We start from the raw sequence: 487,587 nt of genomic DNA, 5'->3' as shown, positions 1-487,587 counted from the left end.
AAATTTGATTTTTATAAATTCACCAAAAATCGAAAAAGGCACTTTAGCACTTGAAATTTTGACAGGTGATGAATTTTTGCCTGCTCTTTCGATCTATGTTTGTACGGTTTAAAAATTTTCATGCTAGTCCAATGTTGGAACGCAAAATCTGCGATTTCGGCTGACCTGTCAATTAAAATGGCCGCCATTTTGTAAGTAGGGCCACCTTTTTTTTGAGAACAATGGGCTAGAAATGTCCCTTAGGACTCCCCCTTTAAGAAAAAAGTTATCCCGGAGGATCGGCTGGGGGTGCAATTGATCCTTATGCGGGCCCCCCGACTAATAAGTCGACTTGTGGTTACACATGAAAGAAGATGCATTTTCAACTTTCATTATTTAAAATACGTACGAAAACTGCATCTTTCGTTCCAACTTTATACCACAAAACATGCCACATGAAGCATCCCTCATCGGCTCATCCCTCGAGTAAAATAACCGGTTCATTGTACAGATGGTTTATTCGCAGCACGCAACATCTCTCGACTCGAGACAATTTAATTCCTGTCATATTGACGTTGATTGTTGGAAAATTACATTTTCGCAGACGACATCGTCGTCGTCGTGTAACCGACGTACTCGTATTTTCACTGTTGTCGTCGCGCTGTAACTTCATCGTCATCGTATTCTTCTTCTTCTTCTTCTTCGTTGCTTTCTGATTTTCTTTTTTCTTTTCTTTTTTTTTTTGCATGCGAGAAAATTCTACACAGTACGTAGAATAAAATTACTAATATTGTTGTTAAAATATATCAACGAATGAATGGTTTGGATATGCAACCCTTTATACCTATGTACCTACAGTACAGACACACCACGTCTCGTACTCGTATATGGTATAGTTTCACATTGTACGGTGTATTGTGTACAGTATGCCTTCTGTGTTATAAGTGAAAACGCTTCGAAGACCCTTTGAAGTACATAATTTACCCCGCGCTCTGGTTTCTCTATATTTTAGGGTGAGTTGGAAAGTTTTTGGGGTGGGAGAGAACGGCGAAAAACTAATTTCTACTTGATTCGCGTTTCGCGTAACCCGTCACACATCGTTATTCGCTTTCGACATTTGTGGTGTGATTGAACGCGCGTTCTTTTCTCAGCGGATGTGAAATTTTTCCAACACGTAAGTTTTTACGTATTTTTTATTCAATGTAGAAATCGTTGTAGATTTTTTTTAGATGCTTTTTTGATCGAGTTGGAAATATTTTTCTCTAAAAATTCACGTTGTTTTATGGCTGAAAATTTTGTTTAATTCGTTATAATTTCAACAATGTGAAAATTTTTTCTCAAAATAACGAATCAAATTTTTCAAAAATTAAAATTACGTAAACATTAAACATGTAGATATTTAAAATCCTTTCGAGAATTTTCTCTCAAACAATTCCACCCACCTTTGTATATAAATTTTATACTAAAAATAATCAAAATACCTTCTCCCTCGTACGAAAATTTCCCAACACAAATTTTTCCCAACTGATTCACCTCAAAATATTTCCAACTTTTACAAAGGCTTTCAAATTCATCAAAAATTCGACTGAAATCCCTCTTTAATAATTTTCACATTCTACTCGTTTTTCCATCTCTAAATCGTTTCTATTTGCACGATTTTTTTTTAGCCGTTTGATTTTCATTCCGGTGGTATTTTTCCTATTTGTATTCGTTATTGATAAGATTTAGCGACGAGATTGTTATTTGACGTTGTTGGTAGAATAAATACGCCAAATGTGTATATGCCAGAGAAAAATGAAACCGCATTTGTTTTCATCGTCGCTGTGTTCGTTTCAAAAACCAATGTGAATCCCATTTTTTAAAAAAAAATTTCCAATAATTTTCTACTTTAACGTACAACTTTGTATTCTGAGTTTGTTTAGTTTTAAAGGATTAATGACGACGACGGTTTTATCGTTTTCGAGAAACACGTATACGCGGAAATGGTTCAAATTCGCGATTTAATATTGACAAATTTCTCACACAAGAGTCTACGAGAGTAGGTATATACTTATTGGTGAAATTCACGAGCAAGTTGTATTGGTTCTCCTCTGCCTCGTGTTGCTCGAAGGATTTGTTTTGATTATATTTTTCCTTTGTAGTGAGGTCGACTTCGTCTTCGCCTTGTTCGATCATTTCAACCGGAAACGAGGAGTATTGTTTTGGAAAATTGAAAAAAAATAAGCGAAATGTGTTCTCGAGTTATTCTCTATTGGGAATTTGACGCGATTAAATTGAGAAAAACAAGTCTTCGTGATGAAAGTAAAAATTTTTCGGATGAAAATGCTTGTTTACTGCTGGTTTTTTTAATCATTGATAAGAGTGGTGGATGGATTTAGTTTGAGGTAAATTAATTTGCAAAATTTGCGGATTGTTAGTGGTTCATGTATGAGCTTAAGTCGACTATTATCCCCCTTCTCCCCTCTCTTGTTGGCTCATTTTATCTAGCAGGTGAAAAAGTTTTCCACGAATAAAAATAATTTTTTGATGAAATTTTGCTCAAGTTAAACTGATGAATTTTTTGTTGAAAAAAATGAAAATTGAAAAATTTTGACCGCAAAGCGATTTTTTTCAACGCTGAGTAGAATATTTTCACAAAATTATAGATACTTAGGGACATCAAATAGCTCGAATAAAAAAGAATTCTCATCTACCAAAGGTTGTAAAAAAATATTCAGAGGAGTTCAGTTTTCTAGCTTTGCTCAAATTTATTTCAACAACAAAATCACCTATAAAATAAATCAGTAGCACTTATTTTTTTATCAACATCTTGTGTTTTTAGAAGGCTTTATTTTTGAAATAATAATTCAAGTAAAATTTAAAAAGCTTGGCTTAAATCGATTTCTTGTGATGAAAAATTTGCAATTTTTAAAATTTTTCCTCCACAAAAAGATGTTGATGTTTTTTTTCTGAACTTACATTGACAAAAATGAGGAGAAATGAAATATTGTAACACACGATACTACTTTTCTGGACCCTCTACGAAAGTTTGAAAATTAACAGTATTCCTTCCTGAATTGATGGAAAACGTAAACAAGGTCTCAGAGTAGGCTTATACTTAATCAGTCAAATTTCAGCTTCTTTTCTCAATTCGATGAAAAATTTTGATATTAATCAAATTTTAATATTGAAAAATTCGCAAAAATCGAAAAATGAAAATCTGCGCCTGAGATTTTGCTTGATGGGGTATTTTTGGATACTCATTTTCATTGTTTTTTCTGAATTTATGAACTTCTTACTTATTCGATTAGAGTACGTCTCTCTACTTAATTAAGTAATTTTTTATTTCTTTTTTCAAGTAATTTTTCTTTTTAAAATCACATTTGGACTAATGATCTAAGAAAATCATCATTACAACTTTCAAAAAAATAAAGTCGAAAACTTGAATAAACTGCATTGAAAACTTTAAAAAAATACGAGTTCAGTTTACTCAAACTCAACACTCAATTATACCAAAATTCGTCGACCTTCTTCATTACTTCGAAGAGGGGGGGGGGGGGTGATTTTTATTAATTTTCAAGCCATTATTTTTCGGAAGATGGACGAGAATCTGAGTAGGTATTTTAGAAGTGAAAATTTAACCTGATGATCCTCGCAAAAAATCTCATAACTAACGATTTTTTTCAAATTCAAAAAAAAAATTCGATAAAAATTGATTTGATAAAGAAATCAAAATTTCTCAATTTTACGGTTGGCATCACATTTGAGCTAATCATCTATGAAAAGCATCCTACAACCCTACAACCTTTAGAAAGATACAGTAGAAAACTTGAATGAACTGCATTATAGGGTAAGTGCTTCTAAAAAAACGATGTCCGTTTACTCTTTTTCGAGGGGGGGGGGTATTTTTATTCATTTTTTGTCCACTTTCTGGAAGAGGGATGAGAATCAGGAATCTGTATTTTAGAAATTGAAATTCAACCTCATTCTCACAAAAGATCTCAAGCTGGCAATTTTTTTTTCGAAACGCAAAAAAAAGAAATCTCATAAAAATTTATTTAGGTAATAAAAAAATTGAGATTCTTAATTTTAACGTTGTGCTACTCAGAAATATTTACTTATTCAAGTTTTCATTTTCAAAAGTTGAAAGTTGAACTATTCAAATGATATTAAAAGCTTGAGTTTTCAAATTGAAAGATCTATGATTCAAAATCACTTGAAAATTACTATTAAGTTGACGTAATTTTTGGGGCTGATTTGAAATAATGCCATTTTCAAAATGAAACCATCTCCATTCCTAAAATTTAGTGGCTTCGAAAAAAAAATTATCAAAGTCATATGCGATACATTGAATAATTTATATTTTCAAATGTGCTAAACACAAAATTATGATTTAGTTTTTTGATCTGACTCCTTCCAACCTCCGAGTTCTCATTCAATGACTCCAAGTCCGAAATAAGGCATAAAGGGCTCATAACAAGAAATGAGTCGAAAAATTGAAAGTGTATTCTTATTCTGACCCTAAATTAGGAGATGAGGATGCCTCCTTTATGGGTTTGGAGTCTCCTTTTTGAAAATGGAATTTGAAATCAACACTAAAAGTTACTTCGATGATAATTTTCAAGTGTACTTTTTAAATTACAGCTCACATTTGCATTGTCATTTTGAAACTTGAGCCTTTATTAGCTGGAATAAGTTCAACTTACAACTTTTGAATTTCAGAATTGAAAATGCGCCATTTCGATCAATAAAATCAATATTTTAAGCTGGCAAGAAAACTTCTGGAAGTATCCTCCTCCCATTAAAACAAAAAAAAAAACATGATTTCTGGAAAGAGTGTGGTCTGAAAACGCCATCACTAAAATTTCAGCTGCTCCAGTTGACTTTCTTCCGGACATTTTTATGTTTTTTTTTCCTAGTAAAAATGATGAAAATTTGTTTTAAAACTAATATCAACCCCTTGGAACCAAATTTCTCCATTTTCGCTCATTTCAAAACCTCCAGCGCAATTTTTAATTTCTCCAGAATTTTAAAATTACTCCATCAATCGTAGAAATTAATTTAGGACTGCTAAAAATGGAATTGTGGCTTATTCTCGACTTATTTATTAGGGTTTATCCACATTTTGGCTCAGTTTTCAGGCAAATGCTTCAAAAAATCTACGTTTTTCTAACCAGAATATATTCATAAAACAAAACAATCAAACATTTTCTGTTCCTTGGAAAATTTTAAAATTTGCATCGAATGATTGTACCTTGTCTGAAACCAACCTTCCGAGTACGAATTTTACCATTTCGATCCATTTCTGGAGCTGCCAGAGCGATTTTAGATTTCTCCAGGATTTTCAAATTTATCCAGGAGGCATGAAAATTAATTTGAGCGGTTAAAAATCGAGTTGTGGCTTATTCCCAACCTGTTCAACAAATTCATCCATATTTAGCTCAATTTCCAGATGGACACCTTGAGTGTTTTTTTTAACCGGTATATTTTCAATGATAGGTAGGCAACTGGTTTCCATCTGAAAATTAAGTCAAATGTGTACTTTGTTGAATAGCTCGAGCATAAGCCACAAAACTCGATTTTCAACTGCTCGAATCAATTTTCATGCCTCCTGGAGAAGTACCCAATAATTCTGGAGAAACCAAAAATTACGTCAGTGGCTCCAGAATGTCTGTAAATAGTACGATTCAGTGTACATGAGTTGATTTTATAGCTTCAGGACTAATTTTCTTCGTTTTTACTGAATAAATTCATTGGAGTGGTTCTCGAAAAAAATGAGAATTTTGATCAAATTCAGCGGAGAACTTTATTTTCAGTTGAAACTCATCCAGAAAAAAGTTTATTTTTAGAGATGCCTCTAAAGAGAAGATATAATTCTTTCAAAGAAGCCACATTTTTGAAAAAAAAAACGTGGTTTTTTCCCTCAAGCCCCTACTCTACTTGTTTTGGGAAAAACGACCAATTCCCAAAGATGGTATTTGAGATTCTGCGTCAACGTTGGCCATTGCCATCAAAATCCAAGACCACTTTTTTAGAGTTCTAATGAGCTGTTGAAAATTTGCAAATCGCTTATTTTTGGCCAAATTCGTGTTTTGAAAGTGCTTAGGTATTTCGAATTACTTAAGTAAGCCAAAGCATCGTAAGATTTCCGAAACTTGGGAAATATTTTGGAACGCAGTGATGCCACATTTTTGGCCATTATTGCCAATTCCAAAAAATCGAAAAATTAGCCAAAAACTTTTCACATTTTTCTGGTTTTTAATTACTGAAAAATTGGCTCCTCTACGTTCCAAAAAATTTCCCCAGTTTTAGAAATGGTATCTTTCGATGTTTTGGCTTAATTAATGCTCAATATTTGAGAAAAAAATTTCAAAACACGAATTTGCCCAAAAATTTTAAAATGATCGCTCTTTAGAACCATAAAAGTGGTCTCAGATTTTGATGAAATGGTCTAGAGCAACGCAGAATCTCCTATACTACCTTCTGAAACCAGCCATTTCCCCAAAAACAGGTTGAGTAGAAGCTAGAGCGAAAAAACCACAATTTTTTCGAAAACGTTCCCTCTTCGAGGACCCATATCTCTCTTCCAGAGGAACCTCAAGAGTTGAAATTTTTTCTGACTGGCTTTCAACTCAAAATAAAGGTCTCCACCGAATTTAGTCAAAATCCTCAAGACAATTTTTTGCAATCCCCCCCCCCCCTCCCTCCCTTATCATAAGTATAATTTTTGTGAACATTTTGTCCAAATTGAAAAGTAATGTAACCAATATAACTGTAACCAAAAAAAAAAAAGCGAAAAAAAAGTAAAAAAAAAAACAAACCCCAGAATAACTAAAAAAAAAATACACCCGCGTCAAAATGGTTTTCCGGTCATCAATTTATGCAGTCGTGAGGAAAAAGGAAACACGAGAAAGGTGGAATGCGGTTACTAGCTCATCAGTTTTCAGATAACTTACACGAAAGGTTACGGTTCAACGTGCAAAAGATCTTTATTATACATACAATGTAAGTATACCTTATATACTCGTATTATAAAGTCGAACGTCGTCGCGGACGCGAGCGAAATAAAAGTGCATCTAATACGTACAGTACACCAAAATTACAAGATTCTTTCTCGGGAAACTGGATCTCTCGTCTCTCGATATACCATATACCATACCGTACTACTCGGAAGCCACTTTATAAATCTCCTAATACAGCGCAACGTAATTCATCGCTTTTGGGCAAGAAAAACAACGCTTATTCGACGACCCACGATGCTTTAAGTAAGAAAAATAGACCAGAGTACTCTATTAAATTACCATCCTTTAATTACGCGACTAGTCGAGTAGTTTAAAACCACGTGGTAAACGTGAACGAAGATGGTATTTACAGAATTAGACGAGGAGGTCGGAGTACCTACCTATAACAAAGGGTGTAATAAAAAAACAAAAACATCGTGTAACCTTAGTAACCCGACGTATTCGTGTGGCTCGGGTCAATACCAGTTGAATATGAATTTGAGTGGAATTTCTGCGTTTTAAATGCAATTATTCGAGTCGTTTGGTATAAAAAAAAAAAACACCCCCGAAGCGTTTCAGAGTCATTGGCAAGTGAAACGACGACGAAACCACGAACAGGTGAGTGAAGATGAGGAATGAAGAGGAGAACGCCATTTGTAAACATAACTATCGTATAGTACGTATACATAACTACGAACTACGAATGGTTTTAATTTGAAGAAAAGTTTTTTTCCCTATTATTTTCCTGCTTGCTGCCGAAAGATACTATAAAAGATATCGACTTATTTCCATACCTATTTGGTAATTCAAAAGATGATTTTTTTTTTCACTAGGGTTCCTCTTGCTCGAGCAAGTCGTCGTAGTCGTTGGCGGAATAAAAACTGTTTTCAAAACAAATTATCGAAGGCGTGATTTTAGTATGCTTACAAACGGTGAAAGTTGTAATTGTACCGAGGGTTGCGATTCTTTTCTCGTTGCCAGAGCGGATGACTCGGCTCTCAAGTATTTTACGACGATACGCCAAGAGTTATCTCGACGAGTAATAATTTTCAATGTATTTCACCCTTATACAGCCTATAGCAGCCTAAGAAAAAGGGACGTTTTGCCTTTGCTTTTGCTATTGCCATTGTGTAATAAGAAAAATTACGAATTAACTTTTACCACCGCTACCGCCGATGTCTACGTCGATGTCTACGTCGCGTTTCCGCGACCATCGGTGCTTTGTGCTTCCCCACAGTCTTTGACTCCTTGCAGTCCTTGCGGAATGGCGATGGCAGGTTTCGTAGAAGCCCAAAAATGGCGACTGACTCGATGGAATTGTACACAAAAGCGAGGTCTTTCAACGTGAATTATAAATTAACATCGAGATTACTTCGCGTGTTCGAGCTCGAGTTAAGCATCGGGAATCGCAAGCATTCATATCTTGACAGGATGGTGGAGGAGAGTGGAACAGATGCGGGGGCAGTGTCGCCGCGAAACTTCATTAATTTCTAAGTAAACGAGCAGTTCATAGAGAATATTTACTCAAGTCGATGAGAGGGTTGAGAAACGTATAAGGGTGGGAATCGAATTCCAGGATTAAATGGGTTGAAAAAAATAGGTACTAATGAAAAGGAGTCGTAGAAGAAGAATTGGAATGGGAATGAAAGGGTACCCCTGGATAAGATAGGCAAAATGCCCTTAACCTCGGATTTCGATGAAACGCACAGGGTATGTTTAGTACCCCCAAAAAATAATTTTAGGTCCATAGCCCGCTCCCCCCCCCCTCAGCCATGGGGCCAAAAAACGCGTTTTTCAGGGGAAAAATTCTGCATCAGCGCGTGTTTGACGTAAATTAATTCTGTAAACGAATATAGTTAGAGGTTACATGGGGGCACCTCCCAGAATTTTTTCAGAATTTTCATCGCAGGGGGGGAGAAGGGGAGACAAAAGAAAACTTTAAATCGACATTACTCCGGAACGAAAAAACATACCAAAACGATTTTTTTGTCAGATATGTATCTTTAGGCCTACTTTCTGTAGAAGTCATCACCCGGTCATTTGGAGTGGTGGGTCAAGCTCAAAAGCTCAAAAAACCACGTTTTTAACGTTTTTCTCCAAAAATATGGACAAATGGCGGAAATCGAAGAGAACCATGTTGTTCAGCGTGAAATTTTACCTCAGAATTGTATAATTGAAAATTCATTTATACCGCGCGATCGTAAAACTACATGCGCAGAAGTATTTTTGCTTTTATCAAGATAGCTAAAAGGGTATTCCTGGGGAAAATAGGTGAAATGCCCGTGTCCTCGGATTTCTGAAATTTTGATGAAACATTGTTGGGTACCTTTAAAAAAAAATGTTGGAGCCAAAAAATCCCCCCCCCACCCTACCTCTCTTGCTCACAATAGCGAAAAAACGCTGCCAATCTTTCTTGATTTTTTGAAACCTAAAATATTGCCATCATTGCATTCCAAAATATTTCCTCAGTTTCAGAAATATATCATCTTTCAATATTTTTTTGTCATTAATAAGTATAGCGAAACTTTTGCAAAGAAAATATTTTCAAAACACCAACTACTAATACACCTCCCCCCCCCCAAAAAAAAAATGTACAAATTTTCAATCGCTCAGTAGAACCCTAAAAGTGGCCTCGGATTTTTTATGGAATCCAAATAGCTCACACTAACGCTTACAATCCTCAATCGTCTTCAGTCGAAAGAAGGATGCGATGCATTGGAGATAAGTTGCGTGTAGAAATAAATCAAACTTATGACCCTATGAGATCGCATAGTGATTGGCAGAATCTCATTGAGGAAATCGAAAATGAGCTTAATAACACACCCACATCTTTTGGTTTTAAACCCAATGAGGCCTGGGGCATCGCTGATACTATTAGCTTGCACCTACCCTATCCTAATATCAAATTCAATTTTCCTAGAGAACTTAAGAAAATTTGTGAAATTATGTCTTGACGTGATATTCCATCTATCACTTCCCAACAATGCCTCAAAGAAAGATTGAATCCAGACATCGACTTGATCTTTGATACAGATGGCTATGTACGAGTGACAGCCGATGGTGCTTGTTCAAAGAATTGCGACAAAAATGCCATTGCTGGAATAGGGATCTGCTTTGCTCCTGATTCAGTATTTAACATTTCAGAACGCATTACTAACGCTCAATATCCCATTTCTAACAATCTTGCTGAATTAATCACTATTCGAACTGCTCTAGAAATATTACGAGAAAATGAAATTTAAAAACTTAAGCCCCTGATGTAACTTTTGGAGACAAATAAAAAAAAATTCTATTAAAAAATGACAGTCTTCAAGATTAGAAAAGAGATATTCAGCTTTTGACATCTTGGAAATTTGTGGCTCACTTGAAAATTTTAGACAGTATAGCTCCTTCAATTTTGAACATGGATTACCTTTCTTGTTCGTCTTCAAAAGCTGCTACAAGATCTATGTACCTACTTTGGAAATTCCACAATTTTTGAGATTATGTTCCGGTTCCTGTCCCTTCAACCGTGTCATTCGAATCCACAATCATCTCTACTGACCATTCCCTGGTCAGTTGGATTTTTGAAAAAGATGCCATCTTAACGATGAAAATCTTTTGAAATCTCAACAGAAACTCAGAATTTTCCATAGATGTTTTTTTTGAAGCCCAAAAATTCACCATGATTTTTGGGATTTTTGAAAAAGCTGCCATATGTGACTCATTATTAAAACAGAATAAAATGGCAAGTTGACGAAAAAATCGTTTTGGTATGTTTTTTCGTTCCGGAGTAATGTCGATTTAAAGTTTTGTTTTGTCTTCCCTTCTCCCCCCCCCATGCGATGAAAAATTCTGAAAAAATTCAGGGAGGTACCCCCATGTAACCTCTAACTATATTCGTTTACAGAATTAATCTGTCAAACACGCGCTGATGCAGAATTTTTCCCCTGAAAAACTCGTTTTTTGGCCCCCCTGGCTGAGGAGGGTGGGGTGGGGAGCGGGCTATGGACCCAAAATTATTTTTTGGGGGTACTAAACATACTCTGTGAGTTTCATCGAAATCTGAGGTTAAGGGCATTTTGCCTATCTTATCGGGGGGTACCCTTTATGATTTTTTTCAAATACAAAATTTTCATTAGTTATTCGTTGCTCGATTTTATTTGCAATCGAACTTGGTTATTTTAAATTTTGGCCGAAAAATTATAAAAACTCGACCTTATCCCTTCTACTTGTAACGAGTGAACTTTTTGAATTAGCACTGTAAAATTTCAAATAAACCAAGCTAAATCGAAAGAGCATGTCTTTTACACTCCCAAATATAAAATTTCGGGTACTTATGTTCAATATACCTACGTTACGTTCAATATTGGAAACTTTTTCCAGCTACCTATACCTACCCATCTAAAATCAAAGAATATCTACATTTCTCCTCCGAGCAAGTACAGCATTACCCAACTAAAATTCTCCGCATGAATTTACAAGCAGCAATGACAGACCTTTGGCGACATCTTCGTCTCAGTGCTTTTGCATCCTATTGCGAGAATATTCATCCCGGTACGCGTCAATTAACAAAAGGCTCATCATCCTAACACTAATGTCACACTGGTCACGTTTCCCAGGCATTGTGAATATTGCGTCGAGTATAATGGTATTTCAATTATTGAATTATTCGCTATATAGCGTATAATAATATCGAACGACGACGATGCAATACTACTCGCATAAACGAGATTGGTAGGTATATGAAATGTGTATGTATAGGCTATAAGATGAGGAAGATACGAACGAAGCGATGAGTGAAAAAAAAAATACTCGGATAGGTAATTTTTATCGAATGAAACCGCAAGACCTTTGCAGAGCTCGGTATAGCGGTTCGTATTTATATAATAATATGAGAGAATACTCGTATCATTGAAATTTAATTAACGTATAATATTAGATATGTGTAATAGAAATACCACACCACAGTAATAGGATCGAAAGGGGAAGGCCCATAGGAAGGAGAGAGAGGCCAAAGGAAGAGTAAACATTGAGTATCTAATACGAACAGAGAAACCATCAGGGGCAGATTTTAAACTGAGAAAAAATTATTTTTTCCAAAAAAAACTCCACATACGAATGGAGAATTATGTATTAAAGGTCATTACGAGCTTGATTTGTATTCTAGGGTACTTAAAAGTGGACATTTAATAGGGAAATTTAGTTTCGAATAAAATGGAATATGGTTTCAGTTGACGATACCATCTTGGAATAATTTTCCAGCGAGGTATTCGTATAAATACAAGATGCTTTTACCCCTCAGAAGAAAAAAAATAATTCGTAGAAGGAACATGAAAGTAGGCTGGTAAAATAGGTTTGAATAAAAACCATGAATGGGAAGATCAAAAGGCAAGAAAAGTCTACAGCATCTTAGAGAGAGAATCAACGACGTTCTACACATATAAGATCCATCCATGCCTTATACATAGTAATTTATTCGTTAAGAAAATGCTCATCTCTAAAGACCATCTATGAGGGTTGAATGAATGAAAGTTGCAACAGAGTTCTGAGCACCGTTATGATGGTTTTTCACAAACGAGACATTTCAATTAACAATTTAATCAGAAACTCGAGCTCTCGACGATGATTGGTGTGGACATCGAGGTTTACATTTGGATAAGCATAAAAGATAGGTAAAGAAAAGATGATGGGAAATCTGCTGTAGCTGTTGCCAGACCTGTGCCATTATATAAAACAATCATAGTTATCAAAATGTTTCCAATTAATAGCACTCTCGTTCGATTAGAAAATCGGTGGAATTCGCACCAATTCAATCGCCTCAGCAAGTTGTCAAAGATTTTTTAAATTTTGTCATTTAATCGCCATAGCAACAAGCTATATTATTAGACGGTAGACAGAGACACCGACGACGATGACAATGACGATGACGATGACGACGTCTAAGTTTATATAGTACCGAATAAAGAGAGAAAATAGCGTAACTTCCGAGTCATAATAACGATAAAGTGGGAAATTAAACGCCATCCTGCGAACCGATTTCCAAAACCTTTTCATCGGCGAGATACTCGTAAGTTTTCCGGCAAACTTGCCTTTTAAACTGTTAATGAACTTCTACTATACTTTACTATGTACTTGTATACTATCGAACTTGTATTTGTACGTGAAAGCTCGAATGAGGAAGTACACTACGGGTATACGAGAGTATAAGAGCTCTTAGCAAATATTTCATGTTGAATATATCCGTTCAATTTTTCAATTTTCTTCAAACAATCGAGCAAGCTAAAGGAGAAAACCCAAGTTTGTATACACTGAGACAGATAATTCGTAAGTACCTATCGTGACTCACGACGACGACGAGCAAGTAGAAGTAAGTAGGTACACATCAAGTCCAAGATGAAGGCGAAATATCTATCTTTCTTTCGTGTTCGTGTTTACCCTGTTTACTGTTCAGTGTATATGTATAAGTTAAATTGCGTTAAATTAGATATCTTCTTCTCGACGAGCTTTTACTCGCTTTCAATGAATTATTTAACGTCAATTTGAAAAAGCTAACGAGTTTCAAATTAACGCCGATGAAGTCGCGACGATTATTAGTTTTCAAGTTTATGGAGAGATAAGTACTGGTAGAATAGCTTAAGATATTGGGTATGATAATGAAGCTTTATTACCATTTTCTCAGACCACAGACGTGAGACGTATTGTGTTGGAGAATCAGTCAGCTAGATTATAATTATAAAAATAACTTCAAATAAAAACAGATTCGAACCCCAGTCTGATTTTTAAATACATTTTTGACATTATGTCAGGTTTTAAAAATTCACATAGGTACTTTTAATAACCTTTAAAAAATATCTGACTTCTAAGAACTTGGAAAAAATCATTAAATGGCTAAAATTATATCAAACTTTCAAAAATGAGCTTTTTAATATTTTGTCAGACTTTTATTTCTACTTGAAATTAAATCAATTTTGAAAATTTTCCAGAAGATGAGACTTTAACCCCCCCCCCTCTTCTTCCATCCACAATTTTTTGTCAGTTTATTGAAAAATGCGAGACCATTAAAATTTATAGAATAAAAAGCGAGAGTTTTTGTCAACTTTTGCAAAGTAATGTTTGTTTTTCGCACAAAATGTCGAAAACTTGACTTTTTTTTGGAACTTTTTGGGAAAAAAACAACACTTTTGGGAGATAACTTTTAGATAGAAAAAAGACTTTTTGGAATTTTTAGCGAAATACTTATCTGGAATTTTTTCAACTTTTTAAAAGTCAGACAATACTAGAAAGTCCAACATAATTTTTTCAAGTCTGGTAGGTAAGTATAATTTTACGAATTTCTCATAAAATTGTTATCTCTTATGAGTTATGAGTTCTTAAAAGCTGGAAAAAATTTGAAAAGTCTCAAATCATATATTTTCCTCAAGGTCATTGACCCGTATGTCTGGCTTATCAAAGATTCTGACTGTCTGTCGGCGCTCTTAAGGTCATTGACCTGCCTGTCTGGCTTCTGAAGGACATTGACCCATCTGTCTGGCCCATCAAAGATGTATGTCTGCCTGTCGCTCTCTTAAGGTCATTGACCCATCTGTCTGGCTTCTCAAAGTCGTCTGTCTGCCGGTGTGCCTGGCTTCTGAAGGACATTGACCCATCTGTCTGGCCCATCAGAGATGTATGTCTGCCTGTCGGCTCTCTTAAGGTCATTGACCCATCTGTATGGCTTCTCAAAGTCGTCTGTCTGCCGGTGTGCCTGGCATCAGAAGGTCATTGACCCGTCTGTCTGGCCTATCAAAGATGTATGTCTGCCTGTCTGCTCTCTTGAGGTCATTGACCTGCTTGTCTGGCTTCTTAAGGTCATTGGCCCATCTGTCTGGCTTCTCAAAGTCGTCTGTCTGCCGGTGTGCCTGGCATCAGTAGGTCATTAACCAGTATGTCTGGCTTCCTAAGGTCATTGAACTGTCTGTCTGCTCTCTCAAGGTCATTGACTGTCTGTCTGGCTTCTTGAAGTCACCTGTATTCCAGTCGGTCTGGCATTTAAAAGTCATTGACGTGTCTGCCTGCTCTCTTAAGGTCATTGACCCATCTGTCTGGCTTCTCAAAGACGTCTGTCTGCCGGTGTGCCTGGCATCAGAAGGTCATCGATCCGTCTGTCTGGCTTATCAAAGATTCTGACTGTCTGTCGGCTCTCTTAAGGTCATTGACCCATCTGTCTGGCTTCTCAAAGTCGTCTGACTGCAGGTGTACCTGTCATTAGAAGGTCATTGACCCGTCTGTCTGGCCTATCAAAGATGTATGTCTGCCTGTCTGCTCTCTTGAGGTCATTGACCTGCTTGTCTGGCTTCTTAAGGTCATTGGCCCATCTGTCTGGCTTCTCAAAGTCGTCTGTCTGCCGGTGTGACTGGCATCAGTAGGTCATTAACTGGTGTGTCTGGCTTCCTAAGGTCATTGAACTGTCTGTCTGTTCTCTCAAGGTCATTGACCTGTATGTATGGCTTCTCGAAGTCACTTGTCTTTCAGTCGGTCTGACATTTGAAAGTCATTGATGCAGCTGCCTGCTCTCTCAAGGTCATTGACCTGTATGTCTGGCTTCTCAAAGTCACCTGTCTTCCAATCAGTCTGGCATTTGAAACTCATTGACGCGTCTACCGGCTCTCACAAGGTCATTGACCTGTCTGTCTGGCTTCTTAAAGTGGTCTGTCACACATATGGAGGTCATTGAGCATCCCATATGGCTTCTTAAGGTTACCTGCCTGACATTTTGAGGTCATTGACACGGCTGTCTGACTTCTCAAGGTCATTGATCTTTCTGTTTTGTTTCTTAAAGTCGTTTGTCATACATATGGAGGTCATTGGCCCATATATCTGGCTTCTTACAGTCACATGTCTGACCGTTTAAGGTCATTGACCCGTCTGTCTGATTTTTCAAGGTCGTTTGTCTATCTGGTTGGCTTTTCAAGGTCACTGACCCGTATGTCTGGACTCTCAATGTCATCTGGCTGACTTCTTAAGGTCATTGACCTGTCTGTCTGGTTTTCAATAATGTATGTCTGCCTGTCTGGCTTTCCAAGTTCATTGACCTATCTGTCTGATCTCTCAAGGCCATCTGTCTGTCTGACTGGCAGGCTTCTTTGGGTCGCTGACCTCCGTCTATTTGATTTATGCGTGTTTTTTCAACGGTTTCAATAGTCTGGCATAATGATTTTCCAAAGCTAAAAATTGATGGACAGGAACACACAAAAATGAATTTTTTAAAAATGAGTTTCTTTCAATGTAGGTCCCCAATCATTACCTATTCGGTCTCAAGATATGGGAAGAAAGGAGAGAAGCAGGGATGAGATAAATTATTTTCATTACCAATTTGCAAGTTTTTGCGAAACAGCCAAATTAGCTTTTGCTAATTTTAAAACTGGTCAGATAAAAATTTGAAAAGCTCAAATTCGAACTTTTTAAGTTGAAAGCTAAATTTTTTTCTGATACCAGAGTTGGATTTCTGAACTCAGTTTCCTTGAAAACCTTGATATTTTGAGTGAGTATATTCAAGAACAGTTTCGTAGGGAAAAGGTTTAGAGGAGTATAATAATATTGAAAAAATGAGCATTGACCATACAGAAATTAGAATCGTGAATTTTTCAAGATGCGATAAATAAAGAAGTAAGTACCTACCAACTTCAGTTGTTTCTCAATGAATGAAAATATCTAATCGTAACACAGATTTTAGACCTATATTTCATGCTCTATCGGATCATACTTGAAAAATCAAACCACCTGCCTTCAAAAATAAACCACGATTAATTATTTAATCACTTCCTCTCTTTCGCGTCACAGCACGTAATAATTTCAAATTGTGTGAGGTTTCCTCCTTGAAAATGGAACATTTCTCTTATAAAATATGCGCTCACTATAAATGTATATTTTGATTCTTTGAAATATGTGCCTCTTTTTGAGTGAGGTTTCAAATGCTTTTTCCAAGATTTTCTGGTAGGCAAAAAAAAATACGATTTACTTCCAGCAATTAATGAAAAACTTTTACGATAATCACAGCGTTTGGTTGAATAAGTCATTACCTATTTTTAGTTTTAAAGAATTTCAATATTATAAAACTCTTACTCATTTTTGATTACTTTTGCATAAAAGATTGAATAAGTATTTAAATTTTTCAACTTGTTCCTTTTGAAATACACAAGACAAAAAGAAGGAATTTTTTGACGGTATTCAAAAGATGAAATACTACGTACCCTTCTACAACGAAGATATTTTCAGAGTGGAATTCCATAGGTAGCTGTACCAAAATATTCTTTTCAAGTTTGAAGAAAAATTAAATCAATTCGTTTGATATTGATATTTTTGACAATAGCAAAAAATCTTTACTAAAAGAAGAAAAATACATACAGTAGGTAAAGGTAAAGAAGAAAAAAGTCCCCAAAAACTCTATAATTTTAGTTCAGTATTATAAAAAGCTTTCCGTACGTTTAAAACAGTCACTCGGTAGTACTTTTCAATTTATTTTTTTTTAGTCAAATTAAAAAGAAAAACTATAGAAAATGTTAATTTACACGGTGACCCATCGTTTTTCGTTTATGGAAATTGTATACAAACCTTACTATACCTTTATTTTTACCCTCGTTCGTCGCTCGTCGAAATCTCTCAAGTATTATTTTTTAATTTAAATTTATATTTTTTTGATACGTTTTAATTAATTCTCGAGTCAGATTTTATTTTTCGCAAAGTTTTATTAAATTCTCCAAATTCGCGCTCGTATTTATAAAAAGTTGATAAATTTATATCCGAAAGGATGTGTTATTTTTTCGCGAAGTTCAAATTCGAGCTGTAGGTAGGTACTGTTTTCATTTTTTTTGTAGCGAGAGGAAAAAAGTCGAAGTTTTTTTCCTTCAAATTGTCTTGTTTTGTTTCGCAAAGCGTTATTGTTGCGGATAACTTGACGAAAAAACATTTGTTTTTTGGAGGTTTACGTACAAAGAAGCGCTCGAAATGAAAACATTGGTGGAATTTTTTTCAATTTTTTAATACAAACTCAACGACTAGGTAATACGATGTTTATATTCGAGTCTACATCTTTTCAGAGGCATCTTCTAGTCGTATGTATTTTCAATTGTGGGCGAAGATAAACTTGGCTATTGAGCTTGGTATAATTTTTCATTGGCGAGAGGGGAAAGGAGGAGTATAAAAAGGAATTTATTTGACAAATGAGATAGGTATTTCATTTTCCAAGTTGGACGAAGCTAAATCAATAGAGACTCAAAATTTTAGGATTTGAAGTGGATTTTCCCGCCGTGATGGCCAAACTTTTGCATTTCAGTTTTAGTTTTAGTTTCAATTTCTTGATTTCAATTCGATGTACAAGTTTTTTTTTCCAGTTTCAGGTTTAATTGCACTTTTTTCACCATCATAAGTATTTTGGAAATTTATTTGGAAAAAATCAGTGACGGAAAACTGAAACTGTTTAAAAACTGAAATTGAAATGAAGGAATTGAAAAATTAAAACTGAAACTGAATTCGACTAAAAAAATAAAAACTGAAACTGGAAAAAGCAAAACTAATTTTTAGTAATTATGATTTTTTTCAAAAAATTTCCAAAATGTTACGAATTGGATGAAAAAAAAGTGGAAATAAAACTGAAACTGAAAAAAAACTGTAACTGAAATGAACAAAACTGAAACTAAAATACAAAAGTTTTGCCATCACTCGAAACATAAATTACCATAAAATCAGTTTTGCTTTTTTCAGTTTCAGTTTCAGTTTTCAATTTTTAGGTTTTAGTTTTTTTTCCAGTTTCAGTTTTAGTTCCATGTTTTTCAGTAACATATTTTGGAAATTTATTGGAAAAAATAAACCACCAGAAATCAGTTTTGCTTTTTTCAGTTACAGTTTCAGTTTCAGTTTCAGTTTCACTTTTTTCAGCATCATATTTTAGAAATTTATTGGAAAAATATAAACTACCAGAAAACAGTTTTGCTTTTTTCAGTTTCTGTTCTCAATTTTTAGTTTCACTTTCGCTCGTTTCAGTTTTTTTTTTTCAGTTTCAGTTTCAGTTCCACGTTTTTCAGTAATATATTTGTATTTTAGTTTATTGGAAAAAATAAACTAGGTACCAGAAATCAGTTTTGCTTTCTTCATTTTCAGTTTTCATTATTCAGTTTATAGTTTCAGTTTTGCTTTTTTCAGTTTCACTTTTTAGTTTTCAGTTTTGCTCATTTCAGTTTCCGAATTCCGATTAACTTTTTTTAGTTTCAGTTTTCAGTTTTTAGTTTCAGTTTTGTTTTTTTTTCAATTACAGTTCCAGTTTCAGTTTCAGTTCCTCTTTTTTCAGCATCATATTTTAGAAATTTATTGGAAACTACCAGAAATCAGTTTTGCTGTTTTTCTTTTTTTAGTTTCAGTTTTCAATCTTTAGTTTCACTTTCGCTCATTTCAGTTTTAGTTTTCGGTTTTTAGTTTCAGCTTCAGCTTCTTCATTTCAATTCTGTTTTTTTTTTTTTTTTTTTTTTCAGTTTCAATTTTAGTTCGACTTTTTACCACGTCATACCTATTTTGGAAGTTAATTCGAAAAAATAAACTACCAGAAATCAGTTTTGCTGTCTCAGTTTTCAATTTTTAGTTTCGGTGATGCTTTTATCAATAAAAACAACTTTCAGATGAGAGGTAAAATTTAAATTTCAACAACTAAAAAATTTTGCTATCAAATTTCCATTTTTAGTCAAATTTTTATCAACTTTGGGGCTCGGAAATCAGCAATGTGACCGTTTTGAACAAATTGAGATAGGTAATCATTGCATCGGTAATCCTTTCAAAAATCAAATTTTGGCCAAAATGTGAGAAAAAAATCAACATTTTACCAAATTGACCTAGAACGCTTAAATTTGGGATATACCCTATTTTCGACCTGTCAAATCGATTGGAAACTGTTTCAAACCGTTTTGAGCAGTTCTGGAGCCTCCAGCAGATTTTTGAAACTCGAAATTCCCACAAGATTTCATCAAATGAAGTTGGAAAGCCGAAATTAATTTTGCAAACTAATTTCAATACGCTATGAAGACAACTGCAGGCGAATTTCAAGTCGTTTTGGAGCCTCCAGCGATTTATTGAACATTACTGGAGCCTCCAGTACATTTTTGAAACTTGAAAGTTCCCCAAAATTTCATCAAAATGGAGATGGAAAGCTGAAATTGACTATGCACTCCAATTTTAACACCCGCTGAAGACGACTGAAGGTGAGTTCAAGTAATTTTGGAAAGGTTTCATGGCGTTTTTAGGAGAATTGAAATTTCCAAATAGTAGCTGGAAGCTTCAAAACCATTGTCGACTTCATATTATTGTATTAAAATTAGTTTGCAGAGTAAATTTTGGTTTGCTAACCCCATTTGATGAAGTTTTGGGGAAATTTCAAGTTTCAAAAATCTACTGGAGGCTTCAGTATTTTCCAAAAAATCGCTGGAGGCTCCAAAACGACTTGAAATTCACCTGCAGTCCTTTCCAACTTCATTTGATGAAATCTTGTGGGAATTTCGAGTTTCAAAAATCTACTGGAGGCTCCAGTAATTTTCAAAAAAATCGCTGGAGGCTCCAAAACGACTTGAAATTCACCTGCAGTTGTCTTCATAGCGTATTGAAATTAGTTTGCAAAATTAATTTCTGCTTTCCAACTTCGTTTAATGAAATCTTGTGGGAATTTCGAGTTTCAAAAATCTGCTGGAGGCTTCAGAACTACTCAAAACGGTCTGAAACAGTTTCCAATCGATTTGTCAGGTTGAAAATAGGGTATATCCCAAATTTCAGCTTTCTAGGTCAATTTGGTAAAATGTTGATTTTTTCTCACATTTTGGGCAAAATTTGATTTTTGAAAATTCACCAAAAATCGAAAAAGGCACTTAAGCACTTGAAATTTTGACAGGTGATGAATTTTTGCCTGCTCTTTCGATCTACGTTTGTACGGTTCAAAAGTGTTTATGCTAGTCCTATGACGGAACGCAAAATCTGCGATTTCGGCTGACCTGTCAATCAAAATGGCTGCCATTTTGTAAGTAGGGCCACTTTTTTTTAGGACAAGGGCTAGAAATGTTACTTACGACTTCCCCTTTATGAAAAAAGTTGTCCCGGAGGATCGACAGGGGGTGCAAGTGATCCTTATGCGGGTCCCCCAACTATTAGTAAATTGAGTGCAGTTGAAATCAAAATAATTATTAAAAATTTATTATACCTAAAATTTTTTCCAAATTTTTAATAGTCTGATTTTATAAGCCTAAGACCTGAACTCAATTTAAAATGTCAGAAATTGGTCATTTTTTTCAAATTACTAATAATTCATCAAAAACTACTAAATCACGAATAATTTACCAAGAATTACTAAAGATCTTGGTAATTTACCAAAAATTACTCCTATTGGTTCTAAAATTCGTCTGGATTTTTTCAAGTTTTAAAAACCCAACGAAATTGTCATGAAGTAATTTTTGAAAATTTGATATAGATTGTTGAAATCTTAGGGGCCGAACAATTTTCAAAATGGTATCTTAATAGGTACATATCTTAAAGGCATAGGAGGGTCATTCCACGTCAAGTGGACCAAGAAGTGGTAGGTGGGTTCGTCGATTTTTTTGAAATTTTTCCTGTGGAAAGACCTTCCGAAGGGATGACCAATGGCGCAAATCGCAGCCCTCTAGCCCATCTTTAACAGCAGCCAGGGGGTGTCAAAGTTTTCAGTGAACCTAAAATATCATTCATTTCAGCAGTGGATTACTTGATAACCGTGATACCTACCAAAATGGAACTGTTCCCCATAGTTAGCGGTTTTGAAAGGCTTTTTGGTGATATCATAAAAATCAGTGTTGCCACTTTTTTTCGTACAAAAAATTAGCTCAAAAAGTTTCAAAACGTAGTTTTCATATCGTTCCGACTCTCAAAAATTCTGAAAAAAATATATTATGGACAACTGTTCATGCTGAACAACATATTAAAAAATTGGGATGGTAACTTGTCGCAAAGTCGATTTAAAAAAATTGAAAGTTTGCGAAAAAATGAGATTTTTTGATTTAAAACATGAAAAAAAGTTTTGATTGGTAAAGTTGACCCATTTGACCCCCATATTTACGTATCTGTTGAAAAAGTTGAAAAAACTCCTTCACTCGGTGAAATTAACTCATCGCAAAAAAATTCAAAATTCGAAAAAATTCAAGAAATAAGCAAATTTTAATTTTTTTGCTGTAAGTGTGATTTTTGTCAACTTTTTCATGAAATACGTCAGAAAGAGGTCAACATAAGACAACAGAATAAATTTAAACTTTTTTTGATGTTTGGAATTGAAAATTGAATTTTTTAGAATTTTGATTTTTTTGTGATGAGTTTATTTTATTGAGTGAAGGGGTTTTTTCAACTTTTTCAACAGATACGTAAATATGGGGGTCAAATGGGTCAACTTTACCAATCAAAACTTTTTTTCATGTTTTAAATCAAAAAATCTCATTTTTTCGCAAACTTTCAATTTTTTTAAATCGACTTTACGACAAGTTACCATCCCAATTTTTTAATATGTTGTTCAGCATGAACAGTTGTCCATAATAAATTTTTTTCAGAATTTTTGAGAGTCGGAACGATATGAAAACTACGTTTCGAAACTTTTTGAGCTAATTTTTTGTACGAAAAAAGGTGGCAACACTGATTTTTATGATATCACCAAAAAGCCTTTCAAAACCCCTAACTATGGGGAAAAGTTCCATTTTGGTAGGTATCACGGTTATCGAGTAATCCACTGCTGAAATGAATGATATTTTAGGTTCACTGAAAACTTTGACACCCCCTGGCTGCTGTTAAAAATGGGCTAGAGGGCTGCGATTTGCGCCATTGGTCATCCCTTTGGAAGGTCTTTCCACAGGAAAAATTTCAAAAAATCGCCGAACCCACCTACCACTTCTTGGTCCAATTGACGTGGAATGACCCAGGAGTGTCCTCCCATTTTCAAATTTAAGGCACTTGAATCAACATCTTGAAAAATGCACCCTATGCTATGCCTATTTGAAGTAAATAATTTGAAACAAAACAAAAAAATACGTTCTTTGATTCATCATAATCCAGCTCTCCCTCCCCTTTCCTCTTTTCCGTCATTATAACTTCTAACATAACACTACACACTTTTTCGCGAACGCGATAAAAATTCATACTAAGTAAACTGAACCCACCCTTTGAATTACCACCACCACCATCTCCATCATCATCATCATCAACATCACTGATGAACGACACGTTCTAATATTTAAAAAAAGATAATTATCACTTGCTCGTTGACCATTGAATTGTGACATCCCCTCGTGACGCGTTGGCGCTTGACGCTGGGGTTAAAGGGATCGTACTTCGTACACGAGTACATAGAAATGGAAAAAACCAGAAGTTACAATACAATTCTGTTACGAGTCGTTTCGCACTGTGCGTGTTCGTCGTATGTGGTATGGAAACTATTTCCCTAAAGGTTTGAACTCCGGGTTGTTCCTTGTGTCATCATAAAGCTCGCAATTATTTCCAACTATTTCAACTTTTATTGGTAATTAGAGAGTGTGAATGTATAATCATTCGCGAAGCAAGTGCTCTTTTCAGAGTGTGTTTGTGAGTCTCTCAGTACCTAATATCTGGGAGTATATCATACCTAGGTACTTGAAAATACTCGTACAGTACGTGTTGCTGTTGATTGAATTGAATTGACAATGATGCTTGTTACAGTATATAAGAGTTAGTTAGTTACTTGCTGAAAATTATTCTTGACGATTTGAGAGTCGAGATAAATGTCGAACTCGAAATCCACCCTCTCGCAACATTACACGACGATAAAAGTGGCCAATTAAGTTAAGCAAATGCGACGATATTATTGATAATTATCCGAGTGCTTACTTACCTATACATATAACTGTAAATTAGAGATATTGGATCCGTGGATGAGCAGTCAGTAGTCCCTTTTCAGAGCAATGGAAGAGGGAGGGGGACAGGGGGGGTGTTAGATTGGGCAGCATGGAAATTAATACGGGATATATCGAGGTGCTCTGTGCGTCTCTATTGTTTGCATTTGAGCTATTGTTTGAATTTCAACTGTTGAGTAAGTGTTGCGTGATTATGAGATAGGTACCTATACAGAGGTAGGACTATGTGTGTGGTGATGGCTTTGCTGCTGGTACAGATGGCGTTGATTTATGCATCGATGCTTTTCCTCGCTCTCTTCCCTCTCTAGTAACTCCGTACTCATCGCAAATTCCAGTTAAACCGCTTTGATTTATATACGAGCCTCTTTTGTGTTCTTTTATTGGAAAAATGGTCTGGCCATATTCGATATGTAAACTAACGAAAAACCAGCGTCAGCCCCAGTTCGGCGAATTTTAATTTCTCTCCTCGTCAGACGCGTAGTTAATTAAGCCCAAAAGCAAAACCACCACATGCCAGAAGTTTCGGCGGTTTTTCGCATATAAAAATCATCGATTGTACGAATCTGTGTGAATTGTTAGCGCAAGTGGATGTTTCATCCGCCGCCGATACTTGGTAATTAGTCGGCTAAAAACATGAAACTTTGTGTCGCGCATTCTTGCTCGCTTATAACCGAATATTTGCGTGAAAGTTTTGTTTGCCAGCGTTTAATGGCGTATAAATGCGCGTTTCGCTTGTTTTATTTTCCTTTAATAATCAGATATCTGTTGTGTACATTTCGCTGTGCTATGTAGAATTGTATAGGCTGATGAGGACTGAGGAGGGAGGAGGCGCAGCAACGGGCAACTTGCGAACGAATTTTGCATTTCGGATGGACCGAGCAGCGCCAAATTAAACGTCGCAGATATTCTACAACTTCTTATCTTTTATAGATTGTCGTTCGTTTTGTTCGAGCAACTTCGCAGTTGGTGTTTTTGATTCGCAATATTGTGTTTGGGCGCTGTCTCGTGATGGTGTTGATAGCAGAGGAGTAGGTGAGGGAGAGGGAGAAGGAAAAGGATGTTTTTGGTGTTTTATTCAACCTATGGGAATTTCAATGATTAGAGTCACTCAAGGTGGTTTGGAAAATTTTACAAGTGTTGAAAAATATGAAAAAGTCAAATTTTGCCAAGTTATTAATTTACTAGATTTGATTCAGAAGTGATTCAGTCGTTCTCAAGTGGTTTCGAGCAAATCGTTCGCGAACGAATTGAATCCAATTTCAGATGACAGCACTAAAACTGTCAAATTTTGTCGTGTCATTTTTACCTAACTTGATTTTTCAGTAGTGATTCATTCGTTAGTGAACGATTTTTCTCATCTGAGCAAATCGTTCGTGAACGAATTGTTCACAGGTTTTGTTGACGGATTGAAGAACGTGTGGTTTTATCTGGTAGTGCTTTGTTTCATTTGATTCTGATATGAACTGAAACTAATTCAGTCGTTCTCGAGTGATTTTGAGCAAATCGTTCGCGAACGAATTGAGTTGAATTTCAGATGACAGGATTAAAACTGTCAAATTTTGCCGTGTCATCTTTACCTAATTTGATTTTTCAGCGATTCATTCGTTCGTGAACGATTTTTCTTATCTGAGCAAATCGTTCGTGAACGAATTGTTCACAGGTTTTGTTGATGGATTGAAGAACGCGTGGTTTTATCTGGTAGTGCTTTGTTTCATTTGATCTTGATTTGAACTGAAACTAATTCAGTCGTTTTCGAGTGATTTTGAGCAAATCGTTCGCGAACGAATTGACTTGAATTTTAGATGACAGGATTAAAACTGTCAAATTTTGTCGTGTCATCTTTACCTAATTTAATTTTTCAGTGATTCATTCGTTCGTGAACGATTTTTCTTATCTGAGCAAATCGTTCGTGAACGAATTGTTCACAGGTTTTGTTGATGGATTGAAGAACGTGTGGTTTTATCTGGTACCGTAATGCTTTGTTTCATTTGATCTTGATTTGAACTGAAACTAATTTAGTGGTTCTCGAATGATTATTTTGAGCGAATCGTTCGCGAACGAATTGAGTTGAATTTTCGACAATAGGATTAAAACTGTCGAGTTTCGTTCATGTTATCTTTATCTATGTAGTTTGATTGTTCAGTGATTCATTCGTTCGTGAACGATTTTTCTCATCTGATCAAATCGTTCGCGAACGAATTGTTCACAATTTTGGTTGATGGATCGTAGAAAGTATGATTTTATCCAGTAGTGCAATGTCTGATTTGATCATGATCTAAACTGGAACTAATTCAGTGGTTCTCGAATGATTTTTTTTTTCATTTTGGGCAAATCGTTCGCGAACGAATTGAGTCAAATTTTCGACAATACGATTTTTCGACAATAGGATTAAAACTGTCGAGTTTCGTTCACGTCATCTTTATCTACGTAGTTTGATTTTTTAGTGATTCATTCGTTCGTGAACGATTTTTCTCATGTGAGCAAATCGTTCGCGAACGAATCGTTCACAATTTTTATTGATTGTTCATGGAACGTGTGGTTTTATTTGCTGGTTCATTATCTCATTTGATTTGATGTGATCAGCTGGAAGGGATTCAGTCGTTCTCGAATAATTTGTCAACTTTGAGTTTGAGCAAATCGTTCGTGAACGAATCGAGTCCAATTTTAGTTGGCAGGTTTGAAACTGTCAACGTTTCGTCATATCATCTTTATCTATGTAGTTCGATTTTTCATGATTCATTCGTTCGCGAACGATTTTTCCGCTTTGAACAAATCGTTCGTGAACGAAGCGTTGACAATTCTCGAATGATTTCTTGATTTTTATCAAATCGTTCACGAACGAATTGAGTCCACTTTCGAAGCTTTCAAATTTTGTTGTGTCATCTTTACCTAGTTTGATTCTTCAGTGGTTCATTCGTTCGTGCGAACGATTTCTCCTCTCTGAGCAAATCGTTCGTGAATGAATCGTTCCCAATTTTTATTGACGGATTAATGATGAAGAACGTTTAGCTCGTAGTGTATTTTCTGATTTGATCTACATAGAAGTGATTCAGTCGTTCTCGAACGATCTGTTAATTTTGAGCAAATCGTTCGCGAACGAATCGAGTCCAATTTTTGATGACAAGATTAAATTAAGATTCTCAAGTTTCGACATTTCGTTTTTATCTATTTCAATGTATCATGATTCATTCGTTCGCGAACAATTTTTCCGCTCTGAGCCGATCGTTCGTGAACGAATCTTCAACTATTCTGAGTTCTTGAATGATTTGTTGATTTTGAGCAAATCGTTCGCGAACGAATTGAGTCCAATTTCGGATGAAAGGATTAAAACAGCCGTCAAATTTCGTCGTCATCTTTACCTATAGTTTGATGTTTGATTCTTCAGTGATTCATTCGTTCGTGAACGACTTCTCCTCTCTGAGCCAATCGTTCGTGAACGAATCGTTCTCAGTTCTTATTGATGGATTAAGGATGAAAATCATGTTGTTGGTCGTATTTTACCTGGTTCAATCTAGAAGTGATTCAGTCGTTCTCGAACGATTTGTTGATTTTGAGCAAATCGTTCGCGAACGAATCGAGGCCAATTTCAGATGACAGGATTAAAATTCTCAAGTTTTGTCATGTTGTCTTTTACTAGTTTGATTTTTCATGATTCATTCGTTCACGAACTGTCCTTTCCTTTCTGAGCAAGTCGTTCGCGAACGAATCGTTCTCAATTATGACTTCTTGGTTGATTTGTTGACTTTGAGCATATTGTTGGAGAACGAATTGAGTCCAATTTCTGATGACAGGATTAAAACTGTCAAATTTTTTCGTCATCTTTATCTACAGTGTGATTTTTCAGCGATTCATTCGTTCGTGAACGATTTTTCCTCTCTGAGCAAATCGTTCGTGAACGAATCGTTCTTTACTGATGGATTATAGATGAAAGAACATGTATGTAGCTGTTCATGTATTGCCTGATTTGATCTAAAAGTGATTCAGTCGTTCTCGAACGATTTGTTGATTTTGAGCAAATCGTTCGCGAACGAGTCGAGCTCACTTTTAAATAACAGGATTAAAATTCGCAAGTTTCGTCATGTTGCCTTTTACTAGTTTGATTTTTCATGATTCATTCGTTCGCGAACTGTCCTTTCCTCTCTGAGCAAGTCGTTCGTGAACGAATCGTTCTCAATTCTGACTTCTTGGATGATTTGTTGATTTCGAGCAAATCGTTCGCAAACGAAATGAGTATAATTTCAGATGACCGGATTTAAACTGTCAAATTTTGTCGTGTCATCTTTACTCTATTTGATTTGATTCTTCAGTGGTTCATTCGTTCATGAACGACTTCTCCTCTCTGAGCAAATCGTTCGTGAACGAATCGTTCTCAATTTTTATTGATGGATTAAAAATGAAAAACATGTTGTTGGTCGTGTATTGCCTGATTTAATCTCGAAGTGATTCAGTCGTTCTCGAACGATTTGTTGATTTTGAGCAAATCAGTCGCGAACGAATCGAATCCAATTTCAGATGACAAAATCAAAATTTAAAACTGCTGTCAAATTTCGTTGTCATCTTTACTTATAGCATGATTTTTTAGTGATTCATTCGTTCGTGAACGATCTCTCCTCTTCGAGCAAATCGTTCGTGAACGAATCGTTCACAATTTTAATTGATGGATTGAAAATGAAAAACATGTAGCTGGTAGTGTATTGCCTGTTTTGATCTGGAAGTGATTCAGTCGTTCGCGAACGGCCCTTTCACCTCTGAGCAAGTCGTTCGTGAACGAATCGTTCACAATTTTTATTAACGGATTAAAGATTGTCCAGTTTTCACCAACTGATTTGATTTCCTGATGATTAATCGTTCGCGAATGATTCGCAGTTTTTCAGTGAATCGTTCGCGAACGGTCATATTGAGCTGTCGTTACTGAAAATGTTACCATTTGTCGTGAAAACAGGACACGAAAAGCTCTTTTTACGAAATTGGCACAGAATATCAATAAAATTGTTCGGCAAATAAAATTATAAAATTTAGCTGAAAATTAGTATAGAGTGATGACAAAATTTTTCTCAAATAATGCTGCAGCTACAAGAACAAATCTGCGTGAAAAAATACCGGGTATTCTGCAAATCTCTGCTCTTGCGGTTTGAAACGAATCAAACAACTTCACCTGGCACCCTCATCAGCATCGTAACGATCCAAGAACTTGAGTACACTTCATTAATACACGAATTAACACAATAGCTTCTTTACTTGTTAGCCATAAACTTACACAAGTAAAACCACACCTACGACAGATAATTAATCAAGACACTTGGTCAAGAATGACTACTCAATCAGCATCTTTCGCCTTTGTAAAACAATACCACAATAATTCTACAGCCCGAGACGATGAAGATGGACTGATGAAAAAAAATCACCTTGCAAACTGCAACGAATCTAATTTAAACTTACGCCTAGAACCTAGATCTTAATTAAAATACCAGCTCGTATTTCACTTTATAACGTCTTACCACTAAAATGGTGAATTTTGCCTACTCGTAGTCTCATCTCAACAACATCACCGCATCAAAGAGAGACATTATTCGACAAAGGTGGCAGAATTTCACCATCTGCGAGTAAAACTTATCGTGAAAAAAAAGCGCGCGTCAAAATGGAATACTTTGTAAAAAATATACCTCGAGAGTTGTAAAGTGGAAAAAATTTCAAATTACGACGTTTTCTTTATTTTTTCCACTGCATAAACGTTTACACGCTAATTATCGCCACGATGATGACATTTTTACCTCATAATAAGAGCAGCTTTTATAAAAATTTGTAATTAGGAAGCTTTGAAGTCGACGAATTTTTTTCCTCTATTTTCATTCGGTCGTTTAAATGAAATTAGTAATTACAAGTATAGTACCACGTTAATTACCCGTTGAGCAGACGTTCGTTTCAGCATTAACTTTTTCAATTATCGGTCTGAAAAGGGATCGGGATTGGGGAAAAAATGCTTTGGTTTAATTACCCCATCGGGTTCGCGCTTTCTACATACATACGAATGAATGCATCGTTACGATATTTATCGTTATCGACAACCACGTGTGTGTGTGAAAAAAAAAGCGTCAAAAGGAGACATTGATCGTGGTTATTTTTTTTTTTCATTTCACTATACAACATACCCTTGTATCGACTCCGATAAAGAGGTTTTTTTTTCCCGTCAGCAGCAATAGAAATACCCGAAGAAAAATTTAATACGATTGCAACGCTTAAAATCCGCCGACATTGTCGACGAAAAGCTCCTCGGCAAGATAAAACGGAAAATTGGAAATTTCAAAGCCTGTGTGTCTGTACGAACGAGTACGAGTATTTTAGAGCACGAGTATAGAGGAATAGGAAACGTAACGTCATCTGCGAGAGAATAAGTCCAAGGTAGGGGTTAGTTTAGTCACTATTATAAGGGATAAAAACCGAGTTATCAAGGGTTGCAAGATGCAGCGCCCTTCAGTCTGCGCTCGACGGTAACCCTCTTTTTTCGGCACGAGTTCCCAAAATGTATCATCCACTGGCAAGTGTACCGTGTGTGTCTGCTGTCTATCTCTCTACCTACTTGTTTACGTGTCTGCGTTTCTGCTTTTATACGCGTGGGGTGGTATTATTTGTATTTTGAATGTACTTTTATACGTACGTGCCATTCATACAGGGTGTCCAAAATTATACTGTCGTCAAAAATTGATATACTGAAGACTGAATGATTACATAATTTTTATTTTTTTGTTTCATTTATCATTTTAATAATAGATATGCGTATTTTAAACACATTTTTATGCAATAATTTTTGCCAGATTACCGTGAAAAACCTGCTGTTTTTTGTGAAGAGAGTTTTTAATACTTTTACTGATGTTTATGAAGAGGTGTCAACAATGTTTTACAGTCGGGGGGCCCACTTAAGGACCAATTGCACATCCTTCCGATCCTCCAGCACAACTTTTAGCACAAAGAGAGAGCTAGTCCTAAGGAACATTTTTAGCCCTTGTCCTAAAAAAAATCTCCCTACTCACAAAATGGTGGCTATTTTACCTGACTGGTCAGCTGAAATCGCAGATTTTTCGTTTCAACGTAGGACTTGTACGACATTTTTTGAACCTTACAAATGTTAGATCGAAAGAACCGGCAAATTTCAAGTGCTTGAATGCCTTTTTCGATTTTTGGTGAATTTTTGAAAATCAAATTTAGGCCAAAAATGAGGGGAAAAATCAAAATCTTACGAAATTGACCTAGAAAGCTGAACTTTAGAATATACCCTATTTTCGACCTGCCAAATCGATTGGAAACTGTTTCAGACCGTTTAGAGTGGTTCTGGAGCCTCCAGCAGATTTTTGAAACTCGAAATTTCCACAAGATTTCATCAAAATGGATTTGGAAAGCCAAAATTATTTCTGCAAACTAATTTCAATACACTGTGAAGTCGACTGCAGTTAAATTTCAAGTCGCTTTGGAGCCTCCAGCGATTTTTTGAAAATTACTGGAGCCTCCGGTAGATTTTTGAAACTTGAAATTCCGAAAAAATTTCCCCAAATGAAGTTGGAATGACGAAATTCATTCTGCAAACTAGTTTCAACACACTACGAAGTCGACTGACGGTGGATTTCAAGTCGTTTTGGATTCTCCAGCAATTTTTTGAAAATTACTGGAGCCTCCAGTTGATTTCTGAAACTCGAAATTTTCACAAAATTTCATCAAATGAAGATGAAAAGCAGAAATTTATTCTGCACTCCAATTTTAGCACTCTCTGAAGACGACTTTGGGTGGGTTTAAATCATTTTGGAGCCTCCAGCGACTTTTTAAAAATTCCTGGAGTCTCCAGCAGATTTTTGAAACTTGAAATTTCAACAAAATTATCGAAATTTATCATTTTTTTGATTTGCAATGGTTTTAGGTAATTCTTAATTTATGTTTTTTTCCCGCCATTTTATGCAATTTTCGATACATTTTTTTAAATTTTGTAACAATTTTTTCAGCTTTAGGAACTTTTCATCGATTTTATAATTATGATTTTTTTCGTGTTCTTACAACATTTTTTGCAGAATTCAATTCCGAAAATTTCAATAATTTCCAATTTTCATTAATTTTGATTTTTTTCACGATATTTTTAATACCATTTCAGATATTTTGAACAATTGTTTAGGCAATTTTTTTGAAGTTTCGCTGCCATTTCAATACTTTTTCGTTAATTTTCATTATTTTTGATGTTTTTTGTTTTGTTTTTATGTTATATTTAAGCATGTTTACAGCACTTTTTTTGGTAATTTTTTTAAAATTTTACTAAAATTTCATCAGTTTTTAATGCTTCACTCAATATCTGCGATTTTAAATGTTTTATCCATATCTACTTATTTGAAAATCATGTAAACGATATTTTATGTAATTTTTTATATGTACTCGAATGGCCTCGTTTTGATGACATTTTGGCAGTTTTTTGTACTCATTTTTCTCTAATTCCACTGTGCTTGTTGATTGATTATTATTGTTGTTTTTTAAAATGCAAATTGTGAAATTAAATTAACAATGAATCGAAAACTCCAAAAATAAAATCACAGAGCTGAAAATTAAACTGAAAACTGCTAAGAATAAAGGAATTTGAAAACTGATGGTTAAAAATTGAAAACAAAAAATGAAATTGAGAATTCAGAACCTTAAACCAAAGATATATGAAATAAAATTAAAAATTAAAAATAAGATAATTAGAAATTCTGCTCATGAAGCCAAAAACTGAGAATAAAATTGAAAATTCTAAATCAAAAATGTTGCATAAACATTAAAAATCCAAAAATATCTATGTATTATTTAAAAAATTTTAAAATTTTAAACACCATGCCAAAAATTAGGAATAGGAAGAAAAATGAATGTAAAACAGAACTGAAAAATGAAAATTCTTCAATAAAATCAAAATGCGGAAAATAAAAAATTATAAAAACTGAAAACGTAATCAAAATTTCTGAACACAATAAAATTTCAAACTGTAAAGAAGGAAAATCATAAACTGATGATAAATAGAAAAACTCGAGGGGAAAATAGAAAACTCTGCGTGAAATTGAAAAGTTTGAAAGTGAAATCAGAAGCTCTGCAGATTAAATCAAAATTTCATTCAAATTTGGTTGATAAAATAAAATCACAAAAACTGAAAATGAAATTAACAGCCGAAATTGAAATCAGGGATCCAAAAAATGAATTTAAAACCTGAAAAGGAAATAGAAAACCCTAGAAATATAATCAAAGCTAATAATTAAAAAAAAAATCAACTTGAAACTGAAAACTGAAATTCAAACTGGGAACTGAAAATGAATTCAGAATCTAAAATTAAATTAAAAATTCCAAAGATCAGATCAAAAACTGAAAATAAAATCAAAAATTAAACTAAAACTGAAAATAAAACCGTAAGCTCTGATGCTTTATAAAATTGTGAGATCCTAAACTGAAAATGTATGAAATTGAAAATTCTGAAAATTAGATCAAAAACCGAAAACAAAAACCGAGTTACTCATTCTAAAAATGAAATTAGTAGGTCGCTAAAAGTGAGATTTAAAAATCTGAAAAAATGGCCTAAATTCAACAGATTTTGAAGGGCACAAAAGCTTAAAAAAATGAAAAAAATGAAAAAAATGAGAGACATTTATACTGTAAATCTTCATTTTTGTAGGTACCTATGCCAAATGTACCTACCTAGTGGGTGGGGGGGGGGCAAGGAAGGTCAGCTTGTCCCCCATTGCTGAATATTTGACTTATGAGTTGGAATTATTGTGATTTTTTGATAAATCACAGATTTTCTTTTTCAAAATTGAACTTTCTAAATATCCATAAAAAATATTCAATCAAACCAATAAACTCTCTTATTAAAATTTTTTTTCTCGAAACTCTAATTTTTGGAAGCTTTTGCCCTGAAAATTTCTGGGAAAAAGTTATTCAAATTCTAAAATTTCAATGCCCTTCCATTGCCTTAAACATTGTTTTTACACTCCTCAAAATACAAATTTTCAAAAATTTTAGTCCTCGCAAGAATCAAGCTGTTTATTATTTTTTTTTTGAAAATTGAAATTAAAAAAAAAACATCATTATAAAAGCTTTTGAAAAGTGAATTGAGAATTTTGAAAGTGGAAAAAGTGAGAATTTTTAATCCTAAAAAATGACATTTTTATCGTTTATTTCACTTTAAAAATTCACCATTTTATTCCTCAAAATCAGTAATACTCTCCTCCTCCCCCCCCAAAATCAACTTGAGAACTTTTTTTAGTCAACTGGGGGCCAGTTGTGAAGTTCGTGATACTAAGTTGAGAATTTTCGGGCCTCTGCCCTTTTCCTCATCCTCCAATAAAGAAGCATTTGCTGCGACTCTGAATGATGAGTAAAATCCAAAATCCGTTCACAGAAGCCACTGAATTTTAAATAAACCAGATTTAATAGCCTATGCTCGTTATTTTTCTTGTACAAATTTTTCAAAAATTCAACTTGTGCTAATAATCATTTAAAACAACTTTATTAAAAGGACCATTAAATCATTAAGGGTGAGAGGGGACTCGTGCATTCTTATAATAGATACTTAATGGAAGAATAGAACTTGAAGTTTTAAAATTTTACAGTGAATCGTATTTTTTTTAATTTTTGAAAATTAAGAGGCCCACTGCAGCTTGAGTTTTTCGAAAATGGAAAAAATAAAAAATAGGGAATTATTTTCTCATCAGAATTTACCACTTTGAGGATTTGAAGGGGGGGGGGGGAATCTCAACTTTGAAAATAAGGACCGTCCTTGCCCTGTACATTGCAATAATAATGTGTTCGCTTTGAAAAGAAAAGGCTTCAATGTGGTTTAATTAAAGCTTCAAGTTATTATACATAGTTGGATTTTTTCCCCAAACATTTCCATAAATCGTTCATTTACGCCAGTTGAATCTTTCCTCTTCATCGAGTTTTGTTTAATTTAAACATCAAACTATACTACCGTATATTGGCAGCAATTATATCGGTTCGTTTGATGAAATAATCATTTATTGATATTAGCTTCCGACAACACATATTGCTGCACTATATGAGTAAAAGTACACAGATAGGTAGGTAATACTCGACTCGGTTATTACGATTTGAAATTTTCCATCGAATTGAAAGTATCAATATAGTCGAGCTTTTTGCCAACTTTACAATGCTTTACGTGTGGTAACATGATATAATAGTAAAGTGGAAAATCCAATTTTCTCCATGTGAAATGTTCATCCAATGGAAAAGGAAAGAAATCTATTTAACATCAACATTTTTACAACGTCCTGGTATTTCTTTTTTGCCTTTTTTTTCTTCTTTTTTTTTCTGTCGCCTTATACTTACCTACCTACCTCGGGCCCATACCTCTCGTATACTTGTGAATAATTCATTTAAAGAGTTATTTGCTATCGAGTGTTGGAATTTTCACGCGAGTCGTGATGTTTGTGAACGCGCTGCTGCGTGTTTCTTTTTAGTTTAATATGTTTTTGCGCGCTTTTATCGCGTATTAGAGAGAGCTTTTTGACTGTGTGTGCGAATGTTAATGTCGTACACAGTTCTTGGAGTTTCATCGTCATCGTCGTCCCCTTGATGTTTTATATGAAGAAGCGACTTCATTAACTAGGATCATCTTTTATCATACGTGTACGTAGGTAGTGTATTTATACGCAGGTATTCTTTACAGAAACGAGACCTCATTAAAGATGTGTACGATGAAATTTGACGTATTTTGTCTAGTATTTGCGTTATATACGTGATGATGGATATTAAAACACCAAACAACCTTTGCTAGAATTAAAATGAAGTACGATGACTGCTGCTGTGTATAAGATGCGACTGGTATCAGTAGGTAGGTACCTATGTAATAAGATAGAGTACCTACTACCTACCTATTGAAAATTCGTCTTAGATTCGTTGCAAATACGAATAGGTACTTAGAGCGGAGGAAGAGAGGGATGGGTTCACCTGGGTTTAAGATTACGAATAAATCACGTTTGTACAATGTGTACGTGATTGCATAAAAGAATAATTACAGCATTTATACGAAGAGTAAGGTATACTTAGAAATATGTGAGAAGCTAGCAAGAAACATGATCTGGGATTTCTCTGTAATGAACTGTTTCTTGAAATTTTCAGAAAATAGTGTCGTACAGAGCAGGAAAATAACATAAAACAGCGAGGGCAAAAAGGAAAAAATTGGCTTATAAATTTTTTCTTCAGGAATGTGTTCAGATGAACCCCCTGAACTACCAAAAAAAAACCGAACCTCCTAACCCTGGAGCTAATTTTTTTAGGGGGCTAAAACCGGTTCCGATTTACGTTTTTTGCGATTTACTCCGAAAACATTAGGTTTACGAGAAAAACTACCATGACTAAAAATGTTCCCCCTCAAATTCTCGACAATTTGATTCTACGCTCGATACCCATCCCTCTAGAGGGGTGTCTAAAAAAAGGGGTGGAAAGAGTAGGTGTTTGAAAAAAAGTCAGTCCAATAAATTGATCAAAGTTACCACTTAATATCATTCGTTTTCGCTCTATTTTTTATAAAGTCTACTCACCCAACTATCAATCACACCACCATTGATTGGTCTTCAACCCTCCCAAGGGGTTGGTGGGGGATGCTTGGTTTTTCAAGTAACACACAAACTGAATCATATATTTGAAAAACGAATCTGTACATGCGATATATCGAATAGCATGTTTTCGAGGTCGTTGAATACGAATACCAACTTATTTTCTGGGTCCAACTCCTCAGAGCCCCTCTTCTGTGCCCCAAAAAGGGGGTTACAATTTTGAAAATTCGTGAAAAGTCGAGTGATATAACGAATGGTATGTTTTCGAGGTCACTGAGTACGAATATGAACTTATTTTTTGTGTCCCACCCCCCAATGTCTCTCTGGGCCCCAACAAGAGGGCCAAAATTTCAAAAAATCATCAAAAAGTCGAGTGATATATCAAATGGAATGTTTTTGAGGTCGCCAAGCACAAATATGAACTTACTATTGGGTCCAACCTCACAATGTCCCTCTTCGCTCCAAAAAAGGGGCTAAATTTCTTACAATCGTGGAAAGTCGAGTGATATATCGAATGGTATGTTTTCTAGGTCGCTGAGTACGAATATGAACTTATCGAAAAAACATGGTGTGATCTTTTTCTTTAAAGATTCACAGCATTATTTTAGAAAAAATTCTGAAAATTCATCTCGAAAATACTGATTGGACTAACTTTCGGCGGGAGGAGAGGAGATGTAAGTAGAGCTACTCGCATTACCAAGGTATTATTGGGATCGCTGTTCAAAAAGTTTGAACGCTCATTTTGCAAAGAAAACATTTTACATCTCAAGATTTTTCTTTAAAACGCGCACTCACCTACCAGATTTTGATTATTTTTCAATAGAAAATAAAATGGAACTAGGACTTTCACTGTGTTGTAGAATTTCATTGAAATAAAATGTATAATCATCCAACTAATTTCAATGTCTAAATTATGTCTAGGTACTTACATATGCCACTCGAATTATATTTTTATGGGGAATTTAAATGAAATTAATCATTTATAATGTTTCTTTTTTTGCTGAAAAAACTCATAAATTGATAAAATATTTCAAAATAGAATCCCGAAAACACACCATTCGAAATATTTATCACTCGACTTTTCATGATTTTTCAAAATTTGACCCCTTTTTTGGAGCGAAGAGGGACATTGTGAGGTTGGACCCAATAGTAAGTTCATATTTGTGCTTGGTGACCTCAAAAACATTCCATTTGATATATCACTCGACTTTTTGATGATTTTTTGAAATTTTGGCCTCCTTGTTGGGGCCCAGAGGGACATTTGGGGGTGGGACACAAAAAATAAGTTCATATTCGTACTCAGTGACCTCGAAAACATACCATTCGATATATCACTCGACTTTTCACGATTTTTCAAAATTGTAACCCCCTTTTAGGGGCACAGAAGAGGGGCTCTGAGGAGTTGGACCCGGAAAATAAGTTGGTATTCGTATTCAACGACCTCGAAAACATACTATTCGATATATCGCATGTCCAGATTCGTTTTCCAAATATATGATTCAGTTGTGTGTTACTTGAAAAACCAAGCATCCCCCACCAACCCCTTGGGAGGGTTGAAGACCAATCAATTGTGGTGTGATTAATAGTTGGGTGAGTAGACTTTGTAAAAAAAATTTGAACGAAAACGAATGATATTAAGTGGTAACTTTGATCAATTTATTGGACCGACTTTTTTTCAAACACCTACTCTTTCCACCCCTTTTTTTAGACACCCCTCTAGAGGGATGGGTATCGAGCGTAGTATCAAATTGTCGAGAATTTGAAGGGGAACATTTTTTGTCATCGTATTTTTTATCGTAAACATAATATTTTCGGAGTAAATCGCAAAAAACGTGAATCGGAACTGGTTTTAGCCCCCTAAAAAAATTAGCTCCAGGGTTAGGAGGTTCGGTTTTTTTTTTGGTAGTTCAGGGGGTTCATCTGAACACATTCCCGAATAAAAAATTTATGAGCCAATTTTTTCCTTTTTAAACCCGCTATTTGCCTGCTCTATAGTATGCTTAATCGATGAATCTAGGTTAATAAACTGATATGCATGTAGCTCTTGGTTTCATTGAATTACTCGTAGATTGTCAAGCTAGTAGGGTACGTCAAAAAAACCGCCAGTAGCCCCTTTAAAAAATTTCCCAGGCATAAAAGAGAAGAATCTCTATGTTTGTGTAGCTGTGATGTACTTACATAAAATAAATTGGTTAATCCAATCTAAAATTTTAAAAGACTATATGACTACACAGTAAACGCTTTTCTCTTACAATTTTTTTTTTCAATTTAATTATAATTAAATTTCGCCCCGAAAAAAAATAATTCAAAAAATAATATTCTCGAGTACCAAGGTAGTAATTTATGAAAATATTTTTATATTACGACCTTATACCTATACCTTTGATATTGTAAAATTTGCCTGTTCTTGTCAGATTTTTTAACGTAACTTGACTTTTGCGAGAAGGCAAATCATCATGTAAAAACATTCGACTCAGCAGCAAGGTGAACTATCAGCAGTCAGCACCTACGTATCTTTATACCTATTTAAATAAAAAGACTCCCACCTACACTTTTCCAATAACTTCGGCATGCCGGAAGTAGTTTTATAAAATTAGCACCTCGCGTGCACCTTTTTAAATACTACACGGTATGAAAAGTTTGAAAAATAGCATCAACGTGCAAAAACACAATTGAAATTCGTTTTTCATCTACACGAGAAAAATCTACGCGGAAAAACGGGTTTCAAAGTAGGTGAGTTTATTAAAGTACTTGAAAATTTAACGCCTTGACTTTTTTCCATCGTGAAAGCACAGCGTGAAAATGCGGTCGTAATACTCGTTTGTATTCGTAAAGGAGATCAGATTGACTTTATGTACGAGTAGGTACGAGGTGCTGCTAGGTATACTCATACGTTGACAACCCCTGATTTATGATTCCCCTTTCGCGGTGTAGACGCGATGCACTATCATTATTGCGCACACATAGACTATGCATAGTATAGACCCTATGTACGTCGGCTATTACACGCCTAATTTTTAATCGATAAATTTTTTAGGTGTATTTTTTTCTATATGGTCATGCAGACGTGTGGAGTGATTGAGAAATAGTTAAATGCGAGTATGGAGAAATAAGATTTTCCCCCTTTAAAAGTACTAAACACTTTCCTATTAGTTTTCACGAAGAGAGGGTAGAGGGTTGTTGGATATTTTTTGGTGACATTTTCTACTAAAAGAACCTTTATACTCGTATGTAGGTATTGAGAGATAAATTGGAAGATAATTTCTGAATTCTAATTTTTCCTCAATTTCCATTCCATTTTTTTGTTGAAATTATTTCAGGCAGAGAGAGAGAAAGAGGGATCTGTGTTCATGTGAGCTTTAAACTTGATAAATAACTAGACAAAGGCAGATCAAAAAAATGCATATCCGGATTTTGACAAAAATTGATGAGAAAGTTCACTTCAAGTGGGAGACTATACCAAGAAAAATTTTGAACCCCGAACCGCTCAAGGAACTGAGTCAGGGGTCCTCAAAGTAGGGTAATTTTTTAAAAAGTTGTTTTTTGCCACTTTTGGATTGTATGACTGTGTAATCCCTCGATCACCCCTTCACCTCAAAAATTGAGATTTGAGTTTCTGAACTGTCTTGATTGATTGAATCAAAATTCAATACCACTTTTAGCCTTCTACCAAGCGCTTGAAGACTAACTATTCGCAAAAATCACAATTTCCAGTCATTTTTACATCACTTTTCCACCATTAAAAATTCGTTGTATAAAAAAACCAACATTTAGTTCGTGTTCAGCGATTGAAATACCCTAATTTTCCCATTTTTCTGATCGTATCGATCAAATGTTCAAAATTCTCATTTTCCCACTAATTTTATTTTTAGTCGATGCAAAAAAAAATCAATCAAAAAAAGTGAATTTAGACAGTTTGATTTATTGTGAAAAGTGTGGTAGTACTCAGAGTATTTTGACCTTCAGAGCACGAATCCAGCGTTGGTTTTTCAAAAAAGGAATTTTTAATAGTGAAAAGGGCTTTTTAGTTGATGAAAAATTGAAGGTAATTTTTGCAATCCGTCAATCTTTAAGCACTGCGTAGGAGGCTAAAAGTGGTGTTGAATTTTGAATTCAATGGGTCAGGGAGGTTCAGAAACTCGAATCATAATTTTTTTTTTGGGGGGGGGGGTAACCTAGGGATTGCACAGGTTATGCTGCACAAAAGTGGCAAAAAACCACAATTTGTTGGAAATGACACTACTTTGAGGACCCCTGGCTCATGAACGTTTGGCAGGCTCAACATTTTTCTGGGTAGTCTCCAACTCAGAGTAAACTTCTCTACAAATTTTTGTCAAAATACAGGATATGTTTTTTTAAATTCACCCTCATCATCATCATCATTACGTATCACCCGGCAAAGAAGGTATTGTGACTATTATGATTATGTAATCCTGAGGGTAAGAATGAGCCATTGCGCCCTGTCCTGGGCACTTCTCACGCATTTGGCAAAGCTGTGGCCTGTTGCTTTGGGAATAGAGTCAGTCCACAGGGTTGACAATCATCCTCTTGCTCTGGCTCCAGACAAGACAATATGCAACCTGGGCAAACTCCTTTTCTGGGCAGAATTTTCCTGATGTTGCGGTCGTCCTGTTGACCCAGACATTAGCTGATGCCACCTGATACAGCAGTACTTTGATTAGTCACACTAGATGCTTTGGGGCACCCATCTCCAACAGTGATGTCAAGGATTTGTTCTTTTGTGCCTCTTCCTTTAGTAGATCCTGCTTGTTCTTGAAGGATTTGAGACTGCATGAGTGGAAACAAAATGATTTGAGATGAATGATATGGTGTGTTAATTCTCACAGTTCTCTGGCAAGCCTTTTTTGTACAAAGTAATGTGAGCTGACTAGATCCAATCATCTGGCCATTTTTGAAGACTTCAGCAGGTATGTTGTCAGGTCCAAGAGCTTTAATGTTCTTCCCATACCTACAACAATGACAATGCTAATTTATTTGTAAATACTGAATCATCCACATCTGTCACTTTTGGACCCCACGTGTTGATGTGAATTTCAACTGTATTTGGAACCAATTGTCAATGTACTACATACAAATATATGTCAATCAATGCCAATTGGCATTCATGTTGACAATAGGCTCGATGTAGGGTCAACATTTACATCGAAATGTGGGATTCAAATGTGATGGATGTTGATGTGGATTGATTTACATTGGCATTAAAATTTACATTGACCTACTAGGTACATGAGTTATAAAATTTCAGCTTTAAAATTGGAAATTTTTTCCAAAAATAATTTTCTCAAAGTTGTCCATTGCTCGTACTGTAAGTAGCATCCAGGCAAAGGGCGCTTCTGAGAGTATGAGGGTTGTCCAAAAACAGAAGCACACAATTTCTTCAGTGGGAAGGGTTGTACCTAGGAACCTGATTTTTGGATATGTATTAGAGGGATGGTTTTGGAAGCATTTGCCTCAAACCACATTTAGATTCATGCAGTAGTATGGTTTCACAGCCTTTTTAAACATGATGCTCTCTGTTTATGTGTACACGCTAGAGCTGAAAACGGTTATGCTACCTGCTAACTAGTATCTGGTTAAAATACCGGCTAAACCCGCTAGTGGTTGTATCGGGTTGATTCGGATATAGATAGTAGCATATAGCGAGTACAACCCAAATGTTTTCACACTTGGTCTGCGCACGCACCCCAAAATTTGATAATGCCTAAGTGGAAGGAGTTACGCTTCGACACCTGTAGTTTGTATGTGTGATTGACATTTGACATGATTGATGACAATGATGATGTCATGCCGGTACACAGGCTACTCATTCAATGCGCACTAGTTATATTGTGAACTGGTGTGACATTTTTTCAACTCGCTACCTGCTACTAGCAAAAAGAGAGAATTTATGATACAGGTACAGTAGTTACCCGCTGTCAGCAAGTACCATTTTCAGCTTTAGTACACACCTTCAGAGATGCCTTCTATGATATTTTTTTTTTAATGCAAAACAGAAGACACTTTTGCAGATAAACCACAAGATTAGAGGGATATATGGTTTGAGTGTGTGGTTTCCAGAAGACAAAGGTTGGTTTAGCGCCACAAAATTTGATATTGGTAAGATGTGTGTGGATGATATGCTGCAAGGTGGATGGCCAGAGTGTTTTGAGACATTCAGGGTGTTGTTTTGGATAAATTTCTCCCATGTGGAGAAACAATTAATACCTTTGAGACGTTGATCAATTTGTCTTTTTTGTGATAACACGACTTTTCAGATGGTGAGAAAAACAAAAGTTTGGTTAGACAAAGTGGAATGGATAGTTATCAGGCGATCTAAAATTTGTAGGTCCATGAAACTTGCACCACTATTGGCCCCCATGAGTGCCAACATAACCCGATATTTTTTTTCAGAATCATCAGATTCAAGGTTGCCAAGTCTAATAATCAAAATTTCCCAAAATCAATTTTTTCGGTTTTTTTGAATTTTTTGCCAAGAATGTTGCAAAAACTATCCGAGTATGAATTATTAATGAAGAATAAGTTATAATTATTAAATTTATCACATTTCTTAACAAATTTGTTCAAGGTGAGAAGAGTTGATTTTTCCAACTCGAGCCTTACTCAAATTTCAAAATATGGCACAAACCTCCAAATGTGGCCTATTATTGCAAAAATTTGCATTTCGACTCCCCAGAACATACCTTTCAAGAAAATCAAAAAAATTTTTTTTTCAATTTTTACTGTAGTTGCTCTATTTTTTTGACCTCAGATTTAGGGTCAAGAGAATCGTTCGCGAACGTTTCAACCCCCACAGTCGGAATCGGCACCCTAAGTACTACTAATATTCACCATAAAAAAGGTAGGTATCGATTTTTTGGACACTAAGTTGGTTTTCTCGTGACAGATCACAAATATGGTTGTAAAAATGGGTCAAAGTGGGGAAGTGATTTTGTTAAGAAATAGTAAAAAGTCTATATTTCAAGGTGTATGTATCACTTTTTCATAAAATACCTCTCGTACAATTAACATCTAAGAGTAAGTAGTACCTACTGAACTCTGGTAACAGAGCGGTCATCTGGAATTGGGGCCAAATTCTATTTTTTTTTCAGCATAAGACTCAATTTTCTTCATATATGAATGATAGCATATTTTTATAGGTGTTCTTATCATGAAGGCGTGAGCTGGTTGATCTACTGAGTCATTTGTTTCTTATTTTGCTAGTATTTTGCATCATATGGCTATAATAATTTGTAGACAAATCAAGTATCTATACCTTTTATTATGTAAAAATAAAAAATTAGAAAAAAGAAACAAAATAAGCAAGCACTTTTTGGTAAGTAGGTACATAAAATTTAAATACACATATTTACAGATCGATTTGCTATTCTCAAATAATTCATCCACCTATAACACCACATTCAGGAAAAAAACAAAACCTTGCAAATTACCCAGACCACATTAAAACTAAAAAATAAATCCCTCTTCGCCAACCATTTAAAAATACACTGCACTCGTAGATAGTCTGAAAAAAAACCAAGAAGAGCTTTTCGAAGAGATACTTTTTAAAATCCACACACCCGACACGATGGTTTCCATTAGAAGTCATCGATGGATTTAGCCAGCAGAATATTATTTCCAGAAACCACACACGGTAAATATATCGAGAGAGAGACACTCACACGGAACATACTACAGACGATCGAGTTGAAACAACCCACCATTGTAATATTTTTCCATAAAGTATAGTTTTAAAACTATTGTTTGGGAAAAGCTCTTTCAGAGCTCGTTCAAGATTCAAAGAATTAGGGTCCAGTCACCTTGGAGTGCTTTTTTGCGATACACATAGTAGCGTTTTGTTGGGTAAAAATTTTGTTCTTTTTGTAAAATTCTCTCTATACACACAGTTTCGAGTATCGGTATCATATTTTAAAATACCTACTCTAAGCTAAGCGAACCTTGCAAGTTCGACTCTCGGTCTCGGGTTCACCATATCGACGAGTGGTTACATTTTGTTGTATCGTTTTTAAAGGTATTTTATCAAAGTTTCACGTCGAACCGCACATTTTAAAAGCCTCTCGCGTTCAACAATACACGGCGAATTGTTAAGAAGTTAATCTCGAAATGAATACGTCTCGTACCGCATAAACCCAACAAACGCGCCGGTATTACCGACTTTATAACGAATGAGTATATACCGAGACAACGGCGCGGCGTGCAAAAATGATATTTCGCTAATGAAAAAGCTCTGAATAATTTCGATATAAATTTCACGACCAACAATGAAACGTTATTTAACAAATCGACGTTATTATTTTATACAAACGTTATGGTATCATGTCGAGAGATATATATTTTGAGTCGCGTTCGTGGGAGGAATTTCTTTAAATCGGGCAACAGGGGAGGGGGTATCATTTTGTAGACGAGAAAATTTTAATTTCCTGTTTCATACAGACGTTATGAGGCTGAATTTTTATCATACATATGAGAATGACTCTTACATTTACCTACTCATGGTATTATAAAGTATTTGAAGTGCTGTTTAGATTCCCCTCCATCTATTTCAATTTTAATATAAATTTGAAACCGGACACGCTGCGATCCTGCAACAGAGTACGTACCAGGCTCATTAATTAGAGCAATCAAAATTTGCAATTTGAAAACTCTGTTCAGAATCTAACATTTCAAAAATGCTGAAAAAATGAATAAAATAAATTGTGAATAAAACTGATATGGTTGGGTAGGTAATTAGCTAGATGGTGGGAATCGTTGTATTTAATTCCTACTGGAGCGGGATAGAAATTATTCCTTACGTGGGGAATAATCACTACGTACCTGGATAGCTCGAGAGATGATATGGGGTAGATAATCCTGCCTAAACCAATCACGTATGTACTCTAATCGCAATAAAAGACATTCGTGATGACTACTAAAATGTTTTTATTACACATTAGTTACATATAAGAAAGTACGTAGAAAGCAATTACAAACTACACATTTATGAACATAATGAAATGGTCAAGTGTGTTACCTGCCATTACGACTTAGATCGGGAAAGAATCCTGATTAATTACGTATTAAGTGAATGCCTAATACATAATTAATCAGAATGTCACCAATGACTGCGATGAAGTTACAATCACTATGAGTTAATTTGGGTAGGTATCACAAATAATATATTCCTACTTCGACTAACTCAATTAACTAAAACTAATTATAATTAATTGAGGGAACCCTGAGGTCCAATTAAGTATTTTTCAATACTTACCAAAGACACTGTACATGTTACCTATCCATCCTGTGTTCCACTAATACTAAGAACTTTGATAGGTACGTACTACACGAGGTTTGATGTAAATGCGAGAAATGCCATTGATGCCCGGGGTGATCAAATGTGCATCCAAAAAGGTCCATATTGATTACGACTAATCAATATGTTCAAAGAAACACTAATTACCACGCTAGAAGTGGGTCAAATACGATAAATGGTACTTGGTATTAAGTACCAAGCACTTTCACATTTTCCGGTGCTGAAGCGAGAATACATATTTACAACGTTGACTTAGCTCCAGAGAGCTCGAGATTCCGGTGCTAAGTGGAGAGCCTTGCTCGCGATCTTGCAACAGTTGCTGCCGGATCCACGAGCCGAGAATCCCCCACGTTCCCCTTACTTCCAGTATAGGTGTAATTTTAGAGAGAGCAAGTAACGAAGTATCTCCCTATAAATAGATCGAGTAATATTGTGTAAAAAGGGAGTTATACTAATAATCGCTAAGGCGGTTACTGGCATCCTGCCTCTCACAAAACATTGAGAATTCAGAATTGACGAAAGAGTAGACTTGAGAAAATGAGTATGCAATATTGCAAAAGTTGAAATTTCAAATTTCAAAAAAAAAAAGAAAAATTAAAAAAAACAGATTTTTTTTTGAAAAAATTAAATCTGCAACAAAATAATTGAATTTTGGAAAATCATTTGAAATAAAATCGTGAAAAAAAACATGACGAATCGATATTTGAAAAATTGATAGAGCATTTATGCAAGAAAATGTGAAAAGTTTAAGTTTCAAATGCTCCAACAGTTCAGAAAACAAAAAAATTGAAATGTTGGAAAATCAATGACGAAATTCATGGGAACTACTTAGTACAGTTTGGAAATGTAGAAATGATCCAAATTGGCTGATACTTTGATATGTTGTAGCCAAGACCCTTGGACACAATATATAAAAAAATCAGCAATTTTGGGCTGCGACTTCATGCTAGATGGCGTTGCAACCTTCGAAACCTTGAAAATGGACTTAGTGCAGTTTGGAAACATATGCTTCAATTATAGTCGTGGAGCCGCATAAAAATCTATTGCACCCCCACCCGTCGATCCTCTGAGACAACTTTTTTCTTAAAGGGGGAGTTCCTAAGGAACATTTATAGCCCTTGTCCTAAAAAAAAGTGGCCTTACTTACAAAATGGCGGCCATTTTGATTGACAGCTAGGTGAGCGGAAATCGCAAATTTTGCGTTCCAACATAGGACTAGCACAAAATTTTTCAAACTGTACAAGGATAGATCAAAAGATCAGGCAAACATCTATCACCTGTCAAAATTTCAAGTGCTAAAGTGCGTTTTTCGATTTTTGGTGAATTTTTGAGAATCAAATTTAGGCCAAAAATGAAGGAAAAAATAAAGTTTTACCAAATTGACCAAGGAAGCTGAAATTTGGGATATACCCTATTTTCGACATTCCAAATCGATTGGAAACTGTTTCAAACCGTTTTGAGCAGTTCTGGAGCCTCCCGCAGATTTTTGAAACTCGAAATTCCCACAAAATTCCATTAAATGGAGTTGGAAAACCGAAATTAATTCTGCAAACTAATTTCAATACGCTATGAAGTCGACTGCAGGTGAATTTCATGTCGTTTTGGAGCCTTCGGCGATTTTTTGAAAATTACTGGAGCCTCCAGTGGATTTTTGAAACTCGAAATTCCCACAAAATTTCATCAAAATGGAGATGGAAAGCTGAAATTAACTATGCACTCCAATTTTAACACCCTCCGAAGACGACTTCAGGTGGGTTCAAGTAATTTTGGAGCCTCCAGTGACTTTTTGAAAGGTTTCATGGCGTTTTTAGCAGAATTGAAATTTCCAAAAAGTAGCTGGAACCTTCAAAACCACTTAAAACCACCATGCAGTCGACTTCATATTATTGTATTGAAATTAGTTTGCAGAGTAAATTTCGGCTTGCTAACCCCATTTGATGAAATTTTGAGGGAATGCCAAGTTTCAAAAATTTACTGAAGACTCCAGTAATTTTCAACAAATCGCTGAAGGCTCCAAAACGACTTGAAATTCACCTGCAGTCGACTTCATAGCGTATTGAAATTTCGGCTTTCCGAGTCCATTTGATGAAATTTTGTAGGAACTTCAAGTTTCAAAAATCTACTGGAGGCTCCAGTAATTTTCAAAAAATCGCTGTAGGCTTCAAAACGACTTGAAATTTACCTGCAGTTGACTTCATAGCCTATTGAAATTAGTTTGCAGAATTAATTTCGACTTTCCAACTCCATTTGATGAAATTTTGTGGGAATTTCGAGTTTCAAAAATCTACTGGAGGCTCCAGTAATTTTCAACAAATCGCTGGAGGCTCCAAAACGACTCGAGATTCACCTGCAGTCGACTTCATAGCGTATTGAAATTTCGGCGTTCCGAGTCCATTTGATGAAATTTTGTTGGAACTTCAAGTTTCAAAAATCTACTGGAGGCTCCAGTAATTTTCAAAACATCGCTGGAGGCTTCAAAACGACTTGAAATTGACCGGCAGTTGACTTCATAGCCTATTGAAATTAGTTTGCAGAATTAATTTCGACTTTCCAACTCCATTTGATGAAATTTTGTGGGAATTTCGAGTTTCAAAAATCTACTGGAGGCTCCAGTAATTTTCAACAAATCGCTGGAGGCTCCAAAACGACTTGAAATTCACCTGCAGTCGACTTCATAGCGTATTGAAATTTCGGCTTTCTATGTGCATTTGATGAAATGTTGTGGGAATTTCGAATTTCAATAATTTACTAGAGGCTCCAGTAATTTTCAAAAATCGCTGGAGGCTTCAAAACGACTATAGGACTAGCACAAAATTTTTCAAACCGTACAAAGGTAGATCGAAAGATCAGGAAAACATCTATCACCTGTCAAAATTTCAAGTGTTAAAGTGCGTTTTTCGATTTTTTGGTGAATTTTTGAAAATCAAATTTAGGCCAAAAATGAAGGAAAAAATCAAAGTTTTACTAAATTGACCAAGGAAGCTGAAATTTGGGATATAAACTATTTTCGACACGCCAAATCGATTGGAAACTGTTTCAAACCGTTTTGAGCAGTTCTGGAGCCTCCAGCAGGTTTTTGAAACTCGAAATTCCCACAAAATTTCCCCATATGAAATTGGAAAGGCGAAATTTATTCTGCAAACTAGTTTCAATACACTACGAAGGCGACTGCCGATGAATTTCAAGTCGTTTTGGAGTCTCCAGCAATTTTTTGAAAATTACTGGAGCCTCCAGTAGATTTTTGAAACTTGAAATTCCCATTAATTTTATCAAATGGAGTTAGCAAGCTGAAATTTGCTTCGCAAACTAATTTCAATACGATAATGAAGAAAACTGCATGGTGGTTTCAAAAGGTTTTGAAGCCCCCATCTAATTTTGGAAATTTCTATTTTCTAACGCCATACAACCTTTCAAAAAGTCTCTGGAGGCTCCAAAATGACTTGAAATCCACCAGCAGTCGACTTCGTAGGGATTGAAAGTAGTTTTCGGAATGAATTTTGGCATTCCATCTCCATTTCATGAGATTTTGGGAAATTTCAAGTTTCAAAAATTTATTGGAGGCTCCAGTAATTTTCAAAAAGTTGCATGCGGCTCCAAAACGATTTGAAATCCACTAGCAGTCAACTTTGTAGCGTATTGACATTTAAGATTTTTTTGAAAATTTTGGCACAAACTTGACATCTTGGCCATTCTTACAAGAATTCATCATCATCAAAAACTTTTTCAAAAATGTTGACAAAACTGCACTTTTTTCCAATTTTGTCAAAAATATAAATTTTCTATAGGTAGGGACAAATTTTTTTTGAAAATTTTGGCAAAAGCTGGACGTTTTGGAAGTTTTGACTGAAAAATCCTCAAACTGGATTGTTTTTCAATTTTGACAAAAATTAAGAATTGTTTCAGAAAAAAAAACTTATTTTTTGGCAATTTACTGAACACAGAATTTTTTGACAAAAAATAGGAACTTTTTGAAAATGTAAAAAAATTAACTTTAAAGGAGCGTACACATGATCCAATATATTTGACAAACTCGATTTGTCAAATCAAATTGAATTTAATCAAACATATTCGGTTGTGTGGACGCTCTGATGATATCTTTCTCAAATTTTTAACGTTTTGTTGATCGGAGACATCATAGACACAACTCTGAAAATAATTCTGAAAATATAAATAATTTCTATTTTCAGAATTGGTGTCATCGATCAACAAAACGTTGAAAATTTGAAAAAAAAACTTGGATTATCAGAGCGTTTACATGATCTAATATATTTGACTTTCCATGTAACCAAATATATGTGATAAATTTCATCCAATTTGACAAGCCTGTTTTGTCAAATATATTGGATCGTGTGTACCAGGCTTTAGGCATTTTTACAAAAGTTAAAACTTTTTGGCAAATAAAAAATGGATTTTTTGGTATAGCTACAGTTCTGACAAAAATTAAACTTTTTACAAAATGAAAAATTTTGACAAAAACAAAACTTTTTGGCAAGTTTGACAAATATTGGGAATTTTTTATGAAGACAAACATTTTTTTTTAAAGTTTTGGCACAAGCAGAACTTTTTTTAAATTTTTACAAAAAAATTGTCTTTTTTTGAAAAGTTATACTATTGTATGTAGGTACTTTTCATTAGTTTTGTCAAACATCAGAACTTTTCGACAAAAAACATCATTTTTTTGAAAATTTTTGCCAAAAAATATACTTACAAAAGAATTGAACTTTTTTGTCAAAAATCAGGATTTTTAAAATTTTGGAAAAAAAATGGACTTTTTGGCAATTTTTACGAAAATTACAACAATTACTTTTCTTTATGGAACACCCTGTAAAGGTAGATGCTTACGACTACATTAAATGAAATAATTCTAAAACATTTTCAATATTCCAATGCCTACCAAATCCATACAAAGTTTTTACTCGCTAGCTCGCCTCATTAACAAAAAAATTACCATAACAATTCATTAAAAGTTATAATTAGTAAATTTTAAACATCGTTACTCTATTTTTAGGGAGAAAATCACAAAAGCACTAAAAATCCCAACCATCTAAATCTTTTCACGAATAATTCTCTCATGCTAATAAAAGCGTATAAGGGTTGCTTCGATTGAGTTAATTTCTCGAGAAATTGACTTTTAAAAAGAAATTTATCATCGTAACATTATTATAGAAAATGATTTACGATATTTTTCACTTTGTACGATAAATTTTATTTTCCCCCAAAAAAACTTAAAATATCGAAATGAAATTCGATTAGCATAAATTACGTTAGAAGTTTTGGAGAAATATTAATGCAGCTGTTGGAGGTTTTTTTCTCTCTCTTTTAGCCAAGTTTGGTTGATTTTTGTGTGTTTTTTTCCTCGTCGAGTCGTCGGCTATATACGTACTACGTTCGTTGGTTTGGTTCGTTCGCGTCGTGAACGAAATATAATTTAGCGAATTTCTCTCGTCTTCGTCGTTGTGATTAGTGTTTTAGAATTCGATTAGACGATTCTGCGTCCGATTTTGGAGAGCGAGGGTTGTATTTCCACAAATGCAGAGGTGGATGATTCTACGTATTTAATGACTTTACCTTCCCCTGCCCCCCTGGTCTCGCAAATGAAGTATACTCCGCAACGATGAATATAAGGGGATGTTGATGGTTTGACGTTTGACGTTTCGAATTCGAAAGCGAATACGAATACGGACCCTGGTGTTATAATCGTATGAAATCCAATATGGCAGAATGATCGTTTATAAAGACAGTAATTGCTGCTTTTAGACGATGATGAGACTTGAATTTAATGTCAAATTGAACGATAGATTTATTCGCTAGTTAGTTACATACGCATTATATTTACTTTTGTTAGGTACCTATTTTGTTTCAGAACAATTTCCTCGAGCCATTCTCTCTTCCTCTCTCTCATTGGTAGGTATAAAGTTCATCTTATACGACGATGACGACGAGCAACTAAATCATAATAAAAGGTGTAGGTATATTCTCCAAGTACCTACTTGCCCAGATACACTGTTTTATATTATAAGATTCGTTATTTTATTAGATTGTTTTTTTGTGCTGGCTCTCTCGCTCGGTATCATCCGAGTTTGAATTATACTCGTTGTTTTAATTCGATTGTAATTAAAAGAGCGAATGAGTTGTTAAATTTTCTCGCGTAAATTTCCATTATTATACACAATATCGTCGGTAAGTTAGGCAGTTAATTATAATATAAACTGATTTGCGCCTGTTTTGCAAGAAGACTGCAGCGAAATTATTATATTTTTGCGTTTCCTGATAAACTTAGTTTTCTATAAAAAGTTTTTCTCCAAAACAGGAATATTTTCTTCAACGTAAACGATGAAATTTCACAGCCGTTGAAATGATTAAATTTCCTATACTTAGTCATGATGTTTCATTTTTAGAATAGTACAGGCCTATTTTACGATAAAGAATTTTTAATTAGATTCGCGAAAACAAAAAGTTTAAAAGCGTAAAACGTTTTCGCACTAGATTGTTGTACTCGTATATTCAACGAGCCAGAGTCATTTTGAAAAAGCTTACAAACTCACGATGAGAGTATAAATGGTCATATTTTCATCTTTCGTCGTGATATCTGTCTGGTTTTTGCGAGAGTAAAGTATAATATACCTAACGACACGCTTAAATATGTTTTGGACTCTGCGGTTGACAACAAAAAATGCTTATAAAATCATCTTTTAAAACAACCTATCCATTTTAGCACGAGAGAAATTCGTAAAGATGACCGAAACGTGTTTAGAAAGTAGAAACAGGCGTAATTATCCTACTAAGGAGAAATGCCTAACTGCCTATGTCTGTCTCTGCCTGGCTTTTGACGCTGCTGTATGTTTCTTGCTCGTCTGCGCTTCTTCGTCTCATCTTCCTGCAGTGTGGAGGAAATTTTCATCGTTTTTTAATCTTATAATGACGAGCTTTTAAAAGCTTCAGCGTAATATTTCGTAGCGTCGAATTTGATTATATTTCGCGCCATGCTGCTCGGCTACAGTCTACGTAAAAAGGTATACGGTAGGTAATATAAAATGGCGAATTTCACATATACCAACAATAATTTATAAATTACATCCGGTATATTCCATTAATGTTTCAAAATTAACTCAAATACGTTAGGAAAATCGATGTTTAATTAATACATCTACATGCTGTTCTGGTGTGTGTAGCAGATACCAGTCGAATGTGCAATATGCCATTTTACGCCTCGTATATGATGCGGTAAATCATTTTACCCTGGTTATAAAATAATATAAATTTTAATTTATGGAGTTTATTTTAATATTAATATTCGTCGTAGGGGGTTGACTATCGAACATGGATGTGTATTTCGATGTGAATGGGAATGACACATTCGTGCGGAAATTTCAATCGCTTTTTGCGATCTATTCATTGATTAGCTGGGGGTTGTGGTAGAGAAGAGGGTACGTATGAAGATTTTTATTGGATAGGTTAGGTACTGATATTACGATGAAATGTGGCTACTTCGCCAATCACACTAATAAAGTAAAATAATATTGAAAAATTAATTTTGTAATATTCCATGATTCAGTTGGCTTATTGATTTTGTCGTCAGATTTCAATTTTTTTAAAATTGTTTACTGGCCTATTTTAAATTGAAAATTTCAGTTTCCTTAATAGTCGGGGAGCCCACATAAGGATCCATTTCACCCCCCTTCCCGGTTGATCCTCCGGGACAACTTTTTTCTTAAAGGAGGAGTCCTAAGGAACATTTCTAGCCCTTGTCCTAAAAAAAAGTAGCCCTACTTACAAAATGACGCAAATTTTGCGTTCCAACATAGGGCTTTCACAAAAATTTTTAAACCGTACAAAAGTAGATCAAAAGATCAGGCAAACATCTATCACCTGTCAAAATTTCAAGTACTAAAGTGCATTTTTGGATTTTTGGTGAATTTTTGAAAATCAAATTTAGGCCAAAAATGAGGGAAAAAAATCAAAATTTTACCAAATTGACCAAGGAAGCTAAAATTTGGGATATACGAGTACCCTCTTTTCGACATGACAAATCGATTTCAAGCCGTTTCAAACCGTTTTGAGCAGTTCTGGAGCCTCCAGCTGGAAATTACCCAAAATTTCATCAAATGGAGTTGGAAAACCGAAATTCATTCCGGAAACTAATGCCAATACGCTACAAAGTCAACTGCTAGTGAATTTTGTAAGAGGGTAAATATACCTTAAGCTGAAGGTAATGGTATTGTGTTGTTTCCTGGAAATATCCCTAAGAGTATATCTAATAAATACTCTATAGAATATAACTACCCCGGCTATGGGCATGAGTAGGAAAGTATTGCTTTTACACTCTTTAACAAATGTTCACACACACCATAAATAACAACACAGATAATTATGCAGACATATATAATGTGTGTAATATTTACAACACAGTTGACATGAACAGTATGAATACATCAATGAATGTGTGGTGACCATAGCATGGTCATCGCATATCTCTCATCGTCATCGTCGTCATCCTTCTCGCATCCTCACACTGTTGCCGCTGCTCATGCTAGCATTCCTTCATCCTCAATCTGTTTCTCATCGCATGCTCGCGTCGCCACTGTTGACGCTCTTGCACTTCTTCTCGTCGATCCTGCAACTGCAACAATGCTCGCGTCGCCGCCTACACCACTGCTCGCTTCTCTCTCGAACCAGTTCCGTTATCCTGCCTTTTACACGCTCTCGCCTCGCCCCGCTTCATGCCGTCGCTGTTCTCACGCTCGTTTCCTTCGTTGCTCGTTCTCCTGGCTCGTATACATCGACGACGCATTGATAGATTAGTATTCTAGTATTCGGCTACATGTACACATGCCAATAAATATACTGTAAAACTCAGCCTCGCCTCGGCTCTCTTTATTTCGCGCTCGCGTCGGTCCTCTTTTCAAATGCCCACGTTATGCTCGGGCATATCTTCGATTGCGGAACCGTACGACCCCGTACTTGCGGTGACCATAGCATGGTCATCCCATATCACTCGTCGTCATCGTCGTCCTTCTCGCATCCTCGCACTGTTGCGGCTGCTCCTGCTCGCATTCCTTCATCCTCAATCTGTTTCTCATCGCATGCTCGCGTTGTCACTGTTGACGCTCTTGCACTTCTTCTCGTCGATCCTGCAACTGCAACGATGCTCGCGTCGCCGCCTACGCCGCTGCTCGCTTCTCTCTCGAACCAGTTCCGTTATCCTGCCTTTTACACGCTCTCACCTCACCCCGCTTCATGCCATCGCTGTCCTCACGCTCGTTTCCTTCGTTGCTCGTTCTCCTGGCTCGTATACATCGACGACGCATCAATAGATTAGTATTCTAGTATTCAGCTACGTGTACACATGCCAATAAATATACTGTAAAACTCAGCCTCGCCTCTGCTCTTTTTATTTCGCACTCGCGTCGATCTATTTCGAATGCCCACGTTACGCTTGGGCATACCTATGATTGCGGAACTGTACAACCCCCTGCAAATGTAATTATACTAGTTAACATGTGGATAATTGCTAAGCCTAGTACACTCGAATGGTGTATTTATGAAGGTACTCTTCAGTGAGAGCTCCTGAAAATATTCTAATTGATATGATCTTACCTATGGGCGTGAGTAGATCACTAATCCTTCTCACTACATAACTCGAACCTAATCTCATCACAGACTGGCTTTAATAATAACTAAAACACTAACTAGAAATAACTGAAGTAATTAACATAAACACTTAACAACTTGAGAGTAAAACTTATACTCAAAATGAACAGTTAACCGATTAGCAATGAATAACATACCCAAGTGCACTCGGATACATTACTAATGTTCTATATTCTTGTAGCTCAGCTCATGTAAAGCTCTTTAATACAAGTATGGAAATAGATTATGCTCTTAAGAAAGTCATAGCATTTTACGTATGTGTTATGTACTGTGCATGACAGGTTGGTGAGGTTGGTGTCGTCACGCGATGGAGCAACCAATGGGGTGCACCGTTGTACGTGAACAGCTGATTTGATGCGTGCACAGTATGTAAAACTTATATAAAATGCTATGACTTTCTTAAGAGCATAATCTATTTCCATACTTGTATTAAAGAGCTTTAAGCTCATGCGGCTAGCTGGGGAGTAAAGCTCTTTAATACAAGTATGGAAATAGATTATACTCTTAAGAAAGTCATAGGATTTTACGTAAGTTTTACGTACTGCGCAGTGCGTGAGCAAGCATCAAATCAGCTGTTCACGTACAACGTTGCACCGCAATGGTTGCTCCGCCCACCTCCACCGCGTGACGACACCAACCTGCCATGCGCAGTACGTAACACATACGTAAAATGCTATGACTTTTTTAAGAGCATACTCTATTTCCATACTTGTATTAAAGAGCTTTACTGGGGAGTATACAACGCAGTGTTGCCTTAGTGCAACGCAGTGCTACCAGGTGGGTTCCCCCTAAACATACCACATATGGCATAGTAGTATATCACAATTTCAAATCATTTTGGAGCTGCAAGCAACTTTTTGAAAACTACTGAAGCCTCCAATAGATTTTTTAAACTTGAAATTTGATGAAATGGAGATGCAATGCCAAAATTCATTCTGCAAACTAATTTCAATCCCTATGAAGTCGACTGCTGGTGGATGTCAAGTTATTTTGGAGCCTCCAGAGACTTTTTGAAAAGTTGTATGGCGTTAGAAAATTGAAATTTCCAAAAAGTAGCTGGAAGCTTCAAAACCTTTTGAAACCATCACGCAGTTCACTTCATTGTCATAGTCAAAACGATAAATTTTGGTAAAAATTGTCAAAAAGTACAGTTTTTGCCAACATTTTTGAAACAAATACATATTTTTGTAAACATTGAGTTCTAAATTGTGTCAAAGCTGCAAATAAGCCTGGTTTTGGGCTACATTTTTTTTTTAAATTCGTAGTTTTGTCGAAAAAGTCTAATTTTTGTTAAATCTGCCTATCTACAAAAAGTCCCATTGAAGGGCTCAGATCCAAGTCGGCCTAAGTCCATTTTTTCCGTTTCGAGAAAAACGCAAATAACTGTTTTTCTCGCCCTTCCGCTTCAATAATAAATGATGTGATTATATGGTTGTGAAGCTTGATCTTTCTGCTTTAAAGAACCGTATTGGTATTTTTTCAATTTTGCGTATTTTCAGCTCCAGAGCACGTCAAAGAGTCAGAAAAAGTGGTCTTAGGCCACTTTGGAATTATCTGATGTTAAAAATTTCAAAAAAGAGCTGAAAAAATGCGTTTTTTCAAAAAAAAATTCACGAATCATTAATTTAATACATTTCTGAAACAATTTCATTCAAAGCACCTATTTGTACATACCATGATGAATAATACATATGAAAACGCCTTCACTCGAAAATCGTTGAAAAACTTCTGAAAAACCGCACTTGTATACAAATATTCGTAAAAAATGTATGATTTAGGCCACTTTGGAATAATCAGTTTTTTTTTTCGAGCCGGCAAAACAGCGCTACTGAGCGAAAAAAGTAACGCCAGGGGCTGGGACAAGGTGGTAAAGGTGTTAACCGACCTGTACCACCAGATGGCGCTGCTAACTCAAAAATGATAAAAATGGACTTAGGCTGACTTGGAACTGGGCCCTTCATTCAATTATATAATTTTTCAAAAAATTTTTTTTGGTCATAATTTTCAAACAGTCCAGCTTTTGCCAAAACTCTTTATAAAAATCCCAATTTTTGTAAAGATTGCCAAAGTTGCAAAATTTCTGAAAAAATCTTGTTTTTGTAAAAAAAGTTTCAATTCATGGCCAATAAGTCATGTTTTTGCCAAATCTTAAAAAAAAATCCTGGTTTTGACAAAAAGTTATAATTTTTGACATGTTCATTGTTTGCTAAAATTTTCTGAAAATACTTTTTTCTTAGTCAAAATGATGTATTTTTTGAAAATTTGCCAAAAAATACAGTTTCTTATCCAAATTTTCAAGAAATTCTTTTCTTTATAATAAAGTACAAATTTTTGTCAAAACTGCCAAGAAGTCTAGTTCCTGCTAAAATTTTGATTTTTTTTTTTTTGTCAAAATAGTCCTCTTTTTATTCAATTCTTTGCCAAAATTATCTAGAAAGTCTTACTTTTCAGCCAATACTAAAATCGTTGCAAATTACATTGTATATGCATAAACTAAGTTGAAAATAGAGCTTCATAAAAAAACTAAATCGAATCCAAACATTTTTAACAAACACGAATCGAATTCCCCAGCTTGGTTTATAAATACTCGCGATAATTTCCAAAATGTTAAAGGGTACATTTTATGTAGATTTTATGGCCAACTTGTCCATAAATTGCGATACCTACGTTTACCCGAAACACAACCCCAAACGAGTAAGTAATAAAGTAAAACGAAAATAATTATTGGTCTCGACGGTATATATGGGAAATAATGCCCCGAGCAAGACTATTTGACCAAAATGAAAACGTTAAATTTCAAATTATAAATTCAACCGGACCTCTAAAACCTTTACATTTTGATTTCGTGATATTGAAAGTACATATTTATCGTGGTGGTGTGAGATAGATCCTAAGTATACTGTATAAATAAATATGAAATTCAATTCATTCAAAATCAAAACTATAATCAAGGAAATGCCATTGATAGAAATGGAAAATGAAGTAGGTCTAAATGACTCGAGTGAATTTTCTTTCATCGATTACTTAGTACCCACCTCGTCTACCTACGTAATATTTTATAAACTTAAAAGTGGAGAAGATTTTATTGTATTGTTATACTCTCGATTGTGATAAAAAAAGAGAAATATTCGTAAAAAAAAAAGGTATCCAGCGAGTTGTGTTTTTGCTTCTTTGGCAGCAATAATAATGAAAAACGCAAAGTTTCGGCAGCACAGACGTTTTCATATCATCGTTGCTAGCTTTTATCAAAATTTAATTTTGTTTTGTTAATTCGAAAATGTAATTTTACCGAGTTCTTTTTTATTTTTATAAAAAGGCTGCGTATTCTCATTAAATTCGAGTCTGCTTGTTTTTTTTCTTTTACTTTTTTCCCTCATCGTGTTGAACTTTCAATAAGGTTCCCTCCTACCCCCCTACCCCCCGATACGAGTACATAGGTACCAGTACCTATACTGTGTTGTGTGTATGGAGCATTGTGTTGTATGTAGATGTTACGCTTAAACAAATTTTAAACATGGTAAAAGTTTCCAATAGTGGTTTTCCACTATCTGAATATGTATTTCCTGTTAACGTTTTCAAAATACGTATATTACAAACTTGTATAATATGTTCGGTATATATAGTTACCTTATGTTAGTTCTAGTCAACTTTTTGAAATAAATGTTTACACGAATATCATTTTTATGCTTGATTTATTTTTGATATCATATCGAAGACTTGTTTGGTAATTTTTTTCATCTTTTTCTGGTTTCAGATATTCAATGAGATGGTTAATCGGATTCAATGGTGTGGTGTATTTGAACTGATACAGATTGACTTTTGGTAGTTTCGAAGAGGTGAGTTGGTAAATTAGTAAATTGAATTAACGTTGAATGTTTTATAGTTTATACTTTTGCTACTCAATACCAGTTATTTACCTATTACAACTCATTGTAAGTTAGGTAGGTACTTCTTAAATTAAAAAAAAGAAAAAGGAATTTGATACGTAGGTAATATTTCAATTTTTTTGAATTAAAAAAAAATTAAAAACTTTTTTAAAAAAAGTAGTTTTAGGGATCCCTAAACTTGGAAAAAGTGAAAAAATTTGACTTCCAAAATGATCCCTTTTAAAATAAAACCGCTTTTCAGTCCCTTAAGAAATGTTGGCCCCCTGGGTAGAGAAATCCAAAGCTGAAAAATATAAATAAAAATTATAATAATTTCTAACAAAAGTCAGTAAAATTTTTTCAAAAAATCTGATTATATGCTTCATTTTCTATAAATGACATTGGGGGGGGGGTCTCCCTAATTAATCCTGATTCCTCTATAAAAAGCTTCATCTTTAAACAATTTGAAATGAAAAAGTTGAAAAAAATTGGAATAATAAATTTGTACAGAACTTTTTATTTATATTATGTGATGTCAAAATTACTCTAAATAAAATAGCTTCTCACCCCCCCCCCCCCCCCGGGTCCAAAAAAACAAAACCAAAGTAGAAACAACTGCTGATAAATTAGATTTAATCAGGTACCATCTGATTAGTAGATCATTAAATGTAGGGAGATAAAAATTGGATTCGATAAATGTCCGGATTTGACCTGATGTAATTTGGTCTTAATACCATTGCATCTAAATAATCAAGTCTGAACTGATTTAATGTGATCAAACCCAAACTGATTAGTTCTGAACAGACTAATCCAATTAAAATTTGTTCTGATTAGATCAGGTTAGATCAAATTGGATTTGGTGCATGTGAGTGTCTGATCTGATACAATCAGATTTTCCTATCATTGGATCTAATCCACTCTGGAGAGATATAATCTGATCAGTTCTAATTAGATAGGGTCAGATCAAAGTCTGAACACATCCTAATCCAATCAAAATTGAACTGATCTGGTCTGAAGCTCTTATTGGTCCAGGCCAGATGAAATGTGATATGGGGAATATTTGAACTGATTGGATTCTACCAGGTTTCCTATTGAATCTAATCAAGTCTGAACAGATCTAATTCGATCAAATCAAGACTGAACTGATCTGGTCCGAATAGATCGATCCAATCAAAACTTCATCAGTTCCGATTGAGTCTGGTCAGATCAAATTGTATCTGGAGAATATCAAAATCTGATCAGATACATCAGGCATCCTCCCTATTGGATTTGATCAGATCTATTCAGATCGACTGGATCTAGGGAATATCCGAATCTGACTGAATTCGCTCAGTTTCTATTATTTTATACATGGAGGTGGAAAAGAAAGCAGGTGGACTTTTTTTCTGTCATGAAAAAATCCACTCAATTCTATTTTTTTTCAAGGTCTGCCTGCGTAAATGAATTTTTAACAGACTTTCAACGTTGCTTGGTGCACAGAAAAGAGGGGTTTCTTGGAATGAAGATACTTAGATAAATTTCGACACAAAAATTGAAAACTTTTGAAACATTCGTTGTGTTTTTATTGTTTTTATTATTTTTTATAACTTTGATGAAGAGGGAATATAAATTCTGAGAAGTCAAAACTGCCTGAATGAGTGGTCAAAAAATTCAGTGTTTCCAGATGTAGGAATTCTTAATAATATACTCAATTACTCACGTGGATTTAAAGATTTCTGACTTCGCTAAAATAGACTGAGGATTTGTCATTTGAAAAATTCGTCAATTCAATATATCTATGCGTGATCATTTTTAGAAATTTTTCGAAAAAAATTACATTGCAGTCAACAACGTGTTGTTTAGCTTTTTAAATTGATTTTCAAAAACTTTTTCCTCGCTTGGAAAAGTAATTCAGCTTTTAAATTATTATTGTTTCCATAATATTTTTTTCTATTGGTTAAAATTGAATTTTTTGAAATTTTTCAAAAAATTTGTCCATGAAATTTGGCATTATCCGTTACAGTTTGAAAACTACGAATAAAACGTTGAAAGTGATTTTTGCTCAAATAAAAGATACTAAAAAAAGTTCAACATGTTTCCAGAATTGAGACTGGTTCATTTTTCGAGAAAATTCACCAACGAAAAGATAATTCGATAAGTATACTTACAATGAGAACTATCAACACGAGAAGCCAATAGAGTGAAAAAGTGAGCACCTTGCAAACCCTCATATCGCCTGGCTCCTATATATTAAATTATCACATCCCCTTTTAACCCTTTTTACCAAAACCAAGATACGTAGGTATACTACAGGAGTATTTTCATATCTAAGAATCTCAACAAGTACCCTTTTATTCAATTTCCTGGCATGTGGAACACACTAATCATACTCCGAATAGCGTGAAATTTTGGTAAACCCTTGGCAAAAATTATGATTTACGATCGTACATACAACGTGTTATAGTTCATCGCAGAAAAAGCTGCGCTGCTATCTTCATTTCGCGTGGTAAGAAAAAATATTCGAAAATCTTTTCCTATTCCTGTGGAAATACATACTCGTATATCTACTAGCCAGATGCTGGCTACATAAGTAGGTAGGTACGAGTATAAGGTGCAGGGAAAACAGAACCTCCATTTTTCATCGACACATACACATAGCATTTCCTCGGTTTAACATCGTTATTAACGGAAAACATTACCAAAAATGATAAAGCTCAAAGTGTAATAATTTTTATCGATGATTGAACGCACTCCTTTGCTACATGTAAGTATTTTTACTTTATAGATATACTCGAATGTTGGAGTAAAATTTATATTATTATGGGTATACTGTACCAGAATATTATGGCGCAGTCTTACCCACATTCTGAAGGGTAAATTTTTATAAAAATCTTCTCACACGTTGCCTGCACAACGCAGACGAATAAAAACCCTGCGAGTTATCGGTCATCATTGAAAAGATAGTTTTTCTGTTTCACTAGCTCCGGCTCATGGATTGGTGGAAAGAAAACAACGATTACTTAGACACGTGTTATCTTTCTCACAATATCAAGCCGAACAAGGTTTTATCGAGACGCTCTGCCCAAGTACATTTCCGTGGTGACTTTCAATAACTCGTATATCTCTACAGCACGGCGATCGTGCCATACGTAATTGGTCGCAGGGACAGTTGTATTTTTCTTTTAACATTTGATCATTTTAAATTGAATTTATCCCGGCACATTCGTCCGACAAAAAGGAGAGAAAAAATATAAGAAAAGAAGCAGCTTTGTTATAAAACAATATTACAAGCCGAGAGAAATGAAAAGCTCGCCGGAGATGGTAGTTTATCGAAGCATACATATTTTATAGGTCACTCGTTATACATATTTTATGTCTACGAGCTTTAAACCTATATACGACGACGTGTAGGTTTTAAGTACATATTCCTCGCCAAAAGAAGCAACAATTTTTTTGCTCGACAATTTTGTATAGTGAAATACCATCCCTTAAGAGTTATCCTCTCTGTCTCTTCAGCTATTGTACGAGTACCTACCTACCTACCTACCTACCTATACCAACAGCGTATAAGAACATCACGTGTTTATAATAAATACCAAATTCTGCGGCTAGTTGTACCAACAATGATGGCTTTTGAAAATACAAACCAAGATTAGACATTAACAAGTACACGAGGTAAATAAGTCACTTCCATAAATTATAAAGCGAATAGCAGACGAGGAAGTAGAGATCTCCCGAGGCCACTTTGTTTTCTTTAATACCTCTCTATTGTCTTTGCACCATGTCATTACGTTTTATGTTCAAAGTATGGTTTTTCCTTCTTATTACACCGGCGAGCTCTCTTTTGGTTGGTTCATCGTTTTACAAATGAAAAATATAAGAAACCTTCACAACAACAACGACGACGACGACGGCGACGACAAACACAATCTATACCTATAGGTACACACGTTCGAAGAAACTTTTATATAACGTATATTCGACTAATTTGAAAATGGATAAAATCCAAAAGAACTTCAAACAAATACCATAAACTCAACTTTCCCTTTTATACGAAACAATTTCGACGTCTTCTTATCGTCCTCGTATACATTTTTAATTTACCAAAGGTTGCATAGCGTCGAATTCTCCCCTGTTGGGTATTTATACCTTCGCAACGAACGTATTCAATTTCCTGTACTTTGAATGACTTACATATGAGTTTAATTTTACGTCCTCATATCACTGTTAGAGTGAGAGGTAGGTACTGGGTATAAAGGAAACAAACTCCGTGCTAACGTTGTATGTTGTAGGTACACCCCTGATAACTGCCAGTTCGGCAACTTATTTGACATGTTGATGGAAATGTTCGCAAGACGAACCTGACACCGAGGTACGAATACCATTTTTTTTCACGCCCAAGTGCGTATTTCATTTTCATTTCGTTTGTTTTATTTTTGCCAAATCGTCGACTGATGTAATCAATTTTGGGGTAAATGTCCTGCCTGCTGGGTTATTTGTTCTGGGCGAAATATCGTTGAGAATATCAAGGTTGAAATTTTTCTTTCGTAAGCGTGTCCAAAATTTTTACATTTTTAAACCACCCATTTTTAGTTTTATTTCTTAAACTGAAGCTTCGGATATTGGAAGATGTGAAGTTGAGAAGTGTGGACTCTCAACTGTAGGCCGAAAATCATGTATCGATTTCCTTCCCTAATTGGACTCGGAAAAATCACAGATTCTCAATGAAATTACGAAAAATTCCATTTTTTTTCACCTATTTGACGGTGAAAATTGCTCTACACACCTGCTGTAAAATATGAATATTCTTCATTGATTTCCCTAATTTGGCAAATGAATTCTGGAGTCCAAAAAACGTACAAATCGATACCCCACTCGACTTTTTCAAAAATTTGCCCCTTTGCACCCCCTCCTGAGACCCCATTCGGGTTTCGAACCAAAATAACATCAAAAATGAATTTTGGAGCTCAAAAAACGTACAAATCGATAAGTACCCTACTTGACTTTTTCAAAAATTTGCCCCTTTGCACCCCCTCCTGAGGCCCCATTCGGGTTTCGAGCCAAAATAACGTCAAAAATGAATTTTGGAGCTCAAAAAACGTACTTACATACAAATCGATACCCTACCGGACTTTTTCAAAAATTGGCCCCTTTGAACCCCCCTCCCTCTCCTGGGGCTCCATTCGGGGTTCGAACCAAAAAAAACGTCGAAAATGAATTTTGGAGCCCAAAAAGCGTACTTATCGATACCTCACTCGACTTTTTCAAAAATTTGCCTCTTTGCACCCCCCCTCCTGGGGCCCTATTTGGGTTTCGAACCAAAATAACGTCAAAAATGAATTCTGGAGTCCAATTCCAAAAGTACATATATCGATACCCCACTTGACTTTTTCAAAAATTTGCTCTTTTGCACCCTCCCCCCTCTCTTGGGCTCCATTTTTTGGCGTTCGAACCAAAATAACATCAAGAATGAACTGACCGCCTCAAAATGACCCTGTAGCAAAAAGATTGACGTCAAAATTTGCATTCATTTCTGAAATATGATTTTTGATGCCCTAAAAAATGAATCCGTCCCAATGTGAGGTGGGCCGAATGGTGGGAGGGTGTGGAGGTTGTCTCCCCCTCCCCCCACCCCAACGGAAAAATGTTGGCAAAAAGTTGGGAATTTTTAGGATAAATTAGATGAAGTGGGAAGAGTTGGGAAACTTGAAAGTGTATAAGTTGAAAAAAATCAAAGAATTACCAAAAATCATAGGTTTTCACTTCTTCTTGAATTATATTTCTTTTAAATTCTCTGATCATAAGTTGGAAAGTAGAAAAATTGACTTCTCACATCAAAAATAATGTTTTTTCATAGAAATTTCCCAAACGAAGGTCTCTTTATTTTAGTCTAAAGTGCCAGAAAGTCTCAAATTTTCCAAGAATACCAAAAAAAGTTCTACTTTTTGTCAAAAATTCGTTAACAATTTCTAATTCTTGTCAAAATTAGTTTTTTTTGAAAACATTAAATTCTGTCCTGAAAAAATGAAGAAGTGTGAATTTTTGAGAGCTTTTGGAAACGTAATTTCCAGAAAACTAAAAATACTGAAGACATGAAAATAAATTTTTTACATCCATAAGTATAATGAATGAGGTTACTTTGCGCTTCAAATAATTGATTCTGATACGCAATTCTTCAAAAATTCAAGAGTAGAAAAAAAGTTTATAAAAACATATCCGAATCTATAAAAAAAATGCAAATTTTTTGTAAGTATAAAATAATGATTTTTGAAAATTTTAAATTTTTGTCTCGAACTGCCCTTCCAAAATTCGGTCGCTCCGCAGCTGGCCAATTGGCTGGAAAATCTGTTGGGGGGGAGGGGGTATCCGAGGTATACAAGTTGGGAAAAATTCAATCTCACCCCCCCCCCCAAACACACACACGAACGTTATCAATTCAATTATTTTAAAGTATGGAATTTCGTGACCATTTTCCAAACTTTTTGCCAAATGAACAAGTAGAATAATTGTGTGGCAAACCATAAATTTTAAAAAGGGGGCATTTGAGCTGCCCTAGTTCTTTACCCTAGCCTATTCTCTCCTTTTAATCCCTTCATCATTTGATTTTTATGAGAATAAAAACTCTCCGAAAATTTGTTCCTTCTAAATGGAAATAAAATCGTGCCAGAAGCTCCTTTAAGTGCAAAAAAAGTAAATGTATCTAATAGAAAACTTTTGTTGAAAATTCCGAATTTCTGTTCCAGAATTTTTCTGAGCAATCCCTTTTTTTTAAGAAACCTCTCTTTTCAGGTACTGTCAAACCCCCTAATTTCGGACACCTTTTTCACGTTTTTCGTAAAAGGCTTTAAAACGAGCGATTCAACTTGGTGTTTGTCTTCACATTCTCATAGAATGTCACTCTGTGAACAGTTTTTGAGCATCAATTTATGAATTTTACGTGATTTTGTTTGTTTAATTTGAATTCGAAAAGTGTCCGAAATTAGATCCAAGGTACCCTAATTTCGGACACTTTTTCTTTAACGTGGGAACTCGAAAATTTTAGTTGAAAAAGAAATTATTTACCCCTGAAAAACGACTCCAATCAAAAACAGCTCGAATCATGATGTGAAATGTAGAAAAAAAAAGATTTTTCAAGGAAATGTTCAGCACTCTCATTATACACTTTCTTGTTAGAAAAATAAGTTGGTAACATTGAACAATTTCTTATCAAACTCCTTGTTGATGATTTTATGGCTCAGATCTTTTACTTTTCAGTATGGTTTTTAGGAAAATTAGTGAAATAATAGTGCAATTCTTCATCAAAACTAAAAACACTTGAAAAAAATACCGTTGAACTCGAAAAATACACATTTGCAAGTGCATCAGTGTTACCCTTCCAAACTCAGTAATGCGTGATCCAAAGTGTCCGAAATAATGATCCGTTTCGCGACTTTTTCAGTTTTTAGGATTTAAATACTAAAAACAAAACGTGAAATTTGAGGAATGAATTTTATTTTTAATTACCAGTGACTTCTTAATATTTTAGAGCGATTTTCATGGTTATGAAAGCATTTGGATAGACGCCGTGAATAACTTTTTCCTCACTCTTTATATGAAGCACTTTGTGAAGTCCATTTTAATGACCAAAGAAATAGCGTAAAATGAAAATTCTTACATCAGGGAGATTGTCCGTGATCTAAACTAATAGAAGAAGTGTTCACTTTTACTTGTACCCTTAGTTCTTATCAATAAAATAGCGAAAACATCAAGTGTCCGAAATTACGTACCCTGTCCGAAATTAGGGGTTTTGACAGTACCCGAAACAATGTTGAACTTTCTGCAGTTCTGCACAGAGCTCTCTATAATGTTAAAAACAAAACAAAAAAATGAAAATAAAAAAATATATATCTCACCGGTTCCACAAGTTACGAGTATGCTGCTCCCATATAAATATTAGAGCTCCACAAAATTGAAATAAATTAATTTAAAAATAAATAACAGAAATTTTCAAGAAAAAGTTTTAATTTTTGCATCATGAATCCTGCCTTTTCATCAAAAACCCTTTCCTCTCCATCAAAGTTGAAAAACAATGAATACAATCAATTTTTCAAAAATTTTCAATTTTATTTCTTTGTCGAAATTCTTACACTTGGAAAGTAATGTTACAGGTCTATTAAAAATCAATTTACGCAGCAAAATATTTTTTAAAAGAATAGAACTGGACGAGTAATCATTTTTTCATGATACAGTAAAAATGTCTATCTAAAATTTTCATACTTCATAATTATCTATTTCGAAGATTCAAAAATCGGATCTATTCGCCAACTTCATTCATTTGACATATTTTTTAAACCCATTTTATTTTCTTTAGTAAATATACCTACTTAATAAATAAGCACCAGGTTCTCACCCACCTATTTTTTTTTCAACATTCAACGATCTCGTTCATTTCGAAAAACTTCAACAACCAGATTTCAACGACTGAATCTCGAAATTCACCAAACTTTATCAAAAGGTTGATTATACAGCCATTTCCTGCGATGTTGAAATCTATTTGAAATAGGAAAAAACAGTTTCGCTGTTTTCTCGAGCAAACGGCTGTATAAACTTTTACCAGAATAAATAGGACTAGTTTCGGTCAAAAGCTCATAAAAAAGTTTTTGTTTCACATTATAAAAGAAACAATTCTATTACGTAGTGATTTTATTTTTAAAATTCAACGCTATAGGTAGGTATCTACTTACTTAGCTACTTTTTAAATTAAAAAAAAAAAAAAAAAAAACCTAGGTAAACTAAAAATAAAATAAACCCGAATCGCCAGACACCGCAAATATAAATAAATAGTGTATTTTCGAGAAAAAAATAAAAAATAAAAAAAACACAGTCATAATAATCATAAAAAAGTTTGTATCCAATTTCATATTTACCTTTTTCCGTCGTCGGTACCTAGATACCTATACAAGATTCCGAAATATTGTCGAATCGTTAAGGGTCCATTCTTGCAAAACTCTCACAAGCTATAAAATGAAAGCAAAAAGCTAAACATGTACATAAAAACGTGCTCGAGCCAATACACTACATAATATAATTTTATGCACTTGGTATATGAAAAATCACAAAAGCGTTATAACAAACTCATTTCAAAATATTGATCGTTTTGATGACATTATCTTCTCCATCGATTCCAATAATATTAAATTCGGCTCTTCTTTTTTTCTCTACATTTCGATTTCTTTCTCTCTGTATGTGTATTTTTTCCCCTACGTATGCCTTACGATTTTCGCGAAAGCGTGTTTCCAAAATATAAGTACATGGTATATTGTCATTCGCAACAAAACTCTCTACAACAGAAGTCGTACAACTAAATATTCTTCTTTTGAAAAGCAATTTCGCCCTATGAAAGGATCTCGGAGGTCGTCGGTGTATTCAAATTCATAAAGGTTTAAATCCATTTATTTCATCTTTGATGTAAGCGAAAAATTTTCCAAGCTTTTGATGTTTATTAAAACTTGTTCGTGTCATTTTTCCTTCATCATCATCGTCGTCGTCGTCGCGTTATCTTCAAGAATAACCTGTGGATATGAAGTTATATAGTACGAAAGATTCAGGATGAAGAGTCAGAAGGGTTGGAAAGAATTGTTACGTAATTAGTTTTTAAATTATCCTAGTTCGAGGGTTAATTTTTCTGTTCAATTTTTATAAACTTACTTTTGATATTTTACGACTTCCTGGTCGCTGAGTTTTTACAAGTGCATTGTTCGCGCTGTACAAGTATTTTCCATTTCACAGAACGAGTTCTCGCTGAAAATTAGGAGGCGATGTCTTTTCCTCATCTCATCGTTCTGCTTATCTCACTCTGTATATAGAACGGTTTGAGAAGTTAACGCGAAGTGGTTATTTCCAGCATTTCGTTTGTTTTCTTAGATTAACATCGCAGCGAGTTTGTATTATTAATTTTTATCCCCTTCTTCAATTTTAATGTTTTTTTATTATACGATGCTGGGTTATTTTATCAAAATTAAACATGCAACTTATTCGTCGAAGAGTTACCGCGTCTTGAAGAGCTCTCCGCTATAATCTTCCTTTATGGGGGTTCTTTTTGATAAATAAGCCGTATTCGTAATTGATGATGGCGTTAATTTCTACTACAATTAATCTCTCGTCCTGTTCTTCTCATCTTCGTGCAAAAAAAATCTCCTCATTTTGTGACGTGTTGTTGGACACGTGCAATAAAATGGGAAAAGTTTTCGCAGTTGTAGGAATATGAAAAATTGACTTTAAAAAAATATATTTCGAGTCCATTAAAAAAAATACGAGGTAAAAAGTCAAAATTAAAAAAAAAGTGAGAAAAATAAGCGCTTTATATCGGTTCAAGGTGTAATAAATCCAACGCATAACAACGTTGTACTCCCTAACACGAAATAATTTTTCAAAACTTTCTGTATGATGGGGACGTATAATGAAGGAGACCGAAGCTACGACGACTAAATTTTCACACCCCAAATAAATCACGAATATATAAGGAAAAACATGAAAAAAATTCCTCCCTAAGGAATAGGTACCTACACCACCTACAACGATGACGAGGAAAAACAACGTACCATAGGTAGTTTGGTTGGTGTCGTAGTCCGTCATTCGAATGACGATGAGCATTCATTAAATGCATATAAACTTGCCGAGCTAATGGCTCATTTACATGAACGACAACACATCTCCAAAAACTTTAATCTATTCGACGAACCGTGGTTTTACTATACAAAGTCCTCGGGGTGTATTTACAGCTATCACAATAACATTCTCAACGTTTTAAAAATATCGCTTCAATGAATATCAATTGAACGCGAGCGAAAAAAAAAAAAGGTAAAGTAAACAAATTTATGTATGAGAAGCTGTAATTTTCAGCTCACTACGTTGGATACGTAGGTACCTATTTTTTTTTTCGAATCGTGCTCTCTTGGAAATTTAATAAACTCAGACAAGTACGAGATGTAGTCGTAGGTTTACAAATGAACTCGATTAATATATTTTTTGCTGCGTGGACGTTGATGAAAAAAAGGTACCTAAATTAAAAATTTTCCATAAATGAAGAATGTCATAATTAACATTGATCCTGCGTTAGACTCGGACTGCCGGAGTCGATTTTAATTTACGTTTGATTCGACTTATGAAAATTTTCATTATATTGAAGCTTTGTTAATATGAAAGTTTATTAATGAAGTTTTCATGTTTTTTTTTTTGGGTGGGGAGGGATGGATGTAGGTAGATTTAGTTCGTGATTTTTTAATGATGAAAATTAACTGCTAGGACAAAAATAACATTTCAATCTGGGAACATAAATTCAACACATTGATTAGGTAACTTATTCAAATTTTTAAATTTATTAGCGTAAAAATACGCGTAAATAAGTACTTACCTAGTTGTGTACAGGGTGTCCCATGATGGCTATAAACTCCTTCCAACATTGGCATAGGCAATAGGGTGGTTCTTATTCATATACTTGGTTGAACTTTTTCCCTCGATTTTTTTCTGATCCCATCACCTCCCAAAGTGGTTACATTTTGATGAAGAAATACATTCTATAAAGTTTCAACCCCCTTAGTGAAAAAATTGGTGCCAGATTGCCCCCCTCCAATTTAAAAAAAATCAAAAACGGGAAATGAAGTAAAAATGATGAATTTTTATTCTGCTCCCTCTTAATAAGTATTCTTCATTTGAACCAAATCAGCACCAATTTTTTTTCACCCCTCTAGTGGAAAAAAGCACTGTCTTCTTACTGAAGAAGGGATAACAATTTTTTGGGGTTATTTTGGTTCAAAGGTGGAGTATTGGGATAGAGCAGAATAAAAACAATCAAAAATTGAAAAAAATTTGCACCATTTAAAACTTCTAAACTAATTCCAAGAATATAAATATATGTATTTAAATGTTTTGGAAAATGGGGGGGGGGCGTCTGGCTCACTTTTTTTCTCCGAGGACAAAAACAAATTTCAGGAATTATTTTCTCACCAAATGGAACAATTTTGGAGGTGAGAGTAAAAAAATCTCAAACTGAAAATAAGAACCACACTTATAGGAAACCCCTCCTGAGTTCATGTATGGGTCATTCCATGTCAACTCAACCAAAAAAAGGCGATTTTGAAAGTCATGTCTTTCGATTTCGCTCAATTTTTTTTTACAATATCTACCCACCCAGTAAGTAAGAAAGCCGCAATCAGTTTTGTCGGGTGGGGGGGCTTCCGTTATTTTCACATTGTCTCGAGGTACTCAACTTCAGCAGCCCATTCCTCCAAAACTATGATACTTTGATCAAAACTGATTTCACAGTTCGAAAGGGCACTGAATTTTAAATTTTTTAAGCATTTTGAAATTTTCAAAAGTTGAAAGTTGAACTTTCAATTCAAAAGTTTAAATTTCAAAATGGCGCAGTAAGTGGCAGCTACCATTAAAATTTTGAAAAAATTTCCATAGATGTACATTTTGATACTTTTTCGAAATATTTAGGTTCCGAGATGGAACTCTTGATGGAGGTGGAGCACCCCCACCCCCAATTTTGGGTGAAACTTCCAAAAGAAAATCTGGGGCATGTGATATATCGAATTGTATGTTTTCGGCGACGCTGAATACGAATATGTCGTCAGATTTTTGATTGAATCCCATCCACGGCCCCCGGCACCTCCCCAAAGAGGGTAAAAATTCAAAAAAGTGTTTTGTTTGTGCGACACATGAAATAGTATGTTTTTGGTGACGCTGAACACGAATATGACGTCAGATTTGTGATTGGACCCCATCCACGGCCCCAAACAATTTTTTTTTGGACTTTTACCTATTGGGGGAGGTTCTGGGGGCCATAGGTGAAGTCGATTTGAAAAACTAAGGCAATATTCGTGTTCAGCGCCACCAAAAATATACTATTTCATGTGTCGCACAAACAAAACACTTTTTTGAATTTTTACCCCTTTTGGGGAGGTGCCGGGGGCCGTGAATGGGGTCTAATCGAAAATCTGACGCCATATTCGTGTTCAGCGTTGCCGAAAACATACAATTCGATATATCACATGCCCCAGATTTTCTTTTGGAAGTTTCACCCAAAATTGGGGGTGAGGGTGCTCCCTCTCCGTCAAGAGTTCCATCTCGAAACCTAAATATTTCAAAAAGTATCAAAATGTACATCTATGGAAATTTTTTCAAAATTTTAAATGGTACAGGTTGGACAGAAATATCGGGTACCCCTAAAAAAGTTTTCTGCTAAATACTTCGGTTGGTCACAGTGAATGATAATAATGGTAGCACATGATTGGTTGTTAGACTGGAGAGATAACATTTCACCGATCATATGCATCTATTTCACGTTGCCAACCTATATTTTTAATGAAAAACTTTCTTAGGGGTACCCGATATTTCTGTCCACCCTGTAGCTTCCACTTACAGCGTCATTTTGAAATTTGAACTTTCAAATTGAAAGTTCAACTTTCAACTTTTGAAAATTTAAAAATGCTTAAAAAGTTTAAAATTCAATGCCCTTTTGAACTGTGAAATCAGTTTTGATCAAAGTATCATAGTTTTGGAGGAATGGGCTGCTGAAGTTGAATACCTCGAGACAATGTGAAAATAATGGAAGCCCTCTTCCCACCCGCCACTGAGGGGGCTGGGACAAAACTGATTGCGGCTTTGATAAAATAATATTGTGTCGTAGGTACCTACTAAATATACGTTCGTATATTCGATACCTACTGACTAATTACCTACTCGAATAAGCAGGTAATCGGATACGGAGAATGCACTGGTGTAATCGTAATAAAGCTAATTACTTACCTCGGCTAGGGCTTTTAGTACACTACCGAACACAATACAATATCATACGCAAAGTTCGTGTAAACGAATGTATTATGGTCAAAAATGACACAATATACTTAAACCGACTCGGAGAAATAGGGAAAACAATACAATATTTATCAGAGGGGGAAAATTACGTTAACACTACTGAATTATTACTAAATTATAAAATATACAAGAACACTTTAAACCTAGGGCCGGAGCTCTAAAGAATTAAGGACATATTATCTTGGCAACTCGCTTGCTTCACGAAAACGAACTACGAGTTGGTCCAGTTGCCAAGGAAGCTGGAAGGCTCATTTGACACCTTGACCACTCATTGTTACCAACCACATCACCGAACGGTGCTGGAAGGGTTAAATTACCTGTTTATACACATACGTGTTACCATTAAGGCATATCCGTCTAACATATGCCCTCCGAGGTTTACTCAGCTATGACTCAGCGAGCTAAGTTCCCAGCAGAGGAAATCACGGTGTGAGACATAGACATGACTTAATGATAACACTGTCCGTACGGACCCTGCTGCCCCCCATGAGTTTCTCGGATGAGAAATTGGTGAGCAGAGAAGAAAGAAGAAAATTCTCAAATTTGGAACCACAGCGCACCCTAGGTGTTGAAGCAGGCGCGTTCGTGACCCACTGAGCCACCAGAGATCGATCTCGAAATACAATGTACTCAACAAATACACGTAACTACCTAGCTCTAGCCTAGGATACACGACATCGAAAAAGTTGCCAGTTAGCAATAATAAGATCCTTTTTTGTTTCAGATATCCGTCCAAAAAGGTGAGAATATGGATCGATTGAAGATAAGCCGCCTGAGCTCTGAACGATGAAGCGAATAAGAGCTACGTACGTAGCTGCGAGTTCGATGTCCAAGTCAACATGTCCAAAACAGGTGAGAACCGGTTACCAACTATTGCTATTATTTCGATGTAACTACTGTGAATAATAATCAAAAATAAAAAAAAACAAAAAAATACTAAATTTGGATTTAAACTAGGCTTGTAATTATACACCTTGTATACTAACACAATTGTTTCTATTTTTATGTTTCAGGTTTATGGGTCATTAGCGCCTCCGAGCCGGTTTATATTTACGTTCGTATTCATTCTTACGATTAAGTGCAACGTTTAGGAAGAAAAAATGTGCAAATTATAGAATAAGTTTGTACTTTTATTCGATGTATAGGTTACAACATGCATTGTAAATACTGATTATTGTTTATTGATAAAATAAAAAATAAATACCCAAAATTGTGTTGTACATTATTACGATACTCAGTCTTACTTCTTCAGACTTATACAGTAAAGTAACGTTCGTTAAATACAAAAAAAAATTATTAAGGAAAAAACAATAAAAATTAAAACAACATCCTCGAGATAAACGAATTACAGTTATGTAACGGAAAAACTGCAAAAAAAATTCAACAATTGGTAAGAAAGGATAAAGTAAAATAATACTATTTAGTACAAACTGGTATGAAATAAAATAGAAAAGCACTTCGAGGTTATTGATCATAAAGATCGCAGATGGCACTATTCGTGCAGAAATGTAAAATTTAAATTCCAAAATTTAACCTCGATAAATAAAAAAAAAAAAAAAATATATATCAAAAATTTGGCTTAAATTTAACTCAAACAACTACATAACATTGTAAAAAACTTAAACAAATACGCTTTTTTAAATTTATGTCACGATTCGGTGGTAAATATTTACAGAAAAGTCACAATTGGTAATTTTAATGGATACTCCATTATGTCAAAGATTGGGTAGTATTCGAACGAAGGTAACGAAATTTATCACTTTCAAACTACATGAGAAAAATTTTGAGTAATTAAGAAAACATGTTGCATCGATAAAAAATCCTTAGTTGCCAAAGTTCCAACATTTATTACCAAAAGATCGATGCAAAGTTACTCGTACGAGTATTGATTTTGAATAGAATGGGAAAATTCCTCTTTTTCAATTTTTTCTGGTCTACATTTTTCCAGCAGGAGCTTCATAGTACCATGCAAAAGTAAGCAATAACAATGACGTACGTCAATATCATGCTGTTAGATTGAAAGTGATAATTTGTACAAACGAACCTTATTCGAGCATTTCTTCGTCCGTGGTTAGATTTGGAGCGGTTGTCGCATCGCCGTCGGTTTTTCCAGTATTTTCAGCTTGCTGATTTTCATCGTCGCTCAGATCTGAGACCGTGGTAGATAGCGATTTCATGTCTTCGTCAATATGGAGTTTGGAATCGACGGAATCGTTATCGGCATCGTCGTTGTTATCCGGCTGAGGCGTTGTTGGCCGTGCTTCCTGTTCGTTCACTCGAACGCCCGAAAAACCTTCGCTTTCGTCAATTTTTTCTTCGGCCGTTGAAACGTCGTCGTTGGTACGGTTTTCGGAGTCTTGGCCGGCGGTAAGGTTTACCCAACTCTCGGTGTGTGCGGCTTTCGTCGATGGGCCAGGTTGGGCATCGTCTTCAGTCAAATCGTGGACGGCCTGGTGCGGCTGAGCGTCGCGCGACGTCGAAGCTGGGCCATGCGTCAGCTGGCGGTTGTCAGTCGTCGACGAAGATTCATTTTCGGATTGCGATTCTGCCGTCGGGTTGCGAATAAGATTTTCGGGTTCTCGATACCGTTGACGTATTGCCTCGCTGGCATCGTTGGTCGGCGGAATGAACGTGTGCCGTATCCATACCGCGAACTCCTCATGTTCCTGTATCGTGTACATGGGAGGTCGTTCACCTACTGTCGGGGTGTAGTTCACGAACCACGGATAAGGGTCGATCAATGCGTAGCGTCCGCCGAGCATGGTGCTGTAGTTCACCTCAAACACTGACATGACCGAAGCGTATACAGTTTCATCTTGCTCCGCGTGTTGAATAATTGGCACAGCGTAAATTTCACGCACTCCGCGTTCGCGGCAAATCTTGATTAATCTGCGAAATAGTTCTTTGAATTCTTCGCTGTCGAAATTATCGAACGCATCAAGATTACCAATGGAGATGATGAGGCGAGGCGGTAACCGTTTGAAACTTGCGAGCGTGCTGATGAATTCTCGAATACGAATCTCGCGTCCATACAGACCGGGATGCATGTATTCGCGTATATCGCGTTGGTACATAATCCATTCAGCTACACCTAGCACAAATCCATCACCAGCCAATAACACGTCTTGTGCGGCGACCGCCGATCTCGCGTCATTTTCGCCGACGAATACGCCAAGTGTCGTAAACTCGTGAGGTAGAGCGTTGAGTGGATAGAACGGCTTGAGCATTTTGGAGTCGATCTTGAATTTCTTGTAGAACCGATTATGGCTTTTCGAAAGATTGGCCATACAGTGTGGTCGGTTTTTCTCGACAGGCTTCGTAGGTTCGGTTATGAATTTACTTGTCGGATTTCGTAAGTTTTCCGGAATTGAATCGTACCTGTTATCGGCGCTGGTCGTTGGTCCGGATCGTAGTGGACGGAAACCCATTGTGGCGATCAAACCGTCTTCGTTATATTGGGGTAGACCTCGCATCGGCGTATCATACTCGTAGTTGGATAGTGCGGCAGCAGCGTGCGAATTCGTAGGTCGGCGGTGAGATGTAGCATTATCGAAAGGCCGTACGGTCGCTACGTTTCCAGAAGACGTACCAGGTGTCGGCGATGTCACGTTCGTGGCGGTTGTCGTTGAAGTCGTATCGCCCGTAGCGGTGTTCACCGAAGTCGTAGCGTTATTCGTCGAAGTCGTATCGGTATTCGTCGAAGTCGTCGAAGTCGTAGATGTACGTCGCGGACCGGTGGTGCTAGTAACTGTGGCGGTACGATTAGGCATATTGCGACTGGCTACGTTGACTCGCGGCGGCCTGGTAGCTTGGTTACGATTTGCGAGTGTAGCGTTTTCGTTACGTAGTTGGCGATTGACTTCTCGCTGGTGCTGCAATTGATTTTGTAAGCGGCGAATTGTTGTATCTCTATCTTGCACCGATTCGCGATAATTTTCCATAATGTATTCATACCTCGAAATTCGCTGGCGGGCCGCTTCGAGTTCAATTTGTGGGTCCGGACGGGCAATTGGAGCTGCGGCGATTTGATCGGTTGCCGGACTAATGAAATTCGCGTCGAGTGGCCTTATCGCTCGGTTACAATTCAGCTCTGGGCATAATACAAAATTGCCATTTTCGTCGGAAGCCATAGACTCACCTCGCATTTGGCTAAGGCAAAACGGGTGAAAAGCGTGGCAGTGCGTGGTGGCCAGCGTCGGTAAATTATCGTGACTTACTCGTTGGTTTGGGTCGAAAATCGGTTTGTGACATTTGGAGCACAAGATTACCGTAATTTGGTCGTCGGCCATGGTGGAATTCACTCGCGATCGGTAAAGTTTTTCCACGAATCGTACACACGTACCCGAGATGTCGAACACTCTGCGTTCGTAGATATATAATTCGCGACACACCGACACTAAAGGATTATCGTACTCGCAGTATTTACACATATAACACGTAATGTACGCACAAAAAATTCATCTTATTCGCGCAATTTACAAGAATGGTAATAAAATACTTGATTAATCGAACACTGATACTTCACAAAACGTTCATACACGATAATAACATACATCAAAAATACACTGATAATTTCAAAAACGTAAAGATCGAACTGTAGCCGGGCGGTAGACAGGAATATAATGGAACCGATTACAATATGTGCAATAGATAGTAATTCGAATCCGTCTGCGCGCGTCGCTCGATGCCTTTTTTGTATAAATATAATTTAGAGGAGGGTGGAAAGCATCTCTCGAACGAGAGCAAGTATTTCTTTGATTATCAGTAAAATGCGCGATAACGTTTCGCATTCTTCCAGCGTAAGCATGATGATAACACGAGCGACTAGAAGAGAATAATCATATCAGTAGACAGAAATGAGCTGCTAACGCAAAAACTGCCCTTCTCCCTCCCTTAGGTGACTGGTTGGTAGCGACCAAGCGGCGTAGTCAAATTTCTACGAAAAGCAGAAGAAGCACGTTCGTGCAATGTGCGTATTGTTTCATTTTATTACGCACTAGAAAGCGGTCTTTTGGACATCTTATTCGGTTTCGAGTTGATTTTTTATAGGTAATAAATCTGTAGTTGTCACGCTAGTGAATATTTGGTCCTTTGAAAGGAATTTGATTGTAATTTTAGCCTTGAAATTCTAGCCCTGAGATGTGCTGTATTGTTCGTACGAACCTATTTGCTACTATCACGTGTGTAGAAAAACATGTTTGGTTCAACGCACGTGGTTGTTTTTCACTTAGCAGGGCATCGAACGATGCATTAATTACCATTTTAATGGTCGATGAATTGTTACCGAAAAAGGTTCGTATTCATCGTACGATGAGTGTTTGAGTAATTTGCAGCAAAAAATGAACCTTTTTATGGTAATTATTCACTCCGGTGGGCGTGGAGTTAGAAAAAATAAACGTACGTTTCTAACTGGCATTTCTTATGTATTATTTCAAGGCAAGTAGGTACCTACCTATTTCTTCGCCTTCTCTACTCAACTCACCTATTTCTGTCTCAAATATACGATGTTTTATGTGTTTTCAGGAGTGAAACTGTACGAGTAATTTGAGTGAGGTGTGAGTAGGTTAGTGTGGGGCGGAACGAGCGTTTCAGGTTTTTAAAATAGTAAATCAAAAAATGTGTACGTTTTCGTACATGTATAGATTTTTCAATCATTCGTTTCTACGTATTTTCCCGAGCTAGGTATAATTGTAAAGTACTTACCTTTCGGTTATTTGCACATAGGTGCATCTTGCGTTCGTATCATAACTGTGATACCACCTGTAGAGAAAAATGTTTCAATACAATTGATACTTACCCATATCTGTTGAGATAATAGTTACCAAGTTTATTTTTAAACTCTTATCACGTTGGTGATATTCTATTCGAAGCATTTCGTTAAATTTTTACTCATTTTTGAGTCTGTTAATTTTATCCCCTGTTGCCACGTTTGCCCTTCCTATAATTTTGTTGATTCTTATGTAAGCTTTTACCTATTTGTTCGAACATAGTTCCTATTTATTTTGCCCTGGTAGGCATGGACAAGTGATACGTATACGTATATCGCTGGACTATCCGTACAGTTTTATTCGTTGAGAAATTTTACATCTTAAAATTAAATACCGAGGTACAAGTTACCTATATAACAGTTACCGGACGAGTTCTTACTTTTTCACGTCAATACAACTTCGTGTCTTACGCAAAATCGGCGTAATTCAATCGTAGAAGCTGCAGGAATTCGTCTATTATCGCCATTGGTCGATAGACCCTTGTTGTTCGATCCCTTCGTCTCGCTATAATCAGCTGCGCACCATCTTCATTGAAATGTTGATGGAATTCGATAACAATGGCCGCATTTCCGTACGCGAAATCTGTTAGATTTTGAAAAATTAGCTCATTTAATGTTTGGTCAAAGTCGTTGATATGGAGAAATCGGATTATATTCCGCTCATTGGCAGCGACTGTTACTACGATACGCGGGCGTCGTCGTACTGCGTGTCGAGGTCGCTGGAATTGTAGGAAGATGGATCGAAATGGTGGTCGCATTTCTGGTGGTCGAATGGCCGCAAGCGCCGGGTCTAATCCGGGGAAAATCGGTTCTTGAGCCATCATACGAACGTAGAAAGATTGCGTAGCAAAACACTCGTAAATTAACCGCACGGTAATATTATAAACGCGATCACTTTACATCAATTTACAGTACTCGATATACGCACGCTGCCTCCCTTATACGCTCGAAATATTATACTTTGCGAGAACGCACTTAATCGAACTACTGGAACATTGGTTGATTTATCAAAAATTTTGGTTTGATAATCGTACGAACGCACATTCGAATTTTGCTTAGCAAAATATTCTCCGGTCTAGAGTGATGTGATATTTCACGATTGCGATATTCAAGAGAATCAATTTCGCTTACCTCTTACCGTAGTTACTCTCTGGCTTTGTACGTGTGTAAATTTGTTCATTTATTGTACTTTAAATAAAATAAAGAAATCTATACGTGTGTACATTGATTATTTTATTCGAAACGAAAAATCGAAAAAAATCAGAAATCAGGTACATCTTGACTTAATACTAAATGGTACGTACGTATCCTAATTAATCTAAACATCTTAAAACTTACATAAATTCCGCCGGGATAAAGCCGAAAGTATCGAGGAAGTCATCGACGACTGCTATGGGTATGCGTACCCGTGCCGTACGGCTTTCTCTGCGAATTACCAATAATCGATCACCATTCGCGAAGTAGAAATTGTGAATCTCCATGATGATTAGTTCTATTAGGTTATAGTCAAAATCGAACAATAGATCTTGATGGAACAGCTCGCGGATCATGTTTCGGAGATCAATTCGGGAAAATCTTCTTGTGCAGGCTCGTCCTCTAGCTCGTACGTTAACGCTAATCGCATCCGGTATAATATGATCATGGACCATTCCGTTTAGTCGTATCCGAACGGTAACATACCCAAATCGTAGGTTCCAGGGTCGACGTCTGCGTAATGCGGGAGCCAGGTATGGGAATGGTCGATTGTTATCCATTGCGATCGTTGAAATTGCCAATAGCACTGTTTTTTTATCACCGTAAGGTACTTGTAGAATTATACGTACGCACTTGTCTTACATTAAACTGTATTACCGCACATGTACTGGTTTTTTACGAACTTATATTTCACCGCATCAGGCGCTAAATAATACAAATAGCCACGTTAGCTCTGGTTACGCACAGTTACGTCCTTTCGATACTGATCTACACAACATAATAGCCTTTCAATCGATAGATGACGCGTGATGTTTCCAAAACTGAACGGCTGATTCTCGCAAAATTTCCTGGAATTTTACGAGATCGGTACGAGGCAAGTAGCGAGAGGGTGCGGGTGAATACGAATGATAGAACGACGAGCGTCGCTGAATTGGCTAATTCTAATCTTTTTTGTTCGAACCCATCAACCAAAGCGCCAGTTTTTTAATCTTCGATTTTGCTTTTTTATCTTTCTTATCATTTTTCTCCGTATCAGAGTTGTTTGGCGAATTATTTAATATGAATTCCAGTGAGTTTTCTTCGTCCGAAGACAATTCAGACGAGTCACTTTCGCTTTCGCTAACTGATACCGAACGGTCATCTTCGTATTCAGTTTTTGGATCTGGATCAGTACCGTAATACTTGCCGTAGAATTTTTGTTCATTATCAAGTATTTTAATTTGGTTTACCGTTTTGGCATTCTTTTTCAAAATTAACCGTTGTCCCATTCGAAGGGCGGTAGCTGCGAGACGTTCAGATCTTCGAGTTTTCTTTTCCTTTGGTTCTTCATTCGCAGCATCTTTCTCCTTGTCATCCGTGGTTAGATCTATGACAGGTACTTCGTTCGAAGTATTTTCCTTTTTCTTTTTCTTCTTTTTCTTCTTCTTCTTCACAGGTGTGTCTAATTCTTCGTATATTGGCTCTTCACTACTAGTGCCAGCTTTACTAGCTAGGTACTCCGAACGTTTCTTAGCTCGAGCGGCTTGTCTTTGATCTCGCGCGATTTTTTCTAATTTTGACAAAATTACCTTCGTGGCGTTTTTGGTATTTTTATCATTTTTGTCCGATCTTGGAACCTTGATTTTTTGAATTTTTTCGACCATTTCTAATTCATCCTCCTCCGATGATTCGTCGTTGTTGGTTTCAATTTTATGGTCATTCAAAAAATCAGAAATTTTCTTCTCTAACGTACGTTTATCTAGCCACGAACGTAGGCAGGGATCTTTTTCCATTTCTGAAATTTCAGCCTTTTTTAAAAACAACGTCAGTTGTCTAACGTTCGCAATGCGATTCACGTTTGAACCGTCGGTTGGTTCAAGTAGGTACGAGTTGGTACCTGCTCGTTTGAGAATCTTAAATGGACCAATACGCTTTTGGTACAATTTTTTCGCGGTTTGCTTGTCCGAACTAGACAATTTATGATTTGTGAGCAAAACCATATCTCCTTCCTTAAGCGTGTCTGGATCCTTGTGCTCCTTGTTGAACTTGTACTCCTCTTCGATCTTTTTTAATCGTCTTCTTTCCCGAATATAAGTTTCAATTATTTGACGGTCAGTCATTTTATCGATTTGGAATTTCGCCAGTTCAATCGTGTAGACAGCTTTTTTGGCCAAGTGATCCGCTATCACGTTCGTGTATTCGTATTTACGTGCGTAGACGTGGTGAAATTCAATGAAATCGAACGATTTTTTCAATTCCAAAATTTGCTCAAAAAGCTTCTTGTGGTGGACAGGTTTTTTCCTGGCGTTAAGCCACTTGTTTTTCAACCACACGTTAACCGTATGGTTCAGAGCCTTAATGACGTAATTCGAATCTGAAAAAAGCTTAACTTTTTTCACGTCGTTAAATTTTAAAATTTCTAATGCTTGAATAATGGCTGACAATTCAGCAAAATTATTCGACAGTTGGAAATCTTTAGTAGGTGATATCCGATCGGATACATTTCTCAATGAATCTGGTGCAAAGCAGATTCCAATCCCCGCTACCGCGTCCGCGTCTCCATTCTTCGAACACGCGCCGTCGGCGGTTACGCGGGCGTATCCGTCTGGATCTAAAATTAAGTCGACCGTAGGGTCTAATTTCTTCGTAAAGCATTCCGATAAAGGAATTGAAGGAGCTTTAATTTTGCTCAAATTCTCTTTCAATTCGATTAATTTATGGGTAAAATCGAATTTCTTTCGTTTATGAGGCATTTTCGCATTTATAGCATCTACCATGCCCCATGCCTCGTTCGGGGTGAATCCGAATGACGTAGGTGTATTATTTATTTCAATTTGGATTTCTCCAATAAAGCCTTGCCATCCCGTATGGGGTTTATGAGGGTTATGAATTTTATTCAATTTCACCCTCAGCTTATCACCGATTACTCGCATCGTACGTTCGACCGAAGACGATTGCGGGTTGTAGGCATTGGTATGGGCTACCTTGATATCATTATGTTCAAGTAGCTTATACCACGATTCACTAATAAATTGAGTACCGTTGTCGGTAATTACTTTTTTGACGGTTACGTCACGATGTTCGATGTCCGCAAGGACGGTTTGCATTGCATTGCATACGTCCTTTTGTCTCGTATGGCACATAGTTTGGATCCATGTTTTACCGGTAAAAATATCTTTTACCACCAGTAAAAATTTAGGGTATCCTTCGATTGCAGGAATTGGTCCAAAAATGTCAACTGACAAAACATCGCCTATAGCGTACGCCTCTATTTGTCCGTATTCTAAGACCTTGTGGTTGGTGTAATTTTTATTTACTTTGCACACAATGCACATATTACATATTTCGCGTATGTAGTGCATAGAGTTGGGATGATAATACATACGACGAAATATCATTTCCAACTTAGCTGGGCCCAAATGGCCATATGCATAATGCAGGTAGTCTACCGTATCGTAGAATAGGGTGTCTGGTAGGTAGGGTACCAGCGAGCCGTTATCTAGCCTTTTCATTAGCATAGGTTTCTTGATAGGTGTGAGGTCGTTGACCTCCTCATCATCCAAGTCCATTTCTTCCCCTGAATTCTCATATACGAGCGTATCTTTAATTGTGAATTTCTTAGCTTTACGCTTTTTTATTTCGATTTCTTTTTTGTCCGTTTCCGGATAATGCGTAGTTAAAATCTTCATGATCGCTTCACATTTTTCATCTCCGTTTTGGAACTTAGGAATATCGTTCAGACGATTATGAAGTATCGTGATATTTTCTTCAACAAATAACACTTCCAAAGGTGGTATTTCGGTCGAAAAATTCTTTAATTCCAATTCTGGCGCTTTTACACTGTACAAGTGCTTATTGGATTTATCCATAGTCCATTGTAGATCGAAACAATTGAACCAAGTAATCCAATGAGCAGCTTTACGATGTGTTTGCGCCATCTCTCTATACCTATTAGCGATCGCCAATAAATTTTTCCGAACGTGAATTTTTCGTCCAATGACCCACATTTGAACTTTCTTCAAAACTTGCACCAGTGTCATCATTTCACGATCGAAAAGCATGAAATTCTTCTGATGTGTTTCGAAAAGTTTCGATACAAATAAGCAGATATGCTTCTCTTTCGATACCTTATCTATGTAGAATAACACAGCGTTCATTGCATCTTCGGATACGTACGTATCAAGATACAAATCACCATCTTGAGGCGGTGGTTTCAGTTTGAAATCTTTGCAATACTCAGCTTTCAATTGCTCAAAAGCTTTTTCTTGCTCCTTGCCCCATACGACCTTGTCTTCATTACCCTTGGTAAGGTCATAGATAGGTCGCAAAATTTGCATATAATTAGGAATAAAATTCCTATAAAGACCGGTCAGTCCTACCAGAGTGAGAATTTCTTTCACCGTTTTTAGTGCAAATTTCCCTTTCTTCGTATGTTTTTCAACAAATTCCATAAATTTCTTTATTTTCTCACTCTGTTTGGCAACTTCATCTTTTGAAATAATGAAGCCCAAATGTTCCGCGTATTCGCGGAAAAATTGCGTCTTGTTAGGGTTTAATTTTAAACCATTCTTTCGAATTGCTTCGAATACTTCTTTCAGACGATCTAAAGTCTCTCTAAATGTTGCACCAGACACCTTGACGTCGTCAACAAACTTAGTCACTCCTTTCATGTCGGGAATCACCTGATTTATCATGTGAACGAACTCGCCACTTGATATTTTCAAACCGTACGGTAATCGACAAAACTCATAAACTTGTCCGCATACTTGGAATGCGGTGTATTGACGCGATGCCTCGTCGAGAACCAGCTGCCAGAAACCGGCAGTAAAATCGAGAGTGCAAAATAATTCATCACCTTTGTTTTCAAAGATGATCCATTCAACCGGGTTCGGTTCTGTAAGCACTTGTTGTAGTTTTTTATTGAGTTCGTCGGCATCTAAACACAATCTAATGTCACCGTTCTTTTTTATTACCGGCGCCATCGTATTAATGTATTTTGACCGTGAGGGCCTTATTATACCTTCTCGCAACATTTTTGCGATCGTCTTTCTCAAGGCTTCCATGATCTTCTGCGAAGGACGGAATTTTTCACCTCTCCAAGGACCCAGTTTTGGGTCAATGTCAAACTTGAAGTTGACTCTTTCGCCAACATAGCGACCTGGCGAGTTGCTGAAAATGTCACAGTAGCCTTCAACTTCTTTATAGGCATCGTCTGCCTCTTTCGCGGTAATTTTACCCTTGAGAACGAGGTTGTTTAAGTCATTCTTCATATTCTTTTTATAGAGCTGTTGAGCCTTGAATTGCTCATCGAATAGCTCTTGGTCGAGGTATCCCGATTTTCTGTGTAAGTTGTGCACCATTTCGTGCATGTATTGTGGTTCAACTTCACAATGGTAGACGGACAAGGCGTCCCTATATTCGTCCTCACGTAGGTAAGGTATTTTGAACGGTTGTCCATTTCGTGGTTTACATAAAGCATAATCGTGCCCCTCTTCTAGCTGAGGTAAAATACCTAAGTATCTCATGGCCACACGGCCCATTATGCACGATTTGGCGGGAGTATCCAAGATGTAAAATGGTGAGTAAATCATCTGAGTACCTACTCTCATACAAATTTCCACGATATGAGTCATTGTTTTGACTAATTTATCATCAGCCATTCTTAATAGTACCGGACGGCGTAATTGGATATACTTAATCCATTGAGGGTGTTGTCGAGTAATATACTCGACGACAGGCTTCGAAATTACATTGGGCAGAGCCCCTGAGTCCAATTGCAACGCCATCGGTTTTAATCCAATCATAACCGGGATTACACACGCTGGATCGACCGTTTGGTGATCAATAAATTGATCACGAGTCATAGATTGTATCTCATCTTCGTTCGAAGCAGGGTGTGCATACTCGATTGCATCAATCGCATTGACTTTCAATTTAGGTGTTTTATCCACTTCCTGGTTCTCGTCATCAGAATTAGCATCTTCCATAATCACCTGGTTATCACCTTTGCCAAAAATCTGTTTTGGCGGTTTTGGTGAAAGAATGGTCAATTCTTCAAAGTTCACCGGTTTGGATAAGTGGCCAGCCTTAGCTGGCGGATCATATACAATTTTTGCAAAAATTGCATCGCCGTTCGGCGTTATTTTTCGACGTAAATAAACACCCGTATTTGGACAGCAATCAATTTTCATAGACAACGCTTGGATTAATTTCTTCATCATCGAGTTGTTTATGTAAATTTTCTCGTCCATAGGGTTTTTATTTCGGTCGATATTCGATTCGAATAATGTTTTCAGACGTCCTAATGCAGCTTCCCGCGGCGGGGCCTCTCTATCACGTTTGTAATCAAGTACAGATGTTTCCCATTTATCGAGAGCGTGCACAACCATCTGAAACACGTGCGTGTACATCGACATGTCTGGGTAATATCGGTTGTACGCTTTCGAATAAAAGAATTTATTCTGTAATGGTATTACATTATTTCTTTGATCGATCGCAGGTCGATCAAATTCATCGCCATTTTCCGTATGGATTTTTTCTAATTTTAGATATGCGTACGCCATCTGGCGCCAAAATGTGATACGTTTGTCGTCTGTTAGTTTTACTAAAATATTTCTATACGCAATATACCTACTTAAGCTTACTGGTTTGTCACCTTTTTTACGAGGTTTTACCAGCGGCATCATTAAAAATATATGCTGGACTTTTTTAACGTCCAATAGCAAATTAATAATGCTGTTAATTTGCTTCTCTACGACCTCGTAAGGTTTCCTTGAAAAATTCAATTCTCGTTGTCCTAGCGACAATACTACCTTGGCATTAGGTGTAAAAGTCACCTTTTGAAGGCTCGCATAGAGCTCTTCTAGGCCTATTTGATCACGTACGTAATCTGGTAATTTTTCAATTTGGTCAACATCACCTCGTTTGAGATGATGGACCAAACCATCTCCGATCCACACATACTCGTAAAACATATCATTAGGGATCTCTATGTGGCTAGGTTTATCCCTCTCTTCCCCTAGCTCTGTCGGTTTCCCGAAGTCGCCGTGGTGGCTGCTGGTTGAGTCGTCGTAGACGCTGTATTCGTGGTGCTCGTTAGAATACTAGTAGCTGTAGGAGTAGGCGGGACGTGCGGGTTGTTTACGTTCGTGGCCACGTGCGTGGCGGTAGGTGCTGGATGCATAAGCGTGGCGTATTGAACTTGCATCGAATTGTCAACAGTTTGTTGCTGTTGCGGTAATTCGGTAATTGTCGCTTGGTGCATCTGTTGATTTAAACATGCATCATACCAATCATTGTATTGTTTTTGTATTTCATCATACAATGGTTGGTGTTCATCGCTATAATAAAAATCATCATCGTCATTATATTGGGGTTGAAGGGGTACTTGTGTACCAGTTACCATTCTTGGTATTCCGTTCGGGTCTATCATCATAAACTTAGCTGGCATTATTGGCAATGGAGCATTCTGTGCTGTGGGTGGGGGCATTGGAATTGCTGCATTGGCGTTCGCATTATTTTGCGCGGGTGGTGTGTAATACACATTTTGGTTGTGATTTGCATTCCGATTGTTTCCTCGTTTAAATATGTGCCGGGGTATCCACCCCTGTGGATTAGCTTGGCCTCTAATTAATGGGGGATACCGGAATGCATTCGGGCGTACCGGCGGTACCGTTGGAGCTGAAAATAGTGGATGTTGCATTAATGGGGGTGGGTTGGGTGGAAGCGGTCCCATCGGTCCCATTTGGATCGTTGGGGGTGCGTGGGGGGGCCATACACCACTCATAATCATTTGTTGTTGCAACGTCCATTGGGGGGTTGGTTTGGATTGCACGTTCGGCATAATCCTCACCTTCTTATGTTTCGCAAAATCGATATTGATTTCACTCAACGCAAGTAGCTTTTCGATAAATTGCTCTATCGTTTGGCCTTTCTTTTCAACTCGCATCTGGTACGCACCAGGAAGTTTATGCGCGATTGTATCAATTATATACGATGTGCTACGATGATCGGAATGGCTTAGCGCGATTGTAAATCGAATTAATTGTCCAATTACGTCTTGTAGACTGTTAGCACAATCAAAATTATCGCAAGCTCGTTCGAGCATATCTTGGGCTCGTTCATTCCAATAGAATCTCAAGAAACTTTCCTTTGTACGATCGTACGTATCATCTGGCGATAACGTCGTCATCCAGGTCTCGCGATCATTCGTAGCTACTACTGTAGTAAACACGTGCGCTTTATGCGCATCAGGAGCATTCGTAGCGTTTGTAAAATGCTCAAACTTTTGAATAAAATCGTGTGGAAATAAACGATTTTGTTCCGTGAAAACTATATTAGATGCTTTTAATAACATCACGTCGATCTTATTAGGTTGGCGGTTCCCGCCACCTCCTCCTCCGCTCGGAGCGTTATTAACACGTTGCTCGAGGGTATTGACCTTTTTGGCAAGGTGTTCGGTAGTAGCATTTGCATCCTGCAATACTTCTGCATGTTCCTCAATCTTGTGATCCAGCTCTTGTATGTCATCAAATAATTGATGCATCTCATCATTTGTATCACTTATAAGCTTATTGGTGGTTTCCTGGAACCTGTCATTTTTCTTGACGTACGCCGCAGATGCTTTGTTGATTTTATCAACCTCTTTCTGGTTCGCTTTGGCTATATCATTGGCCTTACCGGCCAATGACAATGCACGATTCGCGGCATTACTCGCCTGTTGTGACGACACGTCAATTTCATTGATTCTATTTTGCATATCTTTTTGCTTTTTATATACCTTTTTAAAACGACCATCGACATAATTCCAGGTGTACGTAAGTCTTTCAGCAACTACATCGAACGATAGATCGCCGGGTGGCATTGTGGGAGGGTTAACTACCTCACCGTCACTCGCGGTAAGGTCATGACTTTCGTCGCCAAAATCGTTCATTTCGTGTATAGGACCTAAGTTGTTTAATGAGGGATTTCGCGACGATTTTTTACTACCTGCGTTGCTTGGTTTGCGACCTTGCAAATCTCTCTCGTTTAGGCTTCGTCTGTTAGGCCTATTTCTTAGTCTGTCTTTAAGTTCCGACATACGAGCGATATATTGGAACGGGTATTAAAACAAATAAAATTACTAGCTCGTAAAACAGTAGGCGTTGACAGACAGCAGAAATGTGTGAATGAGTCACACACGCACCGCAGATATAGTTGTTCTGTCTGGGACAAGTTTCGCGCCTCGGACGTTGTACAGAGGTTCCCCTCTGAGATCAAGCGTGACGAGGTCAACTAAGTATGTAGACGCGTTCGCGCCTTTTTTCACACCTAATTGCACACGTTTACAAATATACAAATACCTACACAGGTATTTGTTATCCGAAAGCGGAAGCGAAGCACAAATTAATTAACTTTAAACAGATTACAGTAGCTAACTGTATATTAGGCGCGTTTTTCCGTAAGGAAAATCAAGCTCACTTTGCATGCAATAAAGATTTGCGTTGAGGCGCCAATGATAAAATAATATTGTGTCGTAGGTACCTACTAAATATACGTTCGTATATTCGATACCTACTGACTAATTACCTACTCGAATAAGCAGGTAATCGGATACGGAGAATGCACTGGTGTAATCGTAATAAAGCTAATTACTTACCTCGGCTAGGGCTTTTAGTACACTACCGAACACAATACAATATCATACGCAAAGTTCGTGTAAACGAATGTATTATGGTCAAAAATGACACAATATACTTAAACCGACTCGGAGAAATAGGGAAAACAATACAATATTTATCAGAGGGGGAAAATTACGTTAACACTACTGAATTATTACTAAATTATAAAATATACAAGAACACTTTAAACCTAGGGCCGGAGCTCTAAAGAATTAAGGACATATTATCTTGGCAACTCGCTTGCTTCACGAAAACGAACTACGAGTTGGTCCAGTTGCCAAGGAAGCTGGAAGGCTCATTTGACACCTTGACCACTCATTGTTACCAACCACATCACCGAACGGTGCTGGAAGGGTTAAATTACCTGTTTATACACATACGTGTTACCATTAAGGCATATCCGTCTAACAGCTTTCTTACTTACTGGGTGGGTAGATATTGTAAAAAAAATTTGAGTGAAATCGAAAGACATGACTTTCAAAATTGCCTTTTTTTGGTTGAGTTGACATGGAATGACCCACAATTAGATCTGATAGGGAAGGTATGTTCGGATCTAAGCAGACCCGATTTCTGATATGATCAGATCAGATCAGAAATCCGGACACTCTCTTAATCCAAATTAGACCAGGCCAGATGTGATTAGACCACAGTTCTGATCAGACAGAATCTGTTCATACTTGATCAGATCAAATGTAAGTTGATCTAATCAAACCCATTTGATCAGATCAGATCAGATCTGGTTATTCCTAGAGTTCAATTTGATCATCCAAATAGATCAAATCAAAGTTTTGACCAGATTATATTTGTTCAGATCTCTGAGCTGATCTAACGTACCTAAGCTGATTCAATCAAACTAGTTTGATCAGTTCAGATCAGTTCAAACTTGATCAGATTTAATAGGGAGAACCTGATCGGAGCTGATGTAATCTGAAACTGTAGATAAATAGATCTAATCAAACCTGTTGGATATTGAATATGATCTGAATAGATCCAATCACTTCAGGTTCTGATCAGATTAGATCCGTTTAAACCTCATCAGATCGAATCATTTTCCTCTAGAAGTTCAGTGATCTCCATGACATGTAGTTTGAGCTATATTGACACATCCTGAGGGAAAAAGATCGGATCTAATCAGGTTTAATCCGATCAAAACTCTGTTGCGATCGGATCCTATAGTCAGATCTGATTGGATTCAGGGAATGTCCGATCTGATCTCAAAATTTAACAGCTCCCTTCAAGTTTCCTTTATCATATCTGATAAAGTCTGAATAAATTTTAATTCGCTCGAAACTTTGATCTGATCTGATCTGATCAAATGTGGTCAGAGAAAATTGTACTCTGAGAATTTCCGGATCTGAAAATATGCTTGATAGGGATTAGGTACATAACTTGGATGTAATCAGATCTGAGTAAATCCAATCTGATTAGGTAAAACTTCAATCTGATGTGATCTGATTAAATTACTCGTGAATTACATTCAGAGAATGTCCAGATCTGATCTGATCTTATAAGTTGGATTCAGTCATTTTCCAGCAATGAGAATTTTATTCAAATTTTCAACATCTGTTTAGCTAAGTCATTTTAACAATTGTCATGATATTTTGAGCAACCTTGGGTATGGGTACACACGAGAAGAAAAAAATCGTATGCGATCAAAATCTGAATAGATCTTATCCGATCAAAACTCTGATCTGATCAGATCAATTCAGAATGCCAGATCTGTTCGGATTCAACAAAGTTTTTTCAAATGAATCTGATCACATACAATTCCATCTGGTCAGATGTGTAATTGGATCACTGGTGTGCTCAGATCTAGATCTGATCTGGTCTAATTAGATCAAACTACCTATTCTCCTCCAAGAATCTGACTGATAACGTTCAGATAGGTATTTCAATAATTTTTACTAAATATTAATAGGTACCTAGCTACTTACTTACTTAATCTGGACAATTTTTGAATTTTGTGTTCAATTGTTGAGGCATTTCATTATTATTTTTTTTTTTTTAAAACTCATCCATTCCGAACAAATTGTGACAAAATTCAACATCTCCTTACTTGGTGATTTTGATGCAAATTTTCACATTTTTCAAGAGTTATACTTACACATTTTATGTAATTTTAGCAACATTTCACATTAGTTCGGTAATGTTTGATCAATCTTGGATAAATTTCGATAATCTGAAAATTTTTCGAGATTTCTTCCATCATTTTTAGGGATTTTCAGTAGTTTTTTTGTCATTTTAACTGGATTTAGCAACATGTATTTCATTCAATTTTTGCTCGATATCGCTCAAATTTCACGATAAATACGTATTACATCAATTACATGTTATGGATAAAATTTATAATTTTTCATGGATTTGTGATAGCAACTTTTTAATGACTGATGTGTCTTTTGAACGATTTTCATGATACCTACTCACCTAATGCAATATGGACAGAATTTCATTCAATTTTGATAATATTTATTTGGTAAACCTAGAATTTTTGAATGATTTTCATTTAATGCCCATGGCTTATTGCTTATTAGGTCCTGCTTGAGCTTGTTGGATCAATTTTTTTAAATTTTATATTAGAACTTGTAACCTTTGCTGGGAGCTCAAAAACCCCTGGAAATGATGGAATTTGGTATTGGGATGTTGACTTCAGGACTAGAAAATTTGTTTGAGAAGTACTTGATACCATTTTTTATTATAAAATTACATCAGAAAAATAATTAGGTACATAGGTACTAAATGAAGAAGGTAAAAAAATAATTGGAAAAATATATCTCATCAAGTAACCCTATTCAGGTACAAATGAACTTCCTATCAATCATATCCTGAAGTATATCGTTCAATGCTTGCGTACCCCGCTCTCCACCAACTTGCATATATAAATCAAACCACATTTCCATCGGTATTTTGTCCAAATCCAAGTTGAGAAACTTTTTAACAATATCTGAATCTACATCATCGGAAAATGCTTTATTACCATCTTTTGCAATCATCAATGGTAAAAAATAAGAAGCCACTACGTATGCGTAGAAAGATTTTCCAACAAAATCCGACAGTATTTGATCTTTGGATGGCACTTTATTATCCGGAAACGTGTTTTTTAACGATGTGTAATATTCATCGATTAATTTATCCCAATATTTGTCCCTCGTCGCTTGATCAACATTCAAATAGAGAGGTATGGCTAAATCAACCACAGGTGATGCATAACGATACGAATCCATGTCGATTATAATTAAATCATCAGGGATGCCATTCTTATATCTGAACATCAAATTACCTCTCAAATAATCACCATGAGTAATCACTGATATAGGATTATCTCCATCTTTAGTTAAAACCTGCCTGAAAATATCATCACTTTTACCCACTAGTTCCCTTAAACGATCTGCATACTGCTCTAATTTAGAATGTTGTTGTGAAAACTTCAAACCTCTATAGGGAACCCTCTGTGTTATGAAACTGAATTGTTTACAGATCAAAAGGGAGTTTATTTCTTGAAACATATTAGCCATCGGGTAGAACGAATCCGGTATTGTATTTTTAGCTTTATACGAATAAGCGTGAAATTCACCCAATTTGCGCATCATCAATGCCAAATGTTCGTAATCAAGGAATGACCTTTTTTCACTCATTTTGTAACCGCGAGCTTCCAAATCTTCGAAAATAATCGCCGCTTTGTTTTGCCTCCGGTTCAGCATTATTTCACCGTGATAAAATTTTGGAAATAGTGAAAGAAACGATTCCCGAAGAGTGCTCATATGTAGTAGGAGCTATTTTCGTGAAAAAATTTATCTCATTGGAGAAAGAAAATGTGATAAAATCGTAAGGTGCTGGATCAGGTATTGATTTGATGAAAAATGGATGTGACCTGTGAATGTTGCCTTGCTCATCCTTGTACAAAATCCTTCCGTGCAATTGAGATGATCTGAAGCCATCGCGTGAAATTTGAATTAATTTTTGAGTTTCTTCGTTCGCCTCGAATCCTTGGTAAGTGCTTCCTTTGCCAAAAATATCGACGCTGTTGGTGAAAAAATCCACAATTACTTTCTCGATCCACGAATCATTCGTCGCGACCATATTAAAAATAATAATTACAATATTTTATCACTTCGTATATGGATTTGAATTTAAAACTCGTATTGAATTTCTAAGACACTGAATCGATATCATACCTCGCAAATAATTGATGCTATAATTATAATTATGTATCTAAGTACCTACATTTACCTACTCACCAACTTATCTATAAGTGTGCCAACGAGAGTGAAGTGAAAATTATTGATTACGTTGCTGCTTAATTTATACTTCTGATGTAAGTTTATGGGCTTATCTATTACCATCGCAAATTGTTTTCGTGTGCGTGATAAGTCATTATTGTCCTCGTGTTGCACAATTCAAGTACCCACCATACCTATGTAGGCATTCTCTTTGTTGACTTTCTCATGAAGATCGACAACTCCTCTCAAAACAATTTTTAGAACAAAAATATTAACTTTTGACTGCTTTATAAATTTCATTTCCGGTCCAAAAATCAACCATTTTTCTCTTATGAGATGGAGAGCTGTGATATTCCCCTCGATTTCCATTTTTGACCTCCGATCAAGTGGTGACATTTTCAAGTTGTTTTGAGACCTTCAGTATTGCGAAATTTGTCCGATTCGGTGACAATTTATCTTGCGCCATTTATCGTGCGTAATTGCACACCTGAGACAATTTATTTCGTAAGAAAATTTATCTTGTGAGAAAATTTAACTCTTGAGAAAATTTACCTCGTAACTAAATAGACAAATTTTGTCATTATAGAAATTGGGTCCTAATTAAGAAAAAAATTAGGGTACCTGACAAAACAATAAAAATTCATATAATTTATCATAATTTTAAAAAAATCTTCAGATAAATACAATTGAGACAAAAGCAAATTTCCAATCTTGAAAAAAGTACCTAGGTACTTATTCACTTTATTGCTAAGCAAATGTTTGAAAAACAAGAAAGAATTAAAAAATTAGATACAAATAAATCCCCTATCGATCATATCAAGCAGTACGTTATACAATTCCTGAGTGCTTCGCTCTCCACCAATGACCTTTGTTAATCTGTACCACATTTCCATTGATATTTCATGAAATTTACGTTCACGATAACTCCGGGCTACATCTGGGTCTACATCTGGAGGCAATGGAATCTTATAATCAATTTCCATCAATCTAGGTAAAAAATAACTCGCTACCAAGTACGCATAAAACGATGTACCCACAAAATTAGACATAATTTCACTTTTAGACGGAACTTTATTTTCTGGGAACGTTCCTTGTAGTGCTGTGTAATATTCGTCGATTAATTTATCCCAATATTTGTTTCTGGTTGCCTGATCCGCATTTAAATACAGAACGATGGTCAAATCAATTACAGGAGATGCATAACGACACGTAGCCATGTCAATCATAATTAAATCTTGAGGAATATTATCGCGATATCGAAACATTAAATTATTTCTTAAATAATCACCGTGAATAATTACCGATATAGGATCGTCTCGACCACTGGTTAAAATCTGCGCAAAAACATCGTCAGCATTCTCAATCATAGCTTCAATCTTGGGCACATATTGTTTGTATTCGACATTTTCTCGAAGTAGCTCAAATCCACGTTGGGCAGATACTCTCAAAAAATCACCTCCTTCTTTGTTAACAAACAAATTTATCTCTTGAAAAATATCAGCCATTGGATGAAACAAGTCAGGTGAAGTGTTTTTAGCTTTATAAGAATAGGCGTGAAATGCACCTAGTTTACGCATCATTAATGCCAAATGTTGAAAATCGAGAAACGACTTTTTTTCTGTCATTTTGTAATCACGAGTTCGTACATCTTCGAAAATGATCGCTGATTTGTTTGCCTTGCGGTTGAACATCATTTCACCGTGAAAAAATTTCGGAAATAGGGAAGAAAATGAATCATCGAAGGTCTCCATAATGGGCACTATTTTCGAATAAAAATTAATCTCGTTGGCAAATGCGAGTGAACCAAAGTTACTGTATGTAATTGGGTTATCGGGTGTTAATTTGATAAAGATCGGGTTTGATCTACGAATGGTGCCTTGTTCATCTGTGTAAAGAATATTACCGTGAAGCTGATCGGATTGAAAACCATCTGGAGAGTTTTGAATCAAGTTCTTGCCTTCGAATCCATGATAAGCGCTTCTTTCGCCAAAATGATCGATATTTGTTGTAAAAAAGTTGAAAATTACTTTCTCGATCCACGAATTATTCATTATAAAAACAGTTGAAAAATAATTTGTGTTGTTTTATTTTATCACTTCGCGAATTTGAATTCAACTATCGCTGTAAATTTCGTACCTACATGGGTAACAATTTGAAACATTATGCGAGTGTTTTGTACCTATCTTTGAAGTGGAAATTGTTGAATGAATCGGTAGTACTTACATTTTATGGTTTTATTTCGCGCCTAAAGCAAATCTTATCAATTTTCTTTTTCAAAAATTGAATCGATGATTTAAAAAGTGTTTCAAGTACCAACCTACCTACGTCATTCAAATTTGTATTGTGTGGGCTCTAGAGCCTTGGAAACTCATATTATCAACACCAAGGAGCAGAGCAGTAAAATAGTTACAAAGAATTATTTTTTAGAGTTTGAAAAATATCAATTTGTAATACCCCAGAGTTTTTCTTCAAAAAAAATCCAAAAATTCTCCTTAAAAAACTGTCATGTGATGTGGTACAATATTACGTTTATTTTCATTGACTATTTAATAAAAGAGGAATACATATTGGCACAACAGAAATAGTGACTTGAAATACAGAACATTCGAATGACAAAATAGGATATTTCAACGACAATTATTGTTAACGGTAAGAAAGTATGAACGAAATTTGATTTCACATATCAACGAAAGAAATGTAATCCACATCCGAATAAAATGTTGACCGCCAAAAAAAGTATTACCTGGAAAGATGAACTATTATTCTCCACCAAAAAATTTTCCAAAAAAATGACTAATTTTGCAATAAAAAAAAATTGTAAAAATAAACATGGAAAACAGTTGTGAAACTTACCAAGACGTGATAACTGAATAATGTACTTTTTGAATCAGATCAGATCACTGATCAGGCCTGATTAATCAGATCATTCATCACATTACTGATTAGACCGGAATGGTCACATTACTGATCAGAGCCAATTAATCAGATCACTGATCAGACTTGATTGATCAGAGCAGGGCAAACCTGATCAGATTCGAGCATTTCCCAATCAAACTCAATTAATCAGATCACTGATCAGACCAGTTTGATCAGATCAATCACTCAGACCACAATCTGATTACTGATCAGACTGCTTTGATCAGACCACTGATCGGACTTCATTGATCAGATCACTGATCATACTTGATTGATCAATCAAATCACTCATCACATTACTGATCAGATAGCATTGGTCAGATTACTGATCAGACCCAATTAATCAGATCACTGTCAGACCCGATTAATCAGATCACTGTCAGACCCGATTAATCAGATCACTGATGAGACTTGATTGATCGAAGGAAGGCACACCTGATCAGATTTAAACATTTCCCGATCAAACTCAATTAATCAGATCCCAATCAGATCACTGATCAGACTGGTTTGATCAAATCACTGATCGGACCCCATTGATTAGATCACTGATCATGCTTGATTGATCAGATCAATTACTCAGACCACAATCAGATCACTAATCAGACCACTGAGCACGCTTGATTGATTAGATCACTGATCATGATTGATTGATTAGATCACTGATCATGATTGATTGATTAGATCACTGATCATGCTTGATTGATAAGATGTGACCTAATTAATCAGATTACGACCAGACTTAATTAATCAGATCAGTGATCAAAATCGATTTATCAGATCACGATCAGAGCTGATTGATAAGATCACTGATCAGACTTGATTCATCATAGCATGTCAGTCCGGATCAGATTTGAACATTTCTTGATCTGATCCGATTAATCAGATTACGATCAGCCTCGATTAATCAGATCACTGATTAGACAGGTTTGATCAGATCACTGATCATGCTTGATTGATCAGACTACTGATCCTGCTTGATTGATCAGACTACTGACCATGCTTGATTGATCAGATCACATCAGAGCAGGTCAGACCTGATCAGATTCGAACATTTCAAGCACCAAAATGTCATCCGCCAAAATTTATTCATCCATAAAAGTGGTCACAAGATATGAAATAGGTAAAAATGAATTCATAGGAGCAGACAAATTTAATTTTCGTTCTACTCACAAAGTTTTTTTTGATGAGTACTTACCTTGTACCTATGTTACTGGAAATTCGTAAAATCCGATGGAGGCTCCAGGAACACTTGAAACCATCTTCAATCGGCTCGGGAGATCCAAAATAGAATACATCCCTTTCACCTTTCCTGGTCAATTTGGTAAAATTTTGATTTTTTCTCATCCCTTGGCCCAAATTTGAATTTTCAAAACCTCATCAAGAATCAAAAAATGAAGTTCAGCACTTGAAATTTTTGTTGGTGATGTAACTACAATTTGGCATCCTCTATTGATTCCTATTAGTCTGGTTCAAACATTTACCTACATACTTAGGTACTGGTTGGGATATTTCCCTTGTGGGCGAATAGAATTGAAACAAAAATTAATCACAATTAGAAAAGAATTTATTCAACTACCTAATGATTCAAATGTATTAAAAAGAAGACAAGGGGGTTGAAAATCTATGCGCAAATGAATTTCCTATCGATCATATCTTGAAGTATATCTCGCAATGCTTGTGTACTTTTTTCACCTCCGATCAACAACAATAACTTGGCCCACATTTCAATAGGTATTTCAGTGAATTTACGTTCACGATATTTACGAGCAATATCTGGATCCAGATCCGTATCTTGAGGCAATGGAATATCATAATCATACTCCATCAATCTAGGTAAAAAATAACTCGCCACCAAATACACATAAAACGACCTACCAATAAAATCTGACATTATTGTACTTTTAGATGGAACTTCATTATCTGGGAACGTTTCTTTTAACGCTGTGTAATATTCATCGATTAATTTATCCCAATATTTGTCCCTGGTTGCCTGATCCGCATTCATGTACAGAACATGAAGCAGATCGATGACTGGTGATGCATAACGATACGTAGCCATATCGATCATAATTAGATCATCTGGAATATTATTTTTGTATCGAAACATCAAATTATTTCTTAGATAATCGCCATGAGTAATTACCGATGTAGGATTTTCTCGATCGCCATTTAAACTTTGTTTATAAATATCATTAGAATTTTCTATCAAAGTCTCCATACGGGCTGCATACTGCAAATATTTATGCTCTTGTTGCAATAGATCGAAGCCACGTCGTGCTATTATCGCCAGTAAATGATTACATTCTCTGTTGGCAATCGGATTACATTCTTGAAAAATATTAGACATAGTAGGATAGAACAAATCGGGCGTTGCATTTTTAGCCTTATAAGAATAAGCGTGAAATGTACCCAATTTACGCATCATCAATGCTAAATGTTGATAATCGAGGAATGACTTTTTTTCAGTCATTTTGTAATCACGTATTCTTAAATCTTCAAAAAAAATCGCTGATTCATTTCTGTTCTTATTGAACATCGTTTCACCATGGAAAAATTTTGGAAAAAGTGAAAAAAACGATTCGTCAAGAGTGCCCATCATAGGAGCTATTTTCGTGTAAAAATTAATTTCGTTGGAAAATGAATAGAGAATACTGTTACTAGATGCGAATGCGTTATCTGATGCTAATTTAACAAAAATTGAAACTGGTTTGTGCGAGTTACCGTCTTCATCTGTGTACAAAATTTTCCCCTGGAGCTGATCGGATTGAAGACCATCTGTAGAATTTTGAATCGCTTCTTTCATCTCGAATCCATGGTACGTGCTCTTTTCACCGAAAATATCTTTACTGTAGGTGTAAAAGTTCAACATTACTTTCTCGAACCACGAATTATTCATCGCGACGATGGTAAAGAAAATATATTATTTCTGATTTCTTATTGGTGTTTCAAAAAATTTAAGTTCATCACTCGTTGTGGATTTTGAAGGAACTGATTTCAACGTATATTGTGCGAGCGATTGATACCTACCTACCTACCTACCTACCTACTCGTATCTACCTGATACCCACTACGTGATCATCTTCAGCATATGTACGAGTATGTCTGTATACCATTGAAGTGGAAATTATCGAATGCATGAAATTTGATACTTGAGTTTTACACTTTTATGGGTATCATTAATAATTGGAGATACCTAATCACCAACTTCAGAATTATAAGTGCGAGTAAATTTCCGAAAATTTATCTTCGTACGCACATTTTCACTGCTCGATTAATTTTCTTGCTTTTTGGGGAAATTTTAAAATTCTGAACAAATCATAAATCATGCTGGAAGCTCCAGAATGCCTCGAAATTGACGAATCCAGATGGGTGGGGGGGGGTAATTTTCAATGATACAGGTTAACGTACAAATTTCAAAAATTCTCCCAAGAGACAAATTTTTTTATGCTTACTAAAATATTCTGGTCAAAAAAATCACGCAAACAGGTCGAGTATAGGCCACAGCTCGATTCTTAGCTGCCCTAAAATGATTTCGACGCCTTCTAGTGATATTTTAAAATTCGAAAATCGCGCTAGAGGCTCTAGAATTGCCAGAAATGATGAAATTCGGATCGAAGGAGTTGATATCGAGCTGTTTAGCACTGAAAATTATGAATTTTAAGTTTCAAAAATTGGCCAAAAATCGAAAAATTAATTTGGGCATTTAAAATTTTGGTTACGAGGGTTTCAGACTATGCTCTGTCCAAAAATTTTTAGATCCAAATTTTTTTCTCTGAGTACCTAACTAATATCTGCTCTAGAGAAAGCCATTTGATCTTACCACAAATCTTGATCTGGCTGGATCTAATTTGATTCGATCAAACCAAATTGGATCCAGAGGATGTGTGAATTTAATCAGATTTGATTAAACATATCCAAGTGAAGAGGGCTAAATAAGTGTGATCAGATCTAATCAAACTGGTCTGATTGCTGAAGAGCCTTGATCACATCTGATTACTTTCTTCTGTGCAGATATAAATTCTATCTGATCAGATGAGCGCAGGTTCAGTCAAATCTAATCAGATCTGCTTCGAGCATGTCTAGAGATTGAAATCAAAATGAAAACGTAATGAGAACGATGTATTTACGTATTAAGACACATGACGAACATAAAGCAATTATTTATTTGCAAATGAACCCTCTATCGATAATATCTTGGAGTACATTCTTCACTGCTTGCGTTCCTTGGTCTCCAGCTAGCACCATGCTTAATTTGAGCAAATTTTCTGCAGATATTTCATGCCATTCACGTTCATAATACTTACGAGCAGTATCCGGATCAATATCCTGAGGTAATGGAATATTATAATCATTTTCAATTAACCTCGGTAAAAAGAAACTTGCTGTCAAATACACATAAAAAGACCTGCCCACAAAATCAGACATTATCGCATTTTTAGATGGCACCTCGTTATCTGGAAATGTTCCTTTTAGTGCTGCGTAATATTCGTCGATCAGCTTATCCCAGTATTTGTCTCTGGTTGCTTGGTCAGCATTTATGTACAGAACAGTGAGCAGATCGATGACAGGCGATGCATAACGATAGGTAGCCATATCGATCATGATTAAATCATCAGGAGTACCATTTTTATACCTAAACATCAAATTATTTCTCAAGTAATCGCCATGAGTGATCACTGAAGTAGGATGTTCTCGATCACCAGTCAAAATTTGTCTAAATATATCGTCAGCGTTTTCTATCATGGCTTCGATACGAGCTGAATACTTCACATATTTGGGATCCTGTTGCAGTACCTGAAATCCTCTTTATGCAAGTTTCTTCAATACATCGCTTCTTTCTCGATTAACATAGTAATTATTTTCTTGATATATATTTTTCATTCGATAGAACAAATCGGGTGATGTGTTTTTGGCCTTATAAGAGTAAGCGTGGAACGTTCCCAGTTTACGCATCATCAATGCTAAATGCTGATAATCTTGGAATGCCCTTTTTTCAGCCAGTTCGTAACCACGAGTTCTCAAATCTTCAAAAATTATCGCAGATTTGTTTTCCTTCTGATTGAATATCATTTCACCGAGAAAAAATTTTGGAAATAGGGAAGAAAATGAATCGTCGAAATTTTTCATAGAAGGAAATATTTTCGTATAAAAATTTATCTCATTGGCGAACGAAAATGAAATAAAGCTGTGAGCAAATGCTGGATTATCGGGTGTTAATTTGATGAAAACTGGAAGCGATTTATGTATGTTGTTTTTCTTATCTATATATTTAATATTACCATGAAGCTGATCGGATTGAACGCCATCTAATGAATTTTGAACCAGTTTCTTCATCTCGAATCCATCATATTCGCATTTTTCGCCAAAAATATCGATGCTGGTTGTAAAAAAATCCGAAATCACTTTTTCAATCCACGAATTATTCATTTTAATAGCGGTGAATAAAATTACTCCCAATGTTTTATCACTTCGTGAACTCTACGCGTTTGCGGAAAGAACTACAAATAAACTGATTTGATATCAGTACTCACCTAGCATAGTGTAAATCAGTGAACTTCCTACATGTGGCTTGTCGACCTGCACATGTGAAGTAAACATGTAACTATTATATTGTACTTTAACACTATAGGTACCTAGACAATCTTTCATTTCTGTCTTAAAAATTATTATCTACATGCTGATATGATACCATCATTTTCTTCATTGTAGACCACTGAATTTATTATTGAATCAGTTTTATCATTGCTTACATACTCGTATGTATATGTATAATGTATAACCTACCTATACCTACAAACTTATTTGTTTGCTTAAAACCTATAACCTTGAATTTTTTGGTAAGTACTTGATTGAGTTGAAACATAATTCAGTAAAGAGTTCTGTTTAAAAATGTCAAAAATTTTGCATTATTGTCAACTCGATTTTTGGACGCAAAAAAAGAGAGAAATTTTAGGTAGTTTCCCGAAAACTCTTCAAAAGGAATGATTATGTAATTATTGAAAAGAAAGCAAAATTACTGGTTGAGCGAAGTGAGAACGAACATTTCTTGAAAAATTTGGTTCAAGAAACGAAAAAAAGGACCATTTTTGTACGTTTTTGAAAAGTTGGTGGCTCTGTTCAAAAAAAAAAATGAAAAATTCACGCTTTTTAAATAATTTTGGTACTACGAGTATTTCTGGAATTTTGCCTACTTTTAATTTTTGAATTCTTAAAATTGCTGAGATCAGCTTCTTGAATAGCCCGAGTGAAGCGAAGGCAAAAGTTTTGGAAAATTTGTGATTTGAAAAGTACAGTTATAACAACGTCAATTTTAATGAATAAATTCAATTTTTCTGATCTCAACTTTTGAAAAAATTTTATCAATGGTTTTGTGGAGGGAGAAATATACGGAAAATTTCAAAAACTACCAGAGATGGAAAAATTAAGAAAATTTTTTGAAGTTTTTGAATTTTCACCAAGAGTTTAAAAAAGGAAATTTTTGAATCTTGATTTCTTTGAAGATAAGAAAATATAGACTAATTTAAATCCTCTTCGGCCATCTGGATATCGGATTCATGCACTCTCGTTCTATGTATTGGAAAAATAGTGATGGAAATATTGGTGATGTCAAAATTGATATCTCTCGCGATTCTATAACTAGCTCATCAAGATCTCAGGATTGGACGAATCGCGGATGTAAAATGGGTTCCCTCCCCAATATTTACATATTTATAATACGTGGGGTTAAAGTTGGATTAATTGAAGAGGGAGCTATAAAATGATTGAACTTTCGACAGAATGATATATTTGTGGTAAAGTTGGAAATATTCATTGAATTCTCAAAGTCACAAAAGTTGAATAAAAGTCCAAGACAAATTCACATTTAGGACATTTATTCTTATACCTACTTAAGGGATAAAACAAAGACAAATAAAAAGGATCGCAACCCTGGGGGATTTGGGAATTACTTAAACTAGGAGCAACAAGAAGGAAAATAAATATTAAAAAAAGAGAAAAAAGAAAGAAGACAAAGTTAACCATCCATCTGGACTTAAAACTAAAGTGCGCGAAGTTAGCCATCCGCTAAGCAACTTGTTATTAAAACCTATCTCTGTGCATTTCAAAGAGTGATCGGAGACAGCTGAAGATTCACTAATTGACCCATAGAGACTTAACTTGAGAAACGATGTCATTGCAGATGATGGCAAAGTCCGAGGCTGCAGATTCCAAAATTCATCAAAGTCCAATAAATCACGAACTGAAGGAAGCTAAAGCTGGAAACAGTAGGAACTACAGTTGGAAATATTGGGGCTAAAGATGGATTTATTGGTCTCTTCTGGCAAATGGGCTGGAGCCCATTCGCGGAGATGGAAGTAGAGTTGATTCTATACTTAGCGGCGTCGATGTCTGCAATCCTGCCTATTTTGTCTCGGATCAGAGCTTTTATAACTGCGCTTTTTACCAAAATCAGGCGGGAAACGTGTGTAGTCAGTGGCACACATGCTCAATCACTTCTAGTGGCGCTATCTTTCACTGCTGGCGCTAGAATTACGTCATGTTCGATTATACTTGGCGATATTCGTGTTAAACTTGCTTTCTATTGGTTATTATCACGAGAGTGGTGGTCAGCTTGGTGCCACCACCTAAAAAACGATGATGTAATCGAGTATAATCGGCTATGTTCGATAATTTCTTGATTATAATTGGACGTAAGCACCACCCCCACTAAGTCATCGACCTTTTAGTTAACCTAGATGGCTACTCATACGCAAAATTATCCCACTGGTTATGTCGCCAACTCTGTGGATTTCAAATTAGAAACAAACGCATCTGCGCATGTCTCAGGAAACGTGTGTGTGTATTTTGTTGTCAGTGGATTAGTGGTGGAACTGGGGGTGCTGGTGGTGTTTCCGTTTACTGTTCACAAGCATCAATTCCTAAGACATGCGCAGATGCGTTTGTTTCTAATTTGAAATCCACAGAGTTGGCGACATACCTAACCAGTGGCCTTAGTTTGCATTAGAGTAGCCGTCTAGGTTAACTAAAAGGTCGATGCACTGAGTAGGATGTTTAAATTGTCGCGGCTTGGTCACTGAAGTCATAATTGGTAACTAAAATGATCGAAAAAGGGAGTAGAAAAATATTCTGCTGCTATGGCGAATGAGAATTTTTCTCCCAATTAGGAGACAGGAAAATGTTCTCCCATTAAGGTGACTGAACTTTTCGTGTGTAAATTTCTCCCAGTATGAGTGACGGATAAAAATATTTTTCTCCCACATAAGTGGAAGAAAGCTCTGTATTTTTCTCCCACTAACAATTTTGCGAAATTTTAAGCGGTATGAAGAGAACCAAATTGGTCTGAGCAAAGTGAGGGCAAAAGCTCTTAAAAATTCAAAAAAATTAAAAAAAAACGAATTTTATTTTTTTGTTATGAGTGTGATTTTTATTAACTTTCTCATGAAATACGTCAGAAAGAGGTCAAAATAAAACAACTGAATAAATTTCAACTTTTTCTGATGTTTGGAATTAAAAATAGAATTTTTTCGAATTTTGATTTTTTTGAGATGAGTTCATTTCATTGAGTGAAGGGGTTTTTTCAATTTTTTAAACGGATATGTATAAATAGGGGTCAATGGGTCAACTTCACCAGTCAAAACTTCTTTTCATGTTTTAAATCAAAAAATCACATTTTTTCGAAAACTTTCAATTTTTTAAAATTGACTTTATGAAGGAATGCCATCCTAATTTTTTGATAATGTTGTTCAGAATAAAAAGTTGTCCATAAAATATTTTTTTCAGAATTTTTGAGAGTAGGAACAATATGAAAACCACGTTTTGAAACTTTTTTAGCTAATTTTTCGTACGAAAAAAAGTGGCAACACTGATTTTTATGACCCCCCCCCTTAATTATTGGAAAAAGTTCCATTTTGGTAGGTATCGCGGTTATCGAGTAATCCACTGCTGAAATGGATGGTATTTTAAATTCATTTAAAACTTTGACACCCCCTAGTAGCCTTTAAAAAAGGGCTAGAAGGCTGCGATTTGCGCTATTGGTCATCCCTTCAAAAGGTCTTTCCGCAGAAAAAATGTCAAAAAAATCGTAGACCCTCCCTTACCACTTCTTGGTCAAATTGACGTGGAATGAACCTACAGGGTATCCTAAAAATGATAAAATATAATTTTTTCTTAAATTTTAAAGAAAATTGTGCATTTTTTGAACCTGTTTCGTTTTTTTCTTAAGCTGCATCCTCCCGTGAAAATTTCCAAATTTCATTAGTAAAAGTAGGTACCTATTCATTATGCAAAAATGAATCATAAACAGACAAATGTATTTAATACTCAGATAATCCATAAAACATCGTTAATTTATGAACAAATGAATCCCCTATCGATCATATCTCCAAGTATATCTTTCAATGCTTGCGTACATTTCTTTCCACCAATACTTAAGCATAACTTGAATTGCATTTCTTCTGGTATCTCATTATATTTACCCTCATTGTATTTACGAGCGGTATCTGGATCAAAATCTTGAGGCAATGGAATGTTATTATCATGTGCAAACATGCTTTTTAAAAAAAAACTCGCCACCAAATATGCATAAAATGATCTACCCACAAAATCCGACATTATTGTACATTTAGATGGAATTTCATTTTCTGGAAACTTTCCCTTCAACGCCGTATAATATTCGTCGATTAATTTATCCCAATATTTGCTTCTCGTTTCTTGATCCGTATTAATGTATAACACAATGGCCAAATCAATCACAGGAGATGCATAACGGTAGGTGGCCATGTCGATCATGATTAGATCATCTGGAATATTATTTTTATATCGAAACATCAAATTATTTCTCAAATAATCCCCATGAGTGATTACTGATATAGGATTATCCCCATCACTGGTTAAAATTTTTCTGAAAGTATCATCAGCATTTTCTATCATTGTTTCGATACGAGATGCCAGCTGTGCATAGTCAGGATCTTGTAAAAGTAGTTCAAAGCCACGAGCTGCTAATATTTGTAATTCATTATGTAATGTTTCCTTGTTGACGAAGAGATTATTTTCTTGAAAAATACTGACCATTGGGTAGAATAAATCAGGCGCAGTATTTTTAGCTTTATAAGAATATGCGTGAAATTCGCCTAATTTACGCATCATCAATGTTAAATGCTCGCAATCGAGGAATGATTTTTTTTCACTCATTTTATATCCACGAGTTTTCACATTTTCAAAGATGATCGCTGATTTGTTTTGTTTCTGGTTAAACATCATTTCACCGTGATAAAATTTCGGAAAGAGCGATAAAAACGAATCATCGAAAGTTTCCAAAGTGGGAGCTATTTTTGTGTAAAAATTGATTTCATTAGCGAATGAAAATGAATTGAACTTGGAGGGTAAAACAGGCGAATCAGCGGTTAGTTTAATGAATAATGGAATCGATTTGTGAATGTTACCCTGTTGATCTGCGTACATAATATTCCCAAATAGTTGCTCGGATTGAAGCCCATCCAATTGGTGATTCTGAGGTTCTCTTTCGAATCCATGATAGGTGCTTTCTTCTCCGAAAATGTCCGCATTGTTTTTAAAAAAATTTAATAATATTTTCTCGATCCACGAATTATTCATTATAACAGCGATGAAAAAATATTTTCGAAGTGTGATCACTATATTACGTGAATTTGACTATTATTAAAAACTTCCCATAGCACTAAACTGATTTTCGTGTGGAATGGTAACAAGACCTTCCTTATACTTACATAATGCTATTGAAGCTGAAATTGAGTATAGGTACTTATTTTGAATCAATAGGTATTCAGAATTTCTGTCGTCAATGGCATCAGCCAAGTGTTGTATTAGTATTATCTTTCATTATAGGATGAGCAGGTATAGTCATTAAATATGTACGTTTTATTATCTTCTATTATCTTTGCATGTGTAGGTACTTTACTTACGTAGGAATTTCAAGTGCAATGCCAGCTCAATTGGAATTTTTTCTTGTAGTTTGTTAATAAATTATTTCAAGGTAAATTTTAATTAAAATGCGAGTAAAATCAGTTAATTTTAGTCGTAACGCTCGTAACGTGATAATGATGAAAATAGATACTTACATTAAAACATTTAAGATTCAGAAACTAAATGGCATCGATTGAATGCTCTAAAAAGTTCAACTACAACTCGAAATTCATCAGTTGTAATTTTGAGAGAGGAAGTATTTCAAAAATTTTTCTTATTTCATTCAAAGGAAAATGATAAGCAAAGAAAAGCAAAATGAAAAAATAAATTTTTGAGCAATTTTTTCTTTAAAAACTGAAAATGAGGATTTGTTGAAAAAAATCTCAAAATTTTCCGTTTTAATCGCAACGCAAAATGATTTTTATCTAATCAGATTCGACCTTCCTCAGATTGTAAGGTACAGGTATGGCCCAACCGCGTAAGGGGAAATTGCTAGAAGCTTCTCCATACCGGTTCTAATGTACTCTTCTCGAAAGAGGAGAAATAAGATCCACCTCTTTATGGTCAAGGTCTACGTGTTAACTCCCACGATGATCCGGGCGAGCGCCTCGACGGATCATCAGATGAGAAAGAAAGATGAGTTCGTTCAAGTCTTCCGAAGTGGTAACATCTTCTTAAGAGCCTTCTCGCGTCGTCGTTATGCACCGGACCAGAGGTCCAGTGTGGTGTCGCGGTTGTCGAATCTCCATCTTAATAGACCAAGTTCTTATTATTCGCGATGATAGGATCTAGTCAAGTGACATTCAACCCATTTAATTTAGGTTGTGCCGTACATTCTTCCCCCGTTGTAACCCCCTCGAGGGTTGATATAATTGATATTAACTTGTCCCCCGTTATGTCGTTGAGGGAATAAGGTATTTTCGACTTGTGGGTAACGAATCCGGACGTTACTCCGCGTGATCCAGTAAAAGTGCAGAGTAGGATATGTACACACCAATAAGGCCTAGTATTCGTGAGCCGTTCAGTAGGGGTGTGAAAGTGTATAGTGTTTTGCCGTAATTATCGTAAGATAATTGCCGCCCATTCTTTTCTGGGTTTTATGACGTGATCGTCATAAAATCATGTGCAGTAAGCCTAATCAGCTTACACAGACGCAAGGAATGATTTATCGCTCCTTCAATAGGGTAAGTATATAAATATTCTTACGCACCAGGCCTTACGCCTCTTGAGTGACATAATTCAGCTATTTCTCTAACACTAGTGTATAATAAATTGCCTAGTTGTACTTTGTACGTTAAATAGTTATTAATCCATATAACTCGTTGAGTATAAATTTGTATAATATGTAAAAATCAGAATAAAACAGAATGTACATATTATTCTAGAGGTGTTTCTTTATTTAAACCTCTTCTTTTTAATGATGAATAGTCGCCTAGGAACCATAGACACTCATTCTCTCGAGCTAGCAACGACCAGGGAAAATCTCCTTTCCCTGGGAGTAATTTTAAATTCATTCCCACGAACAAATTAGTCTATCCAATGCTATAAACGATGTATCTCACTATTACATTATCTAGCAATCCGTCCTAGGACCACTATTACAAGATCCAATTTGATCTGACCTGATCCATTCAAAACTGATCAGATCAAAGTTTTGATACGGATTTGATCAGTGTAGTCCTGATCAGCTCCAATAAAGAAAATCTGATTCTGAATAAAATTTGCTCTTTAAATCGCAGGGAAAAGAAATTTTATCTGATCAGATCCGACCTTCCTCACATCCAATTTGATCTGACCTCATCCATTCAGAACTGATCGGATCAGTTCAGACCTGATCAACTCCAATAAAGAAACCCTGATTGATTCTGATCAGATCCGAACATTTCTCAAATCCAATTTGATCTGACCTGATCCATTAAGAACTAATCAGATCAAAGTTTTGGTAGGATTAGATCAGTTTAGACCTGATCAGCTCCAATAAAGAAAACCTGATTCTTGATAAAATTTGCTCTGTTGATCACAGCGAAAAGAAATTTTATCTGATCAAATCCGACCTGCCTTAGATCCAATTTAACCTGACCTGATCCATTCAGAACTGATCAGATCAGTTCAGACCTGATCAGCTCCAATAAGGAAACCCGGTTTGATTCTGATCAGATCCGAACATTCCTCAAATCCATAATGATCTGACTGATCCAATCAGAACTGATCAGATCAATGTTTTAATAGAATTAGATCAGTTCAGATCTGATCAGCGTCAATAAGAAAACTCTGACCGAATCTGACCAGATACAAACATTCTCCAAATTCAATTTGATGTGACCTCAACTAATCAGAACCGATCAGATTAAAGTTTTGATCGGATCAGTCGATTTAAACTTGGTCAGTTTTAATCGGATTAGACCGGTTCAGACGTGATGATATCCAATAAGGGAATTCTGATTGCTTCTGATCAAATCCGTATGTGTTCCTGATGAAAGTTCATTTGGTCTGATTTAATCAGAAACTTAATAGATTAAAAAGGTTTTGATCAGATTACTCTTTTCAGACAGGATCAGTTCAGTTTGTATTGCACTAGAATAGCTCAGATCTGATCAGGCTTCATAGGAAACACCTGGTCGCATTTCTCATCAGATCCTAACATTCCCCAGGTCCACAGTTTGATCTGATATAATGTAATCAGTGTGATCACACAATATCGGATCAAATTGAACTGACCAGATAAAAGTATTGATTGGTTTCGCTTTTCATCATGTAAAAGAAAATTTCATCCAATTTGAGACTTTATTGATACATTTTAAATTATTGGTCAACTCAAATTGATTTTCTCGTGATAAAAAATTTGAATTTTTTCGATTTTCTGCCCCAAAAAAATGAAACAGGGACCTGTTCGTTCAATTCGCCATCGTGTGGTAACCTCAACTCACCAACATGAAAAATTCATTTCTATGCTCATTTTCAAACCGAATAGCCCACCTCACCTTTATGCAATATTGAACCTAAAATAATTCATTTCTGAATTTATTTCGTTTTAAATTACGACCCTCCCCCCTCGGTCATAAAAATACATCAACATTGAAACCCCACTAAGTACAGAAAACTAATCATCTCAGACGTATTAAATTGTACGGTATGTATAAGCAAAAACCTAATCCCAAAAAATATTGTCAATTTTGCAAATGAATTATTCCAAAGTCATCGCACCCGGTGTAGGTAACTTACAAGAATGAAAAATTCAAAAGCAAAAAAAAAAGAAATTCGCACCATTTTTTTGAAAAACTTGTCTCATTTCTTTTCACGAGTCGACTAAAAACAAAATGCGAAACATTACACCGCAATTCTCTCAATTCATCTTTTAAACCTCGTGAAATTTTTTCTCATTACTAAACGCTCGACTGTAAATTGCAAACCCCTTATCACCTTCGTCCGCATTCAACTCGTGTTAAATATATCGTAATAAACATACAAACACATGCACACTTCAACTCGTATCTCTACCTATACTAGCATTACCTACTCCATTTAGATAAATATTTTAAACATACTACGACGAGCTAGGCGATCTCTTTTCCTCTCACTCTGTCTCATTCTACATTCCTACTAAAGAATAATATCGTCATCTCGCAACGTGAAAATCAACCTATATACCTACAACTTGTGTATATGGGCTCACGTTTTGAATATTAATCAAGGTACGACGATGCAGAGTAAGGAGTAAAGTGTGGTAGCTTCAGAGCAAACTGAGCAAAAGCAATTACAGCTACTACATTCGGGTTAGAATTCAATACGAAAACGAGACGGAATTAAATGATAAAAATTACCCAACATTAAGCCTTCATTAACGTTATGATTGTCTTTGGAAAGGCAAGCAGCAAATGCATTCGTAGGTAGTATATAACTCAAAGGTAAACGTTACCGTTACCGTTGGTTGTACAAGCAAACACAACAACGGAAATCAAACTCGAAATAGTAAACGAAATTGCTCTGCTTGGAGCTCTTTGATATGCTAAACAGAAAACACCTTACCATTATGTTTTGCTAATTAAAAACAGGTATGTTTGCGCTTTGGCTTCATCTTATACATGCACAGTTTACACTACACACAGTAGGTACCTACACAGGACATTAGGACATTTAATTAAACTTTTTGCCAAAATTACGACTTACGAGAGCTAGGCAATGGCTCGTAAAAGCCTCTGGAGGTCATTGTGTGAAAATAAAAGAGACGAAATTCGATATTGGAATTATTTTTGTATTTTTTTTTATCGCAGTTGCGTTGCAAATGACATGCAAATATATCATTTTTTTCTCTCTTTGTAAAATATATTGAAAAAATATCGTATAAGATTCAACCATGTTATTATTTGCTCGGTTGCATTTAACTAAAAACAATACGATACTATAAAATTTCAATCCACGTTTACGACTTGAAAAAAAAACCGGAGCTTTGGCTGGAGTTGATTTGAAAAGTATATTTCGAGTTATCAAAGTGGAATTAACCAGGATTTTTTTTTGCTCGCTGTGTTTACGAATCGAAATATGTAGTAAATTCTGTACACAGATTGCGATAGCTAAATATTTCACGAGACTTTGAACCGAAATGACAATTTTTGCGGTCTTTGGTGGATCATTTTGTGGGTATTTTCATAGAATTGAATTTCAATCACGTATCATATAGCAAATTCGATATACGAAATCAATTTCCTGAAATCTAAAAACGTAAACGTTGCTAAGCTCGAAAGAATTCCTCAAACGTGTCTGGTCGTAAAACTCGAAGCAATTTTGTAAAACGTTCGAGGACACATCAGAGAATAAAATTTATAATCATAGCGAACGTATTATACCCAAACCACAAAACACTCATTAGGCTTCAGCTTCCACTAAGTGACCAACCATGGATCTCTGGAATTAATAATACAACACATAAGAATTTGCCAAACTGCAACCGAAGTTAATGCAAAATAACATTATACATCAAAGGGTGCCTCAACATATGAGGCCTTCTCCTCTAACGTACGAAAGGAATATAAAGGGAAAAAAACAACAACCATCGTAACACACCTTTGGGAATACTTCGTTCGTACACCTGAAAGGACCGAGTTGAAATTTAAATGAATTATGCATTGTTTCACAAGTTGAATCACCTTTGGGACACAAGTCGGGAGCTCTTGGCAACACTGCAGTAGTTGTAAGATTGCTATTTATTTCGCGAAATAACCAGGGCAACGGTACAGCAATAAACATTTTTTTTCCTCGACCAGTTTTTCTAACAAATATTCTTACTAAATTGCTTTATATCGAGGTAAGAAGTTAACAAGATTATAGAAAGTTTATTGTACTAGCTTGTGTTTCTGTTGTACTGTAAATAAGCTTTTATATGTGAACGCCTAAACCTAAATGCTCTCGTTTCCTTTTTTTTCTCTTTCTTCTTCATCGTTGTGCTTTTGTACGTCGCCGATATAAAATTAACGACTCATATGGTAACCCACTCGAGCGGAATTTTCTTTCGTTCGAATATCACTGGCGTGTTATGAACGATGAAAACGAGCAAAAGAGGAAATAATATTATTTACTCGCGTTTTACACGCTTTATTTGATAGTCAAGTTCATGGCGAATTTGCCTTGACAATAAACGTGAACACAGGGTGAAGTGAATCAGGTCAATGAAACGATATTAACCATAAAAAAGGATGTAAAATTTTAAATTATATTTATACAAGGTGATTTCGCAGTACTTTGCTTCCTACGGTAAAGCAAATAGGCAACCTATAAGGCATCGTGTTGTAGCAATTGCAGAATCAAATTATATTAAGGGGTGAGCGTAGGTATTACGAGTGTTCTGAATTTTCTCACGTTTTACATAACCGGAGTTATTACGGTTCTATGGATGGATTTTATTTCAGACGAGTCGAACTTTTTATATTTATTTTTCACTATCTTCGACTTGAAAAAAAAATACTTGCATACGCGTATTGATTGAATTGAAACAAGATTCTTTCTATAGTCAAATTCAGTTCAAATCTTTCAAGAACATCAATTATGTAAATACTTATCACCACTACCAGGGTAAAATTCTCAAAAAAAGTTTAAAAATCATGTAACCGGAGGTTTACTTGAATACTATTGACAATTGAAATTTTTTTCAGTGGTATTGTGTAGATACCAACTCGGGCATCACGTGCATATAGTTTAACAGCCCCCAACCCCCCTCCACTATGGGTCAAGTCCCCCCCAACCCTGAAAACTCCATCGTCGTGGCCTGTAATCAACTTCATCTTCAAAAATGAATTACACTATCACTTTTTCTGAAAAAAAAAAAAAAAAAAAAAAAAAAGGTTCATATTATTATATGATATGAGAGTAAATGACAGACCTGATATAAATTTTTGGAATGATACTTATACCCTGAAACCGAGGTCATAAAGTGATGTAACCAGTTTTTGGTCCATTGACGTGACCAATTTTTGTTAATTTTTTTCTGGCTCTCCTATTCGATTTTTTTAAAGGTGAAATGGGTACACTGTATCATTTTAGTGATAGTAGTGCTGCTCCCATTTCAAATCCATCAAGCAAATGCAGTTAACCAGTCTGCAAATTGTAATCTGTGAAAATTGTACTGATTTCCTTTTTTCGGATCCATCGCCGTGGCTTATCATTCTCACGTTTAAAAGAGACATTTTTTTTTCTTGAAAAAAAAAAGAAAATATTCAAATACTTAGTAAGTACTTGATGACCACAACTTTGAAAATTGAAAAATTATTGATTCTATTACCGGTAAAACAAATTTTAGTTCTTTTTTTCTTACGTCGTGGATAGTACAGTTTGGTATTTCGTCGTGGCTATCATGATTTTTTTTGTCCACGGCGAAGGAAAGTACCTACCTTATCATGTTTGAATACTCCCATTAAAATGAACCTGGTACCTACTTTGATGAACTTTTTGTGATCTAAAGCTACTAATAACTGCTCCAGTTATACCTATACCTACCCAAAAGTATGTAGTGAACAGCCTTTTTTTTTCAACATGTGACACCAATTTTTTTAAAGCCCCTCCCCCCGCCCCTATTGAAGATGACTTGGGCCTGAAGTCATTTTTGGGGTCCTGGGTATGCCTGGAATCAAGTCCCTTTTGAAAAAAATTCAAAAAAAGGTTTTCATTTTCGAAAAATTTTAGTACGTACTGAAATTTAAACTTTTTTTGAGAATTACCCACCACTAGTTGAATTCAATTTTGCCTTTAAACAAAGAGACGGGGGGGGGGAATCCCAGGGCAAAAATTGAATGAAGACGATCACTGGAGAAAATACAGGATCTGAACAGATCAAATCCGATCAAAACTACGATCTGATAAGATCTGATGTAATCATTTGATCCAAAAAATGTCTCAAACAAAACCGAACTGATCACCTATGAAGTCCTAAGCCGATCAAAACTTCAATCTGATCACTGATCAGTTCTGGTTAAATCAAGACTGGATATATGTGCGGATTTGATCAAGCTTCCCTTATTAGATCTGATCATAACTGAACCAATCCATAATCTTATCAAGTCTGAAAAAACTAATCAGACAAAATTTTCAACTGATCGGTTCAAATTAAATCAGATCAGCCATGAGATTACGAGTAGATACACATGATGGATCTGGTCAGATCTCATCAGATGCAATCACAAAAATTCCTCATTTTCGAATGTGCCCACGTGAAAAGCTGGAAATTATTGGCTTAAGTATCGTATATCTAATTTTTGACCACTTCAATCAATAATTGGTACTTATTTGGTGGTGAGTTTCCGGTCATTCTAGTCATAGCCTTCTGCGGATTTTAGTATTCTGTTTCAGAAAAATTGCCATCAAAAATAGGTTTTCAAAAATTGTCTCCACCGATTTAAATCCACAGTTTTTTGTCATCCTCCATCCTTCCATCACCAAGAACCAAATGCTTTCAGAACGTTTCGAGAATCTCAAGTTTTTATGAGTTCGGCTGTCACTTTGCTTAAATTAATTTTCCAAATGTTATGAAACTTAATGATACATGAGTCAATTATCGATAGGAAATTAAAAAAAAAACAAAAAAACTAATCTTTCAATTTATTTTTATTTGTTTTAGGTGAGTACAAATTTTCTTCGTAGAAGTAATGCGATAATATTTGTCATTGTTTAACGCCGACTTACGTGAGATAATCAGAGCTGGTAAGCCACGTTATGATTTTTTGTGAGGATCTCAGTGGTCTTTTCATAAATTATGTAGTATTAAATAACTAATTTATATTTCCAACCAAAATTGAATATTTTCCCTCCTTATTACACTTGGAATTCAAAATATTTTCTATTTTTATCAAATAAAGAAAAAAGTTCAATTATCTACAAACACAAACATAACAAAAAATCACACCGCAGTTAGGTTGCATTTACTCTCTTTCCCCCTCTTCAGTTAAACTTTTCAATTTTCCTACTCGTTTATTGTTTCACATCACTAATACAACTTTTCATAAATTAAAAAAAATTAAAAAAATTTCACCTTCTCATATTTTTTCTTATGGTTTTATTGACGTACAAAAATTGGCACCTCCCCTTCCCCTCCACAACTCACCTATCTAAATTTTGATAATCATTGGAAAAAATCAAAAAAAAATCGTGTGATTGAGTCGTTAGGTATGTTTTTTATGCTGCTGAGATCGGATTTAATTTTAATTTTTTGATGTGACCCGCCTGTCTCATCTTGATGCTTGTGATTGGAGAGGAAGACTGGAAAATTTCCTCGCTGCTGTGTTAAAAATACCAAAAAAACTAGGTAAACAACTAGGTAAACATTTTCTATTGGCAATTTTCGCAAACTTTTTTTTAATTTTAACCGTTTTGAGTTTACAGATGCTAGGATAAATTTTCATATTAGTTTTTTAAATGCTAGAAAAAGAATTATTTTGCTTTGAACCAACGAGAACAGATTCTAAATCACCTAAAGAGCTACGAAAAGAATTAAAACCAAGTTTATAAGGTCTAAATTATTCACTCGAGGCATTTTTTAACCACATTTTTTCAATTAATTTAGAAAATCAGCTGTAATCACTTCGATGCTCAAAAATAACTCGAGATAATCATCAATTGATTCTAAGAGTCAGAAATACTTGAATTGTAAATCTTTGAGTTTTATTCATTATAACTTAGATGAAATCTTTATGGTTTTTGAGGAATCAAAATTCAAATTTTCAAAAATCCACCAGAATAAAACAAAAATAAAAAAATGAAAATTGGAACCCAAAAATTACCTTGATTGTGTTTATATTCTTGGAATTTTTTTCCATTTTATTGGACTTGTCGATCTAAAAATTTTGAGCCAATAGGATGTTCACCTCACTTCACTAGGTAATCTAATTTTATTCACCCCAGACGGTGTTCTTAATTAAAAACATAATACTTATTACCTTTCATAAATTAAAAAAAAATCCATCATTCTATTTGTAGATGTATTTTATTCTATAATTCTTTCGAGATTAAACGATCAATTTGCTGATTAATTGATTGAATTGAAATACGTAAGTTCCTATACAAAGTGGCATGAGTTACGAGAAGAAACGAAGGCAAAAATTTTTTTCTTTGGCAAGGATGATGAGAAGAGGTGTTAAAATTTTGGGCATTGAAGGCCAAAAAAAAATTTCAACTTTCTATCGTGCAACAAGAACGAATAAAATCACCCATTGAAGAAGCATAGCATAAAAAGTGTGAATTACCTGCTATAAACATTGTATTTCTCACCTCGAAATAAAATTTTATTTTTTCAAATCAGATAATTTTTTTTTTTGAAAAAACATCAACCATACCTAATAAAATTTTTTCAATCTTTTCCTTCGAAGAATCTGTTTTACTTTCTCCTAAATATATTTTTTCACGTTTGAGGGAAAGCAAGTTGCCCTCAGCATCATCACAACATGAAACACGTTGAAAAGCATTCAAAAATCTGAGCTTGTAAAAACATTATTGGTAAAAGATGAATTTATCAAGTTAAACCTGCCAACTACATACTTATTTCATGTTTCAGATAAGTAAACACTGCAATTTCAAAAAAAAATCACAACTTTTGACATTTTTTCTCTCCAAAAAGTATGGCAGGTACGTGTATAGCTCACCCATTATGTATTTGCCCAATTAGTGGGCATGTTGTTCAAATACTTAACGCAATCCACTCCGATAATTTGTGATGGTCCGGTGTAATATGCGTTGTATTCAGTTCTCTATTAGGCGAGGTTAACAGGCACAATTCTTTGTGCCTTTGTGTGTGCGGGTAGTTTCTTCTCTGTTCTCGAATTGTTATCAATTCACAGACAAGTTATTTCGTGAGGTTTGTTCGGGATTCGATCTCCGGTTCCTGGCATGACGAGCGACTACTCGTGCCACGAGCCACCCTGCCATACATAATGTTTACACATTTTGATCAGTTATATGTATGTACTGTTTTCGAACAAGTAAAAAATAATTCTGTCTCTCCTCCTCTCTCTCCTTAAAAAAAATTAAAAATTGAACTGGATGCTCAATAAAGCTAGTACAGGAATAGTGAAGTAGAAATTTTAAATATTGTACTAGGTATTTTTTTCAGCCATTTGTAGGTATAAAAAATCGAATATAAAATATTAACCTCGTAATACATTTTAATAAATCTCTGGATGTGGTACATTTTTCAAAAAAAAAAATATCACATCGTCTCTACCCAATTTAAAAATTATTTCCAGTACGTAGCATAACTTTCCATCAAACCACACAATTTCTCAACTTGTTCTTATACCTATTCTCGATTCTCTTTGCGAATTTTCTAATACCTACTTATATTTCCAATGAAAAACACGTTCTACGTTTTTTTTTATTCCTATCAAAAGATGAATTTTTCATTGCTTCGCTTAAAAATGAAAAACTTACTTACTTTTTATCAACTATATATAAAAGCAGATGCTCTCCGTTGAACTTTTTCGACTCATCCATATCACACTCAGCTTCCTCAGCACTTGATTCTGTTTACTTGGCAAGTTTTTATTAAAATATGAAACGTTAATCAAATATTTGAACTATTCGCATTCGTATCCGAGTTGATACTTATTTTAAACCTTGGCACGAGAAACGTGAAATAAGTTTTTAATTAAGTATTTTCAAATCACATCGCGATGATGACGAGGGCGAAAAAGCTTGCCAGAGAAAAGAAGACGTTTCACGGAGACAGAACAGAGAAAATAATTAAAGACGAATTTATTTAAAAGGTGGGACTTTTACATGAGTATATAAAATTGAATATTATGACAAAAGACATACTTCAATCTTCTTATACCTACATATATAAGTAACTATAAATAAGACGTAGGTACAAAGGAACATCATTTTTGCTATGCTGAACTTTTTTTGTCAATTCGAATTGTTGTTTGAATGAAATTTAACTTATGTTTTGATGACACCAGGTCGTTGGAGATTTTAATTTTCTAGTTATAAAATATTGTATCATTAATTTCACTCGTGTCTCGAGTACGTACTACAATAATACTCGTCTCGTGAGAAAAGGATTAAAGAAAGAAACGAAAAATATTAAATTTTGTACTTTGTCGAGTCTCATTATATTATAACTAAAGGAGAACGTAAGGTTTGGGTAAAGTATAAGGGGAATTTCAGTCGCAGAATATGAATGAATGAATGAATGAATGAAGGCTTCAAATATACGTAAGTATATACGAGAGTAATTAAGGTGAAAAACGCTATTATAGGAATTACATAAACATGTGCGGTGTCACTTAAACGTTTAAAAAGCAACAAATAGGTACGAAAGCGAAGAAGCATTATTTAATTTCAAAAAGAAAAATAAATACGAAAGCAAAACGTTAATTAAGAATGAACACGATGATGGTATTTGCCACTGCTAGCTTGAAAATTCACCTACTCGTGGAATTTCATTGTCAAATGTCACGTGACATTGGAGTCTGAAATTTCTACCCCTTTTTTTTTCCATCTCCCCCTTCAAAATACTCGACACAAACAATCTCGCTATATACCTAGGTACTTATTCTCGTTAGTAAAACATTCTCAATTACAGGGTGTTTGAAAATGCTCGTTTCGCTGCAGCTTATTTTGGGTAGGATTTAAGCACTTTTGAGAGTTTTATCTGTACGTATTTTAGAATCAATCATTTTATTGCGAGGGTTCTTTTTCGAAGGGGTTCGACTGTCGCGAGGAAACGGACGAGGCTCCATGTGGGATGTTCATAAGCTTCTCGAGGGTTCTCAAAATATACGTATATCTGTAGCTGATATTTAAACCAAAACATTCCACTTTGGATTTAGTTGGGATTTAATCTGTAGGTAGTTGTACTCTTTATAAGCCTGTTAAAAATAGATATTATTTATTCAGTTCTTTTTTTCTCTTCTCTGTTTCGATACAAAGTTAAGAATTTCTTATTAATAAAAATTTCATTTACTTGTTTACCCTAACGCCTTATTTAACTTTCCCCTTTTATATTTCATTTATAGATAATTATTTCTCGAGTAGCTGCCTTATCTTTTCTACAACCAGAACAGAAGAAAAAAACGCAGAAACTTTAAACGGTAGCTTATAAACTTTGTGAAAAAAAAAGTTTCTCGAAACAAAGAGCACTTTTAAACATAGTTAATCGGTTAGGTACCCTCCAAAAACCTCATCGTCTGAGCCTCGATATCTTACTGTATAACGGTGTGAAATATGCTATCTTGTTATCTGATCGTTACGTTGGCTAAGTATTTACAACATGGTTGGCTTTGATAAGGTCACAGCTGGCGAGTTCGTGGACATTTGGTGCTACGAAAGCATCAATCAAGCTCTCGTTGCTTATAGCATTGTCGAGTTATAGATTTTACCGCGCCTGCAACGCGTTTGTCGAAACACGAGCGAGGGAAAAAGAATGCTTGTTTAGAAATCAACCAACTCTCGAATGCAAATCAAAACTCAACTTATGTCGAGAAAGTTTAAAGTGAATTTTAAAACATCGTCGGTTCTGCCAAACGCCAAAGAACCACGATGAAGGCTTAATTTTACTAAAACTTTCTTCAAGTTGGAAAAATTTTTCTAGGCTCTTTTTTTCGAGGTTATACGCTTTGAAAAAAAGAAGAAAAACCGCAACTTGGTAAGGTTTTTTTTTTTTTAATTTATATGGCAAAATGTCGTTTATGTATAAAATAGGCTCTCGAATGCACGAGCTTTATTTTAATGAGAGTATAATCTTATATACAGGCGCAGGCCTCTATACGCAGGGTATACGTACATTCGTTTGTGCGTTAATATATTCGTAAAAGGGGTTTTTAAATTTTACATGAATTGCATCGTCATGGACGTGATTTTCGTCGCAATTCAATTTTACCCAAGTAAACGAACTGTATCAACAAACCTACAACTGGTAACTTATCCCTATATGAAACAGCGAATATCGTTTCACTTTTGTCCAGCTAATTTGTCTTGATTATGATGATGACGTAGGTAGAATGGCAAAGATCAACTGGCGTTTTACATTAGGTTTTGAAATGAAAATTTTTTTATTGTTGGTTTGCAGGTATCTACCTTTGTTTTATTTTTTAAAAATAGGTAGGTGGTTTATGGTTTTTTTTGTCTGAAGGGTTGGCCTTTATAAGGGGTCCATATTCTATTATTTTATTAAATGAAAAAGTTGTTTTGGAAAATGGAAATTGATTTTCAGAGAGAAGTGAAGAAATACAAGTTTCATACATGTGATTTTTTTGTAAATCATGTCCAGAATTTCAACCATGTATGCCTCTACCAAGTACATATTTATAATTTTTTTTTAGATTTCTAGATTTCTTAGTTAGGTAGTGAATTTGGAAGAAAATTGATTCTATAACAGATTTTTATGAAAAAAATAATTATAACTGGATTACAAGGACCCAGTGGATTTTCTTTGCAAAAAAGTGCTGTTGCTCGATAAAAAATTGAGGGTCTTAGAATGATTCCAAATTACTCCAAAAATTGCATAAATGATGAAAAAAAATCAGATGGCGAGTTATTTCTTTCAAAAAGTGTCTGCCTGTTTGAGGAGAAAGGGTCGAACGAGAAATTAGCGAGAAAAAGTTCATACGTCTTGCCCAAATTTTGTCAAAAAATCCATAAAATCTCAAAAAGTATCATCTTAGTGTCATCTTATTAACACAGCTGGAAAAATTGGCTCTTCAAAAAAACAAAAAAGAAACCCTTTTTTGTCCATTTAGACCTCAAAACATGGTAATGTTGTCTCTAGAACATCTCAGTGAAAAATTTAATGAGGCAGAACTCATTGAATCTAATCAGATCTAAATCTATTAGATCAGATATAATTTGTTTAGACCAGATAAAAATTGATCGAACGCAATTGGATTCGGAGAATGCCCAAATCTGACCAATAATAAAGTCTGATCAAATTTGATTAGGTTTGATGAGTTCTCCTTTATTAGATCTATTCGGATGTAATAAAATCAAATTGGACACAGACAATTTCAGAATCTGATCTGATCTGATCGAATCAGACCGTTTTCAGCTGACAGGCCTGATCAGATCCAATGAAGAAAACCGGATAAAACCTCTTTGATCAGAATAGATCAAACCAAGGCGTTCGCCAAATTTTTCTCTGACGTTTTTTCCTGACGACTGGATTCTTGAATCACTGATTACTCAAATTAGTATTTTCCAAACAATTTTGACATAAGAAATACCTACCCAAGATTTTTTGGTAGTGGTAAAAATAAATTAAATTTGACAAAAAGCCTGATTTTTGTGAACAAATACAAAAAATGTTTTGTGCTAAAAACAGAACACACTTCTTTGTGACCAAAACAAGAACATTTTTTGTAAAGGAAAAAAATTTCTTGCCACAAAAAATATTTTTCTCATCAAAAAGAAACAATTTTTCTGAACAAAATAATAATTTCTGTGACCGAAAAAAAACAATTTTCGTGACCAAAAAAACAATTTTAGTGAATAAAAAACAATTTCTGTGGAAAAAAAAACATATTTTGTGAGAAAAACAACATTTGTGACTAAAAAATTACAAAATTTGTGAGCAAAAACAATTTTTGTGACAAATAAAAAACAATTTGGTGTGACCGAAAATATGACAATTTTTGTTACCAGTTTACCACAAAACAATTTTTGAGAAAAAAAAACAATTTCTGTGAAAAAAAAAAAGCGTTTGTGACCAAATACCAAAAAAAACAATTTTTGTGACCAAAAAATAACAATTTTTTTGATCAAATACGATTTTTGTGACAAAGAAAGAAACAATTTTTGTGATGAAAAACAACAACCTTTGTGATTGAAAAAACAACATTTGTGATTTAAAAAAAACAACTTTTGTTGCCAAAAAAAAGATTTTTGTGACAGAAAAAACGATTTCTGTGACCAAAAACATTTTTTGTGAAAAAAAAACAGTTTTTGTGATCAAAAAAGGAACAATTTTTGTGATTAAAAAAGGAACAATTTTCGTGACCAAAAAAAAACAATTTTTGGGACCAAAAAATAACAATTTTTTTGACTAAAAAATAACAATTTTTTTGACTAAAAAAACGTTTTTTTGATTAAATAACTTACGATTTTTGTGACCAAGAAATAAACAATTTTTGTGATGAAAAACAACAACCTTTGTGATTAAAAAAACAACATTTGCGACTAAAAAAACAACTTTTGTTGCCAAAAAAAAGATTTTTGTGAGAGATAAAACGATTTCTGTGACCAAAAAAATATCAATTCTTTGTGACTAAAGAACAATTTTTGTGAAAAAAAAACATTTTTTGCGAAAAAAAACAATTTTTGTGATCAAAAAAGCAACAATGTTTGTGATTAAAAATAGAACAATTTTTGTGACCAAAAAAGGAACAATTTTTGTGACCAAAAAAGGAACAATTTTTGTGACCAAAAAAAGAACAATTTTTGTGACCAAAAAATAACAATTTTTTTGACTAAAAAAACATTTTTTTTGATTAAATACGATTTTTGTGACCAAGAAAGAAACAATTTTTGTGATGAAAACCAACAACCTTTGTGATTAAAAAAACAACATTTGGGACTAAAAAAAACAACTTTTGTTGCCAAAAAAAAGATTTTTGTGACAGATAAAACGATTTCTGTGACCAAAAAAACAATTTTCGTGGAAAAATATCAATTCTTTGTGACTAAAAAACAATTTTTGTGAAAAAATACCAAATTTTTGTGATTAAAAAACAATTTTTGTGACCAAAAAAGGAACAATTTTTGTGACCAAAAAATAACAATTTTTGCAAAAAAGAACAATTTCTGTAAAAAAAAACAATGTTTGTGACAAAAAAATCAATGTTTGTGACAAAAAAAAACAACTTTTTGTGACCAAAAAATAACAATTATTTTATTTATTTATTATTTATTTTTTTTATTTTTATTGGGTGCCATAAACAGCTACTATGGCTAGGGGCACCTCATCATTACATTTGGCACAGTTATCTACATAGCAAATTATAAATTATAGATATTACAAAGTAAGAACATTTATAATGTAAGCATATAATTATTAAACTATAGTTTTTGTCTTAGTCCTGTGATATTTACAAAGTTCAGTACATTATTTATTGCGACTGGATCATCTGATAGGATAGTATTTATTTGATTGGAATTTAGAAAGAGGGAGCGAGCATGTTGGAAAATGGGACAGTGTATGAGTATGTGGGGAACATTTAGAGGAACATTGCAAGTGGAACACATAGGAGGAGGTTGTTTTAGGAATAAGTATTGATGGGTGAGTAAAGAGTGTCCAGTTCGAAGGCGAGTTAGTATTACTTCTGAACGACGGTTGGGTTGTTCAGATTTTGACTAAAAAACCATTTTTTTTTGATTAAATACGATTTTTGTGACCAAGAAAGAAACAATTTTTGTGATGAAAACCAACAACCTTTGTGATTAAAAAAACAACATTTGGGACTAAAAAAAACAACTTTTGTTGCCAAAAAAAAGATTTTTGTGACAGATAAAACCATTTCTGTGACTAAAAAACAATTTTTGTGAAAAAATACCAAATTTTTGTGACTAAAAAACAATTTTTGTGAAAAAAAAACAATTTTTGTGACCAAAAAAGGAACAATTTTTGTGACCAAAAAATAACAATTTTTGCAAAAAAGAACAATTTCTGTAAAAAAAAAACAATGTTTGTGACAAAAAAATCAATGTTTGTGACAAAAAAAAACAACTTTTTGTGACCAAAAAATAACAATTTTTTTGACTAAAAAACCATTTTTTTTTGATTAAATACGATTTTTGTGACCAAGAAAGAAACAATTTTTGTGATGAAAACCAACAACCTTTGTGATTAAAAAAACAACATTTGGGACTAAAAAAAACAACTTTTGTTGCCAAAAAAAAGATTTTTGTGACAGATAAAACCATTTCTGTGACTAAAAAACAATTTTTGTGAAAAAATACCAAATTTTTGTGACTAAAAAACAATTTTTGTGAAAAAAAAACAATTTTTGTGACCAAAAAAGGAACAATTTTTGTGACCAAAAAATAACAATTTTTGCAAAAAAGAACAATTTCTGTAAAAAAAAACAATGTTTGTGACAAAAAAATCAATGTTTGTGACAAAAAAATCAATGTTTGTGACAAAAAAAACAACTTTTTGTGACCAAAAACAACAATCTTTGTTACCAAAAAATGTGACCAAAAAAATAGCAATTTTTGTAACTAAAAGCAGGTTTTGTAATTTTTGTGACCTAAAAGCCAATTTTTGTGAAAAAATAACAATTTTTGTGACAAAAAAGAACAATTTGTGTAACTGAAAAAATAACAGTTTTAGTGACCAAAATGCATTTTTTGTGACAAAAAAAAAAACATTTCTTGTAATGAAAAAAAAAACATTTTTTGAAACTGAAAAACATATTTTTTGTGATGGAAATGTACAGTTTTCAGTTACTTATTTTGGCAAGAAAAGCAACAATACTTTCTGAGAAGTTTGATGACTGTGTGACCAATGAAAAGCATACCTTCTCTACTATTTTGGTGAAGAAAAATTACATTTTCGCCCAGTTTTACATATCTACACGCAGGTAATAAAGTTGTAGAAAAGTGTATTAGGAAGACTATATAATATAGTAATTCGGAAAAATGAGAATTCGGGGTTTCTCCATTCGGGAAAATGTATTTGGAGGGGATTTTTGGGAATCCTTACCCATTGAAATGTGATTAGATGTGATCAGTTAGATCGAATCACATTCGGAAATTTTTTAGTTCCAATTTTTACTAAGTAGAGCTGATTTATTAAATGAAACCAGATTGTATCAAAGCAACCCTGAACCGATTTAATCAGTTCCTCCTCCCCTCCCCGGTTACAGATGAGTAGGTACACATTTTCGCTCAAAAATACGCATCCAAGGTACCTATTGCTTATCTTTGCTCATTTGCTTGGGATTTCCCTCATAAAAAACTCACTTTTGCGTTTCTTTAATTTTTTACACAAAAGTTTTAAAAAAATTTTTGTTTTGGAGAACATTGTCTTACGATATTTTTGGTGATTTCACATCATCAATTTTTGCACCGAAATGATCTACGAGTAAAATGTAAAGCTCGAGTTTTTCATTTAGTAAGCAGTAAATGCTGTAAAAAACATCTTTCTCGACTTACCTATTTATTATTTTGTAAAACCAAAATTAATTCATTTTTCTTCCCTCTCTTAAGCCCCCAAAATTTCAAAAATTTAATTCAATTTAAAAACAAAACTTTTTTAAAACCTTATAAAATTTCACGCACCCTTATTATCAAACATACTTACTTATTTAACGAATAAAAATCTTGTTTAAAAACACATTAGGCATAATCAAAAAGTTTACTCCAAAATTAAAGTAGGAAAAACCACAATTTACATTATTATTCTAAACTGTTTAAATTGTTTCGATCTTACTGTCGAGATAGACGCAGGTAATTTATACTTCGAATGAAATTCCACCGGTTTTAAAATTAGAAAAGTGTACACCCCGGAGGATTATTTGAGAGAGATGGCGGTGTAAGTTTATTATCAAGGTGGAAGTTTTCTCGTTTAATTTCTCAACTAATACGACTAGTATAGTATCTACTTTCGCTGTTCCACGATGGTAAAATGGACCGTATTGACGAAATTGAAAAGCTTTGTAAAGCTTAACAATCATTACATGCAAACATAAAGTCGTATTAAAATAACCACTTGGTTCGGAAATTGCCGATAGGCGAAAATCTAATTTTAAGTCTTAAGTTGGAAATGAATTCGGCCAAATACTTTCGTCATCGCATCGTTTATACCTCATCGTCGTCGCTAAACTAAATTCTACCGACGAGTAGTATTTTTTTCCCTCTTGTAACAAAAGAGAACTTTCATTACGGATACTAAAAAGAAAAAAAAATACAAGAAAAGGTACCCACCAATACCACCACAGAGAGTCCTACACGAGCACACGAATAACGAATATAAAAAAAAGAGTCGCAGCGATATTAAAAGACCACCGTTAAAAAAAGGGTAGTAAATTGAAAAGCCTAGCGAAATGAACAAATGTTTAGGCAAATTTCACCAAGTATAGACTTTGATAACGTAACTGAGGACCACCGACAAGAACCATTAAAAGGAATGCGATCCTTTAACCGCATATAAAACCCATTTCGGCTAATTTGGTATCGGTGACATTATCCGAAGCAATCTTCTCTTTGATAAAATATCTTTCTAAATACAACCTTTCGTAAAATTTATTTACGCTTGTTTGCTCCTCTCTTTCGTAAAAAGCGTTAAAGTTTGATATGCTTCTACAAGCTGCCTGTCTTTTTTCACCCTGTTTTCTTTTATCAACCTCTGTAGTCTTTATTGATACCAAACCTCGTGTACATTTGTCCGACGACGAAGGCTTTTATGAATTTAAAAACACTCGATGACAACATTTTGTCGAATTCATACCGTAAAATTTCTTCTTCTTCTTCGTGGTGAAAATGGAAGAATTGGTTGTCAATTTGTATCGTTATTATGACAGAATTTAATTTACGAGATTCGTTTCGTCAAATAAATACGTCGCTGGAGAGAGAATTTAATATAAGAATTTCTCATCGTGTAATTCCACCTTCATCATTCCCTATTTTTTACTTCTTCGTTTGTTAAATATCAAATATGTGCTTTTATATACCTATTTTTTTTCAATTCGATAACTTTATTTGAATAGCGAGTATATGGAAATGAAAAGCAAATATCTTATGAGCGATGGAAAACTTTGTGTTTAAATTTTTCCTCATCGTCTTGTGCTATGAGACCTTCTTTTATATTCTGCCTATTTTTTTGTAGATTTTTCTCCTTGAAAAAAATCACTCAAATATTACGTTTTATCGAGTTGTGGAAGAAATGGCAGGGAGTTTGGTTTAAATTTGTTTCGAGGTTCAAGAAATTTAATTTAATATGGATGTTGATCAATTATACACAAATTTGTAAATTTAATTTGCGAATGAAAAGTTCAAATAGTTGTGAGGAACCTCAAGTGATTGGAAGGAGACGAAGGGGATACAAATAGATATTTAAATTGAAAAGCTTCGAGGAATCATTGAAATTTAAAACTGTCTCCTTCGTAGGAAATATACGAAGTTTCAAAATAAAAAATATTAATAGTAAAAATGGACTTTCAATGAGTAGGTATTTCTTCCCAAAAATATTTCTTGAAATTTTTTAGTAAAAATTTCCATGTTTGGTTAATTTTGGATAATTTTATTTTCCAAAATTACCCACCTTGGAGTTTCAGTGGAAAGATGTAGAGTTGGATATTGACACAATAAAATTTAAATTCGTTACCAGGCACATCTTCACGCAAGCAATATAGGTTTATTCGATTCAGTTTTCCAACAATAAAATCTACAAAATTGGCTCGATTACAATACAGGAGTAAAAAAAAAAAAAAAAAGGAAGAAAGGAAACACGATTTAATAGCAACTTACTCGATAGAATCTGCTGGTTGGTTAATTTTACCTAACCGTACATTTGATATTTTTTTGGTGGCGCAGCTTCGGTGTTGCGTGACTTTATACGCTTCTATCCATACTATTCGAAAAGATTTATAGAATTTTATACTCGAATTAATTCCATAAAAATGTAATTTAAATTATTATTATGCAGCAATGTGCTCCGTGTAATTTTTATATTTAAGATAGAGGTGTTATTTATTTTTTTCAAAAGAGGGTGAGCTGTTATTTTGTTCTGCTGTTGCATAATAAAATATGCTCAACAATGTTTGAATAGCATTTTATAAACTTTTATCGTGCTCGAGATCAAGCTGGAGGGTGCTCCAGCCATTTTAATAATAATAAAACTCAACCAGGTTGTGCATTAACTGAATTATTCAAATTGGGGTGCAGTGTATAGAAAGTGTACAAGGTGGACTTTTGACGCTTTGATGGCTCGAATTCCTTTGCCCATATTTTGTTTTCTTCGCGATGTGAAATTGGAGGTATTTTGTGGTGGTTTTTGGTTTCAGGGAAGGGGGAAAAAGTTTTATAAATGGATACTCGACGACGAGAAAAAAATCTTTCAACTTTGAGAACCAATGCTTAATTACCTGCCTACTTTACTTTTTACATCTTTCGAGCTGTCAAGCAGGATTCATCGAATTTGCCACTCCTACGCTTTCTTGTGTATAAAAATGCGTTTATGCGATTAAATTTTACTCCTTCGCTCTTTTTCTTTGCAGTTGCACAGTATATTGATCCGTGTTCGAGGCGTGAGTGGAGAAAATGTTATAAAATCGTTTTAAAATGTTACTTTTGGAAAGATTTATGGGCTATAAAAATTGTGTTCCATCTATTAAAATAGTTTTAAAACGTTAGAAAACGAATATGAAGTTTAAAATGGTTGAAATTGGTAGTGAAAACAATGTTTTAAAAATTGCTGAAATACAAATAGGTACACTGTTGGTAATATCGTGAAAGAAATTGCTGACATTATAAAGAATGAGGTAAAATTTTTATTTTTTTACCTTGAAAGCAGGTGTGTAATTACTTTTCAAAAAAATTGTATGAAAAAATTGGATTTCGAAAAAATTTAAAATGTAGGTAGATACCTAATATTGTAAAAAGACAGATATTTCCGAGCAGTTCATTCTCTTTGGAGAAAGTAATCTGATCTCAACTGGTCAGATACAACTATAGTTCCGGGGAATGTCAAAATCTGATCTCACCTAATAAGTGAGATCTGATCAAACAGATCCAAGCCGATCTGATCAGATATAATCTGAACAGGTCTCAGCAAATTGAATCAGATCTTAGGTAGTATATCTCTGTGTTAGATATACATCGATTAGTTCAAATCATCGCATACCAAATTAGATCTTCTGAATAATGATCAAAGCTCAGCCTCTCAGGTTTGTATTCAGTGAATTGGACTGTCCTACTTCTTGAGATCAGAAAGTAAGAAGTGTGTGAAATTTGTACTTTTCGACCTCAAAAAGTTTAAATTTCAATGCTCAAGAGGAAAATAATATAAATGTTGATCAGATCAAGAAAATGACCTTATCTCAGCAAATATGATTAGATTTGATCAAATAGGTAAGCATTTATTTTAGCTGATAAAATAGTATGCACTCAGAGGAAAGTGATAATTATCTCATTAGCTCTGATAAAATCTGTTTGGACTTTTTTCATTAGATTTGATCAAACCTGTTTGTTCAGATCTGGTTAGATCGAGTCCATTCTGGCTATTTCAATGATCCCATTTGACCTGAAGGTTTTCCTGCGACCTCAATCCATTTTTCAAGAAAAAATTAAATCTCCAATTTTCCCCTCCCCTTTCTCATTGAGGCAAGAGATGCAAAATATGAATTTTCTTGGTTCAGAAACCTATGTTGTGGCACCTTCTATTAGAAAATATTGGATGTGGTCAGATCTGACGAGGTTGAATTTAATCAAAACTCTTATCTGATTAAATTTGTTCATGGTCAAATTAAATCCTGGAAATGTGCTGATCTGATTAGATAATATGATCTGAACTGATGAAGTAGGACTGATCAGATTTGAAGAGATATAATCCGACCAAAACTTTTGATATGATCAGATCTAGCCAGATCAGGTTTGATCAAATGAGAAGATGTAAGGAAGGTCTGGAGTGGATTCACGGCCATTTTCCTGAATCCGAATTCCAGAAATCATAAAAAAATACTTATCAAGAATTAAATTTCTTTATTCAGGAATTTGAACAAATGAGCATACGAAATTTGAAGTAGGTACAAAACTTTAGTAGGTACTAAAAATACCTAATGAAAACGTTGAAATTTTGAAAAATCAGTCAAAGTAAATTCTGGAAAATAGAAGACCATTATCGTGAATGAATGATACAAATCAGAAAAGATGAAATTTGTAATTTAAAATGGTTTTGAAAAAAATCTGATTTTCAATGAGAAAATTGAACCAATTAATAAGCGTAAAACCAAAAGTTGAACTTTGTAACTTGAAAATGGTCCAGAAATCAATAAAAAATGATTTTGGGAAGAGAATTGAGAAAATTTGAGCCATTAAAAAGGTTTGATCTCGATCAAAAGTGAGGAAATGAAAAAGTCGAAATTTCAGATTCAATAAGGCTGCAAAATACCAAAAGTCCCCGCCCCTAACCCACGAGCTACCCCCTAACGAAAAAGGAATTCAACAATAAGGGCGATTGATTTAATCGCTTCAATACGAACCCTTTTCGTACTCTATTTATTTTCGAATAAAAACAATAACAAAAACTTTTGAATCTTCAAGATAACAAACCTAGCAGCCGATTATTATCGAGATCGCGAACTTTAAATATAACAAAAACATAGCCAAATATAATTAATAACCGCGAATCCGCGACACTCCCGACGAAAAAAAAAAAAAAAAAAAAAACGAATTTTTAAATTTAAAATAATAAGTATAAACGAGAAAAATTACGATGTTTCCAAGGGATACAATTTGTTAATGGGACGGGTAAGTTTAGAATTTTTAGTTTCAACGATTGCTGATCTAACATTACTGTCTGAGCTAACATTAACATTAATTACTTTACCAACTTTCCACTCTCCTCTAGGACAAAATTTTTTATCACCTTCAATTAATACGATATCTCCTACTTTAGGAACTAAGTCTACTACATTTTTCTTTTGTTTTATACTAATATTACGTTCACGAAGACTAGTTAAATATTGAAATTTCCAAACGTTCCAAAATTGATTAATAATATCGTTAGATCTTTTCCATAAATTTACGATTACATCACGTTTAATATTTTTAACATTATCAATATCCGGAATAAAATCGAATTTGGTATTCATCAAATCATTAGGTGTTAATACATTACTATCATTTTCACCTACATAAACAATAGGACGCGAATTAATAACAGAAGTTACTTCATACAACACGGTTCTCAATTGATTTTCTGTTATTATACAATTAAAAATTGTTTTCTTTAGCGACATTTTCACTATACCGATTAATCTTTTGTAAAAACCGCCATGCCACGGGGCATATTCAGGCAACAGTTTCCATTCTATCAAATTATTTTTACAAAAATCTGTTACATCATTATCAGAAATTATTTGTTGCCAAAGATTTTCAAAAGCTGATTTGGTTATTTTAAATTGTGGCGCGTTGTCACTTATTACGAATTTTGGAATTGTGCGTAATGCTATAAAATTACGAAAAGCGAGTAGGAATTCTTGAGTGGTCATATTCTCTAAAAGTTCTAAGTGAATCGCACGCGTAATCATACAAACAAAAATACTAACAAATACTTTTTTCTGGACTGAGTTATCACTGACGTATAAAGGACCAAATGTGTCGATACCACAACAGGAAAACGGACTGCTTTGATTTACACGAAATTCAGGTAACGGAGGAATTGCAGGATATTTATATGGACCACCATCGTAGTATTTGCAGTTAGCACATTTTTTTAGAACGTAGTACACCGTCGATCTGCCTTTTGGAATCCAGAAATTTTTTCTCAATTCAGAGAGAGTATGCGAAACGCCAACATGATAGTTATCGATATGAATTTTTTCAATTAATAAGTGAGTGAAGTATTCTTTCTCAGGTAGAAGTATTGGAAACTTTGCATTATCGTCGAGACATGATTCAACCAGGCGTCCATGACAACGTATAATATTTTGAGAATCACGTTTTAAACCAAGCGGATTAGGTTGCGAAATATCAGGATAATTTTTGTTTTGGATATACATAATCCACTGGTTGAAAGCTTCTTCGGTTTTCTGAACAATATTATTCGGATTGACATTTTTCATGTAGCTTAACGTTGCATCAAGTAGATAGTTGAGGGTTTTAAATTGAGTACAATCGATTTTAAAAGGAGGCTGAATTACAGCTGTATTATTGGAGATAAGTACTGGTTCTGGTTCAGGTTCAGGTTCGGATTCAAATTGTAAATTCATTGCCTTTGGCCAAGCAACTTCCATCTCTTTCAACCATGTGGGGCCTTTAACGAAAAAGGAATTCAACAATAAGGGCGATTGATTTAATCGCTTCAATACGAACCCTTTTCGTACTCTATTTATTTTCGAATAAAAACAATAACAAAAACTTTTGAATCTTCAAGATAACAAACCTAGCAGCCGAATATTATCGAGATCGCGAACTTTAAATATAACAAAAACATAGCCAAATATAATTAATAACCGCGAATCCGCGACACTCCCGACGAAAAAAAAAAAAAAAACGAATTTTTAAATTTAAAATAATAAGTATAAACGAGAAAAATTACGATGTTAGCGAAAATGCCGAAAAGCTAAAAGCGTTATCCACCCGAAAGTCCAGACTTCGTTCTTCACTGACTAGAAGTATGTCATACGTAAGTGAGAAGCTGGCGACGGCAGATTTTAACGAAGTTAAAGTGAAATTGACAATGGTCGAAGATATATATAAAAATTATCTTGCTTTACTTGACGAATTCGACAACTTCGAAGTTCCGGATCTGGACCCTTTCATAGAAAAATTCGAAGATGACTACATCGCCATTAAAGGTAAATTAGAAAGCAGTATCGAAAAATTCTCTAATAGCAGTGCTGTTCCAGGTTTTAAAAGACAGTGTACAACTGAATCTGGTGGTAGCGGTAGTTGTTGTTCTTCTTCAAAAGCTACGATTAAGTTACCAAAGTTGGAGTTGAAGAAATATGGTGGTAATCTACTTGAATTCGAATCGTTTTGGTCTTCATTCAACTCAGCTGTACATAATACTGATTTAGAAGCAACTGATAAATTTACGTACTTGAGAAATAACCTGGTAGGCGAAGCTGAATTATTGTTGAAAGGTATGGGTACCACTGCTGCAAACTATCCAATCGCATACGAAATGGTAAAAAAGAAGTTTGGTAATAAAAAGAAATTAATTGATTTATTATACGATAATTTAACGAAAATTCCAAAAAGTAACAAATGGACTAAAAATTTGCGAAATACTTACGATAATATTGAATCGAATTTACATGCTTTAGAAGGTGTAGGTGAAAATATTCAAAACAACACCATACTGTACTCGATGATTATGAAGAAGTTTCCATTTGATATAATTATGAAAGCCGATTTGGATGTTGCAAGTAACGATTTATCCGAATTGAGGCAGAAAGTTGGCGAATTGATATGGAAACAAGAGCAATATTGTGGTACAAATTGGAGTGAGTCATCCGATAATAATCCTAATAAAAAAGATTTTTTCAAAGGTACTACAGAGAGCTTGATAACTGGTGATAGAAAACCGAGTAAAAAATGTATCTATTGCGGTGAAACGTCACATTATTCCGATGAATGCAGCAAAATAACGACATTGGAAGACCGAAGAAAGAAATTGAATGGTCGTTGCATCATTTGTTTGAATCCTGGTCATCTCGCTAAAGACTGTACGGTAAACAAACCATGTGTACATTGTAAGAAACGTCGTAGTCATCATCGTAGTTTATGTATTAAATTATTTTCAAAAGAAGTTAGTAATCCTGAACCAACTGAATCTTTACTAATGAAAGATCAAGAAGGTAACCTGTTAGCAGCCACAATCAACGTTGGTAATGAAAGTCGTGTTCAGAAAGTTACCTCAATTCTGGATAGCGGTTCAAGAAGATCGTACATTACTACGAGGTTGGCCGATAAATTAAAATTGAAGCCTCTTCATTATGAAACGATTAGAATTTCTACGATTTGTTCCGAAGCTCCTCGAGAAATTTCAACCAAGGTCGTTAGTTTAGATATTTTTACAAATGATGGTGAAAAAATAAAAATCACTGCAAATACGATACCTAAAATTATTAATGGAATAAATCACCACGATATTAAGTTAGATTCCAGATTCAAGAAATTCAAGCTCGCTGAAGTTGATAAAAATCTTGTACCTGAACTCCTGATTGGAAATGACTACATGTTCGATTTTATGGTCATGGAAAAAGTAATTATTGATGATTCAACTTCGTTAATCAATTCGAAATTTGGATGGCTGGTTGTTGGTCGAATCGATAAAAACCACACTCTGCTACCATAACGAAAAAGGAATTCAACAATAAGGGCGATTGATTTAATCGCTTCAATACGAACCCTTTTCGTACTCTATTTATTTTCGAATAAAAACAATAACAAAAACTTTTGAATCTTCAAGATAACAAACCTAGCAGCCGAATATTATCGAGATCGCGAACTTTAAATATAACAAAAACATAGCCAAATATAATTAATAACCGCGAATCCGCGACACCCCCCACCCCACAGTAGATCAAAGCCCCCCAAAATCAGTTTTCGTCAAGAACTCCTGAAATATTGAATTTTGAGTAAAATGAGCTCAATTAAGGTAAAAATCACCTTATTTTGCGACATTTGCCCCTATTTTTGGGTTTTTCCATCTTGAAAGGAGTGGGAATGGTCTAGGAAGCTGAAATTTGGATATGTTGATCACAGATAAGGTGCTGTTTGATGGTATGATTTTGGACCCTTTTCATCCATTTGGGGTCATGTTATGCCCCTCCCAAAAAAATGATCTTTCTGTAATTTTTCAACTTTGACCCTTCCCACTCCAGAGGTCAACCCTAGCTCCCAAAAGAATCCCATTCCCCAAATTTGACTTCATTTTATCAATTAGAACAGGTTACAAGTCATAAAATGTAAAATTAATAAATCACGTCACTTTGAGGGGTCGTAGCGCCACCCCCTTGAGGCTAGGGAGTTGGTCGATAGCTCATTTGATAGGTATTAGAGAGGAGATGAAATGATCACTGAGCTCATTTTACTCAAAATTCAATATTTCAGGAGTTCTTGACAAAAAACTGATTTTGGGAGGCTTTGATCCACTGTGAGGGGGGGGGGGGTTAGCTCGTGGGTTAGGTGCGGGGGCTTTTGGTATGTTGTCCAGCATACCACCCTAGACAATATTCACCAAAAAAACTTTTGATCCAATTATGTTTGGGTCAAATTGGATTATGACTGCGCTATAGTTTGAAATGATTGGCACAGTAGATAAGACTGACCCCTGACCAAAACATTGATAAGGTAAAATCTGGTCAGACATAATCTGACCATATTTAAACAGATCTAATTTGATCAAAATTTTAGTAAACCCGGGAAACGTCTGAATGTGATCAGATGCAGTCTGATCTGATCAAATCAGATTTGAACAGACCTAAGCCGCGATCAGAACTTTAATCTGAATAAATCCAGTCAGATCTAATCTGTTCCAGCAAGTCTGATCAAATTTGATTTTGAACAGATCCAATTCAACCCAAACTCTGATCAGATCTGATGAGGTTGGAACCAATAAAATGATCATATCCTGCCATTGGCCGAATTAGATCAAAAATTTGATCCAGAAAATGTCTGGATCTGATCAGATTTGAAGAAATATAGACCGAACAAAACTTTGATCCGAACAAATCTAGTCAGATGTAATCTTATCAAGCAGGTCTGGTCAAATTCGAACTGATCTAATTTCACCCAAACTTTGATCAGATCTCATAAGATTAGAATAGATAAATTCGACTGAAATTCTGATCTGAACAAATCTATTTAGATCTGATCAGATAAGATTCGAACAGATCAAATCCAACCAAAACTTCGATCTGATCAGATCTTGTCGAGTTCGATTACCTAGATCAAACTAGATGCAGGGAATATCTGGATCTCACATCAGATCAAATCTTATCTGATTAAGCCGGTCTGATCAGAGTTGAACAGATCTAATCTGATCTAGTCAGATCTGATCAGATAAGATTAGACCAGATCAAATTCAACCAAAACTTCGATCTGATCAGATCTTGTCGAGTTTGATTATCTAGATCAAACTAGATGCAGGGAATGTCTGGATCTCACCAGATCAAATCTTATCTGATTAAGCCGGTCTGATCAGAGTTGAACAGATCTTACCTGATCAAAACCTTGATCTGATCAAGTAGGTATCTAATAGATCTGATCAGATTTCAACCAGATTTGATTTGACAAAAATTTCGATCCAATAAAATCCAGTTAGGTCTGATCTAATTGAGCAAGACTTATCAGATTTTGAACAGATCTAATTTTATGAAAACTTTGATCTGATAAAATACAGTGAGATCTGATCTAATCAAGCAAGATTGATCAGATTTTGAACAGATATAATAAATTTGATAAGATTTGAACAGGGAATGTCCGAATGTGATAAGATCTGATCTGATCCAATCAAACCAGTCTGATCAGATTTGAATAGGTCTAATCCGGTCAATACTTTGATCTGATCAAATCCAGTAACATCTTATCTGGTCAGATTAAATTCAGGAAATGTTTGAATATGATTCTTATCAGATTCAATCATTTTCTACTGATTTTGCATCCAGAATTCAAAATTCAAATTCGATGTTGCCTTCTCTTGGGGGAAGGGGCAAAAAAGGTATAAACTGAATTCTTCATTGAAAAGTAATTCTGAACCAAGCGGAAAATGATTGACGATCCGGACAGTTTAGATTTTTTCATACCTCATCAGATCCCATCGAAGGGACCGGATTGGATTTGAAAAGATTTGAATTACGTAGATCTCTGTTAGAACTGGTTGATTAGACCAGATCAGATCTGAAAATTCTCCAGATCTCATCAGTTGTGAATTTTGATCGGATCAGCGATCAGATCTGTTCAGACCTGATTAGTTCCAATTATTTTCAAATGGGAAAGCAACTTTTTATTCTAAAATACTGTCAACATGTCAACACTGAAAGAGAAAGTGATTGCATTTACTTTAAACTACATAGATCTAATGAGTGGTGAAATCTTATTTTCTCTGATCACGATCAGATATGATCAAACATGTCTGAAAAGGTTTGATTAGATTCAGATTTAATCGAGCAGGTGTAAAGAGGTTTAATAGGATCTAATGTAGATCAGATCTGCATGATCTAATGATTTTTATCAGTTTAGATAATCACTTATTTGATAAAATCCAATCAGATGTACACTTTTCTGATCTGATCAGATCTAATCATTTTCCTCTGAGTATAAAAAAATTCATGTCTCAAAAATTAACAATTTCAGAAATTAACTTTTCAAAAACATCGATATAACCTTCTTATCAATCTCCACAAATAAAAATCCCATCCTTTCCACTGTACTACATTCACTTTGGGAAACTTGTAAACTACCAACATTCAATTCGATGACGTTTCTAAAACCAACCACAATCTCGGCAAATGCGCAAATATTTAATTACATATTTGGCTTGAAAATGGTAAACCTGAAGTGTAGTGTGCGGTTGTATACGATATAAAAAGGCGAAACCTTTAACGTGTTTATCCAGTACCTCTAACGCTAGCAACGTGCTTACATGTTAAATTTTGTTCTAAAGGCGAAGTCAAAAGCTCATATGTGTATTGGTACGGTTGTCGTTAAATGTTTACGTAGTGATTTGCATAAACAAATACCTCGAGTACTAAAACGTGTATTAAGCATTTAAAGCTGAATTAATCTCTGTGTTGCCAAAATGGCTCCACGTATAAAAAAAATTCACAATCTGCATCTACGACGAATGAAACGTTTCCATATCTCGAAAGCGAGGCGCGGCGTCTTCAAGGAAAACAAATATTTTTTCCATCTTGTTAAATACTTTAAGTAACACTGATTTAAAATGGTGTTAGTGGTGATTGCTTTAGCCATAAAATTCTCTTAAGGATTTACCTATCGAGTATTTTTTCCCTGTTCTTCGAGTTGTTATCGTAATTACCACTGTAATCCTTCCACCGAACGAAAATTACTACCTTTTTATCTCCTAGGTGTTTTTTCCATCGCCAATTTCTCCAAATGGAAATGTCTCGTGTAATTTCTATTTACTCTTCGGCTGCTGCAGGAGTTGTTATCGAAGAAAATTAGTTGGATTTTTTTCCCTCACACTGCTAGAGAATTTCAAATACCCCTCTTTATATACACCGAGAGAATTTACACCGTGTTTATTTTTTTTCTTCGCAGGAATATCCTCTTGGTCCATGGAACATCACGTAGTATTCGAGTCGAAGTTCAGCACCGGGACTAAATTGCTGCTTATGAGCAATTTGAATTTCGTACGAGGTAAGAATTTGCGTTTTTTTTTTGTTGCCTCTTTTCATCAATTAAACTGCATTGAAAAAAATGAATAAATTAAAAATTGTCGCTGGTCGAGATTAAAACGATGTTTGCTCGTTTAAAATTTAAAACAGATGCAAAAGTTCAAAGCTCGTGTTTTCCTTTAAAAGTTTACCTTGCGAATTTTGCCTACTCCTACTTTGAAATATTCCTCTTTGTAGGATGAATGTTGAATAGCTTTTTCGCTTTTTAATTATTTCAATATCGTCGGTTTATTTATGTTAATCGATTATTTACTATAAACTGAATCATCCTTTTGGAAATATTTACCAAATTTTAGCAACATGGCCCACTTAAATTGCCGAGTGAAATTGCCAATACATTCTACGGATTGTTTATCGAAAAATACAACTTCCATAATTACACGAAAAATGTGTCAAAATATCTATTTTTTTCAACATCGATTTGAAAACAGGACGAGAATGCGTATTGATTGCACTATATGACTATATACGCTTTCACTCTATTCGCAGTAATTTCCGCCATATACTTTTTCTTCTCCATAAATTCTTTTATTGAACGACTCCCATCTCTATTTCTCTTCAAACCAATCACCGTTTATTCCTCGTTGTGTTTCGTTAACAATAAATTCTCGAAACGATTTTGACAACGTATCATTTGTTAGTACGCGTTCTCAATTTTCAAAGTTGAATTATTTTAGGGTTAACTTTTCGCCTCGTTTATGCTGAGCAAAAATTTTTCTCTTTTGTGATGAAATCTCTCACTAACAAGAGTTTTCCTAAAGGATAATGCAAAATGAACCTTGCTCGAGTATTTTTTTTCCTCCTTTCCTTCTTAACCGTATCGTGTAAATTCTCGTTGAGATTTAATTAAATTTCATGTATATATAATTGATTCGCCAACGATGATTGTAAATTGAAATCATGGCAAATTCGTCCAAAGTTTTCTACGGATGAGAAAAATACGATCTCTTTGTTCGACTCGACTTTTTTTTACTTGTTATTTTTCTAAACGAGATTAGGTTATTTTAAATATTTACTTTGGAAGTTTTTTTTTTATGCTTTAGAAGTTCATCGCGAAAAGAATTTATTTTGAGAACGATTTGATTTTTTTTTCTTTTGTTTTCGAATTAGAAAATGATTCGAGAAAAATTTGAATAGACCGGAAAACCTAATTATTTGAAATAAAGGATGACAGTTTTACTGAAATAACTTTCAGGTTGTTTTATTCATCAACAGCCCAATTGTTCTTAGAGTATTGACATTAGCGAAGAAATGACGTAGGTATTTAAGCTTCTATATTTATCGAGACCTGATTACTTACCTACTTATTTTCATACTTTACTAAAATTATTTTTTCAAGAAATTCTTCGATTTTTGAGACTCTAAATTTGAGATTATTATTATGAAATGTGAGTAGGTATCTAACTTATTTATTTTCATTCAATTTTTTTTGTTGGGAAGGGAAGGGAAGGGGAGGGGAGTCGGTGTAAAGGGAAGGAATTGAGAATAAATCAATTTGATGCTGGTAGTTTTTTTTGAATTCTTTAATTTTCAACACCCCAAAAAGACCATCAATTAAAATATAATTTCGGAATTTGAATAAAAACCGAGTATTTTTGAAAGTCATTTTTATTATTGAGGGAGGGAGGAGACTCATTCCTTGAAAATTTTCAAAATATATTTCCAGATCAACTGGATCTAAAAATGAAACTTTTTTTTTTTTTAAATATGAGCAGATACCTCTCGTTAGGTTAGTTCGTAAAAATCACCATTATTGCCTCTTAAACTGTTATATGTAGAGGAAAGTAGAGGGGGCTGAACTCGTGATTTTCACGCATTCACGATCTCTCGTAAAGCAGCCAAATATTGATATCTTGAGACTGGTGATGAACTTTAACGTGAGCAAAATGTGCCTGCAAAATTCACTGCATATTGTATTACACAGGTGTTAATAAAATTGCATACCCAGTTTGCCGTAAATATGCAGCGAGCAACAAGGCTGGTATTTTTATTTTTTCAATGAAGGCTCGTTTTATAGAATTTTCTTTCCAACAGTTAAAATTCATAACCATAATTTTTTCATTTCAAATTTTCAGGTGATTGCGGGAAAGGCTGCAAGGGGTTTAAATTTTCACATTTTCTATTTCTTGTGAAATTGGCAAACTTTTAAAGCTCATATCTCAAGATTAGAGGAGCTTACGTACAAGGGAATCTCACGAGTGTACTGCAGTTTCCAATCTGAATTGATTGGTTCTTATAAGTATTAAGAGGACCCTTAGGGTAGTCCACCATAAAATTTATAGGTGCCCGATTACGAAACCAAGGGCCCCACAGAAGTCCAAAACTTGAAAATATTGAGTTTTGGGCAATTCCGCCAATAAGGTATGAGAAAAATGTGCCTAAAACACAAAAATAGTAATTCTCAGGCTGCATCAAGAGTCAAATTCTCATCATAGGGCTCAGAAGGTACTTTTTGGGCCTCAATGTTCGGAAAAATGTCCAAAAATATTAAAAAAATTCGATTGAGGAGCTTTAACTTTGGGAATCGTATATTTTCTACTTGAAAGTCGAGCTTCAAATGATTCAAAAAGTTGTAGTTGCTCAATCGCATTTTTCGTCCAATTTTTTTGGCAATTTTTGAAAATTCTGGTGTGCAAAAAAATACTCTTTTGGATGCGCAGACTTGAAATTGCGCCATAAACTTCAGGAAAAGAGACATTGTGACTAGAAAATACAATTGTAAAAATTGTAGTTGCTCAATCGAATTTTTCGGCCATTTTTGGGCAATTTTTTGAAAATTTTGGTGCTTAAAAAATACTCTTTTGGATGCGCAGACTCGAAATTCCTCCCAAACTTCAGAAAACAAGGCTTGTGACTAGAAAGTCCGATTCTAAAAATTGTAGCTAATCAATTGCATTTTTTGGCAATTTTGAACAATTTTTTGAAAATTTTGGTGCTCAAAAAATACCCTTTCGGATGCGCAGACTCGAAATTCCTCCCAAACTTCAGGAAACAAGGCTTGTGACTAGAAAAGACGATTCTCAAAGTTGTAGCTGCACAATCGCGTTTTTTGATCATTTTCAGGCAATTTTTTGAAAATTTTGGTGTTCAAAAAACCTCTTTCGGATGCGCAGACTCAAAATTCCTCCTAAACTTCAAGAAACAAGACTTTTGACTGAAAAAGATGATTCTCACAGTTGTAGCTGCCCAATCACACTTCCATACCATTTTTGGGCGATTTTTCGAAAAATTTGGGCCCAAATAAAAAACACCCTTATTCGAATGTGTGGACTCAAAATTTCTCTCAAACTTCAGAAAATAAGACTGTGACTAAAAAAGACGATTCTTAGTGTTGTAACTGCCCAGTCGCATTTTTGACCATTTTTGGGGAATTTTTTTGAAATTTTTTGTGCCCAAAAATACTGTTTTGGATGCCCAAGACTCGAAATTGCTTCCATACTTCAGGAAACAAGACTTGCGACTAGAAAAAAAGATTCCCAATGTTGTAGCTGCCCAATCACACTTTTAGACCATTTTTGGGCTACTCGTATTTTTTATGAAATCTTGGGTCTAAAAAATATTCTTTTGGATGCCCAGACTCCAAATTGCCCCCAAACTTCAGGAAACAAGACTTGTGACTAGAAAAGACGATTCTCAAAGTTGCAGCTGCTCAATCACCTTTTTCGACCATTTTTTGACAATTTTTCGACAATTTTGGACCCAAAAAATAGGTAGTGTTTTGGATGTTCAGACTCCAAATTGCCCCCAAACTTCAGGAAACAAAACTTGTTACTAAAACAGACGATTCTCAAAATTGCATCTGCTCAATCGCATTTTTCAATCAATTTTTTTTGGCAATTTTTGACAATTTTGGGCCCAAAAAATACTGTTTTGGATGCCCAGACTCAAAATTGCTCCCAAACTTCAGGAAACAAAGACTTGTGACTAGAAAAGATGATTCTCAAAGTTGCAGCTGCTCAGTTGCATTTTTCGACCATTTTTTGGTAATTTTTTGACAATTTCGGACCTAAAAAATAGGTAGGTAGTGTTTTAGATTTCCAGGCTCCAAATTGCTCCCAAACTTCAGGAAAGAAGACGTCTTGTGACTAGAAAAAACGATTCCCAAAGTTGTAGCTGCCCAATCACACTTTTAGACCATTTTTTGGGCAATTTTTTGACAATTTGGGCCCAAAAAATACTGTTTTGGATGCCCAAACTCCAAAATTGTTCTCAAACTTCAGGAAACAAGGCTTCTGACTAAAAAAGACAATTCTTAGTCTTCTAACTGCCCAATCGCATTTTTCGACCATTTTTGTACAATTTTTTGGAAAGTTTTGGTGCCCAAAAAATACCTTTTCGGATGCCCAGCAGCTCGAAATTTTTTTCAAACTTCAGGAAACAAGACTTATTTGTGATTAGAAAAAACGATCCCCGAAGTTATAGCTGCCCAATCATACTTTTAGATCATTTTTGGGCGATTTTTATAGGAAATTTTAGGTCTAAAAAATACTATTTCGGATGCCCAGACTACTAATTGCGCCCAAACTTCAGGAAACAAGATTTGTGACTAGAAAACGCCATTCCCAACGTTGTAGCTGTCCAATCGCATTTTCAGACCATTTTTGGACAATTTTTTGGAAAATTTTAGTGCCTATAAAAAATATCTTTTCGGATTCCTGTACTCGAAATCGCGCCAAAACCTCTGGAAACTCGACTTATGTCCAGAGAAACCGATTCTCGAAGTTATTACTTTCCAATCTTATTTTTCAACCTTTTTATTTTTTTTGGAAATTTTTCAAAAATTGGGAGTCTAAAAAAATGCCTGGCAGCTCTATGATTTTTTGACAATTAATACGTTATGCGGATCATTTTTTTACCGTTTTATACTCATGTTTTAATTTTTCTGCATATTTGGCGGATTTGTCTACAAAAATCGAAATTTTGACCCTTTGGACCCCCGGTGGACCCGTAGTTTTTAAATTTTGTGGTGGATGAGTCCTCTAGAACTTGTTGTAGGAAATCTGTTTTAAGATTTTCATGGCAAAACAAAAATATGTTGGAGATCCCAAATTAGTTATTAAAATCTGGAAATCACAATTCCGAACTTTCTATATAGTTGAAAGCTCTGCTTTTAAATTATGTGTGAAAAATTCGAAAATAATCTCTTTAAAAAATTTACCTACTTACCAACAAGAAGTAAATTTTTCAATAAAAAAATTAATTTTGCTATTTCCTCCCCTTTCGACCCTTCTAGCATCTGATCTTCCATTTACAAACGTCATTCTGCAATCTCTTCAATAAAATTCAAAATCTATTTACTGCAACGCTAACTTTACCTCCCCTTCCCCCTTCCTCACCACAGAACGCAAATTTCAAGCTCAACCATAAGAATGCTTTCTTCTCCACATTTTCATCGATTCGAGAAAACCCCAACGACGCAAAACAGAAAAAAAGAGGAAAAAAAGGACCGAAACATATTACCCAAGGGTGTGTGGGTGTCCTAGTTCTGCCGTGTTCCGCTAAAATTAGGCAACATTCTCGCGTAATTACCTCGACGATAATTGTTTACACGACGTTAAACGAGTTACGTGTGTTTGGCAAAAAGTAAACGTATCAAGTTTTCATAAGCCTTAAACGTACGAGTACGTATACTTCAAATTCGTTCTTTGTATCCCACCTTTATTCGGCTAGCTGTTTCATGTTTGCTCATATATGTATAAGAATCGTTTCTCTCTCGTCATCGTGTCGTGTACAAGTAATTTTTTCCTACACGTGTGTGTATACGAGTATATGAGAGGTTGGTATTGAGTGGGCAGCAAAATCATCCATCCAGGTCATACAAAGACCCGAAAAAGTTTCTCGACAAAAATTCAAGCATCGCGAGCTTTACACTACATACGAGTAGGTATTATGGTTTCAAAACTGCTTGCTTTTAGATCCTTTCAAAAGTTACTGACCTTACCTGGTACCTACCGAATTTTTGTCAAAAAAAAAGTTACCTACGTAGGACCTTTGAAAATTTTTTATTCGATAACTTCTCAGTAGGAAAAAAATACATATTTGTTGAATGTTTTCCAAAAGTTCTGCTGGTTTAGCAATTTCAACTCTCGCCTACGATAAGCAGGTATTTTATTTTATTTTTTCCTAAGGTATAAGCTGAAATTTTACATTGTGACTTTGTGAACCATTTTATCAAAAAATTGGGTAGAATGAAACCAGGAAGGGGAAGGGGGTATTTTTAAAAATCCGAGCTCTAAAAATATACCCAATCTGAAATCTCTTCTCTTCGAAAAAAACATACAGAATTCCTATTCGGAGGGTTCGAACTGAAGATGAGCATTTACACCACATGTAAAGGAAACATCGTACCTAGTATGTACGACCGTTTAAAATTCTCAAAAAAAGGTTCACTCTGTTTCGCAGGCCAAGCATAAGCCTTATATAACTTCATGAATATTTAAATCGATGTTACGGTCAACAAATGTTAATTACGCAATACAAACACGTGACAAGTCCAAAAAATCCACTTCCCTGCCCCCTGCCCTACATCCTGACTCATTTACAAGGGAAAAAAACACCACTCTGCGAAATGTTTATACGACGTGACGTAACTAGAATTCGCACCGAAAAAAAAACACACAACCTTTAGCAAAATACTTTCAATTTTTAAAAGCAAGATAAACGTGCCAGCTTTTATTGAAGTAACTAAATAGCAACGAGAAACGAGTCGAGGAAGGAAAAAAAACGCATACTAGAAGAAACCTGAATACCAAAATAAACGCTTCTAGTTTTTTTTTTACTCTTTCTACCGTGTCGTAAAATACAAATTTTTATTTCCTACCTTGTGAAAGTTTAATGAAAATGCCAGACTTGCGTGACCTTGTGTTAAAGCTAAATTTCATCCAGTTATATATTTTTTTAGCGGATTTACCTCCCAATATTGGGTATTTTTTTTCCACTGTGGACTTATTGTCATGTTGGTGGGAAACGCAAGGATGATGACGTGTAATTTCATAGATGAAAATTGTTGGAAGAAAATTGCTTCGGTTGACGTTTGGTAGTGGAAAAAATGGCCAAAAATAATTCGCGTTCGGACATTGTATATTGATTTCCCCGGAGCTTTAGTTTTTCAACTGTTTTAAATATACCTAGTTTTACATAAATCTCTTTTTTTTTTTTTTTTTTTGGCTCATACATCGCTGGTCGTATTTTTATATTTTTTCACGTCGAATCGGCGCGTTGAAATTGAGTGAAAAACAACACAAATGTCATACAGCCGAGATGATAATTTACTCGATGACATTTACATGGCAATTTTTTCCATTCAACTTTCCTCCAGACGGACATCACTCTGGCGAGTAACAAATTTTCAATCTATATTTGCCAAACTTTCCGCGAGGACTAGACTATGTTATTTTATTTCTCTTCTTTTTGTACAACACACGGAATCCTTTTTTGTCTCATTTTAGTACCCGATGTGTCGTAATAAAAGATCTTTTTTCTCGTTCAGAAACGTGTGGAGATGTTATAAAGTTTGAGTTTATTTTTTCTTGAGGTTTTTTTTTTTTTTTGGTCTCGTGGTGGAGTTAGGTTTTTTACCCCCATTTTGTGATATCTACCTACCTACCTGTGTCTGTGTGATACGCCGAGTTAAAAGTTAATTAAGCCACGAGAACAGCTAACGCTATGGTTTGTTAGATGCTTGACGAGCTGTATCTAATTTGTAGTTCAACTTGTTCTTGCCGACTTGGCGTTAAACTTTCGAATCGCAAGTGTAACTTTTTACTCGGTACAGTGCCGGTGCAAGCTGAAAAACTATGCTTTTGATGTGGATAAATCTCTGTGTACCATGATTCGTTTACATTGCACATAAGCAAAACCTATTCATTGTGTAATGGTGGTGTTGAAATTAACTAAGTACGAGTGCCTATGAGTAAATAGGTATTTACTATGTAATTATGGGCTTCGAAATGATCGAATTCTTGTGGCCAGTATCATCGAGTATCTTTGAGCTGTGTGAAATTTTGTGATTTTCTGTCTGGTATGATTTTGGAACGAGATTTTAGTGAAATTCGAGGTTTCGAAGTTTTGATTTTTTTTAAAAATTGGGTAAATGCAGTAAAAAGAAACAAGAAGAGGAAGAGAAGATTAATTTTTAAAAAAATTGTACAAACTTTTTGGGTGAGAAAAAGTCGTGATGATGGATTCATTTCAAATATTTCATCTACCTATGTAAAAAAATCTGTACCCTACCTATTAAGATTTATTTTTACTTTTAATCATTTCGAAAAGGGAGGGGTGCATAATAATAAAATTCAAACTATGCACGGTGAGAATAATCGAATGTATTTATAAAACAACATACAGTAAAAATCGCTTATTATTATAACGGTTAATGTTATAAATCGCTTTATGTTATTAAAGTGATTTTTGAGCGTTTTTCGCATTTTTATGTAATTTTAAAATGTTTTTAACACTTTTTCACCCAGTTTTTGCCCAGTTTTTTTGAAATTTCAGATTTTTTTCTGATTGACATCATTTTTTGATACTTTTTTCATAACTTTTTGTCTTGCAATTTTTGCAAAATTTCAGTTCAATGACTACATATTTAGTAAAAAATTGGCCATATAAAAATTTTTGAAAAAAATCACTTTTTTGTTCAATCGGTTTGTGAAAATGGGCTGGGACAAACGTTATAACATTAAGCAATTTTTACTGTATTTACAATATGTACACAAAATTACACCGATAGAAAATCGCCATAATGCGAATGTTAGCGTGAAAACGGTAATATTAATCGAATAGAATCTCGGATATTCGAATAGAAAAATCTAAAAGTCACGATTGATGTTTGTTGACTTTACACATACATTGTATCTCGATAATACGACGAATTATGAGTAATTACAAAGTAAATAAACAATTACAATGTTAACGCAAATTTTTACTTTATTTTCAACACTTTCCCTAATTTGAGAATTATCGAGCAATAAATTGACAGCAAAAACTGCTCTGTACAAACATGAAGAATGTCAATCATGTTTCCTCAAATTCGGCCAATGTTAAAGATGCTTCGATAGTGGCGATGAACTCAGATAAGCAACTCAATCAGCTACCTGGATCCACAAATTGCCGTGTCAGCATTTTTGATAGGTACGCCAGTTGTTGAGTGAAACGTACTCAGACATCCGGTGAAATCAGGCAATACCAACAAATTTTGAAAAAATTTACAAATACCGTTTTACCAATACCAATTAGCAGACAGATAGAAGTACCAATTTACAAAATACCAATAAAGTTCTTGAAACGGTATTAATACCAAAATACCAATACCGAAATAATTTTCAATGGTATATTTTGGTATTGGTATTTTGTGGTATTTTGAATTTTTTGATTGATTACAAAATTATAAATAAAATAACTAATAAATTACTCACATTGAAAATCTTGTAAGTGATAATGATGAACCTTGAACTTGCAAATTGGGGTGTTCAAATAGAAAAAAAGTGTAATTTCTAAAAAAAATTGGAAACATTTTGTCAATTCTGGCCTAAAAACACACTTTTTATTCGGTATTATATTGGTACAATACCAATACCAATACCAATACCAGATCCCGAAAAAAAAATCCACAACATAATAAAATACCAATACCAAAATACCAAAATTTGATATCTGTATTGGAGAATACCGAAATACCAATACAATTTTGGGAACTGTATGCTAAATACCAATACCATTTATGTTTATCGGTATGCAGCCCTGGCTGGAACGTTGCAGCTGTCTTCAAATTGCGTTTTAAACAGCTGATGTCTTCGGTGGTAAGTAAAATTTTCCAGAGAGATTTTGACGTGTCTCTGGCAACATAACAGCAGCTCGTCTACTGCTGATCGATGATCGTCTACTGCCGATTGATGATCGATTGATAATATTAGATGTATTGATGTCTGATGACTTTCCCAGAGATCTAGAACGCAGATCTGGTGCGTTGTTAGCAGCTATGGAACGGATCGCGGTGTCCATAGGGTCTTTCGAATTGAAACAATTTTGGCTTCGAACAGCTTTGGCGTACATTTTCGGTGAAGCTTCTTCAGCCATGAAAATCTCGATCTCAACACAATTAACGTGATTGTTGAGAGTCGGAGATTTCGAACGATTTTGGTCATGTAATAATCACCATTTTGTCAAGTCAGAACAAAGTGCAGAACCATCTTGACTGTTGTCGTTGATATTGTCATTGATATCATCATTAGTGTCATCAAATTCGTTATTCCCGAGCAAGGAACTATTTGATGGTTTTGGTGAACTTTTTGGAGTCGATTTGGTCGAAGATTTCGTCGTAACAAGCAAATTCAATTGTAATTACAATCTGACCCAAATTTTATTCATTCAATCGAATAAAAAACCTAGATTAATATGAATCCGGAATAAATCCAATCCCCCATTTCAGCAGATTCAATTTAATCAGAAAAATTATGTGATTGGAACAGATCTGACTAGGAAATCTCAAGTGTACACTGTACAGCTATCCATTTGAACTTTTTTTCCTCCCATAGTACTAGAGTGGTTCAAAGGTCTCAAACTTTCGGTTTCTGGTCGATTCCATCACCAACAAAAATAAAAACATGTGCTTGAAATAGTAAAATGATGATTTCTAGAGCTTTTTTAAGCTTCGAAAATTCATGGAGCCCATAAGATATTTTATGGGCTTCAAAATTTTCAAAAAATTGTACAAAATGAAAGATGTGATTGGGCTGCTACAATTTCGGGAACCGTCGATCATTTCTAATCACAAGTCATGTTTCTTGGAGCTTTGGTAGTGCATCCTTAAAAAGTATTTTTTGGGCTCAAAATTTTCAAAAATGGTCGAAAATTGCGATTAGACAGCTGCAATGTTGGAATTTGTCTTTTCTATAGTCACAAGTCGACTTTTCTGGAGTTCAAGTGGGATTGAGTACGTATTTTTGGAGCACAAAATTTTCAAAAAATATCTCAAAATGTTCGAAAAATGTGATTAGGCTGCTAGAACTTTGAGGATCGTCTTTTTCTAGCCACAAGTATTGTTTCTTGGAGTTTAGGAGCGATTTTGAGTCTGCACATCTAGAGGGATATTTTTGGCCACAAATTTTTTCCAAGAAATTCCCCTAAGGAAAGTCTAAAAATGTCATTAGCAGCTACAACACTAAGAATCTTTTTTTCTAGTCATAAGTCGAGTTTCTTGAAGTTTTGGCGTGATTTTGAATCAGAGCATCCAAAAGGGTATTTTTGAGCCCAAAATGTTCAAAAAATTACTCAAAAATGTGGGTAAATGTGATTGGACAGATACAACTTCAGGATTTGTCTTTTCTAGTTGCAAGAAGTAATAAGTATTTTCTGGAGTTTCTATACGATTGAGTAGGTATTTTTGAACCCAACATTTTCAAAAAACAGCTCAAAAATGGTGGGAAAATGTGATTAGGTTGCCACTACCTGGAGAATCGTCTTTTTCCAGCCACAAGTATTGTTTCCTGGGTATTTTTGGCCATAAATTTTTTCAAAAAATTTCCCCAAAAAAAGTCGAAAAACATGATTGAGGAGCTAAAGCTCTATTAATCTTTTTTTCTAGTCACAATTCGATATTCTTGAGGTCTGGGCGTGATTTCGAATCATAGCATCCAAAAGGGTATTTTCGAGCCCAAAATTTTCAAAAAATTGTCCAAAAATGTTGATAAAATAAAATGCAATTGGGCAGATACAAATTTGGGATTGTCTTTTTTAGCAACAATTCGAGTTTTTGAAAGGGTTGAGTGTGATTTCGAGTTTACGTATCCGATCAAGTATTTTTTAAACCCAAAATTTTCATAAAATGGTCCAAAACTCGATGAAAAATGTGGTTGGGTAGGTAGCTAAAATGTGGGGATTTGTCTTTTCTAGTCACAAAGTTGAGTTTCTGGCGGGTTTGGGCACGATTTAGAGTCTTCGCGTCAAAAAGGACTTTGTGGGACCAAAATTTTCAAAAACTTACCAAAATATAGGTTTAAAAATTCTATTGGGCTGAAACAAACGTTGGAATCATTTGAAACTCGACAATTGTGACCAGAATAAAATATGATTTCCAAAAAATTATAGCTGCTTAATCACATTTTTCGACCATTTCTGGACAATTTTTCAAAAAGTCCTCGCCAATCAATTCAGGAGGTCCGAAATAGGATGCAAACAACTTTCAGATTTTTGTTTCCATTTTACCAAATTTTGATTCATGGAAAATGGACCTACCTTGAATTTTAAAAATTCTGCAAAAAATGTTGCTCAAAAGTGTCCGAAAAGTCCATTTTGGGCAGTAAAGGCTTTGGAAATCGTCTTTTTTGGTCATACCTAAGTCGAGCTTCTAGAAGTTTGAGCATGATTTCGATTTTGCGCGTCCGAAAGGGTATTTTTTAGATCCAAAATTTTTGACGAAGGACCAACTTTATGAAAGAAGTGATGCTTAAGGGGTATATTTTACAAACTGCAATAAAATTCCAAGCATTTGTAAACGTAAGCAATTTTCTAAAATTTTACAAAATTTCTTTCCCTAAGCAAAATCTTTATTATATTTTCACCTCACAGTTCCACTTTTCTTCGGTAAACTTAAATTGCCAGCGTGTTATATTAATTTACAACATGGGATAATTCGACCCAAGGAATGAAAAAAAATCCCCGTACACTCGCAAAGTAACGAGTTCTGTTTTAGTACCAAGAGTATAAAAGCAATCACGATAAACACGAGGCTAAGACGAACGCGAACATCGTCGAATCCACCATTTTCTCGTTCAATTATATGCAATTAATTTGGAGAATTGGGATTTATACTCGCGCGCAAAAGAGGAAAGAGAAAACGAAAAAAAAAAAGAAAAAAAAACTCGTAAAAAGGAAAAAATTACTTCGCTTTAGTTTCGTCGATCAATTTGCCAAACAGGAATAATTTTTCATTCAGAGTGCCACGTTAAATTCTCGCCAGATTTCGGAATTTTAATCAAATTTTTTTTACTTGGCAAAGAAAAATTAAAAAGAAACTCGCTAGTGTGAAAAACACGACTGTAAAAAAAAATTAATATCTCGGTAACGATGTTTTTTCTCACCACAGGTAAAAAAAAAAAACAGTTCCGCTCAAAAGGGTGGCAACGTTTTAAACGTGATTGATTGATGGCCGCAATTTATACCGCACTGAATGATAAAACGCTTTAAAATTTTCATTTTTCAGCTGTAAATAAAGGTTATTTTTCAACGTTTCACATTCGTTTCGAAACGATTAATAGAAATAATTTAGCGGTTTTTTTTATGTACGTATTTCACAGCAGCCGTGACTAACTCATTTTTCGCCAGCCCCCGCATAGTAATAAACGTAGACGTACAATGTTACGAGCTGTACGATGATCGGAAAGAGTAACTAATTTATCTCAACTATGGCTTATCATTAGGTTCCAAATAGAATAAACAACGAGATTGCCATAGGGGTGCAAGTATTTACATATGCAAGCACTTCTACGATTATAATTTTTCAGTTGAACAAACTTTACATCGAAATAGACGCCTAGAGCGGACGTTTCGTCGTATAATTTATTCGATACCACCTACCTACACCTATATCTACGTAGAATTTGCAACATTTGATTAACTAAAACCAAAAACGAAACTATTACGATGACCAGGTTTGGTAAATTGTATCGGTAGACGAGCCGATAGTTGAATTAATTTTACCGATTTAAGCACCTTTGGGCGAATATTCCATCGTATTGGAAATAATTACAATTACTTGCGATACGATCAGAAATACGTATGATGGGAGTGGGGAAATAATTCGAAGAAATTGATCCCCTTGTTCAATCAAAATTAGTTTCATACTTTTCGAGAAAAGTTCTAGTTTAGGTACCTGAAATTTGATTTTTTGCAGGGATAAAATAGTATGAAAATTGCAAAAATTACATGAAAATTTCAAAACATAATACTTACTGAGCTAAAGAAACATTTACCATGTGAATTATTGAAAGGACGTCCAAAAATACACTCCGAGGTCAAATTTCAGGGGTTGAATTTCATTTATCGATTTTTGGAGAATTATTGAAATTTAAGTTTGGTTCAATCTTCATAATACACGAGTGAATAAAAATAAAAATTTGATAAAATTGAAATGAAAAGCTGAAAATTTGGTTTTGTATCTCATTTCTGACCTCTTGAATTAATTGGGGAGGAATTTTCGAAAAATTGTCCAAGAATGGTCGAAAAATTATCCAAAAATGGTCAAAAAATGTGATTGGTCATACGTGAGAAATCAGATTTTATTCTAGTCACAGGTTGAGTTTCAGACGATTACAACACTTGTTTCAGCCCAATCGAATTTCCCGACCATATTTCGGCAAATTTTTGAAAATGTTGGAGTCACGAAGTCCTTTTAAATGCAAAGACTCAAAATCGTGTCCAAACCCACAAGAAACTCGACTTTGTGACTAGAAAAGACAAATCCCACATTTTAGCTACCTACTCAATCACATTTTTCATCGAGTTTTGGACCATTTTATGAAAATTTTGGGTTTAAAAATACTTGATCGGATACGTAAACTCAAAATCACACTCATCCCTTAAAAAAACTCGAAATTTTGCTAAAAAAGACAATCCCAAATTTGTATCTGCCCAATTGCATTTTATTTTATCAACATTTTTGGACAATTTTTTGAAAATTATTCGAGTTCGAAAATACCCTTTTGAATGCTATGAATTGAAATCACGCCCAGACCTCAAGAAACTCGAATTGTGACTAGAAAAGAAAATTCATAGAGTTGTATAGCTCCTCAATCACATTTTTCAACTTTTTTTGAGGAAATTTTTTGAAAAAATTTATGGCCAAAAAATACCCTTTTAGATGTGCGGACTTGAAAATCGTGTCCAAGCTCCAGGAAACAATACTTGTGGCTGGAAAAAAGACGATTCTCCAAGTTGTGGCAACCTAATCACATTTTCCCACCATTTTTGAGATCTTTTTTGAAAGTTTTGGGTCCAAAAATATCCACTAGAGAAGACCGAACCGAGAGTTGTATTTGCCCAATCACATTTATCCACATTTTTGCGCAATTTTTTGAGAATTTGGAGCTCAAAAATTCCCTTTTGGATGCTCTGATTCAAAATCACGCCACAACTTCAAGAAACTCGACTTATGACTCGAAAAAAAGATTCTTAGTGTTGTAGCTGCTCATGTGCTCAATCATATTTTTAGACTTTCCTTAGGGGAATTTTTTGGAAAAAATTTGTGGCCAAAAATATCCTTCTAGATGTGCAGACTCAAAATCGCTCCTAAACTACAAGAAACAATACTTTTGTGGCTAGAAAAAGACGATTCCCAAAGTTGTAGCTGGCTAATCACATTTTTCGAACATTTTGAGCAATTTTTTAAAATCTTTTGGCTACAAAAATTCGTACTCAGTCCCACTTCAACTTCAGAAAAGTCGACTTGCGACTATAGAAAAGACATATTCCAAAATTTCAGCTGGGTAATCGCATTATTTTTCGACAATTTTTGAAAATTCTATGAAAATTTTGAGCCTAAAAAATACCTTTTTAGGATGCATTGATTCAAATTGCGCCAAAGCTCCAAGTTTGTACCTATCTGCCCAATCACACTTTTGGACATTTTTTTTTAAAATTTAGACCTAAAAATACCCTTTTGGATGATCTGATTCAAAATCATGCCCAAACCTCAAGAAACTCCACTTATGACTATAGAGAAGAAGATTTATAGAGTTGTAGCTGCTCAATCACCTTTTTAGACTTTTTTTTGGGGGAAATTTTTTGAAAAAAATTGTGGCCAAAAAATACCTTCCTAGATGTGTGGACTTGAAATCACGTCCAAGCTTCAGGAAATAATACTTACATGATGCTGAAAAAAAACGATTCCCAAAGTTGTAGCAACCTAATCACATTTTTCACCATTTTGGAGCTATTTTTTTGAAAATTCTGAGTGCAAGAAATACTTACCCAATCACACTCAAACTCCAGAAAAATAGACTTGTGACTAGAAAAGACGAATTCCAAAGTTGTATCTACCCATAAACCCCAAGAAGCTCGGCTTATGACAAAAAAATACCATTTCCAAAGTTTTAACTGTCCTATTCGGATTTTTCGACCATTTTTGGGCAACTTTTTTTGAAAAATTGGGGCCCAAAAAGTTTAAAATCGCACCTAAACCCCAAAAACCCTCGCCTGATTGTGACTAGAAAAAGTGAATCGTCCAATTTTAACTGTCCAATCACATTTATTATTTCGACCATTTTTGTTTAGGCCCCCAAAAATACCCTTTGGAATCTATGATTTTTTGGACCTTGATTTAAATGACGAAAATTATCATTATACAATTTTTCGAATAATCATGGATTTGATCAAATCTGATCAGATCATTTAGACATTTCCTGGATACAACCTGACCTGAATCGAAGTCGAGAGACCTGATTAAAATTTATACGATTTACATTTCGTAGATCGACAAAACGCCACGTAATTTCAGCTTTTTTTCTTCTCGATTAATCGTTGGAGAAAATTTTGCATTTGAAACGGTTCAATATTTTGAAAATATGTACTTTAATTGATCGAAAGGGCTATTAAGATGATGAATTCGATTTTATAGGTGCTGAATTTCACTTTCATTACTTTACTTAGAGCGTTTTTTTGTGTTTTTTTTTCGAAGACTAATGAATTTGAAAATTCACTGGAGGCTCCAGAACGGTTCAAAGCCATCATAAATCGACTCAAGTGGTCGAAAATGAAGTACAAATCGAATTCCAACTTTTTAAGATAACTTGATAAAATTTTCATGTTTCATCTGAGAAATGGGTCTTTGGATTTTTAAAGTCACCAAAAATCTAAATAGATTTCAGACCCCAAAATTTTTCCTGTTAGTGTATTTTGAGGAACCGCCCCCCCCTAATTCTCAAAATATAATTATTTATGAAATCCAAAAAATTGAATTTTTTTTGGATTCGATTCATTTTTATTGGAAATATGTACTGTTCATATTTTTGACCTCTCTGCATAATGAAAAGTGAAACTTGTCCCCTTACTCCAAAAATGAAAAAAATGAATATTTTTACGTTTTTTTTCTCGTCTAAATGTCAATCTTTTGATTTGGTCAAACTTCATCAGAAAAGCACAATTACATGTTTTCGATTTGGTAAAGTTTCCTTCCCCATGAAAAATAATTTCAGTGATCAAGAAAGTAGAAAAATTGTCTTTCTTCAAGAAATATCTAAATTATTTATTGAAAATTATAAACCAGAAGTAGAAGGTAAAATAACCATATTCTCTGCCATATATTCGTGTAAATTCAGCCTCCAAAAATTAATAGTTGTACCAAATATTACTTGGAATTTGAGCCCAAAAAAATTGTTTTGGAATTTTCAAATTCAAATTCGCATCCAAATCTTAAAACACTTGACTTCTGACTGGAATAGGTCATTCCCCAAGTCGTAGTCGCACCCAATCTCATGTTTCCACCTTTTTTGATCATTTTTTTTGAAAAATTTGAGCCCAAGAAATACTATTTTGGTTGCATTGCTTCAAAATCTCGCCAGATTACCTCCCTCCAAATCAAAAGTCAAAACCTCGCCCCAGTATAACTCTCACAGCCATTTTTTTCCATCGAATATACGCGTATATTTGCTTAGCTGCCAAATATAAATAAAGCTATCATTATGCCTGGGAAAGGAAAGTCGAGCAGAGAGGGAGCAAAACTCAAACACAGACGATGCTCTTAAATAATTCAAAAGATACATACGGACTGATTCAGAAACGTTGTAATTCCTTCGAAGAGGTAAATATAGGCAATTTATTGTATGTACATCATGACACACCGTAAGTTTTACCATCGAATATACCTACCTACCTACCTACCTAATTGAAGAGGTAAAACAAACAGTATTTAAAGCACTCATCTGTCAATACGTTAGTTCGGTTCAGTAATTAAACTGCACCAAATGTCATCTAACCTAAAATTACACGAGTTGCATTTTGTATGTACCTAGACCTACTACATACGATTCATTTCCTCTCACGAGTAATTTTACAATGCTCTCAAGATAGTAATTCAATAAACCCACCTCTGTAGTTCTTATTCTACGTTTATCACTTTCAGATCATCATTAACACCTTCCAAAAGCAATTAAAATCTGCATTTATAACCCATAAACGTCGCATGGGTTGCCTATCAGATTCATCCAAGGCACCATATATTTTTCCAAATCATCCTGTACCATGAAAAACATCCAGATATAGCGTTTCATTTTAAAATAATTTTCAAAAAAAATAACACCGTGGGCGACATTTTTAAACATGTCATCACCTTGTACAATCTCGTAATCAAATTCCTGGTTATGAAAAAAATACCCCTATTACAGGATTTTTTCCACTTAAAAAGTTTTTAAATCTATTTAAACGTTTCATTTTGGCTGAAAAATATGCTGCTGTTGGCTAAAACGAGTTACTAAAAATTTCAGAGGATTTTTTTTTTTTAGTTTCAGTCAACGCCGCATATAAAAGGTCGTAATTGGCATGATTAACGCGGGTGTAGACTCGGTTCATTTTTTGCTTGTCATCCTTTTTTTTTCTATTCGTAATTTCATTTGGTTACCGAGATTATACTTTAATTAGTATTGGCATTGGTTCAGTTTATATTAAAGTACAGTCTTACTGGATAGATGCCAATTTCACAATTTACATCTAGATCAGGATTAAAGTAAAAAGTAATCGATAGAGGGTGCCTTGAAAAAAAATACCCTTTACCTGTTTAACACGTAAACGAATTCAACCATTCTTGGATTCGATTAAGAAAAAAAAAGGTGTTTTGAACAGTTTCAAAAATTCATTACATCTCGATAAAGAGTGGTTTTTTCAATAACGAGGCAATAAAGACAACGAATTATCCGAATATCGACTCTCGTAGTAGGCGTTTTATTTTTTTTTTATCAACCAAAGCTTAGTGAAAATTACATCCAAAAAGTGTGGCAAAATTAAAGTACCAATATAAAAGATATTTATACACGATTCATTTATTCGAAAAGTTTACATAGTCTGCTGTACCTACATTCGATGTTTTGTTATCGACCATTACATGCTACAAAAACACATCGAAAATACAGTTTAATGAACTAAAGGCTCGAACGTAGTATAGTAGGCATATTAGATACCTAGCTACGTAATAGGGGGTGTTCATAAAAGGTTTTTTATTTTCTATATTATTGTTCGATTCGCGAATGAAAAAAAAATGATCTATTGTACCTATACAGTATACACACGAGAAACCGCAATGCGAAAAATTTATACGTAGACATTATTAAATAGTTGGTAGTATACGAGAACAATGGATTCGGCGAGATATACAGAAAGAGAGAGTGAAATAAAAACTATACCAGTGCGAGCGTGAATTTTAGCTATGAGGCTTTTATGATAGATTCTCACTTTCATATTTTCATTTAAAAACGTCAGAGGGAAAAATGGAAAGGTAGGTGGGTTACAGAGTTGGGAAATATTTCAATTTTCAGCATTCATTTCGACCAGGCCCAGGCTACGCAGCAGCGATACAATTACACAAGAAATTCTTCTCTTTCACGCACAGCGAGATTGTACACATATTAAACAAATATAATAAACTCGAATAATTCGAATAAAAAATAATTTCTAATATGACTGAGAAAATTTTTCATCCGGAGATGAAAAAATATATCGTAAAAGAATAATTTTTTTCTCGAATTCATCGTCGGTATAGGTATATTTTTTCAAACGGGAAATACTCGAATTCGATGTTCGTTTCGATAAAAAGTCCATCTGATTTAGGTTATGTATATGAAAGTAAGTCTGCCAAGGTCGAATTTCATCGTGGTTATTGATAGACATCGATTCGGATTTTTTTTTGAAAATAATAAGTCTCCTGTGGAGTTATTGAAATAGGTATGAATGAGCGAATTTTTTTTCTCGATATTTTCCAAAAAGCAGGATAGAAGAGATGATTTATTTTTGATGATCAATTTTTTTATGTTCTTTCAATTTTAGTGTTTCTTTTTCGCGAATACTTGAAAAGCTTGCCTACATTTCCTCACAAAGATCTCATAAGTTTATCAAATTTTCATATTTTACGTTTTGGATTTTAATCATGTTTCTATGTAGTTAAGTTTAAATAATGACATGAATGTATTTTGTGTTATAATTATGAATTGTTGAGTTTGTACCTTGAAAGTTCAGTTCGAGCGTTTCAAATTTTAATCATTTCTTTAGGACACTGGTGGAAATTCAGAGAGATCAAATAAAAAAAAAAAATAGTAAATCCATATTCGAACAGAGCACCTTCAAATTATAAGCAATCGATGCATCACTTTAATTTTAATTTTATTAAATTTTGACAAAATTAGGAGCTTTTGTACTCCATTTAGGTGTTGAGATCCCATTTTGAAAATTGCTATGTTGAAAAAAAAAAGAAAACAAAAGCCTTCATCATGTTTTAAAAAAAATTCTAAACGTAGCTCTTAATTAAAGTTGAACTTTCACATTGAAAGTTTGTTCTAGTTTGGGCTTTCCAAATTTTTATTGCACGTTTTTGAATCTGCTGTCTACATATGTATTTCCTTCAAAACAGTTTACTCTCGGTTCAGTTGTCTTCAAGATATACATTTTTAAAGCTTTAAGCCCCCTCTCTCCCCCAAAAACACGAATAATAAGGGAAAATTGCGACATCCACCCTTCCATTCCGCCTATTCTAACCTGTTAAGTGCAGTAGAGGGTTCGGGCACTATCTTTTTTTTTAAAAAAAAAAAAAAAACAAAGTCACATTTAATGAATTATTTTACATTTAATAAAAATGATCCAAATACCTACAATATTATCATTGCATATTTACGGCAAACTGAGTATGCAATTTTATTAACACCTATGTGTATTGTGTATGCAGTATTCAATCTACCTAGGCGAACAATCGTGATGATCTTAAGAGAATAATATTTTCAACGAGCAAAGCTTTTATTCACTTTATCAAGCGACCAAATTTTTTTTCAAAATTTTTCAAAACTCATTAGGTATCTACCTAAAAAACGGCTGAACCGATTTCGATGAAACTTGAAATCTCACAAAGCCTCCACCACTCCTAACGAATCGTTTAGGCCTATTAACGCGTGGATCTGTTTTCAAACAAATTGTTTACGTATAAATTGATTCAGGTCTCAGTGAATTGCATGTGAGAGCATAAATTCATTAAAAGAAAATACAGTATTATTCATGAACAAATTGATCATTTTTTTGTAAGAATCATTCGCGAACGAATTGATCAATTCTTCAATTTATGAATCAATTCGTTCGCGAATGATTCACCAAAAATTATTCAATTCGTTTGTGAACGATTCACTAAAATCAAGTAAATGAATCGATTCGTTCGCGAATGATTCACTAAAAATTATTTAATTCGTTCGCGAATGATTCACCAAAAATGATTCAATTCGTTCGCGAACGATTCACCAAAGATTATTCAATTCGTTTGTGAACGATTAAATAAAATCAAGTACATAAATGAATCGATTCGTTCGCGAGTGATTCTGATTCACTAAAAATTATTCAATTCGTTCGCGAACGATTCACAAAAAATTATTCAATTTGTTCGCGAACGATTCACTAAATATTATTCAATTCGTTCGTGAACGATTAAATAAAAATCAAGTACATAAATGAATCGATTCGTTCGCGAGTGATTCTGATTAACCAAAAATTATTCAATTCGTTCGCGAACGATTCACTAAAATTTATTCAATTCGTACGCGAACGATTCACAAAAAATTATTCAATTCGTTCGTGAATGATACACTAAAATCAAGCAAATGAATCGATTCACCAAAAGTTATTCAATTCGTTCGCGAACGATTCACCAAAAATTGTTCAATTCGTTCGCGAACGATTCACCAAAAATTGTTCAATTCATTCGTGAATGATTCACTAAAAATCAAGTAAATAAATCGATTCGTTCTTGAATGATTTACCAAAAATTGTTCAATTTGTTCGCGAACGATTCACTTAAAATTATTCAATTCGTTAGCGAGCGATTCACAAAAAATTATTCAACTCGTTTGCGAACGATTCACTAAAATCAAGTAAATGAATCGATTCATTCACGAATGATTCACCAAAAGTTATTCAATTCGTTCGCGAACGATTCACCTAGAATTATTCAATTTGTTTGCGAACGATTCATCTAAAATTATTCAATTCATTCGTGAACGATTCACTAAAAATCAAATTAATAAATCGATTCGTTCTCGAATGATTCACCAAAAATTTTTCAATTTGTTCACCAGCGATTCACTTAGAAATCAATTAATTTGTTCAATCGCCGGTCAGTTGTGAATGATTCGATTTGATTCGATTCACTTCGCTTGAAAACAGATCGATTCCTGTACAATAGTTTCACAAAAAAAAAAAAAAAAAAAAAAAAAACGAATCAATCGTAGATAAATTAATTTACCCATGAAATCAATCAATTTATTTCGTATTCGATTATAAACAAATCAATAATTGCTATACAAATGTTTCAAAAAAAGTGACTTAATTTGTTCGTAAAATATTTGCATTATTGAAGAAAATTCGGTCTTCTCATGCATAATGCGTGAGTGTTTTTTTTTTTTGAAATGCTCCCTCTTTCATGACTCATATCATATTCAGATCTTCCCTCCAGAAACACACGAGTGGCTAAAACATCTTCTGGGTGGCTTCTAACTCAAAATCACTTGGAAATACGAGTACCTATTATAAAACCATGATAATAACTGCATTCTTCAATCTTCGAGTATAAATTGTGAAAGATTTGTTCGCGAACTATTCGCTCAAAAAAGAAAAATCTTTCGATTTTATAAGATCCCCTCTCCGTCTCCCCTTTCGGTAGCTTCTGAGTGTTGGTTTCAAATCCTTCTGCAGCCTACAGCTGATTTTAAACTTTTTTTCTAAAAATAAATTACTGAAGAAAATTTTGAATTTGGACGAACGAGTTAATTGATGTTAAATTTCATTTTCACTCTTGGTACTTTTTTTTTTCAAAAACTCAACAATTTGAAAATCTGCTGAAGGTTTTAGATCAGTTTGAAATTATTGCCAATCAACTTGTAAGGTCTAAAATTAGATATAGGTAAATCAAATTGTAGCTTTCTAGATCAACTCGGTAAAATTTTGATTTTCCCCCACTTTTTTCCTCAAATTTCTTTTTCCAAAATCAAAAAATTCGCTAAAAATCGAAAAGTGGATTTTAAGTACGTATCCAAAATTTTGGCTGGTGGTGTAATTTGGTGTTCTCTATAGATTTCCAATGGTCCGAAGGGGGTGTGGTTTTTCTCTAAAAAAAATGCATTTTGCAGAAAGATTTTGACAAGAGGACTGACATTGCTTCGATGACAGTTTCTTCTTGAATTGCAATATTTAGATAAATTGTGCACAAAAATGAGAATTTTTGGCATGGAATTGGCAGACAATATTTTTGAACCAGGCAAAGCTAAATCGACAGAGCATGGAAAAATACACGACCAATCAAAATTCCAGGTGCTAAAATGCATTTTTGGATTTTCGGTAAGTTTTTGAAAATCTAACGGCCAAAAATGCGAAAAGAAACAAAATTTTACGAAATATACTTAGAACGCTTAAACTTGGCATGTATACACTATTTTAGCCCACCCCTTGAATCGATTGGAAACGAGTTCGAACTGTTTTGAGCAGTTCTGGAGTCTCCAGCAGATTTTTGAAGCCCAATCAAATTGGAAAGCCAACAAACTCTACTTTATGCTTTGATTTCAACATGCTGAGTCGATCGGAGATAGTTTCGAGACGTTCTGGAGCCTTTTTCCAGCGATTTTATAGCATTAAAATTTAGTTTTCAACTGGCAGAAACCAATTTTGAAACATTGACGGGTAAATGGTCATATGATTCACTAAAAAGCGCCTGAAGTTTATTTCGGCAGATTTTACGACATTTTTTGGTGAATTGGAATTCCTATAGAAAAATTGTTGGAGGCTTAAACGGCGCCTCAAACCATCTTCAGCTGCCAACTGCGTATGTCAAAAATTGAGCATAACTGAATTTAAGCTGTTTTGTCAAACGGTTGGGGGACAGTAGATTTTTCAAATTTTCAATTCCTCAATTTGCATTCAATCGCTTAAGAAAATAATATACCTACGGTTTTGAACCAGGAAAAAGCAGTTTTAGAAATATCAAGTAATCAGCCAAGTAGGCGTGTCTCAAAAACAAGCACCAATCGCATTTTTATATTGTGTTAAAGTCAACCTGAATGGTTTTAATGGCACAATTTCAAAGGTTGAAAATTTCCAAAATATAACTGCTGGAGGATCCATAAGAGCTTGACACCACCTCTGATCTCAAAATAAGTAATTGTAAATATCTGATTTTCAACCAGAACGAACGCCCTCCTCCCTCCCCCGATTGGTGCAATACGTTGGTATCCACATAAATTCGTGCAATCAAAGCACGTTGATTTTTCACCAGGTAAATACCTAAAAAAGTATACCATACTTTATGTCCTTCACCTTACGATGAGCTAATTTTTAAAAAAGGTAGACGCAAAAATGGAGAAAAAGGCCAGACTCAGGACGCTTTTCACAAACAAGGGGAATAACAAAGCACACACGTAAAACCCTTTCTTGTGAAAATGTAGTATTTTTAAATAGAAAGTAAAATGGTAGCTTAAATATCTAATTGCGAAGTCCGTTAGGATTGTGTGTTTGAAAAAAAAAAGAAAGAAGAGACCTGGGCCTGGCATGGATAAGAGTAGATGTTTCACCTTTCATATAAACTCTTCTTCTTTTATATACGTATATTTTTGTACATTATATCTCTTTATTATGAGGTGGGTAATTAAACGACGACGGTATTATACGAGGAAGTTTTTCTATTATTTTTTGCCTTTCATTCGGACTACTGGGTAAAAAAAAGTTTTCGTCGAAAGTTTATTCGTTTGTTGATTGATGTGTACGGAAATTATACACGATCCGGAACACCTGTAGAGGCTATTTAAGGTTTTAGACGTTTGTTGTTGCTTATATATAGGTACATCTACATAAAACATATAAATGAGAACATTAATTAAGCGAGTAACTCGTTAGTTGTTGGCTTGCTGGTTGATAGTTGTAGTATCTGTTGTTCTTCACGAGCTGCCGGCTTTTTTTTCCTCCTACGTTATTCGGTTGAGGTAAGAAGCTGATTAATGTTGTTTAATGTGATTAATGGGCCGAAGAAAAGGCGCGTTGGTGCGGAGCAGAGCAGCGCGGCGCAAATTAAGCCATATACCAAAAGCGTCAAAGAGTTTAGCTACAAATTAACATCTCACTCGTATTAATCGTCTTTTAAGCTACGTGTTGTTTGATTGAAATGGCAACGAGAGAATTATCAACTTGAACATCTCACTCTGCTATTCGCCTTAGGCGGCCAAAGTCGAGCTGCAAATGTCACAACGTCTTCGTTCTCGCTTCTATACTTACTAAATGCTGTGACTTCTATACTATACACGACCAGCAAACACTCGGAGCTGTTTTTCGCTCGCAAAAAAAACACTACGAAAGGTTTTAAAAATTAATTATAAAATATCCGCGCGCGCCAAGTACAAATGTAAATGAGTTTTTTGCTTCGGTAATTTAATTCTGGCCCAGACGAGGCAAAGATTTCGGTACGAATTTGACTTAATTGAAATGCTAAAAAAGAAATTTGATTTTATTCGTAATCCTAATTAAAAGACATTTCGTTTTAAATAGCGCGTAAATTCGGACAAAAATTACACGCGCCGACATGGGAAAATTCGAATTTTTTTCCCGCCCTTACTCGATCGCGATAACCTTTCTTTCCTCGTTAACCTCTTCTCATTTTTTGACCCTTATAAAACGTTTTATTTAACGAAATCAAAAGGCAAACCGAATTCATTTTATCAATTCGTCGATTCCGAATGGAAAATTATAATTATGAAATTTTTCCAAGATATTTATGTCAAGAAATAACTCAATTTGCCCAATAAAATGTTTCACGTTGATTTCCATCTAATCATATTTATTGAAATATATTCCTTTAGTAGGTACCTACGTAGATATTCTACACAGTCTAAGATGTGCTTTGTAAGCCAATCATGCCAGCAGGAGCGCAATTTTCAGGCCGAGTCTACATTAATTTTCATTTACACGAGATAAAAAAAATTTTTTTCAACGCTGAAATAAACACGACCAGGATTTGTACTTGGGAATTACCACGACGAGTTTTAGTAGAGGCGATAAAATCATTTCGTCGACCATTTGTTCGATGTACTATGTCTACAAATAAAACTAAATGAGGTGGTGAATTTGTTCGCTCGGTTTTCGAGTATATTGTCGTATCGCATCGTCGATGAGATGGTTATATTTTTGCATAATCGTGCGCCGCTATAGCGTGATTTTTTCCTGCTTTTTTTTAGCATATAAATGTGAAAGAACGAATGTCACAATTTTTTTGAACTGTCAATGTACCGTACACGATGTCTTTCTTTTGTCAGGTTTTGAATATTTTTTATGAATAATCCGAAGCGTAATATAGAAGTGAAGGTTTACATGAATGAGGTTGTTCTGTTGGAATGGTGGAGGGGAGGGGGTGTGGATACATTATTATTCATCAGCGATATTTTTGAATTTTAAAAAATCACCAGAAGATTTACAATTTAATCAACTTAATTCTCAGGCACAAAATCGTAAAGAAGAAAGGAAAGAAATCTTTGTTTTTTACCCAAAATTATTGTATGTTGAAAATTCTTATCACTGAAAGAAATGATTTTCAAAACGCTTTATTCAGTCCTGAAATTGATGCAATGGTTACTGCACAGTACTGTAATTTTCAAATTACTTCATTTTGATGTAATGATTACATAGGTTAAATCAGAGAATGCATCAAGTGATGGAATGAGTACATCACCAGGATGGATTTATTGCATCACTTTTCAAAATTCATTTCTATGTTCTCATTACATTTCTTTGAGGACTCAGTCCTGCAGATATGGTATTCAAAACATCATTTGGTGAGTAATAATTGCATCGTATAGTAAGCAATGATTACATTCTGTAAGGGGGGATTTGGACCTTTGAAACCAGAAATAAATTGATCTTGAACCCTCAATGAGATTTCGAATCTACTCTGCTCACGTCTCCGTTGAAAAAAATGGCCAATTCAACTTCTTCAATGACAATTAACCAGCACCATGGAACATATGACTTTTTCGACGAAAAATAATTGACACGACGAGATGCTCGGCCAGAATTTTTTTTCTAGTTTTATTTTCCAAACACAGGTATTAACAGTCAACACAATTGGAGAAAATCGAACTATAACTTCTCGAATACGTAAATTATTGTTAAAACAACGAAATATTAACAAGATTTCTTTCATACAAAATAATATCAATAATAAAATGCTTCGTCAAAAATTCAACAGAATATAAAAGACAAAAACTACCGAACTTCTTTTTTTTTTTCAAAATTAATTCTCTACACGGACGAGAAGTGGAAGACTCAACGTTGAGCTTATTTTTCGGCTCGATTATCAACGATCAGAAGAGCGAATATGTGACTTTGTAATTTTTTCCACGACTGACCAACTCGATAATAATATGTGGATAAATTGCCAAAAAATTCCCTTCCATATTTGCGATGTACCGTTATATCGCGCGATTCATTTTCAGCAAGCTCAGCTTTTTTCTGTTACCTCAGCAATTTTACATATTTTTTTCTCATAGTAAGCTTGTTGGTTTTATTTGTGTCGAAGTCAATAGCGGTACTTTTTTTTTTGTAAATTCTCTTCGTAACAAATTCCCCCCCTTTTCAGATAAGCTCGACCTCGAGCTTACATAGAAATATTTTTGAGTTACAATTTTTATTACTAATCTTCATCATCTTCCATTTCTCGTTTTTCTAAAAAGTCTTAAATATAGTTTTTTTAATTCAATAAATATGAGAATAAGTATATTTAAACATCTTACAATACAAAATTTCAATTCATAATTTACTAATCTCAAAGGCTGGTTTCTCTCATTGGTTTAGGATTTCGGATTTCTAATGTATATTTAAATTTAATTAGGAAGTGCAGGTATATCGTATATGCAATGAAACCTATCAATATTATTGAAATAGCAATTCTCCATATCAATAAAAGTAAATTTTCTAGAAAATGGGATTCAAGGTCAATGTCTAGTAATTTTTTTGATGTATTTAATTTTTCTTCCAAATCTTCAGTTGATGTTTTTAGTTTAAAGTGACGTGTTGTCATTTTCCAATTTTTATTTAGGATTTTTGATATATCTCCAGAGTGGATTGCATCATCAGCATGGTTATTTATGGATATTGAATCAAAATTTGTCCACTGTAAAGGTAAAATTTTGTGGATTTCATAATCATCATCTGAACTTTTGCATGGGAAAAAGAATGGAATCAAGGTTTGTTGTTTTTCATTTTTCAACTCCTGAAAACATGGCAGTCTAATTTTGATTGCACCAAATGTTTGGTTTTCTATTTTTAGGGGAAAAGTTAGATTTTTTTCGATGTCGTGAATTTGAAGAGGTGTTTTTATATTAGTCAAAATGTATTTATCTCTGCTGATTTTCTTTATTATCAAATTGTCATGTCTTGGCTCACATGAAAATGAGCAGGTTTTCTTCAAGTGCTCGAGAGATTTTCTTGAAAAAATTTCTTTAATGCATAAAGGGGATTTTTGATCGTTTCCATCAAAGCCTTCAATCAGACATAACCTGTCTTTTTTATCACAGTTTTTCAACGATGTTCCAGAAATTAATTTTATATCATTTTTGATTACGTTATGAGCAATGAATGCCTGTTCGACATGGATATTACAGATTTCATCATGAAATAAGAATTGAATTGGGGTATATTCGAAAATTTGCCACTGTGCAGCTTTTGATGTTAAGGGGATTTTCACATTTAATGAAATTTTCGTTTCAGAAAAATGACAGGTTGCCAGGTTTTTCATATAGTATGTTACTATCTCATTTGTTGGTATGCTTAACTTCAGATGTTTTATTTTCAATTTTTCTTCTAATTTTTCAAGATCATTTTTGAGAATTTTTGGTTCGATGAGAATTGATGGTATTTGGTGATTTTTACAGTGGTCTATTATAGTGTGTAAATGTTCGGATAAGATAAATTTTGTTAAAATGTTCAAAATTATTAATATTGTTTCTTGGGTATAATCCAGTCTATCAAAGGCACTAGTTTCACGAATTTCAGTCTTGTGTTCAAATTGATTTATTAGCATTTTTAGTTTTCCAAAATTATCATTAATTTCATCAGAGAAGCTATTCAGTTCAGTGCTGAGATTGAATAATTCTCTATGACTTTGTATAACTGCATCCTTCAAATTTCTGAAATTTTGATCTAATGTTTTTTGATTATCGTAAAAGGGTATGATTTGCTCTTTTGTTACAATATTACAGCACCAATCAAAAAATTCACCAAAAATTTGAACACCTCGTTTTTTTCGAGTGTGTGTGTTTTCGATATCAACGTTGTAACTGGTTATTTTTTTGTCTACGTATGAATTTAGTCTAGAAAGGGTTTCAAACATATCCGATTTTTGGTTACAGAATTTTATTGAATTTTTTTCATTGCATTTTTCACTATCTACTATGTTGTTTTGTAGTGGTGATGGGTGAGGTAATATTAGTTTCTGCTCATAGATTAACGGGTAAGTATATTGATATGGAATAAGTGCACGGAGGGGAACAAAATAGCCTCCGGCAATAATTTGAGTCATTATTTCGTCATCAGCCAAAATCGTGCATACAAATTAAAGTAAAATCGTTATCTGTAAAAGTAGAATAAAATAACATTATAATACTATAAAAATACATACAAGAACTTAAAAATATATAAAGTAATAATAATGTCCATACTCTCAAATTTTGGTCATTGAAATACGTAAATTTTGTTTCTGCAGACCCAATTCAAGTACATTTATTTATTTATTTATTTAATTTTTTGTGTGGCTGATAATCTGATAATCATTATAATAATAGTACGTATGTAATTTTATTGTTCATTCAACGATTTTTGTGATTTAGGCCGTGTTGGCGCACGACCCTCATCTTATCCCCTTCTCCAATCGCCAAATCAGATTGGGAAATTTTCCTCGTTAATTTGAACAATTTCATCGTAAATTTTAAAAGAATGATTTTTTTGTTATGTTATGTTACCTTCAGTATTGTTTACTTGACAAACAGTTTATTTATTTTCATGAAAAATTTTCAGTCTCCTAACATGGACTTTTTCGTCTTTTGGCTTTCCGCGTATAATTTGTTCCACAATGTATGTTTGGTCAGAAATTTTATTTTTTACTGTGTATGGTCCTAGAAATGAGTCTACAAAAATTCCATCTTTGTTTTTTCGCGGATTATTGATCAATACTTTTTCACCAGGTTTTATATCCAGGTTTTGTCGATTTTCATCATAAAATTCTTTTGATCGAGTATTTTTTTCATCAATCCATTTTGGTACTTTGTCTCGTAATTCTTGTAATCTGAGAAGTTGGCCTGTTCTATCAATTTGTTCACCCTGAGGGTGTATTTTATTTTGAATTGGTAGGGTGGCGTGCTTCCCAAACATAAGAAAATACGGGCTTAGACCTTTCAAGGTTTCCATTGGGCTTATATTGTACGTGAAAATCAGGTATGGTAAATATTTTGACCAAAGATTTGGGTTTTCATGGACATATTTCGTTAGTGCGTGTTTCAAAGTCTGATTGAATCGTTCTACTCCACCTTGGGTTTGAGGTGAGTAGGTGGTAGAATGATACAGTTTTATTCCTAAAAGCTGGCATTCATCTTGTAATTTTTTGTTTACAAAATGCGTGTGGCTTTTGCAAATGAGTAACGTGTGCTTCGGCATGAACCGACTAATATATAATTTTTCCCTGCACTTTCTGGAAGTTTTCCCACAAAATCAAGCTCTAGGTGGGCAAGGGGTGAGGGATCATCAACAGGTATAGGCTTTAAGAGCCCAAATTTTTGTCCTTTGACAATTTGTGTTTTTTGACATCGCTCACAGTTTTTGATATAAGTTCCCACTTCTTTTCGTATCCCAGGCCAAAAATAGTATTGCTTTATTTTTTCTAACGTTTTGTATCTCCCAAAATGTCCTCCCCCTAAAGCTTTGTCATGAAATTGTGTCATTATTTCTTGTCGTAAATTTTTTGGAATAACTGGTAATTTCCTTAAACCTTCTTTTGCCCTTAAATTAAATTTTAGAATTTTCCCTTCAACCACGTAACTTTTTGCCCATTTTTTTATTTTGTCAACATATTTTTTTCCTCCTTTCAGCCGACCTGACTTTGCAAGAATTATCTCATTACAAAATTTGTCTTGTTTTTGTGCATTTTCAAGATTCAAACTATCAACATTTTTTCCTAATTCCTCATTTTCATTTTCCTCATTTGGTTTTTTGAAGTCATTATTCTCAGACAAATTTTCCAATGTCGTAGTCCCTTCTTCTGTTTCACTTGTTGTCTCACTTGTACCTTCCTCACATTTTTCCCTTCCTTCATTTTCCCCATTTTTTCCCTCATTATTTGGGTTTTCATCACATTTCTCATTTTCACCATTCTCAATCTTCTTTACCTTACGTGATTGTTTAATTTTTCCTAGTTTTTCATCATTTTGGGCCTTCGTTTCATCAATTGGTTCAAGATTTTCACTTCTGTTATCATTTTTGACATTTTTCTCATTATTTTCAGTTTTCAACTTTTTTGTTTGTTGGCGAGTTGTAACATTTATAATCGTACGTGACAGAGTGTCAGGAACGATATTTTGAGCCCCTTTTATATACTTAATCTCAAAGTCATAATCGCTCAATTTTTCAACCATTCTTGCGAGTCGGGCATTTGGCTGTTTTGCATTGCGAAAATGCGTTAGTGCTACATGGTCGGTTAGCACAGTAAAACGCTGACCATATAAGTATTCCCGAAAATGTGTTACAGCCTCGACTAATGCAGTTAGCTCGAGGTCATGCGCACAATATGTGCTTTGGCGTGGTAACAATTTTTTTGAAAAGAATGCTATCGGATGTTTCTCATTGTCTTCGTTGATTTGGCTCAATACAGCCCCTACGGCAATGCTTGAACCATCAATCTCAAGAAATGTTTTTCGACCTTCTTTATAGATTGCAAGTACTGGTTCAACAGTCAATAACTTTTTTAATTTTTCAAAGCAATCGTTTAGAGTGTCATTCCATGTAACTGGGTTATTTTCCTTGGGGTTACCTTTTGTCTCATTTGTTAGGGGTGCTGCGATGTTTGCGTAATTTTTTATAAATTTCCTGTAATAGCCAGTGAGGCCAAGAAAACTGCGCACTTTTTTAACGTTTTTTGGGATTGGAAATTTTTTAATTTTTTCAATATTTTTCTCAAGGGTATATATATTTTTTCCGTCAATTTTATGACCTAATAGTTTCGTTTCATTGAACATGAATTTGCATTTCTTTGTTTTTAGTTTCAAGTTTAGGATTGATAATCGTTCCAAAATTAGTTTTAAATTTTCTAGTGCTTCTTCAAATGTTTTGCCAAAAGTACAGATGTCGTCCATGTACGCGACGACTTTTTCGTACATAATATCCGAGAACGTTTTATAAATCGCCTTGCTGAAGGCTGCCGGAGAAACTTTTAAGCCTTGCGGTAAGACATTGAACTCAAAAAGTTCATTTTCGAATATTATTGCAGTGATATATTTGTCCTCTTCGCAAATCGGGATCTGGAAAAATCCCTGATTCGCGTCGAGGGTGGTAAACCATTTATTACCCTGGAGTGCCATAAAAATGTTGTCGGTTCTGGAGACCGCATTTCTATCATTCGAGATTTTTTCATTTAATTTGATAAAGTTGCACAAAAATCGAAAATTGCAGTCATCTTTTTGTTTTAAGAAACAAGGTGTTGCATATGGTGAAGAACTTCGGCATAAAATTTTTGCTTCGAGTAATTTCTCGATCAACTTTTTCATTTCTCTTCTTTCGTAGGGTGACAGTTTATATCCGCGCGATGCGACAGGGGTATTATCAAGTAACGTAATTTTGTATGGTTCAATGTTTGTAACACCAACACTGAGCGGATCTGAAGTGAAGAGGTGAAGGTGTTTTTTCAATACACCTTTAACCTTTTTCAATTTATCGATTGGAAGGTTTGGATTAACGATTAATTCAACTCCCTCTTTATCGGTTAATTTTTCGTTTGTCTCTTCATACTGGATTTTGCTTGAATTGTTGATTATTGCTTTTTTGTCAACATTTTTTATTTTGCAAATTCGTTGATTTTTGTAAATTTTTTGAATTCTGTTTGTGTGATTTTTTAGTTTTAGTGTGATCAAATTGTTACAATTATTTATTTGTTGAACTGTTACTCCAGTTTTCCATCCAAAGTATTCCAAATTTTCAATTTCAGTTTTCCCTGTGAATTTATTTGAAACATCTATCGTAATATCTTTTGATTTTTTTGCTTTTATGTAACAATCTTCATCTAAAGTGACAAAGTCGTAGCATGCATTGATATTCTGTAAATGCCCATAAACATTTATTTTTGTTTTTACTAAATTATCCCCTTTTCCAAATTCCAAAATATCGTTACGCAAATCTATTATCGACTCCTCCTTTTTCAAAAAATCTAGCCCCAGTAATAAATCCGATGCTAAACCCCTAACAACTTCAGCTTCAAAGTTGAAGTTTTTCCCTAAATATGAGAAATTTCCTATTGTTTTCCCTGTTATCATACATGGTTCTCCACACATACCACCTGCTCGCATTGTCGTATCATTTATTTGTAAATAATTCAGCACGAATTTCTCATTTATACATGTGATAAATGATCCGGTGTCAATTATCGCGTTAAGTTTTTTGTTTGCTATTTTTAACATGATCGGGATTTTGAGTGAAGGGGTACCAGTTGTATTGACAATCTGATAGGCGGAGGTTTCAGAGGAAGGGTTATTTTTTATTATTTTATTTACAATATTAACAATTTCAGAAAAATTTTCCTGCCCTACCTCTTCCCCATCTCCGTTTGTTGCCGTGAAAACGGTACCCCTATCTAATTGTTTTTTTGTGTTTCTGATGATTTTTCATCATTCGTGTTTTTTGAGTTATTGATTGGCAGATTATTTTCAGTGTTTTGTGGTCCTTGACCATTATAGTTACCCTGATTATTTCGGAAACCTCTTCTATTTCCTGGATTACCATTACCTTGAACATTTTGACCCAAATTACCATCGTTTCCATTTTTATACCAACAATTGTTCACAAAGTGACCAAATTTTCCACAAAAATTGCATTTTGGGGCGGAATTATTTCCTTGAGCATTTTGACCTGGATTTCCACCATTTCCATTTTTATACCAACAATTATTCGCGTAGTGGCCAAATTTTCCACAAAAATAGCATTTTGGGGTGGAATTATTATTTTGAAAATTTTGACCCGAATTTCCATTATTGTTGTACCCAAAATTTCCCAAATTTTGATTTCCTGGAGCTTGAAAATTTTGATTATTGTTTTGATTGTTATACCAGCAGTTACGTCTAATGTGACCCGTTTTTCCACATCCAAAACATTGGGGTTGATTTTCTGAATTTTGATTTCTATTGTTATTTTGGTTATTATTAAAATTGTTGAAGTTCCGATTATTTTGTCGTGGTCTGAAATTATTTTGCGGATGATTTTGTACAGCAAAAATGTTCTTTGGTTCTTCCTGATTTTCCTTTGCAATTTTGTCAAGAGTAGCTTTTGTATCTTTATCATTTATTTGGTCACGAATGTACAGGGTTTCCTCATAGTTCGCAATGTTCTGCCTCAATTTTTGTTCTGTTGTATTGTCAAATAAACCAATTTTTTCAACGAGAGTCGCGGATAACGTTTTTTTTATTTTTTTACATAGTCGTTCCTCAGTAATATTAGGTTCGATTTTTTTCAGCAATTTTTTCACTGTTTCGATGTGGCTATCAATGTCATCACCACTCTGATAACGCAATTTTTTTATTTTATTTTTTATCTGTTGCACGTTTGGAGTATAACGAGTAGTTAAAAATATTTTCATCAAATCGTACGTGTTTTGAGTGGTTTTTGCGTGATGAAATAAATCAAGTGCGTCATCTTTAAGGTAGAATTCAAGCCATGTCATTTTGACCTTGTCCTCCTCCCATTTATAATAAGTCGCAATCGCTTCAAATTGTTTGAAAAACCGAGTAATATCTTCATGTTTGTTACCTGAAAAAGATGGGGTCGGTGGTGCAGTTAGTTTTGGGGATGTCATATCTCTTCTATGGTTCCCAAGAAAGTTCAAAAATTTAATTAATATTTGGATACGAGCCAAACGTATTTCTTTTTCTCGTTCTTTGATTTTGTTAATGTCAAGGTCAAGTAAGTTGTCGTTTTGTTCGTCTTCTTCTTGTTCCAAAAGGAGAGCTGCTCTTTCTGTATCTGAATTTTTTTCAAAAATATCCCAATAATTCCCTTGTTTATATTTTCGTTTTTTCTCACTCAAATAATCCGAAATTTGTTTGTAAAATTCTGCGTTTTTCCCTGACTTTAAGTATTTTTTATAAATTTTCTCTAATTTCAACCCTTCTTTCGAAAAAAGAACAACAAAATCACGAACACGTTTTCGTAAATTTTCAACGTTATTTTCAGTCTTAAATTGATATGCCTTCAATAACTCAACTAACTCAGTTTTTTGTAACCCATAAATCCACGAAGTGGAGGGGGTTTTTTCGGTCATAAATAACTCAATTTACGTATTTCAATTAAAGGACACTGATTCAAAGTTGGGAAACAATAAATAACGAAAATGTGAATAAATTTGAAATTTTGGGACAAAATAAATCGCGAAGTAAATACCAGTAAAATTTGGTATAAAATAAGTCTCAAAAACGTAAATAAAATTTGAAATTTGGGACCAAAGTGAATTTCAAAATTGTAAATAAAGTAAAAATTTGGGACAAAAATCAGTAAATAGTAAAGTTACACATGAACACAGAATTTTCCAATCTACTTTCTCTCAAATTTCACGAATTCGATGATGTACGTAAAATCATTCTACCTGGATTGAATGTTGACCAGACATCTTGAGTTTTCACAGGAAAAATGGACCCTTTGATCTGGAACGGATTGAACAACTAGATGACGACTTCTGTATAAATTGGACCCTTTGATTCGATCTGGACTGGATTGAACAACTTCTGTATAAATTGGACCCTTTGATTCAGGACAGGATTCAACGTAGTTGGGCGCCAAGTTGTAAGGGGGGATTTGGACCTTTGAAACCAGAAATAAATTGATCTTGAACCCTCAATGAGATTTCGAATCTACTCTGCTCACGTCTCCGTTGAAAAAAATGGCCAATTCAACTTCTTCAATGACAATTAACCAGCACCATGGAACATATGACTTTTTCGACGAAAAATAATTGACACGACGAGATGCTCGGCCAGAATTTTTTTTCTAGTTTTATTTTCCAAACACAGGTATTAACAGTCAACACAATTGGAGAAAATCGAACTATAACTTCTCGAATACGTAAATTATTGTTAAAACAACGAAATATTAACAAGATTTCTTTCATACAAAATAATATCAATAATAAAATGCTTCGTCAAAAATTCAACAGAATATAAAAGACAAAAACTACCGAACTTCTTTTTTTTTTTCAAAATTAATTCTCTACACGGACGAGAAGTGGAAGACTCAACGTTGAGCTTATTTTTCGGCTCGATTATCAACGATCAGAAGAGCGAATATGTGACTTTGTAATTTTTTCCACGACTGACTAACTCGATAATAATATGTGGATAAATTGCCAAAAAATTCCCTTCCATATTTGCGATGTACCGTTATATCGCGCGATTCATTTTCAGCAAGCTCAGCTTTTTTCTGTTACCTCAGCAATTTTACATATTTTTTTCTCATAGTAAGCTTGTTGGTTTTATTTGTGTCGAAGTCAATAACGGTACTTTTTTTTTTGTAAATTCTCTTCGTAACAATTCCTTAAACATGACTGAGAACCATGTAGTGATTTACTGAATACAGTAAACGATGTACTGAGTACATCGCCGTACTGCAATGAAATCATTTTTTTCAAACAGTGAAAAATCTATAAATACTTCGAGGGCTTGAATCAAATATTCTACTCACAGTCATGTCGTTAAGTGTAGGTAGTTAGGAACGAGAGGTCGCAGGTTCGAATCCCAGTCAGGTAGGAACATTTTCTTAGGGAAATTAGGTCTAGAAAGATTCGTTGCAGTGAGAATTACACTAGGCAACAATTTTTGACCTTTTTTTTGTTTTCGGGTTGAAAATGGGCTTAATCGATAGTTTAGACCCTAAAACAAAAAACAGAGTGGGGTTTTTCAATTTGAGTTGTTTTTGTGGTCAGGAGAGATGATCAAAGTTGCAAAAATGGCCGTTTTTGCCCTATTTCACGAGTCTGTGGCGACATCAATATCATGTTTCAAAAAAAAACAAGGTCATATTCGGATTCTACGCACTTTTTCAAGTAAACATCTTTACCGGATTTTTGATTTTCGAACATTCAAGCGCATATGGAAGATTTTTGTTTGTAACATATTTTAAAACTCGGAGCGCGCGACGCTGGCGTTACTCCATGATGTAATCGTGGCACGGAACCGTGTTCACGCCAGCGAGGTTCTAGTGCAGTAAAAATTTCGTATTACAAACAAAAATCTTCCGTATGCGCTTGAATGTTCGAAAATCAAAAATCCGGTAAAGATGTTTACTTAAAAAAGTGCGTAGAATCCGAATATGACCTTGGTTTTTTTTGAAACATGATACTGATGTCGCCACAGACTCGTGAAATAGGGCAAAAACGGCCATTTTTGCAACTTTGATCATCTCTCCTGACTACAAAAACAACTCAAATTGAAAAACCTCACTCTGTTTTTTGTTTTAGGGTCTAAACTATCGATTAAGCCCATTTTCGACCAGAAAACAAATATGCCGTTGCCTAGTGTTATTTAGATGTGCGGAGAAACGTGAAATTGATATCACCTATCCCCACTTTTTAAATTATTGTTGAATAAAAGCGATGGAATGGTTACTGCACTTCTGTGTAATAGTTACTTCTCTAAATATGTACTGATTAATGCGTTTCATTCCTATACCAAAATTACCGCGTTTTAGTGCACTGAGTGCATCATTTCAATGTAACTATTACTGTTTATTTCTTTCAGTGTAGGTGGATTCAAATTTTTATCGAAGAAATCAGCATTTCCCCCTCCCCCCATTTGATTCCTCTTTTTTTTCATTTTTTTTTTCAAATAAAAATTTGAAGCAGGAGTTGGAGAAATTATTTTTTGACTTGATTTTTCCAAATTTTACTCAAATTTTGAGGTAGTTCACCAACAACTTTTAATGAAGTTTTCAAGCAATTTGTTGTCAAGTTCACCTCAACTTTACAAAAATTTCATAAATTCTTGGTCAGATTACCTACATAACTTCATGCCCATTTTACAATTTTTATGGCCCTTCAAGTGGGTAGGTAATTTTTGCCGAATATTATTCCATTTTGAAGATATTTGACCAATTTTATCCGTAAAACTTTATGTTCTATAATCTATATAACATTTCAACAAATTTTGCTCAACTTTGAGCATATTCTATCGATTTTCTGGCGAATTTTGAATATTTTTATGTAATTTTACCAGATTTTCAAAATTTTTTCGATTTTTTTTTGGATTTAGCAATTTATATTCCAATTTTAGATTTTTCTGTGACCCTTTATGTTATTTTTGCCTTGTTTTTTTTTTTTCATTTTGAAAAATAAGTAGGTGCCTATTTGATCACTATAAAATAATCTTCTACAATTTTTTTTCGATATTTGGGCATATTTTATCTTCAGTATTGTCCAACTAAGCTAACAGTGCTGCACAGAATCTGCAACAAGGTCTGGGAAGAAGGAAAATGGCCCATACACTGGACTACATCTGTGTGTGTACCTCTGCACAAAAAAGGCTCAAAGATGGAATGCTCGAACTACAGAACTATTTCAATGATATCACACACAAGCAAGGTACTACTGGCAATCGTACACAAGCGTACATCCTGCCATAGATACCACCAGAACAGGCAGGTTTTGTGCCATGAAGAGGCACAAGAGAATAAATCCTAAATGTACGCCAAGTGATTGAAAAGGCAAGAGAATTCAACAAGCCAGTGTACATGTGCTTCATTGACTACAAGAAGACATTCAACAATGTGAAGTGGAAGATCCTCTGACAAAACCTTAAAAAGCTTGGAGTACCAGAGCACCTTGTCAGTCTTATGGAGAGTCTGTATGAGGACAACGTGGCACAGGTGAGAGTTGAAGGAGAGTTTACCAATCATTTCCATACAGCAAAGGGAGTAAGACACCCAGTTGGTTGAAAATCTGCTCTTACACGACATAAAAACATGGGCAGGAGATTTAACACTTTACGCCAATGCTTTTTCTGCTCATTAATTGGCGCGTATTTTATTTACGTGTAAAAATCTGCCATTGATCAATATTCTTGAAAAATTTTTTGGCACCAGCGGGGATCAAACTCGAGTCCCCGGATCTGAGAGCAGAATCCTTGCTACCTATGCCACCACAGCACTTGGTAGATGTGACTAAAGATTTATATACTAAGCTGAAACACACGCGCAAAATACCACATTTACACGCATTTTTCAGCAACTATGCGAATAAATACGCTACAAAATATTTGCAAAGCGTATTTTTGTGGCTGGTTTTTTCAGCGTGCAAAAATACACCACATAATTAGAAGCGTCGCGGCTTTACGCGATAAAAATACGCTACAAAATATTCTTGTGGCGTGTTTATTAGCAGAAAATGTGACAACCTGAAAATTTGCTTCAAATTACGTCTGTGAATTGAAGCGCGATTTTGAAAACTGTAAAATCTGCTGCATGGCAGCAGTTTAAAGTCGCGTTGTAGTATAAAACGCCAATTAAACTGCTCTTTACCTCGTATTTATTGGCAGAAGGGCAGATTTTCACCCAACTGGGCAGGGATGCATACTAAGCCCAATTCTCTTCAATGCATAAGGAGAATGAGTAATGAGAATTGCCCTAGAGGATTGGGAAAAGGGATTGGAGGAAAGACATTGTCAAACTTATGATATGCTGATGACACAACCCTACTTACAGAGACACCAGATGAGATGAAGGAAATGCTCAGCAAAATCAAAGAAGCCAGCAATGAGGCAGGCCTGAGGGTCAACAAAGGAAAAACAAAAATAATGATAATCGATAGGGAGCAAAAGAACAGACCTGAAATATTGGAGATTGATGGTATAGAGGTTGTATAGGACTTCTTGTACCTTAGTTCATTAATAACAAATTAGGGAAGCTCAGCTGGAGAAATCAGGAGAAGGTCAGCTATAGCAAAGACAGCAATGTGAAAGCTCAACCGGATATGGAAAAGCCACAACATTACAAAGACCACAAAGCTGAGAATAGTAAAAACGCTAGACTTCTCTATCTTCCTGTATGCGTCAGAGTGCTGGACAATACGCAAGGCAGATCAAGATAAAATTGACGCATTCGAAATGTACTGCTTGAGACGCATGGTAAGGATATCATGGGTCCAGAAAAGAACAAAAAATGCATCAATACTACAACAACTGGGTGTAAAGGAAAGACTAAGCACAGTCATCAGGAGACGAATACTGCGCTACTTCGGACATATCGTGGGACAGGACAACTTGGAATAATTGACAGTCCAAGGCCACATAGAAGGCAAGAGAGGAAGGAGAAGATCACCCACCTGATACACAAGACTTGATCAAGAAAACTGCCAAAATGTCACTGGGAGAATGCACGACAAAGGCAGAGGACAGAGATAGCTGGAGGGAACTGGTTGCGGGGATTTTGTAGTCGCAATGCCGGGATATGGGCAAGCGAGGAAGAAGAAGAAGACTGTCCAACTGCTTTCATAACATGTTCAGAAATTTTCAAGCAATTTTTGCAAACGTGGCTCAACTTTGCTGATTTGTAACGACTAAAACTCCAGTTTGACAAATTTTATAATATTTTTTACAACTTTGACAAATTTTTATGAAATTAAAAAAAATAATCAATTTTTTCATTTTGAGGGATTTTATCAAAATTTAATCGTTTTTATGTAATTCTAATAAATTTTTTGAACAATATTTTAAAAAAAGATTGTTGCAAAGTTTGGCACAATTTCATTGAAATTCCATCAATTCTTGGCAGGTTTCATGTGATCTTGATGGCACATTTTTTATGGTACTTCAAGTGTGTGATTTTTCCAATAGTTTACTCCATTTTGATAATACTTATTTGATCAATTTTTCATAGATAATTTTCAACAACTTTTTTTTATATTAATTTGAGCACTTTTGTAATATTTTTATCATTTTTTTCACAATTTTACTCAATTATGCTGTCGTCTAAACAAAGATGAATGTAAAGTCCCCTCACTGCAGAGGAATGTTTTCATGGATATGTTTTTTATTTCAGTAAATTCAATACTTACCTATTATTTAATTATTTTTCAAGTCAGCAACCTCACATTGATTGATAGTCGGTTTTCTTCTCCAAACTTCTTAAAGTCTGGCATAATAATTTTCAGAAAGTCAACTAGGTATATATTTTTTTTTCAAATTTCAAAAGTCAGCACATCTAAAAGTTCAAAGTTTATAGATTTTCTTTCAAGTTTTTAAAAATTTGGAATTTCTGTATCTTCTCAGTCTGAAATTTGAAAAAATGAGCGATTGTGGTGGCTTTATGAAAATAAATCTGAAAAAAATCATGTCCACCGTATTGCAGCATAGTCAACTTCAATGGAATGTTTTCAACAAAATTTAATTATTATATTATTTTCCCAAAATTTTAAATATTTGCCTTTGTAAGAGCGAGGTTGGGGGGGGAGGGGGGGGGGGGTTAAAAAAATCAAAACTCTCAATTTGAACAAATTCTATTATAAAAATTTTTTAAATCCTAATGTTTTTTCTGGTACATTAATGATTTGAATTGTTGTTGTTTTTTTTTTTTTGCAAATTATTATACTCACTTTGAGACAACAACGTTGGTCTGGGTTAGTAAGATGAAATATATTTACCCTTCACCTTCTCCCCACACCCATTTCTTCACTTCTCTCATCATCGTCGAATTTATTTCCTATGTTTCATTTCAAATTGACAAAATAAATCAGCTTTTGGGTAGAAAATTTCCATAAGTGACGTTTTACAAACATTACCTGTCATATGATGAGGAGAAATCACGTTGAAAAGTTGTTGCCAATGATTCAAATGTGGGAATTTATCCTGACAATGGAAGTTTCCGCGGAAATTTTCCCAGAAAATTCTCCACGCTTAATAAATGTGTTATTTTTTCTCGATAGAATTGAAACTTTTTAAAAAGTTAAAATGTTTATAAAGCAGCGAATAATATAATATTAAAATTGCAAAGTTCAATAGTTTATTTAATGTCATGACGTTTCAGACTCAAGATACTAGATGCTTGGATGTGAGATGTGACCTCAACCAACTAAACAATCAGTTTTCCCTTCACAAAAATGAACACCTATCTATGTACTTATCTTATCATTCGCAGTTTGTTTTGTGGTTGTTTTTATTTCCATTTTTTCATCTTTGAATCGGAATCTGGAATGCTTTCATTCAATACTTATTCGAAATTATATAGGGATGATAGAAAAGAGAAGAGAAAAGTTAAACAAACCACAAACCATTTCATCAAAATTTACTTCATTCCTGATATGCTTAGTTCGTATAAATAAGTTGACGAATTCTCATACAGCACAAGTTTTCCAAAAAGAGTGACGAGTGGATAAAATTAATACCAAATAACACGACAAAAGAACTTGTCACAATAAAAGATCGGTACCAAGACGATGACAGAGCAAGGAGGGAGGGGAAAACATGTCTCGATATTTAATAAAGCTAGCGAACCGATGCATATATGAGTATTTTATAGTATATACTAGCTCGCAGACATATATTCGATGGTACTTGAAGGATTGATGTATAAACTGCAATAAATATACCTAACGCAATTTTTCACAATATGAAAAACCTTCCCCGACGCGTGCCCGTTTCTTTTTCTCGCATTGTATTTGTCATCTTTCTTTCTTCTTTCATCGATGAAGCGAAATTACTCGAGTATATAGATAGATACCTACCTACGTGAACATACGAAGAATAGTTTCTCATTGAACACAATTTTTCCATTACTATCGAACTCGTATAAATATACGTATCGTAGTGTAGTATTGGAATAGTTTGAACAAATAAGGCGGACTTGGGTTATAAAAAGAAAAAGAATACATATAAGGCAGGCCGTTTGGAAAAACTTTTACAACTTATTTGTAGTATAAAGTGATATGAAACGTGTAAATAGGCGGTCGAATAGGTATAGAGTGTAGATAGTATACGTTTTACTCCCTCTTTTGTATGTTTTAATATTATATCGAATCTTGTGCCGAAAAAGAAATGAAAATTTTAAACCGTAAAAACTCTCGCATCTTATCAGACCAACTACCATAATTCGACTTTGTAAAAGGAATAATTTTTAGAAAACTTTCACACGTTTTATTTATTTGCGTTGCGTTTAAAATTGTAACAAAGCTCGTCTATCTCATCGCGGTGCAATGAGCTGGCGAAAATTTTTCCACCTATATTATAAGGAAATAAAAGCCGAAGGGGTTTTCTCTCTTTGTATAAACTTGTTTAAACAGTTGGTAAAATATTTTCCTTCAACTTATATTCTACGGTTGGCTTTTTATCGTTTTATAAACTTTATAGGTACTACATCGAAACGAGACCGATGCTGGAGCAAAGTGAGCGGTTGTTTTGAGGCGAGCCTTTATACTGTATAACTCCAGTCTCCTACTACTTATAATATCGAGGTCATTAAAAATACAGACGATGCGACGTCTTACAACGTGTTGTACGTGATAGTGGAAATCACCTGAATTCCTTTTTGTACGTACTACCAGACTAAACGAAAAATTCGAGATAATTTCATCGATAATATTGCTAACAGGGTGATTCGAAAGTATTGCGGGGGTTTTTCATTTCGGTGTTGGTGATTTTTTTTACGTTGAGTCGTCGAATTTGGGGGCTCTTTTCATCGATGGAAAAAATAAAAAATAGTTTTATGCATCGTATTTCAAATCTGAAAACAATTTTTTGAGAAAACTTTGATGATCCCCCCCCCTCTTTGCATTCGAAAGACTTCATATTTGAGCTACATTTTTCAAAAAATGAGAAAAGCTAAAACAAAACCAAAAATGGTCAAATTGAGGCAAAAACATCTCATCGATCTTCTGAATAGACCTCGTCGATTTAAAAGAAGCCGAGTTCGATCAAAGGATATATGTACCTCTGAGGATTTTATTGGACAAGAAATGAATAAATTTCACAAATGTTGATCATGTAGCCCAAAACTCATTCCCAAAACATCGGACTCAAAAACAACAAAAATAGGTTTTCATTTTTCAAAACTCCTCCTGGCGCAGAACTCTCCTATTGAAAACCAGCAAGGAAAAGATATTTTTCCTCATTTCAGCGACTAAATTTTGAAACATGCTCGAATAACGTGAGAGTAAAACTAATCACAAGAAATAAGATGGATTTCGCAAAACTGCTCCTGGCGCAGAACTCTCTCTTTGAAAGTCATGAAAGAAATAAATAAATTTGACCAATAATGATCATATAGGCTAAAATCCATTCCAAGAAGATAGAATCCAAAAGAATAGAAATGGATATGCATTTTTAAAACTCCTCCTGGCGCAGAACTATCATTTTGAAAATCATGAAGGAAATGAATAATTTTGACCAATGGTGATCTTGTAGGCTCAAATCCATTCCAAGAAGATCGAATCCAAAATAAACAAAAAAATAAATGCACTTTTCAAAACTCCTCCTGGCGCAGAACTCTTCTATGGAAAGCTGGCGAGGAAAATTAATGTTTCCAATTTCAGCGATTAAGTTCTGAAACATGTTCGAGCCTAACGTGATAGTCAAACCAACCACAACAAAAAACCTCAATTTCAAAAATGCTCCTGGCGCAGAACTCCATCTATGAAAATCACGTAGGAAATTGATAGGTTTTGTGCCGGTAATACGCGGCTATTCAAATATAAAAATACGCGGCCGTCGCGCATCGCTTTGTTTTCGTTTATAAAATAGTTACCAAAATTTTACTTTGTTATTGTTGTCGAATACATCGTTATATCAACATTGATTATTTATCCGACTTGAGATTTCTTTGATTCTTAGTACAGCATCTGTACAATTGGTGACCTCCGACGAAAAAATGATGAACGAAAGCGGCGAAACTGGCACTTCGGCGAATAATGGTTCAGCTACGAATGGCGCTGATAGGGCAGTTATCAACGCGGTCAAAGTCGAATTTCCACCTTTCGCGCCGAATAATGTCTGAGTATGGATATGCCAAGTCGAATTACGCTTAAGTATGGGTAACGTTGTATCCGAAAAAAATAAATTTAATCACTTAGCGACCGGTCTTACACCGGAAGTAGCCGCGCGAGTACAAGATATTTTATTTCACCCACCTACTGAAAATCCTTTTCAAGTTTTAAAGGACCGAATTATATCCGAATACGAACCTTCGAATTCCGAGCAAATAGCTCAGCTGCTCGAGGGATGTCAACTGGGTGATCGCAAACCATCCAGCTTACTTCGAGATATGCGAAAATTGGCAGAAAATCGCGCAACGAACGATCTACTCCGCGATCTATTTCTGAAAAGATTGCCAAATCAGGTACAATTAATTATCGTTGCTTCCGGTACCACAGATGTAGATAAGATCGCCGCTGCCGCAGATTCCGCTATGGAATATTATTCCGGTACATCTGCGAATGTTTCTGTCAGTGCTGTTCAATCGTCACGCAGCCAAAGCCCTAAACGAGAGCCAGACGATTTGCTCAAAAAGATCGAAGAGTTGACAAAGTCAGTTGATAAATTATTCGAAATGCAACGCCGTAGTCGTTCGCGCACTCGCAATCAATCAGGTAATCGTAATCATTCCAAGCATAGATCTCAGACACCGAAAAACAGAGACTATTGTTGGTTTCATAATGCTTTTGGAGATAACGCTAAAAAATGCCGTGATGGTTGTACCTACTCTAAATCCGGTAGATCAACGTCAAAATCGCCGGAAAACCAAGATCGGCGCTCCAAATAGCGGCGTATGGCGCGCCTCCCGTTAAATCTCGCCGTTTATTTGTATATGATCGTAATTCTAACCAAAAATATCTGATTGACAGCGGTGCCGAAGTTTCTGTAATTCCTGCGAAATCAATAGATCGAGGCCGACGCTCCAGAGCCACATTATACGCAGCAAACAATACCAAAATCTCTACGTATGGTACACGTCTACTAGAGTTAACGTTGGGTTTGCGACGCAGTTTTGTTTGGCCTTTTATTATCGCTGACGTTGCAATACCGATAATTGGCGCTGATTTCCTAGCAAATTACCATTTATTACCCGATCTCAAGCATGCAAAACTTATCGACGCGGCAACTCAGTTGTTTACTGGTGGTATAATTCAATCGATAGATATTTCACATACCTCGGTAAGCACTGTAGATCGTTCACAAGAATTCGCGAAAATTTTAGAACAATTTCCAGATTTGACTAGACCAAATATCAAACGTGAATGCGGCGTTACTCATTCAACTCAACACGTAATTGAAACCACCGGCCCTCCCATTCCAGCTAAAGCACGACGGTTATCGCCCGAAAAGCTGAAAGCTGCGAAGCTCGCATTTGAGGAAATGCTGCGCAAGGGTGAAATTCGGCCATCTAAAAGCCCATGGGCCTCGCCACTTCACGTTGCAAGTAAAAAAGGCGAAGAACAATGGCGAATGTGTGGTGATTATCGTAAATTAAACTCCGTAACGAAACCGGACAAATATCCAGTACCAAACATTCTCGATTTTAATGCGACTCTTCATGGTGCTGTAAAATTTACTAAACTCGATATTAAACGTGCATATTATCATATTCCTGTAGCACCAGGTGATGTTGAAAAAACCGCAGTCATCACCCCGTTCGGTTTATTCGAGTTCCCATTTATGCCATTTGGTCTGAAAAATGCAGCGCAATCTTTTCAAAGGTTCATGGATGGCATTCTCCGTGACTTACCTTTTGTGTACGTATATATCGACGACATTTTAATTGTCTCAAACTCGACAGAAGAGCATGAAAAACACGTACGTATCGTTTTAGAACGCCTCGCGCAGGCAGGTTTAATTTTGAGCGCTAATAAATGCGTGTATGCGCAAGATAGCATCGAATTCCTCGGATATCAGGTCAACACAAACGGTATCCAACCATCATCCGAACGTATACGTCCAATCATCGATTATCCGAAACCTGTCGATGTTGCTGGTTTAAAAAGATTTATTGGTATGATTGGTTTTTATCGCAGGTGCATGCCAGGTGTTGCAGATATTCAGAGACGACTTCAATCGATTATCAAGTCGAATAAGAAAAATGACAAAACCCCGCTTACCTGGTCTGCTGATGCCGAAACTGCTTTCAACGAATTGAAATCTCGTTTAGCCGATGCAATTCTTCTTCATCATCCTGATCCAAAATGTCCGATTGTTTTAATGACTGATGCGTCCAATACTGCGATTGGTGCAGTGTTGCAGCAGATTCGAGGTGAAACGTTAGAGCCTCTCTCATTTTTTTCAAGACGTTTGTCAGAAACTGAATCTCGATACAGTACTTATGATCGTGAGTTATTAGCTATTTTTGCATCTATAAAACATTTCCGTTCTCAACTCGAAGGTCGAGAATTTAGTATCTACACTGATCATAAACCGTTAACGTTCGCATTTTTCCAAAAAAATGAAAAAGCTTCACCTAGACAAGCTCGCCAACTTGACTTCATTAGTCAATTCTCAACCGATATTCGTTACATCACCGGCGCTGATAATATTCCAGCAGATGTAATGTCTCGTATGGTTACTGCTATTCAATCAATACCTGCAATTGACTATACAGAACTCGCTCGCGAACAGCTTATTGACGAGGAAATTCAAAACCTGTTAAATGGTGACTCCTCTCTAAAAATTGCAGCAAAAAAATTACCTGAAAGTGATTCAACGTTACTTTGCGACATGTCCGGTGTCAAACCACGACCAGTCGTTCCAAAAAAATTTCGATTCACCGTTTTCTCTAGTATTCACAACTTATCTCATCCCGGTATCCGAAAAACAGCTCAAATGGTATCCGATCGCTTCGTTTGGCCTGGTATTCAACACGATTGTCGTCTATGGGCTCGCGCATGTCAACAATGTCAAAAGGTAAAAATTTATCGTCATACTAAATCACCTTTTGGAGTTTTTGAAAAAGTAGATCGATTCCAACACATACATATGGACATTGTTGGGCCTCTGCCACCCTCAAGGGGAATGACCTACGTTATCACTATCATCGATCGAACTTCGAGGTGGCCTGAAGCATTTCCAACCAATACCATTACAGCGGAGAAAGTTGGAGAAATACTAGCTACTCAATGGGTACCGCGCTTCGGTGTACCTGCTACAGTAACCACTGATCAAGGTCGGCAGTTTGAATCTGATTTATTCAGAAAGTTAACCGCATTATACGGTATTCAACGTAATTCTACTACTGCATATCATCCTATGTCAAATGGTCGTGTTGAACGATGGCATCGTGTCATGAAAGCTGCCATTATGGCACATCAGACACCCAACTGGGTAGACGTTTTGCCGATTATTTTACTTGGTTTGCGATCCGCCATTCACGATGATCAAAACGTCTCATCCTCACAACTTACTTATGGTACTGCACTTCGTTTGCCTGGTGATTTTTTCACTCCTACCGAAAAAATTCAAAATGCTCCCGAATTCGTTCAGCGTATGAATCAGGCAATTACTGACGCAGCCAATATTACACGTAAAGAGCGTAAACAAAATTCGATTTATTTTCCTCGCGAATTAAAAAATTGTAGTCATGTTTTCTTACGAATAGATGTACAACGTCGAGCTCTACAGCCTCCGTACGCAGGTCCGTATCGTGTGATCGAGCGTAATGATAAAATTTTCAAAATCGATATCGACGGTAAATGTAAGGTTGTATCCGTAGATCGCGTGAAACCAGCATTTTTGTTAAATAACGATTTGACCGATTTCGTCGCTGAAATTCTTAAAAAATCGTCGCGTAATGTATCGTTTTCAAATCGCTAGTTTCCCACTAGAGGGGGAGCTATGTGCCGGTAATACGCGGCTATTCAAATATAAAAATACGCGGCCGTCGCGCATCGCTTTGTTTTCGTTTATAAAATAGTTACCAAAATTTTACTTTGTTATTGTTGTCGAATACATCGTTATATCAACATTGATTATTTATCCGACTTGAGATTTCTTTGATTCTTAGTACAGCATCTGTACAGGTTTGACCAATGTTGACCATTTAGGCTGAAAACCATTCCAAAAACATCAGATCCAAAAAGAACAAAAATCAATAATCACTTTTCAGAAGTCTTCCTGGCGCAGAACTCTCTCATTGAGAATCTGGTGGGAGATTGATAAAGACCAAGGTTGGTCGTTTAGGCTAAAAAACCATTCCAAAAACATCGAACCCAAAAAGAACAAAAATAGACATCCATTTTACAAAGCTCCTCCTGGCGCAGAACTCTTCTACTGAAAACCAGAAAGGAAAAGACATTTTATCCATTTCGACGACTAAATTTCGAAACTTTATCGGAGAACGTGAGAGTAAAACCAATAACAAGAAAGAAGCTCAATTTTACATGAATGCTCCTGGCGCAGAACTCCCTCTTTGAAAATCATGGAGGAAATGATTACATTTGACAAAGGATGATCATTTAGGCAAAAGTGCAAATAAGAACAAAAATTGATATTCATTTTTTGAAACTCCTTGTGGCACAGAACCTCTTCAATGAAAACAAGCAAGGAAATAAAATTTTTAAATTTCAAAGATCAAGTTTTGAAACATTGTTTGAATAAAGCGAAAATATAGCCAATCACGAGAAGGAACCTCAATTTCACATAAATGCTCCTGACGCAGAACTCTTGCTTTGAAAATCATGGAAGAAATGAACAAATTTGATCAATGTTGATCATGTAAGCTGAAATTCATTCCAAAAACACCAGATTCAAAAATAACAATAATTGATATTCATTTTTTGAAACTCCTCCTGGCGCAGAACTCTTCTACTGAAAACCAGGAAGGAAACGACATTTTTTTCTCATTTCAATGACTAAATTTTCAAACATGTCGAAGAACGTGAGAGCGAAACCAATCACAAGAAGGAAGCTCAATTCTACAAAAGTGCCCCTGGCGCAGAACTCTCACTTTGAGAATCATGGCGGAAATGAATTTTGACCAATGTTGATTATTTGGGCTAAAATGCATTCTGAAAACATTGTATCCAAAAAGAACAGAAATCCAAATTCAATTTTCAAAACTCCTCCTGGCGCAGAACTCTTTTATTTGAAACCAGAAAAGAAAAGCCATATTTTTTTCCAATTTCAACTACCAAGTTTTGGAACATGCTCGAATAACGTGAGAGTAAAAACAATAATGGGATGAAACCTCAATTTTACAAACGTGCTCCTGGCGCAGAACCCTCTCTTTGAAAAATATATAGGAAACGAATAAACTTGACCAATGATGATCATGTGGGATAAAATCTATTTTCGAAAGCATAGGATCCAAAAAGAATAAAAATTGATTACCTATTCCTCTTTTCAAAAGTCCTCCTCGCGCAGAACTCTTCCATTGATAACCGGAGAGGAACAGAATTTTTCAATTTCAATGACCAAATTTCAAAACATGGTCGAATTACTTAAGACTTGAGAGTAAAAATAATCCTAAGATGGAACCTCAATTCCACAAGAATGCTCCTGGCGCAGAACTCTATTTTCGAAAAATCGAAAAAAATTTGCTTCATGTCAAAAATTAGTAGATTGTAATTTTTCTGAAGTTTTTTAAAGTCTTAACATAATCTTGAGAGAGCGAGAGAGAGAGTTCAGCTGGATTTTTTCCAAGTTCTTAAAAGTCATTCAAAAGATGAGAGATTCCAACAAAGTATTGAAATATGAGAAATTGGTCAATTTTTTTTCAAGTTTTTAAAAGTCTGGAGTAATTTAATTTTTTTTCGTAAAATCTCGATTGTTTCATGTTTTTTGTAGTTGGACAAATATATGAAAATCTCAAACAGAATACTTATATCGAAATTCATGAGAATTTTTTTTGTTTTTTAAAGTCTGACATGACATCCTAATGTCAGAAAATCGTTGAATTCTCTTTCAAATTTTCGAAAATTTGGCATAATTATGTATTAGAAAGTTAACTAAATTTTGGAATGACCCTCGGCGCAAAAAACATACCATCATGTCAAAAAAGTAAAACAAATATCAAGGATGGTAAAATTGGCTGAAAACAACACATCAATGATCTGAGAAATGTTTCAAAAACCCAGAAACTTTTTAAATTACCTCTCGAAATGCTCGAAAAATTGAACTTCAATTTCGTACCTATGACCTATGTAATGTTACAAACTTCCACAAGGGAAAAAGAGAAAATTTCGCAATTTTTTTCCATCCATAAAAAAGGAAACTACTACGTCGATATTGAAAAACTATAGAAATTTCAATCAGCCTCGGCACAAAGGCGAATTCGAATAAACCTCACATTAAATAAAAGGGTGCGATTAGGTCGTGCGATTGAATAAAAAACACGTCGAGCTTTTGTCGATTTTTGAACAAGAGCAAGTTCACAAGCTAGATGTAAATCTGCATGTGACAAGTATCGTTTAAAAGCCTATACCGAATGGGCTATTAAGTATGTAAAACTGATAAAAACTTTAACCACCGAATAAATGTAGAACGTGAACAGGAAATAAGGGTAGAAAACGTTTTAAAATTTATGGAACTTGGAATTGCAATTAGCACAAACGCCACAACACAAGCTTTCCTCTCTTGAGAGGTAACTAGGATATTTTTCCATTGTTTTTTTTTTACACGTACCTACTTTTTCGAGAAGAAAAAAAGTTATTACGAAGTGAGAAAGAAATGTGAAATCAGTAAAATGAGAGAAAATCTCGATTCGATGTGCAGCAGAACATCGGGATGTGACGAACGCCTTTTGTAAACATTTCACATCTCGCGAAAAACGTTGATTCAACACTCGAATTTTTAATTAACCGCTAAATAGTGTACTTTTAAATACTTCTCTTTCGAGATTAAAATTTTTTCAGAAAAAGAGAACTTTTTAAAGGTATTAGTATGCTAAATAGTCGTATAAGGGTGTCCTCTCTTATCGCGGAGGTATTATTTTTCTTTTCACTTCGAACTGATAAAACAACCGTATCTGGCTCTTGGTCAGGAATAATAATGAGAGTTGAGGGTATTTTGGAAACTGCGAATAAATTTTTCTGCTGTCCCTTTTATTAATTTTTTTCTGCCTGGTATTTTTTCAGACCACGGTTAACCGCGTAAATCGGTGTTCGCATCTTTTTCGCGTACACGTTCTATGGAAATTGAATTACTCTACGGACCGACTGAGCCGAAACCAATTTTAATTGCGAGTTATTTAAATTTTTTCGAGTTTGCCAACAATTTTTTGCATACAGGGTGATTCGCTGGAGATTACATTATTTTGAAGTGAATTGTTTTAGTGACTGGGTTTGAAAAACATTGTATGTATGTGGAATGAGATGAGAATTTATCGTGTTGAAGTGTTGAAGGAATCTACCTTGAATGATGGTAGTTGAAATTTTTTTAATATTCTACAAAAAATGAGCAAAATTTCCCCAAAATCTGAACTGAATAATAATTTAAGAAAATGTACATTCAAAATAACCACTTCGTTGTTTCCAAAGATTGAATCATTCGAGGAAAACTCGTCAGTTTTCAACAGATAGGAGCGAGCGGTTCTTCAAATGGACAGAGGATTGGGACTCATAGTCCCCTCCAAATTGGTCGGAAAACACATTTACCCCAATCTTTTTGAAAATTGAAAAAAAAAAGTGTAAAGGGTAACAAAAGAGCCATCTTTCACTTTTTTTTTTTTTTTTTTTTTTAAAGAAAAAACGTTTTTTGCCAATTAAATAAAAATTTTGGTGGGGGGGGGGTAGTGAATTCATTTTTGGTGATGGACTTCCATAACGCTTCCTTCTAATGGAAATCACCCATCTTGAGGCTCAAAAAAAAGTAAAAAATTGTTTTCCAAAATTTGCGATTTAATGTCGCTTTCTTGCTGATTTGAAGTTTCTAAGCATGAAAATGACATGCAAATAAACCTCAAAATTCGTTGTTTACGAGAAAATGGAATTTGTCGATGACAAATTGCCAATTATGGATGAATAAGCTGATTCGAACTCAAAGTCTTGAAATTAGTCGGTCAAAAAAAAATTTATAACTCATTTTTTTTTAATTCAAAAAATTCAAAAAATTCAAAAAAAGAAGGGTACCTAACAAAAAAATCTCTCATTTTTCCGAGAAATTTTTTTTGGCAAATCGAGTAGAAGTTTTGATCGAGGGCCGTTTGCAGATCTTTTGATTCTGCAGTAAGTTTCCCTCATATTGAGGCTCGAAATTGAGCCGAAACATAATTGTTAAATTTTAGCTACATCGACTAATTTTTTTATGTATTTTTTTGTGAATTTTTGGCATTTTTTATTGATCATCATTTTTTGCAAACAATGTTTTCAAGAAAGGTACACTATCAATTGACCAAAATAAATGTTTGGTTAATTTTTAGTGAATTTTCAAAAAAAAAAATTGAATCATTTTTTATTACTTAAGAAAAAATTAGAATTTGTTGAAACTGAAATACCTATGTGGAAAGCTGAAATTTGATGATATTCTATTTTCAGCCCCCCTCCATTCAGTTTTGAAAACTATTGTCGTGAAATTAGCACAAATAATATGAAATGTATTCCAAGTATGTCCATTTGAATTATCAGAGAAAATAGTTTGAAATCCAATCAATCCCAAATTGACCAAATTTACAAAAAAAGAAGTTCAAATATACCCAATAAATCACCTAAAGAAAGAGTTTTAGAATCTGCTAGATTTAAATTGATCCGGTTTTAGAGGGAGTTTTTGTCCAATCGATGCTAGAGGGTCAGATTTGGATCTGCGATTAAATTCAGCGAAATATGACGAGATCTGATCAGATCCGAACATTTCTTGGATACAATTCGATATGACTAGATCTGATTTGATGAAACTTTTCATCAAATATATTATTTGTTCAGACCTAATCAATTGAAATGAAGAAGGCATAATTGGAGCTGATCAGATCTGATCGAACATTTCCTGATGAAATCTGATTCAAACAGATCTAAATCAGATAATGATTTTGATCAGATTAAATCTGTTCACACCTAATCAAATCTAATCTTTTTCATCTCGGAATTCAATTTGTAATGATCAGATTCGATTTAACCCAATCCAAATTGATCAGAATGGATTTATTCAATGGTGAAACCATTTTTTTGTTGAAAAAATCTGCTTTATTGAAAAAAAAGTATCCATCCAACTAAGTAGACGCAAATAAATTCAGGTTAAAATAATCATTAGAACATAATAAAATGCATGCTGGATTCAAATGGATCCAAATCCGATCTACTTGGATACAATTTTTCAAACGATAGGTAGGTACCCTAGAATACTTAATTGGATCCAAAAGTTTTTTCCATGTAAGCCAAAATTAAATTGCATGATGTACCTACTGCTGATGTGGAGATTTCAATGTCTATTTTTATGTACCATAACTTACCTGAATGTCGATTTATTTGGGGCGGAAAGTGGGGAGAGGGTGTTACTGAAAATATAAAGGAACTAAAAAATAAAATTTAAAATACTCGTAAATTAAATTGAATTGAATTGAATATTGTATTTGCCATTAGAATTATTAAAAAAATTTGTAACATTCATAAACATTTTGGAGTGTTTTAAATTATCTCAAACATATCGATGAAAATGTTTCGAAGGCCATTTAAGTAGCTCTAAATTTTAAAATACCCAACTAAAAATAAAGCGAAATATTGAAGAATACATTCGAAAAAATCGAAAACAATTCTTATGTTATTTTCACGTATTTCTCATTTGGCAGCTTAAATATTTTAAACTAAGTATACATACTTATTTCTATTGCATCATTTTTATGGCACTTTGTCAATATTTTCTTTGATTCAAATAATTTTTTTGTGTAATTTAATACCAAATATTTTTTTTAAATTTTTAGACATTTTTTCTAATAATTTAAAGTTCTTTTCACTAGGTACCTATTTAATTATCTCTTATCTCAATAATATTTTTCTACTTTTTTTTCAATTTTCATTCATTCATCGTTTACTTGAAAAATGTTTTTCATTCGCACGAGTCCATTTTTCCAATATTTCAATAACTTTTTTCAGTACTTCCTGTTTTGAAATGATTTTCAAGTACTTAATCAATTTTTTTTTTACCATGTTACAGATCACCTGAAATGAAGAACATCAATTTCCCGCTGGATTACCGGCTATAAACTGAAAAAGATCTTGAATATGATGCTGATACGTTGGAAAATCAAATTAATTATTTTTTCCATCGGTAAGTCATCAACATATTTTGTACATTTACTTACTTGGATTTAATTATAAAAATCCTTCTCTCTGAAATTTACACCCTTATTAAATGTACCTACCTACCTACACTTGTAAAGTTGAAAATTTTTGACAAAAATGCCAAATTCTAAAAGCTAATTACTCGATATTTCACCACACAGCTTAAAATACTTACAGAATTTCTATTGGAAGGTAGGAAAGCAGATTGAGACCTGTACCTACAAGTACTAGCATATGTTAATTTTATCTTTCATGAGTTGGAATATTTTATGATATTTATTTGCCTCAAGATTTAAAAGTTCTACTTTCTACAGATATAAAAATTTTGGAAAGAAGAAGTTGGTGTATTTTTTTTTCAAGCAGACCTACCTACCTAAATTTTCTTTATTTCGTATCAATTGACAATTGGAATCAAGAGTTTGTAGAGCTCCGAAGCTATTTTAATGATCAATTTACAACATCTCATGGTACCTACCTAATATCTGTTTTTTTCTTCTTCTTAGAATGATAAAATTGGTATCTTAGAACTTCAATAGTTTCGATAATGAGATAATTGATTTATTGAAAGAAATCGTAGCTTTTATCAACATTTTCAACCAATTATTTTTTATGAGTTTTTTTTTCAAGTTCGAAAAAAATTCAAATAGGTGAAATTCCCTTTGTTGTATGGTACTTTATGGCCGATATATTATTTCATAGCGTTAAAAAGTCGTCAATTCACCTCGAGATAGTTTATTATATTCGTATTATAAACTTATTATTATCTAATTTGAAAACTTCGTCGAGGTTCCACCTACAGTTATCACGATTCTTTTATCCTCATCGCCATCCGAAAGATTAAATACCTTCACGGTTTGGCAAATTCCAGTCAAATGTGCAACTTGAATGAAAATATTACACGGTTGGCAAGTTTATAAAAATTAAAATCTTCTCGACGACGCGATATTTTGTAAGCGTAGATTGAAATTTTATAACGCATCTAAATTTACATAATTTAAACGCCACGTAATATATTTGCGAGCTTAGGCGAAAAACAAAAACTCTCAGAGAGGGAGGCATACCTAGGTGTATAAATATGCAAAACAACATAACGTGAAAGATCTCTGGTTCTTAATTTACCATTTGTTCGAGGGCATGTGCTCGTTACAGGTAAACTTGGTGAAAATTGTCTCGCAAACGAGTAATTAAATTTCAAAATAGGCACGATTCCGGGTACGAGTAAAAATTCCCTCTCGGCGGCCTTCTTTATCGTCTCAATATGTGGCAGTTTTTGCGAATTAAGGTACCTACTAATTTTGTCGCGAAATATTTCGTCAAAACGTAAGAATCGCCTCGGGCTTCTTTTTAACTCGAAAGTCGAAAGTTCGCAATATTGTTTAACCATATTTTCTTGTTATTAAACTAAATTTGATAAGTTTTAACAAAGGTCAATGTCTTTTTTATTTTTATCGTTCTTTTGTATACATATTTAAGTATGCAACTTTGCAACTTCGCCTTCAACTACATCTACTACCTTGATTGCTGCAGAAAAAAATGAAAAAAAAAGGCGAACAGAGAATTACATTTTTGATTTTAAACGACGTTTCGAAATAATTCCATCTTGTAATTTTTTTTTTGTTCGCTCTTTGAAAATTATTTTTTATGGTTTTTCTTTACTTTATGGGTATTTTTTTTCATCTTAGATGGTGCAGCTTTCTTTGGTGAAATTCCCTTAACGAGAATAAATTGCATTAATACGTGAATGGAAAACGAAACGTTACTGTTTTTTCTTCCTCTTTTACTTTTTACTTGTATTTTTTCTCTTATTCTTTGGTTTATATTCAATTATATTATTGTCAATGTGCGAGTATCAAAATAATGTTTTGTGTTGCGGTGTGATATTTTGCTCTTCCGAGTTGCCAGATTGAGCATTAGAATCTGCGTCGGGATCTGTATAGTAATTTTTAATTGAAGGAATTACGTACTTGGTACTTACCTAAGTATTAAAACCCTGGATTCCCATCGATCTTCTCCTGTATACACAGAACTATCTCGCTTCGTATTCATTTGTTCGGCGTCTTAAATGGATTGAATTTGGTCTTTGTTCCTTCTTCATTTTGCTTTTTCTGTCGGATGTTTCTTTGTTTTTTCCATCATTCATTTAGTTCTATTATTTTTCTTCCACCTTGTTTGGAGGAGGGGGGGTTTGAATTCTGACCGTTTCATGTTCAATTACCATCGTATATCTTTGTGTAGGTCCATTCGGTCGTTCTTTTCTGGGTTTTATTCTTTTTTCTCTCTTTTTTTCTATTATTTTTTTCATTATTTTGTCTTTTTGTCCTCTCGACTCACTTAAAATCCTGATTGGCAAATGTTGGTAATTTCATTTGAACTCATTGAAGTGTATAGTTAACAAATTATTTTAATTGAAAAAAACACAAATTTTTTAGTATTTTTACCCAAACCAGCTTAAACCATTTTGAAAAATTTGCTTTTATTTTGAGGGTGTTACTTTTTACCATTTTTTGAATAATTTTGTGAGTTGGTTTCACAAAAGTTACCTACCAATGTCAAATTTGAGGTACCTGAGTCTATAAGAAATTGAGGAATCTAGTGCATTTGGAATTCTTTGATGTGACACTTTTACCCTCCTGAACAACTTCCGCAAATTTATGTACATTTTCAACTCTTTTTGCAGAGTTTGAAAATTTTTTCCGACTTTTAAACATTTGCTTCTTTATTTTTGAACTTTTTTTTTGAAATATTTGAACAATTTTTTTGAATTTGGAATATTATTTCCTAGATTTTTCCTTCTGTTTCGAACTTTTCCTCAACTTTGAACAATTTTTCTAAATTTTGTACTTACATTTTTCTCCAAAATTTGTTAAAGTATTTCTTCAAATTACACTTTTCGCATGATTTTTCCCAGCTTTGTTTATTTTTCCTTTACTTTTGAAAATTCTTTTCCAATATTTGAACACTTTTCTCTGAAATTTGAACAATTTTTCTTAATTTAGAACACATTTTTTCTACATCAATTTTTTTGAATTTGGAGCACTTTTTTTAGATTCTGAACAATTTTTCCTATATTTGAACGTTTTCTTGAGTTTGAATAATTTTTCTAAATTTTTGTACTTACATTTTTTCCCCTAAAATTTGAACAATTTCATTTAGATCACACTTCTTGGACAATTTCTCCATGTTTTGAATATTTTGTTTTTCTAATTTTGAAGATTGTTATCTTCCTCTAACAAATTTGATCTATTTTTTTGAATTTGGAAAAGTTTTTTTCCCAATTTTAAACTTTTTTTTTCATGTTTTGCACTTTTTCTCAACGTTGAATAATTTTTCAAAATTTTGAACATTTTCCCCTGAATTTGAATGATTTTCTGTACGATTCATTATTAGGTAAGCACACTTCTTTGACAATTTTTATAGGTTTTGAAAATTTGTTTCTCTGATTCTGATTTGGACATTGACTTATTTTTTAATAAATATAGGTAAGTATTTGAAAGTTTTACCCTGAAATTTGAACAATTTTTCTGGATTTGGTACACTTTTTTCTATATTTTGACCTCATTTTTCCATGTTTTGAGCCTTTTCTCAACTTTGAACTTTTTTTTAGCCATATTTTGAACTTTTTTATAATTTAGAACTATTTTTACAAATTTTTTACATTTTTTTTTCTGAAATTTGACAAGATTACACTCATTGGACAATTTTTCAAGTATTAAATATTCGTTTCTCTAATTTTGAGCATCAAGTATTATCTTCCCCCTCAAAATTTGGCCAGTTTTTCTGAATTTGGAAAACTTTTTGTTAGATTTTAACCTTTTTTTTGAGATTTTTCTCAACATTGAATAATTTTTCTAAATTTTGAACATTTTATCTCTAAATTTGAACAATTTTCTTTAGATTACACTTCTTGAACAATTTTTATAAGTTTTGAACATTATTTGTTTCTCTAGTTTTGATTTGAAAATTACTCATTTTCTAATATGCAAGCATTTGAACTTCCTGAATTTGGAATATTTTTTTTTAACATTATTTCGAGCATTTTTCCCCCATATTTTGAACTTTTTCTCGGCTTTGAACATTTTTTTGCCATATCTTGAACGTTTTTATAACTTTGTGATAAAATTCAAACTATGCATGGTGAGAATAAACGAATGTATTTATAAAACAACATATTTACAGGATACAAATATGTACAAGAAAAATAAAATGGTAGAAAATCGCCATAATGCGAATGGAAAACGTAAAACGGTAATAATAAACGAATAAATTTACGGATATTCGAATAGAAAAATCTAAAAATCATTGGAGGATTTTTGTTGACTTTTACACATTCCTTGTAGTATCTCAATAATACAACGAATTACAAGTAATTACAAAGTAAATAAATGATTAAGGTGCACCGGGGGAAGTTGGAATTTGGGGTAAGTTAGAAAACTTGCTCTAGCGCCTAGAGGTTTATATCTGGCGAAGTGCCACTAAAGGTGACTCGAGGGTACTACCCCTACTTCATCACAGCATAAAAACTTTCGCGATTCAGTTTCATTTTAGATGTCTTTGGTTCAATTGTATTTTGTTGTTGTTTTGAACTTATTTTGAATTTGGTTTAAAATACAGACTTTCTATTTCTTAGTTTTTCGCATATAGCGGACGAACCGTGCGTCCTAGTGAAAATCTGATGAGAGTGATCTCAAAGAGAATTAAATTCTCTACAATTTTGCTACTATGCAATTTTTCTAGGACGCTCGGTTTGTGATCTATGCCTCTGCAAAGTTTAGCCTGTTCTGACTTCCCCCAATTGGGGTAAGTCAGGACAGTTTATATTTTATTCCACTGAGCGAAAACTACTGTGTCAATCGCGCTCAAATTTTTACCATAGGTTAAGAACCCTTATGGGAACCTACATAATAAATTTGATCCATATTGGTTCATTAGAAGGGGAGTAACAGCTGGTCAAAGTTGAAATTACGAAAAATCATTCTGACTTGCCCCGGTGCACCTTACAATGTTGACGCAAATTTTTTACTTCATTTTCAACACTTTCCCTAATTTGAGAATTATCAAGCAATAAATTGACAGCGAAACTGCTCCGTACAAACATGAAGAACGTCGATTATGTTTCCTCAAATTTGGTCGATGTTAAAGATGATGCTTTGTAAGCGCCGATGAACTCGGATAAGCAATTTGATCAGCTAGCTGGATCCACAAATCCCTGCATTAGCATTTTTGAAAGGTATGCCAGTTGTTGAGTAAAACATACTCATACCTCCGGTGAAATTAGCATAGCTGGAACGTTGGAGCTGTCTTCAAATCACGTTTTAGACAGCTGATGTCTTTGGGGGTAAAATTTGCCAGAGTTTTCGATAACACACTGGCTGCGTTGATGCGTGTGTCTCTGGCGACATAAAGCAGCTCGTTTGCTGCTGATCGATGATTGATAGGGAATATCAGACGTAACAATGTCTGATGACTTTCCCAGAGATCTAGAATGCAAATCCGGCGCGTCATTAGAGGCTATGGAACGGATCACAATGTGCATAGGGTCTATCAAATTGAAACGATTTTGGCTTCGGCATACGATTTTGGTGAAGCTTCTTCAGCCAGGAAAATCTCAATTTCAACTCAATTAGCAAGATCATTGGAAATCAGAGATTTCAAACAATTTTGGCCGCATAATAATCCCCATTTTGTCAAGTCTGAACCGAGTGCAGAATTGTCTTGCCTGTCGTCATTTATATCGTTGTTGATATTATTGTTAGCGTCATCGAATTTGTCATTCCCGAGCAAGGAACTGTTCGGTGATTTCGGTGAACTTTTTGGTGTTGATTTGGTTGAAGATTTTGGCGTAACAGGTGATGACTTCAACATAGAAGGTGCACTTTTCTTCGGCATTGGCGTAGTGCTTTTAGTTTCCTTCATATTGCAGATTTTGGTATCAGTTTTGGTATCAATCGGATCTAACAAATCTCAATTGATCGGTATGGTAACTCGTTGGCCGCAATCTCGAAGTTTCTTGTAGAAAGTGACATCTTTCGAAATAACAATGCCACATTTTGCTAGAATGTAAACTCAATACTGCTCTTCTCCATGGTATCCGATAAGGTAACCTTCAAGTACCTTTTTATCCCGGTTTTGACGTGACTGGATAGGAACATTGATGTAACACTTCGAACTAACAATTTGAAGATGCTTTTTTTGCGGTGGTATACCAAATCACAACTTGTAAGGAGTCAAACCATTGATCGATGATTTGCCAACTCGATTTAGCAAATACATAGCTGTGGTAACAAGTTCAGCCCAGATTTCAACCGGATATGTAACATCTGGATTGGAATATTTGAGACTTTGAACTATTTTTCAAACATTTATTCAACATTTTTCATAATTTCTTCAAACTTTGAACTCCTATAGTCTGGATTTCGAATATTTTTTTTGACATTAGGAACAATTTTCTGCATTGTGAAAATTTTTTTGCCCTGACTTTTGACTACTTCATCAAATTCATAGCTTAACTACGAATTTTTCTCAATTTCGAACTTTTTTTCTGAAATTTGAATAATGATCCAAATACAGTAAACTTGAGTGAAATATTCCCTAAAAATGGAGAAAATTCCATTAAAATGCCCTTGAAAAAATCTCGCATACACGAGCCCTTCATCTAACAATTGGGTAATTTCCACTTCATGAAGCCTCGTAAAAAAATCACACCAAAAACCAACTTCCTCAACTTCCGGCTGAAACATCCACCAGCCGAAATCAAAACACCTTCACTCAGTTAAGTAGCCCAAAGTCGAGGCTAATTGAATAAAAGAATAATCCCACTTTTTCGCGTTTTCACCCCTCCCCTTTAAAACTGAAATAAAAAACCGGCGAGAATAAACGAGAAACAACGCCGAACAATTATTTTTCGCACTCCCAATAGAGAAAAGAGTCGACATTTCTTTCATTACGTAACTTAAATTCGTCTCTTTGTCAGTTATCTGACAAGCTGTACCGCTTCTTTCGCCAAACCAGCCAAGGAAGGGAACCAGAGGGTAGAGGAGGACTACACTCAATGTTGCAAGGGAGCATAGTAAGAGAGTGAGAGAGAGAGAGGGGGACGCACGTCAACTCAAATTATATTACCGCTATTTACGACGTAATGTTGAATTTTCCAAGTAAAATTCCGGCAATCTGCGCCGCATCGTGTTATATTTTTCAAACAGAATTGAATTTCCGGATAGCACCGGAATTAACCGTTTAATCTTTTTTTTTTTATATTATTAAATTTTTCTTAAAATGAAAACCCACCGCACGCCACTGACGAGAGGAGCGAATTTGGCGAGTTATTTATGTACGAGGGGAGAAAAAAGTTGAAATTTGTCGAGCTTTGCGTTTTACGAAATTACTCGCGTAAATTCATTTGTAAAATACCTTCGAGATGTTTATTCTAGTCGTAGTGAAGAGCTGGTTAATTTGGAGCAGGATGAGCAAGGCGAAGGGAGGGAGTAAAAATTTCATCGCATTATTTCCTTCTCGAGATATTGTGCTTGTTCATAGGTCATATGTGAGGGCGCATACGGAAAGGGTCCATTCGACCAAAAAAAAAAAAAAAAAAAAGTTCTCTGAAATTGCTGTAGGAACTCTGTAAAGGGTTCCTACGACAATTTCAGAGAACTTTTTTTTTTTTTTTTTTGGTCATAAGGACCCTTTCCGTATGCGCTCTCACATATACAGACCAGGAACTTGTATATGGAATTTTACAATCAAAAGATATATACTCGTATACCTGCGATATGTAATGATTGCAATAATTTAGCTCTTATTATACTGAATGATGACATCGGATATTCTGCTGACGATATTATAGCTTCGTTCAATTTGGCGCAGGGAGGGGGGGGATTTCAAAAAAAAATGTGTTCCAAGAGGAAACCCCAAGTCATCACGTACTTATTTTTACTCGATTTTTTACCCGTTGAAAATCTTTTTGAAAAAACTAAGTAACTAAATTTTAATAAAACGAACTCGACGTTTGAATGGAAGCTCTAATTAGCGAAAATTAATCTTCTATTGTTTCAGTCGAGTAAAATGATGGTATTTAATTTTATTTTCAACTTAGGTAATACTTTTATAACTCTAGCATAATTTTTTGGCAAAATAGTATTATTGCCGAGTTGTGTAAAGTATCTTGTTTATGGAACAATTTTACGTAGCGAGAAAAATATGCACGTATTTTTACTCAACATCTGCTAATTTCCATGGCATTTTTTTTCTATACCAACGCGAGCTCGCGTTTTTAAACATAAAACAAACATTTTTCAAGCACCAGGAAAGCTTATCTTTTAAGGTACTGGTAAGTTGAAAAAAAGAACATTTTACCAGCAAATAATACGGTATTAAAATTTTTGGGAAGGTTTTTTTTTCACGAAAATGTAAACTTTTTTTCATCTGTTTCAAATCCGCTTTTCTTAAACGTATTTTCATCGCGTTTTACTCCTTTAATTTGGCTCGTGTGTTTTTATTTTTCTGGTCGAGGTTTTAATGGCAGCTCGAAAATATGAAGATACATATTTTTCAATCAATGGCCATTATAAAATAAAGTTTTCGAAAAGTTTACTTTCCTTTTCCATAAAACGTTCGAAATTTCATGAATGAAAGTTGAATACGTAGGTTAGGTATGTACCTACCTATGTATAATAAACTGAGTATAAGTATACCTAATTTTTATGATCTTCGTGAGTTTTGAGTCGTAAAAAATATGGGTAGGTAATATTTTTTTTTATTGTTAATTAATAAATTGTATAGATTTACGAGCTCGCCAACGCGTTTCATTCTTTGAAATATTGAACGAGATTTTTTTCTGAAACACCACTATAAAATTGTAATTAATAACGTCTCTTCTAATTTTATTGTCTGATGACCCGTAAAGTCTACAAAGAATAAATTTAATGGCGGCGATGGTGGATATCTCTGTTTACTTTGTATTATAAAAGGAAATCAATAGCGAGAATTTTTTCAAATATTTTTAATGAGTGGATTTTTTTTCAATCATTTACGAAATACGAAAGTACTTAAGTATTATAGTAATTGAAGAGTAAACATCTCTAATGATTTGTGGATTTATTTGTATTTTACTGCTTCGGCGTTTTCTGTTGTTTACTTTTTCTTTTTTTAAAAATATTTTTAGAAAAAATTAACGTAATCTGAATGAGCTGATTCAGCATATCTGTTGTAAGGTAGGCTCTAGTTGGCGTAAGTAATCTTAAAAATCAAGTGGCTCATCTTTGCAAAGTGAGGGAAAATTTACGAATTGAAATTTATAAGCTTGAGATAACACTTTCACTAATTCTTCCCGAAAAGATGTATAATTTTTCAAAAATTTTTGATGTCCAATTTTTAAATACTTACTAAAGTTAAAAAAAGGAACAAAATAAAAACTTTATTTAAATATTTCAAGTTCGAGAAAAAAATTTCAAAAAAATTTCAAAATCGTAGACCTAGGTATATTTTTATCAATATTCAATAAAATCATTAGAGTAGGACTGGTGCTTGCTTAATGAGGCATATCGATCATTAACAATTTCGAGGTATAATGAGTGGATTTTTTGACAAATTAAAAAAAAAAACAACTTTGGTATATCAAAACGATTCACAGTGGGACAGTTCAGCTACAGCTGGCCATAAATTATGATTTATGTCAATAAAGGGGGTTTTGAAGGCGCTGAATCCAATTTTGATGATATTTTTGCCCCCAGATGAAATGGGATCCCAGGGGGGAGGGGCTAAACTCAAAATTTTGAATATATTCGAGTGGAGTATCGAAATGTATGTATTTTGACCCCCTGAATTCAATTTTGATGATATTTTTGCCCCCAGATGAAATGGGGTCCCAGGGGAGGAGGGGATAAACTCAAAATTTTGAAAATATTCGAGTGGGGTATCAAAATGTATGTATTTTGACCCCCTCCACATTTTGACCTCTTTTTAGGTCTCCAGCGAGCTTTGAAATTTCTCCAGAAATCTCATAGCGCTCCGAAAGGACTAAAAATTAAGTTCCAACCTGAGCCAGTGCTTATTACTCACTCTCTTGATTGTTTTCGGTGGTTATTATAAAATTCTTGGAGTGTGAGTTCAGAAGTTAGTTTTTTTTTATCAATTTGTAAATTCCAAAAAATGTGGGGAAAAAATCAAATTTTCAAAAAAAGTGTGTAACGAGCGAGGTTTTTAACAAGATATCGTCTGGTGAGTCTACAGGATCATTCGACTCTAAGAAAATCGCAATTTGACCTTTTTGGAGCCTCCAGCGAGTTTTCAACTTTTCACCAAAAATTTCAAAATTGCTGTTGAAGGGTCAAAATTGAAGTTTAGGACCTGTACTTTGGTTGAGTCTTATTGGGTATCGTCTCGACTGTCTTGGGTGGTTATTGTAAAATTCCAGCACTCTGTGAGTTCAAAAGTGAACTTTTGACTTTTTGTAAATTCCACAGAAAATGGATAAAATCAAATTTGAAATTTAGAAACTTATTAGGGGTTCCAAAAATGGCCAAATTATGATTATTTACGAATCTGGTGGAATCTGGTGGTCGAGTATAAGTTCATCAGACGATGTACTTATTCTTCAAAAAACCACTCCTTATGGCACTGAACAAAGTTATAGGTGTTAAAGTTGATTTTTGGCTCTTCCAGAACTTTTTGAAATTTCTGATGCAAATTAAAAAATAGTTGTAGGCTCCAAAATGGACAAAAACTAGTAATTGTTGATGTTTGGGAGTTAAATTTAGAATAGGTAATCATTCAAATCGGTACACTTTGTGGAAAAAAATTAATTTCTCATAAAAAAGTTCAAAAATTACCCTTGAAATACATCAAATTTTTTTTCAAATTTTTCAAAAATTTGCCAAAAGTCCAAAAATGAACTTGAGAATTCAAAATTATTGTTTACGAATGTTTTAGAGCATGTGAGTTCAAAAATTTTCTCGTGAGCAATTTGAACCAAAATTAGGTAAATCGTGCCTTTCGAAATTACGAATTTATTAAATTTTTATCTCAATTTCACTTCGATCTTCTGACAAAATAATTCCGAGTTGCTTTGGCTTCGTTATTCTGAAGCAATATAGGATCTAATTCCATCGCCTGTCAGCGTGATGATGAACTCTCACATTGCATGGCTGTTAATGAAATTGCATACTCAGTTTGCCGTAAATACGCAGTTGATGTTGAACAACTGGAATTCCTATCTACTTTCATTCATTTTGATAAACTTGGCTCGATATTTTCAGAATTTTTTCAATTTACTCGTTGGAAATTTCGTGTTCCCTGTATGGTTTTTTGTTCCATTTTTTTTTTTTTTTTGAAAATGAACCCTCGGGTATTTTTCCTAAATTGAATCGATTTTTGAAAATTTTAAAGTTTAAGTGTCTTGGGAAAAATATTTGAACTGGAACAAAAATGCAGAGCATGAAATTCCTCTTCAGTTAAGTGGATAAAATTCTTTCCGAAGAGTCTAATTTTTGTGATATTTTGAGCAATAATTAAAATATTCAACTTGTATCGCTCAACCTTTCAAATGAGGTATGGCAGGTTACGTATAAAAAGCTTATTGAAATATGCATGAAATTGAAAAATAAATAAATTAATTAAATCTGAACATTTCCTGGGTCTACTTTGATCAGATCAAGTCGAAGTTTTAATCGAAATAGGTCCTATCAGACCCAATAGAGAAGACCTTATTGGATCTGATGAGATCTATCAAATCTGGATAAATATGATCTAATCTAATATGGTCTGATCCTGACATTCTCTGGATCATTTCATCTGATCAGATCTGGTAACCCTATGTCACTTACACGAATCAATTTGTTCGCGAATGATTCACCAAAAATGATTCAATTCGTTCGCGAACGATTCACTAAAAAATTTTAATTTGTTTGCGAATGACTCACCAAAAATTATTCAATTTGTTCACGAATGAGCCACTTACATGAATCAATTCGTTCGTGAATGATTCACCAAAAATTAGGTAAATGAATCGATTCGTTCGCAAACGAGTCACTTATACGAATCAATTCGTTCGCGAATGATTCACCAATAATTATTGAATTCGTTCGCAAATGATTCATCAAAAATTGAGTAAATGAATCGATTTGTTCGCGAACGAGTCACTTATACGAATCAATTCGTTCGCGAATGATTCACCAAAAATAATTCGATTCCTTCGTGAATGATTCGCCAAATATTATTCAATTCGTTCGCGAACGATTCACTAAAAAATTGAATTTGTTTGCGAATGACTCACCAAAAATTATTCAATTTGTTCACGAATGAGCCACTTACATGAATCAATTCGTTCGCGAATGATTGACCAAAAATTAGGTAAATGAATCGATTCGTTTGCGAACGAGTCACTTATACGAATCAATTCGTTCGCGAATGATTCACCAAAAATTATTCAATTCCTTCGTGAATGATTCACCAAAAATTGAGTAAATGAATAGATTCGTTCACAAACGAGTCACTTATATGAATCAATTCGTTCGCGAATGATTCACTTGAAAATCAACCAATTTGTTCGATCACCAATCGGTTGTGAATAATTCGTTTCGAGTCGATTCACTTCGCTTAAAAAGAGATCAATTTCTATACAATAGTTTCACATACACCAATTGATCTGTTTGCGAATGATTTACCAAGAAATCAATCAATTTATTTAATCGCCAATCGTTCGTAAATGATTCGATTCGATTAATAAACACATCAATTACAGTGCAAAACATGTTTCGAAAAAAGTGAATCAATTCGTTCGTAAAGGATTTTTATTTAAAGAAAAGTCGGTCTTCCCACGCTAAATGCGTGAGTGTTTTTTTAACCCCGAAATTTTCAAAAAATGGTCCAATTAAAACTCATTGAAAAATGTGGCTTGGCAGCTAAAATGTAGAGATTTTTCTTTTCCAATCACAAAGTCGAATTTCTGCGGACCTGATAGCGATTTAGAGTCCACGCATCCAAAAGCACTAATATGTTGGCCCAAAATTTAAAAAAAATTTCGAAATAGGTATGTTTAAAATATTTTTCAAAAAATTTCCCGAAAAAAAGTTGAAAAATGTAATTGAGCAGCTACAACTCTAAGAAACTTATTTTCTAGTCACAAGTCGAGTTTCTTGAGGTTTGGGAGTAACTTTAAATGACAAAACATCCAAAATGGAATTTTTGATTCCAAATTTTTCAAAAAATTGCCCAAAAATGTAGAGTAATGTGATTGGGCAGATGCAAATTTTAGAGTGGACTTTTCCAGTAAAAAGTCGAGTTTTTTAAGGTTTGAATGTGATTTCCAGTTCACGTATCCGAAAAAGTATTTTTTAAACCCAAAATGTTCAAAAAATGGTCCATTTAAAACTCGTTGAAAAATGTGGTTATGACAGCTAAAATGTAGAGATTTTTCTTTTTCAGTCAAAAATTCCAATTTCTTGCGGATGTGGCCGCGATTTAGAATACACGCATTCAAAAGGACTTCGGTGGGCCCTAAAATTTCAAAAAATTGCCAAAATATAGTCGAAAAATTCGTTTGGACTGCTACAAGTGTTGGAATCGTCTGAAACTCGACTTGTGGCTAAAATAAAATATAATTTCCATAGTTTTCGACCATTTTTGTAAAATTTTTCGAAAAATAGGATACAAACCAAATTTCAGTTTTTCGTTCCCATTTTATCAAATTTTGATTTATGGAAAATGGACCAAACTAAAATACGTTCTCCATCCTCCTAATGACAAATACATACCTACAGACGAGTAAAAAAATATTTTTCAATCAGATGCAATTGAGAAGTGTGTTTGAGTGAAGATTTTTTTCAAACATCATATTTTCCCCCTCGATGAAGTGATCATACCCATTTTTACTGCTTTTTTTTCGTCTCTCATGCAACATTTTTGTCAGTTTTCTCATAATTATTTCGTAAATACGTAGGTATTAGATTATTTCGTATTTCTTTTTTTTTTTTCATATTTTCCTGAACTCAATAACTTATTCGAGTACATTATTTTGAATTTGAAAAATGGAACGTTCATGCGATAAAATGATTATTCATAAATTTTCGATGATAAATCACGCCGAAAAATAGGATCTTAGTTAGAAATTTCAAACCGTATTAAATTACCAAGTCAACCTATTAATCCTTCAAAACAAACATTTTCTCGAGTTTAAATTCGGAGAACTTTTCACCTCATTAATATACATATAGTACAAAAAACAACACCAATTTTATTTCCAAACTCGTTACCCGTATACTTAATATTTCCATACACACAACGTGAAAATTTCTTCGAAACTAAAATTCAGCTATAAATTTCACGTCGGACTAACGAAAAAGTTACCAGACGGACAATTATAAAAAACACGAGGTAATTCGTCCTCTAGAGAGTATAGCATTTTGCGGAGCACGCAGCGGTTAATAACCCTGTAAAAATTTCGCCATTACTCACGCAATTTTTTCATTAAATTTTACACCGATCGAAGCGCGATACGACTTTCTGGCTATGTGACGGACGTAGCAATTCATTTAAAAGGGTGTAATTTTCAAAATCCTAAGCTATATTGTATACTGTATACTTGTTGGCTAACCATCGACTTAATATTTTCAGTCTGTACAATGTGCCACGCTATCGAAATTCGTGTACCAGTCAATTACACCGCTTTAACGGGAGATTTGGAGATTCACGTACAAGATTTGACACCGCAAGAGGACCCTTATTATGTGCAACTACTCGAGTACTACCCGTTGGATAATTCGTTCACTATAATCAGTTCGACACCGTTGGTTTTGGATAATGCTACGACTCTCGTGTACAAGGCGAAGTTCCCTTGTGGGGTGATCTCGCAAGGGGGCAGATACGGCGTTAGAATACAGTCGGATTTTAATTCCGATATTAACGAGGTGCTAGTGACGGTTTCCGATGATATCACCATACGTAATATGTCTTCGTACGATTTGGGCAAAGCTAAGACCGAGAAGATGAGGGTAAGTTGATTCGGTTTTTGTGATGGTTTCTCTCAGTGGAGAGTAATTTGACGAATGAATTTTTGAAAGAATTTAGTTGGAATTTTAGGATTCGCATTCACGCTTCTGTTTCAATAAAAAATGAACTATTGTAGAATTACCTACATACATAATATCCAAAGGAGACAATAATTTCGACCGATCAAAATGGGTTGAAATTTTGCCAAAATTTCAAATATAGCAATGTAAATTTTTTTTGAGAATTTCAGAAGAACTTTGAGCCTTGAATCAGGCCATTAGTGTTGCGATTTTTGGGTAACCTGTAAAATGGGTTAAAAATTTCGGGAAAATGGAAAGTTTCGACGAAAATGTATTTTAGAGCATTTCTAAAGAATTTTGAGCTAAAAATTAACGTATAATTTTTGAGATTTTTGAAAAGGTGTGATGCAAATTTTTGAAATGGATTGGCTTTTATTGAGAATTCCAAATATTGTGATGACATTTTTTTTTGATCTACTTCTACAGAATTTTGAGCTCAAAATTGTGTCATGATTTTTGAAAAAAGGGTCATGCAACTTATCCCAATGAGTTTAAGTTTTGAGAAAAATTCAAATATTGCAACGAAAATGATATTTGAGCATCTCTGAATAATTTTGAGCCGAAATTAGCGCCATTCGAGAGATTTTTGGAGAAAGTGTTATCCGACGCATCCAAATGAGATAAGTAACATTTTGAGAAAAATTCAAATATTTTAACGAAAATGTTTTTGATCATCTCTGCAGAATTTTGAGCCAAACTTTGGGACATTATTTTTGAGATTTGAAAAAAAGTGTTTACAATGCATTGAATTGGGTTAAAATTTTGAGAGAAAAATTGAAAATTTCCATTCAAACCCTTAAGAAGATTCACTTATGAATCAGAAAATGAGTCTTTCTTAATTCAGAGTGATTCCCTCAGCTCACTAACTGCTATCCAAAATCTATTTTCTGACCACCCCCTAATTCAAAATATTCATAAAACTCTATTTAATTTACAAAATTCAAATTATTCCATCCAGTTTATGTATGAACCCAGCCATATTGGAATCACAGGAAATGAAATTGTAGACAGAAATGCAAATTCTGCCACTACTCTTTCTCCTCTCACATTTATCACAGCTGACGACCTTAAATCTATCTTCACCCAAAGAAAACTTGAAAAATGGCAAACATTTTGGTCCTTCCAAACATCAAACAAGCTCTTCCACCAGAAAAAAACTACTCAGCCTTGGAAAAACCTATCTCAACTAAATAGACTTGAAGAAATCATTATAACCAGATTGAAAATTGGCCACACAAAAATCACCCACAATCACCTCTATGAAAAGGCCTCAAAACCCATATGCCAGTTTTGCCTGTCAGAACTTCTATCTGTCCAACACTTACTATGTCACTGTCCCTCTTACATCATGCAGCACAGACTATCCCTACAAATAGATGATAGATCCCTATTCATACCAGACGACCCTTTTGAAATTAAAAAATTCTTAGACCTAATTAAAAAACGTGACCTTACCAACTCGATATAAAATCTCACACAACGGGTGTAATAATCAAGTAATTACAAACACCAAAAAAAAAAAAAAAAAATGTCTCATAGCCTATTACTGAGAGCTCAATATTTTTCAGAAATGCACGAAAAAAGTTTTATTGATAGAAGTTTTTTCTTTTTCGATTTAAAACTGTTTTAATAAGTCGCATGACACCAAAAATCCCGAAATTCATGGCCCAATTTTGCTGTTTGTAAATAATGCTTCAAAAATGTTGAAAAGAGTTTTAACAACCACTTTTGAGTTTGTTCCCAAAATTCCAACACATTTTATAGGTTGCATGATACTCTTTCAAAAATATTCTTCAAAAATGTTTTCGTTGAAACATTTGGATTCATTTTGAAATTTTAACTCATTTTGATAGGTCACATGACAATTTTTTCGAAATACTTACTGAAAATTATGACACAATTTTGAGCTCAAAGTTCCTCAGAAGCTAAAAAAAATCATCTTAACAGTGACATGAAATTTAAAGATGAAGGATTAAGGGCTTATAATTCTTCAAATATGCTCAAAAATACATTTTTGGTTGAAATGTTTGAATTTATCTTAAAATTTTAACCCATTAAGCCACATGACTTTTTTTCTAAAATTTCATAAAATGAGAAATCAATTTTGAGCAGGAAAAGAAAAATGTTCAAAAAAAAAACAAATTTTGGCCGGAATATTCGAATTCATCTAAAAAATTTATTTAACCCATCAAGTCATATGCCCCTGTTTCAAAAATCATGACACAATTTTGAGCTCAAAGTTCCTCAAAAGCTAAAAAAAATTGTCTTAACAGTGGCATGAAATTTTAAAGATGATGGATCAAGCTTATAATTCTTCAAATATGCTCGAAAACACATTTCTGGTCGAAATGTTTGAATTTATCTGAAAATTTCAACCCATTAAGTCAAATGACATTTTTAAAAAAAATTTCATGAAATGAAAAATCAATTTTAAGCATGAAATTCTTCAGAAAAATGCTAAAAAAAACAAATTTTGGTCGGAATATTCGAATTCATCTAAAAATTTCATTTTAACCCATCAAGTCATATGCCCCTGTTTCAAAAATCACAAGAATCATGACACAATTTTGAGCTCAAAGATCCTCAGAAGCTGAAAAAAAATCGTCTCAACAGTGGCATGAAATTTTAAAGATGATGGATTAAGCTTATAATTCTTCAAAAATGCTCAAAAACATATTTTTGGTCAAAATGTTTGAATTTATTTCAATATGTTAACCCATTAAGTCACATGACATTTTTTTTCAAAAATTTCATAAAATGATGAGTCAATTTTGAGCATGAAATTCTTTAGAAATGATCAAAAAATACATTTTGGCCGGAATGTTCAAATTCATCTAAAAATATTGACCCATCAAGTCATATGCCCCTGTTTCAAAATCACAAAAATCATGACACGATTTTGGGCTCAAAATTCTTCAGAAGTACCTTCACAAAAAACATTTCATTTTAATTGAAGTTCTCCTACAAATAATTTTGAGAAGTTGTATGACATTTCTCCGAAAAATTCAGCAATAATAATCTAATTTTGAGCTCAATATTCTTCAGAAATGCTCAGAAAACATTTTTGTCGAAGAGCTTCAATTTATATTGAAATTTCAAACCATTTCAATTTGCCAATTCATCATACTTTTTTAAAAATCTCAAAAACCATGACCATAATTTTGAGCTTGAATTACACTAGGCAACGGCATATTTGTGTTCGGGTTGAAAATGGGCTTAATCGATAGTTTAGACCCTAAAACAAAAAACAGAATGGGGATTTTCAATTTGAGTTGTTTTTGTAGTCAGGAGAGATGATCAAAGTTGCAAAAATGGCCGTTTTTGCCCTATTTCAAGAGTTTGTGGAGACATCAGTATTATGTTTCAAAAAAAAACAAGGTCATATTCGGATTCTACGCACTTTTTTAAGTAAACAATTTCACCGGATTTTTGATTTTCGAAGTTTCAAGCGCATACGGAAGATTTTTGTCTGTAATATATTTTAAAACTTGGAGCGAGAGCCTCGCCCGCGCGAACACGGTTCCGAGCCACGATTACGTGGTGGAGTAACGCCAGCGTCGCGCGCTCCGAGTTTTAAAATATGTTACAAACAAAAATCTTCCGTATGTGCTTGAAACTTCGAAAATCAAAAATCCGGTGAAATTGTTTACTTAAAAAAGTGCGTAGAATCCGAATATGACCTTGGTTTTTTTTTGAAACATAATACTGATGTCTCCACAAACTCGTGAAATAGGGCAAAAACGGCCATTTTTGCAACTTTGATCATCTCTCCTGACTACAAAAACAACTCAAATTGAAAATCCCCACTCTGTTTTTTGTTTTAGGGTCTAAACTATCGATTAAGCTCATTTTCAACCCGAACACAAAAAAAAGGTCAAAAATTGTTGCCTAGTGTTATGTTTCAGAAATAATTCTCAAAAAAACATTTTTATGCATCTAAATGCTTTATTTACTTTTAAATTTTTGATCCATTTGATAAGTTTCGTGGAATTTTTTCAAAAATCCCAACAATTATGAACCAATTTTGTGCTAAAAATTTTTCAAATGTGATGAGAATATGACTGAAGTATTTGAAATTATCCTAGAATTTCCACTCAGTTGGAAGTCGGACGACACTTTCTCAAAAATCTCAAAAATCATGACACAATTTTGAATTTTGGTTTCAAAATTCTTCAGAAGTGCTCAAAAAATATTTTCAGTTTCATATTTGAAATTCTAGAGAAATTTTAGCTAACTTTTACTGTTTCATGACACCTTTTCAGAAATTTCAAAAATTTTGGCTCAATTTTGTAGGTACTAAAATGTTTTTCAAAAACGATAGTCTATGAAATTCGTTTCTATTAGTTTCTTTACACATCTTCAAAAAATTGAAAATCCATGACACAATTTTGGGCTCAAAATTCTTTAGAAGGGGTTTAATAATATTTTCATTGTGATATTTTGGAAATTCTCACAAGACTTTAGACCATTTTGAAAGTTTGTAAGAAACTTATTCAAAAAAAAAATCCCTAAAATTTGCTTCAAAAAGTACTTCTGAAACACTTAAAAAACACGGTTGTCGAAAAATTTGAATCTGTGTCCCAATTTTGATCCGTTTTATAATCAACTTTCATGACCCTTTTTTAAAATTCTTGAAAATCATGACCCAATTAAGAGCTCAAAATTTTTCAGAAACGTTCAAAAAACATTTTCATTTTTTCCAAATTTTTAACCTATTTTATAAGCCGTGTGGTCTTTTTTTTCGAAAATTCCAAAATTCATGATCCAATTTTCTCTTGATACGTTTTCAAAAATCCAGAAAATCAGAACTGCACAAAAAGGACTTTTTTACACTGGCCACTTTTTCCTCCTTTCTATTCTAATCACTTCTCAAATTACTCTCAAATGCCACAAAAAATTACCTGATAGTTAATTGATTACCTTGATTCTAATTTTTCTGAATGTTTTTTTTTTTCAGGATTTCATAATGCAACTAGACGTAAGATGGCCCATGGTTAGCTTGAGTATCGAACCGCAAGAAATCGAGACTTACCCGGATATTAATGTAACCGCCTCGGTCATGTTTCAAGCATCGTATTGCGAACCTGCCATCGGATCTTTGGTACCGGAGACCTGGATTAGTTTAATTTATTGCGGTCATTCTCCTTCCGAATGTAAATTGGATAACGTCTCGCATCTGTCGCAGGTAAAAATAATCACCCTTTATGGTATCGAATCAGATTTTCATAACTTTGCGTTTTCTTTTCCTTCTTTTCACATATTTTTTTTTTCTTCACACCAGAAACGTCACGCTAATAAAATATCAAACCTAAGGAAAACTCGTTGATACCCATGTCGTATTTGGCAAACGTGTCGGACAAGCGAAATAGTATAAATCCGTCGCCGAGATTTATACCCGAGAATTATTTAGGGTATTTTGGAACGATGGCATAAATTTCAAGCGGTGTAAATAATGTGTCGTGTGAAAGACGCGAAGATGTATTTTTTTTTCTCTCCTCGCTCGAATTTTATTATATTATTTTTCTCGCGCCCTGTGTAGAAAAATTTTTCAACATGAAATCGAAGCCCGAGTTGGGTAATTCGAGCAAGGTTTTTTGACTTTATATTTCGGATAAAGCAGCTTCTAGCGCCTTAAAAACTTTACTAACGCTAACGACTACCGTGTTTTTCGAGTGTTAACAAATGAAACGTGATGTCAAAACTCATTACGTACTCTCGAATATAAAAATGTAAGGTTGTTATTTTGCTTGGAACGTGACATAGTGACACGAACAGCAACTATATACGTTTCGCTTTTATACAATAATAACACTTGAAGTTGTTACGTAGTGCTATGTTTCCGATAAGACGTTTCATCTTGCAACTTTTTAAGCAGCTCGTTGACGATTTTCTTTTTTTCCCTTGATGTGTCTTCTTCGCAGATTTTATACTCGGAGCAAATCAGAGGATATCCGAGGCTGAGAGATATAAGTTTAAGATGTCAATTATTTGGCCAAGCGGGATATTACACCTTGTATCTGACTAGTGGCATGCATGCTACCGGATCTGTCGTTGCTACTATTCCAGTCGAAGGCTTGCTGAAAGTAAGTTTGGGAGAATTGAGGGGAAGATGTTGCTTGCTTTTTCCCTTTTCTTGATTGTGTGCTCGCTTTACTTACTTATTGTATGAATTTTTACGTCGAGTTGCGTGTCCCTTGCAGAAACTTATGGAACTGGTAGCAAAAGAAAGAGAAATTTTTAAAAAGTTTTCACAATTTTCGAAAATTTGGAGAGGGAGAGGAAAACTAGTTTCATAAAATGGGCATTTTGCACAATTTAAAAATTTTATTGATTTGATGGGTTGTTAAAAGGCTAAAAAAAATCAAATTCCTGAATCTACTTTTTTGTTTTACAATTTTTTCATGTGATTTTGATAGTTGGATTTTTTGATGTTTTTGAATTTGCTTTCTTAAAATTTTGAAAAATTTTCCTCCATTTCTAATACAGCCTTTTCATATTCAAGTTTGGAAAGACTCGAGTACGATTTTAGAAGAATTTCCTTAATTTCAGGTGAACTAAAGTGTTATTCGAGAAAATAATTTTGAGTAAGATTTTCTTGTGATTTTAAAACGATAGTCTCATTTTTGAGACATTTTTGTGAAATTTTAGAAGCAGGTATTCCGATTTTGATATATGTAATTTAATTTTGTGATTAAGAACAAATTTATTGAAAATTTCGAAATTGACGAAGTTTTTCTTCATCTTAGACAGTTTTTTTTTTTTTTTTGCCAAACTTGAATGGTTTTCTAGCAACTTCACGTGTTTTTTTTTCATTTTCGATGGGTTCAAGTTCAACATCGAGTTGGGATTTAAAAGAAGTCGAAGGAAACGTGGTTCAATTTTGAGTTTATTTCCATTCTAATTCAAGTTTAAGTTTCATCTTTCTTACAATTTTTAGAACACGTTTCTCGATTTTGTGAAAATTTTATCAGACTATGTGGATTTTGATGCTTTTTTGCACAAATTTTTCAACATTTCAGGTACTTAAGTATTCAAATCTGGTTTTCAAATTGGAAGAATTTTCAGAAAATTTAATTTTGTGTGAAGGTGAAAAAATGGAAATTTAAATTTTGGAATTTAGATTGTCCCTTGCCTGTCATTTAGAGCAGTTTTTAAACTCCCTGTGAATTTTTGGAGAGAGGCTCACAAATTGTAATCGAGTTGAGCTTTTGAACTAAAATTTGATATGTGCCCCATTTTTAGACTCATCACCATCAATTGAAAGTGGTTTCAAGCAATTTTGGAAAGTTCTGAAGCTTTCAGAAATGTTTTGAAAAATGAAACTTCTGTAAAATTTCAACTCAGGTGTCCTGTTTTTGTCTCCTTCTCCCCCTATCCAATCATTTGAAAGTGGTTTTGGTTCGTTTTGAGCTGTTCTAAAGTGTTCAACAAGTCCTTGAAAACAGTTTTCACAAAATTTTTCCTACCTAATCGAATTAAAAAACTAAATTTGGCGTGTCCATCATTTTGGAGCCTTGCCTATCCCTTGAAAGTGGTTTCGACTCATTTTTGAAAATTGAAACCCCCGGAAAAGTTTTGAAAAATAAAACTTCACAAAATTTTATCTGATTAAGAGTTTTCAAAAATTCCAATTTTTACAAAATTTTTCAAAATCGAGCTAAAAAATTAAAGGTGTAGGTATCTTACATTTTGGACCCCTCTCTCAGCAATTGAAAGTGATATAAGTCATTTTGGAAAATTTTGAAGATTCAAGCAAAGTTTCAAAAAATAAAAATTTTACAAAAATTTCACCCAATTGACCAAAAAATAAAAATTTGACGTGTGTTCTGTTTTTGAGCTCTTCTTCTCTATTCCAATCTTTTAAAAGTATGATTGGAAGTAGTTTCAAGTAATTTTGGAAAGTTCTAAAGCCTTCAGAAAAATTTTGAAAAATGAAACTTCTACAAAATTTCAACTGATTGATCTGAAAAACTGAACTCTTGCATGTGCCATTGTGCCTTGTTTTTATCCCCTTCTTCCCCTTTCCACCAATTTGAAAGTGGTTTTGATTCGTTTTGAGCTGTTCTGAAGTGTTCAGCAAGATTTCGAAAAAAAAATAGTTTGTAATCAAATTAAATAGTACCTAAATTTGGTGAATCCCTTATGTTGGACCCTTCTCTATGAATTGAAAACGTTTTGAACTTATTTTTAAAAATTTTGAAAACTACAACTTTCACAAAATTTTATCTGATTGATCTGAAAAACTGAAATTTTGCGTGTGTCCTGTTTTTGACCTCTTATATTTTTTTCCAATCATTTGAAAGCGGTTTAGATCCGTTTTCAAGCTCTTTTGAAATGTTTAGCAAGTTTTTGAAAATTTCAATTTTCACAAAATTTATCTTAATCGAACCAAAAAACTAAATTCGATGTATTCTTGCTTTTTGAAGCCCTTTCTCATCAATTGAAAGTTGTGTCAAGTCATTTCGAGAAATTTTGAAGCTTGCTGCAAAATTTTAGAAAATGAAACTTTCACAAAAATTTTACCAGATTAATCAAAAAATAAAAATTTGGCGAATGTTCTGCCTAATTGAGTCCTTTTCTCCTATTCCAGTCATTTAAAAGTTTTGATTTGTTTTGAGCTGTTCTGGAGTTTTCAACCAACTTTTTGGAAATTTAAATTTCTCCAAAATTTTTTTAATTTGGACCAATTAAATTGAATTTGTTCTGTACCCTATTTTAGACTCCTTCTCATCAATTGAAAGTGATTTCAAGTCATTCTCAAAACTTCTGGAGTCGCCAAGAAATTTTTGAAAATTATATTCTTATAAAATTCCACCCACAATTGATCTGGAGAACTGAGATTTGGTAGATGTTTTGGTTTTTCCCCTTCCCCTCTTTTTCTAACATTTGAAAACGGTTTCAATATTATTGTTTTAATTTCAAACAATTCTGGAGCCTCCAGCAAAAATATTTGCCAACTACAAATCTTACAAATATTTACATAATTGAGCTAGAAGGCTGAAATTTGGTGTGTGTTCTGGTTTTGATTCCTTCTTCCTTCTTCAATCATTTGAAAATGATTTCCATTCGTTTTGAATGGTTCTGAACACTTCAAGGATTTTTTGGAACTTACAATTTGTATAAAAAATTTATATTATTTAATCAGGAATTCCAAAATTTGACATGTGCGCTGGTTTTAATCGCTCTTTTCTCTTTTCTAGACATTTGGAAGTGGTTTCAATTCGTTTTCAGCTATTCTGGAGTCTTCAAAAAAGTTCATTTTATTAGATAGGTAGAGGTACCTACAAAATTTTATGTTTGCTCGAGATAAAAAAAATTGATAAAATTTGACTTGTAATCTGTTTTTTACCACTTCCCTCCTTCTACACTAATTTAGAAGTGTTTTCAATTCGTTTTGAAGAATTTTGGAGTCTGTGGCAACTTTTTAGAAATTTCAATTTTTACCAAATTTAACTTATTTGAGCTTAGAAAACTAAAATTTGATGTGTGCATCACTTTTGACCTCTCTTATCGTTTTCCAGTCATTTGGATGAAGTTTTAAATTGTTTTGGGCTGTTCTGGAGTCTCCAGATAATTTTTATGATTCAAAATTATGACAAAATTTACCCTAATTGAGTTAGAAAACTGAAATTCGGCGTGTTGCTGTTTTTGGCCCATTTTCTACCTATTCAATCATTTTGTAAGCTGCAAATCTTACATTCGATGTGTTCCCAATTTTTGACCCTCTCACTCCCTCACATCTGCTCTGCCAAGTCAAGTATTGAACACTGCTCGAGTGAGTGCTCTTGGATAATCCTGGAGCCTACAAAAAATTTCTATAAATAGAAATCCTCGCCAAATTTTAAAAAATTTGGCGTGCAAAATAAATTGAAGACGATTTCACGTCATTTTTGAGCCTTTAACATGATTTTGAAAATAAGCACTCTCAAGAGCAAGTAAATGTGCGAAACGATGCTTCGCAATAATACCTAACGCTTTAAAATCATCATTCATCACAAATATAAGTGCTTGTTTTTAGCTCGCTGCATGATTTTGAAAATCAAATAACGCTGAATTCGCTTCTACAGCCAGCCATCTTCCATACTTACCTCTCTAATCTAATATCATACAACCTATAAGCAACACTCCCATCCACATACGTGAATTTAGATATACCTCTATCTAAACCCAATAATATAATTTACAGACAAAATGGAGTGAAAAATTCGTGTTCAATGTGCATACTCGCAGTATTTTCCAATGCGACGCTCACAACGGAGGAGTAGCGGTTCTATTCCAATATCCGAATTGTATTTTACCAAATGATAAAATAAGATTATTCGGTAGTTTAAGAGCAGATGTTGCCTCTCTGCTGCCTCCCACCACTCTGCACTATATCACCGAGCATCGAGTAGTAAAAGGAAAATATAGTTTGCATTTCGATTGCGAATTGTTCAGCGAAAAATACGTCGAATATTGTTTCGTATATGTAAATCAAGCGATTACCGGAGCTGTTACCGATGTGCGAATGGACTGCGTACCCACCTACCCCATCTCCGGTTGGTATTCTGGTTTGTTTTTCTTTATACTTTATTGCCATATAGTTAAGATACTCGCTGCAAAGTTGCGGTTTTTTGCGCTCGTTGTGGTGGTGGTGGCGATGACCGAGTTACTAATACCTACGTACTCGTTGGTCGACCTTTTATTCTCAAAATTGGCGGGATGGAATTCCACCTCGCCGTGCTATAGTGGTTTATGGCGTAGCGTATAAATTATTAAATTTAAATTACTTACTAAAGTTATATGGACGTATTTTGATAAAATAAAGTTTGGAATAGTATTTTTTTTTGAGTCTGTTTTAAGTTTCGAATTCCAAGTTATTAGCCTCGAATATGCCTATACTCGATGCTCAGTTTTTGAAAATATTTTTATGAAATTTACAGAAGCTGGCCAGTGGGGTAGCTGGAGTGAATGGAGTGAATGCTCGAGTACGTGTAAAGGAGGCACTCGTAACAGATACAGATTTTGCGATTCACCGTCTCCAAAATATGGTGCTAAATATTGCGAAGTAAGTCGGTCCTCTATTATTTTTTTTTTTAGAATTTTGGCAATAATAGGTCAAGGTCACTTATGATTAGAGGAAGAAACAGTAAATTAATTCATGATTTGTTTTTGTTTTTTTTTTCAAGGGTCATACAGTGGAAACTGAAGTGTGTGGTAATGCTACATCTTGGGAATGTCAACTTTACGATGTCCAAGTGACTCCTGAGCTGTTGGCTGAGAAACCTGAAATTCAAGAGGTGGTGGGAGAGAAGTGCAGATGCGGTTGTATTATTCATTTGGATGTGACAATGCCTCAGAGGTTTTTGGCAGCGTCGATGAGAAACTGTTCGAAAAAAGCTTGGTGGAAAATTCAAGTATGTTGATAACATTTTTTTTCATTTTTTAAAAATTTTGCTGGACACAGTTTTATTTTTTTGATTTATACATTTGTGTATAACATACCCAAAACGGAAAATAATTGGATCTGATTTATTGATCAGATCCGAACATTACCCAGATCCAATCTGTTCTGACTTGATCAGATCTAGTCATTTTTCTACGGGTGTCCATCATGATCTTTAACAAAATTCCCCGTCCCAAAAAAATAGCAAAATCTCTCTCAAAAATTGAAAAAAAAAAAACAGTAAGCAAATTGAATAATTAAAACCAAAATAGAACCTGATCAGGTCTGCTTTGGTCTGATCATATGAACCAGGTTTTCAGTCGCTATTGACTTGTCTGTTTGGCTTTCCAAAGTCGTCTGTCTGTCTAGTCTCTTGAAATCATTGACTGGTGTGTTTGCACTCTCAAGGTCACTGACCTACCTATCTAGCCTCCCAAGGTTATCTGTCTGATCTCTTAAGGCCATTGACCTGCTCATCTGGCTTCTTATGGTTGTTACTTGTTTGGATGTCTGTCTGGATTCTCAAGGTCATCGTATGTCTGCATGTTTGACCTTTGAAGGTCATTGATCCATCATCTATCATCTTAAGACCATTAACCTACCGGTCTAGCTTCTCATGGACGTCTGTCTGGCTTCCGAAAGTCGTCTGTCCAATTGTTAGTCTGGTCTCTTAAGTTGATTGACCCGTGTGTCTGGACTCTCAAGGTCACTGGCCTACCTTTCTATCCTCCCAAGGTTATCTTCCTGGTCTCTTGCAGTCACTGAACTACTTGTCTGGTCTCTTATGAATGTTTGGATGCCAATATGGATTCCCAAGGTCGTCGTTTGTCATCCTGTTCAACCTTTGAAGGTCATTGACCCGTCAGTTCATCATATTAAGGTCACTAACCTACATGTCTAGCTTCTCATGGTTGTCTCCGTGGCTTCCCAACAACGTCTGTCCGGGTGTCTGTTCATTTGAGGTCATTGACCCCGCTGTCTAGCTCCTTAAGCTCGTATGTTCTTCAGTCTAAGACAGTAAGGTCATTGACCTGTGTTTCTGGATTCCCAAGGCCACTGACCTTCATGTGTATTCTACCAAGGTTGTTTGTCTACCTGTTAGTCAGATCTCTTAAGGTCATTGACCCATCAATAAGGCTTCCCAAAGTATCACGTCCGAGCTGTTTGACATCTCAAGGTCATTGACCTTTATGTTTGGAAGGGTTGTAGAATGATAAAAGAAAACGGTATTCAATATTTTTTGGTATCCGTGTATTATTCTTCTCAATTATAAAAATGTGTCATTTAACATAATTGAAGGGTTTCTACTCAATTTTTTTTTGCAAAAAAAGCAACTTTGGTAAGCACCGAAGTTCAAAAAAGTTACTAAAAAGTAATCAAGAAAGTCAGGAAACATTAACAAAACATTTTAATACAGGCAATAACTCAGCAAGTCACAAAAAAACCAGACCATTTTCTTTAAAAAGCTGAAAAAAAGCTGGAAAAAATTATAATTTTTAAAATGTTAGCCAAAAAAAATGTAATTTTGGTAATAAGGCAAGATGACGTCTTTTCAGCAATTTTTGAAATGTATAAGAATGATTTTTTTTCATTTTCTGACAAGAAAGCAACATTCTGACAATTTTGGTGAAAAATCGATACTTTTAACCAATTTGTGGAAGAAAAATGGTACATTTTGAAATTGTCTGCAAAAATCCACAATTTGTAATAATGTTTGGCAAAAATGGATTTTTTAGCAATTTTTATCAAAGAAGTGAAAGTTTTTGGCAATTTGTGACATTTTTTTTTAGCAGAAAAGCAAGATTTTTCAGCAAAATTTAGTATGAAAAAACCCTAAATTCCAGCTGAATTTCTTCAAAAATAAAAAATCCAAACTACAAGAGCTAAAGCCAAAAAAAAAGAAAAAATTCCAAGAAAAAGATTGAAAATACCAAAATATTAATCGGTATCGGTATCGTTCCATAACCTATGTGGCCTCTCAAGGTCATTGACCTTTGTTCTTGGCATCACAAGGTTGTTTGTCTGTCTGTCTGTCTGTCTGTTTTCTGAAGTTGATTGGCCCATTTTTATAGTTTCTCGAAGTCGTATGGCTGCTTGTTCGGTCTCTTAGGGTCACTGACACCCATTTCCAGTCTCTCGTGGTTGCCTGTCTAGTCTGTATTTATTCTCTTAAGTTCATTGACCAATTTGTCTGGCTTCTCAAAGTCGTTTGTTTCCCTGTCTGGTGTCTTAAGGTCACTAACCCGTCTGTCTGGATTCTCAAGGTTGTCCGTCTACCTGTTGGGATTCTCAGCAATAGTAACATTGTTTCAAGTTCTTGTAGTAAGTCTGACTTGGTATCTAGAAGTCTATTTCAATACATATATACAAGTAAAGGTAAACATTAATTCAAAAATTAAAAATTTTTTCAAATTTTTAACATCTAGCAAAATGTTTAGAATTGAATGCAATTTTTTCCTCACGTATTTGCATTCCAAGTTTTAAAAAGTCAGCGCGACGCAGATCAGAATTTCTCCTCAAAGCCCCTCTGTGCCCCCAAAAAAGGGTCAAAATTTTGAAATATCGTCAAAAGTCGAGTGATATATTGAATGGTATGTTTTCGAGGTCGCTGAGTACGAATGAATATGAACTTATTTTCAGGGTCCAACCCTTCAATGTCCCTCTGTGCCCCAAAAAGAGGGTCAAAATTTTGAAAAATCGTGAAAATTCGAGTGATATATTGAATGGTATGTTTTTGAGGTCTACTTAGGCTCACGAGAGAATTGCAAAAAAACGAAATTATTGAGTACTAAATTTCTCGTCTGTAGAATTATTTGTTTTCTTCCAAGAGATTTCGTTTTCGTTATTCGGATTTTGCTTGACCAATTTAAATAATTTCTATCAGAACTTTAGGCAGAATTTTCAAGCCACTTGAATAAATTTTTAGCTAAACAATGCTTTGTTATTGTTTTACAGGCGGATCCAGATCACACAGTTCAGTTATACATGAATCGAGTACATTTCCCATGTGCAACTCAAAAACTCAAAATCCACGATGGAGAATTCCTCTCGTCGAATTTACTGGCACAATTCACTTCGACAGATACAGTAACCATGACCAATTTCTCAGTTATGTCTTCCGGTTCGGTGCTATTGCTCGAGTACACAATCTCAGATAATTTAAATAATGCAGAATGCACAGGAGGTTTCGTTTGTCATTTTAGACAAAAAGGTAAACACATTTCCTATCATGTTTTGAATTTTTTCTTTCTTGAAATATTTCTACTCAACTAATCACTTGGGCTTTTTTTCAGCTGCAATGACTTCCAATATCAGTCACGTGTATGCTGAAAGTATGAGCGGAGAGATGCCTGTTGAAGCAGTCCATGTGGCTATTCTCGTTATGTTAATTATTGTAGTAACCATGTCTCTTTGTATGACGATTCAATACGTCGATCGATATCATAAATATCAAAGAACTGCCGTCACTGATGACGTAACCGATACCGAATGCTCTGGTAATTATTTTGAAATAAACAGCCTAAATTATTTTATAAATTTTATGCTCTATTCAAATCCGATTCAAAAAAAACTCTAACGCAAAATTGCGTTCAAAAATATTATTTTCGATTACAGAAATCATTTAAATAGAAAAAGGTACCTCAAAATTAATTTTTTCTCTCTCTCTCTCACGTGTGTCCTAGATAATAGCACAAAATAATCTTTCGAATAGAATTGCACTAGTCCGGGTTATCGTTTTAATATGATTAGAGTCGTTTTTCAGCGCCTTTGTTAATATATGTAAAGGAGCTTAAACAACGAAATAGATTAATTCGCTTTATGTGGAAGATGATACGACAGTGGTTTACGTTATATGTATGTCGCCGGAGGATTACAAATCAAGTGTTTTCTTTAGATAACAGAGTAATTCGCAGTTATGTTTATATGCGAATTGATGTTCAGTTTTACTACGAAATACTCGATCTACATTCAGCGTAAACAATTTTCAAAATAAAATACAAAGTTTGATTTTTTTGCCAATTCTTTCAAAGAAGAAAAAAACATTTCAATTACGTTTGTTGAACTTTTATTTTTTTACCTTGAAAATATAAGTATATTATGTTTTTTACTGGCCAAAAAATTGTTTATTTCGTACATAAAAGTAAATTCCAAAAGAGAAAAATTTCGAGTGAATATATTTCGTTGCTTTTTTTCTTACACAAAAGTCGTAGGTACTTATATTTTCTTTACATGTATAAAAATAGTTTTCTAAATTGAATCACACAGTTGGAAGACCGAAAAGAAGTAAAAAAGCGAATACATGAAAAAAAAAAAACGTTTACCTTTTCTTAATCATAAATTCTTTTCGCAACATTGAAAATACTCGTAGTTTCGACTATTATAGAGTTTTTACTTGTTTACAGAAACTTTTTCTCGACGAAATTTCGCCGCCGTAATCAGCCATGAAACTTCGACGTCGACATTGATATCGGAAATTATTCCGTTGAGGAAATTATGCCGTGAAAATAAAGCTCTTCAGACCAACGACTACGGACAAGATTTTGATAGCACTTCTCAATCGTAAGATGTTTCTTTATTTTATATGTTTATATTCATACGAGTACATTGTATGGAGATAATGTCGAATGTGAATGTGATTGAAAATGATGTATTGTTTTATTTTTTCAGTGAAAATGATGATGAAGTTGTGAAAGTTCGAATTGTACCTGAAGACGTGGTAACGTCGAAAGAAAGTATTGAGCAGAATTCAAAGATATGTGTATTTAAAGCTGAGATTCATGCTGAAAATAAACCCGATGAGGTTAATGGAAGTGTTAAATCTGTGAGGTAAAATTTCTTTTCTGGATGTAAATTATTATTTATTCAATTGGATGTAATTTTCAATTTTGAAAAGACCTTGAAAAATTGACGTTCGTAGGTCTCTGTGTATCATTTTTTTATTTTTATTTTTCGGATTTTGAGATCAAAGGTTTTGAAAAATAGGTATCTGGTATGTCTGATATATGTAATTAAAAGAAGATTAAAATTTATCTGAAAAAGGAAAATTGAAATCAAAACCAAACTAGATCAAAAGAGCAATACCTACTTATCATAAGACCCCTGTAACCAAAATTTCATGACCTGCAGTTCATTTTTAAATTTTTGACGAATTTTTGAAAACTTTAAAAAGCTGTTTTAAGGGGAATTTTAAAACTTTTTTATGAAATGAGGTGTTATTGTGAATTCCCGAATACCAACAAATACAAGTTTTGGGCCATTCTGATTTTTCTATTTTCTCCAGAAATTTCAAATCGCTCTGAAGAGGTCAAAAATGAACATTAGTGCCAATGACTTGAATTGGTCCTCATTGGGCACACCCTCAAACCTTCATCAGATGATATCCATATCTTACCAAAAAACCGTTCGTTCAAATACTCTCTTTGAAAATTTAATTTTTTCAAATTTTCCAAAATTCACAAATTTGATTGAAAATTTACTTTTGATCTTATACTTCTGAAATTTTACTGTAACCACATGAAACAGTCGAGAGAATGCCCAAAAAGCTCCAGCCAAAGTTATAGAACCTAAAGTTCATTTTTGACCTTTCCAGAGTGAGTTGAAGTTTCTGGAGAGAATTCAAAAAATCGATGGAGGGTCCAGAATAGCCCAAAACTAGTAGTAGTTCATTTATGGGAATTGAATTGAAGGAATCATTCACCTCAAAAAAATTCATATTTCATGAACAAGTTTAAAAATCACCGTTAATAAAAAAGTTTTTTCATTTTTTCAATTTTCAAAAATGTTTTAAAAATCCAATAATGAACTTTATGACCAGAAATTTTGATTGCGGAAGTTCTATGAAATGCTCTTTCGATTGAGTTTGTCTTCGTTCAAATTGGAAAGTGCCAGTTCAAAGAGTATTCAAAAAATTTGAAAAAATGCTTCAAAATTAACAATTAGCCCTAAAAATGAATTCATTATATCAAAATGGTATTTCCATTCCAAATCCAGAATGAAACCCATCGGAAAATGATTGAATCTGATCAGATCCGGATATTTTATGAATCTAATTTTACCAAACCAGATCTAATCTGATCTGGTCGCATCAAAGTTTTGATCAGATTAGATCTGGTCAGACCTAGTGAAATCCAATGGTGGAGATCTCATTCGATCTGGCCATATTTGAATGCATCTGATCTGATCAGATTTGGTTCGTCTGACCTGATACAATCAGATCAGATCCGAATATTTCTGGGATTAAATCAGGTCTGACCAAATCTATGAAGATCAGAGTTTTGATGGGATTAGATTTGTGTAAACCTCATCGCATTCAATCATTTTTCCCTGGAAAATTATGAATATATTGCATCCAGAGTCTGTCAAAATTTGAAATTTAACAATTACCAAAACTGTTACCTACTCAAAATGTAAAATTTAAAAAATGTCTCAATTCAAAAAAAAACAAAAGTTCAAGATATTTGCATAAATTACAACTGTTTGAAAATAGCAAAAAACCACACAAAAAAAATCCAAGAACAAGGTACATGAAATTGAAATTGAGAATCATATTGAAATTGTATAGAATCATTCAAAAATCATTGAGATTCGGGTCAGAATATTCTCAAAAGTCGTAGAAACTGCTCAATTCATGCAAACTCTTGGATTTTTTAAAAAAAATTGATAAATAAAATCTCATTTGTAGCAAAAAAAAGTTCGAAGTCATCAGAAAAAGTCGTAAACAGAATTTTATTAGAAATTTTTGAAAATAGTTGGAAATCGAGATTTTTTTAGAATGAATTGTAAAGAAATGTATCTAAATAGGTACAGATGTGGCTTGAAATTCTTTTTAAATTCGAACATAAGATTTTGTAAAAATTTAATCCAGAAAATATATTTTTCATGCAGAACCAAAATTTTCCCCTTCTTTTAAACAGTTTTTTTTGTTTTTGTTTTTTTTTTTTCAACAGAAATCGTTTTATGTTTTCAAAAATTGGATTTTTACATGCAACTTTCAAGATGAATTTAAAAGAATGGCCTTATGGGAAAGAGACAAGTGTACCCAAAGTGTACCATTTTCATTATTTTTCTGGGGAATTAATGAACTGATTTTTTTATGCTCAATAATGAAAAAAATTACTGTAGAATCACTTTGTGTTGTAATTTTAGGATTCAAAAAAAAAAAAAAAAAAAAAATGGTCGATTTTAATAATTATTCTTTAACCGCTTATTAATAATTGAAAAATTGACCACATGATTGGAGAATCAACTTTTTCGAAAGAAAAAATATTTCGAAAGTTAAAAGTCAAATTCTCTTGAAGAAATGTAGGGGTAACGGCCCAGTTTTTTTTACCCTCTCTAGTTTTTTTTACCCCCTAAGAATTTTTTGAAAAATAAGCCACCAAAGTCATTAATTGATTCGAAAACCATATTAACATGTTTTGTGCGTCTTTTGGAACACAGTGCCCTTGAAAAGCTGCATTTTCCATTCAATGTTCATGGTTCAGGAGACTTTGAAAAATGTGATGTGAGTTTTGGTCGATTTTCTTAACAAAATTTTAAGAAAGTGTGTTTTGATTTTAAGGATTGGACGAGCTAATTTTCACCAAAATGAGTTCGCGAGTACATCGTTGAATTCTACACACTCTGGTTTATTAGATGAGCTAGTTATTTTTCATCAAATTTGTTTTCTAAAAATTTTTAGAGGGGGTAAAAGAATAGGGAACGATTCGAGCCCAGTTTTCTATTTTTTTTACCGGGTAAAAAAATAGAAAATCCATATTAAATTTTTGTTCTCTAATTTTTTTACCCCCCTCAATTTTCAGAATTTTTGCTCGTTGGCGACCGTTTAAAGGCGTGATATAAATCTTATTCATTTTTAGGGAAGTATTTGAATGTATGGCTCTGAACTTTTGTAAATAATATTGTCTAAAAAACACTTTCTACAGTTGATTACATCAATGTAAATAATCAACCAGAAAAATTGAATGAAATATGATTGATACCCCTCTAATATAGGTTGTCTGTGAAAGCAAACAAAACAAAAACGGGTACAAAATTGAAAACCTTAAGTATAGCAATAACATGGAAACAGAAAATTGTAGCAGGAACTTTCACCATCTATATCCGCAAAAAATGTCTAAAAAATAGTTTCTTGTGAAAAAATGCGTTCATCTCGTGGTCCAGGAATTTTATAGAGTCCAAAAATACGTGTATTAAATTTTTTTGTTGAAAATTTGCACAAATATAATCTTTATAAATTCTCAATTTTATTCTCAATTAGGTTTTCAAGCAATGAATACAGTAATGATAACGGAAAGGGCACTTTTTGGCATGATTAATTAATAATTTGTCAGGAAACGTGAATCTATATTGTTACTATTGAAAACACAGAAAAAATTGGGGGGTAAAAAAATAGCGAACGGGGGTAAACGAAATAGCGAATGGGGGTAAAAAAAATTGCGAACTCATTTTTTTGCAAAAAAAATTTTTTTCTGGCGAACCTAATGAAATTAAACTTTTGGCAAACACTGAATCTTGTCAACGAATGTTTGCTGATTTCAATGCGCTTTTCAGTTTTTCTCTAGCTTCATTAGGTCAGAAGAACTTTCAAGATATGTCCTTAGGGGGGTAAAAGAATAGGGCCGTTACCCCTAATCAGGTTTTACCGATAGAAAATTTTGCATCCTGCAAATTTGAATTAAGTTCTTTTTTTTGTATGATGATTAATTCACTCAAAAAATTGATTTTTACAGCTAAAAACGAAACAAAAATTCGATAATATTTTCAACTAAAACCTTTAATTTGAAGAAAAAATCTCATTTATCATGAAAAATAATTGAAATCAATTTCGAAGTTATTACTAAAAAGCAGATTTAATTACGTACGTATGAGAATTAGAACCAAGATATGGAACTTTGAAATTATGAAAGTATGAAAATTTACAAAAATTGATAGGTAAGTCTTGAATTTTGAGGTAGCCCCAACCTAGGCTTAAGCTTATCTAAAATTGTCAGAAATTTCGAATCAAATGATTTCGTAAAATTGAGGTGTCAGTCCAGAATAGACACTTCTCTCTCCCTTCTTCAACAAAAATTGTAAACATATTCTCCTTCTTGTTGCGAATATGCAACTCTTTTAGCATCTGTAAATCCTCGCGCTTTTCGTCCGTTTAGAAATTTCAAGGAGTAATGTTAGGCAACTTATTCCACATTTCTGTCGAAATAGTCAGAAAATAAATTTGAAGGCGAATCTTTAATCGAATTTGAAAACTGTTTCATAAACGTACCTAAAAATTTTTTTTTTTTTATTTCATTAGGTATTCATTTTTTAAAAAGAATTGAAGTTATGGAATTGTTAGTCTAATGAATTCAATTCGTTTACATTATCAAGTTACCTATTTGATTGATTTTCGATTTGCATTTTCTGTTCCAAATTTTTAACTGAACAAATCGGTTAATCAATTTTTTTTTATTTACAGTATCGACGAACTATCTTCATCAGGTCCAGTCAGTGCTCTGAATACCAGTCGAACAAATATCTCAGAACGAAGACCTAGCGCTTGCACTCATATCAGCGCATCCTCCAGCATCTCTCCAACTTTATCATCGCATACAAACGTAAGTTGAACACCTGATCCTCTCGTCCTTCTCACCAATTTCCATAATTCATTTTTCTCTTTAATAATTCTCGAATTTTCACTCCACAGGTGATCTCTTCAGCCACCTCTAGTCTCCGAGGCTCAACCCTGAAACGCGTCAAAGACATTAAAAACCAAGAAAAAGCCATGATAGGTTCAGATTTCAGCCTAACAGGACAAGACACCGATCTCGAAATGGACTACTACGACTACAACGTACAAAATACCAGCGCCGTACCGGGCTCGTACCTCGGCATGGATCCCGCTTACTGCGTATGGATCCCTCCATTCGCCCCAGGCCAATGGATAGATAACGGTAGCGACGACGAAGACTCATCTTCCACTAACGATATCGAAATGAAAGTCATGAGTCGCAGATGCTCGAGAAAAATCTCAGAAACTAGCGATAGCGAGTCGAGGAGCGAAACACCTACTGAAAAGTTTCAACGCGAATGTAAAATCCACTCTAAAGAAAAAATCAAGAGATTTTCGGGTCTGAGTACGACTTCGAGCAGTAATAGGACAGTTGTACCCGAAGATATGACTCCTGACGATGATCTAACCATACAAGATGCTTTACAGCCCGATACACCTAAACGAATTCAACAAGCTGTGGTAATCAAAGAAGGCGAATTGGAGAAAAAAGCTCTACTCGAAAAGGATGATATTAAATTCGCCGATGATGACGAGGATTCCGATACTGCTTATAATTCCGAAGACGATGAAATGAAAAAATTAAAGAAATCTACCAACAGGCATATAAAATCTGTAGCTTTGAATGGTTCTTAATGTTGAAAGGAGCAGGCATCTGGATTCCTTTTTTTTTTAAAAAAAAAGCAGTATAGACATTTTTTTCGATAAAATCAGTTCGACACTGCCACACAAAGCAATTTAACATGAAATAATAATAGATTTTTCAATGTAAAAGTTTATAGCTATCTGGCCTTTACCTGTCATTTTCTTTTCGAGCTTCTTTAATCATCTCGGAATCATCGTTCATCAATTTTTAATTTTTAATTGCCTTCAAATTTAAAATTACCCGAGTCAAATGAACCGTGAAAATGTTAAAAAAAAAAAAGAATTACAGACTGTAGGCAATAGATTTTTTATAAAAATTTACATATCAAAAGGGTCCTAATTTCGCTGAAATTTCATTCAAAGTAATTTCACCATCATCCTCGTCATTACATTTTAATCGTGGTCGTGGTTGTAAAAATATACCTATATAAAACCATCCTGTAAAATAAATTGAGTCCATATCGTAATAAAATCCAACATATCGAGCCGTTTCCAAATAATACGTAAATGTAGTTACCTCTCTTAATACTGTTGTAAATTATCGGAGACATATTGAATTTGCATATCACCGAGAAAAAATTTTCTAGTCTTGAGACGTGATACTATGGCAAATTAAATGTAAAATTTATATTTGTGCAATTTGAAATTCATCAAGACTGATGTTCACGTTGTATATTTAGCAAAATGTTTATTATTTTTTGTTCGTTTTTATTAAGTTTGTCATGTGGTTTTCTTTTTCTATATGTAGATGTCGTAGCTTGTGTATTGACGATGGTCCTTATTTTGATGTTAGTTTCTATACTCTTTTTACTCGTGTTTTTTTTTTTTCGTTTCTCTCCTCAAAGTTGTTGGTTTTTATAAGTAGGTACACGGAAATTTTTTTGAATTTGATTGGATAGAAAATTTATTTAAGAAGGGAATATCTTTAAGAGACATTCTCAGATTTGAACAAAACGAAGCTAGATCAAAAAAGCATGCCCTATAAAAACATGATTGACCAATATTTCAGGTGCTGAAGTTCATTTTTGGATTTTTGGAAAATTTTTAAAAAATGTGAAAATTGAAAAACTGTTTTAAAAGTAGTAGTAGTAGTAGTAATATTTATTCGATCTGTTACTTAAGTAACATTCAGAAAACACAGGTAAAGAGGGGTTTAAACCTCTAAAAATTAAATAAATTATATAAATCTAAATTTTAGATCACTTATATGATATCTACTAAGTCTATATGTATCTACGATTTTCAAACTTTTTAAATGAAAAATGAGGAGCTCAAAAGCAAAGTTAGAGTAATTCCATTTTTAATTTTTTTGGGAAAACGCAAAAAACTGTGCCCAGTCTTCAAAATTCGGCCCATTAAGTAAATTCGTTCAAATTGGTTTCATTTTGAATATGAGCATCATCCATTACCAAAAACCAAATTTTTCCCCATTTTGAAAGTAATGGGGACGTACAGAGGAAATATAAGTTCATTTACCTACTGTGTTTTACTGCTTTCAAAAAAAAAACGAATTATACATTTTTTTTTTTCGAAAAAAAATCAGAAAAAGTAAAACACATTTTTTCAGAATAAAAATTTACCTATTAAAAAAATCAAATTTTCAAAGAAGATGGTGTAACTAAAACAGTCCAAAAAGTGCCCAAAAAGCTTCGGTTTAAGTTATTAAGTAGGTGCTATAGGTTCAAGTTCGGTCTTCCCAGAGCGATTTTAAATTTTTGGAGAAATTTGAGAACTCACTAGAGGCTTCAAAAAGGTCAGATTGAGATGGTTTTGGAATTGTGAGATCATTCAGACGTACTGAATGCTATCTTGTTGAAAAAACTGCTCAATTTATAACTCCTTCGAAAATTTTATTTTTTTCACTTTTTCTGGAATTTACAGATTGGTCAAAAATTATTCATTTTTGAGCCCACATTCCTAGAATTTCACAATGAACACTTAAAACAGTCGATAGGGTGCCCAAGAAAGACCGATCATAGTTATCCCAGCTATACTTAGTTCATTTTTTTTCACTTTTCAGAGCGATTTGAAATTTCTGTAAAAAAATAGAAAATTGCTGGATGGTCCAGAATGATTCAAAACTATAGTAATTTTTTATGTGCCTATAGGAATTTAATCGAAGGAATTATTCACATCAAGTACCTACCTAGTTCACGTTGCTCAAAAAATTTAAGATATTCCTCAAAACAGCTTTTTAAAAATTTTCAAGTTTTCAAAAATTCTCCAAAAATCAATATTAGGATCTAAAGGTGTCTAATTTGATCCAAATAGCCTTTTTTAAAAACCTGAATGATTTTGTATCCTAAAATTTTTTTCCAGGATTGAATTTTTATTAGATTTGTAAATCCGGGTGTGATGAAGTTTGGTCCAAATTTTACTCCAATTGAATCTGAACAAAAAATTGTTGCATATATTTAATTGGATTTGATTGTGGGTGATCCAAACTGATCCAGTTCGATCTAAAAATTTTCTCTTGTGAGAGTAGGTATGATTACCTCATTTCAAAGCACTTTTACATTTAAAAGTGACAACAAATTTTGTACTGGACATATAGGAATTGCTAGAGAATCCTCAAGTAGACCATTAGCTAAAGTTTGAGGTGCTGAAATTCATTTTTCGATTTTTGGTGAATTTTCAAAGGTTCTTTGGGCCAAAATTGGGGTACCTAAAAATCAAAATTTCACCAAATTAACCTGAAAAGCTGAAATTTGGTCTGTACACTTTTTTCGACCACCTATATCAATAGATGATAAATTTGAATCATTCTAGAGCGTCCAGCAAATTTTGATTTCTCCATTTTTTCAAAAAAAATCACTGGAGGAATTGGGTCAAAATTGGGGTAAAAATCAAAATTTCACCAAATTGACCTGAAAATCTGAACTTTGGTCTGTACACTTTTTTCGACCACCTATATCAATAGGTGATAAATTTGAATCTTTCTGGAGCGTCCAGCGAATTTTGATTTCTCCATTTTTTCAACAAAAAAAATCACTGGAGAAATTGGGTCAAAATTGTGGTAAAACTCAAAATTTCACCAAATTAACCTGAAAAGCTGAAATATGGTCTGTACACTTTTTCGACCACCTGTATTAATCTGTGACAGTTTCGAATCATTCTAAAGTCTCCAGCGAATTTTGATTTCATCATTTTTCAAAAAAAAAAAAATCACTGGAGAAAATCTTGGATTTGAGTCAGCACAAAGTGATTTTGAAAATAGCTGCTTTAATTGATCGAAAAGGTCACAACGAAGATAAATCAGATCTTATAAGTGTTCGATTCCATTTTTTTCACCTTTTTTAGAGCATTTTTTTTTCAAAAACCAGAGAATCCAAAAATCCGCTGGGAGCTCCAGAACGTTTTAAAGCCATCATAAATCGACTCGGGAGGTCAAAAATAGGGTACAAATTAAATCTAAAATTTCTAGGTCGATTTAGTAAAATTTTAATTTTTTCTTATTTTTAAGCCAAAAGTTTGACTTTTTAAAAATCTAACAAAAATCGAAAAATAAATTTCAGCACTTGAAATTTTGGATTGTGGTGTATTTTAGGGGTCTTCTCTCGATTTCCCTCTGTCCATTCAAAGTTTTTTATACTCAGAAGTAGGGTACGTACTCTTAGATGAAATTCAAAGACTTGACCCCCAAAAAATCGATACCAACCTAATTTCCACTGTTTATGTTTCAAAGGTTCAAAAATCATTTTTTACTCATTTCAAAAAAATTTTTAAAAAAATGCAACCTTGCTCAAGATTTCTGAATCTAAAATTTTTCCTCTAAAAATATTAAACATTTAATATTAAGTAAGTCTTTGAAAAAAAAAAAAAAAAAAAAAAAAAAAAACTTCAGCAACAGCAACAACTTTAGGAGATGAATTTGAAAAAAATCAACAAAAATCTTCAATAATAAAAATAAGGACCATCCTAACGTGTATTATATTGTATCTACTTGATAAATGTTCCAAACTTTCTATACTTTTGTTTGTACTAAGAGTAATATTTTGGTGTTTTATAAATTTAAAAATGCATTTGTAACATATTTATGTATGTTTTTCTTTTCTTTCCTTTTATTTTTTTGGTTACCCTCCCTTCCTGCATTTGCATTATCTAGTTTATGTAACGAAACAAAAAAAAACTCTAGTCGTTAAGAAATAAATTATTCTACGTGGTGTACCTCTATTTACTTTTCATATTTCTCCTATTTACCTCGCCAAATCATCGTTTTTTCACCCTTCCCCTTACCTGTCTTCGGTCAGAAGCAGATATTTCCGTTAAGCTGATTCTGTATAACTACATATTACAATATTGTTACACGATGAAGCTGAAATCGGTATTGTAAGTATGTTATCGCCGTTATTACAGCTCGTTTATAGGCCTTAAAGGTCGCCCAAAAACCAGACACGATCAATTTTGTTATCTGTTTGCTTAAATACTTAGTACCCTTCGTACGTAGCAGTTTTTATGACGAATTTGACGGTATCGTACGCCATTTTAACAAGGATTAAACATATATTCATAGTTTACTTAGTACATTGCAGTTAGATAGGTACCAAGTATCAACTTCACATACTACATAAGCTGGCCCGATGTTTACAATGTAACTCGTAGTATAATAATTTAATTATAATAATTTTGAAATTGAAAAACAACTTATATAGGTACGTATATTGGTGGAAAGTTTTTCGCGATAGTCTGGTCTGGCTGATGAAAAGATGATGGCAATATTTTAGAACGGATTAAATAGGGCAAATGCTTTGTTAAAAATGGAGAAAGACAAGGCCTCCGGTTTCGTAACAATATAATATGATATACGGCTGTCAGATTATCTTAGGTTAAGATTTTCTAATAACGTTATAACAGGGGAATTTAACTCAAGTATTGGACCCTTTACTCGATACATATTTACCAAGATACAGGCTATAAATAATATTTTTGTGTATTTTTCATATTATCGGTTACCAATACCTACCTAGTTATGCGTAGGAATAGAGAAGAGAATGTTTGCCACATTAGTTTATACAAGTCATTCATATTATGCATGGAAAAAAAAGGCTGTCGGTATTTTTGACTATACCTAAGTAGGTATTGAATTCTTGCCATTTTTATACGCATTTGTGATTTTGTATGCGAAAAATTCTACTGTAGGGCTGATAGATCGAAGGATAGGTATCTAATTTCACAGTAATTTAGCTCGATAAATCGATAGGTATTCGTTTACTAGATTTTTTTCTTTTGAAAGAAACATCGTCGAGTGGGTGTGTTTTGTAAGAAAAGAGAGAATATCGCGCGAGTCAAGCAGTCTGGGGTGTTAAACACGTTGTCGGTACAATTGCCACTTCACAGTTGACTATTAGCACCGTATCGATGTATCGCGATAAAGACCGACTAATGTGTTAGAAATTCGACAGTTACAAGGACTATCATTCATGTTTATGAATGGCGATAACAAGCTATACGCAGCTAGAAGCGATACACATGTGATTCATCAGGTATAAGGCAGGTAAAAATAGGCAAATCGAACTCTACCAGTGATGAGAATTTGTCAATGAAGCCGAGAAGTTTTTTCGTCGACTTTTAGCTTCACAATAAGCCAAAACTACCGCCGCAAGTATAATATATTGACTTGTGTATTTTCTGCTAATTTTCCAAACGACTAACCCTTAATATATAAGACGTTCGAAGACCGGTTGCCATTTCTACCTCGAGAAACAGATGTTCTTAAAGACCGAAGACTGCAGTACCACTCGAGAGATGCGAAAGATGACCAAAAAATCATCTTTGTAGTCAGTTAGATAGAATATAATACACGAATTTCACGCATTAAAAAACATACCTACCCTACCCACCTTGAGAGTATAGGTACAGTGAAAAGTCATCCATGTGCCATGCTTCTCCATAGAGATAATATGAGTGCTGTATGTATAAAGAGATAGATGAATACGAATTAGGCTTTAGCGAAAAGGTATACCGTAGATGGAGAGAAATACCTACTTAGCTATGTATTTAGCTAAACCGCCCGTCATTTAATCCACTTGACCGGTTTCTACTGTGTTGCATCTTTTCATTTCAATATTTATTGTATAAAGAAAGGTGCACGGGTACGATGCCTTTGAAAAAGGTACCGAGTACCAGTTTCGCTTTAACATATTTCACACATCATTAATATCGTGTAACGACCTTCTCATAACTCCCTAATAGCGTGTAATTTTCCATCATTTTGAGGGGAAATTCGTAGTTTACGTGTAATTTACGAAAATGAAAAAAATATACGATTTTTAGCGATGATCGGGGGTATACTGTGAGGAGAGAATGGTACTACGTGTTGGTGTACTTTTTTGGGGTTCTATTTTTTTTGTTTGGAAATAAGAGGGTTTATGGTTCGCTGTCGCATTTGAACGAAATCATGCTAGATGGAAAAATCATGTTCCGAGACTTTCGTAGATACCTAGGTACCCAAAGTTTCAAGTCGTGAAGTTCATTTTTAGATTTTACACGAATTTATAAACATTTTAAAAATTAAAAAAGATGTTTTCAGAGTGATTTCTAAACTTTTTCATGAAATATCTACTTATAAATTTTTTGGAGCAAATTGAATCAATACTTCACGAATGATTCATGTTCAATTTTACGTTCATAAATAACTGCTAGTTTCAAGTCATTCTGGAGTCTCCAGCGATTTCTTATTTTATTTATTTTTTTAAAATTTCAAATCACTCTTGAGTGGCGAAAAATAAACTTTAGGACCTATAATACGTAATTTTGGCCTTTGATCGGTGCTTGTAGCGAAACTGCAGGAGTGCCACACTTCAAAAGTACCTACATTTTTGATCAATCTGTAAATTCCAAAAAATGTGACGTGAATTTTCGTAAGCTGTTGCCCTCACTTCGTTCGGGCCTGTTAGCTTTTCTTTTCTTTCAAAATTAATTAGGTACCTAATTTTCAAATTCCAAAATTGCGGAGTTAAAAAATAGACTCATTACAAAAGAATTATTGTCTCTTACCATCCAAAAATACGAGTTTTTGTATAATTTTTTCCTTTCGCTTCGCTTGGGCCATTGTGTGTTTTTTTAAAAATTGAACTTTTAAAACTCTACCATTCAAATTTCAAGAAACGTTCATCACACGACTCAAAAACAAACGAAATTTCAATTTTTGCAGCCCTCAGCTAGTTTTCAAATTTCTAAGAGAATCTCACGGTTACTCTCAGTCATAAAAATTTTCGTTTTTTTTCAGAGCATGGAGATTCATAGAAAATTTCCGAAAAAATTTCAGCTGCGAAACAGCTAATTTAAAATCTCTTTGCAATGCAGGGGCTATCATATGTTCTAACGTTCAGCTGTGCACATTCCGAAATTTTGTCGAGCAGCTTATTTAAATAGATAAGTAAATTTGTGCATTTCTAAAAAGAATATGAGTAAATTCCAAAAATTTATTATTCTAGAAGAAAATTAACACAAACATATTTGAAAATGACAAAGTTCTGGATTAAAAAACCATCTTGATTTGAAATACGTATCAAACGAATAATTTCTTAGTATTTCTCCTTAACTTTCTTGCAACTAAGTTTAGGTACCTACATGCAAAGTACAGCATTCTCAAAATTTTTATGAATTTCCAGAGATGAATTTTTCAAGGAATCTTCAAAGTTTCGCAATTCATCACCACTATAGCTCCATTCAACTTCAAAAATTGGAAATAAGTATATCAAAATAACATTTTTGGCTTGTCTTAAAAGTTAATGCATGAATTCACCTTCAAAGCAAACAAATTTTAACTTTCAAAAATTTAGATGAACGGGAAGAATTCATTTTTTTCTTTTCGTTTTAAAGATGGACTATTTTGCAAAAAGAATTTTTTTGTTGTTAAATAGATACGTAGAGGCGTTGCGTACGTTGGGAGGATAAGAATATTTCCCTAGTAGGTCAGGATGAATCTAACTCCCTAAGAGATGTAATATATCACCTTTTAAAATAGTACTTACCCGCTGCTAGCTCAGCTTTTACAACACCAATATGTATAAATTTAAACAGATTTAGTCGAGTTTATCTTGTATTAATTCGAACCGCACGCGAAATAAGAACACACGATAAACACGAAAAGTGTATTATAATTTTGGAATAAAATTATAACACGAAACTTAAGTCTAAAACATATAAAACTCTACGCGTATAACCAATATATATTCCACCAAATAGTGGCGTAAGTAGGATCGCTTTTACCCACCTACGTGTAACTATCAAATTGCCCGCGTTGGGTAGCGAATTTAGGACTTAAGTTTAAACGCGAATACTCTCCCTTAAACACGAACGTTAAGGCAGAGGACCTGGGACTCAAGCACAACTCTTACGTAGGAGTGAGTGGCCTTATTACTTTTCCGCGGTCAGACCTACCAGACGAAGCGCGAATCGACAAGTGAAGATCAATTCCATCTCAACTTGGCTTCTAGCCTCGAGTCGAGAAGGAATTGAGCTTTACGAACTTGTGAGCTTTTCACATCTGCCCTTAATGGAACGATGTGAAAACACCTCTTGGGTGGTTCCCACGTACTTAACACCTTACCTAAGTGCATCGAGTATATGCTTTCATCTACGTAAAGTACTGTAGAATCGAACTATTGATTGGATTCTCCAGTACTTCCTTTAGATGAAAGATTTATAATCCCACTGAGAGAGATACGATGAATATCCCTGTCTAGCCAGTGAAGGCATATTGTCCCCTTACATTTGCCCCTAACGTGGGTTTACTTCTAAAGTATCCCCTGAGGAAATGTAGAGGAAAGCACGGAAATTTTGAAAAAAGGTGACATTGTGCTTCACTGGATGTGACCCTATTGCCCCCCGTACTTTGCTTGAGTGATGCGGGGAATAGTAATCCCAAAATAAATTTTGAAACTCTTTGGTTTTTATTATAATTCCAAAAGTGAGGTGAATTTTGAGTGTGCTGGTGAGTTGACTCTTACTGACCAAGAGTAACTACAATTGATCATCAATATTTGACCGAAGTCGAAGATATCAATAAACCAATCAGATGCTACCTTTGATCTGGTCACTCCACAGCAGGGTCATGGCCGAAATGGTAAGTATTTAAGTACGATTTAATCTTTGAGGGGGAGGGTTAATCTAAAAGGTACCCTTCCTCAATTTTATGATTTCAGGAGAAGATGAAAAAAGCTCAAGAAGTTCGTGGTTGTTTGGCTTTGTTGTCTTTGGATAGTCTGACCAAGAATTTTTGAAGAAAAATTGCTGGTAAGGTTGGCTTGAGTATAGCTATTGTTTTTACTAAAAATTTTGAAAAATGGATGATTTTCTATTAGAAAATCATTCATTGAATGATTTGGGTAGAGTTTTTTAAAGTTAAAAAAAAATTTGAAAAAAGAAAAAGTTCAAAAAATTTAAAAAAAAAAAAAATTCTAAAGGAAAAATTTTATCAAAGTTTGATGTAATATTTGAGCATTTGAAATGTTCAAAACTGATCATTGATAAGAAAAAAAGAAAAAAAAGAAAATTAAAAAATTTGAAAAAACTTTGAAAAAAGTGAGTTATTTTTCTATTAGAAAAGTTGTCATTTCTTCAAAATCCAAAAAAGAATTGTTTTTTAGGGAAGTTTGAAAAATGAAAAAAAAAAAAAGGTTGAGGAAAAATGAATTGTTTTTCTATTGGAAAAAATGTTCATTTTTTCAAAAAAAATTGAAATTTTGGAATTTTATTTTTATGATAGAGGGCTAAGTTTTTTGAAAAAATTGTAATCCCTTTCTATTGTACACGGAGTTCGGTTGAAAGCGAAACTACTTACCACCACTATTCGATGAAAAACAAAAAAAAATAAAAAAAAGATAATTTGAAAAAATTAAAAAAATTGAGAAAAGTTAAATTAAAAAAAAAATTATAAAAAATAAATAGGAAAGTAATTAAACAAACTTAATTTTAAGCAACGTTGTTCTTCTTTCTTTATTTTGTTTCACGTTGTTTTATAGTTAATTAAAGATAAATTATTTTCTAATCAGTCTTATTTCTCATAATTAATTTCAAGTTTTTTTTTTTTTTTTTTTTACAGGTGTATTTTGGTCAACAACGATGACAAGAGAATTATTTTGTTTATCAAAAACTAAAGATAAGTACAAAAACATATTTACATTTTTATTAAATAATGTATAATTTAAGAGCATTTTTGTTTCTTAGGATTAAATCAGTCTAATTTAAACACATGATCGATTTAAAATATCTGTACAATTTTTATTTCTAAAAAAAATTTTAAAATTATGAAATAATTAAAAATAAAAAATGTTGTTTTTGTTTAGGACCAGTTCAGAGAAAGATGGGTGAAACTTAAAATAAGATAAAGCCAAAGTTGAACCAGTCTGTTGGGGTATTTTTCATATTTACAATGAGGTGATTAAATCTAAAAATTTGGCTTAATTTTATAGAATATTTACGATTACGTAGTTTAAAATTAGTTATTATAAAAAAAAAATATGAAAAAATGATAGTTAATGTGAATACGTAACTATATTTTAACAATAACCTATTTTTCGAATTTTTAATTTTAATGAAATTCAGAAAAAATGTCCACGATACAGCACACTCAAAATTGTAAATCCCTTTTAGAAATTTTGAAATTTTGCAAATTTCTTTTAGAAATTTTGAATTGAGATTAAGTAATCAAATAGATTACGAATCAAATAACAAATTAAAACAAAAATAACAGTGTATAAAATTACGTTTTGACAAAAAGGGTGGAGGTTACCTATTTTGACGTAGGTAAAAAGCGCAGGAAAGAAATAATTTTGATAGGAAGCTATCTGGTAGATTTTTCCGAAAAAATTTCCACTAGATAGAGAGGAGAGGATAAATTTATTGAATAATTGTACCCAGTTAGTTCAATTACACAATAGATTTTTATGACTAGATTAATTTAGTCACAATTTTTCTTCACAATGAGCTATTTTGAGAAGAAAAACTGGATGCTCGTGAGTATTTTCTATGTGAATATTATCGATTCTGCTAGGTCGTCCGCACTTTTCGATTCTCGAGGAACTTTTCTACCTTTCAGCTCAACTAAATGTTGATCTGAAGTTACTCACTTTAAGTAGAGCCTTGAGTAGGTAGAAAAAACGAGTAGCAAAAAACGTTAATAAAGCACTTTATAAAAAATACACTGAGTATTGGAATAATTATTTTCGTGAATATTTGTACTTTTCAGTTCAAATACACAGAAATTAATTGGGTTTTCGAAATTTCTTCGAGTCCAACAAATCTTCAAACTCTTAAATTATCAGACTTTTGGATTTTCGAATTTTATTGAAAATTTCGAAGTACCTTTATTTTAAATAATAAAGTTACGATTCTTTGCTAAATGTGTGGCCTACGAGCCTTTAGCATAGAATTACGTCTCGCAAAGTACGTGCTACCCTTCAGGAAAGGTTTACTATGACGTTTTGAGTAAACTGTCACTTTAAACAAGCAGTCAATGTCGTAAATCTTTTCACAGAAAGGAACGTTTGGGCGCCAATGTTAAATAGATATATAGAGGCGTTGCGTACGTTGGGAGGATAAGAATATTTCCCTAGTAGGTCAGGATGAATCTAACTCCCTAAGAGATGTAATATATCACCTTTTAAAATAGTACTTACCCGCTGCTAGCTCAGCTTTTACAACACCAATATGTATAAATTTAAACAGATTTAGTCGAGTTTATCTTGTATTAATTCGAACCGCACGCGAAATAAGAACACACGATAAACACGAAAAGTGTATTATAATTTTGGAATAAAATTATAACACGAAACTTAAGTCTAAAACATATAAAACTCTACGCGTATAACCAATATATATTCCACCAAATAGTGGCGTAAGTAGGATCGCTTTTACCCACCTACGTGTAACTATCAAATTGCCCGCGTTGGGTAGCGAATTTAGGACTTAAGTTTAAACGCGAATACTCTCCCTTAAACACGAACGTTAAGGCAGAGGACCTGGGACTCAAGCACAACTCTTACGTAGGAGTGAGTGGCCTTATTACTTTTCCGCGGTCAGACCTACCAGACGAAGCGCGAATCGACAAGTGAAGATCAATTCCATCTCAACTTGGCTTCTAGCCTCGAGTCGAGAAGGAATTGAGCTTTACGAACTTGTGAGCTTTTCACATCTGCCCTTAATGGAACGATGTGAAAACACCTCTTGGGTGGTTCCCACGTACTTAACACCTTACCTAAGTGCATCGAGTATATGCTTTCATCTACGTAAAGTACTGTAGAATCGAACTATTGATTGGATTCTCCAGTACTTCCTTTAGATGAAAGATTTATAATCCCACTGAGAGAGATACGATGAATATCCCTGTCTAGCCAGTGAAGGCATATTGTCCCCTTACATTTGCCCCTAACGTGGGTTTACTTCTAAAGTATCCCCTGAGGAAATGTAGAGGAAAGCACGGAAATTTTGAAAAAAGGTGACATTGTGCTTCACTGGATGTGACCCTATTGCCCCCCGTACTTTGCTTGAGTGATGCGGGGAATAGTAATCCCAAAATAAATTTTGAAACTCTTTGGTTTTTATTATAATTCCAAAAGTGAGGTGAATTTTGAGTGTGCTGGTGAGTTGACTCTTACTGACCAAGAGTAACTACAATTGATCATCAATATTTGACCGAAGTCGAAGATATCAATAAACCAATCAGATGCTACCTTTGATCTGGTCACTCCACAGCAGGGTCATGGCCGAAATGGTAAGTATTTAAGTACGATTTAATCTTTGAGGGGGAGGGTTAATCTAAAAGGTACCCTTCCTCAATTTTATGATTTCAGGAGAAGATGAAAAAAGCTCAAGAAGTTCGTGGTTGTTTGGCTTTGTTGTCTTTGGATAGTCTGACCAAGAATTTTTGAAGAAAAATTGCTGGTAAGGTTGGCTTGAGTATAGCTATTGTTTTTACTAAAAATTTTGAAAAATGGATGATTTTCTATTAGAAAATCATTCATTGAATGATTTGGGTAGAGTTTTTTAAAGTTAAAAAAAAATTTGAAAAAAGAAAAAGTTCAAAAAATTTAAAAAAAAAAAAAATTCTAAAGGAAAAATTTTATCAAAGTTTGATGTAATATTTGAGCATTTGAAATGTTCAAAACTGATCATTGATAAGAAAAAAAGAAAAAAAAGAAAATTAAAAAATTTGAAAAAACTTTGAAAAAAGTGAGTTATTTTTCTATTAGAAAAGTTGTCATTTCTTCAAAATCCAAAAAAGAATTGTTTTTTAGGGAAGTTTGAAAAATGAAAAAAAAAAAAAGGTTGAGGAAAAATGAATTGTTTTTCTATTGGAAAAAATGTTCATTTTTTCAAAAAAAATTGAAATTTTGGAATTTTATTTTTATGATAGAGGGCTAAGTTTTTTGAAAAAATTGTAATCCCTTTCTATTGTACACGGAGTTCGGTTGAAAGCGAAACTACTTACCACCACTATTCGATGAAAAACAAAAAAAAATAAAAAAAAGATAATTTGAAAAAATTAAAAAAATTGAGAAAAGTTAAATTAAAAAAAAAATTATAAAAAATAAATAGGAAAGTAATTAAACAAACTTAATTTTAAGCAACGTTGTTCTTCTTTCTTTATTTTGTTTCACGTTGTTTTATAGTTAATTAAAGATAAATTATTTTCTAATCAGTCTTATTTCTCATAATTAATTTCAAGTTTTTTTTTTTTTTTTTTTACAGGTGTATTTTGGTCAACAACGATGACAAGAGAATTATTTTGTTTATCAAAAACTAAAGATAAGTACAAAAACATATTTACATTTTTATTAAATAATGTATAATTTAAGAGCATTTTTGTTTCTTAGGATTAAATCAGTCTAATTTAAACACATGATCGATTTAAAATATCTGTACAATTTTTATTTCTAAAAAAAATTTTAAAATTATGAAATAATTAAAAATAAAAAATGTTGTTTTTGTTTAGGACCAGTTCAGAGAAAGATGGGTGAAACTTAAAATAAGATAAAGCCAAAGTTGAACCAGTCTGTTGGGGTATTTTTCATATTTACAATGAGGTGATTAAATCTAAAAATTTGGCTTAATTTTATAGAATATTTACGATTACGTAGTTTAAAATTAGTTATTATAAAAAAAAAATATGAAAAAATGATAGTTAATGTGAATACGTAACTATATTTTAACAATAACCTATTTTTCGAATTTTTAATTTTAATGAAATTCAGAAAAAATGTCCACGATACAGCACACTCAAAATTGTAAATCCCTTTTAGAAATTTTGAAATTTTGCAAATTTCTTTTAGAAATTTTGAATTGAGATTAAGTAATCAAATAGATTACGAATCAAATAACAAATTAAAACAAAAATAACAGTGTATAAAATTACGTTTTGACAAAAAGGGTGGAGGTTACCTATTTTGACGTAGGTAAAAAGCGCAGGAAAGAAATAATTTTGATAGGAAGCTATCTGGTAGATTTTTCCGAAAAAATTTCCACTAGATAGAGAGGAGAGGATAAATTTATTGAATAATTGTACCCAGTTAGTTCAATTACACAATAGATTTTTATGACTAGATTAATTTAGTCACAATTTTTCTTCACAATGAGCTATTTTGAGAAGAAAAACTGGATGCTCGTGAGTATTTTCTATGTGAATATTATCGATTCTGCTAGGTCGTCCGCACTTTTCGATTCTCGAGGAACTTTTCTACCTTTCAGCTCAACTAAATGTTGATCTGAAGTTACTCACTTTAAGTAGAGCCTTGAGTAGGTAGAAAAAACGAGTAGCAAAAAACGTTAATAAAGCACTTTATAAAAAATACACTGAGTATTGGAATAATTATTTTCGTGAATATTTGTACTTTTCAGTTCAAATACACAGAAATTAATTGGGTTTTCGAAATTTCTTCGAGTCCAACAAATCTTCAAACTCTTAAATTATCAGACTTTTGGATTTTCGAATTTTATTGAAAATTTCGAAGTACCTTTATTTTAAATAATAAAGTTACGATTCTTTGCTAAATGTGTGGCCTACGAGCCTTTAGCATAGAATTACGTCTCGCAAAGTACGTGCTACCCTTCAGGAAAGGTTTACTATGACGTTTTGAGTAAACTGTCACTTTAAACAAGCAGTCAATGTCGTAAATCTTTTCACAGAAAGGAACGTTTGGGCGCCAATGTTAAATAGATATATAGAGGCGTTGCGTACGTTGGGAGGATAAGAATATTTCCCTAGTAGGTCAGGATGAATCTAACTCCCTAAGAGATGTAATATATCACCTTTTAAAATAGTACTTACCCGCTGCTAGCTCAGCTTTTACAACACCAATATGTATAAATTTAAACAGATTTAGTCGAGTTTATCTTGTATTAATTCGAACCGCACGCGAAATAAGAACACACGATAAACACGAAAAGTGTATTATAATTTTGGAATAAAATTATAACACGAAACTTAAGTCTAAAACATATAAAACTCTACGCGTATAACCAATATATATTCCACCAAATAGTGGCGTAAGTAGGATCGCTTTTACCCACCTACGTGTAACTATCAAATTGCCCGCGTTGGGTAGCGAATTTAGGACTTAAGTTTAAACGCGAATACTCTCCCTTAAACACGAACGTTAAGGCAGAGGACCTGGGACTCAAGCACAACTCTTACGTAGGAGTGAGTGGCCTTATTACTTTTCCGCGGTCAGACCTACCAGACGAAGCGCGAATCGACAAGTGAAGATCAATTCCATCTCAACTTGGCTTCTAGCCTCGAGTCGAGAAGGAATTGAGCTTTACGAACTTGTGAGCTTTTCACATCTGCCCTTAATGGAACGATGTGAAAACACCTCTTGGGTGGTTCCCACGTACTTAACACCTTACCTAAGTGCATCGAGTATATGCTTTCATCTACGTAAAGTACTGTAGAATCGAACTATTGATTGGATTCTCCAGTACTTCCTTTAGATGAAAGATTTATAATCCCACTGAGAGAGATACGATGAATATCCCTGTCTAGCTAGTGAAGGCATATTGTCCCCTTACATTGTTCATCTCAAAAAGTTGAATTAATAGTTTTGGTCGTAAATGTCAAATTTTGCAAATTGGGCCTTCCCTTTCAATTTCCAGAATATGCACGTTTCCGAAAAATCAAGTATTGGGGGCAGGTTATCTCTACGTGAGCAAAAAATTGTTCGAAGACTAGTTGGGAGTTTATTGAATTGAAAAAGTTTAGTAAAAGCGATTATAAAAGTTTGTATTTTCATTTTTCAATGAAGGACACGAAATTTTCAATTTTTCTACATAGCAAATTATGGGTTTTAGGTGAAGGGGGGGGGGAGTTATTATAATTTTAAAATTTCTGTACATGAAAAAAAATTAAACATCTAGCAACTATCCCGACAAACATATATGTACTTACTTATTTCTGGCCACATTTGTAAACTAAAAATCACGTTTACTTAAAGGGTAAAATTTTGATATGCAACTGAGAATAGGGTATTTTTAAGAAGCTGATTAGGAAAATATGTTTCAAGATCTCGAAGGTATTTTTTCGGCCCAAAATTATCAAGAAATTGCCTGATAATGGCCGAAAAAATGTGATTGGCAGCTACAACTCTGGGCATCGTCTTCTCTATAGTCACAAGTCGTGAAGTCGAGTTTAATTCTTAGTGCTTGGACGCAATTTTGAATCTGCGTATTCCAAAAGTGTACCTATTTTATGGGCCCAAAATTTTTAAAAATTGACCAAAAATGGCCGAAAAATACGATTGAACAGCTAAGTATCTCTGGAAATCGCTTTTTCACAAAATTGCCAACATAGGTAATATAACCGATCATTCCATTATTTTCATCAGCATTAATTTATAATTATGATAAGTATTACAATTTTAATTTTTGGGGCCATATTTTGAGAAAATCAGAACCCCCTTGCAGGGCCTTATTCACTGGTTTTGTTCTGGGACCTGCTTTTAGGGTTTTCCTGCTCCTGTATAAAATGGTGAAACTAGTAACTGGCGTAAGACATGTAGATAGTAAGATTTCTCTAGTAAAGCTTATTAAATAAATTCGATTTTTTGACGATTGACAGACATTAAAACAGCAATTAGCAGTTGTTTGAAAAATAGACAAAAACATTCAATTTCGTTCCTTCAACTTATGGTTAGTTCAACATTTTCGTAATTATGTCACACGTGTGGGAGGTACTATTAAAAATATACGCATTCGTGAAATTAAAGTGAATTCAACCGATGACGTCACAATACCAGTTGCATGTTTTGTTTATCTTATCTATCTGATAAGGAAAAGGAATAGTAGCTGGAGTTCGGTTTCAAAACGTTGGTTAATCGATCGATGCTTATTCGTGGTCGTTGGATTGAGATTTTCGTGATGAATTGTATTAATTTTCGATCTATTCCTTGATTCGGTACATAGTCATTAATTCTGTTTACGATTTCGTGTTCAGTTTCTGTCGTACCTACATTTCGGTGCAGTTTAAAGTGTAACAGACTACAGCAGAGTAACGTGTTCTGGAATTCAGTTTTCAACATTCTAAGTACCTACATAAAGTGGTGACTAACGAATAACTCATCTGCTGATCTGCTCATCTACAAATGTCTACTCTTCATCGAATAAGTGCAGGTAGGTAAGTGTATTTTCTGTGAATTATTCACTCGACTTCATTACCTATGTAGATATGCATGCCTTACTTACACCTAATAACTTACACCCACTGAGAGTGATTGTTCTTCAAGTTACGTTAGCTGCTTTTCTATCCCGCCGGAAATGATTTTCAGCGGAATGAAAACGGTGTATTACATTATCAGTATTGAAAAGTGAATCATTAGTTGTAAATCTAATCTGTTGCATTTATTAATCTGAAAATGTCAAAAGTTTGCACTCTGTGCTGTGATGAAACAAGCACCTCCGGGCTCGCAGAATGAGAATGATGCGGATTGCATAGTCAGTTTCAGCTACATGATTTGTCTGCCTGCTATGTGTATACGAATACGAACAAATCTGAAATTGAAGAGAATTAGGCAGTTTTTGAACGTTTTTTGCGATGAATTTTAACAATACTTGAAAAATTTAGCTTCGTCCTGAGATTTTGGTCCAGGAATCTCTGTGATTCAATTTTGGATTGCTAAATCACCTCCAACCCTTTCAAATGAGGTAAAATTGCCATTTCATTTGAAAATTTACAACTTCAGCCCTCATTGCCCGATTTTTTTCAAACTTGCAGGAATGTTAGACACTCTCAAGGGCTATTTAGGGAAATTTTTAAAAATTTTTTTAAGCATGTCTACTGGACAAAACGCGCATTTTCAGCTTTTAAACGGCTCTTTTGGTCTTCATGTTTATAGATACCTAATGAAAGACGCCCAACTACTACATTAACCTGAATTTGGACCGAATCGGTCAATTTTTTTCTATGTTTAGGTAATAATTTTTACTAAAGAAATTGAATTGCGTGATTTTGGGAACCCCTAAACCCCCGAAATACGTCATATACTTAATGCAATTTCAGAAAAATTGAAAATCTTTGATTTTTTTTTACAAAGGATTTTTTTTTCAATTTTGAAAAATTCTCTCATCACTGATGAAAAAAAGTTTTGCGATTTGAAATGTTGTTTTTTCCTCATACTCGTATTATACGCTAAAAATGATTTTCATGGTGCATTTTCATTATAAACAAGAAAGCTCTCTAATTAGTAGGTATCCACTCGAATTGTTTGACCTCACAGGATCAGTTTTATGCTACAAAAAATATTCTTCATAATAGATCGTGAAAAAAAATTCGGCGGATTTGGACTGAATTTAGTGCAGGAGAACTTCATTTTGATTACAACAGTCACTCAGAAAAAATTTAAGCGTAGAAAGTTCTCTGGAGGGGAGATAAAAATTCGGCGGATTTGGACTGAATTTAGTGGAGGAGAACTTCATTTTGAGTACAACAGTCACTCAGAAAAAATTTAAGCGTAGAAAGTTCTCTGGAGAGGAGATATTATTTTTATCTTCAACGTGGGCACATTTTCGAATCTTGAACTGAGATATTATTTTGGAATACAGAAGTGCCAAGTTTATTACCTATTAACTAATCAAAAACATTGAAAAAAGTAGTCGAAAACATCAAATTTTTTCGATTTTTCGAAATCGAGAATGATGACCAAAAAATTAGCGACACTGCAGTTTCAGAAATAATATATTTCGGTATTTTAACGCCACAAGTGAAAAGTTACGATGAAATACTTTTGACCTACATAGAATTAATGCCGAAATAAAATACCTATTGTTAAAGTAATCGCTCGAACTGAAGATACCTGATAGTGACAAGAATCAGTAAGCAGATCTAGGTAAACACATCTTCCTTCGACGAAACCACCCCAAAAAAATGCATTTTTGTCACATTTATATCCACGTATATGGTAACGCGTGCTCGAACCGTCGCAGCTGCCCCTTCTCAAGCATTGTATCGGAATAATAATAGCGAAAAAAATATTTATCACGTCGTGCTGCCAGTTTTTTCTGTATTTTTGGATAAAAACTGCATATAGGGTGTTGGGTGTATTTTATTTGTTCAAAAATAATGTATAAATTGGACAGCGTGTGTGCGGTATACGCGTTATAAAACATGGTTAAGTGCACAAAACCTATAAAATGAAACTTATTTTCCCGATTAGTACAATATTCTTTTCGTAATACAGTACAAGTCGACGATGATGATGATGATGAAGGGTGTACACAATCTAATGATTATGAATTTATTGTATGTATTACTGTCGCACAGGCTATAAATTTCAATCCAATCTTAAATGACAAATAATATAATACCTAACAAATTTTACCATAATTTCAATCTTTGTTAATGCGATCGAATAAAACAGCATATTTCAATAGAACTGGCACGTTCCAATCTATACTTATGTAAACCTAGGTGTAAAAACTCAATTGAAAAGAAATCAAACGATCATCTAAATGAGATTTCATACTCGTAGTACATAATTCTTTTTTTTCATCTTGCTTAAATTTTTTGAAATTATTTTGTTCATAGAAATTTTTATTGAAAATTATCTTGTTCAAAATTTGTTTTTGAATCTTTCAACTTTTGGAGTTTTTTTTGCGATTTTTATTGCATTTTTATAAACTTTCTAAGAAGCATGGAACATTTTTTTAAAATTTTTTTCGCACAATTTTTTGTAGATTATGTTTTTATTTTGATGAATTTTTTCACCATCATTTTTTAAGGATTTCTGAATAATTTTCTATAGATTTTTTGAATTTTTGGGTTGAGTTTTGTAATATTTTCCGACGAATTTTTCGTTTTAGAGAGATTTGAAGTCTATTTTTTGTAGCAGAAAAAAAGATTTATTTTTTAAAAATTTGTAGGTATACTTTGTTGAAAGTTTTGGGTCTTTATTCCAATATTTCGATGCTTTTTCACTAGGTACTTCAACTTCTTCAGCCCCCCCCCCCTCAACAAAAAGTAACAATGAAGATAAAACTTAAAGGATAAGTATTTTTTTTTAGTAAAATTTGCCACGACTATAAAAGTATCTTGGAAATATTGTCATGTGCAGCAAAATATTCACAACCAACGACGATGAATTTATCTTCATTGCAAATCGTAGATTTGAGATATATGAATGAAAAAGAAACCCACGTTGAATCATTTTTGACATTTATTTATCATTTTTATCCAATCTCTCTACCTATTATTTTGAAAACGATACCTCTATATCTACTTGAACATTCGCAGTGTAAGAGTAGGTACATACAAATGACACCACGATATGTTTCAGCACTTAAACATTTTATTAATTCGTAACCCTTTCCGACGACTGCGAGGTTTTCGTACTCGTATGTATACAAAACGAGGGTGCACAGTTCGCAACAAAATAGGATTTGGTTTATAAACACTATAGGTAACTCATGTAGGGAAAGAAAAAAAGAGGCTCACAGTGTGATGCTTATCACCGTCGTGTTTATCAACGTGACGCTGTTTTGGGTACATTTTACCTTACCTGTCATGCTGTCAACTCGGATTCATCTTCGTAACAATATAACCGTACCTGTGTCGGCTTCGTTTTGCATTTATGTCAATACTACCTCACTAGCTACGATTGTGTTTGTTTATTAACCGTTATAAACGAATTACCCGAGCTTCTGATAACAAATAAGCCAATAATTATACGACGACGACGTTGAGTGTAGGGTAACGTAAGGTACATAGAAAGTAGGTGTACGTAGATCTATGATCATCGCAGTGTGTATTTATATTTAACTTGTCCCTAACGCCGGCCACCAACTCGAGGTTTGTTTTTTACGCGGTTTTGGATTAATAAATTTACGCTGCGGAGATCTTTGCGAACGGTCGCCGATGCTTTGAAGTTGAACGAGAGAAAGATGCTGTTTAAATATTGCCCTAGGTCCTTCTACCGCTCCCTTTTATTTTACATTACGTAAGTCTTACGTGTAAGTGTGTTTCACGTTGTGAGTTTTTATGTAGGTGATGAGTCCTGTGTACCTTCACTTCAGCTTGTGCTAATTTAATATGGATACGTGTGCTTGTTTGATTCCCATAATGAGTGTTGTTTGCAAATGTATTCGTGTGAAGGAGATGCTGGTTTGGTGAGGTGATACCCTAATGTATGCCTATTCATTTCGATCGATGCGTATTCGTGATTTTATTTAAATTGGACTGGAATTAGATACACCTACCTGCGGTTTAAAATTCTGCATGAATTCAAAGATTCTCAAAATTTAATGATAATATCTATGTATCTCTAAAATGTAGAAAGTTTAACGGCAGATAATTACAATAATTACTACATAAATTGACCCCTCCCCCCGTCAGTTATTCAGAATTATATCTACCTATATTGATGAAAATAAAAAAAAATAGTGCAGGTAAAATCGACCGAAATTCTGAAAAAATTGCTTAAAAATCTGTTGAATTGTCGTAAAAATACTCAAAATTAACTCAAACTTGATGAAATATCCTCATCGCGAAAATTAAGCGAAACGTCGCCAAAATGTCAGAAATGAGTTCGTTATTTTTCACCCTTATCTTTTAATTTGTTTTACCCTCCCTCCATATTTTACTGTGCTATTTGAAAATGCTTGAAACATCAAATTGAGAGTTTATATAGATTATTTTCTCGAATTTTCATCGAACAAATTCAATAATACGTAGGCATTTCTGGGCTTCGAAATCTTGGATCACCAGATAAGAACTTAGTTTTTCACAAAAATCTACGTACTTTTTGAAAATTTTTTGCGAACAAAATTCTTCAAAATTTGCTGTGAAAGTTCTTGCTGTGACTGTATGTTTTTAAAAGTACTGTTAACTATTCATAAATTTTTGAGTAAGTACTAAATTTTTCCTTTTTTTTATATGCAGTACCTAAGTGATTTTTGAACACCATTTTGCAGCAGTTCAAAAAGCCATACATTCAAATTTACTTCCTCAAAAATGAATAATATTCATATCAGACCTTTATGAGTTAAAATTCTGAAAATTGGGGGGAAGGGGGAAAAATTTAAAAACGATGAGAATTTAACTACCTATGGATTTTATATTTTTTTACGCAGAGTAAAAAAAAAATAGAAAACTGGCTCGGTTAGCTTATCGTATAGACCATGAGTGTGTAGAATTTAGTGATATGCTCACAAATTCATTTTCATGGGAATTAGTGCATCCAATCCTCAAAATTAGAACAAACCTTTTAAAATTTTTTAAAAGGAAATCGACCAAAATTTGCATCACATTTTTCAAGGTCTCCTGAACCATGAACATTGAATGGAAAATGAAGCTGTTCAAATCGATCGTTTTCCAAAAGAAGAACAAACATATTAATATGGTTTTTTAAATCAATTTATGGCATTGGGGGCTTATTTTTCACAAAATTCTTGGGAGGTAAAAAAACTAGGCCGTTATATAGGTATCTACTCCTACAATCGAAATTGAATAAAATTGTGAGAAAGTCACTTAAAATATGGCATCATAGAATTGATATTGAAATCACTTGAGAGTTCTCCAAAATTAATGGAATTTCAGTTAATTCTGAGATTTTACTCTTCGAAGAAACGTTACAATCACGTTTTCTCACTATTTCAACGGAAAGTAAAATCTCATAATTTGACCCGAAAAAGCTCAAAGATCAATTATGAAAGTTACGCAGGAAAAGTGTGTTTCAAATGTAAGATTCTTCAATTTATTTGGAAATATATGCATAAACGCCTTTTTAGAGGTGCCTAAAGTGGGGGGGGGAGGACTAAAAAGAGGGTTCAAAATTAAGAAATTGAACTCTTTCATCTAAGATAGTTGACACATATTATAGGTACTTCAAAACGTTACGTTTGGCGCAAATCGCAGGTTTCTAGTTTTCCAAGGATTCCCAAAATATCGAAATTACAAAAAATTGGAAATTTGGATTCTTGAGTACCAACGCAAAGTTTTATTGAGATCAAAATTTGGTAAGATGGTATAGTCTTTCAGATACTAATAAACTGTAAAAAAAATTTTAGCGGGGTTCAAAGGGGTAAGTTCAAAATAGTGGTTCCAAAATTTTCTAAAAATTGAAACCCCCATCCCATTTCTGTCCTCGAGAGTCGAAAATACAAGTAGAAAAAGCACCTCGAATAACGTTTATCCAGTTCAAACGGATATTTTACGCTCAAAGTTTTTGAATACTCAGTGGTGCCTAAAATTATTTTTTTATGCACAACTTTGGGAGCCCCTGAAGCCCAAAAAATGGTAATTTCGGGTGTGAGTAAGTACACACATTACTTTTATAGCTGATGCACTGCATAATATTTTTTTCAGATGTATTCCCCCTCCCCCCCCCCATTATTATTGATTCAACAGCTGATGACATGTCTTCCTCCTCCGCCTCCACTAATAATTGATCCGCTCATGATGCAGATGAATCGGATTCCAAAGCATAATTTTAGGATTGGCCATCTAATTTCAACAGCCAACTGGCTTCGATTTTGTCGGCTTCGCTCTTGATGTGGCCCTTTTCCTCTTTTTTATTGTTTTTTTAGTAGGTACAAATTTTCGTAATTAATTGCAATTACTCAAGAAGCTACTTGAGTAATTACATTTATAATTACGACATTCTCTGCCTCAAGTTATGCCTCACCTACATATGAAAGATTCAAAAAAAATCGGCCCATTCCTCTAAGAGAACATTCGAGCCAAAGAATTTTTCAACTTTCAGAACGAAAGTAATACTTAGTGTGATGCTACGCACACTAAAAATACAATCGGAATTCCTAGAAATGGAGAAAGAATGCGTCGTAATTTTAAAGCTTGAATATTGTAGGTAGTACATATGTATTAAATGAGCTTTTTTTCGCGATAATTGTTTCAAAATAAGAAGAAAATAATGAAACGAAATCTAAATAAATAAATTATTTGTATTTATTTTACCCTAAATTATTCATTACAAAATTAAAAAATGGTTTGCATAAAAATACTACGTAGTTACCGTCAATTATCATAGAATCATATTTTTGGCAGGATGAATTAGGTATTGGATTCGCACAATAATTATTTGAGAACCATTACTCTAGACTTGTTCACTTACGGAATAGCTTTGTGAATTTTGGAAATTCCGAGTTTGATTTTTCTCAGCGTGCTTATGCCATGTTGTTCGAAAAATCTCGACAAATATTTAATGTAATAATGGCACATTGAAGTGATTACATTAGACTTGCGAGTATTTACTAGATCCTTCAATCGTATCGTCACATTTCGCATTTCGTTGTTCGGTATTTCGAGTAGTTTTTTCAAAACAACCGACGGAGGATTTTTGTCTGCAAAAATATCGGGTGTGAAAAGCATCGACAGTTCTGGATCCGGCGAAGAGATATCAGCTACTGAAATACTCCGAAGGCCTGGCTCGATACTCTGCATCGATTTTATGGCTGATTGGACATTATTAAGAAGATCCATACATCTTAGAAATTCTGATAGTACTTCAGCGTAGGCAGCGTATGGTTGAGGAGGTGATCGACGACTGGTCAAAAAATAGTCCACCTCTAACATCAGTTTACGATAACCACCCCAAGGTAAATGCGATGTTTTCGAGATGAAATAATCGATCGGATCAGCGTGTGAGAAGACTTCAGGTGATAGGATATTTCGTATTGAACGAGGGAAGAGCTTGGGTGATAAAGGATCTGGAATACTGGGAATTATTTCTTGTTGTGGTTCTGAACTGGTACTGATGTCGGATTTGGTTTCAGTCGTCGGATTTGTCAAGTTTTCGGCTACAACTGGGATGCAAATGATTGCATTTATCTGGAATTAAATCGTTATCATTAGTCCTATTTTGATTTTCTTTCTCAAAATGGAGTTTTCACCCCTTGAATAAGTTATTTTTCGAGAGACTTCTTACCTCAATAAAAACTGCCGTTAAAGCCAAGTACAATATCACAGTGATCTCCATAATCGTAGAATTTCTTTACACTTGTTCGAAAAATGAACATTAACTGGGCAGATGACAATTTCGCGTTCTAATATAAGTACCCAGCATTCCTTTTGACGAGTCTGCCGCTTTCAATGAAATGAATGATGACAACGTGCTTAATTTTTTTCTTAATTTGAATTGCTTCGTTTATACCTAGTAATTTATCTGTTGATAGATCATTCGTCGATTTCAAAATTACACGAAATTTATGGTTGCGAATGTTATACTACCTACATTATAGCGTACCTACGTGAATACCTATTCAATTTCATTTTGTCAAGTGTTCAAAGTTATTCTCGTTTTATTATATGCTTTAATTACTCGAGTAAATGTATTTATATTTTTCAATTGATAAATTTCAAAGAGAAAAGTACGTCATTTGAAAAAATAAAAAAAGAAAGGTATTTGTTCGGTTCTGGTGATTGCTCCTTTGACGTCAAGTCTGAAATTAGTGTTGCAAATTTAGAACATTTTTGAAACTTTTTGGTTCGCAGTATTTTTTAGTTCACTTTCTGATGGTTGAAAAGTTGTACTTATATCTAAGCCTTTTTTTCTCACAATACTTGGAGAAAATAGTTGAAATTGAGTTTTCGTGTATCCAACGGTTTCAATAATTTCATTACGAGTAGAAATAATTTTTCTCAATTTTTGAATGTCGCCTCTTTTCTATACGATTAAATTTCTGAGGGGTAAATTCAGGGCAAGTTTGGTTAGTTCTTATTTGTGTTACTTCAAAGTATCAAAATGCTCTAATTTTGTAGTGAATTTGAATTTCATAAGAGTAATGACTGGAAATATATCACACAACATCCCACAAACACAACTCGAGGCATAATAGAAAAAAAGTGAAGAGATACGCAAATTACGAGTTGAAAAGGCAATATTTTTGTGAAAAAATCAAGCAAAAAACCGAAAAATTAGCGTTTTGCAACAATTTGAATTTGATGAAAATAGATTATCATGATGACATAATGGAAAATTTTTCCATTCTAAATACTTAATATTGTTGAAATTTTCTTCATTTTGCCTCAGATTTGGTCTCGGCTCAATTCTCTACCTTCCTCTATTTTTTAAAGGCCATTTTTACTACAAAAATCAAATGTTTTCAAAATCCAAATGGACTATACATTTTTTTACTCCGCAGTGTGAATTTAATTCGACTCTAAACTCATTTTTGAAAATTGTTGACTTTTGGGCTCTCAAAAAAGTATCCTGGAAAGATGGCCACCCCATAAAAGTGATTAAAAATGCAAATAAATTAACAAAATCAAGTTTTGGGGGTTTTTATTACCTATATTTAAATTTAATAAAAACTTCGGAAACTTGCATTTTGTTAATTTATTTGCAATTTTAATCATTTTTACAGCGAGGTGGCCATTTTACCCTAAATGGGGTACTGATTTCAACCATTTATGATTTCGTTTTTTATAGCTGTAAAATAACACAGAGACATGTATTACAATCACAGAGACATGTACTAGATCAATTAATTCATTTTCAGCGTGCATTTAACAGGTAAAGCATATGCCCTAGTGACAAAATATGAGGGCGTTTTCGCTAGCAACTTTTTAGGACCACTTCACTATAGCGTTTTTGCTGGCGAATAGCGAATCCGCTCTACAAGGTATTCTATTCACTGTAGGGGGTAATGTGTAGCTGGAACAAGTAACCAAACAAAAGAAAAAGATTCCTTTTGTGACAAAACTACAACCACAATTAACAGAAATATGAATGTGTAGGGTAGGCGCCTAGGTAGTATGTTGTAGTTGCACAGAAAAGTCATCATCTCCCCCTTACACTCCAACTGAAGAGTGAATGAGTGATGGAACTGGTTTTCTTCTCTACTTTCTCTGGGATGTTTAGTTTAGTTCTTGCTGATCTCCTCCTACCCCGCGTATCTGGTATTGATGTAAGGGATGTTTGTCAACTTCATTTACAGGAGTACACTACTGGTGCAGGTTTAGAAATTGGTATAAAATTAAGCATATATGTCAATCGATCCTCGTTCAGGGAGGTAATTTTTTTTTATCAATTTCGAGAAATTTATCCACCCAAACATATGTATCTGTAGCCAATAATTTTTCAAATTTTTTGAAATGTGTTTGAACAGTATGTGATATGTTTATGACAGTGAAATATTTTTTTAAAAAAGAAATTGGTCATTTGTGAAACATTTCCAGCAAAAAGAAAAACATGCTGCTTTTCATGGGTTTCTGAAACTGAAAGTGCTTCGCACTAAAAAAAAGATATGTACTTAATTGCATACCCAAACACATATACTTATCCACACTAAGAGGAAAAGACAAGCGATTTGGGGTACATAGCAGTCAAATTTTCAGGGGTTTTTGAGTCAAAAACAATCTTCAAATTTTAGTCCCAAAAAAGTGCAATAAATGGGCAACAGTTTCACTTGCAAATTAAAGGCACACACAATCCTCACAAAAAAAAAGGATAGAGCTTTGAAATTCGCATTATCAGTTAATTCCTTGGATTTCTTGAGTCAGAAAACTGTAATATTATTTTTATCCCAAACTAAATACTCAATCTTCAGGGAGGGAGATGGCGAAAAAATAAAATTTTTCAGGGAGAGAGATGGGAAAAAAATGAAATTTTTCAACTTTGTTGAAGAAGCATCAAAATAAATGTTTTTCAACCTTCTAACTTGAAATCCGTTTTAGAATTAATTATTTAATTCAAGTTCCTTTTCGCGAAAAATTCAACAGCAAAACGTTAAAAGATGTTTTCGTAGCTAAACTATTCCAAATGGTAACATGCATCACAAAAATGCCAGCGAAAAAGCGAAATGCTGAAGTAAATTAATACCTGAAATAGCGTTTTCACTTTTCGCTCTCAAAAACGCCAGCGGTTTTGCTTTTCACCCACAAAAATGCTCTGTGATAAAAACTGTCGGTAGCGGTTTCGCTATCCGCTGTCATTTCTGCCATGTGAAAAGAACTCCAGATAGCGTTTTAATGGCGAAAAGCGAAAACGCTAGCGACTTTTTAGGACTTTCTAGCTATCCGCCAGCGTTTTTGCTAGCGGATCGCGTTTTTCGTTGTCAATTGGGTGGCCATCTTTGCCAAATGACACTGTAATGTATTTTTGATTCTGGTGACTCTTGTAAAGTCTTGAAATGGCTTAAGCTTTATATAAAAATTAAGCTGAGAGTTCTAGGCTTAGAATGATATATGGAATATTTACTTATCACTTTGTAGTTCATTTAATACGTTTTTTTTTTTTTTGCAAAATGAAAATCTGAAATTCTTTTTTTGCTAAAAAATCAGGCTTGAAATGTTATTAACACATCTCACACAGAGACAAATGAAGTACTGAAAATTTTTTTATGTTTGGTAAGTTCTTTTGTTATGAGGAATAAAATATATTTTTTGCAGCTTGATAGTAATCCTGTTGGTCATCTTACCCAGGTTTACCTTATCATTATTATTAAGATTTTTCTAGTTATTAATGCGAGTCATAAGATGCAAGCCAGAGCTTGTGTCTATCATGAAATAATCTTGCAATTATTTTATGTTGACTAAGTAACCATAAACGTGTATTTTTCTAATTGTTCTTTAACATCAATAAATCACGCGTTCAACAATGACCATGCCAATTTTGATGTAAATGTCGATCCATCCACATCCGTCACTTTTGAATCCCACATGTCAATGTGAATCTCAACCCTATTTCGACCCAATTGTTGATGTAATTGTCATCCAATGTTCATCAACATGTGAATTGGCATTTTTTCTGTTATCCTGCTCCGAAAAAATTGGAAAATTGATTTTAGAAATGGTGTTAGAGGGTGAAGTGACCTTAGGCCTACAGAGATTGTAGGTAGTGTTGTTTCCTATAGAAATATCCCTAAGAGTATTTCTAATAAATACTCTATAGAATACATACCCCGGGTGTGGGTGTGAGTAAAACAGATGTTCACACACACCATAAATAACAACACAAGTAATAGTTGAAGATTATAATGTGTGTAATATTGTACACCACTATTATTTACATGTGACACGATACTACATATTGATGAATATGTGCTTTCTAGTTTACATGAAATACATTACTTAACCTAATACACTCAAGTGGTGTGTGTAAAAAGGTGTTCTCTGTTTAGAACTCCAGATTGTACTTTAATTAGAACAGTCTTACCTTGATGAATAGGAGAGTTACTAGTGTTCTATACGTTTGTGGCTCAGCTCCTATGGCTGGCTGACGAGTATATAACGCAGTGTTACCAGTGTGACACAGTGTTATCATGTGGGTCCCCCTATACATCCCGCGTACGGCATAGGAGTATATCACAATGGAAATTTTTTCCAGAAATGATCTTCTCAAAGGTGGCCATTGCTTGTGCTGAAAGCAGCATTGACTCCATGGAGACCACCTCCAAGAGGTACAGATGGAAAGTCTGTACAAAATAAGAAGTTGAACATGAACTCTTTATATTGAGAAGGTGCAATACTTTATCTGAGGGTACTGAACTAATACATTTTCATGTTGACAACATGTTGATGTTAATGTCGATGTGAAATTTGACATCTACAAATACATCCACAATATCAACAACATTTTGAAAATTTGGTCGAGGTTGGTGTTGATATATTTGTGGCCCATCAACTTTCACATCAACATATCATCAACAACTCCAAACTATGAAAAAATGAATAAATTTGTAAATGCCATCAAAAATTTGTTCTCTTCAAACAAGATGATTATTTTAAAATGTGTAGGTACTGAACTTTCAAACGCTACATATAGGTAACTAAAATTTCAATTCTGGAAAATTGGTCAACATAGTTGTGGATGTAAATTTTGAGCATCAAATTTTACATCAACATGTCGACATCGCATGTCGAGGAATCAGAAATAATGAGAAAATTTCAAAAATCTTTGCTAAAACCTGGCTTATTTACAGACAGAAAATTCCTACTAAATAACTAACTAATTGACCACTTTTCTATCATTACTTATATTGGAAAAAAACATGGTCTATGCAAATGTCAACATCAACAATTGTTATGCGGGCACATACTTAATAGGTACCTTTTGTCGAATGTGTGTATTTAATTGGTATTTTCGAATGCTTATATGAGTAGATTCGAGTTGATGGTAGGTACTCATTTATTGCACCTCTCCACTATTGAGCTATCCAGGACGAGGTAATTATACCGTCCTTCCCTAAGGAATATAATAAAGAATTAAAATAATTTCCCGCTATTCCAGTAATTATCTCTAACTCTATCAAAGTTTCTATATTGTATTTTTAGTGTGTGTAGCACACTATTGGTTTCGCTTTGAGAAATTGAAATTTCAATTACAATGAATGTTCGCTTAAGCTATCCAACCATTTTTCGTACCTATTGGACACCATTTGAGAATCATTAAGGCGGAGGGTATAGATTTATTTTCATTCAATTCGGATGGGTAATTGCTGAGTAATTGCAATTTTAGTTCATTATTTTAATGCATTAAATCCTAAAAAAGGGAAAAGGGGACTTGTAGAACACCTGCCGCTCATTGTACCCTGCTATACCCCCAGTCTATTCCATCACCAGCTGTGTTTCATTGTACCCTGTTACACCCCCAGTCTGTTAGCTGTAAATTCCAGGTGGGAGTGGTTTGGTGGGGCGTTTACCAAACAAATATATTATTTTAATGCCCTAACCCTCGTAGTGAATTCGTGGCTGAGTGGTTAGGGCATGTAGGTAGGAATAGGAAATTTAGGGACCCAGGTTTGAATCCCCGTGAGGTAAGTAGGTAGGTGACAGATTTTTTGTAGGAAAATTGGATAGGTAAATGCTTTGGAGTTACCTATGTAGTACATGATAATGGGGCAAAAATAATGCTTAAATTGAGTTATGAATTATGATATCATTTGCCAACTAAAAATTCATTTCATTAATTTTTTGTCTACCTGTAGCCATAAGTATAGTAAGAATTACCTTGACATGAATAATTTTTAACTTTTTACTTATAATTTTAAAATTACTTCAAAATGAGTAATTAAACTAATTTTTGTACAATTGAAACATGTGATCTGTCACGAGAAAACCAACCTAGTGTCCAAAACGTAAATTTTACAGGAAGGGCATTTGAAGTTTTGAGTCTATGTATCAGGCGATCTAAAATTTGTAGGTCCATGAAACTTGCACCACTTTTGGCCCCCATGAGCGCCAACATAACCCGATATTTTTTTTTCAAAATCATCGCATTCAAAGTTGACAAGTCCAATAATCGAAATTTCCCAAAATCGATTTTTTCGAATTTTTTGAATTTTTCACCAAAAATGTTGCAAAAACTACCCGAGTATGAATTATTAATGAAAAATAAGTTATTATTATTTAATTTATCACGTTTTGTAACAAATTTGTTCAATGTGAAAACCCAGTTGGGTGAAAATCTGCTCTTACGCGACATAAAAACGTGGGCAGGAGATTTAACACTTTACGCCAATGCCTTTTCTGCCCATAAATCGGCGCGTATTTTATTTACGCGTAAAAATCTACCATTGATCAATATTCTTGAAAAATTTTTTGGCACTAGCGGGGATCGAACTCGGGTCCCCGGATCTGAAAGCGACTCCTTACTACCTACTCCACCACAGAACTTGGTAGAAGAGAACAAATATTTATATAATAACCTATGACACACACGCAAAATACCACATTTACGCGCGTTTTTCAGCAAATACGCGATTAAATACGCTACAAAATATTTGTGTAGCGTATTTTGTGGCTGGTTTTTTCAACGTGCAAAAATACGCCACATAATTTAGAAGCGTAGCGGCTTTACGCGATAAAAATACGCTACAAAATATTCTTGTGGTGTGTTTATCAGCAGAAATTTTATTCTGCTGTGCAGAAAATGTAACAACCTAAAAAGTCGCTTCAAATTACGCGCGTGAATTGAAGCGCGATTTTGAAAACTGTAAAATCTGCTGCATGGCAGCAGTTTAAAGTCGCGTTGAAGTTTCACACGCCAATTAAACTGCTCTTTACCGCGTATTTATTGGTAGAAGAGCAGATTTTCACCCAACTGGGAAGAGTTGATTTTTCCAGCTCAAGCCTTACTCAAATTCCAAAATATGGCACAAATCCTCCAAATGTGGGCCGATTGTTGTAAAAATCTGTATTTCGACTCCCCAGAACAATACCTTTCAAGAAAATCAAAAAAAAAATTTTTTTCAACTTTTACTGTAGTTGCTCTATTTTTTGACCTCAGATTTAGGGTCAAGAGAATCGTTCGCGAACGTTTCAACCCCCACAGTCGGATTCAGCACCCTTAGTACTAATAATATCCACCATAAAAAAGATATCGATTTTTTGGACACTAATGTTGGTTTTCTCGTGACAGATCACACATGTAATTTTTATTATCATGATTTATTAAAAATTATTAAAACAAAATGATTTTTACTATTGGTACCTATAGCAAAATTTATTAAAATGATAATTTTTACTATACGATTACAGTAGAAATTATTGAATGGGATCTGGTACTTAATTGTGCTAAATACCAGTATTTAGTTAAATTTTTTTGTAAAAATTACCCATATTTTTTTTCGTGTAATTTAGAGGCAATTTAAATTCTTAACATATTTTATAAGATTTAATTCTCAATTTAGAATAAAAAGCAAGTTCTGAAAATTGGTTTGAAAATTTATAAATTTGAAGACAATGGAAATTCTAAAAAAAATAATATGAAAATTTGTATTTAGAGACGCTGAGAATTCCAAAAATTGATTAAAAGTTCTGTAAGTTGCAGATAATGTGAACTTGAAAATTATATGAAATAAGTATTGTAATATTTATGAAGAAGATGAGAATTCTGAAAAATTGGAGGCAATGTAAATTCCAAAAATTGAGTAAACGTTTTACAATTTGTGGACAATATGAACTTGAAAATTGAATTTGAAATTTTTTAATTTAAAGACAATAAGAATTCTGAAAAATTATTAAAAATTTGACTATTTAGAGGCAATGTGAATTCTAAAAATTGATCGCAAATTTCCTAACTCAGCAGCAATGCAAAATTCTGAAAATTTATTGAAAACGGGAAATTGATTTGAAATTTTGTAAATTTTAAAACAATGCAAACTATGAAAAACAACTAGAAATTTCTTAATTTAGAAGCAATACAAGCTTATAAATTGTTCTGAAATACCTATTGTAATTTGGAAAATATGAAAACACTGAGAAACAATTACCTATTATTTTGAAGCAGTGAGAGTTTCAAAAATTCTCATTACTGTGACATGGTTGATTCACTTGCACTACCAAGATGTAATAACGGTTATAGCTGTAGAAAAGGCAGCTAGCTACGCAACACTTTGCAGCTAAGCTTTGCTTAGCTGTCTAGTTTAAATAAAAACTGCGAAAAAATATATTTTGTACTAATTACAATTACCAAAAAGTCCGCTTCGCTAGCTAAAATTGTATCAAAATCTTGATTTTTGACAAAATTCTCACTGTTTTTCTCAAGAAGTAGGTAGGTACTCAAAAGTCTCACTTTTTCGTCATAAATTGACAAAAAGTACAACTTTTTAGTCAATTAGTTCCAAAATGGCCTGCTTCTTGCAAAAATTGTCAAAATTCTCGTTTTTGTTTGTTGGTATTTATTTTCCTCTAAATTATTCATTACAAAATTTAAAATTAGTCTGCATAAAAATATGTTAGGTACTAGATACCTAGTGTCAAATCATAGAATCATATTTTGGCAGGATAAATTGAATTCACCTACGTTATAATTATTTGAAAACCATCATTCTAGACTCAAGTCCACTTACGGAATAGTTTTCTGAATATTAGAAATTCCTAGTTTGATTTTTCTCAGCGTGCTTATGCCATATTGTTCGAAAAATTTCAACAAATATTTAATGTAATAGTAGCACATTGAAGTGATTTCATTAGGCGTGCGAGTATTTAGTAGACCCTTCAATCGTATCGTCACATTTCGCATTTCGTTGTTCGGTATTTCGAGTAGTCTTTTTAAAACAACCGACGGAGGATTTTTGTCTGCAAAAATATCCGGTGTGAAAAGCATCGACAGTTGTGGATCCGGTGAAGAGATTTCAGCCAATGAAATAATCCAAAGACCTGGCTCGAAACGCTGCATCGATTTTATGGTTTCTTGGACATTACTAAGGAGATCCATACATTTTAGAAATTCTGATAGTACTTCAGCGTAAGCAGCGTATGGTTGAGGAGGTGATCGACGACTGGTCAAAAAATAGTCCACCTGTAACATCAGTTTACGATAACCACCCCAAGGTAAATGCGATGTTTTCGAGATGAAATAATCGATCAGATCAGCGTGTGAGAAGACTTCAGGTGATAGGATATTGCGTATTGAACGAGGGAAGAGTTCAATAAGCGATAAAGGATCCGGAGGACTGGAAAATATTTCTTGTTGTGGTTCTGAACTGGTATTATTGATGTCGGATTCGGTCTCAGTCGTGGGAATTGTCAAGTTGTCGGCTACAGCTGGGAAGCAAACGATCGGATTTATCTGGAATTAAACCGTCATCGTTAGACTTAGTTTGATTTTCTTTTCACTTCTTAAGATTGTTGTTGCTTGCATTTTCAAATAAAAATTGAAATGCCTTCTGCTACAAATTTTGAATTAAAGAAAAAATTGGAAGCAATCAAAATCAAATTCGAATATTTTGGGATTGAACCTTCACATTTAAAAAATCTCCAAGTGGAATTTTCACCCCTCGAATAGATATTTTTTTTTCTTACTTCAATAAAAGCTGTCGTTAAAGCCACACACAATATCACAGTAATCTCCATAATCATAGAATTTCTTTACACTTCTTCAAATAATGAACATTAACTGGGCACATGACAATGTAGTGTTTTAATATACACAGCATTCCTTTTGACGAGTCTGCCGCTTTCGATGAGATGAGTGATGACGACGTGCTTAATTTTTTTTTCTAATTTGAATCGCTTCGTTTGTAGTAATTTATCTGTCGATAGATCAGTTGTGGTACGAAATTTTTATGGTTGTGAATGTTAATAGGTACATATTGTAGGTAGGTAAGTGCATTGGTAGACAGGTAGTGTACCTACGTAGATATTTAATTTCATTTTTTCAGGTGTTCAAAGTTATTCTCGTTTTATTATATGCTTTAATTACTCGAGTAAATGTATTTATAATTTTAAAGTGATAAATTTCAATAAGAAAAATACACCGTTTGAAAAAATAAAAAAAGAAAGGTAATTGTTCAGCGCTGGTAATTGTCCCTTTGACAAGTCTGAAATTAGTGTTGCAAATTTAGAACATGTTTGAAACTTTTTGATTCTCAGTAAGTATTTTTTAGTTCACTTTCTGGTTGTTGAAAAATTGTATCTACCTATGGAACATGGTTGGAATTGAGTTTTCGTGTATCCAACGGTTTCAATAATTTCATTACGAGTAGGAATAATTTTTCTCAATTTTTGAATGTCTTCCTCTTTTCTGTACAATCAAATTTCTGACGGGTAAATTTAGGGCAAGTTCGGTTAGTTCTGATTTTTTGAAAAATTTTTGAGATGTGAAAAATTTATTTTTTAAGGATATCCAAATCTAAAAAACCAGGAAAAGTTTGGAAAATGACAATGTAAGTAATTTTGCATTTTCCCCTCTAAAATCAGAGAATTTTGCAAATAAAATGGATTATTTATTTTGAGTAGGTACATGGTTGATCATTCTGTAGTGATTATTCCCTCTTTGTTTGTAAAGGCCAACGGTCTGGTGATTTGAAAAACCGAAAAGTCAGGGAAAATGATTCCGGAAATATTTTCGGCTACTGGCTTTACAACGCTTCTTTTTCACTTCGGAAATTTTTTTTCCGAGGTAGGTATAATTATGCAGACATTTTTGATAAACAATTAGAGGAGGTTTATCCCATAACGTTAGCGGAAATTTCGGAAAGAAAATACTACCACCAAAACCACCATTAACACCATCACCATTATCTGGAGCAGCAGCAGCAGACCAGCAATATCTTTGAACGTGTCATCGTCGTCGCAATATTGGCGCGAGTAAATTGTAAGTGATTTTAGTTAGTTTCAGGAATTCAAAAGTCATTCCTATCTATGTTTTTTTTTTTCGCGAAAAATTAGGAAAATTTATCAATTGTCTACACACTTCATAATTATATTCTATGAAAATTTTCATGTTAAAAATGGAAATTCTTCTTTCAAAAGTTTTGCACCATAAAACAAAGTGAAGCCTCTTGCATTTGAAAAAATATTTCTTCATATTTTCAACAACAAAAATATGACAGGAGGAATAGTTTCATCAAAAAGTAAAAAAAAAGTCACGCTTTTTTCGATAAAAATATTATTAAAAAATATCTAAGAAGGTACGTATCAACTTTTTTTATGCCAATAATTTGCCAAAGCCAAAACAATTCTGTTTTCAACTCATTATCAAAGCCTTGTTTTCGTCCAAAAATTTACAAAAACTATCGCTTTTTAGCAAAATGGCTATAAATATTTCAAATTTTTCAAAAATCACCCCAAAGTGTAGGTTTTTTTTTGCAAAAGCAAAAAGTTGCAAAAAGTTTCCCATTTTTGACAAAAAGTAATCCTGCTTTTTGACAAAAATCTCTAGCAGTGGCTTACTCATAATTTTCTGAAAAAAGGGGGCAAAACCAGATTTTTAGACATGAAAAATCGAAATTAGAGGTATTTTTTTTTTAAAAAAAACTTCATGATATGTGATGATTTTATGAAAATGAAGGAATAAAAATTACTGCTTGAGCGAAGTGAGAGCAAAATTTTTTTGAAAAAATGAGTCCAAAAAATGAAAAATGTTCAGTGCTTCATTTTAAATTTTTGCTCGCAAGGAGAAGGGGGTTGGAAATTGACCCCCTTCATCCCTTGGCTATGCCACCGTGTCTCTAGTTTTTTCTCCAAAATTACTCAAAAGTCTCATTTTTTCACCATTGTACTTGAATTGCCAAAAAGTATCACTTTTTAGCCAATATAGTTCCAAAATTATCTGCTCCTTGTAGAAATTATAAAAGTTTAATAGCTACCTATTCCTTTTTGCTAAAAATTGTCAAAATGCTTGCTTTTTCAAATAATTGAGCAAAATTTTTGATTTTCAGAAAAATGGCTAAAAATTTGTTATTTTTTTCCGCAAAAAATGCCAAAAAGTTTCACGTAATTTTTTCCAAAATGGTTCAAAAGCCTCGCCTTTTGGCAGAAATTACCAAAAAGCACTTCCTTTTGCTAAAATTGTCGAAGTCTCGTTTTCCACCGAGATTGTCTTTCTTGCCAGAAATTGTAAAAATTTTTCTATTGGTGTCAAAAGTTGCCAAAAACTTGCGAAGTGGTCAAACTTTTCAAAATTATAATCCATTCGGGGTACTCGAGTATACTTACGTTGCAATGTTTGCTCACGTTTTGTTTCCTTTTGGATCACTTTTTCAAGCTTTAAAAAAATGAATACGAGCACTGAAAACATAAAAAACTCTGAAAAAGATTGCGCTATTGCGGAGATTCTTATAAATTCTATTTTTATCCCTTCTACAGCAAGAAAAATTCCTCCGAGACTTTAAAAAATAATCGAAGAAAGGTTGTCTTCAAGTCGAATGATGTCATAAACATATTAGGCCTTTTCTTTTGAGAGCAATTTTAAAATTCTGGAGAAAATTGAAAACTTACTCGTACCTGAGGATTCTGAATGGTTCAAAAACTTTGTAACTTTTGAATTGGGAAATCGAAATAAAGTAATTATTCACCTTGATTGTTTTTTTTAGCGGTGGGTGATGAAGAAGTTGAAAAATCTTCCCAATAATAGTTTTTTAAGCTTTTCAAGTTTTCAAACATTTGCCAAAAAATTCCTAATAAACTTTTAACGCTTAAATGTTTGCTTGTGTGGATTTTAGGACATGCTTTCTCGATCGAATTTCACTCAAATTGGAGTATGATCTTTGCAATTTCTTTTTAATTCTTATTTTTTTTTTAAATTTCTGTGCTTTTATTTTTTTTATCCATACCTAATTACCTATCCATTATTATTATTATATATTTTTTTTTGCATGAAATACGATAGGTATAACGATGGTACCGTGCTCAATAATTCGTTAATGAAGCCGCTTCATCTATAGTTTCCATTTTTATGTTTTTTTTTTTTTTTTTTAATTATTTGTTCGTTTTTTTTTGGTTTGAAGCATTTTTTGTTGGCAACGCATTTATCAAAGAGGTATTTTCCCAATTTCTTCTTTATTGCGTATTTACTTTTCAATGTTGCTGTAGAGTGCCGAAATTTATGACAATAACAGTTGTTAATGTTTTTTTTCATCATTTTAATGGGTGAATTGTGAAAGAGAATGATGACAACATGCAATATTTTTCTTTGCCTAGACAGTTGAAGTATTATCTATGGTTTATTGACATAGGTAATGCTAATTTTTTGTTTTTTGGTCACTTTCTGACGTTTTGGTTTATTTGTCCTGCGAAGAAATTTTTTCATTTAGGATTAGATATTGTGGACTGCTTTTGTATTTCGTCTGCCTTTTGGCAATTGAACAGCTTTTAATTACGTAATCATAATATTATGATCACTAAGTAGGTATCTGGAATGTATTGTTGATGAATTTCAATCATGGGTTAAAGTACTCGTATTTGGCTTATTGTCCCAGTAGAACACAGTCTTTCCAGTTAGATCTAATCCATTTTGAACGAATCCGTTTTGATCAAAATTCTGATATGAATACCTACCTAAAGCTTGTCAGATTAAATTGGATGTGAAAAACGAACAGATCTAATAACATCCTATTTGATTTTTCCTTTTGGGTCTGGTCAGTTCGGAACAGATTTAATTTGATAAAAATTCTGATCTAATTGGATCTGATCAAATCAAATGGGAGAAAGTCTACATTTGATCAGATTAGATCAGATCAGATCTAACTGAACTTCTCTGTTTCATCTTATAGATCTCTCCTTCTCCAGATAATTATTTGCCAGAAATTTAAATTTTAATAAAGTTCTTATGCATCTTGATATTTTTCCAAGTTTTCGTTTCCATTGTACTAACAGTTTTCATCAAGCTCTGTTTAAAAATCGCAACTATTTTAAAAAGTAAACACTTTCCTAAGCTTCTAAGAAATAATTTTTTCATTTTTCATTTGAATAACGTTGGCAAGATTTTTATTCGTGGTTATACAAAGAATTAAGCTCAAAGAAAACAAACCAAATCAAACCAAAGTAAAATTATAATTAATTGTTCGTTTTCATTAGGTACTTAGCATTTAGCATATTTTATACATTTTTTCTTACAATTTACACGTCAATTTGGTTGATGATGAAATTCATCATCTATCGTTCATCGAGAGCTATTATGTACTTCGGCTATTTAAAAATTCTCAGCTTACAAAAACTGTCGAATTAAACGTGGAAATGAAATTCTGCATTCTGGCAATTCTGATTCTCAAACTTCTCAGAGCATATTTGTTACATAGGTCCAAAAATTCCAACAAATATCTAATATAATGGTAGCACAGTCTAACAGTCTCATCTGATGACCTGTCATTCATCAGTTCCTTCAATCGTAACATCACCTTGGGCATCTCATTCTCGGGTATTTCAAACAATTTTTTCAAAACAACTGATGGAGGATTGACATCCGCAAAAATATCGGGTGTGAAAAGCATCGATAATTCTGGATGGGGAGACGAAATATCCGCCATTGTGAAAGTCATAGATCTGGTTGGCTGTTGAATGGTTTCTATGGACCATCGTACGTTACGAAGCATAGATAGACATTTCAGAACTGACGTCAAGACTGCAGCGTATGTGTGGTAATATGGCCGAGGAAATCTATTGCTGGTAAAATAGTTGTCTACTTCGAGGCTCAGTAAACGGATCTTAGCATCGGAGAAGTTGGATGTTTTGTCCAAGAAATAAGCGACTGGATCAGCCTGTGAGAATACTTCGGGTGTTAGGATTTTACGTGTGGAAGCTGGGAAGTCGTTTGGTGGTAAAGGATCAATGTTTAGATCGCCTATGAGTGATGTGGAAATGATTTTATGCGATGGTTGTGAAGATTCGGGGTTGGTTTCAGGGGCTGCCAAGTTGTCCATTTCAGCATATCGACAGCTGATTGAATTCGTCTGAAATTAAAAGAAATCGTGTTATTGGTATTTTTGGTCATAGATTACTATTTTAATTTTATGATCTTATTTAGTAAGCCTTGGATTTTTTTTTGGTGCGAATAAGAATTGGAGAATAAATAATTTTGATTCCATTTCCTCTTATTCTTCAGGTTTACAATTTATCAGAATTTCTGTAGTGATACCTACCCCTCGCCCTCCTCAAAAAAAAGATACCTACTCTCTGAATTTCACTGGTTCAATAAATTTAGAGAGTACCTACTTATGCTTAAATAAAATTGATTGTATGATTCTCAAATTTTGAGTTATTAAAACTTGAAAAAGGATCAAATTTGAAAATCCATAAGTATCAAAAACGAGTAAAAAATGTTTCGAAATCATGGAAAAGAAATTTGATGGTAGAAATGCGAAAGTTCACGAGTAGGTATTTTATTGCTATTCGACTCACCTGGATGAAAATTACAGCCAAAACCGTGTACATGAATATTGAAGTAATCTCCATTATACAAAATAGTGAAATTTTTCTAACGTTTCTTCGGAGAAATTTCAACATTTACTGGTTAGCCAAATAAAAAAAGTCGCTTTTTATAATAATTTGTATTCTTTTGACGAGTTTGCCGAAGCGTTGAGACGTCAAAGTGCTTAGTTTTTTTTTACATTTTTAATTGTTTCGTTTATAACCCATTGTACGATCTGTCGAAAGATCAATCGCGAGGTTGAAAATTTTTCGAATTTATTCGATTTTCAAATGTGCATTAAACGTTTTAATGTGATTTTTATGGTAGCGAGTAATACATTACGTAGTGGTTTAGTTACGTTGGTACTTTGTTTCAGCCTGTGGAATGTTTAAAATTATTCTCGTTTCATCACACCTTTCAATTACTCGTATAAATATAGGTATTTATATATCTCGATCAATTAATTTCGACGAGAAAAAAAAACATTAAAAAAAATGAAAGTACATACTCGTAATGAAATGTTGTGCGGCATTTACGACTCTTATTTTGAAAAACGTTACCTATTTTTGCAACTTTTCAATTTTCAACAACTTCGTATTTCTCATTCATGTTGCTGAAAATTTTCATCATTATTGGCAAAGTGTGTAAATGGTCGAGTTTTCAATGTCTGGATTCAATGTTCGAGAGAAAAATTCAAGCCAACGACTTTGTATCTTGAAACGTCTTTGTGTCTTATTTTATCAAACAATGAGAAACTTTTTCTTGTCCATCTAACCATCAGTTACCTTATCAAAAATTGGGTATAGGTACCAGGTGACCAAGAACAAGGGCTTTTGATATGGTTTGATAAGCCAAAATGGAGGGAAAATTTCCCTAAACCAGAACTAAAAAATTCAATAAACATTTGAATTATTGTTTCAATGCAAAATGAAAGCTTCCTTCGCGTTTCATTGAAACAATCACTGAAATGATCAGTTTTTTTTTTTTTTTTTTTCTAATGATTATTCAATTTTCCAATTTTCCAGCAGGGAATTTTCTCTACTCGATAAAATCGCAATCTCTTATTCTTGGGTAGCCAATACTTTTAGTTATATTTTCTAATCAGAAAGTGACTATTTGTTGAAAATGAATCTCGGTGGTATTATTTTCGAAAAAAAGAAGAAAAAAACGAAGAGAGGCTCATTTGCGATAAGTACGTCTATTTTTATTTTTTTTAATTGCAACTTTGAACTTTTTAGGTTAATTGAGAGTGCTAAAAAATGTTCTAAAAGTCGAAAAAAAAATAACGATCGAATATCGACTTTTTCGACCATAGAAAAATCAAAATGGGTGAGAAGTTTGACGTCTGCGAAAGTCATGTGAATGACACTTTCTTATTGTGTACTCATTGCAAATTTGGACCCTCTATGTGAATTTAGAAAAGCTTCAGGTTGCTCTAAAAAAAACGAAAATTGCAAAAAATATCTAAAAGTAGCCTATCTGGATACGTTGGTATCATTTTTTTTTTGCCAATAACACTATAAGCAACTGAATATTTGTGTTCGGGTTCAAAATGGGCCTAATCGATACTTTATACCCTAAAACAAAAAAGAGAATGGGGTTTTTCAATTTGAGTTGTTTTTGTGGTCAGGAGAGATGATCAAAATTACAAAAGTGGCAGTTTTTGTCCTACTTCAAGAGTTTGTAGCGACATCAGTATTGTTTTGTGAAAAAAACCAAGGACATTCTCGGATTCTACGCACTTTTTTAAGTATAAACAACTTTCTCCGATTTTTGATTTTTGAAGTTTTAAGCGCATACGGAATTTTAGACAAAAATTGCAAAAAAATATACTGTTTTACATTAATTATGATTCCCAAAAAGTTTTGTTTTGCTAAAATTATATCGAAACCTTGTTTTTTGATAGAAATCTTTAACAGTGCTGTAGGTAGCCAGGATTTTCTCAAGGGGGGGACAAACCAGAATTTCTTGGGCATGAAAAATTGAAATAATTTTCTAAAAACCTTTCGTAATGTGTGATGATTTTATAAAAATTTCGAGAGAAAATGAGCCCGACAAATGAAAAAACTTTTATTTTTGCATGTTTTATTTATAATTTTCGCTCACAAGCAGGGTTGCAATTGCTCCTTTTTCCCTCCCCCTTGACTACGTCACTGTCTCTAGTTCTTTCTGAAGAATTTCACTTTATTGCCAACACTTCCAAAATGGTTTGCTTCTTGCAAAAATTGTGAAAGTATTTCTTTTTGCCAAAAATTGTCAAAATTCTTGCTTTCCAATCCAAAAAGTTTCACGTAATTTTTTCCAACATTGTCTAAAAGCCTCGTTTTTTGACTGAAATTACTAAAAAGCAATTCTTTTTTTGATAAAATTATCGAAGTCTTACTTTTTAATAACTAACAAGGGATGTGCCCCAGGTGACATTCACCGATTTCAACGATTCTTGCATCATTGGAGAGAGGACATCGAACATAGCCTAACCCTAACTTTTCAGCTGCAGAAGTTGATATTTCAGTTTTCCAGGGTGATTTTTCGATTTTCGCATTGCAATTTTGAAAAAAATCGAAAAATCACCCTGGAATGCTGAAGTATCAACTTCAACAGCTGAAAATTTCACCATAGGCTAGTGTCATCATATGTACTGAAATGCCCAAATAATATGGAAGGTTTTGGTATGCGACCTCTGCCGACTATTTTTGCCCAATTTTTTTTAAATTTTCTATGTGAAAATCGAAATATCACCCTGGAAGCCGGAAATATCGACTTCAGCAGCTAAAAATTTTACCATGGGCTAGTCTCATCATAAATGTATTGAAATGTCCAAATAATATGGAAAATTTTGGTATGTGACCTGCGCCGACTATTTTTGGACAATTTTTCAAAATTGCTACGTGAAAGTCAAAAAATCGCTCTGAAAAATCGAAATATCAACTTCAGCCCATGAAAATTTCGTGGTAGACTATGTTCGATGTCATCTATCCAATGGTGCAAGAATCATTGAAATCAATGCATGTCACCTGGGGCACCTCCCTTGTAAGATTGTCATTTTTTCCAGAAATTGCAAAATTCTTCATTTGGTGCCAAAAATTGCCAAAATCTTGCTAATTGGTCAAACTTTTCAAAATTAAAATCCATTCAGGGTACATAAGTATATCTTTTTGTTTTATTTTGAATTACTTTTTCAAGCTTTTTTGGGTTTTTAAGTTGGATAGATACTTTTTCAAATCATTATTTATTTTTTAAATTGAGTACAAGCAGATGAGCACTGCTGAAAACTTATGAAAACTTTTGAAAAAACCGCACTGTTGTACCTAGCGATTTTCCAATTCAGATACTAAATTTTTTTAACCCTTGATATAGTTAAGATTATTAGCCCTGGGTTAAGGTAATGAAGGTACATATTACTGAATCCGTATTGTAGTGAGGATAATTATCACTCCCTAGGAGGTGAGTAATTGCGGATACCAAGATAGCTCAGAGGGTTGCAGTTCCAATAATTAACTACACACATTTAAAGATGGTAACATTGATAAATAAGAACACATTTCTATTTACATGTATATTTACACTATTTACAAATCTTCATTAACATATATCGTTTGCACTTATGTTTACACATAGCATGAGAATGAATGAAACTTTGACAAGTAAATGATCTACCTATACTTGAGCTAGGTGAGATCAGCAAAATGATGACAATATCGAAGTATTGAGACTTTAACCTACTCATTACATTTGAGTCTGTTAGGCAAAGGTATGTACATGACAGCCAAAATATGTACATAATGTTATTTTCTAATTCGATTAATACTAATTAAGGATTACAACACAGTGCTCGCAACCCAAATACATACAATAACTTATAATTAATTAAGTAGGAGTATTTCGCCACTTACTTGAACACTGTACACGTTTACCATTGCTTTCCGGAGCCCTCCTAATACTATGGGCTTTTAATGGCACTTAACTAAATGAGACACCTATCAAACTTTGCGTAATTTGGAATATCTAGATTATTCCTCCTTACCAAAAAGATTCACTAATAATTATGAGTCTGAGGACCATTAATTTGAAAATAAAAAGAATTTGTCATGCCAGAGATGACATTAACTTAAAAGAATAAATTAATTATAAAATATTAATTGAAAAAGAAGACACTGTGGTCACCTCTATCAGAGAGGATCCTCACAGCATCAGATTTTGACGTTGACGAAGAACCAACTATCGCGAATTGTGGTCACCTAGCCAAGTGAGGAAATGACACGAGAGTTCTGTATTATAAAGATGCATATGGTACTGAGACTCCTCCCTTCATGGTACTTTTGGCGCAATTTCTCAGTATATGTAGTACATAGAGGTCGTAAAATATGAAGGTGCGAGTCACGAGCTCTTTAGCGTAAATTACCTCGCTTAACCCTTTCCTAAGAGAAAAGAAGTGTACCCAAATCCGTCTATCTAGAGTGTACCTATAGAAGATTTGGTCTTATGCATCGTATACGAAAATATACATACTGTACATATATTTTCATTGCGAGCATTGTTCTGTTAAAATATAAACACTTTACTGATATTCACAATATAAGGGGTAATTATAATAAGCACTACCTAACAGCAGTGGGGCCAATCTGCCCTATGTCACCCTTCCACAGCAAAAACAAATTCTTCAGAGACTTAAATAATAGAAAAAACGATTTTCTTCAAGTCGAATTGTAGTGGGAGAAAATTATAGCTTTCTCTCCCACTCTAGTGGGAGAAAATGATTTTTTTCTATCACTTAAGCTGGGAGAAGCCTAATTTTATATTTTTCTATCACCTATATACTGGGAGAAATTTCTTTCATCGCAATTCTGTCCGCCTACGTGGGAGAAAATAATTCTATCTTTGTATAGAATGAATTTTCTTTGGTCTTTTAGACGAATGAGTAGTTTTCTGTCCCCTTAAACGACGAATATTCGACCATTTTTATGACCATTTATTGCGTCATTGACCAAATGCGACATTTTTCCCAATCCATTTAGTGGTGGTGGCGCCTACAACCAATCATAATCGCGAGATTATCGAATATCTACAATTATACATGATCATAGCTTTGTATTTCCGGTGGTAGCGCCAGATTTATCTCCACTTCCGATATATTAACCAATAACAACCAAGTTTTTTATGATTTTCGCCGAATATACGCGAACATGACGTAATTTGAGCGCCAGTTGCCTACGTTAGCACTGCTAGACGCGATATACGCGTGCGCCACTTACCCCACCCAGCTACTGCACGATTTTCGACTACTGAAGGTTATAAATACTCCAATCCGAGAAGAAAGACTTCAGTATTCGAATAAATTCTCTTGTCTTTATTCGTTACTCCTAACCAACATACAAGCGCCATAGCTTGGGTTAGTCTTCAATGAGTCATTCTTCAAGAACTTGTAATGTCAAATTACAAGTTGTTAGTTGGTAAGTACTATGTACAACTTCCGATGTCGTCATCATTATCTACTTGGATTGATCTGCAGCTCAATCCAATAGATAAATTTAGATCCAGTACAGTTTGTGTTCCAGTTAAGTAGGCAATTCGGCCATACAAAACCTATGATACTAAATGGATCAGACATCCACGACTCGGGCATTTTCGTCGCCATAGACGATTCTTGTCCTTTGCACTGTTTCCATTGAGGATAAGTTATTGATTCTCGTCTTTCTCGGATCGGTTTCTGACAATTTAGTACAGAGGTAGGCACTTTAGGGCTTTTATTTTTCCTTTTTTCCCCCAAATTTCCTTTATTCTGATAAGTTATTCTGATAAGTTTTATTCTGATAAGTCTCCCTTTCCCAATAAAAATCCCTTTATTCTGATAAGTTATTCTGATAAGTTCTCCCTTTCCCAATAAAAATCCCTTTATTCTGATAAGTTATTCTGATAAGTACACCAATCAAAAAGGATAATTTTGTATCAAAATGTCCGCAATTTTCTCTTGGAATTATAATATATAAGTTATTTTCACGAGTTCTTTTCTTATTTATTGACGATTGTCAAATCGTCGAATTATTGTTCTTGGTAAATCATTCCATCTACGACAAAAGTAAGTATTTCCACGAATAAAGTAAGTATTTCTACGGTATGAGTAAATATGGCATTTTGGCGTTTAAGACTGTGCAGATTCGTATAATATACGAAGTATTGTATCGTGTCCCCACGACAAATATAAATAAATTTAAATATTCCGGTGGGAATTACGAATAATTCCTCGTCCGTGATTCATACGACCCTAAGATTATTGCACTGAGCTATCATACGAATCGCGAGAGATATTAATTATATGCACACGACCACATCCATTAGAACCAGGAGAGTGCATAATAGGATATCCAGTACACCAAAGTGGAAATGAGGTTATTAGTTACAATTAAGTTGTGTATCATCGGCTCTCATATCTTCAAAGAAATCAGAAATTTTCCAGAAGGAAAATTTCTGGGAAATTCCAAAAATCAAAAACCTCAAAAACCTCAAAACGAAAAAATTTTCTGAATTTTTTGTTTTATGGTAGTTTTTGATTGGGTTCCAGTTTTTTCTCCCACCACAGAATAATTCCATTAATATATTACTTACCTAGGTCTTTTCTTTTCAGAGCAATTTAAAATTTTTGGAGAAAATTAAAAACTCGCCAGAAGCTTTACAGTGGTCCAAAAACCTAGTAATTTTCAAATCCGGAGATCAAAATGAGGTAATAACCTATTCAATCTGATTGTATATTTTTTTGAGGGGGAAGGAGGGAGATGAAGAAGTTGAAAAAACTTTCTAATAATAGGTAGTTTTTTGATCTTTTCAAGTTTTCAAAAATTTGCAAAAAATTCCTAATAGACTTTTAACGCTTAAATAATAATTGCTTGTGTGGATTTTAGGACATGCTTTCTCAATCGAATTTCACTCAAAGAGTATGTTCTGTACGATTTTTTTTACTCTTATTTTTTTAAAATTTTGGTAAGTAGGTACTTTGATTTTTTGTTGCCTACTTTAAACATGAAATTCGATCACAAACGTATCGTGTTCAATAGTTCGTTAATGAAGCCGCTTTATCCATGTAGTTTCCATTTGTGTTTTTTTTGGTTTGTTGTTTTTTTTTTTAGTTTGAAGCGTTTTCTGTTGGCGACGCATTCATCAAAGAGGTATTTTTCCAATTTCTCATTTATTGCGTATTTACTTTTCAATGTTGCTCGAGTGTCGAAATTTATGACAATAACGGTGTTTAATTTTTTTCTTACCATTTTAATGGGCGAATTGTGAAAGAGAATGATGACAACATGCAATTTTTCTCTGCCTGGGCAGTTAAAATGGGAGCCCTGCAATTGCGCCAAATGGTTAAAATCATGTACCCGGAATTGCGCCGGGTTTTAAAAACGGTATACTGGCAATTGCGCCGAGTTGAGAAAAATGTGATATGAACAAAATATGAACGAATCGTTCATCGTTCAGTCGCAGTTATCTGAATTGATAATGAATCACCAACCTACAAAGGTGCATTTTACTATATTCATACATAAAGTACCTACGTATGCACATATTATTTTGTAATTATCTGGTAGAGTAAGTACTATGTATGTACATATCCGAAGACTCAGCTTTTCCTCCTCACCTATGAGCGTCAATAGACATACGGGGAGGACAAGGAATGTGTGTGAGGCTTTTCATTCGACCTTAAAAACTTACTTCTCACATGCTCATCCAGATATATGTGAGGGCGCATACAAAAAGGTACCTTATGGCCAAAAAAATTTTTGCCTATGGAGGGTTCTACTCGATTTTTGAAGAATCCCTAGGAAAATTGGGCGAAAAAGAAAAAAATTAATTTTTTGGCCATAAGGTACCTTTTCGTATGCGCCCTCGGTGTATTAGAAATGTGGATTATTTTTTTTTGACAATCTGTATCTATTGCTGGAGCTGGACTGAATACTTATAGGTACCTAATCATAAGAACGAATTTTTTAACCACACCAGAAAAATTATGAATCTGACAATCCGAAGTCTGAGTATAAGTGTGATGGGAGGATTCGTTCTTTTGACTGGCGCAATTCCCCATACACATATTTTTTTATGTGGCGCAATTCCGGGTATGCCTAATTTTTTTACTCGGCGCAATTCCGGGTACTTTTGGCGCAATTGCATGGCAGCCGTTAAAATATGTGTTGATGTGTTATCTATGGTTTATCGACATACCTAATGCTAATTTTGTGTTTTTTGGTCATTTTCTGGCGTTTTTGTTTATTCGTTCTGCGAAGAAATTTTTTCATTTAGCTTGCTTGATTGTAGGTACCTAATTGTACTCACCTGCGTTGTAGATTGCTTTTGTATTTCGTCCGATAGATCTGATTACCTAAATCAAATTGAAGAGTATCAACATCTGATCAGATCTAACTAATAGGTGTTCTCACTTGGATCTGATCAGATTTGAGCAGATCTAATCCGACCAAAATTCTAATCTGATTAGATCTCTCCCTCTCGGGATACGGTTGCAATATGAATTTAAATTTCAATAAAGTTCTGATGCATTCGTGCTATTTTCTCAAGTTTATTCGTTTCCTTGTTGTTCCTACAGTCTTAATCGAGCTCCGATGAAAACTCTCAACGAAATAGAAGACACTTTCCCAACACGCTAATGAGTAATTTTTTCAGTTTTAATTTGAATAACGTTGACAAGACTTATATTCATGCTTACAAAGAATTAAGTTTGAAGAAAACAAAACTAAATCAAACCAAAGTAAAATTATAATTAATTGTTCGTTTTCATTAACCTATTTTATACATTTTTTTTCTTACAATTTACACGTCACTTTCATCGAGAGTTATCATTTAAAAATTCTCACTTTACAATAACTATCGATTTTAACGTGGAAATAAATTCCTGCATTCTGGTAATTCTGATTCTCAAACTTCTCAGCGCATATTTGTTACATAGGTCTAAAAATTCCGACAAATATTTTATATAGTTGTGGCACAGTCTAACAGTTTTACCTGATGACCTGCCATTCATTAGTTCCTTCAATCGTAACATCACCTTGGGCATTTCATTTTCGGGTATTTCAAGCAGTTTTTTCAAAACAACCGATGGAGGATTGGCATCCGCAAAAATATCGGGTGTAAAAAGCATCGATAATTCTGGATGGGGAGACGAAATATCCGCCATTGTGAAAGTCATAGATCTGGTTGGCTGTTGAATGGTTTCTATGGACCACCGTACGTTATGAAGCATAGTTAGGCATTTTAGAATTGATGTCAAGACTGCGGCGTATGTGTAGTAATATGGTCGAGGAAATTGATTTCTGGTAAAATAGTAGTCTACTTCGAGACCTAGTAACTGGATTTCGTCTTGGGAGAAGTTGGATGTTTTGGCCAAGAAATAAGCGACTGGATCAGCTTGTGAGAATACTTCGGGTGTTAGGATATTACGCGTGGAAGATGGGAAGACGTTTGGTGGTAAAGGATCAATATTTAGATCGCCTATGAGTGATGTGGAAATGATTTTATGCGATGGTTGTGAAGATTCGGGTTTGGTTTCAGGGGCTGCCAAGTTGTCCATTTCAGCATATCGACAGCTGATTGAATTCATCTGAAATTAAAAGAAATCGTGTTATTGGTGTTTTTTTAAATCAAAGATCACTCTTTATGATCTTATTTTGTAAGCCTTGGATTTTTTTTGTGCGAATAAGAATTGGAGGATGGATCATTTTGATCCCATATGCTCTTATTCTTCAGGTGCTTAAATAAAATTGATTGTGTGATTCTCAAGTTTTGAGTTATGAAAACTTGAAAAATAATTAAATTTGAAAAGCCACAAGTATCGAAAACGAGTTGTTTCGAAATCGCGGAGAAGCAATTTGATGGTAGAAATGCGATAGTTCACGAGTAGGTATTTTATTGCTATTCGCCTCACCTGGATGAAAATTACAGCCAAAGCCGTGTACATGAATATTGAAGTAATCTCCATTATACAAAATAGTGAAATTTTTTAAACGTTTCTTCAGAGAAATTCCAACATTTACTGGTTAGCCAAATGAAAGAAGTCGCTTTTTATAATAATTTGTATTCTTTTGACGAGTTTGCCGAAGCGTTGAGACGACAAGGTGCTTAGTTTTTTTTTACATTTTTAATTGTTTCGTTTATAACCCATTGTACGATCTGTCGATAGATCAATCGCGAGGTTCGACACTTTTCGAATTTATGTGATTTCAAAGTGTGCATTAAACCATTAATGTAATTTTTATGGTAGCGAGTAGGTACCTAATACATTGGTGGTTTAGTTGTGTTGGTAAGTACTTTATTTCATCCTGTAGAATGTTTAAAGTTATTCTCGTTTTATTACACCTTTCAATTACTCGGATAAATATACTTATTTATGTGTATCAATCGATAAATTTCCTCGAGAAAAAAAAGTTTAAATAAATGAAAGTGTTTCGCGGCATTTACGACTCTTCTTTTGACAAGGGTTATTTTTGCAACTTTTCAATTCTCAATAACTTTTTTATTTTTCTCGTCATGTTGCTGAAAATTTTCATCATTATTGCCAAGTGTGTGATAACCATTTTCCAATTGTCAAGTTTTTAATGTCTGGACGACTGGACTTGATCATTGAGAGAAAAATTCACTTTAAGACGTCTTCGTGTCTTATTGTCACTTTCTTTGAAACATTTGTATAGAAGTTTACAATTGAATCGAATCATTTACGAACGATTGGTGCTTAAATAAATTGATTGATTTCTTGGTGAATCATTCGCAAACCGATCAATTAATTTATATACGACTGATTCGTTTTTTTTGGCGGAACTGTTGTATAGGAATTGATCTGTTTTCAAGCGAAGTGAATCGAATCGAATCATTTACAACTGATTGGTGATTGAACAAATTGATAGATTTATAAGTGAATCGCTCGCGATCAAATTGATTACCTAATAGTTGGTGAATCATTTGCGAACAAATTTAATTTTTTTATTGAATCATTCGCGAACGAATCGATTCGTACAAGTGACTCGTTCGCGAACGAATCGATTCATTTGCTTAATTTTTGGTGAATCGTTCGCGAACGAATTGAATAATTTTTGGTGAGTCGTTCACGAACGAATTGAATAACTTTTAGTGAATCATTCACGAACGAATTTAATAATGGGTGGTGAATCATCCGCGAACGAATCGTTACCTATACGTGAATCGTTCGCGAACGAATCGATTCATTTGCATAATTTTTGGTGAATCGTTCGCGAACAAATTGAAATGGAATAATTTTTGGTGAATCATTTGCGAACGAACTGATTCATTTACTGAATTTTTAATGAATCATTCGTGAACGAATTGAATAATTTTTTGTGAATCATTCGCGAACGAATTGATTCGTATAAGTGACTCGTTCGCGAACGAATCGATTCGTACAAGTGACTCATTCGCGAACGAATTGAATTGTATAAGTGGTTCGTTCACGAACGAATTGATTCATTTTCTGAATTTTTGATGAATCATTCGCGAACGAATTGAATTGTATTAGTGACTCGTTCACGAACGAATCGATTCATTTTATGAATTTTTGATGAATCATTCGCGAACGAATTGAATTGTATAAATGTAAGGTACAGGTATGGCCCAACCGCGTAAGGGGAAATTGCTAGAAGCTTCTCCATACCGGTTCTAATGTATTCTTCTCGAAAGAGGAGAAATAAGATCCACCTCTTTATGGTCAAGGTCTACGTGTTAACTCCCACGATGATCCGGGCGAGCGCCTCGACGGATCATCGGATGAGAAAAGAAGGAGAGTTCGTTCAAGTCTTCCGAAGTGGTAACATCTTCTTAAGAGCCTTCTCGCGTCGTCGTTATGCACCAGACCAGAGGTCCAGTGTGATGTTGCGGTTGTCGAATCTCCATTGAAAAGGACAAGTTCTTATTATTCGCGATGATAGGATCTAGTCAAGTGACATTCAACCCATCTAATTTAGGTTGTGCCGTACATTCATCCCCCGTTGTAACCCCCCCGAGGGTTGATATAATTGTTATTAACTTGGTCCCCCGTTATGTCGTTGAGGGAACGAGGTATTTTCGACTCACGGCTGATGATTCCGGACATCAAGCCGCGTGATCCGGTAAAAGTGCAGAGTAGGATATGTACACACCAATAAGGCCTAGTATTCGTGAGCCGTTCAGTAGGGGTGTGAAAGTGTACAGTGTTTTTGCCGTAATTATCGTAAGATAATTGCCGCCCATTCTTTTCTGGGTTTTATGACGTGATCGTCATAAAATCATGTGCAGTAAGCCTAATCAGCTTACACAGACGCAAGGAACGATTTATTGCTCCTTCTATAGGGTAAGTATAGAAATATTCTTACGCACCAGGCCTTACGCCTCTTGAGTGACATAATGTAGCTATTTCTCTAACACTAGTGTATTATGAATTGCCTAGTTGTACGAAGTACGTTAAATAGCTTGTAAAAATATAACTCTTTGAGTATAAACTTGTATAATATGTAAAAATTAGAATAAACCGAATGTACATATTATGTCAGAGGTGTTTCTTTATTTAAACCTCTTCTTTTTAATGATGAATAGCGCAATTAGGATTCATAGACACTCATTCTCTCGAGCTAGCTACCTCCAGGGAAAATCTCCTTTCCCTGGGAGTAATTTTAAACACATTCCCACGTACAAATTAGTCTATCCAACTCCATTAATGTTTTATCCCACTATTACATTTTATGGCGATGCTTCCTAAGGTCACTATTACATAATTGACTCGTTCACGAACGAATCGATTCATTTTATGAATTTTTGATGAATAATTCGCGAACGAATTGAATTGTATAAGTGACTCGTTCACGAACGAATCGATTCATTTACCTACTTAATTTTTGGTGACTCATTCACGATCGAATTGATTCGTATAAGTGACTCGTTCGCGAACGAATCGATCCGTACAAGTGACTCGTTCACGAACAAATCGATCCGTATAAGTGACTTGTTTGCGAACGAATCGATTCATTTTATGAATTTTTGATGAATAATTCGCGAACTAATTGATTCGTATAGGTGACTCGTTCACGAACGAATCGATTCATTTACCTACTTAATTTTTGGTGACTCATTCACGATCGAATTGAATAATGTTTGGTAAATCATTCGCGAACGAATTGATTCGTATAAGTGACTCGTTCGCGAACGAATCGATCCGTACAAGTGACTCGTTCACGAACGAATCGATTCGTATAAGTGACTTGTTTGGGAACGAATCGATTCATTTACTGAATTTTTGATGAATCATTCGCGAACTAATTGATTCGTATAGGTGACTCGTTCACGAACGAATCGATTCATTTACCTACTTAACTATTGGTGAATCATTCACGAACGAATTGATTCATATAAGAGACTCGTTCACGAACGAATCAATTCACTTACTTCTTAATTTTTGGTGAATCATTCACGATCGAATTGAATAATTTTTTGTGAATCATTCGCGAACAAATTGATTCATAAATCTAAGGTTAAAACCTGCAAAAGGCACATCGAGTGACTGCAGAACCTTTTTTTATGGACACGCGAGGACACGCGAGGACACGCAGTACCTTCAGAGGAAACTTCTAATTAAAATGTCGAAAAATTGACATTTTGTTAACAAAAAAAAAAAACTTGAAGAATTTGAGGAAAATGTAAAAGTGTGTCCCCCAAAAATAAATTACCAATTAAAGGCCTTATGGGCACTATCTTATTACCTGTGGGTGCAAATTTGGATCACCAGGTGAACTAGAAACGGCTGATCGCTGCGTCAAAGACGAAAAAAAACATAATTTTTTGGAGAGTTTTATTGTATGCAGATGACTATTTTTACACTTTGGGAACGACTTGAAGAAAAATCATAGTTGAATGCAATGGTGAACCTTTCGGGTGGATGTTGAAAAAAATTTCAGAAAATTTTAACCAAACAGTAAGGATCTTCAATCATACAGAGTTGATCATTCACAAATTTTTTTCAACTCCATCAGTGTTCCTGGAGAGGAGTAGGGGGTCCTCAACGAGCAAAAATTTCAAAAAAAATCAATAAAAAGAGGCAAAAGCTTATCAATTTATTTTTTGGTTTTTTGAAATTGACAACAATGACCAAAAAAACTGGCTCTTTCAAAATTTTGGCACGATTATGTAAAGCGAAAAATTTTCAAAACACGAATTTAACTGATAAGTAAGTACTTAATAATCGATTTGTAAGTTTTCAATTGCTGTGTAAAACCTTAAAGTGATGGTCTAGGTCGACGCAGAATATCAAAACCATCTTTTGGAACTAGGTCGTTTTTCACAAATTGATTGAATAAGTGCTTGAAAATGCAATGTCTTTGAGGATCCATAATACATATCTCACTTCCAAGGGTGCCTTCGAAGCTCAAAATTTTTCTGAGTGACTTTCGACTTATACATAAATGATTTTCACTGAATCTGATCAGAATCCACCCGATTGACCATACTAAGAAAGATATTTATGTATGGGATTTGCTGTGATGGGTTGCTTTATACATATAGCTTTTCATGTTACAAATTACCTATTTGTAAAATTAATTTTGTAATGTTTTCGATCGTAGAATTATTTATTAATGTTCAAAATTATGCATGTACATTTTGTGCGAGCGTGTGTAGAAAAGTTGTATAAAAACCTATGTAGATATCTAGTAACCCATTTAAAACTGGGATTCTCCTCTCATCCTGACGATGATATTAGTCATCGATGTCTCCCAACTATTATACATTGATTAGGCAAATCTGAAACAACGGTGCAATTGGTTACCATAATTTATGATGGGCTGTGCTGCAATTGAATCATTATTCTGCCTCAGCTGATTCAAACTGATACAGTTTATAACTTTATTGAATAAAATTCGATGAATTGAAAATTACAACACTGCGCTGCAAAGCGACAATATCTCGTCTCAAATTTCTAAGAGCATGTCTACCATATTCATCAAGAAACGTCGTCAAATTACTAAGATACCAGAAATGCTTTCGAGCGAAACTATCGTGGCTAATTAAAACTATCTTCAACTTGTCTAATACGTCGATTACTTCATTTTCTGGTATTTCCAGCAATTCATTCAATAACTTCGACGGAGGATTTCTATCTGAGAAGACATCGCTTGTAAATAACATCGATATTTCCGGATAAGGTACTGGAAAATTTGGAAGTACTTCGGGATACATGTACAATTCATAATCATGAAATGCAATTATGGCCAGTGTGACTTTCTCCATCTCTATCAAATATTGCAGAAGTGACGATAGTATCTTAGCATATGGTATATAAAGTCGAGGCAATTTATGAGTCTTTAAAAGACGCTCTACCGTGATAATCAATCCGCGGTTACTATCATGCGATAATTTTGTCGCTCTGGTGAGAAAATCGGAGAAAGGATCATCCTGTTTGAATATTTTTAGTGATAGGAAATCACCTAATGGAGCTTTGAACACGATCGATGGGTTGAGAACAGCATCTGAGTAATCTTGGAATGAGACGGGTTTTTGCTCCGGTTGTGAAATTGATCTGGTTTCAATTTTAGAGGAAAATTCTGGCTTGATAGGAATTTTGGCTGGGTGGGTTGTAGCTGTTGTTTCTACACAGACGATGAAGTTTTTCTGGAATTTTGTCAACAATTTAGCATTTTAATAGGTACTAGTTATTATTTCTATGATTTTATTATAATCATAATTCCATTGAAATCTTTTTGGAAAGTAAAATACTAATTTTTAATCAATTCAGTTGCTTACTCTGATGAAAATCGCCACCGCAATCACGTATAATACGGAAGTAATCTTCATTGTTTCTGAGCAAAAATTTTCTATTGTGAACTTGAACGTACATAGATTAGTACATGGTCGCAATGTCAAAATTTTTGTGCTTGTAAGGTAGGCGTATATTTTTCGATATATTTGCCAGTTAGATTGGAGTGTACTATAGGCGCTTTCTTTCATCTGTATTTTCATTGCTTTGTCTGTAGGCTTTTTTCAACAGTTGATTCGACCGTGAAAATGTGCGAAACATGTACTTTGAAATTTATGAGATCGTTGTCGGTTCGTCGTTTTTATAAATGAGGTGGTTTCAATACGAGTAATGTGTGCGTAGTTTCTACTTTTTTTTACCTAACACTTCGTTGATTTTTTTTCAATTTGTGTGTAAGTCTGTGTTTAATGGCATAGGTACGACGTAATTCGTTCACCCCATATGTGTTTCTTACTTCAGTCATGGAAATTCAAAAAAATATTGACGTCATTCAGTAACTACGCAGGGGCGTTTTTTTTTAGGGAAGTTCTCCAAACGTTCAAATTAATTAGGTTCTCAGGAAAAAGTCTTGGGATCCAATTGGATCTTAGGTTTCTAATAAATGTTTATGCAATCATTTATTGAAGGAAATCATTAATGAACGAATTGATCAATTCATTAATAAATTTATGAATCAATTCGTTCGCGAATGATTCATCAAAAATTATTCTATTCGTTCGCGAATGATTCATCAAGAATTATTCTATTCTTTCGCGAATGATTCACCAAAAATTGATCAAGCCGTTCGTGAACGATTTCCCAAAAATTATGCAAATGAATCGATTCGTTCGCGAATGATTCAGTATACGAATCAATTCGTTCGCAGATGATTAACCAAACATTATTCAATTCGTTCGCGAATGATTCACTAAAGAAATTCAATTCGTTCGCGAACGATTCACCAAAACTTATGCAAATGAATCAATTCGTTCGCGATTGATTCACCAAAAATTATTCAATTCATTCGCGAATGATTCACCAAAAATTATTCAATTCGTTCGTGAACGATTCACCAAAAGTTATGCAAATGAATCGATTCGTTCGCGAACGATTCACGTATACGAATCAATTCGTTCGCGGATGATTCACCAAACATTATTCAATTCGTTCGCGGATGATTAACCAAACATTATTCAATTCGTTCGCGAATGATTCACTAGAAAATATAATTCGTTCGCGAACGGTTCACCAATAGTTATTCAATTCTTTCGTGAACGATTCACCAAAAATTAAGCAAATGAATCGGTTGGTTCGCGAATCATTCACTATAAATTATGCAATTCGTTCGCGAACGATTCGCCAAAAACTAAGCAAATGAATTCATTCGTTCGCGAATGATTCATAAAAAATTATTCAATTCGTTCGCGAATGATTCACCAAAAATTATTCAATTCGTTCGTGAACGATTCACCAAAAGTTATGCAAATGAATCGATTCGTTCGCGAACGATTCACGTATACGAATCAATTCGTTCGCGGATGATTCACCGAACATTATTCAATTTGTTCGCGAATGATTCACTAAGAAAATTTGATTCATTCGTAAACGATTCATCGAAAGTTATTCAATTCGTTCGTGAACGATTCACCAAAAACTGAGCAAATGAGTCGATTCGTTCGCGAACGAGTCACTTGTACGAATCGATTCCTTCTCGAATGATTCACCAACTATTAATCAATTCGACCGTGAGCGATTCACTTATTAATCAATCAATTTGTTCAATCGACAATCAGTTTGGGAATTATTCGATTCGATTCACTTCGCTTGAAAAGTGAAAACAGATCAAATTCTTATACAATAGTTCCGCCCAGGGCCCAGGGCTGTTAAATTACCGTAATTTATTCGCTGGTAAAATACGTCGGTAAAATGCGTCGGTAAAATACGTCGGTAAAATACGGTATTTTACGGTATTTATGGTATTTTACTAATTTGGATATGAAGAGTTTTTTTTGGTAGTTTGACTTCAAAGTTCTGAACTTCTGACCTGCCTTTGAAGTAAATTTTCATCTGTTTTAGGTGTTATTTACATATTAAAGATTATAGAAAATTTTCCATGGACATTTTTTGGAAATTTATGGGAAAAATTTTTGGTAACTTTGAAATCATAAATTTCCATGGAAATTTGGAAATTTATGAAGGAAAGATGGAAAAAAGTGTTGATTTGGCTTTTTGGTAAATTATGGTAAAATACGGTAGGTAATAAACTTTTGGTAAAATACCGTAAAATACGGTAAAATATCGCCGTAATTTACCAACATAAATTACCTTACAGCTCTGGTTCCGCCAAAAAAACGAATCAATCGTAGATAAATTAATTGATCGGTTTGCGAATGATTCACCAAGAAACCAATCAATTTATTTAACCAACAATCGTTCGTAAATGATTCGATTCGATTGTAAACAGATCAATTGCTGTACAAATGTTTCAAAAAATGTGATTCAATTTGTTCGTAAAAGATTTGTATTTGAAGAAAATTCGGTCTTCTCACGCATAATGCGTGATTGTTTTTTTGTACTTATTTATTTTCCTCTTAAACCTATACTCGTAAATATTCTGGTCAAAAAGGCACACCTGGAATGTCCAAGTGTCCACCCAAAAATAATTGGGCTAAATCTAAATGTGGATAAACTAGGGATAGAGAATAAGTTACAACTAGATTTTTAATTGCTTAAATTAATTTCTATGCCTTCTGGAGAAATTTTAAAATTCTAGAGAAATCAGAAATCCTGATGGAACCTCTAGAATACCTAATCTTGAAATTGAAAAATTATAAAATAGATGAATTCTAATTTCTCAACTCATTCATTGGATAACATTTTTCGGGAATTTCAAAGTACAAACTTTCAGAAATTATGCTGTAGGCTGAAGGCGAATGCTCCAGAACGACTCAAAATGGTTCGAAAACTTTTCCAGTCGATTCTAGTGGTCAAAAATAGGGTATAATCAGTAAACATACGAAATTTTTGTTTTCTAGGATTGTTTTTTTTTTTTTTTTAACCTGAATTATTTTACTTATATTTTTACAAACTCTTTCGATTGAACTTTATTGTCTACCTAATTCAAAAATTTTATACCAGAGATACAGTTCCCTCGTCAATATTTTCCAAGTATTTTCCAAGTATAGTTCCAGTTGTTCAGATTCTTCATTTTTTGATACTTACTCGATCTTGAAAAAAATACCCTCATTATATACTAACCCTTTCCTCCTCTACGTGATCTGGTTTTAGATATTCCTAGATATACCTAGGTACTTCTTCATTTCATGGTTTAAAATATCAACGCGAGTTTCAAGTCATGTTTATATTTTAGATACTTATGCTATTGCGGATATTATATGACTACTTATAGATTTAAAATCATACTCAGGCTCGCAGTATCTGACAGTCGATCTCATTTGTTAGCTTGGCTCAACTCAGCTGATGAGGTATTCAGACCAGAACTTTGTACAGTATTTTGAATTTGAATAACTTCGCGTTTCAAATCATCGAGAACAGATTCATCCAGCAAAAAATTCCATAAACTGTTTGTATACCAAAGGTAGTCCAAGGGAAACTGAATTTTTTTGTAGTTCAGTCCTCGCTTTTGCTCCCAGTAATTTTTCAATTGAATCTTCAAATTTTGGATTTCATTTTTCGGCGTATCTAATAATAGGTATAAAAGACGCGAGGGAGGATCAGGATCGGTCAAAATATCATAAGAACATATATCGGGTTGGAATGGCTCGAGCAGTAGAGGAATATTGACCTGTGGAGGTGAATCATCGCTGTTACTCGAGGAAAGAAGAATTTTGATTTTCTTGAGTTTATGTTGAACTTCTCCTAAATTCGGCCAGCATCTTAGAAGCGCTGTGAAAAGCTTCACGTATGGGGTGTAACACTCTGGGAATCGATAAAGTTTATTTTGAAAGTCGATCCCCACAATATCGAAATGGTTTAATTTTATCATCTTGAAGAGTAAGTATCGAAAAGGATCAGATTGTGAGAATATATCGGGTGGTAACATAGCAGCCAATTCGCGAGGCATTCTTCTCATTAACGAACGATCGGCTTCGGATAAATCATTTTCAGAGGAAGCGTGTGCGAAAATAAGGAACAGATATATCTGAAAAAGAAAATTATCAATTTACTCGATGGAATTAAATTAGGATGCTTGTGACATTTTAAGGGCATTGAAAAATGGGTTGTAAAATATTTTTAAAAAAAATTTTTGTTTAAAATTTCAATACTTACCTAAATATAAAAAATGAAATTGGTGTTTAATTTTTGTCATAATATTTCATCTGAGATTAATCTGAGAATAAAAATTGTCTCTAAGAGTGTTTCGAAAAGTTTGATTTTTTTGATTTGTTTTTAAATATTATTCAGATTTTTGAGATCTGAGATCTTACTTAAACCTAATTATTGGCATGAGGATGTTGAATTGTTGAATTTTAATTTAATTTTATTTTGTTACTTACTCCTATGTGAAACGCTGCAGCAGCATATGACATGTAAAATCTCTTGGTCATGATTAGGTTTTTCAGTTTCTGTTGGTTTATTTTCCTTTCTTGTGCAGACTACGCTCAATAATTCGATTAAGGTGTCACTTTGTCAAATTCTCGTTCACTTGGTAAAATTTTATTGCATTATAAAGTTTTCTCAGTAATGTTTGAATTCGTTAATGTGTTTCTATTTTTTCAAATTCATCGTTTGTTGGCTGTTTTTCAATAGATGAGGTGCCGAAATTTATGAGGATGGTGGTTCTATTTTTTTACATTCATTTTAATAGCCATACTGTCAAAAAGAATTATTGCAGTATGCATTTGAACTTTTTTTTTCTTTTGACAATTTGTACGTACGTAGAATCATTATCAATGGTTTTTTCGCCCATACAATTATAATTTTATGTCGTGTTCATTTTAATTTTATTAACTGGTTACATATGTAGAATTTGAACCTTATACAAAAGTGAAATACGAAACACAGTGACCCCCCCCTCCTCCACCACCAAAAAATGAAAACTTGAATTCTACGTTGTGTGAGATGGAAAATTTAAAAAAAAATCATTAGATTTGATCTCGTATTAAGTGGTCTTGGATTTTGATGGAAATAGCCTGGGTTGATGACATCCATTTCGAATGCTGTTTTTTAAAAATGGACCATTTCCCCCAAAAATAGGTTTGGTTGAAGGCTAAAACGAAAACAGTACTTTCAACTCAAAATGAAGGGCTTCACTGAATTTAGTCAAAATCCTTCGACATTTTTTCGTCAAAATCCATTCTAATGTATCTAACTCCACTTTTCAGTGATTCATGCGTTTCCAAAGATTTTTCTCCGATGAGCAAATCGTTCTCGAACAAATTAGATAACTTACATTCAAATTGTCAACATTGAATTTGAAAATGTGACAATTTGTCAAGAAAACAGGAAAAAAATACACGAGAATAAGATTACACATATTTATTGAAATATTTGCTCATGTAGTCGGAATATCAACAACGTTTTTTCAAAAAATCTTTCAGAAAACTGGTGAATTTGATTGAGAAAATTTTATGCCCGATTTTTTTTTCGAAACGCATTGATTCAATTCTGGAAACAATTACATATTTACAGAAAAATTCTATACCTATTCTATCAATTTATAATTCGTGATTTCGTGTTAGTTTTCACAAGGGTACTTAAGTACTCAGATGATTAATCTAAATGTAAAATTTTAAAAAGAAACGTCAAATTTTATCTTATCATGGATCTTAATGGACATTTATGGACATTTTTTGAATGTGCTTACAACACAATGATCTGATTTGATCTGATCAAGAAGGTGTGATCAAGACCATTCAGCCTTCCTCAAGTAGATCTGAACAGGTCCAATTATTATTCGTCAAAACTCTGATCTGAATAGATTCGATGAATCCCCAACTTGATCTGATCTGATTCAATCGAACTGGTCTGATCATAGGTATCTAATCAAGTTTTCTCAATTGGATCTGATGATGAGTTGATCTGACCAAGAAGGTGTGATCAAGAACATTCAGCCTTCCTCAAGTAGATCTGAACAGGTCCAATTACTATTCGTCAAAACTCTGATCTGAAAAGATTCAATGAATCCCCAACTTGATCTGATCTGATTGAATCGAACTGGTCTGATCATATCTGGTCAGGTTTTCCCAGATGGATCTGAGTGATCAAGAACATTCAGCCTTCCCCAAGTAGATCTGAACAGGTCCAATTGTTCATCAAAACTCTGAACTGAATAGATTCCATGAATCCTCAACTTGACCTGATCTGAATCAATCGAACTGGTCTGATCATATCTAATCAGGTTTTCCCAATTGGATCTGATGATAGGTATTTGAACAGATCCAATTCAATAAAAGCTTTGATTTTATGAGACCCAGGTTTTTCAAATTTCTTCCAGGTATGTCCTGATCTAGCCTGATCTGATCAAACAGGTTCCTAGCTGATCAGGTTTAATTCGTAAAAACTCTGATCTGATTTGATCAAACAGTTCTGATCTGTAAAATCAGCCCTCTGCCCTCCCATTGGATCTGATCAGATCTGAACAGATCTAATCCAATCAGACCTCTGATCTGGATCAGATGAGATCAATTTGAATACAGGAATGTCCCAATGTGATCTGATTTTATCAAACAGATCCAATTAAGATCTAATCTGATTGATACTCTGATCTGATTAGATTCATTCAGATCAAAATTGATATGTTCATCTTGGCGAAAAATGATTCAGATCAGATAATTCCGTAGCTTCAATTTGATTCCATTTGTCCTAAGCAGATAATAAAGGTTGAGGTCAAAGTTTTGATTGAGCAAAATATTGTATCTGATCAGACCTCTTTGATCAGCTCAGATATGGGCATTCCTTGGATCAGTTTGATCTGAATTGATGTAACTTGATTCGTAGTTTTGATTTGATTGGCTGTTAATTCTTGATCGAATCTAATCTGTTTTCTTTGGGTATGTAAGCTTACTTACTATGAACTTAGCATCATTATAATGATTGGTTTGAAAAATACACAGCATTCCACTAATCTTCCGGCCTTTTTTTGTTTTGTTTCAGGTGAGTGGACAAATTTTTCTCACAATCAGAAAACTGATGATGAGTATAAGTTCGATAGTTATATACCACGATCAAGGAAAGATCCTTCAGGTTTTGAAGTTGACTCTAGCCGAGAGTTTTTGACGAATTGTAGCAAGAGTTTTAAAACTGATTAGGCTACTCATGTTTTCATAGAAAAAACTTCATTATTGAAGGTGATGAAATGCAACTAAATATCAGATAATATAGGTGAGTGCATATAAGTACAACATTTTTACAGTTATTGAGAAGGGTTCTGAATTCTATAATGAAACCATTCCACAAAATTGAAGATGAAAAATCACGTGATCAAGGATCGCAGTGAGGTCCAAATGAAATAGGTAAAGCTTGAGTTTGAATCATATCACTTTATTGGTCGATGAATCCATTGTTTAGACATGAACTACTCCAGAGTCCAATTCGCTATAATTTACATGATCCATATACTTTGAATTTCGAGTAGGTCTATGCAGATAGTGAAAATGTGCCACCAAGGCGAAACTTTCGGTTTTCAAAAGACTAACATTGTTATTCTTAGCTTCCAAATAGTCATATAAACTTCGCGTATACTCGAAGTAGATCTTCTGAAGATGGTCACTTTTCCTTAAGATTGCCTGCAATTGATTTCTTACTTGGAACATTTGCAACGGATTCATTTTCAGCAATTCGTTTATTAGAACTAATGGTGGTTCGGGGTCTGAAAAAATACCCGGCGAAAGCAATGAAATCAATTCAGGCGTGAACTTATGTGATAATTTTGCTGGAGGTAGATTAGCAAATTCTGTGGAATCTTGAATCTGACGGATTGATTTAGTTACAGGTTCTATCTCCATCTGATGTTCTAACAGTAACAGTAGAAATTCCGCGTACTGTTTGTACTGTCCAGAAAAACGTCGTTTAGATAAGAAATATTTCAAGTCTTGTATAATTTTTTGAATATCAGGTAATTTGGCGATTTTTGGCAGGAAATAGGCGAGCGGATCTTGTTGTGAAAATATTTCTGGTGGTAGAAGGTCTACCACCGGTTTGGTGAATTGTTGTGCTGGCAATGTAGTGATGAGAGGTCTTGCATTGGATGAGAAGACGGTAGTGATTAGTAGATTTGTCTGGAATTTTTGAAAAAATTTGTATTAATGATGAGATTATTCGATTTACTTAACCTTCTGCTTACTTATTAGCCCAGATATACATAATATACACAAACAATTGGATACATAATGATAAATTTGTACTTACTCCCATGATGGCAGTCATTACCACCATGTACAAGGTAGGAATAAATCCCATGTCTTATCGATTAATACGTTCTCGGTAGATAATATATGAATAACTGAACACAAAAATCGTATCTACGCATTATTTATTTCGACTTGTTTGCCGATCCTTCAAAGAATTAATGACAGTTGATTTATATGAGTATATTGTTTTGTTTGTTTTCTCTTTTTCGTAGTATCATTTTCTAGTAATTTAAACATTGGCGACTGAATTTCATCTTTGATGTTTGAACTTTGAAAAATAATGATGCATCAGTGTAAAACGCGTTATGGTTGATTTCAATTACATACTTATGCCTACCCATATGAACCAATTTTCAAACGATTGATGGGTTTTCAATGAACCAAAATGTAACGATGAAATTATCAACTACCTAGCTGAATGTACCGGGGAAAAAGTACCGAAGCAAACAATGATCTGCAGAAATTCACGTCCAATTCGAGCTTCATTTTCAAATGATCCCTTTGTTAAGGGTGTAATATAGAGTTGCGAAGATGAAGTAATATAGGAAAATATTCCCTGGCTTCAGTTTCGTAACCGGTCGGAAAAATGAAGGAACTTCGGTGAGTGATGAATTATTAATCAATCCAGTCTGCAGCTTGTAAAATCCATCAAAGGATTTGCCTAGAATGAGTTCACATCAAATTTTCATCTTATAATACGAAGAGGGAAAAAAATCACTTCCTATTATCAGTTCTGAAAAATCGAATTCATTCGAGAAATTACTGCAAAATCTGAACACTTGTAATTTTTTTCACATTTTTAATACTTGAAACCTGGTTTGAGCACATTAAAATTGTGTTTTTAAACTTGTTCAAAAGACCTGGAAGTTTTCACGTTCGAAACAGAGCCTTGAAAAAAATGAATAAAAAACAGTTTTTTTTTTCTGCAACACTGATTGAAAATTGAATAAATCCAGGAAATGTGCGGATCTGTTCTGGTCTATCCGGCTTGAGGTTTCCCATGTTGGGGACCCTCAGATCAGATCAAATCTAGTATTCTCTGATCTGATTATATATCTGCTCAGATCAGAATGAGTCAAGTCAATTCTTGAGGCTGATCTGATCCAACAGTCCTGATTCAGATGCAAACAAATGTCTCCTATGTGATCTGAACAGGTTACATCCAATCTATTAAGACAAAGTCAAATCAAATGAGATACACGAAATGTTTAAAAATATAATTCAATCTGATCTTCTGATCTGATTAAACATGTCTGATCAGATCCATCGAGGTTTCCCCCAGTGTTGAGAACCGTTTGAATTTGAATTGGTTGTGATGGTTGTGGTTTTCAGAACCTTTGAAAGTAAGTGGTTCTGGTTTCGGTTCTCAAAAGGTTCCCAGTTGTGGCTTTGAAACGGTTTTGTTTTGGTTCCAAAAGATACCTTTCACATTGTTCTTCCAAAATGGTTCTCAGTTCTTCTCAAACTCAAACGGTTCTGCCCTCATAGAAAATCACTACTAGCGTCATTACTAAAAAAAAAACACTAGTAACTTTTTCGGCAAGTAGCGTCACTACTACTGACAGACGTTACTAATGACTAGTAACGTTTGTCAATAGTAGTGACACGCGCAAATTTGCGCATTTTGCACTGAAAATCATGGCAAAAACATGTTAATGGCAGCTATTTACTCGTAGACCCTCCTAGAACAACGAATTCTCCCCAAAAAAATTTTGAAAATTAAAAAAAAATTCATGCCTGGAGTGGGGTTCGAACCTGCAACCTCTCACTCTGTAGTCACCTGCCTAACCAACTAGGCCACTGGGGAAGTTGGAAGATGAGGTGTTTGAAACATTTATATGCACTTTTTAGCACTCTGGACTTTAAAAAAATTTCAAGTTGAATGATTTTTTACAAAATTAAAACTGAGTTTTTGGTGTGTTGATTTTTCTAGATAAAAATTAAATGGATATCATACACTCGTATTCGATATTTCTTTGCGAAAATGGACCCTTCCTCGTCCCCTTACTCTCGTTCCCCCCTCCGAGGGGGCTGGTACCTCGAAATTTTTTTTTTCATTTTTCGACTGCAATTTCGGCTTTATTTGCAAAAATGGACTTTTTTCCGTTCCTCTCCCCTCCTCTCACCCCCCGAGGGGGCTGGTACCTCGATTTTTTTTTAATTTTCGACTGGAATTTAGGCTTTATTCGCAAAATTCATGAATTTTTTTCCGTTCCTCTCCCCTCCCCTCCCCCTCCGAATATTGAAAATATAAATGGGGCCAGAGCAACTGAGCAAGCCACAACAAAAGTTCTTTATAATTGACAATTCTTCATTTTTTTCAGGATATAATTTCTATATTTTCACAAATAACCAATTTGGCAAAAAATTGAAATGTTAAATGATTATTTCCAGATATTCGGCGAAAAAAAGGGAGTTTTAGATTGAGGATTTCTGGTAGTTTGACTGAAATGCAGCGGAGGATCTTTTTTTGAAAAAATCCTAAAAATATCGCATTATTTTGTGATGTGAGAAGTCAATTTTGCTACTATCTAATTTTGGTCGGAGAAAGAAAAAGGAAAATGATCTGGCCCAAGCGGAAAATTTTCAAAATTATGGTTTTTGGTAATTCTTCAATTTTCACTCGTTACTAGTGTCGGCTCAGTCATTAGTAGCGTTAAATCATTCACTAGTAACGTTGAGACAGTCGCTAGTATCGCCAAACTGATCGCTAGTAGCGTTGAGCTGATCACTAGTAGCGTCAAGTCAGTCGCTAGTAGCGTCGAGCTGGTCGCTAGTAGTGTTGAGCTGGTCGCTAGTAGTGACAAGTTGGTCGCTAGTATTGACGAGTTGGTCACTAGTAGTGACGAGTTGGTCGCTAGTAGTGTCAAGTTGGTCGCTAGTAGCGTCAGTACAAGCGCTAGTAACGTTTTCGGTATCACTAGTAACTTTTTCAGAAACGCTAGTAATTTTTTGAAGTCACTAGTAGTGATTTTCTATGAGGGTGGTGGTTCCTTTTACTCCTCCTTTGATATTCTGCTGGTGGTGCTGGTTGTTCCACCAATTAAAAAACGGTTCCAAATGGTTCCAGGTGCAAAAAATTGCCAAAAAATTGAAAATTTGTAAAAATTCCCCTTTACATCGCTTATTTTGCATGAAAAACATGAATTCTTATTTTTCACTTTGGTAAAAAAAAAACGAAGTTTCAATGATGAGGGAACCAAAAAGAACCGATTCCTGAAATGGGTTCTGATGGTTCTTCTTATTTGAAACTTGTTCTGGTTCTTCTTCTGGTTGTTCTTTCATTAAAAAACTCAATCGGTTCTAAATGGTTCTAAATTGTTTCAAAATCATTTTATATGGTTGTTCTTTCGGTACTTCTCTTTTCCAAATTTTGAAACGGTTCTGATGGTTCTGGGTCCCATTTCAATTGACCTAAAAAAGCGGTTGTGGTGGTTCCAAACGGTTGTGGTTCCAAACGGTTCTCAACACTGGTTTCCTCTGTTTGGATCTGATCAGATGTGAACAGATTTAATCAAATGACATCTTTAATCAAATGACATCTGATTGGATGTAGTCAAATCAAATTTTTGCTACCTATAAGAAATGTCTGGATGATTTGGTCAAATAGGATTGATCTAATCCATTCAATTTAGGTAAACCCAATTGAATTTGATCAGATTGTTAGATGAACTGAATTTCGATCAATGTAATGATCAGTGATCATGATTAGATCTTATCAGATGAACTCAATGAGGAATCTCTGAACCTGATCTCAACTTATCGAACTGGTCTGATGTAGTCTGATTAATCTGATCTGATGCGATTTGATCAAACTGGTCTTATGATCAAACTGATCAGATGTGAGCTGATTAAACTAGTCCAATCTGATCTTATCTGATTTTATAAAACCGATCTAATCTAACTGCGTCAGCTTGAATCCCGTGACATTTTTGATCTGATGACATCTGATCGGATTTATTCAAAAATCAAATTGTATCCGGAAATGTTCCCCCCAATTGATCTGATCTGATCAACAAGTTAGATCAAATTGTAGTCAAATCAAATTTGATATAGGAAATGTGTGGATCTGATCTGATCAAATTGGTTTGATCTAATCATTTCGATTTAGGTTCAACCAGTTGAATTTGAACAGATCCAAGATAAACCATGTTTTGATCAATAGGTATATGTAAGTATCTATTATACTGATTATGACAAGATCTTATCAGATGAATTCAATTAGGTACACAGAATCTCTGAACATGATTTGATCTTTATCAAACTGATGGTCTGATGTAATCTGATCAAACTAGTCCAATATGATCTTATCTCAACTTATCTGATCTCATCTTATGATCTTATCTCAACTTATCTGATCTCATCTTATCTGATATAATCTTATCCAATCTTATCTGATCCGATTGTATCAAATCTTATCCGATCTTATTCAATCTTATTTGAGCGTATCCGATCTGATCTGATCTAATCTGATCTTATCCAATCTGATCTCATCTTATCTGATCTGATCTGATCTTATTCGATCTTATTCGATCTTATCTGATCTGATCATATCCGATCTGATCTGATCTGATATAACCGGTCTGATCTATAACTCCATGAGATTGAATCGCATGCAATTTTCAATCTAATGACATCTGATTGGATTTATTAAAAAATTAAATTGTATGCGAAAAATGTTTCCCTCATTTGATCTGATCTGATCACACAGTTCTATCTAATTCATTCAGACTTCTATTTAATTTAAGTAATCAGACTGAACTGTGATCTGATTATATGTGGATAGATTATTTCGAATCTCGGAAATATCTCTGATCTGATGCACAGGTCCGATCAGAACCAATCATGTTTCCACTATTGGATCTGATCAGATCTGAACAGATCCAATCCTATCTGAATGTAGAATTGAATCTGGGAAATTCTAAGATATGGTCTGATTGAACACATCTGATCGGAACCAAATTAGGGTTCTTCTATTCGGTCTGATCAGATCTGTGCAGATTGATTTATTCCAATGAAGTCTTTGATCTGATGTCATCCGATTAGATATGGATATATCCCATTGCATCCACACAATAATTTCTCGCAGAATGTTTAATATATATATTTTTTCAAATACACATGCTTTGTATTAAAATCATAGCTTTCTTATATAAAAATAAATTAACTGAGTTTGGAAAACCAAATCTGATATGGCTGCCGTACAAAGTGTATGTAGTTTTTGGAGCAAAACTCTCTATATCTGTTCACTTTGACTAGCCGCATCCGTAGACACTTTCAACTGCGGAATTTCAGCCAGATATCCCCGTAGATTCATTAAATAAATTGAGCCCATTTTAATTCCTATAAATTCTTTTAGATCTCGAGCATACCGGCCATAGACTTGAATATATGTCAGAGCGAAATCATCTTGAGGGTATCCGAGTTTTCTCTCAACGGTCATAATACTAGTTATTGATATGTTTAGTAATTTATTAAGAAGCACCCAAGGTGGATTGGTGTCTAAAAAAATATCCGACGAAAATACGGGCGATAATTCCTGATCCAGCTTGGAAATATCCGGCTGCGGTAGTAGAGGATTGGACTCGATAAATTTCTTGATTGCGTTTATGGAACTTTCCACTTTTCTCAAGGAAATTGTACAAGTTAATATTGACGTTAGAAGCTTGGCGTATGGCACGTAAGCTGGAGGGAATCGGAATTGAGCAGCAGTGCGCTTAGTCAAACCGTGGTTTACTTTATCATGTAAAATCTCCATATTTCTGTAGGATAATTTCATCACTTTTTGGAATAGGTAAGCGAACAGATCAACCTGTTCGAATATATCGGGCGATAGAAATTCGCGTACTTGGGGCGAGAATATGATTGGCGATAAAGGTTCGATTTTGGTTTCAGTGGATTCAGTCGAGTTTGAGTTAATCTCTATGCAAGCAATCAGGTGGGTCTGAAAAATATGAGTAGATAAGTTCTGATACTCATTTTTCAAGTGAATTGGTGTTTAAAGAAGTGCGGTCAACTTACCCCAAAGAAGATTGCCATAGTTGTATGTATTGCTAAAGAAGTTACCATGACTGATTTTTTTTTCAGTTTTTGCAAATTCGAACGATTGTTTACAGGGTGATTGGCAACGTTTTGTATAGTTTGAATGCTGCAAATACATCGCTCGGTGTCGTCAAAGTGCGGGTAACGTGATCGCACTTCATGAATTTTCCAACATACATATTATATTTGTCGTTTTTATGGATTTGAGTTTTCCGATAAGAGCATTGAATAATGCGGTTACCTACTTTGAAATCATCAAAAGGTTCGGTCTCATTTCGAATTCTTTGTGTGGCCGCATATTCAAATGTACCGATTAGTAGAATACAATAGAACCACAGGGGGTAAAAACTGTATCCGAATGTCCGAAGCGAAATGACCGCCAATGTCCCAAAAGGTGTATCCGAATGTCCGAAGCAAAAAAAACCTTGTATGACTAGGGATTCCCAAACATACCTGGGTTTTGACGAATATGGAACCCAATTGAAAGTACAACTACGTACCTTGCATGTAGCATAAAAATACCTAGATAAGCGTAAGGTCGATGAAGATGTGCTCATGAAACCCCAAAATAGATTTATGAGAGGCCCCACTCCCAATCCTGGAGTTATGATCGACTGTATAGCCTAAGCCTTATTGCATTTTTACTTCAAGAAAATCAGGCTAAAAACCATTGAGAAGGCACAAAAATTTACTTTTTTACAGCTGAAAAGTCTAAACCCTTAAAAGGCATATCAAGGACCCCCTCAAAACGCACATGCAAATTTCCCAGCCTTCCAAGTCGATTTGTAAGGTTCCTCTTCTCCGAATTGCTCTAAAAAGTTGATTTTAATTTTTTTGACCTTTATCGCCTACTTTTGTTTCTCCCTCTCAAGAATTTGGACATACCTCAATTTTTTAGCGAAAGTAATCTCCACTCATATTTTTCAAATCCAACGTAAAATCACACAAAATATGAAATTCCTCTGGCTAAAGCTGAAATGTTTTTATAGTCCAAGAAGAGGGGGAGGGATGAAAAAAAAATTGTTTAAAACATATGTGCCTATAATCTTGATTGAGAACTGAAGAAAATTCTAAAATATCTTCTTGATCTTACAATTACGAGTAGATCATTTCATGACTAATATAGGTATACCTTTTCTCTGATATCTAACATTTGCCTATAGGCTAGTACGATTCATTTTAATATTCTCCAAATTTTCAAAACGTAAACCTAAATGTTCTTTTCCAATTTCAAAAATCAAAACAATTTCACAGGTAAGTTAATCATTATTTTTTCAAATTTTTTGAAATTGACAAAAATTATTTAAAAATTGGCACTACTGCCTAACAAAATATTTCCCTGGTTTCAGAAATGATACCTATCTTTCTACAATTTAGCATAATTATTAAATAATGCGAAATATTTGCCAAGAAAAATTTTTTGAACTAGGTACATTAAATTCAACAGATGTACCTAGACCTACTTTAGAAACCCCTGTAATTGCAAAAATCCAAACGGACATTCAGATACACTTTTTGGGACATTCGCGGTCATATTGCAACGGACATTCAGATACAGTTTTTACCCCCAATGATTCTACTGATAACCACTAATCGGTACATTCGAATATGCACCGCTTTGGGCCTTATTTGCAACGTGAGTTACATTTTTCATCACATAAGTATATGCAGGCTTTTTTGTGCCACTAATTTTTTGGATATACACGCTGATTCTCGAATGTTGTAAATCCACGATTTTTCTACCCCCTCCCCATTTCAAACATCCAAGAAGAGTTGATTTTCGCTTTATCTTTGCTAAACTTGCATACATAGGTAAGATTCTGTTTTTTTCCCTTTCAGATTTGACACAGTCAAAAAGCGTCAATTTTTTGTAAAGTTGTCAAAAAATGTTCATTTTTGGAGAAAATGCCAGAAAGCTTCAATTTTTGGAAAAATAGTCAAGATGTGTCCATTTTTGTCAAAATTTTCGAAAAATGCCCATTTTTGCCCAAATTGTCAAACAGCCCTGTTCTTGCAAAGATGGTTCAAAAAAATTATGTTCCGCGAAAATTGAAAAAATATTTCCGTTTTTTGTCAAAATTGTCAGAGAGTGTCAATTTTTGGCAAAATGACAAAAAGTTGTAATGTTTTATTTTTATTTTACATATTTTATTTTTTGTCAAAATTCGCAGGAAATATTTTTTTGATAAAATAGGCAAGTAATGGAGATTATTTTTCCAAAATTGCTAAGAAATTATTTTTTTTTCACTTTCCCATGTTGAAATCCCTCAGATCTGATCAAATCTAGTGACCAATACTCTGATCTGATTAAATATGGTCAGATCAGAATGCATCAAGGCAATTTTTGAGTCTGATCTGATCAAACAGTCCTGATCAGATGCAAACAATTCCTCATATGAGATCTGAACAGTTCAAATCCAATCTAATAAGACAAAGTCAAATCAAATGAGATCCGTAAAATGTTTAAATATGATTCAACCTGATCTTTCTGATCTGATCAAACATGTCTAATGAGATCCATCGAGGTTTCTCTGTTTGGATTACTGATTAGATGTGAACAGATTTGATCAAATGAAATCTTTAATGTAATGACATATCTGATTGGATGTAGTCAAATCAAATTTAATTTAGAAAACCGAATTTTGATCAATGAGTATCTTATCAGATGAATTCATTTAGGCACACAGAATCTCTGAACCTTAACTGATCTTATCAAACTGGTCTGCTGTAGTCTGATTAAACTGATTTGATGCTATTTGATCGAACTGGCCTGATGATTAAACTGATCTGATGTGATCTGATCAATCTGATCTGATGTGATCTGATGTGATCCGGTCAATCTGATCTGATGTTATCTGATCAATCTGTTCTGATTTTATCTGATCAATCTGATATGATCGGCTGTGATCTGATAAAACCGGTCTAATCTAATCGTATTCGATTGAATCCCCTTGACGTGTTTGACCTGATGACATCTTAGTCAATAATCAAATTGTATCTGAAGAATGTTTCCCTTATTTGATCAGATCTGATCGAACAGTTCGATCAAATTCATTCAGACTTCTACTGTTTGATTTGATCAGACTGAACTCTGATCTGATTCTGATTATATCTAGTATCATTTCAAATCCAAGTAATACCTTTGATCTGATCAACAAGTCCAATCAGAACCAATCAGGTTTCCACCATTGGATCTGATCAGATCTGAATAGACCCTCCTCCAATCGATGTCAGTGACACTGCTCATATCCACTATTGTCGAAAAGTAGTCCAATCGCTGTGGACCCTCGAACGTAATCGATTTCATGTCACACCCTCTCCTAGATTATGAGAAATTAATATCACCCTCTTGTTTTTTTCCCTTGTATTTTTTTTGCCCCCCCTTTCCCAACCTAGATATAATTCGCTACTTCATTACATTATCTATTTATTGTAGTTGATATAAATTCTTACTATTTCTTGTTTGTTGTGTACTTTGGTATGGTTATGATGAGAACCAATAGGTATTCGTAAGTTGTACCTTATATTACACAATAAATTCCCCCACCCCCTCGTGGGGAATGGGGACACTTGAAAAAAAAAAAAAAAAAAAAAAAAAAGATCTGAATAGACCCAATCCGATCTCAAGATTGAATAAATTCAATCGTGGAAATTCTAAGATCTGGTCTGATTGAACAAGTCTGATCAGAACCAAATTAGGTTTCTTCTATTTGGTCTAATCAGATCTGAGCAGATTCAATCCAATGAAGTCCTTATTTTATCTGATGCTATCTGATTAGATATGGATAAATTCAATTGGATTCAGGCAATTCTCGTAACGTGGTTTGATCTAATCAGATCCAATGATTCTCGTATATATTTTCAAATACACATGGAGGGTATTTAAATCATAGCTTTCTTATACAAAAAAAATATAATAACTGAGTTTGGAAAAACAAATCTGATACTTATGTCTGCAGTACAAATTGCAGTGTTGAGATCGAAACTCTCTACTGCTGTTCACTTTGACTGACAGCAACCTTAGACAGTTTCAACTGCGCAATTTCAGCCATATATCCCCTCAGATTCTTTAAATGAATCGAGCCCATTTTAATTCCTATAAATTCTTTTAGATCTCGAGCATACCGGCCATAGACTTGAATATATGTCAGAGCGAAATCATCTTGAGGGTATCCGAGCTTTCTCACTATGCTCATAACACTAGTTTTTGATAGGTTTAGTAATTTATTAAGTAGCACCCAAGGTGGATTGGTGTCTACGAAAATATCGGACGAAAATACGAGCGATAATTCTTGATCCAGCTTGAGAATATTCGGCTGCGGTAGTAGAGGATTGGACTCGATGAATTTCTTGATTGCGTTTATGGAAGTTTCCACCTTTTTAAGCGAAATTGAACAAGTTAATATCGACCATAGAAGGTTGGCGTATGGCACGTAAGCTGGAGGAAATCGGAACTGAGCAGCAGTGCGCTTAGTCGAACCATGATATACTTCATAGTATAGAATTTCCATTTGTGCGTAGGATAATTTCATCACTTTTTGGAATAGGTAAGCGAACGGATCATCCTGTGCGAATATATCAGGCGACAGAAGTTCGCGTATTTGGTCTGAGAATATGATTGACGATAAAGGTTCGATATTGGTTTCAGTGGACTTGGAGTTTGAGTTAATCTCTATGCAAGCAATTAGGTGGGTCTGAAAAATATGAGTAGATAAGTTCTGATACTCATTTTTCATGTGAATTGGTGTTTGAAGAAGTGCGGTCAACTTACCCCAATGAAGATTGCCATTGTTGTATATATTGTTAAACAAGTTACCATGACTAATTTTTTTTTTCAATTTTTTACAAATTCGAACGATTGTTTACAGGGTGATTGGCAACGTTTGGTATAGTTTGAATGCTCCAAATACATCGCTCGGTGTCGTCAAAGTGCGGGTAATGTGATTGCATTTCGTTAATTTTCCAACATACATACCTATTACACTTGTCGTTTTTATGGATTCGAGTTTTCCGATAAGAGCATTGAATAATGCGGTTACTTTGAAATCATCAAAAGGTTCGGTCTCATTCTGAATGCTTTGTGTTTTATTTGCGACGTGCCTTACATTTGTCATCATATATGCAGGCCTTTTTGCGTCACTGCTTTTTTGGGTACACGCTAATTCCCGAAAGTTGTAATTCCATAATTTTTCTACCACGTCACCCTTCTCGATCATCCAAAAAGAATTCATTTTCACTTTATCTGTTGAAAAAGACCCATTTCCATTTTTGTTCCAAGATTGCCTAACAAAAATCCTGTTTTTTTTTTCAAATTGCTTATTAAGATTTTGTTTTTTTTTTTTCAAATTTGCCTTAGTCAAAAAGTGTCAATTTGAAAAGCTATCAAAAATGTCCATTTTTGGAGAAAATCCCAGAAAGCTTCAATTTTTGGCAAAATGGTGAAGAAGTGGCCATTTTTGACACATTTCTCAAAAAACTTTCAATTTTTGCCAAAATTGTTAAGAAGCTCGACTGTTCTTGTCAAGATTGTCCGAAAAATTCTGCTTTGTCGAAATTGTCAAAAAATTGCCGGTATCCATTTTGGGCCAGTTAACAAAAAGAACAAAATGTTGTAATGTTTTTTTTTTTTTTTTTTTTTTTTTTTTTGGTGAAAACGTTTAGGAAATAGTTTTTTGATAAATAGTCGAATGGTCGTAGTTTTTTCCAAAATTGCTAAGAAATTTGTGTGTGTGTGTTTTTTTTTTTGTCAAAATCCTCCAAAAACCATTGATTTTTCCATAGTGATTTGAAATTTTTGGAAAAAGTTGAAGAATTGCTGAAGGTTCCAGAATATCACAAAACTATTAGGTATATTATATTAGTTGGAGTTGACTTGAAAGGAATTATTCACATTAGTTTTCACTGCTCAAAAAATTTTACAGTTCATGAAAATGATTAAAAATCATTTTAAATTTTCAAACATTTTCTCGTAAAAACAATTTACGAACATGCTCTTTCGATGTAGCTTGGTTTCGCTCAATTCGGAGAGTGACAGTTGTGAAGTTTGCTTGTTAGATAAGCACAAAATCCGCACAAGAAAAAATACAAACATTTTGTCAACTTATTTTAATTCTGTTATCTGAATCTCAACACAGGTGCTATGATTAATTTAAAAACTAAATTTTGAAATATTGATACATCACAATTCTATCTTGAATTCCGAGGATGAAAGGAGTCATATCTGTGGTTGTGCTGCAGTCATATCCACGAGACAAAAATCCTCTACTGACCTATAATATGGCCAACCGCAGAAGTGGGCGATCTCAACTTTTGAATTTCAGCTATATCACCTTTCAAATTTTTCAACTGCTGCAAGGCAATTTCATTTTGCAGAAATATGCTCAGGTGAGCAGAATACCAAGGATACAATTGAACAAATCGACGAGTAGCATCGTCTTGAGGGCTTTGCAAGCTTTTCGCAATGCTTGAGAAGCTAATTTCAGGTGTGACTAATAATTTATCGATAAGCACTGATGGCGGGTCGTTGTCTAAGAAAATATCCGACGAGAATAAAGGTGATAATTCAGATTTCAGCGAAGCAGTATCTGGCCATGGTTGAGAAGGGTTTATGTCTCTTTTAATTATTCCGATGAAAACTTTCACTTGATCGAGGTTACGAACACAACTCCATAGCGATACTATGAATTTAGCATAGGGAACGTACGCTGAAGGAACACGATCCATCTCAAGATTATGAGTTAAACCTCGGTCCATATCCACAATCATGCTCATCATCTTTCTGTATGGTAATTTCAATAATTTTTGGCGCAGATAAGTGATCGGGTCAGTTTGTGTGAATATATCGGGTGAAAGAAATTCACATAATGGTGGCATGAAGAACTTCGGTGATAAAGGTTCGATATTTGCTTCCACGAGGTCTGGATTCACCGAGGAGCTTGCTTCTGTTTTGATGCAAATGATGACCTAAAATTTTAATAAGAATCCTAATGTCAGAAAGTGTACTTCTATCTGATTTTGTGTATAAGACTATTGTTCACTTACCCCAATGAAGATTGCAACAACTGCATGCAGTGTTGAAGAGATCCTCATGTCTGCTTATAATTTTATTCGGTTTCTTGCAAATAATGAACAAAAATCTATAATATTTTGTGAGCTATGGCACAATTGTTATCTAGCTTTTATATTCCAAGTACCCAAGTGTTGTTTACTTGGAAAGATGAACGGTACGTTTTCATTTCATAAATTTTCGGCAAATTGTTGTCATTTTTATGCCTTGTAAATTCCCGACAAAGAGAGATGAATGAGCACCTGCCAGTGCCAACTTTTGAAGCTATTAAAAATGAACAAAGTAGTGGTATTTATTATACTCGTATACAGGTAATAGGTATCTGCTGACATGTATAGTAAGGTGGATCGCGAGAGAAAGAGGGAAAATTTGGACCAAATTCTGCGGAGGGCTTCTTTTCCAATTGAAAGTTACTCAGAAAAAATTTTAGTTCTATAGGTGCCCTTGAAGGGGAGATATAGATCCTCAAAGAGGGAGTATTTTTGATAAATCGTGGGTTTTTTCGCTCTAGTTCCAACCCAACATGATTCGGAAGAACGGTCCACTTCCAAAAGATGATATTTGAGATTCTGCGTTAACCCAGGTCGATTGATATCAAAATTCTTGACCAATTTTGGGTTCTACTGAGCGGTTGTAAATTTTCAAATCACTTATGTGTACTTACCTGTAGGTGGATTCGTTTTTTGAAAAAAAAAAAAAAATTCTCAAAATTTAATATTTTGCGTTAGTTGAGTGAAAACATCGTGAGATATCATTTCTGGAGCTAAGGGAATATTTTGGAATACAGTGATGTCAGTTTTTGATCGTTCAAGGCTAGGATTTTTATGATAATGTCTCTTTTTTCTAGCTATACCCTTTCCAAAAAAGACTGAGCTTATTTTGCCTTTTTTTTTTGTCGTTAGGGCTTTTTTTGGTGAAAAAAGTGGTAAAATTGCAGCAATGAGGTGAGTAATTCTAAAAATCGAAAAATCGATCAACTTTTTGCTCATTAAAAAAATAGGTAGTACTTATTTCAAAAAAACAGGACTGGCAAAACTGAAAAAATAGAAGTTCATTTTTCAATTTCCAGTTTTCAATAATTTTAGTCTCATTCAAGATGGGTATCTAACTCGATTTCAAAAGACGTAGATAACGAATGCGAATAATTCAAATTTCGTAGAAAGTTATTTAAAACGTCCTAATTCTTACTTCACAATTTCAATTCTCAATTTGAGAATCTTGAATAAATTCATCCTCATCGTCTCGAATCATCTAAAAACATTATGAAAATCAACATGACCTTAAACCGAGATGAAAATAATTTATTAAAAATCATGTTTTTTTCACATAGTTCAATGTCTTCAAAAAGTAAAAAATGTTGGTTCAGGACTCCCAAAAGTCAAGGTATATGGATTTTAAAGTCACGAAAGAAGGACATTAAAAAAATGAATTGAATTAACAAACAAAAAAAAAATCATCAAGAAATCAATTTTCATTCAAAAATTATGAGAAGATAAATTTGAAATATACATAATTTTAAATCGAGAAGTCAATTTGACCTTTGATTTTCTAATCGAAAGTTTGAATTTTTTGGAAAAATTTAATAATGCAATTGCTTCAAATGAAAGTTAATTTGACTTTCATCTTCAGTTTTCCCCCATCTCAAAGTTCCATTGTCTCACTAAAAATTGGTTTCTACCACCAAGAGTTCGACTTTTCAACTAAAAGTTCCAAAAATACAACTTTTCTATTGAAAGTTTGGCTTTCTCACTGTAAATTCAGCTTTTCGACACGAGCCTCCCATGATGAAAGTTTTGACTACTAAGCTGAAAGCTCAATTTCACAACTGAAAGTTTGATATTCCTGCCAAAAGTTCATCTTTCCAAACTGAAGTCAAATTCAGCTCTTTAATGAAAAGTTTGTCTTATCAACTGAAACTTCAATTTTCCCTCCAAAAAGCTCCACTTTCGACTGAAAACTCCAACCATGTGATTCATGTTTTAAGTTTTAAATTTCACATTTCCCTTTGAGCTTTCAGGTGGACAATTTTGCGCTCTATGGTTGAACTGTCCAAGTGAAAGTTCAAATTATTCACTCTACAAAAATGCCAACTTTCCTGCTGAATGTTGGTATTCCATCGTAAGTCCATTTTTTCGAATCGATCTTTCCTCAATGAAAAGTTTGACTATCCAGCTGAAAGTTCAACTTTTAAATTTAAAGTTTGACTTATTATCGACTGAAGATTTGATTATTAAACTTGGAATGCGACTTTCTCGCAGAAAATTCTATACATTTCACAACTTAAGCTTGACTTTCAAGTTGAATTGTCTAATGCTAAGTTTGGGTTTCCAACTGAAATTTCAACTTTTCAATATTAAAAGTTTGACTTTCCGACTGACAATTTGATTTTTTAACTGCAAATCTGACCTTTTGTGCCAAAAGTTCAACTTTTCAACCAAAAGTCCAACTTTTCAACCGAAAGTTCAACTTTTCAACCAAAAGTTCGCCTTTGCAACTGAAAGTTCAACTTTCAAAACTGGAAATTCAACATTCATATTCGAAAGCTCAACTTTCACAACCAATCGTTTAACTTTCACAATCAAAAGCTCATTTTTTTACAGACAAGAGGCGAACTTTCACAAGTGAAAGTTCAGATTTTCAATTAAAAAGCAAAAATTCAACTTTCACAACTTTTCAGGTTGAACTTTTCAACCGAAAGTTCAACTTTTCAACCAAAAGTTCAACTTTTCAACCAAAAGTTCAACTTTTCAACCAAAAGTTCAACTTTTCAACCAAAAGTTCAACTTTTCAACCAAAAGTCCAACTTTTCAACCAAAAGTCCAACTTTTCAACCAAAAGTCCAACTTTTCAACCAAAAGTCCAACTTTTCAAACAAAAGTTCAACTTTTCAAACAAAAGTTCAACTTTTCAAACAAAAGTTCAACTTTTCAACCAAAAGTTCAACTTTTCAAACAAAAGTTGAACTTTTCAACCAAAAGTTCAACTTGTTAACCAAAAGTTTGATTTATCAATCAAAAGCTCAAGTTTTTGAAAGAAACTTTATCTTTCCAATCGCAAATTCCACTTTTCTGCACAAGATTTTTATCTTAATACAAGTTGATCTTTCAGTTAAAAGTTTGACTTTCTGACTGGAACTTCACCAGTTTGGCCAAAAGTTCATCTTTTTTGCTGAAAGTACAACTTTCTTGCTTGAAGTTCGATTTATCAACTGAAAATTTGACCGTTTGTTCAAATGAAAGTTGAACTTTCCACATCAAAAATCCCGATTCATGAATTAATTTTAATACATTATGAAACATGGTGGGATTTGATAACGCATTTTTTTGTTTTTTCTTACATTTTTCTTGCTTTTTTACAGCTCTTGATACGTGTTTGATAGCGCTTAATAAATTCTAGCCCTAAACCACTAATTTAAAAAAAAAATAGTGAAATAGGTAGCCAAAAAATTACCAGATTTATTCCATTTTTTAAAGTTCACCATAAAGACCAAGAGATGTGTTTTGTTTGTTTGTTTTTTTAAAGAATTTTTGAAGAATTTTAATGCTAAACTTGGTTTATGATTTTCCAAATTTTTGAAAAGTGTCACGTGACATATCAAACTGAACTGAAATTTCAGAAACAAATTGAAAATTTCTATAAATTTTTTAAAGGGGAGATTTCAAAAGAATTTCTAGTAAAAAATTGAGTTAATTTTCCTGATTTAGTCGGTGCTCAATAGTAGGGAGACATATTTCCATAAAGTTCCATCCAAGCAGTGATACTTTTTCAGTAACTCTTGGTTTCAGATTAGTATCTATACCTACACCAACAGTTTCTGTATAGGTACCTAACAGGAAAAATAGACTATTCAATCAATTTATTATATTTCATATTCGGGAACGTTACATTATAAAGTAGGTTAATCAACATGATTATTTTATTCTCATATTCGTGAGCTTCAAAAACGTCTGTCGGTGGGCTGAAATTTGCTACTTTTCTTTAATTTGACCATCTTCAGAACCGTTCAACTTTAACTGCTTAATTTTGGCGACAGAACGTTGCAAATCTTTTAACTGCATCAAGGCGAGTTCATTTTGCAGAAATCGGCTGAGATCAACAGAATACCAGGGATAAAATTTGACCAGTTGACGAGAAGCATCGTCTGTAGGATTTCGCAAAATTCTTGCAATGCTTGAAAAGCTAGTTTCAGGAATAGTCAATAATTTATCGATGAGCACTGATGGCGGATCGTTATCTAAGAAAACATCCAATGAGAATAAAGGCGATAGTACAGAATCAAGCGCGCTAGGATCTGGCGGAGGTCGAAGAGGATTGGAAAACTTGTCCCTCTTAGCTGACATGATGAATATTTTCACATGATCGAGGTTTATAAAACAGGCCAACATCGATCGTAAAAGTTCAGCGTAAGGCGTATAAGCTGAAGGAACTTTACCAGAATATACATACAAAGCGTTACGCATATCTTCCTTCTCCCCGAATTTTAATTTCATCGCTTTTTGACGTAGATAATTGAACGGATCGACTTGTGTGAATATATCAGGCGAAAGTAGTTCACGTAAAGGTTGCGGGAACCACCTTTGTGGCAGAGTTTTGACATTTGTTTCAGGGTACGTTGAGGAGTTCGCGTCCGATTTGACACTAATGAAAAGATTGATCTGAAATTTTTGGAGAATTTTGAGTATACGGTACTTGAAAAATATGCATTTGAGAAGTAAAGAACGAAGAATATGATGCAAAAATATTGTGTACGCCACTGTACTTACTCCAAGAAGGATTATTACAGCTGTATACATGGTTGAAGCTCCCATTACCGTCATTTTTTAAAAAATTTCTGCAGAGACGATTCCCTCGGTGATTGTTTATGAAATTTTGTAAACATCCCATAACTTTTGCCTTTTTATATGTATTTTGCAAATTTAAGGTAATGTTTGTCATATTGAAGTAAAACCGCAGCGCGGTGCTTTCAATTCAAAATTTTCGAAAACACATTACCTACCTATACTTATGGTAGTTTTGATGTTTTAAAATTTTTCCGACCCGAAAAGATAAATGATGTTTTCCTACTTTTTAGGCTTCGTGAATAAAAATTTATTCTGTTTTTTGAATGTTTTATGTTTTACTTCGGAAGCTTTTGAAAATGCACTAGAAGCTACCTGAACACAAGGGTGCATCGCAAAGTAAAAATGTCGAAAGATATTTACCAGAAAAATTTTCAACTTTTGAGGTGTTTTAGAAGGGAAGATGGATCCTCAAGGAGGGGGTATTTTTGAAAAAAACTGTATTTTTTTTCATTTGAGCCCCTCCGCAATCTGTTTTGAGAAAAATACTCCATTCTAAAAGATTTATTATTTGGGATTCTGCGTCGATCTAGTTTAGGTATACTTCTTTCAAAAATCAGTAAAGGAATTTTTTAGGGTTCTGCTGAACAGTTGAAAACTTGCACTTCTATCTTTTTTTGTGTAAATTTGTGTTACCTATAACTAACTCAAATTTTTCATATTAGGTACATTTATGCCGAAACATCGAAAGACATTCATTTCTGAAACTGAAGAAATATTTGTGGGTACAGTAATGCCAATTGTTTGGTAACTATCGCCAATTCTAAAAAAGAAACCCAAAAAATTTGTAAGTTATGTAATTGGTTAATTTTATTTTTTTAAATGGGAAATAATTATCCACTAAAAAATTAGCAAACTGTAAAAAAATGAGTAGTATATGGAATACATAGCTTACTCATGTCTAAATAATTTCTGGTGACTTGAAAAGATCCAAGAAGGAATATCCAATTGAATCTAACCAGCTGCATATAAACAAATAGGGTATAATTAGATCAAAACTTTAATGAAATTGGATCCAAGGGATGTCCAGATCTGATATAAAATATAATCAGGTCTGATCAAGATTCGATTAAAAGTGATAATGGTAGCGCATGGTTTGTGAATAAAAATGTTGGTGTTGTTTATATCCAATTTTTAGGCAACACTCGACTGGCTAGCTGAGCTTATTTTAATGTTTGAGACGTAGTTAACACGGAGTTTCTCTCTTTACCCCGCTGAGTTGAGCTGAGTCCCGCTTTTAGCGTTTGTCTCGTTGTTATTCCTTCTCGTAGGTATACGTAACCATGTAACATATATTTTTACAAGACCTTTTTATATTTCTTTTTTATAATTAAATTCGTTGAAAATGGATATTTAGTTTTTATTAAAACAACAGTTGGACGATTTGGACCAAATTCCTTGGAGAAATAATTTTGAATTGAATACTATTTAGAAATTTTCCAATTTCCGAATTTGCTTTTGGAGAAAAGATTTATGAATTCTTAAAGAGGAATTCCAAAAAATTGTGGTTTTTTGCTTTCTAACATGTTTTAGAAAAATTTTCCCACCCTAAAAGGTAGTAGGCTACTTGTATTTGAGACTTTGCACTGACTTGGGCCATTTCCATCAAAATCCAAGACCACTTTAGGATTCTACTGAGCTGTTGAAAATATTTTATTTTAGGGTCGTTGTTGTCAAGGTCACACTCCTTTACAGGAGATATAGTGGAGGCAAATAAGCATCATATTTCGAAAATAAAAACATTTTTGGCTACCAAAGATTTTATGATGAAAAATTGTCAAGGGTGGTCCCCTAAATAATCCCTGAGAATTACCACCCCACAGACCCCTTGCTAATTTTTTTATGGGGGGGGGTTGAACCCCCAAAATGGGTTTTTTGCAGTTTTATCCTCAGGGGTTGATTTTTCGTCAAAAATAGCTTTATTTTTGAGTTCTACGTCAAATTCCCGATCTAGTGACATATCAACTGTCCTTCTACCTCCAAGGGGGGTGGGGCTAGAACCATTCAAATTTGAGGGGTTTTCTAAAAAACGCAAAAAAGCTATCGGCGCGTACGATGGATGAAATGGGTCCCGAGAGTGTTCGGGTTAATACTAGCATGGAAGGTCAAATCAAATCAAATCAAATATATTTATTGCAGGTCACAGCTTTCGCTGCATTTACAATGTCATACAAAAAGGTACTAATAGATACAGGTAGGTATGAATAACAGTTGGCATACAGGCCATTTTTTAAATGTTACATACATTTATAGAAGGGTTTAAAACGATAAAAATTATTGAAAATTGAAATTTAAAAAATGAAAAATAAAAATATGAATATAAATGAAGTAGAATACTTAATGAAAAAAAAAACAAGTAAATAAAAAAAGAAAGAAAAAAAAAACAAGGAAAACAAAGTAAGCTTATGAGTTTAGCTGTAGCATTTCTTCAACATCATAGAACGCATATCTCTGTAGCCAATTTTTCAACTTCTTCTTGAAAAGGTTTTTGGATTGTATATTTTTTAGTTCTTGTGGTATTTTATTATAAATTTTTGAGGCCATAAAATCAACGTTACGTTGCATAATTTTTGTTCTTAAATTTTCACCTATTGCCAAATGTTTGAATCTTGTTTCATATGTGTGAGAAGGGACCTTGAGATTTATTATTCCATTCTTTATCATAATACACAGTTGAAGTATGTACTCACAGGGAGCTGGCAGTATCTTGTTTTCAATAAAGACAGGTTTACAGGATTCTCTTGGATGTTTTCGAAACATTATTCTTACAGCTCTTTTTTGTATTAATAGTACACGTTGGAGTAGACTGGGATTACCACCCCAAAGGGCTATTCCATAGCTCAGATTAGAATGAAATAGGCCAAAATATGCAAGTTTTAAAGTGTGAGAGTGTGTTATTTCACGAAGCTGTCGTAGTAAGTAGGTATAAGTGGAAAGTTTTTTGATTAAAGGTAGACACCATCGAGAAACTACCGCGTGAAAAATTCCAGATCCACACCACCTCCCCTTTTTGGGGAACCCCCCTTTTCTGAAATTTCAATAACACTTTTCTCAGCCCCATTTTAACCGATTTTGAAAATTTTTCAGGATGTTATGTATACCCTTAGTAGGTATCCCCACACAAATTTAGGAAAACTGTGTTCTTTTTGATGTAGGTACTTACGAAAGTTTTCAAAAAAATATCAACTTGAGCTGTAGATTGTTTTTTATCAAAAAGTATCAAAAATCTGTTCAACTACTGGCGACTTTACCCTATCAAAATTTCATTTAGTTGAAATTTACGTAGAAAAAATTTAGCTTTGAAGATGTTCTTAGAAACGGAGTTTGGGTCTTCAGTGAGAGAACATTTTTGAAAAAATGATGGCAACTATGAAACAAGTTTTTTTTTTAATTGTCTATACTTTTTTGAAATGTTAAAAATCTTTGATTTTTTAAATTTAAATAGCCTTTTTTCTACAATTTTGAACATTTCATTTCATTTTGAAAGTCTGTTTTTAAAATAATTTGGAAGAATAAATGATTCATCAAAATAATTTTGAAAAAATAGGCGATGAAAAAATTGGAAATTTTCTTCATGGCTCAATTTACCATGATTTTGAAAATCCAATGTCCAAAATTTTAAAATTTTCAGAATCAGTTTCCAGAGTATCTTCCTAGCTTTCTTCTATTGAACGATTTTATTTAAATTTTAAAATATTTTGAAACTAATTTTGAAATTTTGGAAATCCGCTTTCCGCAGCAAATTTAAACAAAGTTGTAAAACAAACTAATGATTTGAAGTGTTCAACATTTTTCAGAATTTAATTTTCAAAATTTTGGCAAAATGAAGATACGAAAAAAAGTGTTAAAAAACATTCATATATTGGCCACATTTTTAAAATTTTGAAAACTTGGTTTCAAAATTCACGTTTTGAAACTGGGAATTTGAAAAATAATGCTAGAGGTGCGAGAACGGTTCGAAACTATCACCAATTGACTAGATATAAGTCGAAAACAACACACGAACCAAATTTCAGCATTGTTTTGTTTTCTAATTTGCAAACGATGAATTCACCAAAGAGAAACAAAAATGAATTTTAAAATTCTGAAAAAATTCTCAGTTTTAGTCCTTTTTATGTAGAATAACATATCAAAAAATTGGAGGTGCCTTTTTTTCATTTTCGAGAAAAAAAATACAAGTTTTACAGTTGTTGCAAAAGTGCCATCAGAAGCCTAAAAAATTGTGGGCGAATATGTGAAAAAAATCCCCCTCCTCCCCCAATTTGTCAACGAGTTGACGGAAAATGTCATTTTTCGTGCTATAATTTTAACTTATTTTAAGAGTGAAATATATGCATTTTTCGTCGATTTGTTGACAAGTTGGTGATTTTATCAAATTAAATTTTTTCCTAAATCAGAAATTTGATAAATTTGAATTTTCAAAAATTCACAAAAAATACGAAAAATAAATTTCAGCCATTGAGATTTTTTTTGGTGGTAATGTGTGGGATTCTATTTTCATTTGCCTGAGTCCAGTTCAAACATTTTTGTACCAGTTGGCATTATCCACTTGTAAGGTCAGCTACACTGGCCGAGTACACTTCACTCTGCTTGCGAAAAAATAGTACATTTAATCAAATTATGTAGGTATTATGTATTTTTCAATCAAAATCTTGACATAAAAGGTATCTACATTTTGAAATTACGTACCTGCAGTCTACACACATCGCAATTATGAGGATAAAACTCGCTACTTCATGAACAACGAACAATCAATAAAATCATCATCATGGTTCACTCTGATCTACATTGCTGGAATGGATAACTTCAAGTGTTGTATTTCGGCGACATCTTGTTGTAAATTTTCCAAAACTTGCACATTTTGTTCCTTTCCGAAAAAAATACTTAGATGGCGAGAATACCAGAAATAATATCGAATAATAGGATGTTCGCAAAATCGCAACTCTTGGGCCATACTTAAGAATCTCATTTCTGGTAGGGCTATCAATTTACCTATAAGCACTGAAGGCGGATTAGTGTCCGTGAAAATATCCGGAGAAAATAAGCTCGAGAATTCAGGATCGAGTGTGGAAAAATCTGGTGGTGGTCGATAAGAAGCAGACTTTCTGGATCTTTTAACTTCTTCGATTAAAATGTTCACACCATCGAGTTTAATTATACAGAGCAATAGCGACCTCAAAAGCTTAGCGTAAGGTACGTAAGCTGCAGGAAATCGATCATTTAAACATTCCATGACCCCGTCACACAAACTTATACTCATTTCGAGCTTAGTTCTGTATTTCAATTTCAACGCTTTTTCAAGAAAATAATTTAACGGATCAGCCTGCTTGAATATTTCGGGGGATAGAATTTCGCGTAATTCTGGCGAGAAGTCATGTGGCGGTAGAGGATCAACATTCGCCTTGGTTTTCTGTGAGTTCGCTGAGGAGTTTACTTCTGCATTGATGCAAGCGATTAGATTGACCTGGAATTTGAAAAAGGTTGATCGCTTATAAATAATAATTATTTTGTATGGTTAATTTGGATTTTTGAGAATTTCTGCGTATTGTAGTGCCTCATTCTGTTCATGATTTTTGGCTAGGTACCTTCGAAGTGAATCGCCAAAATAGAACAGCGAGGCTTTTTAAATCAATACGCCAAGACGTTTGGGTCGTGATGTAACAGATGGTAACGGAGGAGTGCAGAAATTTAATCCGATTGTTGTACTTATATGCTAAAGGCAAATTGGACAATTACATTTTAACCTTGCAGAATTGTTGTCTACTTACTCCGATGAATATTGCCGCAGTTGAATAAATTGTTGAAAATGTTTCCATACCGTTTTTTATTCAACTTCTTGCGAGGATGAACATTGAACAAATGGCAACAATATCATACAAATATATGTCAAAGAGAAACACACAAACAATTTCATAAATTTCTGTAAGCAACTCATTATCGACGATTTAAATTGTTTTTCTATGTTTCAACACGAGTATTGAATACTATTGAGTCTCTCCACTTGTTCGGTTTTGTCGATGTCAAATTGCAATTTTTTCCCCAAAAGTGGCCATTTTAAAATGGTTAGAATCCAGAAGCTGCCACTCACAAGTACACAAAAGGGAACCACTTGAAAAATTCACCAAATGACTGAGAAATCAGAAATTATTTCGAATCGTTTTGAGTAATTCTGGAGGCTTCAGCAAATTTTTGAATGTTCAAATTTCCTCAAAATTTCACCTAACAAGGGAACCCTCTCATGATAATCTCCGATTTGAATGAAACTTGGACTGGTGGAAAGAGGACCTCAAAAAACCCGCAGCCTCCAATTTTCAGCTGCTGAAGTTGATTTTTCGATTTTTGGAGAGCGTTTGAAGTTTTGTGTATTCTTTATTACTTTTTCTCATGTTACTCGTATGTGAAAAAATTCGATTTCTGATGATAATTCCAGATTTGGCCGACGGTAGTACTTATCGATTAGGTATCAAGCATAGACCCTTTGACCAACATTTTAGCTGTTGGAGTTCATGTGGTAGGAAGAACGGTCATTCTTCGAATTCACCTATTTATAGGTACTTAACATGAGAAAAAACATTAAAAAATCCTGTTTTCTGAACGGTAGGACGGATCCGGCCAATGATAGAGGGCATGCCTTTGGCCAAAATCTGAGCTCTGGAAGTTGATACCTGGTATGGATGGTGATTTTTCCCCCGTTTTCTGAGTTGAACAGCTTGACCTGTGTAGGTTGTAGGTACAGAAAACTTCAAACGCTCGTCAAAAATCGAAAAATCAATTTCAGCTGCTGAAAATTGGGGGATGGGGATTTTTTGAGGTCCTCTTTCCACCAGTCCAAATTTCATTCAAATTGGAGATTGTCATGTGGGAGGGTTCAGGTTCACTTGTTAGGTACATCGTTTTTTCAAAAACTGGGGAATCCGGAAATTCGATGGATGCCTCAGACGAACAGTTCTAAACTATCACAAATCGACACGAGAGGTTAAAAATTAGGTACAAACTAAATATCTGCCCTTCAACGCCAACTTTACCAAATTTTAATTATTTTAAGATGAGAAATGAAACAAATTTGAATTTTTAAAAATTCACCTGAAAAAACAGCGAATAATGAATTTTAGCCCTTGATATTTTTTATGATGTGTACTTTGGAGCCCTATTCATCGATTTTTGTTTGTCCGGTTCAAACATTTTTGCGCTGGTTGGCATAATCCCCTTGTAAGGTCAACTGTCCTGAACGAGTGAACTTTACTCAGCTTGAGGAAAATTAGAACATTCAATAAAATCATGTATTGTGCTCACACACTCTTGACATAAAATGTGGGCTACATTTTGAACTCCCTCCATGCTGTCTACCTACATCGCAATTTTAGGACGAAACTTGCTGCTTCTGTTCACTCGAATCAATTGCAGGAACAGGTAACTTTATGTGTTGAATTTCGACGACGACTTGTTGTAAATTTTTCAAGGCGTTCACATTATAGTCCTTTCTAAGAAAAAGGACAAGGCTACGAGAATACCAGAAATAGTATTTAACAACTGGATGCTCAGAATGTTGCAACTCTGCGGCAATGCTTGAGAATCTCGTTTCTGGTAGGGCTATTAATTTACCTATAAGCACTGAAGGCGAATTAGGGTCCGAGAAAATATCTGGAGAAAATAAGCTCGAGAATTCAGGATCGAGTGTGGAAAAATCTGGTGGTGGTCGATAAGAAGCAGAGTCCCTGGATCTTTTATCACTTCTGATGAAAATGTTCACGCTATCGAGTTCAGTTATAAAGTACAACAGCCATCTCAAAAGTTTAGCGTAAGGTACGTAAAGTGCAGGAAATCGAGCATTTATGCATGGAACGAACCCGCTACACAAATCCTTATTGACATTGCGCTTAGCTTTGTAGTCCAATTTCAACGTTTTTTGAAGAATGTAATTTAACGGATCAGCCTTTGTGAATATTTCGGGTGATAAAATTTCGCGTAATTCTGGCGAGAAGTCTTGTGGTAAAGAATCGACGGGTTTTGCTTCGGTAGTCTGTAAGTTCGCTGAGGAGTTTGCGGCTGTATTGATGCAAACGATCAGGTTCGCCTGGAATTTAAAAAAGGTTTGATCGCTTTATGAATACCTATCTAGGTATATAAGTAGTGGTAGGTAGGTACATTTGTACTGTTAATTTGAATTTTTGAGCATTTATTCCTGTTGTCTCTTTCTATTTAAGAATTTAGTCTACATTTCAAGTGAATTACCAAAAGAGAACAGTGAAATACTTGAAATCAATACGCCAGGAGCTCAAAAATTTTATCTGATTGTAAGTATGTCAATTATATTTTAACGTTGCAGAATTGTTGTCTACTTACTCCAATGAATACTGCCACAGTTAGATAAATTTTTGGAAACGTTTCCATAGCGTTTTTTTTTCAACCTTTTGCGAAGATGAACATTGAACAAATGGCAAAAATATTGTACAAGTAGGTAGAAGTCAAAGAGAAACACAAACAATATCATAAATTTTTGTAAATTTTTATTGATGTTTACTTAAACGTTTTTCTATGTTCCAACAAGAGTATTGAATACGAGCCTGTTCACTTTGAAGCCTTCAAAAATTCACATTTAAACTCGATTTCGGCTCGATGAATGCGCTCCATAATTCATTAATTAGTTATGGGTTCACTTTCAAGAAGCTATCGAAAAATGCATATTGTTTTGTAGGTATTGAGTCTCTCTTACTCATTCGGTTTTCTCGATTTCAAATCGAAATTTTCGTACCTAGCAAAAATCTGGTGACTTCAGATAATTTTTGAATAATGTTCAAATTTCCGCAAAGTTTTACCTAACTTGAGTTAATTCCAAAACCTAAAATTTACTTTATAACTTGACCCTGATTTCAACATTTTAACAAAATTGTTACAGCTCCAAAGCGGCTCAAAACTATTTCCAGTTGACTCAACATGTTGAAAATAGGGTGTGAAGTAAAATTTCAGCGTTGCAACTTCTTTAGGTAAAATTTTGTAGAATTTCAACATTTATAAATTTGCTGAAGTCTTCAGAACTGCTCTAAAGGGTTCGAAACTGCTTCAATTCAATTCGGAGAGTGAGAAATTAGGTTGTAGAGACAGATTGTGATGCATTTTCGGTCGCGTATGCGAGAGAAATTCGTTCTGCCTCTAGCCAACATTAAAAATAGTTTCGTAATACAACACCTAGCGGATTAGTTCTCACATCACCTCGTAACGAGAGAACATACGCTAGAAAGAGCAGTCATTTGGCGACTCCCAATGCCTAACATCAGTTATCAGTGTTCCGGAGATGATGTAGGCTTGTACCTACATCATGCAGTTTGCGTAAATCTAATCGGATAAATTAGTAGCACAAGTCCAGTCATATACGAAATATGAACTGGTGAAGCTTGCGATCAAGTGATCTATTTCGTAAATGATCTGTGTTCCAGTTAGACTGATAGAGTTGTCCAGATGCACTCGGGTCCAGGAGTTATTACGTAAAACAACTGAAGATCCTTATTGCAAATCTCATCTTAATGAGTAACATATATGGACCTTCCCACATCCGTGTACTGTTCCCTATTCCCTGTGGTGATGTGCTTTGCACTTTCTAAGGCATGAAATGCCATCTATCCTTTTCGTAATACTGTACAGGCCAGTATAAATAATATAGCTTGAGTAAGTTGTTATTATGTACTTGAAAACAATACATTGAATAACAACTGAAGATGTGTTTTTATTTCGTAAGATAATTAATCTTAAGGTAAATGTGTCGTATACGTAAATACACTCAGTGTCTGAAAAGTAGGTAACGAGGCGGTAAGTCGCCAGATACCTACGAAGCTCTCAGAAGCTAGGTACTGCTAGGCCTCTAGGAGGTAGCTAGCATATGTGTGATCTATACATGGAGATGTGCTTGTAATAGCATATCGTATTGTGCAGAAAATTATATCTCCACAAGGTACATATACTATTATATTTCTAGATCAACTTGGTAAAACTTTGAGTTTTTTCATTTTTTAGCCCAGATTGATTTTTAAAAATTCACCAAAAATCAAAAAATGCACGTTAGTCTCTGAAATTGTGGTTGTTGATGTATTTTTGTATGCTCCTTCAATTCGTAGCTTGTCCATTTCAAAACTTTTTCCTGAGTGAAATACTTCGTTTAAAAGATGACTTCAGACCAGAGAAGGCCACTTTTGGATGAAGTAGAAAAAGTTATGCTGAATGTGGCCACCAAAACCATTTGGTCTGATTATCATATTCATTAGGTATTTATGTAATGTCGTCGTCGTCGTTTCATTATAAGCGGTAGGCCTATTGGCCTGTCTGCTGTGGTGTGGAACCTGTTGAGGATGAGCCTGAGGTATCAGTGAGTTTCCTCCTTGGTCTCCCTCTGCTTCTTTTCCCCGTTGGTGTATATTGGAGGACCTGTTTTGGTGATCTTGTTTCCTCCATCCTTTTGACATGATTTGTCCAATCTTTCCTATACTTTTTTATCTTTTTCATGACTGGCATCACTCCGAGATCTGCAGTTATTTTCTCAGATGGGACTCTGTCTCTGAGAGTCTCCCCTGCCGTTCTCCTCATGAACTTCATCTCAGCTGTCGTTATTCTTCTTTTATCAGATTTCTTCAGTGCCCAAACCTCGCTTCCATAAGTCATCATTGGTATTGCTAGGGTATTGTACACTTTCAATCTTGTTTCTTTTCGCACCTTACTGCTTCTCAGGGTCCTATTTATCAGTCCTGTGACTCTCAGGAACTTTGCAATCTTTCCACCAACATCTACTTCTCCCTGGTATGATATCGTGTTTCCCAGGTATTTGAAATTATTGACCTATTCAATGATTTTTCTGTTTATTACAATCTTGCTTCTTACTGGTTCCTTTCCTTTGAAGGCCATTGTTTTTGTTTTCTCTGATGATATTCTCATATCATACTTTTCTGATGTCTTTGTTGGATTATACATTGATCTCTGTAGGTCATCTTCTGTTTCGGCTAGTACTGCTTGACCATCTGCAAAAAGTACTGTTGATATTTCCTGCCTTCTGTCTGTCTTGATTCCTTTTGGTTTCATTTTCTGCCATTCTTTCATCATGTGATCCATGTACATGTTGAATAAAACACAAGACAGTGGGCATCCCTTGCGAACTCCCCTGTTTATTTCTGCTTGTTCTGAGAGTTTATTTCCAATTTGTACTTTTATTCTGGTGTTCTTATAAATGCTGTTTATTACCTTTCGCATTTTATATGTTATCTCTTCATCTTTTAGCACTTCAAACAGTTTTTTTCTATTGACCCTACCATATGCTTTTTCCAGGTCTATAAAGCACATGTGTGTTTCTAGGTTGTATTCGATCCTTTTTTCCATCAGTAGTTTTACTGTAAAACTTGCATCAGTGCATGATCTTCCTTTTCTGAATCCGTTTTGACTTTCTGACATCTTTTCTTCTGCATGGTCTACCAGTCATTTTGCCAGTATTTTTGCATATATCTTGTAGCAGGTATTGAGTAGACTTATTCCTCGGTAGTTTTTCAGGTTTGACATATCATCTTTCTTGAACAGTAGTATTACAATTGCTGTTTTGAATTCTTCAGGTACCTTTTCTTCTTGGTACATCCTATTTAGGAATTCCAGCAGTCTTCTTTCAAATTCACCACTTGCGTATTTGTACAGTTCTGTTGGTATGCCATCTTCTCCTGGAGCTTTTGCATTTTTTGCTGTTTTCAAAGCCTCTTGTAGCTCTCTAAATGAAATTCTGTCTTGTGGTTCTCCAATTTCTTCTTCTATCTTTATGTCTTGTGCGTTTTCATCACTCCAGAGTTCTTCAAAATATTCCTTTGCATCATTGATTTTTATTTTTGGCAAACCCACTCTTTCATTAAAATTTGTGTCAATTCTCCTTATGATCTTATACACCTTTGGCCGTAACTTGTATGTGTCATGCTCCAGGAATGTGATGGAATTTTCCCAGCTCTCTCTCTGTAATTTCCTGGACTTTCTCTTGACTTTTGCCAACTGTTTTCAATATTCTTCACCATCAACCTCACTTTTTGAGCTCATGAATTTTCTAAATGCCTGTCTTTTCTTTTGAATGAGTTCTTGGATTTCGTTGTCCCAATTCTTTATTCGCTTTGCCCCAATTCTGCATGGAACCATTCCTAAGCTTTCTTTTGCCGCTTTTGTCACAATGGATTTGATATTTTTCCATTCTTCTTCTATGTCCTGGCTTTTTGATATTTCTTCACTTATGATGTTCATCCGTCTTTGGTACAGCCATTGGTTGGTTGGGTCATCCAGGGCTCTTGTGTTGATTTTCTTTTCATTTTTCCTGGCTGGTATTCTTGTTGTTTCCATTCTCATTACTCCTTGAACAAAATGATGGTCAGTGTCTATTTCTAGACCCCTGTATGTTCTTACATCCAAGAATTTCTTAGCGGCATTTTGGTTGGCTATAAAATGGTCGATCATTGAGCTTTGTCCTCTTGTATCGCTCCATGTCATCTTGTGATCTTTCTTGTGTTGGTAGAATGTATTCATGATTCTCAGTCCGTTGAAAGTGCAAAAATCTATCAGTCTCTTCCCATTTGTATTCATTCCTTCTGTTCCATACAAACCAGTTACTGTCTTTACACGCCTATCTCCTACCTGAGCATTCAAGTCTCCTGCTATTATCAATTTATCTTCTGGATTTACTGCTTGTACTGCCTTCTGTAGTTGCTCGTAGAACTCTTCGCTTTGTTCCTCTCTTCCCTCTTCTGGTGCATATACTTACTCCGATTATTGTAAGAAAGTCTTTTTTCAATCTCATCCTTGCTGATACAATTCTTTCATGCCATAGTTGTATGAGTCGATATCATCTTAAAATATAATGAAACACCAACTTCCTGCAATTTACCACTCATTGATTACCTACTGTATTTAAAGACAAGTAATTCCAATTTGAACATTTTATACTTAGTTTATCTTTCTCAACAACATTCTTAAGAAAATTACAAAATTTTTTTCAATTTTTTAGCTTGGAGTTTAACTTTGTAGGTAACTACCTATAACATTATCTTGTGTGACAATTTTTTGGATTGCAACTATTTTCAATTAGTGCAGTGTTTTCTACTGATTAAATTGAAATATCCCATTCAACACAGTTTTTGTACTAATTTTATCAAGTATTCAAAACTTATATATTGTCCACTTATTTTTAATTAATTTATAAATGTTTAATTTCTCGAATCTGGGCTTGAAACTTGCTACTTCTGTTCACTCTGCTCAACTTGAGGAGCGGATAACTTCAACTGTTGAACTTCGGCAACATTTCGTCGCAAATTATTCAAATTTCGCAGATTAGTTTCATTTTCTAGATACAAAAATAGATCACGAGAATACCAGAAATAATATTTAATAACTGGATGCTCGCAAAATCGTATCTCTTTGCCTATGCTCGACAATCTAGTTTCTGGTATGGCTATTAGTTTATCGATAAGCACGGATGGCGGTTCAGGGTCTGTGAAAATATCCGATGAAAACAAGGACGCCAATTCCGGATCGAGGGTGAAAGTATCTGGTGGTGGTGGCAAAGATTTAGACTCCCACGAACGCTTGATTCCATTGATGAAAATTTTCGAACTATCGAGTCGAACCCTACACTGCAATAGTGATCGCAGAAGCTTAACGTAGGGTACTAAGCTGGAGGAAATCTACGATTCATGCATGTGATGAACCCGTAACATAAATCCTCATTCATTTCATACATAACGCGGCATTGCAACTTCCACGCTTTTTCACGTAGGTATTTGAGCGGATCAGTCTGTGTGAATATATCGGGTGATAGAATTTCGCGTAGTCGCGCCGAGAATCCCTTTATTGCAGGAAAGAAGGTTCTTTCGATGACCTGTGGGGTTCCTTTAAAGTTTTCATCTGCTTTGATGCAAATTATTAGGTTAGCCTGGAATTCAGAAAAACATTTGATCAGTTTTTATAAAAACGCATTATGGTGTAGTTTAATTCGTTTTTTGAGCGAGTTATGAAGTCAGGCTCAATTTTTGTACATAATGTTTGTGTTTGTGTAATTTGAATTAATTATATCTACAATTTTATTGATCTCATTCATTACTCGCAGTTCAGCATTTTATGTGGAGATTCAAAATAGTCACTAAAATCTTGAAATCAATACCCAATATATATATAGGCATCGCGGTAGGCTTATGAGCCAATTTTTCAAAATTTCAAAATTTTTAAAATCATTTTCAATTTCTGTTCTAATTAACTAATTGAAATTCTAATTGCACAGTCATTGAAATATATAATTTATCTGTATCAAGAAACAGAATAAAAAATTTTTGGAGAAAATTTTTTCAAAAAAATTTAAAAATTTTTTGAACTATATTGAATTTTGTGAAAATTGCTTGGTTGTCAAAAAGTCTGAACCACATCAAAATTTTTGGTATCAACAGTATTCCCATAGAGCAATAAAATGCAGAAAAATCATTAGTCAAATTTATCATCGTGCATACCCAATTTCAACAGGGCTTTGGGTATGCCGACCAGTACTTCCTATTCTATAGGCCTCATGTTAGTACTACATCTAGCGAACATTTCTGAGAAACATTTGGTGCGCGCAGCTAACTTTGACAAAACTAGTTTGAAACAGGTGGCTCACTTGTTATGTAACTTTAGCCTTTACGAAGTGAGCCAGGCTGGTAAACCTACTGGTTCACTTCTTATGCAAGATTAACCCATACATGGGTTCATAAGTGTGCTGTCGTGAACATATATATATATATAGACATATTTGTATCAAAACGAGGTCACACATATACAACGTGCAATCCGAGATCACCTCCAAAAAATTTCGAAAATATAAAAAAAAATCAACTCATTATATGAGGACCGCGTTCAACTGCACGTTCATACGTAAGCATAGGGCCAGCGCATGGCCAGATATATTTTGTTTTAGCGTACGTATGAACCGAGATCCTACACGGCACTTCCTTTAAATTTTACCATGATCTCGCTTTATGCGCCCTTTATATAATATCATAAAATGTATATCCGTACGTATAATGCGTGTAAAACGAGATCACCCCTCAAACTTTGTACAGAGACAGTACATGACCTCGTTATTAACGTGCGCTATGTGAAAAAATCCGAGATCACCAAAAATGAGTCGGTGATCTCGTATTGCACTATGTATATAATTTTTTGACCTCGTTTTGCACTAAATTTACATATATATATATATTTTTTTTGATTAGGAAAACGTTGTGTTACAAAAATTGAATCTGATTATGCATGTCAAGCTTTATATCTACTTATCTACTGACGTTTAACGTAAGTATTAAGATGTTGTCTACTTACTCCAAGGAATAGTGCCACAGCTGTACGTATTTTTGAAGAGGTTCCCATAGCTGTATATTTTTTTCCCAACGTTTTGTGAATATGAACGGAAAATGTTCACAACAATTTGTGAAACATGCGACGATACAATATACAAGTTATATATTAAAAAAAAAAAAAATGAAAACTAGACAGCTGCGCTTAGCGCAGCTGTAACAGTGTGCGTAGCCTCTTTAGTTAGAAAAGCACAACCCGATTTTGGTAAAGAAGCACAACGCGATTTTGAAAAAAAGCACAACAAAATTTCAAAAAAAGGCGCAACTTCGAAAAAAGCACAACGCGACTTCAAAATGAGAACAATGCGATTTTGAAAAAAAGTACCGCTTGTTTAGAACCAGATTTCAAGAACGCAACCATGATTTTAAAAAAAGCACATCGTGATTTTAGAAAGAAAAGCACAACGCGATTTTGAAAAAAAAGCACAACGCGATTTTGAGAAAAAAAAAGTAAAAAAAAGCACATCGTGATTTTAGAAAGAAAAGCACAACGCGATTCTGAAAAAAAGCACAACGCGATTTTTTGAGAAAAAAAGCACAACATGATTTTGGAAGAAAAGCATGCGATTTCGATAAAAAAGCACAACGCGAGCACGATTTTGAAAAAAAAACAAACTTTGAAAAAAAGGCACAACTCAAATTTTGGAAAAAAAGACGTGATTTCAAAAAAAGCACAAATCGAACTTCTAACAAAAAGCACAACGCAATTTTGGAAAAAAAAGTACAACGTGATTTTGAAAAAAAGCACAATGCGATTTTCAAAGAAAAAGCACAACGCGATTTTGGAAAAAAGGACGTGATTTTGAAAAAAAAAGCACAATGCAATTTCAAGAATAAAGGACAACGCAATTTTGAAAAAAAAAACGCGGTTTTTTAAAAAAAAGCACAACGCGACTTCGTAAAAAAAAGCACAACACGATTATGGAAAAAAGCACAACCCAATTTCGAAAAAATGCACAACGGGAGCTTCGAAAAAACGCACAACGCGAATTTTAGAAAAAAAGCACAACGCAATTTTGAAAAAAAACACAACACGATTTTGGAAAAAAGCACAACCCAATTTTGAAAAAAAAAGCACAACATGATTTTGAAAAAAAGCACCACACGATTTTGAAAAAAAAGCACTACACGATTTTGAAAAAAAGCACAACGTGATTTTGAAAAAAAGCACAACGCGATTTCAGAAAAAAGCACAACGCGATTTCTAAAAAAAGTACAACGGACGCTTCGAAAAAAAGCACAACGCGAATTTTAGAAAAAAAAGCACAGCGCATTTTTAAAAAAAAAACACAACGCGATTTCCAAAAAAAGCACAACGTGATTTCAGAAAAAAAAGCCCAACGCGATTTTAAAACAAAAAGCACAACGCGATTTTGGGAAAAAAGGACAACACAATTTTGGAGAAAACGCAGTTTTTAAAAAAAAAAGCACAACGCGACTTCGTAAGAAAAAGCACAACATAATTTCGGAAAAAAGCACAACGCGAATTTTTGAAAAAAAGCACAGCACGAATTTGAAAAAAAGCACCACAAGATTTTGAAAAAAGCACAACGCGATTTTAAAAAAAGCACAACGCAAATTTGCAAAAAAAAGCACAACGCAAATTTGCTTTAAAAAGCACAGTGCAAATTTGTGAAAAAGCACTACACAATTTTGAAAAAAAGCACTACACAATTTTGAAAAAAAGCACTACACAATTTTGAAAAAAAGCACAACGGAATTTTGAAAATGAAAACCCGATTTCGAAAAAAAAAGCACAACGCGATTGCGAAAAAAAGCACAACAAGCACAACGCGAATTTGAAAAAAGCACGACTTGAATTTGAAAAAAAAAGCACAACGCAATTTTGAAAAAAAGCACTACACGATTTTGAAAAAAAGCACAATGCAATTTCAAAAATGAAAACGAGATTTAGAAAAAAAAAGCACAACATGATTTTGAAAAAAGGGACAACGCGATTTCAAAAAAAAGCACAACACAATTTTGAAAAAAAATAACGTGATTTCGAAAAAAAGCACAACACAATTTTGAAAAAAAGCACAATGCAATTTCAAAAATGAAAACGCGATTTCGAAAAAAAATCACAACATGATTTTGAAAAAAAGCACCACATGATTTTGGAAAAAAAGCACTACACGATTTTGAAAAAAAGCACAACGCAAATTTGAAAAAAAGCACAAGGTGATTTCAAAAAAAAAAACAATTCGGAAAAAAAAGCACAACGCAATTTCAAAAAAAAAGCACAACGCGATTTCAAAAAAAAAACACGACGCGATTTTAAAAAAAGCACAACATGATTTTGAAAAAAAAGCACAACGCGATTCCGAATACACTATGCTATTCTAAAAGCTCCAGAGCACAACGCGATATATCACGAAAGCATAATGCAACTCCAAAAGTACTGAGTGAGTGAGAGAACCTCTTAGGAGCACAGCAAAATTACAAATGACTGGTGGGGTTTGATTTAGAAAGGGTAACCAGTAACCACCTGCTTTCGGCATCTAGGTACTGAACGCGTGTAAATGAAACGCCTGCAGGTGTTCTAAAATGGTGGGTTTTGATTCAGAAAGGGTAACCACCTGCTTTCGGTGAAATATAACACCACAGGGGGTCGGCTTCCCTTTGATAAAAATTTGAAAACTGAACAATAGAAAAGATTTTAGAACCCCTGTGGTGTTACATAAATTTCGAAATTAAAACCGATGTCGGCTTCACTTTTGATAAATATAACACCACAGGGGGTCGGCTTCCCTTTGATAAAAATAATTTCGAAATTTGTGTGTAAATGAAACACCTGCAGGTGTTCTAAAACGGTGGGTTTTGATTCAGAAGGGGTAACCACCTGCTTTCGGTGAAATATAACACCACAGGGGGTCGGCTTCCCTTTGATGAAAATTTGAAAACTGAACAATAGAAAAGATTTTAGAACCCCTGTGGTGTTACATAAATTTCGAAATTAAAACCGATGTCGGCTTCACTTTTGATAAATATAACACCACAGGGGGTCGGCTTCCCTTTGATAAAAATAATTTCAAAATTTATCTGACGTCGGCTTTGCTTTTGTCGGCTTCGCGCTTTTGATATGGCCCTTTTCCCCTTTTTATTCTTTTTTTGGCACAAATTTTCGTAATTAATTGCAATCACTCAAGAAGCTAATTGAGTAATTGCAATTATAATTACGGCGTTGAATACCTCATGTCAAGCCGCATCTAAGTAAAGAAATTTCAAAAAAATCGGCCCATCCATCTAAGAGAACATTCGTTCCAAAGAATTTTTCCAGTTTCAGAACGAAACCAATAGTGTGCTACGCACACTAAAAAGGAAAACAGTAGGTATCTACCTAATACATTTTATAAAATTTTACGACACATTTTTCTCATAATTAATGTACTTTTTTCTGACAAGATTAATGAGTAGGCGTATGTAATACTTCAAAGCCTTCAAAAATGTAAATTCACACATTTTTTGAGTGTTTCATGTTTTACTTGCGATGAATATGGAAATTACAAACACATCGTAATATTCAATTAATTGATAGTATGTTAGAAAAAAATGGACCATCTACTGGGGAACCTCGTGAATTACCCGTGAGAGATTTTAAAAATGACCATGGGCGAGGATGCGTAATATCGACCACTGCTTTAAATCCGACCACCGGTCTACTTCAGCCAATAATGCCCGAACCTTCCTGGAGAAAAATTTTTCGTGTTCCTTTTTCACAGACCAAGTGAATAAAAATCACAACTAAATTCAGCGAGGCAACCGATCGTTGTCCTCTGATATGTTTTTGAAATCATCTTTTTTTAAATTTTCAAATCGTCTGATAATTTTGGTTTTGTAGAACTTTTTTTCACGAACATAACGTGTTCATTGGTTCAAAAACATTGAATAAGAAAAACTAGGTGGTTTTCAAAACTTATGAAATGTATTTTGTGGGTCCTTTGGTATTTTTGCAGCCAAGAATGAAGCCAAAAGCTTAAAAATTTTACAAGAATGTCGAAAATCACCTGATCTAATAATTTTTTAATGGCATAAATCGAACTGGTTAATGGTATTTCAAGTGCAAAAAAAATTGGTCTCACAAATTCCATTCCATAAAATAATACACTATGTATAGTTCTACTTGCTTAATCAATTTATTTTGTAAAAGAAAACATCTCAAAGCAAATCTACGAGTACATGTACCTACAATTTTTATTCTGTAATGGCAAGGTTTAAGTCGATAGCTTGTTGATGAATGTTTATTCAGTTGTTGTTATTGTTAGGTATTTTATTCTTAAATAAAATAATGTACATGATAAGATTAAATTTATAACCTCGATATTTGAAGATGAATTTATCAAGTTTAGAAAAATTACGTCTGTTTCAGGGGGAGGGGGGGTTGAAAACTGCTACTTCTGTTCGCTCTGAGTAATCGCAGGAATATCGGGCAATCTAAGTTGTCTAACTTTAGCTACATAACGTTGTAAATTTTTCAAATTTGTGCAATTTTTCTGCAAAAAGCGACACAGACGAGAGGTATACGTAGGATAGTATTGAAAAAACTTGAGAGTTATATTATCCGTGGTGTAATTCAACTTTTCGCTATGGTCGAAAAGTTTTTTTCTGGAATGTCTAGTAATTTATCGATCAGCACTGATGGAGGATTACGGTCAGAGAAAATATCCGATGAAAACAAGGGCAATAATTCATCATCGAGCTTTGAAATATCTGGTTGTGGTGTGGAAAATTGATTGTATCCGTGGGATTCCTTGATTGCGTTTATGGCAACGCTCACACCATCGAGGTTAATAATGCAGGACAGGATTGACCACAAGAGTTTAGCATAAGGGTAGTAAATTGGAGGAAATCTACCACTCTGATACGTAGTCAAACCGCAAAATAACTGATCCCTCATTACTTCCATATTTCTGTGTGGTAATTGCATCGCTTTCTGTCGTAAATAATGGACTGGATCGGCCTGTGTAAATATACCGGGTGATAAAATTTCGCATATTCGTGCCGAAAAGGTCTTCTCCGATAAAGGTTCGATATTCTCGTATGTTTTGATACTGTTGGAGTTCAGTGAATTTGCATCCGATTTGATGGAAGCGATTAGGTTGGCCTGAAATTTTCATTGATTATACAATGTAGTTGTAGGTGCTCAAGTATACATACTTGATAAGTCAGTTTGTTAGGTGTATAAACTTCAAAGTCAGGCTGACTTTTTGTAAGTAAGTATATCTAGATAGGTACGTATCAGGTTTCCTCTATTGGGTTTGATTAGATCTGAACAGATCTAATTAGATCTAAAGAATGTCCAGATCTGATCAGTCAGTTCTGATCGTCTCTCCTGTGGGATCTGATCAAGTCTGAACAGCTTGAACCCGATCAGTACTTATCTGACCATGATCTGATCAGATCTAATCATTTTTCTCTGGGTCGTCGCTTTGCTTCAAATTTTGGAGTGATTCACCAATGCAGAGAAGACAAAAGCTCCAAATCAGTGACACTAGTTTAGTTTATAGTTCTAGCAAGATTGTTCATTCACCATCGAGTGCGAAAAGTCAATCCAATTTTTTACAGAAATTGTACTTGATTGTCTACTTACTGCAATGAAGATGGACAAAGTTGCATATGATGTCAAAGAGGTTGCCATGCCCTCTTACTTTTTTAAAAATAAATTTCTTGCAAACATAAATGATAGTTCACGATGATTGACGAAACAAGCAGCAATAGTTAGCTTTTATGTTGTTAGCATAAAAATGTTTGTCAAATTGAAGTGAAAATGATGTGTTTGTCAATTATTCATCATGTTATTGTCGTTTTGATGGTTTTCAATATTCTGACGTGAACGATGAATTAATGCATATTTACTTTGAAGTCTTGCAAAATGGAAATTCACTCACTTTTTAAGCGTTTTCACGTTTTAATTGCTATGAGTCCCCAAAATCGTAATAGTATTTGTGTGAATTTTTGCAGTTGACGTTGCTTAATTTATAGAAAAATCAATACCTATCAAAGTAGGTCTAAAGTTGAGCTTTAAAAAAAATCATTTTAGAAAATGAAAGTTTTAAAAAAGCTCAAATCCTCAATTTCCAACAAAACAAATTAATATAATGTGATGAGCAGGACTGCCCTGACCGCCTGTAGGTGTTCATACCGTAATCCCTCCGCTATGTAATTTTATGATCTTGCCGACCTTAGGCAAGATTATGCGAATCTTACTGTAGGGGTGTGCTCAAGGCTATCATGCAATAATTCTGCCAAAGCTGGGGTCCAGCTCCAGCTTCGTCCTATTGAAAAATTCAGTCTTCTAACAGAACAGTTTGCAATAGTTTCCTCTTAAGCTCAACCAGCTAAATAGGTGACCAGGGAGCCCTGCCTAGGCTCTCTGGAAACCACACATTTGATGACCCATCTGTAGATCTGGCGATTCTGAACTTATAAGGTGTCACGTCGGTAATCCCCAGTACGGACATGGTACTATTTTACATAACGCGATACTTCTTTAATTTCCTCGTAAGATCGTGGTACTTTTTTGGCTCATCCCTTGATTTATCCGGAAATCAGGGATGATAACCCTACAAAAATGGAGCTACTAATCATACCTGCCGAAGCGACTAATATTTGGGGTCAGCACAGGTGAGGCAGGCAACGTGAACAGTTAATTTAGAAATGTACTCCATCTCCTCAGGTAATTGTTGAACCTTTTATTCAGGGTTGTGTGCACCCGCAATTCACCTAATTACATAAATTACATTATCATTAAGCATAATTGTATCAATCTATGAGTGATGAGGTGTTAGTCATATATCGATTGATCTACTTAATTTAAAGACGCTGTTGTAATTTATCTCTCATTGTTTTACACTGTTATATAAGCTATTCTTGCGTGTGTTTTAAGACACCTGCATACTCTTGGCCAATTATGCTGCCGCCATTGTATTGTCATGGCTAATACAGAATAATTTATGTCTAAACTCTTGTAAATTATTTGGTACATACATCTCAATTAATGTATATATTCCGATTAAACTTATTGTACATAATTGCTCCTTGAGTTATCATTTCACTCTTAATTATAAATGTAACTGAGGATACATATATGTATTGATGAATAGTATAGTAGATCAACTAAGTCTCTCCAATTTGAGCTAAGCAGGCATCTGAGAAATATTTCCTCTTTAACAAATATTTCTCAGAATCCGCCTATGTCAAAATTATAAGAATATCTCCTTTATCATGGTATTATCCATATCTTTCCTATTCGTAGTCTTTCTCACTCTCACTATTACAATAAATTGGAAATTTGTTCAAAAATAACTCAACAGTGTGATTAAAAACATAAGCCAAAAGCACTATAGGAAGATATATCCTATTTGAAAAATTAATGAGAAAAAAAATTGTATTAGTAATAACGATAGAAAAATAAGCCATCTGACAGTTCTCAAGCTGAGCAGAAATGAAAACTTGGTGGAAAAAAATTTTTTACCAAAAAATTAAACAAACAATTCTAGGTTGCAAAGAAAGGATTTTGTGTTATCAAGTCATAAAAAATACCTAATTTCTATGCAACCTAGATTTTTTTTTCATTTTTTGGTCAAAGGCAGTTTTTTAATCAAGTTTCTCCAATTTATATTCATAATTATTTTGTTTTGTTGGAAATTAAAGATTTGAGCTTTTTCAAAACTTCCATTTTCCAAAATGATTTTTCTATGAAAGCTCAACTTCTTTGTGATTTGGTCAATTGGACAGGTAAAATCTATTAAGTAGGTACCCTCTTCAAGGCAATATATTTTCCCAACATGGAAACCTAGAGAAACTCCAAATGGTTAAAAGTCTGTCAAAAAGTCAATAATATGTATTTAATCAAATAATCACATCAAAACTCAGAAATGATTTGATCTGGTCAGACTGAAGTGAACCGATGGAATACCAGATCTGATCTAAGCCAATCATACGGATCCATCAGAACTGATCAGATTTTTTGGATGTAATTTGATCACAACTGTGATCTGATTGCATCTGTCAAGTTCAAATATCTGGATTCAATCTAATGGGATAAAACAGGCTTGTCAAATCTCATCTAGATCAATCCAGTTCCCTCTATTGGATTAGATCAAATCTGATCTGAACAGACCTCCTTGTTGAAGCTCTGATCTGATGAATTGGATCCAGGGAATATCCAGATCTGATCATACCAGATCTAATCATTCTTCACTGCCATAAATCGAACTGGTCATTGATATTTCAGGCAAGACATTTTTTTCACAAACTCCTGATCCATAAAAAATAATTCAATCAACATCGTTATATGTATGTACTTAATTTCATGATAAAATATATATATACTTAGGTATAAGTTAATCAATTTCAATGAAATGTCCCAAAGAAAATCTACATTATACAATTTTTATTCTCCAATGGAGAGGTGTAAGTCGATAGCTATGTAGGCTAGTTGTTTGTTGGTGAATGTTTATTATTGATCAAGTTTATAAAAATAGCACCCGACGTTACTCTGCCGCAATTAGGTACATACGTAGTTTTGAGGGTGAAAACCGCTACTTCTGCCCACTCTGAGTTATCACAGGAACTGGTAATCTCAGTTGTCTAATTTCTGCAATATAACGTTGTAAATTTCTCAAATGTGTGCCACGGTTTTCCAAAAAACGGCACACTCGAAGGCTATACGTAGGATAGTATTGATAAAACTGCAGAGTAATGTCATCCGTCGCGGGGCGATTCAGCTTTTTCGTTATGCTCGAAAAGTTTCTTTCTGGAATATCTAGTAATTTATCGATCAGCACTGATGGAGGATTAGGGTCAGAGAAAATATCCAATGAAAATAAGGGTGATAATTCATCATCGAGCTTTGAAATATCCGGCCGTGGTAAGGAATATACATTGTATCCTTTCAATTCCTTGATACTGTTTATGGTAACGGTCACATCATCAAGATAAATATTGCAGGATAGGATTGACCACAAGAGTTTAGCGTAGGGGTAGTAAATTGGAGGAAATCTACCACTAATATGTGTTATAGTCAAGCCGCGAAATAACTCTTCGTTCATTATTTCCATACGTCTGTATGGTAATTGCATCGCTTTCTGTCGTAAATAATGCACCGGATCGGTCTGTGTAAATATATCTGGTGATAGAAGTTCGCGTAATCCTGCCGAAAAGATATCGACTGGTAAAGGTTCGATGTATTTGTATGTTTCAATGCTGTTGGAGTTCGCTGAGTTTGCGTCCGTTTTTATGGAAACGATTAGGTTGGCCTGAAATTTTTATTGATTACAATTATGCCCTTATACAATCATATAGGTAAGTCAGTTTGTTAGTTGTGTGAAGTTCAAAGTCAGGGCAACTTTTAGTACATATATCTACATATCAAATTTCCACTATTGGCTCTGATGAAATCTGAAGAGATCTAATTAGATCCAGAGAATGTCCTGATTTGGCCAGGTCAGTGAGATCTGATTAGATCAGGTTGGATCCAATCAGGTCTCTCCTACGGGATCTGATCAAGGCTGAACACCTTTAATCCAATCAACACTTGTCTGACCATGGTCTGATCAGATCCCATCAGTTGCTCAAATTTTAGAGTGAATCACCAGTACAGAGAAGATGAAAGCTCTAAATTTTGTACAGAAATTGTACTCATTTGTTTACTTACTCCAATAAAGATGGACACTGTTACATAAAATGTCAAAGAGGTGGTTGCCATGGTCTCTTTTACTTTTTTTTTTTCAATTCTTTGCAGACATAACCGATAGTTCACAATTATTGACGAATACAGGCTGCAACGGTTAGTTTTTATGTTGTTAGCATAAAAATGTTTGTCAATTTTTCATCTTGTTATTGTCGTTTTTATGGATTTCAATATTCTGACGTGAAAGATGAATGAGTACTTATTATTTACTTTGATGTCTTCTCATCCTCTTTATGTTTCAATCCTCATATTTTATTTCATGTCATCGCATTGTGTTGGAATATTATCAATTGTTTGAACCACTGAGGGTTTCAAAGACATTGATGATAATTAATTTTGATAATGTTATGGCTGACCAAACATCGAAATTCGAATAATTACAAATACACGAGGAATTAATTACCTATCTACCTGACGAATCAAAAGAAATTTTTGTTATAAAAACAAACTCAGTATTGATGCCAATTGGCATACCAGAAAAGTGTTCTGCTATAAAATGTTTGCCCATGTAACAATGAGAACAGTGTTCGAATTACATGAAATTGCGACGGTAATCTTCATCGGAGTAAGTAAGCTATTACTGTAGACATATTCACGATGCTCCTACATAATCATATTTTATGACATTCCTAAAAAATTTCTCAGGCAAATCTGCTGGCTTTAGTGAAAACAGAAGCCACTATCGAACCTAAAGTCTCAACTTCAAATCCATCACCTGTGCAAAAACCCAACATCAAAGAAGCAGATCTTGAACCATTACCAATCCACATAGCCCGAAGTCGATTAGGTGAAATTCTATCACCAGATATATTTTCACAGCCAGATCCGCTCGATTTTCTTATCCCTAAAGTAGCAAAAATACGATACCAGTCAGTCTTTGAGGTTTTGGATTATCAGATAAAGTATTACTTGCGAAGCGAGGAATTCCCTCAACATTACATTCCATATGTGGAACTTCTATCTTTACTTTTGCCATGTGTGAAACGACTCGTTCAAACAGGATGGTCCATTCGTGAAATTCAAAATGCCCAGAACCTTGGCAAGTCAATATTGATACCATCGGAAATTTCCACCACTGAATTTTATCAAGTGTTTTCACCAGATATCTTCTCTGATCGATTTGCACCAACAGTTCTTTTTGATAAATTGATTAATCTGCCGGTAAATCAACTCACTAGTGTTAAAAATGAATAATGATGTCTTTCAGTACAATAAATATTATTATCGGAATAATGATGTTAGGTGTTCATTTCATTATTATTCTAACATTTAGTTGTTTTTGTTAATATCGGATCGGATACCCATGTCTAGTGACATTAGGAGACATAGGCTAAATTCAACTCCCTTAGGTAGTTTCTCATGTAACCCCCCTTGTAAGTAATCACGCTTATCTGAATCATCCAATCCTAGTAATTCTCGCCTTAACGATTACAGTATGTTTGAAGCATCTTTGCCCGTGTGCCAAATTTCGTTCAAATTGACAACAAAAAAAAATCAAGGCCGGGTTTAAAGTATCCAAATGATCTTAAATCGTATTTTAATATCCTATTTATGAGAAACAATAATCAAAATATCAGATCGAGTGGGATTTGGGGATAGTTTTCATATTTGATCGGATCTAACATGGGTAATGAAACAGGTCTGATCAGATCTAATCCGATCAAAATAAAATTCTAATGCTTAGATTTAGCAAGATGAGACCAGATACCAATTGTTTTCAAAGAATGGACGGATTTGATCAGTGATTAGATCTAGTCAAATCTAGTCAGAAAGATCTAATTACTGGTTCTGATTTTGTCAAATAGGTCTGATCAGATCTAATCCAAGCTTTGCTTCGATCTGATCAAATCTGCATCTGATTAAATCGAGATCTGGTAAATCAAATTGGATTCAGAGAATGCCCGAATTTGTTCAAAATCAGTTGATCGAAGTGAATCATTTTCCCCTGGGAAATCAAATACAACGTCAGTGAGTTGTGTCATCTCAATTTCCAATGGTTGTTTCGTCAATCGAAATCAATAAGATATTGATTATTTCGTTCATTACTTCACTTGAGAAACAACAACACAGTAAACATAAAATTCGATCAATGATTCATATTTTTTATTCAAAATCTCAACATAATTACCTAATTTTAATATGACATTTAAAAGTATGTACCTACAACATACAGACGTACCTAGGTACCTACTTACTTAATCGCACAAATTTTTTTAACCTTGCAATAATAATGTTACCTTATAGGTACGTTAGTTTATTGGTTTTTGTTTTGCTTTCTGAACGTTTTGTATTCAGATAATTGGTTTATTTTGTAAATATGGATCGATCTGATTGTGTTGCAGTGATTCGTCAAGTATTAAACTTGCTAAGTTACTTCTGTTCACTCTGATCATCCGCAGGGGTAGACGTTTTCAATTTTTGAATTTCACCGACATATCGTCGTAAATCTTTCAATTCCTTCGAGGCAATTTTATTTTGCAGAAATTGACTCAAAGAACCAGAATACAAACTGTAGACTGCATCTTTAGGTTCATAATGAGTTTTGGGACTAATCAGTTTTTTCGCAGTGCTCAAATAGCTACTTTCTGGTACTTGTAGTAATTTTTCGATGAGCACTGATGGACGATTGGGGTCTGTGAAAATATCCGATGAAAATAAGGGCGATACTTCCGGATCAAGTGTGAAAACTTTTGGTGGTGGTGGAAGAGGATATTTTCTTCTGGGATTGTTTATGAGACGGATAGAATATTTTACGCTGTACAAATGACCGAAGCAATTCAATACAGATGATAGAATTTTACCGTAGGGCACGTAAGCAGGGGGAAATTGATTAGCGTTGGTCTTGGTCAATAAGTAATTCAAAGATAACCTTATTTCTATCTCTTTTTCGCGTGGTAGTTTACTCGCTTTCAGGAGTAGATAATGGAATGGATCAGCTTGCTTGAATATGTCTGTTGATAGGAGTTCACATACGTCTTTCGAGTAAATCTTCTGCGATAAAGGTTCGACGACGTGTTGGTTTGTTTCGCTGATATTGACGTCCTCTAAAGAGTTTGGGTCCTTTTTTACGCAAACGATCAAGTTCACCTGAAATATGGATCATCACAATTTGATTATTGAAGAGCAAACTCTACAGTCGGGCTGAATTTTCACACATTAGGTAGGTAGGTATCGTATTTCAAGCTAGATTTGTCTCATATGTATTTAGAGTCATTCGTCAACAGAAAAAACTCATGCTTGGAATCATTCGGTTCATTTTTCATGGAAACTTTTCAACTCACCGTACTTATCATCACGAAGATTGCCGAAGCTGCATACATCTTAGATGATGTTGTCATTGCCATTTATATGTATGTACCTACTGCTCTTTTTGATTTTTTGTGAACGTGAGCAAAAAATGTATTCAGATGATTTGTGAAGTAGTCGGCAATTGTTCGTTTTTATACCTATGATAAATACCGAAATGTTCAAAGAAAAACAGTAACAATTCGAATAATTTTTCAACTCGCTGTTGTCATTTTATCGACTCAATATTTCAGTCAGCCATAATGCCTTCTTTGAAGTCTTCAAAATGTGAAAATGAGGAGGTGGATAGCAAAACGCAATAACTCCAAAATTACGAAAATTGAGTTTGATATCTATCCTTATGTAAAATTCAACGGGGAATCCATTCCCGGTGTCAGATTTTGTCCATCAGTTGAATATCATAGCGCAATCGAGGAAAACAAGTCTGATTTTAGAGCTAAAAGGATTGAAAAATGAGATTTTGTTTGCAAAACGCAATAACTCCACTACTTTTTATACATTTCAGTTGCGCAGATGTGGTAACACTGTTTTTTTTCATCGGGTGGGTACTGAAAACCGTTGGGTAGGAGTTACTCAAAAAAATGGTGCTTTCGTTGCCACTCTCTGAATGCCATATCACACACAGGAATTGTTTGAATTTCACATTCCAGTTTTTCAATTGTTTTTTATCGAAAATTCTCGATTAAACATCAATTTTTTCAAATAAAAAATACGTTTTTTTTGCAGAAAAACACCAAAAAAAAAATTTTGCGTTCAAAACGCAATAACTTTTTTTTCTTTTCCTCACTGTGCTTACCCAGGTGACCGAAATTTTGAAATTGAGTGGAAATTTTATTTGTGGCACCTTCCCCTTTCATTTGACACCAATTTCGGAACTCGACCCCCCACCCTTCCCCTCCTGACAATTTTTCCTAATTTCCCAAAAAAACCAAAAATGGAGTTATTGCGTTTTGCTATCCACCTCCTCAAATGTATTCCCATTTCGAATGTTTTATGCTCCAAATGGCTTACCTCTTGAAGTTATAATGCGTAGGTAAATCAATATCTGGGTTGGTCAATTTGGATCTCGATAATGTCCGGATCTTATCAGATCTGATGTGTAATCAACTGGTCTGATGTTTGATCAAATCACATTGGATTCGAGGAATGTCAGCACCTAATTAGATCTAATCAGATGTCAGATCAAATTGGATTTATAAATCCGGATCTGATTTAATATGATAATTAGTTAAATATGGGTCTTATCAGGTTTAATGCAATCATCATTGATCTGATCAGGTTATATCTAATTCGATTGATACTTGTAGAATTACCAGGTTTGATCTGATTAGTGATTAGATCTCGTCACAATTGGTTAGACCAAGTTGAATTCTCGAAAGCAGAATCTGGTGAATTCTGATCCGGTCACGTAAGTTTGCTCAGATTTAACCCCACCCCAATTAAAGTCTTGATTTGATAATCACATCAAATCAGATCAGTGAAACGTTTGGATCTGATCGGGTGTGATTTTAATCTAATCTATCTGATAGACCCAAACCAATCAAAATCTTGATAGATCTAGAAAGAGCTGGCCACATCAAATTGACGCAGGAAATGTTCAGTTTATGGATCTGAATTTTTGAAAATCCGGATCCGATCTATCAGATCTGATCCAGCCAACAACCTGTTCTTATTAGATCTGGTCACATTACTTATTTGGTGCAAGAGTATCCGGATCTGATGAAATCTGATTCATTCAAATAGGTCGGATCAGAATCTATTTGAAGTTCCTACATATTCACAGTCTTGATCTGATTCTGAGATTATACAGTGTGACACAACAGTAGTGCTTCGTAGCTTTTATTTCTAAGGGGAAAGAGCTAAAGAGATGAATGAACGCGGCGTTGAGTAGGAAAAAAATAAGGGCTTTCAAAAGCGACCTTGAAAATTCCCGGCCCATGCACAGGGTGTCCTTAAATTGAAAAATCAGTTTGGTCAAAAAATTCAAACTTGTTTTTATGGGCGCAATGTATTCTACACACTAAGGCGACAAAAATGTGATATGAATTTTTTTGATACCGGTTCATTAATTTGAAAACAGTTAACAAAAATTGTAGATTGAGAAAAAAGCTTCAAACAAAAGTTGTAGAGCGTGAAAAATTACATAATTTTGTCTAATCACATTTTAAAACCGGTTCATTAGTTCGTATGTATTTGGCAACCAGTTTTTGGCAATCGCCTAAAAGTTGGAGATAGAGAAAAAAGCTCGAAACAAAAGTTGTAGAACGTGAAAAATTGAACCATTTTCGCTGTTCGGATATTGAAACCAGTTCTTTAATTTGCAACCAGTGGTCAAAAATTATCTAAAAATTTGAGATCGAAAAAAAAGCTTGAAACAAAAGTTGTGGTGTATGAAAAATTACACAATTCTGTTCAATCGCATTTTGAAATCGGTTCATTGGTTTGCATTTAGCAACCAATTTTTGGCAATCACCTGAAAATTGAAGATAGAGAAAAAAGCTTGAAACAAAAGTTGAGAGCATGAAAAATTGAACCATTTCTGCTGATCGGATTTTGAAAATGGCTAATCAACTTGCAACCAGGTAACTTTTGATGGCTTGCTTCTCTATCCTCAATTTTTAGGTGATTGCCAAAAACCGGTTGCTGAATGCAAACCAATGAACCGGTTTCAAAATGTGAGTGAACAGAATTGTGTAATTTTTCATTCACCGCTACTTTTGTTTCAAACTTTTTTCATTACCTAAAATTTTTGGGTAGTTTTTGATAATTAATTGGCTGCGAATTAATGAACCGGTTTCAAAATCCAATCAGCGAAAATGGTTCAATTTTTCACGCTCTACAACTTTTGTTACACGCTTTTTCCTCTATCTTCAATTTGTAGGTGGTTGTCAGAAACTGGATGCTAAATGCAAATCAATGGACCAATTTCAAAATTTGATTGAACAGAACTGTGTAATTTTTCATGTCCCTCAACTATTGTGTCCAGCTTTTTTCTCGATCTCGAATTTTTAGGTAATTTTCGATAACTGGTTGCAAATTAATGAACTGGTTTCAAAATCCGAACAGCGAAAATGATTGAATTTTTCACGCTCTACAACCTTTGTTCCGATCTTTTCTCTCTATCTACTTACAATTTTTGGGTATTTTTAGTTAACTGGTTGCAAATTAATGAACCGTTTTCAAAAAATTCATATCACGTGTTTGTCGCCTTGGTGTATAAAATACTTACATTGCGCCAATTAAAACCAGTTTGAATTTTTTGACTAAACCAGGTTTTCAATTTCTGGACACCCTGTGCATGGGCTGGAAATTTTCAAAGCAGCTTTTGAAAGCCCTTATTTTTTCCTACTCAACGTCACTTCATTTCATCTCTCTCTCTCTCTAGCTCATTTCCGCCTAGACCGAATCTGGTGAAATTCTGGATAGATCTGGTAAAATCTGTCTAGATCAAGCGTGATCACAGCGTTAGCAGTTTTCTCTAAACGAAGAGGGGTCCATATTTGTACCGGGGTCTATAATTGTACCCTCTCCTCCACTTGTGCTACCAATAATTCATTTCCACCATTTTCAAAAATTCGTCAAAAAGCATAAGGGTACGCGTTGATTTGTACGCGATACCACCACGAGCGGTTATACGACTCGATGATGATGATATTTTAATTAATTACAAACACATTAAATTTTTTTAAACTTGCAATAATAATGTTATAACTTTGTTGATTTTTATTTTGTTTTCTGCACGTTTTCTTATTCGGATAATCAGTTTATTTTGTGAATATGGATCGATCTGACTGTGTTGCAGTGATTCGACAAGTGTAAAACTTACTACTTGTGTTCATTCTGACCAACCGCAGGAGCAGACGTTTTCAACTTTTGAATTTCACCAATATATCGTCGTAAATCTTGCACTTCCTTCGAGGCGGTTTCTTGTTTTAGAAATTTACTCAAAAAACTAGTATACAAACTGTAGTCAACACTCGCCAAACGAAAACTTTCCTCATTAATCAGTTTTTTCGCTATGCTCAAATAACTATTTTCTGGTACTTGTAGTAATTTTTCGATGAGCACTGATGGAGGATTGGGGTCAGTGAAAATATCCCATGAAAATAAGGGTAATACTTCCGCATCACCTGTGAAAATATACGGTGGTGGTGGAGGAGGATATTTTCTTCTGGGATTGTTAATGAGACCGATTGAATATGTTATGCTGTACAAAAGATCGACGCAACTCAATAAAGGTAATAGAACTTTAGCGTACGGCACGTAAGCAGGGGGCAATTGATCGGCCTGGTTTTTGGCCAATAAATAGTGCTTCAAGTTTGAACGTATGATCACTGTGATGCCTGTAAGCTTACTCGCTTTCTGGAGTAGATAATGGAACGGATCAGCTTGCTTGAACATATCTGGTGATAGGAGTTCGCATACGTCTTTCGAGTAAATCTTCGGCGATAAAGGTTCGACGTATTGGTTCGTTTCGGTGATAGTAACGTCCTCTAAAGAGCTTGGGTCCGTTTTTACGCAAACGATCAAGTTAGCCTGACATTTGGATCATCATAATTTAATTAGGTATTGAAGAGCAAAGTCTACACTAGGGTAGTAGGGCTGAATTATTGCATACACCTGTACTCGAATGTTTCAAGTAATACATAATTAATCTCTTTTAATTGTGTACTCGTATTTCAAGTTGGAATCGTCTCATATTCGAAGTGGTTCATCAACAGAGAAAACTCAAGCTTGAAATCAATTTGATTCATTATTCTTGAGAAGATTTTCAACGTACAGGGTGTACAAGAATCCAATCCCTGGATGCGAACGTGATAAAAATTTTGTACCTATGGTGGCATACTCACCATCACGAAGATAGCCGAAGCTGCGTAAATCGTAGATGATGTTGTCATTGTCATTTAGGTAGGTACTACTCTTTGCCAAAAATTCGTGATAATTTGCGAAGCAGGCGGCAGTCCTTCGTTTTTATATGATAAATACCGAAATGTTCAAGGGGAAACGATATTCATTTGAGTCATTTTTCTACTCTTCACTGTCGTTTTTAATGATTCAAAATTGCTTTGAAGTCTTCAAAAGTGACAATTCATTCCTTTTTGAATGTTTATTGTTTTCCAATACCAAACTCTTGAAATCATAATGAGTACATATGTCATTTTTTTTATGAGATAGTTTCAGCAGACGTTCGATTCACTTTATATTGTAAACATTTTATCCTATATGCGAGAAGCCATGAAAAAATTTTATGCCTTTGCCTGTTTAACGCAGCCGTTTACCTACACCCTTAACACATCCTTTGACATATTTCTAGATTCCCTCATATTTTCAAAAAAGTGAGCTGCTGAGGGTTGTCCTTATCCGAAGTAATTGCAAACATTAAACATTTTTTGCCCCTACCCCCGGCATCCTCAAAATGTGTTTGTTTTTATGAAAAAATTCTCTAAAAATTTAACGTGTTGAAAGCTCTTTAAATTTGAAAAAAATATCTAGGTATAGTATGTTAATTTGTTTCATTAGATATTCACAATTTATGTTGATGCAGAGTCCCCTTAAATATTACCCTTTTCAAAAAAGAACCACTCCCATCAGACCCGTAAGCAATTTCCCCCTCCTTCCTCCCCACCACCACATGGTCCTCAAAATTTGGAGAAACATTTATACATACAATTACCTAATCAAAAAAGAAGTCAGTTTATATTTGCTTTTTCAGCTTTAAACGAATGAAATAAATTTTTTCATTTTTGTACATGAAGGAGGAGGTGGGGTTATTTCCTGAGATGACGACTATTCAGAGAAATCTTTGAAGCAGATAGATTGAAGTTTTTGAGAAACTTGGGTTACTTTTTCATTATGTAGGCACATTATTTTTTCAAACGAGCGAGGTGCTCAAAATAGGAGGATCAACTTTGCAGGAGATTGGCAAACTGAAATGTAGGCAATTTATTTTTTCGAAGTAGTGAGGTGATCAAAACAGGAGGATCAACTTTGGTGGGGATTAGCGAAATGAAGGTTTTTTTCTTGAAATAACGGATTTGGAACAGAAATTGATGATTTAAAAAAAAATGTTCGCAGATTTTTTTCATTTATGTATTTTATTTTTTTAAACTACTTTTCCAATTTGGGAGGACTCATGTACAGAGACAACAACATAACTTGGAAGAGGGGGAACTTTTTTCTTGAAAATGAGGAAGGAGGTTACTAATTACAAAAGTTTTGTTCACAAATTTAGAAAAAGACAGAAATTGTTTTTCTCATAAAATTACCTACATAATTTTATAGGGAGGAGGGGTATAAAAGAGCGAGAATGTCAAATAAGAGCTACCCCAAACGTTTATGAAGAGATTGCCTCTAACAGTAAAGTGGTTATTACAAAGCTCGTACTCAGTAACTCTTGGTTACTTTTTCAACTTTTTGTCATCGTTGTGGTCACACTCCCTTACAGGAGATAGCGTAATGGTAATGAAGTCCTTCCCTTAGATCCGTAGTAGCCTTCCATAGCACCACATCTCAAAAGCAGATACTTTCTTCTCGCATTCTGCACTCATGGTCCATGTTTCACAGGAATACTTCAGAATGGTCCATGCATAGCATCTCATAATTGTCTTTCTCAGACCTAGACTCATTGTTTGATTTCCCAGCACATTGGCTCCACTTTTTGCCATTCCAATCCGTGATTTAATTTCTTTATGATCTCTACCATAAACTTGAATTATCACGGTTGGTTTTGGGTTGACCTCCAATCTCACGAATATTATCCTCTCTGATTTTGGAATTATGGCATTGATTTTATCGCTGATTCTGGTATGTATTAATATACTGCAGTATGCAAGTACAAATGTATAGATAGAAGGAAGGCCAATGTACCTAAATAAGGTGTAGGTAAACCTATGCACTTGGTAGGTATGTGACTAGAGGAGAGTGAATGCATTCAAAACAATAAAATAACAACTGTTAGTTTTAAGCCTAAATTACCCATATTGTATAAGCTAATTGATAGCTTAATTTATCATTTGTACATATGTAACTCGCTCTGACAAAATCGACTGTTTTGACGAAAAAAAGTGTGCAAAATAATGACGTTTGAATTGAATTTTAGGGGTTGAAAGATCAGATTTGTGAGAAACTTTTTTTTTTTTTGAAATTTCGTCGAAATGGTCGATTTTGTCAGAGCAGGTCACATATACAGTTTTATTCGTGAATAACCTATTCGAGAGTACACTTGTGTTTTCAATTTAGTAGAAGAACTCACTATACCTACACCCAAATCTCATACAACAAATTGGCGCTCGAAAGGACCTACTAAGAACAAAGTGTACCTACATATAATATGATCAGGGTAAAGGAATGAAAATTCAATTAATAACCAGAGTGAAATTAATTTTAAAAGTGACTCAAGTGAAATAACCTCTACTATAGAATCAGATTCAAATAGTTAGTAGTTTTTTTACTAGAAATATCAAGTGATAATTTATTTGCTTCATCTCCTCAAAAGTTCGAAAAAATTGTAAACCTAGAACTAAGTTGGATTATTGGTGTTTCAAAAGAAAAATTTGACAAATATTTTGATGAACTAAAAATTCAAAGAGAAACCACAGTTGAAAAATACAGATCAAAATTGAGAAAATTTTGTGAAGAAGGAACTGAATTTAGTTAAAACAAAATATCTCAAGGAAGTTTACAAAAAATTGATTTCATCTCCACAAGACCCAGAAGTACTAGATTTTCTCAAAATGACAATTCGGTGTTGACATCTCGTGGTGGCACCACCATCGACTTGCTGAAAGGGGGACATTTTGACGCCATTTTGTGGAGAATTGGTTAAGTGTGTACGTGTGTAAGCGTGTGTGAGTATGGAAATATCCCCCTTTCAGCATGATAACATGTAGTTCATACATTTCACCGCCAGAGTGCAACGCTTGTTCGTTCACTCCAAATAGGAAATTCAGGCACAAATACAACAATAACATAACCACTTACATTCCATCCTAAAAATTCTTTGAAATCAACAGTGATGTGACTACATTTATGAAAAATTACGAATTATATGCCAAAATCAATGGATGGGATGATGATAAAAAATTCCAATATTTTCCTGCCTACCTAACACACCTAGCTTCACAAGTTTATTATCAAATAGAAAAAAATGTCAAGGGCTGGAAAACATTATAAGAGCAATTTAAAGAGGAATTCAATGAAAGTGCAAACATCGACCTAACTGAAAATAAATTAATGAGAAGGAAGCAAGAAAAAGATGAGACAGCAATGCAACTCGCTTTTTCCAAAATTTACAAAAATTTTCGCTTTTTGGAACAACCACTAATTTATGGTATTTATTTATTTTATTTATTTATTTATTGGGTGCTATGTTTGACGCTTTTTCCAGGAAATTTCAAAATGTTTTGCATAGGTATCTTATTCAAAATTGTCCAAAATTCTCGCTTTTTTGACCAATTCTTTTTTGCCAATAACTGCCATAAAGTCGTGTTTATAGCTAAAAGAAATTTAAAATCCTTGAAAATTACAATATCCCTCTGCACCTCTCCTCTCGTTATCCTCTAAAATTAGTTTATATCGTTGAATTATCAGAGAGCGGAACAGCTTCAAAAAAGAAAGCAAAATTGGAACCTGTTTAGGTAGGTACATAAATATCGAAGAGGTTCTGTGAAAAAATCAATTAAGTCATTCTCAAAAGTCACATTATTGAGGAGACAATTTTCAGTAATTTTACATCTTGGGTATATTTAGGTATATATTTAGAGGCCTAATTGAATGAATGATGAACAACGAGTAAATTACAATTGCTAAAATTCGAATTTTTAGAAACCCTTACTCGGTGATATTTTTGCAAAATTTTGAAATGCGCAGATGGCTGAATTTTTTGAAAAAATGTAGGTATAACCATTCACATTAACAAATACAAGAAAAAAATAAAATAGTACCAAATAAAATTTATTGAATATTCTCATGTTGTCAAAATCGACTTCAAAGAAATTATTGCTATAAAAATCCAAAATTGTCGCCAAGTGACATTATGTAGGTATTACAGGTGCTCGTCGCATGATAGTTTTTGCTCGTATTACATCACAATGGAAATATTTTCCCCATCATTCGTATTTGTCATTGTGATTTTAATCGGAGTAAGTACTTGATTTATGGAGGTTTTCATCCGTTCTCGAATAATTATTGGTGACCTTTTTTTTTTTTTTTAATTTTCCAGGCGAATTTAATCATTTGTGTCAAAACAGAGGCCAGTATTGAACCTGAGGCATTTTCAAGTGCACAAAGTTCGCAAAATATCGAACCTCTACCAGTAAAAATATTCCAAAGACGATTGCCTGAAATTCTATCACCAGATGTATTTTCACAATCTGATCCATTTGCTTTTATCCTCTCCAAAGTAATGAAAATAAGCAACACTCACTTCCTTGAAATAGTAGACCACAACGTACTGTATTTTCAGCACAGTAATCGATTCCCTCAACCTTACGTTCCGTACGCTAAACTTCTATCTCTAATTCTACCTTGTGTAATTCGGCTCGACCAAACAAGGCAGTCCATTCGTGAAATTCAAGATTTTTCCGAGTCTAAAACTGCGCTATCACTATCATCGGAAATTTCCTCAACTGAATTGAATCAGCTGTTTTCATCAGATATCTTCTCTGATCCCGAACCACCTTCGGTTCTTTTGAGAAACTTGATACATTTATCAACCGATCAAATCTCAAATATTAAAACCCAGTTGCAGGATGTGGTGAAAGAACGTGACAATTTTCAGCAATGGTATTTTTTTTATGCTAAATATTTACTCGATTTCTTAATAAGGTATAGTTATAAGTTGGAAGAACTGAGGAAATTCTGTTTTAACCACGAATTTGTAGGCCTACGGTTTGACGAATGATTCATAAATTCCATCTTTGTTGATAAAAGTTTAGATTATAATGCTAACATAGGCTCGTAATTTGATGTGTATCAAGAAATATATTATATTTTTGATAAGTATTTTCCAACTTCAATCGTCTCTTTGATCATTAAAACAGTGACTGGTACAACTTGACATGACATCCTTTTTAGCTGCCAATAAATCAACTCCCATAAAATGTAAGGTACTATGCACTTGTACATTTAAATGCATTGAAACGCTTTTAAAAACGCATCGACACGAGCTCTCCTCACACAACAATAACAAATTAACTCGAATCAAAACATCACACATCACGCACACGCTTTACCTTTGACAAAATGTATAAATAGCCATTTAAATGAATTTAATATTTATGGGAACTGCTCCTGTTCGACGATGACTAGTCCGACTATATGGTACACTAATGTCACTAAAGTGAAAAGCGCTATGGTAATTATTATTTCACGGGTTACAACCCATCCATTTAATTCGGATGTGGCAGTGACGACATCCGTGTTTCCCATCTCCACCTATAATCGAAAATACGAGTATTAAGCCTGGAAACGCGCGTCGGTTAATTTAAAATAAACGTCGTTGAGTCGCGTGGCCGGATATGGCTTGCTTGACGAGAAGGTGGTTCCGTACTCCGCCTTTTTTGCGCTAATTTTTCTCTGTACTTTGGCTAGTTATAGGCTACTTTAGTTTTCGTATTTTGAAATTAGCTATAGAGAAAGAAAACGGAAATTTTACCCTTGGAAAAATCATGAAAAATTTCCCCAAAAAAATATCTTTGAAGTCGTCGACTTTTTTGTTTCTTCAAATAAACTGAAATTGGCAGGATGTTTGTATTATTATTTTTTTTGTTTCTTGCCTATTTTGAAGTTCTTTTATGAGTTTTCATGAAATTTTTGCCGATTCTAGTATTTTTACTTTTTATTGATTTTTTACCACATCTTAAACATTTTTTGTAATTTTTTCAAACGTTTTCACAATTTAAATAAAATCATCCCTATAACTAATAGCAGGGGTACCAAAAGTCGTTCTATGGTTTCAAAATCGCAAAAGAGTGGAACGGGAAAGATATTCAATTTTTGCGATATTCCCTTAAAAAGGAGACCATTACTCGACCCCAAAATCATAATTTTCATTACATTTTTGAGATCAAATTGCAAAACCAAATCAGGGGTTCTCAAAGTTGTGAAAATTGATCACCTCTGTTGTCATTTGCTTCGTCGGGGAAGGAGGATTATGGTCTCTAACTCGTATTGGATCACTCTTGAAATATCTAGGAACCTGCCACCATTCTCATTTAGTGATACTCAATATTTCAGTGATTCTCAAATAAGTTGAGCTTTTGTATTCCAAGTTCTTCAAGTAGGTATCGCATTTAAACGAATATTTTCGGTGAATGAATTTTTCAATTGAAAAATATTCCTAATTAAAAAGTTGCAGAATTTCACAACGATTTCAAAAATGCGTCATTTTTTCTCTTAGCACTGATAAGGGCTGTGATAAAGGAGGGGGAGGGGTGGAACGTCAAAAAACGTGATGTAGCAAAATTGCATTTTTCTCAAAGTTTAGCAGTTGAATTGTTGACTTCAATTGAACTTGAGATTGTTCTCGATCCGTGTGACCAGCATCCAGTTATCCACGCCCCACCCCCCTCACTATGGAGCTCCAATAACCATTAAAGTGCATTCTTGAACTTGAAGTTGCTCTTGTAATGAGATTATATGCTGTGAAATTGTCAACTCCCCGTGAACTTTGGATATTTCTCGATGCATGTAGCCATGATCCCTCTCCTCCTTCCTTCAGCTACCCTTCCATTTTCATTGAAAGTACATTTTTAAGCTTGAAAGTTGCTTTTATTACAAAGCTAATTCAATTTGAAAAAATCGCAAATTTTTTATTTGGAAAAATTGATATTTTTTTCCTCATTATGTTTATTGGGAAATTTTCTCTCGACGCCTCTCCCTTCCCCTGAGGAAAACCTGAAGTAGAGCTCGTGCACAATTTTTTCCCCAAAAAAGTAACTTCAGTAGTTGTAGCCAAAAAAGTTCAAATAAAGTAATTAAAAAGTTATCAAAAAAGTTGAATCACGAAAAAAGTAAAATTTTTTGTTAATAAAATTATTAGGTAGGTAAGAAAGAACTTTTTAGGAATTAGGAACTGGCAATAAATTTCACTTTTTCCCTATTTTTGTGAGAAAAGTGAGCCTTTTGCAATTTTCTGATGTCAAGGCAGGACTTTTACAATATACGTTAAATGCAGAGTTTTTTTTTTTAAACAAAAAAGCGAAACTTACAAGCGATTTTATAAAAATTGAGATTTTTTGGTAACTTTTGTGAAATGGTCCTTTCCTTGGATTTTTGAATTTTGATGAAACATTGTTGGGTACCTTTGAAAAAATTATTGGAATCAAATAATTTTCCCCACCTCACCCCCCCCCCCCTCCTTGCTTACAATAGCAAAATAACTTTTTTTCGGGAAAAAAAATCATACTTCAACGAGTTTTGAATACATTTTTTTTAATTCAGCCAAAATATATAGAGGAGACATAAGTCTAGCAACGTGAATTTTTTCAAAATATTTTGGCCCCCATGGGAGAGATATTGACAAAAGAAAATTTGAAATTTTCGAATCTCGAACCAAATTTTGTTACCAGAAAAAAATATATTTGCACGAGTAAGTACATAAGTTATAATTGGCATTTTTTAAAGAATGTTTTCCTCTATATGAGTCATCTTTAAAAACTCAAAAAACACTCACAGATCAATGTGCTTTTTGTGTCCCCGTACCACCAAAAAAAAAGCTATACTGCCAGTGATACAATTCTTCAACTTTGCAATTTTGCATGCGTGCCTTTAAAAACACTAGAGAACCAAACAACTCCTTGAAAACCCTATTTTGGGGCCATAAGCACCCCTTCCCCCAATTTTGGGACAAAAGAAAATTGACAATAATATGGGTATCGTTATCAGATGAATCGAACTTGCTGAATATGAATATGAAGTTAGATTTGCAGTTGGGCCCTCCTAAACGTCACAATAATGGAAAATGGTTTCCCAAAAATTGGGTTATTTTTGATACTTGAAAAAAGTAAAACTTTTTACAATTTTTAGCAAAAAAAAAGTTCAACTTTTTAGTAATATTTTGAATTTTGAGAGAATTTCTTCCAGTTGAGTAAAAAACGAAAATTTTTGTCAATCTGTTAACCTGGAAAAAAGTGATAGGTATGTACTTAATTACTCGTACTTTCTTGCAATTCTTGTCGAAAAAGTGAGGCTACTTTGCAAGTTAACAGTTGAAAATAATTGACATTTTTTCGGAAAATGTTGACAAAAATTTCGAGGTAATTTTCAGCTAAAAAACAAGATTTTCGTCGAACGATTTTCGGTGGATCAGTTTTGCAATTTGATCTGAAAAATGTAATAAGTAATTGTGGTTTCGGGGTCGGGAAATGACCCTCTTTCGAGAAAAATTTTCAGTTTGGTACCCGTACCGTTACAGTAGGTGGTTCGATAAAACTAACCACAATAAGAGAAATATGTGGCCAAGCATGCAATTCTTTTAAAAACCACATCTCAACGACGATATCGAATAAATTCCTATTTACTTACCCTCTCAAACAGTTCCTTTCATTCGAAAAGAAACAAAATCACTTCTATATTATACACTTCCAGCTAGAAAACGAGTGAGCCAAGTACCCTGATACTATATGCTTCTATACTCATAATGTGTTAAAAATCATGAAAAAAGAACACACTTAGTAAATTGATGAATACAAGTATGCGAAGTATTCTCGATGGTAATGCAAGTAAATAGCACCCGTGGCCTTATTATACACGCGTTCGCAACGAACCCTCTACCCTCACCCTTAGCACAATACCCAGTTGTCTTGTATAATCGTTTCAATTCGATTGTATGGCAATATGTTCGAATTACGAGCGGCTTCCCGCGTACTTACACTCACATAAGTTATACACAGAACCGCATTCAATAACAACAATTGGCAATTGATAAATGTACCGTTATTAATTCTATCGTATCTTGCTTGCTGCATGTGCTAAGTGATAAGAGCATGAGTATTGAGTAGGACCATCAAGATTACTGTATATGTTACAACCATCGAAGTCATTACTCTAATCCAATATAATTGAATTGAGTACCTAATACCTACTTACATATGTTCCATTATAACGATAGGTACCATATCAAAGTTTTTTTTCTCAACATTTTCATCTTATTTTTTTTTCACAACTCGCGACAACTTGCATCTTGTCATCGTAATTTTCTTTCAAACACCAAAAAAAAAAAAAAAGTAGATAGAAACGGATAAAAACACCTCTTGAAATGAATCACTCGACGAGTACTTTTAAAGGTTTAATAAAATATACTCTGTTTGTCTTCTTCGTATAGATATTTCGTTTCTTTTTCACTAAACTAAGCTCGGTGTATTAGATAGTTGAAAAGTATATGCTTAAGGAGAAACCATTTCGGGAATACAGAGGTCGGAGTACTTTTATATCCTTCACTTGAACCTGTGCTGTCTTTCTTTCGCCATCGTTAAATACAATTCGTCGCTATCTTCGAGATGTATTTCGGAAATGAGCTCGCGCCACAAATTCAATTATCTCGTCTACTCAGAGTCAACCACATTGTGCATGTAAACCCTTCATACTTGCTCTTCGTTTTTACTCTATATCATCACTTACGTCATCTTATTTGTAGGTATACAGGGTGGACCATAAATGTATCGAATAACTCTGTTGAAAAAAAAAACCAGAACAAAAAAAAAACAAAAACAGAAAATTCGATCGACTTAGACGTATAATTATTGTTTCCAGAATTTAGGCATAGAACGTACATTTAGAAGCTCTCGTACATGTCTCAACATCTATCAAATGTGTTGCATTTTTATTCTACAATAATGGCAAGTGAGCTGAAAATGACGACATTGGAGGCATATTCTTGTGATGTGCAGATAAACTGATGGAGTTTGGAACAATAACCCGTGGATGGCTTGTCTGTACTGTAGGTAATTTGTGGTTTTGAGGGAATGAAACTCGCTACTTCTGGTCACTCTGTCCAATTTCAGGAGGAGATGAATTCAACTGTTGAATTTCAGCGATAGCTCGTTGTAAATCTTTCAGAACATTTATATAGTCTTTGTTTTCCAGATACATGCTTAGATTACGAGAGTACCAAAAATAGTATTTAACAACTGGATCCTCAGATACTCGCAACTCTTTGCCTATGCCTGACAGTCTGGTTTCTGGTAGGGCAATTAGTTTATCGAGAAGCACTGACGGTGGATCAGAGTCCAAAAAAATATCCGATGAAAATAAGGTCGATAATTCATGATCGAGGGTGGAAGTATTTGGTCTTGGTTGGCGAGGCGCAGATGTACTGGACACCTTATATGAATTGATGAAAATTTTCATATTATTGAGTCGCGCAAGACAATACAACAGCGATCGCAAAAGTTTCACGTAGGGTAAGTAAATTGTGGGAAATCGACCTTGACATAAATCCCAATTCATATTATCCATAGCTCTGTATTTCAATTTCATCGTAATCACTTTTTGACGTAGGTAATTGAAGGGATCTGTCTGCGTGAAGACATCGGGTGATAGAAGTTCACGTAATTCTGGCGAGAATTTTTGTGGTAAAGGAGCCACATTTGCCTTGGTTTTCTGTGAGTTTTCTATGGAGTTTCCGTCTGCTTTAATGCAAACGATCAGATTGGCCTGAAATTCAGAGAAAATGATATTTGTTTAGTTCAATTTGTTGTTTGAGAAAAGTGTGTAGACGTGCTCAAATTGGAATTCCAATGTAGATTTGAAATCAAATCCAGAGGATTAGCAGTAATAAAAAATAAGAAAAAATTGCAAAAATGTTGTCTACTTACTGCAATAAAGATTGCCACAGCTGTATAAATGGTGGAGGTTGGCATGGCTGTTTACTTTTATCCAACTTTTTGCGAAGGTAAACGAAAAATGTTTGCGAAAATTCGTGAAAAAAGTAACAGTAGGTAGGTACCTATTTAATAAACAACTGAGTAAGGTTAACTGAAACGAAAACAATTTCATAAATTTTGCAACTCATCACGTTGTCATTTTAATGTTTTTGTTTTCCAACAAAACCATTGAATGCATGCTTACCTGCTTTGAAGTGTTCAAAAATAAATATTTCCTCTCATTTGTAGCGTTTTATGCCTTACTTGTAATAAATTGATAGTTTCAAACCCACCCCTATTCATCAAATTGGGGATCCATCACAGAAGAAGGTTGGAAAGTAAGGACCCAAATTTCATACACTTTCATTTTCAGTTGAAATTCACGTAGAGAAAATTTAGATTCGAGGATATGGCCTTAATAGCAGAATTTGGGTCATTAGTGAGAGAACATTTTGGAAAAAATAATGGTTTTTTGACTCAAAACCTGTTCAATCTGTATACTTCAAGAAGAAATTGACATGTCTATAAATGGCACTAAATATTTTCGCCATTAGGCCATTACTAATCGCCAATTCTGAAGAATGGATTTATTAATTTTGTTTCATAATTTCTAATCCAAAATACGTTGGCTAATTCATTAAAAATTTATGGATTTAGGTACCTATTATTTTCCAGCCGAACTGTTAAATTTTTAAAATATTGGATTTTTCATGTAAATACTTACCTAATGGTATTAAAAAAACTTTTTTTTTCAAAATTTTCAAAATTTGATTCCGTTTTGAAAATGTTTTTTAAAAAAATAATTTAGAAAAATAGATATTCATCAAAATAAAAATTCAAAATTTTCAAAATTATACTTATTTATTTATTCGATGTGCTCCCTCCTACGTCCTCATTGCACCTTCTCATTCATTGTCTGAAAATAAATTTGAAAGATTTGGGAATTGATTCCCATTTTTCTGTGTAGGTATAAAGTACCTACCTCTATTGTTTTAACCAAAATATACCTAGTGATATTCTTTAACATGAAATTTTGAAAAAATCGGAGATAAATAAAAATTTAAAATCTTTTTCGTGGCTTCTAATACCAAAGTTTTGAAAATTAAATATCCAAATTTTAGAATTTCTGAAACCATCTTCCAAGGTTTTCTTCATAGCATTCTTCTATTGAATAGTTTTATTTAAATTTTGAAATATTTTGAATCTAATTTTGAAAATTTGGAAATCCAATTTTAAAACTTCAGCAAATCTAAATATCCCTAGCTGAAAAACAAACTAATGTTTGTCGTTTTCAAAATTTTTCAAAATTTGGTTTTCAAAATTTGGTTATTGAAATTTTTCAAAATTTGATTTTTAAAATTTTGGTGAATGAAACTATGAAAAAAAATTGTTAAACACTTTCATCACGTACATTTTTGAAATTTTGATAATCTGGTTTCAAAATTTACGTTTTTAACTGAAGACTTCAAAAATCTGCTGGAGGGGTCAGAGCAATTCGGATTTATCACCAATCGACTAGAAAAGTCGAAAATAGCGTATGAACCAAATTCCAGTTTTGTTTTGTTTTCTACTCGTAATTCGAGAAGGATAAATTTTTCATTTTTTTCAACAATTATCACTGAAGAAAATTTTGGATCTGAACTAGCACAAAAAGATTTCAAAAATATGTGTCTAAAAAGATCCAACAGGTGGCAAAGATGGTAAATTCAAGTTTATGGACGCCGAGTTTCATGTTTACCTTACTTACGCCGTTTTTTCAAAAACTGGAGAATGCGAAAATTCGCTAGAGGCCTCCTCAGAACAGTTCTAAATCTAAACTATCACGCAGATTGACTGGAGAAGTCGAAAATTACGTACAAACCAAATTTCAGCCTTCAATGTCAATTTTATTAAAATGTGAAATGGGACAAAGCCATTATTCATTTTTTCAGCTGAAAAAAATGGATCTCTCAACCCCTGTCCTCGGATTTTTGAAATGTTGATGAAACATTGTTGGGGTATGGTACCTTTACAAAAATGTTGAAGCCAAAAATATTTTTCCTGCTCCCTTCACCCTTGCTTACAGAAAAACAACCTATTTCGGAAAAAAAGTAAGTATGCTTCAACGAGTTTTGAGTAGAAAATTTTCAATCTACCTGTAAAGGGTTAAATCTACGAGAATGGTAATGATGAGGTTAAGGTCAGAATATATTCACAAAGAATAGATGTATGTATCGCCCTTTTTGGTTTTCCTGGATAGCCTACGGGATTCTCATTGATTTAACTCCCCAATTGACAAAAATTTGGATAAAAATGCTAGATAATAGCTAGCTAATCACGCTACAATTGCGCTAGCGCACTAGCGCGATTTTGGGACTCTCTGCTAGCTTTTTTTCACCAGTGTTTCACGCTAGAAAATCACTAGCAAAAAGCTAGCGTGTTCGTTAAAAGAAAGCGAGCCTCAGCTAGGAAAAAGCTAGCAGAAAGCTAGCGTTTTGTGCAGTTTTCGGATTTTTTTGAGCGATAAAAATGCTAGCAGAACATGTTGCTTCTTTCTCAGCTCGCTATACGCTAGCATTCCACTAAATAAAATAATAATCACCCATTAAAGTCAAAATTTTATTTTCAAAAATTAAAAGAGTGGGGTTAGGTACCCTCAATTTTGAGAATTTCTTCATGTCTGAATTCCCCTTATCACAAGGAATTTTTTAAGACCTAATTTACCTACGAAAATTTTCCTACCTAATTAACGGGGATTCGAACCAGCAACTCTATGTTCCTAACTACCTACGCTTAACGACATGGCCACGACGGAGATGTTTGATTCAGGTCCTCCAAGTATTGATTGGTGTATCACTGTACAAGTTTGTAATGTGGCATTTATTGGATTGCAGTGTGTGAATCAGTGTTTCTCATTGCAAATTTTTTAAAGAAGAATGTTCATTATCAATCATTTATCTATAAATTGAATTTTCAGTTAGGTAGGTAGACCTACCTACTTAAAACCTCAATAAAAAATTGAAAAATATCCATCATAGTCCAGGAAAATTGGACAAAAAAAAGGGTCATTGGGAAACGTGAGGTAGAAAGCTTAAAATTGGTATACCGATCCATTTTTATGTGCTGAACACGAATCCGATGAGTCCCCGCTCGTCCCTGGTGAGCGTTCTACCCCTATTGTGGATCTAAGCCCCCCAAACCAGTTTTTTGCAATTTTCTCCCCCGCATTGCATTTTAGCGAAAAATATGTGGTTAGATAAAAGAATCTACGTCAAATTTCCGATCTAGTTATATATCAACTTTCCTTCCACCCCCAAGGGGGCCGGAGCTGGGCCCATTCAAATGAGAGGGGTTGTCTAAAAAACACAAAAAAAACTATCGGCGCATAGGAGGGGTGAAACGGCCCCCCGAGAGCGTTCGGGTTGATACTAGCATGGAAAGTGGGTACCATCGAGAAGCTACCGCGTGAAAAATTTTAGATCCACACCACCTCCCCTTTTTGGGAACCCCCCTTTTTTAAAATTTCAATAACACTTTTCTCAGCTCCATTTCAGCCGATTTTGAAAATTTTTCTGGAAGTTATGTATATCCTTGGTAGGTATCTCCACAAAAATTTTCAACCCTCTACCCCCATATTTACCACTCAAAATGGCGTTTTTTTCATTTTTTTATGCCTATTAACAATCAAGATTGCGAGGTACAATTTTGGAAACACGTTTTTTGGATGTATTCTTGACCCTCAGACATCATATACTATATTCGAAATTTTTTCTTTGGTACGCCGTGGTGAAAAACTTGGAATAATGTATTGTAGGGGGATGGGGGGTGAAATGGGAATTTTGAGAAAAATGATTATCAATGAGTAGGGTATCGTTTTCATATGATTCAATACCGCTGAGCACGAATATGACCTCAGATTTTCTGCTACACTCACCTACCCCTCTCCAGAGTCCCTCAGCCCCCCTCAATTTTCACGATTTTTGAAATAAAGTTGTATTGATGACATTGGTTTTGTTGCTATGGGAAAATTACATAAGTGCATTGTTATTGTACATAAAATTTCTCGTAGAATGAGCTAGAGCACATGACTCCCCCCGAGGGGGTGGACCCTTGATTTTTTTGCTACACAGAAAACGTTACAAATCTGTATGTGTACTGCACTGTACAGGTATACAGAGCATATGTGGCATAATAATATTCATGATAACTGTAACTTGAGTACGTATGAGTATGTATTTTATAATTCAACGACTACCTACATGAAAAATCACGAGAAAAAAATATGGTAACGAAATACTAATTAAAAAAAAATGTAAACAATGTTATGAGGGGGAGCCATGTGCTGTAGCTCATTCTACGAGAAATTTCATGTACAATAACAATGAACTTATGTAATTTTCCCATAGCAATGAAACCAACATCTCAAAATAACTTGATTTCGAAAATCATGAAAATTGAGGGGGGCTGAGGGGCTCTGGAGAGGGGAAGGTGAGTGCAGCAGAAAATCCTAAGTCATATTCGTGCTCAGCGGTATTGAATCATATGAAAACGACACCAATGTCATCAAAATAATTTTATTTCAAAAATTGTGAAAATTTAGGGGGGCTGAGGGGCTCTGGAGAGGGGAAGGTGAGTGTAGCAGAAAATCTCAAGTCATATTCGTGCTCAGCGGTATCAAATCATATGAAAACGACACCAATGTCATCAAAATAACTTTATTTCAAAAATCATGAAAATTGAGGGGGGCTGAGGGGCTCTGGAGAGGCGAAGGTGAGTGCAGCAGAAAATCTTAAGTCATATTCGTGCTCAGCGGTATCGAATCATATGAAAACGACACCAATGTCATCAAAATAACTTTATTTCAAAAATTGTGAAAATTGAGGGGGGCTGAGGGACTCTGGGGAGGGGTAGGTGAGTGTAGCAGAAAATCTGAGGTCATATTCGTGCTCAGCGGTATTGAATCATATGAAAACGATACCCCACTCATTGATAATAATTTTTCTCAAAATTCCCATTTCACCCCCCATCCCCCTACAATACATTATTCCAAGTTTTCACCACGGCGCACCAAAGAAAAAATTTTGAATATAGTATATGATGTCTGAGGGTCAAGAATACATCCAAAAAACGTGTTTCCAAAATTGTACCTCGCAATCTTGATTGTTAATAGGCATAAAAAAAAATGAAAAAAAACGGCATTTTGAGTGGTAAATATGGGGGGAGGGGGTTGAACCCAACAATGTTTCATTAAAATTTCAAAAATCCAAGGGCAGGGGCATTTTATCTATTTTACTCTGGAATACCCTTTGAAAACAAAGACTATAACCGTAATCATGTGATTGTGACGTCATGCGTCATGAGTATAGGAAAGCTAGCAAAAATTCACTCGCAGATCGCTAGAATTACACGAGCAAATCTAAGCATTTTCAAACTAGCTCAAGTGCGCGAGATGATCGCTTGCTTTTCGCGAGCATAAAACGAGCAAATCTAACAATTTTTAAAGTAGCTGAAATGCGCTAGATGATCGCTAGCTTTTTGCGAGCATCTAAAACGCTAGCTTACAATCGCTAGCAAACTGCTTGATTTGCCTGAGGAAGGAATGTTGCTAGCTGGAAATCGCGAGAAATTCGCTAGATAAACGCGAGTCAGCGAGGTAAACGCGAGGTTCCGCTAGCAAAACGCTTACGATTTTGTCAATTGGGTCTACATTAAAATAGTCTTACCTATTTGAACTACCAAGTATAGGTTTGACAATATTCACAACTGATATACTAGTTAGAGTACCTACCTATTTACCTGAAATAATAGTTCAGAACTACTATATCTACACTCGTATATTTGCGGTAAATTTACAAATATACACCATTATAGCAACACACAGATTAGCTAGATGTAATAATTATAACTAACTGTATCCTAAAGAGACTATATAGGTACAGGGTGCCCAGAAATATCGGGTGCCCCTACGAAAGTTTTCTGCTAAAATACTTTGGTTGGTCACAGTGAATGATAATAATGATAGCACATGATTGGTTGTTTGACTGGAGAGATAACATTCCACCAATCATATGCATTTATTTCACATTGCCAACCTATATTTTTAATGAAGAACTTTCTTAGGGGTGCTCGATATTTCTGGGCACCCTGTACATACCACAACAATGATGAGAAGGAATCCATGTTCGCAAGAAACCAATTCAAATAGTTACATATTGTCATCCTAGTTGTAAAAGCTCGTATTTCCCACTCTGAGATCACACCTTGTGTAAACCGTTCTTTTTGCACTGTAGCACTCTCTATTGGACTTTAATGCTCAACTAAAAGGTAAGTAAGAGAGGGTGGACCCCCTCTCTTACCTATCTTTTAGTTGAGCATTAAAGTCCAATAGAGAGTGCTACAGTGCAAAAAGAACGGTTTACACAAGGTGTGATCTCAGAGTTGGAGATACGAGCTTTTACAACTAATAGGACAACGATATATCACAACAATTTAAAGGCTTGATGTAAAGAACATATATCGCAACAATTAATAGAATCACATATCATGACATGACACGCACAAAGGGCTGAAGTATTGATCAGGTACCCCAGATTACCATCTTTGGTCACTTATAGTGTGAGGACAATAGGACATACATAAGCATGACAGACCAAATTCTCCTTTGTAATTCTTCACCACAGCTACTTATGCAGTGCCGAGAGAAAGTTCCAGTTCGGTGCATTAAGCCTCAAACTAAAGTGCGATATGATGGCTCAGCCTCAAAAGAAAGTATCAGAGGTTCAAATTTCACACTGAACAAAAACATAAAAAACAACGTGGTTTTTTGAGTTTTTCGAGCTTTTGAGCTTGACCCACCACTCAAAATGGCCGGGCAATGAGTTCTACAGAAAGTAGACCTAAAGATACACATTTGACGAAAAAATTGTTTTGGTATGTTTTTTGTTCCAAAGTAAAAAATGTCGATTTAAAGTTTTCTTTTGTTTCTCCTTCTCACCCCATAAGATGAAAAATTCTGAAAAAATTCAGGGAGGTACACCCCCATATATTACATTATATTCTCTCACTATATTAGTTCGCAAAAAAAATGTATCTCAAGCACGCGTTCCTCATAGAAAATCACTACTAGCGACTTCAAAAAATTACTAGCGTTTCTGGAAAAGTTACTAGTGATACCGAAAACGTTACTAACGCTTGTACTGACGCTACTAGCGTTTGTACTGACGCTACTAGCGACCAACTTGACACTACTAGCAACCAACTCGACACTACTAGCGACCAGCTCAACACTACTAGCGACCAGCTTGACGCTACTAGCGACTGATTAGGCGCTACTAGCAACTGTCTCAACATTACTAGTGAATGATTTAACACTACTAATGACCAAGCCGACACTAGTAACGATTATGGCAGGTACCTACAATTAGTGAAAAATAAAAATTGAAGAATTCCCAAAAACCATGTTTTTTTTTTGAAATTATGAATTATTGAAAAGTTTCCGCTTGGGCCAGATCATTTTCCTTTTTTTTTTCTCCGACCAAAATTAGATAGTGGCAAAATTGACTTCTCACATCACAAATAATGCGATTTTTTCACTTGAATTTTTTTAAAAAAAAAAAATGGTGGCCTCTGCTGCATTTCAGTCAAACTACCAGAAATCCTCAATCTAAAACTCCCCAAAATTCGGAGAGGGAGGGGAGGGGAGAGGAACGGAAAAAAGTCCATGATTTTTGCGAATAAAGCCTAAATTCCAGTCGAAAAATGAAAAAAAAATTCGAGGTACCAGCCCCCTCGGAGGGGGAGAGGAACGGGAAAAAGTCCATTTTTGTGAATAAAGCCTAAATTCCAGTTGAAAAATGAAAAAAAAATTTGAGGTACCAGCCCCCTCGGAGGGGGGAACGAGGGTAAGGGGATGAGGAAGGGTCCATTTTCGCAAAGAAATATCGAATACAAGTGTGTGATATCCATTTATTTAATTTTTATCTAGAAATATTAACACACCAAAAACTCAGTTTTAATTTTGTAAAAAATCATCAAACTTGAAATTTTTCAAAGTCCAGAGTGCTAAAAAGTGCATATAAATGTTTCAAACACTTCATCTTCCAACTTCATCAGTGGCTTAGTTGGTTGAGCAGGTGACTAGAGAGTGAGCGGTTGCAAGTTCAAACCCCACCCCAGGCATGAAATTTTTTTTGATTTTCAAAATTTTTTTGGGGAGAATTCGTTGTTGTAGGAGGGTCAACGAGTAAATAGTTGCCATTAACATGTTTTTGCCATGATTTTCAGTGCAAAATGCGCAAATTTGCGCGTGTCACTACTATTGACAAACGTTACTAGTCATTAGTAACATCTGTCAGTATGTAGTAGTGACGCTACTTGCCGAAAAAGTTACTAGTGGTTTTTTTTTAGTAATGACGCTAGTAGTGATTTTCTATGAGGGGTTGTTGCAGAATTTTCCCCCTAAAAAGCGTTTTTTGGCCCCCTGGCAGAGGTGGTGGGGTGGGAGGAGTGCTATGGGCTGAAAATTATTTTTTTGGGTACTAAACATAGCCTGTGAGTTTTATCAAAATCAGAGGTTGAGAGCATTTTGCCCATCTTAAGGGGGGGGGGGGGGTAGGTACCCTTTTTAAAAATTGAAATTTTTATCAAAAATAATGATCTCAAAGAATGATTTCTGTTTGAGCTGAGAGAAGCATCCGCACAGAAACTACTTAGGAACGAGAGGTACAGATGGAAGTATGTACTGGATAATTCAAAATTGTGCAGTGAAAATAAGTTATGAACCTTCATTGAGGAAATATTTTCAACAAAATTAGGCTTTTTTCCCTCCAAAAATGTTTAAGATGTCCACTCAACAACAGATGACCATGTTTATTAAATAGAAACGATTTTTTCTCTCATCACAGATTTTGAAAAACAACCTACAAAATAATATCAAATTTCGAGTTTTTGAGGTTGGCTAAATTGAAAATCGTATCGCATAACTCTGTTGAAAAAAAAAACAACAAAAAACAAAATTAAACAGAAAATTCAACTGACTCAAACGTATAATTTGTTTCCACAGTTTGGGACTAGAACAAGCATTGGAGGCTCTCGTAGGTACTTGGTACATGTATCAAATAGGTATGTTGCATTTATTCTACAATAATGGCAGGTAAGCTTGAAACGACAACACTATACTCGTAGTGAGATTCTTGTGATGTAAAGATGATCTGATGGAGTTTGGAATAATAACCTGTGGTTGGTCTGTATATTGTAGTTTTGAGGGGATGAAACTTGCTACTTCTGGTCATTCTGTCCAACTGCAGAAGGAGATAACTTCGACTGTTGAATTTCAGTGATATATCGTCGTAAATCTTTCAAAACTTTCATGCTAGTCTTGTCTAACAGAAATTTGCTTAGATAACGAGAGTACCAGAAGTAGTACTCAACAACTGGATCCTTAGATAATCGCATCTCTTCGACTATACTTGACAGTCTAGTTTCTGGAAGGGCAATTAGTTTATCGATAAGCACTGACGGCGGATTTGAGTCCGCAAAAATATCCGGTGAGAATAAGGTCGATAATTCATGATCCAGAGTGGAAGTATTTAGTCGTAGTCGGTGAGACGCAGACATTTTGGGCTCATTTTCCGTGTTAATGAAAATTTTCACATCATTGAGTCGAACAATACAATAACGATTTCAAAAGTTTCGCATAGGGTAAGTAAGCTATAGGAAATTGGTTATCCTTGCAACTGATATATAGTTCCCAATTCATACCTTCCATAGTTCTGTATTTCAATTTCTTCACTTTTTCACGCAGGTAGTTGAGCGGGTCTGTCTGTGTGAAAATATCCGGTGATAGAATTTCACGTAATTCTGGCGAATATTTTTGTAGTAAGGGATCTACATTTGACTTGGTATTCTGTGAGTTTTCGGTTGTGTTTCCGTCTGCTTTAATGCAAACGAGCAGATTGACCTGAAATTCAGAGAAAATGTTGATTGGTTACAAATAGGTACGTTTGTTGAGTTTGATTTTCTTTTGAAAGAAACTATGCAGTCATGGTCAATTTTTCCACATGCTTAATTTATGTTTTTTCAATTATTCGCATGAAATGAACCTCTCATCCAATTTGGAATCCCAATGTGGATTTGGAATGAATTGAAATAAAAGCTAAGAATTTTGTCTACTTACTGCAATAAAGGTTGCCACAGCTGTATACATGATCAAAGTTGGCATAGCTATTTACTTTCATCCAACTTTTTGTGAAGATGAACGAAAAATGTTTGCGAAAATTTGTGAAAAAATTAATAATATTTATTAGGTATGCAAGTGTGTGAGGTTTACAACTGAAACGAAAACAAGTTCATAAATTTTTCGGTTCATCATTGTCATTTTAATGTTTTCCTATTTTTGTTTCCCAAAAAACCGTTGAATGCATGATTGCCTTCTTTAAAGCCTTCAAAAATTAAAATGTACTCTCATTGTGAGCGTCTTATGCCTTACTTGAAATAAATCTCTCGATTCAAACGCAACGCTATTCATCAATTGTAGATCCGGGGAAGGAGGTTGGAATGTTAAGGACCAAAATTTCATCGGATACTTTCATTTTCAGTTGAAAGTCTTCTGTAAAATTTGATGTTTTAACGACATTAATTTCTTAATCAGTCTTCCAATTAATTCGTTCAGCTCGCCTTATGCAAAAATAAGTAGGTAGGTACCCTTTCTATATTTTCCACAAAAAAGGAAAGTATCGAGGGGAACGATGGGAGGAGCCGAGTACCTAAATCTATTTCATAACAAATTATTCGAACAGGGTTAGCAAGATATAAGTAGGTACAAGATACACATAGGGACAGCTGTGCTCATTCATTATAACCGAATTAACAATACACGAGGCACGAGGTACCACACTTCGCATCACATCGCCATCATTCGTAAATATATTGCAATAGGTATCGCATACGCGCCAAATTCTACGATTTTAATAAAAATATCTCATTTTGTATGTTCGCACGATCGCATTATACAAAGGCAAAAAAAGAGAACATTATCGACTTAATCCTAATATGCCCGAAAAGCTCTCCTCTTTAGCTGGTATAATGGTCTTGCCACGACGATAAATGACAGCTCTATTCTCTTCGTATACCTAGCTTATAAAACGTACTAATTTCCTCGCTGTATAGGTCTAGTTTTTTTCCTTCTTTTTATTATTTTTTCGTAAACACCAAAAATCGGATATTTTACGCTTTTATGTATCGACGATAATACGCAATAAACAACTCATTCGCGTCCGGTCGCATCAAGAAGGAGGGCTGAAAGGAGAGTGGTAAAAAATCTCATCCACTATGGAATTCGTCGGTCGCGATAATAGTACAACAGACGATGTGGGCTATAGCCTTTTCGCATTAAAATAATAAATGCCCGAACTGGATAACGTTGTTCTACATACATTATGATCGTAAATGCAGTCGTTGGCCTTATATGTATCAGTGTGCTTTGCTAAAGCCTTCTTGTATAGATGATATTACACCTCCTCTCCTGGTCCGTGCTACGTATTCTTTCGTTGCGTCCGCTGTTTGGGGTAAGGCGTGTTATGATTATTATCGTATAAAATGTACATATGAACAATATACAGTAGGTAATAAATTAATACATTTATGATGCATTGTTTATGTAGATACAATTACGTTCAATCGTTCATGGTTGTTGAAAATTGTTATGTACCTAGTTTTTTATAATATTCTAATGTGCTACCTACTTTTTTTCCTGGGCAGTAGATTATATGAGAAGCAGATGAATTTGATTTGTTTGAAGAATTATGTCAGGATTTGATCAGATTTGATCAAACAGGTCTGATAGATCCGCTCACACTCAACCCAATCAAAATGTGTCTACATTAAAAAAAATAACGAATTATTGAAAATTCGATTTAAAAAAAATATATAAGTATATTTAAAATTGAAGCTCATTTTTGGATGTTTGGTAAATTTTCGAAAATTTTGAATAATTTTAGAATTACCTATTTTCAAACTTTTCAATGGAACGTATTTTTTTTTACCGAACCCAGCGAATGTGTGATCTGTCACAAGAAAACCGGCTTAGTGTCCAAAAAATCGATATCTTTTTCATGGTGGATATTAGTAGTACTTAGGGTGCTGAATCCGACTGTGGGGGTTGAAACGTTCGCGAACGATTCTCTTGACCCTAAATCTGAAGTCAAAAAATAGAGCAACTACAGTAAAAGTTGAATAATTTTTTTTTTTGATTTTCTTGAAAGGTATGTTCTGGGGAGTCGAAATGCAAATTTTTGCAACAATCAGCTCACATTTGGAGGATCTGTGCCATATTTAGAAATTTGAGTAAGGCTTGAGCTGGAAAAATCAACTCTTTTCACCTTGAACAAATTTGTTGAGAAACGTGATAAATTTAATAATAATAACTTATTCTTCATTAATAATTCATACTCGGGTCATTTTTGCAACATTTTTGGCAGAAAATCCAAAAAAAATCGAAAAAATTGATTTTGGGAAATTTTGATTTTTGGACTTGGCAACCTTGAATGTGAAGATTCTGAAAAAAAATATCGGATTATGTTGACACTCGTGGGGGCTAAAAGTGGTGCAAGTTTCACGGATCTACAAATTCTAGATCGCCTGATACATAGACTCAAAAGTTCATCCTGTAAAATTTACATTTTGGACACTAGGTTGGTTTTCTCGTGACAGATCACATGTTATAAAAAGGTCCTAAAGTTCAATTTATGCCCACTTCAAGGCAATTTCACTTAAAACGCTTGAGAGGGTGCCTAATAAGCTCCAGCCAAAGTTGTACGTCCTAAAAATCATTTTCGGCCTTTCCAGAGTGATTTTGAGTTTCTGGAGAAAGTTGAAAATTGGGTGGAGGCTTCAGAATGGTTCAAAACTATTTCTGATACGTGAGAATTGAATGAAAAAATTATTCACATTGATTCACTTTGCTTATCAAATTATTAAGTACTTCATGAAAATTTTTTAGAATGGCTCTTGAAACTACTTTTTGGAATTTTTAAATAGGTACGTATACAAAAATTCGTCAAAAATCCAAAAGTGAACTTTGGGGTTTGTATCCAGACATGCTCATTTGATCTAATTTGGTTATTCATAACTAAAATTGGACAAAATTTTATTATAACTCGTTTTCTTGCTTGAAAATTGGTTGAAGTGTTATGAACGCATTTGAACATGATAAAGTTTAGAAACCTAGCAGCATTTTTTTAGATTTGATGAGATCAGATCAGATTAGATCAAATTCCAAACGCTCCTTGAATTTAACTCGATATGACCATTGACCAGATCTGACTAGATCTAATGAGGTCGGATACGGTGATCAGTGACTTTCCGACAAGGACATCGGGTTAGATCAGATCAATCAGCCCGGTTTGTTCAGATCAGAACCAATCATGTTTGATCATTTTCTCAGATCCTATGTGGTCTGATCAGACTTTTGATTGGATTAGAGCTTATTCAGCCCACACAGTGGGAAATGTTTGGATCTGATCAGATTCTGACCGGGTCAGATGAAAGTTTTGATCGGAGTAGTTTCTATAAAAGAGGTCTGATGGTATCTGACCAGATCTGAATGGATCTGAGCTGAGTTGATCAAATCCATGAATTTTCCAAACATACGAGTAACTGTATCTGACCATTTATTTTAACATTAGGTATGCATAGAATTACTTTGAAAAAAAATCAGCAGGACATGATCAGATCATATTTTGATCGAATTAGATCTGCTCAAACTTCATCAGAACAAATAATTTTTTGATGAAAGCGTTGCAAAATTTGAACGTAAGATAGAAAAAATGTTTGAAATAGACAATTTTGGATGCAGATGAAGTACCAAAGCTGTAAAATTTGAGTCCAGAAATTTACCAAAAAATTGGTTTAAAAATGGTGAAACTGAAAAAATGCAAAAATTGCTTCAAAAATATGCCTATTGGAATTCCATAAAAATGTCAATGAAAAATGAAAAATCAAAAAAAAAAAATCTAATATGTCGGAAGTGCCTCAAATGGCAGAGAAATTGTTGGAAATTATGAAACATTGGTAAAATTTTCAATAGGTATCAAATGAAACATTTACAAAAACTATAAAACTAGCACAAAAATCATCAAAAATCGAAAATTGCTTCACAATTTTTGATTGAACCATAAGGGCTCTCAGGGCAATGTTTAAATAAAAAAAAATGTACTATTTTCACTTTCTCTGAACATGCATTTTCGCATTTCGCAAGCTTTCGCTCTCGCACACTGTTTAAAAATCTACTATTAAACATGTCACCTGAAAAAACGCGGTTTCTCTACTTCTCGAAACTAGCTTTTGCTCTCACTTTCCTTGGGTCTGTTTGCTTTTGATTTTCAAGATTGAAATTTTTAAAAATCCATCATTCAAATTCCAAAATTTTGAGCTAAAAAAGTGAACAAATTTTTAAAAAACATTGTGTTTTTATCTCTCGAAACACGAATTTTTAAAAGATTTTGCACTCTCTTTGCTTGGCTTAATTTCCATATCTTTTCTAAATAAAAAAAAATATCCATTTTTGTAACTTCCATAAATTTGAAAGAGAAAATAAGAATTTATCAATTGGCATGATTGTCATTTCATCATTTATTTCACTTTAAAAACTCGTAATTTTATTTGGCAAAATTGGTAAGTATTTTTGTCACATGGCAAATTTTTAGTCCCCTCCCCTTTCCCTCTTCACCACAGAAAACACATCTAGTTTTGTTCCCGTCTGGTGGAATGATTTTTACGAAATTGAATAAAAAGACAAAAACAAAAATCAATTTCACAACTTGCATTCATGTATCCGAACCTGAGAAAAAAACTATAGACGAGAATTATTCTTCAAAGAAAGGGGATAGAACTTTAAGGCCCCCATTTGGTGCATATCCACGCAAAGTTTCTAAAAAAATGGAATATCAATAGGTTTCGGCATATGCAGGTATTCTTTATTCCATCAAACTTGCGATCGTTATTCATTTATTCGCATAAATAATACGACAAATGCGCGTCATTTTACGTAATGAAGCGTTTTGGATAAAATTCAAGGGCATGAAAAAAAAAGAGTCTCGTAAATTTTCCTCGTCGCAACTGCTTCAAAGTGAACATTAAGCTATAAAATCGAATCTACATTGCAAACAATTGTAATTTCTCGTGGATATTGTTTTCTCTGGTACAAAAAGAATCTTCAAGTGCGCAATGACATTGATGGCGAAAATCCCAACCTTGTTCACAGCTCTGGTGTTTATTGGAGTAAGTAAAACGAATACCTATTTAAATTAATTTACCAAAAATCCACCCCAATAACCAAATTCGAATTTCAGGCGATGAATTTATCCTTCGGACGGGATCAAACCGACGTGAAAAAACTGATAGATCTGGATTCTAGTACTCGAGCTCAAGTCTACGCTCCCACTCAAGCAGATTTGGATACCAAAACTCGAGCTCAAATCTTCGCTCCAGGGCAATCCTCGTTATCTTCATTCACCAACTTACTACCACCCGTTCTTCAGAATTTATTGCCCACTTCGAAAAATGGATACCCCAGCGCTCCTTTGCCGTTATTCTACACTCCTCAAGCTGTCAACGTACTTTCCAACGATATATTCAACATGGCGAATCATTTGCTGACTCTATTCAACAATGTTTTGGGGCTACCTTCAAATATCAATATCCCGGATCAAATCGCCAGATTAGAGAAGCTCATACGCGAGGGGCAAATTCCCCAAGAGTATATGCCTTATGCTACATCTTTTCTGTCTTTGCTGCGAGATCAACCAGTTCTTCGAGCTTTGGAACAGAGTGTCTCCGAGCTTCAACGGTCGACTACGTTTAATTTATCCACTTCAGGGCAAGGTATAAATAACTTCAAGTTGAACACCGATTTTAATTTACCAGCTACTTTGATAACTCCTTCCATACAATCTTCCTTTGGTTTCGATTCTAATCCGGATAATACAGCCAAGGTGACCAAACCGAGCGGTAAAGTTCCTCCTTCATCGAGTGCTGATGTGGATGACGAAGATCCGTTTATTTATGAATGAGAGATAAATTCTCATATTATTCATTTATTATATTGTATTATGTACTTGTAACACTTATTTGAAAAATAAAAATCATTCTCGCACACGCGTTCGGATTTCAATGACGTCAAACTTGTATGTTAGGTTAGGTAGGACACGTTTGTGCAACCCTTTCTCAAACCCTCCCTTGTGTTTATTAACCCTATTTATTGAATGAAAAAAAAAAATCGTCGTTGTTGAAGAACATTGAAAAAAGTAAGGGGACCAGTACACACACCACAATGTAGGTAGAGGTACACCTTATGTTCCTAGCAGCAAGTAAACCTTCGAAAATGAAAAGGCTTATTGTAACGCCCATAATTTAATTGTACCTACGTAACTATATCAACCAATTGAATGTATTACAGTTGTAACGTAATGAAATTATTTTGGATGAAATAAAAAACACTCCAGACGCCTTGATGAAACCTCCTTATATTATTTAACCATCCTCAGGGTAAATTGCAATCAACCGTAATGTAAACTACGTGTATCTAGTAGGTACTTGGAAAAATGAAAGATGGATAGACTTGCAGTGTTGGTATTCAGTTAGTAATTTTGTTATCGTTTTCGTTTTTTATTCACTTCTTTCGTCACAATGAGAAATAGGTAGGTACCTACTTCGGGTTTTTCCTCTCTACAATTTTGATCTATGAGAACAGGTTCAGAGGTTCCGACAATATAAAACGAATGATATTCGTTCCTGTTGTTCAAATGCTCATCACATACATGTGTCAATTGGGTAGATTGCAAAAAATTTTTTTGGATGATTTTAATCCAATTCCGTAGAGACCTTCATTTTTAAGTGGAAAGTAATCCAAGAAAACTTTGGGCTCCACTCGTATTAGATGCCCTTGGAGGGGAGATGTACATAGATCCTCAAAGAAAGGGAATTTTTGGAAATTTTTTTTTTCGTTCCAGGCTCTACTCGTACCTAAGTGATCTTGGATTTTCATGGTAATGGCTTAAGTCGACGCAGAATCTCAAATAGGTACTCACCTTTATTTTCCCCTAAACAGTTTAGGTAGCAAAATGGGCGAAAAACGAGATTTTTTCAAAAATTCTCCTTTTTTGAGGACCCATGTCTCCCCTATAGGGACACCTCCGGAGCCAACATTTTTTCTTAGTTACTTTCAAATTCAAAATGAAGCTCTTCACTGAATTAGGTCAAAATCCTCTGGAATTTTGTTTTCTTTGTGATCCATTGCGTCGATGCTGTACTGGGAGGGGTTGTGCCCGCAGTTTCCACCTATAGAGAAGTTGTGTACCTACTACCTACGAGTGTCAGGACTGCTGTAGTAGTGCACTCTATCGGATTAGTTCGATGTGTCATTCGCGAGGCCAACAGAGAAACATTAATACGTCAGTATATTTTCACCATTGCCTAGCATTAAGTTGCCTAGTTTAGTAGAGCCCCATCAGGATTTATCCTGATGCCTTATTCGTTTATAATATCTTATATGTATCAGAGATCGTAAAACTTATAACATCGCGCTCTTTGAGTTATTTCGAGGTGTAACGTTTACACTGCTGTAAAACAATACCTTTCGTAAGGGTATTCGGGCAACAACAGGTACCCTGGGCTTAACCTATTAGCAGAGCTTTGGATTCCTCCCTCTCAGGACTATCAAGGAGGATCCTCTTCTCAACAATGAATTAATTCTGATAGATCTGGTTGAAGTGTAAGACGATTGAGTAAAATAATTCTATTTATATTTATAATTGTACATATTTTTATTTGTTTCAGGTCAGCGGGGATTTTCGCTATTGGAACATTACAATGTACATTATTCATATGTAGGTACCTAGAAAGAATGAGTAAGTTGGCATTTTGGTTTTTGGAAAAATCCTTTGATAATCAATATCACTAGAGCTGACCGATTGGGTAATATTCACGCATCGTTTTTCGAGAATTCATCAAGTATTTATTCATGTTCAATAAGCATTAGCTGACGAGGTTAATTTTTGAACTCACAGTCTTTTAAATGAAAGAAATCAAGCTAAATGGAGTGAAGTTGGACAAATGGGCGAAGTAGGTCAAATTTAATTTTTTGGGCTTCAGATAAACGCAGATTATGTTGAGCCACGATTTGTGAGTATCTAACACTGTTTAGCTGTGACTTCTGATGAAATCTGGTTTCGCTGTAAAGTTTTGAAAAAGATGATAATTATGTAAAAATTTAAAAAAAATGTCCCGATAAGGCCATTTTTTGGCCCCACGACAGTTATCAACTGGACCACTCTTAAAATATTGTAATAAATATCCAAAATACGAATCGGTGGTTGAGTAACCCAAAATGACCCGTTTTTTTTTGGGCTCCAGGGGTTCCCAAAGTTGTGATTACTAAAAGAATTTTAGGAACCACTGAGTATTATTTTCAAAAACTTTTTCATCGTAAAATATCTGTTTGAACTTGATGAACGCTATGCGAGGTGATTTTCCTATTTTCGACCCTCGTGATCTGAAATGTGGGGGGAGAGGTTTGATTTTTGGAAAATTTTGGAACCACCATTTTGAACCTACGCCTTTGACCCCCTTAAAAAGATTTTTACAGTTCATTAGTATCTGAAAGACCTTCATCCTACCAAATTTTGAGCTCAATAAAATTTTGCGCTGGTACTCAAAAATCCAGTTTTCCATTTTTTCGTAATTTCGAAATTTTGGGAACCCCTGGAAAACTAGAAACTTGCGATTTGCGCCAAACGTAACGTTTTGAGGTTTATATTCAATTATCTTGATGAAAAGGTTTAATTAAGCTTCCTGTATATTCGTAATTTTGAACCCTTTTTTTTAGACCCCCCCCCCCACTTTAGGCACACCTAAAAAAGGTGTTTAAGGAAATTTGATAAAGTGATACTGGTAATGATTGGGTGAGGAGAGGTAGATGAGAAAGACTATAAGGTGGGTTTATTATAATACTTACTACCTGCTAATTTTCTGAGAAATATCCCTAAGGAGATATTTTCCTGCACCATGCTAGCTCAATAGGTGCTTGTACGATCATTACGAATACCCTTTATACACATACAATTTCTTATTAACGTGTGGAAATAAAACACGAGACAAATGCTTGTGCATAATAATTTAATGCATAATGTGGGGTTGTAATATTCATGGGGTTCGAAGTCATGAACATTGTATAAATAGATATAAAATATCTAACGCTAGACTATACTAGTAGAAAAGCAGTTCTGGCAGATATAACTCGAAAAGTAGGTTAATACTTGGTCTAGATTAAGCATATCGATTAAAGGGGGTTTCTCAAATTACCTTTAACTGATAGGGCGAACGCAACCCGGACAGGATTTAGGGTACATCTCCTGCCTCAACACTGTACACGTTCCCTGCTCGTCGGGGTGCTACTAATACTAAGCACGTCGCAGGGTATTGGTTGGTAGATACACATTCAATTGGGTCGCCATCCCTTAGATCCGGAACGAAAAGGGATGCTTCCAGAGCACCATTGATTAATCGACATAACGTAATCAATGTTCACGTAAAAAGAAACATATTAACCTCGCGATGGGTTATATCAAAAAGCGTGCGGATTAGATCCTTAAGGGATTAATCGGCCTTAATTACTGAGGGTAGGAACCGAACATCGAATTAGCACTTGCAATTACCGAAACGAAGCACAGAACCATCCTTAAGGGGGCTCATACTTAGTGGAGAGATTTTACGTTATTTTACATTTTGTGCAAAAGCACTTACAACCGAAAAGAACGAACACTAAGTACATATCGTCAAAGTTAAGAACTATCACATATTCAAGTACATTTTACCAAAAATTAAGAACTCTCGAACTCTTGAGATGGTCTGTGCATGAGATTATATAGTCGAAAGTTCAAGGAGAGTGATCCGAGCTTGGAGCGACCTACGCTCGGAGATATTCGTACACGTTACCTTGGGTTCCAGAAATGTAGGAGAAGTACGTTAAACTTCTTCGAAAGAGGGGTAACGATATAACCTCCGACGAGAGGTTATTGTACTTCCTCTCTACGGAGTTAAGGCATATCTGCTCCTTACAAATTTTTTCAAATGAATTGAAGAATTTACATTTGAACCACTTTGGCAAGTGTTCGATACTTTTTAATTGGATTTGTCCTATAATTTTCAAAATAAGCTTTTTTAGACCAAATTCTGAGATTTTACTTCGTTTAAATCGTGAAAACTTGACTTTTACGTTTTTATAAAGAGTAAAATCTCAGAATTTGGCTCAAAAAAGCTTAATTTTGAAAAACGTTACGTTTGGCGCAAATCGCAGGTTTCTAGTTTTCCAGGGGTTCCCAAAATTTCGAAATTGCCAAAAAATGGAAAACTGAATTTTTGAGTACCAGTGCAAAATTTTATTGAGCTCAAAATTTGGTAGGATGAAGGTCTTTCAGATACTAATAAACAGTAAAAAACTTTTTAAAGGGGTCAAAGGGGTAGGTTCCAAATGGTGGTTTCAAAATTTTCCAAAAATCAAACCCTCCCCCCCCCATTTCTGCTCACGAGGGTCGAAAACAGGAAAATCACCTCGCATAACGTTCATCAAGTTTAAACAGATATTTTACGCTGAAAAAGATTTTGAAAGTAATACTCAGTGGTTCCTAAAATTCTTTTTGTAATCACAACTTTGGGAACCCCTGGACAAGGCTGTATACCGATATTCAAATACCAATACCAATACCGGCAATACCGGCAAATTTTGAAAAAATTTACGAATACCGTTTTACCAATACCAATTAGCAGACAGATGAAGTACCAATTTATAAAATACCAATAAAGTTTTTGAAACGGTATCAATACCAAAATACCAATACCGAAATAATTTTCAATGGTATATTTTGGTATTGGTATTTTGTGGTATTTTGAATTTTTTGATTGATTACAAAATTATAAATAAAATAACTAATAAATTACTCATATTGAAAAGCTCGTAAGTGATAATGATGAACCTTGAACTCGCAAATTGAGGTGTTTAAATAGACAAAAAGTGTAATTTCTAAAAAAAATTTGAAAAACTTTGATAATTCTGGCCTAAAAACACACTTTTTATTCGGTATTATATTGGTACAATACCAATACCAATACCAGATACCGAAAAAAAATCCACAACATAATAAAATACCAATACCAAAATACCAAAATTCGATATCTGTATTGGAGAATACCGAAATACCAATACCATTTTGGGAACTGTATGCTAAATACCAATACCTGGTACCAATACCGTTTATGTTTATCGGTATACAGCCCTGCCCCTGGAGCCCAAAAAACGGTCATTTTGGGTTAACCAACCACCGATTCGTATTTTGGATATTTATTACAATATTTTAAGAGTGGTCCAGTTTATAACTGTCGTGCGGCCAAAAAATGGCTCCCTCTCCGTCAAGAGTCCCAACTCGAAACTTAAATATTTCGAAAAAGTATCAAAATGTTCATTTATGGAAATTTTTTCAAAATTTTAAATGGTAGCTCCCACTTACAGCGCCATTTTGAAATTTTAACATTCAACTTTTGAAAATTTCAAAATAGTTAAAAAGTTTAAAATGCAATGCCCTTTCGAACTGTGAAATCAGTTTTGATCAAAGTATCATAGTTTTGGAGGAATGGGCTGCTGAAGTTGAGTACCTCGAGACAATGTGAAAATAATGGAAGCCCCCCCATCCGCCCCCTGAGGGGGCTGGGACCAAACTGATTGCGGCTTTCTTACTTACTGGGTGGGTAAATATTGTAAAAAACGAAATCGAAAGACATGACTTTCAAAATCGCCTTTTTTTGGTTGAGTTGACATGGAATGACCCTGGATGGTATTGGCTGAAAATCAAAATTTTGAACCCTTTGGACCGTTGTACTATGTACTCACGAATATTGTGATAAATAAGCTAACAAAAACGTTGATTCAAATGTTTATATTGAAACGAGTACTTAATTGAAAAAAACATGCTTACATTTCAACTTACAACTTATTAGGGAACTTCATGAAGTGTCCAGTGAGGATTTGGATGGAAAGTGGTCTTAGTGGTAGCCCTTGGCACAAAGTACCACATCATTAAAATTTTAGCTGCCAGTTTTCAGTTTTTGAATTTTAAAAATTTTCAAAAGCCACTACCCCGAGACGTTTCTTTTCATTCCACGGCGTTGTCGTGGGAAAATTTTGACTCACGGGCTCGAGCAAGGAGCATGTTTTATTTTTCCTTTCAACTAAATTTTTCATGCTATATTTTTCAAAAATTATTTAACTTCTTTACTTTCGATGAAAATTTGAATAATCCTTGATAGATGTTTTATGAGAAATAGATGAATGGGAAAATAAAAGAAATATCTCTTGTGCGAGCGCGTGGCTCAGAATTTTCCCACGACAACACCGTGAGAAAAACTTGAGTGTCGGGGGTAGTGATTTTCGTAAGTTATGAAATTCATAATTTTACTGCGGGAGTAAAACTCAAAACTGCCAGCTAGAATTTTAGTGGTGTTGTACTTGGGTGTAGAGCTACCACTGAGACCACTATTCCTTCCATTGATAGCATACTTACTATAGAAAATGATCTGTCAAACGTGGGTTATGCCCTCATTATAGAAGTTGGTATACGTTGAATTTCTGTCAAATCGTGCTTAAGACTGTCCAAAGCAAACTCGTCGCGTAAAAACTGAAACACAATGCGAACATACCACATGTAGGTGGATGAAAAAGGAAAATCTTTTGTAGGTATCCGCAGCCACTTTTTTATAAAATTTTGCAAATGGATTTTCAAATTCGCTGCTTTATCGTCTGACATGTGCACTAATTTATTAAACAGACGCGAAGGGAATTCGGAATCGAATATTAGATCGGAAGAAAACAATTCAGATAATTCCGGTGTCGATGAAATCTCCAATGGTAATGAATCCAAACCTTCCACATTTGTTGAGAGTTGCATTCGTATTCCTTGTATGTATCTATTTATGCTCCAAAGCTGACTCCAGCACTGCGAAAGTGATTTCAATAGGTTGGCGAATGGGATGTAGCACGAAGCGAGTCGTTTCGTTGCCAATGCATAACACACTTCTCCTCGGATATCTTGAATACAAAAAGGATTTGTATTTCTTGATGCACACATTTTTATTATTTTATCGAGGAGATATTGGAAAGGATCAGTTTGTGAGAATATATCGAATGATAGAATATCCGGCAATGTTGTTATGGCGACAGACTTTGTCAAAGGTCCGCATTCTGGGTGTACTTCATTTGGAAGGGATTTAATAGTGGATTGGGGATGTTCAAGGGATGAATCATCATTATTGGAAGTTGAGGTGTGCGTGTGCGTATTTGTGCTTGAGAAAAGCATGAATGTTATCTGAAATGTTTCAAGGCAATTCATCAGTTAAGTATGCGATTTTAGCACAATTTCTTGGTTCATTTTCTTGTGTTAATTTTCATATAAATGTAGTATAGTGAGAAAGTCACTCATGGAATTTAATGTGAAAGATGGGCTACTGGCACTTACTGCTGCAAACAAAACCACGGCGTAGTGTGGTACATTAGGTTCCATAATCGTAGATGTTGATGTTACTGTTCTTTATTTTTCAAATAATTTTCACTAAAGGAAATTGAAAACTTTCAATTTAGCTGTCAGTTCCCAAGTGACTCGATGTTCGCTTTTTCATGTATTTTTCTATGCCTGAAAATTGCCGATCTGTGAACGCAAACAGGTACATAATTCATTTTTATGATTGTGTTGTTATATGTGTGTCTATGTATGTACCTGTCATTTTTTGTACTTTCCACAGGTGGAATACTTAATGGTGAATTTTATTTCACGTTTTCAAGCAAAAAAGTATCAAGAACTTCAAAAATGTTTCACCGTACCTACACAAGAACCTAAATATACCTAATGATTCCAATTTTTCATGAAATTTCAACCTATGATGGGCCAGTGGGGTCTAAGGTGTGTTCGGATCAGAAAAATTACCATTCTAATAGAAAAATCAAATTTCCAACAACTACAGGCCCATCTCTGTAACACCAGTATTTTCAACGTTTTTTGAGCATCTTATAATCTACTGATACGATTCCTATCATCTAACAGCTTCTAAGTGAAACACAGTTTGGCTTCCATTGTGGAAAAAACACCACCAAAGTGATGTTTAATTTACTGAACAAAATTCTCCAAGCTGGCGAAGACGGTGAAAATTCATTGGCAATATTCTGTGATTTATCGAAAGCTTTTGATACCATGAACCATGGAATTCTATTAGGAAAGTTGGAAAAATATGGGATACAGGGTCCAATCCACGGTTGGCTGAAATCCTTCCTTGAAAATATAGTACAAATAGTCAAAATCCAAAATGGTGAGACTTGCGCCTTTTCTGAAGAGAAAATAATAGGCAAAGGAGTCCCCCAAGGTTCCATACTTGTACCTTTATTGTTTATTCTCTATGTTAACGATTTGTCATCCTACATTAATGCACTTCCAACACAGTTTGCAGATGATATAACTAGGTATGTTTTTAAAGAGTGGTAGCTGGGATACACTGCTTAAAAAAACAGAACATGTTCTCAAAAACTTAATTTGTCAGTTTAATGCTTGAACTTGGAATAAACAGTAACAGTGCCTTTCAATGTAACCCCTAAGGAGGCAGACCTGGTAGCAGAAGCTCTCTCAACTCTACCTAATGTCTCCAGTGCTGCAAAATTCTCAGGGGTTGATGTTCAATGCAATTTAAAATAGGATGTACAATGTACATACATCAATAAAATTAACCTGTCGTTTGCAGTGTTGTCAGTTTGAAACAGTACCGTATGTTTAAAATGTTTAAAACAGTGTTTTAAATGCCGAGAAAAAAACACACTGTGTTTAAAACAAAATTCTGTTTAAATTTTTTTTTTGTTTTAAATAAGTTTTTTTTCAACTCCAATTTCCTAAAAAAAACACGTTTTTTTTCAATTTCTCGTTGAAAACATACCTAGTAAAATTGAAGGAATTGAATTTTCAGATGTTCATTCTTCTTCCTATACTTTTTTCTAAAGACAAGTTTTGTGTTTTGATTTCAATGTTTTAATATTTCTTGAGCCTTAAGCTTCCTTTACATGTAGTGGCAATAAGCTGGCAATAGAAAATTTTCTACAGAAAATCGTGGAATTTTTTCAAGCTCAATTTTAAGCACTTTTGAACCTCTAAACTTGTAAAATAATAACATTTCTTATAAATTCTGATGATTAAGGTAAGGTGCACTGGGGGAAGTTGGAATTCGGGGTAAGTTAGAAAACTTGCTCTAGCGCCTAGAGGTTTATATCTGGGGAAGTGCCACTAAAGGTGACTTGAGGGTACTACCCCTACTTCATCACGGCATAAAAATTTTCACGATTCAGTTTCATTTTAGATGTCTTTGGTTCAATTGTATTTTGTTGTTGTTTTGAACTTATTTTGAATTTGGTCTAAAATACAGACTTTCTATTTCTTAGTTTTTCGCATATAGCGGACGAACCGTGCGTCCTAGTGAAAATCTGATGAGAGTGATCTCAAAGAGAATTAAATTCTCTACAATTTCGCAGCTATGCAATTTTTCTAGGACGCTCGGTTTGTGATCTACGCCTCTGCAAAGTTTAGCCTGTTCTGACTTCCCCCAATTGGGGTAAGTCAGGACAGTTTATATTTTATTCCACTGAGCGAAAGCTACTGTGTCAATCGCGCTCAAATTTTTACCATAGGTTAAGAACCCTTATGGGAACCTACATAATAAATTTGATCCATATTGGTTCATTAGAAGGGGAGTAACAGCTGGTCAAAGTTGAAATTGCAAAAAATCATTCTGACTTGCCCCGGTGCACCTTATTCACTTTAATAAAAAGTTTTCAATCTTCATCTCATTCATCACTTTTCTATGGAAAAGTTATAAAATTTTGACTTTTCCATAGAAAATTGATAAAATTCCACAGCCAGTATAAATGCTTCCATTTGAATTTACACATTTGTCTTTTCTGTAGAAAAATTCCATGGCCACTATAAAGGAAGCTTTATAGCTATCTTATGATGTCACATCTTAAAAGTTGATGACTGCATAACATATGTATTTGAAAATCTGAATCCAAAACAAATGAATGTGTGTTTAAAACACGTTTCAAACACATGAGAATCCAGCAATTTAAAACAATGTTTTAAACAAAAAAAAAAACAGTTTGTTTTGTCTTTTTTTTAAAAACCCATTTTTCCCCAACATGGTCGTTTGTCATCTATAAGCTTATTACTCTTTGAGCTATGCCAAAGTGCAAATCAAAAAACTCTCAGTCTCAGACTTGCATATTTTTGACTATTCCGCTCTACAATGGCCTATGGGGTGGTATTTTGGGGAGGTAATGCATCTTATGTCAAGCAAATTCTTAACCTACAAAAATGTGTGATAAGAACAATTTATAAAATACCTCTAGGACAAACATGCAGGCACACCTTTGTTGATAATAAAATTCTCACTGCAATATCACAATATATGTATTTTGGACATATCTCTCATGGTTTATGCTCGGGTTATAATCTTTCAAAAAATTACTCATCCATACAGTACCTGATCACGAGGTAACCTTGGAACTCCCCACCACTGCACAATACATACTTCTCCAGAGTAGTACTGTATCATTTGCAGCAAAAGTAAGGTGCACCCGGGTAAGTCCGAATTACTGCTCCAATGCCTAGAGGTTTGCACATTCCGAACCGCTACCCAGCAGTGACTTCAGGGTACTACCCCTTCTTCACCTTGACATGAAAATTTTTGGAATTCAGTTCCATTTCACATGTTTTTGGTTTAGGTACTTAGTATTTTGTTGTTGTTTTGAATTTGTTTTCAAATAACTACAGATTTTCTATCTTTTAGTTTTTCGCGTTGAGAATAATCTCAAAGAGAATTAAATTCTCTACAATTTTGTTAACATGAAATTTTCGCAGGGCGCTCTGTTTTTGAACCACATGCCCGCAAAATTGAGCCTGTTCTGACGTGAACACTTTATATTATTTCAGTGAGCGAAAGCTACTGTGTCAATTGCGCTCAAATTTTCACCATCTACATAATAAATTTGAGCCATATTGGTTCATTTGTAGGAGAGTAACAGCCAGTCAAAGTTGAAATTGCGAAAAACCAATTCGGACTTACCCTGATGCACCTTATACAATCGGATTCCAGAGAGTGTAAAAAACCAGCCAACACAAAAACGTTAATTCAAATGTTTATTTTGAAACGAGTACTTAATTGAAAAAAACATGCTTGCATTTCAACTTACAACTTATTAGGGAACTTTATGAAGTGTCCAGTGAGGATTTGGATGGAATGTGGTCTCAGTGGTGGCCCTTGGCACAAAGTACCACATCATTAAAATTTTAGCTGCCAGTTTTCAGTTTTTGAATTTTTAAATTTTCAAAAGCCACCACCCCGGGACGTTCGGTTTTTTTCCACGGCGTTTTCGTGGGAAAATTTTGACCCACGGGCTCGAGCAAGGAGCATATTTTATTTTTCCTTTCAACCAAATTTTTCATGTTATATTTTCAAAACTTATTTAAATTCTTTACTTTCGATGAAAATTTGAATACTTGATAGATGTTGTATGAGAAATAGATGAATGGGAAAATAAAAGAAATATGTCTTGTGCAAGCGCGTGGCTCAGAATTTTCCCACGACAACACCGTGAGAAAAACTTGAGCGTCGGGGGTAGTGATTTTTGAAAGTTTTGAAAATTTTTTAATAGTGTTGTATGTACTTGGGCGAAGAGCTACCACCGACCCCACTATGCCTTCCATTGATAGCATACCTACTATAGAAAATGATCTGTCAAACGTCGTCGGTTATGCCCTCATTAGAACTGGGTACACGTTGGATTTCTGTCAAACTGCGTTTAAGATCGTCCAAAGCAAACTCGTCGCGTAAAAATTGTAACACAATACGAACATACCACTTGTACGAGGGAGAAAAGGGAAGATCTTTTTCACATATCGGCTTCCACTTTTGTGAAAAATTTTGCAACTGGATTTTCAAAATCACTGTTTTATCGTTCGGCATGTGCACTAATTTATTAAGGAGACGCGAAGGGAATTCGGAATCGAATATTATATCGGAAGAAAACAATTCAGATAATTCCGGTGACGAAGAAATCTCTGATGGTAAAGAATCCAAACCTACCACATTTGTTGAGAGTTGGATTCGTATTTCTGGTATAAATCTATTTACGCTCCAAAGCTGACTCCAGCACTGCGAAAGTGATTTCAATAGGTTGGCGAATGGGATGTAGCACAAAGCGAGTCGTTTCGTTCCCAATGCGTAACACACGTCTGCTCGGATTTCTTGAATAAGTACAATTAGGATTTGTATTTCTTGATGCACATATTTTTATTATTTTCTCGAGGAGATATTGGAAAGGATCTGCTTGTGAGAATATATCGAATGATAGAATATCCGGTAATGCTGTCATGGTATCAGACTTTGTCAAAGGTCCGCATTCTGGGCGTACTTCATTTGGAAGGGATTTTATCTTGGGTTTGGAATCTTGAAGTAATGAATTATCATTATGGGAAGTTGAGGAGTGCGTATTTGTATTTGAGAAAAGCATGAATGTTATCTGAAATGGTTGGAGGCAATTCATTAGTTATGTGATCAACGTTAGTTTTCAGCGGATTCCTTTTGCGATTCGAATCTGATTCTTTTCGGGGAGGAATCGCGTTTTTGAGAATCGAATTAATTGTCTTTGAAGAATTGCGAGTGGGAACGTCACCCATGGAATTTACAGTAAAAAATGGGCTACTGCCACTTACTTACTCCTGCAAAGAAAACCACAGCTTTACATGAAACATTAGGTTCCATAATCGTAAATGATCATGTTACTGCTCTTTTTTTCAAATAATTTCACTAAGGAAAATTGAAAATGTTAAATTTCGCCGTGAATCCTCAAATGTCAAATTTTAAATACATATGCTACTCGATGTTCGCTTTTACATATATTTTTCTATCTGAAAACTGACGATCTGTGTACGCAAACAAGTGCATAATTCATTTTTATGATTGCGTTGTTATAAGTAGGTACGTGTGTAGTGTACCTACCTAACCCATCAATTTTCAAAAGACAGAATAGGTATTTGATGGTGAATTTCATATCATGTTTTTACGCAAACAAGCATTAAGAACTTGACAAATGTTTTAGCCTGTACAAACACCTAACACAATTATTCCAATTTTTCACGAAATTTCATTCTTTGAAGGGGGGAGGTGTGGGAGGATTAGGTATATGACCGGATCAGGAATATTACCAATATGATAGAATCTTTTCATAACCTGTGTGGGCTTATCTCATCCGATAAAAACATTAGGTGCATCACTTAGGTACGAAAAATTGTTAGCGAATTTTGACTAAATTCGGCAGAGACCTTCATTTTGAGCGATTGAAAGTTACTTGGGAAAGAGCCCTCAAGGAGAAGGTATTTTCCAAAAAGTCGAAGTTTTTTGCTCCTGTGGGGAAAATGGCTCAGTCCCAAATGAAAGTAAGTCTTGTTTTTGATGTTTGGGCGTCATTTTGAGTCTACACATTCAAAAGGATATTTTTTAGCCTCAAATTTTCAAAAAAAAAAAAAATTGTTTAAAAAAGTAGGTAAGGTAATTGCAGGCCCCTACAACAAACTCTTGAAATCGTATCTTCTATGAGTAGTCACAAATCGCATTTCCAAAAGTTTTGGGTGTGATTTTGAGTTAACGCATCAGAAAAAAATTTTCTGACCCAGAAATGTTTCAAAAAATTCCCAATTTTTAGACAATTTTTCGAGAATTTGGGGGCCAAAAATACCGTATGAGCATGATGACCCTTTGATGCTTAATATGTATATCCGAGGATTCACTATTTTTCTGTTTCAAATATGTTTTCATTTTTCAGTCGTGGAACTGACCAAAAATCAAAATTGGCAGTTATAAATTAATTTAGTATAGATAGACTATATTAGAGGTTTTCTCACTTTTGAAAAAAAAATCGGGTCAAGCCGGTTACTGCATACTTGTGAAATTCTTTTGTAAAACGCCTACCTATGTAAATATCCAGATGTGATTAGATTCAAACAGATCAGTTTGGATTTTCATAGATCAGATGTAATGCACATTCTCCGGATTAAAATTTGTGGGAGGAAGAGAAACTAGGGAGCAGATCCTCAACCTCAGATTGCTGATTGAGAAAGCACCTGAATACAATGTGTGTACTGTGCTGTGTGTTGTAGATTACAAGAAAGCGTTTGACTGCATACAATGGCAAAAACTGTGACGAATTCTACTCAAGATGGGCGCCCCGATACATCTGGTGTGGCTGATAAAACAACTGTACAAGGGGAGCATGGCAAATGTTTGAATTAACAGCGACACTGTCAGAGAAATTCTACCCAGAGAGAGGAGTAGGACAGGGCTGCATTCTGTCCCCACTCCTATTTAATCTATATGGAGAAGATAATTCGCGAGACTCTTCAGCTACTCGTATCAGAGTCACAAGTCATATTTTCTGGAGTTTGGGCGTCATTTTTGGTCCACGAATCCGAAAAAAGTATTTTTACGGCCAAAGTTTTTGAAAAATTGCACAAAAATTGAAAAAATGCAATTGGCAGCTACAATTTTTGGAAAAATTTTCGATTAAGGGTAAGGTAGCTCAATATGGACCACCAGCCGATGTCGTTGGCTATGAGCACTACCTAGTGGGAACAAGCTTTATCTAGTGTATTTTTCACAGAAAAACACAAGGAGACCAAAATCAAACCCCTAAAGTCAAAATTCGCGAACTGAGAGGGAAAAAACGAAATTGATAGGGTCAAAATTTTTTTCACGTTTCACGAAAATCTGGATTCTTGAAAAATTTTCCGGGGAAACGTTATTATGTGATTTATTTTTAATACAGAAAAGTGCTACAGTTTTTTGAATCGATCGAGACATTCAAGTAATTATTCAAGGTACTTATAGTAATGATTTTTCAAAGTTCAAAGTTATAGGGTAGCCTAATATGGACTACCCGTAGATTTGCTATGGATTTGACAATTTCAAGTTAAAGTAGTCCATATTAGGGACCCAAAATTTACTTTTCAAATTTTGACTCTTTTCAGGAAAAAAATTATTTTGAGCCACTTGGAATTTACTCTTATTGACTTAATTAAACATATTCTAATGGCATTTCAGCAATTGAACGTATTTTTACAACATTGCAGCCTTTTTTAAAATAAATTTTCAAAGTGGTCCATATTAAGAACCCAAAATTTAATTTTCAATTTTTAACACTTTTCAGAAAACAATTTTTTTGACCCACCTAAAATTTCTGAAAACTTTTACGTATTTGGTATATGGTAGTAGACAGATGTAGGTACATTTTAAGCTATCAACGAAATTTTCAGCTCAATTACAGCGGTCACAGTATTCAAAAACAAAAATATGGTCCATATTGGGCGCCCTTACCCTGATATTGGGGGCCAAAAATGTCGTCGTTACTATTTTTCTGTTTTGAACACATTTTTTCGTTTTTCATTGACGGGATTGTCCTAAAATCAAAATTTTGAATTCATTGAACCCTTGTGAGACCTATAGTTTGGCGATTGGTAGCTACAGATTTGATGAATTGACTAACTTTGGGGTCCTATTACTTTTGAGAAAAAAATCTGGTCACCAGATTCTCTTGTGTGTATCCCAATATGATTGGATCCAAACAGACGAGTTTACATAGGTAGATTTCATAGATCAGATCTAATACGAACATTCGCTGGATTGCCTTGTAACTCATGAGTAATCGTGATAGAGATGAACAAACAAGAACGTTGATTCGATGTATATTTTAAAATAGGTAGGTACATACTTAATTGATGAAAAAAATCTAAATTCCAACTTACAACTTGGTCTACGTCCACCGTTCACATGTTCCTTTTATTGGTAGCGTAATTAGCAGCAGTTAATCTGTTAAACGTTGGCCATGCTCTCATTAGAAGTCGGTACGTGTTGAATTTCTGCCATATTACGTTTAAGGCTGCCGAAAGCAGTTTTGTCACGTAATAATTCGAACACTGTATGAGCATACATCCTGTACATGGAAGAAAATGGCAGATCTTTCACACGTATTGGCATCCACTTTCGTGAAAAATTTTGCAACTGGATTTTCAAATTCACTATTTCATCGTCCGACATGCGCAATAATTTATTGAACAGACGCATAGGTGATTCAGAATTGAATATTATATCGGAAGAAAACAATTCGGATAGTTCCGCTGACGAAGAAATCTCCAGTTGTAAAGAATTTAAACCATCCACGTTTGTTGAGTGTTGAATTCGTACCGCTGATACGTATTTATTTACGCTCAAAAGGTAACTCCGGCACTTCAAAAGTGATATCAATAGGTAAGCGAATGGAACATAGCACAAAGCGAGTCGTCTGGTTCCCAATGCGTAAGACACTTCTCCTATGATATCAAGAATAGTTTCATTTCCTGATACATTCATTTTCATTATTTTCTCGATGAGGTATTGGGAAGGATCAGCTTGTGAAAATATATCGAATGTTAGAATATCTGTCAATTTATTCATGCTGACAGACTTTGTCAAAGGGCCGCATTCTGGGTTTACTTTATTTGGGAGGGATTTTATCTCGGGTATGGAATCTTCAGGAGATGAATCATCATTATGGGAAGTTGAGGAGTGCGTATTTGTATTTGAGAAAAGCATGAATGTTATCTGAAATGGTTCAAGGCAATTCATCAGTTATGTGATCAACGTTAAATGAATAGGATTCGTTTTTATACACCATCTTGAGAAAAATTTGAATTTATTCCCACTCTGGCACTTCTCAAGGCCATCCTGTCAACTATTTTGTAAAAGAAGCTTCATAAATGCATTCAGGAGGCTCAAAGATGCATATGTGGACCTCATGCTGTATTTTTAGAGATTTTGAGATGCCCCACCCTTATGGGCTCAATTTTAAGCTGGGATCCGAATCAACTGGAAACATGTACCTACGTTTATACAATTTACTTGAATAACTTTCTTAAACCAATTTTTAGAATATTGGTCAGCAAGATTTCTGTCATCTCCCACCAATGGAGCATTTTTCCATAAATTGAAAGTTCGAATTTTTTTATAATTTTAATTGAATTTTTATATTATTATACTCGTATTTTAGCCACCTTTCAATGTTCGAGAGATGTAAAAATACACTATAAGAAAAAGAGCATTAAAAAGGAACCAGATTCATGAAAAGAATCGCAGGGGAATCCGAGTCCTTAAATCAAGATCTCTGAATGCTCTAAGCACATTTTATCAATTTTCACTAGGGTGTGAAAAAATTACCCATAGAATTTAAAGTGAAAGGTAAGCCACTGCCACTTACTCCTGCAAACAAAATCACAGCTTTGTATGATACATTGGGTCCCATGGTCGTAGACGACGATGTTACTGGTATTTTTTCAAATAATTTCACTAAGCAAAGGAAATTGAAAACGTTGAATTTTGCTGTCAGTCCTCTGCTGTGAAATTATAAATACTCGATGTTCACTTTTTTATGTATTCTTCTGCCTGAGAATTGCCGATCTGTTCACACAAACAGGTACGTAATTCATTTTTATGGTTGTGTTTTTGTACTCGTTTGTACCGCGACGTCAGAGAAATGGAATACGCAATGATGAATTAGATAGGTAGGTACTATGTACAATGTACATACATGCATACATACATAATATGTTTTCGCACAAAAAAGCATCAAGAACTTGAGATATGTTTAACCATGCACAAGTACCTATCGATCATAATTATTCCAATTTTGCACGAAATTTCATTCTGTTGGGGGTGGTGGGCGGTTAGACGTACTATTCTGATTGAATCTTATCAGACCTTGCGCGCTCTTATCTGATCTTATAAAAACATTAGGGTGCATCACACCCAAAAAATTGTCGTTGGATTTTGAGATTGAAACCTATTCAGAAAAAAAATAGCTCTGGATTTGCCCCTGGGGGGGGGGGGAGACGTGAGCCTTCAAAGGGAGAGTATTTTCGGAAAAAATTGTAGTTTTCCGTTCCTATTGCTACCCAATCAGTTTGGGAAAAATGTTTTAGTCCCAAACGAAAGTATTTGAGGTTCTGCGTCAATCTGTGTAGGTACTATAGGTGTGAAAATCCAAGACCACGGTCATTGCTGCCAACTTCAAAAATTGAAAAAGGTCTATGAGTTTTTGGCTATTTTCCTCGATTTTTTGAAGTTGGAAATAACGAGTGACCAAACGCTAAATTTTTGCAAAAATAAGCAATAGCTACTGCCCTACAACTATTGAAGGAAATCCTATTCCTCTCGGCTCTAGTGAGCCTTGAACTACATCTTGACTGCAATTTAAACTGGCAGGAACATGTCTGAAAAAAGAGAACTCAACTGAGCCTACGTTTAAAGAACTTCCAGTGGCTTATTGGCAGGTGCTCCCCAGTGAGCCTGGCTAATAAGAAATTCATGTACACATCTACATTCCTACTTATGTGGTCTTACAGGTGCGAAATCTGGGGTACTACAAAGAAGTCCAACAGACTGGTCATCGAACAGTTCCAAAATAGAATTATGAGAGAAATTACAAGTGCCCCATGGTACATTGCCAACAAGGATCTCTGTAGGGACCTACACCTTGACCCTGTGTTCAGAATCATTGAGAGGAAAACCGAGGCATACTCCAGACGTCCGCACAACCACGCTAATACAGAGGCCATTGCCCTGCTTGATGTGACAGAGAACACCTGTTGCCTTAAAAGGCAAAATATTTTCGACATGTGAAGTTATTTATAAAATTTACTGTGATTTATTCTTTGCAAACTTATAGTTATTGGATATTGGCGCAAGCCAGATATTATAATAAATAAATTGAAAAAAACATTGTTCACCTGCCAAGTGGAACCCAAAAAGTGGTCTTGCATTTTGATGGCATTACCATCCCATACAACAATTGTCGACATCGACATTTACATCGACTACGTTTTTTCTCAACATAATGATGGAAAAGTGACCAATAATTAGTTATTTGATAGGAATCTTCTGTTTGTAAAGAAGCCAGGTTAATGGAATTTTCTTATATCTGACACCTCGACATGCCATCTACAACTATGTTGACCAATTTTTCAGACTTGAAATGTCTGTTTTAGCGTTTAAAAGTTCAGTAAACATTTAAAAATATGATCTTTGTTTAATGAGAGAAAAAATTGTTTAATGGCCGGCATTGATAAAATTATTAACTTTTACATAGTTTGGAGTTGTCGATGTTATGTCAATGTGAAAGTTGATCGTCCACAAATACATCAACACCAACTGACCAACTTCGACCAAATTTTCAAAGATTTCTCAAATTTGAAAAATTAAGTTGATATTGTGGATGTATTTGTTGATGTCAAATTTCACTTCAACATTAACATCGACATGTTGTCAGCATGAAAATGTATTACTTAGTTTAGTACTCTTAGATAACGTATTGCACCTTTCGATATAAAGAGTTTAATGTTCAACTACTGAATACGGACTTTCTGTCTGTACTTGTGTGAGGTGGCCTGCGCATCGTTGCTGCTTTTGCTTTCAGCATGAGCAATGGCCACTTAAGTGTGTAGAGAGAAAATTATTCTTGGGAGAAAATTTCAATTTTGAAACCAAAATTTTACAATTTTGTGTAGTTGGAGGTCGACATTAATTTTGATGCCAATGTTGATCCATCCACACCCGTCACATTTGGATCCCACAATATGTCGATGTAATTTTTGACCCTGAGTCGAGCCAATAGTCGACATAAATGTTGATCAACATTGGTCGACAATTACATCAACAATTGGCTCGACACAGAGTCGAAATTCATATGGACATGTGGCATCCAAAAGTGACGGATGTGGATGGGTCGACTGCATTCACATTGAAATTAGCATGGTCATTGTTGTGCGGGATGGACCAATGTAAAATCTCAAGTAGGTATCATACTTTCATTTGGAATTTTTCCCTAAACAGGCTGGCAGCAACAGGAGTGAAAAAAAGTTTGAGAGTCCAATTCTCCCTTTCAGGCATATTCATAGTATTGAGAAAATATGAGAAAACAGCATATAATTAGTGTGCTTAGGGTGGCAATCATCCATTAATGAATGCTAAGGCCAAGTGCATGCACATTGAAGTTAGTATGGGGAGGAGTACAGCTGGAGAACTGTGAAAACCCTAGGTACCTTCGTATCAGGATCGACTGAACCCTCACATATGTGTACTGTACTTCTACATCAAAAGGACAAAAGGGCTCATTTGGTCGCTGCTGAGAAGGGTTCAAAAATCACAATAAACTTCCAACGTTCTCCGATGGATCCGCCACGTGGGGCATCCAGGATGATGTGAAGTGTCCAGACTGTAGACAGACACAAAATGATGACCACCGCCTAGAATGTGGCACTAGCACTGAGTACATTAGAGAGGAGCTGTGGGGAGACATGAACAGCCGCACCAAAGACCTGGTGCAGAGAAGGAAGAGTAGAGTATGACGAAGTCCGAATGTCCCGGACACGATAAGAAGAAGAATTATCCACATTTGAAATGTTTATTTGAAGAAATAACGTACATTATGTGAGCACCCACTAGTATCTCATATCAGTTATGCCCTCATTAGAAGTTGATACATGTTGAATTTCATCCATATTGCGTTTGAGATCGCCCAAAAAAGATTTGTCTAAAAATACTAACACTACGTTAAGATACCACAAGTAATTATACGAAAATGGGAGATCAGCTCTTCGCTTGATCCACCACTTTTGTATGAAATTTTGCAACTGTATCTTTAAATTTGTGATTTTATCGTTCGGCATGAGTAATAATTTATTGAAGATACTAGAAGGTGATTCGGCGTCGAAAATTATATCAGAAGAAAACAATTCAGATAATTCTGGTGACGAAGAAATATCCTGTGGTAGAGATGTAGAACTTTCTTCATTTGTGGAAAATTGAGTTTTAATTTCTGGTATGAAGGTGTTTACATTTAAAAGTTGACTCCAGCATCGCAAAAGTGACCGCAATAAGTTGGCGTACGGTATATAGCATGAAGGAAGTCGTTTCAATTTCAAAGCATAATCCACATCTCCTTTGATTTCTCGAATAGATTTTATTGATGCACAATTTTTCACTATCTTTTCTTGGAGGTATTGGAAAGGATCAGCTTGAGAGAATATGTCAAATGATAGAATATCTGGTAAACATTTCATGGTAAGAGACTTTTGCAAAGGACCACATTCTGGGTTCACATTATTTGGAATGGATTTAATGAGAAGGGAATTCCCCATTATATTATCGTTCGGAAAGCTTGATTGAAAGTACATCGCAGAGTCCGATTTCGTTACAAGTATCGCCATCACCTGAAATGGTTCGAGGAAATTCATTAGATGATTATGTTCGTTCTAGCAAAGCTTTGCCTTGTCCAAGACCTGAAATGAAGCCGACCTTCCTCTTCCCAGTGTGATTCTTAAACCCTCATCAAATTGCCTATAATTTTGTGATGTTGGTATGTACCATTGTACCTATGCCTAAATGTGAATAATTTTAGGTCGTATTGAGGATGAGTCATCATTCATTTTCGATGTATGAAACATTTGAATGGTTCTTGTAATTTTTCTTGTATTAAAAAAATCGTTTAAGATAAATACCTATACGTCGAATTAGAAAATCTAACCAAATCCTCCTGACCTGTTCAAAGTTTAGGCATGAGTATGACCCATTTCCTAAAATAAATTTTCAAGTAAATGGAAGTGAAAAAGGTTACCCATGGTATGAACAATCTAGGAACCAATGATAGGATTACTGCTTACCTACCCCTGCGAAAAACACCACAGCTTCGTATGATATTGTGATAGTGTATATGGCCAACCTGGTGTCAACGTACAATTAGGGTTTACTACTGTGGTAACACTGCGTCCATCCTCGTAAGCGGAGCTCCATCCGAGCTACATAGAGGAGAACGAGTTAGTCTGTAGATGACAGTGGCAGAATTAGTATGTCTGTTACCAGTCGTCTCAGCGTGAGTCTGTTCTTATAGCTAGGAGAGACACCAACGTGTATCTCCGTGCTCGTTCTCCCTGATCAAGAGGACAAAGGACAGCTCGCCATCCGTGTTCGGTTTAATTACCAACCCATTATAATCTTAAATGAGTTAATTTACCCGTTTGCGGGAGTTGTGTTAATATACCCCATCGAGGGAGTTCGGTTAATGTTTAAAGTACCCCATCGTGGGAGTTAATTGTGTAAAAGTACCCTTTAAGGGAGTAATTTCTGTTAATTTAACGTAAATAAATACCTCTTGAGTATCCAAAACCGTATTTATTATCGTAATATGCAATATTCTAATTCATCTGTACTGTGTATCCTGTGCTATCCGAGCAAATAAAGGTAAGTCCACATAGTGGTATAAATATTCCGTCTAAGTGGTATTTCCAGTCTTCACCCCGTTAGTAGTGATATTTAATTATATTACACTGGCGCAGACCAGGTGAGTTAGTGTATTACATTGGCGCCCGGATTTTCCTGAAAAGTTCAAGGTTGAATCACTGTCAGTATTCAACTCACGAACTAAAGTTTGTACACACGTGACAATCTCAAGGTCATACGAAGTACAGACTTCCCTCCCCTTAGATAACATCTAATCTCTCTGAAGGTCATACAGAGAACCTATGACAGCTACCACAGAGAAGCTGGTTGATAGCATCGTTAGCAGTAATCCACCCGGAGCCCGTGCAGAGAAGGACTTGGCTATTAGTAATGAAGAGAAAGTTGAAGAGGTAGTGAAGGGATCGGCCCCTGAGGAATTGCCTGGTGAGGTAGCAGGCATAAAAACCCTTGCTTTTAGTAAGAAAAAACTTTTGTATCCAGTAGGTACTACTTGTTATAAGGTAACTGATGATGGTAATCTGTTCGAATATGGCAATAGAGTAGGAGGAGGAACTTTTGTACCAATGTACAAAGATAGACATATTTACGCTACTTCTATGACCTTAGGTGTGCCAAATAACTTGATACACAGTTTTCTGCCGCCATGTGCAGACCAGGTAAGGCGTTTTGGTAAGGTGCTCTTATATGGTAGGGATCAAGGTGGACGTTTTTCCCCTCTGGTTGTATCATATAACAAAGAAGATCATGATATAACGTACAAAATGTATAATGAGGGTCATGGTCCTATTCTCATTGATGCACCTGATATTGTAAGGGAAAACAATTCTAATTTTAATCCAGCCGACAATGGAGTGACTGTGAGCAGGGCAAATCCTCCCTCCTTGCCCCCAGGTTGTAGTACCTTTAGGACTGTAAATAATGTTGTTAAATATGGTAATGTAGTAAACGGTGTATTTGTGCCAGAGGAAGTCTCACCAGTACACTCAGAGTCGCAGGTCCAAGCTTCTCAGCAGGGTGACAATGTTCCGCCAGAAGCCCAGAAGGGACTTCACGTTTCTACACCAAGGGATGAAAATAGTAATTCCCTCTCAGAATTGGATATTTCAGATGTGCCCTCTTATCACTCCTGTTCAGGTGATGCTTCTGATTCTTCGACATCTGATCTTGATCTTAATAGACAACATCTGGTAAGGACTAAGAACAAAAAAAGGGTTAGGGTCTCACCTTCTCCTGAATCTTCAATAAATTTAACAACAGTACTGAATATAGACGATGATGTAGTTAAGCGTGACCATGAGCATGGTGTTACTAATATCAAGGAATGTTGTTCTAAGGTAGTGAATGGAGAGATGGGGTCTGATGACTTTTTGTCCTCACTGAATGTAGCTATAGAAATGGTGTCTAGATCATTTACTTCCTTGTATGATGGCTACAGAGCGCTGCAGGAGAAAGCGGCCAATCTTGAGGACAATAGGCCTAGCTGGGAGAATGGTCGTGGCTTCAGGAAAAAGAGGAAAAAAGCTGCTAATTCCTGTTGCAAGGGAGTTGATACTGTTAGCATAGAGAAAATTGTAACTTCTACATTGGTCAAGGCTGGTATTATTGATCCAAAAGGCAAGCCTAGGACTCAAATTACACAAAATGCTACACAGCAAGCCCCCCCACAGAGTACTGTCCAAAGATCTCAGCCTTCTGGTTACTACAATGCCCAAGGTCCACGGTCTAATCCTTATGCTGATACTTCCTACGGGTCCATCCAACCCACGTCCTAGGCAGGAGCTGCAGCGTTTGGTGCTTTCCCTCCACTCCCCCCTCCAAGTACTAAGGTAACTGTAAAACCGAAGAGCGATGGGTCAGCGGTAAATGTAATTGCAGATATTCGGTCACAGTTTCCAGACTGTGCGTCTACTGGTGCGAAAAATGTCCGAGTGTTGAGAGGGGGCGCTGTTGAGATTCAAGTGTCATCTCAGAGTGAGGCCCAGAAACTGGTGGAGAATTTGAATGGTGAGAGCTTGGTTGCAAGCATCAGAGATAAGATCAAACCGCAAATCGTTATCCATGGAGTCACACTGGACGTTACAGCGGAAATGGTAGCAGAGGCTATTCATCAGGAGACTGGTACTAGGGCGATTCGTATTTCTGAAGCTAACTATAAAAAGGTCAATGCAAATGAGAAGATGGTGTTTGTTGAGCTGGAACCTTCGGCGTGGCAGCAGCTTACTTCTGCGGGGTATCTGTTGTTGAGCTGGAAGAATTGCAGAGTAGCAGACAACATTCCACTTCAGAAGTGTACCAACTGTCTAAGGATCGGTCATCGTGCCAAGTTCTGTAAGTTTCCAAAGCTCGCTCCAAGGCCAGGTATTTGTTGGAACTGTTCAGAATACAATAGAACAACCAAGAACTATGCTTTAGGTCTTTTGCCGATCGATCACGATACTCATGCTGCTTGCTGTCCGTTATTTAGGAAACATATTATAAATGTGCAGTCTTACATCAATTATGGGTAGTCAGTCTCAGGTTATTGGTACTGATGCTCTGCGTGTCTTGCAAATCAACACGAATCACTCTGTCAAAGGTAATGACACTATGTTTAAGATGGCTGAGCTCGTACATGCCAACGTCATCTGTGTTCAAGAGCCGTATATCGTAGATGGTAGAATCCCACTCAGTGGTGTTAGAGGTTGGGTGCAGGTTGTCAGTGGTAGGGCCGCAGTCTTGGTTGATATTCAGATAGGATTTGAACAGCGTTTTGCTAACAATGATGTGATCTGCTTGGATATATCAGGTATTGCTCTTATCAATGTATATATTGCCCCTCCAGCGGATTTCGATTTTATGCCATACATCGTAGTTTTGAATACCTTGTGTAATAAGTGCAACAAAGTTATACTGGTAGGAGACTTCAACTCGAGGATAATTAGCAAATATCCAGCAGACGAAAGGACAACTGAATTAGATGCAATGTTTTCTGCCAACAAATTGATAATCCTTAACGATGGATCGCCAACCTTCTCCAGGGTAAGAATGGTGGATGGGGGTGTGACAGTGCAGGAGTCTTCGCCTGACTTGTCTTTGGTGTCACCAACACTGCTGCAGTGTGTTGGCTCTTGGGAGGTGTTGGAGCAGGAGTCTGCTTCTGATCACCTCAACATCTTCTTTACTGTCTCTTGGAAAATTAATTCTTCTGCAGCCAGCAAAAATTTTCGAAAAATCAACTATGAAAAATTAGATCAGGCCATTGGGGATGAAAATTTCCCGCTTCTCAAAACTACTTGTTCTGACAATGAGATTGACTTGTATGTTGATCGATTGACAACCCGTCTCATCCAGTTACAGGAAGCATGTACAACTCAACGTCCCAAACCTTTACATCCTTGGTGGAACGATAAGTTGGAAAAAATGAGGACAGCTCTGGGCAATCTGCGCAGCATACTCCGTCGAAAACGTAACAGGGCTTACAAGCAAGTCATTTTGGTTCTATATAAATGTTTGAATAAGCACTACCGCTATACTCTTGACAAGACTAGGGAAAATTCTTGGAGGATCTTTTGTAGTCCAACCCGCCCGTGGGGACCAGTGTATAACTGGGCCCGAGCAAGGCGTTCTTCTTCTGAGATCCCCGAATTAGTTGATAGCTTAGGAAATACTTACTCTGGTAGTTTAAAATACAAGCATCTCCTCGAATCGAAGTTTCCTAGGGAACCAGGTCGAATCACGGAAGATCAGAACAGGCTCTATGAAGAATTTGTGAACTACATAAGGACACCAGTGGAGTATAACGAGTATGTAACCTATGAATCGTTAAATGGTATAATTCGTAAGTTGAAAAGAAAAAAAGCGGCGGGTGTAGATGGAATTACTACAACTACTGTCAGGTTGCTCTTCTATAATCACTCGTTACTTCTTATGAGATTGTTTGATTGTTGTATTTCTCGTAGGTACTTTCCAAAGGCGTGGAAAGTGGGGAAAGTGGTGTTCATTCCAAAGCCTGGTAAGCCAAGGAATATGGCCGATGGGTACAGACCCATAACCTTGCTTCCTATTCTGGGGAAAGTGTTCGAGAAGGTGATCAACTACCAATACTGGGAGACAATCGAACAAAAAGGATTGATAAGTGAGTTCCAATTTGGCTTTCGCAAGGGCAAATCATGCGAGGATGCAATCCATGCTCTTTTACACAACTTGGCCGTGATGAGAAACAAGTTTGCCCTTGTTGCTATTGTTTCATTAGATGTCCAGGCAGCTTTTGACACTGTCTGGTGGCCAATGATAATGAAGGTTCTTGGAGAGCTTGGTTTTCCCCTGGTAATTATCGATCTGTTCCATAGTTATTGTCAAGATAGGGTAGTCAAAGCCGGCCTAGAGGGAGTTTTGGAGGAGCTAATGGTAATGTTAGGATGTCCTCAGGGTTCTATCTCGGGGCCAACTATTTGGTTACTTTTTTACAACCGGATACTTACTATAGCGAGGGAGTATCTCTATATACAAGCATTTGCTGATGATACAGTCTATATTGTGGGTGCGAACTCCCAGGTACAGTTGGATAGCAGAGTGAATGAGGTAATGGAAGAGATAGCAACGATGCTTGAAGAGGGCTTTGTTAAGCTGAATGCTGCCAAGACACAGATTATGGTTTTCTACAAAACAGCAGACCCAAGTGCTGACCACTTCTTTATACACTGAGGGACGTACTTGGTAGTCTCCAAGCAGATTAAATATTTAGGTGTAATTATAGATGAAAATTTGAGTTGGGAGCCCCATATCGACAACATGGTGTCAAAAGCAAAAGCAGTGTCTAATTCTCTTGAGGTTATTATGAGAAACGTCTACGGGTATTCAAATACACTGAGGCGCATAATGTATAGGGGACTGGTTGTGGCCTTCTTCAGTTATTGTGCTTCTGTTTGTCTGAAAAAAATTGCTCAGAAAGGTACCCAAAAGAAATTACTTTCGGCTCAAAGGGGTTTTGCACTCAGGATAGCTAGGGCCTATCACACTGCTGCTACTGAAAAAGTCTTGGTTGTCGCAGGTATTCCTCCTCTCTACTTGGAAGTTATTGAAAATGGTGTAACGTATTTCGCTAAGAAAGGTATCCAGACTAGGAAGTATCCATTCAACTATCCAGAGTTATATAAGGTAGAGCCAAAGAAGTTTACATATGTCATGTCACCAAGGGTGAGGCTTACATACAGGGAGGTTAAGGATAGGCTGAGAAAGCATACGATTAGGCTGTGGCAGAAGGACTGGGACAAATACGACGCATTTATGAAGACAATGTTTCCTAATATCTCGGATAGGCTACAAGCACCAGACGTTGCATGCAACTATTGGTCCTCCCAAATCCTGACAGGGCATGGCGAGTTTAGGTATTATCTGTACACCATTAATCGCACATTTAGTCGAGTATGTCCATGTGGGGAACTAGAACAGAAAAATGAACACATTGTGTACGACTGTCCAACATCCTTGTTCATCACTTCTAAGTACGATTTCATCGACCGTACAAATAGGAAGATAGCCATCAGCAAAGAATTCGACACTTTTGCCAAGGAGCTGATTGAATGGCTAAAAAGATTCAACATGGAGTACGAAGCTCGCCGCCGCCGCATTGCTGGTAATGATGGGTAAACCCCCTTAGGGTTTGCCAGATTCCTTTCTTCACTTCAGGCCACGTGCGTCGCCTGTGGTTTCTCCTGAGTTCCTTCCCCCTTTTTTCCACAGTGTGGTCTATCATCCAGTTGTCTTGCGGGCTGGTGCCTTGGATCGTTGCGCAAAAGAACAAGCGTTCTTTTTATCCTGAGGGGGAGACTGGGCAAGAGATCTCTGTAGTGGAGTCACTCTTGGTTGGTGGTCCTTGGCTAGGCACGTGACGGTCCATTTGCTCCGGTTAGCAGGGCTTCCCCTTCATTTATCTCGTTATTGGTCCGGTCAGTGACCCACAGTGATGGAGCCCTTGGCTGTTCGGGGTCACGTTGGTCAAGTCTTCGCGGCAGTTAGTGGGCCTTTGGGTCCACTTTTGGGTTTCGTGATGCTTTTCCTGCGTTCCCGTTCTGGCATGCTGATCTGCGACAGGGGTCATCTGTGCGGTGGGAGTAGTCACTGTCCAAGGCACAGTCCGGTGCCCTAGGGAAGCTTTACCATGTACGAAGTCTCTTCTTGTTTTTATATATGCTTATGCCTTATGTTTTATGTGATATGTACTTCATGATATGTGATCTGCTGTTAAACTGTTCCAGGTAGAACCACACTCCGCTGCAAACCTTGCTGTCCGGAGGCAAGACACCGTTCGTCGGTAGCCACCGAGTTTGGCCCACTGCTGGGTGCCTCTACAAATGGGCAGAATTGAATAAACAAATAATAATAAATGCAAATTCTCGGCACCTTCTCCCGGGGCCGTGGATCCCTTGTGTGAGTTGTCCCGCGTGAGTTGTGGGTTTCAGGTTTTTGGGCTTGGGACTTTTAGGCCATGTTGGGTGCAGTGAGCGCGAGGTGGTCTGAGCGGTAGGTGAGGTTGGTGTTTAGGAGAAATGAGCAGTTTTCGAAGTACAGTATGATAGGAATACAAAAAAAAAAAAAAAAAAAGTCCATTTCTGAGGACCACGAGTTGTTGCACAATATTTCATCATCCAACACTCAGTGTGTGCTAGGCGAATTCTCCCGCCAAAACACACAAGGTCACCTCTAGTGTGGTCACGTAGCAAAACATCATACCACCGCTACCCCACCTACCTACCCTAGAAAACGTTAAAAACGCACCAACTCAGAGTGCAAGGCGATTTTGCCCGCCAAGACCACTGTCAAGGTCATAGCAAACGAGTAAGACCGCCATATTGTTGCATCAGCCGAAACCAATAACACGCCCTTTGAGCATTTTATACTCAAGGTCGTTGCGGACAGAACAAAAAATCCTTGACAAACACGTACTAATACAGGTTACACTCTATCCAACTGAGCTGCACGCGCAGTTCAAGGTTGTTTGTTTAGGTGTACCTCGCCTGTATTCCATACAGCTCCGCAGTCTTTGTTTCGCGCGTGTTTTAGTACCACGTTTTCGATATTCATCATCCCTGTTAGCTAGTTTTATTGCCACGTAGTCAGTAGGTGTTCTTTAGATTTAGTTTTTATTCTATTTCTTCTAGTTTATTAGTTTATTTTCTTTTTCTATCAATTTAGTGCTATCAATTTTGTCGTAAATAATTCAAGTGCATGACCATTTATTATTTTCTACGGATTTTTATCATTTATTCAGATATAAATGAATTCAAGTGCATGACCATTTATTGATTTATATCATTTTCTTTTTTCTTTTTGTTTTCATTATTCTTTCGCTTATTTTTTACGTAGTAATTTCTAGTTGCTTTCCTATATTTTTCATTTTTTATTTTATTTTCCATTTTTTTTTCTTTCTATTTTTTGCTTAATTTTATTTTTCTTTTCTTTTTATTTTTCGTGGTTAGATAGTTCATACTGTATTTTGTGTGCATTATTTTCATATCTATTTTTGTTTTTGTGTTTATATATTGTCTCGTGTTTCGGCATATCTACTCAATAAAGATGCGGATGCAAACACGTACTAGTACAGGTTCTAAGCCACGGTTCATTCTGTTTATGTCCGTTAGGCAGGCATAGGAATACCTGTCCTAATTTTGTCAAAAACCCGACTACGACCTTGAATCAATCTCAAGATTCAAACCCGATCATGTCAACGAATCAAATTAAAGATTCATCTCAAAGCGTGACTATGAATCAAATTCGCGATTCAGATCCGAAGTTCCATCAGGATCAGTCCGCTTCTCAGTCAACTCAACCTCAAGTGAGGTTAATACCGATTCAAGTACAAACTGCTTCCCAGTTAAGTCCTTTGTCACTAACTTCATTTTTCGGTAGCAAAGATTCGTCAGAAGACCGAAATGATTCCGAGTCAAAGGAATCAGAGGAAGAAATAGAGGACGAAGCATCTCAAGCTATGCCCTCGTGCTCATTTCCCTCACCCAAGGTCACTCAATCAAATTTGAAAGAAACGCCTAAAAATCAAAAGGCAGTTCAGCCAAATCTCGAGGCAGTACCATCTCAATCATCGGTACATCAAACGAATTTGATTTCTGACGAACAGCCCTTCAGGTTGGAATCTCACTATAGTATCGATACTCCCGATACCAATTTTCCGAAGATACCTGAAAATATCGATAAAAACAACCCTATGCTTGATTTGTTTCAACAAACATGGTTGCGACAAGCTCAAAATGTCAAAGAGCTCCGCACGGGGTACATTCTTCACGAAAGGTATATCAATGACCTTGAAAATGACCGTGCTACAGTTGCGAAGATTCTGAAACAAAATTCCAAGGCCATCAAGCAAATCGATAAAGCATTTCATGACTTCAGTCAAACATGAGAGAAATGGGCTCAAAATCTCACTCAAGCTACCGAAGAACACACGTTTAAAGCTAATTCCGTAGCCACGGATGCCCGCAACATTGCTGTGAGCACCTCGGAAGCTTTCCATAAAGATAGGGAATTACGTGGCAAACAAATGGATACTCATCTCAAAGAGTGCCGAATAATTGCCACAGAGTTAGCAAACTTGAAACAGGCTTATTCTCAAAATAGCCGCATACAACCTGCTATGTCCAAAACTAAAACTCTCCCTGTCGACGCTGCGTCCTTGAAAAGCGCAGGTATATTCTATGACGATTCGAAGAAGTTTTTCCCACACAAATTCGTTAAATCATTTGAGTCTTTCTTTAAGAACACCCAAATCGTGGAAGAACATAAAGTCTTCGCTTTTAAAGGGGTAATTAAAGGTAAAGACGCCGAGAGATGGAAGAGTAAGGTCGAGTCTGTAGACTCATATGACGTACTCTTACAACGATTTTTCGATTTCTACTGGGATAGAACTCATCAACGTGACGCTATCGATTATTGTGAATATCACTTCGTAACCACCGAAGGTCCAAAAGAAATGGCGGACGAAATGATCAGATGGGCGAACACGTTGATGAAATGTACGAATCCATGCGAAGAAGATATCATAGACTTATTAGTCAATAAGGCTCCGGTGGGATACCGAATGTATCTTACTGAGAAAGGTCAAACTATCGAACAGCTAATCTCTAAGCTCGAATTCTACGCAAACGACGATGTCGATCCTAAACGCCAAGTACCGATTACTTTCACTGGTCCAGCGTACAGTAACCATCCTTATGGTCTTACCAACCTTAAAGATTCCGTTTCTCAAGGTCCTGTGAAAAATTCAACCTGGACAAAAGATTTAAAATCCAGAGGACAAACAGAAACGATGGAATCGATACAGCAATATTTCACGAAATTGCTAGGTGGTAACTCCAACCAACACGATATTGTCATATCGCTTGCCGCGAAAAAGAAACCAACATCAAATTTCTTAAACTCCGGCATAGCGAAACCCAAACAATTGTCAATTGGTAACGGCGGTGAACAGACCGAAGCTTCCAAGGTCATTTCAAAACCCAAGGTCACTTCGGCTGAAGTACCTCACGCCAATACTGAAACTCAGAAAACGAGTAGGTTTACCCCGAAAGTTTCCTCCCAACAACCGATTTCTCTTACCGCTCCCGTCAAAGAACTACGTCTCGGTGAAGATTCACCGGAGTCCGTTCAATCGTCCGACGAGGAGGTAGAAGAACTAGAACCGACATTCTCAAGTCTGACTTTACGATCTCACTCAGACGATACTTCAGAATTGTCGGAAAACCTCAACAACTAGACATCCAAGGGGCAATGCCTAGTTATGTCAATTCGGCCCCTACTTCTTTACCTATCTTTGAGGAATTCATATGGATAGGTGATGGTATAGCTCACTATTTATTCCGAGGCGATTATCCATTGGATACTCATCCACCGCCATATTTACGTGATCAAATTAGCTTACCTAACCTACTTGAAAAACTAAAACAAGCAGATTTTCCTTCTCAAGGAAAATTTATCGTATCAATGTGTCAAGCGGAGATAAATTATGGCAACATGCCTTATAGCATAGTGGAATCTCAATTTCAAGCCATAATTGATTATCTCCTGGAGACTGGGGCGGAATTGATAGTACTACTATTTCCGATTGTCAAACCCCGCATTCCTCCATTGAATCCCGAAGATAGGAAAGACAAACAAATTCCGGTTTACCTTTCCAGATACATCTTTTACCGCAATCTTTTCACCGAAGCAGCTAAACATCCGAAAGTCGTATTCTGGAAAGATCCCGCTTTAAATTTCACACTAAACGAAATTATCGAAAGCGAAAATGGTAAATTGTACAAACAAGCCCTTGTCGGTACGAAGAACGAGATTCTGGTTGATCCAACCAAGTTCAAATTCTCAAAACTGTACCAAAAATATTACCCGGATATGTCAATTTATCGTTACTTATACGATCAAATCTGTCATGGAATTTATGAAATTGTCGAAATCCATAAGAATTGTCAAAAGGCAAATCGCGCCGATGGATTCGGCAGAGCTCATCCGTATATAAATACGGAGAAAGTCTTTACTCACAAGGTCAATTTCAATCCGACCTCCATGTCATACAATTCCAAGGTCATTCAACACGCACTTCCGCAATCCGAACTCAAGGACCGGAAAGAATGCAAACCTCACGAAACCCAGGAATCTCAACCTGGAAGACAGGCCTTAAAACCTGTATGTCACACCAATGACCTTGAGAATCCCAAACATGTCAAAATAAGCACAAATCTGCTAACTGCTCAAGCAGGTGCTATAAACTCAAACTTGTCAAAACGCACTACGAAGACGTATTCACCCTCAAGTGATTCGTATCATGGACTGTTTAAAAAATCAACAACAACAGATCCGCCAGCACGTGCGTCTCAACTCTCAAAAATGACACACCCAGTCAGGATTCAAACCAAACGTGGTTTAAAGCTCAAATATCCAAAAGGTGTCCGTGTTAGAGATTACTCAGACGGCTCTTCCGACGACGAAAGTAGTTGGGAAGAAGCTCAGGCCACTGAAAAACTCGAACTCTCTTCTAACGCCAAGGTCACAAACTTCGTAGACTCCGTAGACAATACCTACATCGAAGATGGTGAACGTGTGGACTCCTATTACGATCGATTCCTTATTTCCGAGCGAACGGATGATCCAGGTTGCGTTGTTCCCATTGTCATTGGCAACAAAACCTTTTCCATCCAACTTGACTGCGGTGCCCTCCCCAATGTCGTTTCCCCAAAGGTCCTCGAGGCTATTTTTGGAGCCGTCGACCAACCACTGCGTAAAATTTGTTTAAGACGACCCATCCAACTTCGCATGGCTAATGACGCTATAGTCAAAGCAGCCACACACGTTGTCATCATCGACTTTAACCTTGGACCTGAGAATATGAGCATGCCATTCTACGTAATGGATACTCCTGGACTCACATTTATCATGGGACGTGTTGCTATGGATGTAGTCAAAATAACCCCTTGTATTAACGAGCGTGTCGCACTCTGTTCCCCAAGAGACAAAGACCCATTCTCGGTTCCTTATCTTGATCCCGATCGCTATCACGATGCGTTATCGTTGTGTAAAATCCAACTTATAACTGGTGACACATTGAGCATTCGTAACACCACGGTCTATAACACAAGATTAACTATCCCTGGTTATGATTTCAAGAAAGATCGTGACAAAGCTTATCAGATTTTCATTAAGAATCTCCAAGATGACCTTCAGGAACTCATTGAGGATGAAAATTTATCCGAAGAAAAAATCCTTGAAGGCATGCGCAAGATCGAAGCTTATAAGGAAGTATTTAGCCTAAACCCAGGCAAATACAACGGAGAAAAAGTCCACTTCTCATTTATTGAAGGACAAGGTCATTTAGTCCCTTTTAGAGGCGAACATTATCGTCCTCCGAATAAGCTCAAGGAAGCATTGGATCTCACTGTCGAAAAAATGCTCGCCCTTGAAATTATCCGTCCCTTTCGATCGATTCAGATCAATACCCTAGCTCCTGTTATCAAGAAGAATGGTGAAATTCGTTTCTGTCTTGCGGCAGACGAATTGAACAAATTTCTTCAAAATATTCTGACAGAACCGGCTACCATGGAACAAGTGATTTTCAGTGGATCTGCGGATAAATACTTCTGCACCCCTGATTTCACCTCTGGCTTCTGGCAGCTGGAACTCGACGAAGATTCCAAACCCTTTACAGCTTTCATTGTCAATGGTAAGGTTTACGAATTCAACCACCTACCCTATGGACTCAAAATCTCTAGTGGCGAATTCGTTCACATGATCAACCAAGTCATTCCCAATCGCCCAGGTATCTCCAAATATGTCGACGACATTAAAATTTCCGGCAAAACTTTTTCCGAAACCCTGGACAGGCTTCTTGATGTGTTACAATGTATCAAACAAGCCGGATTGACCCTAAACCCCACTAAAACCCGCTTCTTCAAAAAGCGTACTGAACACCTTGGTTTTGTTCTCTCCGAAAATTCAATCGAGAAACAAGATTCTAAAGGTGAGAAATTCGATAAATTTGAATTAGACCATACCAAAAAAGGCAAATTTTCCCTCAATGCCAAAAAACAAGTGCTCGCTCTCCTTGGTAATACCATCCTGTATAGTAAATTCATCAATAATTACATGCAAATTGTAAAACCTATATACGAACTCACGAAGCAGGATGATCCGGTAAAATGGACCGATCTGCAACAAGAGGCCTTCGAAACCCTCAAACGCAAGTATCGTAAAGAATTCAAATTATGTCAACCTCCCCAAGAAGGCGATCTCTATCTTGATACCAAAATATCTGAAGACGCCATGCACGGTGTCCTCTTCTCAATGAATAACGGAGAAAAACATATTATCATGTTTGCCTCTGTAGGTTTCAAAGATTGTCAAAAGCTATTCACGCTGTACGACAGAGAAATGATGGCACTTGTCACTATTCTCAAAAAACTACAAATTTGGATCTGTGGTAGACGTATTCACGTCCGCTCTAACCTATTTGCTCTTTATCAAGAGTACAAAAAGTTGGCACGCATTCATCGCAAAGCCGCGAAATGGGTTACCACGACCAACTGTTTCGACCTTGTCTACGACATGAAGTATTCCAATAACGCCCTTTACGACGTAAAGGCACTGGAATTAGAGCTCATGTTCGACCCCAAAAAAGCAGAACCCTATACCATGGATACACTCAATATTGGTATAGCCGAAATCTCGAAGGATCTTAATTCCGAACCTTTGACCTTGAATATGGCGAATTTCGAAACGCATCTTCCTCCTGTAGAAGTCAAATTTCTTCAGCACAATATTCCGAAGTTGATGGACCTGCTTTCAAACCTCGATTCCGAGCAACAAATCGACGAACGGTGAGTAGAAATTATTCATTCCCTCGAAAAACGGATTCCTGCAAATAACAAGAAAGAACGTATCAGGCAAAGGCGACGACGCGAAGTCTATCAAATCGCGAAATCCTCCGAAGGTCGAAAACTACTCCTACAAATCCTACCAGATGGCACCAAAGTACCACATCTTCCTGACAGACTCCTCTTCGACACGGTGAATTTTCTTCACTGCGAATACAGTCACACTGGAGCCGCACGTCTAGATGTCATTTTCAGACAACTCTACTACCATCCCAACTCTTTGAATTACATCAAAGAAATCACCAACAGTTGCATTGTCTGCAAAGTCAACAAAAACTATGCCGTTCATAAGACCTTGGAATACGCCCAAATCGAAGCGTTCGTGATGGGCGATGTAATCTCAGTCGATATCTACGGCTCGATAGTCTCTCTCAAGGACCATCCAAAATACCTTCTTGTCACCAAAGACGTCTTTACTGGCAGAATTTGGCTACGTACTATGCTCAAAATCACCAAAAAAGTGGTGTGCAACACCATGTTATCCATTTTGGCTAATATCAAAGCCTCCAACATCCAAGTGAAGAAGATAATTACCGATAATGGTTCCCAATTCATCTCGGATTCATGGTGTAATCTTCTCGAAGACAATAACATCAAGGTTGCACACACCACCGCGTACAACCCGCAATCATCCTCTGTCGAGCGGACGATGCGGTGCATCGGTGATAAACAAAGTGTTAAAATCAACAGATTCTATGATCCATACCAATCTCACGTTAATTGGAAGATATTTGTCGATAAAATTCAATCCGAATTAAACAATACGCCTACACCATTCGGGTTTACTCCGAATCAAGCATGGTACATTCCTGACACAACGTGTCCACTTCTTCCTCAAAAGAAGCCATGGTTCAACTTCCGGTATCATCTCATCAAACTCCGAGAAGAACTACTCATTTCTGAAGTTCCATCGGTTGACATCGATACCTGTTTATCCACCCCTTTCGATCATAATAAAGATTTAGTATACGATACTGATGGTTACGTCCGTGTCACTGCGGACGGAGCATGTTCGAAAAACGGCGATCCTGCTGCAATTGCTGGTATAGGCATTTGCTTCGCTCCTGATTCTAAGCTGAATATCTCCGAGCGTATCAAGGACTCAACCTATCCCATTTCGAACAACCTGGCGGAGCTACAAGCCATTATCACGGCACTTGAAGTTCTCAAGGTCAAAGAAGTCTCCAAAGTAAGAATGCTTTCCGATTCCAATTACGTCATCAAAGCGCTTACCAACACCGTATCCATCTGGCAGACCAATAAATGGAAGAATTCGAGGAACAAACCAGTCCACCATAAAGAACTTTTCCAGCGTATTCTAAATCTGTGTAGCGAGTTCGAGGACGTGCAATTTCAGCATGTCTACGCCCGCAAACATGAATTCACCAACATCATCGCTGACCATCTTGCGAAGAAAGCCGTCTATACGATCGAACATACCCTCCTCAAAATCGAAGAAATGTCAGATCGTCAAATCGTGGAAACTTTCATACGTGAACGTCGTCGACTCAAACATATGGAAGAAGAGTACCTTCTTAACAAAGCTCATCCCGAACCGACAATCCTCAACCCTGGTGATATGGTTCTAATGACGAACCATAAACAGTCCAGCTTCGACAAGAAAACATCAGCGAAACTTTACCAAAAGAAAACAGCACCTTTCATAGTCATCAAGCGAACTGGTCAGAATAGCTACCTATTATCGCCGACCGACGGATCAACTATAAACCGAATCTCCAATGTTCGCCAATTGACCCTGTTCCTAACGAAGGATAATCTCGAGAAAATGCGTTCAGACACTTGCCTGAAGTCCTACCTCGATCCTCGTGACATTGAAGATAAAATCAGAGAATTCCTGTTCGAATCCCAAGAATACCAACCTGATCCTTCTGATGATGAACTCGACGATCCGGAAGCTGTAACAAACTCACCTCCATCTCCGAGTAATCCTCATCAATCCACCATTCGCCCTCAAGGTATCGGTATGTCTTACGATCAAGTCACTAAAGCCGCCCGCAAAGTACATCACGACTTAGCGAACGCTGCTCGTGACAAACGTGCCCAAATTCGAGCTGCATTTCAAGGCGACAATAATGCGAGAGCACTTTCTAGCGCTCAGTCAAATTCTACTTCACAGGTATCTCACTCCAAAATTGATTTGTATGCAAATCCCATTCCATCAACCTCGACAGGGGCATCTGCTATCTTCGATACTCCTCCTGACTCAGAACCTATCGTCTTAGATTCTCTTCCACTCTCGAAATCGTCCATTACAATTAGAGGATGTGGAAGACCGAGAAAGGAGAAATCCTCAATTCAGTCAAATAATTTACCATGTGAGAATACCATCTCTCAGTCTCAAATTACAACTGGGGCACCTCATGCGTTCGAACTCAGTCTTGAGAATTCGAAATCATTGACCGAAGAATCTCAAGGTCGCTGTCTCACACATGAAAACCCCACTCCATTCGCATTCGATGACGAAATAATTACAGGTAATCTTAATCCGAAGCCATCTAAACGAACTCGTCGTTCAGTACGAATTCAAGAACGTCAAATGCGAATTGGACCTCAATTAGACAAACAGCGTATTTCCCGCGCTGAAGTGAATCAAATTCTCACGAACCATGATTCCGAATATGAACAATTCTACGGAATCTATTTCGAACATGAAATTCCTACTGTCAAAAAGTGCGGGAAAAATAATACCGAAATTTTTCTAGATGGACCATTAGATCATTTAGACAATTCCTCCAAGGTCACATCCAAACCCGACCTTGAAAGGATTCAAAATCTCAAATGTGCTGATGACCTTGAGCACGATACCACTGTCATCGCAAAAGATTGCAAGTCACAGGACTCTCAAGTCCGAAGATAACAATATTTCCGACGTCGAAGGCGACTCTTTACGAGTCTCTGCCATGAAAAATTCTACGACGACGAAGGAAATGGAATATCAAACTATTGTACGAAACCTTGCAGAATCTACAAAATTCCCGCAGCAAGTAAAAAACTCAGAGTTATTACTCAAAGCCCTACAAAAATGGCTATCGACGTATAAAGACGATCCACGTCGTCAATCTACGTTGCAATTTCTCGAAAAAAGATATCGACTTGCAGTCAAGGTCATTCAGTTCTTCAAATGATCTAAATTGTGTCATCTATTGTCGTCGAAATACCTACCCGATTATGTCTAGACCAAACTTCAAGAAGTTCAAGGTCATTTAATATTTCGAGTCACTCAAGTTTCCGAACATGTTTGAACAAAATTTTCCTCGTTCATGTCCATTTTTCCCGGAAACAAATCCGATCGAAATTCCAAACTCACAGAATTTTCGATCCCCATTCACGATTTGACCTTGAAATACTTCGATGGATCGCTATGTCAACATCTCATAGATCCTCAAGGTCAAAATCGACCATATTGAACAAATTCTCCTCTAAATCTCAGTTGGAATGCTGTTCAGCCATCTCTGCACATATATCAGTGCAAGATTCACTGAACGCATCATTTCCTTTCCATTGTTGACGAATAATCAATTCAATGACTCATTCATCTGAGTCGGTCACCGTCAACTTACATCCAAAATTGAATATACGTGTCATACTTACTGCGTCTGGTAGTTGCCACTTGATAAAAGATCAATGCCCATTCTACGGCATATGGCGAACCAACACAGGCATAAGAATTCCGTCTTCATCACTCTCAGTATGATCCGGTAAAACAATTATCGGGCTTTACTCGTGATTCTTTTCTAAATACGTCATTCTGTTGGACACTCTAATATTCAAAATTTATCAAATGATTTTCGCGCATCCTCTAGCCAATACTCTGGTCAAGGTCACGAGAAGAATTACATCTCTGTTTCATAAATCCATATTGCAAACTTATAATTTGCACCCTTTCTGCGCGTCCTCATGGTTGAAAAGCTTTGACTTGGTCCAAGTATCGTTCCGCCAATGACGACTTCGCAATCCCTCTTCATTTCCTCAAAATTAATCCAGATCTTCGAAATTTGCCCTCAAATCAGAAATTCTATGAATTCATTTTTGCTCTCTGTCTCGGTTCCATATCCAAATAGGATATAAGACGACAGGTCTGACACCAGCGTCAGATCATCGTCCAACACATTAACCAATTGAACACGTGTCGTCTTCTTCATCGAAGAATTCAATTTTTCAATACGAGACAGTCCGAGAGTTCCTTGTCAAAATTCCGATAAAAAATCCATTGATTGTTCCTCCGATGCAACACTTGGGTTATGTACAACCTGGATTTTCTCTTTTTGGTTTTATCATCCCCAATTTAAACACCTTTCTTTCGTTATTTCTTTCAGAAGTAAGAACTTTAATCCCGAACTCAATCTAAAGCTCAAAGGACGAACCTACTTGCAATGAACGGCTCTATGTCCGACCCAGATTCTCTGAATCTTGTATAAGTTCTCCAGCAGTTCTCATACTGGGATCTCTTTCTAATAGCCGACTTGCTGGACTCCATAATTCGACTCGAATTAGTTGCGAGGTCGTCCAGAGCTTACTGAATTCATTCCGATTCTATGTCCACATTCTTTAGATTTCCTTATCCTTTAGTAAGAACCTCGTTTAGTTCGTCAATTCTAAATTCCGCATATCAAATTGAACGAATGACCTGTGCAAAGCATTTTCGCTAACGACACACACATAGTAGGTTCCGGTGCTGCTATCAGCATATAATACCTAAGGTGTACGTCATCAAATGCCAATGTCGGTAACTACCAGACTGCTACTATATTCGACCTTAAATTGTCAGCAACATAAAAATAGTTGTCAAGGTCACAATTCAAATTTGACATCAACTTTAATATCGTTGATTGACTGTTGAATTACATGTGAATATGGAAAGGAAATACTAACTATGTCGATCTTAGTGATATTTTTCCGTCCGTGGACATGGATGCACATATTACTAAACTTGAAAACTCTATCGGACAACTGTTCGATTTCATGATTTCGACAATAAAAATCATCCAAAATCTTTTGAAGGAACATGGCGAAAATCTTTCTCAAATGAAAGAAACCTCAGCTGGATCCTCAAAATTTCAATCCTAAATATTTGAAGTCGAACGGTTCACGTTCCTAATCACGATTAATTGTTACTCACAAACTTCAATTTGTCAAGGCCATCAGTCCGAATATAAAATCAACGGACTCGTTGGCTGGAAAATACGATTCCAACGACCTTAATCTGAGATAACGGAAACTTCAAGGTCAAATATGTCAAAGTCATGCGCCCATTGGCCATAGTATGACAATATTACCATCAAGTCGCTGATTGGAATTCTGATATCGACGACCTTGATCCGACTTATCTTCAAAAAACTCAAGGTCAAACAAAACCAATTCTTGTCTATATGCGATTATTGCCACTATTGGCATTGTTGACTTTGGTTGTCTGTACAGATAGTACTCGTTACCAGTATATCAACCACCGCATACTATAAAAAACAAGAAGAAGCTTACCTTTATAATGTCTAGGTCGCACACAGCGACTATGTTATGATACCGAATCAAAACAATTTACACCCCTTGTGCTCGTCAGAGGTGGCTAAATTGGCATTCTTTATCGTAGTTTCTTTGACAGAATACAAGCTCACGTATTCACACGAGACTCGCTTTGTCATCGGCCTCATTAGAGCACAGTCAAATGCTCGAAATGTCATAAACAAAGAAATACTCCTTCACGATAAAAGTGGAAATGTCATCTCCACAGTCAACACGATTATCATGTATTTCTCAGAATGCGTCAATTTATACCCTTTTTCGCAGATCAAGGTTGTAATTTCGAAAAATTCGATTCGAGTCGATTTCCTCAGAAGTTCTAAAACATCTCAAAGAACTGTTTTCGAGGATTCTGTACTTGTAACGATGCAGGCGAACAAACCCAATGTTGGACGATCCCAAGTGAGGAATGCAGTTCACTGTCATTTTCATTTGAAAAATCTTCTGAATTCTCCATGGTCGGAGATGCTTTGTTGGCATCATCGACGTACAAGACACCTAGCAACATTGTCAACGGTTTTTTCCTCAATATCCACGAACTGATCAGTGGAAACCATTTGACAACTAATTGACCCTACCATCCGTCTGAGGCACATTCGGATTCTGTACCGAATTACCAATTATAACCGTTTCGAAGAAAACAGATTCTCCGAAACTAAAATCACTGATTTGTCAACCTTAACAATATCAAGGCCATTACATGAACGTTCTGTCACCAATCGGATGGAACAAACCAAATTCCTTTCATGTCTACACCGACAAGATGTGCCGTTCTAATGCACGAATGTATTTAGCATCGCCTTTCTCATCGTCATACTCCAGGCATGAAAGACCAAAATTGACTCATTATTGCGAATATCGACTCGCATACTATGACGACAGGTCCGACACTAGCGTTAGATCATCGTCAAAACGTCGATACAAACTTAGTTTCCACGGTCAAGATAAAATTATTGATGTCCTTGAACACACACGTTTGCGAGGGGCACAGAGATTCTTACTACCTCCGGATAACAGATCCACTGATCCACACTATTCCGTGGAACAATCCTAGATCCATTCGTCAATCAAAAGCCAACGTCATTGAAGTGTTGATTCTCAGAATCCCTTCAACGACATCATACCTTATCTTTGATGAGAGTTTCAAATGTCCAACTATCGAAATGATGAATTGTCCAAACGTAACTTGTCTTTTTGCACTACTCGAGTGACTTAAGGAAAAGTACGTGATGAAATTTCGATATGGCTAACATTCTTATTGACAAGTTACCGGATCTAATGGTTATAAAGTTTGCTGTACTCAGACCATGATTCAAGGTCGAATTCTCGGCGAACTAATCCACCATTCCCAACTATATTGGTGAAGTTAAGAAAGACCATTTCTCGAGGTCATTCTAAGATACTTTATTTCGATCGTAATCAACAAAAACGATAATGTTTGGGGTGGAGCTACACCACTAAGAAGTGGCACATCGACCTAGACAACGATGGTCGTTCTGCTTCGACATCAAGTCATCCACCCAATTTCGTCTTTCTCGTTCGAGATGGAAATTTGCCGGGTGAATTCTCAAATCATCCATCGCAACCTTTTTCCATATTCAACAACATTTTAATACGTCAGAGTATTGTCTAACATCAACACTCCGAGTTGAGCTATCTTGTCCTCAGTTGCTTACAGAAACTTAGCAAGTGTAACTGTCACTGAGGGGATCAGAAAATCTTTACTTCCTCTAGACATATCGTCATGTCTAAGTTACTAGGCGTTTGAATTTGATAATATCATCATCCACTAGTCTCTCGAGAACAAATCACTCGAGAAAACTTAGGTCAAGAAAATCATTTGTGTTTTTAGCAACGCCACATACGTGGGTGTAGATGTATCCGTTCAAGGTCATATCTCAGATGTTGGTATAATTTTCATCAGGCCACTCATCTGATAGTCCAACATGCCCAGCTTTTGGTCTTCAAGAACAAATCACTTGAGACTGAAAATGCCAAAGCAGGATAAACCCAAAGGTGTCAGTTCAACACCAACCTCGGCTTGAGCGTCAAAGCCTGTGTAATCCTTTGTCATTGAACCAAGAATTCTCAAAATCACTTTAAATCATGACAACCTTGAAAAACGAATCGTCGGCTTAGATGATCCCAGTAATAGTCGAAGGTCGCTAAACCTTCAGCACATCTGAACATCACATAAGGATGATCGTTCACCGCGATAAAACTTCAAAAAGTCAACAATTACTCACAGCGGTAACCCGACTATGATTCGTCGATTCAAGGTCACACTCAAATATTGATTCTTTAATCATATTGAGATCATTTTCGCTCAAGGACACACATTCCCCTATTATGTCACACATAGTACGGATAATACCATCTTCCGATAAACATCTTTCTCGGATCTATCGAGCGATCTATATTTTGCCACTAATCTCACGACCTTGGCAATTCAACACTCGATAAAACTAGTGAATTTCGGCCACGGTCATCATGGCGATATTGGTCTAGTTCATACACTATTGCATAGTGCCTCATGACCAGTCAATGGACTAGACATTGATCTTCCTCTCAGCCGAATATTACGATCCCTTTTTATCTTTTGTAACGCTCAACTTCATTATCATTGAAGCAGAAACAATGGTCGGACAATATTTTGTCATATCGCCATTGTCTTTTTCTGTCAAAACCGCTAAATTTCATTTCTGTTACTTATTTACAGATGATTGAATCAAAGTGTTCATATCGGGAAAATATTTAACTGAAAAATGCCCCAAAATGTGTAATGACAGGTCTGACACCAGCGTCAGATCATCATATCACGTCGATCAATCAATAATACCCTAAAAAATTGTAAATTTTTGCTAAGAATATATTTTCACCTGAAAAAACAAATGGTAGTTTCGCACTTTCATGCGTTCAAGGCCACGAACATACCACGTCAGGTTGAAAATGGCGAAAATATTCTTCTCAGTTCCCAACATTTCCCTTATTTCAAGACGTATTCACAGGAATCGTCACAATGAATTCCAATTTGCACATGATGCAATTACCCCAAGTTGAGAAGCCCTGCAATGCAGTATCTTCTTCCTTTTCTTTCTCACAATTCCGAGAACTCTATCCCTATTGTATTCACATACCCGCTTATCGCAGAGCCGCCATTTTGTCATTTTTTCCCGACAGTCTGGCACCTTGGCAGCTGCACTCTTACGCAGTACAGTGATGATGAGAGGTGGTGGGGGAATCAAACTCGTCCTGCTAGTGCTTGACGAGCCGGTTCTATCCAACCATTTATCATGTTACCGTCTTCGCGTCAACATTATTTCCCAGTGCACTCTACTCAAAGTTACATTTTTGCTCAGTGTATGATACTTTTATTATTTTTGTCGACTTATTTTACCTATCATGAACTTATTATCTGAGGTTTTTATTTGTCGCATTAATCTTACCCCTTTATAACGCACTTTTGTCGTTTTATTTCGTTCGTGTCGGTACTTTCGTTATTGAAAATTAGTTCCTGTAATTTGGTAAGTACTGACGTCCTTTTTGCTTTCAAAGATCTGTAATTCAGTGTTAACGTAAACGAAACTAGGCCTCCAACGCCAAACTTTCGTAATTCGATAAATTTTTTAACTTTTTTACGCTTTTTTCCGGTCTTTATTTCCATTTTTATCCCAGTCACTTTGACTGATCAATTCGTTGTAATTGTGTTCATAGTGTTGAGATGGAAGATCAAGTTCAGTTCCTATGCGCCGCGTGTCGATGTTCATTAGCTGCCATAAGTCCGATCAAGATAAATGAAGCATTATGCCGTGATCCTCCTGACCAGAATCCCGAATACGACGACTATATGACATGCACAAACTGCACACATCTATATCATAGATCTTGTATCGACGAGTTAGCCCGCAGACTGTCCCTTAGGACTGACAACGATGTAACATTCATCAATTGTGTCTTTCCGGGCTGTAACGTCGCAAATCCTCATTTGCATATTAACGACCTTGAAGTGCAAATTCGGCCGATTGCTCATGGTGAACAAAACACCAACTTAGGCTACGAAGCACTTCAGAACTCAGTTCGAATCTTACGCAACCGTCTTAATCAGGCCGAACAAATAATTTCGACCTTGAGAGATCAACTTAGATCTCAGCTTACTCAATCTGATATGTCAATCTCCGGACGCAATTGTCCGACTCTGAATGTCAATTATGCGCAAAACAGTCAATCGCAGCGAACGACGTCCACGGACAAATCTTCATTTTCGTTCATGGATACGTCACCGCCGCAAACAGCGCAAATCTCTCAAACTCCACCATCAGGCGAATTTCGTAAGCCTAACAGTACCAAAGTACCGAAATCTCGTTCGATACCCGGCACCTCTCCATTATGGCGAGACCGGAGCCCACATAAAGGCAATTCACGAGACACATCGAGAGATCGTAATCGATTATCAACTCGCGATCACCCGGTACAAACCCTGAATATGTCACAACAGCATCGACCATTTTTCAATGTATCTCTTGTACAACAAAGGACTGCGGCAATTCCGGCTTTCCGCCAACCACTTGCCGAAGCAGCGCCCATTCAACAACAAATAGAGAACAAACGGTCATCTCAGTCTCAAACACCGATCAGTCTCAATCGAAATCGAGATAACCTCGAAATATTCGAAGAACGATACAAGGACGCAAATCCAAATGTAAACGATCTGCTGCCATTTTATCCATTGCGAGCATACCCGCAGTTTTTCATGATTGCAGGAGTTCGAAATAACAATGGTACGCAGAATGTGGCGGTCTTTGCGTACAATTTTCTTATTGTCGGTGATGGTCATGGGACTGGCTTAGCTACTTACATCTGTAAGAAAAGGCCTCATGCAAAATTTCTACACCCGAGACTCTATGGAAGAAAAATGTCGATCACACAACTAGTTACATACTTAGCACGATTAGAATCCTTACCTCAACGAATAATTATCGCCATAGGCACTTACGACATCTTGAAAAGACTCGATCCGTTATCCTTTAAAAATACATGGTCTGGATTCATTTCCATGTGTATCAAGAGAAAAGTTCTACGCATCGTCGTATTGCCTCCGATAATCCATAATTCCCAATCGAGATCTCAAGCCCAAGGAATCATAGATGTCCGCAACTCGGAATACAATTCACCCAATTTCGAGTATGAATACGCGTCCCGTTTCATAGTCAACTTGTCCGAACGTGATGTGGAACCTCGAATGGATCCTGATGGTCCATACTATAAGACCTGCGAATATCGATATGTCGCACATCGAATTCGAGAATCATTCATTCCCGTCACTGATGGAGACTTTTGAAACGCGGTCGGACTTCTTGAAGATTCCATAAATGAACCCGAACCAGTCCCTGAATATGATGAAGATCATTGGGACTATTTGGCATCAACCGAAACGGAATCTGATTCCGATGTCATCACTCCTGCTTCGCGTACTCGTGAAAACTCGTTTTCATCGGCCTCTAGCTCTCATACGCTAAATATGGCTGCGCCAGAATTTCAACCTGGCAGAGTATCGTGAAGTACATCTCAAATTGACCCTACCGAGTCACGATCAATTTCAAGGTCAAATTCAAATGTATCCCTTGATATCGTTCACCTCTACCGACTCAGACTAAGAAACAGCTTCGGCTGATTTCTCCTCTCGCTCCGAGACCTATATTCGATGAGACCTCTCAAACGTACAAAATGATGTCGAAACCTCCGACACCAGTCTCGTTCGAACACCCGTCCAATGATTCAATCATTTCGAATCAAAGTCCGAAGAAATCTCCTACGAAAGATCCTATTCCGATGGAACAAGACCAACCCGTTACTCCTCCTGAGAACACGGATTCTTCTGGTCAATCCCAACTCTCCGGTTTTTCCAACGCATACTATCAAGCTCAACGTGGTGCTGAAGAAATTGCTAGATACCACGATATGCACGCGGAAATGACCAGAGACATTCCCGATCGCTTCGTCCACTTTCCCGATAAGAAAAAAGGAGATCCCCGTCTAAAACCGTCAAAGCCTGCTTATACGATCGCTGGAATTCTTAAAACGCAATCCGAATCGGAGAATTCCTCTTCGAAGTTAAAATGCGATCCAGATAAGAAGCAGAGGCTGGAAATTCGACTTTCCAATCAGTCCATTACTGAAACCACCCTCAAGCGACAAGAAGCTGCTGAGATTGATTCGCATTCGAAAGAAACAGAAGCTCATGCTCCTGTAGCTCACGAACCCTTCAGCGGTCGACTTGTCAAAGTCCCTATTTCACCGAATGAATCACCGTTAATGACTCGTTTCCGAGAAGAGATGGACACCGACCATAGTTCTAACGAAGGTTCCATTGTGTCAAATAGGTCCACTCGCTCTTCTAATGTCAAAAAGAAGACGCCGGTGAAACAAAACCCAACTGCTCGCATGAGTACGGCGAAATTATCGAAGTCAAAATCTCAATCGATTAAACCGCCGAAGGCCATTCGAAAATCCAAGGCCACGACCGAAACTTCCATCCTAAGGTCGTGCCTTGAAGGTCAAATTCCCGCATCTTGTTCCTCAGACGCGCAATCCGCTCAACAATCCGTAGCTCCATTGCCGATTGACCAAAGCGCCGTCATAGACATTCTGTCCGATGGTGAGAACTCTAATTTGATCGACGAAATCATCAATTCGGATGATTGGCGACAACAGCTCGGAGGTGACGTAGATCCGGATGCTATATTATCCGACGACCTTAAAGACCTCGATACTGACTCTTTACCTAAATAGAGTAGAAAGTCTGGCAATACCTATACGTATGCTCTCTGCCGACTTTTAATAAACCAGCCATTCTCAGTGCTGATGCCCTCAATTGTCATTCGAGGAAGAATCTCTTACGTAATATGTATTTTTATTTTATGTTCTTTTTCTTTTTCACTTAATCTTAATCTGCTGTAATTTTTGTTACACTAATTGTCAAAATTTTCTGTTTAAATTTATGTCAGTTCTGATGTCGATTACGTTTTGTTACAGTTTTTATTTTTTATTTTTTATTTTTATTTCACCATGTCTGTAAATTGTTTCTATTGTTTTGTTTTCTGACATCATTTTGCATTTTTATAATTTTCAAGTCATTTTCATTTTTATTCTGTATATGAAGAGTGATATTCCAAAACTCGCTTTGTCCATTTTCACAACTTTTCAGGAGAGAGGAAAACCAGTTTCTCTTTAAACGGGTAAATTGGCTTTTTAGGCGAGTTTAGCACTTTATTTGGGTGGATTTATGATGTAGGAGTGTAGGTATACATTTCATCCACTAAATACTGCTGAAAAAAATTTCAATAAAAATGGACAAAGCGCGTTTTGAAACATTTTTTTTTTTTAAATTTTTAGTGAATTGGCTATTTAGGTGAGTTTAATACCTCATTTTGGTAGGTTGATGATGTAGGAATGTGAGTTAATACTTCATCTACCAGGTACCACTGAAAACCCAACTTTGATAAAAATGGACAAAGCGAGTTTTGGAATATCACTCTTCATATGTTTGTTAATTTTAGAAGCTTGAAATTTTATTATTTTTTTTTTTTTTTATGCGTCTGTATGTTTGAAAAAGTATGTAATTTTTATTTTTGAACTGGAGAATTGTTCCAAATGTTTATTTACTGCTAGATTACCACAACCGAAGTGCTTTGTAATTCGCTAATAGACAATGTCTTCCGATCCAATTTTACGATACGATGATTACAATTAATTCATTCGCTACGATTGTTTGACGCATAATCCATTTCCATCGATGACGATGACGATATACGATAATTTCAACGACGAGATGAGAACTAGTCTATATACGTTCATCCGATTCACGAGACCTGCTATTCCGACAGATGCAGATGATGATTTTTGTTTCCAAGGTCATCACCGTATTTTTAAGAATGTTTAAAGGTATTTATTCATGTTTTCTCCCTTGGCTTTCTCGACGCCAACTCAAACCGAAGTACACGAAGTAAATATCTCATTCGAGCTGTCCGAAAGGTCAGGTCCTCTCAGCCAAATGTCATTCAAGGCTGAAATCCCATCGGACGACCACCCGTCCGAAGTAGCCATTATCATCGGCTAATAAATAATTCCATAACCGCATACGGATTTTAAACCTTTCCGTGGTTGTTACCACTCGATACCCTCACGTTCGATCTTTTTGTTTGCGTGACCTTGGACAGTCTCCGTTCAAGGTCGTTGTACTTTGGTTGGTGCTTCGATTGTTCGATGTCCTTGGATATCAGCAGTTGATGGCTAAGCAATTGCATCGACCGACACGGATGTCTTTCTTGGGCTCACAACTAGAAATTTGACCTTCTGTCTCTCTGTACACATACTCACATTCAATGAAAGTACGGGGGGCAGAAGTGTATAGTAATTGTTCGTTGTCACTGGTTTACATATTACTATCCAGTTTTTTCCGTGCTTTCCTTCAACGGTGAGGCCATTAAAGCTAAACCTCAGAGGGGCATATGTGATAGTGTATATGGCCAACCTGGTGTCAACGTACAATTAGGGTTTACTACTGTGGTAACACTGCGTCCGTCCTCGTAAGCGGAGCTCCGTCCGAGCTACGTAGAGGAGAACAAGTTAGTCTGTAGATGACAGTGGCAGAATTAGTATGTCTGTTACCAGTCGTCTCAGCGTGAGTCTGTTCTTATAGCTAGGAGAGACACCAACGTGTATCTCCGTGCTCGTTCTCCCTGATCAAGAGGACAAAGGACAGCTCGCCATCCGTGTTCGGTTTAATTACCAACCCATTATAATCTTAAATGAGTTAATTTACCCGTTCGCAGGAGTTGTGTTAATATACCCCATTGAGGGAGTTCGGTTAATGTTTAAAGTACCCCATCGTGGGAGTTAATTGTGTAAAAGTACCCTTTAAGGGAGTAATTTCTGTTAATTTAACGTAAATAAATACCTCTTGAGTATCCAAAACCGTATTTATTATCGTAATATGCAATATTCTAATTCATCTGTACTGTGTATCCTGTGCTATCCGAGCAAATAAAGGTAAGTCCACATAGTGGTATAAATATTCCGTCTAAGTGGTATTTCCAGTCTTCACCCCGTAAGTAGTGATATTTAATTATATTACACTGGCGCAGACCAGGTGAGTTAGTGTATTACAATATCTTGAATCCCATAATTGTGACTGCCACTGATCGTTTATTTTATCAACAATTTCATCAGAAGTACTCACGCAATGAAAAATTTTCAACTTTCTCTTTCGATGTTGCTTCATGTGTATTCTTTTTATCGCACAAAGTTCGTTTTTTGATGTATTTCCGCCAGCAAATTGTCGAATTCGGTACACAAGTACATAATTCAGTTTTATGATTGTGTGGTTTTATGTGTACTATACCAGCATACCTAGCTTCAAAGGATGAATAATGGCGAATGTCAAAGTATATGTAACTTCATTTGAAGTTCATTATGTTTTACTGCTTTTCGAAGTGAACAAAAACACCAATAAGTTGAAAATTGTTTTACCTACCATGCATCGGTAAAAAAAAATCATAAACAGAAATGCAAAAAGTCCTACTTTTTTCAAATTTCATTTCATTGCGGAGGGGAAGTTGGAGATTGTCAGTGGATTTTGAGATTGAAAGTCACTCCGAAGAATGTTTAGCCCCAGAGTTGCCCTTGGGAGGGGAGAAGTGAGCCCTCAAAGAGGAAATATTTTCAAAAAAATCGCGGATTTCCGCTCCTGTCACCACCCAACCTGTCTTTGGGAAAAATTGCTCAATTCTGAATGAAAGTATTTGAGCGATTTTCAAATGTTCAACCGCTCAGTAGAACCTAAAAAGTGGTCTTGAATTTTGACGGAATTAGCATTGACCAATGCAAAGTTTTAAATAAGTACCTATACTTTCATTTGGGATTTTTCCCAAAACCAGTTGGGTACTGACAGGAGTGCAAAAGTTGTGATTCTTTCGGAAATTCTCACTTTTTGAGGGTCCATTTCTCCCCTCAGGCATATTCATAATATCGAGAAAATACGAAAAGACATCATAAAATGTGCCAGGAATGGCAAAAAAGCATATTCCAACACTGTCTCGCTAGGATTTGTTTGTAGCTCAATAAACGAACAATTGATTTTTTGTATAGGTATGTATTTTGAAATATTTATTTGAGAAAAACGTACATTGCGTGACCACACACTAGTAACTAATATGTACCTTAGGCTATGTAGGCATAGCATTCACCTATATTTTACTATCCCATCAATCCTATGTAGTAGACATTCGACGTTGATCTGTCAAACATCAGTAATGCCCTCATTAGAAGTCGATTTTAATTGAATTTCAGCTATATTACGTTTAAGCCCTTCCAAAGCGGTTTCGTCCCGTAAAAATTCAAACAATGTGCAAATATACGAAAAATACAGATAAGAAAAGGGAAAATTTTCTGGGCGTTCGTACTTCCACTTTTGTACGAAATTTTGTGACCGGATCTTCAAATTTGTAATTTTGTCGTTCGGCATGTGTAATAATTTATTGAACAGACGCAAAGGTGATTCAGATTCGAATATTATTTCGGAAGAAAACAATTCAGATAATTCCGGTGACGAAGAAATCTCCAATGGTAAAGAATTATTGAAACTTTCCATATTTTTTGGGTATTGATTTCGTATTAATCGTATGTATCTACTTACGCACCAAAGGCGGTTCCAGCATTGCAAAAGTGACAACAATAAATTAACGTACGACGTGTAGCATAAAGGAAGTTGTTTCATATATGTACAAAGCATAGACCAGTTCTCCTTTGATACATTGAATAAGACCTATTGATGTACCTATTTTCAATATTTTTTCTTGGAGGTATTGGAAAGGATCAGCTTGAGAGAATATGTCAAATGATAGAATATCTGGTAAATATTTCATGGTAAGAGACTTTTGCAAAGGACCACATTCTGGGTTCACTTTATTTGGAATGGATTTAATGAGAAGGGAATTCCCCATCTTATTATCGTTCGGAAAGCTTGATTGAAAGTACATCGCAGAGTCCGATTTCGTAACAAGTATCGCCATTACCTGAAATGGTTCGAGGAAATTCATTAGAGGATCATGTTCGTTTTAGCTAAGCTATTGCCTTATCCAAGACTTGAAATGAAGCCGACCTTCCTCTTCCGAGTGTGATTATTAAACCCTCATCAAATTGCCTCTAATTTTGTAATGTTGGTATCCATAAAAAATCTTTGGGAAAGAATTCCAACCCCAGCTCACCCACTTTGGAAACATTTAACTATTCTAAAAATATAAGTAATCTGAAAAACAATATCAAAAAAAATAAAAATTGAAAAAAATAAAAATTTCAATATCAAATTTACTGATAAGTATAAAGAGAGTGTGACCCCGCCATTTAAAAGGCATTACAAAATTATTTAATTATGAATATGGATTTTGATAATGTAATTCAGTAAAATAATGACTGCATAAATGATGAATTCACTGTCAAAGAAAATAAAACAGTTTTTATAATTTGATTGATGAAAGTATACACATGATTCAAATTTGTTATGTTTAAAAAAATGTACATTAATATTTTCTGATAAAAAAAATAAAAAAATGAAAAAAAGGGCAGGCAAAAGCCTTAAACTTTATTATAACTTAATTTTTTTGTGAAAAAAATGATAAAATTCTATCTAATATAAATGCAGATACAAAAAATGGGGAAAGGGCTTTTGCCCGCCTTTTTTTTTTATTTTTTATTTTTTTATTAGAAAATACTAATGTAAATTTTTCTAAACATATATAACAAATTTGAATCATATATTTTCATCAATCAAATTATAAAAATTGTTTTATTTTCTTTGACAGTGAATTCATCATTTATGCTGTCATTATTTTACTGAATTGCATTATCAAAATCCATAGTTATTCATAATTAAATTATTTTGTAATGCCTTAAATGGCGGGGTCACACTCTCTTTATATGCATAAGTAAATTTTATATTGAATTTTTTTTTTCAATTTTTTTTTTTGATATTGTTTTTCAGATTATTTCTATTTTTAGAATAGTTAAATGTTTCCAAAGTTGGTGGGCGGGGGTTGGAATTCTTTCCCAAAGATTTTTTATGGATATCAGTCATTTTTTTAATGAAGTAGTAAGCACATGTGTATAATTCAGTAACGTTAATTTGCATTTAATCACATTCATTTTTTGGGGATATGGATGATTTAAAGTACAGCGGAAATCGCTTATGATGAGATCGATTAGTATGAGATTTCGGATACAACGAGCAAAATGCTTGGTCCCGAGCACAACCCCATTTAAACATTTGTACAATATGGTAGGTACCTGTTAGAACGAGATCATTTATAATGAGAAATCCGGATAGTACGAGCTGAAATTCTTGAAATTTGGGTTGTTTTATTGTTTTTTCTTTCACTTATATAACGAGTGTTCATGCAGAAAACATTCATCAAATATCAAATTTCAGCTTGATAGGTTACGTTGGTAAAATTTTGAAATTCAGACAGATTTTGTGGCATTTTTTGGGAAACAGAACTTTCTAAAAAGCTGCTGGAGGCTCTAGAACTGCTCCAAACGATTCTAAACTGTTTTCAATCGATTTTACAAGTCAAAAATAGTGTAAAATTGACAATTTTTTTTGCCACATGTGTTACGAGCATCATTTATAACAAGAAGCTCTTTATATCCGGTTATTACAAGATACTCGTTATAAATGCAAAACCTTTTAGTACGAGAGACCGGATACAACGAGCAAAATGTCCGGTCCGTTGAATCTCGTTGTAAGCGATTACCACTGCAGTTCGGAAAATTCTGAAAAAAATAAATGCCTATCAAAGGGATATGCTCAGCAAAGGATTCAAGATTTTTTGGTTCAATTTAAGTCAACACTGATTTCATGATTCATTTCATAAAAATTGATTCTTTAGACAAGCCTACAGCAAAAATTATAACTTACATAAAGCTGAAATTTTAAATATATTATATACTTTGAACGTAGGGCTAGTGCCTTTTGATATTTTCGCCAAATTTTTAATGGATGTAAAATCAAAGTAAATGTAAGACGAATTAGAAAATCTAACCAAGGTCTACCTATCCTCCTGACCTGTTCAAAGTTGAGGCATGAGTTTGACCCATGTCCTAAAATAAATTTTCAAGTAAATGGAAGCGAAAAAGATTACCCATGGTATGAACAATATAGGTACCTACAATAGGTTATTTCTGCTTACCTACCCCTGCGAAAAACACCACAGCTTCGTATGGTATCTTGAATCCCATAATTGTGACTGCCACTGCTCGTTTATTTTCTCAACAATTTCATCAGAAGTACTCACGAGATGAAAAATTTTCAACTTTCTCTTTCGATGTTGCTTCATGTGTATTCTTTTTATCGCACAAACTTCGTTTTTTGATGTATTTCCGCCTGTAAATTGTCGAATTCGGTACACAAGTACATAATTCAGTTTTATGATTGCGTGGTTTTATGTGTACTATACCAGCATACCTAGCTTCAAAGTATGAATAATGGCGAATGTCAAAGTAGGTATATGTAACTTCATTTGAAGTTCATTATGTTTTACTGCTTTTCAAGGTTAACAAAAACACCAATAACTTGTAAATTGTTTTACCTACCATGCATGGGTAAAAAAAATCCATAAACAGAAATGCAAAACGTTCCACTTTTTTCAAATTTCATTCCATTGCGGAGGGGAAGTTGGAGATGGTCGGTGGATTTTGAGGTTGAAAGTCACTCCGAAAAAATTTTAGCTTCAGAGTTGTCCTTGGAGGGGTGACACCAATTTAAGCAAAACTAAGCGATTTTCAAATGTTCAACTGCTCAGTAAAACGCAAATAGTGGTCTTGAATTTTGACTGAATTAGCATGGACCATAATGCAACATTTCAAATAGGTACTTTCATTTGGGATTTTTCCCAAAACCGGTTAGGTACTGGCAGGAGTGCAAAAATTGAGATTCTTTCGGAAATTCCCACTTTTTGAGGATCCATTTCTCCCCTCAGGCATATTCATAGTATCGAGAAAATGCGAAAATGCAGCATATAAATGTGCCATAGGGATGGCAAAAAATCATAGTCCAGCACTGCCTCGCTAGGATCTGCTTGTAGCTCAATAAACTAACAACGAAGTTGCTTTATTGCATATTTTTAAATATTTATTTGAGAAAAATGTAGGTAGGTACATTGCATAAGCACACACTACCTAGTAACTTATATCTTAGTTTATGTGGGCATAGCATTTCACCTATATTTTATCGCATTAATTCTAGTAGACATTCGACGTTGATCTGTCAAACATCAGTTATGCCCTCATTAGAAGTCAATTTCAGTTGGATTTCAGCTATATTACGTTTAAGGTCGTCCAAAGCAGTTTCGTCACGTAAAAATTCAAGCAATGTGCAAATATACGAAAAATAATGATAAGAAAAGGGAAAATCTCTTGGGCGTGTGTCATCCCACTTTTGTACGAAATTTTGTGACTGGATCTTCAAATTTGTGATTTTTTCATTCGGCATGTGTAATAATTTATTGAACAGACCCAAAGGTGATTCGGAATCGAATATTACTTCGGAAGAAAACAATTCAGATAATTCTGGTGACGAAGAAATCTCCAATGGTAAAGATGTTTTGAAATTTTCTATATTTTTTGAGTATTCATTTCGTATTAATTGCATGTATCTACTTACGCTGAAAAGACGACTCCAGCATTGCAAAAGTGACAACAACAAGTTAACGTACGGCGTATAGCATAAAGGGAGTCGTTTCATTCTCAAAGCATAATTCACTTCTCCTTTAATATCACGAATATTATTTATTGATGTACCCATTTTAAATATTTTTTCTTTGATGTATTGGAATGGATCAGGATGTGAGAATATATCGAATGATAAAACATTTTGTAAATATATCATGGTATCAGACTTTTGCAAAGGACCACATTCTGGGTTCACTTTATTTGGAATGGATTTAATGAGAAGGGAGTTCCCCATTTTATTATCGTTCGGAAAGCTTGATTGAAAGTACATACATCGCAGAGTCCGATTTCGTAACAAGTATCGCCATTACCTGAAATGGTTCGAGGAAATTCGTTAATAGATGATCATGTTCGTTTTAGCTAAGCTTTGCCTTGTCCAAGACTTGAAATGAAGCCGACTTTCCTCTTCCGAGTGTGATTCTTAAACCCTCATCAAATTGCTTATAATTTTGTAATGTTGGTATGTACCTAACTACCTGTGTCTAAATGTAAATAGTTTTAGGTCGTATTGAGGACCAGTTATCATGAATAATAAATTGTTTACGATTAACGTAAGACGATTAAGAAAATCTAACTCAAGTACTATCCTCCTGATCTGTTCAAAGTTAAGGGACAAGCCTTGTCCCATTTCCTATAATTTAAATTTCTAAGTGATTGTAAGTGAAAAAGTTCACCCATATGCTATGAACAATCTAGATAACTAATGTTTACCAACCCCTGCGAAATATACCATAGATTCTACTGATTTCTGGAATCCCATCATTGTTGCTGCTGCTGTTCGTTTCTCTCAACACTTTCACCAAAAGTACCTACGCAATGAAAAATTTTCAATTTTCGATTTCAATATTCTCTCTAGTGTTTTCAAATTTTCATGTTCCGCCTGAAATTTGTCGATTTTAGCAGATAAGTGCGTAATTCATTTTTATAGTTGTGTGGGTTTATGTGTAGGTAAGTATACTTTACCTACGTATCTAGTTTCAAAGTTGATAAATAACGATGAATTTCAAAGTAAGGGTATGTAACTTCATTTGAAGTTTATAATGTTTTCCTTCTTTTCAAGGTGAACAAAAACATCAAAAACTTGAAAAATGTTTTACAATACAACAACCTACAAAAAAATCTCAGATTCTTCAAAGATTTCATGGGGGGGGGGGTCGGAGAGATGAGATTAAGTTGGCCTGTAGCTACTGCCACTTACCTCTAAGAATAAAATTTAAGTATTACCGCTTTAAATAACATCTCGAATTCAATAATCTGATATCTGAATAATTCCACCAAAAGAAATACAAAATTTTCAAAGTCCAATGTTCGCTTTTTATGCAGTTTTCGAGGAAAAATTCTTTGTCTTTGTAGGTATACAATATACACATCGCACCTCGGGAGTAATAAGGTCACATCTCAAAAAAGTGAAATTTTACAGGAGAGTGATTTTCTTTTTTTTAAAAACTTGATTCATTATTTTTATCAACTTATAATTAATTGTGAGGAATGAATAGCACCTCATTTTAAAGATCTGGTATCCTACCTTCATTTAGCATAAGAACACTTTGAAAAATAAAATCCTAAAGAGGAAATATTTCAATGTTTGGAAAACATTTTGAGTTAGAACCTTTCATTAAAGTTGATGTGGAGGCGAAAGGAAGCGTCCAAAAAAATTCCATGATAACAAAGTTGTAGAGAATTAAATTTCCAATCGACATAATGTCATTAGTTTTTTTCTAGAGTGCTTAGTTTTTGAGTTTTTCTCAAAAAACTAAAATTTCATTATATGTGCAAATTCATTTTTCTGAAAAGTGATCAATTTAAAAAAATTTTTCCATTTGGTACAAGCCAATAAAAAATGCACTCCTTGTGACTATTTCTAACTGATAAACATTCAAAACAATCAAAACTGTTTGTTAACACTTGGTATGTACGAAATTTGCTCAAAAAAGGTGGAGTTTTTTGAGATGTACCCTTATAACTCCAAACAACTTGCAATGTTGTTGAGATTTTGAGTTAGGCCATTTGGGTTTTTTACATGATCTAGATAATGTACCCAACTCAAAGTGTTGTTTTTGGTTGAGGGGGGTCATACAAGCCCCAAAAACGCAAAAACATCAAAATCAATTTTTTTGAGATGTGACCTTATTACTCCCGAGGTGCGACATGTTGTGCGTAATTCATTTTCATATCAATGGTGTGGATTAAGCATGATCTCCTATAGGTAGTTAGGTACATTTGAAGGATGAAATTAAACTTGAAACTGAATTTTTTTAGTCAATAAAACGCCAAAAATTTGAAAAATGCTGTATCATAAATCAATAAAAAAAACAGTAATTTTTTGCAAAAGTTTCTATATCACACCTTGGAAGTAATAAGGTTACTTACATCACAAAAAAGTGAAATTTTACAGGACAATGATTTTTTTAAAAAAACTTGATTCATTATTTTCATCAACCTATAGATAATTGTGAGGAATGAATAGCGCCTCATTTTAAAGATCCGGTATTGTACCTTCATTAAGCATAAGAATACTTTGAAAAATAAAATCTTAAAGAGGAAATATTTCAATGTTTGGAAAACATTTTGAGTTATAACCTTTCATTAAAATTGATCTGGAGGCGAAAAGAAGCATCTAAAAAAATTCCATGTTCACAAAGTTGTAGAGAATTAAATTTCCAATCAACATAATTTCGTTAGTTTTTTTCTAGAGTGCTTAGTTTTTTAGTTTTTCTCAAAAAACTAAAATTTCAATATGTGCAATTTCATTTTTCTGAAAATAGTTTGCTTTTAAACGTCAAGCCGTCAACAACTACTCTGATTTTTTAGAAGAAGGCTGAAATGATGATTGAGCTCAAGGATGTCCTAGCTGGAGGTTTTTATAAACCAAGGAAAGCCGTTAAAATTTTCAGTTCCATCAAAGAAGACAAGCCAATCATTATCAAAAATAAATTTAGTACAATACAAGTTGCTGACATTCCGGACAATAACCCTAATCCAGTTGTAATTGAAGAAGTTAAAGAGAAAATTCCTCCAATATTTCTTACTGAATACTCTCATTATAATTCACGAGTTAACTGCGACTAAGCATACTGTTGTTAATGACTTCAAGATAAAACTACTGAACAGGTAAATTTGAATCTGCCTCAGCAACATAGACAACTTCCACAATTTAACGCGACAGTATGCTCAGCTTTGTAAGAAATATTATATGTTCAGAAATTCTCAAGAAAACAAATTATCAGTTGTAATAAATGGACTGCCAACTACAATAGATGAAGCTACTATTAAATCAGAGCTGGAGCTCCTTCAAATACCAACAATCATGGTTACCACATTACATAAAAATGGAAATGTGATTCCTGTATGTGATGTTACAGTACCAAATTCTGTTGATGGCTGTAAAATCTATAATGTAGTATCTCTGTTTCATGTGATTATCACTGTTGAGAAAAAGTGCACAATTCCTCAGATAAATAATATCTAAAATTTTTCTGAAAAGTTATCAATTTAAAATTTTTTCCCCATTTGGTACAAACCAATAAAAAATACACTTCTTGTGACTATTTCTATCTGACAAACAATCAAAACAATTTTTTACCACTTTGTATGTACATACAAAATTTACTCAAAAAAGGCGGAGTTTTTTCAGATGTACCCTTATAACTCCAAACAACTTGCAATGTTGTTGGGATTTTGAGTTAGGCCATTTGCATTTTTACAAGATCTAGATAATGTACCCAACTCAAAGTGTTATTTTTGGTTGATGGGGGTCATACCTACAAACCCCAAAAATGCAAAATGTCAAAGTTGATTTTTCTTGAGATGTAACCTTATTACTCACAAGGTGCGAATGGTTCACCCGGTGTATATACAAAAAACTAAAAGATAGAAAATCTGCATTTAAAAACAAGTTCGAAACAACAATGAAATACAATTGAACCAAAGACATGTAAAATGAAACTGGATGGTGAAAATTTTTATGATGTGATGAAATGAGGTGGGGGTAGGGTAGTGCCCTCAGGTCACCACCAGGTTGCACTTCGGTAGTTACAGGGTGCTCAGAAATATCATGTACCCCTAAAAAAGTTTTCTGCAAAATGTTCTAGTTGATCCCAGTGAATGATAATGATAATAATGATTGTACATGATTGGTTGTTGGACTGAGCTGATAACATTCCACCAATCATAATGCATTTAAGTATATCGCGTTGCCAACCTATATTTTCAATTTAAAAAAACTTCCTTTGGGGGTCACGATATTTTTGCACGCCCTGTATAAACCTGTGGGTGCCAGAGCAGGTGTTCTGACTCACCCTGCTGAACCTGAACCTTAACCTTATTCTGGGAAATAAGCAGGAAAACGGCAAAAAAACCATATACTTATGCGTAACCTCAACTGAAAAAATCCTTGTATTGAAATCTGAGTAACCTTAACCAATATATAAGCACCTACTGCATCCCTCCACCAAACTTCTGGGACAACTTTTTTCTTAAAGGGGGGAGTCCTAAGGAACATTTCTAGCCCTTGTCCTAAAATAAAGTGGCCCACTCACAAAATGGCGGACATTTTGAGTGGCAGGTCAGCCAAAATCGCAGATTTTGCTTTCCAACATAGGACGTACTTGAACAAAATTTTTTGAACTGCACAAAAGTAGATCGAAAGAGCAGGAACAAATTTATTACCTGTCAAAATTTTAAGGGCTAAAGTGCTTTTTTCAATTTTTGGTGAATTTTTGACAATCAAATTTAGGCCAAAAATGAGGGAAAAATTAAAATTTTACCAAATTGACGAATAAAGCTGAAATTGGGGATAAATACTCTATTTTCGACCTGCCCAATCGATTGGAAACTGTTTCAAACCATTTTGAGCAGTTCTGGAGCCTCCAGCAGATTTTTGAAACTCGAAATTCCAACAAAATTTCACCAAATAATAGAGTTGGAAAACCGAAATTCATTCTGCTAACTAATTTCAATACCTACGCTACGAAACCGACTGCAAGTGGATTTCAAGTCGTTTTTGGACCACCAGCGATATTTTGAAAGGTTTTATGGCGTTTTTAGAAAAATTGAAGTGTCCAAAAATTAGCTGGTAGCCTCAAAACCACTCGAAACCGCCATATAGTCGACTTCATATCGTATTGAAATTATTTTGCTGAGTTGTACTTTCGCCTCTAGTATGAACATTCTCTGTACTTACTTATAACTCATGAATATTATGATAATTCGTAAATAAGGTAACAAAAATGTTTGGTTAGATGTCTATATTTTGAAATGGGTACCTACATAATTGAAATAAACATAGGCACCTACATTCTTAAACGTCTATGTTCACTATTCATATATGATATATTTCTTCCATTGATAGCATGCTTACTACATAGATAGCAGTTGATCTGTCAAACGACAGTAACGCCCTCACTAGAAGTCGGTATACGTTGGATTTCTGTCAAATTGCGTTTAAGACTGTCCAAAGCAGACTCGTCGTCTAAAAACAGAAACACACCGCGAACATACCACCAGTAATTGGAACAAAAGGGAAGATCTACTACTTCCACCCACTTTTGTACAAACTTTTGTGACTGGATCTTCAAATTTGTGATTTTATCGTTCGGCATGTGTAACAATTTATTGAAGAGCCGCAAAGGTGATTCGGAATCGAATATTATATCGGAAGTAAATAGTTCAGATAATTCCGGCGACGAAGAAATCTCCGATGGTAAAGAATTCAACCCTTCCACATTTGTGGAGTGCTTAATTCGTATTTCTGGTATGTATCTATTTACGCTCGAAAGCTGACTCCAGCACTGCAAAAGTGATAACAACAGGTTGGCGAATGGGATATAGCACAAAGGGAGTCGTTTCGTTGCAATTGCATAATGCACGTCTCCTTTGATAACATCAATAGTATTTCTCGATGCACCCGTTTTCATTATTTTCTCGAAGAGATATTGAAAAGGATCAGCTTGTGAGAATAAATCGAATGATAGAATTTCCGGCAATTTTTCCATTGTGATAGACTTTGTCAAAGGTCTGCATTCAGGGTATACTTCATTTGGGAGGGATTTAATCTCGGGTTTGGAATCTTCAAGTGATGAATCATGATTATGGGAAGTTGAGGAGTGCGTATTTGTAGTTGAGAAAAGCATGAGTGTTATCTGAAATGGGTAAAGGCAATCCATTAGTTATGTGATCAACGTTAAATTATTAGGATTTGTTTTGAAACTCCATTCATGGGAACCAATTACCATACTTGGGAAACTCTGGCACTCCTTAAGACCATCTGTCAACTATTTTGTAAAAATAGCTTCATTAACGTATTCAGAAGGTTCAAAATTCTATATTTTGACACCTCACACCATATTTTTTTCAGAGATTTTGAGACATACCTTCCTTTGAGCTCAATTTTAACTTTGTATCCAAATCAACTCGAAAGATGTATGTTTGTACGTACAATTACCTACGTAAATATCTTTTTTAAACCAGGCAATTTTTAGAATATGTATTGGTCAGCGAGATTTCTGCCATATCCTATCAATGGGGCTTTTCCTCTTAAATTGAAAGTTCGAACGTTTTTTTTAGTTCCTGTTCGTCCTTACTTTTTCGTTTTCAAAATCAAAGTTTCATCTTTTTAAACCAATTTTCAATGTTCAAGAGATGTAAAAATACACTTTAAAAAAAAGAGTATGAAAAAGAAACCAGATTCGTGAAAAGAATTCCAAGGGAATCTTATTCGCCTAAGGAATCGGATTCCCTAAATGAAGGGAAACGTGGTTGGTGATTCGTCCCATCTCCGAAAGCTAAGCACAATTTTTCGGTTCATTTTCTTTAATTATAATTGTCATGTTGGTGTGAAAAAAATACCCATAGAATTTGAAGTAAAAGATAAGCCATTTCCACTTACTCCAGCAAAGAAAACCACAGCTTTATATGATACATTAGGTTCCATAATCGTAGATGACGATGTTACCGTTTTTTTTTTCAAAATAATTTCACTAAAGCAAATTGAAAATGTGAAATTTTGCATACTCGATGTTTGCTTTTGTATGTTTTCGCCTGCCTGAGAATTGTCGACCTGTTTGCACAAACAGGTACATTATTCATTTTTATGATAGTGTTTTTATACGTACCGACTTTCAAAAGATGGAGTACACAATGATGAATTACTTAATATGCTTTGCGCAAGTCAACATCGACGAGAATAACTTGAAAAATGTTTATTCAAAATTTTCGCTAAATTTCATTCTGATGTGTGAGGGGAGGGGGATTAGGTAGGATCGGGTCAGGAAAATTACCATTCGGATAGAATCTAATTAGACTCTGAGTGCGCTTATCTGATCCGATAAAAAACATCAGGGTTGATCACCCCCTCCCCCCACCCTAAAAATGTCGCCAGATTTTGGACAAATTCAGCACAGTCCTTCTTTCAGAGATTAAAAGTTACCTACTCAGAAACAATTTTGACTCTGGAGGTGCCTCTGGAGGCAAGACATGAGCTTTCAAAGAGTAGGAATTTTTTTTTAAATCGTGTTTTTCGCTTGTATTGTTACTCAACCTGTTTTGCGAAAAAATGGCCAAGTACCTAATGAAGGTAAGTATTTGAAATTATGCTTCGATCTATGCTAGATCCCTTTAAATGGTCCATTTTTGAAATAATATCAAAAATTTGGAAAAAATCCAAAAATCAATTTCAACAGCTGAAATTTTGATTATGGGGGTTTCACATTATCGTTGAATTAAAAGCAAATCCGTATACTTACTTAACTCCATAAAAAAAAGTATGATTTTACTCATCATTGATAAGGTTAGATATGCTCGGAAGGGTTTGTTGAGTTCTGATTGAAGATCAGTTAGCTTTCTTGCATCTTCCATGGTGCACTTTTACTGCACTCAGATGCAAATTTTTCAATTCAGGGCATCCCAAAGTCTTATTAGTGACACAAAAAGACGTTTTTTTTTTTTTTATGGACACACAAGGATTTGCCTTTAAGGCAACATTGTATCACCTCCACCTAGTCCAAATTGTGAAAATACGTATATGCATAACAGAAGTGTTGGCGGATTTATCTGTTGTGAATTTTTTTTTTACAAATTGTCCGGCAAATAATTCAACTGTCGTTCATTTTTTTAGTTGTTGTGGAGATGTCTTATCTGTCATGCACTTATATCTACTTATATTATTTTGTTTAATTTATTTTTCTGTCCTTCAATTTCTTTTTTTGTCAGGCATTTCTTTTATTAGCCACGCCTGCAATTTAAACCACTTATTATGTTGTGCGATTCACACAGTGAAACCTTGGTCCATTTCCAGAGATTTGTCTATTAACAAAATAACCTGAAGCTCACAGAAGAACACAGAAAAGTAAAACTGGAAGGAAATGATAACAAGTACAAAGCCTTGAATAGATATATTTAGAGAAATTGTAGGAAAGACAGAGCCCTGGTAGAAAAATCCTATAAGAATTCGTAAAAAAATGTATAGTGCAGCAGTATAATAATTTCGGACATATTTTTATAGTGTTGCACTATAGGTTCCTATAGTATCCTTCCTATAGTACCTGCACAGGAAAATCCTTTTTTCCCTCAAACAATTCGTAAAATGTGTGAATCATTGTTAGAATACATTTATTACATGCAATAAAGCATTATATGGTAAAAAATCCTACCAAAATTTTTTTTCCTGGAAAAAAATTTTCTGCCTGGGGTAGGATTTGAACCTGAGTTCTACAGGGTGTGTCCTACACTGATCCATGTCTCTAACCACTAGACTACCGTTGTTGTTGAAAATTAGGGTATAATTACTTCATGTATGCATTTTTGTAATGCACCAAATTTAAGAGAAATGGTCGATTTTAAAATTTTATAGCATGGTTTCTAGAATAACTTTTTAAGATGAACGAAAAAGGTTCTCTTAAGATATGGCGCATCTTCAAAACTGAAAGAGTAATCTGGGATTGTATGTTTTTTTCAGCAATTTTTTCTAAGTCCCTCAAAATTTTCAAAAGTTGAAATTTCATTGTTTTTGAAAGTAAATTTAGGTGTAATTTCTCGAGAAAATCAAATATTTCATTTTGCGAGGTTGCTTCATTTGAAAATTAGTATAGCTAAAGGCAATAGTGATTAATAGAGCACGGATTTTTATGTACTAAAAAACTCATTTTATGTACATAAAATATGTGTTATAACTGTTATAAGTGTCCGAAATATGTAAAAATATGTGCTCATAGAGCCAAAATATGTAAAAATATGTGCTAACCTGAAAACAATAATATGGATGTCGCTGGAAAGAGAATTTTGAGGAGAATATTTTGGTAAAAAATGATAAATGTGAAGAAATTTTATTTCAAAGGCTCAAAGCACATTAATTCACATCGATAAATTTAATTTTTCAAATTTTTTTCAAATTTTTTCTGCCGAAACATAGAAAAATCAATGAAAAAAGAACAGAAACCATCAAAAAGTTCCTGATTTTGCGTATTTTCTTCAAAATATGTGCTAAAAAGAGGAAAATGACCGAAATTATGTGAAATATGTGATTAAAATTGCTAAAATATGTAAACATATGTGTTTATAACCTGAAATATATAAAATGAAATTGGGCTCATTTTACAGGAAATTTTCTGATTGGTAAAGATACTATCTATATGTGCTATCTCCTTACAAACAGGAAAATATGTAAAACATAAAAATCCGTGCTCTAGTGATGAAAGTTTCAAAGTCCTTTATAGTGCATTTGAGAAAACTATAAGCAAACTGTATTTGTATAGTGCATTACACTATAGGCCTATAGTTTTTGAAAGTTCTTATAGTGAAGGTGCATACACTATAAGAAAATTAAGGTTCACTTTACAAAACTTTATAGTGTACCTATAGTGCAATAATGAAACTTATAGTTTTTGAAAGTTCGTATAGTGAAAGGCTCATACACTATACGGAAAGTGAGGTTCACTATACATATCTTATAGTTTCTACAGTGAATTCATAAGTTTCTATAGGATTTTTCTACCAGGGAGAAGCCTACATGAACAGATGTTGTGAAGAAATTAAAGAGTAACTTATGCTAACCACAAGGAATCAAGCATACTCCTGTGAGGTCTTGATATGCTGATAATACAATGACGTACAATAAACCATAATTGTCGTAAATATGACAATTCTGCATACGCTCAAAATACTGCAATACTCGTATTACAGTGGTATCTTTAGCGTAAATTTTCAGTTGGTACCATCAACGATGCATTCACCAACGTATATTCAGAGTACAAAAGCGAAATTTACAGGTAATACACAGGTAAATTTGATGTAAATTTACCTGCATATTACTGCAAAATTACCTGAGTATTATTGCCTGTAAATTTCACTTTTGTACTCTGAATATACTTTGGCAAATGCATCGTTGATGTTACCAACTGCAAATTCAAGCTAAAGATACCACTGTAATATTGCAGTATTTTGAGAGTATGCAGAATTGTCATATTTACGACAATTATACTACAATTTTACCATGGTTATTTTGGCTTATTTCAGGCGTATTGTATGTCAGCGTATTATCAGCGTATCAAGGCCTCACGGGCTGTTTAAGAAGGTAAAACATATCACAAGAGATTTTAAACCACACTCATGTGAAATCACAGCCAAGAATGGTTCAGTCCCATAGGACTCGAATAAGATTCTAGAGAACTGGAGATTGTATTGCAGCAAGCTATATTGGAGTAAACCATGAACCCAAACAACAATGAAGTACCAGAAAAGCACCTGGATGTGATGGTATTGAGGCTGAGATATTACAGTTCATGGGTAAGAAAGCAGAGAAGGTGATCTGGAAGATATGCAACAACATATGGCACAAAAGAGAATTACCATGAAGATTGGTGCAAATCAGTGTTAATTCCACTACATACCAAGAAAAGTGATATGAAAAATTGCACTAACTATTGCACAATAGCCCTGATTCCACAGGCCAGTAAAGTGATGCTCCAAATAATCAATAACAGCATCAAGGCATACTTGCACAGGCAGATTCCACCTGAATAGGTAGGTTTTATGCCTGGAAGAGGTACAAGAAAGCAGATTTTGAACATGAGACAAATAATCAAAAAATCCCATAAATTGAACATCCCAGCAATACTATGCTTTGTTGACTATGCAAAGGCCATTGGCTGTGTCAATTGGACAAACCTATGAGATACCACAGGAAATGGGAGTTCCAGAGCACCTAATTGAGCTGATCAAATCGCTGTATGACAAGAACAAGATGATGGTGAGAGAAGATGGAGAAGAGTCAAACCAGTTTCAGGCAGAATGGGGAGTAAGTCAGGGTTGCATACTCTCACCTCTGCTGTTCAACATCTATGGCGAGTACATTATGCAAAAAGCCTTGGGGAAATGGGAAGGCGGCATCAAGAAAGGAGGAATCAGAATCTCCAATTTCTGTCACGCTGATGATACCACCTCCTTAATAGCCACAAATGAAGAGGAACTGGTAGAACTGATCAGTGTGGGTCAGAATGGTCAATGAGGACACAGGACTCCTCATAAATGTGGGGAAAACCAAGGTCATGGTTGTTGATAGAGCTGGATACCTACCAGATCCCAAAGCCCTGAATGAATTTGAAAAAGTGAACTCATTTATTTGGATTCACTTGTGGATGCTGATGGAGGATCAGCCAAGGAAATTAGAAGAAGAATAGCTATTGGAAAAGCAGCGATGTTTCGGTTGAGAAAAGTCACCACCAACATGAAAATCTCCATAAATATGATGAAGAGACTAATCAGGACGCTAGTTTTTCCAGTTATCTTACATGGAGCTGAGACTAGGGCATTGAAGCAAGATGGTCAAAGAAGAATTTATGCCTTTGAAATGTGGGTATGGTGCTGGATGTTGAAGATACCATATACTGCGCACCAAACAAATGCATCAATTGTGGAACACCTGCAAGAACCAACCAGGCTGAATAAAATATGTGAACCCGGGAAAAAATGTTTAGATAAAATTTGATCAAAAACAGGTGATCTAATTTGATCAAAAAAATGTCTCTATCAAAATAGATCAATGTTAATTAATTTTTATCAAAATTGATATAATAAGATCTCATTTGATCGAGACATTTTTTTGATCTAATTAGATCACCTGTATCAACTTTGATCAAGTTAGATCAAATATAATGTACATTTTTAAAAAATAGCCATATTTACCAGTCGTCGTCGTCGTCGTGGTTCCTTGTCCTTTACAGGACATTGGAAATCGCATTAATGTGGTACCCTTACAGGGTGAGGCGAATGCCTATTGCCACTGCGATTATTCTGGGGAATCGACGTTGTTTCGAGCTTCCACTAGTAGTTTCCCGTTGCTTTCTAGTGACATCTACACAAGCACCTTGGAGCTAGCCGGGTAGTTTAGAGACCCTGAGCTCCTCAGTGTTGACCTCTATAGACGCTCGAACCAGTTTCAGCTTTTTGATTCTGCTAACAGATGGCATGCATTATCTGTTAGCTCGGCTAAACTGGTAGTCCCCCGGTACTTGGCCTGTAATGTTGATAATTGCACGAAAGATTTTTTAATTACACGCACAAGCTTGCCTCTGTAGCTGGGTTTGAACCGGGTACCTCGTGAACGGAGGTCCGCGGCTCTACCTACTACGCCACCGAGGGACCATTTACCAGTAAAATTGCTTAAATTACTGCAAAAATGTAAGCCTCGCATAATATGAGATGTTGGTTGTAAATTTTTTTTAAAAAGTAGGGAAAAAATTTTCAAAAATTTGTGCCCTGAGGTGGGCTTGATCCTACAACCTCTCACATCCCACGTTATGACCTTAACCACTAGGCTACCCCATTCCTTGTGAATAGGGGGACATCAGGAGTATATATTCTCCTTTGATAGGTCTGGACTTAGAAAAATTCACGTACTGCTTATCATACAAGAGCACATATCAATGATTTTCAAAAATTTGCCTAATTCATCAACTTTAGAACATTTTTTCAAATGTGAATTATATATTTTTATAGATACTGAACGTGATAGTATTTTTTTTGGAACAAAATGAAATGAAAATATTTTTGAAAACTATATCAATGCATAATTAAGTATTGGGCCTGTCACATGAATTGAATGCATAACCCATCCACATACTCAATACAACTTTTTTTTTCATTTTTTAATTTTTTTTATTCGTGAAAATTAAGAGAAAAAAATGTTTTGATCAAACATTGATTAAAGTCTTTATGTAGTTTGATTAAATTCGATCGATATTGATAAAAAATTTGGCATAATTTGAAATTTTTTTATCAAATTAGATCAAGTTATATCAGGTGCATGCAATAATCTGAATGTTGTTTGATCTAACTTGATAAGGTTGGTTGAAACATTTGATATAATTTGATCAAATTAGGTAACATGATTGACATAAGGATATCTCTTTTGATCTAAATTGATCAAAAAACGCTGAAAGCGGTATATATTCCTAGATATGACCTAATATAGGTTGGTCAAATTTCATAACATTTGATCAAACATAATAGGGTTGGTCAAATCATTTATACCATATTTGATATAACTTGATCAAACTAGATCTAAATTGATCAGACAATGCTAGGGCCAGTGTATCTTTCTTGATACAACTTGATATAAGTTGATAAAATTTCATAACATTCGATCTAACTCAAGAAGGTCGATTGAAATAGGTATATCAAACTTGATCTAAATTGATCAAATTAAGTATGTCACAATATCAAACTTGATCTAAATTGATCAAATAAGGGTGAGACCAGTCTATCTACCTTGATATAATTTGATCTAGTTTGATAAACTTTCATACAACTATACCAAGATTCTAATCAATATTGATCAACTTTTATCAAACTGTATCAAGATTTTCATTAAAATTGACCTTCTTTGATCAAATTTTATCTAAACATTTTTTCCCGGGAAACCAGGATAATGAGTTATTTTGGACACATAGCCAGAAGAGGACCGGAAAACATTGAAAAAGGAATTCTCTTTGGCAAGAACCCCAGAACATGAGGGTGAGGAAGATCTCCAACAAGATGGACTGATACAGTCCACAATATAGTTGGCTGAGTTGCGACTGCGGCCACACTAGCTCAAGACAGAGAGGAGTGGCGGTCGTTATTGGGGGCACACTAGTCGCTTGCAACTATGACGTTGATGATGATGATGATGATGATGATGATTATGAGCTTAAGACCGCACTTCTTCGATTTCACATCTACAATAGTACGTTTCATACTGTCTGTGTCTCAATTTCGACGCTTTGTAGTTGTCTTGTCTGTTCATAACACTAAAAAATTTTCCAACTCGAGGTAAACAACGTGCAAGAAAACACACATTTTTGATAAAGGACATCCAAGTTGACATTGACCCAAAATGAATATTAAGATACTTAATTGATACGAGTAAATAAAGTGACAAAAACGTTGGTTGGTTCAATGTTTATTGTCTATTTTGAAATAGGTAGGTACTTATTTGAAAAAAAAAAAAAAAAATACGTAGATACAAACTTACAACGTCTATATCTACCATTTACATACGACATAATTATCTTTTCCATTGATAGCATACTTACTTATACTAGCAGCTGATCTGTCAAGCGACGTTTATTATGCCTTCATTAGAAGTCCGTATACGCTGAATTTCTGTCAAATTCTGTTTCAGACGGTCCAAAGCAAACTTGTCGCTTAAACAAAGAAACACAACGCGAAGATACAAAAAGTAATTGTAAGAAAAGGGAAGCTTTCTCATCTTCATCCACTTTTGTTGAAAATTCTGCAACTGGATTTTCAAATTCATAATTTTATCGTTCGGCATGTGCAATAATTTATTGAACAGATTCAAAGGGGATTCGGAATCGGATATTATATCGGAAGAAAACAATTCGGATAATTCTGGTGACGAAGAAATCTCCGACGGTAAAGAGTTAAAACCTTCTACATTAATTGTTGAATGTTGAATTTGTACTATTTCTGGTATGTATTTATTTACTATGGAAAGGTGAGTCCAGCACTGCAAAATTGATAACAACAGGTTGGCGAATGGGGTATAGCATAAAGCGAGTCGTCTCGTTCCAAACGCATAATTCACTTCTCCTGTGATAGATTCAATGGTATTTCTTGAGGCACCCATTTTCATTACTTTCTCGAGGAGATATTGGACAGGATCAGCTTGCAAGAATATATCGAATGATAGAATATCCGGCAATCTTTTCATGGTGACAGACTTTGTCAAAGGTCCGCATTCTGGGTTTACTTCATTTGGGAGGGATTGAATCTCGGGTATGGAATCTTCAAGTGATGAATCATCATTATGGGAAGTTGAGGAGTGCGTGTGCGTATTTGTATTTGAGAAAAGCACGAATGTTACCTGAAATGGTTTGAGGCAATTCATTAGTCATGTGATCAACGTTAAATGAATAGGGTTTGTTTTGATACTCCATATTGGTAGCAATTACCATACTTGGGAAAAATTTGCTTATTCCGACTCTGGCAGTCCTCAAGACTATCTGTCAACTATTTTGTGAAAATAGCTTCATTAACGTATTCAGGAGGTTCGAAAACGTAGGTATATTTGGACACCTCGGGCTATATTTTTAGAGATTTTGAGATATCCCATCCCTTGAGCTCAATTTTATGTTTGGAACCAAATCAACTCGAAAGTCGAAAGATGTATGTTTGTACAAATTATGTACTTGAATAACTTTCCTAAACCAATTTTTAGAATATTGGTCAGTGAGATTTCTGTCATCTCCCACCGATGGGTCTTTTCCTCATAAATTGAAAATTCAAACCTTTTTTTTAGTCCCTTTCTCTTAATTTTTTGTTACTAAAATCGAATTTTCATCTTTTTTAACCAGGCACTTTTAAATGTTCAAGAAAATATTATGTAAAAATACACTCTCAAATAAATAGTATGAAAAAGGAGCCGGATTCGTGAAAAGAATCGCAAGGGAATCGGATTCCCTAAATCAAGGAAATCGCAGTTGGGGAATTGTCATGTAGGTGTGAAAAAATTACCCATAGAATTCAAAGCAAAAAATGAGCCACTGCCACTTACTCCTGTAAAAAAAACCACAGCTCTGTATGATACATTATGTTCCATAATCGTAGATGATGATGTTACTGTTCTTTTTTTTTTCAAATAATTTCACTGAATGAAATTGAAAATGTTAAATTTCGCTGTAAATTCTCAGGTGTGAAATTTGAAATACTCGATGTTCGCTTCTTCATGTATTTTTCTGCCTGTGAATTGTCGATCTGTTTACACAAACAGGTCCATAATTCATTTTTATGATTGTGTTTTTATGTGTACCGACTTTCAAGAAATGACATATACTATCTATGTAATGAAGAATTACAGGATATGTTTTTGCACAAAAAAGCATCAAGAACTTGAAAAATGTTTTCCCGCGTGCACAACCAACGAAGGTAAGTGTTTGAGATTCTGCGTTGATCTACGTAATTGCTTTCAAAATCCAAGACAACTTTTAGTGTTTTACTGAGTGGTTGAATATTGGTAAATCGTTTATTTTTGCGTAAGTAAACTAGTTTTTTTTAAAACATTTTTTCTTCTCATTTATTTCGCATTAATCAAGCCTAAACATTGAAAGAAATCGTCTCCTGTAATATTGGGCCACTAAAGAAATATTTTCAAGTAACTTCAAAAAATCGTAATTTTGTGAGTTTTGTGCTGTATTATTTTCTCGATTTTTAGAAATTGGAAGTAATAACCAAATAAGGTAGAGTGGGGTAATTGCAAAAAAGTGACCTCATGCAAAAAAATATAAATTTTCTGGTTGTGCCAACTAGGGGGTGTCGAAGCAACAACCTTTACCGACATATGTACCTGGTCACAACTCATGGGGTTCAACCTGTCGCTCCGCAGCGAAAATTTTTTATCAAAGCAGGTTAAAACCACTCATAAGTAAAGTTGGAGATGTTTTTTTTAAAAAAATGCATGTAAAATAGAAAAAACTGTCGATTTATCTGTTTGGCTATAGGTGGATAAGTATGGTGAATTTGCCCCCTAGAGCTTCAGGGTTGATATTTGCATGGAAGGTTGGTACCCTTGAGCACCTTCCGTCACGAAAGTTTCAGATCCCCAGGACCCCCCGTTTTTGAGAAACCCCCCCTTTTCTAAAATTACAATAAAAAATTTTTTCTCAACCCCATGTGAACCGATTTTTTTAATTTTTCGGTATGTTTTAAACATCCATAAGAGGCATCCTCACAAAAAATTTCAACCCCCTCCCCCCATATTTTCCCCTCAAAATGGCGTTTTTTAGTTTTGTTTGCCGGTTTTAGCAATGATCATGATTCGGCACAAAAATGCGAATAGCATTTTTAACTCCTACAAAACATATATTTTTTTCAAAAAAAAATTTTTGGTGGGCCGTGGTCAAAAATTGAAAAAACCAACAGAGGGGGTTAAAAATGGATTCTGGTGTAAATCATTGTTTTTGGTAAACAAGGTGTCGTTTCCATATGAATCGAACCCCCCGAACACGAATATGACGCCCAATCTTATGCTACCCTCATCCACACCCCTCCAGCGCCTCTGCCCCCTTCTCAATTTTTACTATATCAAAAGTTCAGCTATTTTCGTAATATTGATGTCGTTTCCAAATGAATCGAACCCCCCGAAAACGAATATGACGTCCAATTTTACGCTACCCTCATCCACACCCCTCCAGCGCCTCTGCCCCCTTCTCAATTTTTACTATACGAGTATTAAAAGTTGAGCTGTTTTCATAATGTTGGTATCGTTTCCATATGAATCGAACCCCCCGAACACGAATGTGACGCCCAATCTTATGCTACTCTCATCCACACCCCTCCAGCGCCGCTGCTCCCTTCTCATTTTTTACTATATCAAAAGTTCAGCTATTTTCGTAATATTGGTGTCGGTTCCAAATGAATCGAACCCCCCGAACACAAATATGACGTCCAATTTTACGCTACCCTCATCCACAAACCCTCCAGCGCCTCTGCCCCCTTCTCAATTTTTACTATACGAGTATTAAAAGTTGAGCTATTTTCATAATGTTGGTATCGTTTCCATATGAATCGAACCCTCCGAACACGAATATGAATTCCAATTTTTTGCTACCCTCATCCACACCCCTCCCCAGTGCGTCTGCCCCCAACTCAATTTTCACTATATTGAAAGTTCAGATATTTTCGTAATGTTGGTATTGGTTCCATATGAGTCGAACACGAATGTGACGTCAGATTTTATGCTACTCTCATCCACACCCCTCGAGTGCCTCTGCCCCAACTCAATTTTTACTATATATTGAAAGTTCAGATACTTTCAAAATGTTGGTGTCGTTTCCATATGAATCTAACACCCCGAATACGAATATGAAGTCCAATTTTATGCTAACCTCAACCACAACCCTATACAGTGCCTCCGCCCCCACCTAAACCATAAATGTTTTCACCAACTCTGATCAATCTTCTACAAATAATTACTCGGGTTGTTATTATGTACTTTTAAAAGTATGTTTCGCGAAGGTTGAAAACTCGTAAAACAATGACCATCGCAAGGTTCAAACTTTACATTCAAGTTTCGAGGTTTCCATTCGTGCCAAAATGACACCCAGCATTATGAAAATAGATTTAGCATTTCAAATATTAAAAATTGTCGAGCTGGCTGTAGCCTGAAAGGCGATGGATGAGAGTAGAGCTACATTGGACTTCATATTCGTGTTCGGGGTGTTCGACTCATATAGAACCAATATCTGAACTTTCAATATAGTTAAAATTGAGTTGGAGGCAGACGCACTGGGGAGGGGTGTGGATGAGGGTAGCAAAAAATTGGAATTCATATTTGTGTTCGGAGGGTTCGATTCATATGGAAACGATACCAACATTATGAAAATAGCTCAATATTTAATATAGTAGGAATTGAGGTGGGGGCTAAGGCACTGGAGGGGTGTGGATGAGGGTAGCGTAAAATTGGACGTCATATTCGTTTTCGGGGGGTTCGATTCATTTGGAAACGACATCAATATTACGGAAATAGCTGAACTTTTGATATAGTAAAAATTGAGAAGGGGGCAGAGGCACTGGAGGGGTGTGGATGAGGGTAGCATAAGATTGGGCGTCATATTTGTGTTCGGGGGGTTCGATTCATATGGAAACGACACCTTGTTTACCAAAAACAATGATTTACACCAGAATCCATTTTTAACCCCCTCTGTTGGTTTTTTCAATTTTTGACCACGGCCCACCAAAAATTTTTTTTTGAAAAAAATATATGTTTTGTAGGAGTCAAAAATACATTTAAAAATGCTATTCGCATTTTTGTGCCGAATCATGATCATTGCTAAAACCGGCAAACAAAACTAAAAAACGCCATTTTGAGGGGAAAATATGGTGGGAGGGGGTTGAAATTTTTTGTGGGGATGCCTCTTATGGATGTTTACAACATACCAAAAAATTACAAAAATCGGTTTACATGGGGTTGAGAAAAAATTTTTTATTGTAATTTTAGAAAAGGGGGGGTTTCTCAAAAACGGGGGGTCCTGGGGGTCTGAAACTTTCGTGACGGAAAGTGCTCAAGAGTACCAACCTTCCATGCAAATATCAACCCTGAAGCTCTCGGGGGCAAATTCACCATACTTATCCACCTATAGCCTTTTCACGATTTAGGGTCATGAAGGATTGAAGTTTAAGGTAAGTCATCGCAATTTGAAATTTTTTTATTTTGGACGTAAATTGCGTTCTTGCAATTACCCCAGAAAAAATCGATCTGGGGTAATTGCAAAAACGATTTTTTTTTTCATTTTTGCACTTACCACAAATATTTTTTTGCCCTAAAGAACTTGAAAATGGTTCGAAATTACAAAAAAAATAAACTTTTACGGTCACATAATGAGTTACACGTTAGAGAAGTGATTAACAGTTTTACTGAATTTTAAAATTAACGCTCCTTTTTAATGTTTTACTAATATATTTGACAAAAAATGTAATTCTATGACGAGTTTTTTTACATAAAAAACATCAGAAATGATCAATAGTTGATTTTTTGTTCATTTTAGCGAGTTTTAAAAAAAATAATTTTTCAACATTTCTTCATTCTCCTAAAAATTTTTTGGGGAAGTGGAAAATTTATCGAATTTTTTACCGAATCAAGACCACGAATACATCAAAAGTTAGCAAGTGACACGTAGAATACAGTGAGTGTGTTGAAAATTCAAAAAAATGAAAAAATTAAGAAAATATCGCTCACTTTTGCATTGACCCCAACCCAACATAGGTTAAATGCAAAAGTTGATTTTCAAATTTCGCAATTGAAATTTTCTCCACGATTTTGTGGACCAAATTGTACCAAAATTTCACCATTGATAGAGAACCCCCTGAAGTATAAACGAAACAAATTTCAGCTTCATCCGTGCAATAGTCTTCTCACCGCGCCCTCTCAAAGTGTCACTAATCAAGTAGTGCTTTGCAATTACCCCACTCTACCTTACTAAAATATATATCCTCGATTTCAGCAAGGATATTCTTAATATTATGGCTAGTTTAATACGAAATATTACAGAATAGAATTTTCAAAAAATCAATTTACGCAAAAATAAGCGATTTGCAAATTTTCAAACATTGAATAAGGTCCTGCATTTTCACCACGTTAACACGGATCAACGAAAAAGCTTCGTCTGGCCGGTCTCGGATGGATTTTCTTGTAACTCAATAAACTAACAACGATGTATTTGAGAAAAACATACTACATTGCATGAGCACACACTGATAACTTATATGTATCTTAGTCTATGTAGGCATAACATTTACCTAAATTTTTATCCCTTTAATACCGTATGCATTCGATGTTGATGTGTCAAACATCAGTTATGTCCTCAGATGTCGATTTCAGTTGAATTTCAGCCATATTACGTTTCAGGGCGTCCAAAGCGGTATTGTCACGTAAAAAATCAAACAATGTGTGAACATACCAGAAATAAGAACTAGGAATATCTTTTGGGCGTTTGTCTTCCCACTTCTGTTTAAAATTCTGTGACTGCATCTTCAAATTTGCGATTTTATCGTTCGGCATGTGTAATAATTTATTGAACAGACACAAAGGTGATCCAGAATCGAATATTATTTCCGAAGAAAACAATTCAGATAATTCCGGTGACGAAGAAATCATTGATGGTAAAGAATTGAAACTTTCCATGTTTGTTGAGTGTTCAATTCGTATTTTTTCCATGTGTCTATTTACGATCAAAAGGTGACTCCAGCATTGCAAAAGTGGCAACAACAAGTTAACGTATGGCATATAGCATGAAGGAAGTTGTCTCATTGTCAAAGCATAATTCAAGTCTCCTTTGATTTCTTCAATAGTACTTCTTGATGCACCCATTTTCAATATTTTTTCTTGGAGGTATTGGAATGGATCAGCTTGAGAGAATATGTCGAATGATAGAATATTTGGTAAAAATTCCATTGTAACAGACTTTCGCAAAGGGCCGCATTCTGGGTTCACTCTATTCGGAATGGATTTAAGCAAAAGGGAGTTTCCCATTTTATTACCAATAGGGTCGCTTGATAAAGAATGCTGCCAAGAGTCTGATCTCGTAAACAGCATCGCCATTATCTGAAATGGTTCGAGGAAATTCATTAATTGATACTTATTTGTAGGTAGGCGGTACCCACATGATCATGTTCGTTTTAGCTAAGCTGTACTTTGTCCTAGACTTGAAATGTAGTCGACCCTCCCCTTCCCTGTCAGCTTGAGATTCTTAATTCTTCGTCAAATTGTTTATGATTTTCTAATGTCTGTGTAAATTTCCATGTGAATAAGTTTAGACTAATTGAGGACCAGTTATAATTTGTTTGCATGAAACCGTCGAAATATTCTTGTAATTTTGTTTTTGAATAATTATTCTTTCAAGATTAACGTAAGACGAGTGAGAAAATCTGACTAAGGTACTTATCCTCCTGATCTGTAGTTGAGGCATCAGTTAAATAAATTTTCAAGTGGATGAAGATGAAAAAAGTCTTCCATGGTATGAACAATCTAGGTAGGTACCTATGATAGGCTATTACTGCTTACCTACCCCTGTGAAAAACACCACAGCTTCGTATGATATTTTGAATCCCATGATTGTGGCTACCGTTGCTCGTTTTTCTGAACTTTTTCATAAAAAGTACCTGTAGGCAATGAAAAACTTTCAAATTTCACTTTCAATATTCTCTCATGCAAGTATCTTGTTTTTATCGCACAATGTTCGCTTTTTCATGTATTTTCCGCCTCATAATTGTTGAATTGGATACCTACATAAGTACATAATTCACTTTTATGATTGTTTTTATGTGTATAACTTACCTTACTCAATCATTTTCAAAGGATGAATAGAGGTGAATTACAAAGTAATATAGGTATACCTTCATTTAATGTTTATTATGTTTTCCTTCTTTTCAAGGTGAACAAAAACATGAAAAACTTGAAAAATGTTTCACCATACCTTACAGCATAAAAAAATCCATAAACAGGAATAAGAAAAGTCCCACATTCTTCAAAGATTTCATGCCATTGTGAAGGGGAGGTTTTTTGTTTTTTTAATTTTATTAGACCCGGTCGCATTAGGCGCTGAGGGTTTTTAATTATTAAAAGAAAACAATCTTCAGCTTAGGGTTACTAGAGTAATAATAACTAAGTATGCCAAGGTAATGCACATGCTTCACCCCAACCTTCAGCAAGAGGAAGGGGAAAGGGAGGAGTCAGATGAATTGTCCACCGCTGCCCATACCCCTAGGCAGTTGCCTAAGGCCCAGTCCCTGTCAAGTTCCAGGAGTCGCTACTCACACGTACCTGTGTGACAGCCCATCTCATGGGAAGCTTGAAGGGGAGAGAAATTTTGCCTAGGGGTGATCCTAACCAGTTAGGGCCCCTAGTTGGTAGCCACACGGTATATGGGGATATTTCTGGGGCAGCCATTGCACTTGCTTTTGGCTTCTCACCAGCTTCCCACATGAAAAGATTGTTCTTATACTAAAAATATATATTGTGCATACTTTACAGTTATTTTAGAGATATTCTTGATTACCCTAAGTCCTTGGAAATTTTAGCTTAGGTATCTTGAGGCTTCTTTTGATTTTTGGCGGCGTAAATTATTATAGAATGAAAAAATAGAAAATTACAAAGAGATTACTAATAGTAAGAGAAATTTTGAAGAGTGTAAAATCTTATATTTATGCTGAAACTAGTTATAAAATATTATATTTAAGTATTTACAAATTATCTTCTTTATATACCTGTCTCATTAGGGAATACTCTTGTCTTGGTTGGGTTTTAAGCTTGCATCCCTGGTGGGATAGTGCAGACTCTTAGCGTGACTGGAACATTCTTGAAACACTCCATTAGAGCTTGCTCCACTACAGGCGAATCGAGTTTGTCTAGGCCACATCCTAACCTTGGGACTGCAAGTTTCTTTATATCTAAATCTGTGCATTTTGTGGCTAGCGCCTTCATTGCACAGAAGAAGTCTTTGAATTTTGGTTTGTCTTGGTATTTTTCTTTCGTGACTGTGTAAAGGACATAGTTTCCTTTGGTAAATATTTCTACTACATACATTCCCAACTTTGGCGCCTCTTGACTTCACAGTTTCAACTTTGCCGAAAGCTCTCCTGAATTTGAGCGCAATGTCCTTACTCATTTTGATGTTTCGGTAACCCAGTGAGCCAAGGTGTATTCAGGGGATTGTATCATAAAGTCATCTTCTAATTGTTCCATCGTAAACTTTCCCTTTGATTTTACAGTTATTCGACAACAGTTGTTTTTTTGGATCATTACTGGGAATCACCCTCACGCAAAAATAAACAATTTCCAAATTTTAAATCGCTCTATAGAACCATAAAAGAGGTCCTGCATTTTGACCACATTAGCACTGATCAACTCAAATCTCAAATACTTTCATTTGGGACTGGGCTATTTTTCCCAAAACAGGTGTTTGGTACTGGCAGATATGTTCAGAATCATCGCCTTTTTTTGGGCGATCCACCCTAAAAAAACCTAGGATGGAAAAAAGCTTTGCCTGGCACATTCTCATATGGATTTGCTTGTAGCTCAATAAATCAACAACGAAGTAGTTTCATCATTTATTTTGAAATACTTATTGGAGAAAAACATGACGTGTACATTGAGTGAGCAGTAGGGCGGGTCGAAAAAAACGTAGGTCTCGGATTTTTCTGAAATTCACATATGTGGTTCCTTTGGAGTTGAAACCACGCCAAAAAAAAATTTAGCCGCCTGTGGCACCATGGGGCTGAGCCACGTGGCCTCAAAGTGGGCCATTTTGGCTAAAAATTCACGTTTTTCAGGTTTAAAGCTGTGAAATCGATTTTTAAAATTTACAGATAGCACTCAATTTGTAGAGTTTGAGATGCTGAATCTCCCTGCTTACGTCTCCAACAAGTCCTTGAAAGTATGAACATTGCTGATTTTAAGGTGCACGAAAACGTTTCCGCGAATTTATGCCCACATGGTGTTTTATAGGAGGACATATCGATGTAGTAAGTTGTATATGTAGACGAGGGGTTAAATTTAGAATCATCAATATGCCCTCAGATCGCTGATAGGATACGTGATTCAAGTTTTATACAAGATTTTAGGATTTCATCAGATTGCTTCTACCTACTTTTTTCATGTTTTCAAAAAGATTTTCATTTCATTTTTAAAAATTCAATTCAGAATGACAGAAGTAAGCGACCACCGAAAAAAAAAAAAAAAAAAACGAACTCCACAGGGAGATTCAGCATCTCAAACTCTACAAATTGAGTGCTAGCCGTAAATTTTAAAAATCGATTTTGCAGCTTTAAACCTGAAAAACGTGAATGTTTAGCCAAAATGGCCCCACTTCGAGGCAACGTGACTCAGCCCCATGGTGCCACAGGCGGCTAAATTTTTTTTTTGGCGTGGTTTCAACTCAAAAGGAACCACATGTGAATTTCAGAAAAATCCGAGACCTAAGTTTTTTTTGACCCGTCCTAGTGAGCAGTGAGCACACATCGGTAATTTATATCTTAGTCTATATTTAGGCATAGCATTTACCTATAATTTATCCCATTAATGTCGTATGCATTCGATGTTGATGTGTCAAACATCAGTTATGCCCTCATTAGAAGCCGATTTCAGTTGAATTTCAGCCATATTACGTTTCAGGGCGTCCAAGGCGGTTTTGTCACGTAAAAGTTCAAACAATGCCTGAACATACAAGAAATAAAAAACGGGAATATCTCTAGAGCGTTCTTTTATCCACTTTTGTACGAAATTTTGTGACCGGATCCTCAAATTGGTGAGTTTATCGTTCGACATGTGTAATAATTTATTGAAGAGATGCAGAGGCGATTCTGAATCGAATATTATTTCGTGAGAAAACAATTCAGATAATTCCGGCGACGAAGAAATTTCTGATGGTAAAGAATTTAAATCTGCCATACCGCTTGAGTGTTTAATTCGAATTGTTTGTATGCATCCATTTACGCTGAAAAGGCGACTCCAGCATTGCAGAAGTGGCAACAACAAGTTAACGTATGGCGTATAGCATGAAGGAAGTCGCTTCGTGCTCGAAGCATAATCCACTTCTCCTTTGATACCTTGAATATTATTTATTGATGTACCTATTTTTAATATTTTTCCTTGGAGGTATTGGAAAGGATCTGATTGTGAAAATATGTCGAATGATAGAATATTTGGTAAAGATGTCATGGTGTGAGACTTTTGCAAAGGACCACATTCCGGGTTCTCTTTATTTGGAATGGATTTAAAGAGAAGGGAGTTTCCCTTTTTATTACCATAAGGGTCGCTTGCTAAAGAATGCTGCCAAGAGTCTGATTTCGTAAACAGTATCGCCATCATCTGAAATGGTTCGAGGAAGTTCATTAGTCAGGTGCATGATCATGTTCGTTTTAGCTAAGCTGTGCGTGTGCTTTGTTCAAGACTTGAAATGAAGGCAACCTCCCCCTTCGGATGGAAGTGAAAAAGGTCGTCCATGGTATGAACAATCTAGGTACCTATGATAGGCTATTACAGTTTACCTACCCCTACGAAAAACATCGCAGCTTCGTAAGATACTTTGAATCCCATGATCGTGACTGCTGTTGCTTGTTTTTCTGAACACTTTCTTCGAAAGTAGGTTTACCTGGGCAATGAAAAATTTTCAAATTTCGCTTTCGATGTTCTCTCAGTTGTCTTCTTTTTATCGCACAAAGTTCGCTTTTTGATGTATTGTCTGACTGCAAATAATCGAATTGGGTACACAAGTACATAATTCATTTTTATGATTGTGTGTTTTCATGTGTGTACCTTACCTACTTAGTTTGAATTGATGAATGGCGGCAAATTTCAAAGTATGTAGTATGCTACCTTCATTTTGAAGTTTATTATGTTTTTCTTCTTTTCTATGTGAATAAAAACTTCAAAAACTGAAAAATGTTTAACCATACGTCGGTAAAAAAAAATCCATAAACATGAATACAAAAAGTCCAATTTTTTCAACAATTTCATTCCATTGCAAGACGAGATTGCAGAGATGCAATTTCTATCAAAATCTGAGACACCTTTTAGGGTTCTACTGAGTAGGTAGTTAGAAAATGGCCAATCATTTATTCTTGCGTACATTCGTGTTCTCAACATTTTTTCTACAAAATTTTGACGTCAAAACTTCTTATCAAAATAATTTTTTTTTTTCAGCTTGACTAATAAAATATTTTTTAAGCTCCAGCCCTTGCTTTGCTGGGGAGAAAAAATATTCTCTTCCAATTTTGGATTAAATATTCAAAGATCAGAAGCCAAAAACACACAAAAAAACATAAAAAAGGTTGGGAATTTTTCAACTTTTTATTCCAATACCAACCATGAAATTATTCACGAGAAATTGCTACAGAAATTTCAAAACCACAGTTTCCCATTTCTTTGCTTAATTGGAAATTCCCGGGAGGGAAAGGGGTTGCTTCATAGTGCATATTCATAGTACATATTAGAGAAATACCTAAGGAAAGACAGTGATGTATACATAAATGTGCATAGGGTGGCAAAATGTATTGTATGGATTATCAAAAAGCGCGAAATTATGACGTCAGAACTTATCAAAATAATTTTTTTCTACCTCTCAAATTGAATATTTAAAAAAATTCCCGTCCTCGCTTTGCTGGTACAAAAAAATATTCTGCTCTATTTTTGAATTAAATATTCAAAGATCAAAAGTCAAAAACACATGAGAAAAAAGCTAAAAAAAATTGTGAATTTTTCAATTTTCATTTTAGTACCTACCACAACCCTGAGATTACGTATTTTTGAGAAATTGCTACGGCAGAGTCACTATTGCTCATTTATTTGCTTTTATTCCCTTAATTGAAGATTCCGGAGAGGGAAGGGGGTTGGTTCATATTCATAGTATTGGGAAAATATCGCACCTTGGGAGCAATAAGGTTACATCTCAAAAAAGTGAATTTTTACAGGAGAGTGATTTTCTTTTTTTTTTTTAAACTTGATTCATTATTTTTATCAACTTATAATTAATTATGAGGAATGAATAGCACCTCATTTTAATGATCTGGTATCCTACCTTCATTTAGCACAAGAACACTTTGAAAAATAAAATCTTAAGGAGGAAATATTTCAATGTTTGGAAAACATTATGAGTTATAACCTTTCATTAAAGTTCATGTGGAAGCGACAGAAAGCGTCCAAAAAAATTTCATGTCAACAAAAATGTAGAGAATTGAATTTCCAATCGACGTAGTGTCGTTGGTTTTTTTTCTAGAGTGCTTAGTTTTTGAGTTTTTCTCAAAAAACTAAAATTTCATTATGTGTGCAAATTCATTTTTCTGAAAAGTGATCAATTTAAAAAAAGTTCTATTTGGTACAAACCAATAAAAAATGCTTTCTTGTGACTATTTCTATCTGACAAACATTCAAAACAATCAAAACTGTTTGATAATACTTTGCATGCACAAAATTTGCTCAAAAAAAGGCGGAGTTTTTTGAGATGTACCCATATAACTCCAAACAACTTACAATGTTGTTGGGATTTTGAGTTAGGCCATTTGCGTTTTTTACAAGATCTAGATAATGCACCCAACTCAAAGTGTTATTTTTTGGTTGAGGGGGGTCATACAAACCCCAAAAATGCAAAAGTTGTGAGGTACAGGGATGGCCCAACTGCCTAGCAGTTATTCATATAATTATTCTCAAGGGGTGGATTACGTGATATATTCTCCACCTATTTATATGTATCTTCCCTTTATACTGGAAGTATGGTAACGTGGGAGAATCGTATGTGCACGATGTACTTTGCTATGTGCAAAGTACATCTAAAAAACCATGCTCTTCACTCAGCACCGGATTCTAGAGCTCTGTGGAGTTAAGTCAAAATTTTGATGTGTTAACTATTTCGGCACAATAAATGTATAAACGCATAGGTACCTACCTATGTATTTCTTTCATTATCTGTACCACTTTTAGGGTGGAAATATCAAACATTAACGTAATTAATAATGTCTTTTATTTATTATGGTTCTTTTGGATTATCCTGATTTTCACGACATCATGGATAATTCGTAACAAAACAACACACATTAGAAAATAGTTGCAATTACATCGCAACTGGTGTTTTGGTAATTAAAATAAATAATTAATATGCTAGTCCATTTAGTTAGTTAATCTAATTTAGATGTGTACTTGACTAGGAACCAGGTATCTGCCTGATTAGGTACCTATACAACGATATGTAAAATAAATATATTTTAGTATTTTTACAAACGTACGTTTATTTGTGATTTGATACTATTTTTATGATGTATATAGGGATTATTAGAATTATGCACCTCATCCACCTTTGAGCTATCCAGGACGAGGTAATTATTGGCCTCATCACTTTAGGAGAGAATGTCTGCCATATTCCCTTCTATTAGTGATTCTATCTCTCACTATAACAAAATGTCAAAATCGATTTTTTTTTGAGATGTAACCTTATTACTCCCGAGGTGCGATATGAAAAGACAATATTACCTACATACATTAATGTGCAGTGGAAAAAAAGCTTGTATGTAGTTCAAAAAACTAACTTCAAAGTTGTTTCATCCATGGTCTATTTTGAAGTAAGTACTAAATCTTAATTGAGAAAAACATACATTGCGTGAACACACACTGATAATTTATAGGTATCTTAGTCTATATAGGCATAACATATTTATTTTAACCCTTTAATATCGTATGCATTCGGTATTGATGAGTCAATCATCAGTTATGCTTTCATTGGAAGTCGATTCCAGTTGAATTTCAGCCATATTACGTTTAAGGCTGTCCTACAGGGCCGTATTTACGTATAGGCAGTATAGGCAGCTGCCTAGGGCGGCAAATTTTAGGGGGCGGCAGAATGTACAGATTTCTCGATTTTTATCCGATAAAACATGCAAAATTGGGCGTTTTTTTGTTTCTTGAACCCATTTTTTCAAAAAATTTTCGCTCTCGCTTCGCTCGAGCAGTAACTTAACTTTTCTTCCTTTAGAATTATCCCACGCCTCAAAAAGTTCCCTACATCTAATTTTGAGTTTTTATGCCCAAAAATTTGGTTTTTCACGCGGTCAAAAACTCAAAAATCAAGAAACACGTTTTTTAAAAGTTTTTTTTTAGTGTACGGAATAAACTTCCAGATTTCATTTTTCATAAAAAAAATACGGATTTAAAATGGATTTTTTGGCTGCCAGCACTTTATGAAAAATAGGTAGGTACCTAATTAAAAAAATGCAATGTTTCTGATATTCAATACGTAGATATTGATATTGTATATATCAGTTACGTTTTGTATATGTGATGCGTTTTGGTAAAAATTCGATGTTTTCAGGAGAGGCAAAACATCAAATTATCAAAATTTTATCGAAAAAATCGATTTTTTGTTTTCTAGTTGGTTGAAGTCTTTTGAAGCACCCTGTTTAAGTTGCTTTGCCCTGGGCATTTCCGTTGAGGAGATATTACAATTAACGCTCAGGGACCTTGTGGTGAAACATTAAAAAAAAAAGGTACCTTGTCAACCTTGTGGTGAATGATGAAAAAACCTGATGATAACTCACGTACAGCAGTGTTAAGAAACAGTTCTGAACTTCTGCGAGTTTTGAACATTTTTAAGATGGAAAATAATCACAAAAAGTGTACTTTTTTTGGGTTCGTACCAAACAAGAAAAAAATTAAAAATGGAACATTTCAGAAAAAAGGAAATTTGCTCACTCATTATAATGAAATTTCAGTTTCTTGAGAAAAGCTCAAAAACTAAGCATTGTAGAAAAAAACTAATGGCTTTATGTGGAAAAAAAATTTAATTCTCTACAATTTTGGTCAGGTGTAATTTTTTGTAGCCTGTAGAACGCTAGATCAATTTTTATGAAACTGTAACACATTTTTTTTTAAAATCACCACAAGGTCCCTTATTACTTTTCATTATTTTTCACTACTTTTCACTACTTTTTCAGCTGCTCTGTATCAAGATTTTTTTTTAAAAAAAAAACAACAACAGCATCGGATTCAGCGTTAAATTTCATGCTAGAATCCATCCTTCGAAGATTTTTAAAAATGTTTTTTCATATTTTTATTGAAACTTTAATCTTTAGAGGCGTTTTTCTCAAAACTGTACTCAGGACTTACTCACATTCTGATAAGTTTAGAGCAGTGTGCAGCTGATGTTTGACCACTGACGGAAAAACTGATTGCACCATTGGATTCCTCATTGAAAAAAGAACCCAAAACGTCAATAAAAAAAAAAAAAAAAAAAAAAAAAAAACATCGATTCACCACAAGGTCCCTAATCGCGAAACGCATCACATATTTTGATTAAAAATTGAATTATGGGTGGGCATAAATTTTCACACAAACCAAAAAAATTGTGGGGGAGGAAGGGGCGGCAAATTTTTTTCTGCCTAGGGCGGCCTAATGTTAAATCCGGCCCTGGCTGTCCAAAGCGGTTTCATCGCGTAAAAAATTAAAAACTGTGTCAACATACATGAAATAAGGAAAGAGAATACCTCTGGGGCGGTCGTCCTCCCACTTTTGTTTAAAATTTCGTAACTGGATTTTCAAATTTGTGATTTTATCGTTCGGCATGTGTATTAATTTATTGAACAGAAGCAAAGGTGATTCCGAATCGAATATTACCTCCGAAGAAAACAATTCAGATAATTCCAGTGACGATGACGAAGAAATCTCCGATGGTAATGAATTGAAATTTTCCATATTCTTTGAGTGTTGATGTCGTATTGCTCGTATCTGTCTATTAATGATCAAAAGATGGCTCCAGCATTTCAAAATGGACGACAATAAGTTTACGTACGGCGTGTAGCATAAAGGGAGTTGCTTCTTGTTCAAAGCATACTCCAGTTCTCCTTTGATATTTTGAATAGTGTGATCTATCGATACACCTGTTTTCAATATTTTTTCTTGGAGGTATTCAAAAGGATCAGCTTGTGAGAATATATCGAATGATAGTATATTTGGTAGAGTCATCATGGTAACCGACTCTTGCAAAGGATCACATTCTGTAGGGTTCGCTGCATTTGGAATGGATTGGAGGAGAAGGGAGTTACCCATTTTATCACCAATTGGGTCGCTCGATAATGAATGGTGCTTAGAGTCTGATTTCGTAAACATCATCGTCATTGTCTGAAATGGTTCGAGGAAATTCATTAGTTGATAGGTACATGATCGTGTTCGTCTTAGCTAAGCTATGCTTTGTCCTAGATTTGGAATATAGTCGACCTCCCCCTTTCCTAATTGCTCGTCAAATTGTTTATGATTTTTTAATGTCTGTATCGGTATATAAATTCCCATATGAATAATTTTAGACCAATTGACGGATTCATTGTGATTTTATCGAATAATTATTCTTTTAAGATTTTGACGTTCAACGATTGAGAAAATCTCACTGAGGTACTTATCCTCCTAATCTGTAGTTGAGGCATCAGTTAAATTATATTTTCAAGAGGATTGAAGTGAAAAAAGTATTCCATGGTATGAACAATCTAGGTAGGTAGGTACCTATGATAATCTATTACTGCTTAAGTGCTTACCTACCCCTGCGAAAAACACGACAGCTTCGTATGATATCTTGAATCCCATGATTGTGGCTCCGCTGCTCATTTTTTTGAACTTTTTCATCAAAAGTACCCATAGGCAATGATAAATTTTCAAATTTTACCATCGATATTCCTTCATGTATCTTCTTTTTATCGCATAATGTTCGCTTTTTCACGTATTTTCCGCCTGATAATTGTTGAATTGGATACATAAGTACATAATTCACTTTTATGATTGTTTTTATGTGTATAACTTACTTTACTCACATAATTTCAAAGGATAAATAGAGGTGAATAACAAAGTAATACATACCTTCATTTTAATGTTTATTATGTTTTCCTTCTTTTCAAGGTGAACAAAACCATGAAAAACTTGAAAAGTGTTTTACCATACCTTACAGCAGTAAAAAAAAAAACCAAACAGAAATACAAAAAGTCCCACATTTTTCAATGATACCATACATCGCATAATTGCAGCAAAGCTTCTGCTGCTTGTTTTTCTGAATTATTCCACCAAAAGAAATAAATTTTTTAAAAGTTTGTTGCTGATCCAATTTTTAACTACACAATGTTCGTTTTTTTATCCTCACTCGAAATGTGATACGTACGAAAGTTTTATCGTTTAGGAGCCCAAACTGAGAATAAATGAAATAAGTTACCTATGCAGAAAGTAATTGCCTAGACAGAAGCCCAGTTCACAAAAAATGATGAAGGAGATCCTTAAAAAAAAGGTATTGCTAGACCAGTATTCAGCCATTCACTCAGAGTGCTTGAAAATCAAGGTGGGGGATTTTTCACATGTTCGTCTACACATTGGTAAAATATCTCAAAAGTGTGAAAGTTTTCATTTTTTAGGTTTCTGATGGTATTTTTGCAATCAGTGCCAAATTTGTATTTTTTTCTCTCAAGAATGAAAAAAAATGTCCGTCTTATTATTTGATAAATGTTATTCTGCATGAAAAAGACTAAAACTGAGAATTTTTTCAGAATTTTAACTCTTAGACATCGTGGTTATATTTTAAAATATAACTTTTTTTTTAGGTTTTAGAAAGTGGCAACACTGATTTTGACATCATTCGTAGATTACCTAAAGCTCTTTAATACAAGTATGGAAATAGATTATGCTCTCAAGAAAGTCTTAGCATTTTACGTATGTATTACGTACTGCGCATGGCAGGTTGGTGTCGTCACGCGGTGGAGGTGGGTGGAGCAACCAATGGGGTGCAACGTTGTACGTGAACAGCTGATTTGATGCTTGCTCGCGCACTGCGCAGTACGTAAAACTTACATAAAATCCTATGACTTTCTTAAGAGTATAATCTATTTCCATACTTGTATTAAAGAGCTTTAAGATTACCCTCCCAATGTATACTACAATCATTTTCAGCCATTTTGAAGAAATTTGAAGCCTCATAGCTCCGTAAAAAAACTAGCAAAAATGTCCGGTTTGCGTCATTCGTCGTCGTTTGATGACCTCTACACAAGATCTGATTTTTTTTTTTTAATCGAAGACCCATTATGCAAAAATTTGCCGATTGGGCATGGAAATGACCCATAATTATGTATTCCAATTTTTCACAAAATTTCAACCTGTGAAGGAAGTGGGGATTACGTGTGATCAGATCAAGAAAACTACCATTCTGATGGAATCTTATCAGATGTGCGATTATCTGACCTGATAATACATTAGGCTGAGTTCCATCCCACCCCCTCCCCCCCCCCCCCCCAAAAAAAAATAATGTCGACAGATTTTAACTAAATTCAGCAGAGACCATAATATTGAGATTGAAAGTTACTCAGATAAAATTTTAGCTCCGGAAAGTGTCCGTTGAGGGGAGACGTGATCTCTCAAAGAAGGAGAATTTTCATAAAATTCGGTGTTTTCCGCTTGTGTTGTTACCCAACCTGTTTCGGGAAAAATGGTCCAGTCCCAAATGAATGTATTTGAGATTCTGCGTTGATCTGCACTTTAGGAGTCATCTTCAATATTTATTATGAAATGGGTACTTAATTGAAGAAAACATGTAGTACATTCTAACTTAGGCTACAACTTAGGCTATGTCTACTATTCACATAGGTATTCCTTTCACTGAGATAGCATGCTTACTAGCAGTTGATCTGTCAAACGTCGGTTATGCCCTCATTAGAAGTCGATATACGTTGAATTTCTGCCAAATTGCGTTTAAGACTGTCCAAAGCCAACTCGTCGTGTAAGAAATCAAACACAATGACAACATACCACCTGTATGTGGAAGAAAAGGGAAGATTTCTTACAGGTATCGGATTCCATTTTCGTAAAAAATTTTGCAACTGGATTTTCATGTTCACTATTTCATCATCTGGCATGTGCAATAATTTATTGAACAGAACCAACGGTGATTCGGAATCGAATATTATATCGGAAGAAAATAATTCGGATAATTCTGGTGACGAAGAAATCTCTGACGGTAAAGAATTGAAACCTTCCACATTCGTTGAGTGTTGAATTCGAATTATTTGTATGTATATATTCGCTCTCAAAAGCTGACTCCAGCATTGCATAAGTGACAACAATAAGTTAGCGTATGGTATATAGCATGAAGGCAGTCGGTTCATATTCAATGCATAATCCACTTCTGCTTTGATAGCTGAAATAGAAGTTCTCGATTCATCCATTTTCACTATTTTTTCTTGGAGGTATTGGAATGGATCAGCTTGAGAGAATATGTCTAATGATAGAATATCTGGTAAAGACTTCATGGTGAGAGACTTTTGCAAAGGACCACATTCTGGGTTCACTTCATTTGGAATGGAAATGAGATGACGATCACTGTCGCTTTTCTCCATTTTATCATTTGGGTGGCTTGATATAGAATACCTCTTGGAGTCTGATTTCGTAAAAAGTATCGCCAATATCTGAAATGGTTCGAGGATATTTATTACTTAAGTTACTAGTACATGATCATGTTTGTTTTAGCTAAGCTGTGCCTTGTCCAAGACTTTAAATGAAGACAATTTCCTCGTTCCGTGTGTGATTCTTAATTCCTCGTCAAAATGTTTACCTAATATGATTTTTTAATGTTTGTATTTTGAATTATTTTTAGATTTTATTTTGCGTGAAACCTTCGAATAATTTCTAGTAATTTTGTTGCAAAATGAAGCGTTTAAGATTGACGTAAGAAGAGTGAGAAACCTTAACTCAGGTATGTACCTAGGTATCCTCCCAATCTGTTTAAAGTTAACACGCCAGGTTTGACTCATTTCCTAAAATACCTTTTCAAGTAGATGGAAGTGAATGAAGTCATCCATGGTATGAACTATCTAGGTACCTATGATAGGCTATTACTGCTTACCTACCCCTGCGAAAAACATCACAACTTCGAATGATATCTTGAATCCCATAATCGTGGCAGCCGCTGCTCGTTTTTTTGAACACTTTCACCAAAAGTTGGCAGGCAATGAATAATTTTCAACCTTCACTTTCGATGTTTTCTCATGTGTTTTGTTTTTATCGCACGTAGTTTACTTTTTGATGTATTTTCCGTCTGAGAATTGTCGAATTTGGTACACAAGTACATAATTCATTTTTATGATTGTTTTTATGTGTATACCTTACCTACCTATAGTTTCAAAGGGTGAATAACTGCGAATTTCAAAGTATATGTAACTTCAATTTAAATTTTATTATGTTTCCTTCTTTTCAAGGTGAACAAAAACATCAAACACTTGAAAAATGTTTCACCACACACCAATAAAAAAATCCATGAACTGGGATGCAATAGTCCTGCTTTTTTTTTTTTCAAAATTTTCATTCCATTGGCTGGCCTGCTTAAGAGCAGGAAAATGGCCATCATAAGTAGAGCTCGGATTTTTATGCGCTTAAAAAATCATTTTATGCGCATAAAATATGCACTTATTTTGATCAAATTATGACAAAATATGCCCTTATCCATCAAAATATGCACTTTAATGCAATATCAATATGGGTATCTATAGAAAGGATTTTTTATTTTAAAGGTGAAGAGAAGGCTAGAAAATTGAGAAATTAAAAAAAAAATAGGTTGAAGTCTTCAATTCAACTTTGAATAATCAATTTTAGGTCAACATACAAATCGCCTCAACGTGGTAAAAAAAATTAAAAAATCATTTTTTCAATTTTTTTCCGGAGTTTTTCGATTTTTAATGAAAAATACTACCAATAAACGATGTTTTGGCCAAAATTTCCAAGATATGACTGAAAAATGGAAAAAAATGGCCAAAATATGACGAATACGCGCTAAAAATGTCTAAAATATGCATTTATATGCATTTATACCAAAAATATGCAAAATATGCACCAACAAGTTGGGCTCATTTTACTCAGAATTGTATGATTCACAAATATCCATAGGATATGCACGATCTTTTGCGATGAATGAAAATATGACAAATCATAAAAATCCTAGCTCTAATCATAAGATTTGTTTAAAACTGATTTGGTTAGATTTGTTCAGATCAGGACATTTCGTCGATCCAATTGGTCCAACTTAATCCAATTTGATCTCATATGTTTTGCTGAGCTATGATGATGTTTGGTCAATTGTTTGTCATTTTTATTGCTTTACAATTTTTGCAAGATTTTGTTCAAATTCTTAGATTTTTCATCAATTTTCTGTCCTCACCAATTTGTTTTCATAATCTTTTTGTGATATACTACTATGACGTACGTGATATGTTTAGGGTGCGCCCACCTGGTAACACTGCGTTGCACTAAGGCAACACTGCGTTGTATTCTCGTCAGTAAAGCTCTTTAATACAAGTATGGAAAAAGATTATGCTCTTAAGAAAGTCATAGCATTTTACGTATGTGTTACGTACTGCGCATGGCAGGTTGGTGTCGTCCCGCGGTGGAGCAACCAATGGGTGCAACGTTGTACGTGAACAGCTGATTTGAGGCGTGCTCGCGCATTGCACAGTACGTAAAACTTACGTAAAATCCTATGACTTTCTTAAGAGTATAATCTATTTCCATACTTGTATTAAAGAGCTTTACTCGTCAGCTAGCCGTACGAGCCAAGCGACAAGAGTACAGAACACCAGTAGCGTATCCGAATGCACGCAGGTATGTTATTCACAGTTAATCGGTTAATGCGGTCATTTAAGTATAAGTATTACTCTCGAGTGTTAAGTGTTTATATTAATTCTTCAGTTATTTCTAGTTAGTGTTATGATATTATTAAGGATCGATGTGCTGAGATTAGGTTCGAGGCAAGTAGGTGAGAAGGATTAGTGATCTACTCATCGCCATCAAGGTAAGAATGTATCATAGAATACTATCGGGAATCCTCGCTGAAGGATACCTTTTGCCACCTTACACCTCTCGAGTGTATAATTAGTTTTAATAAAGTGTCATATTAACCTGTACTTGTACATTCATAGATGTAATAGTATAGCTCATGCAACGTGTTGTTAATGTCGCACTCATTATATATTTCTACTTGTTTATCTTGTTATTATTTATGGTGCGTGTGAACATCTGTTAAGAGTGTAAAAGCAACCTTTCCTACTCACGCCCTAGCCGAGCATGTGATATTCTGGTGAGTATTTATTAGAAATACTCTAAGGGATATTTCCAGGAAACAACACAACATTATAGGTACTCACCCTATCATGCTCTTAAGTCATTTTACCCTCTTACATTTTAATGTGTTTTAATGATGTCTTATGTAAATTTTTTGATATCGCACGTTGGGAGCAATAAGGTTACATCTGTAGGAGATACAAGAGAGTTGTAATGTTTATTATTCAAAGTAACATCATAAACTGATAAACGTAAATACATTTGTGTAACTTAACACATGAAATGTTTACCAGCCAGTAATATCTAAATAATCAAACCGCCACACATCTAAAATAATTGATTTTGACATTTTTGGGGTTTGTACGACCTCTCTCAACCAAAAATAACACTTTCAGTTGGGTGCATTATCTAGATCTTGTAAAACTGCAAGTGGCCTAACTCAAAATCCCAACAACATTGCAAGTTGTTTGGAGTTATAAGGGTACATCTCAAAAAACTCCGCCTTTTTTGAGTAAATTTTGTACATATAAAGTGTTAAAAAACAGTTTTGATTGTTTTGAATGTTTTTCAGATAGAAATAGTCACAAGAAGTGTATTTTTTATTCGTTTGTACCAAATGGAAAAAATTTTTAAACTGATCACTTTTCAGAAAAATGAAGTTGCACATGTAATGAAATTTTAGTCACACACCGTTTGTGAATATCTATTTTTATGAATGAACGCGCAACGAAATTGATTCAATGTCCAATTTTAAAATCTTTTATTGAAAAAATATTAGATACATTGTACGAGTAACTTAGAACATTTTGCATATATGTACTTGACAAAAACATCCAGTATTTACTTTATGGTGGATCACGAAAAAAAAAATCGGCGGATTTCGACCATATTCAGCAGAAATCTTCATTTTGTGTGGAAAGTTACTTCCTCTCTTTGAGGGTTTATTTCTTCCTTCCAGAGCTAAAATTTTTTCTGAGTAACTTTCAACTCAAAATGAAGGTCTCCACTGAATTTGGTCAAAATCCGCTACTGTTTTTCAGGCGATCCACCTTATAATCTACTTAGGAATTCAGAATGATTTCTATTTCTAAATTCCTCTCATAAACAGCTTATTGGTGAATAATGTGTTAAACCGTAATTGGGCCCTTATCAGACCCCATTATGTTCATTTCAGCTACGTTGCGTTTTAGACTATCAAAAGCAGATTCGTCACTCAATAATGTAAATACATCGCGAATAAACCAAATGTACCAATAAGAAAATGGCAGATCTCTCGCATCTAACCCCCACCATTCTCCTACTAAATTTTTCAATTGCATCTTTAAATTTGTAATCTGGTCATTAGACATGGATAATAGTTTATTGAAGAAACGCAAGGGAGACTCTGGGTCGGATATAATATCGGAAGAAAGCAGATCTCTCATTTCAGCCGATGAAGAAATTTCTTGCGGTAAAGCTTTGAAACCCTCCACATTCTGTGAGCGTCGGGTTTGAATAACTTTTAGAAATACGTTTGCATTCAAGAGATGGTACCAACATAGTGAAAATGATGATAGTAAATTAGCATACGGAATGTAGCACGAAGAGAGTAATTTTCTTTCCAAAGCATAATTCACTTCTTCTTTAATGTATTGAATATTGTTTCTTGTTAAGCCTATTCTCATTATTTTGGTGTAGAGATGTTGGAGTAAATCGGGTTCCGAAAATATATCGACTGATAAAATATCTGGTAATAATTTCATGTTGGCAGAAGTTTGCAAAGGATCGCATCTCACATTGGCTTCATTTTGTTGCACTTCGAGTGGATTGATATTTGGAAGTGTCGAATCATCTGAAGAAGATTTAATGCTGATGTTTTCAGTAGCAGAACGAGATATTGGTGCGTTTCCAATTGCAATACTTTCTTGAAAATCATTTGAATCTACGCCAGCTTCATTCGGATAAATGTAAATATCATTTAACGGTCCACTCGACTCTTCGGAAAATGTACTCGAATCTGAACTTGTGAAAAGTATCACCGTGATCTGAAATATGAGGAAATTCGCTATAGGTTGTCTGATTCGGATTTATTTTTGTTAGCTGTGTAAGGCCTTTTGTATCAGTTTTCTTATGAATAGGTACGTACTTAGTAGCCTCTAGCCTATACTTATTTACTTTTAAAAAATTTCATTTTCGCGAAAAAAGCATCCGGGAAAAATAATTTGAGAAATAATCCGTTCGGGAAATTTCCATCCGGGAAAACCAATTTGAGAAAATGGTCGAGAACTCTCCTAAGAAGGGTATAAAATCAAGCTGGATCTTATTATTGATCATTTTGAATTTACACTATGAGATAGGTCTGTTGATAATTTCTCTCGAAAAATACTACTGGCAACAGATTACCATTCATTTAAAACCATCAGTGAGCTAAGTTTTCGCACTGTGCAGGTTGCATTGTAAAGGAAGAAAACGTTGAAAGAATACGATGAGTGGAAAAATTCAGATTTTGTGGTCCACCTAGTCTTTTTCAAAGTTTGAGCACAACTTCTATAGCCCTCCTTCCCTGACAAATTTTCTCAAATAAAATGCAATGACCACCCATGTAATTTGCAATCGAATATGATGGCTGTATGGGTATTGGGTACTTACCCCCGCTAAAAGAGTCACAGCTTCGTGTGATAATTTGAATACCATGATCATAGGTGTTGCTGTTTGTCTTTCTGAACAATTTTTATTACACAGTGTTCACACTTCGATGCATTTTCAACTTGAAAATTGTCGATGTGAGTACATAATTCATTTTTATTATCTGGTTTTATGTGGGGATGGAGGGAATATCAGTGGACTTCAAAGAAGATTTCCATCTGCGCGTGGAATATACACTGCACTCATTTTTTAGTTACGTATGGTATGAAGGAAAATAAAATCATAAAAACCGGGGAAATGGCATTGTGGTAAATGAGTGGGTTTGGTTAGATCAGCTCAGATCCGAATATTCCCTGCCTATTTAATGTATAGGTATCTGACCAGATTTGATTATATCTGATCATGTGAGAGTTGCGGGGTTATTATCGTCCACAGTCGTAGATGCGCCGGAACGCGTCACAGACATTCGAATATGTCGTCGAGAGCGCGAGGTAAATAAAAAGACCGAGGCTAACGTTAAGAGCCTTTATTCGTTCATGTATACACTTTGACGAAAATATATAGACTAACTTAATGCTAAATCAATGTGTTGCGAATATTCGCGTACCAGGACCAGAGAGCAACGAGAGAAGGAGCATGAGGATGGCAACGGAAGGTGGCGGGGCAAGGCGCGTGACGAGAAAAAGGCAGGATAAGGGGACTGGTTCGCAGGAGAAGCGAGCAGCAACGTAGGCAGCGGCGGCATCAACATATGGTCGCCGCATACGAGAACCAGGATGATGAGAAGGAGTGCAAGTGCGTCAACAGCGGCGACGCGAGATGCGGATGACCATAGCTGTGGTCACCGCAGAGTTTTTGTCATATTAGCTCTGATCACATCATTTTTATCAAATCAGATTTTCATCTGATGAATAATTTCTCAGCATTTTCATTTTTTCTGAAACACATTACACCCAGGCCCGGCAAGAGGAGGGTGCAGGAGATGCAAGTGCACCGGGCCAGAAAATTTTGATCAGATGGCGACAGGTCACTGGGCCCGCGGTTTGAAATAACAAAACTATAAAAAATTGAAAATCTCAAAAAAAAATACAAAATCTTGAAGTAATTCATCAGAAGGTTTATACTTCACAAAAAATTAGAAAAGCTCTTCTCGAAAAAATTTTAAATTAGGATTTTTCATTATTTCTTTATTATTCAATAAGCATTTTCTACATTGAGTGTGAGAGAGTGATATATGCCTTAATCATCTTAGCGATTCTTAATGTAATCCCTCTTTTAAGATGTACGTAAGTTATGTACATCGTAAACATGAATGATTTGTGTATACTGGAAGTATGAGAACGTGGGAACTATTCCACTCTCCTTAAAGCAGTGAGCTAGGTACCATTGTGGTGCTCGCTGCGAGATCTTAACTTTACTTAGCATTGATATCTCGAGCTCATCAGTACTAATGTCACCAAAAAGTGTATTTTCTCAAATGTATAAGTAGGCAGAAGGTTCTAACCTCTTCCCCTCTTTCCTCGTCTTTGCCCACAATTCTGTGGATAATTTGTGATAAAATAGCCTTTTTGACAAATTTAATCAATTGCGGTACAATTATGTTATACTCTGATCCTGCCGGCCATCAGTTTATATTGAACAACACAACCTAAGTCTGTCGCCATTCTTAGTATTGGTAGAGCACAGGAGAGGCAGAAGATAAGAACAGTGTGGGTAAGTGATGAAATGGCACATACCTTGAGTCAAAAGACTCAGAGTTACTTAACTGCAATTTCGTCATAGTTAATTGATGAATACCTATCTGCGACATGTAGACAAGATAAGTTCATACCAATGATAGGTATAAAATCAATGAAAGCCTTCAGTTGGTCTTACAACATCGACATATTATTATCATCATGAAAATGAATAAGTTTAGTACTCTTAGATAAAGTACAGTAAAACCTCGATAAGTGCAAACTCAAGGGACAGGAAAAATTATTGCACTTATCGAGTTTTTCACTTAGAAAGGTTTGCACTTAGCAAGGTTATTTTTCCACAATTTGCTCTTATCGAGGTGAACAATTCACAAAGGTTTAATTCTCCTGCAATTTCCATTGCCTACGTAATTTTGCACTTATAGAGGTTAGATTCACTTACAATTTCTATTGTCTAGGTAATTTTGCACTTCTAGAGGCAAAACGTAGAGCAACTTGCACTTATAGAGGTTAAATTCGCCTACAATTTTTATTGTAGTGGTAATTTTGCAGAGGTGAAACGTACAGCAACTTGCACTTATAGAGGTGAAAGTGCTTTCTACTGCCGAAAAATTGTTGCACTTATCGAGGTTACCATTTGCACTTATGAAGGTGAATTTACATGGTAAAGTGACTGAAGGGACCGGGGATTACATTTTTGATGCACTTAACGCGAATTTGCAGTTATTGAGGTTGCACTTATCGAGGTTTTACTGTATTACACCTTTCTCTACATATCTGTACCTCTCATAAGTAGCCTCTGTGTGGATGCTGTTCTCAGCTCAAGCAGAGATCATCTTTTGATAAAAATTTTGATTTACACAAATTAAAAATTATAATTAAATTAGATACTTTAAAATATTGCATGGTAGAAAATTGATTCTTTATCAGCAAATTATTGAAAGTGAAAATCGGCAAAAAATCGAATTTGATCAACATGTAGAGAAAGTTCCTCCCTAAATCAAGTATTTCTCAATATCTTGACATTTTATTGATACAATATCTTTAACGATATACAGGGTGATTCGTATAAGACCTGAAAAATTAAAACCTCATATTCTACTCGCCAAATTGAGAAAAAATTTCCTTTGCAAAAATTTTGAAAAACCAACCCTTAATGAGATATTTGCAATTAAAGTTGTGTAAAATACGGCAACACCGCATTTACATTTCCCTTATGTGTTACGAATTGTTACATAGCTCAAATCAGAGTGTTATCAAAAAGACGTGTTCCTTAGTTACAATTTCCTACTTTGATTTGAAGTGCAATCATTTACCAACCAGCAATTTCTATAGTTTTTAGGAAACCAAATCGTAATTTACCATGACAAATTTTGCGATGTTGCCAAAGTGAGCATATTGGTTGAGATAAATCATGTTTTATTGAGGAATAACATTTTTTTTTTTAAATGAAAGTATTTAAAATTGAAAATTGAGTACAGGAAACCTTCAAAAACATTAATTTCTAAAAAATTGGAGAGTTTGTCAAAATTGAAAAATTTGATTATTCAGCATCCAATGGACCAAAAAAGAGAAATTAAAGTTTAATGAGTGTCGAATGAGAAGTACTACAGCATTAGTTAATAAAATTCAAAATAATTCAATTTAACTTCAAGTTTTGATTGTTTTTCATCTAAGAAAAACACATTTCTGACTTCAAAACATCAAGTTATGGACCAAAACAGAAAAGTATGATACTCTACATTTTTGAGATCTCACTTCCCATTTTCCATCACCTACCCTCCAACAATTTTCAATAGAGACGCCGAAACGGCCAATTTTAAGAAAACAGCTGGTGCCCTTTAAAGGTCAATAACTCCGAAATGAAGAGGTTTTGGTCCATGGTGTATACAACATTTTTTACTCCTATTTATGAGTAGAATACGTGGTTTTAATTTTTCAGGTCTTATCCGAATCACCCTGTATTGTCGATATTATGTCGATTCATTGATCGAGAAATATTCGATTTAGGGGGGAACTTTCTCTACAGTTGATCAAATTCAATTTTTCATCAATTTCTACTTTCGATAATCTGCCAATTCTGCTGCTTGGGTACTCGAGGAATGATAGAAATAAGGGTTATGCTTTCTTGTTTATTTTTACAAAAAATGTAGTATTTCTTGATAACGTGATAAGATTATTTTTTGACAATTATGGCCAAAAACACTGTGTTTATTGACAATTTCGACAATAGTGAGGTTTTTTTTTTATAATTTTGACAAAAACGAGACTTTTTTGATAATTTTGGCAAAATTAGGAATTTTTGGCAACTTTGCAGTGGTGATTTTTCGCATTATCAGAAAGTGCAGGTAGGTACCATAATAGATATGTACTCATGTAGATGTACCTCGCATCTCGTCATGACTCTGCAGCAAAGATGCGGTGTGTGCGCGCGCTTAGCTCAGTAGATGAGCGTTTTGACAACCTTTTGACCACGTTCTCTTGGGTAAAATTTGACACTTAACATTTTTTGTTCTATACATTTTTTGCATATTTAGCATAATTTTGCAAAAAAAACGCGTGTTTTCCAGGGTTTTTTGTATGACCCTTTTGCAGACAGAATTTCGATTTTATGGATTGGTAGTAAGAAAGTACTAGTAAAAAGACACATTTTGGCGGAAACAGTTTTTTGGATTACCCATATACTCCGGAGCTGTGGCGGTTCAAAGTTTTCTTTTGTCAATTTCACCCCCACCACTATGGTAAAAAAATTTGAAAAAAATCGTGTTAAAAGACCCATGCTTCCCCTACACATTCCACACGGTACCAAAATTTTCTCCCCACAACTCATGGATACAGAATTTTTCTCGTAAAAAACGCGTTTTTTGGCTATACAGACCGAGGGAGGTGGGTTGGGGGGCGGAAATTCCACTCAAAAATTTTCATTGGAGGTACCCAACAATAATCCATCATAATTTTCTAAATCTGGGAACAGGGCCATCTCGCCTATCTTACCGTGGAATACCCTTTTACGGAGCAGGTATACCTACTCATATGTGCCCACATCTAGTAAAAGAGACCTAAGGGTATCTTTGGCAATTTTTTTTTTTACCGACTTTGCCGTGAAACGGAAAGTCAAGGTATTGTATTTGTCATGATGGTTCAAGAATTGGGTGGGGGTGGATTTTCTTGACGTTTCGGAGTGTGCTGATCACGATAAGACGTATGGCGCAAAACGAGATAAGTTTATATAGATACATATTTATATATTTATATATCAATTTATGTATAAATTTGTGCCGGGCTGAACTCAAAAGCTCCGAACTTTAAGTCGAAACTGATGATGGCAAAATATTGCTTTGATACTGAACTAGAGAAATTTTTAATTTGGTCGAAATCGATTCAGCCGTTTACGAGATATGAACGTTTAAGTGTGTTTCAACGTTATGGATAAGCAGAAATTTGTGTAAACCCTTATATCTCGCAAACGGCTCACCCCCAACAAACAGATGGGGTGGTAAGGGTGTGTAGGTTGCAGATTGGTGCGCCGGAGGTCGGGTGTTCGAATCCCGCACGAGTCAAGAGGAGAAAATTTTTTGTTGATTTTTTTGTTAATTTTATCCGTCCAAAATTTTTTTGCCATAAAAAATCAAAATTTTTGAAAAATTTCTAGTGTAATTTTTGTTTTAACAAAAAACATTAAGTTTTTGGTAAATAGCCAGTAAATTTTGATACTTTTTTTTTTGGTGAATTAATAGTAATTTTTAGTAGGTAAATAAAATGATTAGTTATTTTTGGTGAATTACTCGTAATTAAAGTTGGTCGAAAATTTTGGTAAATTGCTTGGGTAATTTTTGGTAAATTGGTAAAGTTTGGTAAATTGTTAAAAACCTTTGGCAGTAAATTACTGGGGTAATTAAAATTCGGTAAAAAATTGGTAAATTAGTGAGGAAATGTCTGGCAAATTACTGAGGTGAATGGTGGTAAATTGCTGGGGTAATTCTTGGTAAAATGGAAGATTGGTAAATTAGTGGGTAATGTCTGGTAAATTACTGAGGTAAATGTTAGTAAATTGCTGGGGTAATTTTTGGTAAATTCGTAAATTTTGGTAAATTGATAAATTTTGGTAGATTGGTAAATTTTGGTAAATTGGTAAATTTTGGTAAATTGATAAATTTTGGTAAATTGATCAATTTTGGTAAATTGGTAAATTTTGGTAAATTGGTAAATTTTGGTAAATTGGTAAATTTCGGTCAATTGGTAAATTTCGGTAAATTGGTAAATTTCGTTGGTAAATTTGGGTAAATTGGTCAATTTTGGTAAATTGGTAAATTTTGATAAATCCGTAAATTTCAGTAAATTTGTTTATTCTCCTGTATAACAGAGCAAAGTCGGGTAATCTTGCCTACTGCGCAAGATGTTTTTTTTTTTTGATTCTGATATAAAATTTTATCAAAATTCGAATGGGACCGGTCCCAGACCTGTAGAGTGCTTTTAGAGCGACATACACGCGTTTTAAGTGAGTAAAGTCGAAAAATGAATTTTAAAAAAAAATGAAATTTTAGGGTTTTGATCAAATTTTATTTTTCTTTCAGGGTAACTTGGGTGAAATTTTTTTTTTTTGATTCTTATGTAAAATGTCATGAAAATTCGAATGAGACCAGTTCATTTTTCATTTTCAATTGAAATCATTTTCAATAATTATTAGTTTGCACAAAATATTCATTATTCATTGTTCAAAAGCAAAAAAAAAATGATTAAATTAGATTTTCTATAAAAATTCAACTCGTAAAAATAAAAATCCCGAAAAAAAATTTTGGGCCGAGGTGGGACTCCATCTCTGTATCTACCTTCCGCTCCGCGAGCAGGTGCCTTAACCACACGGCTAGCGCTGCTGTAAGGCATAACGCGTTTTTCAACAATATACATATTGCTAAACAGTGTCGAAAACTACATCACCACGCGAAGTTTCACGTTTTTACACTCAAATTACGTGAAAATACAAACGTAAACTTTAAACCGCTCTCCTTTAAAATAATTTGCGTTTTTACCCTTAGGTCCCTTTTTCTAGACGTGGGCACATATGTACTTACTCTATGTTCATAGAAACGTCTCAATACAAAATTATCTTTTATTTTTTGGGTGGCTGGAATGTCTATAAGTTCATTGGAAAGGAGGCGCATAAAAGAATTTTGAGCCTGCTCCAATGAATGATAAAGAGGATTCTGGCAATCTGGCATAGAAGTAGATATTAAATGCCAAATTCAATAAAAATAGGTAGATAAATGATAGGTAGTGAAAAGGCTAAAGGCGAAATTGATTGAATGTTTATTTTGAATTAGTTACTTAGATACATTAGTGAAATTATTCATCATACAAGTATGAGTGCTGATGTGTACAGTACATGCAGATTAATATTTTATATCTTAATTATATGCGAAATAACGTTTCAAAATTACAAAATAATCGGCTTCTTTGACGACGAACCATGAAATAACTATCATATTCCTGTATCAGAAGTCTTTTTTCGTTGAATTTCAGCTATATCACGTTTCAAATTGCCCAGACTGGATTTCTCTTGTATGAGTTCAAACAGAAAGTTAACATAATAAACGTATAAAATGGAAAATGGAAGATTTTTACCATGCTTCCCCCACCACTTGTGCAGGAAATTTTGTGCCTGACTCTTCAAACTTTTAATTGCGTCGCCTGGCATGTAAAAAAATTTATTAAAAAGACGGGTAGGGAGATTAGGATCGGAAGAAATATCCGGAGAAAACAGTTCGGATAATTCGGCTGAGGAAGAAACCTCTTGTAGTAAAGATTTATAACCATCCTTGTTCGCAGAACGCAGAGTTTTAATTGACACCATGGATAAATGTGCACTGGTCAAATTTATCCAACATGGCAAGAACGACGATAGTAAGATGGCGTATGGAATGTAGCACGAAGGAAGTTGTTTTTTTGCCAAAGCATCATCAACTACGGATTTGATATGTGGATAATACATATGCGATATTTTCTTGACTTGGGCCATAATGTAATTGAAGGGATCGGTTTGTGTGAATATATCGTGTGATAGAATTTCTGATAATTCTGCATACCTGCCAGTTTTTGGTAATGGATCACATTTTAGGTTTACCTCCTGTTGTTGGGTTTTGACAGGTCGGTCGTTTTCCTCTGCGAGGCCGAATTGCAAGTGGTTTGTCTGTAAATTGGCGCCTTCATACGTAGTTGTGTAAAATTCATTGATGCTTGGTCGACCGGATGATAATGTAAATTTATTCGAGTGGGATGTCGTAAAGAGTACCACGAAGATCTGAAATAAGCCCAAGAAATTTCAATTTATAATTTAATCAATTTTGTAGATAGGTAACTGGATTTTACTGTGCCTAGGTATTAACAATCATAAGAATTGGTCAGGGTATATCTACTTATACTTACTCCCACGAAAAAAATTGCTGAATCGTAAGACCCACTGAATCTCATAATCATTGTTTCTGCTGTTCGTTTTCTTTACTACCTATCTACCTACTCGTAATATCATTAAATGGAAAAATGAGGGTATGGATACATATTGAAATTTTGTTTCTGACGGTGTTGTTCTACATCTACCTATGTTTTATTGCGCAATATTTGCACATTAACGATCTTTTTGACATACCTAAATGATTATATATCATCTTGTTTAATGTGTTTGCATAATTTTCACGCATGAAGTGGGTAATGGTAAATTTCAAAGTACTCGGCGCTTGCAAAAGTAAGGGTACATTAATACTTTACCTACACCTACATACTTACCAAGTATTTAAAAGTGTGAGAGTCATGAAATTGGAAAATTATGTCGCCATCGTTATCACGGTGACAAAAACTCGGGTTTTGGGGGCGGTAGCCAAAAATTTATCGACTCGAATCCCTCAAATCTCCCCTTGGGTGGGCATTCGACAACGGCTGGAAAGCGGTTGATTACTTCCATGATGAAATACAACCCTTGCATTACAAGTTGCCGACTTGGCCAAAATATGTCTATTTTATTCAACTCAGTGGCGGATTTAAGGATTAGAGCCCAGGTGGCGAATCGGAGGGATCGTTCGAAAATTGGAAAAAGGGCCTAAAGTAAAAGTAATTGTTCATGTGAGACACCGTCTTCTAGGTTTTCTAGGGTGCTGTGAGGCCAAAATCACCTTCATATCCTCCAATGAGTCACAGCGATTGATGGAAAACTTGTAAACGTACGAGTAAGTTGGTTTGGACAAGGTTTTGAAAGTTTCCTTGCTGGTGGTGTATTTTTGCGTGCTCTTCGATGTAGGTTTGTCCGCAGTTCAAAAATCTTTCTGCCCGTTGGGATGCCCTCGTTGTGAAAGAAATTGAAAATTCGAATAACCGAAGCCCGAATTTTCATTTTTTTAAACTTTTGATTACGAGTATTTAAATACCTATTGAATAAAATAAAGTAGGTAAGTCAAAATAAACTCTACAAAAAGTTGACCTTTGCTTGGAATTTAGAATGAACAGGACATGGGAGAAGGGACTATCTATCGTCAGAAGTGGGTGCTGGGTCATTCCATATCAACTCAACCAAAAAAAGGCGATTTTGAAAGTCATGTCTTACGATTTCGCTCAATTTTTTTTACAATATCTACCCACCCAGTAAGTAAAAAAGCCGCAATCAGTTTGATCCCAGCCCCCTCAGGGGGCGTGTGAGGTGGCTTCCATCATTTTCACATTGTCTCGAGGTACTCAACTTCAGCAGCCCATTCCTCCAAAACTATGATACTTTTATCAAATCTCATTTCACAGTTCGAAAGGGCATTGAATTTTAAACTTTTTAAGTATTTTGAAATTTTCAAAAATTGAAAGTTGAACTTTCAATTTGAAAGTTCAAAATTCAAAATGGCGCTGTAAGTGGGAGCTACCATTTATAATTTTGAAAAAATTTCCATAGATGTACATTTTGATACTTTTTCGAAATATTTAGGATTCGAGATGGAACTCTTGACGGAGGGGGAGCACCCCCACCCCCAATTTTGGGTGAAACATTCAAAAAAAAATCTGGGGCATGTGATATATCGAATTGTATGTTTTCGGCGACGCTGAATACGAATATGACGTCAGATTTCCGATTGGATTCCATCCACGGCTCCCAGCACCTCCTCAAAGGGAGTAAAAATTCAAAAAAGTGTTTTGTTCATGCGACACATGAAATAATATGTTTTTGGTGACGCTGAACACGAATATGACGTCAGATTTGTGATTGGACCCCATCCATGGCCCAAACAATTTTTTTTGACTTTTACCTATGGGGGGAGGTTCTGGGGGCCATGGGTGAAGTCTATTCGAAAAACTAAGGCAATATTTGTGTTCAGCGATATCGAAAACATACTATTGCATGTGTCACACGAATGTAACCATTTTTGGCGGGGTCACCCCCTTTGGAGAGGTGCTGGGGGCCGTGGACTGATCCCATCACAAATCTGACGTCATATTCGTGTTCAGCGTCACCAAAAACATACTATTCCATGTGTCACACGAACAAAACACTTTTTTGAACTTTTACCCCCTTTGGGGAGGTGCTGGGGGCCGCGGATGGAGTCCTATCAAAAATCTAACGTCATATTCGTGTTCTGCGTCACCGAAAACATACAATTTGATACATCACATGCCCCAGATTTTCTTTTGAATGTTTCACCCCAAATTGGGGGTAGGGGTGCTCCCCCTCCGTCAAGAGTTCCATCTCGAAACCTAAATATTTCAAAAAAGTATCAAAATGTACATCTATGGAAATTTTTTCAAAACTTTAAATGGTAGCTACCACTTACAGCGCCATTTTGAAATTTGAACTTTCAAATTGGAAGTTCAACTTCCAACTTTTGAAAATTTTAAAATACTTAAAACGTTTAAAATTCAATGCCCTTTCGAACTGTGAAGTCAGTTTTGATCAAAGTATCATAGTTTTGGAGGAATGGGCTGCTGAAGTTGAGTACCTCGAGACAATGTGAAAATGATGGATGCCCCCCACCCGCCCCTTGAGGGGGCTGGGACCAAACTGATTGCGGCTTTTTTACTTACTGGGTGGGTAGATATTGTAAAAAAAATTTGAGCAAAATCGAAGGACATGACCCAAAAACGTTGGTTGAGTTGACATGGAATGACCCTGCTCTAACCTGCTCTAACAATGCTACAAACTTCTGCATGATTTTCGCTGATTTTTCAGCTTAGGTAGGGCTGCCGTTTAAACAGTCGTACCTAAATGTTTTTTTTTTTTAAAATGGGCTGCGAGGACAGGGACGGACGAGTCTCTAACATAATTTTCACAGATTTTGACCGTGTGGGTAAGACTGCCATTTTGCCAGCTTTACTAAACATTTTTCTTAATGGGGGGGGGGGGGGGGGTTGCTCTAACGTCGGTTCTGAGTTGTTGAAACAGTACTGTCGAAGCCCTGTTCTTCAGCATGATTTCTGTTCACCAAAGAGTTTTTTTTTTTTTTTTAATGGGGAAAGCAGGGATGCTCCAACGTCCAGACCGAGTGCTCTAACTTGCCTCAACGATGCTCTATATCCTCAAGGGGGATACCCCCTCTCCTTTTGAAAAAAAAGTCGTGCTGGAGAAATCTTCAAAAAATCCGAAAAAGTTTTTTTCTGCACAGAAATAGTACTCATGGCAATCATTAGGTTTTTTCTAAAAAAAATGGGGGTCCCCCTGAAAAATTTTTGGAACCCTCAAAGATTCTGCAATAGCACGTTTTTTTTTTTTTGCATTTGATTGATAACTGTTGTTGTTTATTATTTTATTATCTAGTAAACTTTTTTTTAAATTTGGATTCTGAATAATTTTTTTTTTCAACTGCACATCAATTTTTTGGAGCTAGGTACACAATATTAATGGAACTGTACGTTAGAATAGGCCCTGCGAAGTCCGATCAATCGAAGTGAATCGAACTTCAAATAGCCGATTCATTCTGATTTTCAGTTTTCATATCAACTATATGATGAGCCATCTTCATTCATAATTCCATTCCTGTTTTCGTTTGGCAAAAATTGACCGCAATTATCAATAAGTTTTTCTTTCAAAAAACGACCTTTTGAAAATGGAATTTTCATTTTCTATTTTGTTCATGAATAGTAGGTACCTAATCGGTCTTTTGAAAGATGATTCTAGGAGGTGTAATGTAGAAGATCACGAGGTAAAGAGTAGCTAAGAGAATTTGGTAATAACATTTATTTAGGTAGCTATACATGCAAAAGTGTGTATATGGCCCCAATACTGGGAATATGGGTGTTTATGATTGTATCAGATGAGTTACCTAACATTTGGATTTGCCTTGCTTCCTCTATTTATGAGTTCAAATTTTCACTCATTGTAGTAACAAAGTAATATAAATGAATCATTGGTATAGCGACCATATGAAATGATATCTATAATGCAAATAGAAAAGGCTAGTCAATTTGTTTCATTTTCAATTCGGTCATCATGAATCGAATTTTTTGCAGCTGTTGATACAAGTTGAAGGTAGTTCATGTCACGTCTTAATTCGTCAAAAACGGATTCTTCATCAACACATGTTCTCAAACTACGACCATACCAAGTGTATGGCCACCATACCTGACGAGCGAATTTGTATGACTTTTCTACTCTTTGATTAAAATTTTCCAAACGCGTTCTCAAATTTAGAATGCTTATTTTTGGAATACGGACTAATTTATTGAAAAGACGGAGAGGCGGATTAGGATCAGAGACGATGTCATAAGAAAATAATCCGGTACCAGATAGTTCTGGTGGTGATAATATATCAGATGGTATGGATGAACAGTCTTTTAGGTTTGCCAGACATGTCTTCTGAATTTTTAAAATGTCTTCTTTGGAGCCTGCCAGTTTAATCTGAATCCTGAGAATTGATCTCAGAGCTCGAACATAGGGAATGTAGCTCTCAGGAAGTGTATTTGAATTCAAAAGATTGTTCACTTCCAAGATAACTTTCATGATATACGTTAAAGATGAGTTCTTTGTTTTACGCATCGAATATCGAAAGAGATCGACTTCCGATAGTACATCTGTTGATAAGTAATCATATGTTTCAGGAGAGATGCCAGATCGTATTGACAGAAGATATGATGTGATTTCTCGTTTCATGGATAAAGCTGAAATGTTTTTTTGTGCATTATTTTTTGACTCGTCTGAAACTGAAGCAGCCAATATGGTGTGATGAACGGGACCAGATTTATTGTTATTAATGGTTTCGCCATTGTCGCCGTTGTGGCGAAGATCGAGATTATCTGTAGTTGCAGACGATTTCTTCCCGCTTGGTTCAAAATCCACAGATATCGATTCCACAGTCACGAAAATAATCACCATGAGCTGAAAATAGGTATAAACAAATTTTTAATATTGAGAGTGTTCGTGCAGAATTTTCTTTTGCGTTAAAGCACCAATTCTGAGTTAATGTTGAAATAAAAAATCATTTCGGCAACTAATGCCAAAAAGGGAGTTTTACTTTCTTTTTTTTCATCACCTAGTTACGTAATTTTAGATGCTTAGTGTGGTAGGTAGTCTTTACTTGAGTGAAAAATGTGAATGCCTTGAATAACGCACTGAAATTCATGCTTGTTGCTGTTTCACTTTTTTACTGAACAAAAAATGTGTCAATAATGTAGGAAGCACTTTATATGTACTCACTTGATGTTAATGTGAAATTACTATTACCATCAATATTATTCGGTACTTTTACTAATGCAAAATAGTGACATGTGGAAAATTTTCGGTATTTTTTAATCACCCGGTTCTTTGTGCATATTTTTTTGAAGATGGATAAAATTGAATAAGCATTAGGTTTTTGAAAATTTACGATCATATGACTACCAATTTTTCGCGTCATGAGCTGTTCAACAGAGGCTTTTTCATGATGACAAAATTACTCTCCGATATTTGATCAGATACAAGTATGATAATCATCCGTGTTTGAAGCTGACGAGTTTTTGAATTTGGCTAGTGTCTCTCTCTCGCTATCGAACGTTAAGGGAGTTATCTCAAATGATAGGGAAATTTTCGAATTGGGGACATAACATGCAAAAATACATTACTAGCTAAAAATATGATGCTAAATTACCCACATTTTTTTTTTTTTTTTTGGTGTATCATTAAAAATCAAATTTGAGGCCAAAAAATAGGGCAACAAAATCAAAATTCCACCACGTTAATCTAGAAGACTGAAATTTGATATGGGTTTCATTTCCTCTTCTCTACTAATTGATTGGCAATGGTTTCAGAATATTTCGATTAACTCATGGAGCCTCCAGAAAATTTTTGAAAATGGAAATTTCTACAAAATTTCATCCATAAAAGTTGGAAAGTTAAAATTTACTTTATACCAGTTAGGTACTTTTTATTCAACGACATTGGTGGCAAGTATCCTGTAGCCTGTGTAGCTTCGGCTACACACGAACCGATTTCGTGTGTAGCATGCTACACATGGCACAAAAAGTAAGAGGGCAATAATTCGTCAATGAAATAATTTTGGACATTCTAAAAAAAGTTCTCAATTGAAAAAAAATCATTTTCGCACAACTAGTTTTCCTTTTCAAGAATATATTTAAACGTCAAGTATTACGTATTAGTTCAACGGTTCAACATCCCTCTAAAGTTACTTTTTTTCTCTTCAAAATTTCCCGGATTTTTCAAAATCTCGGTCCTACTTTGGGAAGAAAATAAAAAAAAACGTTATTTATGCCAAAAATGCTGAAATATACAAATAACCAACCCTACCTTTTTCAAAATTGCCCAAAAAAAACTTGTTTCTTCCTAAAGATTTATATGAATTTGTGGTCCCCCCTCGAAAATTGAAAAAAGTCCCATTCGCCCCCCCCTCGCCCCAAAAAATCTCAAACATTTCGTTTTTTTGATAGAAGATGTCAAAAATTGATTTTAAAAAAGTTGCATATCAGGTACTAAAAATTTGTAAAAGTTTTGATTTTTGCAAAAAATTAACAACACATCTTGCACGTTTCGCAAAATTACTAAAAAATCACACCCCCTCCCGTTGAACTTTTTTGCCAAAAATTAGGTACGCCAGAGTTTCGCTCTTTTTACCAAAAAAATTGCAGAATAGTTGACCTCTTTCGACAAAAATTGAACCCAACTTAAAAATCTCTCGAGTTTGAATAGCTCTTTTCAAAGAAAACATGAAGATTGCGAGGGGGTGGTCTCGAGAATTTTTTTTGGCTTTGCAATAAAATATTACTATTTTCACCAATTACGAAGAAGTCCGATATTTAAAAAAAATTGTCGATGTCTTTCTTATTGACACAAATTCTCACTGTTTAGCAAAATTTTTCTAGGTGCTTAGTCTCGCTTTTTAGGCAAAAATTTTCAAAAATAGGTACCTACCCATCAATTTTTGCCAATAATTCCCAAATAGTCTTGCTTTTAGCGAAAGTTGTCCAAGTCTTGCATTTTCCAAATTTACGGTAAAAAATTTTCGCTTTTTCGCAAAATAGCCAAAAATTGCGAAGAAGTCCCTTGCTTTTTGCTAAAACTCTTGACGAAATCGTATTTCCCGCCAAAAGTAGCAAAAAAGCTCGCTTTTCGCCTAAATTGCCAGAGAAGTATCATTTTTTTAACAAGAATTGCTAAAAAGTGACAAGGTTGTGTTTTTTTGCAAAAAATTCCAAAAAGTTTCACTTATGTGTCACCTTTTTACCTCAGATTTATAAAAAGGCCCTTTCTTTTGCTGAGAAATTATCAGAACGTTTCGTTTTTTTCGCCAGAAATTGCAAAATTTTCACTTTTTTGCCCCAATTGCCAAAGCATCTTGATTTTTTAAATCATAAAGTTGTAAAATCAAGTTTTTTTTGACAAAATTTGAGAAAAAAGTATCATTTTTTGCACACTTGCCAAAAAAACCATGCTCATTGCTAAAATTGTACAAGTTTCTTTTGAGTTCGACTTTTAGATTTTAATTAAAGAGGAAAAGCTCTGGTTTTTTTGGTGGTTTTTTTGCACTAAAATATTTTACTCGCTTTTTGTCATTTTTTTGGTTGCTATTTGGTAACTTTTTCGATCTTTTTTGGTTACAAAAGTTACTTTTCTTTTGAAAAAAATTGAGACAAGCCAAGCCCTGAATTCAAATAATGGAACAAGAAGTCCAACTTTTTAATTTAGAAAATAAGACGTACCTATTCATATTACCCAATAACCAAATAAATTTCGTCTTTTCCCTTCAAATTATCGACTTTTTACCGACTTAAGTTGGGGGGGGGGGGTGTTATATGTATCACAGTAATTCTGTGCCGAAATTT

At 34.8% G+C, this 487,587-nt stretch overlaps 14 protein-coding genes, 2 long non-coding RNA genes and 1 pseudogene across 18 annotated transcripts; 3 read left to right on the top strand and 14 right to left on the bottom strand.

Moving 5' to 3' along the window:
- Positions 1–774: 774 nt before the first annotated feature.
- gogo (golden goal) lies at positions 775–236,058 on the top strand. The gene is made up of 16 exons (XM_065365706.1): positions 775–1,153; positions 59,133–59,214; positions 139,176–139,274; positions 194,863–194,976; positions 209,598–209,974; positions 215,010–215,237; positions 215,974–216,135; positions 220,239–220,590; positions 220,975–221,099; positions 221,221–221,448; positions 224,433–224,688; positions 224,771–224,974; positions 225,881–226,037; positions 226,146–226,304; positions 230,935–231,073; positions 231,163–236,058. Exons 4-16 carry the CDS (start codon positions 194,931–194,933, stop codon positions 231,880–231,882), a joined length of 3,153 nt encoding a protein of 1,050 aa, XP_065221778.1. The 5' UTR covers positions 775–1,153; positions 59,133–59,214; positions 139,176–139,274; positions 194,863–194,930; the 3' UTR covers positions 231,883–236,058.
- On the bottom strand, positions 92,472–93,856 carry LOC135847406 (uncharacterized). Its single transcript, XM_065366912.1, has one exon. The coding sequence runs from the start codon at positions 93,438–93,440 to the stop codon at positions 92,472–92,474; it is 969 nt and encodes a 322-aa protein (XP_065222984.1). The 5' UTR covers positions 93,441–93,856.
- On the bottom strand, positions 94,685–96,065 carry LOC135848402 (uncharacterized). Its single transcript, XM_065368302.1, has one exon. It carries the CDS (start codon positions 95,948–95,950, stop codon positions 94,685–94,687), a length of 1,266 nt encoding a protein of 421 aa, XP_065224374.1. The 5' UTR covers positions 95,951–96,065.
- Positions 98,362–99,789, bottom strand: LOC135848557 (uncharacterized). The gene has a single exon (XM_065368488.1). The coding sequence runs from the start codon at positions 99,709–99,711 to the stop codon at positions 98,437–98,439; it is 1,275 nt and encodes a 424-aa protein (XP_065224560.1). The 5' UTR covers positions 99,712–99,789; the 3' UTR covers positions 98,362–98,436.
- LOC135847914 (uncharacterized) lies at positions 100,914–102,397 on the bottom strand (annotated as a pseudogene).
- LOC135847723 (uncharacterized) lies at positions 106,116–107,706 on the bottom strand. Its single transcript, XM_065367389.1, has one exon. The coding sequence runs from the start codon at positions 107,424–107,426 to the stop codon at positions 106,161–106,163; it is 1,266 nt and encodes a 421-aa protein (XP_065223461.1). The 5' UTR covers positions 107,427–107,706; the 3' UTR covers positions 106,116–106,160.
- Positions 131,651–133,153, bottom strand: LOC135848400 (uncharacterized). Its single transcript, XM_065368301.1, has one exon. It carries the CDS (start codon positions 133,151–133,153, stop codon positions 131,651–131,653), a length of 1,503 nt encoding a protein of 500 aa, XP_065224373.1.
- On the top strand, positions 132,291–135,225 carry LOC135847486 (uncharacterized). 3 transcript variants are annotated; one of them, XM_065367029.1, is made up of 3 exons: positions 132,291–134,380; positions 134,438–134,943; positions 135,050–135,225. In XM_065367029.1, exons 1-3 carry the CDS (start codon positions 133,561–133,563, stop codon positions 135,110–135,112), a joined length of 1,389 nt encoding a protein of 462 aa, XP_065223101.1. In that variant the 5' UTR covers positions 132,291–133,560; the 3' UTR covers positions 135,113–135,225. The 3 variants fall into 3 exon arrangements, with proteins under 3 accessions (XP_065223101.1, XP_065223103.1, XP_065223102.1); XM_065367031.1 differs by lacking the exon at positions 135,050–135,225 and having other exon boundaries at positions 134,438–134,614; positions 134,696–135,009; XM_065367030.1 differs by lacking the exon at positions 135,050–135,225 and having other exon boundaries at positions 134,438–134,619; positions 134,696–135,009.
- Positions 236,059–281,714: 45,656 nt separating the features above from the next.
- LOC135849063 (uncharacterized) lies at positions 281,715–282,927 on the bottom strand. The gene is made up of 2 exons (XM_065369211.1): positions 282,832–282,927; positions 281,715–282,507 (listed from the first exon to the last, which is right to left on the bottom strand). Exons 1-2 carry the CDS (start codon positions 282,883–282,885, stop codon positions 281,761–281,763), a joined length of 801 nt encoding a protein of 266 aa, XP_065225283.1. The 5' UTR covers positions 282,886–282,927; the 3' UTR covers positions 281,715–281,760.
- Positions 282,928–309,177: 26,250 nt separating this feature from the next.
- LOC135847774 (uncharacterized) lies at positions 309,178–310,262 on the bottom strand. Its single transcript, XR_010559232.1, has 2 exons — positions 310,128–310,262; positions 309,178–310,049 (listed from the first exon to the last, which is right to left on the bottom strand). It is a non-coding gene; the product is annotated as an uncharacterized LOC135847774 (long non-coding RNA).
- Positions 310,263–314,030: 3,768 nt separating this feature from the next.
- Positions 314,031–315,013, bottom strand: LOC135848316 (uncharacterized). The gene is made up of 2 exons (XM_065368211.1): positions 314,916–315,013; positions 314,031–314,807 (listed from the first exon to the last, which is right to left on the bottom strand). Exons 1-2 carry the CDS (start codon positions 314,967–314,969, stop codon positions 314,121–314,123), a joined length of 741 nt encoding a protein of 246 aa, XP_065224283.1. The 5' UTR covers positions 314,970–315,013; the 3' UTR covers positions 314,031–314,120.
- A 27,152-nt stretch (positions 315,014–342,165) lies between these two features.
- LOC135848041 (uncharacterized) lies at positions 342,166–343,458 on the bottom strand. The gene is made up of 2 exons (XM_065367816.1): positions 343,343–343,458; positions 342,166–343,148 (listed from the first exon to the last, which is right to left on the bottom strand). The coding sequence occupies exons 1-2, from the start codon at positions 343,403–343,405 to the stop codon at positions 342,432–342,434; spliced, it is 780 nt and encodes a 259-aa protein (XP_065223888.1). The 5' UTR covers positions 343,406–343,458; the 3' UTR covers positions 342,166–342,431.
- A 3,514-nt stretch (positions 343,459–346,972) lies between these two features.
- LOC135847960 (uncharacterized) lies at positions 346,973–348,303 on the bottom strand. The gene is made up of 2 exons (XM_065367707.1): positions 348,218–348,303; positions 346,973–347,903 (listed from the first exon to the last, which is right to left on the bottom strand). Exons 1-2 carry the CDS (start codon positions 348,269–348,271, stop codon positions 347,193–347,195), a joined length of 765 nt encoding a protein of 254 aa, XP_065223779.1. The 5' UTR covers positions 348,272–348,303; the 3' UTR covers positions 346,973–347,192.
- A 26,049-nt stretch (positions 348,304–374,352) lies between these two features.
- Positions 374,353–375,361, top strand: LOC135848820 (uncharacterized). The gene is made up of 2 exons (XM_065368851.1): positions 374,353–374,485; positions 374,557–375,361. The coding sequence occupies exons 1-2, from the start codon at positions 374,432–374,434 to the stop codon at positions 375,274–375,276; spliced, it is 774 nt and encodes a 257-aa protein (XP_065224923.1). The 5' UTR covers positions 374,353–374,431; the 3' UTR covers positions 375,277–375,361.
- Positions 375,362–391,061: 15,700 nt separating this feature from the next.
- LOC135847638 (uncharacterized) lies at positions 391,062–392,827 on the bottom strand. Its single transcript, XR_010559208.1, has 2 exons — positions 392,625–392,827; positions 391,062–391,972 (listed from the first exon to the last, which is right to left on the bottom strand). It is a non-coding gene; the product is annotated as an uncharacterized LOC135847638 (long non-coding RNA).
- A 76,910-nt stretch (positions 392,828–469,737) lies between these two features.
- On the bottom strand, positions 469,738–471,807 carry LOC135847498 (uncharacterized). Its single transcript, XM_065367049.1, has 2 exons — positions 471,623–471,807; positions 469,738–471,018 (listed from the first exon to the last, which is right to left on the bottom strand). The coding sequence occupies exons 1-2, from the start codon at positions 471,671–471,673 to the stop codon at positions 470,122–470,124; spliced, it is 948 nt and encodes a 315-aa protein (XP_065223121.1). The 5' UTR covers positions 471,674–471,807; the 3' UTR covers positions 469,738–470,121.
- An 11,714-nt stretch (positions 471,808–483,521) lies between these two features.
- LOC135847818 (uncharacterized) lies at positions 483,522–484,936 on the bottom strand. The gene is made up of 2 exons (XM_065367537.1): positions 484,851–484,936; positions 483,522–484,651 (listed from the first exon to the last, which is right to left on the bottom strand). Exons 1-2 carry the CDS (start codon positions 484,893–484,895, stop codon positions 483,737–483,739), a joined length of 960 nt encoding a protein of 319 aa, XP_065223609.1. The 5' UTR covers positions 484,896–484,936; the 3' UTR covers positions 483,522–483,736.
- Positions 484,937–487,587: the final 2,651 nt, after the last annotated feature.

This window comes from Planococcus citri, chromosome 5, assembly GCF_950023065.1.
Source record: "Planococcus citri chromosome 5, ihPlaCitr1.1, whole genome shotgun sequence".
Lineage (NCBI taxonomy): Eukaryota > Metazoa > Arthropoda > Insecta > Hemiptera > Pseudococcidae > Planococcus > Planococcus citri.
The sequence above is the reverse complement of the archived record's forward strand: the minus strand, read 5'-3'. Positions and strand labels throughout refer to the sequence as shown.

Bases quoted from the DNA above. Each gene is read 5' to 3' on its own strand.
- LOC135848400 (XM_065368301.1), bottom strand. From the start codon at position 133,153: ATGAATTTACAATTTGAATCCGAACCTGAACCTGAACCAGAACCAGTA.
- LOC135847486 (XM_065367029.1), top strand. From the start codon at position 133,561: ATGTCATACGTAAGTGAGAAGCTGGCGACGGCAGATTTTAACGAAGTT. The intron at 134,381-134,437 runs GTACAAATTGGA...ATTTTTTCAAAG, and splicing joins GAAACAAGAGCAATATTGTG to GTACTACAGAGAGCTTGATA. The intron at 134,944-135,049 runs GTCGTTAGTTTA...ATATTAAGTTAG, and splicing joins CTCGAGAAATTTCAACCAAG to ATTCCAGATTCAAGAAATTC.
- LOC135847960 (XM_065367707.1), bottom strand. From the start codon at position 348,271: ATGACAATGACAACATCATCTACGATTTACGCAGCTTCGGCTATCTTC. The intron at 347,904-348,217 runs GTGAGTATGCCA...TCCAAATGTCAG, and splicing joins CTTCGGCTATCTTCGTGATG to GCTAACTTGATCGTTTGCGT.
- gogo (XM_065365706.1), top strand. From the start codon at position 194,931: ATGATGCTGATACGTTGGAAAATCAAATTAATTATTTTTTCCATCG. The intron at 216,136-220,238 runs GTAAGTTTGGGA...TATAATTTACAG, and splicing joins CAGTCGAAGGCTTGCTGAAA to ACAAAATGGAGTGAAAAATT. The intron at 226,038-226,145 runs GTAAGATGTTTC...TTATTTTTTCAG, and splicing joins TTTGATAGCACTTCTCAATC to TGAAAATGATGATGAAGTTG.
- LOC135848041 (XM_065367816.1), bottom strand. From the start codon at position 343,405: ATGGCAATGACAACATCATCTAAGATGTATGCAGCTTCGGCAATCTTC. The intron at 343,149-343,342 runs GTGAGTTGAAAA...TCCATATTTCAG, and splicing joins TCTTCGTGATGATAAGTACG to GTGAACTTGATCGTTTGCGT.
- LOC135849063 (XM_065369211.1), bottom strand. From the start codon at position 282,885: ATGGAGATTACTTCAATATTCATGTACACGGCTTTGGCTGTAATTTTC. The intron at 282,508-282,831 runs GTGAGGCGAATA...TTTTAATTTCAG, and splicing joins TGGCTGTAATTTTCATCCAG to ATGAATTCAATCAGCTGTCG.
- LOC135847818 (XM_065367537.1), bottom strand. From the start codon at position 484,895: ATGAATTTCAGTGCGTTATTCAAGGCATTCACATTTTTCACTCAA. The intron at 484,652-484,850 runs GTAAAGACTACC...ACCTATTTTCAG, and splicing joins CATTCACATTTTTCACTCAA to CTCATGGTGATTATTTTCGT.
- LOC135847498 (XM_065367049.1), bottom strand. From the start codon at position 471,673: ATGATCATGGTATTCAAATTATCACACGAAGCTGTGACTCTTTTAGCG. The intron at 471,019-471,622 runs GTAAGTACCCAA...CTCATATTTCAG, and splicing joins CTGTGACTCTTTTAGCGGGG to ATCACGGTGATACTTTTCAC.
- LOC135848316 (XM_065368211.1), bottom strand. From the start codon at position 314,969: ATGACGGTAATGGGAGCTTCAACCATGTATACAGCTGTAATAATCCTT. The intron at 314,808-314,915 runs GTAAGTACAGTG...CAAAAATTTCAG, and splicing joins CTGTAATAATCCTTCTTGGA to ATCAATCTTTTCATTAGTGT.
- LOC135847723 (XM_065367389.1), bottom strand. From the start codon at position 107,426: ATGAATAATTCGTGGATCGAGAAAATATTATTAAATTTTTTTAAAAAC.
- LOC135847406 (XM_065366912.1), bottom strand. From the start codon at position 93,440: ATGAGCACTCTTCGGGAATCGTTTCTTTCACTATTTCCAAAATTTTAT.
- LOC135848402 (XM_065368302.1), bottom strand. From the start codon at position 95,950: ATGAATAATTCGTGGATCGAGAAAGTAATTTTCAACTTTTTTACAACA.
- LOC135848820 (XM_065368851.1), top strand. From the start codon at position 374,432: ATGACATTGATGGCGAAAATCCCAACCTTGTTCACAGCTCTGGTGTTT. The intron at 374,486-374,556 runs GTAAGTAAAACG...TTCGAATTTCAG, and splicing joins CAGCTCTGGTGTTTATTGGA to GCGATGAATTTATCCTTCGG.
- LOC135848557 (XM_065368488.1), bottom strand. From the start codon at position 99,711: ATGAATAATTCGTGGTTCGAGAAAGTAATGTTGAACTTTTACACCTAC.